At 45.9% G+C, this 483,241-nt stretch overlaps 5 protein-coding genes, 2 non-coding genes and 8 pseudogenes across 188 annotated transcripts, besides 40 other annotated features; 6 read left to right on the top strand and 9 right to left on the bottom strand.

Annotated features, from left to right (window-relative positions):
• Positions 1-8,152: 8,152 nt before the first annotated feature.
• On the bottom strand, positions 8,153-38,039 carry ZNF589 (zinc finger protein 589). Its single transcript, NM_016089.3, has 4 exons — positions 37,929-38,039; positions 31,466-31,518; positions 18,204-18,330; positions 8,153-11,228 (listed from the first exon to the last, which is right to left on the bottom strand). Exons 1-4 carry the CDS (start codon positions 37,969-37,971, stop codon positions 10,357-10,359), a joined length of 1,095 nt encoding a protein of 364 aa, NP_057173.2. The 5' UTR covers positions 37,972-38,039; the 3' UTR covers positions 8,153-10,356.
• Positions 22,182-23,103, top strand: MRPS18AP1 (mitochondrial ribosomal protein S18A pseudogene 1; annotated as a pseudogene).
• Positions 22,273-22,843: an enhancer, noted in NCBI's record as "H3K27ac-H3K4me1 hESC enhancer chr3:48297790-48298360 (GRCh37/hg19 assembly coordinates)". NCBI's record gives its function as "activates a minimal SCP1, AML or CMV promoter by ChIP-STARR-seq in primed H9 embryonic stem cells {active_cell/tissue: H9 hESC(primed)}" and the evidence as "EXISTENCE:reporter gene assay evidence [ECO:0000049][PMID:30033119]".
• Positions 37,355-38,272: an enhancer, noted in NCBI's record as "NANOG-H3K27ac-H3K4me1 hESC enhancer chr3:48282361-48283278 (GRCh37/hg19 assembly coordinates)". NCBI's record gives its function as "activates a minimal SCP1, AML or CMV promoter by ChIP-STARR-seq in naive and primed H9 embryonic stem cells {active_cell/tissue: H9 hESC(naive and primed)}" and the evidence as "EXISTENCE:reporter gene assay evidence [ECO:0000049][PMID:30033119]".
• Positions 37,870-38,164: an enhancer, noted in NCBI's record as "tiled region #9849; HepG2 Activating DNase matched - State 1:Tss, and K562 Activating DNase unmatched - State 1:Tss". NCBI's record gives its function as "activates a minimal TATA promoter and a strong SV40 promoter by Sharpr-MPRA in HepG2 and K562 cells {active_cell/tissue: HepG2 | K562}" and the evidence as "EXISTENCE:reporter gene assay evidence [ECO:0000049][PMID:27701403]".
• Positions 38,590-38,884: an enhancer, noted in NCBI's record as "tiled region #8193; HepG2 Activating non-DNase unmatched - State 7:EnhWF, and K562 Activating non-DNase unmatched - State 5:Enh". NCBI's record gives its function as "activates a minimal TATA promoter and a strong SV40 promoter by Sharpr-MPRA in HepG2 cells, with weaker activity in K562 cells {active_cell/tissue: HepG2 | K562}" and the evidence as "EXISTENCE:reporter gene assay evidence [ECO:0000049][PMID:27701403]".
• Positions 49,457-49,956: an enhancer, noted in NCBI's record as "H3K4me1 hESC enhancer chr3:48270677-48271176 (GRCh37/hg19 assembly coordinates)". NCBI's record gives its function as "activates a minimal SCP1, AML or CMV promoter by ChIP-STARR-seq in primed H9 embryonic stem cells {active_cell/tissue: H9 hESC(primed)}" and the evidence as "EXISTENCE:reporter gene assay evidence [ECO:0000049][PMID:30033119]".
• On the bottom strand, positions 53,658-55,648 carry CAMP (cathelicidin antimicrobial peptide). Its single transcript, NM_004345.5, has 4 exons — positions 55,431-55,648; positions 54,682-54,789; positions 54,469-54,540; positions 53,658-53,850 (listed from the first exon to the last, which is right to left on the bottom strand). Exons 1-4 carry the CDS (start codon positions 55,629-55,631, stop codon positions 53,719-53,721), a joined length of 513 nt encoding a protein of 170 aa, NP_004336.4. The 5' UTR covers positions 55,632-55,648; the 3' UTR covers positions 53,658-53,718.
• Positions 55,670-55,964: a silencer, noted in NCBI's record as "tiled region #12857; K562 Repressive DNase matched - State 8:EnhW". NCBI's record gives its function as "represses a minimal TATA promoter and a strong SV40 promoter by Sharpr-MPRA in K562 cells {active_cell/tissue: K562}" and the evidence as "EXISTENCE:reporter gene assay evidence [ECO:0000049][PMID:27701403]".
• Positions 55,974-56,023: an enhancer, noted in NCBI's record as "active region_19825". NCBI's record gives its function as "activates an Ori minimal core promoter by ATAC-STARR-seq in GM12878 lymphoblastoid cells {active_cell/tissue: GM12878}" and the evidence as "EXISTENCE:reporter gene assay evidence [ECO:0000049][PMID:35858748]".
• Positions 56,034-56,163: an enhancer, noted in NCBI's record as "active region_19824". NCBI's record gives its function as "activates an Ori minimal core promoter by ATAC-STARR-seq in GM12878 lymphoblastoid cells {active_cell/tissue: GM12878}" and the evidence as "EXISTENCE:reporter gene assay evidence [ECO:0000049][PMID:35858748]".
• Positions 56,184-56,303: an enhancer, noted in NCBI's record as "active region_19823". NCBI's record gives its function as "activates an Ori minimal core promoter by ATAC-STARR-seq in GM12878 lymphoblastoid cells {active_cell/tissue: GM12878}" and the evidence as "EXISTENCE:reporter gene assay evidence [ECO:0000049][PMID:35858748]".
• Positions 82,389-82,918: an enhancer, noted in NCBI's record as "H3K27ac-H3K4me1 hESC enhancer chr3:48237715-48238244 (GRCh37/hg19 assembly coordinates)". NCBI's record gives its function as "activates a minimal SCP1, AML or CMV promoter by ChIP-STARR-seq in primed H9 embryonic stem cells {active_cell/tissue: H9 hESC(primed)}" and the evidence as "EXISTENCE:reporter gene assay evidence [ECO:0000049][PMID:30033119]".
• Positions 82,527-82,579, bottom strand: MIR4443 (microRNA 4443). Its single transcript, NR_039645.1, has one exon. It is a non-coding gene; the product is annotated as a microRNA 4443 (primary transcript).
• On the top strand, positions 90,726-121,997 carry CDC25A (cell division cycle 25A). 7 transcript variants are annotated; one of them, XM_047449364.1, is made up of 16 exons: positions 90,726-90,773; positions 90,928-91,365; positions 92,364-92,440; positions 94,448-94,490; positions 95,307-95,343; positions 96,116-96,214; positions 98,303-98,422; positions 101,155-101,289; positions 101,701-101,772; positions 104,686-104,859; positions 111,199-111,297; positions 113,250-113,312; positions 113,409-113,507; positions 114,706-114,836; positions 119,688-119,799; positions 120,058-121,997. In XM_047449364.1, the coding sequence occupies exons 2-16, from the start codon at positions 91,196-91,198 to the stop codon at positions 120,196-120,198; spliced, it is 1,572 nt and encodes a 523-aa protein (XP_047305320.1). In that variant the 5' UTR covers positions 90,726-90,773; positions 90,928-91,195; the 3' UTR covers positions 120,199-121,997. The 7 variants fall into 7 exon arrangements, with proteins under 7 accessions (XP_047305320.1, XP_047305319.1, XP_047305322.1 ...); XM_047449363.1 differs by having other exon boundaries at positions 96,113-96,214; XM_047449366.1 differs by lacking the exon at positions 98,303-98,422.
• Positions 91,013-91,641: an enhancer, noted in NCBI's record as "H3K27ac hESC enhancer chr3:48228992-48229620 (GRCh37/hg19 assembly coordinates)". NCBI's record gives its function as "activates a minimal SCP1, AML or CMV promoter by ChIP-STARR-seq in naive H9 embryonic stem cells {active_cell/tissue: H9 hESC(naive)}" and the evidence as "EXISTENCE:reporter gene assay evidence [ECO:0000049][PMID:30033119]".
• Positions 91,060-91,269: a silencer, noted in NCBI's record as "silent region_14323". NCBI's record gives its function as "represses an Ori minimal core promoter by ATAC-STARR-seq in GM12878 lymphoblastoid cells {active_cell/tissue: GM12878}" and the evidence as "EXISTENCE:reporter gene assay evidence [ECO:0000049][PMID:35858748]".
• Positions 97,347-97,666, bottom strand: NDUFB1P1 (NADH:ubiquinone oxidoreductase subunit B1 pseudogene 1; annotated as a pseudogene).
• On the bottom strand, positions 98,754-98,815 carry RNU7-128P (RNA, U7 small nuclear 128 pseudogene; annotated as a pseudogene).
• Positions 117,729-117,966, bottom strand: SNRPFP4 (small nuclear ribonucleoprotein polypeptide F pseudogene 4; annotated as a pseudogene).
• Positions 130,623-130,812: a silencer, noted in NCBI's record as "fragment chr3:48189821-48190010 (GRCh37/hg19 assembly coordinates)". NCBI's record gives its function as "represses an EF-1alpha promoter that drives an FKBP-Casp9 reporter gene in an ReSE screen in K562 erythroleukemia cells {active_cell/tissue: K562}" and the evidence as "EXISTENCE:reporter gene assay evidence [ECO:0000049][PMID:32094911]".
• Positions 155,562-155,745: a silencer, noted in NCBI's record as "fragment chr3:48164888-48165071 (GRCh37/hg19 assembly coordinates)". NCBI's record gives its function as "represses an EF-1alpha promoter that drives an FKBP-Casp9 reporter gene in an ReSE screen in HepG2 liver carcinoma cells {active_cell/tissue: HepG2}" and the evidence as "EXISTENCE:reporter gene assay evidence [ECO:0000049][PMID:32094911]".
• Positions 157,907-158,523, top strand: RPL17P16 (ribosomal protein L17 pseudogene 16; annotated as a pseudogene).
• Positions 160,036-160,536: an enhancer, noted in NCBI's record as "H3K4me1 hESC enhancer chr3:48160097-48160597 (GRCh37/hg19 assembly coordinates)". NCBI's record gives its function as "activates a minimal SCP1, AML or CMV promoter by ChIP-STARR-seq in primed H9 embryonic stem cells {active_cell/tissue: H9 hESC(primed)}" and the evidence as "EXISTENCE:reporter gene assay evidence [ECO:0000049][PMID:30033119]".
• Positions 162,189-163,120: an enhancer, noted in NCBI's record as "H3K27ac hESC enhancer chr3:48157513-48158444 (GRCh37/hg19 assembly coordinates)". NCBI's record gives its function as "activates a minimal SCP1, AML or CMV promoter by ChIP-STARR-seq in naive H9 embryonic stem cells {active_cell/tissue: H9 hESC(naive)}" and the evidence as "EXISTENCE:reporter gene assay evidence [ECO:0000049][PMID:30033119]".
• Positions 164,749-165,248: an enhancer, noted in NCBI's record as "H3K4me1 hESC enhancer chr3:48155385-48155884 (GRCh37/hg19 assembly coordinates)". NCBI's record gives its function as "activates a minimal SCP1, AML or CMV promoter by ChIP-STARR-seq in naive H9 embryonic stem cells {active_cell/tissue: H9 hESC(naive)}" and the evidence as "EXISTENCE:reporter gene assay evidence [ECO:0000049][PMID:30033119]".
• Positions 165,249-165,750: an enhancer, noted in NCBI's record as "H3K4me1 hESC enhancer chr3:48154883-48155384 (GRCh37/hg19 assembly coordinates)". NCBI's record gives its function as "activates a minimal SCP1, AML or CMV promoter by ChIP-STARR-seq in naive H9 embryonic stem cells {active_cell/tissue: H9 hESC(naive)}" and the evidence as "EXISTENCE:reporter gene assay evidence [ECO:0000049][PMID:30033119]".
• Positions 171,758-171,958: a silencer, noted in NCBI's record as "peak4638 fragment used in MPRA reporter construct". NCBI's record gives its function as "represses an SCP1 promoter by STARR-seq MPRAs in K562 erythroleukemia cells {active_cell/tissue: K562}" and the evidence as "EXISTENCE:reporter gene assay evidence [ECO:0000049][PMID:32103011]".
• RN7SL664P (RNA, 7SL, cytoplasmic 664, pseudogene) lies at positions 184,042-184,342 on the top strand (annotated as a pseudogene).
• Positions 189,628-189,677: an enhancer, noted in NCBI's record as "active region_19822". NCBI's record gives its function as "activates an Ori minimal core promoter by ATAC-STARR-seq in GM12878 lymphoblastoid cells {active_cell/tissue: GM12878}" and the evidence as "EXISTENCE:reporter gene assay evidence [ECO:0000049][PMID:35858748]".
• Positions 189,738-189,807: an enhancer, noted in NCBI's record as "active region_19821". NCBI's record gives its function as "activates an Ori minimal core promoter by ATAC-STARR-seq in GM12878 lymphoblastoid cells {active_cell/tissue: GM12878}" and the evidence as "EXISTENCE:reporter gene assay evidence [ECO:0000049][PMID:35858748]".
• Positions 190,028-190,597: a silencer, noted in NCBI's record as "silent region_14322". NCBI's record gives its function as "represses an Ori minimal core promoter by ATAC-STARR-seq in GM12878 lymphoblastoid cells {active_cell/tissue: GM12878}" and the evidence as "EXISTENCE:reporter gene assay evidence [ECO:0000049][PMID:35858748]".
• MAP4 (microtubule associated protein 4) lies at positions 190,295-428,448 on the top strand. 167 transcript variants are annotated; one of them, XM_017006391.2, is made up of 23 exons: positions 190,295-190,370; positions 280,264-280,505; positions 291,710-291,760; positions 301,210-301,278; positions 338,609-338,644; positions 350,793-350,915; positions 357,265-357,378; positions 360,302-360,424; positions 361,969-363,192; positions 364,204-364,326; positions 366,722-370,105; positions 376,143-376,193; positions 401,620-401,726; positions 403,243-403,458; positions 407,043-407,226; positions 407,857-407,916; positions 408,038-408,285; positions 409,816-409,929; positions 411,805-411,897; positions 421,631-421,712; positions 423,783-423,895; positions 425,791-425,980; positions 426,205-428,448. In XM_017006391.2, exons 2-23 carry the CDS (start codon positions 280,283-280,285, stop codon positions 426,207-426,209), a joined length of 6,933 nt encoding a protein of 2,310 aa, XP_016861880.1. In that variant the 5' UTR covers positions 190,295-190,370; positions 280,264-280,282; the 3' UTR covers positions 426,210-428,448. The 167 variants fall into 167 exon arrangements, with proteins under 167 accessions (XP_016861880.1, XP_011532006.1, XP_011532005.1 ...); XM_011533704.3 differs by having other exon boundaries at positions 426,104-428,448; XM_011533703.3 differs by having other exon boundaries at positions 408,038-408,330.
• Positions 191,238-191,357: a silencer, noted in NCBI's record as "silent region_14321". NCBI's record gives its function as "represses an Ori minimal core promoter by ATAC-STARR-seq in GM12878 lymphoblastoid cells {active_cell/tissue: GM12878}" and the evidence as "EXISTENCE:reporter gene assay evidence [ECO:0000049][PMID:35858748]".
• Positions 191,448-191,497: a silencer, noted in NCBI's record as "silent region_14320". NCBI's record gives its function as "represses an Ori minimal core promoter by ATAC-STARR-seq in GM12878 lymphoblastoid cells {active_cell/tissue: GM12878}" and the evidence as "EXISTENCE:reporter gene assay evidence [ECO:0000049][PMID:35858748]".
• Positions 212,738-212,938: a silencer, noted in NCBI's record as "peak4637 fragment used in MPRA reporter construct". NCBI's record gives its function as "represses an SCP1 promoter by STARR-seq MPRAs in K562 erythroleukemia cells {active_cell/tissue: K562}" and the evidence as "EXISTENCE:reporter gene assay evidence [ECO:0000049][PMID:32103011]".
• On the bottom strand, positions 239,653-239,876 carry RPS27P30 (ribosomal protein S27 pseudogene 30; annotated as a pseudogene).
• Positions 317,089-317,198: a silencer, noted in NCBI's record as "silent region_14319". NCBI's record gives its function as "represses an Ori minimal core promoter by ATAC-STARR-seq in GM12878 lymphoblastoid cells {active_cell/tissue: GM12878}" and the evidence as "EXISTENCE:reporter gene assay evidence [ECO:0000049][PMID:35858748]".
• VPS26BP1 (VPS26B pseudogene 1) lies at positions 318,062-318,813 on the top strand (annotated as a pseudogene).
• Positions 339,998-340,198: a silencer, noted in NCBI's record as "peak4636 fragment used in MPRA reporter construct". NCBI's record gives its function as "represses an SCP1 promoter by STARR-seq MPRAs in K562 erythroleukemia cells {active_cell/tissue: K562}" and the evidence as "EXISTENCE:reporter gene assay evidence [ECO:0000049][PMID:32103011]".
• Positions 394,513-394,592: an enhancer, noted in NCBI's record as "active region_19820". NCBI's record gives its function as "activates an Ori minimal core promoter by ATAC-STARR-seq in GM12878 lymphoblastoid cells {active_cell/tissue: GM12878}" and the evidence as "EXISTENCE:reporter gene assay evidence [ECO:0000049][PMID:35858748]".
• Positions 407,702-408,202: an enhancer, noted in NCBI's record as "H3K4me1 hESC enhancer chr3:47912431-47912931 (GRCh37/hg19 assembly coordinates)". NCBI's record gives its function as "activates a minimal SCP1, AML or CMV promoter by ChIP-STARR-seq in naive H9 embryonic stem cells {active_cell/tissue: H9 hESC(naive)}" and the evidence as "EXISTENCE:reporter gene assay evidence [ECO:0000049][PMID:30033119]".
• Positions 426,367-426,884: an enhancer, noted in NCBI's record as "H3K27ac-H3K4me1 hESC enhancer chr3:47893749-47894266 (GRCh37/hg19 assembly coordinates)". NCBI's record gives its function as "activates a minimal SCP1, AML or CMV promoter by ChIP-STARR-seq in naive H9 embryonic stem cells {active_cell/tissue: H9 hESC(naive)}" and the evidence as "EXISTENCE:reporter gene assay evidence [ECO:0000049][PMID:30033119]".
• On the bottom strand, positions 428,950-476,005 carry DHX30 (DExH-box helicase 30). Of its 10 annotated transcripts, none has more exons than NM_001330990.2 (23): positions 475,931-476,005; positions 473,723-473,817; positions 468,432-468,486; positions 463,015-463,180; positions 461,026-461,121; positions 451,666-451,796; positions 450,009-450,119; positions 437,965-438,266; positions 437,406-437,526; positions 435,888-436,037; positions 433,291-433,443; positions 432,142-432,978; positions 431,795-431,870; positions 431,607-431,711; positions 431,187-431,362; positions 430,757-430,963; positions 430,593-430,674; positions 430,326-430,519; positions 430,064-430,223; positions 429,794-429,951; positions 429,589-429,692; positions 429,374-429,513; positions 428,950-429,276 (listed from the first exon to the last, which is right to left on the bottom strand). In NM_001330990.2, exons 5-23 carry the CDS (start codon positions 461,063-461,065, stop codon positions 429,023-429,025), a joined length of 3,501 nt encoding a protein of 1,166 aa, NP_001317919.1. In that variant the 5' UTR covers positions 461,066-461,121; positions 463,015-463,180; positions 468,432-468,486; positions 473,723-473,817; positions 475,931-476,005; the 3' UTR covers positions 428,950-429,022. The 10 variants fall into 10 exon arrangements, 9 of the variants coding, with proteins under 9 accessions (NP_001317919.1, NP_055781.2, NP_619520.1 ...); NM_014966.4 differs by lacking the exon at positions 463,015-463,180 and adding an exon at positions 459,879-459,907; NM_138615.3 differs by lacking the exon at positions 463,015-463,180.
• Positions 429,514-429,588, bottom strand: MIR1226 (microRNA 1226). Its single transcript, NR_031595.1, has one exon. It is a non-coding gene; the product is annotated as a microRNA 1226 (primary transcript).
• Positions 431,871-431,972: a silencer, noted in NCBI's record as "fragment chr3:47888661-47888762 (GRCh37/hg19 assembly coordinates)". NCBI's record gives its function as "represses an EF-1alpha promoter that drives an FKBP-Casp9 reporter gene in an ReSE screen in phorbol 12-myristate 13-acetate-treated (for megakaryocytic differentiation) K562 erythroleukemia cells {active_cell/tissue: K562(+PMA)}" and the evidence as "EXISTENCE:reporter gene assay evidence [ECO:0000049][PMID:32094911]".
• Positions 436,892-437,398: an enhancer, noted in NCBI's record as "NANOG-H3K27ac-H3K4me1 hESC enhancer chr3:47883235-47883741 (GRCh37/hg19 assembly coordinates)". NCBI's record gives its function as "activates a minimal SCP1, AML or CMV promoter by ChIP-STARR-seq in naive H9 embryonic stem cells {active_cell/tissue: H9 hESC(naive)}" and the evidence as "EXISTENCE:reporter gene assay evidence [ECO:0000049][PMID:30033119]".
• Positions 440,726-441,544: an enhancer, noted in NCBI's record as "H3K27ac-H3K4me1 hESC enhancer chr3:47879089-47879907 (GRCh37/hg19 assembly coordinates)". NCBI's record gives its function as "activates a minimal SCP1, AML or CMV promoter by ChIP-STARR-seq in naive H9 embryonic stem cells {active_cell/tissue: H9 hESC(naive)}" and the evidence as "EXISTENCE:reporter gene assay evidence [ECO:0000049][PMID:30033119]".
• Positions 454,048-454,337: a silencer, noted in NCBI's record as "silent region_14318". NCBI's record gives its function as "represses an Ori minimal core promoter by ATAC-STARR-seq in GM12878 lymphoblastoid cells {active_cell/tissue: GM12878}" and the evidence as "EXISTENCE:reporter gene assay evidence [ECO:0000049][PMID:35858748]".
• Positions 456,838-457,038: a silencer, noted in NCBI's record as "peak4635 fragment used in MPRA reporter construct". NCBI's record gives its function as "represses an SCP1 promoter by STARR-seq MPRAs in K562 erythroleukemia cells {active_cell/tissue: K562}" and the evidence as "EXISTENCE:reporter gene assay evidence [ECO:0000049][PMID:32103011]".
• Positions 461,061-461,561: an enhancer, noted in NCBI's record as "H3K4me1 hESC enhancer chr3:47859072-47859572 (GRCh37/hg19 assembly coordinates)". NCBI's record gives its function as "activates a minimal SCP1, AML or CMV promoter by ChIP-STARR-seq in primed H9 embryonic stem cells {active_cell/tissue: H9 hESC(primed)}" and the evidence as "EXISTENCE:reporter gene assay evidence [ECO:0000049][PMID:30033119]".
• Positions 474,211-474,407: a silencer, noted in NCBI's record as "fragment chr3:47846226-47846422 (GRCh37/hg19 assembly coordinates)". NCBI's record gives its function as "represses an EF-1alpha promoter that drives an FKBP-Casp9 reporter gene in an ReSE screen in phorbol 12-myristate 13-acetate-treated (for megakaryocytic differentiation) K562 erythroleukemia cells {active_cell/tissue: K562(+PMA)}" and the evidence as "EXISTENCE:reporter gene assay evidence [ECO:0000049][PMID:32094911]".
• Positions 475,335-475,860: an enhancer, noted in NCBI's record as "H3K27ac hESC enhancer chr3:47844773-47845298 (GRCh37/hg19 assembly coordinates)". NCBI's record gives its function as "activates a minimal SCP1, AML or CMV promoter by ChIP-STARR-seq in primed H9 embryonic stem cells {active_cell/tissue: H9 hESC(primed)}" and the evidence as "EXISTENCE:reporter gene assay evidence [ECO:0000049][PMID:30033119]".
• Positions 475,335-476,434: a biological region, named in NCBI's record as "H3K27ac hESC enhancer GRCh37_chr3:47844773-47845298".
• Positions 475,585-476,434: a silencer, noted in NCBI's record as "silent region_14317". NCBI's record gives its function as "represses an Ori minimal core promoter by ATAC-STARR-seq in GM12878 lymphoblastoid cells {active_cell/tissue: GM12878}" and the evidence as "EXISTENCE:reporter gene assay evidence [ECO:0000049][PMID:35858748]".

The raw sequence follows: 483,241 nt of genomic DNA, 5'->3' as shown, positions 1-483,241 counted from the left end.
AGACAGCCTGCCTTGATCTCAGTTTGACTTACTGGGCCTTGCAGTCATTTGAATGAGGCCCCCTATCATCCTTCAGAAATGAGCTGTCAGCCCCTACACCAGAGACTCAGCTACTCCTTTCCCCACCCCTCCTTCCCCTGCAACCCTTTATTGTGAAGATCTCACAACACCTCGAGCTTGTTACTGCACAGATGAGGCCATTACAGCCCTGATTTCATCCTCTTTTCGAAGAGACAAAGGAAGGGGTGATTCTTGACTAGAAGGCACCCAAAGCCATCTGCCCTGGCCGGACAGAGGTCCCCTCTGCGTCTTGTTGGATATAAAATGCTCTAGGAATAAATGCTTGGTACCATGAAAACCAGCACTCAGGCAAATTATTTCAGCAAGGCAATTTACTTCTGCAAAAGGGTGCCACTTGTGTCAATCAAGATCACAAGAGCACACAGAACAAAGGAGACCGGGGCGGGGGGGTTTATCTTTAACGCAGTCCCTATCTCTGTGTCACTCCCCCATGGGCTGTGGCTGGACCGCACAATCTGAGCTGACCCGATTGGCTACTTGTACATATTTTCCCAAATATAAAAGGGGAGGGGGACATGAGGTACAGAGGTGGAGCATGTGAGATGTGCAGTTTCAGGGAAACAAAGGATACAGGTAACCAAGGGAACAGATGTGAATTATTGATTAGAGCTGATGGGAAGGGGGATAGGCTGTTTACGGTAACTAGGGGCAAGGAAGAACAAGAAAGTTGAGTTTGAGAACAAGGATAAGGAAGTTAATAGGCTAAACCCTTTGAAGAGAAACTCAGATTTATTGCATCTTACAATTCCTCCCTTTTAATTTTCTTACGATCCTTTCTCTTCAAACTTTTTAAACATGTCTTGGCTTTGCCATTCGATTTGATCTTTTAAAAGGAAAAGCGTACTTGAATAAGGTAGAGGAGAACTAAGGGAGGCTTTAGTAAGTGGTGTTTGTACAATTCTTTGTATTAGCCCACAGATGCATAGTATGACACAACACCCAATGAGAACGAGGATGCCTACTACAACTGCAAGGGAAATAAAAATTGAGACCGTGATTCCTTTCCATTTACCGAACCACTTTCCTAGCCATCCTTAAATGGGGTCATTGACTCCAGAATTTTTAGCTAATTCATTGGATAAAGCGGTAAGTCTCTGCAAGGCCTTTGTTATGCTCCCATCGGGGGCAGTGTTGTTTGGGATGAAGGTACAACATTGGGTTTTAATCATAACACAGACTCCACCTTTTTCGGCTAATAACATGTCTAGAGCTATTCTGTTTTCCCAAGCCATTTGGCTAGTAGGCCCTAATTGGTCAGCTATTCCTTTGATAGCATCCCTGGTGTAATTAATAAACCACTGCTGGTTATAATAGATGTAATTTATCCAAGCTACATTTTTATTAATAGTTACCCCTGGAAATATGGATTCAAATCCTGCAGCTCTTTGGTCTCAGGCTTTGAACCTGTCAGGCACTCCCTGTGGGACTCCAATGGCATCTATGTAAACTTGAGAGTCAAAAGACCCATAAGGAGCTTCTCTTATTTTTTAGTGTTGTGGTTTTTCTTTCTCTGGTTGATGAAATGCCAGGGTGAAAGGGATAGCCAATTGGACAATTGCACAAGTGCCGCTCCAGTTACTTGGCAGTGTCCAGTAAGGGTCCACCGCAATACCACCATACATCCGCTCGAGGATGACTAAGGGCAGACTGACGGGTAAGCTCTTGGAAGGGCTTAAGCTCACTCCATCCCATTAAGCTTCCGAGGAATGCCAAATTCTCCCCCTGTTGTGAGAGACATGAGGTGAAACTGACATTGGGAGATGGAAGCTGGATGGACCTCAGGGGCTGACCCATAGGGTGTTGGACTTCAGGATATAGCAGAGAGAGTGCTTGGCATGATTTGTTGCCCCAGGCTGTGGAATCCTGGAAAAAAAGCTACCATACAGCCCATGCCTGGTTGATTGAAGGACCATCCTAGTGGAAAGGGGACAATCTGGGCCTCTGGTCTGCAGTGCACATAAGCATAACAATTGCTTTTGTTTAACATGCAGACAGAATCCATTCCAACCAGGCATTTACATCTTGATATCCTGTTTCAATTGTTAGGGTTTGTCTTAAATCTTTTACTTCTACAATATTTACTTTGGCATTGTTGTTAGGTAGAGTAGAAGATTCAGATGGAGAAGAAGGGGGGTCGATAAAGCATATTTTAAAGAAGCCTTATGGTCATATCCATTGACCTCTGCTCCTAATCCATACAAGCATTCTAAAGGGGGCACAGGGTTGGTGGAGGTAGGGGCATTAATAGAGATTGTTACTGGGTTACAGTGGTGAAGTTGATAATTAGAGGGGATGATTCCTTTGGTAAGGCAGAGGCAAAATTTTAGGTTGGTACAGCTTTCTGGGGAGGTCCCGCCGTGTTCTCTGGTAGTTAGGATGACATCTGCCCATTGAGAACATATCTCCCAACTTGGGGTGCCTTGGTACCCCCGCCATAAGCAAGGCACGGGGTCAGTGGCTTCTCTGAAGGGGCAGAGGTATTTTTCTGAAGTAGAGACATATCTTTGCCAGTATTCATCCTTTTGACAAGGCATGACAAGGCAAGCATCAAAGGTAATGATTTGGGGTGAGTCTGACCTAGTTACATTGATAACAAGGTCAGCAAGAGAATGAGGAAAGAAGAAAGGGGAATAGAATAGATAAAAGAGTGTTAAATGTTTCTTAACCTTAGGTTTGAGGGGTTTTTTCCCTTGGATAATGACCCACAACTTCAGGGATGGCGGTGCTTTCTTGACTTGGGTGTGATGGGTCTATCTTTTCTTGCTGTTTGGACTGCAGTTTCAGTGGTTAGAAGCACTAGGCTGGCTCCTCAGGCTGGTGTCGAGGTACTGGAAACTCTAGGGGTGGCGCCTGTACTGGAAAATTGTGAGTTCTGAGGGAAGAGAAAGTGGAAGATAAACCAAGTATGTAGGAATGTTGGATTGCTTTGAGAGGTAGTTTGGATTCTTAGTAGAGTAATAAGAAGTCAGAAGACATTTGATTTATGGCAACCAAGTCTCTAGACTTGTTTGGCTCAGGGTATAAATTCCTATACACATATAAACTTTGTGCTATACATGGCTTGGGGTCTTTAATGAGTCCTCTAATGTAGGTGGAGAAAGGACTTCCTTCATAAGAGGTCTGAATAACATTTCTCTGAGTTCCCTTTAGCACCTACAGGAGAAATGCTCCTGTAGCGTTATCTGATTTGCTAGGTTATTTTCTGGCTTATCTGATTTGCTAGGTTATTTTCTTGACTCTTGAAAGACAGGCTTTTTGGTGCCTGGGGACATGGACAATAGCTATTTTTTTCTTTTCTGGTAACTGAAGGTTATTTAATACTTGGGTGACTAACTCCTCATAAACAAGGCTTTAACTTTTACTATTAATTCAGTATGAAATTTTCTAAATGTATGAGCCACTGTAAAGGCGTATTTACAATTAGTATATATGGTTCTTTCGGGTCCTGCAGGTACTTTAAAGCTTGACTAAGTGCAGACAGCTTATAAATTTGAATAGACTAATTATTAAACACTTTGATTTTCTCTAGGAACTTTCATTAACCACTGAACACTTGTTGCATTCTTTTTCCCTTAATCACTTTTGAAGGGGGTTTCTCTTAAGTTTGGCCAGACGTTTGTACGGTAATCAGTTAAATCTAAACATGTGTGCTTTCTTTTTGATTTGGATCTCTCGTTAAGAAACTTGCTAGGTTACGCGAATTATCAGTAGTTAATGTTAAACCATCCTTTTTAACAGAATAGCCTCATACTTATACACATGTAATTATTTTCTGGTAGCACATTTTAATATAAGTGACTTTAAGAGGTCGGGCGTGGTGGCTCATGCGTGTAATCCCAGCACTTTGGGAGGCCGAGGCGGGCGGATCACGAGATCAGGAGATCGAGACCATCCTGACTAACATGGTGAAACCCCGTCTCTACTAAAAAATACAAAAAAATTAGCCAGGCGTGGTGGTGGGTGCCTGTAGTCCCAGCTACTGGGGAGGCTGAGGCAGGAGAATGGCGTGAACCTGGGAGGCAGAGCTTGCAGTGAGCCGAGATGGTGCCACTGCACTCCAGCCTGGGCGACAGAGTGAGACTCCGTCTCAAACAACAACAACAACAAAAAAGCGACTTTAAAGAATCAAAGTTCTTTTCTGGTGGATATTTTTACTTTTAACACTGGCCTGACCACAATAAATGCTAGCGGATATATCAGCTGAAAGATTATTTACCACTTGCTCAGGAGACTTAGCCGCAGGGATGCCTAGGTGCTTGGAGCTGCGGCTGAGGCCCCATATTACTTGGCCTTGGCAAAAGTAAGGCAGATATCCCATAATGTAGTCTGCTTGGGGCATAGGCTGGGGCCTGGCCCATGGGTCTTGCAGAGCCGCCGTCAATATGGTGCTGGGATGTTGGACCAGCGGGGGGGCAGGAGCATGGGCTTTGCCTGCCGCTGGGGTGTACTATGGGAGGGACGATGCAGACATGTTGCGGTGGATCCTTGATGTTACTAGCCCAGCAAAAGCGACCTGGTGAATTAGGAGCTTGGAGTTTTTCCGGGGAGGGGGACTTAGGCTGGGCCTGAGGGGAAGGGTTGGGTGTATTAGGAGGGGGACTAGGGGTATTAGGTGGAGGATGGTCTAGGGGATCCCATGTGCTGTTCTCTTTGCCAGGATCCCCCCTTCTCTCACTGGTTCTACAGTAGGGGCAGGTGCATAAGGGAAAAGGGAGGACAGGTCTTTGCTTCCAACAAAGAGCATAGTTCAGTTCTTCTTGAGAAACTGGGCTTTTATTACTTACATGTTGAATTAAAAGTTGATATAGTATATCCTTAGTCGACCCAAACTTTGGCCAGAAGATTGAGGGACTGAGGATAGGTCTTTGAGACCAAATAGAACAGCAATATTTTATCATTTGTTCCTTTGTCTTATGTTTAGTTCTCTTGTTATCTTTCCAACCTTTTAGCCTGAGACCTAAGGGGCTATCAGGTGGTATATCTTTGAGACCTTGGGGACTATCAGTGGTATATCTTTGTTGCTAACTTTATCTTTTTTGCTTGTATTATTTACCATACTGGGTCCTGGCTAGGCTCAATCCCTCGTATTAGGAATCTCTTGCCTAGTGGGGGCTTTCTGTGGCTCAACCCCTCATATTAGGGATCTCCTGCCTATTTGGGGGGTTCCTTCTGGCTCAACCCCTCGTATTAGGGGTCTCTTGCCTGTCCTTCACTGGAAGCTTTGCTAAGGCACAATTCGCCTATCCTTTAGCTCCACCTGCTGGAGATTCCTTGCACCCTTCTTTCACTGCAACCTTCACGCTCTGGCCGCTTCCCTTGAGGGAATGTTCCAGGTCACTTTTAGCATTCATGGGGGGTCAGTATAAACCCCTGACGGGACCCCCAAAGGGCCGCCCTAAGCCATATGAGATGACCACGGAACTGCAGATTGGTCTCACTCCGCACAGCAGTAGTGCTTGTTACCATTCATGCACTTTCAACCTCCAGAATGCCCCGACCCCCGCAAAACCACTAAAGAAGTAATTTGTTGCCCCTGCGACGTTTTCTACCTTGGTCTGTGCAGTTTACCTGGTCGCCGCAGTATTGCAAGTCTCTCTTCCCCGCGTTGCTGAGAGTCCAGGTTTATTCGTCACAACAGGTGGGTCTCGATCTCCCATCCCTGAGGGCCACCGCAACAGGGCAGTGGGAAGTGTCTCCCCTGGGTAGGGTGACTGAAGACCCCTTCCCGAAGGAGAATGGGAATCCCAGACGAGCCCCCAGAATTGTTGGATATAAAATGCTCTAGGATGAAATGCTCGGTGCCATGAAGTAAAACCAGCACTCAGGCAAAAGTTTAATTTCTCTCAGCAAGGTAATTTACTTCTGCGGAACGGTGCCACTTGTGTCAATCAAGATCACAAGAGCACAGAGAACAAAGGAGACCAGGGGATTTTTATCCTTAACACAGTCCCTATCTCTGTGTCACTCCCCCCATGGGCTGGGGTCAGACTGCACAATCTGAGCTGACCCAATTGGCCACTTGTACATATTTTCCTAACTATAGAAGGGGAGGGGGACATGAGTTACAGAGGTGGAGTGTGAGGCGTGCAGTTTCGGGGGAACAATGGGTACAGGTAACCAAGGGAACAGATGTGAATTATTGATTAAAGCTGACGAGAATGGGGTAGGCTGTTTACAGTAACTAGGGGTAAGGAAGAACAAGAAAGTTGAATTTGAGAACAAGGATAAGGAAGTTAGCAGGCTAAACCCTTTGAAGAGAGACTCAGATTTACTGCAGCTTACAATCTCTTCCTATGACTGCCTGGACCTGACAGTCCTCTTGCCGGACCAGATCTGTGTGGTATCTCGACAGTGCCTACATGGATTTTAATAGAAAATGAACACTTTTTTCTCCCTCTCATGTTTAAAGTAGATGTATGATCACTAATTTTTCCACTTTCATTTTTCTATGGGAGGAGTAACTTCGAGGTCTTGTGGAATGATGGTGTCCCACCCTTCCCCTGCCCAGCAACCCCTAAACACACACACATACACACACTTTCTATGGCTTTTAGCTCAGGCCATGGGAAAGGGGCAGCAATAGTGAGAGGTGACAACGTGTTAGCAGCCCTCGCTCACTCTCAGCGCCTCCCCGGCCTCAGCGTCCGCTCTGGCCACGCTTGAGGAGCCCTTTAGCCAGCCGCTGCACTGTGGGAGCCCCTCTCTGGGTTGGTCGAGGCCGGAGCCAGCTCCCTTGGCTGGCAGAGAGGTGTGGAGGGAGAGGCGCAGGTGGGAACCAGGGCTGCGCATGGGGCTCGCAGGCCAGCATGAGTTCCGGGTGGGCGCAGGCTCGGGGGCCCCCACACTCGGAGCGGCCGGCCGGCACCACAGGCCCCAGGCATTAAGGGGCTTAGCACCCGGGCCAGCAGCTGCAGAGGGTGCACCGGGTCCCCCAGCACTGACAGCCTGCCCACGCCGCACTTGAATTCTCACCGGGCCTCAGCCGCCTCCCCATGAGGCAGGGCTTGGGACCTGCGGCCTGCCATGCCCAAGCCACCCCCGACCGCCATGGGCTCGCATGCAGCCCGAGACTCCCCGACAGGCGCTGCCCGTCCCATCGACCGCCCAAGGGCTGAGGTGTGCAGGTGTGAGGCACAGGACTAGCAGGCAGCTCCACCCACAGCCCCAGTGCGGGATCCACTAGGGGAAGTCAGCTGGGCTCCTGAGTTGGGTGGGGTCTTGGAGAACTTTTGTCTAGCTGGAGGATTGTATATGCACCAAGCAGCACTCTCTGTCTAGCTCGGGGTTTGTGGATGCACCAATCAGCACTCTGTATCTAACTAACCTGGTGGGGACTTGGAAAACTTTTATGTCTAGCTAGAGGATTGTAAATGCACCAATCAGCACTCTGTGTCTAGCTCAAGGTTTGTAAACGCACCAATCAGTGCTCTGTGTCTAGCTAATCTAGCGGGGACTTGGAGAACTTGTGTCTAGCTAAAGGATTGTAAACGCACCAATCAGCACTGTGTCTAGCTAAAGGTTTGTAAACGCGTGTCTAGCTAATCTAGTGGGGACTTGGAAAATTTTTGTCTAGCTAGAGGCTTGTAAATGCACCAATCAGCACTCTGTGTCTAGCTCAGGGATTGTAAATGCACCAATCAGCACCCTGTCAAAACGGACCAATATGCTCTCTGTAAAATGGACCAATCAGCAGGATGTGGGTGGGGCCGGATAAGGGGATAAAAGCAGGCTACCCGAGCCAGCAGCGGCAAGCCACTCAGGTCCCCTTCCATGCTGTGGAAGCTTTGTTTTTTCACTCTTCACAATAAATCTTCCTGCTGGTCACTCTTTGGGTCCGCGCCGCCTTTAAGAGCTGTAACACTAACCGCAAAGGTCCGCAGCTTCACTCCTGAAACCAGCAAGACCACGAACCCACCGGAAGGAACTAACAACTCCAGATGCGCTGCCTTTAAGAGCCGTAACACTGCTAAGGTCTGCAGCTTCACTCCTAAGCGAGACCACAAACCCACCAGAAGTTAGAAACTCTGGACACGTCCGAACATCAGAAGGAACAAACTCCAGACACACCATGTTTAAGAATTGTAACACTCACCGTGAGGGTCCACGGCTTCATTCTTGAAGTCAGCAAGACCAAGAACCCACCAATTCCAGACACATTAGGGTGGTAGGCCAGGCATGGGGGAGATCCTACATTCCAGGTACCCCTAGCCCTTCCCCTAAGCAGGCTAACCTTGGGGATTCCCTGGAGATCAACCACTTCCAGTGAGAGGGAGTGGACAAAAGCCTCTGGACCAGCCATTCCTTCTCTCTCTCCAAGTCCTTTTTCCTCTCTAGCATCAAAACCAAGCCTAAGTATTTTGAGGTTACATGAACATCTCTCCCCTTCTTTTCTGTGGCAGAGTCCCTTAGCAAATAGAGGCACTGGGGCCTGAGTGGATAGCTCTCCAAGGTACACTCATTGACACAGGGTATCAGGTAGGGCTAGCCCCAGCCCAAGGGAGTAAGGCAAACTGTCAGAACCTGGGCCATATGGGCCCTGGAGTGTGAGGAGAGACAAATGGCTAAAGGCCCTGGCACCATTCCTGGATGTAATTTAGCCACCCGAGCATGGCTAAAACACTGGGTACTGAGATTGGAGGATTTAAGAGGAGCTGTGTTTAAAATACCCTTAAACCTGGTATTGGAAGGCTGATGATGCAGCATTGCTAGATCCCTGTCATTGAAGGCCAAGGTGGCGTGGCTATGTTTAAGTCCTGAGTCTGAAGAACTTTTAGAGTGTGGTTAAAGAATCTTGGATTTGGGACTGGAGGGTTAGGAAGGGGACCTGGTAAAGGTGTCCCTCAGATTGTAGGGCTGGAGACTGAACTCTGAGTAAAATCTAAAGGTGGGGTAGGAGAGGAAACAGCAAAGGCTAGAGATGTAGAAAAAAATAAAGCAGGAGAGTGTCATGGAAGCTAATGGAAGAACACAGTTGCAGAAGGAAGTAGTCAGATGCAAAGACCATTCCTCCAAGGGGACCGTCACTTGACACCTCTGCTCTCAGAAGTTAGATCTCTGTCATCTTCACATCTAAAGGAATGTAAGGGGTCAAAAGACTGTCCCCAAAGCTCTTAGAACAAGAGTGGGGTGGGCGTACAGTGGATAGATTTGACTCCAAGTATCTCTTAAGGGGCCACTTCCAGCCAACACCTTACTCTCACTCCATGAAGGTTTCTCCCGAGTGTGTCCTCTGACACGTGACAAGTAATGATGTCCACGTACAGCTCTGTCCACATTACCTTACAAACAAGGCTTCTCCCTAAGCATTTCCGCTGGTGTGGCTGATGGCTGACTTGTTGCTAAAATCACATCCTCACTCCTTGCACCTCTAAAGCTTTTCCCCGAGTGTATCTTCTGGTGTATGATGAGCTGTGACTTTCTCCTAAAGCTTTGCCCACACTCCACGCATGCATAAGGCTTCTCCCCCGAGTGTATCCTCTGATGTAAGCTGAGAGTGGACTTGTGGCTAAAGTTTCGCCCACACTCGATGCATGCGTAAGGTTTCTCTCCTGTGTGTGTCCTCCAGTGTCTGTTGAGGAGTATCTTCCGGCCAAATCCCCGCCCACATTCCCCACACACATAAGGCTTCTCCCCTGAATGTGTCTGCTCGTGTGCGAGGAGAGTTGATTTATCACAAAAGCCTCGCCCACACTGGCTGCACACATAAGGTTTTTCCTTGGAGTGTGTACTCCGGTGGTAGTGGAGGGTTGACTGAGCTATAAAGCCTCGCCCACACTCTCCGCAGACATAAGGCTTTTCTCCTGTGTGTGTCCTCTGGTGTCTGATGAGCTGTGATTTCGTGATAAAGCCTTGCCCACACTCCGTGCATGCATAAGGCTTCTCCCCAGAGTGTATCCTCTGATGTACACTAAGAGCGGACTTGAGGCTAAAGTTTCGCCCACACTCAAAGCACGTGTAAGGCTTCTCTCCCGTGTGTGTCCTCCAGTGTCCATTGAGGACTATCCTCCGGCTAAATCCCCGCCCACATTCCCCACACACATAAGGCTTCTCCCCTGAGTGTGTTCTCCGATGTGATTTGAGCGACGACTTCTGGCTAAATCCATGCCCACACTCCTCACACACGTGAGGTTTCACCTCTGAATGTGTCCACTGGTGTAGGAGGAGAGTTGATTTAGCACGAAAGCCTCGCCCACACTCTCTGCAAACAAAAGGCTTCTCATCTGAATGTATCCTCTGGTGTGTGTTGAGACATGATCTCCTTACAAAGCCTCGGCCTCAATCTCTGCACACATAAGGCTTATCCCCCGTGTGAATTCTCTGGTGCTTAATGAGCTCTGACTTTTCACGAAAGCCTCGCCCACACACTGTGCACATAAACGATTTCTCCCTTGTGTGTGTCCTCTGATGTCTGATGAGGTATGGCTTGCAGCTAAAGCCTCGCCCACAATGGCTGCACACATAAGGTTTCTCCCCGGAGTGTGTACTCAGGTGGTTGCGGAGGACTGACTCAACTATAAAGCCTCGCCCACACTCTCCGCAGACATAAGGCTTTTCTCCTGTGTGTGTCCTCTGGTGTATGATGAGCTGTGACTTCCTGCTAAAGCCTCGCCCACACTCCCTGCACACCTGTGACTGCCTTTTGTCTGAAGATTTTTCTGCTGTGACTGCCTTCTGTCTGAACAGGTTTGACTTCTGGTTAAAAGCTAGTGCACACTCCCCAAACGTGACTGCTCCAAACCCTGGGGTTTCTGCCCTCTTGGAAATTCTGTCTACTTCCTCAGAGCTTGCATTCTGGGCTGGACTGAGCTGTATCTCTAATATTCTGTTGCCTCCCCAAGAGCTTATTGGTGGTCTCTGGAACAGGCTAGAGAAACCCACTAAAGCCCCCCTTTCATTTGTACTCCAAAACAAGGGTCTGACGCCTCCTTCCACTCGTTGATCTTCTGCTTCAGCCCCCCTGTGATTTTTATCAGAAGGATGTTGTGACTGTGGCTGATCCTCTGGGCAGGGATTTCCTGGGTGGAGTTGATTTCCTGCATGGAAACCTGGAATAGGATGATTGTGTAGCTCATCTTGGCTGAGGAACTGCTGACTGCCAAAGGCCAGAGGGCAAGAAGGGCAGGTATGGACTTCTGGCTTTGATTCTGCTGAAGAAAGAAAGTTTCCAGTCAGAAGAGTCATAGGAAGGGCTGACTGGGCTCTTGTTTTATGATAAGACCTGGCCCATTAATCATTCTCAATGATTAAAGTCTTTCTCCCCAAGATGTGCTGTGCAGGACCTATATTTTCATTCAACCTCTTCAAACTTTTGATTTGGAAATCATTTCAAATATACAGAAAAGTTGCAAGAATATGAATAATACAAAGGGCTGGGCACAGTGGCTCACGCCTGTAATCCCAGCACTTTGGGAGGCGGAGGCGGGCAGATCACGAGGTCAAGAGATTGAGACCATACTGCCCAACATGGTGAAACCCTGTCTCTACTAAAAATACAAAAATTAGCTGGGTGGAGTGACGGGCGCCTGTAGTCCCAGCTACTCGGGAGGCTGAGACAGGAGAATCACTTGAACCCGGGAGGCAGAGGTTGCAGTGAGCCAAGATCATGCCACTGTACTCCAGCCTGGCGACAGAGTGAGACTCCGTCTCAAAAAAAAAAAAAAATTCTTCTATTTATTAGTTAGGCAAGGGTCTTCAGTTAGGCTGATAAAGGGTCTGGCCTCCTGGATTACAAAAAGTTCATGGTTGTTTGTTATCTTCAGCTGGTTAGAAACAGTTGCAATTTAATTTTGATATTTCTTAGGAAAGTGCAGCTAAATGGTAACATTACTGTATTTGCCGACTTGTGGAAAACAGGGAAGAGCAGGTCTTGGATTGGAGGACCAAGAGCCAGCCTTCTTTAAGTCAGTTGTGCCTGTCTTCTCCACTGATGAATCCTCACTTCTGGTAGAACTTGGCATGTAATCTTCCTCTAGTAAATATCTACTTATGAGTGGGGAAACTCAAATGAAGGCTTCCTATGCACATTCTTCAATACTATTCTGTACTGCATTCTACATTGGGGGACATCGAGACTAAGTGACTCCTATCTCAATCCATCCTTTCTTCTCAAAGGAAAAGTCACAAAGAGCATTCCCGTATAGGTCATAAAGACTGTTCTCTCAGTGGAAACAAATGCTTATGGCATTATGTGATTATGGTAGAGGATAATTTTAGTATAATTGTAGATATTTACAACACTGAGGATGTCTGGATGCCTACTTGGAAGATTCTCTGTTGCGATAATATATAGAATAGATTCGGCTGTGGGTTTTTTTGGATTAAAGTAAAATATGTAATAAGTAAAAATGGAGTGCAGTGTATAATCTGAATCTAATCATGGGAAACAACAGGAACTTTTTTGTGACGGCGTTCACCATGTTGCCCAGGCTAGTCTTGAAGTCCTGAGCTCAGGCAATCTGCCCGCCTTGGTTGGCCTCCCAAAGTGCTGGGATTACAGGCGTGAGCCACGGCGCCCGGCCCTATTTGGCTTTAGTCACCCACTCCCACCACCACATTCTTCGATTCCTGATTCTAGGGCAGCACTCTATGATTCCAGGGCTTCATTTCTTCTGGATGGATGGGGGTCCTGGTTTCAGTAGCTCCTCTGGAGCAGCATAGCTTAGCTAGTCCTCATCCCTCTTCCTGTCCTGAGAGAGTTGGAGCAGTTGGGCTGGGTGTCTGGGAATCTGATGATCAGGATGTCTGGATGGCAGCTTTGCAAGCCTAGAGTAGTCAAAGCCTGGAACACTCCTGGCCCTAGATGTAGTTCAAAGGCCAAAGGTGGTTAGCTTTCCCAAGAGGTATTGCATCTATGTCAGGGGGCTTAATTCTCACTGGCTTCTTTTCTTCAAAGGCCTAGTCAAAGTAGCAAGGATCTCATTATTTATAGAACATAGACCTTTAAAAAGTTCAGAGTTATTTGTGGTGTATTTAGAGTATTTAGGAACACATATTTTGGCATCCTGAACCCTGTCTTGTCTTTTCTTACTTTATGACTGTGGACACAAAGTTACTAATCCTTCTAAACTTCAATTTCCCGATCTATGAAATAATACCAGCATTACATTTGGTCTTTATGTAAAGCCCTACAGAGCACAAAGCGCAATGCTGGGCCCATAGTGAGTGATATTTATTATGGGGTCTATTATTATTATTAAGGATAATAATAATAATAATAGAGCTTAGAATCCAAATTCAGGTAATAAAGACCATCAGAACTTAATACAAGTGAATAAATAAATAAAAATTTTGAGTTTATTTAATCGTCAGGCAAGGGAATGAATAGTAAAGAAACTTTAGTGAATAGTTCACAGGGAGAACTACTAAATAGTAGGAAGGCAGTTTTATGGCATTTGTGCTAATTAAATATGGAAGACCAGGACTCTGCATAGGATGGAATGAATCCATGGGTCTACACATTTGGTTAAAATTCTTCTGGCCAGCACAGTGACTCACACTTGTAATCCCAGCACTTTGGGAGAACAATGAGGGTGGGATCACCTGAGATCAGGAGTTCGAAACCAGCCTGGCCAACATAGTGAAACCCCGTCTCTACTAAAAATACAAAAATTAATCGGTCATGGTGGCGCCGGCCTGTAATCCCAGCTACTCAGGAGGCTGAGGCAGGAGAATTGCTTCAATTCCAGGAGGTGGAGGTTGCAGTGAGCCGAGATCCCATCATTGCACTCCAGCCTGGGCCACAAGAGTGAAACTCTGTCTCCAAAAAAAAAAAAAAAAAAAAAAAAAAAAAAGGCCGGGCACAGTGGCTCATGCCTGTAATCCCAGCACTTTGGGAGGCCAAGGTGGGTGGATCACATGAGGTCAGGAGTTCAAGACCAGCCTGGCAAATATGGCGAAACCTCATCTCTACTAAAGATACAAAAATTAGCAGGGCATGGTGGCGGGTGCCTGTAATCCCAGCTACTCGGGAGGCTGAGGCAGGACAATCACTTGAACCCAGGAGGCGGAGGTTGCAGTGAGCAGGGATCACACCATCGCACTCCAGCCTGGGTGACAGAACAAGACTCTGTCTCAAAAAAATTTAAATATTAAAGCCAACTGGACCCCCATCCATCCAAAAGACACTAAGCCCTGGAACCACAGAGTTCTGCCCTAGAAGCAGGAACAGAAGAATGGAATGGGAGTGAGTGACTAAAGCCAATTCTTTCTCTTATTTTATTTTATTTATTTATTTTTTTGAGACAGAGTCTCTGTTGCCCAGGCTGCAGTGCAGTGGCGTGATCCTGGCTCACTGCAACCTCTGCTTCCCAGGTTCAAGCAATTCTTTTGCCTCAGCCTCCCAAGTAGCTGGGACTACAGGCGTGTGCCACCATGCCCAGCTAATTTTTGTATTTTTAGTAGTGACGGGGTTTCACCATGTTGCCCAGGCTGGTCTCGAACTCCTGAGCTCAGGCAATCCACCCGCCTCAGCCTCCCAAAGAGCAAGGATTACAGGTGTGAGCCACCGCGCCCGGCCTTTTTATTTTTTTTTAGACATAGTCTTGCTCTGTCACCCAGGCTGGAGTGCAGTGGTGCGATCTTGCCTCATTGCAACTTCCGCCTCCCAAGTTCAAGTGATTCTCCTGCCTCAGACTCCTGAGTAGCTGGGATTACAGGCACGTGCCACCTCGCCCAGCTAACTTTTGTATTTTTAGTAGGGACAGGGTTTCACCATGTTGGTCATGCCGGTCTCGAAATCCTGACCTCATGATCTGCCTGCCTCGGCCTCCCAGTGTGCTGGGATTACAAGTGTGAGCCACCATGCCCGGCCTCTTCCTTCTTTATTCTACATTTCTAATAAACAAGACCCTTCAACTTAAAAAAAAGAAAGTCCATAATGTTCAGAGTAAAAGCCAAGCTGCTTAGAGGGCCCACTGGGTTCCACCTACTGCTTCTTTGACTCAACCTATTCTCCAGCCTTCATTTGCTCCATCTGAGCCACACTGTCCTCCCCTCCTGATGATGTACACTGGCTGGTTTCTATGTCTACAGAACCCTTCTCCCATACATATCACTGGTATATTCTAAGAATGCAGAACTAGACCCAGTGTTTAATAGTCAATACATACTTTTGAGTAAATGAGTGATAGGAGCCAAGTTAATTAAAAAAGGACTAGAGGGTTAGGCAGAAGATGTTCTCTAATACTGTCAGAACAAAAGCCTCCTTTTTATAACCTATATTTTGTAACATCTCACTTACTGTCCTGAAACAAAATTCATATTTAATTAAATGTACTCATAATGTTTTGTGTTTTTTTTCTCTCCAAGATGGAGTCTTGCTCTGTTGCCCAGGTTGGAGTGCAGTGGCGCAATTTCAGCTCACTGCAACCTCCGCCTCCGGGGTTCAAGCGATTCTCCTCCCTCAGCCTCCTGCGTAGCTGGGATTACAGGTGCACATCACCATGCCGGCCTGTTTTTTTGTTTTTGTTTTTGTTTTGTATTTTTAGTAGAGGCAAAGTTACACCATGTTGGCCAGGCTTGTCTTGAACTCCTGACCTCATGATCTGCCCGCCTTGGCCTCCCAAAGTGCTGGGATTACAGGCATGAGCCACCGCACCCAGCTGCAGAATGTTTTAATAATGTAATGCCCTATCCGAAACATAAAAAAGAAAGGAGCCGGGCGTGGCGGCTCACGCCGGTAATCCCAACACTTTGGGAGGCGGAGGCAGGCGGATCATCTGAGGTCAGTAGTTTGAGACCAGCCTGACCAACATGGTGAAATCCTGTCTCCACTAAAAATAAAAAAATTTGCTGGGCGTGGTGGCACGTGCCTGTAATCCCAGCTACTCAGGAGGCTGAGGCAGGAGAATCACTTGAACCAGGGAGGCAGAGGTTGCAGTGAGCTGAGATTGCACCATTGCACTCCAGCCTGGGCAACAAGAGCAAAACTCCGTCTCAAAAAAAAAAAGAAAAAAAGAAAGTAATTTACAATAAAAATATTCATTTCAATATGTAATCTCTTGACAAGGCTACATTATGAGACATACCAGAGCAATCAAGTGCTTACAGGAAGATCATTGTGGACATGATAGCTACAAATGCAGACACACATGGATATGCCTTATTGATGACTACATGTGTTCTAGTGGTGACAGACCTAAGTGTGCTACGCAAGCGGTTACTCAAACACCACAACCAGCACTGCCATGAGTGATGTATTTTTTTTTCATATTGGTGAACACCTCTTGGTAAAGCTCAAAACTATTTTCTCTTGATTTACAACCTACCATGCAAAAATTACGATATTATCTAAAATAGATTTATATTCTAGAGTCAGAACATTACAAACAAATCCGTGGGCTACAGGGAAGAAAAAAAGAAGGAGAGAGAGAAGGAATTGATATAAATTAAGAGAAGTTTTTAGAAGATGGAATGTGTGGATCTCATCTGAATCCTGATTCAAATTTGCAAAAAAACTTTTTTGAGATGATCAGGTAAATTTGAACATGGACTAGGTGTTGGATGATACTGAAGCACTACTGATAACTTTGTGAGTTCTGATCATGATACTGTGGTTATATAAGAAAATGTGAAGCCGGGCACAGTGGCTCATACCTGTAATCCCAGCACTTTGGGAGGCTGAGGCGGGCAGATCACCTGAGGTCAGGAGTTCGAGACCAGACTGGCTAACATGGTGAAACCCCGTTTCTACTAAAAATACAAAAAATTAGCCGGCTGTGGTGATGCGCGCCTGTAATCCCAGCTACTCGGGAGGCTGAGGCAGGAGAATCACTTGAACCCAGAAGGTAAAGGTTGCAGTGAGCCAAGATCGCATCACTGCACTCCAGCTTGGGCAATGAGAATGAAACTCCATCTCAAAAAAAATAAATAAAATAAAATGTCCTTATTTATTGGAGTTGCACTGTGATATAAAGGAGTGGTATGTCATGATATTTGAGATTTGCTTTAAATAATTCAGCAATAAGAGAAAAAGTGATGTAGAGAGAAAGGGAAAGATGGATCAAGGATGAAAACAGTTTAACACCTGAAATGGATACAGTGAGATCCAAAGTTTCAGGGTCAAGATTAATTTGAATCAGATTATTTTAAGGCAATTTTAACATATTCTTCAGAATCAACAAAATGTATGAGCATAAAGATAAAGAGTAACAAGACCAGATGAAACAAGACCAAATCAGATTGGCCAATTGAAAGCTAACTTAAATGGATGAACCTACACTGAAACAGAAATAGGCAACTAGGATTGAAATGAGGCCAATTCAAATTAGATTAAAGCAGTGCAAAATAGGTCTAAGCAGATGCAAAGAGAACAAATCAGAACTATGTAATTCATAGCTATGCCAGATGAAGACAAACCTTGAGAAAGATGCTGAGAGAAATGTGAGGAACTTTGAAAATCTGACTCTCATCAAGAACTCAGGAATATCCAGAATAATTTTGTATTTGCTAACCTAGTAATCAGTTTTAGTTTTTAAATAAGTGAATAAAAACATGATGTATGATATCCAGTAATCTATAAAACATCAAACTGACAGATTTATACCTTAAACGTTAAACATTTCCAACTTCTAGGTCATAGAAGGCATCTCTTACTATTCTCCTCCTTGTTCTCTGTACTCCAACCACCTTGGCCTCCTTGCTTTTCCTCCAAAGGACTAGATATGCTCCTGCCTCCAGGGCCTTGGCACTGCTTTCCCCTTGTCTGGAGCAGTTTCCCACCTGACCCACATATCCAACCTCCTCACCTCCTTCAAGCCTTTGCTCAAATGTACTTCCTCATAGAGGCCTACCTTGATCATGCAATTTAAAAGTTCAGCCAGTTGCCTCCACACCCGGCACTTCAGATCTCCCTTAATCTACTCTACTTATATTTATATATATCTTATACATTTTTTTTTAGCTATGTAGCACTTATTATCCTTTGACATATATAATTTACCTATATATGCTGCTTATTGTATATTGTCAGTCTACCTATACTAGAATATAAGCTCCACGAGAGAAGAAATGCTTTATTATTCTATTCACTGATATGTTCTAAGAGATTAAAACATTGGCTGGCACACTGAATATGGTCAGTAAATACTTGAATGGAAAAATGAAGGAAGAGAACATGTCCTTACCCAATGAGACCAGATTCCTGAGATTTTCCAGCATCACTTCTTTGTATAGGTTCCTCTGCTCAAGGCTCAGTCTCTTCCACTCTGCCTCAGTGAAAAGCACAGCCACATCCTCGAAAGTCACTGGTCCCTAAATCAACCGATAAATTCATATTCATCAAGTCACCATTAAGATTCACAGTGAAAATGGAACTGGTGGTCTTGGAGCATCTAGCTACATAAGAAATTGATCTAGGCCGGGCACGGTGGCTCACACCTGCAATCCTAGCACTTTGGGAGGCCGAGGTGGGAGGTTATCTTGAGGTCAGGAGTTCGAGACCAGACTGGCCAATATGGTGAAACGCTGTCTCCACTAAAAATACAAAAATTAGCTGGGCGTGGTAGCACACGCCTGTAGTCCCAGCTACTTGGGAGGCTGAGGCAGGAGAATCACTTGAACCTGAGAGGCAGAGGTGGCAGTAAACCAAGATCACTCCATTGCACTCCAGCGTGGGTGACAGAGTGAGACTCCGCCTCAAAAAGAAAAAAATGGATCTGCTACTTGGGAGGCTGACATGAGAGGATTGCTTGAGCCCAAGAGTTCAAGACTAGCCTGAGCAACACAGTGAGACCCTGTCTCTATGAAAAATAAACAAAAATTAGCCAAGTATGGTGGTGTGCACCTGTAGTTCCAGCTACCCAGGAGGCTGAGGTAGGAGGATTGCCTGATCCCAGGAGGTCAGGGCTACAGTGAGCTGAGATCGCACCATTGCACTCCAGCCTGGGTGACCAGAGCGAGACCCTGTCTCAAAAAAACATACACCATATGCTTTTTCATCTTCAAGTCTCTTCTCTTCTAAATGAGTATTCAGTGGTGTTCTATCTTTAGTTACACTTGAAAGGTGGCATTGCCCTCAGATACCAAGGGAGTCACCAATCAACTTCTACTGAATTCAAGCATTATTTGCTCAGTGACCAACTGCTTCAGCCTATGGGTATTCCATGACACTCCTAACTTGCCCTAGATTTTTTTTTTTTTTTTTTTGATACGGAGTCTCACTCTGTCACCCAGGCCGAACTGCAGTGGCGTGATCTTGGCTCACTGCAGCCCCTGCCTACCGGGTTCAAGCAATTCTCCTGCCTCAGCCTCCCAAGTAGCTGGGACCACAGGTGCATACCACCACACCTGGCTAATTTTTTTTGTATTTTGTTTTTAGTAGCGATGGGATTTCACCATGTTGGCCAGGCTAGTCTCCAATTCCCGACCTCAAGTGATCTGCCGGCCTCGGACTTGCTTTAGAATTTTAACTTCACTCTGCAGACTTTGGGAACAGTTGCACATTATTCCCAGCTGCCTCTGATTACCCTGAGTACCTCTTCTCTGACTCAGCTTCTTCCTCCTATTCTCAGGTATACATCAATCTTCTTGTCCACCTTCCAAGTGGTCCTTGGCACTCTAGGAGTTGGTAATGTATATTCCAGGTTCTAAAGCTAAACTAATTAAGCTTCTAGCAAATCAAAGATGACAGTAGGGGCTGAAGGAAACACAGTGCAAGGCTACCAAGCCAGAGCTTCCTAGCATCCTCCCCTGAGAGCTGGACTATAAAAGAGATTTAATAAAACCCAGCACAGAAGTGCAGAAGCAGTAGAGAATAATAATGATGCTGAGCTAAGAGTAGGAAACTAGGTGTAGATACTGAAATCCTTGAGTGTGTGAGAAGTTTTGGGAGGGATGTCACATCTATAGCCAGCAGCCCAGGCAGTCAGGCCGCGTGGCACAGTGTACGAGGGAGGACAAAAAGTCTAGACAGCAGGCCAGGACCCAGGATTAGGCAGCCAAGGCCTGAGCGGGCAGTGGTGTGGGCTGCTGTCCCTTACATGCTTTCCATGACCTGCTGCTTCAGGCACATCCTGGTTCTCATATTCTCAGTGATCTTTCCCCTTTTCTTTTTATACCCCAGGTCTCATAATTTCTCTTGTTCAAGCCTTGTGTCTCTCATGTTCCAATATCCTCTCCATTTCTCTCTTGACTCCTCTTCCCCCTCTAGTTTTTCCACTGAAACATAAAACAACAGGCTCAGCTACAATGGAAGCTAGGCTTTTTGCTCAGTGGATGTAGTAGGAGCCCAATCTATGGAGTCAGACCGCACAAGTCCAAATCCCAGCTTTGCCACTTATACAATACATGACCTTTGGAAGCTTACATAACCTCTCTGTGTCTTAGTTTCCACATCTATAAAATGGGCTTGATAATGACACCTACTGTCTTAATAAAGATAAAGCACTGACATCAATGCCTCACATGCAGTAAACACTTGCTATTACAATTTGCTATAACTAAGCAATAGAATGTTTTATATTTAAGTGAAAACTGATTTTTAAAATAAGTAAATAATTTTTGGTTCTCAAAAAGTAATCAAACATTCTGTCCAGTACAAGGCAAGAAGAGGAAGTAAAAAGCACAGAGACTGGTAAGGAAGAGATAAAATTACCCCTATTTGCCAAGGACACGGTTTTCTATGTAGGAAATGCAAAGGAATCTATAAAAATGATCATATAACTAATAAGTGAGTCCAGGAGGACTGAAAGATACAAGATGAACACATAAAAATCCATCGTATTCATATAGATTAACAACGACCATGTGGAAACTGAAATTAAAAACATACCATTTACAATCACTCCCGCAAAAAAGAGGTGCCTAACATAACTCCAGCAAAACAACTATAACATCTGTACACTGAAAACTACAAAATGCCAATGGAAAAAAAAATCAAAGATCTAGATAAATGGGGAGGCAAAGCACGTTCATGGGTTGGAAGGCTCAACATAGTAAAGATGTCAATCTTCCCCAAAATGATCTATAGATTTAACACAATTCCCATCAAAATCCCAACCAGATTTTTTTGTAGATATAGACAACTTATCCTAATATATATGATAAGGCAAAGAAACTAGAAGAACAAAGTAAGAGAGATCACGCTACCTGATATTAAACTTACTATTTGATCACCACAATACTTGAGACAGGGTATCTATGGAAGAATAGACACACAGATCAATAGAAGAGAACCGAAAACCCAGAAAGAGATCAACACAAATACCCCAAAGTGGATTTTTGTAAAAGTAATTCAATGAAGAATAGACTTTGCAACAAATGGCACTGGACCAACTGGATATTCACAGACAAAAAAATTAACCTCAACCTAAAACCTCACACTTTATTAAAAACAAAAAACAAAAAAAATCAAAATGAATCACGAATTTAAATATAAAAATACTAGAAAAAATACAGGAGAAGATCTATATTGGGACCTAGTGCTTGGCAAAGAGTTCTTAGACATGACACCAAAACCACAATCCATTAAAAAAAATAATAATAAACCAGACTTCACCAAAATTAAAACTTTTTTCGGTGGCTCACGTCTGTAATCCTAGCACTTTGGGAGGCTGAGGCAGGCAGATCACCTGAGGTCAGGAGTTAGAGACCAGTCTGGCCAACATGGTGAAATCCCGTCTCTACTAAAAATGCAAAAATTAGCTGGGTGTGGTGGCACACGCCTGTAATTCCAGCTACTCGGGAGGCTGAGGCAGGAGAATCGCTTGAACCCAGGAGGCAGGGGTTGCAGTGAGCCAAGATCATGCCACTGCACTCCAGCCTGGGAGACAGAGCAAGACTCTGTCTCAAAACAAAAAACAAAAAACAAAACAAAAACAAAAACAAAAACTTTTTACTATAGAAGACCCCCATCTCTTCCAGAACACAAAGCAGAGGGAACATTTCCTAACCCATCCTATGAATCCAGCATTATCCTAATAGCAAATCTAGATAAAGACATTAGAAATTAAAACTACAGATCAATATATCTCACAGAGATACAATACCCCCTCCCAAAATATAAGAAAATCAAATCCAGAAATGCCCAAGAAGAATTACATACCACACTTGGGTTTATTATAGTTCTGCAAAGCTGGTTCAACATTTGAAAATCAATCATTGTGGAGGTCAGGGTTGGTTTTTCAAGATGGCGGCCTTTGAGGCTCTGGTGTCTGGCTGTGGGCAGCTTCCGTGTGGGCTCCTAGCAGGCCCAGCAGTGACCAGCTGGTCTCAGCTTCCAGCTCGTGGTTTCAGGGAAGTGGTGGAAATCCAAGAAGGAAAGACAACTATAATTGAAGGCCGTATCACAGCGACTCCCAAGGAGAGTCCAAATCCTCCTAACCCCTCTGGCCAGTGCCCCATCTGCCACTGGAACCTGAACCACAAGTAAAACTATGATGATGTTTTGCTGCTTAGCCAGTTCATCCAGCCCCATGGAGGCATGCTGCCCCGAAAGATCACAGGCCTATGACGGGAAGAGAACTGCAAGATTGAGGGGTGTGTGAAGATGGCCTACCGAGCAGGTCTGTTACCAAATCACAGGCCTCAGCTTCCTGAAGGAGTTGTTCCAAAGGGCAAACCCCAATTCAACCAGTACCTGACCCACTGGGGTCCCCGCACCCTCATGCCCATCTACAAAAAAAGGCCTCCCCTGGAACAGGGCGTTCATGGCCTTGGGGTCAACCCTCCTGAGGGACAATGTCTGCTACTCAAGGACACCTTGGAAGCTGTATCACTCACAGACAGAAGAGCTTCCAGAGTTCCTCCTGCACCTGCGCTGTGGAGTAGGAGGCGTACTCACAAGCCCTGGGCCACAACTATACTCCTGCCCCACCCCACCATGACGGCCTGGCCCCTCTGACATGTATGGACAGGGGACAGTGGGATGAACTTCAGTACCCTTGGCCTCCCCAGTAGCAATGCTGGGAGCTAGAGGCAGGCAGGGCAGTTGGGTCCCTTGGCAATTGCTGTGGGGCTTGGGCCATACTCAGTGCTGGGGACAGGAGTTTTGCCCAGTGGAATGTCATAAACTAGGCTCATGGGCTTGAAAAAAAAAAGAAAAGAAAATCAATCATTGTAATCCACCATGTTAACAGGCTAAAGAAACAAAATCATATGATCATATCATTTGATACAGAAAATACAAAACCCAACATCTAGTGATTATAAAAATTCTTAGCTGCCAGGCGTGGTGGCTTGTGCCTGTAATCCCAACAGTTTGGGAGGTCAAGGCAGGAGGATTGCTTGAGCCCAGGAGTTTGAGACCAGCCTGGGCAACATGGCAAGACCCCGTCTCTGGCCAGGCATGGTGGCTCTTGCCTATAATCACAGCACTTTGGGGGGCTAAGGCAGGCAGATCACCTGAGGTTACAAGTTCGGGACCAGCCAACGTGGCAAAACCATGTCTGTACTGAAAACACAAAAGCTAGCCAGGCGTGGTTGGTAGCACCTGTAATACCGGCTACTCGGGAGGCTGAGGCAGGAGAATCACTTGAACCCGGGAGGCGGAGGTTGCGGTGAGCCAAGATCGCACTACTGCACTCCAGCCTGGAGAAAGAGCGAGACTTTGTCTCAAAAAAAAAAAAAAAAAAAAAAAAAGTAAAAACTCTTGGCCAGGCATGGTGGCTCACGCCTGTAATATCAGCACTTTGGGAGGCCAAGGTAGGCAGATCACTTGAGGTCAGGAGCTTGAGACCAGCCTGGCCAACATGGTGAAACCCCGTCTCCACTAAAAATACAAAAATTAGCTGGGCGTGGTGGCGCACACCTGTAATCCCAGCTACTTGGGAGGCTGAGGCACAAGAATCACTTGAACCCAAGAGGCAGAAGTTGCAATGCACCAAGATGGCGCTGCTGCACTCCAGCCTGACAGGTAGAGTGAGACTGTCTTAAAAAAAAAAAAAAAAGAAGTAATAGCTCTCAGCAAACTAGAAATACAGCAGAACTTCCTCAATTGACAAAGAACATCTACAAAAAACCTACAACAAATATCCTACTTTATAGCAAGAAACTAGATGTTTTTCCTAGATAACTGGAAACAAGGCAAGGATGTCTTCTCTCACCACTCCTGTTCAACATTGTACTGAAAGTCCTAGCTATTGCAATGAGACAAGAAAAAGAAAATGTACACATATTTGAAAAGAAGTAAAGCTGTCTTTGTTCACAGATGACATGACTGTCTACATAGGAAATTCCAGAGAATCTACAAAAAGAAATAAAAAAAAAAAACCTTGGAACTAATAAGCAAACATAGAAAGGTTGCAGGATATAAGATCATCTGCTTTCCTATATGTCAACTGCTTTCCTATATACCAGCAATGAACAATTAGAATTTTAAATTTTACACACACACATACACACAGAGCACCAAAAAAATTAAATACTTAGGTTCAACTCTAACAAAACATGTACATAGTCTACATGTGAAAAACTACAAACAATGATGAAAGAAATCAAAGATGATCTAAACAAATGGTAAGACAGTCTATCTTCATGGATAGTTAGACTCAGTATTATGATATCAGCTCTTCCGATCTCAATGTATAGATTCAATGCAAACCCAGTCAAAAACTCAGCAAGCTATTTTGTACCTATCGAGAAACTGATTGTAGAGTTTACATGGAAAGACAAAAGACCTGGAATAGCTAACAAAATACTGAAGAATAAAGTTGAAGGATTCATATTACCCAATTCCAAGACTTATTATAAAGCTACATTTATCAAGACAGTGTGGTATGGGCAAAAACAAAGGCAAGTAGATCAGTGGAACAGAATAGAGTCCAGAAATGACCGACACAAACATCGACTGATTTTTTGTTTAGTTTTTTTTTTGAGACAGAGTTTCACTCGTTGCCCAGGCTGGAGTGCAATGGCACGATCTCAGCTCACCGCAACCTCCACTTCCTGGGTTCAAGCAATTCTCCTGCCTCAGCCTCCCAAGTAGCTGGGATTACAGGCATGAGCCACCACGCCCAGCTTGTTTTGTTTGTTTTTTAAGAGATAAGGTCTCGCTCTGTCACCCAGGCTGGAGTACAGTGGCATAATAATAGCTCAATGTAGCCTTAAACTCCTGAGCTCAAGTGATCCTCCCACGGCAGCCTCCCAAGTAGCTAGGATACAGGTACATGCCACCAATCCCAGCAAATTTCTTAATTTTTTATAGAGATGGGTTCTTGCTGTGTTGCTCAGACTAGTCTTGAACTCCTGGGCTCAAGCAATCCTCTCACTTGAGGAAAACATCAAACAAATCCCAAGTAAGGGACAATCTACAAAATATCTGACTAGCGCCGGGCACGGTGGCTCACGCCTGTAATCCCAGCACTTTGGGAGGCCGAGGTGGGTGGATCACGAGGTCAGGAGATCGAGACCATCCTGGCTAACACGGTGAAACCCCGTCTCTACTAAAAATACAAAAAAAAATTAGCCTAGCGTGGTGGCAGCCGCCTGTAGTCCCAGCTACTCGGGAGGCTGAGACAGGAGAATGGCGTGGACCCGGGAGGCAGAGCTTGCAGCGAGCCGAGATGGTGCCACTGCACTCCAGCCTGGGCGACAGAGCGAGACTCCGTCTCAAAAAAAAAAAAAAAAAAAGAAAAATATGACTAGTACTACCTTGGAGACGTGACAACTAAGTGTAACATGATAACCTGGATGGGATTTTGGGACAGAAAATGGTCATTAAAACTAAAGAAATCTGAATAAAGTTGGACTTTAGTTAATAACCACCATTATTATTGGTTCATTAATACTAACGGTGATGGCCGGGCATGGTGGCCCACACCTGTAGTCCAAGCACTTTGGGAAGCCAAGGCAGGTGGATCACTTGAGGTCAGAAATTTGGGACCAGCCTGGCCAACGTGGCAAAAGCCCATCTACTAAAAATACAAAAAATAGCTATGTGTAGTGGTGCACGCCTGTAATCCCAGCTACTCAGGAGGCTGAGGCAAGAGAATCACTTGAACCTAGGAAGTAGAGGCTGCAGTGAGCTGAGATTGCACCACTGCACTCCAGCCTGGGAAACAGAGGGATCTTCTGTCTCAAAAAATAAAAATAAAAAACGCCCAGATTATTAAGATAAAGATCTACATAAATGAGGAAAAAATTGTCTAAATAAATGGAGAGATACTGCGCTGATGGACCAGAAAACTCAATAATGTTAAGATATTATTCTCATGGCTGGGCGCAGTGGCTCACGCCTGTAATCCCAGCACTCTGGGAGGCGTGTGGATCACGAGGTCAGGAGATTGAGACCATCCTGGATAACATGGTGAAACCCCGTCTCCACTAAAAATATAAAAAATTAGCCGGGCAAGGTGGCAGTGGCCTGTAGTCCCAGCTACTTGGGAGGCTGAGGCAAGAGAATGGCGTGAACCCCAGGGGGCGGAGCCTGCAGTGAGCCGAGATCCTGCCACTGCACTCCAGCCTGGGCGACAGCGAGACTCCGTTTCAAAAAAAAAAAAAAAAAAAAAAAAGATATTATTCTCCCCCAAACTAATATAAAAATTCAAAGCAATTCAATCAAAATCCCATTGTACAAATTGATAAGACTTTCAATTTCAAATTGATAGATTTCAATATTTATATAAAAATGCAAAAGACAGCTGGGCATGGTGGCTCATGCCTGTAATCCCAGCACTTTGGGAGGCCGAGGCGGGTGGATCACAAGGTCAGGAGATCGAGACCATCCTGGCTAACACGGTGAAACCCCATCTCTACTAAAAATACAAAAAATTAGCCGTGCATGGCAGCCTGTGCCTGTAGTTCCAGCTACTAGGGAGGCTGAGGCAGGAGAATCGCTTGAACCCAGGAGGTGGAGGTTGCAGTGAGCCAAGATTATGCCACTGCACTTTAGCCTGGGAGACAGAGCGAGAATCTGTCTCAAAAAAAAAATAATAATAATAATAAAATTTAAGGACTTACACTACCTGATTTTAAGACTCACCATAAAGCTACTACATTAGTGAGGAGCACAATACAAATGTGAGAAGAGTTCAATGGAGCAGAACAGAGCACCGAGAAAACAGACCCACAATTGATTTTTCTTTTTTTTTGAGACAGGGTCTCACTCCATCACCCAGGCTGGAGTGCAGTGGTGTGAACATGGCTCACTGCAGCCTCAACCTCCCAGGCTCAAGAGATCCTCCTACCTCAGCCTCCCACATAGCTGGGACTACAGGTGAGTAACTCCAGCTAATTTTTTTGTACTTTTCGTAAAGATGAGGTTTCGCCACGTTGCCCAGGCTGGTCTCGAACTCCTGGGCTCAAGCGATCCACCTGCCTTGACCTCCCAGAGTGCTAGGATTACAGGTATGAGCCACTGTGCCTGGCCCCACAATTGATTTTTAACAAAAGTATCAAAGGAATTCAATGAAGGAAGGAAAGTCTTTTCAAAAAAACAGTGTTGGAAGAACTGAACGCCCAAATTTAAAAATAAAGAACGCCAATCCCTATCTCATACCACACCAAAAAAAAACTAAAAATCACCGCAACTTAAAGGTGATCTTAAATTAAACAGTTTCTTTTTTTTTTTGAGATGGAGTTTCACTCTGTTGCCCAGGCTGGAGTACATTGGTGCAATCTCAGCTCACTGCAACCTCTGCCTCCCAGGTTCAAGTGATTCTCCTGCCTCAGCCTCCCAAGTAGCTGGGATTACAGGTACGCATCGCCACGCCCAGCTAATTTTTTTTTTTTTTGAGATGGAGTCTTGCTCTGTCACCCAGGCTAGAGTGCAGTGGTGTGATCTCAGCTCACTGCAACCTCCGCCTCCCAGGTTCAAGTGATTCTCCTGTCTCAGCCTCCCGAGTAGCTGGAACTACAGTTGCGTGCTGAGATTTTCCAGCATCACTTCTTTGTATAGGTTCCTCTGCTCAAGGCTCAGTCTCTTCCACTCTGCCTCAATGAAAAGCACAGCCACATCCTCAAAAGTCACTGGTCCCTAAATCAACCGATAAATTCATATTCATCAAGTCACCATTAAGATTCACAGGGAGAATGGAACTGGTGGTCTTGGAGAATCTAGCTACATAAGAAATTGATCTAGGCCGGGCACGGTGGCTCACACCTGCAATCCCAGCACTTTGGGAGGCCGAGGTGGGAGGTTACCTTGAGGTCAGGAACTTGAGACCAGCCTGGCCAACATGGTGAAACCCCGTCTCCACTAAAAACACAAAAATTTCATATTTAAAAAACCATTTTATAGTTTTAACAAACATCATCAAAATTTTAAAACTCTTGCTCATCAAAAGACGTTAAGAAAACGAATAGGCAGGCTCTAGGCTAGAACAAAATATTCACAAAACAAATATAAGACAAAAGACGGGGCAGGTGTGGTGGCTCACGCCTGTAATCCCAGCACTTCGGGAGGCCGAGGAGGGCGGATCACCTGAGGTCAGGAGTTCGAGACCAGCCTGGCCAACACGATGAAACCAAGTCTCTAATAAAAATACAAAAATTAGCCAGGCGTGGTGTCGCATGCTTGTAATCCCAGCTTCTCAGGAGGCTGAAGCAGGAGAATCACTTGAACCCAGGAGACGGAGATTGCAGTGAGCCAAGATCGTATCACTGTACTCCAGCGTGGGCAACAGAGGGAGATTCTGTCTCAAAAAAAAAAAAAGTTGTTCTCAAAGAAGCAGAGAGTAGGCCAAGTGCAATGGATCACACATGTAATCCCAGCACTTTGAGAGTCCAAGAGGGGAGGACTGCTTGAGTCCAGGAGTTTGAGACCAGCCTGGGCAACATAGTGAGACCCGTCTCTATTTAATTAAAAAAAAAAAAAAAAAAAAAGAAAGTAGAGAGTAAAATAGTAGTTACCAGAGGTTGGAGAGGAGAGGGGAGAGGAAAGCAGGAGAGAGATTCGTCAACAGATACAGAACCACATTATACAGGATGAATAAGTTCTGGCATTCTATTGCAAAGTAGGAAGCTTAGAGTTAACAATAATAAATTGTATTTTTTTTTTTTTTGAAATGGAGTCTTGCTCTGTCACCTGGGCTGGAGTGCAGTGGCTCGATCTCGGCTCACTGCAACCTCCACCTCCCAAGCTCAAGTAATTCTCCTGCCTCAGCCTCCTGAGTAACTGGGATTATAGGCACCCGCCACCACACACAGCTAATTTTTGTATTTTTAGTAGTGATGGGTTTTCACCATGTTGGCCAGGTTGGTCTCGAACTACTGACCTCAGGTGATTCGCCCATCTTGGCCTCCCAAAGTGCTGGCATTACAGGTATGAGCCACTGTTCCCAGCCAGAATTGTATATTTCAAAATAGCTAGAAAAGAGGCTTTTGGATGTTCTCATCACAAAGAAACGATAAATGTTTAAGGTGATGGATATGCTAATTACCCCGATTTGATCATTACGCAAGGTATACATGTGTGAAAACATCACATTGTACCCCATAAAAAGGTACAAACATTATATGTCAATCATAAATTGTTTTAAATGTGTCAAAACTTTGAACAGACACATCAAAAAAAGGAAGCTATGTGAATGCCTAACGAATAGCTATAGAAGTGCTGAACTCAAAAGGTAAACTCAAAATTTGTGCATTTCACTGTATGTACATTTTACCTCAGAAAAAAATCAGAAACGATATTGAATTCTACTTAATAATATGCATGCTGAAGTATTCAGAGGTGAAATGTATTGAGATCTGCAACTTACTCTGAAGCGCATGAAAACATAAGATGGGCCGGGCGCAGTGGCTCATGCCTATAATCCCAGCACTGTGGGAGGCCGAGGCAGGCAGATCACCTGAGGTCAGGAGTTCGAGACCAGCCTGGCTAACATGGTGAAACCCTGTTTCTACTAAAAATACAAAAATTAGCTGTGTGTGGTGGTGCGTGCCTGTAATCCCAGCTACTCAGGAGGCTGAGGCAGGAGAATCGCTTGAATCCAGGAGGCGGAGGTTGCAGTGAGCCGAGATCATGCCATTGCACTCCAGCCTGGGCGACAAGAGCGAAACTCTGTCTCAAAAAAAAAAAAGAAAAAAAAAGGTTGGGGCAGAGAAGGGAATACGGGAAAATAAAGGATAAAGGCAGCTGCTTCCCTGATAATGAAGTAATTTGCTCCCAAGTCACCCTCATCTGTATCAATCAAGCTTGGCCCCTATGGCCTGGAAGCTGCCCTAGAGACTGGTACAAAACCTCCTGAGAAGAATGGTGTGCCTACTATGTCTCCTATACTCTATCCCTTCATGAAGCTACGCGAATTTAATGCAGGGTTAAAGTACATTGCATACCATGAATTTGATTATCAATCCAAACCTAAGACCATTCTTTGTGGCTGTGCATTGTTTTAACAGCTACAGGCTAACACTTAGTCTTTCCCTGTACTATTTTACAGTTTTAGCTGTCTTCATCATAATTATTACCAGTGTCATTATTTCCTGTCTCTATGCATCATTTCCTAAAGAATCTTGGATCTTTGAGAATAAGGACAGTGAATTTAACAACTCTATTTGGCTAGCTCCCAGAATCTCACACAGTCCTGTGCCCAGAAACCAATAAATTAAATTTCTGGTATAGCAAAGATCACAGGGGTTGGGGGAGAGGGATATGCAACATCAGAACAAGGGGGTGAACTCTATGAGGCTCTTCATCCAAAACATAACCCCATTTCGTAGAGTTGGAAAGTGTGTTCTTTTATCATTGGGTAGTTTTCTAGGAGAAAAAAACAGTCAAGAAGGCATCACAGAAAATTCATGGTTTGAGATCAGAGAAATCTGGATTTAATTCCTGACTCTACCATTTGGCCATCCACGTGTCCCTGTGCATAAATCACGTAATCCCTCTAAGCCAGATGATCTCATCTCGAAAATGGGGATGTCACCACCCATCTCCTACAGCTGTTAATGATTTAAACACAGGACTGAAATATTTATGGATTAAATGGTATGATGCCTTGGATTTTCTTTAATCCAGTGGGAATGGAGATGAAATAAAATTGGCCATGAGTTGATAACTGCTGAAGTGGGATGATGGATACAGAAGAGTTAACTCTTTTTCTACTTTTGCATCTTTGTTTTCTAAAACAAAATGTGAAAAAGAGGTCCAATGTACAAGATCAGACTATTAGATACTATTAAAGTGTTATAACTATTTGTGCAAATGTTGATGTAGGGAACTTTAATAGTGCATTTTAGGATCTTAATAACCCAAGGTTTTTATAAAAAGTTACCATTATATTTTAGAATACTCTGAATTAAAATTAAACTTGGTCATGTTTTTGTATAAGCTCAAAAAATAGAAAGACTAAGTGCAAAAACCATTATAATAAGCCTAGAACAATGGCTAACACAAGGCATAAACCACTTAAATGTTAATCACTTCCTCCCTTCCCAAGAAAGACAGATGAGCCCATTCTCTGAGAAATGAGCCAGCATTTCAGAAAAGAGAAGGGCGGGCCCAACTCACCAGATATCTAGGCTTCTCTTCCCAGGGCCAGGCAGAATCCTTGGCAGGCAGAGCTGGGGAAAGAAAGAAGCAACCTTGAGAAGCCAGCCCTACCAGGCCCATCATGAGGATCCCCAAGAGCCCTCTGAGCCTTGGCTGTGGCCACCTGAGCCTTCTCAGCTGACCCAGACCCTGAGCTCCTCTCACCTCCTGCCTTATGCTTGAGTCAACTTCTCTATGCTCTGCACCACTTCCCTATTACATTTTTACAGAAACACTGATCTTAATTAAATGTAGTAAGGTAAACTCTAAGCACTCATCATCTTTCTACCCTAAAAATTAGCAAAACTGTTGAGACAAGGCATCATTTCCCCCCATGTGTTATGTGACTCTAGTTACATGTTTTTTTTTAATTTATGAAAATGGACCGAGCACAGTGGCACACGCCTATAATACCAGAACTTTGGGAGGCCGAGGCAGGCAGATGACTTGAGGTCAGGAGTTTGAGGCCAGTCTGACCAACATGACAAAGAAACCCCAACTCCACTAAAAATAAAAAAATTAGCCAGGCATGGTAGTGCACGCCTATAATCCCAGCTACTCAGGAGGCTGTGGCAGGAGAATCGCTTGAACCCAGGGGGCGAAGGTTGCAGTGAGCAGAGATCACGCCACTGCACTCCAGCTTGGGCAACAGCAAAACTCCATCTCGAAAATAGTTTATGAAAATGTTAGGCCAGGCGCGGTGGCTCACGCCTGTAATCCTAGCACTTTGGGAGGCCGAGGCAGGCCGATCACAAGGTCAGGAGATCGAGACCATCCTGACTAACACAGTGAAACCCCATCTCTACTGAAAATACAAAAAATTAGCTGGGTGTGGTGGCGGGCACCTGTAGTCCCAGCTACTCAGGAGGCTGAGGCAGGAGAATGGCATGAACCCGGGAGGCAGAGCTTGCAGTGTGCCGAGATCGCACCACTGCACTCCGGCCTGGGCGACAGAGCGAGACTCCGTCTCAAGAAAAAAAAAAGAAAATGTTAAACACAGAAACAGAAGTCTGTGATTTAATGAAAATATTTTTTAAAAATGTGTCAGGCCGGTTTCAGTGGCTCACGCCTGTAATCCTAACACTTTGGGAGGCTGAGGTGGGAGGATCACTTGAATCCACGGCTTCAAGACCAGCCTGGGTGACAATGAGACCCACATCTCTAATAATAAAAATAATAATTATTATATTGTTTTAAAAACTTGTCAATGTTATTCCTTATTTTACAAAAGAGCATGAGTAAAAGGAGAAAAAAGTATTAAAGACCATTACAACAGCATTTCTAAAGCGCAGCTTGTCAGACTCTCATTCCTCTTCAAATTATTGTGGAACTGATTGATTGATTGATTGATTGAGATAGGGTCTCACTATTGCCCAGGCTGGAATGCAGTGGCACAATCTCTGCTCATTACAACCTCCACCTCCTGGGCTCAAGTGATCCTCCCACCTCAACTTCCCTGGGATTACAGGCATGCACCACCATGCCCAGCTAATTTTTGTATTTTTTGTAGAGATGGGGGTTTCACCATGCTGGCTAGGCTGGTCTCGAACTCCCGACCTTAAGTGATCTGCCCACATTGGCCTCTCAAAGTGCTGGGATTATAGGCATGACCCACGACGCCTGGCCTATTGTGGAATTTTAAAAGGTAAGATTTTAACATCTCTGGAGGGAAGCTCAAGCTTTCCCTGCCATATCTGTTTTTTTTTTTTTGAGACAGAGTCTCACTCTGTCACCCAGGCTGAAGGTCAATGGCACGATCTCAGCTCACTGCAACCTCCGCCTCCTGGGTTCAAGCAATTCTCCTGCATCAGCCTCCCAAGTAGCTGGGATTACAGGCACCTGCCACCATGCCTGGCTAATTTTCGTATTTTTGGTAGAGACAGGGTTTCACCATGTTGGCCAGGCTGGTCTCGAACTCCTGACCTCAGGTGATCTGCCTGCCTCGGCCTCCCAAATGCTGGGATTACAGGCGTGAGCCACCGCGCCCAGCCTTCTCTTCCATATCTTTGCTGAGGGGAAAGAAGAATGTTTTTCTGATCCTTGGGTGTCACTGATTCTGAAAGTTCAGAAAAGGAACTGGGATGTCATATTTCTAACCTGTGACCTGTGCCTTTGTAGAAGGGACAGAGTCTGGGGAAGGGAGTGCCTCTCAGGGGGACGAGGGTCTTAGCAGCAGTCTGAAGCTTCCTCCTTGACACCCTTTATTCCAGGCATATGTGTTTATAAGATACATAGAAGCTGGCCAGGCTCTGCACGGTGCCTCATGCCTGTAATCCCAGCACGTTAGGTGGCCGAGGTGGGCTGATTGCTTGAGCCCAGAAGTTCAAGATCAACCTGGGCAATGGTGAACCCCATCTCTACAAAAAATAAAAAAATTAGCCGGGCGTGGTGGTGTACACCTGTAGCCCCAGCTACTTGGGAGGCTGAAGTGGCAGGATCATTTGAGCCCCAGAGGCAAAGGTTGCAATGAAGTGAGAGATCACACCATTATACTCCAGCCTCAGTGACAGAGCCGGGGAAACCCTGTCTCTGAAAAGATACATATAAGCTTATAATGGCTGGGCGTGGCTCAAGCCCATAATCCCAGCACTTCGGGAGGCCAAGGTGGGCGGTAAGTAGTTCGAGACCAGCCTGGCCAACATGGTGAAACCCCATCTCTACCAAAAACGCAAAAATTAGCCAGGTGTGGTGGCGCATGCCTGTAATCCCAGCTTCTCGGGAGGCTGAGGCAGGAGAATCACTTGAACCCGGGAGGCGGAGGTTCCAGTGGGCTGAGATGGTGCCACTGCACTCCAGCCTGGGCAACAAGAGTAAAAAACTCCATCTCAAAGAAAAAAAAAAAAAAAGCTTATAATTCGTCCCATCTATTTTTGAGCTCCCCAGAGTAATAGTGCAGTTACTGTGGGGAATTAGGCTAAGGGTAGCCTTGTCCTTGGGTTTGCAAGAAAAAAAAAAAGGCCCTAAATGTGATAATGACATCACCCCTGCTGAAATCATCACCCCTGGAAAACACTCTAAACAGACCCCAGCAACAACTCTGGCTTTTGTACTAAGTGATGAGAATGTGTCAAGTGATTTCATAAAGACATATATACAATTTCTCCTCTTGCATGCCCTAGAAAACCATCATCCTGGCCCCATAATATGTGCCTATACTATGTATCTATCCAGAACTGCACATTTTTGTGTAAATGGAGCAGCATTTTAAAATTAAAAATATATATATAAAATTATAGTCTTGTTTGATAACTGTCTGGGGTAATTTTCCAAGTTACTGTTTTCCTGACTAAACTCAGGAGGAAAACAAAGCAATCTTACTATTTCAAGTTCTAAAGTTTTAGAAGAAGAAAAACTGAGTACCATTATTTGGCCACTCCCAGTGGCTACATCTGAGCAAAGCACAAGGCAAGGAGGCAGCTCCTCAGTCTTTTCAGCAAAAAAGACCATCTAAGCCTCTCCCTTCCAGAGGGACAGGTGGTTCTGATCCCACTGAGCAGGTGGGAAAAAAATGAGGGACACAGAGTAACCTCACACAGCTGAACTAAGGGATCCTACCTCCTGAGTCCTGACTCTGCCCTGACTCCTTAGGTGCCTCTCCCCAGCATGAGACCACTCACAGGCAAATCCTTCAGAGAGGCAAATAAGTCCTCCAAAAAGGGAACAGGTGCTGAATCACAGGCACACTCCAGGACCTCACGATGTGCCTCCGCCCATGTTGGACACATCTGGGAAGCACTTAAGCAAGTCAAAGAACCTTTCTAGCTCTGTGACCACAAAACATCTTCTTTGCCACTCATGACAAGAGGGAAAAGTTATTATCCTTCTAAAGTTCAACTTAGTGTTACTGCCTTTTTTTTTTTTTTTGAGACAGACTTTCACTCTTGGTGCCCAGGCTAGAATACAGTGGCGCGATCTAAGCTCACTGCAACCTCCACCTCCTGCCTCAGCCTTCTGAGTAGCTGGGATTACAAGCGCGCACCACCAAGCCCAGCTATTTTTGTATTTTTAGTAGAGATAGAGGTTCACTATGTTGGCCAGGCTGGTCTCGAACTCCTGACCTCAGGTGATCTACCCGCCTCAGCCTCCCAAAGTGCTGTGATTACAAACGTGAGTCACCGCGCCCGGTCCATTGTCTTTACTTTCTTTAGCTTTGCTATCCAATTGAACTGGTCTTGGCACAGTAGGCAGAGACAAAGCCCACCACCCTCAAAGAGTGGATGGAAGGAGGCACAAGGGCTCCCACACAGGACAAACAGCTACATGCTGAACAATGGCTTGGCAAACTACACACAAGCCAAATCCAGCCTGCCACCTGTTGTTATACCACCCAAAGGCTAAGAATAGTCTTTACTTCAGAAAAAAAAAATTTTAACACAAAGATGAAGTCTCACTATGTTGCCCAGGCTGGTCTCAAACTTCTGGGCTCAAGTGATCCTAGCCTCAGCCTTCCAAAGTGCTGGGATTACAGGCGTGAGCCACCATGCTGGGCCAGTTTTTACATTTTTAATTGGCTGAAAAAAAAATCAGAAACAGAATATTTCATAATAATGAAAATTATATATGAAATTCAAATTTCCTTTTTTTTTTTTAGAGTCTCATTCTGTTACCCAAGCTGGAGTGCAGTCATGCGATCTCGGCTCACTGAAACCTCTGCCTCCAAGGTTCAAGCAATTCTTGCGCCTCAGCCTCAGAGTAGCTGGGATTACAGGTGTACGGCACCACACCCAGCTTATTTTATTTTATTTTATTTTTAAAGTAGAGATGGGGTGTTGCCATGTTGACCAGGCTGGTCTTGAACTCCTGGGCTCAAGAGATCCTCCTGCCTTGGCCTCCCAAAGTGCTGGGATTACAGGCGTGAGCCACTGCACTCAGCCAAAATTCAAATTTCAATGTCTATAAAGAAAGTTTTATTGGAACACGGCAATGCTCATTCGTTTACCTATGGTCTTTGGCTGCTTTCACACAACAGCAGACCACTAGTCGTAACAAAGACCGTGTGGCCTACAAAGCCTGAAACATTTACCACCTGGCCCTTAAAAGAAAACGTTTGCAAGACCAGGTGCAGTGGCTCACGCCTATAATCCTAGCACTTTGGGAGACCGAGGCGGGAGGATCCCTTGAGCCCAGGAGTTGGAGACCAGCCTGGGCAACATAGGGAGACCCTGTTTCTAAAAAAACCAAACAGAAAAAAATTTGCCCAGCCCTGTTCTAGACTGTTCCTGTTGTTACATCCAAAGTCATTTGGGGCCGGGTGTGGTAGCTCCCACCTGTAATCCCAACACTTTGGGAGGCCGAGGCAGGTGGATCATCTGGGGTCAGGAGTTCAAGACCGGCCTGGCCAACATGATGAAACCCCGCCTCTACTAAAAATACAAAAAAATAGCCGGGCGTGGTGGCGTGTCCCTGTAATTCCAGCCGCTTGGTAGGCTGAGGCAGGAGAATCGCTGGAACCTGGGAGAAAGAGGTTGCAGTGAGCAGAGATCGCCCACTGCACTCCAGCCTGGGCTACAGAGCAAGACTCTGTCTCCAAAAAAAAAGTCTTTTGGGCCGGGTGGGGTGGCTAACACCTGTAATCCCAACATTGTGGGAGGCCAAGGTGGGTGGATTGCTTGAGGCCAGGAGTTCGAGACCAGCCTGGCAAATATGGCGAAATCCCCTCTCTACTAAAAATACAACAGCCGGGGTGGTGAGGCGCCGCCTGTAATCCCAGCTACTCCGGAAGCTGAGGCACGAGAATCACTTGAGCCTGGGAAAGCGGAGGCTGCAGTGAGCCTAGATCCCGCCACTGCACTCCGGACCGACTCAAAAAATATAAAAATATAATATACTCCGGGCGCGGTGGCTCACGCCTGTAATCCCAGCACTTTGGGAGGCCGAGGTGGGCGGATCACGAGGTCTGGAGTTCAAAACCAGCCTGGCCAACATGGTGAAATCCCCGTCTCTACTAAAAATACAAAAATTAGCCAGGCGTGGTGGAGGGCGCCTGTAATCCCAGCTGCTCGGCAGGCTGAGGCAGAGAACTGCTTGAACCCGGGAGACGGAGATTGCAGTGAACGGAGATCGCGCCACTGCACTCCAGCCTGGGCGACAGAGCGAGACTCCGTCTCAAAATAAATATGATATAATATAATAATACAAAATGCTGTTCTTCAGTTGCACTCCACACATCTCAAATGCTCAGCAGCCATTTATGGCCAATGACTGCCGGAGTGCACAAGTGCAGGATGCCCGGTGAAGAGTCGTGGAGTGAGCACCGTGGAGACTGTACGGGACACCTAGGGAGGAACCTGGCCCCCCAGGGGAGTAAGAGCCGCTGTAGGGGTAGTCAGCGCCTCACACAGCTCGCACCCCACGCGCATCCCTGGTGGATACGGCCGACGCCTGCGCGGCGCCTGCGGCTGGAGCACCGAATGGGGGAGGCGATCTCGCGGCCCCGACTCACCTTCCGCAGTCCAGCCCAGTAGCTGCTCCCGCGGGGCCCACATCTGCGCGCGCACGCACGCACGAAGCAAACGAGGTAGCAGCACCGTGTGTGAAACGGATTAGAATGCGCACCGCGGGCCACTGGCGGCGCCAGAAGAAAGAAGCAGGACTGGGTGAAGTGCGTCACCGCGCGGCGCGCAGCCTGCCGGGAAGCGTAGTTCTCGGGGCGAAATGCGGCTTGTGCAGGGCGAGAGAAAATGCTGAGGCGCACTTTGACCTTCTAGGTCCCCCTCGGCCGCAATATTTGGGGTTGTGCTTACCACAGGTACCCATAAGCAAAATATAGTGTTGTTTTCCATGGTTGTAAACATTATATAAATACACTTACAATGCCTGCTACTAGCTCTTTTGCGCAGTTCTATAATGACACGTGTTGACCTGTTCATTGTGTGTTCACTGCTGTGTGGTATCTAATGTAGAAATACACCAGGACTCCAATTGGACAGACTCATGCGCATCCATGGAGAGCTTCTCAAGGACAGTGGTTCGCAAACTTGTTGTTGTTAAAATCCTTTTACACTCTTAAAAATTACTGAGGACCCCAAAGAGCTTTTGAAACCGCCTTTGCAAAATTATACCTAAGGAAATTATGATGTTATAGGAGTTATTAAGAAATTATTTTAAGCAGATAGAGAAGGAAAGGGGTCCTTGGGAAGTTTTTGTTTCTTTTAAAGCAGCTCCAGAAAGGTTTCTTGTCTAGCAGGAAAGCCTGGGCTCCTAGAGCAGGATGGCAAGCTTTGATATGGAAATACAGGCCATTAGAAACTGGACGCACCCAAACATGGCGATTCCCGCCGTCCTTTTCTTTGCCCTGACATGTGCCTGGCAACATGGCCACCCCCCACATATTCCCACGTGTGTAGAACTTCATGGAGCCCTACATTTGCATATTAAAAAGCTAGGGTGGGAGGGCCAGGTTTTTGGCTGCCACATAAATGACACATCTGATCAAACTAATCCCCTGAGCCCTATGGAAACCAGACACCGCCTCCTCCAGCATCCTCAGATAAGCAGCCACTTTTCCGCACACGGCGCTTTCTCTTTGTTGGAATCCCCGCTCCCTCTGTCTCTGTATGGGGGAGCTGTTTTCGTCTTCCTTCCTTCTTTCTTGCCTATTAAACTTTTCGCTCCTTAAAACCACTCCACGTGTGTCTGTGTTATTAAGCCTATCAGAGACCAAGGACCCTGGTGTTCCTCCAGTCATCAGAGCCTTATCAATGACAGTAAAAGATATCAGATCTAACCCACCTCATCTTCCTTTCAACCTCTAAACTGTCTTTGTCCACTTCTGGGCATAGGCCAAAGTAGCCTTGGGAAGGAATTCAGTTTATAGCTTAAATAATAGCCCTTCCCAAGGGCTAAACTGTTCTTGTAAAATGAATGAAAGGCCACCAGCCACCAAATTAGGATGAGAAGGGCTGGAATTCTAAATATTACCAGCCATTATTCCAGAGGCCCTAAGACGCACAACTTCCCCAATTACTCTTTTGAAGCACAACTTCCCCAATTACTCTTTTTTTTTTTTTAGGGAAAAGAACACGGAGTCTCACTCTGTCTACCATGCTGGAGTGCAGTGGTGCCATCTCGGCTCACTGCAACCTCCCTCTCCTGGGTTCAAGCGATTCTCCTGCCTCAACCTCCTGAGTAGCCGGGATTACAAGCACGCACCACCATACCCCGCTAATATTTTTGGATTCTTTTTTTTTTTGGTTGGTTTTTTTTTTTTTTTTTTTTTTTTTTTTGAGACGGAGTCTCGCTCTGTCGCCCAGGCCGGACTGCGGACTGCAGTGGCGCAATCTCGGCTCACTGCAAGCTCCGCTTCCCGGGTTCACGCCATTCTCCTGCCTCAGCCTCCCCAGTAGCTGGGACTACAGGCGCCCGCCACCGCGCCCGGCTAATTTTTTGTATTTTTAGTAGAGACGGGGTTTCACCTTGTTAGCCAGGATGGTCTCGATCTCCTGACCTCATGATCCACCCGCCTCGGCCTCCCAAAGTGCTGGGATTACAGGCGTGAGCCACCGCGCCCGGCCAAGGTTGGTTTTTTTTTTTTTTTTTTTTTGAGCCCAGGCTGGAGTGCAATGGTGCGATCTCGGCTCACTGCAACCTCCTCCTCCCGAGTTCAAGCAATTATCCTGCCTCGGCCTCCGGAGTAACTGGAATTACAGGCATGCGCCACCACGCCCGGCTAATTTTGTATTTTTAGTAAGGACGGGGTTTCTCCATGTTGGTCAGGCTGGTCTCAAACTCCTGACCTAGGTGAGCCGCCCACCTTGGCCTCCCAAAGTGGTAGGATTCCAGGCGTGAGCCACCACGCCCAGCCCTCAATTACTCTTAAAGATAACATCACTATTGTGAACCTAAGATTGGCCTTTTGAGATGTCTTTTCAGATTTTTGCATTTCTGACAACTGAACGGCCCCAGCTGGACCTGCCAACCAGTTTTGTGGCCACCACCTAGGAACTGACTCAGCCTAAGAGAACAGCTTCAACTCCTTATGATTTCATCCCGAGCCAACCAATCAGCACCCTGATTCACTGGCCCCCTTCCCACCAAATTATCCTTAAAAATTTTGATCTCTGAGTTTTTGAGGAAACTGATTTGAGTAATAATAAAACTCTGGTCTTCCGCACAGCCGGCTCTGCATGAATTACTCTTTTTTTTTTTTTTTTTTTTGAGACGGAGTCTTGCTCTGTCGCCCAGGCTGGAGTGCAGTGGCACCATCTCAGCTCACTGCAAGCTCCGCTTCCCGGGTTCATGCCATTCTCCTGCCTCAGCCTCCCCATTAGCTGGGACTACAGGCGTCCGCCAACACGCCCGGCTAATTTTTTGTATTTTTAGTAGAGACGGGGTCTCACTGTGTTAGCCAGGATGGTCTCGATCTCATGACCTCGTGATCGGCCTGCCTCGGCCTCCCAAAGTGCTGGGATTACAGGCGTGAGCCACCGCGCCCAGCCGAATTACTCTTTTTCTATTGCAATTTTGCTGTCTTTGATAAACTGGCTCTGTCTAGGCAGCAGGGAAGGTGGACCCATTGGATGGTTATACTTTTGTTTGTGTGAGCTAAATTCATCACTATTTACCAAACTAGATATTTCAATGCAGAAATTTCATATATGTATATATTCATTTTAAAAACAATAATAAACCCATTACTTGTTAACATATTTTTATGAAAATATGATTTCCTTTAAAAAATTTAGTAACAAAAGAGGCATTATTTTACAGTTTTGCAAATTAATACTCAATAGAAGAAGCTAACAGAGTGCAGTGGCTCACGCCTGTAATCCCAGCATTTTGGGAGGCCGAGGCAAGTGGATCACCTGAGGTCCGGGGTTTGAGACCAGCCTGGCCAACATGGTGAAACACCGTCTCTACTAAAAATACAAAAAAATTAGCTGGGCATGGTGGTGTGTGCCTGTAATCCCAGCCACTCGGAAGGCTGAGGCAGGAGAATCGCTTGAATGAGGCGGAGGTTGCAGTGAGCCAAGATTGCACCATTGCACGTCAGCCTGGGCAACAAGAGCTAAAACTCCACCAAAATAAATAAATAAATAAATAAATAAGCTGAATTTTCCATCTGCTTCTGCATCCAATCTGTTGTAATAGCTGTTAAGCTGTTGTAATAGCAGGAGGACCAAGCAAACTCCTGACAGAACTGATGGGTTAAGTAACAGTGAACCTTTCTTCAATTTTAACATTTTATTACACATATAGACAGCAAAAGGAAAAGTGCCAAAGGTGTCAGCTCCTTGCGGCCTTTATACTAAGTGACACCAAAACAAAAGGGACCAGATGACTACATCACGAATAATAGGACAGCCTGTTGCTGAGGAGCCAATTCTAGACTGCAATTGAGCAATTTTATAGCCTACAGCTGTACCCTGGGGAGCCAGCGCAGAAAGCCACATACTTAATCAAAACCCTCATAAGGAGGCTGGGCGCTCTGGCTCGTGCCTGTAATCCCAGCACTTTGGGAGGCGGAGGTGGGCAGATCACCTGAGGTCGGGAGGTCGAGACCAGCTTGACCAACATGGTGAAACCCCGTCTCTACTAAAAATACAAAAATTAGCCAGGCATGGTGGCACGTGACTGTAATCCTAGCTACTCAGGAGGCTGAGGCAGGAGAATCGCTTGAACTAGGGAGGCGGAGGTTGCAGTGAACTCCACTGCACTCCAGCCTAGGCGACAGTGAGACTTATGTCTCAAAAAAACAAACAAACAAACAAACAAACAAACAAAAACTCTCATAAGGGAGACAGGGAGATAAACGGAAGATGGCATTAGAGAGGATCCTCACAAGCCTCCCAGGAGTTTGTGTTCCAGGAGGATTACAAGGTGTTCTGCCAAGACTCAGATTCACTGCAGTTAAAGTCTTGCCTGAGAGGCTGCATGGTTATGTGCAAGGTCACAGGATAGAGCCCTTCCCCTCTTCCCCTACTGAAGTGGCCTTGTTGTCTGGGGTGACATCTGAGGTCCTTGGTCTCATAGTCACAGGGATCAAGGACATGTGACACACACAGAGGGTGAGGTTTAGAGCAGAACTGTAATAGGCAAAAGAAAGAATAACTCTCTGCTACAGAGATGGGTCCTGGAAAAATAGGCTGCTGATGAGCAGTGAAATGCTAGGGTTTTTATAGATGAGTTGGTGGGGAGGTGGTATCTGATCTGCATAGGGCGCAAAAACTGGTTAGGACCAGGTGTACCATCTGCATACAATGTGAATCTCTGGCAGCCTCCACCCCAATCTTTTATTATGCAGGTGGGTCCTCTGCCTAAGCAGAGAGCTACTCCTTGTTGCTTATTTCTTTCTCACTGTGCACATGCTAACAAAAAAGAGAAAGTGGAGCCCCCATGCTAGACATGCCTGGCCCCAGGTAGCCATTTCTATCAGTGCAGCTGCCAGCATCCCCCCGTGCAAGCTTCCAGCTTCCTTATCTATGTTTGCAGCCCAATCTTTCAGGCTGTGCTTTGTTAGAAAAGAAGTTATTTCTTGGGCTGCTTTTTGTTAGAAAGGGAAGTTCTGCCGAGGACTCTTTTGCCCTCACTATCTGCCTAAAATAATGTAGGCCTCAAATGACCTCAAATGATCTGCCCGCCTGGGCCTCCCAAAGTGCTGGGATTACAGGCGTGAGCCACCACGCCCAGCCAGAGTTTTAAACTAGCTTGTGTTTCACAGACAAGTATAGGCCTGACATTCACACATAAAGTAGTAGCAGTCTCAGCAGCAGCATTTTGCTGAAGTGGGATCAGGGTCCAATAATCATTTAAACTTAGGACATTGGGCAATTGCTATAGTCTATGGAAAATCTATAAAAGAGTTCAACAATTATAGATTGAGGCTTAAGAAAATTATATCAGTGCCTAGAAAGTTAATCTTGTTCTGTCATCTCTAGTGGAGGCTGTTCACTCTTGCAGTCAGCAGTTGTCAGAAGATTTCTAAGAGTCCTTAGATTAAGAATCTTTTTTTTTACTTTTTTTTTTGTCTTAGTCCATTTAATGTTGCTATAAATAGATAAGAATCTTTGGCCAGGCACGGTGGCTCACGCCTGTAATCCCAGCACTTTGGGAGGCCAAGACGGGTGGATCACCTGAGGTCAGGAGTTCGAGACCAGCCTGGCCAACATGGTGAAACCTTGTCTCTACAAAAATACAAAAATTACCCGGACGTGGTGGCAGGTGCCTGTAATCCCAGCTACTTAGGAGGCTGTGGCAGAAGAATCGCTTGAACCCAGGAGAAAGAGGTTGCAGTGAGCCAAGATCAAGCCACTGCACTCTAGCCTGGGCGACAAGAGCAAAATTCCATCTCAAAAAAAAAATCTTTATTGGTCATCAAATATTAATCCTGACCCAGCAAGAGCTCAATGACTGCACATACCCTTACCTCAAAAAGCCAGCAAGAAGTCAGGCAATGCAACTTTTTATCACCACTACGGAGAGTTTTTTGTTTTTTTTTTTTTTTTTTTTTTGAGACAGAGTCTCGCTCTGTCACCCAGGCTGGAGTGCAATGGCGCAATCTTGGCTCACTGCAACCTCTGTCTCCTGGATTCAAGTGATTTTCCTGCCTTCACCTCCCAAGTAGCTGGGACTACAAGTGCCCACCACCGCACCCAGCTAATTTTTGTATTTTTAGTAGAGACAGCATTTCGCCACGTTGGTCAGGCTGGTCTCAAACTCCTGATCTTAGGTGTTCCACCCACCTTGGCCTCCCAAAGGGCTGGGATTACAGGCGTGAACCACAGCATCCGGCCTCTGGGGTACTTTTTACTGTAAAAGTAGCCCATTGTTGATTAGACGTGTTCAGGGAATCTAAATATGTAACATAGTCCATCTAAGAATCCTCGAATAGTCTGGCCCATGTCTATTGTGCAGACAGGGATAGCACCCCTGGTTATGCACCCTGGAGTTCCCTTTGTCACCCAACTGTGTAGCTGGCAGTCAGGCACACTTGCCAGACTTCCTTAGCCTCCCGTGCTGGAATCACTATGCCAAATTTGGCGATGCAGTCCTGAGTTGCAGATGGATTACCATGCCTTGTGTGATAGTATGTCCACATGGCCGTGGTCCTTACCTGGCCAGCATGGGTCTGTTTAACTTGTCGATTCCATCGATGTTCATCTTTGAATGGTCGTTTTTCATGGGCAGCCACAAGAGTCATGAACGGGGCTGTGAGTCCAGTGTAGTCTGCTGCCACAGTGTTCATCCCTAAAAAGACCTCAGTCTTTGAGACTTAATCATCAAGATGCCCCACTGCCAGGCACCAGACCACATTGCCAGTCCATCAGCTACTCCCCACCAGTCAGTGAAAATGTTAACAAGATGAATTGTAGGAGATATTTTCCAGAGCAAACACCACAACCCAGAGCTCTGCTCTCTCTCTTACTCTCTCTCCCCTTTTCCATTGCAGTTTAAAACAGATTTCCGGCTGGGTGCGGTGTCTCACGCTTGTAATCCCAGTAATTTCGGAGGCCGAAGTGGGTGGAACACCTGAGGTCGGGATTTTGAGACCAGCCTGACCAACATGGTGAAATCCCGTCTCTACTAAAAATACAAAATTAGCCGAGCGTGGTGGTGGGTGCCTGTAATCCCAGCTACTCAGGAGGCTGAGGCAGGAGAATTGCTTGAACCTGGGAGGCGGAGGTTGCAGTGAGCCGAGATTGTGCCATTGCACTCCAGCCTAGGCAAGAAGAGCAAAACTCCATCCCCCCCAAAAAAAAACAAACCGATTTCCTGGAGGCTGAACAGCTGCAGTGGCCCAATGCACCCCATCAGCCTTTAACAGAGCTGATGTGTCCCTGAATCAGGCCCAGGCATTTTCAGAAACAGTGGTGTACCAAAGCCCCCAGGAAGCTCTGGCACAGAACCCCACATTTGAGACAGCCATATCTAGAAGGTGACTAGCCACTTTTTCCTGCACGTGTTAAACTGTTAAGGGAGGAGACAACCCCTTATACTGTCTTATGCCCAATTTCTGTCTCCAAAGAAAAAAGAAGTGAAAACTAAAAGGCAGAAATGAAATCCACAGGCAGACAGCCTGACACCATGCCCTGGGCCTGGTAGTTAAAAATCAACCCCTGACCTGCTTGTGTTATCTATAGATTCCAGACATTGTATGGAAAAGCATCGTGAAAATCCCTGTCCTGTTCTGTTCGGTTCTGATTACCAGTACATGCAGCCCCCTGTCATGTACCTGCTGCTTGCTCAATCGATCGATCACGACCCTCTCACATGGACCCCCTTAGAGTTGTAAGCCCTTAAAAGGGACAGGAATTGCTCACTTGGGGAGCTCGGTTTTTGGAGACATAAGTCTGCCGACGCTCCCGGCCAAATAAAGCCCTTTCCTTCCTCAACTCTGTGTGTGAGGGGTTTTGTCTGCGGCTCTTCCTGTTACACTCTTAGTTTATTTCTTTTCTGGGAAAAATCCGTTTTGTTGGTGTTTTCATTTTTGACCCTCTCATGGATGTCAGGGCATAATAACACCTGCTGTTGCTTTGTTAGTCTCTCAATGTCCACTAACAGCCAATAACAAGCCAATAATTTCCTCTCAAAAAGGATATACCTGGTAGTGGCATCAGACAAATGCTTTATCCACGTCCACAGGGGGATCATTGCTTAGCGGCTACATCTTTTTGCCACAGGCTCCAGTCTGCATACTTACCAGTCACCCACACTCTTAATGTTAAGGCTCTTTGGGACTAATTGGCTGAGTGGGAGGGCAGTCCACACAGGGTGTCGGGTTTCCTTTAGCACTTCTGCCTCTCCTGGCTCTTTAGTGGGTAGAGTGCCCCCGCACCGTCCCAGCCTTGTATTATATGCTGCTTTACTGCCATCGTGTGGCCTGGTGGGCTCCCAATTGTGCACTTGTCCCACTGCCACTGTCCTAACAGTGGCCTTTCCCCATTGGGAGCATCCCTTGAGGTCAGGACAAATATCACTCATACTGAAAGCATCTATTTCCACGATACATTCGGCAGGATCAGCTACTTGGGTCTGTGAAATGTCCATTGAATAAAACGTAACAGATTAGTTTCAAGGGCCACAGTGGGGCCAGAGTCAACTGAATGGACGGAAACGCTTTAAAACCTGAATAAAGGAAAAACCTGGGAAGAAAAGTACAGCCATTAGCCTGGAGTGGGTGGAGGTCAAAGATCGCTGCAGATGCAGGTGGGGACAGACTCCTGTGTAGTATGACCAGTTTTTTACTAGAAGATAAATGGGCCAGCTTTTGACAGGAGTTACAAGTTTGGCATGCAGCAGTAGTGTTAATACTGGGAACACAGAGTTCTTACTTTGTAAGAGGCAGCAATTGTTCTTTGACTGCCGGAGAGATTAGCCTTGTGAATCCACCCATGTTGTTTCAAGAAATTTTAATTGGCAAGCAGTCCTCTGAGTTTTGTTGGGGTTTACCAGTCACCCATGCTGACTGCTGTTAACACAGAAAGTAGACATTTCTGGCTTGCCAATGAACAGAACATCATTTATAGCATTGGACATCAAAGCAATTTTCTCTAACATTTTATGAGCATTTAAGGTTCAAAGATGTAATACACTGTTAATACCAATTATACATTTTTACACACAATGAATCCACCCAAACCACATAGTTAATTTGACTTTTTTTCTCTGCACTGCAAGTTTTGTCCAAACTCTATCAAGTCCTTTTTTTGCAAAAACACAGTTTTACACAGGCACTCCAGCTGCCAGGAGACCACCTTATCTCCTCAGCTGGGAGTTCAGGGAATGCAGGGCAATGCAGAGGAGGCAGGCCCCCAAGGAGGTTTTTATTCTTTAAAGCAGCTGAGATCTGGAGTGAAAACAATAGAGAGATCAGGGAATATGCATGCACCAGTAGGCATAGTTTTGCACTTACTGTTGGTTTTAAGTGTCTGTGATGGTTATGTGGTTTTATTTTTATTTATTTTATTTACTTTATTTTTTTTTGAGACGGTGTCTTGTTCTGCCACCCAGCCTGGAACATAATGGCATGATCTCGGCTCACTGCAACCTCCACCTCCAGGGTTCAAACGATTCTCCTGCCTCAACCTTTCGAGTAGCTGGTACTACAGGCGCGTGACACCACGCTCGGCTAACTTTTGTATTTTTAGCAGAGACAGGGTTCCACCACGTGGGCCAGGCTGGTCTCGAACTCCTGACCTCAAATGATTCGCCTGCCTCGGCCTCCCAAAGTGCTGGGATTACAGGCATAAGCCATCGTGCCAGGCCATTTTTTTCTAATTAATTAATTTTTTTTTTTTTGAGACAGACTCTTGCTCTGTCTCCCAGGCTGGAGGGCAGTGGCACAATCTCGGCTCACTGCAAACTCTGCCTCCCAGGTTCAAGCAATTCTCCTGCCTCTGCCTCCCGAATAACTGGGATTACAGGTTATTTTTAGTAGTGGGGTTTCGCCATGTTGGCAAGGCTGGTTTAGAACTCCTGACCTCAGGTGATCCACCCACCTCTGCCTCCTAAAGTGCTGGGATTATAGGTGTGAGCCACCATGCCCAGCCGGTTAAGTGGCTTTAGAGTATACAACTAAACCCTTTAGGGCCAAGGCAGAAAGCCACATATCTCACCAGAACCCTCCCAGGAGATATAGGGAGGCAAGTTGGAAGTGGCCTAGGGGAGCAGCTACTCACAAGCTTCTAGGCTCTCATGTCCCAGGAAGGACCACAGGGAATTCTGCCAAGATTCAGATTAACTGTGGTTCAAGCTGGACGTGGTGGCTTACACCTATAATCCCAGCACTTTGAGAGGCTGAGGTGGATGGATCACCTGAGGTCAGGGTTCAAGACCAGCCTGGCTTACATAGTGAAACTCCGTCTCTACTAAAAATACAAAAAATCAGCTGGGCGTGGTGGCAGGCGCCTGTAATCCCAGCTACTTGGGAGGCTGAGGCAGGAGAATCACTTGAACCTGGGAGGCAGAGGTTGCAGTGAGCTGAGACCATGCCACAGCACTCCAACCTGGGCCACAGAGCAAGATTCCATCTCAAAAAGAAAAAAAAAATGTGGTTCAAAACTTGCCTGCATGGCCTATGTGGATATGTGCAAGGTCACCAGGATGTTGTGTTGAAGCTGTTCCCCAAAGATATCAGATACCACATAGTCTCCAAAACTCCACTTAAGAGCTATTTAGAGAGAGAAAAAAATATATCTTACCTCACAGACCCACTGAAAGTCTCACGTTGCCCCCAGGGGTTCCCAGACAATACCTGGAGAACAGCTGCTCTATGCTGTAGACCAAGGGGCAGAATGGCTGGTTCACAGGTGTACATATATTCATATTTATTAGGTACTTCCAAATGGCTCCCCAGGATGGCTCCACCCTCCACAACTTTATCAATGCTCAGGATTGTCAAGGCTTTTTAATGTGTCTTAATTTTTAAAAAAATTTTTTAGAGATGGGGGTCTCGCTATGTTACCCAGGCTGTTCTAAAACTCCCGAGCTCAAGTGATCTTCCTGCCTCAGCCTCCCAAGTAGCTGGGACTACAAACACATATTACCATGCTTGGCATGTGTCTTGATTTTATAATCAGAAAATAGAACAGTATTTAAAAAATATGTCAGGCTGGGCGCGGTGGCTCATGCCTGTAATCCCAGCACTTTGGGAGGCAGAGGCGGGTAGATCACGAGGTCAGGAGATTTCCATCCTGGTTAACACAGTGAAACCTCATCTCTACTAAAAATACAAAAAATCATCTGGGTGTGGTGGCAGGCACCTGTAGTCCCAGCTACTCAGGAGGCTGAGGCAGGAGAAGGGCGTGAACCCAGGAGGCGGAGCTTGCAGTGAGCCGAGATGGCGCCACTGCACTCCAGCCTGGGCGAGAGTGCGAGACTCCATCTCAAAAAAAAAAAAAAATATGTCGGGGTTGGGAAATAATTATTTCAATAAAAGGTGCTGGGTCAATTAGATATCCGTATGAAAAAAGAAAAAAAGAAACTTGATCTCTACCTCACATCATCAACAGAGGTGATCTCACCAACATAATATGAAGAGAGAGAAGCCAGGAAAAAGAATATGTATCATATCATTCCACTTATTTAAAGTTCAAAATCAAGTCTGGGCGTTGTGGCTCACGCTTGTAATCACAGCACTTTGGGAGGCCAAGGCGGGCGGTTCACCCAAAGTCATGAGTTCAAGACCAGCCTGACCAACATGGAGAAACCCCGTCTCCACTAAAAATACAAAATTAGGTCGGGAACGGCGGCTCACACCTGTAATCCCAGCACTTTGAGAGGTCAAGGTGGGTGGATCATGAGGTCAGGAGATCAAGACCATCCTGGCTAATACGATGAAACTCTGTCTCTACTAAAAATGCAAAAAATTAGCCAGGTGTGATGGCACGCGCCTGTAGTCCCAGCTACTTTGGAGACTGAGGCAGGAGAATTGCTTGAACCTGGGAGGCTGAGGTTGCAGTAAGCCCACACTGCACCACTGCACTCCAGCCTGGGCAACAGAGCGAGACTCTGTCTCAAAAAAAAAAAAAAAAATTAGCCAGCGTGGTGGTGCATGCCTGTAATCCTAGCTACTCGGGAGGCTGAGGCGGGAGAATCACTTGAACCCAAGAGGCGGAGGTTGCAGTGAGCCGAGATCGCCCCATTACACTCCAGCATGGGCAACAAGAGTGAAACTCCATCTCAAAAAAAAATAAAAAATAAAAATAAAAAATAAAATAAATAAAGTTCAAAATCAGGTAAAACTAGTCTGCATGCTAAAAATCAAGATACTGGGCCGGGCGTGGTAGCTCACGCCTGTAATCCCAGCACTTTGGGAGGCCGAGGTGGGTAGATCACTTGAACTCAGGAGTTTGAGACCAGCCTGGGCAACATGGTGAAACCTTGTCTCTACTAAAAATACAAAAAATAAGCCGGGCGTGGTAGTGCACACCTGTGGTTCTGGCTACTCGGGAGGCTGAAGTGGGAGGATTGCATGAGCCTGGGAGGTGGAGGTTGCAGTGAGCCAAGATCCTGCCACTGCACTCCAGCCTGGGTAACAGAGTGAGACCCCATCTCAAAAAATAAATAAATAAATAAAATGAAATCAGAAGATTAAAATGACTATAATAGCAATGAATGTATAATATTAAAATCCAAGGCCAGGTGCAGTGGCTCACACCTGTAATCCTAGCACTTTGGGAGGCTGAGGCAGGCGGATCATGAGGTCAGGAGTTCAAGACCAGCCTGCTCAACATGGTGAAACCCCATCTCTACTAAAAATACAAAAATTAGCTGAGTGCGTGGCGGGCACCTGTAATCCCAGCTACTCTGGAGGCTGAGGCAGGAGAACTGCTTGAACCCGGGAGGCAGAGGTTGCAGCGAGCCGAGATCACGCCACTGCACTCCAGCCTGGGTGACAGAGCAAGAGTCCGTCTTGAAAAAAAAAATCCAGCCTGGATTATATCTATCTGGTTCATGACGAGGGCCATCTCATTAACGCCCATGTAGACTATCAAAGAGCAAGGCAGGGCAGGGGTAATAAGAGGGTTGTCACGGTAGCAGGATGGATAATCATGGGAGGAAACTGGAAATAGATGCAGTCGGCACAGGCTCTTGGTATCCTTGTGAGTGACCCCTCCCTCAGTTTGGGCAGTGGTGTGACAGCTGGGGTTGGGGATGCTGCTTTGCAGCATTTGCAGATTTCCATGGTGTAAATACTGCCTCCCACCATGGCCAATTTTAAGCCGCCAAGAATTTAACACCGAGCTCAAAAAAGTCCTGAAAATTTAGGCCGGGCGCAGTCGCTCATGCCTGTAATCCCAGCACTTTGGGAGGTCAAGGCAGGCAGATCACAAGGTCAGGAGATCGAGACCATCCTGGCTAACACAGTGAAACCCCGTCTCTACTAAATATACAAAAAATTAGCCAGGAGTGGTGGCAGGCGCCTGTAGTCCCAGCTACTCGGGAGGCTGAGGCAGGAGAATGGTGTGAACCCGGGAGGCGGAGCTTGCAGTGAGCCGAAATCACGCCACTGCACTCCATCCTGGGTGACAGAGAGAGACTCCGTCTCAAAAAAAAAAATTCCTGAAAATTTAACAATTGGCTCTGACACAGCATATGCCCCTGAGTTTCCTCCCTAGAACTCTCTCTAGCACTCTGTAATGATACAGAGTGAGAAGCATCTACCTCCTCCAACCTGCTTGAAATCAGCCACACCTGCTCGTCATGAAGAAGCAAGCATGGGCAGGGCACAGTGGCTCACGCTTTGGGAATTGAGGCAAGAAGATCGCTTGAGCTCAGGAATTCAAGACCAGCCTGGGTAACATAGTGAGACCCCATCTCAAAAAAGAAAAGAAGAAGCAAGCATAACAGAAAACAAAGCAAGTGTTCTTGTGAGGTTTTGCCTTCTCTTCCTCTCAGAGAGGGATGCCTGTGTCTTAGTTTAGGTTGGCCTGGAAGCAGACCTGAGTTAAGGATTTAAGTGAGAGTAGTGTATTTGGGAAGCAACTACAGAAAGCACCTGCAGGAGTGTAGAGAAGTGAGACAGGGAACGAACAAGTCAGAAGAGGATGTGGTCATGAACAGGTCTTTGTTGAGGGTAGCCCACCTGGGGACCTCTGGGAGATGTGAAACACACCTCTGAGTGTGCCCCCCACGGGTGAGAAGAACAAATATTTTTCCACCAGCTCCCACCTATCATTGGTTGAGGCTGCTCCCTGGCGCATAGACTTCCCAGTACTTCCAGTTGAGCAACCCCATAGCAAAAAGCTGCAGGTGCTTCTAGTGGCTACAGAATGGTGAGTGGGGAGAACACGATCCATGTCTGAAACACCAGCACAACAGAGTCGCGACCTGTGTGTCACACTCTGCATGTCTCTTCTAGCCACAGCACCTCACTCCACTGAGCAGGATTCTCCTTTTTTTGTTTGTTTGCTTGTTTTAGAGACGAGGTCTCACTCCTTTGCCCAGGCTGGAGTGAACTAGCATGATCATAGCTCACTGCAGCCTTGAACTCCTGGGCTCAAGTGACCCTCCCACCTGAGCCTCCCAAGTACCTGGGATTACAGGTGTGCACCACCACACCCAACATATTCTTGGTCTTTGGTTTTTATTTTATTTTATTTTATTTTTTTGAGATGGAGTTTCGCTCTTGTTGCCCAGCTGGAGTGCAGTGGCACGATCTTGGCTCACCACAACCTCCGCCTCCTGTTCAGGCGATTCTCCTGCCTCAGCCTTTCCAAGTAGCTGGGATTACAGGCATGTGCCACCATGCCTGGCTAATTTTTGCCACTTTAGTAGAGACAGGGTTTCTCCATGTTGGTCAGGCTGGTCTCAAACTCCCAACCTCAGGTGATCAACCAGCCTCAGCCTCCTAAAGTGCTGGGATTACAGGCATGAGCCACCACGCCTGGCAGGTTTTTGGTTTTTATGAGCCCAGTCACCTTTGTTTCACCCTGTCACCCAGGCTGGAGTGCAGTGGCGCAATCTCAGCTCACTGCAACCTCTGCCTTCCAGGCTCAAGCAATCCTCCCACCTCAGCCTCCCGAGTAGCTGGGACTACAGGCACGCACCACCATGCCCAGCTCATTTTTGTATTTTTAGTAGAGACAGGGTTTGTTATGTTGCCCAGGCTGGTCTCAAACTCTTGACCTCAAGCAATCCACCCGCCTCGCTTCCCAAAGTCCTGGCATTACAGGTGTGAGCCACCACGTCTGGCCATATTCTTGTTTTTAACAATCCCTAAACACAAGCTCACAAGTTAAATCTGCTACCCACCTGAAGAAACTGTGATGTGTCCCAATGCCAGAGGAAATGCCAGGAGTTATGGGCTTTCCTGAGTTAAGTCTTTTAGGAAGCATTGGAATTTTATGGGAATTGTACCTGCAGGGAGACCGCACCCAGTTGGCCAGCCACCCATGGGACTGGACCATGCTTCTCTGAGTGTTAACAACACGCTTGGCCCCTCCCTTGAATGTCACCTCCCCATGAGCAGGAACAGCTCCACAGCATTCCCCCACCACCACACACAGAGTAGAGCTCCTTAATTCCCCACTGGGGGTTCCACTGAGAATGGGAATGCCATCTTGGATCTCTTGGCCCTACTGCCTTACCCTGTGTCCTCCTGGATGGAACACTGCCCTCGCCACCTCTGTGTCACACTCACACACACTCACACTCACACGTGGACTCCCTGAGCTAAGGGCTCAGTTGTGGTGAGAGAGAGGAGGCAAAACAAGTGAGACTGAAGCCTGAGGAAATTGCTCTCATAGTTTATTTCTCAGAGCCCAGAAGCCTGAGCCAGGGTAGGGCACACACTAGGACTCTGTCCTGGGTACAAGATTCCGCAAAAAATCCTTGATTCTCTGGACAATTCTTTTAAACTCTTTGCCAATCTTCTCTTTAGATTTCCGGAAGAAATCACCCAGCAGGGCAAATCTCTTGTTATCCTGGGGTTGTGTACAGGAAGAAACAGGTTCCTTGTCGGGGATGTACCCAGGGTCAATCCAAGACCCCTCCCCACCTAGACGCCCCTCTTCGTGGGCCCCCGCAGGAGCTTTGGGGCCCCAGTTCAACCTCTGGCTGTGACCTTTGAAGCATGTGATTGAATCCCTACACCCAATAAAAAGATGAGAAAACAGAGTCCCGGAGATAGTGAGGGGCTCTGCAGGGTCACACAGCCCAGCCCAGCAACACTGAGATGGGAACACAGGGCTGAGAGCTGAGTACTCTTAGACAGTGGCTCTCAAACTTTACAGAAGCCGGAATCTCCTGGAAAGCTTATCAAAATACGAATTTCTGGGCCCTACCCAGAGTCTGTCTGAGTAGGTCTGAGTAGGGCCTGAGAATTTGCATATCTAACGAGTCCCCAGGAAGGGCTACACTTGGAGATCTACCGCTCTAAGGGATTCCAGAGCCGGCCCTGGAGATGGAACTCAGGTTTGGGGAAGAGCCCTGGGTAGGAGGGGCTTTCTCTGTCCTGGGTTGGGGGAGTAGTTAATTGACCCATTGGATGGTCCACACTCTATGCCCCCATCAGCCCCTGCATCCCAGAACAGCCCACTCACCTTATCACAACTGATGTCAAAGGAGCCCCTGGCCTGGTTGAGGGTCACTGTCCCCATACACCGCTTCACCAGCTGGAAAGGAGAAGCTCAAGGTCAAACTTGAAACCATTTGCCATGACCTCCCAGCCACATCCCAGTGGGAAATATTCCCCAGGTGCCCCCTGTTCAGCTCCTTGGGAGGCACCCACCAACACCCCCAGCCCCCAGCCTCACCCCGTCCTTCTTGAAGTCACAATCCTCTGGTGACTGCTGTGTCGTCCTGGGGCACACTGTCTCCTTCACTGTGAAGCTCACAGGCTTTGGCGTGTCTGGGTCCCCATCCTAGTCAGAGGAGGAAATGGGGAGGCCCATTCTTGTATTTTCTGATTTGTGTCCATGACCTCCCCACCAAGAGGGCAGGCTTTCCACAGTACCTGATGTGCGACGGGCACTGGGTGCTGGGCTTGGCACTGGGGCATTGAGGGGAGGAGGACTGAGCCATTCCTACCCTCCTAGGTGAACAGTGAGTAGGAGCAGACCTCAGATGAGCTCTAACAAGGAGCCCCTCCCACTCTGGGGTGGGGGCAAGGGAAGTCAGGGGGCTTCCTGGGGGACAAGACATGCCCACTGGAACCTAAAGTCTGGATAGAGTTCTTCCCTATGTGGGGTAACGTGGTACAGAAGAGACTTAAAGCAGAGGAGGTCACTGCCCAGAGCCAATGACCCCATTCTAGTGCCTGGAGCTCGCAGAAGTCCCAAAACCTGCGTGGGGTCGGGGTGAGGGTATCTCTGCCACAGCAGGAATTATAAGGCAGGAAGCTCTCGAGCTGGGAGGAGACACGAGCTCTAGAAGGTTCCCTGGAAAACACGGGACCACATTTAAAGGGGGAGATGCCCTCCTGGCAGGCAGTGCAGCAGGAGCAGAAGGAACAACACGTGGCCAAGCCCAGCCAGAGCAGAGCAGAATGTCCCCCAAAGCTCACCATCGTGGGCCTGGGGTCCAGGTCCAGGAGGCGGTAGAGGTTAGCATCCGAGGACCGCTGGTTGATGCCATCTATAGCACGAAGCACAGCTTCCTTGTAGCTGAGGACCTGGGCAATGATGGCCAGAGGCATCACCAGGCCCAGCAGCAGGAGCACCAGTGACCACCGCCCCAGGGAGTGGCCATCCCTTTGGGTCTTCATGGTCCCCATGTCTGCCTCCCTCTAGCCCACAGGAGCCTCCTTTATGCCCAGCCTGAGCCTGATGCAAAAGCCCAACCAGGAGCCTTCCTGATCCACCCATCCCTGGCTGCCTGCCAGGGTGTGGGCTGGGGTTTGCTTTAGCCCCTGGCTATTGCTTCACAGGACTTGCTGGGCAGTGAGTGAGGCCTTCCTTGTGTGCAAGATGAGGAAGTGGTTTCTTCATCTCTGACAACCTCCCAGACCTGACCGGAGATTGTCATAGCCAGGGGTGCTCAAGAGCGTTAAATCCCTCCAGAGAGGAAGAGAGCCAGGTGCCTATTCTACATCCTTCTACTCCTCAGGAGTCAGTATGATGGACTGCTAAATCTCCAGCTCTAGGCATTGCCTGGCACCCTGTAGGCATCGATTAAGAATTGATGAATGAGGCAGGGCACGGTGGCTCACGCCTATAATCCCAGCACTTTGGGAGGCCAAGGTGGGCGGATCACCTGAGATAAGGAGTTCGAGACAAGCTTGGCCAACATGGTGAAACCCCATCTCTACTAAAAATATGAAAATTAGCCACGCATGATGGCTCACACCTGTAGTCCCAGCTACAAGCTGAGGCATGAGAATCACTTGAACCCATTGAACCCGGGAAGCAGAAGTTGCAGTTAGCTGAGATCATGCCACTGCACTCCAGCCTGGGTAACAGAGTGAGACTCAGTATGAAAAAAAAAAAAAAGAACTGGTAAATGAAGACAGTAGCCACCCCCAACCTAGAGACTCACTCTTGCAAGGGACAAGTTGCCCTTTCAGTTCAAGGCCATACCACATGCTCTCTGGACCCAGCCGTCAGCCAGACGAAGGCTCTGCTCCATCTATCCCCTTCTGCATCCTTCTTCACTGTTTTTTTCAGTCTCAAAATGTTCCCAAGCCCCTCCAGACATGGCCTTTCACCATGGCTTCTCCCAAGCCAAGTCTTAGGAAAGGTTGTCTACGCTTCTTGACCCCATCTTTTCACTCTTCTTCATGCTGAAGGCCACTGAAGGCTGGCCAACCCACCCTTGGTCCATGGCCACCCTCAAGCCTGGTCTTTGTCTGCACAGGCACTGGTGAGCCTTCCTTCTTGCTGCCCCGGTCTCCCCTGATGCCACTCTCCTGCTGTCCCTCCTGCCTCCCTGGTGGCTCCTTCTTGGTCTCCCCTAAGGGCTGTCTTCTTAATATTGAGAGCGTGTGGGGTCACCTCCTGGGCTGCTTCTCTTCCCTGGCCTCGGGTTTCCCTGGGGACGCCCTCTCCCAGGACACCAGTTATAATAGGCAGACACCACCCAGTCTGTATCTCTGAGTTCGAGACTCCCATGAACGTCCCGGTTGTCCCCACTGGGCCTCCTTGACTGCTCTTCTGCTGAGTGCCCACTGCATGAGCCCTGAAGCACCTTTGGCTCCTTCCTCCCGAAAGCACTCCCCTCTGGCCTCTCCTTCCACCCCTGCCTGGCTCCTGCCGCCATCTTCTCTCCCATGCAATGCTGCCCCAGCCTCCAGACTCCACCTTCTCTAGGTTTCAGGCTCTCCCCAGACCACAGTCCACCCTCCACACCGTTGTCCAGGGGTTCCTTTAAACCACCAATTTGGCCATTTCAACCCTCTACCTTCAGGAGCCCACACACCCCCTAGGCTGGCATCAGGGCCTGTGGCCTTTTGGTTCCCACTGCCCTCACCCCAGCCCTGCACACTGCAAGTGCCAGACTGTCACGTATGCCCCCATCACATAGGCTCATCTGAGCCTCCTGCTCTTTCTCCCAGCTCTGCCCCGATCCTTCTGTTTGGCCTGCCCTTTCACCTCATGAAGCTTTCCCTGACCTCCAACCAGGCACAGCAATCTCCTCTTTGCCCCTACATCTTCCAGGAAGTCTCTCCTGATTCGACCTCAAATTACTCCCTGTTTGGTGCTCTAGCTGAGACACCAAGCTGGGATGGGTGGCTGGTGTTGGGAGAGGGAGAGATCACAGCCAGGAGAGATAAAGGGCCAAAGTGATAGAGGGGTCCAGCGTCCATGAGGCAAATTCCGGTCCCAGCTCCTCTGTGGACTGGCCATGTGGCCCTGAGGCCTGGGGTACCTCTTGACCTCAGTTGGCCTGTGGGACACTTGGGGGCTTGGACAGCAGGGCTCCTGGAAGGTGGAAGCCTGGACGAAGGCCACCGGTTGCACACCTGGCCTTGAGAGAAGGAAGAAGTGGGCTTCTGTGCAACCTGGTTTCACAGTTCAAGTGTTGCCCCAGTGGCCTGTTGGTCAAGCAGGGCTTGCACATCAGGTCTTTTATGGCTGTTGGGAAAAGGGCCATCCAGGGATATCAGACCTCTCAGGGCTCTCCTGCTTCCTCCACCCTTCTGACTGGCTTCAGGATCCCCAAGAAGCCAAACCGGGGAGAAGCAGATGGCAATGTTAGTCCTTAGGCTAGGGCGTGAGAGCTGCATGCTCCTGTGTTCCTCTAGGTCAGATCTGGCATATTCAGAGCCCCTTTCCAACTGCCTCAAGAGGACGTTCCACTTCGGCCAGTGCTGGACACGCCCTCACATGAAATCAGCCAGAGCCCAAGCAGCTTGCATAGGCCCTCTGATACAACTGCAGAAGTCTGGACTCAGGGGCACTTGCTTTCCCTCTCAGGGCCATCGCACAAGGTCCAGGCTTCCCAGGTTCCAGGAGTGAGTCCTGCCCTCGGCACATGCAGGTCGGTGTCCACTACCTGAGGTAGGGCGGCTGACTTCAGACCTTTAGAACCCATGGCTGCCCCTTCCTCCTAGAGAGGGAGAAAGGAGGCTCTCACCAGCTCGCCTTTTTCATAATGGCTCACCCCATTAATAGAGTGATCAGAAGATTCTAGGCAAGGCGGAATGAGAAAAGAAAAGTGAGGCTTAGCCGGGCGCGGTGGCTCACGCCCGTAATCCCAGCACTTTGGAAGGCCGAGGTGGCCTGATCATGAGGTCAGGAGATTGAGACCATCCTGGCTAACACAGTGAAACCCCGTCTCTAGCTGGGTGTGGTGGCATGCGCCTGTAGTCCCAGCTACTTGGGAGGCTGAGGCAGGAGAATGGTGTGAACCCAGGAGGCGGAGCTTGCAGTGAGCTGAGATGGCGCCACTGCACTCCAGCCTGGGCAAGAGTGTAAGACTCCGTCTCAAAAAAAAAAAAAAAGTTAGGCTTTTCCACATCAAGACTTGAGGGCTAGATAAATGTCCCTTCACAAAGGCCTGGGCAGCCCCTGTCCCTCTGTCTCTCTATCTCTCTCTCTTTCCTCTCTCTCTCTGAATCTCCCACCCTGACTTCTCTAAGTGGCCCCTTCCTCTCCTGCAGACCCAGGAGGCTCCAACTCCTACACAATGTGATCAGGGAACCTGGTGCACTGGGACTGCTGAAGGCTCTGAGAGACTTTCCACAGATGAGCAGATGCTGGAGCTACCCTCTCCCACTCCACAATCCCTCCCCCATTGGCGAACAAAGCCCAGCTTAGCCCCCACTCTGCGTTCCCTCTCTGGCTCCGTGTCTGCAGCCCTGGTTGTCCTGGTGGAAGCACCCACCTCCTCAGGCCTGCTTGCCCCTGAGACAGCCTTCATCAGAATGGCCAACTTGTCTGAAAAGTAGAGAACCAAGCAGGCAGTTTGTTCATCCCCTTGGGGAGCACTGGGGAGGGAGTCCTGGGATGGGAATCCCAGGAACCATATTCGTCACCAGCCTCTGTCTCTGTGGGTGAGTCACTGTCCCTGTCCCTCCCTGTGCCCAGAATCTATAGTCAGCACAGAAAGCCCAGGGCTTTGCAGGCAAAGAGCCCAGGTTCCCTCATGAGGCTGACTGGGTTCCTGGCTCAGCCCTGCTGCGACCAGCTGTGTATCTGCATACCGATGTGTCTGCTCTCCTGCCTCCTCATCTGTAGAACAGGGATGATCATCACAATGTCTAGTTTGTAGAATTGTTGTGAGGGTCAAATACAACATGGTCTGTGGCCAGTACATGTGAATTGTTTTTGTTGTTATTAATGTGACCTGTTAGGTTAATGCTTCAGAAGTAAACATAGTGTGCTCCCAGAGATAGTAACTTTGTTGGCCAAGCATGGTGCTTCAGGACAGGAGTTCGAGACCAGCCTGGGCAACAGAGCGAGGCCCTGTCTCTACAAAAAAATTTTAAAATTAGCTGGGCATGGTGGTGTGCACCTGTGGTCCCAGCTACTTGGGAGGCTAAGGTGGGAGGATTGCTTGAGCCCAGAAGATGGAGGCTACCGTGAGCTGTGATCATGCCACTGTATCCAGTCAGGGCAACAGAGCAAGACCCTGACTCAAAAATAGAAAATTGGGGTGACTCAGGCCAAGAGCTAACTTCTGGTAAATTGCCTCCCTCCCTGAACCTTTCTCGTGCAAAAATTGGGACAGTAGCCCCAACCTTGTAGACAGCAATGCATTGGAGCAATGTATTGAATATATACTCAAAGGCAGACGTTTCCTTCCCTAAACCTGGGGCATGGGGCAGGGTATGCTTATACCCTGTGGCAGACAGGGAATGCCAATCACAGGTTCTGCCCAGACTCAGGACAAGTTCCTCCTTCTGCCTTTCTTTCACTTGCAGAATTGTATTGCCAAGAGACCTGGGGTGGAGGGTCTCAAGCACCGTCGATTACTAGCTGTGTGACTTCGAGCAAGTTGCCTTGTTTTCTTGATAATGTTCTCATATTTGTAGGATGGGAATGAGATGCCCTGCAGTGTTTGTTCAAATGCAACAGTGAGTAAGCAAGTGCATGTCCACTGTCAAGTCCTGTACTCCCGGGATGTTTTGGCAAGTGAGGTCAGGGTCAGGTCTCCTTACTTGGCAATGGCCTTAGCCCAACTCTTCCCCAACAAGATACATATGCACGCATGAAACTGTGCATATGTATCTTGTTGGGGAACTGTGCTCCCCTTCTTGCTAATAACATAACCTACTACCCCAGGCCCCTGTCATATTTTGGCTCAGACTCAGCCTCTCCAGGTTGTCCCCTGGATTTCAGCCCCCAGTTGGCATCCTCTGTGATGCGTCCCCCACCAACACCAGGCTAGGAGACAGCTCACCAACCCCACCTTTAGTCTCAGGCTGTGTTTATCCATCAGGCTAGTCCCAGGGGTAAGACCACAGTTGTCCTCAGACAAGAGTCATGAAGCCCTGGGATGCCCCTTAGACAAGGCTTCCCCAAGTTCTCCTTCTGTCCAGGCTCCTGATTATGGGGCTGCATCTCCTTCCCAGGCCAAGGGCTTCCCAAGTGTGACAGTCTTGTCTGTCCCTCAGACAGGGACTCCCAAGGGCAAGCCCCTGCATTCCCTTCAGCCCACAGACTCCCTAAGGTCAGGATTCCTTTCCTCACTGGGCCCCTCTCAGAATCGGCATTGGGCTCTGCCCTCAGAGGGCCCAGATGGGTAAGAGCCGCTCCCAGCAGGTCCAGACCCAAGTTCAGAAATCATTTGTCAAATGAAACACTACACAGCACGGGATAGTGATAGGCAGTTTCCAGTAAATGTGCCTTTGTTTCCTAGACTGATTCATAAGAAGGGCCTGGGACATGGTGTCCGGGGGTGGAGGCTCTGCCCAGCCATAAAGGAAAGACCTGGATATTGGATATACCACTCAGAGGAACCCGCTGTCGTCCTTTGCAGGGGAGAGGGACGGTCAAACCACAGCATGGTTTCTCCTGGGAAAGGCCAAGGCACTTGTAGGTAATCACATGCTGTCTTGTCCAGGAATACCAACCCAGAGCCAGGGGCCCATTGCACAATCCAGTTTTCTCAACCCTACATTGCCACCAATGAGGAAGACAAGGCCTTGAGCTTCTTGCCAGGTGACCGTGTCCTTAGCGCTTCCCCAGCTCCCAGCCTGTCTCCTTGTCAGCAATCCATAAACCCTGTGCAGCTCCAGCACTCCTGTGCCTCCAGTGGCCAGAGACTGTGTGCCAGGCCTCCTGCTGTTCACCCCCTGCTTAGTGACCCTCATATTCACTCCGATGGACTCTTTGCTTCCTCCTTCTTTGGCTCCTCCCTGACCTGAGCCCTGACCAGGTTCCCTCTCACTGCTCCCTGTTCATCAGAACTTGCTCACTTCTACTTGAATGCATTAGCCAGTATGGTAGCCATAAGCACAAGTGGCAATTCAATTTCAATTCAAATTAATTGAACTTAATTAAAATTAAAAAGGCGGCTGGGCACAGTGGCTCACGTCTGTAATCCCAGCAATTTGGGAGGCCGAGGCAGGTGGATCATCTGAGGTCAGGAGTTCAAGACCAGCCTGACCAACATGGTGAAACCCCATCTCTACTAAAAATACAAAAATTAGCTGGGTGTGGTGGTGCATGCCTATAATCCCAGCTACTTGGGAGGCTGAGGCAGGAGAATCTCTTGAACCCAGGAGGCGGAGGTTGCAGTGAGCCGAGATCGTGCCACTGCACTTCAGCCTGGGTGACAGAGAGAGACTCCGTCTCAAAAAATAAGTAAATAAATAACAACAACAAAAAACAATTATTCTGTCACACTACCCCCATTTCAATTGCTCAACAGTCAGTTACAGTGGATGTCTCAGATATAGAACATTTCCTTGATCACAGAAAGTTCTATTGGACAATGCTGAGTTAGACAAAGAAGTGTGGCTGGAGGTGGGGAACTGGAAGGAGAGAAGATCCTGTGACAACCCTGGGTGGGAAGGGCCAGCTTTGTCCCTGTGACATGCTGTCTTTTTCCAAATGTTTCAGAAGCACCTGCTTGACAATGCCTCCAAAGAAAAAGCTCGCTGTATGGGAGACAACAGTGAGAAGTGGGCCATCCTCCAGCAGGGAGCTGACTGGAGAAGGCCTTGGATGCCATGGCTGCAGGGAAGCAGCTCTGCAAGGGTGCATAGTAGGCCCTCCTCGGGTGGCGGTTTTATTATAGGAGCATCACTCAGGCTGCACTGAGAAAGGGGTGCAGTTTCTGGGAGCCCCAGAATCATGGCTTGTGGGGATCCATCCTCCACTATCTCTCAGTTTAGAACCTCTCTTCCCCAAGGTGACTGGGGAACAGATCCTTCCCTTGCCTTGTGGGCGAGGTTAGGAGCCTGTGGCCAAGGATGGTGAGATGCTAAGAGCCGTGGAGGCCAGGTACCAGATGCCAGGTGCTATTTCTGAGCTGAGATGTGCAGCCCAAATTACCTCCTCTCCAACCTGAGGTCACAGAGGGTTTCAGGGGCCACCTCCTGAATACTCCAGTCCTCTCTCTTTCTGGATGCAGATTCTGAGGACTTGAATGGGGAGAGACCTGAGCCAAGGTCTCCAAATGGGTTCTGGGCACATGTCCAGCCATTTCTAATGCTGTTCATAGAGTGTGTAACCTCAGCAGTTGACCTTTCCAGGATCTGAGTGCCTTCGGGGCTGCATATGCGAAAAAGACTTAGGGAGTTAGTCAAGGATTAGGCCAACACAGAGCTGCAGGAACAAGTGACCGCCCAAGAGGCTGCTGCCTCTTTTGTGTGCCTGTACTCTTTTGTGTGCCAATATGAGAACATTTGTTTCCTTTCCCCGAAGAAGGGTTGCAGGAGAGGCAGGCTGGCTTCATCAGAGTGCGGGGAGAGGGTGAGAGCCCCCAGGAGAAACTGGATAAGGCTGATGAGCCAGTTGATGACGAAAATGAGGGCCACAGATAAATCACTTGAACAAGGACCCCTATCCAGAAAACGGCAGAACCAGGACTTGGACTCAATGCCCCCACCCACCAACCTTGCTGTCCTTCTCATGGGGACATGTGGAAGAATTCAAGCCCTGCCTCCTGCCCTCTGCAGCAAACTGGAAATGCAGATGTGGGCTGCCATGAGGGTGGAAATATGGGACAGGGTGAGTGTCAGGACCGTCTGCTAAGGCTCAGTTCCCTCTTTCCCACTTACTACTTCATGTGACACAAGTTGCGTGGAGGAAAGCCAAGAAGTTAAGTAATCATTACAACCCCTTCAGCCAGGCTGGAATTTTCCAGGCACCACACTGGAGCCCCCTGAGTAAATGGCCATGACCTGAACTCGTTCTTTTCCCCAACAGCAAGTGAAGAACTGCCGGGGGTACTTCAGTGCTGCTGAGGACCCCAAGAAGTTGCCCATCTGTGAATCCCAAAACTTTGCTGGGGTGAGCAAATCCCTGGAGAAGGAGTGGAGGGCAGAGGAGTGGGTCCAGAAGCCAGAACTTCAGGCTGGGAGGTTCAGAGCAAAGGGCAAGGGCTGGAGGGCTGGACTGCCACATGCTGGACAGGTCTTTTGGGGACCTCTATACTCATCTCAGCCCTGAGGAGTCTCCTGAGAGACTGACTACATGGCTGCGAGCCAAGCCATTGCTCTACTTAGTGCCGTTTGCAAGCCTCTTTACCACCCTGAGCCTTGATCTCCACAGAGCAGGAGGGTTCCCATCCTTGTTGGTCCACTAGAATCACTTGGGAAAAATGTGTAAGCTCAGGCCACAACCTCACAGTTCAGTTTGTCGTGGCATGGGGTTGGGATTGAGAACTCTCAGGCTAGAAGCTGCAGATGGCCTCCTGTGAATTTAGTGCCTAGGTGATTATACCAACAGCAAGTAGAATTGCAATTGCAAATTTCACACATATACTCACACACAAGTACACACATCCACTTTTACAACTAAAAAAACTAGCACCCAGGACAGGTGCAGTGGCTCACGCCTGTGACCCCAGCAGTTTGGGAGGCCGAGGCAGGTGGATCACCTAAGGTCAGGAGTTCGAGACCAGCCTGGCCAACATGGTGAAACCTCATCTCTACTAAAAATACAAAAATTAGCAGAGATCTTGTTAGAAATGGAAATTCTCAGACCTCACCCTAGACCTATTGAGTCAGAAACTCTGGGGTTAAGGCCCAGCAATCTGTGTTTCAATGAGCCCTGCAGGTGATTCTGATGCACAATGAAGTTTGAGAACCAATGCCTTAGAACAATAGCAGCACCTGAGCTTGAAGAAGGACCAACTTGGAGATGAAACCAAGGCTCTGAGAGGTTGAGTGATATGCCCAGGATCACACAGCAAGCTAAGCACAGGGCTGGACAGTCCCCCAGGCCTCCTGGCCAACCTGGGGCATCTCCTTGCTGCCAGACTCCTCTGGACCCTCCACATTTGTCCCTCCTCTGAGAAGGGAGAGGAAACTCTAGGTCTTGACCTTGGGCAGGAATATGCTACCCCTCCCAGCCCCCACGACCCAGCCCTGGCTAATGCCAACCATGTCTGACCCCTCCTTCCCCAGATCACGCGAGCCCTCAGAGGCTTAAGAAAAAATCTCCTGGCTGGGCGCAGTGGCTTACACCTGCAATCCCAGCACTTTGGGAGGCCGAGGCGGGCAGATCACAAGGTCAGGAGATCAAGACCATCCTGGCTAACGTGGTGAAACCCCGTTTCTACTAAAAATACAAAAAATTAGCTGGGCATGGTGGTGGGCACCTGTAGTCCCAGCTACTCTGGAGGCTGAGGCAGGAGAATGGTGTGAACCCGGGAGGCAGAGCTTGCAGTGAGCCGAGATCGCGCCGCTGCACTCCAGCCTGGGCAACAGAGCAAGACTCCATCTCAAAAAAAAAAAAGAAAAGAAAAATCTCCAAGTGGCCGGGCTTGGTGGCTCATGCCTGTAATCCCAGCACTTTGGGAGGCAGAGGCAGGCAGATCACCTGAGGTCGGGAGTTCAAGACCAGCCTGACCAACATGGAGAAACTCTGTCTCTACTAAAAATACAAAATTAGCCGGGCATGGAGGCTCATGCTTGTATCAACCTACTCGAGAGGTTGAGGCAGGAGAATCGCTTGAACCCGGGAGGTGGAGGTTGCAGTGAGCCGAGATCACGCCATTGCACTCCAGCCTGGGCAACAAGAGCAAAATTCCATCTCAAAAAAAACAAAAAAGAAAAAAAAAGAAAAATATTCAAGAAGCATTTCAAATGGCTGTTTCCAAAGCAGTCAAACCAAAAGCCTGTGCCTAAGACTTTCTTTTTTTTTTTTTTTTTTTTTTTGTAAAGGACATATCATATTTATTCATACACATGCTGGAATTATTGGTGCAGACATTTAAATACATTTTCTTTGAGAAAGTCCTTTTTTTTTTTTTTTTTTTGATGGAGTTTCCCTCTTGTTGCCCAGGCTGGAGTGCAATGGTGCAATCTCAGCTCACAACAACCTCTGCCTCCTGGGTTCAAGCAATTCTCCTGCCACAGCCTCCCAAGTAGCTGGGATTACAGGCATGCACCACCACGCCCAGCTAATTTTTTTTATTTTTAGTAGAGACGGGGTTTCTCCGTGTTGGTCAGGCTGGTCTTGAACTCCTGATCTCAGGTGATCTGCCCGCCTTGGCCTGCCACAGTGCTGGGATTACAGTCGTGAGCCACCACAGCTGGCCTGGGAAAGTCCATTTTTTTTTTTTTTTTTTTTTAAATTTATTTTTTTATTGATAATTCTTGGGTGTTTCTCACAGAGGGGGATTTGGCAGGGTCATGGGACAATAGTGGAGGGAAGGTCAGCAGATAAACAAGTGAACAAAGGTCTCTGGTTTTCCTAGGCAGAGGACCCTGCGGCCTTCCGCAGTGTTTGTGTCCCTGATTACTTGAGATTAGGGATTGGTGATGACTCTTAACGAGCATGCTGCCTTCAAGCATCTGTTTAACAAAGCACATCTTGCACCGCCCTTAATCCATTTAACCCTGAGTGGACACAGCACATGTTTCAGAGAGCACAGGGTTGGGGGTAAGGTCACAGATCAACAGGATCCCAAGGCAGAGGAATTTTTCTTAGTGCAGAACAAAATGAAAAGTCTCCCATGTCTACTTCTTTCTACACAGACACGGCAACCATCCGATTTCTCAATCTTTTCCCCACCTTTCCCGCCTTTCTATTCCACAAAGCCGCCATTGTCATCCTGGCCCGTTCTCAATGAGCTGTTGGGCACACCTCCCAGACGGGGTGGTGGCCGGGCAGAGGGGCTCCTCACTTCCCAGTAGGGGCGGCCGGGCAGAGGCGCCCCTCACCTCCCGGACGGGGCGGCTGGCCGGGCAGGGGGGCTGACCCCCCCACCTCCCTCCTGGACGGGGCGGCTGGCCGGGCGGGGGGCTGACCCCCCAACCTCCCTCCCGGACGGGGCGGCTGGCCGGGCGGGGGGCTGACCCCCCCACCTCCCTCCCGGACGGGGCGGCTGGCCGGGCAGAGGGGCTCCTCACTTCCCAGTAGGGGCGGCCGGGCAGAGGCGCCCCTCACCTCCCGGACGGGGCGGCTGGCCGGACGGGGCGGCTGGCCGGACGGGGGGCCGACCCCCCCACCTCCCTCCCGGACGGGGCGGCTGGCCGGGCGGGGGGCCGACCCCCCCACCTCCCTCCCGGACGGGGCGGCTGGCCGGGCGGGGGGCCGACCCCCCCACCTCCCTCCCGGACGGGGCGGCTGGCCGGGCAGAGGGGCTCCTCACTTCCCAGTAGGGGCGGCCGGGCAGAGGCGCCCCTCACCTCCCAGACGGGGCGGCTGGCCGGGCGGAGGGCTGACCCCCCCACCTCCCTCCCCGACAGGGCGGCTGGCCGGGCGGGGGGCTGACCCCCCCACCTCCCTCCCGGACGGGGCGGCTGGCCGGGCAGAGGGGCTCCTCACTTCCCAGTAGGGGCGGCTGGGCAGAGGCGCCCCTCACCTCCCAGACGGGGCGGCTGGCCGGGCGGAGGGCTGACCCCCCCACCTCCCTCCCGGACGGGGCGGCTGGCCAGGCGGGGGGCTGACCCCCCTACCTCCCTACCGGACGGGGCGGCTGGCCGGGTGGGGGGGCTGACCCCCCCATCTCCCTCCCGGACGGGGTGGCTGGCCGGGCTGAGGGGCTCCTCACTTCCCAGTAGGGGCGGCCGGGCAGAGGCGCCCCTCACCTCCCGGACGGGGCGGCTGGCCGGGCGGGGGGCTGACCCCCCCACCTCCCTCCCGGATGGCACGGCTGGCCAGGCGGGGGGCTGACCCCCCCACCTCCCTCCCGGATGGCACGGCTGGCCGGGCGGGGGGGCTGACCCCCACCTCCCTCCCGGATGGGGCGGCTGGCCGGGCGGGGGCTGACCCCCCCCCCCACCTCCCTCCTGGACGGGGTGGCTGCCGGGCGGAGACGCTCCTCACTTCCCAGATGGGGTGGCTGCCGGGCGGAGAGGCTCCTCACTTCTCAGACGGGGCAGCTGCCGGGCGGAGGGGCTCCTCACTTCTCAGACGGGGTGGTTGCCAGGCAGAGGGTCTCCTCACTTCTCAGACGGGGCGGCCGGGCAGAGACGCTCCTCACCTCCCAGACGGGGTCTCGGCCGGGCAGAGGCGCTCCTCACATCCCAGATGGGGCGGCGGGGCAGAGGCGCTCCCCACATCTCAGACGATGGGCGGCCGGGCAGAGACGCTCCTCACTTCCTAGATGTGATGGCGGCTGGGAAGAGGCGCTCCTCACTTCCTAGATGGGATGGCGGCCGGGCGGAGACGCTCCTCACTTTCCAGACTGGGCAGCCAGGCAGAGGGGCTCCTCACATCCCAGACGATGGGCGGCCAGGCAGAGACACTCCTCACTTCCCAGACGGGGTGGCAGCCGGGCAGAGGCTGCAATCTCGGCACTTTGGGAGGCCAAGGCAGGCGGCTGCTCCTTGCCCTCGGGCCCCGCGGGGCCCGTCCGCTCCTCCAGCCGCTGCCTCCCGGGCGGCGCTCGCCGGCGCGGCGGCAAAGACTGAGACAGCTCCGCTGCCCGCTGAACTCCATCCTCCTGGCGGTCGGGCGGCGGCGGCTGCGGTCGGTCGCGGCAGCGGCTCCGCTTCATATCTGCAGCTGGGGCCCGCGGGCGTCAGCGCCGCCGCGCCAACCACCAGCCGCGGCCACCATGGCCAGACGGGCTCCCTAAGCCACCGACCCCAGCCCGCGGCGCCTTCGACCCTTCTGGGGCCTCCGGCGCCGCGACCTCCTCTGCCTGAAATTTCTTTTTTCTTTTCCTTTTATTTTATTTTATTTTTTGAGACGGAGTCTTGCTCTGTTGTCTGGGTGGAGTGCAGTGGTGCAATCTCGGCTCACTGCAACCTCTGCCTCCCAGGTTGAAGCGATTTTCCTGCCTCAGCCTCAGCCTCCTGAGTAGCTGGGCGTGCCTAAGACTTTCTAAGACGGCTCCAACTACTCCAAGCTCTCATGACCACCCCTCTCCTGCAGTCCCCCATCTCAGCCTTTTCCAAACTATCCACTGTGGACATCTCTGCCCAGCCCAGTAAAAATTCCAGCTCAGAATCTGGTCAGTTTCCTTCTTTCCCTTGTGCTCCCCAGTGGCAGAACCCCTGCAGGAGGCCAGAACTGCATGCTGCCTCTCCTGGCACCTTGCCTGTACCCCAGACCAGCCTTCCCCATCTCCCTTTATGTCCCAGGTCCCCACTCTCCAGCCATCCTTTTTGTTACTGCCAGGGTAAGATGCCAACCAACAGCCAGGTCACATCACTCAGGTCACAAGTGGACTTAGAATTGGTGCTCTCGGCCGGGCACGGTGGCTCACACCTGTAATCCCTACACTTTGAGAGGCCGAGGTGAGTGAATCACCTGAGGTCAGGAGTTTGAGACCAGCCTGGCCAACATGATGAAACCCTGTCTCTACTAAAAATACAAAAAGTTAGCTGGGCATGGTGGTGGGCACCTGTAATCCCATCTACTCAGGAGGCTGAGGCAGGAGAATCGCTTGAACCCAGAAGGCGGAGGTTGCAGTGAGCTGAGATCGCTCCACTGCACTCCAGCCTGGGCAACAGGAGCAAAACTCCATCTCAAAAAAAAAAAAAAAATAAATAAATAAATAAAAGAATTGGAGCTCTCAGGGCTGCTCATGCAGATACTCAGCCCTGAGGTCATGGTGCAGCTGTGGTGGCAACACCAATCTAGTTCAGGCAAGACTGCTGCTGCCCCTACTGCAGGAGAAGGCATAAGGGGAGGTGGCAGAGGCCACAGTGTCAGGGGAGGAATCTGGGAAGAAGGCAGACTTGAGATGGAAGGGAGAGTAACAGGGCCAGGGGAACGGCCTGAGCAAAGGCATGGTGGCCAGCAGGAGCTGGATGAGGAGACAGGAGGGGAGCAGAGTGTTGGAAACCGTGACAGAGGGAAGGGGACAGTGGTCCACAAGAGACTCAGTGGGGGCCCCAAGTGGGAAACTGGGGCTTGTTCTGAGTCCAAGTAGACCACCGGAGGTGGGTAAGTGAGGAGGTTGCAGAGGGCAGGAATCCTAAACTCCAGGAGCCTGAGACAGAAGCAAGCCCAGCCAGGCCATCACCCAGCACAAGGGGTGCCAGGGTCACTTTAACAAAAAAATAACTGGACAAAAAACTCCCCCAAGCCAATAGCCATGCATCAATTTAATTTTCTCTCTTTTCTTTTTGAGACGGAGTCTCGCGCTGTCGCCCAGGCTGGAGTGCAGTGACATGATCTCAGCTCACTGCAAGCTCTGCCTCCCTGGTTCACGCCATTCTCCTGCCTCAGCCTCCTGAGTAGCTGGGACTACAGGGGCCCACCACCACGCCCGGCTAATTCTTTGTATTTTTAATAGAGACGGGGTTTCACCGTGTTAGCCAGGGTGGTCTCGATCTCCTGACCTTGTGATCTGCCCGCCTCAGCCTCCCAAAGTGCTGGGATTACAGGCGTGAGCCACTGCGCCTGGCCCAAACATCAATTTTCTAAGTGACCCATTTAGGCTCACTGCAACCTCTGCCTCCTGGGTTCAAGTGATTCTCCTGTCTCAGCCTCCCAAGTAGCTGGGACTACAGGCACACGCCACCATGGCCGGCTAATTTTTTGTATTTTTAGTAGAGATGGAGTTTCACCATGTTGGCCAGGCTGGTTTCGAACTCCTGACCTCATTATCTGCCCATTTCAGCCTCCCAAAGTGCTAGAATTACAAATATGAGCCACCGTGCCCAGCCTACTCTCACTTATCTCTGACCGGTTGTTCTGAGGAATTGTTCTGCTTCTGGGGGCCTGAGACTTCCAGGAGCCTGCCCCCTCCCCTCTTGCCATACCCCTCACTGCTTGCTCCACTCCAAAGGGCAATGAACAGTTCCTGTTGGTCAAACAAGGAATGAGAGGGAAGGACCAGGCCTGTGGTTTGTACCGTGCTGGCTCCTCATACATGCCAAAAGATCTCTTAAAGGCCCCATTGCAGGCAGCACACAGGGTGCAGGACCAGAGACATGGTGACCACATAAGCTGGGCTGCTAATGCTAGGGCTGGAAACCTTGGAGCCTATCCCAGTCCAGGCCTGATCTGCAACAAGATGTCCTGGCTTCAGTGACAGAACTTCTTCCAGCTTCTCTCAGCAGAGTCTGGGGTTGAACGATAAGTTGGGCTGGGCACGGGTGGAGGCCAAGGCTGAGTTGGAGGATGCACAAGCTTTCCAGAAGAGGACCAGGCTCAAGCCAGCTCAGTTGTGGGGCAGCCTGGTGGGTTTGGGTTCCAGTTCCTGTAGGTAGGCCTTTACTCTGGACATGAATATGGAGAGGGCAGCTGGGACTCCTCAGGCAAGGCCTGCCCTTGGACATGGGACTGCTTTGGGAAGCATCTCTCCATTCCTCTGCCAGGACAAAGACTTGCAACCCCCCGGGATCTCAGGGTCAGCCTCCAGGAGATCATGTGCTTCAAGCAAGAGACCCTCCGGAGTGCAACTTCCAAGAGGAGAGAGTAAGGCAGGGCACTCCATGTTAGGCCCCACACATCCCCACGCCTTTCCTGGGGGGCCCATGTGATTCCTCCCACAGCCCGGCTTGTCCCCAGTGGAGGTCAGTCCATCTGCTCATGGATGCCCTGGAAGGGTGGAAACTGCCCCATCCAGAGGCTCCCCAGGCCCCTGCCCACCTGTATGCCTTTTGAGAGGTGAAGACGGAAGAGACTAACTCCCTGAGAGGAAGAAAGGAGGAGACATCAGAATACAATTTCCACTGACTCTATTTCCCCAGCCCCACCCCTCTCAGGGATCTCAACTTGAACTCAGATCCGAGTGACACCTAGCTTTTGCTTATTTCCAAAAAGCAATTCAGATTTTAAAGGCCGCCTTCCTGCCCGCTTACCACCAGTTGAGAACCACTGATCCTGTCTCCAGCGACAACTTCCCTCCCTAGGGTTTTCTTTCTTTCCTGAAATAGAACTAATAAGCCAAGAGCATAAGAGAAGAGCCCCCAGGAGCTGAGATTGCAGGTTGGAGGGAGATGGATACCCAGGAGGGGTGATGGGTGATGGAGACTGCTGGGGATGGGTAGAGCTGGGACTAGTGGCAGTCGTGTAGATCAATGTCAAACCCTGGCTGTGAGTGGAAAACACTTGCTGTCCCTACAGCTGGTGAAGCAGGGGGCTCTCTCCATTGGGCAAGGAGCCCCTGCCACGGTGGTCACCTATATGGGCAAGGGCAGCCCCACTGAAATGAGTTATCTCCCAGCAAACTTGCCTACAGCAACAGTATTGTGTAGGGCCTCTGGGACCCATCCTGTCACCAAAGGAAAAGCCCCAACACTAATTTCTGGGGTTGTCGTGGTAACAATACCATGCAGGGAGCCTTGGGCCAGGTGCCACCTGGATCTGAGTTCAAACTGGGACCCCTGAGAGGGGTGTGGCTGGGGAAATGGAGCCAATGGAAATTATGTTGTGTGCCTCCTCCCAGCCGCACCGTGGCCATAGTGTCTATGGAGTCTGGCCACTTGAGTCCAGGGATGTGACCTGTGTGTGTGGTCCTCTAAGATACAAAGGGCTCCTGTGTGTCCACCTCCTTTGAGCTCACAGCACTCCTGGAAGGACAGGGCAGGGGTAACCATCAGCCCCATTTGGCAAGGGAAGAAACTGAGGTCCAGAGCCAGGTGGGAGAGTTGCCTTGAGAGGCAGGTCTTGGCTAAGTCATGGCTGGTGGCAGGACTCAGACCTCTGGCTCCAGTTCACAGTTTCTCTTGGTCTGATCTGGGGCCTCCTATTTCTCTCAACTGTGCTCCCTGTCCCCTTCTGTCTTGAGCCCACCAAACACCACCCTGACCAGCCCTGTGTCTCTCCTATAGTCTAGTGCGGCAAGAGGTGCTGGGGATTCAGCTTTTCAATCTGCTGAACTCTGGGCATTGACAGGCTGGACTAGGGGTGCCCTTCTGCCCTGTGCTACCTCCAACTCTCTTCCTTCCCCTCCAGGCTGTACCCCTGCTCCTCTGGCTGCTTAAGACCAGGAACAAAGACTCCAAGGAGACTCTGGGCAAGTATGGAGGGAAATACGTTCCTCATAGAATGGCCTCCAGGAGCCCCTTCCTGTGTTGTTGGGAGTGTGGAGCCACTATTGCCAGGACTGGCTACATAATTTGCAGCACCCAATGCAAAATGAAAATGTGGGGCCCTTTGTTCAAAAATCATAAAGAATTTCAAGACCTCAGAAACAGAGCATTGAACTAAGTACAGGGCCCTTCTGAGTGCAGGGGCCCTGTATGACCGCACAGGTCACATGGCCATAGCTCTGCCACCAGCACCAGAAAACAGTCATAGCAGGAAGGAGTTCAAGAAGTGGCTTCAGGAATTCCTCAAATCACAGAGATTTAAATCATCTGGGAAACATAACAACATGCACTTAAGACTTTATTTATTGGTTTGGTAAAGTCTTCTTTAAGAAATTAAGGGCTGGGCGCAGTGGCTCACGCCTTCAATCCCAGCACTTTGGGAGGCCGAGGTGGGCAGATCACAAGGTCAGGAGATCGAGACCATCCTAGCTAAGACGATGAAACCCCATCTCTACTAAAAAATAAAAAAACTTAGCCAGGCATGGTGGCAGGAGCCTGTAGTCCCAGCTACTTGGGAGGCTGAGGCAGGAGAATGGTGTGAACCCGGGAGGTGGAGCTTGCAGTGAGCCGAGATCGCGCCACTGCACTTCAGCCTGGGCGACACAGCGAGACTCTGTCTCAAAAAAAAAAAAAAAAGAAATTAAGAAAGAGCTCTAAACCCATACATTCAAGCGTGTGACCAACAACACTGACTATTGCAACTTTCCATTGTCCAGAAGGGGTAACTGAGGCCCTCAGAGAACAAGGAGAAAAGGGCTTGGCAAAGCCCCAGGTGGGGCGTGGCCATGCTGGGGTTCAACCCCATGCCAGTGCTCCTTCTGCCTGCTGCAGAATTAGGAGCACCCCCAGCTACCCGAACCTAGCGGGCAACTGGGAACTTGGAGAGCTGGCCTGTGCCCTCCTCTCCAGCCCAGTGCCCTTGGAACCCATGCAGGCATAGAATCAGTGAGCTGAGATCGTGTCACGCCTGGGCAACAGGGAGAGACTCCATCTCAAAACAACAACAACAACAAAACAAAACAAAAAAACACAACTGACAGGCAGGGCTTAGTGGCTCATGCCTGTAATCCCAGCACTTTGGGAGGCCAAGTTGGGTGGACCATGAGGTCAGGAGATCGAGACCATCCGGCCAACATGGTGAAACCCCATCTCTACTAAAAATACAAAAATTAGTTGGGCGTGGTGGTAGGTACCTGTAGTCCCAGCTACTCGGGAGGCTGAGGCAGGAGAATCACTGGAACCTGTGGGGAGGTTGCAGTGAGCCAAGATCACACCACTGCACTCCAGCCAGGGGACAGAGCGAGACTCCGTCTCAAAAAAAAAAGAAATTTGGTTACCTCTGTGGCATATAATGATTTTATGTAACAATTATAATTATTAATAACAAACACTAAGCCATATCAGAATTATAGGAGTATTCCATAATTTGGGAACACATACCAATAACATATTTATACAAATACAGCCCAAAGAAAACCAAACGCCATTTTATATTTGACAATGCTTTTGTATGACTTTTTTTTTTGAGACGGAGTTTCGCTCTTGTTGCCCAGGCTGGAGTGCAATGGTATGATCTCAGCTCACCACAACCTCCACCTCCTGGGTTCAAGCAATTCTCCTGCCTCAGCCTCCTGAGTAGCTGGGATTAGAGGCATGCGGCACCACGCCCAGCTCATTTTTGTATTTTTAGTAGAGATGGGGTTTCTCCATGTTGGCCAGGCTGGTCTCAAACGTCCAACCTTAGGTGATCTGCCTGCTTCGGCCTCCCAAAGTGTTGGGATTACAGGTGTGAGCCACTGCGCCCGGCCTTGTATGACTTTTAAACCAAATAAGCCAAATGTTACTGTTGCATTAATGCATTATTGATGTCAAACCCAATTTTTCTTTCTTTTTTTTTTTTGAGACGGAGTCTTGCTCTGTCACCAGGCTGGAGTGCAGTGGCGCAATCTCGGCTCACTGCAACCTCTGCCTCCCGGGTTCAAGCGATTCTCCTGCCTCACCCTCCCAAGTAGCTGGGATTATAGGTGCCTGCCACCATGCCTGGCTAATTTTTGTATTTTTAGTAGAAATGGGGTTTCACCATATTGGCCACGCTGGTCTTGAACTCCTGACCTCGTGATCTGCCCGCCTTGGCCTCCCAAAGTGCTGGAATTACAGACCATGAGCCACCACACCCAGCAAACCCAATTCTTAATAAAACCTTATAGACAAATATATTTTAATCTTAGTCAGTTTGACCATAAGGTAAGATTTTCATAAACCTTTTATAGCCCTTTACAAATTTTTGTTAAAGAGCAGATCATCATGGCCAGGACCAGTGGCTCACACTTGTAATCCCAGCACTTTGGGAGGCTGAGTCGGGCAGATCACCTGAGGTCGGGAGTTCAAGACCAGCCTGACCAACAGCAAAGAGTGCAAGGCAGATCAATCCAAAGAGAATAGCAGTTAACATCCTGTAATGCTAAACCTGTTCTTAGCTGAAAGGGAGTTTACTGAGAGTAGCCTCCAACTCCCTAAATCTTAAAGGGACTCTAACCCTTCTAAGTTGGGCCTCTAACCCAAGGTCAGTCAAGCATTCTTGCCTTTTATTTTTATTTATTTATTTATTTTTGAGACGGAGTCTCACTTTGTTGCCCAGGCTGGAGTACAGTGGCATGATCTCGGCTCCCTGCAACCTCCACCTCCTGGGTTCAAGTGATTCTCTTGCCTCAGGCTCTTGAGTAGCTGAGATTACAGCCTTGCACCACCACACCCAGTTACTTGTATTTTTAGTAGAGATGGGGTTTTGCCATGTTGGTCAGGCTGGTCTTGAACTCCTGACCTCAGGTGATCCACCCACCTCAGCCTCCCAAAGTACTGGGATTATAGCCATAAGCCACCGCACCTGGCCTCCTGCCTTTTATTAAGAAAGGGGCCTCTAACCCACTCTGACTTAGGAGAGACTCTAAGTCCCCTAAATTGGGCCTCTAACCCAATCCCATTCTTTACCCGGATATAGGCATCCCACTTACCCAAAGTCCACCAATTAGTCCTGCAGTCCATTTCCTTTGGGGCAGGTGGTTTCTTCAATATTGTCCTTTCAGGATTCATCAGAAAGATGTTACCAGACCCCACCACTTACACAGTTAGCCTTTGGGTTGGGGATTTCCACACTATAGTCCCTTCATAGTCGCCAGAAAGATGCTACAGGAAAGGGGTCCCGATTCAGATCCCAAAAGAGGGTTCTTGGATATCGCACAAGAAAGAATTCAGGACAAGTCCACAGAGCAAAGCAAAGGCAAGTTCATTAGGAAAGTAAAGGAGTAAAAGAATGGCTACTCCGTTGACAGAGCAGTCCTGAGGGTTGCTGGTTGCCCATTGTTATGGTTATTTCTTGATGATATACTAAGTGAGGGGTGGATTATTTATGCCTCCCCTTTTTAGACCATATAGGGTAACTTCCTGACAATGCCATGGCATTTGTAAACTGTCATGGAGCTGGTGGGAGTGTAGCAGTGAAAATGACCAGAGGTCACTCTCGTGGCCATCTTGGTTTTGGTGGAATTTAGCCGGCTTCTTTACTGCAACCCGTTTTATCAACAAGGTTTTTTTTTTGTTTTTTTTGTTTTTTTTTTTTTTTTTTTTTTTTTTTTTTTTTTTGAGACGGAGTCTGGCTCTGTCGCCCAGGCTGGAGTGCAGTGGTGCGATCTCGGCTCACTGCAAGCTCCGTCTCCCGAGTTCACACCATTCTCCTGCCTCAGCCTCCCGAGTAGCTGGGACTACAGGCACCCGCCACTGCGCCCGGCTAATTTTTTGTACATTTAGTAGAGACGCGGTTTCACCATGTTAGCCAGGATGGTCTCGATCTCCTGACCTCGTGATCCACCCGCCTCGGCCTCCCAAAGTGCTGGGATTACAGGCGTGAGCCACCGCGCCCGGCCTTTTGTTTTTTTTTTTTTGAGACGGAGTTTCATGCTTGTTGCCCAGGCTTGAGTGCAATGGCGCGATCTCGGTTCACTGCAACCTCTGCCTCCCGGGTTCAAGCGATTCTCCTGCGTCAGCCTCCCAAGTAGCTGGGATTACAGGCATGCGCCACCACGCCCGGCTAATTTTTTTTTTTTTTTTTTTTTTTTTTTTGAGACGGAGTCTCACTCTGTTGCCCAGGCTGGAGTGCAGTGGTGCGATCTCAGCTCACTGCAAGCTCCGCCTCCCGGGTTCATGCACGCCATTCTCCTGCCTCAGCCTTGAACCAAGTAGCTGGGTCTACAGGCGCCTGCCACCACGCCCGGCTAATTTTTTGTATTTTTAGTAGAGATGGGGTTTCACCGTGTTAGCCAGGATGGTCTCGATCTCCTGACCTCGTGATCTGCCCGCCTCGGCCTCCCAAAGGGCTGGGATTACAGGCGTGAGCCACCGTGCCCAGTCTAATTTTGTATTTTTAGTAGAGATGGGGTTTCTCCATGTTGGTCAGGCTGGCCTCAAACTCCCGACCTCAGGTGATCTGCCCACCTCTACCTCCCAAAGTGCTGGGATTACAGACATGAGCCACCGCGCCCAGCCCCAGTAAGGTCTTTATGACCTGTATCTTGTGTCAATCTCCTATCTCATTCTGTGACTTAGAATGCCTTAACCGTCTGGGAACGCAGCTCAGTAGGTCTTAGCCTTATTTTACCCAGCTCCGATTCAAGATGGAGTTGCTTTGGTTTAAATGCCTCTGACAGTCCCAGCAACTAGGGACTGAGGTACGAGGATCAATTGAGCCCAGGAAGTTGAGGCTACCAAAGTGCTAGGATTACAGGCATGAACTGCCACACCTGGCTCAATCAAAAGTTTGTTGTGTTTTTTTTTTGCTGGGCACGGTGGCTCACGCCTATAATCCCAGCACTTTGGGAGGCCAAGGCGGACAGATCACCTGAGATTGGGAGTTTGAGACCAGCCTGACCAACATAGAGAAACCCCATCTCTACTAAAAATACAAAATTAGCCGGGCATGGTGGCGCACGCCTGTAATCCCAGCTACTTGGGAGGTTGACACAGGAGAATCGCTTGAACCAAGTAGCTGGGATTACAGGCATGCGCCACCACACCCAGCTAATTTTGTATTTTTAGTAGAGATGGGGTTTCTCCATGTTGGTCAGGCTGGTCTCGAACTCTCGACCTCAGGTGATCTACCCACCTAGGCCTCCCAAACCGCTGGGATTACAGGCGTGAGCCACTGTGCCAGGACTGTTTGGATTTTTTTTATAAGAAGACTATGTCCTTTAATAACAGTTATAATAATTTTAAAGAAGGAAGGGGAGAATAAGAAAGAGGAATAGAGTGGAGAGGAGGGGAAGGATGCGTGGAGAAGGAAGAAGAGGAGGAGAAGCAGAAGCAGCAGATTCAGGGTGACAAAATCCAGGACTTGCCTGTGGGGAGAGGCAGTGAGGGGCCTGGAGGGGCAAGATTCCCTGAAAGGCCAGGTACTGCCTGCGGAAGGGTGATGGGGCAGAGACAAGTGGATTGCACAATTGGCAAAGCTGGGGCCACCACAGGTGAGGGTCCCCTGTGTTTCCTGAGAGAAGCCCCATCCCACTTTACTATGAGAGTCTTTCTTCCTTTCCTATTATGAAAAGCAATATACAAGAAACTTAGTGAAAACCCCAAATAATAAGAAAGGGTACACAATGAAAAGTGAGTCTAAGCCCAGACCCACTCCTCAGAGACAGCCACCATCAAGCTGGCTCTGTGTGTGTTTCCAATATGTCTCAAGGTCTTTTGATTCTTAGGCCTTGGGCCACGTGTATTATGGTGGCCATAGAGGCGATTCCGAAGTACTCACTGCCCTGGGGAGCTCACCATTCGGCTAGATGATCAAGAACACAATGTTGCTATTAGACAGGGAGGGCTGCTGTGTGAGAGACCGTGAAAGGTAGTACTGCTGCCCCCAGGGACAGGTAGGACATCGTGTGGGTGAAAGCACAGCAGGTGGGGACGGTGTGAGCCAAGGTATGATGGTGAGAAGATCACCACAGATTCCATGAGCAGCAACTAATTCAGTGTAGAGTGCAGCATGTGCACAGGTGGGAGCGAGCTGGCCAGCCTGGGGACCTGGAGGCCATGCCATCGCCATGAGGGTGTTGAGCTTTCATGGACATTCAGCAGCCGCTAGCCCTGGCCAAGTCAGAGTCAACCTCTTGATTTTTCTTTTTTTTTCTTTTCTTTTTTTTTTTTTAAGACAGGGCCTTGCTCTGTTGCCAGGCTGGAGTGCAGTGGTGTGGTCACAGCTCATTGCAGCCTCTAACTCCTGGGCTCAAGCGATCCTCCTGCCTCAGTCTCTCTAGGGGGTGAGACCACAGGTGCACTCCACCACACCCAGCTATTTTTATTTTTATTTTTTTCGTAGAGAGGGAGTCTCGCTATTGCCCAGACTGGTCTTGAATTCCAGGGCTCACGTGATTTGCCTGCCTCAGCCTCCCAAAGTGCTGAGATTACAGGTGTGAGCCACTGTGTCCAGCCTTGATTTCTAATACATCCATGAAAGCTGAATCTCAATCTCTTGACCAGAGGAGCTATGGAAGAGAAAATTGGAAAGAGGTTAAAGATGAAGAGGGTTGTGGTAGGGGTTGTGGTGCTGAAGGATGGGGTGCAGGGGGACAGTTTCCACCTCAGGGAGACAGGGCAGCCAGAGCACAGACTCAGCTGAAAGAGATCTGACCCAATACGATGTCCTTTTGTGGCCTTGGACAACCCCCTCTCTACCTCAGTTTCCTCCTCCACCAAATGGGAACAGTGGTGACCCCTGCCTTGAACTCACAGGAGTGCCCTGAGCAGGGATGAGGGAGATTATAGAGGAACCCCATGCACACATCATGTCCTGGCACAGGTGGCCAGAGTCCATGTGCAACATGTCCATGAACAGAACATGGGTGCCCTCTCAAGGTGTTGTTACCATGACAACCCCCAAGGACTTGGGTTTTTGCCTTAGTGATGGGAAGGGCCCCAGTGCTGCCTTGAGGGTTATTTTCAAGCTCACTGATAGGGCTACAGAGTGGAGAGTACTTCCTCCTCCCCTTCATGGGAAATCTCTCCCCAGTACTGTAGAGGTGGCCTCCAAGGTAGGGTCTTGCTCAGCAGAAACAGTCACCCACCAAACAGTTCTTTTCTTTTTTTTTTTTTTTTCTGAGGCAGAGTCTCGCTCTGTCACCCAGGGTGGAGTGCAGTGGCATGATCTCAGCTTACTGCAACCTCTGCCTCCTGGGTTCAAGCGATTCTCCTGCCTCAGCTAAAAATACAAAAAAGTAGCTGGACATGGTGGCACACGCCCTGTAGTCCCAGCTACTCAGGAGGCTGAGGCAGGAGAATCTCACCACTGCACTCCAGCCTGGGCAACAGAGTGAGACTCTGTCTCCAAAAAAAAAAAAGAAAAGAAAAAAAGAAAGTACGGGCCAGGTGTGGTGGCTCACGCCTGTAATCCCAGCACTTCGGGAGGCCGAAGCGGGTGGATCACCTGAGGTCAGGAGTTTAAGACCAGCCTGGCCAACATAGTGAAACCCCATCTCTACTAAAAATACAAAAATTAGCTGGGCGTGGTGGCATGCTCCTGTAGTCCCAGCTACTTGGGAGGCTGAGGCAGGAGAATCGCTTAAACCTGGGAGGCAGAGGTTGCAGTGAGCCAAGATAGCACCACTGCTGCACTCTGGCCTGGGCGACAAAGCGAGACTCTGTCTTAAAAAAAAAAAAAAATTGTACATAGCAACTTTTTCTTTTCTTTTTTTTTTTTTTTGAGACAGAGTCTTGCTGTGTCACCCAAGCTGGAGTGCAGTGGCGCGATCTTGGCTCACTGCAAGCTCCGCCTCCCAGGTTCACGCCATTCTCCTGCCTCAGCCTCCCGAGTAGCTGGGACCACAGGCACCCGCCACTACACCCGGCTAATTTTTTTGTATTTTTTAGTAGAGACAGGGGTCTCACCATGTTAGCCGGGATGATCTTGATCTCCTGACCTTGTGATCCACCCGCCTCGGCCTCCGAAAGTGCTGGGATTACAGGCGTGAGCCACCGCGCCCAGCCCATAGCAACTTTTTCACAACAGTCAAAAGGCAAGAACATCCAAAGTGTTCATCAACATGTCCATGAAACTGTGGTACATCCATTCAATGGAATGCTGCTTGTCAATAAAGAGGAATGAACTAACCATACTTGCAGAAACACAAATAAGCCTCATAAACATTGCACTAAGTGAAATAAGCCAGATGCAAAGGTCACATATGGGATGATTCTATTTATACAAAATGTCCAGAAAGGACAAAACTATAGAGATAGAAAGTAGGGGCTGGGCGCAGTGGCTCACACCTATAATCCCAGCACTTTGGGAAGCCCAGGTGGGCAGATCACCTGAGGTCGGGAGTTCAAGATCAGCCTGACCAACATGGAGAAACCCTGTCTCCACTAAAAATACAAAATTAGCCGGACGTGGTGGTGCATGCCTGTAATCCCAGCTACTCGGGAGGCTGAGGCAGGAGAATTGCTTGAACTCGGGAGGTGGAGGTTGCAGTGAGCCGAGATCGCGCCATTGGACTCCAGCCTGGGCAATAAGAGTGAAACTCTGTCTCAAAAAAAAAAAAAAAAAAATTAGCCTGGTGTTGTGGCACAAGCCTGTAGTCCCAGCTACTCAGGAGGCTGAAGCAGGAGAATCACTTAAACCCAGGAGGCAGAGGTTGCGATGAGTCAAGATCGAGCCACTGCACTCCAGTCTGGGCGACAGAGCGAGACTCTACCTAAAAAAAAACAAAAAAACAAAAAGTAGGTCAGTGGTTACCAGGGGCCTGGGTTAGGAAGAGGAGACTAACTGCAAAGGGGAGTGAGGGAGCATATTTGGGACAATGAAAATGCTCTGTGTCTGGATTGCAGTGGTGGTTACACCATTTAGAACATTTGTCAATGATCATAGAGGTAGGTAATTTACATCTCAATTTAAAAAGTTGCGAGGTAGGGAGGTAAGTGTTGGTAATGTGTGGGGATGTCTTCCCAGGAAAGAGCATTGCTTCCTGTACTCACTGTCTTCCACGGCCAAGCCTGAGCTCACATGAGTGGGGTCTTGATCCCCCTGAAGATGACAGAAAGGTATGAAGGTGAGGAAGAGGAGTAGCCCTGCAGCACCTACCTCGCTGCTCACTCCCGGAGGCTCTGAGTGTACACAAGGGAGGGAGGCCCAGGCTGCACTCAGGAGACCACCAACCCAGCCTGAGACAAGGGGCAAGATCCTTCCCATCTATGCATTCCTGTTTCCTCCTCTGTGAAATGAACACGGGGGCTGCATTGGATGAAATGGAAACTTCTTACAGTGTGTTCTATGGAACAGTGGTCTGCAAAATTCTCTGTGAAAAGGGTTCCTCATGCAAGGAAGTATGTGAAACCTCCCTCCTGCTGTTTCTTGAAGACTCACAATACACCACTTGCTAAAGGCACTGAGTAATGCCACAGAAAAGGAACCTGTTTCACTCTGATTAACCCTGATTTCTTCAAATCTGTTCCCATTTTCACAGAACATACAAACATCCCAGGAGGCCTGGGGCATGCCTTGGAGTCTGGATCTTAGGCTGGAAGGATTGGAATGGGCCTAGCCCCAACTCCTTCTGGGGCAAGCATTGCTCAGGGCTAGAAAGGGATAGGTTCTAAAACCCACGCCTCCAACCCCCACCATGCCATCCCTTTATCCTTCCCCATACTGCACTTTGCTTAATATCAACCAGCCATCAGCAGGATGGTGCAAGAGGCTCTAACTCAACCAGGACAGGAAGGAATCCAGGAACAATTCACCTACCAGAGGCCCAAGGATTGAGAAAGGCCGGGACTGAGCAAAGACAGCACAGGTCCAGCTTGCGCAGGTCTCCAGCCCCCTCCCAGCCCCCAGCACAGGGTGTTTCCTCTCCTCTGAGTCTGTTCTGTGCAGGGGCACAGCACCCAGGTATAAGCTGTAAGGAGGGCTCAGATGCTGCCTAGGAACTCTGCCTTCCAGAAGGAGGGCCCCAGGAAACCTCACAAGAAAACTTAGCCCTTTGAAATGAAATCCTCACCCGATTCCAGAACCTATTATGGCTCCCTACCACCCCAGTGGCCTCCGTTCACTGCCCACTGGCTCTGACCTAACTCATCATCTCCATCTACCGGGGAATCACCTTCCACAGAACGTTAAGGTTGGACACCACTCAAAGCAGTGTTCAGGGCCGAGCACGGTGGCTCACGCCTATAATCCCAGCACTTTGGGAGGCCGAGGTGGGCGGATCACGAGGTCAGGAGATCGAGACCATCCTGGCTAACACGGCGAAACCCTGGCTCTACTAAAATTACAAAAAATTAGCCGGGTGTGGTGGCGGGCGCCTGTAGTCCCAGCTACTCGGGAGACTGAGGCAGGAGAATGGCGTGAACCCGGGAGGCGGAGCTTACGGTGAGCCGAGATCGCGCCACTGCACTCCAGCCTGGGCGACAGAGCGAGACTCCGTCTCAAAAAAAAAAAAAAAAAAGCAGTGTTCATGTGTGTAGCGTCATACACTCAGTAGTGTGTGTCAGTAAAGAGGAATGAACTAACCATAGATGCAGAAACACAATTAGCACAGGGGTGGGGTGAGGGGGACAGTGAGGATTAGCAACACCTCGAATTTCTTTCTTTTTTTTTTTTAAATATTGAGACGGAGTCTCGCTGTTACGAAGGCTGGTCCGGAACTCCTAGGCTCAAGTGATCCTCCTGCTTCAGCCTCCTAAAGTGCTGGGATTAGAGGCATAAGCCACCACACCTGGCCAACCCCAGGAATTTCTCCGGTACATTTTATTTCAACCACTATCTCTACTACTTACTCTGTTTTCTCTTGCTGATGCCTCTGTGTGGGAGACCTGCCAGGGGCCATTACTCCCATTTTCTTTTCTTTTCTTTTTTTTCTGAGATGGAGTCTCACTCTGTCGCCCAGGCTGGAGTGCAGTGGCGCGATCTCCGCTCACTGCAAGCTCCGCCTCCCGGGTTCACGCCATTCTCCTGCTTCAGCCTCCCGAGTAGCTGGGACTACAGGCACCTGCCACCACGCCCAGCTCATTTTTTTGTATTTTTAGTAGAGACGGGGTTTCACCGTGTTAGCCAGGACGGTCTCGATCTCCTGACCTCGTGATCCGCCTGTCTCGGCCTCCCTAAGTGCTGGGATTACAGGCGTGAGCCACCGCGCCCGGCCATTACTCCCATTTTCTAGAGGGGTACAACTGAGACCAAGAGTCGTCAAGAGGCTGCCACAGGCCAGGCTGGCTCACACCTGTAATCCCAGCACTTTGGGAAGGACAGGGGGGTGGATCACTTAAGCTCAGGAGGTTGAGGCTTCAGTGAGCCAAGAGATTGCACCACTGCACTCCAGCCTCAGGTGACAGAGTGAGATCCTGTCTCAAAAAAAAAAAAAAAAAGAGTCTGCAACATAAGATAAAGGGCCAGCTGAGACCAACAACACAGGTGTAAGGCTCCTGGCCCTGAGCATGTCCCACCTTGCAGAAGGCTCTGGAAACATCCCAGAAAGAGGGGTGTATTTGGTTTCTCACACGTGTGCTAAGCTTTATTCTTTTCTACCAGCAACTCTCAATTCGTTCCCAAATAATGGTCTCCTGGGAATATAGTGCCCTCCGGTGGCCTTCCTGGGTGCTACATCAATGCCCTCCGATGGGAAGAGTGGGATGAAAAGTCCTTCCTCAACCTTCTGGGAAGAGAAAAGAACCCTAGGAACCCACCTCACCACCCCAAGCCATAATCCAGTCTATCTTCCATGGGGAAAAGGAGGGGAGGAATGATGGCTTCTCAGAGACTCTTTCTAAATCCACTGCCTTCAGGATAACATTCAAAGTCTTATTCTTTATTCACTCCACAAACATTTCTCCTTGTCGCCATGAGCCAGGCTTTATGCTGCTGCTGGGAACAAGGGACCATAGTGCCCCGAAGGAGCTCCCAGCTCCTGCAGGAAGTCCAGGGCCGGCCTCTCCTGCTATGCCTGGATGCCTGCTTCCCACCTTCAGAGGCCAATAGCTTCCCTCCATCATGACCTCTCCACGGCATCATTTTTTTTTACTTTTTTAGGAGCAACTGGAGAGAGGAGGAAAATCTGAGAGTGGTGCTCTGAAAACCTAGCAAAGCGAATGTTTCTAGGAGTGGCCAAGCATGCAGTGAGGATGATGGGTGGCTGCTGGGTGGAGTAAAGCTAGGACTGCAAATTGGTCACTGTATTCAGCAAAATGAAGGTTCCCGGAGAATTTGACAAAAGCCGTTTCCACCCTGGCACAGTGGCTCATGCCTGTAATCCCAGCACCTTGGGAGGCCAAGGCGGGCAGATCACTTGAGGTCAGGAGTTCGAGACCAGCCAGTGAAACCCCATCTCTACTAAAAATACAAAATTAGCCAGGCGTGGTGGCGGACACCTGTAATCCCAGCTACTCGGGAGGCTGAGGCAGGAGAATCACTTGAACCTGGGAGGTGGGAGGCGGAGGTTGCAGTGAATTAAGATTGCCACACTCCAGCCCGGGCGACAGAGTGAGACTCCATCTCAAAAAAAAAAAAAAGCCACTTCCATGGAGTGGGGAAAATCAATGTCTGATGACAGTGGGTCCAAGAGAAAATGTGAGGAGAGAAATTAGAGACAACTTTTTTGAGGAGTTTTACTGTGTTTTGTTTTTTGGGTTTTTTTTTTTTTTGAGAGGGAGTCTTGCTCTGTCTTTCAGGCTGGAGTGCAGTGTCCTGATCTCTGCTCACTGCAATCTCTGCCTCCCGGCTCAAGCAATTCTCCTGCCTCAGCCTCCTGAGTAGCTGGGATTACAGGCGCCCACCACCATGCCTGGCTAATTTTTGTATTTTTAGTAGAGATGGGGCTTTCTTTTCTTTTTTTTTTTTTTTTTTGAGAGGGAGTCTCGCACTGTCACCCAGGCTGGAGTGCAGTAGTGCCATCTCCACTCACTTCAACCACCGCTTCCCAGGTTCAAGCAATTCTCTTGCCTCAGCCTCCCAAGTAGCTGGGATTACAGGTGCCCACCACCACGCACCACTAATTTTTTGTATTTTTAGTAGAGATGGGGTTTCACTATGTTAGCCAGGCTGGTCTTGAACTCCTGACCTCATGATCCACCCATCTCGGTTTCCCAAAGTGCTGGGATTACAGGCGTGAGCCACCATGCCCGGCCAAGATGGTGTTTCACCGTGTTGGCCAGGCTGGTTTTGAACTCCTGACCTCGGCCTCCCAAAGTGCCGGGATTACAGGTGTGAGTCACTGTGCCCGGCCAGGAGTTTTACTGTGAAGGGAAGGAATGAATATAGTTGGAGGGGAAAGTGGCATCAAGGAAAGGCTTTTTATCACTAATAATAAACATTTCATTGAAATACACCATTCATACAGAACAGCTAACAAATCTTGAGTGTGTAGCTCAATGAATTTCCACAAGGTGAACACACTCAGGTAACCAGCACCCAGATCAAGAAATGGAAAGTGGCCAGGTGCAGTGGCTCATGCATATAATGCTAACACTTTGGGAGTCCAAGACGGGAGGATCGCTTGAGCTCGAGAGTTTGAGACCAGCCTGGGCATCATAGTTAGACTCCCGTCTCTAAAATTATACATATATTTTTTTCTGAGACAGAGTCTTGCTCTGTTGCCCAGGCTGGAGTGCAATGGCATGATCTCAGTTCACTGTAACCTCCGCCTCCTGGGTTCAAGTGATTCTACTGCCTCAGTCTCCCAAGTAGCTGGGATTACAGGCGTGTGCCACCACACCCGGCTAATTTTTTGTATTTTTAGTAGAGACGGAGTTTTGCCATGTTGGCCACACTGGTCTCGAACTCCTGACCTCATGATCCACCCACCTCGGTTTCCCAAGGTGCTGGGATTACAGGCGTGAGCCACCATGCCCAGCCAAAATAAAAAATAAAATTTTTAATTAGCTAGGTTTATGGGTGCATGCCTGTAGTTCAGGCTACTCAGGAAGCTGAGGTGGGAGGATCACTTGAACCCAGAAGTTCGAGGCTATAGTGAGCCATGATCATGTCACTGCACTCCAACCTGGGCCACAGAGCAAGACTCTGTCTCAAAAAGTGAAAAATAAATAAGAAACAGAATATGACCAGTTGCCAATATCCCCTTCATGGCCCCTTGCAGTCACCACCATCTTTCTGAAAGGTAACTAGTACCATAACTAACTTTTTTTTTTTTTGAGACGGAGTCTCGCCCTGTCACCCAGGCTGGAGTGCAGTGGCTCAATCTCGGTTCACTGCAACCTCCACCTCCTGGGTTCAAGCAATTCTCATGCCTCAGCCTCCATAGTAGCTGGGATTACAGTTGTGCACCACCATACATGGCTAATTTTTGTGTATGTATATATGTGTGTATATATATGTTTGTGTATATTACATGTGTGTATATATGTATATTACATATGTGTGTATATATGTATATATACATATATATGTATATGTATATATACATATATATGTATATGTATATATACATATATATGTATATGTATGTACACATATATATGTATATTATGTATATATACACATGTATGTATATTATGTATATATACACACATATATGTGTGTGTGTGTATATATATATATATTTTTTTTTAGTAGAGATGAGGTTTCACTATGTTGGCCAGGCTGGTCTCGAACTCCTGGCCTCAAGTGATTCGCCTGCCTCAGCCTCCCAAAGTGCTGGGATTACAGGTGTGAGCCAGACCTAAACAGCATGTTCTCTTTTGTGTCTTCCTTCTTATGTTTGACATTGATGTGAGATTCACTCCTACTGTGGGTAGCGCTTCTGTCCTTTTCATCACTGTATAAAATAACTTTGTTCTATTTACCCATTTTATTGTTGATGGGCATTAGGGTTGCTTTCTGTTTGGAGCTAAAATGATTAACATGGCCATGAATATTTGTGTACATGCATTTTGGCACACTTGAACTGTATTGTAGCTTCTGTGCCAACTTTTCCCTTCCCATGGCCTTCTGTGGCCACCTCCTCGCCTTCCTACATGATTTCCATAGTTGCCTGTGACCTCATTCTGGCCACCTTCAGTGACTCTCCTGGGTGCACCTCTGAACTATGGACTCGGCTACTCCCTTGTGGTTTCTATCTCAGCCCCAGCTTTGCGGTCCTGTCTCACTACATCAAGTCCTCAATGCTGGTGCTCCCCAGATCCAGGGTCCTAAAAACCCTTTGTACATCCTCAATGGGCATTACCATCTTCATGCTAATCAACACCAAATCTGCCTCCTGACTACACCCCCCAGCCAGTCCACCAGCACAAAACTGAGCTCATCAAATTCCTCCAAGAAGTATGCCTCCAATTGTTGAAATGTTACATCCACCCAGGTACTTGAATCATTACCTAAGAATCATTCTAGCCTCCTCCCTTCCCTCTAGCCCCCTACAATCTTAACTCTCAATTATCAAAATCTGATGAGATCTACCTCCTTCAGGGCTCACAGAATCATTCCCTTCCTTTGTCTCCAAGGCCCCCACCTTGCTTCAGAATCTCCCAGACTTTTGAGACAGCCACCTCCTTTTTCCTCAGGCCTCCCCACTCTCCTCCACTGATCCACCCTAAAGCAAATCTGATCCGGTTATCACACACCCTCCACTGTCCACAGGATAAGGCCAAACTCTTCAGCAAACTCCAATCCTTTCAAGAACTGTCCCTCACAGCCAGTCCCATGTGCCCATTCTAGAACCGACTGGATCAACTCAGGAGTAGCTCCCGGCAAGTACGGCGTTCCTCCTCACCTCCTGGCTGCCGAGGGCCGTTTCCTTAGAAAGCACTTCCCACCAGCCCCAAGCTCCCCTTCTCCAGCAACCTTGACCTTTAGTTTTAATCTCCTTTAGGACGTGCCCCCCACCGTACTGCCTTCCCCAGTCCCCGCCCCTCCTCTAGGTGCCCACCATCCCTCCACAAACCACAGCTATTGTCATGGTAATAATTCCATTATTAGAAGGAGCTTTATGCTCAGCGGACCAGAGCTCCCTGAGAGCAGGGATTGTGGTATTATTTCAAGCACTGAATTTGTTCTAGTAATCCTTAAATAAACATATGTTGAATGAATGAATGCAGTAACAGGAATGTTGAGCCAAGTTTTGTTTTTGTTTTTTGAGACGGAGTCTCGCTCTGTTGCCCAGGCTGGAGTGCAGTGGCTCGGTCTTGGCTCACTGCAAGCTCCGCCTCCCGAGTTCAGCCATTCTTCTGCCTCAGCCTCCCGAGTAGCTGGGACTACAGGCGCCCGCCACCACGCCCGGTAATTTTTTGTATTTTTAGTAGAGCCGGGGTTTCACCATGTTAGCCAGGATGGTCTCGATCTCCTGACCCCGTGATCCGCCCGCCTCGGTCTCCCAAAGTGCTGGGATTACAGGCGTGAGCCACCGCTCCCGGCCTGTTGAGCCAAGTATTAAACCACATAAAACACAGGAGGAGAGGAAAGTATTCAGAGATACGACAGGGAGAACTATTTGAAACAGTGGGACCACAGACCATGTGAACTGTGCAGAGAGGCCTAAATAGCCTGGGGTTTCTGGAGGGAAGGGAGGTTCCTGGGTGGTGGAGCACTGGTGCACAGAAAAGGAGATGAATCCTGAGAGAGAGGTTCCTCACTGTGAAGGGTCTGGTGTTGGGGCCAAAGGTTTGGGGTTTCCACCTGTCCAGCATGGCTTTTCAAACTGTAGGGTTTTTTTTTTTTGAGTGGGGGGCAGGGGGTGTCTCACTTTGTTGCCCAGGCTGGTCTCAAATTCGTGGGCTCAGGCAATCCTCCCACCTCGCCCTCCCAAAGTGCTGGGATGATAGGCGTGAGCCACTAAGCCCAGCAGTAGGTTGCAATTAAATCATGCACTTATGGCCCTCAAAATCCGTCTAGGAGCTGCCACAGGTTCGGCGCTGTAAAAGTAAATATGCCCACTTAGAAAATGGGGATAATTCCTATGTCACAGAGTTGTAAAGATTAAATGAATTAATACAGATTAACACACTGGGAACAGTGTCAAGTGCATAAGCATTATGTAAACTTTAGCTATTATTTGCTATTATTGTGTTTGCTGTTATTTCTCTCTAGGAGCTCCCAGGGGGCTAAGAAGTGGTGGGAAAGAAAGAAATGATTCTAAGAGCATCCAATAAGGGCTAGAATGGAAGTGAGCAAAAAATGCTGAGGCCCACAGCACAGGTTGTACTGCGGGGTTCAAATCCCATGAGGCCAGCAGCACCCAGGGTCTGTGAGCCCTCCAGAGTTGGGCCCTGGTGGTCGAGTCCAGTCCTGGGGGTCATTGCATTCCCTCCCTCATTATAAAATGGGGCCTGGAGGCCCGGGGCGGAAGAAAGGGGTCCACAATACTGCACGGTTAGAGGCCGAGCCAAGGCTGGATCCGGCCAGACCTCCACAGGTCTTCCTTAGCCTCCACATTGCCTCAGAGTGTGGGGCGCCCGGCTGGGGGCGAGGTAGCGGAGGCCCAAAGGGGGCCGAAGCTAACTGGACGGCAGCTCGCGATGGGAACTACGCTTCCCAGCATGCGACGGGGCAAAGGGGCCTTTCAGCCGCGAGCAGCGCCTCGCAGGTTCTGCTGGGAGTTTTCATTGACCTCTGCTCCCCCTCTCATTTTGATCCCCGCTCTTCTGCTCTGGGCTCCGCCCCCTTCTGAGAGCCGATGACCTGGCAGAGTCCCGCGAGCCGCTTTCTTCTTCCCCTCTCATTGGCCCAGCCTAGCTGCCATTCGGTTGAGAGGAGGAGAAGTTGCTTACTGATTGGTGGATTCCGTTTGGCGCCAACTAGGAAAGGGGGGCGGGGCAGCAGCTGGCCCCACTGAGCCGCTATTACCGCGAAAGGCCGGCCTGGCTGCGACAGCCTGGGTAAGAGGTGTAGGTCGGCTTGGTTTTCTGCTACCCGGAGCTGGGCAAGCGGGTGGGAGAACAGCGAAGACAGCGTGAGCCTGGGCCGTTGCCTCGAGGCTCTCGCCCGGCTTCTCTTGCCGACCCGCCACGTTTGTTTGGATTTAATCTTCAGGTTGCCGGCGCCCGCCCGCCCGCTGGCCTCGCGGTGTGAGAGGGAAGCACCCGTGCCTGTGGCTGGTGGCTGGCGCCTGGAGGGTCCGCACACCCGCCCGGCCGCGCCGCTTGCCCGCGGCAGCCGCGTCCCTGAACCGCGGAGTCGTGTTTGTGTTTGACCCGCGGGCGCCGGTGGCGCGCGGCCGAGGCCGGTGTCGGCGGGGCGGGGCGGTCGCGGCGGAGGCAGAGGAAGAGGGAGCGGGAGCTCTGCGAGGCCGGGCGCCGCCATGGAACTGGGCCCGGAGCCCCCGCACCGCCGCCGCCTGCTCTTCGCCTGCAGCCCCCCTCCCGCGTCGCAGCCCGTCGTGAAGGCGCTATTTGGCGCTTCAGCCGCCGGGGGACTGTCGCCTGTCACCAACCTGACCGTCACTATGGACCAGCTGCAGGGTCTGGGCAGGTAAGGAGAGACCGGCGGGCGGTGCTCCGGGCCCCTGGCCTCGGTGTCGGCCTCGGAGAGATCAGGCCAGGAAACGGACCGGGAGAAGGGCGAGACCCGTCCGTCCGGGTTCGCCGCTCGGGGACAGCCGGGCTAGGGCCTGCCATGTGCACCCCCGCCCGGGCGGAATGTTGGGCGGGAGAGGCCGTCGGGACCTTCCAGGGGAAGAGGTGGAGATCCTTGGGCCTAAGCCCGAGCCAGGCCCACCTTCACCCCTTTCGGATTGCTCCGTACTCTCCTTCTATCTCTATCCCTGGAAGCTCTTTGGAATCTACCCCCGCGGGGAAAATCAGGCTCTTCTAGGCACTCACTTTCACCCTTTGCTAAACCATCCTCAGGATCTTCGTTTGCTGTGATCTTTGTTCCTTCTCAACAAAGGACCATGGCATTTTCTTTCCTGGCGTTTATGTAAAATCATCTCAGTCCCTCGCCCTGTGCACATTCCTGATGTCCACTCTGCTGCTTTCCTAAGGCCAGGTCTTTTTACCCAACTTTCAGAAAGCTTCCTGGGCTTTTCCTGATAGCAAAAAATGCATCCCACGGTGTTTCCCGCGGAAGAGCTACTTTCCCTTCAATCTCTGGCATCCCGTTTGCTAAGCACATGTCTTGTGCGTTTCCCAACTTCTGAAAAGCAGAAAGTGTCCTGTTCAACTTTCATCCCGACTCTGTCTCAGTACTTAGAACACATGCTTTTATTTTAGGAAATACCCCAACATTTGCCATAGCCATCATAACCTGCAATGTGGTCCAAGGCCATGCCCACCCACTCCTTTTTTCTCCTTTGCCCAAGTGCTAATTGGGTGTTCAGAGTGGCAAAGTGGGATCTTTGCCACTTGTGGTGTGGCCTAGAAATGGTTTCTGGCAGCCTGGCTGCTTCTTAATCTCATGGCCTATCTCCTGCATGTGACCTTTTAATTATATCCTATAAATCATTCATGGTTTATTTCTGTTGGTTTCAGTGATTATGAGCAACCACTGGAGGTGAAGAACAACAGTAATCTGCAGAGAATGGGCTCCTCCGAGTCAACAGATTCAGGTATTTAAGTCTGCTGTGTGGGGAGCAATACTCTGAATTTCCTGAAACATGCCTTTTCACCCAGGAGGTTAGTTTTGGTGAGAACTTGAGGAAGTCATGGCATTGGGTGATAAACTTTTTTTTTTTTTTTTTTGAGACAGAGTTTCGCTCTTGTCGCCCAGGCTGGAGTGCAATGGCATGATCTCAGCTCACTGTAACCTCCACCTCCCGGGTTCAAGTGATTCTCCTGCCTCAGCCTCCCGAGTAGCTGGGATTACAGGCATGCACCACCACACCCGGCTAATTTTGTATTTTTTAGTAGAGACAGGGTTTCTTCATGTTGGTCAGCCTGGTCTCGAATTCACAACCTCAGGTGATCCGCCTTCCTCGGCCTCCCAAAGTGCTGGGATTACAGCGTGAGCCACCGCGCCCGGTGATAAACATTATTGAGAACAATACAAAGGAGCCCTTGTGGCTGTTTATGAAGAAAGGAAATAGGTTTCAAATGTCTATAAGGAGGTGGTGTGTGCTTGCCCTTGAAGGATGGGTAGTAAAGTATAATTCACCATACCACTGTAAGTGGCATTCAGGCAATCTTACTGGTTAAAATACAGGATCAAATGATTGGAAGTACAGTGTCATGAAATCATTTCAGTGATGCTGCTATGGAGGAAATTGCCAGTGCATTTCATTCTTCATGAATTCATATTACTGCAGAGTTTATCTGTATTTGTACAGATAAGACCATTGGTGCAAAGATCCTTTAGGTTAAAGGAACTGCAAGAGCAAGTCTTAAAATGTAATGTAGGCTTCTGTATGTAGAATGTAATTTAATATAGAACTGGGGATAGGATTATCACTTGTAGCAGTGTGGTGAGCAAGGGCTGTAACACCTCACTTTCCATAAGGCTGTATAGACACATGAGCTATGGGTGGGTGGGTCTGCGTCATCTGAGCTGGCATATTAGTAATGCTGAACAGTGTCTCCTTCACCCTGCTGCCTTTTGTGAGATGGACACCTTGGTGTCATTTTGTTAAAGGCAGCAAGTGCTTGCCTTGCATGTCATGACCAGTAGTTGTATTTTTCTTTTTCATTTTGAGACAAGGTCTCAACTCTGTCACCCAGGCAACTCTGCCTCCCAGATTTAGAGAATTCTTCTGCCTCAGCTTCCCTAGTAGCTGGAATTACAGGTGTGGGTCTCAAACTTCTGATCTCAGGTGATCCACCCACTTCGACCTCCCAAAGTGCTGAGATTACAGGGGTGAGCTACTGCACCTGGCCTTTTTTTTTTTTTTTTTTTGAGACAGGGTCTTGCTCTGTTTTCCAGGTCTCAGGCTGGTGTACAGTGGCACAATCAGGGTTCACTGTAGCTTCAACTTTCCGAGCTCAAGCGAACCTCCCACTCCAGCCTCCCCAAGTAGCTGGGACTACAGACACGTGCCACCACACCCAACTAATTTTTTTTTTAACTTTGGTAGAGTCAAGTCTCACTATGTTGCCCCAGGCTTGTTTTGAACTTGTGGCCTCAAGCCATCAGCCTGCCTCAGCCTCCCAAAGTATTGGAATCACAGGTGTGAGCCACTGTGCCTGGTCAGTAGTTGTATTTTTCAAGCCTCATATGATTTGACAAGGTAAAACGTTTAAAAACTATGCCAAGAAAATCTGGTACCTATTGTTTCTATGGTTGGAACTCACAGAAAGTTATCTGGGTCACCTCTATCTGAATAACCAAACAATCATGATATGAATCAGTTTTATTCACCCTCTTCTCAAATCCTATTTCCCTTGATGTTATTTGCAAATAGGAGAAAAAACAGTAAATACGCTATGAAAATATTAAGACTTGTACAAACATGACATTTTTGACAATCTAATAGACGTAACATCAATTCTGGCAAAAGTACAAGCCATGAATATTTGTTGCCTGACTTAAATAAAGACCCAGGTACTTTGTTTAGTGTTTTAATTTTAATGACAAAATGGTGTTTTTTGTATTATTTCTTGAGAGGTTTTTTTTTTCCCCATAGGTTTCTGTCTAGATTCTCCTGGGCCATTGGACAGTAAAGAAAAGTATGTATTCACTGCTTTCAAATGTTTATATGTAGAAAAAACGTGTCTAAACTTAAATACCTTATTTAAATGAAGTTCTTCATACACTGGACTGGAGCCCTGGATTTACCTGTGCCTAGAAACACTCTGGAATCTCAAGAATGAATAGTTTGTGTCAGCAATTTTCAGAACTTTTTCTCCTTTATTTTAGCTATAATTTTGGTGTTCTGTTTGGGTCTTACCCAAACCCTTACTCTGTGCTCTGACATCATAGCCTTACAAGAACATGTGGGGTTTTTTTGTTTGTTTGTTTGTTTGTTTCTGAGGCAGAGTCTCACTCTGCCGCCCAGGCTAGAGTGCAGTGGCTCACTGCAACCTCCACCTCCCAGGTTCAACTGATTCTCCTGCCTCAGCCTCCCGAGTAGCTGGGACTACAGGAGTGCACCACCACACCCGGTTAATTTTTGTATTTTTAGTAGACACGAGGTTTCATCGTGTTGGCCAGGCCAGGAGTTCGAGACTCCTGACCTCGTGATATACCCTCCTCGGCCTCCCATAGTGCCCATAGTGCTGGGATTACATGTGTGAGCCACCGCGCCCAGCCGAATGTGTGTATTTTAAGAAAAGACATGGGTTTGTTTTTTTTCACCTAGAAGTCTAGTGTTGGGGGTGCTCCTGAGAACAGGACAGCTTCAGAAATTTATTCTCCCATCTCTTGCCTAAAATGGGAGTCTGTGACTGTACCCCCAAGCTACAGGCTAAACACTATCTCTCTGCTAATATGAATACCTCTTTACTTGTTTTATTCTCATTATTTACCTTCTGATCTCATTACAGCCTTGAAAATCCTATGAGAAGAATACATTCCCTACCTGTAAGTTAGTTCCTTGTTTATTTTGAGCTAATACCTGTTATCTGTTCCTTAGCTACCAGCATGACCTTGATAGGAGACTTAATTTAGAGAGTAAAAACTGCTTTTCTTTAGTCTCTTTTGAGACAAGGTCTTGCTCTGTCACCCAGGCTGGAGTGCAGTGGCAAAATCTTGGCTCACTGCAACCTCTGCTTCCCTGGCTCAAGTGATCCTCCCACCTCAACTTCCAGAGGAGCTGGGACTATATATAGGTGCACACCATCACACCCGGCTGATTTTTGTATTTTTTGTAGACATGGGGGTCTCACTCTGTTGCCCAGGCTGGTTTCAAACTCCTGCCTCGGCCTCCCAAAGTGCTAGGATTATAGGCAAGAGCCACTATTCCCAGCCTTTCCTTAGTCTCATAAGTACTCAAGATGTTCGGTCTGGAGGAATTTGTCCTCCATCTCTAACAGAGCTTTATTAAACCAGGAAGGGTTCTTTTGATGCAAATGTTATTTGGGGATTGATTTGGCACTGTAATCCCTGTTGAGGGGGGCACTGTAGACCTTGTGAGGTTAGCTGTAAACCCATGGAATGGAAACTTCTATGCTGTGTCCTGGCTGTGTCCTGGCAAGGTGGATTCCTGGCCACATTTACTGGTTACCTACTGCAGTGTGTGAGGAGCTAGTCTACCCCCTATTCAACCCCCCTTTTTTTTCTTTTGAGAACTGAATTTTCCACTGAAATTTTATTTGTGTGCCTTAATTATTTTCCTTTTTTACTTTGATAGCAGAAGCTGTTGGGATGTAGTCCAGCTCTGAAGAGGAGCCATTCTGATTCTCTTGACCATGACATCTTTCAGCTCATCGACCCAGATGAGAACAAGGAAAATGTGAGTGTGACTTCAATGTACTAACCTGAGGCAGAGGTGAAACCCACAGGCTGTCAGTGGCTTAGAAGTGGCTGGGCTGCTTTCTGGGAGACTAAACTTGGCCATTATGTGCGGTCTTTGGAGTCAGAGAATTCTGGGTTTGGATCCTGCTTACTAGCTGTGTGATGTTGGCAAATTCTTCTCTTTTTAATCTTTGCTCTTTTGTAAAATAGGAGTAGTAATACCTTTTAGGGATGTTGTGGCAATAAGTAAGATTATGTATGAAGTATTGAAAATGGTGCCTGACAGGCGGGAGTTGCTCAGATTGTAGCTCACAGGAGTAATTACATGTACAAATAGTGTTTGTCTGGAAGGCTCTGCCCAGGCTGTCCTTGCCTCTTTGCTCTGACCCTGAAATGAATTGTAAGCTTAGGAAAAGGCTCTTTGGCAGTATTTGTAAGAACGGGGTCAACAAGTTCTAGGGAATCTCAGAGTAACTGAAATGGTGGCTTGGAAGGTGAATTTCTGGTTATCTACCCTGAATGAGCCTGGCTTTTTTGTTCTTTTAGACATTGCACAGAGTAGGCATCCAAAACAGTTGTAATTTTTTCAGCCTTCTCTCTACTGTATTTCTATATATTTACTTTCTCCCCTTTTCCATTCCTGCTGAAATGCCACAGTTCATAATCCTTGTCCTTACAATCTTCAGGTTTAGTGTGAAACCCACTGCCTCCATGAACTCTCCTGATGATTTCTTTATCAACCTGGGAAGTGTCATGAGAAAGAATATGGAAATGAGTTCCAGCCTTGAGTGCTTGGAACAGTGTATCAGCCTCTAGTGCTTTTTACCAGGGCAAAGCTGTACTGATGCCTGGTTTTCCCCCGAAATAGCTTCTCAGGGTTGCTTGCCTGGAGCTTTGTTTTAAAGGGAAAACAGCATAGATGGTGGTTAAAGAGCTCTCACTCTGGAGTTGTCCTGTTTTACTTCAATATTTTGGGCACATTCCTTAACCTGCAAGGTCTAGTTTTCTCACCTGTAAAATCGGGACAATCAGGTTGTATTTGATGGTTAAAAAGTTAATGCACAGAAAGTACTTAGTACTGTGTTGGCATAGAAATCACTGTAATATTAGCCATTACTGCTTTTTTTTTTTTTTTGATTCTTCATGGTTTTATTTCTCTCAGAACTTTAAAATGTGAACATTCTATAATTCAGCCAGTCTTTACTTCCAGGTAACTTCTTTATTGGGTCGCAATACCCTTTTAAATAACATGCTCTTGTTCCGGAAGGTAGTTAGCCGTTCATCACTCTTTCTGTCTAAATAACATCCAGTGACAAATCCCATAGGGACAAGAACATGAACCCAGTGGTCCCGCACAATCTGAAGTAAGTTCACCATGATAGCTGCAGCCTCAGTGCCGACCGCGACCCCGAGACCAAGGGCAACGGGGAACTCAGCCACCCACGCCAGTGCTAGCCATTACTGCTTTTAATACTTAATTATGAGTTCTTAAGTGAATATTTTAGGGCAAGGGACCTGTGAGTGTTTTCATTCCATAAAGTGGAATCATACGATATGTATTCTATCATATCTGGCTTTAAAAAACATTATGCTTGTAAGAATCGTCCACGTTGAGTAAACCAGTAGGGCTTTTTTTTTTTTCATTGCTTTTAGTATAGAATAGAATAATTATAAGTAGAAAAAATTATCTCCAGTTGGTAGGAAGAGGTGGAAAATATGAAGCCCTGAAACAGATGGACCTAGATGGAAAATTTTGACAACTATTCACAGGCAATTATATTAGATTTTATTTATTTTTGCTTTAGATTTCAGAAAGTTTGTGATTTAGCTTATTCATCGTGTTTTGTATATTTGGCAGATACTTGTGTTAGGAAATACAGTATGACAAGAAAAAGATGTTACTTTAGAAGTTAGCTGTTGACAGAGCCTTGGAAATTCTTAGTTACGCAGATCTATTGTTGGAATTAGGTGAAACTTTAATTTGGAGGCAGAAAGGTGATCAGTGCCCACTTTCTTGCCTCTTTCACCCAAGCTGAGGCCTGAGTTGGTTTTCATGGACAGTAGATGTCTCAACTATGTCTTGCAGGAAGCCTTTGAGTTTAAGAAGCCAGTAAGACCTGTATCTCGTGGCTGCCTGCACTCTCATGGACTCCAGGAGGGTAAAGATCTCTTCACACAGAGGCAGAACTCTGCCCCAGCTCGGATGGTATGTGCTCTGGCTTTCATAGGGGAATTCCTGACAGGAAGAAAGGATTAAAACACCTTCTTTCATCCAGAATTGAAGGCACTACAGTAGCACTAGCTGTTTTTACCTTGACTTTGTCTTTTGAAATTAGACTGTCAAGCATTCTTGGTGGTTTTGCTGTGTCTGGAGAACAGACAGGCGGTAGTAAGAGTGGGAGATGGTGTTTGAAATATTGGAGTTGTGCAAGGAATAATCGACCTTGTTAATCTGGGAAATCCTGGGTCATCCTAAATGTATGTATGGTGGGATTATATCTCTTCCTATTTTTTTCTTTTTTTCTTTTTTTTTTTTTAAGGGCTTTCTGGCAAAAACCGGAAAGCCTGCGAGACAAATTTTAAAAGAGCCGTAACACTAGATCTCTTACTTAAAACTTGGTCTTTACTATGCATTCTAAGTGCTTCTCAAGGAACTGGAGAGAGAGCACTTGACTTCTTCCAAAGGTGGTTTGTTAAGAACAGTTATGGGCCAGGTGCCATGGCTCATGCCTATAATCTCAGCACTTTGGAAAACTGAGACAGGAGGATCGCTTGAGTCCTGGGCAGCATAGTGAGACCACATCTCTATTTTTTTTATTTTTAATTTTTTTAAAGAACTATTATGGATTACAGTGAATGCTCAGGCTGCTGGGCAGTTTTGGGGTCACTCGTTTCAGGGCTATGTATTTGCCAGACAGGGACTGTCATTACTTCCAAAGTTTCCTGCTGTTGGTCTGAATTGGATTAACTGATAGCATCTATAGATTGGAGAGGCCCAACTTGAGCAAGATGACCACATTTGGCTTCCAGGTTTACCTAGGATCTTAAATCTGAAAATATACCTTTCCAATCTGCTTTGTGTTCTGAGGTTCAGCCAGTATTGTTACTCTGTCTATCATTTGCACAAAGCACTTTTATATGTTCTTGTCTTGTGAAGTGGAGTTAATCCACTTGAACAGATTAGGAAAGTACCACTAGAGAGGTTTGGATGATTTACCAAAGGATATACATAAGTAGGAAACCAGGATTTAATGATCTCTGGCTGGGTGTGGTGGCTCATGGCTGTAATCCCAGCACTTTGGGAGGCCGAGGTGGGAGGATCACATGAGGTCAGGAGTTCAAGACAGCCTGGGTAACATAGTGAGACCCTATCTGTACAAAGTTAAAAAATAAGCTGAGTGTGGTGGCTTGTTCCTATAGTCCCAATTAGTCGGGAGGCTGAAGTGGGAGGATTGCTTGAGCCCAAGAATTCGAGGCTGCAGTGAGCTATGATCAGACCACTGTACTCCAGCCTGGACAATGAATCCCTGTCTCAATAAACAATCTCTAAATTCCCAAGTACACAGTAATGCTTTAAGAGTTGGGTATCAGAAACAATATATTTGGTGTGTGCTTAGCGACTAGAGCCTGTATCACATCTGCACCTAGGAATCCCAGAACATACCTCACAAATGTTGGTGTGATATAGTGTGAGCTTTCGTGATAAAGGTACTGCCCCATAATAAAGTTATCTACCCCTAGGCTAAAAAAATTTGCCATTTCCCAGAGTGTGCACTTGGGGAGGACTAGAGACTGCTCAGAACTTGTTTTATATTGTGAAGCAAAGCTAATGCCAGAACCAGAATAGGCCAGCTGCAGAGAGGATTCCTTGGTGCATGATCCACTCAGAAAATCAGAGGGCCACTTAACTAACAACAGATTCATACCCCAAAGAGATTTGGATTTTAAGGATTACTTGTAGGTCATAACATTGGGACTACCCTGCTACTGTGAAAAAAATAACTCTAAACTTTTTTTTCTGGATTTGAAAGTGCCTAGAAAATAAATAATTCAGTATTAGCAGTGTTTGTATTGGTAGGATTTATCTTCAGGTGTGGATTTATGAGCAGTTTTTCTAAATTTTCTATATTCCATGTTTAGAGGTTTCCCAAAAAAAGTATGACTATAGGTTGGCTAATGAGGTACCGCCATTTTAATTCCAGGAATGGTTTTCTCCTAGGGAGATAGTGTGGTGAGAAGAGTTTGGATTTTGGAGTCAAACAGATGAGGTGTATAATCTTGGTAACCTCTTAAGCACCAGTTTCCTGATTTGCTAAAGAAAAAGGAAAGGATTAGCTACCTTTAGTGTATTGTGAGGCTTCTATTGGATTATATGTATAAAGATTATATCGTAGTATCTGGCACACAGTAATTCCTCGTTTAAAAACTGAGCATTTAAATCCCAAGTCTAAAGAACGAGGATAGATTTTATAGAAGGAAGTTACCCTTTATTCCCCCCTGTCAGAACTGGAGTTATATATAAGTGCATTCTCTAGGCCATTTTATGGTCTTTATAGAGATTTGCATCTGCTTGCCCTAACTCATTTCAGCAGATTCTCATACTGTCACAGTCCTCAATGCTGATCGGTGTTCACTGATGCAACCTTCTAATAAAAGAAACCTTGTTCTTCACAAGAGGCTATCTCTAGTACCCATTATAAGGTGAATTGCTTCTGGCAAGAGTTCTCTGTAAAGGCTACTGACTACTCAGGGCTGTGTGTGGTCATCAAATCATTTATAATCTTGGGATACATTTTCATATAATCAGTAATGGCTAAAATTTTGCTTTGTATAACAAGTATAACATAGTATGTTTTCATCATAAAAACTAGTGACCCATTCAAGGAAATGAAAGTGGATCAGAGCTCTCATTATTAATCCATGAATTTTGTCTTACAGCTTTCCTCAAATGAAAGAGATAGCAGTGAACCAGGGAATTTCATTCCTCTTTTTACACCCCAGTCACCTGTGACAGCCACTTTGTCTGATGAGGATGATGGCTTCGTGGACCTTCTCGATGGAGAGAATCTGAAGGTACCGTGTGTGTGTGTGTGTGTTCCTATTTGTTCTACTAATTAATTACCTCTGGAGAAGGCATGTGATGTGAAAAAGAACAGCAACAGCAGTTCCCCGGGGCTTGCTTAGCTGATATTTTTGTTCATTTGGTGATAATTCATTTAATAATAGGGCTACCAGCCTTATTAAATCCTTTGGATTGGGGGATGGGGGCATCAAAAGAAGACACATGATCCTTCTTACCCTGAAGGAGCTAACTAACAATCTATATGCAAGAAACATGAAATCAGAACGGTATAGGATGGTACATTAAGGATACTTCCTATCCAGGCCTATCTGGTATTGTTCAGGGAGAAACACACCTAAAGCACTTAAACAAATGTTAGTCTCTACAGGCTCTTTTTAAAATCAGTTTTTCTGTTTCTTTAGAATGAGGAGGAGACCCCCTCGTGCATGGCAAGCCTCTGGACAGCTCCTCTCGTCATGAGAACTACAAACCTTGTGAGTTGTTCTAGTGTGTCTGGAGGAAGCCCTGCGTGATTGGGGCACTGGACAGAGTAGTCCTTAGTTGAGTATAGCCAAAGATTGAAATGCATGATAGGATTTGGGGATCTGGGTTTTAGGCCTCACTTTGGCTACCTACAAATTATGACCTTTAGTCATGATATCTCTCTGCATGTCTCCTGATGTATAAGGAGTGTGGGTTAGGAGGGACCATGGTCATTCCTAGCTTTTACCATCTAGTCAGTTTGAAAAAAGCCTATCTGAAGCCTTTAGCCTGAATACTTTACTTTTTTTAGGTTATTCTCATTTATATTCCACAGAACCTAGCATAAAATTAGACAAGCAACAGTAACTCACAGGATTTTTTTTGTTTCTGTGTTTTTTGTTTTTTTTTTTGAGACGGAGTCTCGCTCTTGTTGCCCATTCTAGAGTGCAGTGGCACAATCTTGGCTCACTGCAACCTCTGCCTCCCAGGTTCAAGTGATTCTCCTGCCTCAGCCTCCCGAGTAGCTGGGATTACAGGTGCCTGCCACCACACCCAGCTAATCTTTGTATTTTCAGTAGAGACGGGGTTACATTATGTTGGCCAGGCTAGTCTCGATCTCCTGACCTCAGGTGATCTGCCCACCTCGACCTCCCAAAGTGCTGGGATTACAGGCATGAGCCACTGTGCCTGGCTGGATGTTTTTTGTTGCTGTTTTGTTTGTTTGTTTTGTTTTGTTTTGTTTTTCATTGAAAATACCTACCTGAGGCTGGGTATTTTCAGGTAGATATTTTCGATTTTAAAAATTATATATAATATATATTTTATATATATATATATATATATATATATACTCACACACACACATACACAGTATAGATTTGTGTTTCCATCAGGGATACTTTCAAACAGAAAGCATAGTATATGTAGATACAGAATCTATAGTGTATGTGTGTATATATATTCAAAATCACATATATATACACACACATACACATGCTATAGATTCGTGTTTTCATCATAGGGATACTTTCAAAGTTAGAAGCAAGAATGTGCCTATACAGATATATACACCTGTATGTTCAGAGATATACACCCTTAGGTACACATCTAAATTGATAAGTTCATATTTTTTAATTCTCAATAACCTGAACTATAATTACAGAACAAATGAGCTACAGTTTTTTTGTTTGTTTGTTTTGTTTTGTTTTTGAGACAGAGTCTCCCTCTGTTGCCCAGGCTGGGGTGCAGTGCAGTGGTGTAGTCTTGACTTGCTGCAACCTCTGCCTCCTGGGTTCAAGTGCTTCTTCTGGCTCAGCCTTCTGAGTAGCTGGGACTACAGGCTTACGCCACCACTCCCGGCTAATTTTTTTGGTATTTTTAGTAGAGACGAGGTTTCACTATGTTGGCCAGGCTGGTCTCGAACTCTTGACCTCAGGTGATCCATCCACCTGCCTCCCAAAGTGCTGGGATTACAGGCATGAGCCACCGTGCCCAGCCAAGCTACAGTTTTGAGATCACTTATGGATTATAGTACATTCATGTGCATAGCTTTTGAGAAAATATGTTAACGCAGTACAAATGTTATGAGTAAATTTACCAGGTCATTTTGATAGGCATAAAATTACATAAAATGTGAGAACACTTTGGAAGTGGCTGTTAGTTTTATAGATTTGATTTTAGAGTCATAAGCATGGGCTTGTAAGCTCTTAATAGTGGGGAAATGTCTTCCACAAATGGTTATTACAAACTAACCATTGCTGGGAGCTGTAATGGAAAATAAACTTCACACAAAAGAGGAAGAAAATCCCCGGTCTCTATGGGAGCAGATGTGGGAGTGATCCATTCTACTGGGGACTATCAGGAAGATTTCAAAGAAGTGACATTGAAATGTTAGCATCAACTTGAAAATGAATGGTTTACTGAGATGTGAAAGGACATTCTGTGCAGAAGGAAAAGCCAGGCCAAGACACATGGAGTCGAGAATAGGCTGAGATGCGTTTAGAGAGCTGACTCTTGCTACCACTGGTCAGATTGGCTTCCCTTGGGCTCTGGAAAATTTGTCTTTATTTATTTATTTATTTATTGAGACAGAGTCTTGCTCTGTCACCCAGGCTGGAGTGCAGTGGTGCAAATCTTAGCTCACTGCAACCACCACCTCCTGGTTTCAAGTGATTCTCGTGCCTCAGCCTCCTGGGTAGCTGGGATTAAAGGCACGCACCACCACACCTGGCTAATTTTTTTGTATTTTTAATAGAGATGGGGTTTCTTCATGTTGGCCAGGCTGTTATTGAACTTGTGACCTCAAGTGATCCCACAGTGTTGGGATTACAGGCGTGAGCCACCGCGCCCAGCCTGGGAAATTAGTCTTTAAAAGACCAAGTAGAAAAAAAGACTTTGAACACAATTTTGAAAGGCATTTGCTACTCTGCCCATCCCCACTCCCTCCAAATTTACCATCTTAACTATACCTTAACCAAAGATGCCCCCATTTTTATTATAACCTGGCTACTGTGCATCTTTTCTGGATTTAAGTGGGGTATTTAAACCCGTTGACCTGCTTAATTAAGCAAGGTGCAAGTAATAAAATGGAGGGGAAGATAGGCAAGCCAAAAATGTGTTCCTGACTGGAAGGTCACACTTCTCTTGACGCAGGATTATGTAGACAGTTTTTGTGAGGGCAAAGGACGTTTTGCTCATCTCTATATAATGTCAGCTGAGTATATATTCATTGAGCACTAAGTGCTCAGTGCCTACTATGTGCCAGGCCCTGTGAGAGTTGCTAGGACTAGATGAATCGGCAGTGTCTGTTGGCTAATTTAGAATTGATCTTAGATCATCCCAGGAAACCTTCGGTTTATTTGTCTTACCATTCAAGTGAACAGGTTTTAATGAAAGATGGGTCTGTCTGTTTTTTTTCCTGTAAGGACAACCGATGCAAGCTGTTTGACTCCCCTTCCCTGTGTAGCTCCAGCACTCGGTCAGTGTTGAAGAGACCAGAACGATCTCAAGAGGAGTCTCCACCTGGAAGTACAAAGAGGAGGAAGAGCATGTCTGGGGCCAGCCCCAAAGAGTCAACTAATCCAGAGAAGGCCCATGAGGTTAGTTTCCTAGGTTCCTTTTTGCTCTAGCACAGATACTGTATTTTTCAGTTCTAAAAATTTCTACTTAGTGGTTCATTTATTTTCTTTGCTAAGATTTGCTGGGGTTTTGTGGGGTTGTGTGTGTGTGTGGGTGTGTGTGTGTTTCTTTTAATAGAGATGGGATCTAGCGATGTTGCCCACGCTGGTCCTGAACTCCTAGCCTCAAGTGATCCTCCTGCCTTGGCCTCCCAAAGCACTGGGATTACAAGTGTGAGCCACCACACCTGGCTGATACTTGGCTGTTTTCATGTTGGTTTTTCATTTGCTTTGAGTATGTTCATAATTGCCTGTTGAAGCATTTTTAAGATGGCTGCTTTAAAATCTTTGTAAGACAAATCCAACATCCATCCATAGTGTTGTTGGCATCTGTTGATTGTCTTTTCCTGTTCAAGTTGGGATTTTTCTGGTTCTTGGTATGACCGGTGATTCTTCCATTGTCTCCTGTATATTTGTGAGTCTCCGGTCTATGTAAATTTTACGTTTTAGCAGGCTTCCTCTGATACTGCAAGAAAGGCATGGGTGGAAGTCCGGGTTCCCCAGCACAAACTCCATTGACACCTTGGGTGGGGACTTGTCTCATTATTGCTGGGAGGGAGTGGAAGTTCATTCCATCCCCGTGGGGTGGTGACTGGGGCACTGTATGACAGCTGGGCAAAGGTGGAGGCCCCCGCTTGCTGTTGGCCATAATTGTTTCTGTGTTGACTAGTAGAATGATTATTGTCTAAAAGTCTTCTGCCTCAATAGGCCATCCTTTGCCTAGGGAGAGCAGGCTTTTCTTGGGGCTTGTTGTGTTGCTGTCTCCAGCTTCATGAGTTGAATGGTTAACTCATTCGTTTTTAATTTTCTTATTTCTGGATAAATCTATTTGAATCTATGAATTTCCCACTGCTTTAGATTTGTCTCATAACTTTTGACCTGAAATGTTTTTATTATCATTTGTTGTAGATATTTTATTTCCTTTTAATCCAGACCTATCATGGCCTATTAAATACTTGATTTTTATAAAGGTCTGTCTTTTTTTTTTTTTTTTTTGAGACGCTCTGTCGCCCAGGCTGGAGTGCAGTGGCGCGATCTCAGCTCACTGCAAGCTCTGCCTCCCGGGTTCATGCCATTCTCCTGCTTCAGCCTCCCAGTAGCTGGGACTACAGGACCCCGCCACCACGCCTGGCTAATTTTTTGTATTTTTAGTAGAGACGGGGTTTCACAGTGTTAGCTAGGATGGTCTCCATCTCCTGACCTTGTGATCCGCCCGCCTCAGCCTCCTAAAGTGCTGGAATTACAGGCGTGAGCCACTGCGCCCAGCCCTGTCTGTCTAATTCTTCAAGTTAATTCATTGCATTGCTCATAGTTGTATAGGCTGTTTTGTTGTTTCCTGTTTCTGAGACAGGGTCTCTCTGTCACCCAGGCTGGAGTGCAGTGGCATGATCTCCGCTCACTGCACTCTCCACCTCCCAGGCTCAAGCAGTCCTCCCACCTCAGGCTCTCAAGCAGCTGGGACTATAGGTGTGTGCCACCAAACCCAGCTAATTTTTGTATTTTTTGTAGAGACAGGCTTTCGCCATGTTGCGCAGGCTGGTCTCAAACTCCTGGGCTCAGGGCAATCCTCCCGCCTTGGCCTCCCAAAGTGCCAGGATCATAGGTGTTAGACACAGCACCTGGCATGGGTGAGCTAGTGTCATGGTTGTCTGGGCCTAAGTCCTATGGTCCTTTGTGTTATTTTTTCTATTTATTCTGTGGCTAGACACACAAAACACTGGTTTATTTGTATGTTTTTCCTTCATTATACTGTCCTTATATTGAGGTTTGGTATTAAGCATTATAAAATGGTGAACTACCTGTGTTTTCTGTGGCATGAAAAGGTTTAAGTAAATCTCATCACAGTCTTAAAAGGTTAGAGAGATGACAGCTAGGAAAACATTTAGCATTTAGGCCTACTGCCTTATCGTATCTGCTTTTGTTTTTAATGCTTTATGAATGTTTTTAAAGTATTGTTCTAAAAGAATATTTTAATAATTGCATAGTATTTTTGTTTTGGGAGAGTTGTTTGGTTTTGGTTTTTGTTCTTTTTGTTTGTGGGGGGCACAGGGTCTAGCGCTGTCACTCAGGCTGGAGTGCACTAGCACGATCACAGCTCAGTACAGCCTCCATGGGCTCAAGCACTCCTCCCGCCTCAGCCCCCCTAGCAGCTGGGACTACAGGCATGCACCACCATGCCCAGTTAATTTAAAAAAAATTTTTTTTTATTTTTTGTAGAAAAGAGGTCTTACTGTGTTGCCCAGGCTGGCCTTGAATTCCTGGGCTCAAGCAGTCCTCCCACCTCAGCCTCCAAAGTATCTGGGACTACAGGCACAGGCCAGTGCACCTGGCCGATAGTGTTTTGACTTACAAGTATACTAGAAATAATTGAATAAATCACCTTCTGGACATTTAGAATTTCCCTTCCCCTGATTTTCCTTTTATTTCTAATTAAAAATGAAATTCTGGGTTATAAGGGCAAGAACATTTGTGAAACTTTACATTGTATACATGTCAGAAAATATCTATCAATATTTAATAATATTCTGGCTGAGTGCTGTGGTTCACTCCTGTAATCCCAGCACTTTGGGAGGACAAGGCGGGTGGATCACGAGGTCAGGAGTTCCATACCAGCCTGGCCAATATGGTGAAACCCTGTCTCTACTGAAAATACAAAAAATAGCTGGGTGTGGTGGTATGAGCCTGTAATCCCAGCTGCTCAGGAGGCTGAGGCAGGAGAATCGCTTGAACCCGGGAAATGGAGGTTGCAGTGAGCAGAGATCACGCCACTGCACTCCAGCCTGGGTGATAGAGTGAGATTTCATCTCAAAAAAAAAAAAAAAAGAATATTCATTTTCTTTTTCTTTCTTTTTGAGACACGCTGGAGTGCAGTGGCAGGATCTTGGCTCACGGCAACCTCCGCCTCCCCAGTTCAAGCAAGTCTCTGCCTCAGCCTCCTGAGTAGCTGGGATTACAGGTGCCCACTGCCACGCCTGGCTAATTTTTTTTGTATTTTTAGTAGAGGCGGAGTTTCACCAAGTTGGCCAGGCTGGTCTTGAACTCCTGACCTCAGGTGATATATCCGCCTTGGCCTCCCAAAGTGCTGGGGTTACAGGTGTGAGCCACTGTGCCCGGCCAGAATATTCATTTTCTTTTACCGTAATAGAGATTGACCTTTTTATTTCCATATTTGTAAAACTTTTTTTGGATAAAATAATACTGTTAATAATTATTTTGTATATATATTGGCCCTCATGTTTTGGTTTATTTTCATATATTTTAATTTTTAGTATTTTAAATTCCATTGTGGAGAAAATGTCAAGCATTGCTAGAGTACAGTTATCATACCTGTGATATTGTGAAATATATATTTAGTCTTCTTCCCCTTCTGTCATATAACTCCTAAAATCTTTGGAATATCCAAGGTCATATCTTTTTGTATACTAATGATTGATAGCTTCAGGGTGGGACTGGTCACTGGAAAGACAGAGACATGATTAGAGGTTGGAACTTTCAGCCCCACCCTCCAATATCTACGGAAAGGAGAGGGGCTAAAGGTCAAGTTGATCACTCATGGCCAATGGTTTAATCAATCATTTCTATGTAATGAAGCCTCCCTAAAACCTTGAAAGGACAGGGTTCAGAGAGCTTCTGGATAGCTGAACACATGGAGGTTCCTGGAGGTTGGGGCACCCAAGGAGAGCATGGCAGCTCCATGTCCCTTCTCCCATACCTCACCCTATGCATGTCTTCTTCTATATCCTTTGAATATCCTTCATAATAAACTGGTAAATGTGTTTTCTTGAGTTCTGTGAGCCACTTCTAGCAAATTAAACCCAAAGAAGGGGTCATGGGAACCCCTACTTAAAGCTGGTGGTCGTAGATCAGAAGATCCAGAGGCCCAACTGGTGTCTGAAGGGTGGTGTGGTTTTGAGGACTGGGCCCTCAACTTCCTGATCTGACGCTCTGCAGGTAGATAGTGTCAGAATTGAATTGGACGGCACCCAGCTATTTTCCACTGCAGAACTGCTTGCTTGCTTGCTTGCTTGCTGGTAGGGAGAAATCCCCTCATATCTGGGGGTAACAGCACTTCTGTCTTCTGTTGCTGTTGAGTGAGGGAATAAGAAAAATCACTTTGAGTTTGTGGGGTGTTTTCCTCACACAAACATATCATACAGGGCTAAATTTCTGGGTGTTTTTTTGTTTGTTTTTTTTTTTGAGACCAAGTCTCGCTCTGTCGCCCAGACTGGAGTGCCATGGGTCGATCTCTGCTCACTGCAACCTCCGCCTCTCAGGTTCCAGCAATTCTCCCGCCTCAGCCTCCCAAGTAGCTGGGACTACAGGCGCCCACCACCACGCCTGGCTAATTTTTTATATTTTTAGTAGAGACGGGGTTTCACCATGTTGGCAAGGCTGGTCTCGAACCCCTGACATCAAGTGATCCACTCACCTCGGCCTCCCAAAGTGCTGGGATTACAGGCATGAGCCACCACGCCCGGCAGAGCTAAATTTCTTACTATCAAATGTCAAATATCCAGTCTGGGTTCAGTTTTCCCCAGTTGTCTCCTAAGTACTTTTACAGTTTATTTGTTAAAATCTGGATCCAAATAAAGTCTATACACTGTAGTTGGTCAATAGGTCTCTTACTCTTCAGATTTCAGTGCTCCATCTGTTTCCCTCTTGCATATTTTTATTTGTTGAAGAGCTCAAGTCATTTGTCCTGCAAAGGTTCCCACAGTCCTGTGGGGTCTTCAGACATTGTCTTCTATCCCCTATATTGCCTTAACCTAACTCTGGAAAGGATGGATTGAATTCCAGTTCTATTTGTTTGGCAAGAATATCACATAGGTGATTTTGTCTACTTTGATCAGGAAGTATAATGTGCCAGGCAGCCATTGGTGATTGCTGCCCAGATTTTTTACTTCATTTCACCAGGGTTTCAGAAAGATGATACTGCAGTTTTTACATTCTTTCCTCATTAATTAGCTAGAATATATCTATAAAGAGAAACTTACACTCATCAAACACTGTGGTTACCCTTGGGAAAGGCAGGATGAATATTGGATCTCTTTATTTGCCAGTTTCCAAATAATGCCCTACCAAGCATCTTCCAAAGTTGAAAGCAAGACTTATAGTTGTTTTTCAATAATAATCAGGAATTCATGGGTTAAAACATTTAATGTGTTTCTGTGTATTACAAGTATTATCCTTTTACTCAAATTATCCCCTTTTTAACAGCTGGCTTCCTCTTCTCATTGAATAAAGCTAAGACGTAGGCCGGGCGCGGTGGCTCACACCTGTAATCCCAGCACTTTGGGAGGCCAAGGCAGGCAGATCACCTGAGGCCAGGAGTTCAAGACCATCTGGCCAACATGGTGAAACCCCGTCTCTACTAAAAATACAAAAATTAGCTGGGCGTGGTGGCGCACACCTATAGTCTCAGCTGCTCTGGAGGCTGCGGCAGAATCGCTTGAACCTGGGAGGCAGAGGTTACAGTGAGCCAAGATCACTGTACTCCAGCCTGCACTCCACTCCTGTACTCCACTGCACTCCAGCCTGAGCGACAGAGCGAGACTCTGTCTTTTTAAAAAAAAAAAAAAAAAAAAGTTAAGACATACTTTTTCTAAACTTAATCCTAGTTTTAACCCCCCTTGTTTCTTTCTCTTTTTCTGGAGATAGTTTCAGTCTGTCACCCAGGCTGGAGTGCAGTGGCACCATCACCACTTGCTGTAGCCTCGACCTCCCCAGGCTCAGGTGATCCTCCCACTTCAGCCTCCCAAGTAGCTGGGACTACAGGCACACACCACCATGCCCAGCTTGTGTGTGTGTGTGTGTGTGTGTGTGTGTGTGTGTGTGTGTGTGTGTGGACAGGGTCTTGCTCTTTGATCTGGTCTGGAACTCCTGGGCTCAAGCGATTCACCTGCCTTGCCCAGGCTGGTCTGGAACTCCTGGGCTCAAGTGAGTAACCCACCTTGGCCTCCCAAAGTGCTGGGATTACAGGCATGAGCCAAACCACCTGCACCCCCTTTTTTTTTTTTTTTTTTTAAGGAAGGAAGGAAAACTTAGTTTCAGAGCAATTCGGTTAGACACTGGAATAATAGGAGACCTAGTCAATAACCCACATCTGTTTTTGTTCACTCCAGATTCAATAAAATAAAATAAAAACTTCTTACTAAATGTAGGCATTAACATTTTAGTCTCCTCGAGACATGCTCCAAGTGAATGTTTTCGGAAGTTCCATTCAGAACCCTTGTCTCATTCTCTACCTTTGATTTGTTACAGACTCTTCATCAGTCTTTATCCCTGGCATCTTCCCCCAAAGGAACCATTGAGAACATTTTGGACAATGACCCAAGGGACCTTATAGGAGACTTCTCCAAGGTAATTGCAAGCAGAGCTGCTCTGGCAAGTGTAGGAGGGAGTGTGGGTATTTAGAATCCCACTCAGCCTGTCTCCCTCCCCAGGGTGGTTCCTGGCATACCTCCAAAAGGACACAGTTAAAAGAATGTTAAAGGTAGGGAAGCAAACTTAGTTTCTCATGATCAGGTATATGTTGGTTTCTGAGACTGTAGATATCACTATAGCTGATGGGCAGTTTTAGGTAGGGAGCTGTCCACCAACCACCTTGATTGTAACCCAAAGACTAGGCTCTCTGGGAACTGTGTTATTATAAAAATAGTAATTAGCAGGATAGTGTACAGCAGAAATAAATCTGTAGCCACACTACAAGTCTGCATGTTGAAAGGTTATCTTAGAAGGTCTGGGATTGAGACTGAATTTCTCCGTTCAGAGAAGCTTGGCCATTGAGGGAAAAGACCCTCCAGGAAGTCTAGAGGAAGATCTTCTAATAGCCTGATATACTACATGAAGGCTTGGCTGCAGTAAAATACAAGGCTAGGACAGGGAATGTGTCAATAGCAGCTTCTTTAATCACATTTTGACTTGAAGGTTACCAGATCAATGTTTTATTCATTAATTTAGTTAACATTTATTGAAGCACTTATGTGTTAGGCAGAGATTCCAAAATGAGATACAGTTCCTTCCCTCAAAGAATTTAGCATGTGGTTGGAGAGGTGAGACGTGAACTACATGTACCACATGGTAGACTGAAATAAATTTTAGTGAGGTGTAAACATAAACAGCATGCCGTGAGAAGTAAAAGGGTTTATCTTGGCTAGGGGGTTGGGGAACGTCTGGGGTTGGGCCGTTGATATTTCAGCCCAAATGGGTTTTGAAGGAACGGAGAATGAAGAGAACAAGCAAAGATCCAGCTGTATCCTCAGTTTTGGAACCTTCTCTTGTTTGGCAGGGAGAGATGTGGTCTTACTATGTTGCTCAGGCTGTAGTGCAGTGGCTATTCGCACATGCTATCATAGTACACTGTAGCCTCAAACTTATGGCCTCAAGTGCTCCCCCTGCCTCAGCCTCCCAAGTAGCTGGGACTACAGGCATGCACCACCACACTCAGTGGAATTTTCAACTTGAATTGAGGCCTGGTTATATTTGTCTTAATGGGCCTATGCATGGGGATAGATGAACTCTTGGCTCAGCCAGTCACCCTAATGAGTAATTGCTAATGTGTGCATCTTCCTCCTCAAGGCTGGGCTAGGTCTCTTTTTTTCCTATCCCCAGTGCCTGGCACCATGCTGGACATAGCAGGTGCTCAGTAAATGAGTGAAATCTGTATGTTTAAGTGCTATTCGCAGTCTAACTACTGACGTGTGGATTCTTGACAAAAGCAGGAGGAAAATGAGATTACCTGAGGTTTCTTTATTTAAATCTGCCTTACTAGCTAGGTAACCTTGGATAAGGTGCTCAAAATGGGGATAATATACCTCATTGGTTTGTGTGAAAATTAAATGTCAGGATGTTAATGAAGTAACTAGAAGAGTAACTAGTGTGTACTAACTAATGTTTGTTTGCTTGTTTGTTTGTTTGTTTTTTGAGAGGGAGTCTTGCTCTGTCACCCAGGCTGGAGTGCAGTGGTGCAATCTCAGCTCACTGCAACCTCCGCCTCCTGGATTCAAGCGATTTTCCCACTCCAGCCTTCCGAGTAGCTGGGACTATAGGTGCATGCTAACGCCCGGCTAATTTTTGTATTTTTAAAAGAGTTGGGGTTTCACCATGTTGGCCAGGCTTGTCTCGAACTCCTGACCTCAGGTGATCCACTAGCCTCGGCCTCCCAAAGTGCTGGGATTACAGGTGTGAGCCACCGTGCCTGGCCATTAATGTTTGTTTTTTAAAAGATGCCTCCTACCAGCCAGACAAAACAGTATAAGTGTGAATAATATATAGGCTTTCAGATTCTCTAAGTATCTTTTTTTCTTTTTAAGGGTTATCTCTTTCATACAGTTGCTGGGAAACATCAGGATTTAAAATACATCTCTCCAGAAATTGTAAGTCCATCCTTTTGAAACCCACCACACATCGGGTACTTGAATCTAGTTTTCCCTGACGGTCAAAGTTGATTCTCCCTAATTTTCTCTCAACAGATGGCATCTGTTTTGAATGGCAAGTTTGCCAACCTCATTAAAGAGTTTGTTATCATCGACTGTCGATACCCATATGAATACGAGGGAGGCCACATCAAGGTATGGATTCCTGAGACTTGCTGTAGAAGGAGCCCTAAACAGGATCTGTGGTTTTAAAGTGGGGAGGACAGTGACACCTGGCCACTTAGCTCATATGCTAGTTGTTAGAATTTTGAAACAATACAGTGAGTGTGGAAGGCATTTGATTCCGGGTGCTCTTAACGAATGTTCCCTTGTCTGCAATACTCTCTACCACCTTGTGCACAGTTATTCTTCATGTTTGTCCCTCACACCATCATTATCAAGGACACTTGTAGGAGGTACCCACTGATGTTTAAGTCATTCGGGGGACAAGAATGGGTTTCATAGCATTTAAGAGGCTTGGGTACCAATGTCTGAGCACCCCAGGGCTCCTGATGAGGAGAAGACCATCTCTGGCAACATGTCCTGGTGTCTGTGCCAGGCCTAGTGATGCCTCCAAAGTTGATTGTTCAGCAAGCTGCCTGGTGGAGGGGCGTGTTGGGACACACGTTCCCAAGAAGAAAGGAACTGATTTTGCCATTTTAATCTTTTTTTTTTTTTTTTTTTGAGACAGAGTCCGCTCTGTCGCCAGGCTGGAGTGCAGTGGCATGATCTCGGATCACCACAACCTCTGCCTCCTGGGTTCAAGCAATTCTCCTGCCTCAGCCTTCCAAGTAGCTGGGACTACAGGTGCACGCTGCCACGCCCGGCTAATTTTTTTTTTTTTTTAGTAGAGACGGGGTTTCACCATGTTGCCCGGGCTGGTCTCAAACTCCTGAGCTCAGGCAAACCGCCCGCCTCAGCCTCCCAAAGTGCTAGGATTACAGGCATGAGCCACGGCGCCTGGCCTGCCATTTTAATGTTTTACCCGATTAATAGTGTTTAAATATAGTAAGGAGGTACTTTAAATACGATGTTACTGTTTGCCATTGTCTTGTGGCTTTTGAAAATCCCCAAATTTATAAAACTACCTATAAAGTGTACCATTGTCATATTTGAATTGCCCATTTCCAGTCCCCATGTGCATTACTGTATGATGAACGTGTACGGACCCACAAAGCTCCATTGAGATACAGGTGCCAAATGGTCTACTGGGCTATTCAGCTAGAAGAACTGCAAAAATCACAAACTGGTCTTGTGGACTTAAAGATCACTCTTGATGAATCATTACATCTTGCTGAATCATTACTTCATGTGTGAAACGTGCAGGTTCCAAGGGTCTCTGTTGTCTTCACAGGGTGCAGTGAACTTGCACATGGAAGAAGAGGTTGAAGACTTCTTATTGAAGAAGCCCATTGTACCTACTGATGGCAAGCGTGTCATTGTTGTGTTTCACTGCGAGTTTTCTTCTGAGAGAGGTCCCCGCATGTGAGTGCTGCACGGAACTGGGTTCTGGGGCACAGGCTCCATGATGCTTTTGTGGGACATGGTGGTTTGTGGCTTGCACTTGGAGCATATTTTAGCATATCAAGCAACCTCTGGCACATAACAAGCCATTTTCATATGTAATTTTATCCTGAGGTGAACTTTGGCTCTTCCAGTCTCCCCGACTGTCCTTAGTCTGATCTGTGGGGCTACTGTTCTCATGTGACCTCCTTCAAGTACAAAGTGACCGTTCCTTATGCAAATGCCAGAAAAGTGTGAAGTTCTCATTCTGTAAAACCTCATATGATATGATGCTTTGAAACACTTGATATTATTACCAATTTCAGGGTGAAAAGAAAAAAGGGGGCCAAAGAGCTGCCCATCAGTCATCTGTGTCCATTCTAAAAGGATTGCAAGCCTGCTGTTTGTCAGGCACTGACAATAAAAATGTAACTACAGTAAAACACAGTACAGTAAAAATACCACAGCGAGCAGGACCAACAAGGACCCTACTGCAGCAGAGATCCAAGTGGGGATCCGTATAAATGCTAGGAGGACAGGCAGAGAGGTAGGACAGAGAGTGCAGCTTAACTAGGATGGTCCAAGGGAGACTTCTGCAGGACCACGTTCTTATGCCACCTTTTTATTTTGAACCAATTTATTTTAAAAAACATTTTTAAATTAAAAAATTTCAATTTTTTTTTTTTGACGGAGTTTTGCTCTTGTTGCCCAGGCTGGAGTGCAGTGGCACAATCTCTTCTCACTGCAACCTCTGCCTCCCAGGTTCAAGCAGTTCTCCTGCCTCAGCCTCCCAAGTAGCTGGGATTACAGGCATGCGCCATCACGCCCGGCTAATTTTGTATTTTTAGTAGAGGCAGGGTTTCTACATGTTGGTCAGGCTGGTCTTGAACTCCCGACCTTAGGTGATCCGCCTGCCTCAGCCTCCCAAAGTAGTGGGATTACAGGCGTGAGCCACTGCACCTGGCTTTTTCTTTCTTTCTTTCTTTCTTTTTTTTTTTTTTTTTTGAGGCGGAGGCACACTGTTTTCACCCAGACTGGAATGCAGTGGCATGATCTCGGCTCACTGCAACCTCCACCTCCTGGGTTCAAGCGATTCTCCTGCCTCAGCCTCCTGAGTAGCTGGGATAACAGGCGTGCACCACCACACCCGGCTAATTTTTGTATTTGTAGTAGAGATGGGGGTTTCACCATGTTGGCCGGGCTGGTCTTGAACTCCTGACCTCAGGTGATCCACCCGCCTTGACCTCCCAAAGTGCTGGGATTACAGGTGTGAGCCACCACGCCCAGCAGAAATTTCAAATTTTGAGATGGGGTCTTAATATATTGGCCAGGTTGGTCTCAAACTCCTGGCCTCAAGCAATCCTCTCTCCTTGGCCTCCAAAGTGCTAGGATTGCAGGCATGAGCCACTGTGCCCACCCCTTTGAACCTTTTTTTTTTTTTGAGACGGAGTCTCGCTCTGTCACCCAGGCTGGAGTGCAGTGGCACAATCTCGACTTACTGCAAGCTCCGCCTCCTGGGTTCATGCCATTCTCCTGCCTCAGCCTCCCGAGTAGCTGGGACTACAGGTGCCCACCATCACGCCTGGCTAATTTTTTTGTATTTTTAGTAGAGACAGGGTTTCACCATTTTAGCCAGGATGGTCTCCATCTCCTGACCTTGCGATCTGCCCGTCTCGGCCTCCCAAAGTGCTTGGATTACAGGCGTGAGCCACTGCGCCTGACCTGAACCATTTTAAAGCTCAAGAAGAGGTGAGGTTATGGCTGGGCACAGTGGCACCTGTAATCCCAACACTTTGGGAGGCCGAGGCAGGAGGATCACTTGCTCGGGAGTTTCAGACCAGACCAACCTGGGTAACACAGTGGGACCACACCTCTACAAAAAATAGGAGGTGGGAGGATCGTTTGAGCCCAGCAGGTCGAGGCTGTGGTGAGCCATGATCATGCCACTGTACTCCAGCCTAGGTGACAGAGTGAGATTCTGTCTCTCTCTCACACACACACACACACACACACACACACACAAAGGTTATACTTGCACACACTTCACCTGATTTTATTAATTTTTAACATTTTGTCACATTTGTATGTACATGCTCTACACACAGGCAACTACAGTACAACTTGACACTTTTGACTGTCATCTCATAAGTCCTTCAAACATCTGTCTCCAAAGGATGCTCATTCATGAATGGAATTATTCACTCAGCAGTTTTTTTGTTTGTTTGTTTGAGATGTAGTCTTGCTCTGCCACCCAGACTGGAGTGCAGTGGTGCGATCTCGGATCACTGCAACCTCCACCTCCCGGGTTCAAGCAATTCTCCTGCCTCAGGCTCCCAAGTAGCTGGGACTACGGGTGCATGCCACCATGCCAAGCTAATGTTTGTATTTTTAGTAGAGACGGGGTTTTGCTACATTGGCCAGGCTGGTCTCGAACTCCTGACCTCAAGTGATCTACCCGCCTCAGCCTCCCAAAGTGCTGGGATTATAGGCCTGAAACAAACTAATCTGGACACACATACACACACATGTAAATTGTTTTTAAACCCACAAAAGATGCTGCTCTCTTTTTTTTTTATTTTTGAGTCAGGGTCAGTCTCTGTTGTCCAGGCTGGAGTACAGTGGCAGGAGCACAGCTCACTGTAGCCTCTGCCTCCCAGGCTCAAGTGATTCTCCCACCTCAGCCTCCCAGGAAGCTAGGACCACAAACATGCATCACCATGCCTGGCTAATTTTTGTATTTTTTATAGAGACAGGGTCTCACTGTGTTGCCCAGGCTGGTCTCAAACTCCTGGGCTCAGGCAATCCTGGCCTCCCAAAGTGCTTGGATTACAGGTGTGAGCCGCCATGCCCAGCCCAAAAGATGCTATTCTCTTAATCTCTCATTTCCCCATCTTCCTCTTTAACACCTCTAATATAAAGGACATTATTATACCATATTGAAACTTCACCTAGATATACAGAAAACGCCCCATCTCTGTATTCTGTATTTGCAAGCTGCATGTTTATATCACCATCTACAGATACCCCTTACACTTCGTTCCCCACTTGAGTTTCGCCATCACTGGCTTTCTGTTGTTCCACTGGGGAAAGATTTGGGATTCACAGGTGAACTCTTTTTTTTTTTTTTTTTTTTTTTTGAGTTGGAATCTCGCCCTTTCGCCCAGGCTGGAATGCAGTGGCACAATCTCGGCTCACTGCAGCCTCCTCCTCCCGGGTTCAAGCATTTCTCTGCCTCAGCCTCCCAAGTAGCTGGGATTACAGGCACCTGCCACCACGCCCAGCTAATTTTTTGTAGTTTTAGTAGACACAGGGTTTCACTATCTTGGCCAGGCTGGTCTCGAACTCCTGACCTCGTGATCCACCGCCTCAGCCTCCCAAAGTGCTGGAATTACAGGTGTGAGCCACCGCGCCCAGCCAAACTCCTTTTAACCACAGGCAAATGGTTTAAGCTACGTGCTGCAGAGGAAGCTGCTGCCCATCCCTCATGAGCAGCTAACAAAGGCCCCAAACCACTGAGCTTCAAGAGAAAATCAGCAGATACTCTTGGCTCTTGTGTACCAGATACCTTTCTAGATACTGAGGGAGAAGAGCAGTGAACAAAACAGACCAAAAAATCTCTGCCTTCATGGAACTTACATTTCGGAGTGGACAGGAGATCGAGACCAGCCTGGCCAACATGGTGAAATCCCGTCTCTACTAAAAATACAAAAATTAGCCAGGCGTGGTGGCGGACACCTGTAATCCCAGCTACTTTGGAGGCTGAGGCAGGAGCATCCCTTGAACCCAGGAGGCAGAGGTTGCAGTGAGCCGAGATCGCGCCAGTGCACTCCAGCCTGGGCGACAGAGTGAGACTCCATCTCAAAAAAAAAAAAAAAAAGGTGACTGGGTGCGGTGGCTAACTCCTGTAATCCCAACACTTTGGGAGGCCAAGGCAGGTGGATCACAAGGTCAAGAGGTCGAGACCATCCTGGCCAACATGGTGAAGCCCCATCTCTACTAAACATACAAAAATCAGCTGGGCGGTGGCACGCGCCTGTAGTCCCAGCTATTTGGGAGGCTGAGGCAGGAGAATTGCTTGAACCCGGGAGACGGAGATTGCAGTGAGCCTGAGGTCACGCCCTTGCACTCCAGCCTGGTGACAGAGTGAGATTCTGTCTCAGAAAAAAGAAGGTGCTTCAGAGGAAAATAAGGCCAGTGGTGGAGCTCCCAGGCAGGCTGGAGGAACAGTAGTGGGGCTGCAGGGGCTGGCGTGGGGTGAACAAGGGGCAGAGCAGCAGTAGGGGCCTGTAGAGCTGTAGGCCTCTGAAGGACTTGGGGCCTCGGGCTTTTTCACCAAGGGCGAGGCAGTAAGCAGCCATTGGCTGGATATTGAAGACCATTCAGTCCAAGTAGAGGATAGAAACAGGGCCCCGAGGCAGGAGCAAGTTCAGCCTCTTTAAAAGCCACAGAAAGAAACAAGCCCACTTATGTAGAAGGAGGTGAGTGAGGGAGCCTGGCTGAAGAGAAGGCTGGGGTGGAGAAAGCAAGGGGAAGCTGGCTCATATAGTGAAAACTTGCCACAAACTGTGGTGGTGAAGGTGCTGGGCAGGACTCAGATGCTAGGATTGTTGGAGAAAGGAAAATTGGGGAAGAGACCATCTACTGGCACTGGCTGTGAGTGCTGCTCATGTGGCCAGGAACTTGCAACTCAGCACTGATTGTTTCTAAGAATAAATGTCAAGTTGGGAAGATGTGTATAAGGGGGACTTAGACCACAACTGCTGCTTTGACTGCGTTGCCTTGTTGCTGTGCTGGAAAAGCTAACCCTGCTTTGGCCTTCCTTCCCCTGACTAGGTGCCGGTATGTGAGAGAGAGAGATCGCCTGGGTAATGAATACCCCAAACTCCACTACCCTGAGCTGTATGTCCTGAAGGGGGGATACAAGGAGTTCTTTATGAAATGCCAGGTAAGACTGGGGTTGTGGAGAGCATCTCTCCTCCCCTGCCCCCAGTGGTAGACTAATGGATCTGTCTGGTGGTCATGACTTTCTTTCCAGGGGTCGGGGGACAAGGTGGGTATCTGCTGAACCCAAAGAAAGCCCCTGTAGAACTGGCTCCCTAGGTCTGCCTGGCCGCTTTCAGCCTTGTAGCCCTAGGCAGAGAGGAAACCAGGTTGTGGGTGTGAGGCAGGTGTACCCTAACCTTATTCTCTCCTGTCCCCTCAGTCTTACTGTGAGCCCCCTAGCTACCGGCCCATGCACCACGAGGACTTTAAAGAAGACCTGAAGAAGTTCCGCACCAAGAGCCGGACCTGGGCAGGGGAGAAGAGCAAGAGGGAGATGTACAGTCGTCTGAAGAAGCTCTGAGGGCGGCAGGACCAGCCAGCAGCAGCCCAAGCTTCCCTCCATCCCCCTTTACCCTCTTTGCTGCAGAGAAACTTAAGCAAAGGGGACAGCTGTGTGACATTTGGAGAGGGGGCCTGGGACTTCCATGCCTTAAACCTACCTCCCACACTCCCAAGGTTGGAGCCCAGGGCATCTTGCTGGCTACGCCTCTTCTGTCCCTGTTAGACGTCCTCCGTCCATATCAGAACTGTGCCACAATGCAGTTCTGAGCACCGTGTCAAGCTGCTCTGAGCCACAGTGGGATGAACCAGCCGGGGCCTTATCGGGCTCCAGCCATCTCATGAGGGGAGAGGAGACGGAGGGGAGTAGAGAAGTTACACAGAAATGCTGCTGGCCAAATAGCAAAGACAACCTGGGAAGGAAAGGTCTTTGTGGGATAATCCATATGTTTAATTTATTCAACTTCATCAATCACTTTATTTTATTTTTTTTTCTAACTCCTGGAGACTTATTTTACTGCTTCATTAGGTTGAAATACTGCCATTCTAGGTAGGGTTTTATTATCCCAGGGACTACCTCGGCTTTTAATTTAAAAAAAAAAAAGAAGTGGGTAAGAAAATGCAAACCTGTTATAAGTTATCGGACAGAAAGCTAGGTGCTCTGTCACCCCCAGGAGGCGCTGTGGTACTGGGGCTGCTGCTATTTAAGCCAAGAACTGAGGTCCTGGTGAGAGCGTTGGACCCAGGCTTGGCTGCCTGACATAAGCTAAATCTCCCAGACCCACCACTGGCTACCGATATCTATTTGGTGGGAGGTGTGGCCCTGTTCTTCCTCACCCCAGTTCCATGACATTGGCTGGTATAGGAGCCACAGTCAGGAAAGCACTTGAGGCAGCATCTGTTGGGCCACCCCCGGCTCAGTGCTGGAATGTTGCAGTGTAGGTTTCCCAGGGAAGGGGGGTGGGGGTAGGTGGGCTCCACAGGATGGGGGAGGAGCATGTCCACTGAGTATCTTCCTTATGTTGCTGTGATATTGATAGCTTTTATTTTCTAATTTTTAAAAAATGGTCATATTATGAGTCAAAGAGTATCAAATCAGTGTTGGATGGACCACCCAAGGGTGAGGAGAGGGGCTGGAAGCCCTGGGCATTAGGAGAAGGGAGTGGGTGCTGGCATGGACATGACTGGATAGAATTTTCTCAGGAGGGAGCTTGGTGGATTTTGAAGGTAAAACTTTCTGGGTTTATCATGTTTTAATTTTAGAGACAGGGAGTGATGAATCATCACCGGTTGTCCCCTTATCTAACTCCATAAAAGTGGGAATTTCAAAAGAACACCTCATCCAAGGAGCTGGGGCAGACTTCATTGATTCTAGAGAGACCTGTTTCAGTGCCTACTCATCCCTGCCCTCTGGTGCCAGCCTCCTTACCATCACGGCTTCACTGAGGTGTAGGTGGGTTTTTCTTAAACAGGAGACAGTCTCTCCCCTCTTACCTCAACTTCTTGGGGTGGGAATCAGTGATACTGGAGATGGCTAGTTGCTGTGTTACGGGTTTGAGTTACATTTGGCTATAAAACAATCTTGTTGGGAAAAATGTGGGGGAGAGGACTTCTTCCTACACGCGCATTGAGACAGATTCCAACTGGTTAATGATATTGTTTGTAAGAAAGAGATTCTGTTGGTTGACTGCCTAAAGAGAAAGGTGGGATGGCCTTCAGATTATACCAGCTTAGCTAGCATTACTAACCAACTGTTGGAAGCTCTGAAAATAAAAGATCTTGAACCCATGCTCTCTGCCTAGTTCTTGATGGATTTAAGGAGAATTACATTTCCCTTTAAGGTCCTGGGACCACATTAACTAAAATTAGTGTTTGGGATGGCCACATTTCCTCAAGAAGCTCTGACTCCAAAAACTTGTGGTTCAGATTGATTTGCAAGATGAAATGGGTGCATAAAAAGTGTGCCTGAGGCCAGCCGCAGTGGCTCATGCTTGTAATCCCCGCATTTTGGGAGGCCGAGGCAGGCAGATCACTTGAGGCCAGGAGGTCAAGGCTGCAGTGCCCACACATAATGTGATGCTGGGGGCTACTGGGGACAAAATATATTGGGCTGAAGCACAGAGGGACGCCCAGAATAGAAAACACATGGTCCTTTAGGTATGGGTTGGAAAACCAGGGGTTCAGGCATATTTGATTATATTATATATACATATATTTTTCTGAGACAGTCTCACTGTTGCCCAGGCTGGAGTTGCAGTGGTGTGATCTCGGCTTACTCCAGCTTCGACCTTCCAGGCTCAAGCAATCCTCCCACCTCAGCCTCCCAAAGTGCTGGGATTACAGATGTGAGCCACCATGCTTTTTAAAGTTTACTTTGAGCAAGTAATATTTCCCTGGATTGCTGCAAAGGTCAGCTGGCTTCCTGTCTGATCTATCCTTCCTAAAATTGCAAATTAAGTCAACCCATTATTGAGAATTTAATTTTTTTTTTTTTTTTGCCTGTAAAATGAAACGACCTCTTTAGCCCGTATGCTAAGATGCAACCTCATCCTTAGCCTCTGCTCATTTTATGCTTCACTGAGAGGTCAGGATTCTGTTTCTAGAATGCCCCTGCTCTCTGAAACTTGCTTGTTAGAGCTTGAAGCCTGCCATGCAGAAAGTTTGCATTTACTATAGAAAAATTTATGTGTGGACACCCACAAGGTCAAGAGTTGGTTAACTCAAAACCATGGGCAAAACTTAACTCACTTTAAATTTTGGGGAAAACTATTCCATCCAAGGTGTGATCTGATTCAGATTTTAAAAATTTAAAGTATGCAAAGATGTACAAAAAATCAACACTTATATTTCACACACCAGCTTAAGAATGAACAGCTTAGCTGAAGCCCCTTGCCTACCCTGACTTCATCATAAACTCTTCAGCTGCACCCAACCCCCATAAAGGTAACACTTATCCTTCCCTGGTATGACTATTTCCTAAGCAAGAAGATAGATTCAGATTTTTTTTCCTTTTTTTTTTTTTTTTTTTGACATGGAGTTTCACTCTTATTGCCCAGGCTAGAGTGCAATGGTGCAATCTCGGCTCACCACAATCTCCGCCTCCTGGGTTCAAGTGATTCTCCTGCCTCAGCCTCCCGAGTAGCTGGGATTACAGGCATGTGCCACCACACCCAGCTAATTTTATATTTTTAGTAGAGACGGGGTTTCTCCATGTTGGTCAGGCTGGTCTTGAACTCCTGACCTCAGGTGATCCCCCTGCCTTGGCCTCCCAAAGTGCTGGGATTACGGGCATGTGCCACCACACCCAGCTAATTTTATATTTTTAGTAGAGACGGGGTTTCTCCATGTTGGTCAGGCTGGTCTTGAACTCCTGACCTCAGGTGATCCCCCTGCCTTGGCCTCCCAAAGTGCTAGGATTACAGGTGTAAGCCACTGCGCCAGGCCTCATGTTTTCAAACTTTACAAATTGTGCACCTATAATCCCAGCTACTTGGGAGGCTAAGGCATGAGGATTGCTTGAGCCCAGGAGTTCAAAACCTGCCTGGGCAATATAGTGAGACCCCATCTCTAAAACAAAACAATCTCCATTATGTGCTCATTCATCCGTGACTCACTTTGATTTTTATTTCTCTGCTTATCACACTTAAGGGCACTTGGCTCCAAGAAGGGCAAAGCATGAATCAATAGTGACTCAGGCTACATCTCTCCAGCAGAGAAACCTGGAGTAAGTCACTTCTCCCTCTGGGGCCTTTCTTCACAAATAACAAATGCATTTGAACTAGATTTTCCGGCCAGGTGCAGTGGCTCATGGCTGTAATGCCTGCACTTTGGGAGGCTAAGGTGGGTGGATAGTTTGAGCCCAGCAGTTCTTGACCAGCCTGAGCAACATGCCAAAACCCTGTAACTACTAAAAATACGAAAAATTAGCCAGGTATGGTGGTGCATGCCTATTGTCCCAGATACTCAGGAGGCTGAGGTGGGAGGATTACCCAAGCCCAGGGAAGTCAAGGCTGCAGTGAGCCAAGATTGTTCCACTGCACCCCAGCCTGGGTGACAGGAGTGAGACCCTGTCTCAAAAAAAAAAAAAATTAAAAAAAAAAAGAATTAGATAAGTAGATGTTCTCTGTGACTGCCCCTGTCCCAACATACCGTGGCTCTGGCATTTGGATGGCCCCTTTGCATATGGCCCCTTTGCAATACCCACTTCAAATCTACTTGGAAGGGCCTCTATGGAGGAAAAGCTGTTTCTCTCATTCAATAAACGTTTGACTTGTGCTGAGCACTGAGGATAAGGAAGTGTGTAAGATGCAGGCTTTGTCTCAAGGCGTTCACTGGCTAGTGGGAGAAATAGTCACTAAAAATGACGAGGTCTTAGGTGTAACGTTTCCATGTAACAGAAGCTAGGATAGAGAGGGGTCCAGAGGACATGGGGCTCCAGAGCAAGCAGTGGACCCCATAGGAGGCGATGTTCAAATCTAACCTTCAGCAGGAGTCTCACGAGACAGGGTGTTCCAGGAAAAAGAAATTGTGTTCAAAGGGGAAATACCATGCATTCATACCTGTGAACAAGGTAGGAGAGGTTTGTGGTGGGCGGGGGGGGGGGGACCCTGAACGCCATTCTGAGGAGTCTGTAAGCCTAGGGATCTATGAGAGCAGGACTTCTCAAACACGTGGGAAACTTGTTAAAACGCAGATTCTGATTCCACAGCTCTGGGTCGCAGCCTGAGGTTCTGCATTTTTAACAGACTCTCAAAGCTGCTGATCCTTTTGCTACCCTTTGAGCAGCCAGCCTGTAGAGGGTTTAAGAAGGGAGCAGTGTGAAGCCGTGTAATTGCTGAGAGCAAGACAAAGGATGGATGATAGGTAAGGAATGATGATAATTATAGTCATAGCAGAAGCTGGGGCATGGGAGGGAAGGGCTTTAGGTGCTGGGATCTGGTGATGGATGGGTAGATGGGAGTGAGGGAGAGGGATGGATTCAGGATGGTCTCTTGGCTCCTGACCTGAGGGAGTGGCTGGACCACTGGTACTCAGAGCAAGAAATCAAGAAATACATGGCCAGGCACGGTGGCTCATGCCTGTAATCCCAACACTTTGGGAGGCCGAGGCAAGTGGATCACCTGAGGTCAGGAGTTCAAGACTAGCCTGACCAACATTGTGAAACCCCGTCTCTACTAAATACAAAAAATTAGCTGGGTGTGGTGGTGCATACCTGTAATCCCAGCTACTTGGGAGGCTGAGGCAGGAGAATTGCTTGAACCTGGGAGGCGGAGGTTGCAGTGAACTGAGAATGCGCCGTTGCACTCCAGCCTGGGCAACAAGAGTGAAACTCTGTCTCAAAAAAAAAGAAATACACAAGGAAAGGAAATATTGAAAAAGCCTAAGTTGAAATTTATAAAATTACTGGCCTGCATATTTTATAAATATCAGTGTCATACATGACCAAAGAGAGGCCCAGGAACCGTTCCAGATTAAAGGAGACTCAAGAGACATGACAACTAAATGAAATGTGTGATCTTGGATGGGATCCTGGACCAAACCGAAAAAGAGTACTATAAAGGACATTTTTGGAACATTTGACTACATTGAAATATGAACTTTAATTAGGTAAAATTATTATTATTATTATTATTTTGAGACACAGACTCGCTCTGTTGGCCAGGCTGGACTGCAGTGGCACGATCTTGGCTCACTGCAACCTCCGCCTCCTGTGCTCAAGCCATTCTCCTCCCTCAGCCCCCTGAGTAGCTGGGACTACAGGTACCCGCCACCACACCCAGCTAATTTTTAAATTTTTAGTAGAGATGGGGGTTTCACCATCTTGGTCAGGCTGGTCTCGAACTCCTGACCTCGTGATCCACCCACCTCGGCCTCCCAAAGTGCTGGGATTACAGGCATGAGCTACTGTGACCCACCAGGTAAAATTAGTAACTCAGTGTTAAGTTTCCTGAATTTGATAATTATACTGCAGTTATGTATGAGAACATCCTTGTTCTAAGGAAATAATACACTGAAATATTACAGGTTAAGTGTGTGTGTGTGTGTGTGTGTAAGAGAGAGAAGTAGACAGAGTCAAAGGGAAGAAAGCAAATGCAGCAAAATTTGAAAACGTTAAAATGTATGACTCTTGGCAAAGGGCATAAGGGAATTCTTTGTACTATTCTTGCAACTTTTCTGTAAGCTTTAAATTATTTCAAAAGAAAACATTTTAAAAGGGGGCTGGGCCGGGTGCAGTGGCTCATGCCTGTAATCCCAGCACTTTGGGAGGCCAGCGTGGGTGGATCACTTGAGGCCACGAGTTTGAGACCAGCCTGGGCAACATAGAAAGACGTCTTCTCTATAAAAATAAAAATTGAAATAAGTAAATTAAATAAAAAAGAGGGGCTGTCATGCTGAGCTCCTATGTGGACGGGGGGATCTGGGCAGTGACTGTCCCGATGCCTGAGTGGTCAAGTGTTGAATGTGAGGAGTGCTCCAGAGAAATATCCAGGCTGGTGACAGCAAGTTGTCACACGTATCCAAGTGGCAGTTCTACCAATGTAGAAGACAGGGAAGCAGAGAGAGAGGTTAGAGGCAGGATGCCAGGAAGCCAGGCAGGGAGGGGTAGGGAGCAGCCACAAGGAGGTCTCAGTGATAGGGTTAAGCTCGGCTGCCTGTGGTGGGACATATGTCACTGGTGACCTTGGGACACAAAGCCTGCCCACGCTAGGGTAGGGTAGGGGAAGGACAGGGAGGCGAGGCAGAAACAGCAGCAGGGGAAGACTGGGTGGCATTGGGCATGGCATTGGGCGTGCTCAGCCTCTGTGTGACTGTGACCTGGCAGCTGGGATGGGGGTGGATTACCTAGATGATTCTAAGACCTTAAGATCTTGGTCATTCTGATTTCTAAGCAATGACTCCTGGAAGTTGTGCAAAGCCCAGTCCAGAGTTCCTGCTTGCACGCTCCCAGAACAGAGGAGGCAGAGTCCCTTCCAGTGCTGGCCAGAGCAGGACAGCTCTTCCGCAGGCAAAGTCAAATCCGCACCTCCATACTGTGGCTACTTTGTATATGTTGATTCATTTTCCATTTATGTTTTCTGTTTAGTTTTTCAATATGGATGTCTTTCTTCAATATGAAGTATTTCAGACATACCCACTGTCTGGGAGTACCCACCGTCAAGGGTAAATAAAAACTTCCACCGATAGGCTTTCTTTGCCCTCTTGTTTCACTCTGCTGCCAGGCTGCCACGGGGCTTGGGGCTGTGACCACTGCAATGGCCATAGGAAGACATCAGGTGGCAGTGGTGCCCCAGGTTTGTCTCCTCAGGTATCTCGGCCTTCTAGCTCCTCTCCTCCAGAGCCAGTCAGTAACTGGGAGGAGCTGGGGGCTCTCCAGGAGCTTCCCACCCCTTCCCCTGCCCTGGCTTCCAGCTGCATTTAATGGCACTTTGCCTGCTCTGAGTACAGGAAAAGCTGTGGCTGTTCCTTGTCCAAGCCGCAGTTCCCAATGGCCTAGTTCAAGCATGTGTTTCATGCACCACAGTGCAAGGGCTCCCAAAGGGGAAAAAAGGGAAGAGGGCTGGTTTGGATTATTAGCATTTTGTATTTTTAATAAATGCATCAATGTGGTCATCATGGAAAAATGTCCGATCTTTGTGGGGTTTATTTACACTTCCTTCCTAGTTTACTTTGGGTGACGCAGGGTGGATCATAGGCCTTAACCTTCTAAAGCACAGCCTCTTTCCCCTGGCGGCTTCCTAGACTCTGATGAAGAAATAAGGCCTACTTTCTGATTCCGGTCTGCCCCTGACCAGTGGTGTGACACTGAGCAGAACACTTCACTTCTCTGGACCAGAGGTCTCAAGTATAAAGGATGAGCTTGGGCAACCTCCCCATCCTCCCCCAAGGACTCCTCACTATTCCTGTTCTTTGGGACCTCCTTACCTTTGCTGACACCTGCAGGGAATGCCTTTCTTTTTCCACAGAACTCTTTTTTCTTTTTTGGAGACAGAGTCTCACTCTTGTTGCCCAGGCTGGAGTGCAGTAGCAGGATCTCGGCTCACCACAACCTCCGCCTCCCAGGTTCAAGCGATGCTCCTGCCTCAGCCTCCTGAGTAGCTGGGATTATAGGCACCTGCCACCACTCCTGGCTAATTTTTGTATTTTTCGTAGAGACAGGGGTTTCACCATGTTGTCCAGGCTGGTCTCAAACTCCTGACCTCAGGTGATCCGCCTGCCTCAGCCTCCCAAAGTGCTGGGATTACAGGCATGAGCCACTGCTCCCAGCCTTCCACAGACTTATTCTTTTTAGGAGGGTTGGGGATGGGGAATAGGGTTTCGCTCTGAGTAGCTGGGACTATAGATGCACACCATCACACCCAGCTAATGTTTTTTTAAAATTTTTTTTGTAGAGACAAAGATCTCCCTATGTTGCCCAGACAGGTCTCAATCTCCTGGCCTCAAGTGATCCTCCCACCTCAGCCTCCCAAAGTGCCGAGATTATAGGAATGAGCCAATGCATCTGCCCTCTGATTCATTCTTGTAAACATAAATAATATAATTGTCCGGCTGGGTGCAGTGGCTCACACCTGTAATCCCGGCACTTTGGGAGGCCTAGGTGAATGGATCGCTTGAGCTCAGGAGTTCAAGACCAGCCTAGGCAACATGGCGAAAACCTGTCTCTACAAAAAAATACAAAAAATTAGCCAGGTGTGGTGGTGTGTGCCTGTAGTCCCAGTTACTCCAGAGGCTGAGGTGAGAGGATTGCTTGAGTCTGGGAGGTGGAGGTGGCAGAGAGCCGAGATTGTGCCACTGTACTACAACCTGGGTGACAGAGTGAGACCCAGTCTCGAAAATAAAAATAAAAATAAAAATAAATAAATAGGCCGGGTGCGGTGGCTCATGCCTATAATCCCAGCACTTGGGAGACCTGAGGTCAGGAGTTCGACACCAGCCTGGCCAACATAGCGAAACCCTGTCACCACTAAAAATACAAAAATTTAGCAGGGCATGCTGGCAGGTGCCTATAATCCCAGCTACTTGGGAGGCTGAGAAGGAGAATCACTTGACCCAGGAGGCGGAGGTTGCAGTGAGCGGAGTTCGCACCACGGCACTCCAGCCTAGGCAACAGAGCAAGACTCCATCTCAAAAATAAAAATAAAAATAGACCGGACGTGGTGGCTCATGCCTGTAATCCTAGCACTTTAGGAGGCCGAGGTGGGCGGATCGCCTGAGGTCAGGAGTTCGAGACCAGCCTCGCCAACATGGCAAAACCCTGTCTCCACTAAAAATACAAAAATTTAGCCAGGCGTGATGGCAGGCGCCTGTAATCCCAGCTACTCGGGAGGCTGAGGTAGGAGAATTGCTTGAACCTGGGAGGGGCAGGTTGCAGTGAGCTGAGATTGCGCCATTGCACTCCAGCCTGGGCGACAAGAGCAACACTTTGTCTCAAAAAACAAAACAAAACAAAAAAAGCCTGGCCAACACAACGAAACCCTTTCTCTACTAAAAATACAAAAACTAGCCAGGCGTGGTGGCAGGGGCCTGTAATCCCAGCTACTTGGAAGGCTGAGGCAGGAGAATCACTTGAACCTGGGAAGCAGAGGTTGCAGTGAGCTGAGATCGCGCCACTGCACTCCAGCTTGGGCGACAGAGTGAGATTCCGTATGGAAAAAAGGAATGTAAAACTCGATGGGATAAACTACAGTTTAGAATTAGATCCAACTGGGCCAGGCACGGTGGCTCACACCTGTAATCCTAGCACTTTGGGAGGCCGAGACGGGCGGATCACCTGAGGTCGGGAGTTTGAGACCAACCTGACCAACATGGAGAATCCCTGTCTCTACTAAAAATACAAAAATTAGCCGGGTTTGGTGGCACGTGCCTGTAATCCCAGCTACTCAGGAGGCTGAGGCAGGAGAATTGCTTGAACCTGGGAGGCAGAGGTTGTGGTGAGCCAAGATCACACCACTGCACTCCAGCCTGGGCAACAGGAGTGAAACTCCATCTCAAAAAAAAAAAAAAAAAAAAAAAGAATTATTAAATCCAACTGGAGAGAGAGCTAATATGCTGGAGAAATGTGGTGTTAGAAGATTATTTGGAATGGAATGAGATACATACTTATGACACTTAGGAAACCATGAAATAGGTGGAAAGAGACAGAACATCCTGAGAAAATCTAACTATATCAAATTTGAGTCCCAGAAGGAAAGAAAAGAAAGAATAGGAGAAAGGCAATTTTTGTTTTTGTTTTTGTTTTTCTGAGACGGAGTCTCACTCTATTGCCCAGGCTGGAGTGCAGTGGCACGGTCTTGGCTCACTACAACCTCCACCTCCAGGGTTCAAGCCATTCTCCTGCCTCAGCCTCCCAAGTAGCTGGGATTACAGGCACGTGCCACCAAACCCGGCTAATTTTTGTATTTTTAGTAGAGACAGGGTTTTACCTTGTTGGCCAGGCTGGTCTTGAACTCCTGACTTCGGGTGATCCGCCTTCCTCAGCCTCCCAAAGTGCTGGGATTACAGGTGTGAGCTACCATGCCCGGCCAAGAAAGGCATTTTTTTCTTTCTTTCTTTTTTTTTTTTAGATGGAGTCTCACTCCGTCACCCAGCTCCATGGAGTGCAGTGGCACTATCTCAGCTCAACCTCTTCCTCCCGGATTCAAGCTATTCTCCTGCCTCAGCCTTCCGAGTAGCTGGGATTACAGGCATGCGCCACCATGCCCAGCTAATTTTTGTATTTTTAGTAAAGACGGGGTTTCACTATGTTGGCTAGGATGGTCTCAATCTCTTGACTGCATGATCTGCCTGCCTCAGCCTCCCAAAGTACTGGGATTACAGGCGTGAGCCACCGCACCTGGCAAGAAAGGAACTTTTTAAAGAAAGAATACCTGATGAACACCTTAAATCCCCAAAATCAAGAAATCCCATGAATCCCAAGCAGAGTAAATAAGAAATCCACATTTGGGTATGTAACGAGGACAGAATACCAAAGACACAGGATACCAAAGTGCATGCTGAATAGAAAGCCAGAGGACCAACACAGAGACAACACGTAGCTGCTGCTCAGCAGCAACAGTGGAAGACTACGGCAACATGGAAATACTGCAAGCCTCGCTGTACTCTCACCCTTCCTAATCCCATGTCCTCTGAAAAGATAGCCCCTATTAAGTTAGGGGTGTACCTTCTAGACCTTTTCTATGCATGTATAAATATACATAATGTATATGGATATGGATGTGTGCATCTATATTTATGTTTATTATTATTATTATTTTTTTTTGAGACAGAGTCTGACTCTGTCGCCCAGGCTGGAGTGCAGTGGCGTGATCTTGGCTCGCTGCAAGCTCAGCCTCCCGGGTTCACGCCATTCTCCTGCCTCAGCCTCTCCAAGTAGCTGGGACTACAGGCACCCGCCACCACGCCTGGCTAATTTTTTGTATTTTTAGTAGAGATGGGGTTTCATCGTGATCTCAATCTCCTGACCTCGTGATCCGCCCGCCTCGGCCTCTCAAAGTGCTGGGATTACAAGCGTGAGCCACAGTGCCCGGTCTATTATTTTTTTTTTTTTTTAGAGATGGAGTCTCACTATGTTGCCCAGGCTGGTCTCAAATTCCCAGACTTAAGACACCCCTCTGCCTTAGCCTCCCTAATAGCTGGGACTACAGGCACACCCTAGGGTGTCCTGGCCTTTATCTATATTTAGGTATTGGTATGGTTTGAATTCTTGTCCCCTCTGAAACTCATGAGATTTAATTGACATGAAGCCTTTAGGAGGTGATTAGGTCATGATGACTCTGCCTTCATGAATGGATTAATGCTCTTATCATGGGAGTGGGTTAGTTATCTCGAGACTGGGTTTGTTCTCAAAGCGAGTTTAGCTGATTTCTTCTGTCTTCTGCACTTGCTTCCATCTTCTGCCATTCTCCCATGAGATGACCATCTCCAAGGTGCTGGCGCCATGCTCTTAACCTTCCCAGCCTCAGGAGGTGTAAGAAATAAATTTCTTTTCTTTCTTTCTTTCTTTCTTTCTTTTTTTTTTTTTTTTGAGACATAGTCTCGCTCTGTCACCCAGGCTGGAGTGCAGTGGCGCGATCTCAGCTCACCGCAACCTCTGCCTCCCGGGTTCACGCCATTCTCCTGCCTCGGCCTCCTGAGGAGCTGAGGCTGCCACCACACCCGGCTAATCTGTTGTATTTTTAGTAGAGATGGGGTTTCACCATGTTAGCCAGGATGGCCTCGATCTCCTGACCTCATGATCTGCCCGCCTCAGCCTCTCAAAGTGCTGGGAACAGGCATGAGCCACCGCGCCTGGCCAATAAATTTCTTTTCTTTATAGTCTTGGCTGGGCACAGTGGCTCACGCCTGTAATCCCAGCACTTTGGGAGGTCGAGGTGAGTGGATCACCTGAGGTCAGGAGTTCGAGACCAGCCTGGCCAATATGGCAAAACCCCCATCTCTACTGAAAAAAAAAAAAAAAAAAAAAGGCCAGGTGGCGGCTCACACCTGTAATCCCAGCACTTTGGGAGGCCGAGGCTGGCGGATCACCTGAGGTCAGGAGTTCAAGACCAGCTTGGCCAGCATGGTGAAACCCCATCTCTACTAAAAATACAACAATTAGCCGGACGTGGTGGCGGGCACCTGTAATCCCAGCTACTGGGGAGGCTGAGACAGGAGAATCCCTTGAACCTGGGAGGCGGAGGTTGCAGTGAGCCGAGATCGTGCCATTGCACTCCAGCCTGAGCAACAAAAAGCGAAATCCCATCTAAAAAAAAAATGGCAAAACCCCATCTCTAGTAAAAATACAAAAATTAGCCAGGTATGGTGGCAGGCGCCTGTAATCCCAGCTACTTGGGAAGCTAAGGCAGGAGAATCACTTGAACCCGGAGGGGGTGGGTGGAGTGAGCCAAGATCACACCATTGCACTCCAGCCTGGGCGACAGAGTGAGACTCCATCTCAAAAAAAAAAAAAATTACAGTCTCATGCTTGAGGGGATGGGCACTCTATTCCCCATGATGCACTTATTTCACATTGCATGCCTGTATCAAAACACTTCATGTACCTTGTAAATATATACACCTACTATGTACCCACAAAAAAATTGAAAATTTAAATAAATAAATAAATAAATTATAGTCTCAGCTGGGTGTGGTGGCTCACACCTGTAATCCCAGTGCTTTGGGAGGCTGAGGCAGGACGATTGCTTGAGCCCAGGATTTCAAGAGCAGCCTGAGCAACATAGTGAGACCCCTGTCTCTATTTTAAATAAATGTAAATAAATTACAGTCTCATGTATTCTGTTATAGCAGCATAAAACATATGTTAGAGGCCGGGCGCGGTGGCCTACGCCTGTAATCCCAGCACTTTGGGAGGCCAAAGCAGGTGGATCACGAGGTCAGGAGATTGAGACCATGCTGGCTAACACAGTGAAATCCCATCTCTCCTAAAAGTACAAAAAATTAGCTGGGCGTGGTGGCGGGCACCTGTAGTCCCAGCTACTCAGAGGCTGAGGCAGGAGAATGGCATGAACCCGGGAGGCAGAGCTTGCAGTGACCTTAGATCACTCCACTGCACTCCAGCCTGGGCTACAGAGCGAGACTCCATCTCAAAGAAAAAAGAAAAAAAAAAAACATATGTTAGAATAACTTAGATATATTTGAATAATACAGTTGTCCCTTGGTATCTGTGGGGAGTTGGTTCCAGGACCCCCACTGATATCAAAATCCAAAGACGCTCAAATCGCTTATATAAATGGCATGATATGGCCAGGCACGGTGGCTCACACCTGTAATCCTAGCTCTTTGGGAGGCCAAGGCAGGAGAATCACTTGAGGCCAAGAGTTCAAGACCAGTCTGGGCAATATGGCGAAACCCTGTCTCTGCTAAAAATACAAAAAATTAGCTGGGTGTGGTGGTACACACCTGTAGTTAAACAATTTTCACCTGTTCTCTTTATTGCAGGGTTTCTCAGAGCGCTTGGCCTGCCAGCATGCATCATGAATTTCAAGAGACGACAGAGCATTTTCCAAACCTATTTGCCCATGGAGACTTTTCTCCATGGAGTATCTCATTGGACTTAAGTTCCTGAGGACTAACTTTGGGGATGCTGTTTTCTCTTCTATGTGGCCATTTTCATTTGATTCTCACAGGATGGAATTCACCCTCATTTTATGGATGCAAACACTCATACTCATGGAGGTGGGTGAGTTGCTTCCGGTACTCAGTTAACAAACAGCAGAGACGGAAGTAGATGTTTGGGCTTCAGGTTCTAAGGCCAGACTCTTTGTTTTTCTTTTCTTTCTTTCTTTCTTTCTTTCTTTTTTTTTTTTTTTTTTGAGACTCACTCTGTCACCCAGGCTGGAGTGCAGTGGTGCAATCTCGGCTCACTGCAACCTCCACCTCCCAGGTTCAAGCGATTTTCCTGCCTCAGCCTCCTGCGTAGCTAGGATTACAGGGATGCGCCACCATGCCCGGCTAATTTTGTATTTTTAGTAGAGATGGGGTTTCTCCATGTTGGTCAGGCTGGTCTCGAACTCCTGACCTCAGGTGATTTGACCTCCTCGGCCTCCCAAAGTGCTGGGATTACAGGCGTGAGCCACCGCGTCTGGTGGCCTAGACTCTTTCTTGACTTTCTCCCACTTTCAAGTCACCTTCTCAAGAGATGGGCTGCTGAGCTTGCTTCTCAGGGAGGTGGAGAGTAGGCTGACTGGTGGGAAGTTGGAAGGGGAAATTTCAGGAAGCCACCGAGCGCGAGCTTCAGAGTTAGTGATAGGGACAGAGCTCTGTGTTGGACTTTCCAGGCCTTAGCCTGGTAACTCCTGCTGCCACCAAACATGAAGCCTCTGCTCTGGCCCCACCTACCTCACTGACAAGCCCTGCCTCTGGCTGCAGAATGGTGAGTGAGACAGGGAAATTGTGGGATAGGTGGAGTTTCCAGGAATACTGGGGTGAGGAAACACCCCCAGGCCTGAGCCCCGATGGAAAGAGCCCCACAGGAGTGGGTCTGGAGGGAAGAAAATCCTTGAAGGCCTGAGCCATTGTCTCCTTTCTGCAGGACACTGGGTCCACCCCACCAAGGAACTCAGTGGTCCCTGAACAAATGGGAGATTATTTTCAGGGTCCTTTATAGCATTCTTTGGCTATTTTTGTCTTCTCTTTTTGTTAAAAGTACATTCACACAGGACATTTCCTTCCTCTAACACAAAGCAGCACAGAATGGTGGGAAGGGTGCTGGCTTGGCATCGGCCGCCTTGCAGAGCACTGGGACAGGTTGCTCACCTCTGGCCTTCAGTTCCAAATTTGGGCTTCAATTTACTGAGTCCAGAAGCAATCTCTTGGTGACACCAACATTAAATTTCTTCTTCTTTCTTTCTTTTTTTTTTTTTGAGACGGAGTTTTGCTCTTGTCACCCAGGCTGGAGTGCAGTGGTGCGGTCTCAGTTCACTGTAACCTCTGCCTCCCAGATTCAAGCGATTCTTCTTGCCTCAGCCTCCCGAGTAGCTGGAATTACAGCCATGGGCCACCACGCCCAGCTAATTTTTGTATTTTTAGTAGAGACTAAAGGTGATCCACCCTCCTCGTCCTCCCAAAATGCTGGGATTACAGGCATGAGCCACCGCGCCGGCCCAACATTGAATTTCTATGAGACTTAATTTCTGGCTGGGCGCAGTGGCTTACACTTGTAATCCCAGCACTTTGGGAGGCCGAGGCAGGTGGATCACTTGAGGCCAGGAGCTCGAGACCAGTCTGGCCAACATGGCGAAACCCTGTCTCTACTAAAAAATACAAAAATTAGCTAGGCGTGGTGCTGGGCGCCTGAAATCCCAGCTACTCAGGAGGCTGAGGCAGGAGAATCGCTTAAACGCCGGAGGTGGAGGTTGCAGTGAGTCGAGATGGTGCCACTGCACTCCAGCCTGGGCGATGGAGTGAGACTGTCAAAAAAAAGAAAGAAAGAAAGAAAGACTTAATGTACTAATTTATGGCAGGAAGACCCTGCTTTCCCTCTCCTTCCTGACCTCATGATGGGTCCTGAACCAATAGTTGAGAATAAAGGAAGAGATTGGGGCCACTTGATCTAAGTTTGATGAGTGAGAGAAATTGTTCCCACATCTGGGCAGAGGGCACCTCCTGGGTACTCAGGTTCTTGGGCATCATGTCTCTCCCTCGATCCAGCTGGCCATGCACAGGCATTTTTGTTCTCCTGAGCCCTGGTTCTAGATGGGTTAATGCTGTGATTCAGCTGCAGTCTAGTCTCAGCGCTCCTGAGCTTGGGAGACACCCTGTCTCTCCCCTGCTCCCCACCCCACGCCTATGCTGCACCTCGAGGGCAAGGGTAGCAGGGCCGATGGAAGCTGAGGCACCTCACCTGCCTGGCATTTGCCAGTGCCCAAACAGCTGGGTGTGCAGGAGGAAGAATGAGGAGCCTTGGCAGCTGCCAAGCTACCCAGCGGGGGAGGGAAGGTGGCCAGGTGCGGCTGAAACAGGGTGCGGTGACTGGTCTGGGAGCTCCGAGGCCTGCCCAGACATCTGGCTGGGTCAGGAGGGCCAGGTGTGCTAAGAAGTGTGGGCTGCCCCAAAGCACAGGCTACTGAGCACCTCATGAGTGTAAGATTTGGTGAGCGCCTGAGCGGAGGAGGGGATGGGTGGATGGAAACTTCAGATTCATTATCTGTAAAGTGTGGATAAATAGCAGGGTGGTTTGAAAATTAAATGACTTAGACCAGCCTGTCCAATATGGTGAAACCCCATCTCTACTAAACATATAAAAATAAGCTGGGCGTGGTGGCATATTCCTGTAATCCCAGCTACTTGGGAGGCTGAGGCAGAAGAATCGGTTGAACCCGGGAGGCGGAGGTTGCAGTGAGCTGAGATCGTGCCACTGCACTCCAGCCTGGGCGACAAAGCGAGACTCTGTCTGGAAGGAAGGAAGGAAGGAAGGAAGGAAGGAAGGAAGGAAGGAAAGGAAATTAAATGACTTAATACATATAGGGTACGTAGCACAGTTCCAGTAAGTTCTCAAAAGTCCCAGGTATGATTATGATGAGTCCAGCACATAGGGTTGGGCAGGTTCAGTGTCTGATTCATCTGTTATCCTCTGTGTAACTACAAAAACAACAGACAAAATCAAGACAGCAGCAAAAGTCATCTCCCTCGAGTCCTCGTGAAACCCTATGAGGCAGATACCATTATTGAGCCCATTTTCCAGATGGACAGACAGGCATGGTGAGGCCACCATAATCAGCTAAGGCTAAGCCATGAAGCAGCTGTCCCCACAGAGGGCCTGCCCCATACTCTGGCTGAGGCGAAGGTCGTTCCTCCACCCTCTCCCACTGCCCACCACCCGGTCAGAGAAGCCTGCTGAGGCAGATGAGGAAACAAGGAACCAAGAGGTGACAGGCAGAGCCAGGAGCAGGTATTCTTCCCTCTGAGTGGCCTCTCCAAGCAGCCTCCACCAGACCCTGCCCTCATTCCTGAGCTCATCTCCCACTCTACCCCTCCACTTCTCCCTCTCTTCCTAGTTGGGTCATCTAGGCCTCTTGCCCTCCAGGAAGTCTTCCCTCAGCAGCCTGCCTGTCGGGGGAGTGCTCTATGGAGCACTCTCACCCTGGGTATCACTATGGAAGTGAGTGAATGGAGCCCCTTCCTTTTCCACATGATTTTGGTGAACCACAGACAGCCTGGGAGATACTCCCCAAAGGTGCTGGCCAAAGCCAAGAGACAACTAAAATAACTATTAATATTTACAGAAAACTTCATCCAACAGTTTTTTTGTTTTTTTCATATGGGGTGTCACACTGTTGCCCAGGCTGGCGTGCAGTGGCATGATCTCACTGCAGCCTCAACTTCCCCAAACTCAGGCAATCCTCCCACCTCAGCCTCCCACAGTGCTGGCCAGGAGATCACTTGAGCTCAGGAATTTGAGACCAGTCTGGGCAACATAGTGCAAACCCATCTCTACAAAAAATACAAAAAATTAACCAGGCATTGTGGCTCATGCCTGTAGTCCCAGCTACCAGGGAGGCTGAGGTGGGAGGATCACCCAAGCCTGGGAGGTGGAGGCTGCAGTGAGCCAAGATCACGCCACTGCACTACAGCATGGGTGACAGAGTGAGAGCCTGTCTCAATAGTAATAATAAATAAATAACTAAATAACTAATTAAATAAATATATAAATAAAATAAAGCTCCAACTTGCTTCTTCCCAAGTGAGGGTGTCCTCACCCTCAAAGGAGCTGGTAGGGCTGTGCTGGGGTCGTGTTCCCTGCTCGCAGAGAGCTTGCACTGCAGAAAGACCATAGCTCTGTGTCCCTGTCTGTGAAATACACACTTTATTGTGATGTAGAGCAAATGCTTGTAAAGCTCTGGACACAGAGTTGTCGCTCCATGCACGGCTTTATTTCTCAGCACAAATGCTAATTTCCCTTCCAAATGCAAAGCTTCTCAACCTCTCAAGCAGTTTAGATTGTCTGAAGGTCACAGCAAGGTCTCATGTTCCGTTTTGCCCACTGGCCTTTCCTGCCTCACTTCCTGCCTCCCTGTTCGTCCTCGGGTCCAGGCAAACTTCTCAGCGTTCCTCAACAATTTGCCTGTTCACAGCTGTGTGTCCCTGAACATGCTGCTCCCTCCGGTGAAACACCTGTCCCTCCCCTTCTTTGCACAACAAACTCCTGCCAATCTTTTTCTCTCAGTTCAATCCTCCTCCAAAGCTTCTTCCGACTCCCCTGGGCAGTGTTAATTATTCCTTCCTCTGCTCTCTAGGGGTTTGTCCATATGATTATTTTTTTTTAATTTTTAAATTTTAATTAAAAGAAAAAAAGATGAGCCAGACGTGGTGTCTAATACCTGTAATCCCAGCACTTTGGGAGGCTGAGGTGGGCGGATCACGAGGTCAGGAGATCGAGACCATCCTGGCTAACACGGTGAAACCCTGGCTTTACTAAAAATACAAAAAATTAGCCGGGCGTGGTGGCAGCCACCTGTAGTCCCAGCTACTCAGGAGGCTGAGGCAGGAGAATGGCGTGAACCCGGGAGGCGGAGCTTGCAGTGAGCCGAGACCACACCACTGTGCTCCAGCCTGGGTGACAGAGCGAGACTCCGTCTCAAAAAAAAAAAAAAAAGGAGACAGTGGGTCTCAACCACGGATGACCTCCACCTCCTTGGTTCAAGTGATTCTCCTGCCTCAGTCTCCCAAGTAGCTGGGATTACTGGCACGCGCCACCATGCCCAGCTAATTTTTGTATTTTTAGTAGAGATGGGGGTTTCACCATGTTGGTCAGGCTGGTCTTGAACTCCTGACCTCGTGATCCGTCCGCCTCAGCCTCCCAAAGTGCTGGGATTACAGGCGTGAGCCACCGCGCCTGGCCAGAGATGTAGTCTTGCTGTGCTGCCCAGGCTGATCTTGAACTTCTGGCCTCAAGCAATCCTCCTACCTCTGCCTCCCAGTGAGTTGAGATTATAGGTGTGAACCACCAAGCCCGGCCTATATATTTTTTTATTATTATTATTTTTGAGATGGAGTCTTGCGCTATTGACTGGGCTGGAGTGCAATGGTGTGATCTCGGCTCACTCCTGCCTCCACCTCCCGGGTTCAAGCGATTCTCCTGCCTCAGCCTCCTGAGTAGCTGGAATTACGGACACCTGCCACCACACCCAGCTAATTTTTTTGTGTTTTTAGTACAGACGGGGTTTCACTATATTGGCCAGGCTGGTCTCGAACTCCTGGCCTCGTGATCCGCCCTCTTTGGCCTCCCGAAGTGCTGGATTACAGGCATGAGCCACCGCGCCCAGCCATGATTATTTTAGATTATATTTTAATCCATAATTTCTCTCATTTTTTTCCCGACATCTCTGGCTCTTTCTGTTCTCTGTAGAGTTGACCTTAGAAAAACTGAGGTTGGCAGAGGAGTTGAGCATTTGTCAGGGTATCAGAGTGTCACAGTTCAGCTGGGCCCTGTTTGTTGGAAGGCTCAACATCATGTTTGATGACCCCTCCTCAAGTTGGTGGCCAAGAAGGAGCCACATTTTGCTCCTAAGTATTGTGATTCCCAGTGAATCCTGCCCACACACCTAGGCGTGGCATGGCCCAGAGGCTGCGTGTCTCCATGCCTGTGCAGATCAAGGCTATCTGGCCAGGTCCAGCTCAAAGGCCTTCTTGGCCAATAATCTCTCGGAGCAGCTTTGGCCAATGGAAGTCTCCCTCTGACAGAGTCTCCCTCTGTCGCCTAGGCTGGAGTGCAGTGGCACCATCTTGGCTCACGGCAAGCTCCGCCTCCTGGGTTCACGCCTCTCCTGCCTCAGCCTCCTGAGTAGCTGGGACTACAGGTGTCCACGATCACACCCGGCTAATTTTTTGTATTTCTGGTAGAGACAGCGTTTGATCTTGTTCGCCAGGATGGTCTCAATCTCCTGACCTCGTGATCCACCCGCCTCGGCCTCCCAAAGTGCTGGTATTACAGGCGTGAGCCACCATGCCCGGTCTGGCCATCGGAAGTCTTGAACCTGGCTCTAAGCCTCCACAGGGGTGTTGAGACCCTGCTGGGAAGATTCCTTAATGTAGCTTTTTGTTTGTTTGTTTGTTTGTTTGTTTTTCTCTCTTTTTTTTTTGAGACGGAGTCTCCTTCTGTTCCCCAGGCTGGAGTGCAGTGGCACAATCTCGGCTCACCACAACCTCTGCTTCCCGGGTTCAAGTGATTCTCCTGCCTCAGCCTCCCAAGTAGCTGGGACTACAGGCGTGCTCCACCATGCCCGGCTAATTTTTGTATTTTTAGTAGAGATGGGGTTTCACTATATTGGCCAGGCTGGTCTTGAACTCCTGACCATGTGATCCGCCCTCACAAAGTGCTGGGATGACAGGCATGAGCTACCGCGCCCGGCCTCCTTAATCAAGCTTTCAATTAGAGCTAAATGTGTATAGATCTCCTCACCCACCCAGATTCAGGCCAGGACACAGCCTGGTATTCTCTTTGGCCTTGCAGAGCCTTTGAACACTCTTTTTAGCTGGAGACTCTCCCACTCTGAGTCCTGCCTCCCCTAAACAGAAGCCAGACCTCCACTTTCCCAGCCTCTGTATAGCTGGGGTAGCAGCTGTGCCCTAAGCCCTGCGCCATTGTTGGAGCTAAGAACCCAGACGGACATTGGCGTCATTCAGTTGCTATACCTTGTTCTGGGCAGGCTCCTAGAACATGGAGCTGTCAGAACTGCCTCTGCCTCCCAGAATCCCAGAAAGAAAGATGGCAGCCACAAAAACAAGTACTTCTTATAGGGCATCAAGGAAAAGGCTACAATGAGGGGAGGTGTCCAGTGTTCGGGAAACATCAGTTGTGGAGACTTGCAGGGAGGGGCCCCGTCTTACTCATTTATTAATTATCCCGTCCGTCTGGCAATGAGGTGTCCCATTAAATGAACTGAATTTAACATCAGGAGACTTGAATTTGAGTCTGGTTGTGCAACTTTTTAGTTGGTACCTTGGGTGAATCACCACATCCCAAAGTCTCTGTTTTGTATTATATATATAACACCTGTAGCCTTTCCTATGCTGAGGACTACAGGTACACACCAGCATGCTCAGCTACCTAAAAAAATTATATATCTGGGGCTGGGCACGGTCCCTCATGCCTGTAATCCCAGCACTTTGGGAGGCCAAGGCAGGTGGATCACGCGGTCAGGAGATTGAGACGATCCTGGTCAACATGGTGAAACCCTGTCTCTACCAAAAATACAAAAATTAAGCGGGCGTGGTGGCAGGCGTCTGTAGTCCCAACTACTCGGGAGGCTGAGGCAGGAGAATGGCCTGAACCTGGGAGATGGAGGTTGCAGTGAGCCAAGATCACGCCACAGCACTCCAGCCTGGCAACGGAGCGAGACTCTGTCTCAAAAAAAAAAAAAATATGTATATATATATATATATATGAGATAGATATATAACTATATGATAGATATATAAATATATATATGATAGACATATAAATATATATAAATATAGATACCTATTATAGATATCTATTTTTTTTTTGAGAGGAAGTTTCACTCTTGTCTCCCAGGCTGGAGTGTGGTGGCACAATCTTGGCCCACTGCAGCCTCTACCTCCCAGGTTCAAGCAGTTCTCCTGCCTCAGCCTCCCAAGTAGCTGGGATTACAGGTGCCCGCCACCATGCCTGGCTAATTTTTGTATTTTTAGTAGAGACGGTGTTTCTCTATTTCACCATTTTGGCCAGGCTGGTCTCTAACTCCTGGCCTCATGTGATCCACCTGCCTCAGCCTCCCAAAGTGTTGGTATTATGGGCATGAGCCACTGTTCCCGGCCATAAATTTTTACTTTTATTTTTTTCTAGTGCATTTCACAGTTTGTGGCACACTGTTGGCACTTTAAGTTTCTGTTGAATGGATGAATGAACAAACCAATGAATGAAAGAATGAATAGTAGACACTCAGGAAATGTTTTATGAAAAATAAAACGTGTACCAGGTGTGGTGGCTCATGCCTGTAATCCCAGCACTTTGGGAGGCCAAGGCAGGCAGATCACCTGAGGTCAGGAGTTTGAGACCAGCCTGGTCAACATAGTGAAACCTCGTCTCTACTAAAAATACAAAAATTAGCAGGATGTGGTGGTGCATGCCTGTAATCTCAGCTACTCAGGAAGCCGAGGCAGGAGAATCGCTTGAATCCAGGAGACAGAGGTTGCAGTGAGTCAAGATCACACCACTGCATTCCAGCCTGGGGTACAGAGCAAGACTCCATCTGAAAAAAAAAAGAAAAGAAAAGAAAATAGAAAAAAAAAAAAAAGAGCCTGAGGTCCCTGCTGCCCCAGGAACACAACCAGATATTTGGATTCTGAAGCCAGAACCTCCTCCACCAAATGGCATGGGCTATGATTTAAGCCCAGAAACTGCCTGGACATGGGAGAGGGTCATTGAAGCTGGAGAGAGAAACTGGCTCCTGGCTTGGAGCAAAGGGTTATGGATAGGCAGCCTTTGCTCTATGGACTCTTTCAGGCCCTTGCAAATGACTGTGTATTTAGAGAGAATACAGCTTTGACTGCCTTGCCATGTGGCAGATGAAAGGGCTCAGAAGGGGAACAAGAACAATACTTTCCCAGACAGCAGCTAGGATGTGCCTGAGATATGAGAAGCAGAGTCTAGGCGTTTTAGACACGAAGTCTGCCAAGCCAGGGGAGCAAAAGAGCAGCAAAGAATCGGGTGGTTTGTGGTAGAAGGCTAGTGCTGGGTCCTGAGTTTGCTACGGACTAGCTGTACACACAGAGAGGACACTAGTTTTGGACCAGACAGTGCCTCCTCCATGAGAACATCCCAGGCCTAGTGATGCTCAGGATTGATGAAAAGCCCCAGGATTTTCAAGAGATCTGGGTCAATCCTGTTTTCATTCTCTTCCCTACTGGCTGCTTTGAGAAGTTTAATTTAACTGAGGGCAAAATCCTCTAATCGCCTGCTCTAAATCAAGGCATAACATTTGGGGTAATGTAGGGGAGGGAAATGACAATGGGTGAGGTGAGGCTATGGGATGGCAGGGCCTGTGAGAGGTCTGAGTTTGATCTCAACTGGTGAGCTGCTGGTGGGAGGCTGGGGGCTCCTGTTAGTCTTTTGGAATTATCTCTTGTCTCATACCTCCAACAGAGTGGGCTGCACTCACTGCAGAGTGGGAAGGGGTGGGTTGGTAAATTAGGATTTACTCTTTTTTTTTATTTGAGACAGTCTCACTCTGTCACCCAGGCTAGAGTGTAGCGGCAGGATCTCGGCTCACTGCAACCTCTGCCTCCCAGATTCAAGCAATTATCTGCCTCAGCCTCCCAAGTAGCTGGGACTACAGGGGCCGCCACCACACCTGGCTAATTTTTGTATTTTTAGTAGAGACGGAGTTTCACCATCTTGGCCAGGCTGGTCTTGAACTCCTGACCTTATGATCCACCGGCCTTGGCCTCCCAAAGTGCTGGGATTACAGGCATGAGCCACCATGCCTGGCCAGGATTTACTCTTAAAAATAGCACTTAAAGAGGCTGGGCACAGTGGCTCATGCCTGTAATCCCAGCACTTTGGGAGGCCGAGGCGGGTGGATCACCTGAGGTCAGTAGTTTGAGACCAGCCTGCCCAACATGGAGAAACACTGTCTCTACTAAAACTACAAAATTAGCTGGGCATGGTGGCACATGCCTGTAATCCCAGCTACTCAGGAGGCTGAGGCAGGAGAGTTGCTTGAACCCCAGAGGCGGAGGTTGTAGTGAGCCAAGATTGCACCATTCCACTCCAGCCTGGGCAACAAGAGCAAAACTCCTTCTCAAAAAACAAAACAAAACAAAAAAACATTTAAAGGCTGGGTGCAGTGGCTCACGCCTGTAATACCAGCACTTTGGGAGGCCAAGGTGGGCGCATCACTTGAGGTCAGGAGTCCGAGACCAGCCTGGCCAATATGGTGAAACCCTGCCTCTACTAAAAATGCAAAGAATTAGCCAGCCGTAGTGGTGTGCACCTGTGGTCCCAGCTACTTGGGAGGCTGAGGCAGGAGAATTGCTTGAACCTGGAGGTGGAGGTTGCAGTGAGCTGAGATCACACCACTGCACTCCAACCTGGGCAACAAGAGCAAAACTATGTCTCAAAATAATAATAATAGTAATAATAATAATAGGCCGGGCACGGTGGCTCATGCCTGTAATCCTAGCACTTTGGGAGGCCGAGGCAGGCGGATTGCTTGAGCTCAGGAGTTCAAGACCAGCCAGGGCAACACAGTGAAACCCTCCCTCTACTAAAATGCAAAACATCAGCTGGGCATGGTGGTGTGTGCCTGTAGTCCCAGCTACTCCAGAGGCTGAGGCAGGAGAATCACTTGAACCCGAGAGGCAGAGGTTGCAGTGAGCTGAGATTATGCCATTGCACTCCAGCCTGGGCAACAGAGCAAGACTCCATCTCAAAAATAAAAAATAGGCCAGGCACAGTGGCTCACGCCTGTAATCCCAGCACTTTGGGAGGCTGAGGCAGGCAGATCACCTGAGGGAGTTTGAGACCAGCCTGACCAACATGGAGAAACCTCGTCTCTATTAAAAATACAAAATTAGGCCGGGTGCGGTGGCTCACGCCTGTAATCCCAGCTACTTGGGAGGCTGAGGCAGGAGAATTGCTTGAACCCGGGAGGCAGAGGTTGCAGTGAGCCAAGATCTCGCCATTGCACTCCAGCCTGAGCAACAAGAGCGAAACTCCGTCTCAAGGAAAAAAAAAAATACAAAATTAGCCAGGCATGTTGGTGCATGCCTGTAATCCCAGCTACTCAGGAGGCTGAGGCAGGAGAATCCCTTGAACCCAGGGGGCAGAAGTTGCGGTTATCCGAGATCATGCCATTGCACTCCAGCCTGGGTAACAAGAGTGAAACTCCATCTCAAAAAAATAAAATAAAATAAAAAAGCACAATGCTCCCACAAAAGCTTGTACATGAATGGTCGTAGCAGCTTTACTCATAAAACTAGAAACAGGCCGGGTACGGTGGCTCACACCTGTAATCCCAGTACTTTGGGAGGCTGAGGTGGGCAGATCGCTTGAGCCCAGGAGTTTAAGACAAGCCTGGGCAACATGAGGAAACCCTGTCTTTACTAAAAATACAAAAATTAGCTGGGCATGTGGCATGTGCTATAGTCCCAGCTACGTGGGAGGCTGAGGCAGGAGGGTCACTTGAGCCTGGGAGACAGAGGCTACAGTGAGCTGAGATCATGCCACTGCCCTCCAGCCTGAGTGACAAAGAGAGTCTCTGCCTCAAAATAAAATAAAATAAAAAGGCCAGGCGTGGTGGCTCATGCCTGTAATCCCAGCACTTTGGGAGGCCGAGGTGGGCAGATCACGAGGTCAGGAGTTAATAGTGAAACCCCATCTCCACTAAAAACAAAATACAAAAATTAGCCAGGCGTGGTGGCGCGTGCTTGTAACCCCAGCTACTATGGAGGCTGAGGCAGGAGAATTGCTTGAACCCAGGAGGCGGAGGTTGCTGTGAGCCGAGATTGCACCACTGCACTCCAGCCTGGGCGACACAGCGAGACTCCGTCTCAAAAAAAAAAAAAAACTGGGGAAAAATACCCTGGAAACAGCTCAAATGTCACTGGTGAGTGAATAAACTGTGGTACATCCATGCAATGGGAAGTTACTCAGCAGTAGAAAGGAGTGAGCTACTGATGACATACTGATACTGATGCATGGATGAACCTCTCTGAAAAATGCCAGACACAACAGCCCACACCTTGTATGAGTCCATATATGTGACATTCCTAGAAATGGTGAAACATAGAGCCAGAATGCAGAATAGGGGTTGCCTGCAGTTTGGAGTGGACATGAGAGTTGACTGCAAATGGGCCAGAGGGAAGTTTTTAGGATAATGGGAATGTTCTAAAACTGGATTTTGGTGATGGTTATACAACCCTCTACATTTACTAAAACTCATTAAACTGTACATTGAAAATGGGTGAATTTTATGGTACGTAAATTATATATCAATAAAGCTATTAAGAAAAACTACCGACCGGGGGCAGTGGCTCATGCTTGTAATCCCAACACTTTGGGAGGCCAAGCCAGGTGGATCACAAGGTCAAGAGATCGAGACCATCCTGGCCAACATGGTAAAACCCCATCTCTACTAAAAATACAAAAATTAGCTGGGCGTGGTGGCACATGCCTGTAGTCCCAGCTACTCGGGAGGCTGAGGCAGGAGAATCGCTTGAACCAGGGAGGAAGAGGTTGTAGTGAGCCGAGATCATGCCATTGCACTCTAGCCTGGCGACAGAGCAAGACTGTTTTAAAACAAAAAACAAAACAAAAAAAAAACAAAGACAAACACAAAAAACAACACCTGCACTTTGGGAGGCTGAGGAGAGCGGATTGCCTGAGGTCAGGAGTTCTAGACCAGTCTGAACAACATAGTGAAACCCTGCCTGTACTAAAAATACAAAATTAGCTGGGTGTGGTGGCACACGTCTGTAATTCCAGCTACTCGGGAGGCTGAGACAGGAGAATTACTTGAAACCAGGAGGCAGAGGTTGCAGTGAGCCAAGATCGTGCCATTGCACTCCAGCCTGGGCAACAAGAGTGAAACTCCTTCTCAAAAAAACAAAAAACTGGCTGGGCGCAGTGGCTCATGCCTGTAATCCCAGCACTTTGGGAGGCCGAGGCAGGTGGATCACCTGAGGTCAGGTGTTCGAGACCAGCCTCAACGTGGAGAAACCCCGTCTCTACTACAAATACAAAATTAGCCGGGCGTGGTGGTGCATGCCTGTAATCCCAGCTACTTGGGAGGCTGAGGCAGGAGAAGTGCTTGAACCTGGGAGGCAGAGGTTGCGGTGAGCCAAGATCATGCCATTGCACTCCAGCCTAGGCAACAAGAGTGAAACTCCGTCTCAAAAAAAAAAAACAAAAAACTACCTGGGGCCGGCGCAATGCCTCACACCTGTAATCCCTACACTTTGGGAGGCCAAGGCAGAGGGATCACTTGAGGTCAGGAGTTTCTAAGGCAATGGTTCTCAAAGTGTGGCTCCTGGAGCAGCCGCAGCAGCAGGCCCGGGAGCCTGTTAGAAATGCAAACCTCAGGATCTGAATCGGAGGCTTTGGTGGTGGTGAGGCCCCGCGATCTGCGCTTTAATAACCCTCCAGTGGTTCTGAAGTCTGAGAATCCTGGTGTAATGGAAAGGTGAAGGAGAGCGGAAGGTCATCTCAGGTGCACCTACTGTGCATAGCCACCTGACATGCCCCAAGTCGAATCACCTTCACAGCAACCCAATGAGTCCATATTATAGGCCCCATTCTATAGACAAGGAAACTAAGGCTCCAGGAGACTGGGAGACTTGCCAGTTACTAAGGAGGCAGAGCTGGAATCAAACCGCCACGTTTCTGATTCAAAACCTGTCCCCTCTACTATCCCAGAGGGTCTTGTGAACGTGAGCAAGTGAAACTCAAAGTGCCTGGAAGTCCAGGGAGGGGACAGGAGAATGAGAATAAATACAGCTCCTTCAGGTTCTATCTTGGAACAAAGTGTGGGTATAAAGAAATAAACACTCACCGTGGCCCAGTGTTTTCCTCAAGGCTGAGCAGTGGCCCTTGTTTAAGGCTATATTGTTTATTCCTGGGGGATGAGGGGGTGGGGTAATTAGAACTAGCTGCTTGGACAGAAGCCCAGAAGGTCCCAGCTCAGTTCCTTGGGAGCCTGGAATGTGAAGGGTTGGGGACACAGCAAGGAACTCAGAGATCCTGGCCAGAGAGCATAAGGGCTGCTGGAGCCCTGGGAGGGTGGGCCTGTGGTTTATACATGCACGGATGACATAATGTCTGCCTGGCCTGCCCCTCCCACTCCAAGTGGCCCTGCCCTGGCTTTGCCCTGGCGTTCAGGGGTGGGCTTCATCCCAGAGCTACTCAGGAAACTGAGGCCAATCAGCTGGGGCCTCCCTGCGTAAGCCCAGGGCTGCCAGAATCTTGGACCGCCCACGGCCACGCACATGGGGTCACTTCCTTTCATCATTCAGCACTAGCTGCTGCTGTCTGTTGGCCTTGTGTGGACTTTCCAGCAGTTCCCATCGCCTGCTTTTCCCACCACGATCATCTCATTGTTCACTGTCAGACTTGGCCAAACACAGAGACTCTTTTAACCCAACTATTCAGAATGTGCAGAGAAGGGAAGGGATTTACCCTAGGAGAAGGGCAGGGGCAAAACCAGAATCTAGAAGCCCCAGCCAAGTTGCTATTTAATAATAATTTTCCCTATCATTCACGTAGTTTCATCCTTGTTATCTTCCTTGACCCTCTCAGTAACTTTGTGGACGGAGGGTTTATGACTGTTTTATTTATAGATGAGCAACTTGGGGTTTATAGAGCTTAACCAACTTGCTCAAGATCACCCATTAGTAAGTGACAAAGCCAGTGCTTACAACCAGATGCCCTGGCCTCAAATTACTTGCTCAGGCTTCATTCCTGATGATATGAACAACAGCCACAGTGGCCAGGAGTCCAGGAGGAGCCTTAGAGGAATCATGTTAGGTGCAGCCCCCTTGGATTCTATCTTGGAAGAAAGTGTGGGCATTTCTCTTGTTCATTGGCTGAACAAGGTCCTCTCCAATGACTTTCCCATCTAAATTGGGCAAGCTAGTCCCCAGCTTGAGCAAGTGACCTGAGCGAGAATGGATTCTTCCTGCTGAGAACAGGGCTAGGTGATTGTGTGTGACCTGCCTCCAAGGGCCATGCTCCGCCTCTCAGCAATCTGTTCTGTCCACTATTTTCTTTTCCATGTTTCTTTGCGTATTGTAGGTGACAAAACCCACAGTCTGTCATGGCCAACTTATGTCCCCCTCCAATAGAACTAAAATATGATGATGATGATCGATCCTGATTCCACTTATCAAGGGCACATTGGGTTCTGGTACCATCATACATCACCTGAAGGCCTTGCAGCTCATCAGTGAAGGAACCATGACTGGAACCCAGTACAGCATGACTTTGGGTAATACTTTTTTTTTTTTTGAGAAGGAGTCTCATTTTGTCATCCAGGTTGGAGTGCAGTGGCACGATCTCAGCTCACTGCAACCTCTGCCTCCGGGGTTCAAGCCATTCTCCTGCCTCAGCCTCCCAAGTAGCTCAGATTACAGGCATCTGCCACCACGCCTGGCTAATTTTTGTATTTTTAGTAGAGTCGGGGTTTCACCATGTTGGCCGGCCTGGTCTCGAACTCCTGACCTCAGGTGATCTGCCTGCCTTGGCCTCCCAAAGTGCTAGGATTACAGGCATGAGCCACTGCGCCCAGCCTTCTGTCTCCTATTTCTAAGGAAGGTCGCTGAGCACAAATATGGGTCTTGGGTATGGGCAGGTATATAACCTGGCTGCTGCATGGTGCCTTGTGGCTTCTCAGCCAAGTTCTCTGAGCCAGGAACTTCCATATATAAACCAGTTAAACATACCCCTGGGCAGGGTTTTTCTCACCTGGGTGCCCCAGAGAGAGAAATCAGGCTGCACACCCCTCTGCTGATTGCTTGGGATTCCCCACTGACATCAGTGCTGATCTCTGGGCAGGTTCTGGGGTGGTGATGCATGCCAGGAGAAATGCTTGGAGGTGGCTTTCACCCAGATTGTTTGGACAGGGAGGGGAGTAGCCTGTTGTAATGCAGAAGGTAGATGTGTGCTCCTAGCTATGGTCTCATGTGCCCTGAGTTCGTCTCTTCTTTTTTTCTTTTTTTCTTTTTTTTGAGACAGAGTCACACAGGCTAGAGTGCAGTGGCGGGATCTCGGCTCACTGCAACCTCCACCTCCCAGGTTCAAGTCATTCTCCTGCCTCAGCCTCCCAAGTAGCTGGGATTACAGGCATGCGCCACCAAGCCCAGGTAAGTTTTGTATTTTCAGTAGACACTGGGTTTCACTACACTGGCCAGGCTGTTCTCAAACTCCTGGCCTCAGGTGATCTGCCTGCCTCAGCCTCCCAAAGTGGTGAGAGTACAGGCACGAGCCACCGCACCCAGCCCTGAGCTCATCTCTTCTGACCCACTTGCCCCTTGTGCTGGACGTTCCAGGCCAAGAAAGGGTGCTGACCAAAGGCCATAGGCCTTCTCTCTCCCTTTTTTTTTTTTTGAGATGAGGTCTTGCTATGATTTTTTGTTTGTTTGTTTTTTTGTTTTTTTGAGATGGAGTTTCACTCTTGTTGCCCACGCTGGAGTGCAATGGCGCAATCTTGGCTCACTGCAACCTCCACCTCCCAGGTTCAAGCGATTCTCCTGCCTCAGCCTCCTGAGCAGCTGGGATTACAGGTGCCCACCACCAAGTCTGGCTAATTTTTGTATTTTTAGTAGAGATGGGGTTTCACATGTTGGCCAGGCTGGTCTTGAATTCTTGAGCTCAGGTGATCCGCCCACCTCAGTCTCCCAAAGTATTAGGATTATAGGCGTGAGCCACCATGCCCGGCCAAGGGGTCTTGCTATGTTGCCCAGGCTGGTCCTGAACTCCTGGATTCATGGAATTGGCCTGCCTCAGCCCCCCAAAGTGCTGGGATTACAGGTGTGAGCCACTGTTCCAGGCCTACTTATCTTTTTTTTTTTTTTGAGACAGGGTCTTGCTCTATCACCCAGTCTGGAGTGCAGTGGTACAATCATGGCTCCCTGTAGCCTCGAACTCCTGGTCTCAAGTGATCCTCCTGCCTCAGCCTCCCCAGTAGCTGGGGCTACATGTGCATGCCACCAATCCTGGCTAATTAAAAAAAAAATTTTTGTTTCCTTAAAGATGGGACCTCGTTTGGTCTCAAACTCCTGGCCTTCAGTGATCTTCCCATCTGTGCCTCCCATAGCGCTGGGATTACAGGTGTGAGCCACCATGCCCAGCCTACCAAAATTTTAGAGAAGTGAACAAAAAGTATTGAGAGGGCTTAATGCTTGCATTTAAACGCTAACACTGAGGGACTCCAGAAAGACAAGCTGGCACTTCAAAAAGTGCCACTCTTTACTTCTTTGAAACCCTACCCCCTACTGAGTCTTAGACAGGATGAGGTCTGTTGGGTAATGTGATTTGATTCATTTACTTAGCACACGTGTGGGTCTCTCTTATGATGAGCATCAGGTACAGGGTTACTAATATTATTTGCTTTGCTTAATAAAGGAATAATTTATATACAGTGAAAGGTAATATGTATACAACTCAATTAATTTTAACTACATATATATTAATTTTTTTTTTTTTGAGATGGAGTCTCACTGTATCACCCAGGCTGGAGTGCAGTGGTGCGATCTCAGCTCACTGCAACCTCCACCTCCCAGGTTTAAGCGGTTTTCCTGCCTCAGCCTCCCAAGTAGGTGGGATTACAGGCATGCACTACCAATCCTGGCTAATTTTTGTATTTTTAGTAGAGACGGGGTTTCACCATGTTGGCCAGCCTGGTCTCAAACTCCTGACCTCAGGTGATCCTCCCACCTCAGCCCCCCAAAGTGCTAGGATTATAGGCGTGAGCCACCTTGCCCAGCCTTAACTACATATACATTAATTTTAACCACTACACTCTGTAGGTGTTTACACCGTAGACATTAGTGCCAATTGCCTGGGATTTCCCACTGACATCATTGCTGTTCTCTGGTTCTGGGGAGATGTGTAGTACCTAGATAAAGAAAGTTCAATGGCCAGGTGCATGGTGGCAAACACCTGTAATCCCAGCTACTTGGGAGGCTGAGGCAGAAGAATCGCTTGAACCAAGGACGCGGAGGTTGCAGTGAGCCAAGATCGCACCATTGCACTCCCACCTGGGCAACAAGAGTGAAAGTCCATTTAAAAAAAAAAAAAAGGGTCGGGCGCAGTGGCTCACACCTGTAATGCCAGCACTTTGGGAGGCCAAGGCAGGCGGATCACCTGAGGTCGGGAGTTTGAGACCAACCTGACCAACATGGAGAAATCCTGTTTTTACTAAAATACAAAAAATCAGCTGGGCGTGGTGGTGTGCACCTGTAATCCCAGCTACTCAGGAGGCTGAGGCAGGACAATTGCTTGAACCTGGGAGGCTGAGGTTGTGGTGAGCCGAATCGCACCATTGCACTCCAGCCTGGGCAACGAGAGCGAAACTCCATCTCAAAAAAAAAAAAAAAAGAAGAAGCAGAGAGGTAAACAGGCCCATATAGGGTAAGCACATTCAGAGAAGTAGGGGCAGAAAGTGGGAGAAGACCCCAACAATGTTGAAGGACATTTGAATGGGGAAATGAGCAAACAAAGTTTACATGTACAATCTCCAGCGCACTTTAGCCGCCCCACAGAGCTCACAGAGTTCTTGTGGGACAGTCCACACCCATCTGAAAAGCTGTATGCCAACACCAAGTGGCATTAGAAAGGTCTCACCATCTGCAGGGCAGAGACAGTATCTGCTGCTATGGTCAGTGGGGGGTCTCCCCAGGCCTCAGCTCTCCTGCGTGGCTTCTGATGCCTGCTGAGCACCATACCAGGCGCATTTAACCTTCTGTGTATACACCCAGCCCCACACTATGGGCCTAATAAAAGCTCTGAAATAATGCAGCTCAGATGCCACCCCCAGGAGGCCTTCCCTGACTCTCTTGGGGGAAAAGGGCTCATGTCCTCTTGCTATGTGCTTGCCAGACAGTGAGCACCCCCTGCCCTGGTCTGAGCCACTTCAGATTTCTCAACAGCAGGCAGCACTGGGTCTTGCCTTGGTTCTTGGTTTTGCTGCCAGAAGCCCACAGTCCCTTGGATACATGGCACTAGGGCAGGACTGCTGGATCCCCACAGAAAGCTGGATCCCTTGGAGTCCCACTCAGCTGAAGAGCCCCTGAGTTCTGAGCAGATAAACCTTCTTGCCCTCATGGTCTGTGGTGATTTAAAATATGCCTGCAAATTCTCTGCTATTTCCCCTTTCCAAGGTGGAGGCTGATTCCCTTTCCCTTGAAAGTGGGTCAGACTTAAATGACTCGCTTCTAGTGCACAGAATGTAGCAGAAGTGATGCTATAGAAGTGACTTCAAAGGCTTGGCTGTGAAGAGGTTACAGCTCCCTCCTACATCCTGACTCTTGGATCACTCACTACATGCTTCAGCCTCCCATGTAGCTGGGACCGCAGGTGCATGCCTCCATGCCCACCACTCACTCTAGAGGAAGTCAATCTCCACATCATAAGGACCCTGAAGCAGCCCTGTGGAGGAGCCCACCTGGTGAAGAAGCGGGATCTCCTGCCAAAGCCAGCATCAACTTGCCAGCCCTGTGAGTAAGCGACCTTGAAAGGGAATCCCCTGGCCTCAGCCAAGCCCTCAGATGATGCAGCCCTATCCAAATGCGATTGAAATTCTTGAGATTTCAAGCCAGAACCGCCCAGCCAAGCCATTCCCAAATTCCTGATCTGCAGAAACTGTGAGAGATAATCAATGTTTATTGTTGTAGTAAGCCGCGAAGATTTGAGGTAATTTGTTGTGAGGCAATGAATAACTAAGATTTTCCTTCTGCCCATTGTCCCTCTCCAAGCTCCCTACACTCCAGCCAAACTGAACCACTGACCAAAGCAACAAATTTTAGGCCCGGTGCGGTGGCTCATGCCTGTAATCCCAGCACTTTGGGAGGCTGAGGTGGGCAGATTACCTGACGTCAGGGGTTCAAGACCAGTTGGCTAACATGGAGAAACCCCATTTCTACTAAAAATACAAAAAAATAGCTGGGCGTGGTGGCGCATGCCTGTAATCCCAGCTACTCAGGAGGCTGAGGCAGGAGAATCGCTTGAACCCGGGAGGCAGAGGTTGCAGTGAGCCGAGATCATGCCATTGCACCCCAGCTTGGGCAACAAGAGTAAAACTCTGTCTCAGAAAAAAAAAAAAAAAAAAGCAACACATTTTTACTGAGTGCCTTGTGTATGCCAGGCCAGGCCAGGCCAGGCCAGATGCTGGGGAGGTAGTAGTGAGCCAGCTATACCAACATGGCCTCACAAGTTTAAAGAGTCACATAATCAGGCTGGGCACGGTGGCTCACGCCTGTAATCCCAGCACTTTGGGAGGCCGAGGCGGGTGGATCACGAGGTCAGGAGATCGAGACCATCCTGGCTAACACGGTGAAACCCCGTCTCTACTAAAAATATAAAAAATTAGCTGGGCGTAGTGGCAGGCGCCTGTAGTCCCAGCTACTCGGGAGGCTGAGGCAGGAGAATGGTGTGAACCCCGGAGGCGGAGCTTGCAGTGAGCCGAGATTGCGCCACTGCATTCCAGCCTGGGTGACAGAGCCAGACTCCGTCTAAAAAAAAAAAAAAAAAAAAAAAAAAAAGAGTCACATAATCCAAACGTTTGCAGAGCCTACTTTGGCTCACACTGTGCCCTCTAACCAGAAAGCCCATCTCAGCTTGTCCATTAACTTTTTTTTTTTTTTTTGAGACAGAGTCTCACTCTGTTGCCCAGGTTGGAGTATAGTGGTGCTATCTCAGCTCACTGCAACCTCTGTCTCCCAGGTTCAAGTGATTCTTATGCCTCAGCCTCCCAAATAGCTGGGATTACAAGCGTGCACCACCACATCTGGCTAATTTTTGTATTTTTAGTAAAGATGGGGTTTCACCATGTTGGCCAGGTTGGTCTCGAACTCCTGACCTCAGGTGATCTACCCACCTTGGCCTCCCAAAGTGCTGGGATTACAGGCGTGAGCCACTGCACACAGCTATTCCTTACATTTAAAAATTGTCCTTTCTCCTTCAATAGTGAACACAGATGTTGCCTCCTCCATGAAATCTTTTCCGACTGCCCTTTGTAAATTATTTTTCTCATCTCTGAACTTTTATAATGCTTTATCTTAATCTTAGTTGGACCACTTAACATCTTCTTCCTTGTATTATGATTATTTATATATGTAGCTCCCTCTTAGTGGCCATCGGGGGTTAGGATGCCTTATTCATATCTGTGTGCCTCACACAACTAGCATACAGAGTGTCGTGTGCATAGTTAGCATTCAAGAAATGTATGCCAGGTGCGGTGGCTCACGCCTGTAATTTCAACAGGATTGCTCAAGCTCAGGAGTTTGAAACCAGCGTGAGCAACATGGGGAAACCTTGTCTCTACAAAAAATTTTTAAAATTAGCTTGGGATGGTGGTGTGTGCCTGTAGTCCCAGCTACTTGGGAAGCTAAGGCAGGAGGACTGCTTGAGTTCGGGAGGTCAAGGCTGCAGTAAAGCTGTGATCATGCCACTGCACTCTAGCCTGGGAGACTGGAGTGAGGAGTGAGGCCCTGTCTCAAAAAAAAAAAAAAAAAAAGAAAGAAAGAAAGAAAAGAAATGTACATTCTGCAAATGAACATATGAATGACATGACCGTAATATTAACAGAGAAGCTAAATGCTGAAAGATAAAAATGAGGCAGGGTGCAGTGGCTCACGCCTGTAATCCCAGCACTTTGGAAGGCCGAGGCAGGCAGATCACTTGAGATCAGGAGTTCCAGACCAGCCTGTCCAACATGGTGAAACCCCATCTCTACTAAAAAAATACAAAAAAATTAGCCAGGCATGGTGGCACGCACCTGTAATCCTAGCTACTCAGGAGGCTGAGGCATGAGAGTTGCTTGAACTGGGAGGTGGAGGTTGCAGTGAGCCGAGATCACTGCACTCCAGCCTGGGTGACAAAGTGAGATTCAGTCTCCAAAAAAAAAAAAAAAAAAAAAATCACACACACACACACAAAAACAAGAGGAAAATGAATGCAATGCTGTGCAGGCTGGAGGGGGAGGAGAGTGCGTTCCCCCGGGAGAACAGGAAAGATATATGCCTCAGCTTCTTGACTCCATGTTTTTGAGGGAGCCTGGAAGGCCCTCCTCTGCCTTGTCCCGCCACCAGCAACAATTCGCCCCCAGGTGAAATATCAGGATGTTCTCAGTGAATGAGGGAGTCTGGGAACTCCTACTGTTCCCTAAGAAGCAGCAAATGCCACCTCTTTCTCTCTTGCTGTCCCAGGCTGCTGAGCACAACCCACCCCATTGCCCTCGCCTCCCCATCTGTGCACCAGCACCCCCTGGACAGGCTCCCCCCAGTAGCAGTGTGTTTTACTCTGCTCTATCAGCTCTTCAGGGCCTGTGTGGAGTCTAGCAGTGGGGATCATGGTGTATATTTATATATTATTTTATTTTATTATTTTATTTTTTGAGACAGTCTTGTTCTGTCACCCAGACTGAGTGCAGTGGTACGATCACAGCTCACTGCAGCCTCAAACTTCTGGTCTCAGGCGATCCTCTTGCTTTAGCCTCCCATGTAGCTGGGACCACAGGTGCATGTCACCATGCCCAGTAAATTTTTGTATTTTTTGTAGAGACAGGGTTTCATCATATTGCCCAGGCTTGTCTCAAACTCCTGCGATCAAGCGGTCCTCCCACCTCGTTCTCTCAAAGTACTGGGATTACAGGTGTGAGCCACTGAGCATTTTGTTTTGTTTTGTTTTGTTTTTTTGAGACGGAGTTTCGCTCTTGTTGCCCAGGCTGGAGTGCAATGGCACAATCTCTGGCTCACCGCAACCTCTGCCTCCTGGGTTCAAGCGATTCTCCCGCCTCAGCCTCCTGAGTAGCTGGGATTACAGGCACCACACCCAGCTAATTTTGTATTTTTAGTAGAGACGAGTTTTCTCCATGTTGGTCAGGGTGGTCTCGAACTCCCGACCTCAGGTGATCCGCCTGCCTCGGCCTCCCAAAGTGCTGGGATTACAGGCGTGAGCCACCGCGCCTGGTGCCACTGAGCATTTTTAAAAGTCAGTGCTGGGGCTGGCCGCGGTGGCTCACACCTGTAATTCCAGTACTTTGGGAGGCCAAGGAAGGCGGATCACCTGAGGTCAGGAGTTCGAGACCAGCCTGGCCAACATGGTGAAACCCCATCTCTGCTAAAAATACAAAAATTAGCTGGGCGTGTTGACACGCGCCTATAATCCCAGCTATTTGGGAGGCTGAGGCAGAAGAATTGCTTGAACTCGGGAGGTGGAGGTTGCAGTGAGCCCAGATCGTGCCATTGCACTGTGGCCTGGGTAACAGAGCGAGACTATGTCTCAACAAAAAATAATAATAATAAAAAAAGTCAGTGCTGGGTGCATAGGATACTGAGTAACTATTCCTTTTCATGGCTTGGTTGTGAATTTCTTGGATCTCCCTCTGTGACCTTGGGCAAGTTGTGTAGCTCCTCTGAGCCTTCAGTTCCTTATCTGTCAAAGGAGAACAAATTCCAACCTCATTGTGAGAACTCAAGGGGGTGATGTGTGTAAAACTTTCAATACGAAGTTCTCATGAGTTCTCCCAGAAGCCATTGCTCTTCCTCTTTCCCTAAGCAGCCTGAGGTAATCTGTGAAAATGGTTCACTATTCACTTGACCCAGAGAACCCCGCAAAATCATGCAAATCAAGAGGTTCCAATCTTCGTGTTCACTTTAAGAACACTCGTGAAACTGCCCAGGCCATCATGGATATGCATGTACGAAAAGCCACGAAGTATCTGAAAGATGTCACTTTACAGAAACAGTGCGTACCATTCCGACATTACAACGGTAGAGTTGGCAGGTGTACCCAGGCCAAGCAGTGGGGCTGGACACAAAATTGGTGTCCCAAAAAGAGTGCTGAATTTTTGCTGCACATGCTTAAAAATGCAGAGAGTAATGCTGAATTTAAAGGTTTCGATGTAGATTCTCTGGTCATTTGAGGATATCCAAGTGAACAAAGCATCTAAGATGCGCTGCCGGACCTACAGAGCTCATGGTCGGATTAACCTATACATGAGCTCTCCCTGCCACATCAAGATGGTCCTTACTGAAAAGGAACAGATTGTTCCTAAACCAGAAGAGGAGGTTGCCCAGAAGAAAAAGATATCCCAGAAGAAACTGAAGAAACAAAAACTTATGGCATGGAAGTAAATTCAGCATTAAAATACATGCAATTAAAAGGGGAAAAAAAACCTTTGAATTTTCCCTAGAACTCAATAAGGCTCAGAGAAAGGGAAGGTGTAGAGGTGAGCTGAGTGCCTGGTGCTCAGACCCCAGGCTGGGTGATTCCACAAGGCAGTCTGTTGTTCTTTATCACAACCCAGGGAAGTGGGAACTGTCACTTCTTTCACAAGCTCACCCCCTAAGGCTCAGAGGCCTTTACCTGTCAGCAGGGCTCTTTCATGTCCCAGCCAGGAGCTGGATCTAGACACTGCAGTGACACTCTTGACAGGGGAGGAAGGAGGTAAGACAGGCAGATGGATAGAACAGAGGAGGGTCTCCAAGATCACAAAGACACTGCAAGTCAAGGGGTAAATGAACATTTGAGAGAGGACCTAGAAGGCCGGTTGCAAGAAGACCAGATTAAAGAAGTCTTGAGACCAGAAGCAGTGGCTCACGCCTATAATTCCAGCATTTTGGGAGGCCGAAGAGGGAGGATCACTTGAGCCCAGAAGTTTAAGACCAGCCAGGGCAACACAGAGAGACTCCATCTCTACAAAAGTAAAAAAATAAAATAAAATAAATTAGCCATTTGTGGTGGTGCACGGCTATGGTCCCAGCTACTTGGGAGGCTGAGGTGGGAGGATTGCTTTAGCTCAGGAGGTCAAGGCTGCAGTGAGCTGTGATTGTGCCACTGCATTCCAGCCTAGGTGACAGAGTGAGACCCTGTCTCAAAAAAAAAAACAAAACTTTGAAACTGGAAGGAAGCCTGGAAAACAATCATAACAACACAACCAATTTACAAATGAGGAGCCTGGGGCACAGATAGGGAAAGTGGCAAAAGCAGGGCTAGAAACCAAGTTTCCTGACTCCTAGTGTGTTCATTCTGGAGTTGCATCCTTTGGGTGGTGGCTGAGGGCCAGAAGGAAGGTCCACGGACAGCCTAGAGCTTCAAACAGAAACAGAAAGTCTTTAGGGAGGTCAGAGTTCCCAGAAAACTGGGAATTGGGACAAACTGAAAACTGAATTATCTTGCTGCCCTGCCTCTGGGAAGGTCATGTCATAACCATTTTTCTTTTTCTTTTTCTTTTGGCAGGGGGATGGAGTCTCACTCTTGTTGCCCAGGCTGGAGTGCAATGGCATGATCTTGGCTCACTGCAACCTCTGCCTCCCGGGTTCAAGGGATTCTCCTGCCTCAGCCTCCTCAGTATCTGGGATTACAAGCGTGTACCACCATGCCCAGCAAATTTTTGTATTTTTAGTAGAGACGGGGTTTCACCATGTTGGCGAGGCTGGTCATGAACTCCTGACCTCAGGTGATTTTCCCGCCTCGGCCACCCAAATTGCTGGGATTACAGGCACAAGCCACTGCACCAGGCCGTCGTAACCATTTTTCTGTCACAAAAGTTGCACTGATTGTCATTTTGCTAATGAAAACAATAGAAAACCTTGACGAACAGCCTTGCTGTTCCTCCCTACAACTGGCTCTCTCCCCGTCTCCTCTGCTCTGTCAGATGAGCCCTTCCAGAGCAAGCCTCCACCCATCTCACACACACACCCTGCTTGGCGGCTCCCTATTGTTGTTTCTTTCCTTTTCTTTCTTTCTGTCTTTTAAAAAAAAAAAAAGAAAGAAAGAAATAAAGACAGGGTCTTGCTATGTTGCCCAGGCTGGTCTCTAATTCCTGGGCTCAAGCAATCCTCCCACCTCAGCCTCCTAACGTGCTGGGATTACAGGCGTGAGCCATTGTATTTGGTCCCTATTGGCTTTTTTTTTTTTCTTCTTTTTTTTTTTTTTTTTGAGACAGAGTTTTACTCTGTTGCCCAGGCTGCAGTGCAGTGGTGCGATCTCGGCTCACTGCAACCTCTGCCTCCCAGGTTCAAGGGATTCTTGTGCCTCACCCGCCCAAGCAGCTGGGACTACAGGCACACAACACCATGCCTGGCTAATTTTTGTATTTTTAGTAGAGATGAGGTTTTGCCAGATTGGCCAGGCCAGTCTCAAACTCCTGGCTTCAAGTGATCCACCCGCCTCGGCCTCCCAAAGTGTTGAGATTACAGGCGTGAGCCACTGCACCTGGTCCCCATTGTTGACTGAGTCAAAACTAGATGCTCCTGTCTGTCTTTCACGCCGTCCCGGCCTGGACGCAGTTCAGCTTGTCAGCTTCCTCCCCTGCTGCTCTGCCCCCCAGAGTCTCTGCTGATTTGCAGCTTCCCAAATGGGCCTTGCATTCTCATGTTGCCCTGGTTTTTATCTAATGAAATGCCCTTTTTCCACTTTCTTTCTTCCTCTGCCTTTAAAAGCTTGTCTTTCAGGCCCAGTTCCTTGGACTCCTCTGCTATAAGATTCTCTTTAACCCTCACTGCCACCTGTCCCAGCAGAAATGATCATGTTCTCTTCTGTGCTCCCTCAGCAGACTTGTTATTTCTCTCTCTTTTTTTTTTGAGACAGAGTCTCGCTCTGTCGCCTAGGCTGGAGTGCAGTGGCGCGATCTCGACTCACTACAACCTCTGCCTGCCAGGTTCAAGTGATTTTCCTGCCTTAGCCTCCCGAGTAGCTGGGATTACACGTGCGTGCCATGCCCAGCTAATTTTTGTATTTTTAGTAGGGATGGGGTTTGCCATGTTGGCCAGGCTGGTCTCAAACTCCTGACCTCAAGTGATCCACCTGCCTTGGCCTCTCAAAGTGCTGAGATTATAGGTGTGAGCCACCGCACCCAGCCGAACTGGTTATTTCTCTATGTACCACACATCAAAGTCCAATTTGAACTATACAGCATTGTGCGTGAATGTCTTCTCAACATTTTATAAAGAAACATTTCAAATACACAGCAAAGTTGAAGGAATTTTAAAGTTAACACCCATATCTCTGGCACTTTGTTTTTACTATCGACCCTTTTTTTTTGTTTTTTTGAGACGGAGTCTCGCTCCATCGCCCAGGCTGGAGTGTAGTGCCATGATCTCAGCTCACTGCAAGCTCCGTCTCCCGAGTTCACGCCATTCTCTTGCCTCAGCCTCCCAAGTAGCTGGGACTACAGGCGCCCGCCACCACGCCCCGCTAATTTTTTTTGTATTTTTTTTAGTAGAGACAGGGTTTCACTGTGTTAGCTAGGATGGTCTCCATCTCCCGACCTCGTGATCCACCCGCCTCAGCCTCCCAAAGTGCTGGGATTACAGGCATGAGCCACTGTGCCCGGCCTATTAACACTTTATCATACTTGCTTATTGTTATTTATGTGTTTATTGTTTGAGACAGAGTCTCACTCTGTTGCCCAGGTTAGAGTGCAGTGGTGTGATTTCGGCTCACTGCAACCTCCGCCTCTAGGGTTCAAGAGATTTTCATGCCTCAGCCTCCTGAGTAGCTGGGATTACCAGCGTGCACCACCCCCGCCAGCTAATCTTTGTATTTTTAGTAGAGATGGGGTTTCACCATGTTGGCCAGGATGGCCTCAACTCCCGGCCGTGGGTCATCTGCCTACCTCGGCTTCACAAAGTGTTGGGATTACAGGCGTGAGCCACTGCACCTGGCCTATTTACTTATTTATTTGAGACAGGGTCTGGCTCTGTCACCCAGGCTGGAGTGCAGTGGCACGATTTTGGCTCACTGCAGCCTCAACCTCCTGGGCTCAAGCAGTTCTCTCATCTCAGCCTCCCAAGTAGCTAGGACTAACAGGGGCATGCCTGTCTAATTTTTTAATTTTTTGTGGAGACGAGATCTCACTATGTTACCCAGGCTGGTTTCAAACTCATAGACTCAAGGGGTCCTCCTGTCTTAGCCTCCTAAAGTGCTGGGATTACATAATGTACATATCAAAAATGCATTGCTTCCCAGAACAGGGGTTAATCAGAAGACAACATGGCCAGTTAGTCTCTACACAATGAAATAATCAAATCTTGGCCGGGCGCAGTGGCTCATGCCTGTAATCCCAGCATTTTTGGAGATCAAGGCCAGTGGATCACCTGAGGTCAGGAGTTTGAGACCAGCCTGGCCAACGTGGTGAAACCCCCGTCTCTACTAAAAAAAGTTAAAAATAAAAAAATTAGCTGGGCACGGTGGCATGCCTGTAATTCCAGCTACTCAGGAGGCTGAGGCAGAAGAATCGCTTGAACCGGGGAGGCGGAGGTTGTAGTGAGCCAAGATCTTGACACTGCACTCTGGCTTGGGCAACAGGGTGAAACTCTGTCTCAAAAATAAATAAACAAATAAAAAATAGGCCAGGCGCAGTGGCTCGTGCCTGTAACCCCAGCACTTTGGGAGGCCGAGGCAGGTGCGTTAGGAATAACGCTCAAAATCCTAAGGAAATTGAACACTTGAACAAAGGATCCTTAGCAAAGCAATTTTGTTTCTGTGCAGAGGGGTGCCTCCTTGGCCAGTTGCCATGAGAGCACACCTGAACAAAGGAGCATGAGAGCCTTTATTCCTGACACAAGTTCTGCCCCTGTACCCTTTCCCCATTGGCCGGGGCCGGGTCATACAATTTAAACTAATCCCGGTTGGCTAAACATTTGATTTTTTTTAGATAGGGTGGGCACGTAAAAGAAAGTGGAGAGGAAGGGTAAGGGGTGTCTGTAATGAGCTACAAAGTTAGTCCTCTTTCCAAATAAGGAAAGGAATGTGAGCTGGTACTGATAACGCCTGGTACTGTGGCGGCGTGCCTGGGCATCTAACAAAGGCAAAAAGGAAAAAAGGAGAAAAAGGAGAAAAAAAAGGGTGGGGGGTACTATGAATTAAAGAATAAATGATTGATCAGGTTATCTGAAGAGAAACCTCATCATATCCCACAGGTGGATCACTTGAGGCCAGGAGTTTGAGACCAGCCAGACCAACATGGTGAAACCTCATCTCTACTAAAAATACAAAACTAGCCAGATGTGGTGGCGCATGCCTGTAATCTCAGCTACTATGGAGGCTGAGGCAGGAGAATCGCTTGAACCTAGGAGGCAGAGGTTGCAATGAGCTGAGATCGCACCATTGCATTCCAGCCTGGGCAACAAGAGCAAAACTCCATCTTGAAAAAAAAAAAAAAAAAAAAAAAAAAAAAAAAAAAAAAAAGGCCACGCGCGGTGGCTCATGCCTGTAATCCCAGCACTTTGGGAGGCCGAGGTGGGTGGATCACCCGAGGTCAGGATTTCGAGACCAGCCTGGCCAACATGGTGAAATCCCATCTCTACTAAAAATACAAAAATTTGCTGGGCATGGTGGTGTGTGCCTGTGTTCCCAGCTACTTGGGAGGCTGAGGCAGGAGACTTGCTTGAACCCGGGAGGTGGAGGTTGCAGTGAGCCGAGATCGCACCACTGCACTCCAACCTGGACGACAAGAGTGATACTCCATCTCAAAAAAGAAAAAAAAGAAAAAGAAAAAGAAATAAACAAATCTTAAGGGTACTGTCAAAGAAAAGAGTCAAACTCAGTAAAATATTTGAAGAGATTTATTCAGAGCCAAATATGAGTGACCATGGGCCATGACAGAGCCCCAGGAGATCCTGAGAACATGTGCCCAAGGTGGCATTTGAAATGCTTGTTTCCCAGTGCCGTAAAGAAATAGCACTTGAACATAAATATAATTTCCTTAGTAAGGCCATTTTTACTTCCTGCAGAAAGGGTACACTCACCAGCAGTTTTGCCACGAGAGTACACTGAACAAAGGAGACAGGGTCATTTATAACCTGACACATCCACCCTACTGCTGTGTCTGGTTTCCACTGGCTGGAACGGGACCTCACATTCTGTATTTGTCCTGATTGGCTAGCAACTTAGAACTTTTTAAAAGAGGCAAAGGTAGAGGAGAACAAAGGAAGGAGAAAGTAACTTGTGGAATGCTAAGAAAGGTAAAAACACCTTGGAAGCTAAAAACATAAAGTACATTGATTTCTTTATCATGGCTAGCAGATATTTAAGAATGTTAGCACAGGTCTTTGAATAAATTTTGCTTCTAAGAGAAGTTACTATTTATTCCTAATTAAATGGGGAGGAAAGTCTTTGAAGAGGAACCTTTAGTTTTTACAGTGGTCAGGCCACAGACTGGTTTTTTTGTTTGTTTGTTTGTTTGTTTGTTTGTTTGGAGATGGAGTCTCGCTCTGTCGCCCAGGCTAGAGTGCAGTGGCTCAATCTCAGCTCACTGCAAGCTCTGCCTCCTGGGTTCATGCCATTCTCCTTCCTCAGCCTCCCGAGTAGCTGGGACTACAGGCGCCCACCACAATGCCCGGCTAATTTTTTGTATTTTTTTAGTAGAGACAGGGTTTCACCGTGTTAACCAGGGTGATCTCGATCTCCTGACCTCGTGATCCGCCCACCTCGGCCTCCCAAAGTGCTGGGATTACAGGCGTGAGCCACCGCGTCCGGCCTACAGACTGGTTTTATACATTTTAGGGAGACAGAAGACATCAATCAATACATGTAAGATGTACATTGGTTTGGTCTGGAAAGGCAGGACATCTTCAAGTGGCGGGTGTTTCCAAGTCTAGGTCATAAATGGACTTCAAAGAGTCTCTGATTTGCCATTGGTTAAAAGAGTTTGAGAGTTTATCTAAAGACCAGAAATCAATAGAAGGGAGTCTCCATGTTAAGCTAAGGAGTTGTGGGGCTGGGTGTGGTGGCTCACGCCTGTAATCCCGGCACTTTGGGAGGCCGAAGTGGGTGGATCACGAGGTCAGGAGTTCAAGACCAGCCTAGCCAACATGGTGAAACCCTGTCTTTACTAAAAATACAAAAAATTAGCTGGGCATGGTGGCACGTGCCTGTAGCCCCAGCTACTCAGGAGGCTGAGGCACGAGAATAGCTTGAATTTGGGAGGAAGGGGTTCCAGTGAGCTGAGATCGCGCCACTGCACTCCAGCCTGGGCAACAGAGCGAGGCTCTGTCTAAAAAAAAAAAAAAACAAAAAACACACACAGAGGGAACTTCATCATCATGTTACATAAAACTGGCCTGTTTTGGAATTTGGCTATTATCTCTCATTCTTCTGATTTCTCAGAAGGTCAGGTAAACAGCTTGGTTTCTTAACATATAATTTTAGCATGAGTAATTCTATTTTAGTTTTTTCCTTTTTTTTTTTTTTGAGACAGAGTCTCACTTTTGTTGCCCAGGATGGAGTGCAGTGGCGCAGTGTCGGCTCACTGCAACCTCCACCTCCCGGGTTCAAGCAATTCTCCTGTCTCAGCTTCCCGAGTAGCTGGGACTACAGGTGTCCGCCACCATGCCCGGCTAACCTCAGGTGATCCGCCAGCCTCAGCCTCCCAAAGTGATGGGATTACAGACGTTAGCCACCTTGCCCGGCCCATTTTAGTTTTTAGTCTGGTCTTTTGGGGCCTAGTGCAGGAGCTTTGTCCGAAACAATGGCTAACGTAGTGTTTTTATTAGCATCTGAAAGACTCGTGAGGGGAATCTGAGACAGTACATTTGATAAGGCTTCCCGAATTGTCTTTCCCTTTTGCAGCAATATAGTTATTTTAGGGGGCTGGGGTTCCCATTAAAGGGTTCTTGGCAATATTAAGTGAGTGAATATGTCATTTATCCTAAAGCCAGTCCCATATGGCTTGCATATGAAGTATATCAGCTGCTTCATCTGAGTGTTCTATTTGGCATTTGTAGGTGGAGCCAGGCAGTCCCCCTTTGCAGGGTAAACAGACCTTACCATGGCTTTTATCCAGTCCATCAGGCTGGCTGTTCCCTTGGGAATAACCTCCTATGTGTCTGTGTGTCGTAGAGCTATCTGTGATTGTTCCATAGTGAGCTGTGGGTCCTGTATCAACCCAAACATGCTCTTTCACTCTGCAGCACTTCAAACCAAAGATACTGCTCCTAAATTTGTTGCTCTCAAAATCCATTTTAGTAAAGCCTCCTCAGGAGCCTGATGATACCAATCTGCAAAATGAAACGCTTCCTTCATACTATCCCTCTAGTTTTCACAGTATCTTGGTTTTGCTGCTTCCCCGCATTGACTGCCTTTTTGGTAACCACAGGTCTTAGAGGTACTTTCTGTTGTCTCTCTATAATTTTTCCCTTCTGGGGGAGGCTTTGTGGCTTGTGGCCAAAGCTCAGACTAACTGAAAGCTAAACTTAGTCTAGCATCAAGATTGACCCAGAACTCCCTTTTACTTTCATTTTTAGCTATTATATATAACAGTAAACAAGGAATTGAAATTTTGTGTTTTTTTCTTATTAGTTTGCATTTCTTTTTTGTTGTTTTGAGACATGGTCTCATTCTGTCACCCAGGCTGGAGTGCAGTGGTGCAATCTAGGCTCACTTCAATCTCCACCTCCCAGGCTTAAGTGATCCTCCCACCTTAGCCTCCCAAGTAGCTGGGACTACAGGCCCGCACCACCATGCCCAGCTAATTTTTGTATTTTTGTTGTTGTTGTTGTCATTGTTTTGAGACAGAGTTTTGCTCTTGTTGCCCAGGCTGGAGTGCAATGGTGCAATCTCGGCTCACCGCAACCTCCACCTCCTGGGTTCAAGCGATTCTCCTGCCTCAGCCTCCTGAGTACCTGGGATTACAGGCGCATGCCACTACGCCTGGCTAACTTTGTATTTTTAGTAGGGTTGGGGTTTCTCCATGTTGGTCAGGCTAGTCTCAAACTCCTGGCCTCAGGTGATCTGCCTGCTGAAGCCTCCCAAAGTGCTGGGATTACAGGCATGAGCCATCGTGCCCGACCTAATTTTTGTATTTTTATTAGAGACAGGGTTTCACCATGTCACCCAGGCTGGTGTTGAGGAAATCCTGACCTCAAGTGATTCTCCCGCCTCGGCCTCCCAAAGTGCTGGGATTACAGGCGTGAGTCACTGCACCCAGCCTAGTTTGCATTTCTTTATCCATTTGGTAAACCTACTCCCTGGGAGTTGGATCCATCTCTAAATTTTATTGGTAACTTTTACCTTTTGTAACTGATTGTAGCACAGCTGATACTTCGTACCATGGGGGACCACACGGCCACCCAGGAATCAAAAGTTCCTCACCTCCCACCCTTTATCCTTTTTCTTCCCAAACTACATGTTTCCATGAGCAGGGCTGGTGTAGTAAATCCCACTTCTGACACCAAACATGACATTATAGGTGGAGGAACAAAAAAAAACAACCAAGTGATTTTTCCTATTCTCTTACTCAGCAGTCAACAATACTTCTGTGACCAGTGTACGGGAGTTTTTCCCCCCACACCAAGCAAGTAGTCCTTCAGCTGTGGACACCAGCTATATGTCCTCCAATTCAGTTTAATTCTGGCACTATCTACCCAGAGATAGAGTCAGATCCCATATGTTGAAGGTTTAGTATCCTGAATAGCTGGGATTATAGGCATGCACCACCACGCCTGGCTATTTTTCATATTTTCAGTAGAGATGGGGTTTCACCATGTTGACCAGGCTGGTCTCGAACTCCTGACCTCAGGTGATCTACCCTCCTTGGCCTCCCAAAGTGTTGGGATTACAGGCGTGAGCCACTGCACCCAGCCTAATTTTTTTTGTATTTATTTTTTTTGTAGAGAGATGGTCTCGTCATGTTGCCCAGGCTGGTCTTGAATGTCTGGGCTCTAGTGATCTGCCCATCTCTGCCTCTCAAAGCGCTAGGATTACAGGTGTGAGCCACTGTGCCTGGCCTCATTTGGATTTTTAATGGAGACTTCATTACATAGGCATGGTTGATTAAATAATTAACCATTGGTGATCGACTTAACTGTCAGCCTCTCTCCTCTCCCAGGAGGTTGGGGAGTGGTGCTGAAAAGTTACAACCCTCTAATCTGCCTTGGTCTTCGCTGTTACTAGCCCCCATCCTGAAGCTACCTAGGGGCTGCCAGCCACCAGGCAACTTAATAGTGTACAAAAGATACCACTCTGAATTCCAATAATTTTAGGAGTTGTATGCCAGAAAAGTGGGATAAAGACCAAATACAGTTTTACTTAGCTTAACAAGAGGGATGTGTTCTAAGAAATGCATCACTAAGTGATTTCATCATTGTGCGAACACCATAGAGTGTACTTACACATACCTAGATGATACAGCCTACTAAATACCTAGAATACCCAGGGTACAGGATGTAGCCTGTTGCTCCTACACCACAAACCTGTACAGCGTGTTACTGCACTGAATACTATAGGCAATTGTAACACCTGGTAAATATTTATGTATCTAAACATATCTAAACATAGAAAAGGTACAGTAAAAATATAGTATTATAATCTTTTTTTTTTTTTGAGACTGAGTCTCGCTCTATTCCAGGCTGGAGTGCAGTGGCACAATCTCAGCTCACTGCAACCTCCACCTCCTGGGTTCAAGTAATTCTCGTGCCTCAGTTTTCCAAGTAGCTGGGATTATAGGCAGCTGCAGTCATGCCCAGCTAATTTTTGTATTTTTAGTAGAGACAGGGTTTCACCATCTTGGCCAGACTGGTCTCGAACTCCTGACCTCAAGCGATTCACCTGCCTTGGCCTCCCAAAGTGCTGGGATTATAGGCTTAAGCCACCGTGCCTGGCCAAAAATGCAGTATTATAATCTTATAGGGTAGGGCTAAGTGGCTCACACCTTGTAATCCCAGCACTTTAGGAGGTAGAGGTGGGAGAAGCACTTGAACCAGGGGTTCAAGACCAGCCTGGGCAACATAATGAGACACCCTCTCTAGGAAAAAAACCAATTATCTATCTATCTATTAATCTATCTGTATATCTTATGGGACCACTGTCATATATGCAGCTTGTTGACCAAAACGTTGCATGACTGTGTATATTTCACAGTATCATGTTTCCAGTTTGTGGCTATTAAGAATAAAGTTGTGGATGGGCGCAGTGGCTCACGCCTGGCTAATATGGTGAAACCCCGTCTGTACAAAAATACAAAAATTAGCATGGTGGCATGCTACTGTAATCCCAGCTACTCAGGAGGCTGAGGCAGGTGAATCGCTTAAACCGGGGAGGCAGAGGTTGCAGTCAGCCAAGATTGTGTACTTTAGCCTGGGTGACAGAGTGAGACTCCATCTCAAAAAAAAAAAAGAATAAAGTTGCTATAAGCATTGTTTTTCAAAATTTTATTTATTTTTTATTTATTTATTTTTTTTTTGAGACAGTCTTGCTCCGTCGCCCAGGCTGGAGTGCAGTGGCGCCATCTTGGCTCACTGCAACCTCTGCCTCTGCGTTCAAGTGATTCTCCTGCATTCAAGCAATTCTCCTGCCTCAACCTCCCGAGTAGCTGGGACTACAGGTGGCTGCCACCACACCTGGCTAATACTTTTGTATTTTTAGTAGAGATGGGTTTCACCACATTGGCCAGGCTGGTCTCAAACTCCTGATCTTGTGATCCACTCACCTCGGCCTCCCAAAGTGCTGGGATTACAGGCGTGAGCCACCGTGCCTGGCCTAAATTTTATTTTTTTTGAAACAGGGTCTTGCTCTGTCATCACCCAGGCTGGAGTGTAGTGGTGTGATCATAGCTTACTGCAGCCTCAAACTCCAGGACTCAAGTGATCCTCTTGATTCAATCTCTCGAGTAGCTGGGACTACAGGTGCCCAACTCTGTGCCAACTAATTTATTTACTATAAATTATTTATTTATTTGAGATGGAGTCTCACTATGTTGCCTAGTCTGGAGTGCAGGTGTGCCATCTTGGCTCACTGCAACCTCCACCTCCTGGGTTCAAGTGATTCTCCGGCTTTAGCCTCCTGAGTATCTGGGATTAAAGGCGCACACCACCATGCCAGGCTAATTTTTGTATTTTTAGTAGAGACGGGGTTTTCCCATGTTGGCCAGGCTGGTCTCGACTTCCTGACCTCAAGTGATCCACCCGCTTCAGCCTCCCAAAGTGCTGGGATTACAGGCATGAGCCACCGCGCCTGGCACTACTTATTTATTTATTTACTGAGATGGAGTCTTGCTGTGTCGCTAGCCTGGAGCGCAGTGGCGAGATCTCGGCCCACGTCAATCTCCACCTCCTGGGTTCAAGCGATTCTTGTGCCTCAGCCTCTGGATAGCTGGGATTATAGGCATGCGCCATTACGCCCAGCTAATTTTTTTATTTTTTGTAGAGATGGGGTTTCACCATGTTGGCCAGGATGGTCTCGAACTCCTGACCTCAAGTGATCCGCCCACCTCGGCCTGGGTGCTGAGATTACAGAGGTGAGCCACCGTGCCTGGCCACATGTGATGTTTTGATGTGTTCAAATAATGTGTAATAATCAAGTCAGGGTAATTGGTAAATTCATCACCTTAAACATTTATCTTTTCTTTATGCTGGGAACATTCCAATTATTCTGTACTTGGTATTTAAAAATATACAACAGGCCGGGCACGGTGGCTTATACCTGTAATCCCAGCACTTTGGGAGGCTAAGGTGGGCAGATCACCTGAGGTCCAGAGTTCGAGACCAGCCTGGCCAACACGGTGAAACCCTGTTTCTACTAAAAATACAAAATTAGCCGGGTGTGGTGGCATGCACCTGCAGTCCCAAGCTACTCGGGAGGCTGAAGCAGGAGAATCGCTTGAACCTGGGAGGCGGAGGTTGCGGTGAGCCGAGATCGTGCCATTGCACTCCATGCTGGTCAAGAAGAGTGAAACTCTGTCTCAACAACAACAACAACAACAAAAAATAAAATAAAAAATAAAAAATATACAATATACAATAGATTATTGTTTAATCACTACTGATACTACTATTTATTGAACACTAGGTCTTATTTCTTCTATCTACCTGTACTTTTGTACCCATCAATCATCCTGTCTTCATCTCCCCCTCTTGCCTACGCTTCCTAGCTTCTGGTAATTGCCAAACTACTATCTTAGTGAGATCCACTACTATGATCATTCTTAACAAATCTTTATGTGGATATATGTTTCTATTTCTCTTGGGTAAATACCTAGGAGTGGAATTAAATTTGTATTTTCCTTCCTCTGGATTGTGAACTTTTAGGGGCTGATTTATTTTGTCTCCAGCTCCAAGCACAATGGCTTACTGTATGATCGGTTCTGAGTAAACATTTGTTGAAATGAAACAAAATTAAAGCACAAAATAATTTCCCCATATTCTATATAATATGCATCTGTCATTAAGCACACTGTGGGCCTAGCAAAATATGAGAATTGTTTCCATCGATCTTCCCAATGAGCCTCTAAGGTAAGAATTATCCCATATTACTACTTAGGAAACAGAGGCCAAGAGAAGCTAGGTGAGCTGATGAGCTGAGGAAGATCACACAGCAGGTAACAGGAAGAGACAATGTGAAACTGAGCCTGTTTGTGAAGCCTCTGCATATTCCTCTCTGCTTCTTTGTTTTTCTGAAAGTCTCGGCTCCTTTAGCTGGAGTCCTTGGAGTAACTGGCCCAGGTCACTCTTTCTCTGCTTTCAAGGACTGGGCAAGGCAGGCTATCTCCTTCTCTTGCCTTACACAAGAATGTCTGCTTTCTAGTGGAACTCCAGATCTCACTTACCTCGAAAGATGTCAAAACTGTACCCCTTGAGAAGGGAGGAATGTAGTTTATATCAAAATGTTGAGTATCAAACAGGCAAATGTGGAGGGAAAGGTGGAATGGAAAGTCATCATCACTGTGCAACCATTACAGCAAAGACTGATTTAGAAAAGAATTATTGGGCTGGGCATGATGGCTCACCCCTGTCATCCCAGCACTTTGGGAAGCTGAGGCAGACGGATTGCTTGAGCTCACCAGTTTGAGACCAGTCTGGGCAACACGGCAAAACCCCATCTCTACAAAAAATACAAAAATTAGCCAGGTGTGGTGGTGCACACCTGTAGTCCCAACTACTCAGGAGGCAGAGGTGGGAGGATGGCTTGAGCCTGGGAAGCAGAGGATGCAGTGGGCTGAGATTGTGCCACTGCTCTACAGCCTAGGCGACAAAGTGAGAGCTTGTATCAAAAAAAAAAAAAAAAAAAAAAAGAATCATCAATGGGTGCTATCTGTATCTTGGAGATATTTTGATGAGGATCAGGATATAAGCCCGTCTTAGAGCGTCTCTCCAGTCTCTCCACAGATTGCTTGTTAGTTGCAAGGGAAAAAATGGTAGCAATACAGAGAAGTCAGAAAACGACTTGATAACCAAAATGAACATCCACCAGTGAGGGTCAGATGGACACACCACATGCCTCCCAAAATGAGAAGCCCTGAAAAGAACACAGCATCAATTGTGCAGTATTCTGGACTCGCACGCATAATTGAAACATAACTATGAGAAAAAAATCAGACACTCCAAATGAGACACATTCTCATTTTATTGATTGATTGATTGATTGAGGTGGAGTCTCGCTCTGTCACCTAGGCTGGAATGCAGTAGCGCAATCTCGGCTCACTGTAACCTCCACCTCCCAGGTTCAAGCAATTCTCCTGCCTCAGCCTCCCAAGTAGCTGGTATTACAGGCGCCCGCCACCAGGCCCAGCTAATTTTTTTTGTATTTTTAGTAGAGACAGGGTTTCACCACATTGGCCAGGCTGGTCTTGAACTCCTGACCTCAGGTGATCCACCTGCCTCGGCTTCCCAAAGTGCTAGGATTACAGGCATGAGGCACCCGCCTGGCTACCTTCTCATTTTTAAAAGGTGTAGCTATATTCTTTTTTTTTTTAATTATTTTTTTTTAGATGGAGTCTCGCTCTGTTGCCAGGCTGGAGTGCAGTGGCGTGATCTTGGCTCACTGCAACCACCGCCTCCCGGGTTCAAGCAGTTCTCCTGCCTCAGCCTCCCAAGTAGCTGGGACTACAGGCGTGTGCCACCATGCCCGGCTAATTTTTTGTATTTTTAGTAGAGACAGGGTTTCATTATATTAGCCAGGATGGTCTCCATCTCCTGACCTCATGATCCGCCTGCCTCGGCCTCCCAAAGTGCTGGGATTACAAGCGTGAGCCACCGCGCCCGGCCTAGGGGTAGCTATATTCTTAAAAAATATCAATGTCATAAAAGACACACACACACACACAGAGGCTGTGAAAACGGTCCATATTAACGGAAACTAAAGAGACATGACAACTGAATGTGGTATTTGGCTACTGCTCCGGAAGAGAAAAACAATGCTATAAGGGATATTACTGGGTCAGCTGACAAAATTGGAACATGGATGGGAGATTAAATAGAATTCTTGAATCAATGTTAAATTTACTGAGATTGAAATCTGTATTGTATAAGAAATATCCTTATTATTAGAAATACACACTGAAGTATTTAGGGGTAAAAAGTTATAATGCGTATGACCCACATTCAAATGGCTCAAAAAATATTATTTGTGTGTGGTATATGTATATAGCACATAATTAAGCAAATGGGCAAAGTGTTAAAAATAGGTGAATTGGCCGGGCACGGTGGCATATGCCTGTAATTCCAGCAATTTGGGAGGCTGAAGCGGGCAGATCACCTGACATCAGGAGTTCAAGACCAGCCTGGCCAACATGGTGAAACCCTGTTTCTAGTAAAATATAAAAATTAGCTGGGTGTGGTGACGTGCACCTGTAATCCCAGCTACTCTGGAGGCTGAGGCAAGAGAATTGCTTGAACACGGGAGGCAGAGGTTGCAGTGGGTGGAGATCGCGCCATTGCACTCCAGTTTGGGTGACAAGAGCAAAACTCCATCTCAAAAAAAAGGTGAATCCACACCATATTCAGTAAATGGCGCTGAGAAAATTGGCTAACCATATGCAGAAGAATGAAACTGGACCCCGATCTCTCACCATGTGGTGTTATACATTGGTTTTCCTCCACAGTTCCTAGTTCATAACTCCCATAGTCCTTGTTACAGCTTTTTTAAATAATATTAGGTGTGTTAAGCCTCAGGAAACAGAATCTCTCCCCTGTTCTTTCACCTGCTCCAAAGCAGGACTCTAATCTATTTCTACCTTTCTGACTGTGGGTCTTCAGATCCTCCCAGGAAAACTGGGCAAAGACATAAATAGACAGTTCTCAAAAGAAGACATACAAGCAGCCAAGAAACATATGAAAAAATGCTCCACATTACTATACCCTGGGGGAAGGAATGCTCATGCCATGAAGCCTCCATAAAACCCCGAGGGAGGCTGGGCACGGTGGTTCACGCCTGTAATCCCAGCACTTTGGGAGGCAGAGACGGGTGGATCACTTGAGGTGAGGAGTTCGAGACCAGCCTGGCCAACATGGTGAAACCCTATCTCTACTAAAAATACAAAAAAATTAGATGGGTGTGGTATCAGGCACCTGTAATCCCAGCTACTTGTGAGACTGAAGCAAGAGAATTGCTTGAACCTGGGAGGTGGAGGTTGCAATGAGCTGAGGTCGTGCCATTGCACTCCAGCCTGGGTGACAGAGTGAGACTGTCTTAAAACAAAAACAAAAACAAAAACAAACAAACAAAAAACCAAGAGGATAGGGTTTAGAGAGTGCTTCAGGATAGCTGAACACATGGAGGTTCCTAGAGGCTGGCACGCCCCGGGAGGGCATGGAAGCCCCACGTCCATTCCCCCACACCTCGCCCTATGCATCTCTTCATCTGCATCCTTTGTAATATCCTTTATAATCAACCAGTAAACCTAAGTAAGTGTTTCCGTGAGTTCTGTGAGACATTCCAGCAAATTAATTAAACGCAAAGGGGGTCATGGGGACCCCAACTTAAAGCTGGTCAGTCAGAAGTTCTGGAGGCTGGAACTTGTAGCTGGTGTGTGTTGGGGATAGTTTTGGGGACTGAGCCTTCCACCTGTGGGATCTGACACTATCTCCATGTAGATATAGTGTAAATAATCAACAGAGTAAACAGCCAAAGAAATAATCAACAGAGTAAACAGACAACCTGACAACCTATAGAATGGGATAAAATATTTGTAAATTAGGGCAGGCACGGTGGCTCACGCCTATAATCCCAGCACTTTGGTAGGCCAAGGAGGGCGGATCACGAGGTCAGGAGATCGAGACCATCCTGGCTAACATGGTGAAACCCTGTCTCTACTAAAACCACAAAAAATTAGCCAGGCGCGCTGGTGGGCGCCTGTGGTCCCAGTTACTCAGAAGACTGAGGCAGAAGAATGGCGTCAACCCAGGAGGCAGAGCTTGCAGCGAGCTGAGATCGCGCCACTGCACTCCAGCCTGGGCAACAGAGCGAGACTCCGTCTAAAAAAAAAAAAAAAACGCTGAGCGCAGTGGCTTGCGCCTGTAATCCCAGCACTTTGGGAGGCTGAGGCGGGCGGATCATGAGTCAGGAGATCGAGACCATCCTGGCTAATACAGTGAAACCCTGTCTCTACTAAAAATACAAAAAATCAGCCGGGTGTGGTGGTGGGCGCCTGCAGTCCCAGCTACTCAGGAGGCTGAGGCAGGAGAATGGCGTGAATCTGGGAGGCAGACCTTGCAGTGAGCCGAGATCCTGCCACTGTATTCCAGCCTGGGTGACAGAGCAAGACTCCGTCTCAAAAAAAAAAAATTATAAATTATGTCTCTGACAAAAGACTAACGTACAAAATCTACAAATAAATAACACAACAAGAAAAAAAAAACAAACAACTCCATGGCTGGGCACAGTGGCTCATGCCTGTAATCCCAGCACTTTGAGAGGCCAAGGTGGGAGGATTGCTTGAGCCCAGGAGTTCAAGACCAGCCTGGGCAACATAATGAGACCCCCCTCTCAATAAAAATAAAGCAAAAATAAATAAATAAAACCCACCAAACAACTCCATTAAAAACTGGGCAAAGACATGAACAGACACTTCTCAAAAGAAGACATACAAGCGGCCACAAACATAGGAAAAAATGTTCCACATCACTAATCATCATAGAAGTGCAAATTAAAACCACAATGAGATATTTTATACCAGTCAGAATGGCCATTATTAAAAAGTCAAAAAACAGACGTTGGTGTGGATGCAGAGAAAAGGGAACACTTGGCCTAGTGTGGTGGCTCACACCTATAATCCCAACACTTTGGGAGGCCAAGGTGGATAGATCGTCTGGGCCTAGCAGTTTGTGACCAGCCTGGGCAACATGGTGAAACCCCATCTCTACTAAAAATACAAAAAATTAGCTGGGCCGGTTGGCACATGCCTGTAGTCCCAGTTACTTGGGAGGCTTAGGTGGGAGGATCACCTGAGCTTGGGAAGTCGAGGCTGCAGTAAGCTTAGATTGCACCACTGCACTCCAGCCTAGGCAATGGGAGTGAGATCCTGTCTAAAAAACAAACAAACAAAGAAATAAACAAACAAAAAAAAAACCAAATGCCTTCTCATCTATAAGTGGAAACTAAACAAAGGGTACACATGGACGTAAAGATGAAAATAATAGACACTGGGGACTCTAAAACAGGGTAGGCTGAGAGGGGGGCAAGGGTTGAAAAATTACCTGTCAGGTACAACCTTCACTATTTGGGTAATGAGTACACTAGAAATCCAATCCCCACCATTATGCAATATACTCATGAAACCATCAAGCACATGTGCCCACTAATCTAATATAAAATAGGCTTGGGACAGTGGTTCATGCCTGTAATCCCAGCATTTTGGGAGTCTGAGGTGGGAGGATCGCTAGAGACCAGGAGTTAGAGACCAGGCTGGGCAACACGTCAAGACCTTGTCTTTACAAAAAATAAAAAAATTAGCCAGGTGTGGTGGCACATACCTGTGATCCTAGCTACTCAGGAGGATGAGGTGGGCGGATTGCTGGAGCCCAGGAGTTCGAGGCTATAGTCCACTAAGATTGTACTACTGCACTCCAGCTTGGATGACAGAGTGAAACTATCTCAAAATAAAATAAAATAAAATAGGTGACTCTTGGTAAAGTGTATGTGAGAGTCCTACATACTATTTTTATTTTTGCAAATTTTCAGTAAGTTTGAAAATTTTTTTTGTTTTTAATGGTGTTAATTTGTATTTTCTTCTTCTTTTTTTTTTTTTTTTTTTTTGAGACAGGATCTCACTCTGTCACTCAGGCTGGAGTGTAGTGGTACGGACGCGGCTCACTGCAGCCTTGACCTACTGGGCTCAAGGGATCCTCCTGCCTCAACCTCCTCTGTAGCTGGGACCACAGGCACATGCCACCATGCCTGGCTAATTTTTCTTTTTTTGGAGACAGGGTCTTGCTCTGTCACCCAGAGTGCAGTGGTGCAGCGGTAGGATCTTAGCTCACTGCAACCTCTGCCTCCTGGGTTCAAGCAATTCTCCTGCCTCAGCCTCCCAAGTAGCTGAGATCACAGGCACCTGACACTATGGCTGGCTAATTTTTGTATTTTTAGTATGGACAGGGTTTCACCATGTTGCCAGGCTGGTGTGAAACTCCTGACCTCAGGTGATCCACCTGCCTCAGCCTCTAAAAGTGCTGGTATAACAGACATGAGCCACCGCTCCTGGCCCTGGCTAATTTTAAAATTTTTATTGTAGAAATGAGGTCTCACTTTGCTGCCCAGGCTAGTCTCAAACTTTTGAGCTCAAGCCATCCTCCCATCTCAACCTCCCAAAGTGCTGGGATTACAAGCGTGACCCACTGTGCCTGGCAAAATTATGCCTAAGTGTTTAAAAAATGCTTCCCTGCAAAGTCCTCTGTCCACACTAATTGAGTCAGTGTGGACTGTGCCCACAGGAATTCCATGATTATGTGCAGCTCTTTCTTAAATACAAGTTAGTTTATCCAATCTGCCCATTGTTTCATTCCAAGCTAAGTGAGGAAGGGCCAAAGAGCTAAGGCAAGCATCTTTTAAAATAATCCTTTTATGTTCATCTCCTCTCAGAAAACCTTTTCTGAAGCAGGCTCTCACCAAAGGCTTACTGAATTGGCCATAGTTGGCTAATTCTGAGTGATCTATGGTGAGCTCTGAACAGAGAGAGCAATTATGATTATAGCCAGGAAGCAGATCCTGGAGAGAAAAGGGAAAGAGAAAAAACAAACAAAAAAATCAGTCAGGCACAGTGCTGGCTCATATCTGTAATCCTATCACTCTGGGAGGCAAAGGTGAATCACTTGAGCCCTTGAGCTCCCCAGGAGTTTAGACCAGTCTGGGCAACATGGTGAGAACCCTGTTCCTAAAAAATAAATAAATAAAGTTTAGCCAGGCGTAGTGGCACACGTCTATAGTCCCAACTACTCAGGAGGCTGAGGTGGGAGGATTGCTGGAGCCTGGGCCATCAAGGCTGCAGTGAGCCATGAACACACCACTGCACTTCAGCGTGGGCAACAGAGTGAGAACTTGTCTCAAAAAAAAAGGCCAGGCACGGTGGCTCACGCCTATCATCCCAGCACTTTGGGAGGCCGAGGCAGGCAGATCACGAGGTCAGGAGATCGAGACCATCCTGGCTAACATGGTGAAACTCTGTCTCTACTAAAAATACAAAAAAATTAGCCAGGCGTGGTGGCGGCCGCCTGTAGTCCTAGCCACTCGGGAGGCTGAGGCAGGAGAATGGTGTGAACCCGGGAGGCGGAGCTTGCAGTGAGCCAAGATGGTGCCACTGCACTCCAGCCTGGTTGACAGAGCGAGACTCCGCTTCAAAAAAAAAAAAAATTCAAGATGAGGTGGAAAGTGCACTGAGCAAGGAGTCAAAGGATGTGATCTCTAGTTCCAGATCTACCACTTACTGGTTGGGTAACTAGGTGTGTACTAGGAGAGGGGAAAATGTCTCCCCTCTATCTTTCTAGGTTCTTTGGCCAGGCTATGAATTAAATTCAAATAAGACAGATTAACAAGAGAAAAAGTATATTTAATTATGTATATACACACAGGAGTCCCACAAAACATAAGACCCTTAGAAGGGTCAGACTATTGAAGCTTATATAGCATCCTGAGCTACAGAAAGGAATACAGACCTGCCTGAGGGAGGGGTAGGTGGCAACAAGCCACAGGAGGGCAAGGGGAGGAAACATATATGAACCAAGGGCATTCTGCTATGCAGATAAAAAGTCTCTCAGGTAATAAAGGTTATCTCAGGGCTGGGGGTGGTGGCTTGTGCCTGTAATCCCAGCACTTTTGGAGGCTGAGGTGGGCAGATTACTTGAGGTCAGGAGTTCAAGACCAGCCTGGCCAACATGGTGAAACCCCATCTCTACTAAAAATACAAAAAATTAGCTGGGTGTGGTGGCACGAGCCTGTAATCTCAACTATTCGGAAGGCTGAGGCATGAGAATCGCTTGAACCTGGGAGGTGAAGGTTGCAGTGAGCTGAGATTGTGCAACTGCCCTCCAGCCTGGGAAACTGAGTGAGACTCTGTCTCAAAATAAAATAAAATAAAATAAAATAAAATAAAAGATAAGATAAAATGTTATCTCAGAGCAGTTATCTTCCTAATACAGATAATCTACTAATGTAGATTTCCTTTATAGATGTGAAGTTCTTTTATAAAAGGACAAATTTTCAGAGCTACTCCTGTGTCTGCAGTTTCTCAGAATAATCAGCTCAAATATGCCAAAGAGGTACATTTTGGGGTGGCATGCTGTGATCTCCTATAGTCATATTTTGGGGTGGGGTGCCCTGAGCCCCATCAGTGATCTTGGGTACACAACTTCACATCCCTAAATCTGTTTCCTCAACTTCAAAATGTGGATAGTAATACTAACTCAGATTATCTCAGAGTCATAGAAAGCCTAACCTCTCACACCAGAGAGCAAAGCGCTTCACAACAAGCAAAGTGCTATCACAGTGAAAGAAGAAAATTAGAAGCTATAATTCAGTCTTAGAATGCCAGGGCTTGAAGGGCCCTTTGACAGTCTGCCACCCTCTTATTTCATAAATGATGCATTTGAAGCCCCAAAAGGGGAAATCACATAGCATGTTTAGGGGTTAGGGGCAGAGGTGGGCATGTTACTCCAGTATTTTTAGAGTAGAAACAACCCCTTCCCTCCTTTGTGCTCCGCCTAGGTGTAGGTATATAAAATTAACTAAAGGAAGAGGGCCCAGGCATGGTGGCTCATGCCTGTAATCCCAGCACTTTGGGAGGCCGAGGCAGGTGGATCACCTGAGGTCAGGAGTTTGAGACCAGCCTGGTCAACATGGTGAAACCCCATCTCTCAGAAAAAGAAAAAAAAAATTAACCAAAGGAAGAGAAAATAAGGATCTAGCTAGAGGGACTTTGTGTTCAGGGAATGCCCCAAAGGTGTTACATTCACTCAAAGGAGACGGGCCCTTGTAATTAGTCCTGAGGTCACAGGAACAAGGGAACACTGGGTGAACCTTGAAAGAAGTAGTCATAGAGGAAAGAAGTGCCATATTACACACTATACAGCATGAACGATGAATGAGACCAAAGAAAGTAAGAGGTGAAAGAGACCATCACCATCTTGTTCTACTTCCCCTGGTAGAGATGAGGAACCTGAGGTCCAGAGATGGGAAATGGCTTGCCCAAGGCCACATAGCTTGTTCCTGGCAGAGCTGGGACTGTAATGGGGTTTCTCAACTCGTAGTCCAGGACTTTTACTCCATATATCAGTTGGGATTGCATTTAGCTGCAAATGACAGATACTAATGGTGGCTTACATCAATAGGGGTTTATTGGCCAACGATGGCTTTAAGAGATAGGAGTTTTGGCCAGGCGTGGTGGCTCACGTCTGTAATCCCAGCACTTTGGGAGGCTGAGGCAGGCAGATCATCTGAGGTCAGGAGTTAGAGACCAGCCTGACCAACATGGAGAAACGTCGTCTCTCCTAAAAATACAAAATTAGCTGGGTGTGGTGGTGCATGCCTGTAATCCCAGCTACTCGGGAGGCTGAGGCAGGAGAATGGCTTGAACCTGGGAGGCAGAGGTTTCAGTGAGCTGCGTCTCAAAAAAAAAAAAAGATAGGGGTTCATTTTGATCACTTTACAGGAAATCAAAGATTAAGGTAGCTAGCCAGGTGTGGGGTATGGTGGCTCACACCTGTATACCAGCTACTCAAGAGGCTGAGGTAGGAGGATCTCTGAGCCCAGGAGTTTGAGACCATCTTGGGCAACATAGCGAGACCCCATTTCTTTTGTTTTTTTTTTGTTTTTTGTTTTTATGAGATGGAGTCTCGCTCTGCCGCCCAGGCTGGAGTGCAGTGGCGTGATCTTGGGTCAATGCAAACTCCGCCTCCTGGGTTCAAGTGATTCTCCTGCCTCAGCCTCCTGAGTAGCTGGGATTACAGGCACCTGCCACTGTGCTCAGCTAATTTTTGTATTTTTAGTAGAGATGGGGTTTCACCATCTTGGCCAGGCTGGGCGAGACCCCATTTCTTTTTTCTTTTGGAGATGGAGTTTCACTCTTGCTGCCCAGGATGGAGTGCAGTGGCACCATCTTGGCTCATCGCAACCGCTGTCTCCCAGGTTCAAGCGATTCTCCTGCCTCAGCCTCCTGAGTAGCTGGGATTACAGGCACCTGCCACCATGTCCGGCTAATTTTTCTATTTTTAGTAGAGATGGGGTTTCACCATGTTGGCCAGGCTGGTCTCAAACTCCTGACCTCAGGTGATCCACCCACCTCGGCCTCCCAAAGTGCTGGGATTACAGGCGTGAGCCACGGCACCTGGCCCTATTTTTTTTTTTAAATGAAGTTTCACTCTGTTGCCAGGCTGGAGTGCAGTTGCGCGATCTTGGCTCACTGCAGCCTCCTGGGTTGAAGCGATTCTCCTGCCTCAGCCTCCAGAATAGCTGGGACTGCAGGCCCACACCACCACATCCAGCTAATTTTTGTGTTTTTAGTAGAGACGGGGTTTCACCATGTTGGCCAGGCTGGTCTCAAACTCCTGACCTCAGGTGATCCACCCGCCTCGGCCTCCCAAAGTGCTTAGATTATAGGCATGAGCCACTGCGTCCAGTGCCAGCCTACATTAATTTAAAGATGAAAGAAGGGGTAAGTGCAACAAGCACCCAGATGAGAGTAAGAAAATGAGTTCAAGCCTGGATTCTGCCATTTTTCTGTGGGTCCTCAACATATCTCAATTACTACACTTGAAAAAGGATTGGGCTAAAATAATCCAAAAGAACCTCTGAAAGACCCTTCTGGTTCTTAAAATGCTATGACTCTATTCTATTCAAATTCTAATCCATGTAATTGTACTTCCCTCTTCCCATGGAATCCTAACATAAACATCATAAATTATGATAAAATTGGTATGCAAAATTGTGTTTATCTGACAAGCTTTGGTACCAAGAAATTGCAATAAGATTCCCACCCTGAGAGCATCAAGATATTGCTCAATATTTTCTTTTCTCTCTTTTTTTTAAATAGGTTTATTTATTTATTTATTTATTTGAGACAGAGTCTCACTCTGTCACCCAGGCTGGAGTGCAGTGGCACAATCTTGGCTCACTGCAACCTCCGCCTCCATGGGTTCAAGCGATCCTTCCCTCTCAGCCTCCCGAGTAGCTGGGACTACAGGTGTGCACTACCAGGCCCAGCTAATTTTGTATTTTTTGTAGAGATGAGGTTTTACCATGTCACCCAAGCTGGTCTCGAACTCCTGAGGTCAAGCGATCCACCCACCTCGGCCTCCCAAAGTTTTGGGATTACAAGTGTGAGCCACAGCATCCCGACCCTATATTTTCTTCTAAAAGTTGTAAAGTTTTATAATATTTTTCTATAGAAAGTCTTACAACCTATTGTTAGTTTTATTACTCAGTACCACATCAGTTTTTATTGTTTCGCTCTGTGAAGATTTTTGTTGTTGCTGTTGCTTGCCTTACCTTAAAATGTATTTATTTCCTTTCTGTAAGAGATAAAATAAAAATAAGAATAAAAATTTTAAAAAAGTATTTATTGATGCTGGGCATGGTGACTCACACTTGTAATCCCAGCACTTTGGGAGGCTGAAGCAGGAGAATCATTTGAGGCCAGGAGTTCAAGACCAGCCTGGATAACACAGGGAGACCCCGTCTCTCCAAAAGTATAAAGTAAAACATTAGCCAGGCACAATGGCATGTGCCTGTAGTCCCAGCCTACTCTCTCAGGCTGAGGTGGGAGAACTGCTTGACCCCAGGAGGTTGAGGTTGCTGTGAGGTAAGATTGTTCCACTGCAGGCCAGGTGTGGTGGCTCGCGCCTGTAATCCCAGCACTTCGGGAGGCCGAGGCAAGTGGATCACCTGAGGTCAGGAGTTTGAGACCAGCCTGACCAACATGGAGAAACACTGTCTCCACCAAAAATAAAAAATTAGCCGGGCGTGGTGGTACATGCCTGTAATCCCGGCTACTCGGGAGGCTGTGGCAAGAGAATCACTTGAACCAGGGAGGTGGAGGTTGCAGTGAGCTGAGATCACACCATCGTACTCCAGCCTGGGCAAGAAGAGCGAAAATCTGTCTCAAAAAAAAAATTGTTCCACTGCAGTACTGTCTGGGCAACAGAGTGAGACCCTGTCTCAAAAAAAAAACAAAGTGTGGCCAGGCGTGGTTGCTCACGCCTGTAATCCCAGCACTTTGGGAGGCTGAGATGGGCAGATCACAAGGTCAAAAGATCAAGACCATCCTGTCAACATGGCGAAACCCTGTCTCTACTAAAAATACAAAAATTAGCTGGGCCTGGTGGCGCATGCCTGTAGTCCCAGCTACTCGGGAGGCTGAGGCAGGAGAATCACCTGGACCCGGGAAGCAGAGGTTGCAGTGAGCTGAGATCGCACCACTGCACTCCAGCCTGGCGACAGAACAAGACTCCATCTCAAAAATAAAAAAAATAAAAAATAAATAAAGTGCTAGGTGGGGTGGTGCGCACGCCTGTAGTACCAGCTACTTGGGAGGCTGTGGCAGGAAGATCACTTAAGTCCAGGAGTTCTGGGATGTAGTGCACTACGTGGATTAGGTGTCCATCCACACTAGGTTCAGCATCAATATGGTTAATTCCTGGGAGCAGGGGTCCACCAGGTTGCCTAAGGAGGGGTGAACCAGCCCAGGTCAGAAATGGAGCAGGTCAAAACTCCCGTGCTGATCAGTAGTGGGGTCGCACCTGTGAATAGCCACTGCACTCCAGCCTGGGCAACATAGCGAGAACCTGTCTCTAAAAAAAAAAAAAAAAATTTCATTGATCTTTTTCTGACTATAAAAAGAAATAAATGATTTATAGTATAAAATTTGGAAAAGCATAAAGGAGTAAATGATAACTATGTAATCTTACCACCCAAGGCTAGCCATTTTTTTTTTTTTTTGGTGCATTCTTCCAATCCCAGTTTATTTATCCATTCACTTATTAAAGGAGATCTCAGTTGCTTCTAGGTTTTGGCAATTATGAGTAAAGCTACTATAAACATTCGTGAGGCTGGGTGCAGTGGCTCACACCTGTAATCCCAGCAGTTTGGGAAGCCGAGGGGGGCGGATCACCTGAGGTCAGGAGTTCAAGACCAGCCTGGCCAACATGGTGAAACCCCGTCTCTACTAAAAATATAAAAATCAGCCCGGTGTGGTTGCGCATGCCTATAATCCCAGCCACTTGGGAGGCTGAGGCAGGAGAATCGCTTGAACCTGGGAGGCGGAGTCTGTAGTGGGCCAAGATGGCACCACTGCACTCCAGCCTGGACAAAAAGAGCGAGACTCTGTCTCAAAAAAAAAAAAAAAAAATTGTGTGCAGGTTTTTGTGTAGACATAATTTTCTTTCTTTCTTTTTTTAGACTGAGTTTCGCTCTTGTTGCCCAGGCTGGAGTACAATGGCATGATCTTGGCTCACTGCAACCTCTGCCTCCTGGGTTCAAGCGATTCTCCTGCCTCAGCCTCCTGAGCCACTGGGATTACAGGTACCCGCCACCATGCCCAGCTAATTTTTGTTATTTTTAGCAGAGACAGGGTTTTGCCATGTTGGCCAGGCTGCTCTTGAACTCCTGACCTCAGGTGATCCACCTGCCTCGGCCTCCCAAAATGCTGGGACTACAAGCGTGAGCCACCGTGCCCTGCCTGTGTAGACATAAATTTTTGGCTCCTCTGAGTAAATACCAAGGAGGGCAATTGCTGGGTCATATGAGAGTACGTTTAGTTTTGTAAGAAGCTGCTGAACTGTCTTCCAAAGTTCTGTACCTTTCACATTCCCAGCAGCAATGCATGCGAGCTTCTATTGTTTCACATTCTTACTAGCACTTGGTGTTGTCAGTGTTCTGGCTTTTTTTTGTGAGATGGAGTCTTGCTCTGTCGCCCAGGCTGGAGTGCAGTGGCGCGATCTCGGCTCACTGTAAGCTCCGCCTCCTGGGTTCACACTATTCTCCTGCCTCAGCCTCCTGAGTAGCTGGGACTACAGGCGCCCGCCACCATGCCCGGCTAATTTTTTGTAATTTTAGTAGAGACGGGGTTTCACTGTGTTAGCCAAGATGGTCTCGATCTCCTGACCTCGTGATCCGCCTGCCTTGGCCCCCCAAAGTGCTGGGATTACAGGCGTAAGCCACCGCACCTGGCCAGTGTTCTGGCTTTTGCCCATTCTATTTAGTAGGTGTGTTGTGGTATCTCATTTTTGTAGGGTTTTTCTTTTCTATCTCATTTTCTTACTGATTATTGGTATATATGCTGTTATGCCTTTTTGTATATTAACTTTGTATCCAGTAACCTTGCTGAACTCTTTTTATTTTTGAGACGGAGTTTCAATCTTGTCGCCCAGCCTGTAGCGTAATGGCACGATGTTGGCTCACTGCAACCTCCGCCTCCCAGGTTCAAGTGATTTTCCTGCCTCAGCCTCCTGAGTAGCTGGGATTACAGGCTTAAGCCACCACACCTGGCTAATTTTTGTATTTTTAGTAGAGATGGGGTTTTACCATGTTGGTCAGGCTGGTCTCGAACCCCTGACCTCGACCTCCCAAAGTGCTGGGATTACAGGTATGAGCCACCATGCCTGGCCATGAACTCTTTTATTAGTCTTTCAAATTTTCGATGTGGAAAATCACATCTTTTTTTTTCTTTTTTTTGAGATGGGGTCTCACTCCATCACCCAGGCTGGAGTGCAGTGGTATGACCATGGTTCACTGTAGTCTCAACCTCCCCAGGCTCAGGTGATCCTCCCACCACAGCCTCCCACGTAGCTGGCACTATAGGTGCCCACCACCATCCCAGCTAATTTTTTTTTTTTTTTTGTATTTTTTGTAGAGACAGGGTTTCACTATGTTGCCCAGGCTGGTCTCAAACTTCTGAACTCAAGCAATCCTCCCACCTTGGCCTCCCAAAGTGCTGGGATTACAGGCGTGTGCCACTATGCCTGGTAGAAAATCATATTAATCATACATTAGGATAGGCAGAGGAAACAATATGAGGAGGGCCTTGACAAGAGAAAGTTCAAGAAACAGAGAAGGCAGATGATACTGGGCATAGTGAGAAAAAAGGCAGATGATGAGGCAAGACAGAGGCAGCATCATTGCACGAGGTCTTGAAATACATGTTTAGGATTCTGATGCAATGAAAAGCCATTGAAGGGGTTTAGGTTAAAACTGGAGGAAAGCCTCTAAGATAAGCTATTGGATTCTGCCAATGTTTGTGTCCTGGCCTACATTTTCATCAAAATTTGGATGAATAGACATAAAGCATGCTTTTAAAGGATAACTCAAATATAATCCTGAGATGGCTTATTGTGAACTTGTAAAGTCTCAAGAATACATCCTTAGACATGAGACTGAGTGCTTGCTAAGATCCTTTCCAACTTTGAGATGTTGAGGTTCTATGCTTTTCTTGTTTTTCTTTCTTTTTTATTACTGCTGCTTGTGGAGCAGGGCAATCCCATAGGCAGTATGCCCAGAATAGGTGGTTCTATGCTTTTCATCCTGGGCACCCTGGAACTGGAGGGAATGTTCTTTTCCACTGCAAGTGGGGAAATAGAATGAACCTGTACTTTGAGATGCAATCTGTTAGGGCAGATATATATATATATATATATTAGTTTTTAGTAGAGACGGGGTTTTACCTTGTTAGCCAGGATGGTCTTGATCTCCTGACCTCGTGATCTGCCCACCTTGGCCTCCCAAAGTGCTGGGATTACAGGCATGAGCCACCTCGCCTGGCCAGGCAGATCCATATTTATACAAATAACTATCACATATATGGTAAGTGTTGTAATAGGCATACAAGGGATGCAGGAGGATATTATGAATGGAAGGGGATGGTACAGAAGGTTGTGATATTTGGACTGAAGCAGGAGCAAGGGGAAGGCTTGAAAGAAACTATGGCAGGATACAGGAAAAAGAAAAAGGACTGAACCAGAACAGCATGTGTCAGTGGAGCTGTTTCTGAGGCAGGAGGAAAATCTGGTAGGTATGAGGGGAAAAGGAAGGGAATAACTGAGAATCACTCCTGGGTCTCTAGCTCTACACATAACATGGTGACTGTCTTAACTTAAAGAAGGCTGGGGTCCGGGTGCGGTGGCTCATGCCTGTAATCCCAGCACTTTGGGAGGCAGAGGTAGGAGGATAACTTGAGGGAATGAGTTCGAGACCAGCCTGGGCAACACAGTGAGAACCCATCTCTACAAAAAATTTAAAAAATTAGCCGAGTGTGGTGGCAGAAGCCTAAGGTCCCAGCTACTTGGGAGGCTGAGGTGGGAGGATCACTTGAGCCTGGGAGGTAGAGGCTGCAGCAAGCCATGACCGTACCACTGCACTCCAGTCTGGGCAACAGAGTGAGACCCTCCCACTGGGCTTAAGCGATCCTCCCACCTTGGCCTCCAAAATGCTGGGATTACAGCTGTGAGCCACTGCCTGGCCCTGGGGAAAAATAAATATTAAAGAAATTTCGGACCCTTCAGCCAGGCACGGTGGCTCATCCCTGTAATCCCAGCACTTTGGGAGGCTGAGGCGGGTGAATCACGAAGTCAGGAGTTCAAGACCAGCCTGGCCAAGATGGTGAAACCCTGTCTCTACTAAAAAAACAAAAATTAGCCAGGCACGGTGGCAGGCGCCTGCAATCCCAGCTACTTCGGAGGCTGAGGCAGAGAACTGCTCGAACCTGGGAGGCAGAGGTTGCAGTGAACTTAGATCGTGCCACTGCACTCCAGCCTGGGCGACAAAGGGAGACTCCGTCTCAAAAAAAAAAAACAAACAAAAAACAAAACACTTAGGGGCAGGCATGGTAGCTCACGCCTGTAAATCCTAGCACTTTGGGAAGCCGAGGCGGGCGGATTGCCTGAGTTCAGGAATTCGAGAACAGCCTGGGCAACACGGTGACACGTCTCTACTAAAATACAAAAAAAATTAGCTGGGCGTGGAAGCGTGCGCCTGTAGTCCCAGCTACTCGGGAAGCTGAGGCAGGAGAATTGCTTGAACCGGGGAGGCAGAGGTTGCAGTGAGCTGAGATTGTTCCACTGCACTCCACTCTGGGCGACAGAGCAAGACTCCATCTCAAAAAAACAAAAAACAAAAAACAAAAACACTTCGGACCCCAATTCACTATTCCAAAAGGAAAAAATTAAGTTGAAAGCTGAGTCATGCACAAACTGCCTTTCATTCCTAAGCAGACATACTTGACATAATACACAATTGACTATTCCCCTACCTGCTCCTTTTCTCTTGTTCCCTCCCTATTTTCCCTCCAGCCCACTTTTCCCCTTTAAATACTGAATTCCTCAAATTCATCTTTGGAGAAAGGCAGAGACCACAGACTGTTTCTGTGATTCTGTGTTTTTTCCTTTCAGGAATGTCCTTCACCTTGGCAAAATAAATTTCTAAATCAATTGAGACCTGTCTCAGATACTTCTTGGTTTACAGAAGGGATGGAAGATTCCAATACTTTTGAGTTTTCCTAGCCATCTAACTACAAAGGAGCTCAAAGCCAATTCTATTCCTGAAGTCTGGGACAGGAATATGCTGGCTACTCCAGGCAGCAGGAAGAATGATCAAAGTAACTTTAAAGCTCCCACCTGTGTGTTTTCCTACAACAGTAAGTTAAGGATTCTACAAAATCTGGGGCTTTGGAATGAAGTAATGTTAATTTCAACAGAAAAGGAAACCTATTTTTTTTATTTGAGACAGGGTCTCACTCTGTTGCCCAGGCTGGAGTGCAGTGGTGCGATCTCAGCTCACTGCAACCTCCGCCTCCCGGGTTCAAGCAATTCTCCTGCCTCACGTTCCGAAGTAACTGGGATTACAGGCACTTGCCACCACGCCCGGCTAATTTTTGTATTTTTAGTAGAGACGAAGTTTCACCATGTTGGTCAGGGTGGTCTCCAACTCCGGACCTCAAGTGCCTTCCAGAGTGCTGGGATTACAGGCGTGAGCCACCGCGCCCGGCCTCAATATTTCTTAGTTAACCAAATATACCCCAACTGTCATCAATTTTGTTATAATTAATTATCCCACTTGTAACCATTTAAAAATTATAGATGAGTTTTTTTTTTTTTTTCGGTACTAAGTCTTGGAAATTTGGTGTGTATTGTACACTTACAGCACATCTCAACTTGGGCCAGCCACGTTTCAGAGCTCACCAGCCACATGCGGCTCACGGGAGCGGAGCCCCGCCGAGGACCTGTGGCGTCCTCCCGCTCCTCTAAGGGTTCCTTCCAGAGCCCAGATGGCCCGCGACCTAGGCCCCGCCCCGCGCCCCTCCCAAGTTACATCACAGAGCCCACAGGCCCCACCCGCTGGTGGCCCGGTCCGCGTGTGCGCCGACTCTCGCACTCTCCTCGCTCCGGGCGCCCAGACTCTGAGAGAGAGCGACGGCCATCATAGAACAGCGAAGGCAGTCGATCGGCCTGCGGTCCGCTTCGGCATTCGCAGGCCGCAGGCGGGAGGCTAGAGCCCCCAGGCGCACCTCGCCCCAACCGCCCGCGGCTCGGGCAGCTCTGCAGAGACGTCGTGGCGGCAGGGCCAGCACCCATTGGTCCGCCACAGCCCTCCGCCCTCCCCCTCGCCACGCTTATTGGCCGGAGCGGCGGCGCTCGCCGGGTAGGCGGTGGCGGCGTCCCTCCCTTGCGCCGGCCCTCAAGAGGCGACGAGGAAGCGGCCGCCTCCCTGCGCCCCGCCCCTCCGGCTAGCTCGCTGGCTCCCGGCTCCTCCCGACGTCTCCTACCTCCTCACGGCTCTTCCCGGCGCTCTCCTGGCTCCCTTCTGCCCCAGCTCCGTCTCGGCGGCGGCGGGTAGGTGCAGCCGCAGGCGGGGTCCGATTGGAGGGGCGGCCTCCTCACTGTCCCGGGGCTGCCCGAGCCTTGCCCTGCGGCAGCTGGGTACCCCACGGGGCCCGCCCGAGGCGTGGAAGGGCGGTGGCCGCCGGCCTGCGAGACGCGGGGGCGTCCGAGGGAGGGGGCCAGGCGGGGGGCTGGCGGCTTTGACCTTCGGAGTCTTTGAGGCGCGATCTAGGGGGGTCTTTGGAGTGAGGGGGGCTGAGAGGTCCAGCTTTTGAGGGTCGGGGCGGTGGGGCCGAGCGACATGCCTTGGGCTCTGGATGGGGCTGAGCCGCGGAGCGAGGGTCGGCCGCAGTCTGGGGCCCTGGGTGGGGTTCGGAGGTGTAGGAGAACTCAGGGGTCGTTTTCTGAGGCTTTGTGGGGGTCAGTTGATGTGAGGCTGAGGTGAGCCTTAGTATGTCCAGTCAGGGATTATGGGTGGGGCTGAGGGGTGGTCTGGAGAACCGGGCCCTAGGCGGGGCTCTTCCCCCTTGCAAAGGCCCCGACACTGTGTGGGGACTAAAGCGTGTGTCTGGCAGTGGGAGTGCGAAAGGGTCACATTAGGGTGGGGGTGGGGAGGGTACAGGGACTAGGAGAGGCAGTTGGAAACATTACCCAGAACAGAGATTGTGATTTAGCACATGGAACAAGTTCTCCGCCGGTGTGAGTTAGATCCCTTTGGTGAAATTGTCCTGTGGAGGAGTTGTGAGGGTTTTGCTCACTTCCAGGAACGGGTAAATTAAATGCATTTGCTGCTTTGGGGAAGAGGCAGTGATTGATTACCTTTAGGTTTGTGCTTTAGGACCCAAGCTCGGATGAAATACGTGTTCCTCGCGAAGGTTAGTGTTACCCAGCTTTCTACTGGAAACCCCCTTTTCTCCTTTGCCTTCTCTGGTCCTGTTACAGTATTGCTCCCCAGGGCCTCTCGATTCTCTCTCCCTGGTTGCATAGCATTGCAGTGTTTCTTGCAGTGTGTGTGTGTGTGTGTGTGTGTGTGTGTGTGCGCGTGCGTGTGTGTGCGCGTGCGTGTGTATGTGTGTGTGCGCGCGCGCGCGTCTCCCGCCCATTTCCCTGCTGCTGTGCTTTTGGCAACTGCCTCTGCTCTTTCCCAGGGATGGTTGTGGCATTGCATCAGGGGATATTTGTGCTTGTAATTTGCTCACTCAGCCCAGGAGGAGGGTGAATAGTATGCTGTAGAGATGGGGGGCGGGGGCAGGGTGCCGTCAGCTTGGCTGGGTAGACAGAGAAATGGGTGTGGTGAGGGAATACAGCTGCTCTAGGCCTTTGGGGTAACACTGCCCAGTCATCAGCCCAAAGAGATTCAAAGAGCACCACCAGCAGCTATTTTTATAAATCAATCCTGAATCCAAGCTGAGCACATGGATTTAGAGTGAACAGTTGTCATGCTCTATTACAAGCTGGGTGTTTGGTAGACAACATTAAAGTTGCTAAGCAGGAGACTCCCATCTGTACTGTGCAGTGTGTACTTTACTTGCAACTTTTAAACTTTGCTTTTCTCAACTCCAAAGATTGGGACATCTCTCTTCAGGCTGTGTCTTTTAAATTAACGTAGTTTGCTGATCCGTACTACTACTTTTCAAATGAAATGTTTTCACCTCAGTTACACACTTCCTTTCAAATTTAGCTTCAAAATAATAAAGCTGTCACTTTTTGAGCACTTGCCATCTCCCAGGCACTAGCTATGTTTGTTAACAGATGAGGAAATTGAGACTGATGGGAAGAAGAGGTCACACAGATAGTTAAGTGGCAAAAATGGTATCCAACCAAACCAAGGTCTCTCCAACCCCCACATAGTAGTTCAGAAACTTCAGAATTTTGGTTTACATTGGGATGATTCAAGTGCTTGAGAATTTATTCATGCAAAGTAAACAAACTCACCAGAGACTGATAAACCAGATACCAGTTAATGCATGTTGGAAGTATTAAGTGCCATGTGCACAATTGGATTTAATTGTCCACTGACCAGGACACCTCCATTGTTCTGGGCTGCCTAATCAGTAATAAAAAGGTAGTTGATTATGGAATTGGAAAGGCACTAGATATTCTTAGTGGGTATTTTTTAAATTTAAATTTTATTTATTTATTTATTTTTGAGACAGGGTCTTGCTCTGTCGCCCAGGCTGGACAGTGGCAGGATCTCGGCTCACTGCAGACTCTACCTCCGGAGTTCAAGCAGTTCTCCTGCCACAGCCTCCGGAGTAGCTGGGATTATAGGCATGTGCCACCACACTCGGCTGATTTTTGTATTTTTAGTAGAGACGGGGTTTCGCCACGTTGGACAGACTGGTCTCAAACTCCTGACCTCAAGTGATCCGCCTGCTTTGGCCTCCCAAAGTGCCCTGGGATTACAGGTGCAAGCCACCATGCCCGGCCATTTATTTTTATTTTATTCTATTTTATTTTTTAAGATGGAGTCTCGCTGTGTCATCCAGGCTGGAGTGCAGTGGCATGATCTTGGCTCACTGCAACCTCTGCCTCCCAGGTTCAAGTGATTCTCCTGCCTCAGCTTCCTGATAGCTGGGATTATAGGCACCCACCACCACACCTGGCTAATTTGTGTGTGTGTGTGTGTGTGAGTGTGTGTATATACGTGCACACACATACATATATACATACACATATACATATATATACACACATACATACATATACACACACATATATATATATTTTTTTGAGATGGAGTCTTACTCTGTTGCCCAGGCTGGAGTGCAGTGGCACGATCTCAGCTCACTGCAACCTTCGCCTCCTGGGTTCAAGTGATTCTCCTGCCTCAGCCTCCCTAGTGGCTGGAACTACAGGCACGTGCCACCACGCCTGGCTAATTTTTTGTATTTTTAGTAGAGACAGGGTTTCACTGTGTTAGGGTGGTCTCTATCTCCTGACCTCGTGTTCCGCCTGCCTCGGCCTCCCAAAGTCCTGGGATTACAGGCGTGAGCCACCGCGCCTGGCTAATTTTTGAATTTTTAGTAAAGATGGGGTTTCACCATGTTGGCCAGGCTGGTCTTGAACTCCTGACCTCAGATGATCCACCTACCTCGGCCTCCCAGAGTGTTGGGATTACAGGCATGAGCCATCACGCCTGGCCTTACGGGTATTTTAATCAAGGAACAAAAGTCTAGTGAGTCTCCCTTTCCCCAGTGTAAAAACACATACAGTGCTGGAGGATGTCTTAACACATTTTCCTACTCTGTCTCACTTGTTTTTTAAGTAGTCTCTTCAAATATTTGTCATTCCAGCATCCCTTTGTTAAAATTTTCAAATTTACAAATACATTTATATTACCTATTAAAAAGTCATTTTCCATTGTTTGCTGACAGTGAAGGAAGCACCTGGATTTTCTTATATATAGGCGGCTTAGCTTTAGTCAGAGAGTAGATTCTTCCTAATCTCATAGTGTCTTGTTCTTCCTAATCTCATAGTGTCTTGTTCTTTCCTAATCTTGTTTCTGAATTTGGTGATCAATCCTTTGGCTCTGTAAACTTTTGCTCTTGACAGTTTTTGGAATCACTTTGCTTTTTTTTTTTTTTTTTTTTAAAGATTAAGCGTGAGTAGTTGCTATGTAGCTTTTAGATTTCCTTAAGATGTGAGAAAATCTGAGAGGAACATTTTGACCCAGTGGAAGGCATCTTGGCAGTTCATGTATATAGTCAATTTGAAAAGGAAACCAAGTAAGTATCAGTGATTTCACTTTGTCTTTCTAAACAGCACTTTTAGAACCAGGTTATTGTAGACTTATTGCTAGGAGTGAGTGGGTTGAGAACAATTAAGGTTAAGAAGGGGGATTGTAGGGCTGGGTGGCTCATGCCTGTAATTCCAGCACTTTGGGAGCCTGAGGCGGAGGATTGCTTGAGGCCAGAAGTTTGATACCAGCCTGGATAACATAGTGAGACCCTGTCTCCATTAAAAAAAAAACAAAAACAACTTAGTCGGTCCCCAGATAATTTTAGTGTACAGCAAAACAACAAAAACAACAACAACAAACTTAGCTAGGTGTGGTGGCATGTGTCTATAGTCCCAGCTACTCTGGAGGCTGGGGTGGGAGGATCACTGGAGCCCAGGAGTTCAAGGCTCCAGTGATATGATTGTGCCACTGCACTTCAGCCTTGCTGAAAGAGCCAGACCTGCTCACCCCTGCAAAAAAAAAAAAAAGGGGTAATAAAGCACACTGATACATATAGGGGATCATATTCATCATACTCATCTACCATTTTAGAGCTCCTAGGCCAGTCTTTAAATGCAGACCTTATGGTGAACTATTTTGGATGTCATTAACATTTTAAGGTTGAAAGTCAACACAATTACTTTCGTGATTCTTTTTCCTTTTTTTTTTTTTTTTTTAGAGATGAGATCATGTTCTGTCAGCAGTGGGGGAGATCATAGCTCACTGCAGCCTTGAACTTCTGGCCTCAAGTGATCCTCCTGCCTCAGCCTCCCCAGTAGTTCAGACTGTGTATGTGCACCATCACACCTGGCTAACTTTTGTGATTCTTGTTCTTATTCTTTTTTTTTTTTTTTTGAGACTGAGTCTCGCTGTATTCCCAGGCTGGAGTACAGTGGCGCGATCTCAGCTCACCACAACCTCCACCTCCCGGGTTCAAGCAATTCTCCTGCCTCAGCCTCCTGAGTAGCTGGGATTACAGGCACTCCCGCTGCGACCAGCTATTGTGATTATTTATAGGTTAAAAAAGTTAATCTTCTTGGCTTGGGCATGATGGCTCATGCCTGTAATCCCAGCACTTTGGGAGGCCGAGGCAGGGGGATCACTTGAGGTCAGGAGTTCGAGACCAGCCTGGCCAACATGGTGAAACCCTGTCTCTACTAAAATACAAAAATTAGCTGGCATGGTGGCAAGCGCCTGTAATCCCAGCTACTCGCGAGGCTGAGACAGGAGAATCACTTGAATCTGGGAGGCACAGGTTGCAGGGAGCCAAGATCACGCCACTGCACTCCAGCCTGGGCAACAAGAGTGGAACTCCATCTCAAAAAAAAAAAGTTAATCTTACTGTAAACTAATATTTTATTAGTTTGCATATATTTAAATATGTTTAAAAATTTATTTATGCTGGGTGCGGTGGCTCATGCCTGTAATCCCAGCACTTTGGGAGGCTGAGGTGGGCAGATCAAGAGGTCAGGAGTTCGAGACCAGCCTGGCCAACATGGTAAAAACCCCGTCTCTACTAAAAATACAAAAATTAGCTGGGCCTGGTGGCGGGCGCCTGTAATCCCAGCTACTCGGGAAGCTGAGGCAGGAGAATCACTTGAACCCGGGAGGCAGAGGTTGCAGTGAGCCGAGACTGCACCATTGCACTCCAGCCTGGGCTACAGCGAGACTGTCTCAAAAAATAAATTTTTTTATTTATAACTTTCCTCACTTCTTTTTATATGGAAAATAGTTTAAAACTCCTTTTAAATAATTTCAGGTTTACAGAAGAGTTGTAAAGGTAGTACAGACTTTCTATATACATTCTGTATTCATTCCATTTCTCTTAGCGTTAACATTTTATATAACCTGATACCCTTATCAAAATTAAGAAATTAGCATTAGTGGAATATTATTGAGCAAACTACAGACTTTCCTCTGATTTTCCTGTGTTTTCCACTGATGTCCTTTTCCTGTTACAGGATCCAATCCAGGATACCACATTGCATTTAGATGTCACAATTCTTTAGTTTCTTCCAATAGGTGACAGTTTCTTAGTCTCTCCTTCCCTATCTTTCCTTGACACCTTTAAAGATGAGTGGTCATGCATTTGTAGAATGGTTCTCATTTTGGGTTTTCTGGTGCTTTCTCATGATTAGCCCGAGGTTATGCATTTTGGGGAAAAATACCATAGAGATGGTTTACCCTTCTTGTCACATCATATCTGGGAATACCTGATATCAACATGACTCGTTACTGATTAACTTTTTTTTTTTTTTTTTTTTTTGAGACAAAGTCTTGCTCTGTTGCCCAGGCTGGAGTGCAGTAGCATGATCTTGGCTCACGGCAACCTCTGCCTACCCAATTCAAGTGATTTTTGTGCCTTAGCCTCCCAAGTAGCTGGGACCACAGGCACGTGCCACCACACCTAATTTTTGTATTTTTAGTAAAGGCAGGGTTTTGCCATGTTGCCCAGGCTGGTCTTGAACTCCTGGCCTCATGCAGTCCACCGGCCTCATCCTCCGAAAATGCTAGGATAGCAGGCATGAGCCATTGTGCCTTGTTAACTTTGATAACTTGATTAAAGTGATGTTCTGCACTGTAAAGTGACTGTTGTTCTGCTTTTTAATTTTACTTGATAGAACCTAGAAATGAGTCACCAAGTCATATCCATATTCTGGGGGAAGGGAATTAAGCTCCAACCCCTGAAGGGAGGAGTATCAAAGAATTTGTGGGCATGTTAAAATTCCTAAAGTAATTAGTTAATATTTTGGGGAAGATAACTGTGAGGTTATACAGAATCTGATTTCTCCTTAAAAATTTCCTCTACTTATTTTAGCATTCATTAGTGAATCTTGCCTGCGGCAGCGTTGATTATATTATTCTGTTGGTTTTCTATTTTTCTAATTCTTTCTACTTTTATGATTTGGAATCCTTTTGTAAGGAAGATTTATGCCTCCCCCATTTATTTATTAAATCATTTATGTCAACATGGACCCATGAATATTTTTTTCTTTGCTTATAATCCAGTACTGTATTTTGTTGCTCAAGTTGTTCCAGCTTTGGCCATTCTAACATTGGCACCTATGTTCTTTTGAAATACCTTTCCCTACCTTTCTTTGTCTTTTAGCACTTTTGTACTTCCTGGCACTGTAAGATGCCCCAGTCTCATCTTGTACTTTACCTGCCCCAACCCTAAAATCAGCCATTTCTCCAAGGTGTCCTGGTTCCTTCTGTTGGAGAAGAGTATTTGGAAACCACTATCTGGTTTCTAAATGAGCTTGATGCACTCATTACTGCTAGGGTATCACTGCTTCTAGGCCCTCTCAGGGGATAGTTAGGAAGTAATATATATATATACTGACCCACACATATCTTCGTTTACTTCCGTATCTGTCTGTATATAAATATAAACATGAGTTTATACTGATATCTCTGATGCTGATCCAGCACCACAGAGTTCATTCTAGCATTCTCTTCCTTGCTTCTTTCTCTGAAAGTGAGAAATTTGGCTGATTTAATGAATAATACATGCTAATTTTTTCAACTCTAATATATATATGAAGTAAAAAATAGTCTTAATTGTCATATAAAGTAAATTTCCAAAGCATTTTGCAGTTGTTAACTAATTTAAATTATACTCCTATAATATTGGTATTTTAAATTACTGTTTTTCAGCTCAGGTAGAGAGATGAAATCATTTACCCTTGGCCAAACAGGAAGTGAGTGATTGTATCTAGAATTGAAGATTTATTATTTATTTATTTATTTATTTATTTTATTTATTTATTTTTTTTGAGATGGAGTCTCGCTGTTTCCCAGGCTGGAGTTCAGTGGCGCAATCTCGGCTCACTGCAAGCTGCGCCTCCGGGGTTCACACCATTCTCCTGCCTCAGCCTCCTGAGTAGCTGGGACTACAGGCGCCTGCCACCACTCCCGGCTAATGTTTTTTCTGTTTTTTGAGATGGAGTCTCGCTCTGTCGCCTGGGCTGGAGTGCAGTGGCATGATCTCGGCTCACTGAAAGCTCTGCCTCCCGGGTTCACGCCATTCTCCTGCCTCAGCCTCTTTAGTAGCTGGGAATACAGGAGCCCGCCACCACGCCTGGCTAATTTTTTGTATTTTTAGTAGAGACGGGGTTTCACCGTGTTAGCCAGGATGGTCTCTATCTCCTGACTTCGTGATCTGCCCACCTTGGCCTCCCAAAGTGCTCGGATTACAGGCGTGAGCCAGGGCGCCCGGCCAACTGGCTAATTTTTTGTATTTTTTTAGTAGAGACAGAGTTTCCCCATGTTAGCCAGGATGGTCTCGATCTCCTGACCTCGTGATCCGCCTGCCTCAGCCTCCCAAAGTGCTGGGATTACAGGCTTGAGCCACTGCACCCGGCCTATTTATTTATTTTTTAAGAGACAGAGTCTTGCTATGTTGCTCAGGCCGGTCTTGAATTCCTGGCCTCAAGCAATCCTCCTACCTCAGCCTCCCAAAGTTCTGGGATTATAGGTGTGAGCCACTGTTCCTGGCCAAATGACCTATTCTCACTCCCAGTGCTATACTTGATCCTAAGGAAAGCAGTCTCATTATCTTGACTAACAAATCAACCTTTGTCTTCTTGATGGGATTGTTCCTTTTAATTAAAGAAGTTCCTGGTATTTAGCTTTTTTAAAAAAAATACTTTCAGCAGTATTGAGAGCAAAAACAATTCTTTTTCTGGACTTCTTCCTCCTCGTAGAATCATAGAAGAGATTTAGAGATAATCTAGACAAATGTTTCACATAATAGGTGATTCCTCCAGTTCTCTATGCAGGTATTTCCCAAGATAAGTACTTCACAGCTGGTTGCTACCAATTCCAGGTTTGCAGATTTGTCATTTTAGAAAGATTTTCCGGATAATGATTGTAGATCTGCCTCCCTGCAGTTTCTCTTCAGTGGTCCTAATTTTTCTGTCTACAGTTATTCCCTGTAGCTCTAATCTCAACTTTGCACCTATTCAATGACAGTTATTTTGTCCCACCTTTTTCTTTTCCACACTAGTGGCTTTTCCCCCAGCTACCTCTCGTGAAATGTGCTTTCTAAGCCTTTTATTATTGTCAGAAGACAAAGTTACAACAAATTTATTTATAGATTTTTTTTTTTTTTTGAGACGGAGTCTCACTCTTTTGCCCAGGCCGGAGTGTAGTGGCACTATCTCGGCTCACTGCAAGCTCCGCCTCCCGGGTTCACGCCATGCTCCTGCCTCAGCCTCCCGAGTAGCTGGGACTACAAGTACCTGCCACCGTGCCCAGCTAATTTTTTGTATTATTAGTAGAGACGGTGTTTCACTTTGTTAGCCAGGATGCTCTCGATCTCCTGACCTCTTGATCCGCCCGCCTTGGCCTCCCAAAGTGCTGGGATTACAGGTGTGAGCCACCGCACCCGGCTTTTTTTTTCTTTTTAAGATGGAGTCTTGCTGTGTCACCCAGGCTGGAATGCAGTGGTGTGATCTCGGCTCACTGCAACCTCTGCCTCCTGGGTTCAGGCGATCCTCCTGCCTCAGCCTCCCAAGTAGTTGGGAGTACAGGTGCACACCACCAGGCCCCAGCTAATTTTTGTATTTTTAGTAGAGATGGGGTTTTGCCATATTGACCAGGCTGGTCTTGAACTCCTGACCTCAAGTGATGCGCCCACCTTGGCCTGCCAAAGTGCTGGGATTACAGACGTGAGCCACTGCACCCAGCTCCAGCCTTGAAATTCTTAATCAGATATAGGTTGAGTATCCATTATTTGAAATATGAGACCAGAATTGTTCATATTTTGGATTTTTTGGATTTTGGAATATCTGTAGTATACAGATATTCCAAAATGCTCTCTAGTGAGCATTTCCTTTGACATCAAAAAGTATTAGATTTTGGAGCATTTCAGATTTCGGATTTTTGTGTGTTTTTTGAGACAGGGTCTCGCTCTGTTGCCAGAGTTTAGTGGCATAATCACAGCTCACTTCAGCCTTGAACTTCTGGGCTCAGGTGATCCTCCTGCCTCAGCCTCTTGAGTAGCTGGAATTATAGGCACGTGCCACCATGCCCAGCCAATTTTTGTATTGTTTGTAGAGACAGCGTTTCACCATGTTGCCCAGGCTGGTCTCAAACTCCTAGGCTCAAGTGATCTTTTCACCTCAGCCTCCTAACATGCTGAGGATTTCATGCATGAGCCACTACACCCAGCCCAGGATTGAGATTTTTGGATTTGGGATGCTCAGCATATAATTCACTTGGGTTAGCCCACTTTCTCTTTTAGGAATAGAAATCCACTAGTAGGACTCTGGAGAGCTCTCAGTCATTTTCTTATGGGAAGAACATATTTTTATTGAAATAATTTGAATTTGGGTAGTGAGTGTGTTGCTTTGGGTGACAAGTGATTTCTCAGTTTAGGAAGGATTGGGAGCAGAGAAAGTGGGGGATAAGGCAGATTTACAGGCTTAGTTCTCTACATATCAGCTCAAGTTTCACCTTTAGAAGGTCATTCACGGCCCCTTTCTACCCTACTCTTTGATGTTTTCCCCAATGTATATCTTTGGGCATATGTCATTCCACATTTAAAAAAGTTGATACATAATTCACATATCGTAAAACTCACCATTTTAAAGCATACAATTTGGGGTAGGCATGGTAGCTCATGCCTGTAATCCCAGCAGTTTGGGAGGCTGAGGTGGGAGGATTGCTTGAGCCCAGGAGTTTGAGACCAGCATGGGCAACATAGCATGGCAACCCTGTCTCTACCAAAAAAAAAAAAAAAAAAAAAATTAGCCAGGCATGGTGGTGCACACCTGTAGTCCCAGACTCTTGGGAGGCTGAGGTGGGAGGATCATTCACTTGAGCCAAAGAATTTGAGATTGCAGTGAGCCATGATCGTGCACTCTAGCCTGGGCCACAGAGCAAGACCCTGTCAAAACAAAACAAAACAAAATCATAGAATTCAGTGGTTTTTGGTGTATTCACAATGTTGTGCAACTACCACCATTATCTAAGTCCAGAACATTTTCATTACCCCCAAAAGAAACCTCATACCCGTTAGCAGTCTCTTCCATTCCCTTCATTCACCCAGCCTCTGGCAACCACTAATCATCTTCCTGTCTGTTCTGGACATTCCATATTAATGGAATCATACAATAAATGGCCTTTCTGTGTTTGGCTTCTTTCATTTAGCATAATGCTTTTAGGTTCATCCATGTTGTAGCATGTATCATTTCATTCATTTTTATGGCTGAATAATATTACATTACATGGATATAATGCATTTTGTTTATGCATTCATCCATTGATGAACATTTGGGTTGCATTTTTTAGCTATTATGAATAATGCTCTGTGAAGATTGATATGCTTTTATATGGACATTTATTTTTGTCTAAATACCTAGAAGGAGAATTGCTTGGTTATGTGTTAATTATGTTTAACCTTTTAAAAAATTATTTATCGCCAGGCGTGGTGGCACATGCCTGTAATCCTAGCATTTTGGGAGGCTGAGGAGGGTGGACTGCTTGAGCCCAGCAATTCAAGACCAGCCTGGGGCAGGCAATATGGTGAGACCCTGTCTCTATAAAAAAAAAAAAATTAAAACCAGAAAATTATTTTTTTCTTCTCTTTCTTTCTTTCTTTTTTTTTTTTTTGAGACTGAGTTTCGTTCTTGTTGCCCAGGCTGGAGTGCAATGGCACGATCTCAGCTCATGGCAACCTCCGCCTCCCGGGTTCAAGTGATTCGATTCTCCTGCCTCAGCCTCCTGAGTAGCTGGGATTACAGGCATGTGCCACCATGCCCGGCTAATTTTGTATTTTTAGTAGAGTGGGGTTTCTCCATGTTGGTGAGGCTGGGCTCGAACTCCCAACCTCAGGTGATCTGCCCACCTCCGCCTCCCAAAGTGCTGGGATTACAGGCGTGAGCCACCGTGCCTGGCTTTCTTTTCTTTTTTGAGACAAGATCTTGCTCTGTCACTCAGGCTAGAGTGCAGTGATGCGATCATGATTCACTGCAGCCTTGACCTCCAGGGCTCAGGTGATTCTTCCACCTCAGCCTTCTGGATAGCTGGCATTGTAGGTGTGTGCCACCACACCTGGATAATTAAAAAAAACAATTTTAATTAGAGATGGGGTCTCCTTATATTGCCCAGTGAACTCCTGGGCTGAAGCAATCCTCTTGCTTGGCCACCCAAAGTGCTGGGATTACAGGTGTGAGCCACCATGCCTGACTGATAGTATCTTTTGAAACACAAAAGTTTTAAATTTTGATGAAGTCCAGTTTATCTAGTTTTTTCTTGGTTGCTTGTGCTATAGGTGTCACATCTAAGAAACGATTGCCTAATTTAAGGTGATAAAGATTTCTCTTTTGTTTGTTTTTTTCATTCGTTTGTTCTTTCGTTCGTTCGTTCTTTCTTCTTTCCGAGACAGGGTCTCTGTCTTTTGTCCAGGCTGGAGTGCAGTGGCATGATATCTGCCCACTGCAGCCTCCACCTCTCAGGCTCAAGCTATCCTTCCACCTCAGTCTCCTGAGTAGGTAGGACTACAGGTGTGCACCATGATGCTTGGCTAATTTTGGTAACCTTTTTTTTTTTTTTTTTAAGATGTAGTCTCGTTCTGTCACCCAGGCTGGAGTGCAGTGGTGCGATCTCTGCTCACTGTAAGCTCCACCTCCCGGGTTCATGCCATTCTCCTGCCTCAGCCTCCCAAGTAGCTGGGACTACAGGTGCCCACCACCATGCCCGGCTAATTTTTTTTTTTTGTATTTTTAGTAGAGATGAAGTTTCACCATGTTAGCCAGAATGGTCTTGATCTCCTGACCTCATGATCTGCCCACCTCGGGCTCCCAAAGTGCTAGGATTACAGGCGTGAGCCACTGCGCCCGGCTGAGATGTGGTCTTACTATGTTGTCCAGGCTGATCTCGAACTCCTGGGCTCAAGTGATCCGCTTTCCTTGCCTCCCAAAATGCTGGGATTATAGGTGTAATTTATGTTTCTTTAAATAATTTTATAGTTTTAGCTGTTGTATTTAGTTTTTTTTTTATCAATTTCAAATTAATTTTTATACATGATGTGTGAGGTAGGAATCCAAAATCTTTTTCTTTGTTTCTTTTTTTTTTTTTTTTTTGAGATGGAGTTTCACTCTGTCGCCCAGGCTGAAGTGCAATGACGTGATCTCGGCTCACTGCAGCCTCCACCTCCCGGGTTCAAGCGATTCTCCTGCCTCAGCCTCCCAAGTAGCTGGGATTACAGGTGCCCGCTACCACACCCAGCTAATTTTTGTATTTTTAGTAGAGACTGGGGTTTCACCATGTTGGCCAGGCTGGTCTCGAACTCCTGACCTCGGGTGATTCACCTGCTTTAGCCTCCCAAAGTGCTGGGATTACAGGCGTGAACCACTGCGCCCGGCCCAAAATCTTTTTCATTTGTTTTTTTTGGTGTGTGGATATCTAGTTGTCCTTGAACCAGTTGTTGAAAAGACTTCTTTTTCCATTGAATTGTGTATCATCTTAGCATCCATGTTTTGAGTCAATTGACCACAGAGGTGTGGGCTTATTTCTGGACTTTCTTTTTTTTTGAGACAGTCTTGCTCCGTTGCCCAGGCTGGAGTGCAGTGGCGTGATCGCAGCTCACTGTAACCTCTCTGCCTTCCAGGTTCAAGCAATTCTCCTGCCTCTGCGTCTTGAGTAGCTGGGATTACAGGCATGCACCACCACACCCAGCTAATTTTTATATTTTTGGTAGAGACGGGGTTTCACCATTTTGGTCAGACGGGTCTTGAACTCCTGACCTCAAGTGATCCGCCTGACTCGGCCTCCCAAAGTTCTGGGATTACAGGTGTGAGCCACCGTGCCCGGCCTGGACTTTCAATTCTATTGCATTGGTGTACGTCTATGCCAGTACCATCATGCTTGCTTTCTTGTATTTTCACCCTGTGGTACTACTATCTGCTACTATCTGCATAAATATGCTGTCTTGATTAATGTACTTTTGTAATATGTTTTGAAATTAGGAAGTGTGAGTTTTCTAATTTTGTTTTTTTGAAGATTGTTTTGGCTATTCTGGATCCTTGGCATTTCCATTTGAGCTTTAGGATTAACTTGGCAACTTTTGCAGAAAAGGCAGTTGGAATTTTGATAGGGAATGCCTTAAATCTGTAGATCAATTTAGAGAGTGCTGCCATCTTAACAATGTCAGATCTTCCACTTCATGAACGTGGGATGCCTTTCCATTTGTTTATGTCTTTAATTTCTTTCAAGAATATTTTTTAAGCTGAGTGTGGTGGTGGCTGACACCTGTAATCCCAGCACTTTGGGAGGCTGAGGTGAGAAGATTGCTTGAGCCCAGGAGTTCGAGACCAGTCTGGCCGACATATCACACACACACACACACACACACACACACACACACACACACACACACACAATTAGCTGGATGTGGTGGCTTGCCCCTGTAATCCTAGCTACTCATCAGGGTGAGGATAAGGTGGGAGGATCCCTTCAGCCCAGGACGTCGATCTGTGATCCTGCCATTGCAATCCAGCATGGGCAACAGAGTGAGCCTCTGTCTCAAAAAAAAAAAAAAAAAAAAAAGTGTGTGTATATATATATATAATGTATTTTGTAGTTTTTTTTTCTTTTATTATTATACTTACAAGTTCTAGGGTACATGGGCACAATGTGCAGGTTTGTTACATATGTATACATGTGCCATGTTGGTGTGCTGCACCCATTAACTCATCATTTACATTAGGTATAACTCCTAATGCTTTCCCTCCCCCCTCCCCCCACCCCATGACAGGCCCTAGTGTGTGACGTTCCCCACCCTGTGTCCAGGTGTTCTCATTGTTCAATTCCCACCTATGAGTGAGAACATGCGGTGTTTGGTTTTCTGTCCTTGTGATAGTTTGCTCAGAATGATGGTTTCCAGCTTCATCCATGTCCCTACAAAGGACATGAACTCATCCTTTTTTATGGCTGCATAGTGTTCCATGGTGTATATGTGCCACATTTTCTTAGTCCAGTCTATCATTGATGGACATTTGGGTTGGTTCCAAGTCTTTGCTATTGTGAATAGTGCCGCAGTAAACATACATGTGCATGTGTCTTTAAAAGACACATGATTTATAATCTTTTGGGTATATGCCCAGTAATGGGATCGCTGGGTCAAATGGTATTTCTAGTTCTAGATCCTTGAGGAATCGCCACACTGTAGTCCACAATGGTTGAACTAGTTTTACAGTCCCACCAACAGTGTAAAAGAGTTCCTATTTCTCCACATCCTCTCCAGCTATTTTGTAGTTTTTAGTGTACAAGTCTTTTACTTTAAATTTATTCCTTAGTATTTTATTCCTTTTGATGCTATTGAAAATGGAATTATTTTCTTATTTCATTTTGTGTTGTTGATTGCTGGTATAGAGAAATAAAAGATTTTTATAGATCTGGTATTCTGTGGCCTTGCTGAACTTTTTTTTTCTTCTTTTTTTTTTTTGAAATGGAGTTTTGCTTTTATCACCCAAACTGGAGTGCAATGGAGCGATCTCGGCTCTCCGCAACCTCCGCCTCCTGGGTTCAAGCGATTCTCCTGCCTCAGCCTCCCAAGTAGCTGTGATTACAGGCATGTGCCACCATGCCTGGCTAATTTTGTATTTTTAGTAGAGTCGGGGTTTCTCCATCTTGGTCAGGCTGATCTCATACTCCCGACCTCAGGTGATCCCACCCGCCTCAGCTTCCCTAAGTGCTGGGATTACAGGTGTGAGCCACCGCACCCGGCTGAACTTGTTTACTAATGCTAATTTGTGTGTGTGTGTGTGTGTGTGTGTGTGTGTGTGTGTGTGTGTGTGTGTGTGTATTCCTTTGGATTTCCATATTGTTTTAAAATTATGATTATTTTTTGAGATGGAGCCTCTCTGTTGCCCAGGCTGGAGTGCAGTGGCACAATCTCTGCTCACTGTAACCTCTGCTTCCCAGGTTCAAATGATTCTCCTGCCTCAGCCTCCTGAGTAGGTGGGATTACGGGCATGTGCCACCATTTTTAGTAGACAGGGTTTCACCATGTTGGCCAGGCTCGTCTCCAACTCCTGACCTCAAGTGATCCACCAGCTTCAGCCTCCCAAAGTGCTGGGATTACAGGCGTGAGCCACTGCACTTGGCCTAAAATTAAATATATCTTGTCACTGGCCTGAGAGTCCCTTGAAGTCAGAGACCATACTTCATTTCTTGTTTCTCTTTCTCTACTGGCAAATGTATGTTCAATTGATGCTGCAGTCAGGTGCTACAGTAGTGGGACTTAGCGGAGCATAATGCCACTAATGACTTGGAAAATGGCACAGAAGGGAAGTGGGATATTGTAAAACTATTTTTACCTATTATAAAATGCTTCCTGAGGTCCAGGAAAGGCAATTCTCACGTTTGTCTCTGCTCTTCTATACCTTTTGCCCCTAATTATCCTTTGTTTCTGGAACTCAGAATACTAAGGATCATAAAGTTAGGCATTTAAGAATAGGAACATTAATTTGATTTTATATATTATTTCCCTAGGGAAATGTGTTCTGGCCTCATTAAAAAAATAGTTTTTTCATGAATTTATAATTTATTTTTTTGGGACAGAGTCTCACTCTGTTGCCCAGGCTGGAGTGCAGTGGCGCCTTCTTGGCTCACTGCAGCCTCTGCTTCCTGGGTTCAAGTGATTCTCCTGTCTCACCCTCCCAAGTAGCTGGGACTACAGGCACACGCTGCCACACCCAGGTAATTTTTGTAGAGACGCAGTTTTGCCATGTTGGCCAGGCTGGTCTTGTGAATGCCTGACCTCAAGTGATCCGCCCACCTCGGCCTCCCAAAGTGCTGGGATTACAGGCATGAGCCAGCGTGCCTGGCCAAATTTATTATTAGTAGTAGTAGTAGTATTTTTGAGATGGAGTTTCCATCCCAGGCTGGAGTGAAGTGACATGATCTTGGCTCACTGCAACTTCCGCCTCCTGGGTTCAAGTGATTCTCCTGCATCAGCCTCCCGAGTAGCTGGGATTATAGGCGCATGTCACCATGCCTGGCTAATGTTTATGTTTTTAGTAGCCAGGCTGGTCTCGAACTCCTGACCTCAAGCGATCCACCTGCCTGGGCCTCCCAAAATGCTAGGGTTACAGACGTGAGCCACTGCTCCTGGCCTCATTAATTTATTTATTTTTATTTTTTATTTTTTTGAGACCAAGTCTAACTCTGTTGCCTAGGCTGGAGTGAAGTGGCGCGATCTTGGCTCGCTGCAACCTCTGCCTCCTGGGTTCAAGCAATTCTCCTGCTTTAGCCTCCCGAGTATCTGGGACTACAGGTACGCACCACCACACCCTGCTAATGGGGTTTCACCACATTAGCCCAGCCAGTCTCGAGCTCCTGACCTCTAGTGATCTACCTGCCTTGGCCTCCCAAAGTGCTGGAGTTACAGGTGTGAGCGACTGCACCCGGCTACTTTTTTCATGAATTTAGAAGTATTTATCGTAATGATTGGCTATGTTCATTGTTAATTCTGTGTTCAGATTTTTTCTCTTTTCTTTTTTTCTTGAGATGGGTCTCAGTCCATTGCCCAGGCTCTGGAGTGTGGTTTGGCATCATGGCTCATTGCAGCCTTGACCTTCTGGTTTCAGGTGATCCTCCCAACTTCAGCCTTATGGGTATCTGGGACTGCAGGCGTGTGCCACCACACCTGGCTGATTTTTTTTGGTATTTTTTTTGTAGAGACAGGGTTTCACTATGTTGCCCAGGCTGGTCTCGAACTCCTGAGCTCGAGCGATCTGCCCATCTTGGCCTCCCAGAGTTCTGGGATTACAGCTGTGAGCCACCGTGCCTGGCCCTCAGATTTCTTCTTGAGTAAACTCAAGCTTACTTATTTTCCTTTCCCTCTTATTCACTAAGTTACAGAGACATGGGGGTAACAAACCATTTGCAGTTAAAGGGCAGTATCTGACCCATTTGTTTGTTATATTTTTGTCTGCCCTTTATTACGAGACATGGAGAAATGCTTTTTAAAAGCACACTGTACTTCAAAAAGGGGTAGTTCCTTTTTACTTCATTTTATTTATTTTTTTGAGACAAGGTCCCACTCTGTCACCCAGGCTGGAGTGCAGTGGTGTGATCACTGCTCCCTGTAGCCTTGACCTCCCAGGCTCCAGTGATCCTCCTGCCTTAGCCTACCAAGTTGATAGGACTACAGGCGCTCACCACCATATGGACCTGGACCTGGCTAAGTTTTTGCTTTTTTTTTTTTTTTTCCTGTAGAGACGAGATCTCACTATGTTGCCCAGGCTGGTCTCTTAACTCCTGGCCTCAAGTGATCCTCCTGTCTCTGCCTCCCAAAGTGCTGGGATTACAGGTGTGAGCCACCACACCTGGCCCACAGTTCCCTTTTAATAAGAAAATACTAAAAATTTTTTTAAAAGAATGTATTGGTGGGTCCACACTTCCAACCTGTTCTACAAAAACACAAAATAGGGCCAGGTACAGTGGTTTACACCTGGAATCCCAGCACTTCGGATACCAAGGATGGGAGGATTGCTTGAGGCCAGGAGTTCAAGACCAGCCTAAGCAGCATAGTGAGACCCCATTTGTACAAAAAGTAAAAAATTAAAAAAAACTCAGAACAGATAAAGAAGATGAAATTACCACAAAGAAAGCAAAAAAGGCCAAGAGTAAAATTAAAATTGAAGAAGATGGAGAAGAAGGAAAAGTAGTAGTGGTAGAAGAAGAGGTCTCTGTGAAGAAGAAGAAGGATAAAAAGAAACCGTGGTTGGGCATGGTGGCTCACACTTGTAATCCCAGCACTTTGGGAGGCTGAGGTGGGAGGATCACTTGAGGCCAGGAGTTCAAAACAAGCCTGGTTAAGTAGCACCTGAGGAGGGAGAAAAAAAAAGAAAAAAGAGACTATCCTGGCCAACATAGCAAGACCCCATCTCTGAAAAAAAAAAAGTTAAAAAAAATTATCTAGCCATGGTGGTGTCTGTAGTCCCAGCTACTCAGCAGGCTAAGGCAGGAGGCTTACTTGAGCCCAGGAGTTTGAGGTTACAGTGAGCTATGATCGTGCCACTACATTCTAGCCTGGGTAATGGAGTGAGACCCTGTCTCAGAAAAAAAATTTTTTTTCACTAATATTGCTAGTTTAATAGGTTAAAAAAAGGGATAATCTCACACTTTTAATCACATCTGATTTTCTTAAAACAATAACATCAGTATTGCATGGTCATATATCTGATAATTAAAGGTAAGTTTGGGTCACCGATAATGAGGTTCTCTGATATAGCCAGTTGCTTTAGTACTCAACCAATTTAGTATGTTCCATTTTAGCAAGTTCTCTTGGGCTGAGTATATTTTAAGAGTGTCAGTGGCTACCCAGACAGTTGTTCTTTATCAAGCTAAAATAAGATAACAATAATAGGGACAAAAAAATGTTTGAAAGATATTCTGAATAACTTTGTGTGCTCAGTATAGCTGAGACTTGCTGAGATGCTTCAGAGGCAAACCAGTCAGCCTATTTCATCAGCCAGAGGTGGGGTGCCTTTCAACAGTGTGTTGTCTAAAAGTCTAAGGTAGACTTGCCCAAATTAACAAACTTTGCAATTATCAGTGACAGGCAACTATAGTATGGCAGTAATAGCACTGGACTGAGTGTCAAAAGACCAAGGTTCAGGTTTCATCTGTACCACATAATAACTGTGAGGTCTGGGGCAGATCAGTCTATCTGTTTCCTTATTTATAAAATCAAGGTTGTGAGAATTAAGGGCTTCGTGACTGGGATGGGTGACCTTCAGAATGCTAGTAAGACACTGTCTAGTGATACAAATCAGAAAATAATTTTTGTGTATATGGAATTGGTGAAGCATTGATGTTTTCAATGGAAATTACATTCCCTGTAAGTTTCATTGGGTTATATAGATGGCAAATTGGCTGTGAAATATGAAACTCATGGACTTACTGGAACCACTTTGAGTCCCAGAATAATTCTGCCTTCTCCTAAGGTCATTTACTAAGTTGTAGCTGAGTCAGAATTTGAACTTTAATCTCTAGCATTCTTTCTACTGTGTTCAATTTAATACCACGGATATTTATATACCTTCTAGGTGCATACACTGTGGTAAGTGCTGTAGGTGATTTTTTAAAAAGTAAAATAGAAGAAACAATACACACTGACTTTAAAACACTGACTTTATTATTAAAAGTGTCATGATACACACTGTAAATGCTATACATATTGTGCATAGGTATGAATGACTAAGTGGATTTAAATGAATGTCTTAGGAGCCTGGCATGGTGAACTGTACCCATAGTCCCAGCTTCTTTGAGACGGACGCTCTGTTGCCCAGGCTGGAGTGCAGTGGTGCGATCTTGGCTCACTGCAACCTCCACTTCCTGGGTTCAAGCGATTCTCCTGCCTCTGCCTTCCGAGTAGCTGGGATTACAGGCGCCTGCCACCACACCTGGCTAATTTTTTGTATTTTTAGTAGAGATGGGATTTCACCGTGTTGGCCGGGCTGGTCTGGAACTCCTCGTGATCCGCCCGCCTTGGCCTCCCTAAGGGCTGGGATTACAGGCGTGAGCCACCACACCTGGCCAGTCCCAGCTTCTTGAGAAGCAGAGGCGGGAGAATCACTTGAGCCTTGGAGTTCAAGTACAACCTGGACAACATAGTGAGATCCTACCTCTAAAATATAAATAAATAAAATAAATGCCTTAAGGAGATCATGGTGCTTTGTTGAATTGACTCACAGCCAAGGATTCAGTTAATTTTCATTAGTTTTTAATTAGTAGAGCTGGATGTTTATTACTTAAATATTCCTTTTTTTTTTTTTTTTTTTGAGACAGAATCTTGCTCTGTTACCCAGGTTGGAGTGCAGTGGCACGATCTTGGCTCATTGCAGCCTCTGCCTCCTGGGCTCAAATGATCTTCCCACCTCAGCCTCCTGAGTAGCTGGGATTACAGGTGTGTGGCACCATGCCTGGCTAATTTTTGTATTTTTTGTATAGATGGGGTTTCACCATGTTGTCCAGGCTAGTCTTGAACTCCTGAGCTCAAGTGATCTGCCTACCTCAGCCTCCCAAAGTGCTGGGATTACAGGTATGAGCCATCACACCTGGTCCTTAAATATTATTTAAAATAGTTTTTAAAAAAATGCTTCTCTGGGCCAGTTGCAGTGGCTCACGCCTGTAATCCCAGCACTTTGGGAGGCCAAGGCAGGTGGATTGCTTGAGGCCAGGAGTTCAAAACCAGCCTTGCCAACAGGGCAAAACCCCATCTCTACTAAAAATACAGAAATCAGCCGGCCATGGTGGTGCATGCCTATAATCCCAGCTACTCGGGAGGCTAAGGCAGGAGAATCGCTTGAACCCAGGAAGCAGAGGTTGCAGTGAGCCGAGATTGTGCCACCGCACTCCAGCCTGGGTGGCAGAGTGAGACTCTGTCTGGGGATTTAAAAAAAAAAAAAAAAAAGGTTTCTCTTGTTAACTTTGAGACAGTAACGGGGAGGTGGTATTATTCAGGTAGTCAGAAGCATAAATGCCCAGACCGCCTCTATATTTTTAAACCTAAGAAAGTGAAACCCCTGTCTCTACAAAACATGTAAAAATTAGCTGTGCACTGTGGCTTGTGCCTGTAGTCCTAGCTACTCTGGGAGGCTCAGGTGGTAGAATTACATGAGCCCAGCAGATAGAGGCTGCAGTAAGCCATGATTGCACCACTGCAATCCAGCTTGGCGCAATCACGCCAAAAAAAATTTAAAAATATAAATGAAAATACAGGGGAACATAATATTCCAGACCTTTAGTATTGTGTTGAGGTTTTTTTTTCCCCTCTACTGTAAAATGAGAGTGTTCAGTTTTAAGAGGCACATTTTCGGAGCATGGATAGAGTCTTTCCAGGAGAAAACAGTCTGTCTGGTGATGGAGTAATTAAAATGATTTGAGACATTATTTAAGGAATTAGAGGCTGGGCGCGGTGGCTCACGCTTGTGATCTCAGCACTTTGGGAGGCTAAGGTGGGCGGATTACCAGGTCAGAAGATCGAGACCATCCTGGCTAGCATGGTGAAACCCCATCTCTACTGAAAATACAAAAAATTAGCCGGGCGTGGTGATGGGCGCTTGTGGTCCCAGCTGCTCAGGAGGCTGAGGCAGGAGAATGGTGTGAACCTGGGAGGCGGAGCTTGCAGTGAGCCGAGATCGTACCACTGCTCTCCAGCCTGGGCGACAGAGCGAGACTCCGTCTCAAAAAAAAAAAAAAAAAAAAAAAAAAAAAAAAAAAAGGAATTAGAGATGTTTCATTTAGAGAATAAAGAGGTGGGGACAGCTATTTTCAAATACAGTTGTCCCTCGGTATTCATGGGAGATTGGTTCTCAGACCTCCTGCAGATAAGAAAATCTGAGGATGATAAGGTCCCATATATAAAATGATGTACCTCTGCATGTCCTGCGATATACTTGGCGCACGCCTGTAATCCCAGCTACTTAGGAGGTTCAGGCACGAGAATCACTTGAACCCGGGTAGCAGAGGTTGCAGTGAGCGGAGATTGCGCCTCTGCACTCCAGCCTGGGAGGCAGAGTGAAACTGTGTCTCAAAAAATAAAATAAAATAAAAAATATATATATGTGATGGCTGAATCCAAGGATGTGGAACCTGTGGCTTTGGAGGGCTAACTATATATCAAAGATCTGGCAAGTGGAATAGGCATTAGATTTAGTATTTTGTTGCTTTGACAAAAGAACAAGGACCATCAAGTAGAAGTTAAAGAGAAAAATGGAATGTAACTTTCTTATAAGATAGTGAGTTTCCTCATGTTAAAGTAAGATACTGAGTTTAACTTATGTTAAAACAGAGCCAGGGTATTTAGAGATACTGGGGAGGAAGTTAAGTTGAATGACCTTTAATGTTTTTGTAAATAAATGGTTCTTAATTTCATGAGTATATATCCCCTTGAGAATCTAACCAACAGCAAAGACCCTGTCCCCAGAAAACTTCTACGGATATACTATATAGGTATATATTTTCTTTCATCCTTGAAAACTACTTTTTTGGGGGGCATAGTATTGTATGTTTGTTTGTATGTTTATTAGTATTGCATTTTATTTTCTTTCAGTTTATTGAATTTATCGTTTCTTTTTTTGTTGTTTTTGTAGAGATGGGGTCTTACTATGTTGCCCATGCTTGTCTCAAACTCCTGGACTCAAGCAATCCTCCCACCTCAGCCTTCCAAAGTGCTGGAATTACAGGTGTGAGCCACCCTGTCCAGCCTTGAACTTATCATTCCATTATCTTCTGGCTTACATTGTTGCTTGAGAAGTTAGCCTTGGTGTTAATATCTGTCAGGTACTCTGTGGCATCACTAGTTTTTTATTTCCTCAAACTGCATGACTTGACAGTCATTGGCTTATCCAGATTATAAGAAACTAAGATGCCAGTGCATACAGGGATTCCTCGTGGCTATGATTTCTCAGGAATTTTTTATTCTTTTGATTTGCTCAACACCAAGGCAGGCTTCTATATAGTCCGCTAGGGATAGTGAAAAATTTGGGGCTTGGTTTAGATTGGAGAGGTATATGGTGGGGTGTCTTATAAGGCTTAACTTTGGGAGGGCCCAGGGCCTTGATTTCTGTCCCCCTTGCCTTGTGTGGCCTTTGAATTGAAAGCTTTGGATTAGGCCTTCATAGATTTTAGTGTGCATACAAATCACATGATCTTTTTATAAGGCAGATTCTGATTCTGAAGGTTTAGTGTGGGACCCAAGATTTTGCATTTCTGATCTATAAGGTGATGCTAATCCTGTTGGTCTACAGATGACACTTTAAGTTGTAAGGAGTTAGATTGCTATGTTTGAGATGTGAGTGGTATTAGTAATGTTAGTCATGGTTATGAGGTGGTACAGTAGTATATAAAGAATGAAGATCATTCCATTGTGCAGAGGTTCTTTTTTAAAATTAATAGACTTTTCTTTTTTTTAAGAGACAGTGTCTTGCTTTGTTACCCAAGTTGGAGTGCAGTGGCACGATCATAACTCACTGCAGCCTGGAACTTCTGGGTTCAAGCAGTCCTCCTGCCTCAGCCTCCACAGTAGATGGGACTACACGTGCACACTACCAAGGCTGGCAATTTTTTTTCTTTTTTTGTAGAGATGGGTACTTTCTATATAGTGGAGCTGAAAATTTTTCATTGCCTAGTGATGTAATGCTTGGCATAACACCTTAGTTTTTCTGTTTTTAGATATGTTTAGATACACAGATGCTTACCATTGTGTTACAACTGCCTGCAGTATTCAGTAGTTACATGCTGTACAGGTTTGTAGCCTAGGAGCAACAGATTATACCATATAGCCTAGATGTGTAGCAGGCTGTACCATCTAGGTTTGTTTAGTACACTCTATGACAGTTGCACAATGATGAAGTCACCTAACACATTTCTTAGAATGTATTCCCATTGTTAAGTGATGCATGACTGTCTAATTGTAACCACCCAACGGGGTCACCTTGCCCGCTGGCTCAACAGAACCTATTTATCAAGATGGGAATTACAGTAGAGAAAGAGTAATTCAAGCAGAACTGACTGTGTGGGAGACCAGAGTTTTATTATTACTTAAATCAGTCTGTCCGAGAATTTGTGAATTGGAGTTTTAAAGGATAATTTTGTGGGTAGGGGACCAGTGAGTCAGGAGTTCTGATTGATTGGGTTGGAGATGAAATCATAGGTAGTTGAAGCTGTCCTCTTGTGCTGAGTCAGTTCCTGGGTGGGGGCCACAAGACAAGATAGGCCAGTTTATATCAGTCTGGGTGGTGCCAGCTAATCCATTGAATATAGGGTCTGCAAAATATCTCAAACACGATCTTGGGTTTTACAATAATGATGTTATCCCCAGGAGTAATTTAGGGAGGTTTAGAATCTTGCAGCCTCTAGCTGCATGACTCCTAAACCATGATTTCTAATCTTGTTAGAATTTGTTAGTCCTGCAAAGGCAGTCTAGTCCCCAGCCAGGAAGGGGGTTTGTTCTGGGAAAACTAACCTAAACTGTAAACTAAGTTCCTCCCAAACAAAGTTAGTTTGGGCTAAGTCTAGGAATGAACAAGGACAGCTGGGAGGTTAGAAGCAGGATGGAGTTGGTTAGATCAGATCTCTTTCACTGTAATAATTGTCTCAGTTATAATTTTTGCAAAGATGGTTTCATAATAATATGTATATGGAATAGTTTCACTGCCCTAAAAATCCCCTGTACTCCACCTATTTATCCCTACTTCTTCCCCTTAACTACTGTAACCACTAATATCTTTCTGTCTTCATAGTTTTGCCTTTTTCACAATGTCGTATAGTTAGAATTATACAGTATATAGCCTTTCAGATTGGCTTTTTTTTCACCTAGCAATATGCATTTGAGGTTTCTCAATGTCTTTTTGTGGCTTGATGGCTCATTTCTTTTTATTGCTGAATAGTATTCCATTGTCTGGGTACACTACAATTTGCTTATCCATTCACCTATTAAAGGCATCCTAGTTGGTTCCAAGTTTTGGCAATTGTGAATAAAGCTACTATAAATGTCCACATGTAGGTTTTTGTGTTGACATGAGTTTTCATCTTTGGGTAAATATCAAGGAGTGCAATTGCTGGATTGTGTGGTGAGAGAGTATGTTTAGTATTGTAAGAACCTCCCAAACTGGGTATAACTTTTTTTTTTTTTTTTTAAGACACAGGTCTCGCTATGTTGTTCAGGCTAGACTCATCTCCTGGGCTCAAGCAATCCTCTTGGCTTAGCGTCCTGAGTAGCTGGGACTATAGGTGATTCCAGCTCACCTTGCTGGCTGTACCATTTTGCATTTCCACTAGCAATGAATGAGATTTCCTATTGTTTGACATCCTTGTCAGCACTTGGTGTTGTGCTTTGGATTTTGGCCATTCTGATACGGACACGGTGGCATCTCATTGTTGTCTTTTTTTTTTTTAATGAATTTGAAGTCTTTTTTTCTTATTAATAATTTCTTTTAACCACGGTTGTCAGAATTATTGTTGTCTTAATTGGCAATTCTCTGATGACATATGTTATTGAACATCTTTTCGTTCATATGCTTATTTGCCATTCGTATATCGTTGGTGAAGTGTCTGTTCAGATCTTTTGCCTATTTTTAAAATGGGGTTGTTCATTTTCTTTCTTTTTTTTTTTTTTGAGACAGAGTTTCACTCTTGTTGCCTAGGCTGGAGTGCAATGGCACGATCTTGGCTCACAACAACCTCCCGCCTCCCAGGTTCAAGTGATTCTCCTTCCTCAGCCTCCCGAGTAGCTGGGATTACAGGCATGTGCCACCACGCCTGGCTAATTTTTTGTATTTTTAGTAGAGATGGGGTTTCTTCATGTTGGTCAGGCTGGTCTCGAACTCCCAACCTCAGGTGATCTGCCCGCCTCAGCCTCCCAAAGTGCTGGGATTACAGGCGTGAACCACCACGCCCAGCCACATTGTTCATTTTCTTTTTTTTAATTTATTTTTAATTTTTTAAATTTTTTTATTTTTTAAACATTATTTTATTTTTAATTGACAGATAACAATTGTACATAGTCATGGGGTACATAGTGATGTTTTTTTTTTTTTTTTTTTTTTTATTGATCATTCTTGGGTGTTTCTCGCAGAAGGGGATTTGGCAGGGTCATAGGACAATAGTGGAGGGAAGGTCAGCAGATAAACAAGTGAACAAAGGTCTCTGGTTTTCCTAGGCAGAGGACCCTGCGGCCTTCCGCAGTGTTTGTGTCCCTGGGTACTTGAGATTAGGGAGTGGTGATGACTCTTAAGGAGCATGCTGCCTTCAAGCATCTGTTTAACAAAGCACATCTTGCTCCGCCCTTAATCCATTTAACCCTGAGTGGACACAGCACATGTTTCAGAGAGCACCGGGTTGGGGGTAAGGTCATAGATCAACAGCATCCCAAGGCAGAAGAATTTTTCTTAGTACAGAACAAAATGGAGTCTCCTATGCCCACTTCTCTCCACACAGACACAGCAACAATCTGATTTCTCCATCTTCTCCCCACATTTCCCCCCTTTCTACTCGACAAAACCGCCATCCTCATCATGGCCCGTTCCCAGTGAGCTGTTGGGTACACCTCCCAGACGGGGTGGCGGTCAGGCAGAGGGGCTCCTCACTTCCCAGAAGGGGCGGCTGGGCAGAGGTGCCCCCCACCTCCCGGACGGGGTGGCGGCCGGGCGGAGGCGCCCCCCACCTCCCGGACGGGGTGGCTGGCCGGGCGGGGGCTGCCCCCCACCTCCCTCCCGGATGGGGCGGCTGGCCGGGTGGGGGCTGCCCCCCACCTCCCTCCCGGACGGGGCGGCTGGCCGGGCGGGGGCTGCCCCCCACCTCCCGGACTGGGCGGCTGCCGGGTGGAGACGCTCCTCACTTCCCAGACGGGGCGGCTGCCGGGCAGAGGGGCTCCTCACATCCCAGACGATGGGCGGCCAGGCAGAGACGCTCCTCACTTCCCAGACGGGGTGGCGGCCGGGCAGAGGCTGCAATCTTGGCACTTTGGGAGGCCAAGGCAGGCGGCTGGGAGGTGGAGGTTGTAGCTAGCTGAGATCACGCCACTGCACTCCAGCCTGGGCAACATTGAGCACTGAGTGAACGAGACTCCATCTGCAATCCCGGCACCTCAGGAGGCCTAGGCTGGCAGATCACTCGCAGTTAGGAGCTGGAGACCAGCCCGGCCAACAGGCGAAACCCCGTCTCCACCAAAAAAATACGAAAACCGGTCAGGCGTGGCGGCGCGTGCCTGCAATCGCAGGCACTCGGCAGGCTGAGGGAGGAGAATCAGGCAGGGAGGTTGCAGTGAGCAGAGATGGCAGCAGTACAGTCCAGCTTCGGCTCGGCATCAGAGGGAGACCGTGGAAAGAGAGGGAGAGGGAGAGGGGGAGGGGGAGGGGGAGGTGTTCATTTTCATATTAAATTTTAAGAGCTCTTTGGGTCCAGGCGCGGTGGCTCACGCCTGTAATCCCAGCACTTTGGAAGGCCGAGGTGGGTGGATTACGAGGTCAGGAGATTGAAACCATCCTGGCTAATGTGGTAAAACCCCATCTCTACTAAAAATACAAAAAAATTAGCCGGGCGTGGTGGCGGGTACCTGTAGTCCCAGCTACTTGGGAGGCTGAGGCAGGAGAATGGCGTGTACTTGGGAGACGGAGCTTGCAGTGAGCCGAGATCGCACCACTGTCCTCCAGCCTGGGCGACAGTGAGACTCCGTCTCAAAAATAAAAAAAGTTATTTGTATATTTTGTTTCGTTTTTAATTTTTTATTTATTTTGAGATTGGGTTGTAAGACTGGCTACATTTTTTTTGTATTATTATTATTTTTTTTTTTGTAGAGACAGGGTTTCGACACGTTGCCCAGGCTGGTCTTGAACTCCTGGGCTCCTGTGATCCATCTCCCTCGGCCTCCCAAAGTGCTGGGATTATAGGCGTGAGCCACTGCGCCTGGCCTCTGTATATTTTGGATACCAGTTCTTTGTCAGAGATGTGTTTTGCAAATATTTTCTCCCAATCTGTTGAGTTTCTATTCTCTTAGCAGTGTATTTTGCAGATCAGAATTTTTAACTTCAGTAAAGTCCAGCTTATCAGTTTTTTCTTTCCTACATCATGTTTTTGGGGTTGTATCTAAGAAGTCATTGCCAAACCCTAGGTCACCTAGATTTTCTTCTATGTTATCCTCTAGGAGTTTTATAGTTTCGTATCTTACATTTAGGTCTATAATCCATTTTTTTTTAATGATCCATCAATCTTTTAATCTTCCACAGTTTTGGTGGGTTCTCTTGGACTTTATTCTGTAGCAGTTCATGACCATGTACCATTTACAGGCATGAGTGATAAACTTCATAGTGGCTGAGAAAGATCAACAGAATGAGTTGCCTTGTCCAAAGGAAATATGTCAGTGACATATGAGTGACTGAGTTTTTACTAATTGAGATTACATCCAGGTACCTTTTGGTGATGAAACTGTTTATTGTTTGTTGCAGAGTTCTACTGCAGACTAACAATTCCTGAACCCATTTAATAACCCATGTATATTAAATGTGATATGATTGGGATTTTAAAGGCCAGAGGTTTAAGAGAGAGATGTTCAAAAGTTTTTTTTTTTTTTTGAGACAGAGTCTCACTCTGTGGCCCAGGCCAGAGTGCAGTGGCACAATCTCAGCCCACTGCATCCTCCAGGTTCAAGCAATTCTCCTGCCTCAGCCTCCTGAGTTGCTGGGATTACAGGTGTGTACCACCAAGCCGGCTAATTTTTTGTATTTTAGTAGAGATGGGGTTTCACCATGTTGCCCCCAGGGTGGTCTCGAACTCCCGAGCTCAGGCAATCCGCCTGCCTCAGCATCCCAAAGTGCTAGGATTACAGGCGTGAGCCACCCGCTTCAGCCTCCCAAAATGCTAGGATTACAGGTGTGAGCCACTGCACCCAGCCCAAAAGTTGTTGAATTCTCAAATAATTAAGATTTCATGTGTTCATATGGACCATAAAGGATCAAAATAAGTATGGCTTGCCATTATTGTAATGTTGCTATCCTGAGTAGGTCTTTTTTTTTTTTTTTTTTTTTTTTTTGAGATGGAGTCTTGCTCTGTTGCCCAAGCTGGAGTGCAGTGGCACGATCTCGGCTCACTGTAACCTCCACCTCCCAGGCTCAAGTGATTCTCATGCCTCAGCCTCCCAGGTAGCTGGGACTACAGGCGCACGCCACCATGCCTGGCTAATTTTTTGTATTTTAGTAGAAACGGGGTTTCACCATGTTGCCCAGGGTGGTCTCGAACCACTGAGCTCAGGCAATCTCCCCACCTTGGCCTCCCAAAGTGTTGGGATTAAGGTGTGAGCCACTGTGCCTGGCCCTGATTGGGTTTTTATCATTATCTGTTCAGTTCATGTAGTTTTGGCTGTTAATTCTGTACTTGAATTATTCAATCACAAAGTGTTTTTACTGACTGCTGACTCTACTTTCACTTTCATTACTTAATGATGAAGGCTGTTTAAAATAATGTTGTAATGCCGGGCACGGTGGCTCACACCTGTAATCTCAGCACTTTGGGAGGCCAAGGAGGGCAGATCACCTGAGGTCAGGAGTTCAAGAGCAGCCTGGCCCACATGATGAAACCCATCTCTACTAAAAATACAAAAATTAGCCGGGCGTGGTGGTGCACGCCTGTAATCTCAGCTACTCGGAGGCTGAGGCAGGGAGAATCACTTGAACCCAGGAGGTGGAGGTTGCAGTGAGCCGAGATAGTGCCATTGCACTCCAGCCTGGGCGACAGAGCAAGACCTCATCTCAAAAATAAATAAAATAAAATAAAATAATATTGTATCTAGATTTTCAAATCAGGTGTTTATGCAGGAAAAGACAATTGTTTTATTGGTTTTAGAAAACCAACAAACCAAAGCAACAATAAAGATTCCTGTATACATTTTTTTCTTTAATTAATGAATTACTTGGGTCATTCTGGTAAAATAAGATGCTTTCTTGTTACCGAATGCCAGTTTTATCAGATGAAAAGGACTGTGTTCATAGATGATGGAGATAATCACCAGTTCTGATAGTTACTCTAAAAGATAAGACATAATCCTGTTCAGCCAGACCTAGTGAAAATCAGAAATACCGATGAAACTTGGACACGTAGAGTAAGATTTTTGGCTTAAAACACCTTTGCAAGTGGGTGGGTATGTGTAGTATTTATGTGTGCTACTTGGTTTCTAAAGACTCCCTACTATATGCTAATTTTTAAATTATGTACATGGTACTTTTTAAGCCTCGCAGGCTGGCCAGCCGGCCTACTGGCCTCCCTCCCTCTCTCCGTACAATAAATTAGCCAAAATAATGAGGTAATATCTAAGTCATTGTAGTCTAGGACTGAGTCATTTTTCTCTTTGAAAAAATTCCAGAATACTTTATATTTTCTTGAAGGTAACTTTTTTGCACTTGTTTTAAGGTATTGTTACTTTATTTACAGCCAACGAAATGGAACTGTTAGGTTTGTAAGCATCTTATATTTTTGAAGTGCTGATTGTATGTTCAATCTAATTCAATAAATATTTATTGTCTAATATGTTCTAGGCTTTGGTGTAGGTGCTTGGGATATAAGGATATGTAACTCATAGTTCAGCCTTAAGTCTAAATATTTAGTATATTTGTGTTTTTTAATTTAGTTTTTAAACACAGTTTTTTAAAATAATTTTGAGATAATTATAGATTTACATTCAATTGTAAGAAACAATAATACAGAGATATCCCTTGTACACTTTACCCAGTTTCCCCTGGTGGAAATTTCTTGCAGAATCATGGTACAATATCACAACCAGGGTATTGACATTGAAACAGTTAACAGTAAAGTGGTACAGCCACTCTGAAAAATAGTTCGGCAGTTTGCCTAGGAGTACAGTTGCTAGGCCATATGGTAGTCGCATGCTTACTTTTTTTTTTTTTTCTTTTTTTTCTTTTTTATTTATTTATTTATTTATTTTTTTATTGATAATTCTTGGGTGTTTCTCACAGAGGGGGATTTGGCAGGGTCATGGGACAATAGTGGAGGGAAGGTCAGCAGATAAACAAGTGAACAAAGGTCTCTGGTTTTCCTAGGCAGAGGACCCTGCGGCCTTCCGCAGTGTTTGTGTCCCTGGTTACTTGAGATTAGGGATTGGTGATGACTCTTAACGAGCATGCTGCCTTCAAGCATCTGTTTAACAAAGCACATCTTGCACCGCCCTTAATCCATTTAACTCTGAGTGGACACAGCACATGTTTCAGAGAGCACAGGGTTGGGGGTAAGGTCACAGATCAACAGGATCCCAAGGCAGAGGAATTTTTCTTAGTGCAGAACAAAATGAAAAGTCTCCCATGTCTACTTCCTTCCACACAGACACGGCAACCATCCGATCTCTCAATCTTTTCCCCACCTTTCCCGCCTTTCTATTCCACAAAGCCGCCATTGTCATCCTGGCCCGTTCTCAATGAGCTAGTGGGCACACCTCCCAGACGGGGTGGTGGCCGGGCAGAGGGGCTCCTCACTTCCCAGTAGGGGCGGCCGGGCAGAGGCGCCCCTCACCTCCCGGACGGGGCGGCTGGCCGGGCAGGGGGGCTGACCCCCCCCACCTCCCTCCCGGACGGGGCGGCTGGCCGGGCGGGGGGCTGAACCCCCCACCTCCCTCCCGGACGGGGCGGCTGGCCGGGCAGAGGCGCCCCTCACCTCCCGGACGGGGTGGCTGGCCGGGCAGGGGGGCTGACCCCCCCCCCACCTCCCTCCCGGACGGGTCGGCTGGCCGGGCGGGGGGCTGACCCCCCCACCTCCCTCCCGGACGGGGCGGCTGGCCGGGCAGAGGGGCTCCTCACTTCCCAGTAGGGGCGGCCGGGCAGAGGCGCCCCTCACCTCCCAGACGGGGCGGCTGGCCGGGCGGAGGGCTGACCCCCCCACCTCCCTCCCAGACAGGGCGGCTGGCCGGGCGGGGGGCTGACCCCCCCACCTCCCTCCCGGATGGGGCGGCTGGCGGGGCTGAGGGGCTCCTCACTTCCCAGTAGGGGCGGCCGGGCAGAGGCGCCCCTCACCTCCCAGACGGGGCGGCTGGCCGGGGGGAGGGCTGACCCCCCCCACCTCCCTCCCGGACGGGGCGGCTGGCCAGGCGGGGGGCTGACCCCCCCACCTCCCTCCCGGACGGGGCGGCTGGCCGGGTGGGGGGGCTGACCCCCCCATCTCCCTCCCGGACGGGGTGGCTGGCCGGGCTGAGGGGCTCCTCACTTCCCAGTAGGGGCGGCCGGGCAGAGGCGCCCCTCACCTCCCGGACGGGGCGGCTGGCCGGGCGGGGGGCTGACCCCCCCACCTCCCTCCCGGACGGCACGGCTGGCCAGGCGGGGGGCTGACCCCCCCACCTCCCTCCCGGACGGCATGGCTGGCGGGGCGGGGGGGCTGACCCCCCACCTCCCTCCCGGATGGGGCGGCTGGCCGGGCGGGGGGCTGACCCCCCCCCACCTCCCTCCCGGACGGGGTGGCTGCCGGGCGGAGACGCTCCTCACTTCCCAGATGGGGTGGCTGCTGGGCGGAGAGGCTCCTCACTTCTCAGACGGGGCAGCTGCCGGGCGGAGGGGCTCCTCACTTCTCAGACGGGGTGGTTGCCAGGCAGAGGGTCTCCTCACTTCTCAGACGGGGCGGCCGGGCAGAGACGCTCCTCACCTCCCAGACGGGGTCTCGGCCGGGCAGAGGCGCTCCTCACATCCCAGATGGGGCGGCGGGGCAGAGGCGCTCCCCACGTCTCAGACTATGGGCGGCCGGGCAGAGACGCTCCTCACTTCCTAGATGTGATGGCGGCTGGGAAGAGGCGCTCCTCACTTCCTAGATGGGATGGCGGCCGGGCGGAGACGCTCCTCACTTTCCAGACTGGGCAGCCAGGCAGAGGGGCTCCTCACATCCCAGACGATGGGCGGCCAGGCAGAGACACTCCTCACTTCCCAGACGGGGTGGCGGCCGGGCAGAGGCTGCAATCTCGGCACTTTGGGAGGCCAAGGCAGGCGGCTGGGAGGTGTAGGTTGTAGTGAGCCGAGATCACGCCACTGCACTCCAGCCTGGGCACCATTGAGCACTGAGTGAACGAGACTCCGTCTGCAATCCCGGCACCTCGGGAGGCCGAGGTTGGCGGATCACTCGCGGTTAGGGGCTGGAGACCGGCCCGGCCAACACAGCGAAACCCCGTCTCCACCAAAACCAATCAGGCGTGGCGGCGCGGGCCTGCAATCGCAGGCATTCGGCAGACTGAGGCAGGAGAATCAGGCAGGGAGGTTGCAGTGAGCCGAGATGGCAGCAGTACAGTCCAGCTTCGGCTCCGCATGAGAGGGAGACCATGGGGAGACGGAGACGGAGACGGAGACGGAGACGGAGACGGAGACGGAGAGGGAGAGGGAGAGGGAGACTTTTTAAAGAAACTGCCATTTGTATTGATATAATATGGTGGAGGCCCAGGTTCCCCACGTGGTCCCCGCTGATCTTGTTACTGGTCTGCAGGGATGAAATTCCTGGATACCCTACTTGGCTTTCTGTCTCCACCTTGGAAGGGGTATTGAGTGCTTAATTACAGCTTTGAGAGGTTGGAAATCTAGGCTCCCCACTTGGCCTTTGCTAGAACGGGTAGGTTTTAAACCACAGTATTTTCTTGGTGTTTGGCTGGGGTAGATTGGTTATTGTCTAAAACTTTTCTGTCTTGCTAGACTGCTACTTTCTTGGTCTTTTAGCTAAAGAAGACTGACTTTTGTTGGGGCTTTTCTTTTCTTTTTTTTTTTTGGAGACAGAGTCTTGCTTTGTCGCCCAGGCTGGAGTGCAGTGGTATGATCTTGGCTCACTGCAACCTCTGCTTTCAGGTTTCAAGTGATTCTCGTGTCTCAGCCTCCTGAGTAGCTGGGATTACAGGAGCCCGCCACCATGGCCAGCTAATTTTTTTTTTTTTTTTTTTTTTTTTTTTTGAGATGGAGTCTTACACTGTCGCCCAGGTTGGCGTGCAGTGGCATGATCTCGGCTCACTGCAACCTCTGCCTCTCGAGTTCAAGTGATTCTCCTGCCTCAGCCTCCTGAGTAGCTAGGATTACAGGCGCCCGCCACCACACCTGTAATCCTAGCTACTTTATTGTATTTTTGGTAGAGACGGGGTTTCACTATGTTGGCCAGGCTGGTCTTGAACTTCTGACCTCATGATCCACCCACCTTGGCCTCCCAAAGTGGGATTACAGGCGTGAGCCACCGTGCCTGGCCTGCTCCAGCTGATTTTTTGTTTTTGTTTTTTGTTTTTTTTGTTTTTTGAGGTAGAGTCTTGCTCTCTCGCCAGGCTGGAGTGCAATGGCGCGATCTCGGCTCACTGCGATCTCCGCCTCCTGGGTTCAAGTGATTCTCCTTCCTCAGCCTCCTGACTTGCTGAGACTACAGGTGCGTGCCACCACACCTAATTTTTGTATTTTTAGTAGAGATGGGGTTTCACCATGTTGGCCAGGATGGTCTTGGTCTCTTAACCTCATGATCTGCCTGCCTCGGCCTTCCAAAGTTTTGGGATCACAGGTGTGAGCCACCATGCCTGGCTGGGTATGTTTTTAAAATGACATTTATTTTTTCTTTTTGCAAAAGTTTTATTTAATGTAGATAATTTAGAAACACAAAAATTATAAAAGAGAATAACATTTTCATATATATTCTTCTAGACATTTCCTGTGAATATATATACATATTTTTCTTGTGAAAATAAGAACTATATATACTACTCATGAACTTTTTGCTCGATATAAGCATCATTCCTTGTTAATAAATGCATGAATATAGCACCAATTTGGTATCAATCAGGTTGTAATGTGCACATTCTGGAGATCATCAATATGTGTTACTCCCCTAGGTCGAGTGCCTGAGAGACAGATCATGTACAAATAAACGACGTACATTTTCACATGAATCTCATAGTTCAGACATCACTTATATACTAGAGAGAGTTAGAAGTAAATCAGATTTAGTCATTAGTTTTAGAAACACTGGGTATTTGGGTAGGTATTTAGATTTTAAAGTTTAAAAATAAAAAAAATAAAAGTGTTCATGTGGCTTTACGAATGCTATTTTGATTAAAATTCTTGTTCATATTTTCCATAATATTATAAGAAGGGTCATTATACTTTTCAGAAGAACATTTGAGATAATAATGGCTTTCTTGTTTGTTCTTGGAGGAAATAGGAGATACTAGCAGTGTTGTTTCAATGAACCCTAGCATTAGTTTTCTGCTGGAACTTGCAAAACAGAAACCAGAACGACTTAAATCTTTTCCATAGTACAGTTTTTTCTAATTGCTATGTGGTATACTTGCAGATGTTCAGATTTATTGGGAAATTTAGATTTCATAGCTTAGGATTTTTGGTATTAGCTATTCAGATTGATGCATCAGGTCTAATTAAAAATTATACTCAAGTTTATTCTTGTACTTTATGTTGTCTTTTTCTTATGATGTGAGTAGCTGCAGTATAACTCAAAACCAGTAATTATAAAACCACTTAATGAATGAATGTAGATGTAAAAGCATATAATATTTGGAGTTGTTTTAGTTTCTGTTTCTTTAAAGGTGAAGGTACATATGTCATAATTTGGGAAGCTATCCTTTCAACTTAACATGGAGTTGAAATTGAAATGTGTTCTTAGACATAAATTTGAGATGTGTTATTGAACATATTTAACACGTTATCAGTTTCCATATTTTTCCAAGCAGTTAACCATTGGGTAGTGCACAGCAAGCTCATTTTCCTCTTAGCCGTTCTGTGCATCTTGTGGTTTGAGATGTTCATCACTGTCTGGCTGTGAACCCCAAATGTCCTCCTAGTGATCCTGGAAGGTATTTTAGAATAGTTTTGGCTTTCTGCTTTTGATTCTAATTTATGAGATCTGGAGTGGAGTCCAGAATCTGAATTTTAAAAAGAATAGCTCTATTGAGATACAATTTATAAAACATACAGTTCAGCCACTTAAAATGTACAGTTCAGTGGTTTTCAGTATTTTCACAGTTGTGCATCCATTACCACAATCAGTTTTAGAACATTTTCATTACTCAGGCAGGACGCGGTGGCTCACACCAGTAATCCCAGCACTTTGGGATGCTGAGGCGGGTAGATCACTTGAGGCCAGGAGTTCAAGACCAGCCCGACCGATATAGCGAAACCCTGTCTTTCCTAAGAATACAAAAAGTTAGCTGGGTGTGATAGTGCACGCCTATAATCCCAGCTACTCGGGAGGCTGAGGCACGAGAATAGCTTGAACCAGGACGTGGAGGTTGCAGTGAGCCAAGATCGCGCCACCGCACTCCAGCCTGGGCGACAGAGCGAGACTCTGTCTCAAAAAACAAAAACAAAAAAACCCACCCTGTTCTCCTTAGCTACTCTTCCACCTAATCCTTCCATTTCCCTGCACTCACAACTCCTAGATTTTTATGGTGTATGGCTCTCAGTTGGCGTAGGGGTAGAGTTGTGATTTTGCCCTTTAGGGGACATTTGACAGTGTCTGGAAACATTCTCATGGGTCACAACTGGGAAGGTGCTATTGGCATGCTATTAAACATCTTCCAGTTTAGAGGACAACCTCTCATAACAATTTTCTTGTCCAAAATTTCAGTAGTGAAGGTGTTAAGAAACTCTGGAAGAGAGTTAGACTAAACAAATTGCAAGATCAAATTTTTAGCCCTCACATTGGCAGTAGGATATTATCTTACATGGTCGATTTATAATTTATGTAAAATTGTTAAATGTATTGGGGTTATACAGATGATAGAAAAAAGAGTCTTAGGGACCTAAGGGACTCAGTTTAGTCTAGTCTGGAATAGTATGATGTCCTCGCTGGGAGCCATGAACCCTAGTCTAGAGCCTGGGATGTAGTTGTTGAATGAACATGATTATGTGGTGGTAGTTTGAACTAAAATGATTCTTAGTTATTTCATAATTGATGGATATCTAGATTGGTAGACTTCACATAGCTGTATAGACTATTCCCTCTTTTAATCCTCCTATCTTGCCAAAATCAATAACCATAAAAAAGAATGTGTAGAAGAGTCTGATTTTTATAGTTTATTTCAAAGAAATTTAAGAGTCTCAATGGTGCTATAAAGAAATTAAAGACTGGCTGTGGTTTGGTTGACTTGAAAAGGATATGTGGGTCTGAGTGTGTGTGTTTAATTTTTTAAATTTTCTTTTGTTTTTGTTTTCAGAGAGAGTCTTGCTCTGTCTCACTGCAGCCTCTGCCTCCCGGGTTCAAGCAGTTCTCCTGCCTCAGCCTCCTGGTAGCTGGGATTACAGGTGCACACCACCACACCCAGCTAATTTTTGTATTTTTAGTAGAGACGGGGTTTTGCCATGTTGCCCAGGCTGGTCTTGAACTCCTGACCTCAGATGATCCATCCACCTTGGCCTCCCAAAGTGCTGGGATTACAGGCATGAGCCACCACAGCCAGCCTAAGTGTGTGTGTGTGTGTGTGTGTGTGTGTGTGTGTGGAAATTGAATGGTTTTCAAAGGTGATTTGATTAGCATTTGCATAGACTGTGAATCCAAGATGTTTGTGTTCCCTTCCCTCATTCTTCCATTCTTTTCTCTGTTTGTCAATTTTTGTACCGCGATATATGAGGGATTAAAGAAAAATCTTTTAGAATAGTTTTGGCTTTCTGCCTTTTTTTTTTTTTTGAGATGGAGTTTCACTCTTGTTGCCCAGGCTGGAGTGCAATGGCGCGATCTCAGCTCACCGCAACCTCTGCCTCCTGGGTTCAAGCGATTCTCTTGCCTCAGCCTCCCGAGTAGCTGGGATTACAGGCATGCGCCACCATGCCCAGCTAAGTTTTGTAGTTTCAGTAGAGATGGATTTCACCATGTTGGCCAGGATGGTCTCGATCTCTTGACCTGTGATCCGCCTGCCTCAGCCTCCCAAAGTGTTGGGATTACAGTTGTGGGCCACCGCGCACGTCCTCTATAGTTTTTTTTTTTTTTTAAGTTTATGATAAATTGAAACAACACTAAGAAAATCAGATAATACAGGAATATTAAATGAAAACCGAATCTTTCTGAGAAATGAAAAATAGTATCTCATTGTTTAATTTGTATTTCTTTTTAGATGAAAGAGGCTGAATTTTTTTTTCACATTTATTATTTGGATTTCTATGAAGAGTTTGTGTCCTGGACTCATTTTTCTGTTGGGTTGTTGATAGTTGTTCTGTTTGTTTGTGAGAGCACTTAGTATATTATAAAAATTAATCCATTGTGTAGTACATGTAACACAAATATTTTCTTCTACTCCGTTATTTGCCTTTTGACTTTACTATTTTTTTTTTTTTTTTGAGATGGAGTCTCGCTCTTTTGCCAGGCTGGAGTGCAGTAGTGTCATCTCGGCTCACTTCAATCTCTGGCTCCCGGGTTCAAGCGATTCTCCTGCCTCAACCTCCCGAGTAGCTGGGATTACAGGTGTGTGCCACCACGCCCAGCTACTTTTTGTATTTTTAGTAGAGACGGGGTTTCACCATGTTGGCCAGGCTGGTCTCAAACTCTTGACCTCCGGTGATCCACCCGCCTTGGCCTCCCAAATTGCTGGGATTACAGGTATGGGCCACTGCACCCGGCCAAAAATTTTTAATTTAATTTAATTAATTTATTTTTTTTCCCAGACGAAGTCTCACTCTGTTGCCCAAGCTGGAGTGCAGTGGTGCGATCTCGGCTCACTGCAACCTCCACCTCCTGGGTTCAAGCAATTCTACTACCTCAGCCTCCCGAGTAGCTGGGACTACAGGCACGCGCCACCATGCCCAGCTATTTTTTTGTGTGTGTGTTTTTAGTAGAGACAGGGTTTCACTATGTTGGCCAGGCTGGTCTCAAACTCCTGACGTCGCGATCCGCCTGCCTTGGCCTCCCAAAGTGCTGGGATTACAGGCATGAGCCACCACACCTGGCCTTAATTTAATTTTTACTAGTCAATTTTTTTAGTAGACCTGGTCTCACTCTGTTACCCTGGCTGGAGTGCAGTGGTGCCATCATTGCTCACTGCAACCTGAACTCCTGGGCTCAAGTGATCTTCCCACTTCATCCTCCCAAGTAGCTGGGTCTATAGGTATGCACTATCATGCCCGGCTGATTTTTGCATTTTTTGTAGAGACAGGGTACGGTTATGTTACTCAGACTGGTCTCAGACTCCTAGGCTCAAACGATCCTCCTGCCTTGGCCTCCCAAAGTGCTAGGATTACAGGTGCTGGATCCAGCTGGCAGTTTCTTTAAAAATTAAACATGTACTTACCATACTACCCAGAAATCACTCCTTTGGTTATTTACTCCAAATAAAATAAAATTTATGTTCACTTAAAAACTTGTACGTAACTGTTCATAGCAGACTTATTCAAAACAGCAAAATGTGAACCAATCCAAATGTTGTGTCAACAAGTGTAAAGCAAAACATATGACATCCATAGCATGGAATACTACTGAGTAATCAAAAGGAACAAGCAAGCTATAGATAACCTGCAACACCTTGAATAGACTACAAGGGTAATGTGCTTAGTGGAAAAGCTTATCTCAAGAGGTCACATATTATATAGTTCCATTTATATGACATTCTCAAAGTGACAAAACTGTAAAGATGAAGAATAGATTAGTGATTGCCAGGGGACAGGGGGGTAGTAGGTGGAGGGGCTATAAATACAGAGAGGTAGCAGAACAGTTCTGTATCTTGATTGCAGTTGTGGTTATAAAAATCTATACATGAGACAAAACTGCTTAGAAATACACACACAAATGCAGGTTAAAAAAAATAGTGAAAACTGAATAAGGTCTGTAGTCTAGTTAACAGTTATGTATCAGTGTCATAATGTTTGAGACCAGCCTGGGCAACATAGTGAGATCCTGTCTCTACAAAAAAATTTAAAAAATTAGCCCAGTGTGGCGGCATGCACCTGTGGTCTCAGCTACTCTGGAGGCTGAGGTGGGAGATCACTTGAGTCCTGGAGGTTGAGGATGCAGTGAGCCTTGGCGCTGCCACTGCACTCTAGCCTGAGTGACAGAGTGAAGACTTTGTCTCAAAAAAAAAAAAAAAAAAAAAAAAAAAAGATAATTGAGATCTGGATCTACCTGATGATAAAGTGTGTGTTCCTTGCACAGTACCATCCAGTCTTGCCTGGTAATTCCTTTCAGGCCTTTACTTGGTTCTTAAATACTAGATGTTGCCAAATAAGTGATGCTACTTTTACTAGGTGTGGTTAGGAGGCACAGCATCCAAAGCAAGGACATGAGATTGTAATACAAGGAAGGTGATGACTTGCTCCATTGTCTGTGGCTTTCTTATGTTGTAATGGGAGCTTATCAGTGTGCACCATGATCAGGTTACAGCATCAGGAGGAGCTCTACAACCTATTTTAGATTCACAGTTAATATTGTCTGCTTTTTTCTTTGTTCTTGTCATTTTCTTTTCTCTTTTGTACTTTCTCTTTCTCTCTCTCTTTTTAAAAGATGGGAGTCTAGATACATTGCCCAGTACAGTGGCTGTTCACAGGCATAATCATAGCTCATTGCAGCCTTGAACTCCTGGACTCAAGCAATCCTTTCTGTCTCAGCCTTCCAAGTAGATGGAACTATAGGCTGTGTGTCACTGTGCCAAACATCTCTCTCTGTCTCTTTATTTTTTAAGTGATAGAGAACCACAAATGTGTTTTTTAAAGAACCAGCATTTTTTCAAATACCAAATATTTGTGTAGCTGATGATGAGGCATCACTAGGAGTTTCCTTTTGTTGACAAATTCAAGAGAGACATCATTCCAAATGAAATTTTATTCCGAAAGTGAATTTTGTGAAAACCAGTGCTAAGAAAATAACAAAATGAACGAACACCAAAACACCCATGTGTTTACAAGGAAACAAGAAAACATGGAGTTAAAGTAAGTAATTGTGTCTACTTGACAGATGTTGGGTTTTCTTTCCCTCTTGGACTATTGTGTTTCCTCAATTTGTAGGTTTCATGTCATCTTTTTAAAATAGTAGCCGTCTTTTGACTCCTTATAAGTTATGTTGGGCCAGGCCACCTTACCACATGAATTCCCTCCCCACTTTGCTTGGTATTTGATACCCTGCTTTCAGCCACCATGGCTTCCTCCCCACCCCTAAACGAAGACTCTGATTTTGCTCTGCTTGCTCTACCCTACCTGATGGCTTTAGGCTAAATTGTTTATGCTGACCGGAGTCAGATTTTATTTTTAGAGAGATAATTCTGGTGACCATATGGAGAACTGGGTGAGAGACTGTCAGTGTTCAGTTGAGTCTAGTGCAGAATCTAGGTGAGGGGTTTGAACCAAAGTACATGGGGATGGATAAGGAAGACTAAGCACTCTACAGACGATGATGATAATATGATAAATTATATAGGTTATAATTTACTGAACACTTGCCATCCCTCATAACAACTTCATGATTGAAGGCCTTAACATTTTTATTTATTTATTTATTTATTTATTTATTTATTTATTTTTGAGACGGAGTCTCACTCTGTTGCCCAGGCTGGAGTGCAGTGGTGTGGTCTCGGCTTACTGCAAGCTCCGCCTCCTGGGTTCACGCCATTCTCCTGCCTCAGCCTCCCGAGTAGCTGGGACTACAGGCGCCTGCCACCACGCCCGGCTCATTTTTTGTATTTTTAGTAGAGACGGGGTTTAACCGTGTTAACCAGGATGGTCTCGATCTCCTGACCTCGTGATCCACCCGCCTCAGCCTCCCAAAGTGCTGGGATTACAGGCGTGAGCCACCGCGCCCGGCTAACATTTTTATTTTATAGATGAGTAAACAGTCATGGAGAGATTACATACCTTGCCCAAATTTACCTAGCTCAACAGAGGAAAAGAAAGGATAGGAATTCAGGTGGTCTGATTTTAGAACCTGTGCTTTTGACCATTATACTAGCTGGGGGCTTTATTTTTCTAACTGTTAGAAGTGTTCAACAATGAAAGAGCCACCCTGTGAAGTAATGTGGGCATCACTTGAAATGGTCAGGCAGGAAGTAGACGGGTCATTAATACTACATCAAGGGTCCACATACACACTGTGGCTAGATTACTGTGAAGAAGGCTTTTAAGTTCTGTGATTTTGTGATGTGATATACAGGGAGTTGTTGCTTTATGTGGTTCTCATATACACTTTCACTTACCATGGTTTGGTTAAATAATACCAATTCCCTAATAACATGGTTTAAATTTTACACAGCATATTAACTGTGAATAATCGTATAAAGTACAAAATTCGCTGCCAGCTCTTCTGTCACTACATAAGTAACAACTGTGCAAAGCATGGGTTTGTGTTACCTCCTTGTCTCCCAGTGATAAATCTATGTGATAGTTAAGAAAAATCGATAACCGATAGAGAGAATTGGCCGAAAAAGATGAAAGTTCAGGAAAAAACCAAAAAGTAACAACAGTGGAAGTGAAATTCAAATTGAACTCAAATGGAGTTATAGAAGAAATAGATCACTGAGGGAATGCTGATGCTCTCATTCAAAACACTCTGGATATGTAGCCGAAATAACTTAGTGAAGGTGAGCTTATCTACATAAGTGAAGAAAGTGGTTTGGTAAAAAAAAAAAAAAAAAAAAGAAGTGATGCAAGAAATTTTGTAGTGAAAGAACTCTCGAAGGTATTCTGTGATATTGAAATATGAAACATAAAGTATTTGATGCTATTCCAGACTCAGACAGGAGTGTGACAATTGGCTAAGGCATAGAAAAGATGTCTATTGCAGCCGGGCGCGGTGGCTTACGCCTGTAATCCCAGCACTTTGGGAGGCCGAGGCAGGCGGATCACAAGGTCAGGAGATCGAGACCATCCTGGCTAACAGGGTGAAACCCCGTCTCTATTGTATGATGAGAAGAATGTAAGCACTATTTAAACTACCCCTAATAAATTTTTTCAAAGAACTTAAACATTATAATTTTCAATATTTCTATGTTCTCTAGTGCAGTGGTCCTCAACCTTTTTAGCACTGATTTAGTGGAAGACAGTTTTTCCATGGAAGGGGACGCTGGGGGAGGGGATGTTTTCGGGATAAAACTCTTCCACCTCAGAAGATCATCAGGCATTGGATTCTCATAAAGAGTGCACAGTCTAGAGCCCTCGCATGCACAGTTCACAGTAGGGTTTGTGCTCTTATGAGAATCTAATGCCACGACTGATGTGACAGGAGGCAGAGATGCTCGCCTGCCCTTCGCTCACCTCCTGCTTTAGTGCATTAATGATTAGTTTTCCTGTTCTTTCAATTTTCCTATAATTATAACTGACAGAGTTTTTAATGTTTCAATGAAATTTTTTTTTTTTTTTTTTTTGAGACTGAGTCTCACTCTTGTCACCCAGGCTGGAACACAGTGGTGCGATCTCGGCTCACTGCAACCTCCGCCTCCTGGGTTCAAGCGATTCTCCTGCCTCAGGCTCCCTAGCAGCTGGGATTATAGGCATGCACCACCATGCCTGACTAATTTTTTGTATTTTTAGTAGAGATGGGTTTTCACCATGTTGTCCAGGCTGGTCTTGAACTCCTGACCTCAGGTGATTTGCCTGCCTCAGCTTCCCAAAGTGCTGGGATCTCAGGTGTGAGACACTGTGCCTGGCCTCAACAAAAAAAAAATTCTTTTTTTTGAGATAGGATCTTGCTCTGTTGCCCAGGCTGGAGTGCAGTAGTGTGATCTCGGCTCACTGCAACCTCTACCTCCTGGATTCAAGCAATTCTCCTGCCTCAGCCTCCCGAGTAGCTGGGATTACAGGTGCTCACCACCACCCCTGGGTAATATTTATTTTATTTTTTAAATTATTTTTTGAGATGGAGTCTCACTGTGTCACTTAGGCTGGAGTACAGTGGTGCAGTCTCAGCTCACGCAACCTCTGTAGTGAACCCGTCCTAGGTTCAAACAATTCTCCTGCCTCAGCCTCCCAAGTAGCTGGGATTACAGGCGTGTGCCACTACCCCTGGCTAATTTTTGTATTTTTAGTAGACATGAGGTTTCGCCATGTTGGCCAGGGTGGTCTCGAACTCCTGACCTCAAGTGATCTGCCCACCTCGGCCTCCCAGTGCTGGGATTACAGGCATGAGCCACTGTGCCTGGCCCAAAATTTTTTAAAAATTACAGAGTGGCGGCCGGGCACTGTGGCTTACGCCTGTAATCCCAGCACTTTGGGAGGCTGATGCGGGTGGATCACGAGGTCAGGAGATCGAGACCATCCTGGCTAACATGGTGAAACCCCGTCTCTACTAAAAATACAAAAAAATTAGCCGGGCGTGGTGGCGGGTGCCTGTAGTCCCAGCTACTCGGGAGGCTGAGGCAGGAGAATGGCATGAACCTGGGAGGTGGAGCTTACAGTGAACCGAGATTGCGCCACTGCACTCCAGCCTGGGCAACAGAGTGAGACTGTCTCAAAAAACAAAAACAAAAAAAAATTACAGAGCGGCTGGGTGCAGTGGCTCACGCCTGTACTCCCAGCACTTTGGGAGGCTTAGGTGGGCAGATCACGAGGTCAGGAGATCGAGACCATCCTGGCCAACATGGTGAAACCCCATCTCTACTAAAAATACAAACATTAGCTGGGTGTGGTGGCACGTGCCTGTAGTCCCAGCTACTCAGGAGGCTGAGGCAGGAGAATCGCTTGACCCCAGGAAGTGGAGATTGCAGTGAGCCAAGGTCGCGCCACTGCACCCTAGACTGGACACAGAGCGAGACTCCGTCTCAATTTTAAAAAAAAAAAGATTACAGAGCAATTGCAGTTTTTCTCATTAATTATTATGATCACTTTGCATGGTTTCAGCGTGCATTCTTACTTTTACGGTTTTGCACTATTGTGTAAAATGAAAGCTGCCTGTTTGTAAACTGTGGAAAGTTTAATTTTTCTTCTTAGTTTTTAGGGGTACCCCCTAACTAGCCTTTTCTTTGCAGAGTTTGTATATGCATCTCTAACAAAGTATGTTTCCTTTGACAAGTTTTGCTTTTAAAAAACTTGGACTGACTGAAAATAATATTTGTAGAAAATATTCTAAAAGTAATGCAAAAAGGAAATATCCTTAAAGCTAGTATTAAGAATAATCTCATAGGAAGGAAGTTTCATGTGTTTGGTGTTATCTCTCTTTTTGGTAACAGTTTTGTTGAGATATATTTTATATACCATACCATTCACCCACTTAAAGTGTAGAATTCAGGCCAGGCACAGTGGCTCATGCCTGTAATCACAGCACTTTGGAAGGCCGAGGCAGGTAGATCACTTGAGGCCAGGAGTTCGAGACCAGCCTGACCAACATGGCAAAACCCCGTCTCTACTAAACATACAAAAATTAGCCGGGCATGGCGACACGTGCCTGTAATCCCGGCTACTTGGGAGGCTGAGGCACAAGAATCGCTTGAACTCAGGAGGCGGAGGTTGCAGTGAGCCAAGATCATGCCATTGTACTCCAGCCTGGGTGACAGAGCAAGACTCCATCACAAAAAATAAATAAATAAATAAAATGTACAATTCATTGTTTTTTGGTATATTCACAGACATGTGCACCATTAGTGCAGTAAAGTCTAGAACATTTTCATGACCCCCAAAAGAAATCCCATGTTCTTTATCACTCCCTAATACAATAAACCCCAAGCCCCAGGCAACCATGAATCTACTTTCTGTATAAATTTACCTACTCTGGATATTTTATATACACAGATTAATATAGTAGGTGGTCTTTTGTGATGTTTTCAGGGTTCACCCATCTTGTAGCATGTATTAGGACTTTATTCCCTTTTATGGCTGAATAATATTCCATTGTATGTATGTACCTCATTTTATTTATCATTTATTTGTTGAGGAACATTTGGGTTATTTCTGCTTTCATATGGTAACTCTGTTTAATCTTTTGAGGAGCTCCCAGACTTTTTCAAGGTGGCTGCACCATTTTATGTTCTCATTAGCAGTATATGAGGGTTCCAGTTCTTGCCACATCTAAAACACTTGCCATTCATTACCTGTTTTTTTTTATTTTAGTCATGCTACTGGGTGTAGGATCTCATTGTGGTTTTGACTTTCATTTTTCTGGTGACTAATGTGTTTATTGGCCATTTGTATATTATCTTTGGAGAAATGTACAGATTCTTTGTTCATTTTTAAATTAATTTGCCTTTTTATTATTAAGTTGCCAGAGTTTTTGGTATTTTAGATACAGGTGTGTGTGGAAAAAACAAACTCCGTTTCTCCTACTGCTGATATTCTTATAGCACCCTACTGAAAGCAGATGTGTGGGGATTTCTCCCCACCAGCAGGCAAGCAAGCAGTCATTTCTGCAGCTGACAGCCACTCAATTCTGACATAATCAACCTGGAGATAGCATCAAGATTCCACAGGTTGAGGGCTCAGTTTCCAAGACTGCCTCTCCCCACACTTCACATGCCAGTTGTAAGCTCCCGCTTATTTTACCTGTGCTTCTGACTGACTGGCTATAAATTGGTGTTCCCATTTATAGCCATGGGCTTAACTTGCTAGAGCAGCTCGCACAACTCGAAAACACATGTTTACCAGTTTATTACAAAGGATATTTTAAAGGATACACATAAATAGCCAGCTGAAGAGATATATAAGACAAGGTCTGGAAAGGTCCTGAGAGCAGGAGCATCTCTCCTGGTGGAATTCGGGTGTGCTACCCTCCCAGGACTTTGTCTGTGCTTATACTAGTACCACATTGTCTTGACTATTATAGCTTTCTGTAGTATGTTATGAAAGTGGAAAGTATGTGTCCGTCAACCTTGTTTTTATTTCAGGGTTGTTTTAGCTATTCTGGGTCCCTTGAATTTCCATATGAATTTTAGGATTGATTGTCAATTTCTACAAAGAAGCTTGGTGTGATTTTCATGTATTTTTTTGGACACAGGGTCGCACCGCATCACCCAGACTGAGATGGGGTTTTGCCATGTTGCCCAGGCTGGTCTTGAACTCCTGGGCTCAAGTAATAATGCCCAGTTTGGCCTACCAAAGTGTTGGGATTACAGGAGTGAGCCACTGTGCCTGAATCTGTAGATCAGTTTGGGAAGCATTGCCATCTTAGCAATGTTAAATCTTCTGATCCATGAACTTAAATGTCTTTCCATTTATTTAAATCTTCCTTAATTTCTTTCAGGAATTTTTTTTTTTTAATTTTTCAGAGTATAAATTGTTCACTTCAGCCGGGCACGGTGGCTTATGCCTGTTATCTCAGCACTTTGGGAGGCCAAGGCAGGTGGATTACCTGAGGTCAGGAGTTTGAGACTAGCCTGACCAACATTATGAAACCCCATTTCTACTAAAAATACAAAAATTAGCCGGGCATGGTGGCATGTGCCTGTAATCTCTGTTACTCAGGAGGCTGAGGCAGGAGAATCGCTTGAACCCGGGAGGCGGAGGTTGCAGTGAGCCAAGATTGTGCCACTGCACTCCAGCCTGGGCAGCAGGAGCAAAACTCCATCTCAAAATAAATAAATAAATTGTTCACTTCTTTTAAGTATTTTTTTATGCTATTTTAAGCAGAATTGTTTTCTTAATATCATTTTTGGATTGTTGACGCAGGTACTTGGTGCATTTAAAATACAATTTTATTGGCTGGGCATGGTGGCTTATACCTGTAATCCCAGCACTTTGGGAGGCCAAGGCTTGCAGATACCTGAGGTCAGGGGTTCAAGACCAGCCTGGCTAACAACGGCAAAACCCCGTCTCTATCAAAAATACAAAAATTGGCTGGATGTGGTGGCGCACGCACGCCTTTAATCCCAGCACTTTGGGAGGCTGAGGCGGGCAGATCATAAGGTCAGCAGTTCAAGACCAGCCTGACCAATTGGTGAAACCCCGTCTCTACTAAAAATACAAAAATTAGCTGGGTGTGGTGGCGCATGCCTATAGTCCCAGCTACTCAGGAGGCTGAGGCAGGAGAATTGCTTGAACCTGGGAGGCAGAGGCTGCAGTGAGCCGAGGTTGCGGCACTGCACTCCAGCTGGGTGACAGTGAGACTCTGTCTTACAAAATAAATAAATAGGCTGGGCGCGGTGGCTCACGCCTGTAATCCCAGCACTTTGGGAGGCCGAGGCGGGCGGATCACAAGGTCAGGAGATCGAGACCGTCCTGGCTAACATGGTGAAACCCCATCTCTACTAACAATAAAAAAAAATTAGTTGGGCATGGCTGCAGGCGCCTGTAGTCTCAGCTACTCGGGAGGCTGAGGCAGGAGAATGGCCTGAACCCAGGAGGCGGAGCTTGCAGTGAGCCGAGATCACGCCACTGAACTCTAGCCTGGGGGACAGAGCAAGATGCCGTCTCAAAAAAAAATAAAAAAATAAAAATAAATAATATGATTTTGTCAAATTTAAAACCTTAAGATCCTATTGGCTTGTAATAGCAAGGAGTAGAAGCGTGGATTGTAGAATGTTCTTATGAAGGCTTTATTTCATCAATGGCTTTTAAGCACTTTGGGGTCAGACTTTGAGCTGTTAGTGATTGTTTTTGAGCTGTAGTCCTTAGAGATTCCAAACTGATGACTGCATATGTCACTTGTATAGTCAATGTGACTGGTTTTCAAAAGCCCTTTCAGTTATAGAGCCAATGACTGGGCAACAGAAATGCCTTTCATTTATATCATTCTTCTGTTTTCTTGGTGCAAAGGGCTGTAGTTAAGAGGAACAGTTAGATTTTAGTGGCTTACCAAGTTGCTTTAGAGGAAGTCTATGAAAGGACTGTTGAGCCAAACAATGTTCAGATTAAAAACCAGTCTGTTAGCAGGACAGAATCCTCTTGCAGATACTTTGTTTAACCTTTAACTTAGTGCAAGAAGAGTTCAAGCTATGACTTTTGAGATTAAATCTTAAATTATGTAAGCATGTTTCTGATAAGGATTGTTTTATCATCTGCATCAGAACCATTTGGACTGCTTTAAAATACAGATTTCTGGACTCCTACCCAGATTTACTAAATCAAATTCTGGGAATAGAACTTCATAATCTCTTTTAAACCACCTTTCCATGGGATGTCCACGTTAAAGTTTGAAAACTACTTTTATTTATTTTTGGCATCCATATGTGTTTATTGATATAGTTTCCCACTCATCTTGATTCAGGGTTCTTTCAGTGCTGTCTCTATCTGAAGGAGAGCCTTCCTGTAGGCTGGCAGAGGACAGCAGAGCAGCCAGACACACAACTACTATTGTGCATGACTGACGACCATGGTGATTTTATAGCATCCTGGGCATTTCACGTTCAGGAAGTAAGAATTGGGGCTCTGCACCAGGCACTTCTTGTGCTTGCTCTTTTTTTCTGGAGAGGGAGGGAGATTCTTTGTGAGAGGCCTGTTCTCGTGAGGGGATCGTCAGCACTGGAAAACTGAAAACCAGTTTTAATAGTACCTCTTTCTGTTAAGAGATTGGTTTTTACCAGGACTGAAATTTTTCAAATTATGACTCACTGCCAACTATTTTTTCTGTTGCTGTTTTTGTTTGTTTGTTTTTTTTGAGACAGAGTTTCCCTCTGTCTCCCAGGCTGGAGTGCAGTGGTATGATCTCGGCTCACTGCAGCCTTTACCTCCCCAGGCTTAGGTAATTCTCCTATCTTAGCCCTCCCAAATAGGTGGGACTATAGGCGTGCATCACCATGCCTGGCTAATTTTTGTATTTTTTGTAGAGACTGGATCTCACCATGTTGCCCAGGCTGATCTTGAACTCCTGGGCTCGTGTGATCTGCCTACCTCAGCCTCCCAAAATGCTGGGATTACAGGCATGAGCCATCGCCCTTGGCCTACAGCCAACTCTTAAAAGCAAAACAACACTAGAAGATAATGGAATAGAAGATTTCAGTAGGCCGGGCACAGTGGCTCACGCCTGTAATCCCAGCACTCTGGGAGGCCGAGGCGGGCGGATCACGAGGTCAGGAGCTCAAGACCATCCTGGCTAACACGGTGAAACCCCGTCCCTGCTAAAAATACAAAAAATTAGCTGGGCGTGGTGGCAGGCGCCTGTAGTCCCCGCTGCTTGGGAGGCTGAGGCGGGAGAATGGCATGAACCTGGAAGGCAGAGCTTGCAGTGAGCCAAGATCGTGCCACTGCACTCCAGCCTGGGCAACAGAGTGGGACTCCATCTCAAAAAAAAAAAAAAAAAAAGTTTCAGTGCATTGTACATAGTATGGATGAGTATTGATTTATAAAACTTCTGTTTCATTTATATATGTGTATGTGAATATGGATCATAATATAAATTTTTTTTTGCCATGGATGGTGATAAAAAGAAAAAAATGAAGACTTGAGAATTAGAAAAACACATATTTTTCTTTCCTTCACTCTTTCATACGTTCTTTTGCATCTGCCATGCTCCTGGAACTGGGATAGGTGCTGGGTGAGCATCCAAATATTCCGAAAATCCTCACTCTTTTTTTTTTTTTTTTTTCTTTTTTTGGAGATGGAGTCTTGCTCTGATGCCCAGGCTGGAATGCAATGGCGTGATCTCGGCTCACTGCAAACTCCACCTGCTGGGTTGAAGCGATTCTCTTGCCTCAGCCTCCTGAGTAGCTGGGATTATAGACGCCTGCCACCAATGCTTGGCTAATTTTTGTATATTTAGTAGAGATGGCATTTTGCCATGTTGGCCAGGCTGGTTTCAAACTCCTGACCTCAGGTGATCCACCCACCTTGGCCTCCCAAAGTGCTGGGATTACAGGCGTGAGCCACTGTGCCTGGCCGAAAATCCTCACTCTTGAGCTCACAGTTTATAGAGGGTAATAGGCACATAAATAATAAAGTGGTATAGTAGAAGCACATGTCATACATTAACTGTGTACTAGAAGTACATATCATATAGAGTGCTCCTGAAGTCATGGCGACTTTCATAGGGATGGAGGTAGGTTGAGGGGTAGGTACTGAAAATATTGAAGCTGGGTGCTGTGGTTCACACCTGTAATCCTAGCACTTTGGGAGGCCAAGGTGACAGGATCGCTTGGGCCCAGGAGTTTGAGACCAGCCTGGGCAACATGGAGAAGCCCTGTCTCTACAAAAAATACAAAAATTAGCCAGGCATGGTGGCATGTGCTTGGAGTTCCAGCTACTTGGGAGGCTGAGGTGGGAGGATCACCTGAGCCTCAGGAGATCGAGGCTGCAGTAAGCCAAGATTGTGTCACTGCACGCCAGCCTGAGTAACAGAATGAGACCCTGTCTCATAAATAAATAAAGTGAAAAGGTGGAGAAGAAGAATAGCATTTTAATTATTAAGCGTGAAAGAATTATTTTAGTATTGAAGATGGACAATAATTGATATAAATCATTTTTGATTTAGTATTCTTATCCACTCTTATTCATATGTTACTCATTCTGATGCAGCTTTTGAGTATATAGGATCAATCCAGCACATGAAGAGCTAAAGGGAGGTTCTGTACCTCTTGTGACAGCTTTTCCTATTCTTGGAGGGACCCTTTTTTACTTTCCTCAGAACTTTATTTACTAGAGTTTATTTCCTTTTTAGATTTTATTTCATGTTGATGCTAGTATTCTTACTGAATGTATTCTGACCCACTAAGAATCAATGACAGGGTAGGGAGGTGTAGTTGAGATTTGGGGAGAGCCTTATGCATTTCATAGGGGTCCAAATTCTGTATCTGATTTTTGGCTTCAGAATACTTTTCAGGCTGTAAGCCAGTAACCTCATTTTAGTCTTTATCTCTCAGCCTTATAGTCATCTTTTGTTTTATCTTACTGTAGGCTAACATTCACCATTAGAAAGTCAGACAGCTGGTCTACACACCAGAAGATACTATATTAGCTTTCATTGCTTATGTTTGCCTGTTGCAGGCTCTTTTGTTTACATCAGCCGCCTTCACTCATTTGGTTTTCATATGCATACTGATTGATACATATAAACTTAGGGAGATTCACTCTAAACAGTGCTCTTGATCTATTTTGTGTTTCTTAAGTGTTTTAGCTCAGAGACTGGTACTGTTTACATAGAAAGAACAGCCTCGTCAAGAGTCTGGAGGGGCATACCCTATGTCACAGCATTTGGCCATAGCTCTATACATGACGATATCAAGAAGGCGCCCCCTTGGACCTACGAAGACAGAAGGCACATTCATGTACTTTGAGTACACAGAAATATGATAAATGATGAATAACAACTGTTTTTAAGAATTAAAAAACAGGAGGCATAAAGTTAATAGGAGATGAATGCTTAATGTGTGGCAGTTTCACGTGTTACATTTGAGGGTCAGGTCGGTAGTGGTGTTGGTGAAGGGAGCTAACTGGTTACCCAGCCTGGATGGGATTGGGTGGCTGTGGGTGGAAAAGGTGGGAGGTAGCGTTATAAACAATTAAACTAGTGTTCAATTGTTAAAGGCTATTATCATAGCCTTTGACTTTTCAGTCTGTTGAATGATCATTTTGCTTTGCATAGAGCTTGCTATAAAGATTGCTGTGAGAGACAATATTTGGTAGTAAATTAAGAGTTGTGCCACTTTACTAGCTGAGCAATCTTAGGCAAGTTATTTAACCTCTAAGTGCCCTGGTGTCCTCATTTTAAATGGGGTTATCTATGTCCTAGAGTTGTTCAACATATTAAGCAAAGTAATTTATGTAAAGTGATTAGAATGGTCTCTGGAATATAAGTCTGCAATAACTGCTGTTTTTTTTTGAGAGGGGGGGATGGAGTCTCGCTCTGTCGCCCAGGCTGGAATGCAGTGGTGGGATCTCGGCTCACTGCAACCTCCACCACCCAGGTTCAAGCAATTCTCATGCCTCAGCCTCCCGAGTAGCTGGGATTACAGGTGTGTGCCACCACACCTGGCTAATTTTTGTAATTTTAGTAGAGGCGGGGTTTCATCATGTTGGCCAGGCTGATCTCGAACTCCTGACCTCATGTGCTCCTCCTGCCTTGGCCTCCCAAAGTGCTGGGATTACAAGTGTGAGCCACAATGCCCAGCTGGCTCTTCTTATTTTTATTTTTAGTCTATTGAGACAGGATCTCACTCTGTTGAGTGAGTGCAGTGGTGCCATCACGACTCACTGCAGCCTCAACCTCCTGGGTTCCAGCAATCCTCCCACCTCAGCCTCCTGAGTAGCTGGGACCACAGGCACATACCACCATGCCTGGCTAATTTTTAAATTTTTTGTTGAGACGGGATCTCCCTATGTTTCCCAGGCTGATCTGGAACACCTGTGCTGAAGCAGTCCTCCCTCATCGGCCTCCCAAAGTGCTGGGATTGCAGGTGTCAGCCACTGCATCTGGTCTAGTTCTTATTTTTTTATATGGGTTGGAGTTTCTTTTTTTTTTTTCCTTTTTCTTCTTCAATTTTAATATTTTGTCATTTTATTATATTGCATCTCCCACTGAAGACTTGTATATTTCTTGGGGTCTTATTGGAGAGAAATCCTTTTTTTTTTTTTTTTTTCATACAAATCAGACCCAAGGTAGGTTTAGTGTTTGGACTGTAATATGAAGTTTGCTTTTTAATTGTTAAAATAATGATTTTTTTCTTGCATTAAACAATTCTGAAAGTTTTTCTTTTTGTTCACTTGTAGTCAGACACCAAAGAAAGGGGGAAAACTGTAGAATAAGTTATTTTTTTTGACAGTGTCTCACTCTCTGTCTCCCAGGCTGGAGTGCAGTGGTGCAGTCACAGCTCACTGTAGACTCAACCTCCTGGTCTCAAGCAAATCTTTCACCTCAGCCTCCCAAGGAGCTGGGATTACAGGCATGTGCCACCATGCCTGGCTAATTTTTGTATATTTTGTAGAGACAAGGTCTCAGTATGTTGCCTAGGCTGGTCTTGAACTCCTGGACTCAAGCAATCCTCCCACCTCAGCCTCACAAAGTGCTGGGATTACAGGTGTGAGCCACTGCACCTGGCCTAAGTGAAAAAAAATTTTTTATTTTTTGGATACAGAGTCTCTCTCTGTCGCCCAGGGTGGAGTGTGGTGGCATGATCTCAGCTCACTGCAACCTCCCCCTCCAGGTTCAAGCGATTCTCATGCCTCATACTCCCAAGTAGCTGGGATTACAGGTGTGTGCCACAATGCTTAGCTCTTTTTTTGTATTTTTAGTAGAGACGGGGTTTCACTATGTTGGCCAGGCTGGTCTCGAACTCCTGACCTCAAGTAATTCACCTGTCTTGGGCTCCCAAAGTGCTGGGATTACAGGTATGAGCCACTGTGCTGGGCCCCTAAGTGATTTTTTTAAATGGTCAATGTGTGAGCTGTTTTTTCCTTATGGTTTTCTCTGTTCCTTTTCCTTGCCATAAAAGTAAAAATAGATCTGGTTTCCTGGGTTATCACAGCTTTTAACAAAAAGCTTTTTGATAAAATTAGCTGTTGGGTCAGTGGGATGAGATCATTCCTTTCTAAGTAGTGTGAAATGTCCTCTAAGCATTTGTGAGACAAAGGCATGCCAGATAGGCTAACCACACAATAAGCCTAACTCTGTGGTTATGTTTAGGGCAGGAGTGTGAGTTTTCTGTGAAATAGAATACTACTGATATGTAGAAAAAGGTGAAAGGTACTTGGCACAATATGTATGCACTCTGGTTGGCCACGTGTAGAAAGAGATTAGAATGATAAAAGGGCTCAGGATACACTTGATATGAGGGCATAGGCCATCATTATCTTCAGATGTGATTAATTAACTGAAAATTGAGTAGCTCATCTACATTTGGATTAGTGCATCTTTAATTAAAAATTCTTGGCTGGACACGGTGGCTTACACCTGTAATCCCAGCACTTTGGGAGGTTGAGGCGGGCAGATCACCTAGGATCAGGAGTTCGAAACCAGCCTGGCCAACATAGTGAAAAAATCCGTCTTTACTAAAAATACAAAAACTAGCTGGCTGTGGTGGCGTGCACCTATAATCCCAGCTACTCTGGAGGCTGAGGCAGGAGAATCACTTGAACCTCGGAGGCGGAGGTTGCAGTGAGCTGAGATCCTACCACTGCACTCAAGCCTGGGTGACAGAGCGAGACTCCCGTTTCAAAAAAATTAAAAATAAAAATAAAAAAATTCTTAAGGACAGTTTGAAACTGGAGAGAAATCATAATGTACTTTAAAATGGTTAATTGTATGTTATGTAAACTTCACTTCAATTAAAAAAATTAAGGACAGCTGGAAAGAAAACTAATATACTTTTCTGTTTGTACAAAATAAAATGGTAGATTTAAGAAGCTTTAACCAGGGCTTCAACTTTCACATCATAGATACTAACTGTAGAAGCATAGTGCGATAACTGATAGTTAAATAGAAGATAAAAATCCACATGAGGAGGGCATGCCATTTTAAAAAGGAGAGCTATGTGATGCTATTTCCAATACATAGATATAGCTGGACTTACCTTCTTTATCCCTGAGAAACGAAAGCATTCTAAGTTAGCAGAGGAAATGATGATCAGAATGATAATACCTCCTACCTTTTCCCCTTGCTTCCTGATTTGGGATATAGGACAGAAAAGAAATTCTACTTTTAGTTGAGAACTCAGGGATGACTTTGAACAAATATATTTGTTAATCTCCTTGGACTTTTCTCACTTTTAAAATAAGGAGGTTGGATTCAAATGCCCTTTCTAAAGTTTTGTGATTTGGTTGGAAATATTAGATGTGCACATCACCAAGTTACTTTGTTTTGTTTCTGTGTACATGAATAAGCTTTTATTAGACTTGGTCACTGTTGTCTCTCTGTGATCAACAAGGGTAAGTTAGCTTCTAAGAGTACCAGTGGTAGAACTTTAAGATTTGAAGCTTTAACGAGAGTCAGCTAGTTTGCAGTGATTAGAGACTTGTAAGTTAATTGATATACACACTTTTGTCTATATTTATTAAGTTTCTCAGGGGAATTGTAGATTATTTCAGAGTGCAGTTTTAGGTCGTGGATCAGATTTAAGTTGGAAGTAAATAATGGTTATTACTAGAATTTTTTGTTTTTGTTTGTTTTTGAGAAGGAGTCTTTCTCTGTCACCCAGGCTGGAGTGCAGTGCCACAATCTCAGCTCACTGCAACCTCTGTCTCCTGGGTTCAAGCGATTCTCCTGCCTCAGCCTCCTGAGTAGCTGGGATTACAGGTGCCTGCCACCACACCTGGCTAATTTTTTTTTTTTTGAGACGGAGTCTTGCTCTCTTGCCCAGGCTGGAGTGTAGTGGTGCGATCTTGGGCTAACTGCAACCTCCGCCTCCGAGATTCAAGTAATTCTCCTGCCTGAGTCTCCCTAGTAGCTGGGATTACAGGCGCACACCACCATGCCCATCTAATTTTTTTATTATTTTTTTTTAGTAGAAATGCAGTTTCACCATGTTGGCCAGGCCGCTCGCGAACTCCTGACCTCAATTTTCATACATTATTATTAACTAAAGTTCATAGTTTATTTAGATTTCCTTAATTTTTACCTAAATACCTTTTTCTGTTCTAGGATCTCATCTAGGATACCACATTATGTTTAGTTATCATACTTAGCTTTCTCTTGGCTATGACAGTTTCTTACACCTCCCTTGTTTTTGATGACTTTGACAGTTTTGAGGAGTACTGGTCTGATATTTTGTAGAGTGTCCTTCAGTTGGGAGTTGTCTGATCTTTTTCTCATGATTAGACAGAGGTTATGCTTTTTAGAAGGAAGATCACAGAGGTAAAGTGCCACTCTTATCACATTATATCAAGGGTGCATACTATCAAATCATGTCAGCATGATTTATGTCTGTGTGTGTGTGTGTGTGTATGTGTGTGTGTATGTGTGTGTTTTGCTTTATCACTCAAGCTGGAGTACAGTGCTGTGATCACAGTTCACTGGAACCTCCTGGACTCGACTCAAGCTTCCTCTCAACTCAGCTTCCCAAATAGCTGGGACCATAGGCACATGCCACCAAGCCCAGCTAATTTTTTTTTGAGAAAGAGTCTTGCTCTGTTGCCCAGGCTGGGTTGCAGTGGCACGATCGTGGCTTACCGCAACCCTGGCCTCCAGGGCCCAAGTGATCCTCCCACCTCAGCCTCCCGGGTAGTTGGGACTACAGGCACGTACCACCATGCCTGGCTAATTTTTTTGTTTTTTTGTTTTTTTTTGAGATGGAGTCTTGCTCTGTCGCCCAGGCTGGAGTGCAGTGGCGCGACCTTGGCTCACTGTAACTTCCGTCTCCTGGGTTCAAGTGATTCTCCTGCCTCGGCCTCCCAAGTAGGTGGGACTACAGGCATGTGCCACCACACCCAGCTAACTTTTTGTATTTTTAGTAGAGACAGGGTTTCACCATGTTAGCCAGGATGATCTCAATCTCCTGACCTTGAGATCCCCCTACTTTGGCTTCCCAAAGTGCTGGGATTACAGGTGTGAGCCACCGCACCCAGCCTAATTTTTGTATTTTTCATAGAGATGGGGTTTCGCCATGTTGCTTGCCTAAGTTGGTGTCAGAACTCCTGGCCTCAAGTGAACCTCCTGCCTTGGCCTGCCAAAGTGCTGGGATTACAGATGTAAGCCATTGCACCCAGCTGATTTATCACTATTGATATTAGTCTTGATCACTTGGCTTAGGTAGTATTTGTCATATTTCTCTTACCCCCCCCTCCCATTTTCATATTGTACTCTTTAGAAGGAGGTCACTATGTGCTATGCACATGTAAAGGATGAAGGGTTATGTTCTACCTCTTGGAAGTGGAGTATCTTGTTTGGAATTCTTCACTGAAGACTTGCTTATTCTCTCTCATTTATTTATTCAGTCTATTGTTTATATTGTTCCAGCTTTGGTCATTGGGAACTTTTTTAGTTGACTCCTGTGTAATTGAGTTACCCCTATCTTTTTTTTTTTTTTTTTTTTTTTTTTGAGATGGAGTCTTACTCTGTCGCCCAGGCTGGAGTGCAGTGGTACAATCTCGGCTCAGTGCTACCTACACTTCCTGGGTTCAAGCAATTCTCCTGTCTCAGCCTCCCGAGTAGCTGGGATTACAGGCACCCACCATCATGCCTGGTTAATATTTGGGTTTTTTATAGAGACGGGTTTTAATCATGTTGGTCAGGCTGGTCTTGAACTCCTGACTTCAGGTGATCTGCCTGCCTTGGCCTCCCAAAGTGCTGGCATTACAGGCCTGAGCCACCTCGTCCGGCCAACTTACCCCTATCGTTGTTTTTTTTTTTTTATTTTTATTTTTAGCACTTCCTAACTTTCTGGAAATACAAGGTACTTCAGGCTCATCTTGAATATTTTGTTCTCAGTCCTAGAATTAGTCATTTCTCCAAAGAGTCTTGGTTTCTTTATCAGAGAATGGTATTAGAAACCAGCATCTGGGTGTGAGGTATGCTGTTGCTTTACTGGGGTGTCCCCTGAAGATTTTAATTAAACTTCATCTGAGTTTGAAAGGACTGGAAATGCTGTGTTTAAATTTTTTTTTATTTTCTAATTGAGACAGGGTCTCACTGTGTTGCCAAGACTGAAATCAAATTCTTAGCCTTAGATGATCCTCCCACCTCAGCCTTTCAAAGTGGTGGGATTACAGACGTGAGCCACCACACCTGGCCAGAAATGCCATATATATAAAATATATAATATATATTACATGTGAATATGTAATATATAATACATAATATTACATATGAATATATAATACATATATTATATATATATATTTTTTTTTTTGAGATGGAATCTTGCTCAGTTGCTCTGTGCAGTAGGGATCTCGGCTCACTGCAACCTCTGCCTCCTGGGTTCAAGCGATTTCCCTACCTCAGCCTCCTGAGTAGCTGGGACTACAGGTGCATGCCACCACGCCCAGCTAATTTTTTGTATTTTAATAGAGACGGGGTTTCACCGTGTTAGCCAGAATGGCCTTGATCCCCTGACCTCGTGATCCTCCCACCTCGGCCTCCCAAAGTGCTGGGATTACAGGCGTAAGCCACCGTGCCCGACCTACCTCTTTTTACTACGATTTTATTACTACTGGAACTAGATCTTAAAATATCATGTAAGATCTCTGCCATTATACTAGTTGTCTGTAGCTACATGTATGGAATTTTAAACCGTTCAGATTACTACCTTAGGAATCAGTATGCATTCTTGCCTTTTCCATAAAGCAGAGGTGTCAGGACCAAGCTTTTCAGGTCATTGACAAAACTGAAAAAGGAGTTAGTGATTATTGCTTCCTAGGGAAGTAAGACTTAAAAAAATATGCATTTACTTATTTATTTATTTAGAGACAGAGTCTCGCTCTGTCACCCATGCTGGAGTTCAGTGGCGCCATCTCGGCTCACTGCAGCCTCCGCCTCCTGGGTTTTAAGCATTCTCATGCCAGCCTCCCGAGTAGCTGGGATTATGGGTGTGCACCACCACGCCTGGCTAATTTTTGTATTTTTAGTAGAGACAGGGTTTTACCATGTCGGCCAGGCTGGTCTTGAACTCCTGACCTCAAGTGATCTGCCCGCTTTGGCCTCACAAAGTGCTGGGATTACAGGTGTGAGCCACCCCACCTGGCTTATTTAATTTTGAGACAGAGTCTCACTCTGTTGCCCAGGCTGGAGTGCAGTGGCACAATTTCGACTCACTCATCCTCAACTTCCCAGACTCCAGTGATCCTCACACCTCAGCCTCCCAAGTAGCTGGGACTACAGGTGTGTGCCACCACAACCAGCTAACCTTTTTTGTATTTTTTATCGAGGCAGGGGTTCACCATGTTGCCCAGGCTGGTCTTGAACTCCTGGGCTCAAGCGATCTGCCCGCCTCGGCCTCCCAGTATGCTGGGATTACAGACCTTTGCCACGGTGCCTGACCAGAAGTAAGACATTTTGGATGTGTGAATGAAGTTCTGATTATGTTCTAAAGGAATTACCACTAGTTTTGTGGTACCTTTTTTTTTTTTTGAGAAGGAGTCTCACTCTGTTGCCTAGGCTGGAGTGCAGTGGCGCAATCTTGGCTCACTGCCACCTCCGCCTCCTGGGTTCAAGCAGTTCTCTGCCTCAGCCTCCTGAGTAATTGGGACTACAGGCGCCGGCCACCATGCCCAGCTAATTTTCGTATTTTTAGTAGAGACGGGGTTTCACCATCTTGGCCAGGCTGGTCTGGAACTCCTGACCTTGTGATCCACCTGCCTCACCCTCCCAAAGTGCTGGGATTACAGGTGTGAGCCACCGTGCCCAGCCATTTTGTGGTACTTTTGTTTTCCATTTCTCTCCCTCTCACACCTTTCCTGTCTACTGACTTTGTGATTTAGTTAAACCAAGCCACTAAAACCCAGCCAAAATTCTACTACCAATAAGAAATGTTTAGAGTTGATGTTGATTTAAATAGCTTTAGTGCAGCTGTGTCGTACTTAAACTCCTGCAAATTTCCCTCCCCCCCCAGAGATGGTGTCTTGCTTTGTTGCCCATGCTAGAGTACAGTGGTGCGATTTTGGCTCGCTACAACCTCCGCCTCCTGGGTTTGAGTGATTCTCCTGCGTCAGCCTCCCAAGTAGTTGGGACTATAGGCGTGTGCTACCACACCTGGCTAATTTTTGTGTTTTTAGTAGAGATGAGGTTTCACTATGTTGGCCAGGCTGATCTCAAACTCCTGGCCTCAGGTGATCTGCCCACCTTGGCCTCCCAAAGTACTGGGATTACAGGCGTGAGCCACAGTGCCTGGCCCCTGCAACGTTCTTGAAGTTAAAGTGAGTGAAGTTGGTCTTGATTAAGAACTTATGCTGCAGATATTGTGTGAATGGGTATCTACAGAGGCAGTTATTTCTCAGCTCCAGTATATTGTTGCTAAGTGGAAATACATAGTCATGGCCTGATCTTCGGATTTTTTATTTTTTTGAGACAGGGTCTTACACTATCACCCAAGGCTGAGGTGCAGTTCCGCAATCATGGCTCACTGCAGCCTTGACCTCCCGGGCTCAAACGATCCTCCCATTTTAGTCTCCTGAGTAGCTGGAACCACAGGTGCATGCTCGGCTAATTTTTTTTATTTTTTGTAGACACGGAGTTTCACTGTGCTGCCCAGGCTGGTCTCGAGCCCCTGGGCTTAAGGGATCCTCCCATTTCAGCCTCCTAAAGTTCTGGGATTACAGGACTGAGCCAACGCGCCTGGCCCTGTTTTTTAAAAAAGCTGTAAAACTGTATTTTCATTCAAAGATTACTGATTTTGGAGATATTGGCCATTTTTCAAAACACTATATGGGCCACTGCACCAAGGGGCCTGTTTGACCTAGGTTTGCACTCTGAACTGGTGCTTCTCTTGTGGGTTCAGTGAGTATTCATTTTGGGGAGGGAACTCTGGGCTTGGTGGGAGTTGGGAGATGTTTGTCCTAATTGTAGCTTTGTCTCTAGTTTTCTAGATGGCTTTTGGCAAAGGGAAACCACTTTGGATCTCTCTTTTCTGAGTTTTAAAATTTGAGAGTAAACTGGAGAATTTAAGGTTCTCCCTTACTCTTTTTTATTTTACATGTTCATACATGTATTTACTTGAGCTGTGAAACAATGACCATTTATGAGTTGGAGACTTCAGGAAGTCTTACTAGTCTTAAGTGCTTTGGGAATAGAGGAGACTATTATGTTTTCTCTAGATACACTTTTTTCTAGGCTACAGAAGATTCTCACCTGCTTTTTGGACTCTTGGCATACTTGCCGCCTCTAATCATTATCTGGCAGATGTGTACATAGTAATGGGTGATGCATATGTTTCTGTTTTTTCAAGCAAATTGATTCTAATTTGATGAAAGCTGTATTGATATGTAGGGTTTTTGGGGGGTAGTCGTGGTGATGGGTAGAAATAGTAAAGCTGACAGTGACAGTATTTTCTTAGTTATGGAGAACATTTTAATACTTTATTTCATTATTTTTAGTTTGAACTAATTAATTGTTGGTGGTTCTATATGGAAATAATGATGTAGGTGGGTGTTCATCACTTAAAATCAACTGCATAAGATAATGGCATAACTTAATTACTGTAACAGCAAAAATGAAATCTGAGAAACTTCTGAAATTTAGTCTTTTATTAATTTGAGATAAGATTTATTTGGAGATAAGATTTCAGACTTCCTTTTATCAGACAGGTGGTTTTATAGGAAGATTAAGATTCTTCTAGAAAAATCTTAAAGACAAGGGAAATAAGTTTTTCTTACACTCTAACCATATATTCACTTGACATATAGTGTTTTTGTAAAAATATATTCGTTTCTTACATCTTCAGAATAAAGCATCTTGATGTAATGTGATTTACTAAGAATCATACCTCTCTGTCCTGAAGGCCAATCTAAATTGCTGTTTTGTATAGATTGCCAATTTTTAAAAGAGAAACTGTTGTATTTGAGTGGGATGTAATAAATATGAGCGTTTATGATGTAGTCTCTTGTGGGAATGTTTATTTACAAGTAATTTAAGCCTCTGTGAGCCTGACAAGGCAAACTCAATCTTAAATCCTTGATTAAGTGGAAGTATAAACTGATGGAATAATAGGCAAGCAGGATTTATGTTTACATGGTAATTGCAACAATTTTGGCCAAAACATTTGGCCTAATAGTCACTAATTTTGATCCTTTATGTTCATTAGCTGAAATTGTATATGTAGTAGTTTCTTTGTAAGGTAATACAAAGCAGTAAGGACACAGGAGAAGAGTATATTTAAAAGAAATTTCTCTTCAGATGTATAGACTTTGCTTTATAGTTCTAATGACAATAGTCCAGGAGCCTCTAAGTCAGCATATTATTATTATTGTTATTATTATTATTATTATTATTATTATTATTATTTTTGAGGCAGAGTTTCGCACTTGTAGCCCAGGCTGGAGTGCAGTGGTACGATCTCGGCTCACTGCAACCTCCGCCTTCCAGGTTCAAGTAATTCTCCTGCCTCAGCCTCCTGAGTAGCTGGGATTATGGGTGTGCACCACCACGCCTGGCTAATTTTTGTATTTTTAGTAGAGACAGGGTTTTTACCACGTCGGCCAGGCTGGTCTTGAACTCCTGACCTCAGGTGAGCTGCCCGCCTTGACCGCCCAAAGTGCTGGGATTATAGGTGTGAGCCACCACACCTGGCCAAGTCAGCATATTATTTCTTCTTGTAAAAAGATGTCATGGTGGCTCATGCCTGTAATCTCAGCACTTTGGGAGGCTGAGGTGTGCAGATCACCTGAGGTCAGGAGTTGGAGATCAGCCTGCCCGGTGTGGTGAAAACCCGTCTCTACTAATAATACAAAAATTAGCTGGGCATGGTGATGCACGCCTGTACTGCCCGCTACTTGGGAGGCTGAGGCATGAGAATTACTTGAACCCAGGAGGCAGAGGTGGCAGTGAGCCGAGATCGCACCATTGCACTCTAGCCTGCATGACAGAGACTCTGTCTCAAAAAAAAAAAAAAAAAAGTGTGTAGGTATGTATACCTAATAAAATTAGCGCTTTCTAAAAATGCAGTGCTTGTCATTTACTATTAAGTCAAGCCATATGAAATCACATTTTGTCAGTAAATAAATGTTCAGATATCCACAATCTTATACAGTTCTAATAGATACTCAAGAAATTTTGTCGACATGAAGAGAGTCAAATCATAAAATGGTAGACTGAAAAAGAACTTCGTGGAGAATTCTTTTCTTTTTGCAAACAGAGGTGACTGGGAGGTCGAGGCTGCAGTAAGTCATGGTCATGCCACTGCACTCGAGCCTGGACACCAGAGTGAGACCCTGCTTCAAAAAAAAAAAGAAAAAGAAATGATTGCACTGCCTTTTTTTGGTTTTGGAACAAATATTGTGATAATAACTTTTACTTATAAATGTAGCACAGAAATCTTTTACTTTGTAAAAGTCCCTGAATAGAAAGTCAGGAGACCTGTTTCTCCTACCAACTAGTATAATTTTTGGAAAGCTCATTGTTCATCAGTTTCCTTATTTGTAAAATGAGGATGTTAGATATGTAAGATCTCTGTATTAATTAGGATAGTTGATGCTAACTCTTTAACATAACTAGCATTTCAGTGACTTAACACAATAATGGTTTATTTCTTGCTCACGTCATAGTGTGAGTGTTTAGCCTGTGGCTGTCATGTAATTGAGGAATTTCAACTCCTTCCATCTGGTGTCTTGGAGTCTCCTGCTGGATTCTTTGTATTTAGTTGGTTGATAGCAAAGAGCACCAGCAAGCAGAATTTCATCAAGTGCTTTGTAGTGAAGCATAATTCTTCAGCTCACATTGCACTGTCTAGAACCCACTCACATGGTCTCAACTTCTAACTCCAAGGGAAATAGGAAATGTCTTTCTGAGCACCCAGGGAGAAGAAACAGAATCCCCATCTTTGCCACGGTCCCTTTCATTTTGTACATTTTTAAAATTTTTTTATTTATTATTTTTTTTAAAGACAGAGTCAAACTCTGTTGCCCAGGCTGGAGTGCAGTGGTGTGATCTCAGCTCACTGCAACCTCTGCCTCCCAGGTTCAAGCGATTCTCCTGCCTCAGCCTCCCGAGTAGCTGGGACTACAGGCACGCTCCACCACGCCCAGCTAATTTTTGTATTTTTAGTAGAGACAGGATTTCACCATGTTGGCCTGGATGGTCTCGATCTCTTGACCTCATGATCCACCTGCCTCGGCCTCCCCAAGTGCTGGGATTACTGGCGTGAGCCACTGCACCTGGCCCATTTTTTGATTCTTTATTCACACCCAAATACTTTCTCCTGTTGCATATTGCTTTTTGTATCTTTGGTTACTCTGAATTTACTTCCAAATTTCTTGGAAGGAGTTTAGTATTGCAAGTCAAAGCAGCCCTTTGGTGCTTGCTATGTTTAGGAGAGGGTCTCCCCCCAACCCCTGCCATCCCCAGATGAGTATATTTGTTATTTTTGTTAGTAGTTTCATTTGTGGTGTAAGTTTGTCTTTTATATTGTCATGGCTTGCTTAGTTTTAAATGATTAAAAATACATCAATTGCAAAAATCTCCCAGTGCTTGTATAAGAAAAACAATAGAATATTGAACACAGCCAACTTCAGAGGGAAAGTCATTGTCTACCATGTTCAGTCTAGCAGCCTGCTAGCAGAAGGGAAAACAGACAAACCTTATACTGTCTTTTAAAGGTCAGCACATGCAGACTTAGAGACCAATAGAGAAACACATTCCAGTGAGCAGGCAAAGTTCTCTTTGACTTCTGCCCACTTAAGAGTAAACTCAGAGAGTCAGCAAAAGTCTTTCAGTTGATTTCAGCTGCTGTTTTGGAGTCATCTCCATCTTTCCGAAGCCTCCTTCTCTTTTCTCCTTTTTTGTTCTTTCTTGATACATTATATTGTACATGTTCATTTGTATGTAAATACAAAATATCCTTCTTTATGGATCCATCTTATGTTGGTAAGTTTGATGAGAGTGTTCTAATTCTAAGCCTTGTCTCCTTAAAATATATAATTATCTCAGAATAATGCCATAGTTCAGTTTGCCTTATGTTTGGATTAGTACTTTCTTGTGTAGTTCTCTTTCAGTAAACTGCTCCCCTCCCCTGTTTTTAATTGCACCTTTTTTCATATACCATTTGCACCACATGTCTAAGTCATTGGTCTTTTTAAATTACACTATGGAAAGGTTAATTTTGGACAGAGTTGTTTCTAGATCCTAGTGCATTATCGTCATCCTAGGATTGCATTTCATTTCTCTTGTAGGCTAATGGTACTATTTTTTGGATATTGCAGCTTTAATAGGATGCTGTGTTCATTTTTCATTTCCTGGAGTCTGTGCTGAAGTTCATTTTCAGAAAGAATGCCTGGAAAATAAATTTTTTTTTTTCCCCCCTGAGATGGAGTGTCACTCTGTTGCCCAGGCTGGAGTGCCGTGGCGCAATCTTGGCTCACTGCAACCTCTGCCTCCCGGGTTCAAGTGATTCTTCTGCCTCAGCCCCCTGAGTAGCTGGGACTATAGGCGCATGCCACCACGCACAGCTAATTTTGTTGTGTTTTTCGTAGAGACGGGGTTTCACCATGTTGGCTAGGATGGTCTCCATCTCTTGACCTTGTGATCCGCTCGCCTCAGCCTCGCAAAGTGCTGGGATTACAGGCATGAGCCACCACGCCCAGCCAATAATTTTTTTTAAATTGTGTGTTTGAATTTCCCATTTTAGCCTTCACTTAATGGATGAGTTGGCTGTAAAAATCTAGCTTCAAAATAGTTTTTCTCAGTTTTAAAGGCATCACTTCATTTTTTAAAAAAAATCATTTAGTGTTACAATTAGAAATAAGCCCATCTGTTTCTTGTAAGTTGGTAAGTACTGCTGAGGGGAATTTCCCTCCCTCCCTTCTTGCCACCTTGCCGAGGCTGTATTCAAATTCCTGGGCTCAAATGATCCTCCCACCTCATCATCTTCTTTTTGCTTTTCTTTTTTCCTTCTTTTGTCCCTGTCTCTCTACTCTCTCCATTGTCTGTTCGTTTTCTTCATCTGCCTCTGTGATCATGAAAATATTCGCCATGTTATTGTTTACCGTTCACATTTAGGGCTGCCATCCACCTGGAATTACTTTTTGTATATACTGTGAGGTAGAGCTCAAAATATCCAGTTGACCCAGCACCACTTATTGAAAAGACAGTTAATTCCCCCACTATTTTGCAGTGTCACATTTGTCAGATATTAAGTATCCATATGCATGTGGTTCCGTTTCAAAACCATTTTTTTGCATTGGCCTCTTGTTTTGTTTTGTTTTGTTTTTCCATATGTTCAGCACACCAAGTACATTGGCCTCTTTCTTGGTGATTGTGCAGGTACCACAATGTTTTCATTACTATATTTATGTATTTTTAGTTTCAAACATATGACATTGCCATAGGTTAGAAACTCATCAGTTTTCAGCATTTTCACATGGTTCAATCCATCAGTAAGTTTTGATATCCAGTAGTTTAAGTTCCTCTAAGTTTGTTCTCAAAGATTATCTTAGCTGTTCTTGACTTTTTAAATTACTATGTAAAACTTAGGATCAACTTTTCAGTTTGATTTGAAAAGAAAAAACCTACTGGACTTTGCTTGGGGTTATGTTAAATCTATAGATTAGGCCGGGCGTGGTGTCTCACGCCTGTAATCCCAACACTTTAGGAGGCCAAGACAGGTGGATCACAAGGTCAGGAGTTTGAGAACAGCCTGGCCAACATGGTGAAACCCTGTCTCTACTAAAAATACAAAAATTAGCCGGATGTGGTGGCGCACGCCTGTGGTCCCAGCTATTCAGGAGGCTGAGGCAGGAGAATTGCTTGAACCTGGGAGGCGGAGGTTGCAGTGAGCCAAGATCATGTGCCACTGCACTCCAGCCTGGGCAACAGAGTGAGACTCTGTCTAAAAAAAAAAACAAAAACAAACAAAAACTATAGATTAGTTTGGGGATAGTTGATACCTTTAAAATATCATAAAACCTTAAAATAAAATAAAACCTTATAGGTTTTTCCTAAAAGCACTCCCTTAGTAAATCACTTGTACAAAAATCCGTGCCTCAGATTCTACATCTAGTAAACTGATTCTAAAACACCTTCCTAACAAGGGGGAGTGTGATGTCTTTCTATTGTTAAGTTGTATTAATCCTGTGTTGCATTTCATTTCAGTGAATTTTATCTTGAATGGATTAGGTAGATTGTTGATTAATTCAGTGACCCTCAATTGTGGGTGCCTCTCGGACTCAACTTTAATGAGATTTCTCTGTGTCATGATTACCCTTACTGCAAGAAAACCAACAACACTGAGATTTTTGGTGCAGTAGCACATGCTTCTAGTCTCAGCTACCTGGGAGGTTGAGGCTGGAGGATCGCTTGAGCCCAGGAGCTTGAAGCTGTAGTGTACAATGAGCACACCTGTGACTAGCCAATGCACTCCAGCCTGGGCAACATAGTGTGACTTGTCTCTAAAAAAAACAAAACAACAACAACAAATAATACTCATATTGCTTAACCCTGTCCCTGAACAATTCTGATCCAGCGTGTTTTTTTTGTTTTTTTAATACTTTTAATTCAGATTTTTACTTGTATTTCAGGTAAAATATTAAAAGTTATGTTACTAATAACTTGAAAGATCTCTTCAACTTTTGCTGTTCAATTTTCATTTAATAATGATATTCCCCCCCTCCTTTTTGAAAGCATCTGTAAGATATTAGGTCAAAGTAAGGCCTTTGCCACGACTACAAAATGCTTGTTAAGTACTCCCATAGAGTTTGTATCTTCTCCTTCTTGCTCAGAAAAGCTGAGCTACTCTACCCTTAGTCGTGCCTAGAACCAATACTTAGAAGAACTATGAGGGTGCTTCCAGCTGTGCAAACATCAACCCCAGCAAGAGAAGGCTGGTATGGTATGGAGCAGAGCGCACCTAGCAGGACAAATGTGCATTTAATGAGAGCCTGTGAGGTTTCAAGTTTATTATATTTAGATGTCCAGGATAAAAGGTGAGAAAGATGCTATCCTAGCCATCGAGGAACTCAAGCGTTAAGGGGAACTCTGGGTGGGACACACATTGTAAATAAACAATTACAAGGGTGGGCATGGTGGCTCACACCTGTAATCCCAACACTTTGGGAGGCTGAGGCAGGCGAATCACTTGAGGTCAGGAGTTCAAGACCAGCCTGACTAACATGGTGAAACCCTGTCTCTACTAAAAATACAAAAATCTCCGTCTCAAAAACCCCACAAAAAACAAAACAAAACAAAAATTATAGAATTGGCAGCACAAATTCCTATGTCCTCTTCTACCTTCCACTTTTCTTTATTTTCACTGATATAAAATAGAGTGAAACTTCACTTTGCTTAATGGGAGAAGTTTTTCTTTTGTTATCTATTATTTTCAAGACAGGGCCTCACTCTGTAGCCCAGGCTGGAGTGCAGTGGTGCTATCACGGCTCACTGCAGCCTTGAACTTCCTCTGCTGAAGTGATCCGTCCACCTCAGCCTCCCAAGAGCTGGGACCACAGGTGTGCAGGCTAATTTTAAAATGTTTTCTGTGGAGACGCAGTCTCAACTGTGTTGCCCAGGCTGGTCTTGTACTCTTGGGCTCAAGCAGTTTTCCTGCCTCAGCCTTCCAGAATGTTGGGATTATAGGCATGAACCACCATGCCCAGCCAAAAGAGAGTTTTTTCTTTAATAAAATAGTTCTCAAAAGCTAAGAGCTGATCAAGTATGAATATTCTTCCTTTCTTCCAATCTCCTCAGCACTAAGTCATCCTAAAGTTACATGATATGCTTATTACTTTCTGACAGATATATGAGCTGATAACTATAGAGATTTAATATTTTAATAATTATAAAGTTTTAATATTTATATGATCATATTAACATGATGGTAGTGGCTGATATCTTTCTCTCTTTCTCTCTCTGTCCCTCAGAGATGTGGTCTCACTTTCTCGCCCAGACTGGAGTACAGTGTTGTAATCATAGCTCACTGCATCCTCAAGCTCCTGGGCTCAAGGAATCCTACTGCCTCAGCCTCCTGAGAGGCTGGCACTACAGGCACACACCACCATGCCCAGCTAATTAAAAACATTTTTTTTTGTAGAGATGGTGTCTTGCCATCTTGCCCAGGCTAGTCTTGAATTCCTGGGCTCAAGTGGTCTTCCTGCTTTGGCCTCCCAGAGTTCTGGGATTACAGGTGTGAGTCACCATGCCAGGCCAGTAACTGGTCGACCATCTTGAATATTTGTTTTTGCCACATTGCATCATGTCATGCTTTTCTAAAAGCAGAGAGAGCTATTTTTATTGCTATGCCTAATAATGATAAGATGACCAGCATGGAGAGCTGGTTCGTACGGTTACTCCTTACTGGCTTTCTTTCTATAATTCCAGACAACATGCTTGCTCTTGTACAAACTGTGTTTAGAAAGTGGAAGAAAATAGGTGAATATTCTTTTTTATTTTTATTTTTTTGAGACAGAGTCTCACTCTGTCACCCAGGCTGGAGTGCAGTGACACGATCTTGGCTCACTGCAACCTCCACCTCCCAGGTTCAAGTGATTCTCCTGCCTCAGCCTCTCGAGTAGCTGGGACTACAGGTGCACACCACCACGCCCGGCTAATTTTTGTATTTTTAGTAGAGAGGGGTTTCACCTTGTTGGCCAGGATGGTCTCAATCTCTTGACCTCATAATCCACCCACCTCAGCCTCCCAAAGTGCTGAGTGCTGGGATTACAAGCATGAGCCACCACACCTAGCCAAGGTGAATATTTGTAATTGGTGATAACCTTTCAGCCTTGAATCTGTTTATTCTTTTTCTAGTTGTGAAGAGTTTTTGTAATTTTGGAACTTCTGATTAATTTCAAATTAGATTCAATTTCTAATAACTTTCATCGTGTCATTTTAGAAATGTGTTTTTAGCCCCTTGTTTTGTTGGTTTTTATCATTTTGGCCTGTCTCCTCTGTAGTCTACTAGGAACAGAGAAGGTGTGCACATCACTTTGATGTGGTCCTCTCTTCTGGGACCCAGCAGTTTACAGGAGCTGGTATATACAACTAACTACAGTGGGGGGTCCCCAACCCTCGGTCTGTAGATTGGTACCAGTCCATGGCCAGTTAGGAACTGGGCTGCACGGCAGGAGGTGAGCAGCAGGTGAACAGCATTACATTAACTTTGCGATAAGTGTGCCTGAGTTCTGCCTTCTGTCAGATCAGCAGTGGTTTTAGATTATCATAGGAGCGCAAACCCTATTGTGAACTGCACATGCGATGGATCTAGGTTGCATGCTCCTGTGAGAATCTAATGACTGATGATCGGAGGTGGAAGAGTTTCATCCCGAAACCATCTCCTCCCTCTCACCCCTCCTGCTATCTGTGGAAAAATTGTTTTCCACGAAACCTGTCCCTGGTGCCAAAAGGTTTGGGGACCACTGAACTACAGTATAGATCAGACTCTACTGTTACAAGTACAGATGATGTATTAGTTCTGAATACTACTGGGAGAAAGATTCTAAAAAGCAGTCACAGAAAAGGTGGTAAGACAATTTATGTGGACCTTGATTTCAAGACTTTCACAAATGAGGAGGGAGAGAAGATAACTTCAAGTTTGGAGAGCAAATGAGCATAGGGTGTACAGTGATAATGTAAGATGGTAGATGGTCCCATGTGACTAAATTGTAGGGAGACCCTACATGGAAAGCTGCTGATGATTATGGTGGGTGATAGGACTGAGTCTTGTCAGTCAGCCTTGATATTACACGTAAGAGTTTGGATTTACAAAAAAAAAAAAAAAGAAAAAAGAAAAAGACATCTAGGCATTGGGGTCCCTTTAAAGATCAGGTGGAATGTTTTCCTGATGTTCAGGATTCTTCCTGCCTGCCTCCCTCCTTGCAGAAGAAAAGATAGGTAGGTATAAGTAGTAGGTAGGTAAAGGTATGTATAAGCAGGTATAATTCAAAAGGTATATGAAGTACAGCGAAGTCATTGTGTTAGATAAAAGCAGAAACTACAAAACTGTAAGGTTTTGCTTATTTTGTCACGCTCTGCTTCTGTTTTTGGTGTTCTGTGGCTCTTTTCGCCGATCCTTTGTCTCAGCCTCATTTGTAAGTGACTTGTTTTTTCCATTTCTCATTTTTTTTTCCATCTATTAAAGTGAGGGGATTGGATCCTAGATCAGTTCAACTGGTGTAAGCCTTTAGAGCCAGGCATGGTGGCTCATGCCTGTAATCCCAGCACTTTGGGAGGCCAAGATGGGTGGATCACTTGAGGCCAGGAGTTTGAGACCAGTCTGGCCAACATGATGAAACCTCGTCTCTACTGAAGATACAAAAATTAGCCAGGCATGGTGGTGTGCATGCCTGCAATCGCAGCTACTCAGGAGGCTGAGTTAGGAGAATCACTTGAACCCAGGAGGCGGAGGTTGTAGTGAGCTGAGATCATGCCACTGCATTCTCCAGCCTGGGCAACAGGCCAAGACCCTGTCTCAAAAAAAAAAAAAATGCCTTTAGAATGTGGTTAGAAATAATTTTTGGATTGGTATAGATTAACTCTGAATGTTTTCCTGTGTTAGAGGAAGGAAGTGGGATAAATGTAAAGTTTAAAAAAAATGCTCCTTTTTCAAAATTTTGAGGGGTTAGGTATTAAGAATCTTTTAAAGTTTTACTCATTTAAAAAATTTAGATAAAATGGAAGATTCATTCTTAAGGTTGGTGATATCAGAAATGTAAGTGCTGTGTCATTGTCATTTCTTATTTTGGCCTACATAACCGTAACCAGACTTCAGACATCATGCTGCCTGTATCACATGGCTAACAGTGGGAGGTATCTGGTGTGTTCTTCCTGGAGAAATAGATTGAAATTCATTTGGACAGAAATGTTGAAGGCAGGTGCCTGATCCAAAATGCATTTAGTCAGGACTGAACACAAGCTGCCTGGATAGTTCCTGTAAGTAAGCAAGGTAGCCTTTTAACTTTGTGATGCAAGGTTTTATGTATGTGAGTATGTGTGTGCAAGTGTATACAGTATTTTTATATCCAGAGAACAGGGCTCCCTTAAATGGGGGGTGGGGGGGACTCTGGTAACTACATGAAAGTAAAATATAACTTCTTTAAACCTATATCAGTGTGTTCTTTCATGTAGGAATGTAGCTGTGTGATGGCCTCAGCTATTCTAGTAATCAAGGGCTCTCTGCTGTTGCTAATCCTATGATGAACAGGACAAATGGTGGTTACGAACAGAACCCTGTCAAGCCTGGAAATTCCATCAGTTTGTAATAGCACAGCTGTTGTCCTTGAACTGTGTAGGGAGGAACCTAGGGGTGGACAGTTAATATATTCTTCAGGGGGGTTGTAGTTTATTGCTCAGGATAGTCAAGATCTTCCTCAGTTGTCTGTTGCTATCTGCAAGTCTGGTTTGGAGGAGAAGCAGGAGAAATTCAGATTTGTCTGAGGAATCATATGTGTCTGTGAACTGTGTAAGTTGGTAGTTGATTCCTGTAGACATCCTTGCTAAAGATTTATTTTTAAGTAAAATATCATTTTGCTTGAAAGTATAAATCAAGGTTTTGTGGTTAAATAAATTAAAAACAGCACAGCTGCCAGACAAAGTTCAGCTTGATGTATAACAGGCCTCTGAAAGAAGTTCAGTAAGAAACAAATCTGGGTAATAAAGTTAATTAGTAACTAAAAACCTGCTAGGCATACTAAAAAAAAATCTGATGTTGAATATTAAATTATTATGAAGCAGGCTATACCTGTATCCATCAAGATTATAAATGATCTCCCACACTGGCGACGTGGGGTTCCTTTCAAGCCTGAGGAATGAGCACTATATTTTGGCCACAGCATTCTCACTAATGTCCTAGGATAGCAGCTTAGTGTTGGCTTTAGAATTCTCTGTCATTTAAATGTCATGCAAAAACAAACGTATAAAAGAAAACATTAACCCAGATATCTTTATGGTTCCTTGTCTTGTCCATAACCGCCCCCGCCCCCACCCACCCAAAAAGGACAGGCTATCAGTTATAGAGAAAATATAAGTGAGCATTATAAGCAGTATCCTACCTTTAGTAATAATTATTTAAAGTTTATTAAATGGGTTGTTTGGAACTCAAAATGATTTGCCTCAAAGTAGCCTAGGTCACTGAGAAGAAAGTTTATTTCTTTCTGCTGAAACTGACAGGAGGCGATATTTTGAAAGATAGCAAGCTTGTCTTTGGCATGGTATTAACTCCCTTTCTTTTGCCTCCTAGGGCTCCTGGGCCTGTATACCCTTTCCCTACTTTGATACCATATCTATATCTGCTTTATTCCCTGAAAGTTCCCATGTTGCCATAATATTTTTCTTCCTTTTTCACACCAGAACCAAGAACTCAGACATCTTCAATAGAACCATCTCTGGGATGAACAATGGTCTTTCCAGGGATGTACATTTTCTTACCCACTTTTAAATTAAGAAATAGGATTCTATACTTTTAAAAAGAGAATGCTGGCTACTGCAAATGAATGTCGGTAGAAATTTGGCTAATGTGACACAGTAAAATGAAGGTTTCCTAACACAGTGGTTAGGAAAAGTGAGTATGATGGTGGGAATCAGGCTTCTGTTCTTGCTTTTTTTTTTTGAGTCAGGGTTTCACTCTGTTGCCCACGCCGGAGTGCAGTGGTGCAATAGTGGCTCACTGCAGCCTCAACCTCCTGGGCTCAATCAGTCCTCCCACCTCAGCCTCCTGAGTAGCAGGGACTACAGGCATGTGCCACCATGCCTGGCTAATTTTTACATGTTTTTGTAGAGATGGGGTTTTGCCATTTTGCCCAAGCTCTGTTCTAGCTTTTCATGAGTTTTTTCCCTGCATTTTAGCTCCCATAGTAGCACCTTTCAAGGGGTGAATAGAAGAGGACAGAGACAGCAACAGGCCATTGGTAAACCAGATTGCCAATTTCTCATCAGACAGAATGAGCACAGACCCCGAGTGAGTGGCTCTAGATGCGAATGACCTAAAATTTTCAGGAGGACTTCATGGAGCTTAAAAGGTTCTTCAGAACTTCTGTGTAATTAAGTTAGATATTAACACTGTTTAATCTGTATAGACCTGTAAAATATTTTTAGTACAGTAATTAATTCCAGAGTTTGTGAACTATCCAAAGTAAAGCATACAACAAAGTACTGTGGCCTCATCATATATCCTTATTTCCTGTTTATGAGCACCTAGCTCTTAATAGTGAGATTGTAGTCAAGAGAGTATTTTATCATCATGCCATGTAGTTGCCTCTTGCCTTAGTTTACCTATTTTAAAAAACCCGGCTCACTAATAGTTTCACTTCAGGCATGTCATCAGAATGAAAGATCAGATATACAAAGTGCTGTGCTTGAAAACTGTGTGTTCCCTTAGTGCCTGGTTAGATAATACAGGGCTTATTTTCTGGCAGAGTGGTGTTGAGTCTCCTTTGATGTTAGCCAGAACTGGGTGGAGTTTCTTAAGCTCCAGTCAGATTGGCTCAAGCAGGGCACCATGCAGTGGTGAATTTGTTTTCAGTCCCTCCCTTTGCCAAAAAGCTTTTTTTTTTTTTTTTAATAAACCTCAACCCAATTATAAATGAGAATACTTGATATATGAAATAATATGAAATGATAGTTGTTCATATTCACACTGAGGGTCTTAGGGGGTTTATTTATAGCTAACTGAAATGATGCAGCTGAATTACAAGTAGCTGATAGAATAATCAACCTCAGTAAACATTTAACATAACACTCTCATTTTACAGATTAGAGAACTCAGCCCTGAAAGGTGACTCATTCAAGGCCACAGTGAGTGTCAGATTAAACTGGTGCTTCAGTAAAGCATACAGACTTCTGTACCCAGCTTTCAAATTCTCTTGACTCTTACTCACAAATCTATTTAAAGTTAACTTTATTATCTGTATGGATAGAAGAGGAATAGTATAAATGGTCAATTGGTCAGTGAGAGGTTTTTTTTTTAGAGTAAATGCTTCTCATTCACAAGGGTTCATTTTTTGATCCTCCTGAACATCCAGATTTGAAAATAATAGTGTCATATCCTTTTATCCATAAAATATGTAACTAAGCATTTAAGGCATAACCGAATAGTAAGTAACTTCAAGTGATTCTGTGTGAGATGAAATTCATACATGAATTTATTAAAATTAATTTTGGAATACTTGAACCAGTTTAACATCTATAGAGCATTTAAAGAGTGTATTGTACTTATACATGTTTCAGAATAAAATAACTATAAAATTGGATAATCGCTTTAATTTATTGAAAACTGGGGATTTCTGGGAAAAAAAAAACAACAGTACTTTAACTTGAAAGATGACACTAGCATTACCTTTCTAGGATCATTTTCCATAAGGGGGTGTGTGTGTGTATTTTAAAATCATATTCTATTTATGTGGTGACAAGTAAAGAATAGCTTAACTGTTGATGAAATACAGATGCTAAGTGGCTAGCTAGATGTGCTCATAGCTTCATGACCTTCCCACTTTCCAATTGTATAATTTTCTATCAGTTTTACCCTCTTAGGCTGAATTTCAGCTACTGTTCATATTCCATGAACCACATGCAGCCCAGGAAGTCATCTGAGAGTGTGTGGCTGGGGGCGGGGTGGGGGTGCTGAGGGTTGGATAGGGGAAAGATTACAATGGATAAAAGCTGCCCTTTGATAATCTGCATTCTGATAAATGATATTTAAAATGTATTGGTGTTTTTGACTGTATTTTTACCCTGTGCCTTAAATGAGGAAAAGATTTGAGTAGATTGCATCTTATGTCATTATGTATTTCTGGGGAAAATTAAATTTTGGATTTTTATGGTATGTTGTTAAGGATGGCACAGATGTCCTTTTAAGTTCTCTTTGACCATGAAACTGATGCAGGATTTTTGCTCCTTAGCTCAACTAGGTCCAGGTTCTTATCTCAGGAGCGGAAGAATTAGGCACGTGGACATCAAAGAGTGAGTGGAGTAGAATCTATTAATCGAAAGGAAAGCTCTTAGCAAAAAGAGAGAACATGGTAGGTGGTTCTACTACCTGAAGACAGGAAAGTTCCGTAATATGGCTGAGCCTGGGGCTCTTTATTGGTTCAGAATGGGAGTGTGTGGTCATTGGTTTGTGAGTATGCAAAAAAGGTCAAAGCGAAGACACCACTCCAAGGTGGGCAGGACAGTGTAGAAAACCAATTAGGAAAGGGTAGGTACAGGTTAAATAGGTGAAGGATGGGGATCAATCATGCCAAACGGGAAGGCAGGTTCTTAATCCGATCTCAGGATTTACCCAGGACAGTTTCCGGATTAAAGTTCGGGTTTCACTGAGGACCCGCCCCTGTCTGCCTAGACATTTGTTTGCCTCTTGCCTCTATCAAAACTAGTTACAGACGTCCTTTTTAGTTTTTGGTTCATAACAGCTCCCAAAGGATAACTACTAATAATAGTTGTCAGAGATAGAATAGGGAAATGGCATAACCGAATAGTAAAAGCAACTGAATAGTTGCTTTTCATGGAACCCTTTGACATTATAATCTGTTAGGCTTTTAAAAGCTCTTTAATGAACTCATTTCTCAGCATTTTCCCTGTCATGATCTGGAGTTACAATAATACTTTATATGTAAAGTAGGCTGGACGAGCATAGAATAGGGCTTCCCACCCACATTCGTCTGTTGTAAATGGGTCACAGGTGTGCCACTACTACTATAGGAACTTTTTTTTTTTTTTTTGAGACGGAGTCTTGCTCTGTTACGTAGGCTGGAGTGCAGTGGCGTGATCTTGGCTCACTGCAGCCTCCACCTCCTGGGTTCAAGCAATTTTCCTGCCTCAGCCTCCTGAGTAGCTGGGATTACAGGTGCATACCATCTAAATAATAAAAATCAGTGCCCAGCTAGTTATTCTGTTTTTGTATTTTTAGTAGAGATAGGGTTTTACTGTGTTGGCCAGGCTGGTCTCAATCTCCTGGCTTCAAGTGATCCACCCGCCTTGGCCTCCCAAAGTGCTGGGAGATTACAGGCTGGGATTACCAAGTCCAGTTCCTACTATAGGAACCATTGAATTCCTATTTATGGTTCCTTCAGAAAAGCTGCTAAATCCTGAATTCGGCAGTGGTTATTCAAATAGTGGAATTTATAATTCCAGTAGTGTGAGATGGCATTTGCTGTGGACAACAGCTCTGTCATGCCACAGGAGCCCCTTTGGCAGCAAAGCTATCAGTTTTTGTCACGAGCCCCACACTACTTGTTTTAGTCAGGATTCTCTTAGAGGGACAGAACTAATAGGATATATCTCCAAAGGAGAGTTTATTAAGTATTGATTTACGTGATCACAAGGTCCCACAGTAGGCTGTCTGCAAGCTGAGAAGCAAGGAGAGCCAATCCGAGTCCCCAAAATGAAGAACTTGGAGTCCGATGTTCGAGGGCAGGAAGCATCCAGCACGGGAGAAAGATATAGGCTGGGAGGCTAGGCCCATCTCTTCATGTTTTTCTTCCTGCTCTATATTCGCTGGTGGCTGATTAGATGGTGCCCACCCAGTTAAGGGTGGGTCTGCCTTCCCCAGCCCACTGACTCAAATGTTAATCTCCTTTGGCAACACCCTCACAGATACACCCAGGATCAATATTGCATCCTTCAGTCCAATCAAGTTGACAGTATTAACATTACAAGTCCACTCCTTGTCAACTTGAACCCATATACATCTGAGATCGTATGTAATCTTAAAATAAAGACAATAATAAGGTCATAATTACACCTAATGTAATAAAACTATCCTTCATACAACCAGAAACACACCAATCCCCAACCCAAATACTATTACATAAAGTTAATAATACTTAAATGCTGTTATGAAATCAATAAATCTTATGTCACATGATAAAGGAAAAGGAAATATAAAGTGAAGATATTAGTACATGTGTATACATACACAAACATGTTTTTAACAAATGAAGGAGGAAATACTCATGGCAGTTACAGTCCTCATTTCTGCAGCTGGTCACGTGGTCATAGCTGGTATTGATGACTACCTTCTTCTACCCATTCTGTATTAACTTTGCCTTCCCCAAATACCTCAGCAGGTCATGGGTTTTTTTCCTGGTGGAGTGATCCAAACCTTCATTCCTGAATGGTCCGGATCATTTGTAGTCCTGCCTGGATTTGGCTGTTGTGGTTTTGCATTGACAGTAATCACAGGGCATGGTAATACGAAGAGATGCCCTAATGGGTCTCATGTATTCCATGCATACTCTTCCTTACTTCCGTTGTGAAGTTGTAGACTGATTTCATCTTGATAGTCTGGGTCAGTCACCTTAGCCAACACTGTAACTCCCCCTCTGAGCCTGTTGACTTAAAGGGAGGAGGAGCCCAAAGTGTCCAGGTGACAATCTTAACTTCCAGTTTAATGGAATCATTGTTGTGTCTCCTGGTGGCAGCATTCTTCCCTCTGGAATTAAGACCTCTAGGCCAGCAGAACATAATGTTGCAGGAGAGGAAGCAAAAATTTTGCTAGTGGATCACTAGGGGTGATGGTGAGTGGTGCCACTTCCAGTTCCACCCCTCGATTCCTGGACCTGTGAATCCTGGCTATGGGAGAAACAGTACCTTATATTGGACGCTGATTCAGAGGATACACGGCCTTCTGGAGGACTTTCCCACAGTTCTGCAAAGTATTGTCACCTAGTTGGCGTTGTAATTGTGACTTCAATAGGCCATTCCACTGTTCTGTCAATCCAGCTGCTTTAGGATGATGGAGAGCATGGTAAGACCAGTGAATTCCATGAGCATGAGCCTACTGCCGCACTTCTTTAGCTGTAAAGTGAGTGCCTTGGTCAGAGGCAATGCTGCGTGGCATACCATGATGGTGGATAAGGCATTCCATGAGTCAGCTGGGTGCGGTGGCTCACGCCTGTAATCCCAGCACTTTGGGAGGCCGAGGCAGGCAGATCACTTGAAGTCAGGAGTTCAAGACCAGCCTGGCCAACATGGTGAAACCCTGTCTCTACTGAAAATACAAAAATTAGCTGGGTGTGGTGGCGGGTGCCTGTAATCCTAGCTACTTGGGAGGCGGAGGCAGGAGAATCACTTGAACCCGGGAGGCGGATGTTGCAATGAGCCAAGATTGTGCCACTGCACTCCAGCCTGGGCAACAGAGTGAGACCCCTTCTCAAAACAACAACAACAACAACAACAACAAACCAAAAAAACATTCCACAAATGGTAGTCTTGGTAGAAGCATTGCATACAGGATAGGCGAACCCATATCCAGAGTAAGTGTCTATTTGAGTGAGGACAATCCTCTGCCCTTTCCATGATGGAAGAGGTCCAATATAATCAATCCGCCACCAGGTAGCTGGCTGATCACCCAAGGAATGGTGACATACTGAGGGCTTGGTGTCGGTCTCTGCTGCTGGCAAATTAGGCACTCAGCAGTGGCCGTAGCCAGGTCAGCCTTGGTGAGTGGAAGTCCATGTTGCTGAGCCCAAGCATTACTTCCATCCCTGCCACCATGGCCACTTTGTTGGCCATGGGCGATGGCAGGGGAAAGAGGCTGAGTGGTGTCCACAAAATGGGTCATCCTATCCACTAGATTATTAAACCCCTCCTCCGCTGAGGTCACTTGTTGGTGAGCACTCACATGGGATACAAATATCTTGTCTTTGACCACTCAGAGAGGTCCATCCACATACCTCTTCCCCAAATTTGTCACCAAGTTTCCAATCATGCTCCTTCCAAGTCCCTGACCAGCCAAACCATTGGCTACAGCCCATGAATGAGTATATAATCACACATCTGGCCATTTCTCCTTCCATTCAAAGTGCACAACCAGGTGCACTGCTCGAAGTTCTGCCCACTGGGAAGATTTCCCTTCATTGTTGTCCTTCAGGGATGTCCTAGAAAGGGGTTGTAGTGCTGCAGCTCTCCACTTTCGGGTGTTGTCTGCATATGATGCAGAACCGTCTGTGAAGCAGGCCCTAATCTTCTTTTCCTCTGTCAGCTGATCATAGGGAACTCCCCATGAGGCCATCAGTGCAGGCTGGGAGAGAGAAGGCAGGGTGGCAGGAGTGGAGGCCATGGGCATTTGAGCCACTTCCTCATGTAATTTACTTGTGCCTTCAGGACGTGCTTGAGCCCGATCACGTATATACCACTTCCATTTGATGATGGAATGCTGCTGTGCACAATCCACTGTATGGCTAGATGGGTCTGAAAGCACCCAGCTCATGATAGGCAGGGCAGTTCAGGTCGCATGGTGACTTGATGACCCATAGTCAAACATTCAATTTCCACTAAAGCCCAGTAACAGGCCAAGAGCTGACTCTCAAAAGGAGAGTAGTTAGCTGTAATCAGCACTTTGGGAGGCTGAGGTGGGCGGATCACAAGGTCAAGAGATCGAGACCATCCTGGCCAACATGGTGAAACCCCATCTTTACTAAAAATACAAAAATTAGCTGGATGTGGTGGCACGCACCTGTATTCCCAGCTACTTGGGAGGCTGAGGCAGGAGAATCGCTTGAACCTGGGAGGTGGAGGTTGCATTGAGCCGAGATCGCACCACTGCACTCCAGTTTGGCAACAGAGTGACACTGCGTCTCAAAAAAAAAAAAAAAGGAGAGTAGTTATCTGTAGAAGATGGCAGGGCCTTGCTCCAAAATCCTAGAAGTCTCCATTGCGATTCACCTATGGGAGCCTGCCAAAGACTCCAAACAACATCCCCATCTGCCACTGACACATTAAGCACCATTGGATCTGCTGGGTCATATGGCCCAGGTGGCAGAGCAGCTTGCACAGCAGCCTGGACCTGTTGCAGAGCCTTCTCCTGTTCTGGACCCCACTCAAAACTGGCAGCCTTTCAGGTCACTCAGTAAATGGGCCGGAGTAATACACCCAAATGAGGAACGTGTTGCTTCCAAAATCCAAATATGCCCACTAGGCATTGTGCCTCTTTCTTGGTTGTGGGAGAGACCAAACACAACAACTTATCCTTTAACTTAAAGGGAATATCTCAACAGGTCCCACAACACTAGATCCCTAGAAATTTTACTGAGACAGAAGGTCCCTGAATTTTAGTCGGATTTATTTCTCATCCTCTGGCATGCAAATGTCACACCAATAAGTCCAGTGTGTTTGCTATTTCTTGATCACTGGATCCAGTCAGCATAATGTCATCAATGTAATGGACCAGTGTGATATCTTGCGGAAGCGAAAAGCGATCAAGATCTCTCCAAATAAGATTATGACACAAAGCCGGAGAGTTGATATACCCCTGAGGTAGGACAGTAAAGGTATATTGCTGGCCTTGCCAGCTGAAGGCAGATTGCTTCTGATGGGCCTTATGGACAGGAATAGAGAAAAAGGCATTTGCAGAGTCAGTGGCTGCATAGCAGGTACCAGGAGATGTGTTAATTTGCTCAAGCAATGAAACCACATCTGGTAACAGCAGCAGCAATTGGAGTCACCACTTGGTTAAGCTTATGATAATCCACTATCATTCTCCAGGATCCATCTGTCTTCTGCACAGGCCAAATGAGAGAGTTAATGGGGATGTGGTGGGAATCACCACTTCTGCATCTTTCAAGTCCTTGATGGTGGCACTGATCTCTGCATACCTTCCAGGGATGTGATATTGTTTTTGATTTACTATTTTTTTAGGTAGAGGCAACTCTAAGGGCTTCTATTTGGCCTTTCCCACCATGATAGCCCTCAACCTAGCAGTCAGGGAGCCAGTGTGGGGGTTTTGCCAGCTGCTAAGTATGTCTATGCCAATTATGCATTCTGGCACTGGGGTAATGACCACAGGATGAGTCCAGGGACCCACTGGGCCCACTGTAAGTCAGACCTAAGCTAAAACTTCATTAATTACCTGACTTCCATGAGCCCCTAGTTTAACTGGAAGACCACAGTGATGTTTTAAGTCCCCTGGAGTCATCATCAGCCCAGAGCCAGTGTCCAGTAGTCCCCAAAGTGAAAGGTTGGATGGAGGTCTCCTTGGGGAAGGATGGGAGAAAGATTCACTGCATAAATTGTCAGTAAAGTAGTGGGGTCCTTTCTCAAGGGTACCTGGCCTCCCCTTCATTCAAGGGGTTCTGGGTCTGTAAACTGGCTGAAGTCTGGAAATGGATTGAGTGAGGGGCCATGATTCTCTTTTTATAATTCAAATTAGTCTTTTGTCCATTCGACCTAGAAGTTTTGTGTTTGTATAAATTAAGTGGGAATGCAGTAGGCTTCCTGTCCGTTTCACTTCTAGGAATACCGTGATTAATTAGCCAATGCCAGAGCTCTACATGAGTCAGACTATTCTGATTGTCACTTTGCCTCTGCTGTCCATTACGGTAGCTACGCCCACCTTGCCTTTGATGGTTGAGTGCTGCTACTTGGCCCCTGCCACCTTGGGATCCAGTTATTCCCCTCGTATTTCAATTTTGTAATTGAGTGACTGCGGTTCTCACCATTAGGTCTGACATGCAGAGAAGAGCAATTACAGGGCTCTTCAAAGATTCAAGTGCTGCCCTCACAAATCTATTTCACAAGGCATTGGTCAAGGGTATATCTTCTGGACCCTCCCAGCTGGGATGAGTAGGTCTAAAGTGAGTAATCCACTCCACCACCTCAATCTCCCTAAGCTTTTGGATGCCTTCCTCTACATTAAACCAAGAGATATCAGGCATTTCCAGCTCCCTCACAGTGGGCCATCTTTTAATGCATATTTCAGCTAACCAAGCAAATAAACTATTAGAACCTTATTTTAACTCCCCGAGCTGCAACATTAAATGCAGAGTCCCTACTTAGTGGGCCCAAATCAATAAATTCAGCCTGATCCAACTCTATGTTCCTTCCACCATTATCCCATACCCTTAATACCCATTCCCATGCCTGTTCTCCAGATTGCTGTTTATATAAATTAGAGAACAGTTCTTTTTTTTTTCTTAGAGGGAGTCTCGTTCTGTTGCCAGGTTAGAGTGCAGTGGCACAATCTCAGCTCACTGCAACCTCCGCCTCCCGGGTTCATGCAATTCTCCTGCCTCAGCCTGCCGAGTAGCTGGGATTACAGGGGTGCACCACCACGCCCGGCTAATTTTTTGTATTTTTAGTAGAGACAGGGTTTCACTATGTTGGCCAGACTGGTCTTGAACTCCTGACCTCGTGATCCGCCCACCTCGGCCTCACAAAGTATTGGGATTACAGGCGTGAGCCACCGTGCCTGGCCGAGAACAGTTCTTTTTGAGTGTAGCGCACCTCCTCCTGGGTCACACTCTCAACCTCACCTCTAGGGACCTGTGGGACTTGAGTTATAGGTCTAGAAGCAAATGGGTGTTGCAGGTACCTTCTAAGGAGAATCAACATTATCTTGCCTGGCAACTGCCTGAGAGGAGGCCATGACTCTTGCCTCAGGCAGCTCAGGGTTTATGTCCGTAGACAAAGATGGAAAGGTTGATGGCGGGGATGGGGGGTTATGCTGCCACTATGGGGGATGGGGAAGCTGTTCCTTCTGGCAAAAAAAGTTCACCAGAGTTTATAAACTCAGTGTTCCCAGCTTCATCAGGGTCCTCCCACACATCCCCATTCCAAGTTTCTGGGTCTCATTCTTTTCCAATCAATGCCCTCACTTTAGCAGTAGACACCTCAGGTGGCTGTGCATGCATCTTTTGTTGCAGGTCAGCCACTCGCATGATAAGAGCTTATGTCTGTTTTTCCACAATTTCAGCTCTTTCTCAACAGGAGCTAAGACTCTCACTCAGGGCAATCTTAGCAGATTTGAGACTCAGTATCTGCTTCTGAAGCCAGGAAACAGAATCCCTGAGTTCATCATTTTCTTTCATCACTTTGTTCACTGAACTTAGGAGCAACCAACCAGCTTCATTATGTTCGTTGGTTTTCCACATATGGTCAAAGGTATTATGTATAGAGTCACTAAAGTCCTTACCTTTCATGAGCAGTGAATCAGGAGTGTCAAATGCATTTATTTTGCATAACTCTCTAAATAGTTCACGCCAAGGACTATGAATGTTCTCCATGCTATTAGAAGTAGAGTCCTCAGCATTTTTGGATCAATCATATTAAGCAGCCAACTCCAGAAACCCCCAAACCAACAAAAGAACTCCATCCTTAACATTCTGTTCCTCTGGAACCACTCCTGGTACCAGAGTCTGTGTTAGTCTGGGGTCAGAGTTTTCTTAGAGGAACAGAACTAATAGGATATATATGTATGTTTATAAAAAGAGGAATTTAGTAAGTATTGACTTACACAATCACAGGGTCCCACAAAAGGCTGTCTGCAAGCTGAGGAGCGAGGAAAGCCAGTCCAAGTCCCAAAACTGAAGAACGTGGAGTCCGATGTTCGAGGGCAGAAAGTATCCAGCACAGGAGAAAGATGTAGACTGGGAGGCTAGGCCCCTCTTGCCTCTTCATATTTTTCTGCCTGCTTTATGTTCGCTGGTGGCTGATTAGATGGTGCCCACCCAATTAAGGGTGTGTCTGCCTTCCCCAGCCCACTGACTCAAATGTTAATCTCCTTTGGCAACACCCTCACAGACACACCCAGGATCAATGTTGCATCCTTTATTCCAATCAAGTTGATGCTCAGTGTTAACCATCACACTAATAAAAGTGTAATTCTTGCTGACCAAACTGAGCTGTGGGCTAAGATGGGAGTGGAAACAGCTCTAGACAAAAGGGCCATAGACTCTTCCTGGTCTTAACCAAAGCTCAAGCAGATTTCGAGAATGCAAAGCTTCTCAACTTGTGTTCTACAGTTTGTTGATGTCCAGTGCTTTGGAATGGCTGATCATAACAGTTTTGTACAATTTAATATGTTTTTTTTTTTTTTTTTTTTGAGAAGGAGTCTCACTCTGTCACCCAGGCTGGAGTGCAGTGGCGCGATCTCTGCTCACTGCAACCTCCACCTCCTGGGTTCAAGCGATTCTCCTGCCTCAGCCTCCCGAGCAGCTGGGATTACAGGTGCCCACCACCATGCTTGGCTAATATTTTGTATTTTTAGTAGAGAGGAGGTTTCACCATGTTAACCAGGATGGTCTCGATCTTCTGACTTTGTGATCTGCCTACGTCAGCCTCCCAAAGTGCTGGGATTACAGGTGTGAGCCATTGCGCCCGGCCCATATTTACTTTTTTATGGAGAAGATTCAACAGCTTCTTTATGACATCTATTATTAAACTCTCTCAGTGCGTGTCTTTCTTTGACATAATTTGCTCTTGTCGCTATTTTTCTTCTAACAGACTGATTAAATTGGATTTAACTTTATTATAGTTATTAGATATTTCTAAATGGAATTAAATTTATTTATTTATTTATTTATTTATTTATTTATTTATTTTTGGCCTTAATGTTAACAGCCAGAGTGTGATTTATTTTTTACTTATTTATTTAAAAGTTTTTAAATTTAATTTTTGTTTTTTGAGACAAATTTTCTGTCACCCAGGCTGGAGTACAGTGGTGCAATCTCGGCTCACTGCAACCTCCACCTCCCAGGTTCCAGTGATTCTCATGCCTCAGCCTCCTAACTGGGACCACAAGTATGTGATACCACGCCCAGCTAATTTTTGTGTTTTTAGTAGAAATGGGGTTTCACCGTGTTGGCCAGGCTGGTCTCGAACTCCTGGCCTCAAGTGATCCAGCTGCCTCAGGCTCTCAAATTGTTGGGGTTACAGGCATGAGCCTCTGTACCCTATTTATTTTTTATTTTTATTTTTAAAAATTTTTTGAGACAGGGTCTCACTCTGTCACCCAGGCTGGAGTACAGTGGTGCCATCACAATCATGGCTCACTGCAGTCTTAAACTCCCGGGTTCAAGCGATTGTGACACTTCAGCTTCCTGAGTAGCTAGGACTATAAGTGTATGCCACCGTACCCAGCTAATTTTTTTTTAGTTTTTGTAGAGGCAGGGTCTCAGTATGTTGCCTAGCTGGTCTTGAATTCCTAGTCTCAAGTAATCCTCCCACTTCAGCCTCTGAAAGTGCTGGGATTACAGGTGTGAACCACCACGCCTGGCTCAGAGTGTGATTTTTTTTTTCTTTTTTTTTTCTTTTTGAGACTAGAGTCTTGCTCTGTCACCCAGGCTAGAGTGCAGTGATGCAATCGTGGCTCCACACCTGGAGTTGTGGTGGCTATTCACAGACGTGATCATTGCACACTATAGCTTGGAACTCCTAGTTACAATCTCCCTGCCCCAGCCTCCTGAAAGGCTAGAACTACAGGTGCATGCCACCACATCTGGGTCACACGTATCTTTTGACATTTTTTGAGACCTAAATGAACTTCATCAAATTCCAAGTAGTATGATGACAGAGTCGCATGAACCTGGGAGGTGGAGGTTCCGGTGAGCTGAGATGGTGCCGTTGCACTCCAGCCTGGGCAACAAGAGTGAAACTCTGTCTGAAAAAAATAAAAAATAAAAAGATATGATTTAGGAACTCATTAGTATAGTCACAGGAAATTTAAATATCACATTTGCTTTAAGAAAAGTAAGCAGGCTGGGCGCAGGGGCTCACACCTGTAATCCTGGCACTTTGGGAGGCCGAGGTGGGTGGATCACTTTGAGGTCAGGAGTTCGAGACCAGCCTAACCAACATGGTGGCACCCTGTCTCTACTAAAAATGCAAAAATTAGCTGGGTGTGGCGGTGCGTACCTGTAATCCCAGCTACTAGAGAGGCTGAGGCAGGAGGATCACTTGAACCTGGGAGGTGGAGGTTGCAGTGAGGCAAGACTCTGCCTCAAAAAGAAAAGAAATCAGAGAAACAGCTCTTTTCTACTACATTTTTGTATAATGGTACTACCTAGAATTTGAAAAGATAATCATTTAAAATTATTGATGAGGAATTAAGGTTGTTATTTCAAATAGGAAAACTCATAAAATTAGGCACATGGAAGAAGGCTTAAATTTATTTGAAATTTTTAGATTTTATTTGGAAGTCTATATAAATATAATTGATTATTTAATATCTTTCCAAATCTTGGTATTGTATTTTTTTCTTAGATAATATAAAGAATATGTAATGAATGTTTTCACTAAGCTCCATATAGGTAGAGACAAACTATCTCCAGCATTCCCAGTACTGAACACATACTATCTTTTTTTTCTAGACACTTGCCTAGAAGATGTAGATCTTGCCCCTGGCCTTAATTATCCTGTCTGTACTTATTTGGGTATCGGATCTTGATTCTTAAGCCTCTGTGCCACCACTCTAATATATAGCAACACCCTTTGCTTGTTGGATTTGGGAATTGGGGGTACGATGACTTCTGATTTTTCAGGGTCTGGAAGTATTTGCTTTGTACATGTTTTGTAATCATGGTAGCCTCACAGCATGTAAGTGGGAGGAGAGGAGTGTGTGGGAACAAAGATGAAGATAAAATAAGAAGGAAGGAAGATAGGACCATATTCCTTGCTTTAATTCTATTTCTTTTTCCTAAGTACATTTGTTGGAGAGAGGTAGACGGTGGATAACAGCTTGAAAGGAAAGCCTGAAAATTAAGTGGCTTGAATCATAGTATATTTTTACTTTTTCAAGTTTGGGTTGGAGAAAGACTGTGTATTAGTTGAGATTCTTCCATTGTAAACAACAGAAATAGATTGGCTAAATTAGGCAAAAGAAAGATGAAGGCCGCTCACTTAGACTTGAAGTAGTCAACCAGGGCAACTAAATAGCTGTCACTCATGGACTTTTCTTCCAGCGTGTAGTCAATAAATGATCCTTTCCAACTGTCTTCTTCTTGACTTCTGATTGACCCAACTCTAGTCATGTCCCAAACCCTATAGGGGTAGGGATTGGTTTGTATTAGGGGAGATAGGAAGAATAGATTTCTGGACAAACACAAGTAGTGGCCATTACATTGTGCAACTAAGGATCTGTTTGACTTGTATTTACCTTGTCAACAACATAGCTTATATGTCAACTTATCCTATGGAGTCTCTTGGAGTTTCTGTTAGACTTTTTGAAAGCAGGCGTAGTACCTTGCACACTTTATTTCCTATTATGCCCTGCATTTGAATGGTGCCCAATTTATTGCAGGCCTTTGGCTCTTTTTTTTTTTTTTTTTTTTTTTTTTGATGGGGGAGTCGGAGACTTCCTCTGTCGCCCATGCTGGAGTGCAGTGGCGCAACCTCGGTTCACTGTAGCCTCCATCTCCCGGGTTCAAGCGATTCTCGTACCTCAGCCTCACAAGTAGCTGGGATTATAGGTGTCCACCACCATGCCTTGCTAATTTTTGCATTTTTAGTAGAGATGGGGTTTCACCATGTTGGCCAGGCTGGTCTTGAACTCCTGGTCTCAAGTGATCCTCCTGCCTCGGCCTCCCAAAGTGCTGGGATTACAGGTGTGAGCCACTGCACCTGGCCCCTTTGGCTCTTTTTACTACATTATTTCTGTATTTTCTAGGCTATTCACCTATGGTTTGCTTATAGATTTACTTTTTTTTTTTTTTTAAACTTTATTTTAGGTTCAAGGGTATATGTGAAGGTTTGTTGCATAGGTAAACACATGTCACAAGGGTTTGTTGTACAGATTATTTCAATTAAGTCTAGTACCCAATAGTTATCTTTTCTGCTCCTTTCCCTCCTCCCACCCTCCACCCTCCAGGAGACCCCAGTGTCTGCAGTTTCTTTGTATTCGTAAGTTATCATTTAGCTTCCACTTACAAGTAAGAACATGTGGTATTTGGTTTTCTGTTCCTGCGTCAGTTTGCTGCGGATAATATCCTCCTGCTTCCCATCTATGTTCCCACAAAGGACATGATCTCGTTCTTTTTTATGGCTGCCAGTAGATTTACTTAACTGCAGATTATGTAATTAAGAAGCTGGTAGTCTGTAAAAATGGTAATATACGTGACTACAGAGAGGGACCATCTCCCTTAGCTAATTGAGGGAAACGTGTCTTTTTTTTTTTATGCTGGCAGGGCTAAGTAGTTTGGTTGACAGGACTATCCACAAGTGATTCATGAAGAAGCAGGTACTCACTCCAAGATAAGATCCATACTCACAGTCTTTGGTCAAGAAAGTTGATTTCATTTGTCCGATAGTAATGTAACTATGTAAAGACCTGATTTGAATCTTACTGGCTATAGCTTTGGATATGTTGATTGTGGGGTTTTTTTACACCTCACTTTTCTTATAAATAGAAAGGACACAATTGCAATTGCTTTGTCCTGCCACCACCACCTCCCTCCACCCCCAGAAATGTGAGAAAAGAGTAACTAGCGGTGAGTTACCTTGGGTCAGACTGTCCATTTCTTAGCTTTATTTTTCTCATCTTTCAAATGAGGGAGCCTCTTCTAGCTGTAAAATCTTAGATTTTGATTCTTTTGTTTGTTTCAAACAATTGACAAGAGTTTCTAGAAATGTTTTTCCTTTTGCAGTGCTCGTTACATGAAAGATCTTTTTCCTCTTCACCAGGCAGTTGCAGTGGTGCAGAATGGCTGACCTCAGTCTTGCAGATGCATTAACAGAACCATCTCCAGACATTGAGGGAGAGATAAAGCGGGACTTCATTGCCACACTAGAGGCAGAGGCCTTTGATGATGTTGTGGGAGAAACTGTTGGAAAAACAGACTATATTCCTCTCCTGGATGTTGATGAGAAAACCGGGAACTCAGAGTCAAAGAAGAAACCGTGCTCAGAAACTAGCCAGATTGAAGGTAAGTATTTAAACCAGACTGCTTATATATGTTCAGAAAGCAGGTTAGGGATTATGCCTTTGGTATAATCTTGGAAACTGAGAATTGAGCTGAGTTTTTTTAGTGTAGGCTAGTAACTTTATGTTTCTTTGTTAGATACCGAGGAGGTAGACTTACCACCCTTTGAGTGAGCGTTCATGAGTCTGTGGATGACTTTTAACCCTAATGTTTCTTCTCTAATGTTTCAACAACCATATAATCTTCTTCTTAATTTCCTAAATTAAACTGTCTACTGTGCCTTTTCTCTGAAAGTAGCTTTGAAAAGTTAAATAAAATTCTGCGGTTATATCAGAACTTCATTTAGACTGGAATCAGATGCCATTTGTTGTCTTTGGAGTCATCCCACCTCAGGATTAAAGCATAATTAAAGCCTTTAAGAGAAATTTGCCATTTTCCTGGATCAGATGTGCTAATAATTGGCTGAGTATTTTTGTATCTGTGTTCATGAGGGAATTGGTCTGTAGTTTTCTCATAATGTCTTCTGTCCAGTTTTAGAATTGAGGTCACGCCGACTTCATAAAATGAATTGGGAAGTGTTCCCTTCTTTCTCTTTTCTAGAATAGTTTGCATAGAATTGATATTTTTTCTTCTTTTCAGTGTTTGATAGAATTCATCAATAAAGCTATCTGGGCCTGGAATTTTCTGTCGGATTTTTAAACTAGGAATTTAGTTTCTTTCAGAGATCATAGAACTATTCCAGTTATCTGTTTCTTAAGTTAGCTTTGGTAGTTTGTATCTTTCAAGGAATTCCTTGGTCCCTTTCCTGGCATAAATGTTGCAGATTAATGGAGATATGCTTTTAATGTCTGTAGGATCTATTATGTCCCCTTTTTCATTTCTTATACTAGTAATTTGTGATGTTTCTTTCTTTCTTTCTTTCTTTCTTTCTTTGATAAGTCTAGGTAGAGGTTTATCAATTGTATTGAAAGATCCAGCTTTTGGTTTCATTAATTTTTTTCTATTGTCTTTCTGTTTTTAATTTCTTCTCATATCTTTGTTTTTTCCTTTCTTCTGTTTACTTAAGTTGATTTATTCTTTTTCTGGTTTCTTAAGGTGACAGCTTAAATCAGGTTTTGATCTGAGACATTTCTTTTCTAATGTAATTACTTAATGTTATAAATTACCCTCTAATCACCATTTTAGCTGTGTCCCATGGATTTTGATATGTTGTATTTTTATTTTCATTCATTTAAAAATATTTAAAAATATTTCCTTTGTGAATTCCTCTTTGTGTCTGCCTTTAAGATTTTATCTTTTTTTTTTTTTTTTTTTAGCAGTTTAAATATGTTGTGTTTAGATGATATTTTGGAAGTTTTCTTCTTGGGCTTTTCTGAGCTTCTTGATCTGTGCTTTTGAAGTGGTTAAGTCAGCTGGGAAATTTTTGGCCATTATCTTTTAAAATATTTCTTCTGCCCCATTCTTTTTCTTTTCTCCTGGGATTCCAATTATATTTTTGTTAAATTGTTGGATAGTGTCCTGTATCTCTTGGATGCATTGTTGGTTTTTTTCTCTCTTTATTTCTGTTTGTGTTTTACTTTGGGTACTTTCTTTTGACCTATCTTCCAATTCCCTGATCTTTTCATAGTTGTGTTGAATCTAATGATGAGCTTTCAGTGGCATTATCTACTTTAGCATTTTTTATGTTTTTAATTTCTAGCATTTCTGTTTGCCTCTCTTATAAGCTTCCTTATTTCTGTCAAAATTTCCCATCTGTTCACCTATGTTTTCCACCTTTTCTACTGTAGACTTTAACATATTAATCATAGTTGTTTTAAATCTCTGTGTGATAATTTGAAAATCTGGGTCATCTCTCAGTCTGATTGCTCTGTGTGTGTGTGTGTGTGTGTGTGTGTGTGTGTGTCTTAGTTTTTGATTGAATGCTGGATCTCACATGTAAAATAGTAGGCTGAGGCCAAAAGGTGTTATGGTTGGAAATAGGCATGTCTCTTGGGTTTAGTCATTTTAACAGGAGCTGAGCTAGTTTTGGGTTTTGTCATTACCGTAATTGCCTTCAGTGTACTACTGTCTTCAATCCCTTTAATTCTATGCTTAGAGTGGGGACTGAGGCCCTGGAAGGTATTTCTTTAATGTGCTTGCTCCACTCTTTCAGCCTTCCCTGTGTACCCGTGCCTCAGAGGGGTCCTTGTCCATGCTCTTTTCTCTCTTATCGGAAGAGTTCTAGCCAGGTGGCAGGCAGAGTTTGTTTTTTTATTGTCCCATTTTGTGCTTAATCCTGTGCTTAATCTCACGGTTTGGGTCTTTCTCAACGTTATTATCCTTTTCACAGTAGTAGCGTCTTCTCATGGTATTGGTGTAGGATCCTGGATGAGGAGTTTTTCTTGCTCCTCTCTCAGGTTTATAAAGTATGTTTCTATTACTCTTTCCCTAGCTACAGCCGGTCTTCTTGTGTGCTCTGGGGTTGACAGGGTTTGTACTCCTTCCCCAGGAGAGAAAGATCCCAGTGGGAGGGGTTCATGCTTTTCCCTTAATGGTGGTGGCCTTCTCCAGGTCTGTACCATGGAGGGAGGCTCTGTCTGGTCCCTCACCCTGCTTCCAATCTTTCCTGTGAGCATGCGGCAGACATCTGTGAAGACAATCCTGCAAATGAGTGTGAATTCCCTTTGTGTCTGTGGATTTGAGGGGCCCCATAGTCTCATGCTAGCCTTCATTTACCTTTGACAAATCACTACAATTTTTACTTGAATTTTTCTTACCTGCTTGTAGGGTACCCAATGTCTCTTCTGCACATGCTCTGATACAGGAGAGCTGGTGTTCACCTCCCATATTTCCTGGAGGGGCTTGTTTTTCTTTGGATTTCATACTACTAGGTGGCTTTCCAATTAATTCAAGTTTTTTGTAGTTGATATGGCTGTTTCTTGTTGTTAGGGTGGGAGTGACGTTGCTTTTGGCTTTCTACAGCCAAGTGGAAGAAGAAAACCTGCTTCCTTAATATATGTTTAATTTGTGTGTTGGGGAGGGGGGGCAGACCACAACTCATTTAAAAAAGTACCGAGAGTTCTAATTATATCCATATAAATATTTACTCCAGACCAGGTGCAGTGGCTCACGCCTGTAATCCCAGCACTTTGGGAGACCAAGGCAGGTGGCTCACCTGAGGTCAGGAGTTTGAGACCAGCCTGGCCAACATGGTGAAACCATACCTCTACTAAAAATACAAAAATTAGCCAGGGGTAATGGTGTGCACCTGTAATCCCAGGTACTCAGGAGGCTGAGGTACAAGAATCACTTGAACCTGGGAGGCGGAGGTGGCAGTGAGTGGAGAGCGTGCCACTGCACTCCAGCCTGGGCGAGAGAACGAGACTCTGTCTCAAAAAAAAAAAAAAAAAAGAAAAGAAAAAAAGTTGCTATCATTGCTTACAAAAGTATCTTGATGTTGCAAAAGCTTATGTTGAGAAGTAAAGTTCATATTTTATTTTTATCCTTTAATTCAATTTTCCAGAAACTCATACATTTTTTGAACAGGCTAAAAAATACACATGTACAAAATCCAATTGGTCCAAAGGGATGTACGGTAAAACAAATTCTCCCAATCCCTACACCCTAGCCAGACAGTTCTCCTTCCTGGAGTAACCACTCGCCAATTTCTGGAGTAGTCTTTCTGAGTTAATGAACTTTTTTTTTTTTTTTTTGAGATGGAGTCCCGCTCTATTGCACAGGCTGGAGTGCAGTGGCACGATCTCTGCTCACTGCATCCTCCGCCTCCCAGGTTCAAGCGATCCTCCTGCCTCAACACCCCAGTAGCTGGGATTACAGGCCTGCACCACCATGCCTGGCTAATTTTTGTATTTTTAGTAGAGATGGGGTTTCGCCCTGTTGGCCAGGCTGGTCTCAAACTCCTGACCTCAGGTGATCCACTTGCCTTGGCCTCCCAAAGTGCTGGGATTACAGGCATGAGCCACCATTTACATATCAAAAGTAGCAGGGAGGATTTAATTTTTTATAAATAAAATAATGTCTTAAAAACTTTCCTCCTCTTGGGCCAAGTTAATGTTACATGGATCAAATAACTCAAGATGAAGCACAAGAAAATCTACTGCTACCACCTCACTGTCCTTATCCACCTAGGCTCATTCCCAGATGATGGAAACAATGCACAGTTAAAGGAAATTAGAAAACGAAAAGCAGCTAGCTTCTTTCACCTATGACTGATGAGGGTAAGTTAATATTAGGATGGGAAGAGCATCTCAACCATGACTAGTTGCTACCATATTTACATCTTATCATTCCTTTCTTCATACTAGGTTTTCTTTGTTTATGTTAGTCAGTCAAAGAACAAATGTCTCCACCGTGCATTATGGATTAAGAGAGAATAGATTTTCCCGTTTTCCATTAAGGAATCCAAATTTTTTGGAGTAAATATTTGTTTTTCTTTTGTGCTGGGATTATAGGTGTGAGCCACTGTGCCTGGCTTTTTTACATTATTAAATGAAGAAAAATGAAGAAATGAAGAAAAATGGATGCCCTTTAAAGTTTTTTTTGGTTTAAGTTTTTAATTTTTTGTTGCTACCAAAGATTTTTTTAAAGATTAGGAAACAAAAAAGAAGGAACCAAATCAGGACTGTTGTAAGGTGGTTGCCTAATGATTTCTCATCAAAACTGTCACAAATTATCTTTGTTGATGAAAGGAATGAACAGGAGCATTGTCCTGGTGGAGAAGGACTCTCTGATGAAGCTTTCCTGGCTGTTTTTCTGCTAAAGCATTGGCTGACTTTCTCAAAACACCCTCATAATAAGATGTTGTCATTCTTTGGCTCTCCAGAAAGTCAACAGACAAAGTGCTTTGAGCATCCTAAAAAACTCTTGTGTTTGCTCTTGACTGATCCACTTTTGCTTTGACTACAGCACTTACGCCTCTTGGTAGCCATTGCTTTGATTGTGCTTTGTCTTTAGGATTATACTGGTAAAACCATATTTCATCTCCTGTTACAATTCTTCAAAGAAATGCTTCAGGATCTTGATCCCACTTGTTTAAAATTTACATCGAAAGCTCTGCTCTTTGCAGCTCATCTGGATGCAACCATTTTGGCACCAGTTGAGTGGAAAGTTTGCTCAATTTTAATTTATCAGCCAAAATTGTATAAACTGAACCAATTGAGATGTCTGTGGTATTGGCTATTGTTTCTGCTAATTGTCAATCCTCTTCAATTAGATCATTCTTTTTTCCTCTCAAATTGATATTGGTGGTCTGCCACGGTGGGCTTCATCTTCAACATCATCTCCTCCTTTATTTTTTTTCTTTTTTTGAGACAGAGTCTTACTACATTGCCCAAATTAGAGTATAGTGACTATTTACAGGTGTAACCATAGCACACTACAGCCTTGAACTCCTGGGCTCAAGTGATCCTCCTGTCTCAGCCTTCCAAGTAGCTGGGACTATAGGTGCGGACCACTGCATCTGGCTGATGTCTTAAAACAAGTTATTCATGTGTAAACTACTGATTTGTTTGGGGCATTGTCCCCATAAACTTTACACAAAGCATCAGTGATTTCACCATTCTTTCATCCAAGCTTCACCATAAATTTACCATTTGCTTTTGCTTCAATTTTAGCAGAATTCATGTTGCTTTATTAGGGGCTCTTTTCAAACTGATGTTTTATCCTTTTTAGTGCTTCAAACTAGATCCTGTTCAGACGTGTTATAACAAGTTAGTATGAGCTTTTTTTTTTTTTTTTTAAGATGGAGTGTCTCTCTGTCACCCAGGCTGGAGTGCGGTGGCACAGTCTCGGCTCACTGCAACCTCTACCTCCTGTGTTCAAGAGATTCTCCTGCCTCAGCCTCCTGAGTAGCTGGGCTTATAGGCACATGCTACCATGCCCAGCTAATTTTTGTATTTTTAGTAGAGATGGGGTTTCGCCATATTGGTCAGGCTGGAGTATGAGTTATTTTGATACAAAAAAACTCCCTTGAAATCCATGAATAATTTTTTCATAGAATGCATTTTCCACGAACTTGTTGAAGATACCATGTTTAAAGTTTATAATTATAGCTGGGCGTGGTAGTGTGCGCCTGTAGTCCGAGCTACACAGGAAGCTGAGGTAGGAGGCAATCACTTGAGCCCCAGAGGTCGAGGCTGCAGTGAGCCATAAAAGCACCACTGTGCTGCAGCCTGGGTGACAGAGAGAGACCCCGTCTCTAAAAATAATAATAATAATAAAGTTTATAATTATGATAGGTTGTAAATTACTACATTTTTTCCATACCAGCTTCCTAAAAGTTGTAGAAGTCTTAACTTAAAGGAAGGGGTGATGGCTGTTTGGAGACATCAAATAAGAAAAACGAAGGAAGCCGCCTTATTTAGTCTTGTAGAAATCTGGTGCAATTAGTGAGTTCTTTATGAATGGAGACTTCTCTGCTGTGGGTCTGATTTTTATACATTATCGGACTGATGGTTTTTGCCATAATGACAGGTTTCATATTTGTGTTTTTCCTGGAGAACATTCTAAACAAGATGTTCTTCTGAATACATCTTTAGAAGTGATGGAAGGGCCCTAGACTTCATTAATGTTTTATTATACATCTAACTTTAAGTTTGATTTTGTTCTTAGATGAGGTTCAGTAAACTACTGCTGATTGCTGACACTTTTTTTTTTTTTGAAGACAGGGTCTTACTGGGCGCGGTGGTTCACGCCTATAATCCCAGCACTTTGGGAGGCTGAGGCGGGTGGATCACCTGAGGTCAGGAGTTCGAGACCAGCCTGGCTAACATGGTGAAACCCTGTCTCTACTAAAAACACAAAAAAATTAGCTGGGCGTGGTGGTGGGCACCTGTAATCCCAGCTACTCAGGAGGCTGAGGCAAGAGTAATCACTTGAACCCGGGAGGCAGAGGTTGCCGTGAGCCGAGATCGTGCCATTGTTGCACTCCAGCCTGGGCAACAAGAGCGAAATTCCGTCTCAAAAAAAAAAAAGAAAAGACAGATTCTTTCCATGTCACCTAGGCTGGAGTGCAGTGGCACAATCATAGCTTACTGCAACATCTAACGTAACTCCTGGGCTCAAACGTTCCTCCTGCCTCAGGCTCCTGAATAGCTTGGACTACAGGTGCGCGTGCCTTGCTTATCCTTTTATTTTTATAGCGACAGTCAGACTGTGTTCCTCTGGCTGGTCTGGAACTCATGGCCTCAAGCGATCCTCCTGCCTTAGCCTCCCAAAGCACTGGGATTACAGGTGTGAGCCACCACACCCAGCCTAGTGCTCTCGATATGTTCTTACAACAGGCTTAGTTAGGCCAACCAGTGGAAGTTTATCAACCATTTTCTTGCCTCTAGATATAGAAGGGACGGTTGAGTAGGTTACACATAATAGAACTCTTTGAACAATGGTGTTTTATTTCCTTTAATTCTTACATGTCCACCCTAATTGTCTTCAACTTATAAAATGAGAAGTAAGAAAGCAGGGTTGCTTTTATGGCATTTATGACAAAGTAGGAAAATTGCTTTTTTCTCTAAGTATGATTTCTGCCTTCATGCCTGGCAACACAAGAACCCCCCGACCTTTATTCCTTTTCTTTGGATCTACTATACTCATTTCCTTTTGCACTTCAACTTATTCTTGCTTCTACAAGTATTTTATCTTAGCATTGCCTGTGTAAACCATCTAAATACCAATACCTAGAAATAAAATTGGTGTCAAACTCTTCTTCTAAAATGCCTATCACCTTGGGAAACAATTCTCAAATACTTTTTCAGGATATGTGTACTACTTGTTTTGCACCACGGCTGTAATAAGAAAAAAATAAAAAGAAAATTATGTACTTCCTGACTTTTTTCCTTAAAAAATGGTGTTTTCCTTAATTGTTCATTATCAGCATTATATGGCCCTATTTTCTAGGTGAGGGAGACAAAAGATAGAACCCTTTCTCTTAGATGTGAATGACGAAGCAAACATCTGTGACTCTTGTTCTTTCAGATGATCATCTAGCACAGTATTGACCCTCAGACACAAATAGCACATTTATGGAACAAGTCACTTAATTTTTCTGTTCTCTGTGTGATTAAATAGTTCTTCTTCTGAAGTCGAGAAAATGCTTTCTCCTCAACATTCCATAAGGCCTTTGAAGCTAAAAGCTTATTCCCATAGAATAAGAAGTTAACACAGGGCAATGGCCTGGCTAAGTTTTTTGCATTTTTAGTAAAGACAAGGTCTCACTGTGTTGCCTGGACTGGACTGGTTTTGAACTGCTGGGCTCAAGTGATCCTCCTGCCTTGACTTCCCATAGTGCTGGGATTACAGGTGGGAGACACCGTACCCTGCCACACACCAGCAGTCTGTTTTAACAAGCCATAATAGGTGACTCGGATACACATGCATGATTGAGAAACACTAATCCATGGAAAAGGGCCTAAGTGACAACTATTAATAGATACTGCAGAATTTCTCCTTAATACACTGGTATTTCTTTTGCAGAAAATTGCAACCAGCTTAATTGGCCAGTAGAGGGCAGTGTTGGCATGGGTCTGACAGCACCAGAGGGTTCCCTTGCATTGAGACCTGGCTGTTTTGCCCAAGGCTGACTCACAGCACACATGCCTTCTCAGGTTCTTGCTACTTCTCTGCCAAGCTGATTTGCCTGCTGTGGGAATCTGACATCTCCTGGGGAGAGGGAATCAACAAAATAAAGTAAATTTGAATATCTTTATATCTCAGAGAATGTGATTAGTTTCTAAAAAAAAAAAGTGTGCTATTTTCGATGCTGTGTGTATTTCACTGAGAAAGTTTTCATTTCATGAAATGGGGGTTCTCTGGGGAAGTCAGTCAGTGAGAAAACACATTATAGCATCTTTTGAATTAGGACTTTTCCAGTAATGTGCAGTATGATTAGGGTCCAGTATGTCTTATCTGGCAGGGAAATATACAAGCCTTTTTTCTACTTGTCAACCTTATTGTTTTTAGTGTTGTTACGTTGTTTTTATTCTCTCCTGGGCTTATATTTTTAGATTGTGAGGTGTTGTATGTATAGTAGAATCCAGCTTCTCTTCTTCCTTTCTAACCTCTTCTTGCTTTCATTTTATTTTATTCTAGTAAAGTTTCTTGATCAGCCTACAGTTATTCTATAGGTGGTTGATAGATAAATTTACAGTTGGTCAACATATAGTTAATAACAGTGAGAATAACAATAGCTAATAACAGTGAGAATAACAATTACTATTTAGCACTGTACAGTTGACATCCTGTATTACTGCATTTAGTCCCACTTCCCAGGTGAAGCTTAAGTATTAGAAATGAGAAGGTTGCATTTGATCATTTAGTTAATAATGACAGCACAACCTGAACCCAGATCTTCTAATCTCACTTTTATTTTTATTAAACAATTAAAACAATATTTTTTAAATAGAGATGTGGTCTTGCTATATTGCCCAGGTTGGTCTCAAACTCCTGGCCTCAAGCAGCCCTTCCGCCTAGGCCTCCCAAAGTGCTGGGATTACAGACATGAGCTACTGGATCTTCTCATTTTAAACCCCTGTTCTGGCTGGGCATGGTGGCTCATGCCTGTAATCCCCAGCACTTTGAGAGGCTGAAGCAGGCAGATCACGAAGTCAGGAGTTCGAGACCAGCCTGATCAACATGGTGAAATCTCATCTCTACTAAAAATACAAAAAATTAGCCAGGCGTGGTGGTGCTCACCAGTAATCCCAGCTACTCAGGGGGCTGGGGCAAGAGAGTCTTGAACCCAGAAGGTGGAGGTTGCAGTGAGCCAAGATCGTGCCACTGCATTCAAGCCTGGGCGACAGCGAGACTCCGTCTCAAAAAATAAATAAATAAAATAAACCCCTGTTCTTTCTGTGAAACTATACCTTTTTCATGAACACATACTTTCTACTTGATCTAGTATCTCACTGATAGTTTTTAAAAACTAAAAATCCATTTTTTAAATTCAAATAGAATTATTAGATGTATGTTCAGGAAATGTAAAAGAATCTTGCTTCATTTCAATACAGAGCACAAACTGAGGGACTCTGCCACTAATTCACATGAGTTTGTAAAATATTTCACTTTCCTAGACAACTGTTTCACATCTACTCTCTGAAACTTCTGGCACTTGCTCTCCTGTTCATATTCATAAGTCATATTCATAAATTAATTGGCTTAATCAGAACAGAACTTCCACATGGTCCCACCACATATTTCCTCCTCACCTATGTTCATCTATGCCCTTATTGTCTGCTCTTTTTCTGTTATGGGTGAACTGTTCATGCTGTCACTCAGGCCACTGCTGTCACAGTTACCTCTTCTGTCTCCTGCATCATCAGTTCTTTTCTTTCAATTGGGTCATTCACCAGCATCAAACATACTATAATTTTTTTATCATTAAAAAAAAAATCCTGTCTGAATCTCACATCCATCTCATCTATCTTTTTGCTTTGCTTTCTTTTTTTTTTTTTTTGAGACGGAGTCTTGCTATGTCACCCAGGCTGGAGTGCAGTGGCGCGATCTTGGCTCACTGCAAGCTCCGCCTCCCGGGTTCACGCCATTCTCCTGCCTCAGCCTCCTGAGTAGCTGGGACTACAGGCGTGTGCCGCCACGCCCGGCTAATTTTTTGTATTTTTAGTAGAGACGGGGTTTCACCGTGTTAGCCAGGATGGTCTCAATCTCCTGACCTCGTGATCCGCCCACCGTAGCCTCCCAAAGTGCTGGGATTACAGGCGTGAGCCACCGTGCCCGGCCTGCCTTCTTTTAAAGAGACGTTTCTACTACCTGTCACCAATTCCTTTCCTTCCATTTCCTCTTGAATTCACTCTCATCAGACTTTAACATATGCATGACCCCAAAACTTCTCTTACCTAAAGTATAAGGCCTTGATGTTGCCAAGGACAAATCCAGTATTACTCCAGGGGTTTTGCCTGAGCAACTGAAAGGAAAGAATTGCCATCATCTGAGATGGGGAAAGCTACAGAAGGAGTAGGATTTGAAGGGAAGAGAAGAAATTTAGCTTGGGATATGTTCACATTTAGTTACCTGCTAGTCATCGAAATGGAGAAGATGGATACACAGATAAGGAGTCCGGAGTTTGGAGGACGGTTCTGGGCTGGAGGTTGATGTTATATAAAGCTTTTGCTAGAGTTGTTGTTCTAAAATCCTTTAAGATTGGATTTAGATGTAACTTTCCAGAACATTCCCTGACTTCTGTTCCCTTTCCCTTCTAGACCTCCCACTACCCCCACACCCTGCCAGCCTTTCTTTTCATCTTCCTCTTGGTAAGTGCTTTTCTTCCCTGAACTTTCCTCTTTCCTCTGTGGTACTTGTAAGATCATAATTAAGCTATTTGTTATCTTACACTTATTAACATGCTCTAGCACAGGAATAATATTTTGTTTACTGCCATATTTCATGGAGAATGACACATTTAGCGAAAGCAGGATGGCACAGCATAATCAAAGTTTACTAGCGACCTCAAGTTTCTCAGGGTTAAGAAATCAAAGGTTACAGTGACAAGTGACCGGAGAGAATCATGGAGAAGCAGATCAAGTGAAATTATGAAGAATCTCATGGTTTGTGAGAAACTGAGGGCGCAGGGGTACTGAGAAACCTGGCCAGATCTGCATTAGAGACCACTGCTCTTGGCACATGATAGATGTGTAATCATTGCTTATTACACTGAATTGAAATGGTTTTTGTTTGTCAGTTTATTCAGGTTTGGGTTGTGTTAATGTACAGACTAACAAACAATTGTGTCTCCAAAATGGTAGATATTTATTTAGGGTAGGTGTACTTGGTCTAATCCTAAACCCTCTTAATAGTCTCATGATCATATTTAGGGAAGTTTATATATATGCATAAAAAATTAGTGTGACATTTTTGCAAAAATAGTTATTTTCTGACTTTGATTTGAAAACAGACTTTTATCTCATAACTAATAGTTCTTTTTGGGGAAAAAAAATATCGTACCAAAATGTATAGTTCATAATAATAGTACCCTAGTCTGAAAGAAGAGCAGGGGACCGGGACCCGGGGGCTCAAGCCTGTAATCTCAGCACTTGGGAGGCCGAGGCAGATGGATCACCTGAGGTCAGGAGTTTGAGACCAGCCTGGCCAACATGGCAAAACCCCGCCTCTACTAAAAATACAAAAATTAGCCAGGTGTGGTGGCATGCGCCTGTAATCCCGGCTGCTCAGGAGGCTGAGAAACGAGAATTGCTTGAACCCAGGAGGTGGAGGTTGCAGTGAGCTGAGATTGTGCCACTGCACTCCAGCCTGGGCGACAGAGTGACTCCATCTCAAAAAAAATACAAAAAAACCCCCCAAAAAACAAAAAACAAAGCAACAAAAAAACCACTTCATTGCTAAAAATATTCTGCAAGCAAGCCAGGATGGTGGTATGTACCTGTAGCCCTGCCCGAGCTACTTAATAGGAAGGAGGATTGCTTAAGCCTAGGAGTTTGAGTCCAGCCTGGGTAACATAGCAAGACCCCAAAGACCCCACCTCTTAAATAATATTCTGCAAGCAAATGACTTTGTTAAACTTCACACTGCAAGAACAGAGCCAAGAACCTACCATGTACCCTTTACTTGGATTTATCATTACTGTTTTGCACATTTGCTTTATCATTCTTGTTATATTTACATATAGTTCCTTCCCCTTGGATTATTTGAGAACAAACTGCAGAACTCACACCTCTTTCCCCGAAGAACTAGGCATTAGCACATTACAAGAATACGATGATAGAGATCAGAAGTTAAATGCTGATGAGATATTCCTGTCTAATCCACGAACCTTATTTCATTGTCATCAGTTGTCCCAACAGATTCAACACATTCCTTTCTCATTTTTTTCTTCTTGTCTGCAATTAAATCTGGAATCACGTTAGTTTTCATGTCTCTTCAGTCTTCTTTAATTGGAACAGTTCCTCAACTCTTCTTTGTCTTTCATGACCTTAATATTTTGAATAGTATGGGCAAGTTATTTTTTAGAAGTCCCCTAATTTGGGTTTGCCTGGCATTTCCTCATAATTAGATTCAAGTTCCACATTTTTGGCAGTAGTACTATGTAAATATGATGTGTCCTAAGTGCACCACATCAGGAAGCACATGATGTCACTAAATCACATTATTGGTGATAATAACTTTCATCACTTGTTAGTGTCTGCCTGTTTTCTTTACTGTAATTTTTTTCCAATTAAAAAAAAGCATTTATTTATTTAGAGACAGGGCCTTACTCTGTCACCCTAGCTGGAGTGCAGTGGCACAATCTTGGCTCCCTGCAGCCTTGACCTCCCCAGGCTCAAGCAGTCTTCCAGCCTCAGCCTCCCAAGTAGCTGGGACTGCAGGCATGCACCACCATGCCTGGTTAATTTTTTTTTTTGACAAAGTCTTGCTCTGTTGCCCAGACTGGAGTGCAGTGGCACCATCTTGGCTCACTGCAACCTCCGCCTCCCAGGTTCAGGTGATCCTCCTGCCTCAGCCTCCCGAGTAGCTGGGATTACAGGCATGCACCACCATGCCTGGCTAATTTTTGTATTTTTGGTAGAGATGGGGTTTCACCACGTTGGCCAGGCTGGTCTCAAACTCCTGACCTCAGGTGATTCACCCACCTCTGCCTCCCAAAGTGCTGGGATTACAGGCATGAGCCACCCCCCAGCCTAATTTTTATTTTTATTTTTTAATTTTTTTTAAGACGGGGTCTCACTTTGTCTCCCAGTCTGGAGGGCAGTGGCATGATCTCGGCTCACTGCAACCTCCGCCTTCTGGGTTCAAGTGATTCTCCTGCCTCAGCCTCCTGAGTAGCTGGGATTACAGGTGCGTGCCACCACACCTGGCTAATTTTTGTATCTTTATTAGAGACAGGTTTTCACCATATTGGCCAGGCTAGTCTCGAACTCCTGACCTCATGTGATCTGCCTGCCTCGGTCTCCCAAAGTGCTGAGCCACCACCCCTGGCCACCTGGTTAATTTGTGTATTTTTTTTTTTTTAATAGAGACAGGGTTTTGTGATGTTACCCAGGCTGGTCTTGAACTCCTGGGCTCAAGCCATCTGCTCTCCCCACCCTCCCAAAGTGCTAGGATTACAGGCATGAGCCACCACGCCCAGCCTCTTTACTGTAAAATTTATATTTTTCTCCTTGTAATGAATAAGTAATTTGTGAGGAGATATTTTGAGGCTATGTATGTATCCTGTATCTAATCCAACTTTCACCTACTATTTTAGTATCTAAGCAAATAGCTTTTGAATAATTTTCTGGTTTCCAAGCCAGTTGAAATGTGTTCTGCTGCATCTTATATGAAAGTCACATTTTATGAATCAGAAATTCCCTTTTGCACATTTTAGGTCAAAAATACCAGGGAGGCCGGGCATGGTGACTCACACTTGTAATCCTAGCTCTTTGGGAGGCAGAGGCGGGAAGAGTACTTGAAGCCAGGAGTTTGATACCAGCCCCAGCAACACAGCAAGACTGCATCTCTACAAAGAAAAAAAAAATAAAAAATTAACTGGGTGTGGTGGTAGTCTTAACTACTCAGGAGGCTGAGGCAGGAGGAAAGGCAGGGAGAAAGTAAACAGATATGTGCAAATGAGACTTCCATTATGCATATTATTCGCAATTAAATCTCATTATTTATGCCCTTCACTGGAAAAAAAAATTACCTTTAATTGCACAGATCATTTATAAAAAGACTGTTGGAGTTATGCTCCAAAGCCCACAATGACAGAGATAGTGTGTCAGAGGGACACAGGAGTCAACTGAAAGAGTTCCCAATAGCCAACACTGGAAAAATTTGAGCAACAAAATAAATAAAGTAGCATTGAATTAAAGCTCAGTGGACGAGGCTGATCATGGTGGCTCACGCCTGTAGTCCCAGCTACTTGGGAGACTGAGGCAGGAGTACCACTTGAGCCCAGGAGTTTGAGACCAGCCTGAGCAACTTAGTGAGACCCTGTCTTTATACAAATAGAATTGTCTGGGCGTGGTGGCTCACTCCTGTAATCCCAGCACTTTGGGAGGCCGAAGCAGGTGGATCACCTGAGGTCAGGAGTTAGAGACCAGCCTGGCCAACACGGTGAAATCCTGTTTCTACTAAAAATACAAAAAATTAGCCGGGCATGGTGGCACATGCCTGTAGCCCCAGCTACTCAGGAGGCTGAGGCATGAGAATCGCTTGAACCTGGGAGGCAGAGGTTGCAGTGAGCTGAGATTGTGCCACTGCACTCCAGCCTGGGTGACAGAGGGAGACTCAGTCTCAAATTAAATAAATAAATAAATAAATAAATAAGCCAACTGTGGCGGTGCACACCTGTTGTCACCATATACTTGGGAGGCTGAGGGAGGAGGATCATTTGAACCCAGCATTTTGAGGTTACAGTGAGGTGTGATTATACCACTGCATTCCAGCCTGGGCAACAGAGCAAAACCCTCTCTCTTAAAAATTAAGTCAAAATCTTTGCCGGGTGCCATGGCTCATGCCTGTAATTCTATCACTTTGGGAGGCTGAGGCAGGCAGATCACTTGAGGTCGGGAGTTTGACATCAGCCTGGCCAATATGGTGAAAACCTGTCTCTAATGAAGATAAAAAAATTAGCTGAGAGTGGTGGCGCACGCCTGTAGTCCCAGCTACCAGCTACTTGGGATGTTGAGACAGGAGAATTGCTTGAACCCGGGAGACAGAGGTTGCAGTGAGCCAAGATTGCGCCACTGCACTCCAGTCTTGGCGATAGAGCTAGACTCTGTCTCAAACAAAAAACAAAGAAAACTCCCTTCATTTTCATGTAATCTTATTTATTTCCTCAAGAAGGGTAGATCTTTTAAGACTTTATTCTTTGCAGTTACAAACATACAATAAAAAATTTAGTGGCTTTACTTTCATTTGATTCCATTTTACAAATGGAATCAAATCGTATGAATTTTAACTTGCTTTTTTTAGTTTATTATCTTAGAAAACTTTCTGTCAGTATATATCAAGCTTTCTTTTTAACTTGGTCTAAAGTAGTGGTCTTAACTTTTGGTCACATACTCAGAATTCTGATAAATTCTGTCTCTTTGTACATTAAGTTTACATCTAAAATTTTGTAGCAAAAGTTTAGTTGTAAAACATGTAATTTTGAGAATGTTTTACTTTTGCCACATAAAAATAAGTTACCTCATTCTGCTAAATGTATCCAAATGCTTCTAAATATATAGCATTTTGGTTTCCATCATCTAGTTTAAAAATATACGAACAAGCTGTTCTTTATCATTGGAAATTTAAATTCTTCTTTTGAGTCCTTGAACTTTTATTTCCATAACATGTCTCAGACTTTTATCCTAATGTAATATATTTTTATGCTTAAAAGTTTTTTCTTGATTGTGCTAATATGTTTCTGCTACTAAATATGTATGTAAACTTAAATTTTAATTTTTAAAGTTCCTGTGACAAAGGTTCTGTGTTTTAACTTGGTCCAGAGGAAATTTATCAGTCTATTGCATGTATTATGTTTTTTTTAAATCTCCCTTCATTTTCACTTAATCCTATTTGTTTCCTCAAGAAGAGTAGAGATGGGCTTTACTGTGTTGACCAGGCTGGTCTCGAATTCCTGGCCTCAAGTGATCTGCTCACCTTGGCTTCCCAAATTGCTGGGATTACAGGCATGAGCCACTGTGCCCGGCCAACATAGGTTGTAATTTTTGATGTTATTACTATACAAGTTGAATTTTATTGGAAATGCTTTTCTTATGAGATGATGGGGTCTGTTATTTTTCTCAATTAAATCATGGGTCTGTGGATCAATATTTCTTTCTCTGATGAAATAGGATTGGCAATTTTTCCTGTTTTTGTAGCTATCATAGTGAAGAAACCCTAATCACATAGGTAAATATATGGGAATAAAGCTTTTTTTTTTTTTTGGGAGATGGAGTCTTGCTCTGTCGCCCAGACTGGAGTGCAGTGGCACGATCTCAGCTCACTGCAACCTCTGCCTCCCAGGTTCAAGCTATTCTTGTGCTTCAGCCTCTAGAGTAGTTGTGATTCACACGCCACTATGCCTGGCTAATTTTTTGTATTTTAGTAGATATGGGGTTTCACCGCATTGGCCAGGCAGGTCTCGAACTCCTGACCTCAAGTGATCCACCTGCCTCAGCCTCCCAAAGTGCTGGGATTATAGGCTTGAGCCACTGCACCTGGCCAGGTTCTTTTTTATTATTATTATTTTTTATTACGAGATAAGGACTATAGGCGTGTGCCACCACACCCAGCTAATTTATTTATTTATTTATTTATTTTTAGAGATGGGGTCACACTATGTTGCCCAGGCTGGTCTCAAATTCCTGGACTCAAGACACCCCTCTGCCTTAGCCTCCCTAATAGCTGGGACTATAGGCATACCCTAGGGTGTCTTGGCCTTTATCTATATTTAGCTATTAGATACCTGTTATCTTCCTGTATCGGTAACACGAAGTGCTCTCATTTCTTTTATTACTGTGTACTATTTTACAATATTATAATCTGTTGGTGGACATTTGTTGTTTTTAAGCAGTGCCATCATAAACATTCTGTTTATATTCACTTTTTTATACTTTTATGTCTCTTTTTGAACTAAATACCTAAAACTGATTGTTGAGTTGAGTATTGCAGAATTTGATAGGCTGCCAAATTGTCTCATAAAAAGGTTATTCCTATTTACATTCCCCCAAATGATGTAATGAAATTACCCTTGTCAATGCTGGTTATCAAATTTTAAAAGGTTTTATCACTGTAATAGCTGCTCTTATACCACTCGCTGGATATCAGTTTTTGTAATTTCCATTTTCTTATAATATGCATTCTTTAATGAAGCAAGTTTTTAAAAATATGCATTCTTTCTTGAGCGAGGAAGAATAAATCTTATAAGCTTATTGTGTGAATGTGAAAGGGAATTTACTTATGCCAAATGTGGGATGGAGCATATTTATGGCATCTCTCTGGATAAGTAAAATGCAGTTTGTGAAGACTTAGCAGGGTATATGTTACATAGCGGCTATTTAATAGAATTCTGTTGTCTTTCCTTCCTTATTTCTTTCTTTTATTTAAATTATATTCTGGTTTTGGACTGCCTTGTTCTTTTAGATTGTTCTCTTTGGCTGTTCCTCTTAAGTAACAGAATGAATGATCTTTTCAACAAGAAGCTTGTGTGAAAGATTTCTGCCTTGTATTTATGAGGACTAAGGGGTTGGACAGCATGTTTGTGGTCTTCCAAAGTAAAATCTTGCATTTTTTATTTTAGTAGCATATATTGTAGATATTCACTTATTGTCTTAGGAATAATATCTCTGAATTCTTCGGTCAGCAAGGTGACTGCAGAGCTAGGCTGGTTGCTAAAATGTTAGATATAGTCAGAGACTTTCAGAAAAAGTTGTACATCCCCAAATTGATCTATATAGTCAATCCCCAAATTGATCTATATAGTCTTATATGCAATTGCATATAAGATCCCATCAAGAATTTTAGTATAAATCAAAAACTGATTCTAAAATTTATATGGAAAAGCAAAGAAACAAAACAAGGCCAGGCGCAGTGACTCACACCTGTAATACCAACACTTTGGGAGGCCAAGGTGGGAGGATTGCTTGAGGTCAGGAGTTTGAGAGCAGTCTGGGAAACATAGGGAGACCCCGTTTTTCCAAAAAATAATAATAATGAAAAATTAGGCAGGCGTGGTAGCATGCACCTGTGGTCCCAGCTACTTGGGAGGCTGAGGCGGGAGGATTGCTTGAGCCTGAGCAGTCGAGGCTCCAGTGAGCCACGATTGCACTACTGCACTCCAGCCTGAGTGACAGAATGAGACCCTGTCTCGAAAAAACAAAACAAAACAAACAAAAACATTTTTGGAAAAGACTCAAGTTGGAGGGCTCATATTACCTTATTTAAGACTTATGGCTGGGCACAGTGGCTCATGCCTGTAATCCCAGCACTTTGGGAGGCCGAAGCAGGCGGATCACCTGAGGTCAAGAGTTTGAGACCAGCTTGGCCAACATAGTGAAACCTCGTCTCTACTAAAAATACAAAAAAAAATTAGCTGGACGTGGTGGCACGTGCCTGTAGTCCCAGCTACTTGGGGAGGCTGAGCCTGGAGAATCTCTTGAACCCAGGAGGTGGAGGTTGCAGAGCGTCAAGATTGCGCCACTGCACTCCAGCCTGGGCGACAGAGAGAGACTCCCTGTCAAGAAGACTTACTGTACAAATACAGTAATCAAGACAGGATGGTATTGGCAAAATGGATAGCCTTACAAATTGATGGAACATAACAGCCCAGAAATAAACCCAATGTAATATGGTCAGTTGATTTTTTTACAAAGGTGCAAAGGCAATTCAATAGAATGCAGATGACTTTTTCCACAAATGACTCTGTAATAATTACCTAATTACCTAATTATTAGGTGATTAGGTAACTACCTAATCACCTAATTATTAGGTACAGGAATAGAAACTTAGGAATGTACAGGAATAGAAACTTAGACCCACATCATTACACCATATACAAAATTTAACTCAAAATGTACCGTAGGCCTCAATATGAAATGTAAATATGAAAACTATAAGACTTCTAGAAGAAAACATGGGGAAAAAAATCCTGTGACCTACTTCATAAAAATTAAAAACTATTTGAAAGGCACAGTTAAGTAAATGAAAATACAGTATAAGTTAGAAACAGGGAAGAAATTTTTACAAAATTTATCTGATAAAGGAGTGATATTTGGAATACATAAAGAATTTTCAAAACTCAATAATAAGAAAATAAACAGTTCAGTTTTAAAATAGTCAAAAAATTTGACCATTCAAGTCACCAAAGAAGACAAAGGGATGGCAGAGAAACACATGAAAAGATGCTCAACATCCTTAGTCATTAGGGAATAAGATACAACTAATTTCCTTAAAAAAAAAAAAAAGAGGGAAAAAAAAAAAGGAGTCCTCTGCTTCCAGAAATACAGCTGGTTACCTCCATGCAATCTTCATCCAGAAGCAATGATGGTACCCTGGATTTCCTGTGTGGGAATTAATAAGTAATTAATAAATGGCCTCCGCTGGGCATGGTGGCTCACATCTGTAATCTCAGCACTTTGGGAGGCCAAGGCGGTGAATCACCTGAGGTCAGGAGTTTGAGCCCGCCTGGCCAACATGGTGAAATCCCATTTCTACTAAAAATACAAAAATTAGCTGGTCATGGGGGCGGGTGCCTGCAATCCCAACTACTCGGGAGGCTGAGGCAGGAGAATCACTCGAACCCAGAAGGCGGAGGTTGCAGTGAGCCGAGGTTGCACCATGGCACTCCAGTCTGGGTGACAAGAGCAAAACCCCATCTCAAAAATAATAATAATAATAAAACAAATGCCCTCGTGTTCTTGGAGCGTTTGATTTGGATTTGAATTGCTGATACCAAACCTGTGTTGCTCCATGATGGTTTTACTGAATTTAATGGTAATCTTTGATAATTTACAGAATGAAAAAGATTTAGACTTGCTATTATGAGGGGCTCTCCTATGGAACTGGTACTTTACAGAGCTTGGGTGCCCTAGGAATTAATGATTCTGTTCAGTTCTGTTTCTGGGTTTCCTTTTGTTAAATGTTTAAATTTTGAACAGTTTTTAATTGCTTTAACCTAATGCTACAAAGAGTGAGAAAAACTCCATTAATAAGACAGTGGTTGGATCTGTTTTTCATTTTTCTGTCTGTCACAATGGGTAATTATTTGTCATTGTTGCAGATACTCCATCTTCTAAACCAACACTCCTAGCCAATGGTGGTCATGGAGTAGAAGGGAGCGATACTACAGGTAAGTGATTCCCAGGATTCCCCAAATGTGTAGGTGATGCACTTACAATGAACACCTTGATAATCTCCTTTGAAGAGCATTATTAATGGAAGCATATGAATTATTTCTGAGGGTGGTAGTGTTCTTGTTGGAGGTATTTAAACCCAGGACATTGCCATGTAAAATCTCCAACAATGGAAGGAGAATAATGAGTTTGCTTTGATATTTTTTGAATATTTATTGGAGCTGTACCACACAAGAACTGGATCAACCTTAAAATACTTTTGTAGATGCAGAATAATGATCACCAAAATATGTTACATGGGAGGAATTTGGCCACTACAACTCTTAAAACAGCAGGTCTGTTCCCTGAATCACATTGCGTTTAGCTTTCTACAGTTCAATGTTAGGAAGCCAGTGAACAACAAATTAGGAGTTATTTATTTTGCCCCCAGTGTGTTTCCTTTATCTTTCCCTTAACTGTTGCTTTTGAAATTTACTTCTAATTAAACTCTTAGCTCTTTACTAGGGTTTTGATATTCTTTCAGTTAGCATTGAGTTTCTGTGGGTTCCTGTCTCATAACCAGCACCAACCCCCTGCCCCAATGTCTTTGTAGTGAGCAAAATTCTCAAAGCAGTAGCAGGAGTCCCAGGGATATACTATATAAATATTTTCTTAAGTAGCTGATGTGAGAGTTGCGTGTTTTATTTTCATAAATACCTGCATTTACTTTGCAGTTGTGATCAGGCCAACACTGCTAACCCAAATGAGTTGACTTCTAATGATCAATCCCATTGTTTCCTGCAAGTGTGCTCTTAACTGGGCCATACATTTGATTCATATTATTGCAGTGGAGGTAGTTACTAGATTTGTCATATTTCTGTATTTCTCTTATATGCATACCTCAGCTATGAGAAGCCCTTCTGTGAGGCACCACAGTATTTCTCTTTTTCTAAGGCTTCCAGAAAGCCTTCTGTTAGCAATAGCAGCTATTCTAGGATTTATTCTTTATTCTATGACCATAGGAAAGTTGTATATATCTTTATACATCAGATTTTTTGATGACCAAGTTCTTTTTGTTGTGAATGTTTACCAAGTGACATATACATCCTTATTAGCAACTTAATAAATTAGGAACTCTTTACTTTAGAAGCTAGAAACAACCAGAAATGCCACTTTATCTTCCAGTTTTGTGAATTGATGTTTTTGTATTTCTTTGATAATCTCAGTCAAATGTAGTATTGACTTTCTGTGTCTGCTTTGAAAGCAGTCATCTATGTGATGTGGTTTTTAAGAAAACATTTATGCAAATATCCCTGTGATTAAAGGAGAAGTTTGAACATGAACTTTTAAAAAATGAGTAAATTCAGCTTTCTTTAAGCAGGAACCAGTTAACCAGGGTAAGGAAAGGCTGGAGGGGATTGACTTGATTAGGCAGTTGAAAGAGTGGATGCCATTTTCATCCAGGAAGGAAACAACTACAAAAACGAGTAGATTTCTTCTCCAGTAGGAAGTCATGCCTGACCAGAAGAGACTCAAACTCTGTGTAGCAGGTGCTTACCGCTGCCAGGCCTTAGTAGTACAGAATAGAAGGGTAAAAACTGTATCCTGGCCCTCACTGTTTCAGGATTCCCTTGTGACAAAAAAGAACCTGGCTCTTTATGAACTACCCAGTGGCATTATGAGAGTAGGTCGTTCTGTTCTTGGATACCTCTCTGCCCTTAGGTAGCATATAGTTTGCACACCTGGATTGAGTTTTGAATTGAACCACTTAACTGTATTAAAATAGATACTAGGCCGGGCGCGGTGGCTCACGCCTGTAATCCCAGCACTTTGGGAGACCGAGGCGGGCGGATCACCTGAGGTTGGGAGTTTGAGACCAGCCTAGCCAATATGGTGAAACCCCATCTCTGCTAAAAATACAAAAATTAGCTGGACGTGGTGGCACGTGCCTGTAGTCCCAGCTACTTGGGAGGCTGAGGCAGAAGAATCGCTTGAACCCAGGAGGCGGAGGTTTCAGTGAGCCGAGATCGCACCACTGCACTCCAGCCTGGTCAACAGAGCAAGACTCCGTCTCAAAAAAAAAAAAAAAGATACTTTACTGAAAATATGCATGTTTTATTTGGGGAGGGAAGGTGGAGGGAGGGGATGGCAGTGCATGTTTTTGGAGCATGTGGTGACTTCATTCTAATTTGGCCATCACTACCTGGAGCATCTAACTCAATGCCATTTTGAAAATTCCCATTTCTGTTTCCTTCAGAATGTTATCTATAGTCCCGAGAGCAAACCAGCTTCATTAATAGCTTTGGTTTATGAGCATCTTGTGATATTGAACTTGCTGTTTACTAATGACCTGTGCTTTTCCACCCTTTTCTTCCCCTTCCTACTTCTTCCTCCCTCTCTATTTTTCTCCTCCTAGAAGCCTAGCGTGTCTCTCAACACTGGGGCTGCTGCAACACCAGACCAGTGATCTTTCCTAAGCATCGTTATACTTCTAAAACCTTCAGCATTTTGCAGAGCTTTGCTTTTCATTCCTGGACATGATGTAGAAGAAACTGAGGGTAGTTCTTCGGGGCCTATTTCTGCTGATGCCTGAGCAAACAACCTGCTTCCTCTTGTGCTCTGCAGGGTTTGATGGAGCCTCATTTCCCTTTGTGAACACAAAGTGCAAAATGAATTCTTTTTAATTTTAGTAATTTTTACAAAGGTTATCTAATGTCTTTTATTTCTTGTTTTCTTTATGATTTTATCATTTGATTCATTCTCACATTTTTTTCCTTTAAATATTTTTAGTTGACCTTTTTCCTTTGGTTTTCAAATGTTCAACATGAATCAGAATAGTGTAACACCAAATGAGAACATGTGTTTTCATAAAGGGGTTGAGGCCACCAGTACTGCAGCGAATTTCCTTTTCTTCTCCCTCCTCCTTCCTTCTCTGAGCTTGCTTTTAGGGAAGGTTAATCTTACAGGCTACCTATGTTTCTCTCCACCTTACTAAAATCTAAATAATGATAGATATTTTAAGTTTTTAAATTGAGTAGTTCTGAGTAATCCTAGAATATTTTTCCAAATTAAATAATCCTTTATTATTTGCAAGTTGGGCCAAATTTTTTTTTTTTTGGAGACGGACTCTTAACAATCTAAGATTGTTTCAACAGGACTTTCTTATTCCCATTCCTAATTTTTTCAAACTAATTGCTTAAATCTAGAACCAGTTGAGATTAGTACTGTACAATGGTATGCTTTGATTGTATTTATAGAAATATAACATAAAACATGGACCATGTTTTGAAATCTTAGAGGAATTCTGGTTTAAAATCTGAAATACTTTAAAGTTTTCTATCCTTTTACTGATTATGCAGCTTCTTATAACCCCCAAGGTACAGATTATTTCAGCTTAAAAGAAATAATTGGCACCATGTTCTGAGAAAGATTTTGAGATATACATTGTTTTTTGTTTTTGAGACAGGGTCTCACTCTTGCCTAGGCTGGAGTGCGGTGGCGCGATCTTGGCTTACTGCACCCTCTGCCTCCCAGGTTCAAGTGGTTCTCCTGCCTCAGCCTCCCAAGTAGCTGGGATTATAGGTGTGCGCCACCACACCAGCTAATTTTTGTATTTTTAGTAGAGACGGGGTTTTACTTTGTTGGCCAGGCTGGTCTCGAACTCCTGATCTCAAGTGATCCACCCGCCTTGGCCACCCAAAGTGCTGGGATTACAGGTGTGAGACACTGTGCCTGGCCAGATATACATTGTTTTAGATCCCCTGATACAGAACTACTTTTGAGATGGTAAGATTAGAATATCATGAAAGTTTAAACTGAATCCTTGCAGCGACTTCCGGAATTTAGGAAGCATTCCCTCTTCTACAGGGGTCTGGTCACAAGGGCTGGATTCTCTGACAAAAATTTCTTCTATGGATTCTGGACAGAAGACACTTGAGGGTGATATGTTTTAAAGGAAAGAGGTTATGCTTATCTTCTTAGCAGTTGATAAAATATTAAAACTCTCTTGCCATAGAGAATACACCATCAAAGAAAACACAACCCTTTCCCTTTGGTGTACAGTTATTTATTAAGTTGATTTTGGGGTTTCTTTCGCCAGGGATCTTTTCAAAACTGGTAGTAGTTATTTTTAAAAATCATGTTTGACATCTTTCTATTGCTCGTAACCAGTCCCTGTAGCTGTCTAAGTTATGGGTGGAGAAGCCTGGGTATGACTTTCCGTTGTGTACACTCACACTTCATGATTGACATTTATTTATTCTTTTATTTCCATTTGGTTATGCTTATTTTTGTTTGAAATTTGTTTTTTTCAAATATGTTTCCTTTTTGAACTTACAGAATTGTTGAAATTTTCTACTAACAGCCAGCTAAAATTTGGTATATGTTAGCTCTATCTGTTTCACTTGGACGTTTCATTTTGAAAGAAAGAAATTTTATGTTTCACATATAGTTTTATACAAAGTAGCCAGTCCCATAATGAAATGCTGTATTGCCATAGTGGTCACACCCAAGTGGTCCAGTATCTCAATGGTGAGGCAGCCAGACTGGTCAGGGCTGCTTTGTTGAAATGTGATGATTTTCATATGCCTTCTTTCTCTTTCTCTCTCTCTTTTTTTTTCCTTTTTTGGCCCAATGTTGAAGATGTAGAACTTTGTTTTTAAATAATGTTTTTATAATTTCATTCGTATACCTAAGTTTGTATTTTTTGTGACTTTGGACTTCAACAGTTTGTATATTGGGACTTCTAATGTGATTACTGTACTAAATAAATTCCACTAATAAACATCTTACATTAACACCTTATGGACTGGATTTGGTTGGGGTCATAATTGTTGAAATATAATGTTACTAAAACACAAGTTGGGTAAAGACTTGAGGCCCAAGTTCTAGGTCTAATATAGCTTCTAATCCCACCCGGATTAATTGTATGGACTTTTAAGTTTTTGTCAAGCATTTTCACTTATGAATTTTTTTTTCTTTTTTCTTTTTTTTTTTTGAGACGGAGTCTCGCTCTGTCGCCCAGGCTGGAGTGCAGTGGCATGATCTCGGCTCATTGCAAGCTCCGCTTCCCGGGTTCACGCCATTCTCCTGCCTCAGCCTCCTGAGTAGCTGGGACTACAGGCGCCCGCCACCACGCCCAGCTAATTTTTTGTATTTTTAGTAGAGGCGGGGTTTCACCATGTTAGCCAGGATGGTCTCGATCTCCTGACCTCATGATCCGGCCACCTTAGCCTCCCAAAGTGCTGGGATTACAGGCGTGAGCCACCGCGCCCAGCCCACTTATGATTTTTGATAGTTATTGTAAACTCTCTTTTATCCAGAATTATAAAAGTTAAGAAGTTCAAATGACTACTGATATTTAATGTCATTTGGTGAGAAAGTCACTTGACAGAAAGGTGTGAAGAAGTTATTCCAAAAGGAGGTTTCCATGGTATATCAATTGTTGTTAGATGCTTTCTAATACTACATTTATTAATTTCTAACACTACATTTAGTTTAGTGCAGTTAAAATTCACATTCAAAGTCTTCCTAAAGTGCCTCCTGAATTATCAGATAAAATTTACTACATTCAGTAACATTTAATTTGATAACTTTGTTATTTGATAACCCAGTATGCAGTATCTGGGAAGAATTCAACAAAATGCGCAGTTCCCTAGCCATTCTGGGTTAGTGTTTGTTTACAGTAGGGTTGCAAGTACAATATGTTGACTGAATTAAGACATTAAAAATATTTTATATCTAAGTAATTTGCATAGCATAAGGAACTTTTTAAGCTTGGCAGACATTTTAGTTAAGAACACTTAATTTAATGTTTTTAGATTTCCTTTTTATTAAAACAGCTCAGTAATCTGTTCTCAGGTTTAAAGCACAGATTTTAAATACTATAAGGAATAATTGACCATTAACTTTCTTATACATACCCTAGGTTTAAAGCTTTTGGTAATTGAAGCAATTCTTGAATTTTGTTATTGTCCTCATCCCTGATGCGAAGTGAAACCTGGCTTCATTTGGATTCTTCCTCCTTATTGACTTGATAATATGGTGGGAGGCTAGAGGGTGTTCTAGGCAAAGACACAGGACTGGTCCAGCAGGCACAGAATGTTAGTTTCATTCCTAAATCATGTGTAATACTGTATTATCCTCAATTTTATGTTGATGCCGTTTCCATTACAGTGAAGGTTTAACAAGACTTAACTACAAATTATTTGTGGGATAAAGCTCTGTGCGACCATGGAGGTAAATTACTCTTATTTATAGTGTTTGGGGCTAGACACATTGCACTAAGTGCTGTACAAATGGCAGTGTTACTGGTTGTTTCCATCGTAATTAGAGTAGGTAAACAGTTTACTATTGTGATAACTGTTTGCATGTGTAAAGTCATGCCAGCAGTGAAACAGTAAATCTACTTTTTTAGAATATCATGACACAGAAGGTATTCTGTGTGCTTCATCACTATCTCATCTGGTAGGATGCAAAGGATTTAGCATCAGAAAAATGCAAAAGCACCAAAAATGTGAAATATTAACAGATAAATAAATCTGTGGTGTGTTAGAGTTTCTGAACAGCTATTGGAGCCACGCTGTAAATTGGCATCATAACTCACAAGTGGAGCCCAGACATAAGCTGCACATTATGTTGCTATGTATAGACAGCAAGACATCCATCCGAACTCCACCAAATTCCTGGAACAAAGTTTTATTTCTTTTCTTTCATTTTCCAGTTAATGAGTTGCATGCTGGAGACACATCAGCAAATTAACAGCACGTAATGTTTCTTAAAGTTTTTTTGGTTCATGGTTTTCTAATAAAAATACAGAATTTCTCTTCAGAAAAGTCCACATATACCCATATACAAGATGTTACATTTACGTTTAGAGTGTTTAGGACTCCATTGAAACCAGCTCATGGACTACAATCCTTTTCTAAGCCAAGCATTTAATTAATACTCTAAGCCACGTTATTTCAGTTTCTTTTGGGGCTTTGTATTGAATAAGACAAAATAGCTTCTTCTTGAGCTTTAAGTGAAAATATAATTCTGATTTTTTTTTGTTTGTTTTTGTTTTTGAGACGAAGTTTCGCCCTTGTTGCCCAGGCTTGAATGCAATGGCACGATCTTAGGTCACTGCAACCTCCGTCTCCCAGGTTCGAGCGATTCTCCTGCCTCAGCCTCCCAAGTTGCTGTAGCTGGGATTACAGGTGCCCGCCACCATGCCCAGCTAATTTTTTGTATTTTTAGTACAGATGGAGTTTCACCATGTTGGCCAGGCTGGTCTCGAACTCCTGACCTCAGGTGATCCACCTGCCTCTGCCTCCCAAAGTGCTGGGATTGTAGGTGTGAGCCACCACGCCCAGCCTTCTGATGTTTTTTGGGTTTTTTTGTTCTTGTTTTTTGAGATGGAGTTTTGCTCTTGTTCCCCAGGCTGGAGCGCAGTGCAATGGCACAATCTCAGCTCACCACAACCTCCACCTCCTGGGTTCAAGCAATTCTCCTGCCTCAGCCTCCCAAGTAGCTGGGATTACAGGCACACGCCACCATACCTGGCTAATTTTGTATTTTTAGTAGAGACGGGGTTTCTCCATGTTGGTCAGGCTGGTCTCGAACTCCCAACCTCAGGTGATCCACCCACCTCGGCCTCCCAAAGTGCTGGGATTACAGGCATGAGCCACCATGCCCAGCTTTTAAAGACTTTTTAAAAAACCTATCTTAAGTTCTAGTTACTGAGAGAAAATCCATATTGAGGCAAGGGCTTTGCATGTAGGTAGTTTATTTTGGGAAGTGGCCCCAGGGCACAAGAGTGGGATACTGGGAAAAGTGAAATTAGAGGAAAAGAATACAGTGAAGTATGACTACTGACCTAGTCACTGCTGTGGGCAAAGTGGGCTTAAGTCTTTTGGGGTCTTTTGAGGACCTGTATAGAATGCCTCTCAGTGTTCACTACCTGAGTATCTTGGTTATAGAAGTGGATAACATTTATTCACCATTTACCATCTCTCATTGCTTAAGACTCTTTTTTTTTTTTTTGAGACAGAGTCTTGCTCTGTCGCCCAGGCTGGAGTGCAGTGGTGCGATCTCGGCCCACTGCAAGCTCTGCCTCCTGGGCCTAACACTCTTGTACTTCTGGATTTGCACATGTGTGGTGCCAGGATGCAGATGTCTTGTCTCTTGGTGTCAGAGAAGTTGTAGGGCAGAAAACTCTGGTTTGGTTGATACAAAGTGCTGTCAAATCACACCTATGTGCAGCTGGATGCTGTAGCAATAGCTAGAATAAATAGTGAACTTAACAGAGTGTGAGGTGGGGGCACAAGAAGTGTCTAACCAAGAGGTTACTTCAAAGCAAGATTCTCTTAACATAAGATTTGTCTGCTTATGCCTTACCATAGAGGATGAGATCCTTCAACTCTGTAGAGGAAATTTGAAGGAACTCCATCTATTATGGTACTAATCCTTTTTTTTTTTTCTCTCCCCGCGCCCCGCGAGACAGAGTTTTGCTCTTATTGCCCAGGCTGGAGTGCAATGGCGTGATCTTGGCTCACTGCAACCTCTGCCTCCAGGGCTTGTGATTCTCTTGCCTCAGCCTCCCGAGTAGCTGGGGTTACAGGCTCCCACCACCATGTCTGGCTAATTTTTGTGTTTTTAGTAGAGATGGGGTTTCAGCATGTTGGCCAGGCTGTTCTTGAGCTCCTGACCTCAGGTGATCCACCCATGTTCGCCTCCCAAAGTGCTGGGATTACAGGCGTGAGCCACTGCACCTAGCCAGGTGCTAATTCTTGAGCTGCATTGTTAGAAACTATAGAGATAGCCACAGATGTTAGTTTTGGAATTTTCCACCCAAACGTTTTTTTCTTTAGTTAGTTTTAGTAGTTTTTATGTTTCTAGAAATTTGTTCATTTCATCTAGGTTATATAATTTGTTTGCCTACAGTTCTTAGTATTCCCTTATAAACCTTTTTTATTCCTGTAAGATTCATAGTGATATCTCCTTTTCATTTCTGGTTTTAGTAGTTTGAATCCTCTCTCCTTTTTTCTTCATAAATGTAGTTAAAAGTTTGTCAATTTTTTTCATCTTTTGAAAGAACCAACTTTCAGTTTTGGTGAGTTTTCTCTATTTTCTCTCCTCTGTTTCCTTTATTTCCACTTTAATCTTTTTTATTTCCTTCCTTCTGCCTCATTTGAGTTTAGTTTGCTATTTTTCTAGTTTCTTTTGGTAGAAGGTTATGTTAGTGATTGGTGATTTTTATTTTATTTTATTCTTTTAATATAGGTGTTTATGGCTATAAATTTCCCTCTTACCACTGTTTTAGCTGTACCTCTTAAGATTTGATATGTTGTGTTTTCATTTTCATTCATCTGAAAGTATTTTCTAATTTCTTTTGGGATTTCTTTGACGTGTTGATTATTTAGGAGTGTGTTAATTTCTGCATATTTGTGCATTCCCCAATCTTCTGTTTACTTTCTAATTTCATCCCATTGTGGTTGGAGAACATAATTGGTATTCTTTCAATCCCTTTCAATATATGGAGGCTTGTTTTCTGGCCTAACATATGGTCTGTCCTGAAGAAGAATGTATATTCGGCTCTTGATGCGGGTGGAATGTTCTGTAAGATGTCCATTAGATGTAGTTGGTGTATAGTGTTATATAGGTCTTCTCTTTCCTCGTTGGTATTCTGTCTTGTTGTTCTATCCATTAGTGAAAGTGAGGTATTGCAGTATCCAACAATTATTATTGAGTAGTCTATTGTTTGCTCAAGTTCTGTTAGCTTTAAATTTTACATGCTTTTTACATTTCTCAAGGATAAATTCCTTGTGAAAAATGCTACGGTTGTGGATAAGAAAGATACACACAAATGATCGCTACAACTATGAGCCTCAGAAGCAGCAGTTGAAATGTCGGTCGCTGGTAGGACGATTTAAAGTGTTTTTTTGTTTTGAGGCAGGGTCTTACTCTGTCACCCAGGCTGGAGTGCAGTGGTGTGATCATAGCAGCCTGGAACTCTGGGTTCAAGTAATCCTCCCGCCTCAGTTTCCCAAGTAGCTAGGACTACAGGTGCACACCACCATGCCTGGCTAATTTTTAAAATCTTTTGTAGAGACAGGGTCTTGCTTTTTTGCACAGGATGGGCTTGAACTCTTTGCTTCAAGTGTTCTTCCCACCTCGGCCTCCCAAAGTACTGGGATTACAGGTGTGAGTCACTGTGCCCGGCCTAAATGTGTATTTTATTTTATTATTTTTGAGAAGGAGTCTTGCTTTGTTGCACAGGCTGGAATGCAGTGGCATGATCTTGGCTCACTGCAGCCTCCACCTTCCAGGTTCAGGTGATTCTCTTGCCTCACCCTGCCGAGTAGCCGAGATTACAGGCGCCTGCCGCCATGCCCAGCTAATTTTTGTATTTTCAGTAGAAACAGCATTTTACCATGTTGGCCAGGCTGGTCTCAAACTCCTGACCTCAGTGATCTGCCCATCTCAGCCTCCCAAAGTGTTGGGATTGCAGGCGTAAGCCACTGCACCCAGCCTAAATGTGTTTTTTGTTTTGTTTTGTTTTGTTTTTTGTGACGGAGTCTCGCTCTGTCGCCCAGGCTGGAGTGCAGTGACCCGTTCATGGCTCACTGCAACCTCCGCCTCCGGGTTCAAGCAATTCTCCTGCCTCAGCCTTCCAAGTAGATGGGATTACAGGCATGTGCCACCACGCCCAGCTAATTTTGTATTTTTAGTAGAGATGGGGTTTCTCCATGTTGGTCAGGCTGGTCTCAAACTCCTGACCTCAGGTCATCTGCCCGCCTCGGCCTCCCAAAGTGCTGGGATTACAGGCATGAGCCACTGCACCCGGCCCTAAATGTGTTTTTAAAAGATGATATTTTTTCCTCAAAATCTGAACAATGTTTTTTGCAGAAATAGAAAAATCCATTCGGAATCTCAAGGAGCCCTCCTGAATAGACAAAACAATCTTGAAAAAGAACAAAGTTGGAAGTCTCATTTGTTGATTTTCAAAACTTACTGAAATGCTATAATAATCAAAACTGTGTGGTATTGACTTAAAGGGAGACATATAGATCAAGGAACGGAATGGAAAGCCCAGAAATAAACTCTTTTATACATGGTAAGATGATTTTAGACAACGGTACCAGGACCATTCAATGGGAAAGGATGGTGTTTTCAATAAATGATGAGGGGAAAACTGGATATCCACATAAAAAAGTTGGATCCTGCTGGGAACAGTGGTTTATGCCAATAATCCCAGCGCTTTGGGAGGCCAAGTGAGAGGATTGCTTGAGGCAAGGAGTTCAAGACCAGCCTAGGCACTATAGGAAGACCTCATCTCTTAAAAGAAAAAAAAATTGGCCAGGTGCGGTGGCTCACACCTGTAATCCCAACACTTTGGGAGTCCCAGGAGGGCAGATCATGAGGTCAGGAGATCGAGACCATCCTGGCTAACATGGTGAAACCCCGTCTCTACTAAAAAATACAAAAAATTAGCCGGGCATGGTGGCAGGCGCCTGTAGTCCCAGCTACTCAGGAGGCTGAGGCAGGAGAATGGCATGAACCTAGGAGGCAGAGCTTACATAAGCCAAGATTGCGCCACTGCACTTCAGCCTGGGCAACAGAGCAAGACTCTGTCTCAAAAAAAAAAAAAAAAAAAAAAAAAAAAAAAAAAAAAGGTAGTGTGGGCCTGTAGTCCCAGCTACTCAGGAAACTGAGGCAGGAGGATCCTTTGAGCTGAGGAGTTCAAGGCTGCAGTGAGCTATGGTAAAGTACACCGCTGCATTCACCCTGGGAGACAGAGAGAAATCCTGTCTCTCCCTCTCTTTTTTTTAAGTTGGGACCATTATCTTATATTCAAAAATTAACTTAAAATGGATCAAAGACCTAAACAAAGCACCAAGGCTATACATTTCTTAGAAGAAAACATAGAGGGAAATCTTCATGACATTGGATTTGGCAGTGTTTTCTTGGATATACACCAAAAACACAGACGACAAAAGAAAAAACAGATAAATTAGGCTATATGAAAATTGAAAATTTTTGTCTATCTCTGTAGAGTGAAAAGGCAACCCATGGAGGCAAAATATTTGCAAATCTTATATCTTCTCAGGAGTTAATATCCAGAATATGTAAATAACTTCTAGAGCTCAACAAAAAAAAATTAAAAATATGGGCAAAGGACTTGAAGAAACATTTCTTCATAAAAGATACAAAAATTGCCAAGAAATACATGAAAAGATGCTCAGCATCATTAATCATTAGAGAAATGCAAATCAAAACCACAATGAAATATCACTTCATACTCATTAGGATGGCTAGTATGAAAACAAGAACAGAAATTAACAAGTGTTTACGAGGATGTGGAAAAATTAGAACCCTTGTGTACTGCTGATAGGAATGTAAAATGAAAGTGCTATGGAAAATAGTATGGTGGCTCCTCAAAAAATTAAAAACAGAATTATTGTAAGATCCAGCAACCCAACTTCTGGATATATGCCCAAAGGAATTGGAATCAGGGACTTGAACAGATATTTGTACACTCATGTTTGTAGCAGCATTATTCACAGTGGCCAAAAGATGGAAGCAACCCAGATGTCCCATCAACACATGGAATGAATAAACAAAAATGTGGTACATTCATATAATGGAACGTTATTTAGCCTTAAAAAGGAAGGAAATTCTGATATGGTACAACATGAATAAACCTTGAAGACACTATGCTAAGTGAAAAAAGCCAGTCACAAAAATACAAATTTATATGCGGTACCTAAAGTAGTCAAATTTACAGAAACAAATATAAATATACTCCATTTATATAAATTACCTTAAGTAGTCAAATTTACAGAAACAAAGTAGAATGGTGGTTCCCAGGGGCTGGGAGAGGCGGGGAATGGATGTGTTTGGTGTTGCTTAATGGGTACAAAGTTTCTGATTTGCAAGATGAAAAAGTTCTGGAGATGGATGGTGGTGATGATTGCACAACAGTGTGAATGTACTTAATACCACTGAACTGTACACTTAAAAATCGTTAAAATCGTAGAAATAAACAAATGCAGCTCATATTTAAAGGGAAAAAAATTTCAAATTAACCATCATATCACAGATCTCTTCAGAATTAAAGGGATGCTTTATATGTTAGGTATTTTGTACGTTTGTTCTGGTTTGTCCAGTTGCAGAGAGAAATACACAAATATGTCAACATTGCTTAAATGCTAAGCAGTTATGGGGAACATTTTGTAAGAACAGATACAATATTGGTTAAATTCCATGAGGGGGTTGAGTGAGAACTAAGGAAATTTGAAATTCGAGCTTGAAATCTCCATTTGGATGTAGAATTGATATCTCAAATTTGAAATGTTCTAAACTGAATTCATGATTGCCCCACCCCAAAATCAAAACAGAGAAGAAAAAGAAGAAAAAAACCACCTGCCTCCCCATCTCCTTAAATGGAAATTCTGTCCTGGTTGTTAAGGCTAAACATTTGGTTTCCCTATCCTCTTCTGCTCCTCTCACACCCCACACCCAGTTTGTCAGAAAAAGATATTTGGAACCTGACCACATCTCACCACCTCCACTGCTCTCTCCCTGATTGGACCACCATCATTAACCTTGGCTACTGTAATAACTTCCCAAATTAGTCTCTCTGCTTCCATTTGCTTGCTCCCTGCAGCATATTCTTAAAAACATCTACAGTGGTCCTGTACATTGATCATGCTGTTCTTTTGCACAGAACCCTCCAGTGGTTGCCCATCTCAAAGTAAAAGCCAAAGTCCTTATGAAATACCACAAGGCCCTATGATGTCGTTGTCATCTTTCTGACCAGATCTTTTCTTAGTTACCCCTTTACTTACTTTGCTTCATGGTGTTCTTGCTACTGTTCCTTGAACAAGCCAGGTGGGCATCTGCCTTGAGCTCTGAGCACTAGCAGTTTTCTCTGCCTGGAATGTTCTTCCCTTTGATATATTCATGATTGACTCTTCACTTTCTCAATGAGTACTTCTCGACTATCTTTTTAAAAATTGCACCCCTTCTATTTTTTCGTCCCACTGTTCTACTTGAATTTTCTTCGTGGCTTTTGTCATGTCACTTTCTAATAATTTGTATAGTTTACTTATCTCATCTGCCTTTCCCCACCAGAAGAAGATATTATAGAAACAAATTTTATGAGAGGGACAGGGCTTTTGTTTTGGTCACTGCTGTGGCCCAGCACCTAGAACACTGTCTGGTGGATAGTAGATCCTCTGTAGCTATTGAATGAATAATCTTTAATATCTATTTGTTTCTGGCCTCACATGGGAAAAGAAACTTAAAAACAAGACCAGATACAATCGTAATAATTCTTGCCAGGTTATTGGTACGCATCTTTCTGGAAATATGTTATCTGTCATGAATTTGTTTAAATTTTGAGGAAGCTGTGGATAGAGCACCTACTAGCTTTGATTTCTTAGGCAAGTTGTTTGCCCTCTTTGAGGCTAAGATTCCTGCTGTGTAAAAGGAGAGCTCTATAAAAATAGTTGTTTGCCTGAAGTGACAGAAATTATTTTCAGTGCTTTGAAACCTCGTTGAAGGGGTTAATATTTAAATGTAAGATGATATTAGAATGATGATTAATGTCCACATAGAAAGTTCTTACAGTTCAACCCATTATATACTTTTGTTAAATCATTCTGTTTGACCATCAGCCCCTTTTCCTACTTAATTGGTTGTGTAACAGTATTTTAATCGGATGTAACTGGAGCATATTGGTCCATTGTGAAGCAGAAATGCTCTGTTTCTAGAGGACAAAACTGGAGGTGAAACTTCAAAAGTGAGCTCCAGGCAGACTGAAAGAAGAGTTTTTTTGTTTTGTTTCTTGTGAAAAAATTAACTTAGGACTCTCACTGCAAAAAACTGGCAAGCCTGGCCCTCCAGTGGGTTTTCAGCAATTTAAAATGAAATGAGAAGATGCAAAACTATGTCAACTGTAAACTTAAGTATTAACATTAGACTCCTTAGAGGTCTTCATTGAAGGATTTTGCTTTCTATTTAACAAATTAATATTTCTGGTCTTCAGTTTTTCTGTGTAAAACGAACAGGCATTCTGCTGTTTCTGCTGCTGCTGTTAGTGCTGAGCAACAGAGATACAGTATGTTCTGCGGTAGGTGATAGCTTTTTAGACATTTAGAGATTAACATTTGCCTTCTGATTTATTTTCTTTGGGTTAAACATCTTTCATTTTTTCTTCCACTCTTTCCTATTATGTAGATTTATGCTGTTTTTAATGGCCAATATTTGGATCAGAGTCTATTCAGGAGACAGAAGCTACACCATAAATTGAACAGAGAATTTACTATAGGGGTAAAGAGAACTCTAAAGAATACAGGAATGACAGATATAGGGAATAGTCACTACCCTTAGGGCTGGGGCAGAGTACACAAAGAAATAACAAATTTGGAAAAGTATGCGCCCCTCCCCCACCCTGCCCCCAAAGCTGATTGCATATCTTGGAGGAAGTCTCCATTTGGTAGTAAAGATGTTTGCTGAGTTGCTGCAGGTCAGGGTGATGTGGGGCAAACAAGCCCCCAGACTGGGGCTTAACCCAGGAGGGTTCTTGGCTTTGCCAGGAAAGAATTTAAGGGTGAGCCAGTAGTGAGAGAAAGAAACTTTTATTGAACCAGTGCTGCTTCTTGCTGAGCAGGGCTAACCCATAGGCAGTGTGCCCAGAATCGGTGTCTGTGAGCTGCTAGCTAGCTGTTTATATCTGTTATTAATTACATGCTAATTAAGAGGCAGGTTATTTAGAACTTTCTGGAAAAGGGGCTGGAAGTTTCTGGGAATCAGATAAGGTAACTTCTAGGCTGTTGCCATGGCATTTGTAAACTGCCATGGCACTGGTAGGAGTGTCTTTATGCTAATAAACCCTGAGGGCAACTCGAGGTTACTTTTGTCAGCATCTGCTGGTTTCAGCCAGATCTTGTTCCAATCAGCAGGGTGCGACAGGAAATTAAGTCCTGCTGGTCTTCTACCTCAAAGGTAGTTAAGCAGGAAGCTGTACTTGGGGGTGCTGCGGCATCACCAGCAAGCCTGTTTGAGGCACTGGTGGAACTTGCCTGGGAAGATGTCCATGAGAATGCCCACTAAAGCTTGTTGGGATGAGCACCATGGGGTGTTCTGCACACCAGCAGAGCACCATGGAAGTAAGAAGATGCAAAAGCACACTAGAACCAGGAAGAGAAACCCTTTCCTTCCATGCCCTCTACTAAGCTTAGTGTCATCATGCCCGCTCTCTAGGAAGAAATGTTTACATTATTACAGGCAGGGCAATGAAAGGTAGATTTGGAATTGAGAGGCAATATATTGATTACTTGCATAGCCTATTATTTTGGCTACTTAGCTTCCATATGCACTTTACACACATTTGAGCTCCCATATAACAATGAAACTCTTATGTTTCTACCTAACAAGATACAGCTATGTCAGAGGGTGAAACTCTCACCCTTGTTCTAAAATGAGGAATGAGGACATGCTCAGCCCCATAGTCATTGTATCCATTGCTGGCTATATTTTTGTTTGTTTGTTTGTTTTAATAGAATCAGGGTTTTGCTGTGTTGCCCAGGCTAGTCTCAAACTCCTGAGCTCAAGCAATCCTCCGGCCTCAGCCTCCCAATGTCCTGGGATTATAGGTGTGAGCCACTGTGCTTGGCCTGCTGGCTGTTTATCAGTCCTCAAATAGAAGTTCCAGCTTCAGAGGGCCAAGGTCATGTGATGGGAGCCAGGGGCTTGGAGTTCTGAGGGAAGAGGAGTGAAGTATTGGGGGATGTGGCAGTATCACTGACAGTGAGGTTTTTTGGAGGCTTTTTTGGTCTGATTTGTGAGATTGATATTGTCCTTAATGATAAGGAAACAAAGAAAATGGCAGAAGTGAAAACTGAAAATGGCGAAGTAGAAAAACACCATCTCCTCTATGATGGAGAATCTGTTTCAGGAAAGGTGAAAGAGTCTAGAAAGAGCTAGAGCACCACAACATTAGAATTGAATTTGTACGTCAAATTGAACTTTTCTATGATAAGAGTAATATTCAAGAGTTTGTAAACCTAGTGAAAGAACTAGCCTTACCTGGAGAGCTGACTCAGAAGTTGTCATTTGGAATTTATACATGTTGAAAAGTCATGAGAATCTTACATTGGTGCTAATGTCCTCTTGATGTATTGAAGTGTTAGTAGTAAGAAGACTGACAGACTTGGTAAAAAGAATGTGATCTTACTGTTCACCAACTTGCCAGCTATCCTGATGGAAGTGGGCATTGAAGATTGTCTACATATAGAATTTGAATATAATGAAGTATCATTTAAAGGATGTGACTGTTACAAAAATTTACCTCTTATAAGTAAGAATAAAAACACAACATATGGGGTTACAACTGATCAATAAGACTGTTGTTAGCAGGATATGACCTAACTCCAACAATGAAAGTTATGAACAAAAAAGTTTCAGTAAGGTACTTTTTGAATTTAGCGCCTGTTGATGAGGAAGACAGAGGGTACTTTAGGCAGCAGATCATTTAATGGAGAAAAGCTCCTGAAAAACTGAGGAAACAGAATAAACTTTTACCAGTGATTTGAACCTCCAGAATCACAAGCATCTGCTGAATAGCCTGAAATATACTGAATAAGATGAAAAAAGAAAAACAAAACTATAATCATTAAGTTAAACAGGTTAAAGATGGCTGCAGCATGTGGAGGGGCAAAATGGGCATAACTCTGCCCGGGCATGGTGGCTCACACCTGTAATCCCAGCACTTTGGGAGGCGAGGCAGGCGGATCACTTGAGATCCCAAGTTCAAGACCAGCCCGGCCAACATGATGAAACCCTGTCTCTACTAAAAATACAAAAAGTTAGCTGGGCATGGTGGTGAGTGCCTGTAATCCCAGTTACTTGGGAGGCTGAGGCAGGAGAATTGCTTGAACCCAGGAGGCAGAGGTTTCATTGAACCAAGATTGCACCACTGCACTCCAGCCTGGGCAACAGAACAAGACTTCATCTCAAAAAAAAATAAAAATGGCCAAAACTCCATTTATATTCATCTTCCTTTATCTTACAGCGCTACATTTATTTCATGATATAGCAAAATGTTCTTCATGTATATACATTTTTTTTTTTTTTTTTGAGATGGAGTCTCGCTCTGTCGCCCAGGGTGGAGTGCAGCGGCGCGATCTTGGCTCACTGCATGCTCCACCTCCCGGGTTCACGCCATGCTCCTGCCTCAGCCTCCTGAGTAGCTGGGACTACAGGCTCCCGCCACCACGTCCGGCTAATTTCTTTTTGTATTTTTAGTAGAGACGGGGTTTCACCGTGTTAGCCAGGATGGTCTCGATCTCCTGACCTTGTGATCTGCCCACCTCGGCCTCCCAAAGTGCTGGGATTACAGACGTGAGCCACTGCGCCCAGCCACATTTTTTTTTTTTTCCCTTGAAAATCGCTCTTTTGCCCAGGCTGGAGTGCAGTGGCACAATCTTGGCTCACTGCAACCACCGCCTCCCAGATTCAAGCGATTCTCCTGCCTCTCAGCCTCCCAAGTAGCTGGGACCACAGGTGTGTGCTACCACGCTCGGCTGATTTTTATATTTTTAGTAGAGACGGGGGTTCTCCAGGCTAGTCTCGAACTCCTGACCTCAGGTGATCCACCCGCTTGGCCTCCAAAAGTGCTGGGATTACAGGTGTGTGAGTTACCACACCCGGCCACCTTCATGTATATACATTTTTAAAAGTGCTTTCTTTGAAATGCTCAAATTTTCTTAAACTGCCTTTTTTTTTTTTACTGCACACTTTGATGACAAGCATTCAGATATGCGTCAGCATAAGCTTTAAAGATTTTCATGTGGCAGAAAACAAAGTTCCACTGACTAGTTTGTTACCAAAAGTTGTATTATAAATCTAATTTCAAGGCGGGTGCGGTGGCTCATGCCTGTAATTTCAGCACTTTGGGAGGCCGAGTTGGGTGGATCACGAGGTCAAGAGATCAAGACCATCCTGGCCAACATGGTGAAACCCCGTCTCTACTAAAAATACAAAAATTAGCCAGGTGTGGTGGTGCACGCCTATAGACCCAGCTACTTGGGAGGCTGAGGCAGGAGAATTGCTTGAACCTGGGAGGCGGAGGTTGCAGTGAGCCGAGATCTTGCCGCTGCACTCCATCCTGATGACAGAGTGAGACTTGGTCTCAAAAAAAAAAAAAAAAAAAATTAGCCGGGTGTGGTGCACACCCCTGGAATCCCAGCTACTCAGGAGGCTGAGGCAAGAGAATCACTTGAAGCTGGGAGGCGGAGGTTGCAGTGAGTCAAGATCGCACCACTGCACTCCAGCCTGGGCAACAGAGTGAGACTCGGTCTCAAAAAAACAAAACTAAACTGAACTAATTCCAACTTATAATAATGGGAAGAAGGAAAGAAGAAAATGGTTAGAATATACAAACAAATACCAAATATAACAAAGAGAAAGTTCATCCTCATTTCTGTGATTAGTAATGAGGCCACAGTTGATATCTAGGCTTCTTTCTTCAGTTACCTATTTCATGTTTCCCTTGCCTTCAGCACGAACCTCAGCTGGTTGAGGTTCTTTACCTGGTGAAATGACTCAAACATTTATTCCCTCATTAGTCCAGTCCTTTTTTGGTTGCTGTAGTTTTCCATTAATCTTTATTTTTGGCATGGAAGTATTAAGAGGTGCCTTAGATAATCCCTTGGGTTTCAGACATAGTCCTCCTTGCTTTCACTGTGTAGCAGCAACCGTTTCCCCTTGACAATTGGGCTCAATCTTTCCCAACCAGTAGGTTCAGCCTGTTGGTTCAGTGGTGTAAGGAGTCCCAAGTAGCCAAGTGGCAGTCTCATCTTCTAATGCAATTGAACCATTGTTGTGTATGCTAGTAGATATATTTCCTGCTTAGGGACTAGCACTTCCAAGCCAGCAGAACTCAGTTGTTAGGAGTGAAAGCAAAAATTCAGTGATTGCTAGATATAATAGTGAGTGGAGCCGCACATACTTCTACCCTTTGATTCCCAGACCTGTATATTCTGATTGAGGGAGGAGACAGCACCATGTAAGGTGTCTCTGATTGAAATCATTACCCCATCCTTTCAGGGTGTTGTCTCCCTGAAACTGTAACTTAGTCTTCAGTAATCAATTCCCTATTTTAATTAGGCCAACCATTCTGTGTGATAGGATGTGACAACACCAGTTAAGTCCATGGACATGAGCCCATTTCTGCATTTCTTTACTATGAAATGACTTTCTTGGTCAGGAGCAATGCTGTGTGGGCTTGGCATGGTGGCATATGCCTGTAACCCCAGCATTTTGGGAGGCCAAGGCAGGAGGATCACTTGAGCCAAGGAGTTTGAGACCAGCCTGGGTAACATAGTGAGACCTTGTCTCTATTTTAAAAATACATCTTTTTTTTTGGCCAAGCATGGTGGCTCACACCTGTAATCCCAGCACTTTGGGAGGCTGAGGCGGGCAGATTGCCTGAGGTTAGGAGTTCGAGACCAGCCTGGCTAACATGGTGAAACCCCATCTCTACTAAAAATTCAAAAAAAATTAGCCGGGCATGGTGGCACATGCCTGTAGTCCCAGCTACTTGGGAGGCTGAGGCGGGAGAATCACTTGAACCCAGAAGGCAGAGGTTTCAGTGAGACAAGATCGTGCCACTGCACTCCAGACTGGGCGACAGAGGGAGACCTCATCTCAAAAAAAGAAGCAGCCGCAACACTGTGTGGAATGTCATGGTGGTAGATTGGGCACTTATATATAAGTTCATGGGTGGTGGAACTGCCAAAAACATTATAGGCAGAGAAGGCAAATCTGTATCCAGAATACATGTCTATTCTAGTGAGGACAAATCTCTTCCCTCACCCCTGCCCTTATTCCCCATAATAGAAGTCCAGCGTAATCAACTTGCCACCAGGTGGTTAGCTAGTTTTTGGGAAATGGTGCATATTCAGGGCTCAGAGTTAGTCTGTGCCATTAACAGATTAGACATTTAGCAGTAGCTTTAGTCAGGTCAGCCCTGTTTAGGGGAAGATCATGTTGTTGAGTCCATGCACAGCCTTCATGATGATTTTTTCCATGGGTTTTATTGAGCAAGCACTCTTGTAGCTATGGAAAGTGTCTAACATTTATATTCATGAAGTACGTCATTTTGTCAACTTGCTTATTAAGAGCCTCCTCTACAGTGAATGCAAATGATTATTCACATGGGACACAAATATCTTCACAGTCTGTGCCTGTTCTGAGAGTTTCATCTGCATATCTTTCCCCCAGATTTCCTTGTCACCATTTCCTTCCAAGTTCCTAACTAGCCAACAAAATCCTTAATAATTGTTCATAAATGAGTATAAATCTCTGCTTCTGGCCATGTCTTACCTCAGGCAAAAGGGAAAACCAAATGTACCCCTCAACGTTCTGCCCTCTGAAGGAAAGATTTTTCTTCATCACTGCCCTTCAGTCCTACCTCTTTAAATGGGGCTGTAGTGCTGCAGCTCCCCACTTTTGGGTGATACTGGCATGTTGTGCAGAGCTATGTGTAAACCAGACTTGAGTTTTTTCTTTCCCCAGTCAGCTGGTCATATGGAGCTCTCAGGAGGCCATTGACTTGGATTGAGGGAGAGGAAGCAATGCAACAGAACTCAATGCTGAAGTCTGAGCTACCTCCTATGTAACTTACTCATATTTCTGGACCTGCTTGAATTTTTTTTTTTACGTGTTTTTCACTTGATGATAGATCGTGCTGCACATGCCAAGCTAGACTACATAGGTTGGATAACATCTAGTTCCTGATGAGAAGCTCAGGACACGTGGTTGCATTATGTCCCATGGTTAGGCATTTGGTCTCTGCCAAGACCCAATAGCAAGCCTGAAACTATTTTTTGAAAGGTGAATAATTTTCTGCAAAAGAGGGCATAGATTTTCTCAAAATTCTAGAAGTCTGGGCAGTGATTCTCTTATTCTTGCTTGCTAAAGGCTCCATTCAGCATCCCTATTTGCCATGGACACTTCAAGTATCATTGGATCTGCCAGATCATAAGGCCCAAATGGCAGAGCAGCTTGAACCACAGCTTGAACTTGCTATAGAATCTTTTCTTGCTCTGAAACCCACTCTAAACTGTCAACCTTGTAGGTAACTTTGTAGCTGGGTTGAAGCCTACCAAACATTGTACCCTCTTTTTCATTGTTGGTGATGTTAATTAGAGCAACTTAATCACCTTGGAAGGGAAATTTTGACATGTTTTGAGCAATTGAATCCTGACATTTCATTGCTGCAGTGGGTCTCTGAATTTTTGTAGGGTTTATCTCGCATCAACTACTTTGTATATGTCTTACTAAAGCATCTAACGTATTTGCTACTTGCTATTTATCAGACCCAATTAGCATAATGTCAGTATAGTTGACTAGTGTGTGTGTGTGTGTGTGTGTGTGTGTGTGTGTGTGTGTGTGTGTACGTGCTTATTTATTTATTTTTTTGGAATGTCACGCGATCAAGATCTCTGTGGGCTACATTATGGTAGGAGAATGGCATAGCCCTGAGGCTAGATTCATAGGCACGTAAAAGGCAGGTAAAAGCAATGTGCTTCTGGTGGTTCTTGCAGATTTGTATGAAGAAAAAGGCATTATTCAGGTTAATAGCAGTATACCAAGTGCCGTGACCCATGTTGATTTGCTCCAGTAAAGATGCTATATCTGGGGCATCAGCTGCAATTGGAATCATCACCAGATTAAGTTTATGATAGTCCACGAGTTTATGATAGTCACTAAGATCCATCTGACTTCTGCACAGGACAAACTGGCGAGTTAAATCAAGATATAATAGGTATCACTACCCTGTTTCTTTCAAGTCTTTTGATGGTGACATTAAGCTCTTTAATTCTTGAGATGTGGTATTGCTTCTGGCTTAATATCTTAGTAGGGAGGGTAAGTTCTAGGGGCTTCCATTTAGCCCTTACTATTAAAATGACTCTTATCAGTTGGGTCAGAAAGCCAATATGGGAGCTCTGCCAATAGTCAAGTATGTCTGTTCCAAGTATTTATTCAGGAACTGAGGAGATAACAACAAAGTAGGCCCATTGTACTATGGGGTCCACTGTGAGGTGGACTTGAGCTAAGCATTTCATCTATTACCTGACCACTGTCAGCACTCACTTTGACTGATAGGCCACAGTAGCATTTTGAGTCCCCAGGAATTAGTAATCCCTGAAAGGTCTGGGTATTTCCTTTTCTCTAATCCGTAGTCACTCTAGTAAATGGCCTTTGGGGAAGCTTGGATGAGGATTTACAGTATGTACTTGTACTTGTGGGAACACTACAGGTTTTTCCTCAGGGGACCTGGGCTTGTTAATTGACTTGGGTCTAGAAATTAGATGAGAGGTCAAAACTTTTCTAGTCAGGTTTTTACTACCAGAGCTGGAGTTTTTTTCAGTTGTACAGATGAATCTGTTTTGGTAGGCTGCTTGTGGAATACTGTGTGATCAATTACTGCCAAAGATCCTGGTGGGCCAAGGTGTTCTGATTACCAGTACAACTTTACTGTATTTATAGTAGATTTCCCACCTTGTCTTTGGTGATTACATGCTGCTACTTGGCCTCTGTTATTTTAGGATCCCGTTACCCCTTTAAATCAGGGAACCCACTTAGTGGTGGCATTTCCCATGGCCATACCTAGGGGTTGTGACAGAGACCTTAGGGACTGTAAAACCTAAAATGTTTATCTGTGGCCCTTTATAAATAAAGTTTGCCAACCCATGTCTAGGGGAACAGGGACACACTGCAAAGGGGAGCAACCACAGAGCTTTTCAAGGATGAAGGTGATCCCCTCACTAATGCATTTCTTTTTTTGTTGTTGTTTGTTTTTTTTTTTGTTTTTTTGAGACAGAGTCTCACTCTGTCACCCAGGCTGGAGTACAGTGGCACGATCTTGGCTAACTGCAACCTCTGCCTCCTGGGTTCAAGCAATTCTCATGCCTCAGCCTCCCAAGTAGCTGGGATTACAGTTGTGCACCACCACACCTGGCTAATTTTTGTATTTTTAGTACAGTCGGGGTTTCACCATGTTGGCCAGGCTGGTCTTGAACTCCTGGCCTCAAGTGATCCACCTGGCTCGGCCTCCCAAAGTACTGGGATTACAGGTGTGAACCACCATGCCCACCTCACTAATGGATTTCTCAATGCCTGAGTGAAAGGATTATCTTCCGAGCTTTTTTTTGCAACATAGGTTACACATGAAAAATCCATTCCAACATTTCTATCTCCCTAAGTTTTTGAATTGCCTCTTCTACATCTTGCTAGGGAAACTTTGGCATCTCCACCTCATTAAACATAGTGGACTCTTTTTTAAAGAAAGTTTTATTTATTTATTTAGAGACAGGCTCTCACTCGGTCACTCAGGCTGGAGTGCAGTGGCGTGATCATAGCTCACTGTAATTTCGAACTCCTAGGCTCAAGTAGTCCTCCTTCCTCAGCCTCCTGAGTAGCTGGGATTACAGGCATGTGACACTGTGCCTGGTTAATTTTTTATTTTTTGTGGAGATGGGGTCTCTGTGTGTTGCTCATTCTAGGCTTGAACTCCTGGGCTCAAGCCTCCTACCTTGGCCCCCCTGCTGAGATTACAGGTGTGAACTGCACCCAGTCCTTTTGTTGTTGTTTTGTGTTTTTTTTTGTAAGTTTTTAAAGTCCTGTTTATTGAAGCATGAATTTACATTCAGTAAAGTTCACCCTAAGATTTGACAAATGCATAGTCATACCATACTCAAGATGCAGAACCATTGTAAAATCACTCTATCAATTCCCTCCTGCCCCTTTGCAATCAACCCCTTTTTGATCCCAAGGAACTAATTGACCTGTTTTTCTGTCAAAAGTGTCAAATTTAATCACTAAAATGACCTACAGTACCATGGAAAAATATGTAAGCATATAAAATACACAAACCAATTTTTTTTTTGTATTTTATTTATTTTTTGAGATGGAGTCTTGCTCTGTCACTCAGGCTAGAGTGTAATGGTGCGATCTCGGCTCACTACAACCTCTGCCTCCAAAGTTCAAGCAATTTTTCTGCCTCAGCCTCCCGAGTAGTTGGGACTACAGGCTCATGCCACCACACCCGACCAATTTTTGTATTTTTTAGTAGAGACAGAGTTTCACCATATTGGCCAGGCTGGTCTCGAACTCCTGATCTCGCGATCTGACCAATTTTTTATTTTTATTTTTATTTTTATTTTTTTTTTAATTTATTTATTTATTTTTTCCATTTAACCCTGAGTGGACACAGCACATGTTTCAGAGAGCACAGGGTTGGGGGTAAGGTCATAGATCAACAGGATCCCAAGGCAGAAGAATTTTTCTTAGTACAGAACAAAATGAAGTCTCCCATGTCTACTTCTTTCTACACAGACACAGCAACCATCCGATTTCTCAATCTTTTCCCCACCTTTCCCCCTTTTCTATTCCACAAAACCGCCATTGTCATCATGGCCCGTTCTCAATGAGCTGTTGGGTACACCTCCCAGACTGGGTGGTGGCCGGGCAGAGGGGCTCCTCACTTCCCAGTAGGGGCGGCCGGGCAGAGGCGCCCCTCACCTCCCTCCCGGATGGGGCGGCTGGCCGGGCGGGGGGGCTGACCCCCCCACCTCCCTCCCGGACGGGGCGGCTGCCGGGTGGAGATGCTCCTCACTTCCCAGACGGGGTGGCTGCTGGGCGGAGGGGCTCCTCACTTCCCAGACGGGGTGGCTGCCGGGCGGAGGGGCTCCTCACTTCTCAGACGGGGCAGCTGCCGGGCGGAGGGTCTCCTCACTTCTCAGACGGGGCGGCCGGGCAGAGACGCTCCTCACCTCCCAGACGGGGTCGCGGCCGGGCAGAGGCGCTCCTCACATCCCAGACGGGGTGGCGGGGCAGAGGCGCTCCCCACATCTCAGACAGTGGGCGGCCGGGCAGAGACGCTCCACACTTCCTAGTTGGGATGGCGGCCGGGAAGAGGCGCTCCTCACTTCCTAGATGGGATGGCGGGCGGGCAGAGACGCTCCTCACTTTCCAGACTGGGCAGCCAGGCAGAGGGGCTCCTCACATCCCAGACGATGGGCGGCCAGGCAGAGACGCTCCTCACTTCCCAGACGGGGTGGCTGCCGGGCAGAGGCTGCAATCTCGGCACTTTGGGAGGCCAAGGCAGGTGGCTGGGAGGTGGAGGTTGTAGCGAGCCGAGATCACGCCACTGCACTCCAGCCTGGGCAACATTGAGCACTGAGTGAACGAGACTCCGTCTGCAATCCCGGCACCTCGGGAGGCCAAGGCTGGCGGATCACTCGCGGTTAGGAGCTGGAGACCAGCCCGGCCAACACAGCGAAACCCTGTCTCCACCAAAAAAATACGAAAACCAGTCAGGCGTGGCGGCGCGCGTCTGCAATCGCAGGCACTAGGCAGGCTGAGACAGGAGAATCAGGCAGGGAGGTTGCAGTGAGCCGAGATGGCAGCAGTACAGCCCAGCTTCGGCTCGGCATCAGAGGGAGACCGTGGAAAGAGAGGGAGAGGGAGACCGTGGGGAGAGGGAGAGGAGGGAGAGGAGGGAGAGGGAGAGGGTCTGACCAATTTTTTAAAAAGTGAGATACTTTAAAAAGTTTCTTCAGCATACCAACAAAAAAATGAAGGTAGCATTGCATTTTACTACAGATGTGCAGATATTCATTAAAGTTCACCATTGTCATATATATGGCTCAACAGTAGTATTTAAGAATATGCTGTAAAACAACAATCTTTAGAGTCAAAAGAATGTAATTTTAAAACCTTTATAAATTAAAGCAGTTTATAAAGTTGTCTTAATTGTAAAATAGCTAATCTAGTTACAATTAATGTGTTCCAAAACTGACCTACTTGAAAAACTAGTCTTATATATTTGTTGAGTATGTGAACCATGATTAGGTCTTGCTATTTGGTATTAACACTGTCAAGTTACAGACCACAGCTGGTTCATAGAAAAGCTACTTTAAATAATGGAATTGAATTCCGTAGAAATTTTCTACAAGACCAACTCAGCTATGGGGAGAAACACGAAACTGTCAGGTGAATATTCCTACAGATGATTGGGGCCACCTCAGAATTCACCCCTGCTACCCCTATGAAAGGGACCAAAAAAACAAAAAAAGCAACCTCTATTCTGTAGTTACTAAAGGTTACATATTCAAATATATCTCATCTACTTGAAAAGCTTCACTGATTCTTTCAAGCGCCAGACCTTAAATTCATCAGCATCTTGAAACTCCACCAAGCCCAGTCATGTGCCACAGCTGAAATTTGTTTTTGGTTTTTTTTTTTAAACATAATTTACTCGAGTCTAAAATTTCAGTCAACCAATGAGGTGAACTGTTAGAGCCACCTCCAGCTATATGATCTACTCCTACACATGTTCTGAAGGTTTTTGCCAGTATATTATTGCCACGATCTTGCATGTCCTGGATTACTAGCATCCCCTTTCCCATTGGCAAGGTGCTTAGCACTGCACTTAAACCCAAGAGTGCCACCAAACCAATTTCTAAATCCCATGTTTTTAAGTCCGTCCTCTGAGATCACCCTACTTTTTGTACCAGTTCTGGATCAGGGTTCAGTCTGGAAACAGAAATATTGCAATTTGAACAAGGGAAAGTTAACATAAAGAATTATTAACTAGTAATAGATTAACCATTAAAGGGTAAAGAGAACTCTGAAAGATGTAGGTGTATCAGCTATAGGAGCAGCTACTCCCTCTGTGCCTGAGGCAGAGTATGAAAGAAAGAGACAGATTGGAGAGAGAGCCTACCCAAGGCGGAGATTCAGACCTTTTGAGGAGGTAAAGCTGTAGTCTGTTGCAGTTTTAAGTTCCTGAGGATGGCACCAGCCGAGGGTTAAAAGCAAGAGTATTGTTTGCTGGAGTGCCAACAAAACTGTCTAGGAAGCTGCTCTGGGTGGTGCTGTCGAAAATCACTGGGAAGTTAGCTGGGGTGACTGGAACTCACCTGAAGCCACTCATTGTGGTATCCCTAAAACTGGTGGGTGAGCACCGCTGGGTGTCCCACGCATCACATGAGGCCACGGGAGAAAGAAGAGGAAAACACAGTGGAACCAGGAGGAAATCCTCTTCCTCCTGTAGTATTCCTCCAGTGCTTGCTATTGGCATAAGAAAAACATTTGAAGAGTCCAGCTTCATTATTGCAAAGCAGAGCAGTAAAGTATAGATTTGGAACTGAAAGGCAATAAATTGATAACTAATATATCATACCTCTTAACCTATGCCTAGAATGGAATACAATTTCCAGATGTAGTTTAGCCAGCATAAGTAGAGCAGGATACCTACCCCACTCCGCATCATTCCTGGTACTATGTTGTTGATGTTGCTTGCCAAGAATGTAAGCTCTCTATGGGTGGTGATTCTTTTTTTTTTTTTTTTTTTTTTTTGGGACGCAGTCTTGCTCTGTTGCCCAGGTTGGAGTGCAGTGGGACAATCTCGGCTCACTGCAACCCCCGCCTCCTGGGTTCAAGCAATTCTCCTGTCTCAGCCTTCTGAGTAGCTGGGACTACAGATGCACACCACCACACTGGGCTAGTTTTTGTATTCTTAGTAGAGACGGGGTTTCACCATGTTGGCCAGGCTGGTGTTGAACTCCTGACCTCAGGTGATCTGCCCGCCTCAGGCTCCCAAAGTGCTGGGATTACAGGCGTGAGCCACCGTGCCCAGCTGGGTGGTGATTTTTTATTGCTTTATCCCTAGAACCTAAATGGAACCTGGCACGTAGTATATGTACTTAAGGGATAGTTGAATGAATAAGTGATTACAGCTCAAGATAGCGTTAAATTGTTGTCTTTTTTATGTTAGATTCATCCAAATTAGTGAAAGAAAAACTGCAGTTTGACCTAGTCAACCAACTGAAATGGATTAATGTAGAATTCTGAGTGGCTGAGTTAAAGGACACCTTATTTGATTTGGTTTAAGAAAATTGATCGGCCGGGCGCAGTGGCTCACGCCTATAATCTCAGCACTTTGGGAGGCCAAGGCAGGTGGATAATGAGGTCAGGAGTTCAAGACCAGCCTGGCCAACATGGTGAAACCCTGTCTCTACTAAAAATACAAAAAAATTAGTTGGGTATGGTGGCGGGCACCTGTAATCCCAGGTACTAGGGAGGCTGAGGCAGAGAACTGATTGAACCTGGGAGGCGGGGGTTGCAGTGAGCCGAGATTGCGCCACTGCACTCCAGCCTGGGCAACAGAGCGAGACTCTGTCTCAAAAAAAAGAAAATTGATCACCTGCCAGAGCATGGATTGACCCCTCTTCTGATGACTTGGTATGTGTTTGTACACACTGTTAACACCCCTTTCTATAGAATAGGTCACAATTATGGGTTGGGCGTGGTGACTCAACGCTTGTAATCCCAAGACTTTGGGAGGCTGAGGCAGAAAGATTGCTTGAGCCCAGGAGTTCGAGACCAGCCTGGGCAACATAGTGAGACCTGTCTCTACAAAAATTAGCCTGGCATGGTGGCACATGCCCACAGTCCCAGCTACTCCATATGTTGAGGCAGGAGGATCGCTTGAGCCCAGGAGGTTGAGACTGCAGTGAATTATGATCACAACACTGCACTCCATCCTGGGCAACAGAGCTGAGACCCTACCTATCTCAAGAAAAAAAAAAAAAAAAAAGAATAGGTCAACCAGCCTTCCCAACATGGCGAAATCCCATCTCTACTAAAAATACAAAAAATTAGCCGGGCGTGGTGGCGGGCACCTGTAGTCCCAGCTACTTGGGAGCCTGAGTCAGGAGAATCGCTTGAACCCAGGAGGCAGAGGTTGCAGTGAGCCAAGATTGTGCCACTGCACTCCAGCCTGGGCAACAAGAGTGAAACTCCATGACAAAAAAAAAAAGAAAGAATAGGTCATGGTTATGACCAGTGGGTACAAAAGACATAGACTTGTGTATTTATTGCATGTTTCAAGGTAGAAAGCAAATTGCTGCATCAAGTATTGTTGTCATAGCCTTTAATTACCTATTAGTAATGCAAAGAAGCAGAGATTTTTGTTTTCTTTTCTTTTTTTCTTTTTTCTTTTCTTTTTTTTTTTTTTTGAGACTCTCTCTGTCGCCCAGGCTGGAGTGCAGTGGTGCGATCTTGGCTCACTGCAACCTCTGCCTCCCGGGTTCAAGCAATTCTCTTGCCTCAGCCTCCCGAGTAACTGGGACTACAGGCGCCCACCACCACGCCTGGCTAACTTTTTTGTATTTTAGTAGAAATGCAGTTTCATTGTGCCCAGGCTGGTCTCGAACTCGTGAGCTCAGGCAGTTTGCCCTCCTCGGCCTCCCAAAGTGGTGGGATTACAGGCATGAGCCACCACACCCGGCTTGAGATTTCTCTCTTCTAGGAGAGTTCTGGCAGATGATTTGGCCTTTCCTCCCTTGTTGTACACTAAGAGGAAATGAGGCAGAGTAGGAAAGAAAGGTACCCAAGGTTGAGTGTTGAATGAGAGGACCAGGGATTAAAATCAAAATCCCTACCTGGCTGAATGTGGCTCTGCTGCCTTGGGGTAGGAGATTGGGCCACAAGTCCAGCTGGGTGCCAGGAGGAGGAAGGGGTAAAAAGGGAGTGGAAAACCCCTCCAAGGACCCACTGACCCTGCTGGCAGACTTCTTATTCAAGTGTGAAGAAATCTGTCAGAATCTGAGGGAACCAAAGACAAGAAAAAAGTACAATGTTTGGACATAAATTTCCTTAATTCTTGTAATGTTTTAGGATTCTAATAATCTTCTATAAGGAGGATATTAAATATCCTTAAATAATTTGCTGTACTTGGGAAAGTGGTTTTTCTTCTTCAGTTTAGAGCTAGAATCTCAGTTACCTATAGTTGCCTGGAGTCAATTGGTAGAATGGGTTTGAAGCCATTGAAAATTGAGCGTGGATATGAATACAGTTTAATGTTTACATGTGATTTCTGCCACAGTTGATTTTGATTATGGCTACTTGTAAATCATTTTTCTGGCTTTAAACCAAAAACTTTTAAATTTCTGGCATAATTTAAATACTTTCATAAATATAACCTGCTTAACCTGTTTAACAGAATGTGAAAATAGAAATAGGGTTCATTATAAGTTATTGACATTTAAAGGGAATTCCTGTTTTGTATATCACATCATAGATATATGATAGCCCTGGTTTATTATGTCTATTATCCTGACATAATTGTTAATAGTTGCTTCTTTTTTTTTTTTTTTTTTTTTTTTTGAGACGGAGTTTCACCTTTGTCACCCAGACAGGAGTGCAATGGCACAATCTTGGCTCACTGCAACCTCTGCCTCCTGGGTTCAAGCGATTCTCCTGTCTCAGCCTCATGAGTAGCTGGGATTATAGGTTTGTGCCACAACACCCGGCTAATTTTTGTATTTTTAGTAGAGATGGGGTTTCACCATGTTGGCCAGGCTGGTCTTGAACTCCTGACCTCAGGTGATCTGCCCACCTCAGCCTCCCAAAATGCTGGGATTACAGGCGTGAGCCATCATGCCCAGCCAATAGTTGTTTATTTTACTCTTGTTTTGGCCTACTCTGACCAGGCAAATTTATTTCTTAGAATGTGTTGATTTAGTTTAGTATAAATTAAACTAAATTAGTGTAATAGTCCTGAGCATTTAAGTTATGGGGCCGGGTGTGGTGGCTCACACCTGTAATCCCAGCACTTTGGGAGGCAGAGGTGGGCAGATGACAAGGTCAGTAGATCGAGACCATCCTGGCTAACATGGTGAAACCCCATCTCTACTAAAACTACAAAAAAAAAAAAAAATTAGCCAAGCATGGTGGCGGGCGCCTGTAGTCCCAGCTACTCAGGAGGCTGAGGCAGGAGAATGGCATGAACCTGGGAGGCAGAGCTTGCAGTGAGCCGAAATTGTGCCACTGCACTCCAGCCTGGGCGACAGAGCAAGACTCCATCTCAAAAAAAATAAAATAAAATAAAACCAGTCTTGGCAACACGGCGAAGCCCTGTCTCTACAGAAAAATACAAAAAATTAGCTGGGTGTGGTGATGTGTGCCTGTAGTCCCAGATACTTGGGAGACTGAGGTCACTTGAGCCCAGGAGGTTGAGGCTGCAGTGAGCCAAGATCGCTCCACTGCACTCCAGCCTGGGTGACAGAGTGAGACCCTGCCTCCAAAAAAATAAAAAATATTAAATTATAATATTTTAATATTCAGCAAAAAAAGTAAATAAAATTCAGTAGAACAAAGGTGTTGCAAAAAGAAGAATCTTAATTTGTAGATTGCATCTTTTAAGAAAAACTCATAAGAATACCAGCCAGTATTTTTATCTCCAGATGAATTTTTTCCCCTCCAAATTACAATCATTTCTCCATTCAACATCCTTTATTAGGCACCACCTAGGTATCAGGCCAGATACATGGTGCTGGGAATAGTGAAGAGAAAGACACAGTCCTTGTTCTCAAAGGACTAAACAGAGAATGGAGGAACCGTATCTTGTATTCAGATGTTTAAATGTATGCATAGGTTGCTTATGCATACATTATGAGAACCTATGCTACATGTTTTAAATGTATGCATAGGTTCTCATGACATACATTTATGAGATCTCAGCTCACTGCAACCTCTGCTTCCTGGATTCAAGCAATTCTCCTGTCTCAGCCTCCCGAGTAGCTGGGACTGCAGTCGCATGCCACCATGCCTGGCTAATTTTTGTATTTTTAGTAGAGAGGGGTTTCACCCTGTGGGTCAGGCTGGTCTCGAACTCCTGACCTCAGGTGATTCACCCGCCTCAGCCTCCCAAAGTGCTAGGATTACAGGTGTGAGCCACCGCGCCTGGCCAGCAATCTGATTTCATCTGTTCCCAATCACTCCCTCCATTTAACCCTAGGTGTTTTTTGGAAGCAAACCCCAGATCATTTGATCTTTATATTAGCATGTATCTCAAAAAAAAAAAAAAAAAGGTTCCTTTTTAGAGCATAATTGCAATACCATTAACAAACACACACCGGTTCCCTAGTACCAAATATCCAGTCAGTATTCAATTCACCAGTTATCTCATAATTAAAAAAAAAAAACTAGCTCGTTAGAATTAGAATCTAAATTTATTTTAATCCATAGATTCTTCTATAGGGGATATATATATAAACAGTTTGGATTTTACTTGTGTTTTAAAGATGCCAGAGATTTAACTGTGCTCATAGCCAGAGGGGGAGAAATGAGGAGAGAAGGAATGAAAAATTAAGTCTAGAAGGTTGGAGGACTGGGTGGCAAGAAGGTGATAAAGGGCATATTTGCTGTCCTTGGAAAGGAGAATCACGTGTATTTTGCATATTCTCTGGTTTAGCATTTTCCCCAAATTAAAAAGAAATAAAAATGGGGGATTATATTTTTCTCATAAATAGGAAGGAAAGAAGTAATGATGGACTCTGATGTAGATAAATTTATGGTAGAGGAAACAGCAGTCATATAATATCATTTTCTATAAAGTAAAATACTATATTTTGGATGGAGTGAGCTGGAAAAGAAAGTATGTATAACAGACTGTGGAGAATGAGAAAGGAAGTTGCATGGGGACACATTTTGTTTTTGTTTTTGTTTTTGAGACAGAGTTTTGCTCTCTCGCCCAGGCTGGAGTGCAGTGACGTGATCTTGGCTCACTGCAACCTCCGCCTCCCAGGTTCAAGCCATTCTTCTGCCTCAGCCTCCTGATTAGCTGGGATTACAGGCGTGTGCCACCACACCCAGCTAATTTTTGTATTTTTAGTAGAGACAGGGTTTCACCATGTTGATCAGGCTGTTCTTGATCTCCTGACCTTGTGATCCACCTGCCTCAGCCTCCCAAAGTGCTGAGATTACAGGCGTGAGCCACCACGCCTTGCCAGGGACACATGTTTTTATAGGAAGTTGTGTAGAGAGGTGTGTTTATAGGAACAAGTACATTCAGTATGATAATAAATCAAGTGTTGTAGGAGGTAGAATACTGAAACTATTCAGTATTCTGAGTTGACAGCTCAGCTACTGCCAACTTAGCCTGTATTGTGGTCTCAGGGTAGCATCCTTCACCTGTGGCCACTCTGAGACACATCCAGCAGAATTTCTGGTTGAAGCAAAACAAGTGTGCTATGTGATCTTAAAGTTATCTCCTTCCTGCTGGAGATTTCCTTCAAATGCCTTGGTGTTTTCAAATATTGCTAGAGGGCTAAACTCAGAGTCTTCCAACCATTGTAGGGATGTCAAATATCATTAATTTATTTTTGTTTTTTTAATTGAGATGGGTTTGAAGCCTTTTTTGGGGAGAGTGGGGGAAAGAGTCCTGTTTTGTCACCTAGGCTGGAATGCAGTACGGGATCTGGGCTCACTGCACCCTCTGCCTCCCGAGTTCAAGCAATTCTTCTGCCTCAGTCTCAGTGGCTGTGATTACAGACATGCACCATCACGCCTGGCTAATTTTTGTATTTTTAGTAGAGATGGGGTTTCACCACATGGGTCAGACTGGTCTTGAACTCTTGACCTCATGTCATCTGTGGGCCTCAGCCTCCCAAAGTGCTGGGATTACAGGCATGAGCCACCGCATCTGGCCTAAAATATTATTTTAAATCAAGAAAGGTTAGTGGGCTTTTTGCTAGTTTAATACAGTGGAGAAGGACGCTAATATAGTTGGATATGAACATTTGGATCTATTTAATTATAAAAAATGGAGTCGGCTGAAAATCTGAGAAAGGAGTAGGCTTTCTCCTGTCACTTTTTTTATTGAAATACTTTTATTTTTATTTTGAAAGTTTTTTTTCTTTTGTGTTTTTGGAGACAGGGTCTTGGTCTGTTGCCCAGGAATACAGTGGTTCTATCATAGCTCACTGCAATCTTGAAATCCTGGCTCAAGCAATCCTCCCACCTCAGCCTCCAAAGTAACTGGGACGACAGGTGTGCACTACCGTGCCTGGCTAATTTTTTAAATTTTTTTTGTAGAGGTTGGGGTCTTGCTACATTGCCCAAGCTGGTCTCCAATGCCTGGGCTCAGGCGATCCTCCTGCCTCCACCTCCCAAATTGCGATGATTACAGGTGTGAGCCGCCATGCCCAGCTTATTTTGAAATAATTTCAAATTTATAGAAAAGTTGAAAGAACTTTATACATTTTTCCAGATTCAACAATCAATACGATTTTACCACAACTATTTTAGCATTCTGTAAGATATGTATGTATATGAATATACACGTATTTTCCTTGTCACCTTTGTTTGATCTAATAATCTAAGATGTTCTCACATGTGTTACTTACAATGTCAACAGTAACTGGTATCCCTGTGTGCATGAAAAAAGCAAAAAACAAAAAACAAAAACAGTGGTGATTGTCAGGGCACAGTGGCATGTACCTGTAGTCCCTGCTACATGGGAAGCTGATGTGGGAGAATCACTTGGGGCCAGGAGCTCAGTCAAGGCTGCAGTGAGCTATAATTATGCCTGTGAATAGCTACTGCACTCCAGCCTAGGCAACAAAGTGAGACCCCATCTCTAAAAATAAATAGAAAAAAAAGTTTTTAATTTAAAAAAAACTGTCAGTAGTAAATGAAAATACCACATTCAGACATTTTCCCCTTTCTTTTCTGTGAAGCACCTTTGCCAGCATTAATTTTTCTTAATTTTTATTGTTATGCCATTTTAACGTCTTTATGATTAAGTTTAGCTCTTAATGAGATACTGTGTTGTGTATTTTTTCATTTCTCACATGGCTAAGCTTCTATCCCAAAAGCATAATGAAGCCTGAACTTTGTCTTGGATTTCTTGACTTTCTGCAGGGAATGGGGAGAGGGAAGAACGGGGCTGTAGGAGGCTAGAAGTGTGAGCTTGCACTGGAGTATATAGGGATTTGGACTAACAGACTTCTAAAACTGTAAAGGAGTTTAGAGACCAAATACTAGCACAGCCCTTAGTAAAGACCCCCAAAGAGCTTGTGTTTGTGAGGGTTATATCTATTTATCAAACTAAAACTGGAGAAACCTGAAAAATACTTATCTCATTTTAAAAAGTAATAATAAACAATATTTTTATTGAGAAGTATAGTTTCAAAAATGAAGGAGATTAGTAAGAACAGTGGTAGCGTTTTCGCCTTTTTTTTTTTTTTTTTGAGACGGAGTCTTGCCCTGTTGCCCAGGCTGGAGTGCAATGGCACGATCTCAGCTCATTGCAACCTCTGCCTCCCGGGTTCAAACAGTCCTCCTGCCTCAACCTCCTGAGTAGCTGGGATTACAGGCACACGCCACCATGCCCAGTTTTTTTTTTTTTTGTTTTTGTTTTTTTAGTAGAGACTGTGTTTTACTATGTTAGCCAGGCTGGTCTCGAACTCCTGACCTCTTGATCCGCCCACCTCGGCCTCCCAAAGTGCTGGGATTACAGGCGTGAGCCACCGAGCCCAGCCATGGTTTCGCTTTTAAAAATCTTTTTAATGTCTGTCTTAATAGAACACAGCTGTATTTTTATATCTGCCTCTGCATTCAGTCTGTCACAATATGTTGTTTGGGTTGCAGTATATGAAGAAAATCCATTTCACACAAATATGTAGTTAGGAGGAGGAATATTTTGACAGTTTTTTTTCCAGGTAACTATGGGTATTTGATTTGACATCAAAACTTCACAAATGGTAGTTTCTTTTCTTCTTCTTCTTCCTTTTTTTTTTTTTTTTTTTTTTTTTTTGGTAGAGATAGGGTCTCATTATGTTGCCCAGGCTGATCTCAAATTCCTGGGCTCTGGCCAGGCGCTGTAATCCCAGGACTTTGGGAGGCCGAGGTGGGTGGATCACCTGAGATCAGGAGTTTGAGACCAGCTTGGCCAGCATGGTAAAACCCCGTCTCTACTAAAAATACAAAAAATTAGCCAAGTGTGGTGGTGGCTGCCTGTAATCCCAGCTACCTGGGAGGCTGAGGCAGGAGAGTTGCTTGAACCCGGGAGGTAGAGGTTACAGTGAGCCGAGATTGCACCATTGCACTCCAGCCTGGGCAGCAAGAGCAAAACTCTGTCTCCAAAAATGAAAAAAATATTCCTGGTCTCAAGCAGTTCTCCCACCTCAGCCTCCCAAAGTGCTGTGGTTTACAGGGGTGAACTACTGCACCTAGCCAAGTGGTAGTTTCTTAAAGGTTGTTTGCAATGGGGAATCTGAAACCATATCAATGAACTTTTTGTACTGTTATTTAAAATCCATTAGTCTATCTTGCACTTGGAATGGATCATATGTGACAGAATTAGTCTAGTTTTGATATGTAGATATGCTACTTGTTTAATTAGTACTTTAAGTGTTTAGCCATATGCCTTTTCTGTTAAATGCCTTCAATTTCACAGAGATAGAAAACTGTCCCCTGTCCTTCCCCATTCTACTTTTATAGGAGAATCAAAGTCTCTAGGGATGGCCAGTGGTAGTGGTAAGTATTTTTTCTACTGCATTATGTAAATTGCTTCTTGTTTAGAATTTCATTTTCCATAGTTTTACTGAAATAGACTCTCTGAGTAGATTGCAAGTATGCTAAAAAATTTATTCTGAAGGCTGTTGTTTCTACAGGGGAGTTTGCCTGCTTCTGCTGTGTAGTTTTAAGAACAAAATCTAGGTCAGCAGTATTGAATAAAGATGTGGGAGTGAGCCTCTGGTCAAACATGCTCCTTAATAATAATGGTGGCGGGGGACTGGTGATTCTGAACTTTGCTGTTGAGATAGCTGCTCCAGGCTGTGCTGCACCCTGTGGAAGGGAATAACCAGCAAAATTCTGCATCTTAAAACCAGATTTGGGCCAGGTGTGGTGGCTCACACCTATAATTGCAGCATTTTGGGAGGCCAAGGCGGGTGGCTCACCTGAGGTCAGGAGTTTGAGACCAGCCTGACCAACATGGTGAAACCTCGTCTCCACTAAAAGTACAAAAATTAGCCAGGCATGGTGGTGCACATCTGTAATCCCAGCTACTCGAGAGGCTGAGGCAGGAGAATTGCTTGAACCTGGGAGGTTGCAGTGAGTGGAGATCATGCCACTGCACTCCAGCCTAGGCAACAGAGTGAGACTCCACCTCAAAAAAATTTTTAAAAAAATGAAAAAAACAACAACAACAAAAAACAGACTTTCATGCTCCTTCTCCAGGAGGGGTGAGGAAAATGTACCCATTTCTCTGATTAAAAACTTATTTTTTGATCAAGAGGTGGTTGTTTAAAAAAAAAAAAAAAACTATTTCTTTACAGTTTCTTACCATGAGTAAGAAATATAAGCAGAATCAGAGTTTTTAATGTCTATCTTAGAAATGATAGGCTATTGTTTAAATTATTTTGGAATTCCTTATGCTTTTTTAAAAAAAAACATTATGTCACCAACCTTATGCTCTTTATAATAAATGCAAATCACTTTCCAAGAAGTTTGGTGTATAATGTGAATTTAACTTACATCATTTAGCCCAAATAATGATCTTGTGATAATTTGATAGCAACTTATTTATTGAATACTATTCTGTCTCATGCAGTTAGCTAGGCATTGTGAGGAAATAAAAGTAGTAAAAGCACAGTATTTTCTTTTTAAACATTAATGAGTTCACTTACTAACATGTAAAATAATGAAAATTTTAATGATAAATAGAATACTTAAAGGCTTTTTAATTTTTTAAAAAAAGACTAACAGGAAAACATGTGCTTAAGGACTAAATTCTTTCCTAGTAACAGTGAATGGTAAAAGAGCTAAGTAGTGGAAAATGAGCATTAAAGTCATCAGAGAGGTTCTGTGGAAGCTATGAGGCCCAAGTGGTGGCTTTGGAATTGGATCAGGGAGGAGACATTTCAAGCAGGGGATCAGTGATCTCATGAGCAAAGGCACAGGGGCAGAGTGGAGCACAGGCTCTAGCAGGAGCCATGAGGGGACAGCATACTTACTGCATGACTTTCCTGTTGGAGTAGTAGGGAACAAGCCTGGGATGGGTTCATTTGATGGGTAAGGAAGGCTTTAGATTAGCATCTAACATTTGCCGTAATAATGTTTTGTGTTGTTGAAGCCCTAAACACATCGTCTTTATAAGCTTTGAAATAGATGGATAGGTGCACCTTCTCTAAATAGGATGTGACTTGAAGAATGTTTTTTACTTAACCATAATTTTAGAACTGAACAAGTATCCTTAGAGGTCATTACTGTGACTAAGAGAGATGAAAGGGCTGTCCCAAATTTACATGGTTAGCCTGTGGCAAAGCCAGGGTTAAGAACTCAAATATGGGCCTGGTATAGAGGCTCATGCATGTAATCCTAGCACTTTGGGAGGTCAAATCCGGAGGATTGCTTGAGCCCAGTTGTTCAACGCCAGCCTGGGCAATGTATGGAGACCCTGTCTCTACCCCCAAAATAATAACAATAATAAATTAGAAGGGCATAGTGGCACACATCTGTGTCCTTAGCTACTGGAGAAGCTGAGAGGGGAGGATTGCTTGAGCCCAGGAAGTTGAGGCCGCAGTGAGCTGTGATTGCGCCACTATACCTGGGAGACAGTCAGACCTTGTCTCAATTAACAATTCCCTTTTTTCTTTTTTTCCTTTGAGACAGAATCTCGCTCTGTCGCCCAGGCTGGGTGCAGTGGCACAGTCTCGGTTCACTGCAACCTCCACCTCCCAGGTTCAAACAATTCTCCTGTCTCAGCCTCCCGAGTAGGATTACAGGTGTGCGCCACCATGCGTGGCTAATTTTTGTATTTTTAGTAGAGACAGCGTTTCATCATGTTGGCCAGGCTGGTCTCTAACTCCTGACCTCAAGTGATCTGCCTGCCTCTGCCTTCCCAAAGTGCTGGGATTACAGGCATGAGCCACCACACCCAGCAGAGATCTTGTCTCAATAAAATAAAAGTAAGAACTCAAATATGTCTGCTGGTGCCCAGCTGTTCTCTCCCTCCTTTCCCTCTATAGATTTTTTAGAATATTTAATAATAATAATAAAAGAAGAAAAATGGCTGGGTGCAGTGGTTCATGCCTGTAATCCCAGCACTTTGGGAGACTGAGGCGGGCGGATCACCTGAGGTCAGGAGTTCGAGACCATCCTGGCCAACATGGTGAAACCTCGTCTCTACTAAAAATACAAAAATTAGCCGGGCATGGTGGCAGGCGCCTGTAATCCCAGCTACTCAGGAGGCTGAGGCAGGAGAATCGCTTGAACCCGGGAGGCAGAGGTTGCAGTGAGCTGAGATTGTGCTATCGCGCTCCAGCCTGGGGGACAAGAGTGAGACTTCGTCTCAAAAAAAAAAAAAAAAAAAAAAGAAGAAGAAAAAGGAAAAGCTGTTCTTGAAGGTAGCCAAAGGTTCTGAGATTGATTCCTACCTTCAACCTGAGAACATCAGAAACATCTTTCTCCTATAATTTTCTGATTAATTTCACTGCAGTAATCCAGAATGGGGTTGTTTTATTACATTTGTGTTTTGTGATTCAAGAACTAAGACAAATATATTAATCCTATGAAAAAACATATTGCTTTTAATATTTTTACTAATTTAAAAAGGCGTTTATCCAAGTTTCATCACCTTTTCTTCCCCTCTGCTCAGTGTATATGCCACTTGTGAACCTTCCCGAGGATGCTGTGGTTTGTTCTTTAATTCATCGTCATTTTTCTGGCTTAGACAAGTAATGAGTACTTTCATCTACTTAAATGACCAAGTATTTCATCTGTCTAATAACTGCTGAGTCTTATTTGTAAGTTATGTTTTACCAGATTTTTGAGAATTATAAAGATGAATGGATAAGTCAAAAGTCTCAGAATTAATTTTAAAATTAAAATGGGCTTCAGAAATTATGTAGCACAATTTTTTTTTTTAATTCTGGATGAGTAGTGTAGCTCTAACAGTCTTAAGGTCACACCCAAAGTTAAGTGGCAGAGTCAAGATTAGAACCTGGGTCTCCTGATTCTGTTTTCTTTCTTTTCTTTTTTTTTTTTTTTTTGAGACGGAGTTTCGCTCTTGTCACCCAAGCCGGAGTGCAGTGGCGCGATCTTGGCTCACTGCAACCTCCACCTCCCGGGTTCAAGCAGTTCTCTTGCCTCAGCCTCCCGAGTAGCTGGGATTACAGGAGCCCGCTACCATGCCTGGCTAATTTTATATTTTTAGTTGAGACGGGGTTTCTCCATGTTGGCCAGGCTGGTCTTGAACTCTTGACCTCAGGTGATCTGCCTACCTTGGCTTCCCAAAGTGTTGGGATTACAGGCGCCAGCCACCGTGCCTGGGCTCCTGATTCTGTTTTCTAGTTCTGTTTTCCTTCTTTAGCATATCTCTTTTTGGTTTAGATTGCTTTTCTGTCCTGTGAAGAAGCTTTGTTTTTAGAGATTTCCTCAATGTTACGTGTGCCATTATAAGAACTAGGCATTGTATATTTGTATATTTTGTTGCGTGCTTGTAGCTAGATTTTTTTTTTTTAACATATAAGGGTTTTAGAATAATACCTGATCCATAAGTCTCTCCTTTCTCCTCCCCCTTTTTTCTTTTCTTTTTTTTTAAGACAGAGTTTTGCTCTGTTGCCCAGGCTAGAGTACAGTGATGTGATCTCGGGTCACTGCAACCTCTGCCTCCCAGGTTCAAGCAATTCTGCCTCAGCCTCCCGAGTAGCTGGGATTACAGGTGCCTACCACCACACCCGGCTAATTTTTTGTTTTCTTAGTAGAGACGGGTTTTCACCACGTTGGTCGGGCTGGTGCCAAACTTCTGGCCTCAAGTGATCCACCACCTCAGCCTCTCAAAGTGCTAGGATTACAGGTGTGAGCCACCATGCCTGGCCTCTTTCTCTCCTTCTTCTCCTTCTTTGTCTCTCTCCCACCCTCCTCTTTCTCCCCTTCTTTCCTCCCTACACCTTCTTTGGCTTCATTCTTAGGCAGTGTCTTTCAGGGTTGAGAAAGATGGCCACTGGCAGCTATATTCTTAATTTTATATTCTTATATAAAATTCTTAATTTTTTTGAGGTATATTCCTAATATTTTTTTTTTTTTTTTTTGGAGACTAAGTCTCACTACGTCACTGCAGCTGGAGTGCAGTTGTGTGATCTCGGCTCACTGCAGCCTCTGCCTCCCGGGTTCAAGCAATTCTCCTGTCTCAGCCTCCTGAGTAGCTGGGACTACAGACATACGTCACCACACCCCCGGCTAATTTTTGTATTTTTAGTAGAGATGGGGTTTCACCATATTGATCAGGCTGGTCTCGAACTCCTGACCTTAGGTGATCCACCCGTCTCAGCCTCTCAAAGTGCTGGGATTACAGGTGTGAGCCACCACGCCTGGCCAGCTCAGGTATATTATTATGGTTCAATATCTTAAAATGTCTGTATATCAGGTTTCTCCAAAAGGGCTTTGGGCCTGCTTGAATCACAAGTCTACTTCTTCGGTGGGGAAAGCAAAACACCAGGACCAAATAGAGGAATGGGATGGTTCCTAGGGGTGGGTTTCCCTTTAGAAGGCATTCAGGCAGACAAATCTTAAGTTTCTATTTGGCCTTTGAAACTCTAGCTGCCGTTTATGAAGAACTGCTGTCCTTCATAAATGTGTTTCATCCAAAGTGATATGCTCTTGGTTTTCCCATTCTTGCCCATGGCCCTAACTTCTATTTTGCTTGCTGTGTGTCTTCCCCACTTTGTCTCTTTCTCTGTTTCCCAGCTTCATTTAATTACATCCTTCTATCTTCCTAGATTCAATTAAGTTCTAGTCTCCTACAGGAAGATCCTAGATCATCCCACGACTGTGTTATGTGACTGTTCTTTAAACTCCTATAAGTAGCACTTACTGCATTGTAGACACTTGTCCTACATAAACCATAATGGTTATTATAGGATTAGCAATAATTTAGCATGTTTCTCATAATTTTCTAAGCACTTCACATATCTTAGCCTTATGAAGTAGGTATTAGTTATGAAAACTAAAGCTTGCAGAGGTTTGCATCATTGGGCATGTCTTAAACTCTCAACTAGGCTAATACTTGCTTCTGTGTTTTCGTAGTGCCTAAGCATAGGGTGGTGATGGTGGTGATCTAAGTTCCATGAGAGCAGGACATTTCACCATTTGGTTTACTGCTGAATCACTAATGCCTGGAGTAGCGATTGACAGTATGTGCTTAAATTGGTAAATGAATTATCTGGACAAATGTGGCATGGTTTAAACTTCAGAGGTTTGGATTAGGTGATCCTCTAGGTTCCTTTCACTTTAAAGTTCTGAGGTTACCACTGGGGGAAAAAAACAAAAAAACAAGGAAAGAGCTGAGGGTGTGAAATAGAAGGAGTCACTGATTCGTTTGTTAGTAATATGTAAATTATGAGCCGCACTAATATTGTTTATAAGAAAGCAGACTGGGCCAGGCACGGTGGCCTGTAATCCCAGCACTTTGGGAGGCCAAGATGGGTGGACTCCTTGAGCCCAGAAGTTCAAGACCAGCCTAGGTAACATGGTGAAATCCTGTCTCTACCAAAAATACAATAATTAGCCGAGCGTGATGGCACGTGCTTGTAGTCCCAGTACTCAAGAAGCTGAGGTGAGAGGATAATTTGAGCCTGGGAGACGGAGTTTAGGGTGAGCTGAGATCAAGTCACTGGATTCCAGCCTGGGAGACAAAAGGAGACGCTGTCTCAAAACTATGCCATCAGTATACAGCAGATACTAAAAGGTATTGAAAGGGTAGAAATTTGACTGGGGAAAAGTAGGGTTCAAAACCCTAATCACTTTTTTAAAAAAATTATTTAATATGTTGTGGTGCTGTTGATTCAGTGCTGCCTGGTCACCACCAGTAGATTAGCTCTTGATGTCCTGTCCCTCTCTTTACCCAGTGCCTGAGTCTGTTGCTTCGGTCAGCCTTGAGATTTCTTCTCCAGCAGTGTTTAAAAACAAGTATGTGTGACCTATGTAAAATTGGCCTTACATATCTACTGAAATGGTGATGAATACATACATAGAGTACAGAAAATTAAACTACATAATTAACCCAATTTCACCACATTCAGCTCTGGGGAACCTACTTGTGTTGAAATGCCATTTAAAGTTGGCTTTTGGGGCCAGGTGCAGTGACACATGCCTGTCATCCCAGCACTTTGGGAGGCTGAGGCAGGCAGATCACTTGGGTTGAGGAGTTTGAGACCAGCCTGGCCAACATGGTGAAACCCTGTCTCTACTAAAAATACAAAAAATTAGCCGGGCGTGGTGGCAGGCGCCTGTAGTCCCAGCTGCTTGGGAGGCTGAGGCAGGAGAATGGCGTGAATCTGGGAGGCGGATCTTGCAGTGAGCCCAGATCGCGCCACTGCACTCCAGCCTGGGTGACAGAGCAAGACTCTGTCTCAAAAAAAAAAAAAAAAAGCTGGGCAGGATGGCATATGCCAGTAGTCCCAGCTACTTGGCAGGCTGAGGTGAGAGGATTGCTTGAGTCAGGGAGGTCGAGGCTGCAGTGAGCTATGATCGTACTACCGCACTCCAGCTTGGGTGACAGAGTGAGACCCTGTCTCAAAAAAAAGAAAGAAAAAAACTTTATTGAGGTGTAATTTACATACCCAAAAATTTACCTGTTGTAAGTGTGGAAGTAAATGATTCTTAGTAAAATTACGGAGTCGAAATGATTCTTAGTAATATTATGGAGTTGTGCAACCATCAGTGTAATCCATCGTTAGAACATTTTTTTATTACCCTAAAAGTTCCCTTGAGCCCATTTACAAAGCCAGTCCCTTTTCTGACCTACAGTTTCAGGTGACCATTGATCTGCTTCCTGTTATAGTTCTGTATGTTCTAGAAATTTCATATAAATGGAATCATACAATATATATTCTTTGGTATCTTGATTTCCTCACTTAGCATAATGCTTTTGAGATTCTTCTCTACAAAAATTAAAAAAAAATTAGCCAGGTGTGGTGGCATGCACCTGTAGTCCCAGCTACTCTTGAGGCTGAGGCAGGAAGATCTCTTGAGCCCAGGAGTTTAAGGTTGCAGTGAGCTGTGATCGTGCCACTGCACTCCAGCCTGAGCAACAGAGCAGGACTGTCTCAAAAATAAAAACAAAAAAAGATAGCCAAGCATGGTGGTGTACACCTGTGGTCTCAGCTGTAGGTGTCTCTTGCAGAGGCAAGAGGATTACTTGAGCCCAGGAGTTTGAGGCTGCAAGGCAGTATGATTGCACCTGTGAACAGCCGCTGCACCCGAATAGTCTGGGCAACATAATGAGACCCCACTCATTTCACGTCTCCAAAGAAAACATACAAATGCCAGATGAACACATGAAAAAATGCTCAACATCATTAGTCATTAGAGCAGTCCAAATCAAAACCACAATAAGATGCTACTTCTTACCACATCTAGGGTGACTACGATAAAAAAAGATAACAACATGTTGGTGAAGATGTGAAGAAACTGGAGTCCTCATGTATTGTTATTGGGATTGTAAAATGACGCAGCCATTTTGGAAACAGTTTGGCAGTGTCTCAAAATATTAAACATAAAGTTGCTTTATGACCCAGCAGTTCTACTCCTAGGGATATATCAAAGATAATTGAAACACGTTCCCACAAAAACCTGTACGTGAATGTTCATAGCAGCATTATTCACAATATCCAAAAAGTAGAAACAACCAAATGTCAGCTGATTAATGGATAAACAAAGTGTGGTGGATCTACACAGTGGAATGTTATTTGGCTATAAAAAGGAATAAAGTTCAGTTACCATACTACAGCATGGATGAACCTTGAAAACATTGTGCTAAATGAAAGAGGTCAGTCACAAAAGATGACATATTGTGTGACTTCATTTATATGAAATATCTAGATTAGGCAAATCCTTAGGAACAAAAAGTAGACGAGTGGTTACCGAGGGGTAGGGGAAAGTGGGAAAGGAGAAAAGATATGGGATTTCTTTTTTGGAGTGAAGAAAATGTTCTGAAGTTAGATAGTGGTGATGGTTGTATAACTGTGTATATGCTAAAAAACCTTTGAACTCGACTTTAAAAGAGTGAATTTTGTGAATTATACTCGATAAAACTGTTATTTAAAAAATAAAAAGAGGCTGGTCCAAAGGTAGTGAGTTATCTCAATTGTTCAGTCAGTTACAGATTGAACTCCACGTTCCACTCTTTCCCTGCTTCTCACTGTTGTACTTGACTAGTCTTTAAAAATACAGATGGAGCCAGGCACAGTGGCTCAAACCTGTAATCCTAGGACTTGAGGAGGTTGAGATCAGAGAACTGCTTGAGCCCAGAAGTTGGAGACCAGCTTGGGCAACATAATGAGACCCTGTCTCTACAAAAAAAAAAAAAAAAAAATTTTGTTTAAATTAGGCAGGTGTGGTGGCAAGTGCCTATATTTGTAGCTACTTGGGAGGCCGAGGTGAGAGGATTGCTTGAGCTTGGGAAGTTGAGGCTGCAGTCAGCCATGATCCACACCGCTGCATTCCAGCCTGGATGACAGAGCAAGACCCTGTCTCAACAACAAAAAAAGAGCAACTTTGAGAAAAACAAAAATAAGTAAATAAAAGGAAACCACCAAACTACCATTTTACACATTCTCAAAATTGCTCCTGTCAGTCTTTTTGTACAGCCTTTTTTAAAAAATAGGGCCTTTTTCTGTCACCAAGGCAGTAGTGTGATCACAGGTGACTGCAGCCTCGACTTCCCAGGCTCAAGCAATCTTCCTGCTTTAGCATCCTGAGTAGCTGAAACTAAAGGCACTCGTCACCATGCTTGGCTAATTTTTTTTTTGTATGTTTTTGTAGAGACAGGGTCTCACTATGTTGCCCAGGCTGGTCTCAAACTCCTGGGCTCAGGTGACCTTCTTGCCTCAGCTTCCCGAAGTACTGGGATTACAGGCATGAACCATTGTGCCTGGCCTGATAACAGCCATTTTAGTGGTTTTGTAGTAGGAGTTCATTGTAGTTTTAATTTGCATTTCCCTAAGGACTGATGAGCTTCATTCATGTGCATATTACGCATTATATATTTTCTTTGGTAAAATGTCTATTGAAATATTTAGCCAATTTTTTTTTTTTTTTTTTTAGACAGAGTCTCGCTCTGTCACCCAGGCCGGAGTGCAGTGGCGTGATCTCCGCTCACTGCAAGCTCTGCCTACCAGGTTCACGCCATTCTCCTGCCTCAGCCTCCTGAGTAGCTGGGACTACAGGCATCCTCCACCATGCCCGGCTAATTTTTTTTTGTATTTGTAGTAGACAGGGTTTCACTGTGTTAGCCAGGATGGTCTCGATTTCCTGACCTTGTGATCCGCCCACCTTGGCCTCCCAAAGTGCTGGGATTACAGGCATGAGCCGCTGCAGCTGGCCATCAAGTTTTAAATTGAGTTGTTTATCTTATAATTGTATTGTAAGAGATTATAATCTCTTCTACATACAAATCTTTTATCAGATTTATGATTTGCAGATATTTCTCGAAGTCTATGACTTCTCTTTTCATTTTCTTTAATAGTACCTTTGTTGTTGTCTTTTGTTTTTTTTGTTTGTTTGTTTGTTTTTTTTTTTGAGACGGAGTCTCGCTCTGTCGCCCAGGCCGGACTGCGGACTGCAGTGGCGCAATCTCGGCTCACTGCAAGCTCCGCTTCCCGGGTTCACGCCATTCTCCTGCCTCAGCCTCCCGAGTAGCTGGGACTACAGGCGCCCGCCACCGCGCCCGGCTAATTTTTTGTATTTTTAGTAGAGACGGGGTTTCACCTTGTTAGCCAGGATGGTCTCGATCTCCTGACCTCATGATCCACCCGCCTCGGCCTCCCAAAGTGCTGGGATTACAGGCGTGAGCCACCGCGCCCGGCCTGTCTTTTGTTTTTTTGTTTGGTTTTGTTTTTTGAGACGCAGTCTCACTCTGTTGCCCCAGGCTGCAGTACAGTGGCACAATGTCAGCTCACTGCAACCTTCGCCTCCCAGGCTCAGGTGATTATCCTGCCTCAGCCTCCTGAGTAGCTGGGACTGCAGGCACAGGCCACCAGGCCCAGCTAATTTTTGTATTTTTTAGTAGAGATGGGGTGTCACCCAGTTGGCCAGGCTGGTCTTGAATTCCTAACTTCAGGTGATCCGCCTGCCTCGGCCTCCCAAAGTGCAGGGATTACAGGCATGAGCCACCATGCCTGGCCGTTTAATAGCATCTTTGAAAAGCAAAAGTTTTAAATTTTCATGGTGTCCCATTTATATATTTTGTCTCTTACAGATAGTGCTTTTGGTGACATGTCTAAGAAATCTTTGCCTAATCCAAAGTCACAAAGATTTTTTCCTGTTTATAAGTTTTTTTAGTTTTAACTCTTACATTAGGTCTTTGTCTTGTCTTTTTTTTTTTTTTTTTTTTTTTTTTTTTTGCATAATAAGTTAGCAAGTGAGCTACGTTAGGTCTTTGATCTGTTTGGAGTTAACTTTTGCATATGGTATGTGGTCAGTGTCCAATTGTTTCTGTATCATTTGTTGAAAAAAAATTTGTTTCTGGGTTGAATATAATTATGTTGAATTATATTATGTTTGTAGATAGCCAGTTGACCCTAACTTTGTATGTTTCTTTCTGAACCTGTTCTGTTCCAGTACCACGTTCTGAACCTGTTCTGTTCCAATACCACGTTGTCAATACCATGCTGAGTTGGTACAGTCTTGCTCTGTCACCCAGGCTGTAGTGCAGTGGCGCAATCTTGGCTCACTGCAACCTTCCCACTCCCAGGTTCAAGTGATTCTCGTGCCTCAGCCTCCTGAGTAGCCAGAATTACAGGCATGCATCACCATGCCCAGCTAATTTTTGTATTTTTGCTAGAGACAGGGTTTCACCATGTTGGTCAGGCTGGTCTCGAACTCCTGACCTCAAAGTGAGCTGCCTGCCTCAGCCTCCCAAAGTGTTGGGATTACAGGTGGTGAGCCACTTCTCCCAGCCTGAGTTGGTACATTTATAATAACTTTTGAAATCAGGTTATGTAAGCCCTTCAACTGTTTTTCTTCAAAATTGTTTTGGCTTTTCTAGGTTTTTTGCATTTTTATATAAATTATGGAATGAGCTTATTTTGTACTTTCTTCAATATATTGGTCATTTTCAGGATTGCCATCTTAACAGTATTGAATCTTTCATTCCTGAGCATGTTATACCTTTCCACTTATTTAGGCTGGCTTTTTTTTTTTTTAATTCCAGCTCCCTGAAATTGTTGCTTTTGACAGTTTTATCCTTGTTCTTTCATGTGGAGAAATCACTACCCTCTTCGTGCCTGCATAACCTAGAAGTCACTCTGTAGTGTTTTTTTAACCTTAATGACCTACTTTATTTCCTTCTATCTAAAATTTTTTTTAGTGACAGAGTCTTGCTATGTTGCCCAGGTTGGAGTGCAGTAGCTGTTCACAGGTGTGATCATAGTGCACTACAGCCTCAAACTCCTGGGTTCAGGTAATCCTCTCTCAGTCTCCCAAGTAAATGGGGCTACAGACGCACCATTGCACCCAGCTCCTTTTATCTTTCAATTAAAAGAAAAAAGTTTTCTTGTAAGACACTAGCTAGATAGGATTTTTTATATTGTACTAGCTGTAATACTTTGTAGAAATTCCACTGTAGTGGAGGAGAAAACTGTAATATCTTGTAACTTTTGTTTTGTGTCTCTATTTTAAGGGTCTCCAACTGAATTCCTTGAAGAGAAAATGGCCTACCAGGAATACCCAAATAGCCAGAACTGGCCAGAAGATACCAACTTTTGTTTCCAACCTGAGCAAGTGGTCGATCCTATCCAGACTGGTAAGTGTTGGCTTGCTCGTGACTACTAAATGTGTGCTATGACATAAATGTGAAAAAGCTACAACCACCATTCAGATGAAAATGCTTTAGCTTAAGTATAGATCACAAAGTACAACCTTAGCATTGGTTTGTCCCTTTCTCTTCTTCATTTATCCTTTCCTTTGAGACACTTAATGCCCTCTAGTTCCCTGCTCTTCAAAACCTATTTTAAATACATTATGTGAAATTCATATACACTGAAGATTAGAGGATCCATAGTACCTTAGAACCTTAATTCTTCCAGAAGGAATTATTATGGTAATGTTAAACCAGTGCTGTTCTGTGCCAGGCACAGTGCTAGAGCCTTTATATACACATTATCGGTATTTCTTACCTAACTCTGCCAAATATATGTATCCTCTTTTGACAGAAGAGAAAGCTGATTCATACCCACTTTCTATAAAATTAAAAACAGACCAGGTGCGGTGGGTTATGCCTGTAATCCCAGCACTTTGGGAGGCCAAAGTGGGCGGATCACCTGAGTTCGAGAGTTCGAGACAAGCCTGACCAACATGGAGAAACGCTGTCTCTACTAAAAATACAAAATTAGGCAGGTGTAGTGGCATATGTCTGTAATCCCAGCTACTCGGGAGGCTGAGGCAGGAGAATTGCTTGAACCTGCGAGGCGGAGGTTGCAGTGAGCCGAGATCGCGCCACTGCACCCCAGCCTGGGCAACAAGAGCGAAACTCCATCTCAAAAACAAACAAACAAACAAACAAACAAACAAAAGCCTATCTGTAGTAGCCCAGAGCTAGAGTTGGTAGGAAGAATGAGTTCCAAAAGAGCCTTAAAGGAATAGCTTTGGTACTTCCCTGTTAGCCAGATTGAGAGCTCAAGTTATGTTTCCACTTAAATATGGCTTCTTTTTTGACATCTAACTTATAAGATGCTCATCGTTTGTTTCAAATAACCTAGTATGTGATGTTCTGTACCATTTGTCAGTTATCGGCTTTCCTAGGTACAAAGTAATTATGGGGGGAGGGTGAAGAAAAAGCTGTATTGAGATACAATTCTTTTTTTTTTTTTTTTGAGACAGAGTCTTGCTCTGTCACCCTGGCTGGAGTGCAGTGGCGCAATCTCAGCTTACTGCAACCTCTGCCTCCTGAGTTCAAGCGATTCTCCTGCCTCAGCCTCCCATATAGCTGGAATTACAGGTGCCCACTACACCCAACTAATTGTATTTTTAGTAGAGACCAGGTTTCACCATGTTGGCCAGGCTGATCTCAAACTCCTGACCTCAGATGATCTGCCCACCTCAGCCTCCCAAAGTGCTGGGATTACAGGTGTGAGCCACTGCGCCTGGCCAATAATTCACAGTACCATACAGTTTACCCATTTAAAGTATATAGTTCGGCCAGATTCAGTGACTTGTGCCTGTAATCCCAGCACTTTGTGAGGCATAGGTGGGATGATCACTTGAGGCCAAGAGTTTGAGACCAGCCTGAACAACATAATGGGATTCTGTCTCTACAAAACATTTTAAAAGTTAGCTGGTTGTGGCAGCACATGCCTGTAGTCCTAGCTACTCGGGAGGCTGGGGTGGGGGAATCACTTGAGTCTGCCACTTCAAAGCTGCAGTTACCTAGGATCGTGCTTCTGTACTCTAGCGTGGGCAATACAGCAAGACCCTGTCCCTGATAGATGTGTAGACAGACAGACAGACAGATAGGTAGAGTAGATAGAGTAGATAAATGGAGTAACTTAGGCCAGGCGTGGTGGCTCACACTTGTAATCCCAGCACTTTGGGAGGCCGAGGCAGGCGGATCACCTGAGGTCAGGAGTTCGAGGCCAGCCCAGCCAACATGGTGAAACCTCGTCTCTACTAAAAATAAAAAAATCAGCCGGGCATGGTGGCGGGCGCCTGTAATGCCAGCTACTTGGGAGGCTGAGGTTGGAGGATCGTTTGAGCCCGGGAGGCAGAGGTTGCAGTGAGCCGAGACTGTCCCACTGAACTCCAGCTTGGGTGACAGAGCCAGACCCTGTCTCAATAAAATAAAATAAATAAAATAGAGTAACTTAATTCCACTGAATTGGCCGGGCGTGGTGGCTCACGCCTGTAATCCCAGCACTTTGGGAGGCTGAGGTGGGCAGATCACCTGAGGTCAGGAGTTCGAGACCAGCCTGGCCAACATGGTGAAACCCCATCTCTACTAAAAATATAAAAAAATAGCCAGGCATGGTGGTGCACGCCTGTAATTCCAGCTACTTGGGAGGCTGAGGCAGGAGAATCACTTGAGCCCGGGAGGCAGAGGTTGCAGTGAGCCAAGATCGTGCCATTGTACTCCAGCTTGGGCAACGAGCGAAACTCTGTCTCCAAAAAAATTCCGCTGAATTGTACTCTATCTACTTACCTATCTATTTATCTATTTATGGTTATAACCATAACCAGATTCAATTTTAGAACACTTTTATTACCACAAAAAGAAACTCTGTACCTTTTAAATATCACCCCCATCTCCCTATCCACTGCAACCCTAAGCAACTACCAATTTGCTTTTTGTCTCTATAAATTTGCTTAGATTGGACATTTTATATAAAGGGAATCATATAAAGTGGTTTCTTTGTGACTGCTTTTTTTCACTTAGCATACTGTTTTGAGGAGTCCTGCATTTTGTGGCATGTATCAGTACTTTCTTTATGGACACGTAATACTCCATTATATGGCTATACCATATTTTGTTCATTATTTTATTTTTTTGAGACAGAATCTCCCTCTGTCGCCCAGGCTGGAGTGCAGTGGCACAGTCTGGGCTCACTGCAGCCTTGACCGCCCAAGCTCAAATGATAAGTACATAAATAATTTAAATCAGGAAGAAGAGGAGCCAGCAAGGGTAACAAAGGAATGACCAATTTTGAGTAGGAAAAAAAATTCAGTGGAGTTTAATTTCCTCAGCGGAAAGTTGAGTGTGGTAGTCAACTGCCAAGATGGCGTCCAATGATCCCTGCCTCCTGGTATTGATACCCTTGTGTAGTCACCTCCCATGTGGTACTAGGTTTGGTCTGTGTGATTGTAGAATAGATGGCAGAAATAATAGTGTGTCATTTCTAAGATTAAATTACAGAAAATATCATAGCTTCAGCCGGGCACGGTGGCTCACGCCTGTAATCACAGCACTTTGGGAGGCTGAGGCAGGTGGATCACGAGGTCAAGAGATGGAGACCATCCTGGCCAACATGGTGAAACCCCGTCTCTCCTAAAAATACAAAAAATTAGCCAGGTGTGGTGGCGGATGCCTGTAGTCCCAGCTACTCGGGAAGCTGAGGCAGGAGAATTGCTTGAACCTGGGAGGCGGAGGTTGCAGTAAGCTGAGATCACGCCACTGCACTCCAGCCTGGGCGACAGAGCGAGACTCCATCTCAAAAAAAAAAAATATCGTAGCTTCCATCTTGATCACTCTGTGTTTACTAATCATGAGGAAAGCCAGCTGATATAGAGAGGCACACATGGGAGAGGAGCAGAGGCCTCCATTCAACGGCCACGTAAGCCATCTTAACAGGCAGGTTCTGCAGCCCCAGTCAGGTCTTCAGATCACCACAGCCCCTGGCCAACCGCTGGACTGCAACCTTGTGAGAAACCCTAGTCATGGAGCTGGGGGAGAAATAGGTTCTGGGGCACATTTTGAAGGTCAAGGGCAATGGATTTTCTGATGGGTTGGCTGTGGTGTGTGAAAAAGAGGAGGTCCAGGATGACTCCAAGGTTTTTTGCAAAAAACATAGAAGGATAGAATGCCATTAGAGATGGAAAGACTATATAATGAGTAGATTTGGAAACATGCTACATAAAAGTCTGAAAATAAGGTGAGAGGTCTAGAGGTCTTGAATTATAAATTCAGGTGTCATCAACCTATAGATGGAATTTTAAACTGTGGGATTAGAGGAGAGGGAATGTAGAGAGAGAAAAGGTTTGTCTTCCTCCTCATAACCACTCAGTTCTTTAGTTCTCAGCTTAAATACTTATCAAGCAAAGATCTCCCTTGACTTGAACCAAAATATATCCTGTGGGAACATATATAAATGTTCCCATCCCTGACCTTGTACATCTTTGGGTTTTTTAGAGCATACTGGGTCTGCCATGTGGTAGGCACCCAGTAAAAAATTAATGACTAAATGACAGAACTCTGTAAGAATCATCTATTTTTACAAGTAATTTAGCAAGCTCCCATCTTAAAGTGCAAACCATCCAGAATTTAGTCTGTTTGATGCTTTAAGAATCCTTTTTTCCCTCAAGGGGGAAGTGTGAGAGGCAGAGCAAGCAGCGAGCTATCCCAAACCATATAGAACTGGGAAGAATGAATGTTTATCATCTCTCTCATATTCTATCTCCCCATCTTTTCTTTTTCTTAATTTTGTTCTGTTTTTATTATTTATTTTGAGATGGGGTTTCACTTTGTCACCCAGGCTGTAGCTCAGTGGTACAACCACGGCTCACCACAGACTCAACCTCCCCAGGCTCAAGTGATCCTCCCACCTCAGCCTTCCGAGTAGCTGGGACTGCAGGCATGCGCTACCATGCCTGGCTAATTTTTCCGTTTTTTGAAAATAAGGGTTTGTTTTTTTTTTTTTTAAACAAAAAGCAGGCTGTGTTTTTTGTTTTTAAAGATGGGCGGTCTCGGTGTGTTGCCCAGACAGGAGTGCAGTGACTATTCACAGTCGCCATATCATAGTGCACTGCAGCCTTGAACCCCTGGGCTCAAGAAGATCCTCCCACCTCAGCCTCTCAAGTAGCTGGGGTGTGTGCCACTTTTCCAGGCTCCCATGGTTTTCTGAAGAAGAAGCCTCAACAAGTTTCCCAATATTGCCTTCTGCTTGTTCACACTTCCCGATGCAGTGGTCTCCCCTAATCCTGAAATTTCTTACAAAAAGAGGGTGGTATAGCTGCCTCAGAGCCAAGAAAATGAACATTCTCTCAAGGCCTGGGCTTTTATGCGGCTGTCTCTGACAATTGAAGTGTCTTAAGGGAGTGATGTGTTAGTGTCACTCAGGAACTAGTTGGAAATGCAGATTCTCAGGAACCAGCAATCTTTATTTTTAACAAGTCTTCAGGATGATTAAGATAATAAAATAAATTCCAAGAAGGCCTCTTCAGAAAGTGGAACTCTTGTTTAGCCTGAACAGCTTTGCTTTTTTTTCTTTTTTTTTTGAGACAGTCTCACTCTATCACCCAGGCTGGAGTGCAGTGGCGCCATCTCGGCTCACTGCCACCTCTGCCTCCCGTGTTCAAGCGATTTTCCTGCCTCAGCCTCCCGGGTAGCTGGGACTACAGGCACGTGCCACCACGCCTGACTAATTTTTTTATATTTTTAGTAGAGACGGGGTTTCACTCTATTAGCCAGGATGGTCTCAATCTCCAGACCTCGTGATCCGCCCGCCTTGGCCTCCCAAAGTGCTGGGATTACAGGCATGAACCACCATGCCCGGCCCTGCTTTTTTTTCATGTACAAAAGCACAAAGAGTTTACCTGATGTTTTGAGTGCTTTTATTCATGCCAGCTCCTGAGTCAAGAGTTTATTTCTTCTGTTAGGATAACAATTGTTTATCTTGTCCCATTCAGACAGTTTTGAAATGCAGTTTTCTTCATCATGTCCACATGAGGTGAAAAATTACTTGTTGGTTTTTTTTTTTAAGCTTGTTAATGGCTCTGTCTTTTTAAAAAGTAACTTAAAATGAATGTTATATAAATATATATTGAAAATTTAGTTTATACTTTCACCTCTCAGAGTGTTTGTTATACAGCTGAGCATTAGTTGCCCTTTTTGTTTTATGCATTTGTTGGCTATCTGATGTACATAACCAAATCTTAGAGAAGGGATTATTTATTATTAACTCATAACAAATGAATTAGTGAATATTGATTCTCTACCATGTGCAGTCACATATGATTTCGGTTTACTTACTATTGACAACTCATCTATATTCATCATAGGATAATAAGAAATATTGGCCAGGCATGGTGGCTCACGCCTGTAATCCTAATACTTTGGGAGGCCGAGGTGGGCAGATCACTTGAGATCAGGAGTTTGAGACTAGCCTGGCCAACGTGGAGAAACCTTGTCTCTACAAAAAAATACAAAAATTAGCCAGGCATGGTGGCGGGCATCTGTAATCCCAGCTACTTAAGAGGCTGAGGCAGGAGAATTGCTTGAACCTGGGAGGTAGAGGTTGCAGTGAACCAAGATGGCACCACTGCACTCCAGCCTTGGCAACAGAGCAAGACTCCACCTCAAAAAAAAAAAAGAAAGAAAGAAAGAAATATTAATCTTTCTAGTTGCATTCACCAGGAATGAGTTTTGGATTTCTTCTATATTCCAGATCCCTTTAAGATGTACCATGATGATGACCTGGCAGATTTGGTCTTTCCCTCCAGTGCGACAGCTGATACTTCAATATTTGCAGGACAAAATGATCCCTTGAAAGACAGTTACGGTATGGCTTCTTCAAATGGATTTATTCTGTAGGGAAGGAAAAAAATTTTTTCTTTACTCATCTTTGGTTCACTGACTAGGGCTCTGTGACAAAAGATTAACAAGAAAAAAGAGACCAAAGTTTAAAATGTGAATTTAATATGTACATGAGAGGTACCTAGGGAATGAGTAACTCCGCAAGAGGTGGCTTTAGAATTCCACCTTATATAGCTTCTTCAATAAAGAATGACAAATTTTTTTTTTGAGAGGTGAGAAGATGAAGGAAAAGACTTTTGAGTCTCTAGGGGCCGCAAATTGTGGGAGACAGGTAAATGGTAGGTAAAAGCTAGTTAGTAAAGGTTGCTGTGTAGATTCCTATGGTGCCATCTCCAGGCTAATAATAGCCTTCAGCTTAAAAAAGTCCTTATGCCAAAGTAGCGTATTTTGGGGTGGCATATTCTGGTGTCCTTTAGTTGTTTAATGCCAAACAATCAACATGGCCTTTCACACATCACCTTTGAAGCTAACCACTAAGAAAAGTCAGATTTAGGGGCTGTGGGTGTGACAAGGCTCTCTTTGGATTAATCAAAGGAGACAATTCACAGATTCACAGTTGGGCTGTCATCTCCCCTTTTTTTTGAGACAGGGTCTCACTCTGTCACCCAGGTTGGAGTGCAGTGATGCGATCACGGCCCACTGCAGCCTTGGCCTCCTGGTCAGGTGATCCTCCCACCTCAATCTCCTGAGCAGCTGGGATTACAGGTGTGTACCACTATGCCTGGCTAATTTTTTGTAGAGATGGGGTTTTGTCACGTTGCCCAGGCTGGTCTTGAACTCCTGGGCTCAAGTGATCCACCCGCTTCAGCCTCCCAAAGTGCTGAGATTACAGGCGTGAGCCTTTGCACCCAGCCACATTTTTCTACTTCTTCATTTACAGGCAGACACAGTGGCTCATGCCTGTAACCCTAGCACTTTGGGAAGCTGAGGTGACAGGATTGCTTGAGCCCAGCAATTTGAAACCAATCTGGGCAACATAGGGAGATCCTGTCCTACAAAAAATTTTAAAATTCATCCAGGCGTGGTGGCACATGCCTGTAGTCTCAGCTACTCAAGAGGCTGAGGTGGAAGGATTGCTTGAGCCCAGAAGGTCGAGGCTGCATTGAGCCATGATCATGCCACTGTACTCCAGCCTGGACAACAGAGTTGAGACCCTGTCTTAAAAAAAAAAAAAAAAAAAAAAAACCATCTGGGTGCAGTGGCACACGCCCGTAATCCCAGCACTTTGGGAGGCCAAGGCGGATGGATCACTTGAGGCCAGGAGTTCAAGACCAGCCTGGCCAAAATGGTGAAATCCCGTCTCTACTAAAAATACAAAAATTAGGCTGGGCCTAATGGCTCATGCCTGTAATCCCAGCACTTTGGGAGGCAGAGGCGGGCAGATCACCTGAGGTCAGGAGTTTGAGACCAGCCTGGCCAACATGGTGAAACCCCATCTCTACTAAAAATAGAAAAATTAGGCCGAGTGTGGTGGCTCATGCCTGTAATCCCAGCACTTTGGGAGACGGAGGTGGGCAGATCACCTGAGGTCAGGAGTTCGAGACCAGCCTGGCCAACATGGTGAAACACTGTCTCGACTAAAAATACAAAAATTAGCTGGGAGTGGTGGCAGACACCTATAATCCCAGCTACTCAGGAGGCTGAGTCAGAAGAATCACTTGAACCTGGGAGGTGGAGGTTGCAGTGAGCTGAGATTGTGCCATTGCACTCCAGCCTGGGCAACGAGCAAGAATCCATCTCAAAAATTAATAAATAAATATAATAAAAATAAGAAAATTAGCTGGGCAAACAACAACAACAACAACAACAACAAAACTGCTACAAAGTATTTTAATAAAATTGTCTTCTAATGTTGGAAAGGGAGGTGTTAATCTCATTTTGCAGATGAAGAAATTAAGACTCGCAGTTTTTTACTATAGTATATTATGTTGGTTGTGGTGTTGGAACTAGAGTTCAATCATTAATATTTTGAATCTTTATATTACCCTTTATATATTATATAGAAAGTAGCCAGTGAATGTTGATTAATGGCACTACTGGGATATACTATACCACCTACTAACAACTAGCTAAAACCTGAAGAATGTCAGCAGTGTTTCCTTTAAAACTTGTTTGCGTTGTCGGCCGGGCGCGGTGTCTCACACCTGTAATCCCAGCACGTTGGGAGGCCAAGGCGGGTGGATCATGAGGTCAGGAGTTCGAGACCAATCTGGCCAACATAGTGACACCCCATCTCTATTAAAAATACAAAAAAATTAGCCAGGTGTGGTGGTGTGTGCTTGTAGTCCCAGCTACTTGAGAGGCTGAGGCAGGAGAATGGCGTGAACCTGGGAGGCAGAGATTGCAGCGAGCCGAGATCGTGCCATTGCACTCCAGCCCAGGCGACAGTGCGAGACTCTGTCTCAAAAAAAGAAAAAAAACTTTTTTTGCATTGTTTTTTATTAGTCTGTGTCTTCCTGGCAATATATGCAGCTGATTTTAAATATCAAATACCTCTTAGGCCGGGCGCGGTGGTTCACGCCTGTAATCCCAGCACTTTGGGAGGCCGAGGCGGTTGGATCAAGAGGTCAGGAGATCGAGACTATCCGGGCTAACATGGTGAAACCCCGCCTCTACTAAAAATACAAAAAATTAGCCGGGAGCTGTGGCAGGCGCCTGTAGTCCCAGCTACTCGGGAGACTGAGGCAGGAGAATGGCGTGAACCCGGGAAGCGGAGCTTGCAGTGAGCCGAGATCACGCCACTTCACTCTGTCTGCGTGGGCAACAGAGCGAAACTCTGTCTCAAAAAAAAAACAAACAAAACAAAACAAAACAAAAATATATCAAATACCTTTTGTTTCCAATGTTTACTAAGTTTCAAAATGTATTTGTTTGTGTTTCAATATTAGGTATGTCTCCCTGCAACACAGCTGTTGTACCTCAGGGGTGGTCTGTGGAAGCCTTAAACTCTCCACACTCAGAGTCCTTTGTTTCCCCAGAGGCTGTTGCAGAACCTCCTCAGCCAACGGCAGGTAAACTATTAGAGACTCCCTTTATCAGTTAATGGTTGCAGTATTGGTAATCAATATAAATCATCAGGTGTATTTTTTAGCAGCTTACAGCAGGTATAAAAATTTCAGAACAATCACAAATGTTTTGCTTATATTAGTGATATCACCACTGGAGGAATTAAATTGTTGAACTATAACACTTAGGGTTAACGGGCACATAAATACTTTTTTTAAATTTTTTAACATATATATATTTTTTTCATCACATTTTCATTGTATTAGGTATCAGAATTTTTTTTTTTAATTCAGTACAGATTTACGGCCTGGTGTGGTGGCTCACACTTATAATCCCAGCACTTTGGGAAGCTGAGGCAGGCAGATCACTTGAGGTCAGGAGTTCCAGACCAGCCCAGCCAACATGGTGAAACCCCATTTCTACAAAAAATACAAAAATTGGTCTAGGCACGGTGGCTCACGCCTGTAATCCCAACACTTTGGGAGGCCAAGGCGGGCAGATCACCTGAGGTCAGGAGTTCGAGACCAGCCTGGCCAACATGGTGAAACCCCGTCTCTACTAAAAATACAAAAAATTAGCTGGGCGTGGTGGCAGGTGCCTGTAATCCCAGCTACTAGGGAGGCTGAGGCAGGAGAATCACTTGAAACCGGAAGGCAGAGGTTGCTGTCAGCCGAGATTGCGCCACTGCACTCCAGCCTGGGTGAAAGAGCTAAATAAATAAATAAATAAGCTCAGCGTGGTGGCGTGTACCTATAATCCCAGCTACTAGGGAGGCTGAGACAGGAGAATTGCTTGAACCCGGGAGCCGAGATCATGCTACTGCACTCCAGCTTGGGCAACAGCGTGAGACCGTGTCTCAAAAAACAAAAACAAAAATTCAGTACAGATTTAGAACTCTGGAGTTTTTCTTGATAGGAAGCATGACTGACCTGCTGTCCCACAGATTATCTTTCTAATACTAATTCTGTGCCCGTGTTATTTTTGAAGCCTATGTTTTCTCTCTTCTTTGCCATTTCTCCTCCACTACTTGTCCTCCCAGTATTTTACATCTTATTCTTCCAAGTGTTGAGACTGTCAAAGAGTAGGCAGAATATGTTACTTGACATTAGCTTCTTCTTCTTTTTTTTTTTTTTTTTTTGAGACGGACTCTTGCCCTGTCCCCCAGGCTGGAGTGCAATGCCGTGATCTCGGTTCATTGCAAACTCCGCCTCCTGGGTTCTAGCAATTCTCCTGCTTCAGCCTCCCAAGTAGCTGGGATTACAGGCGCCTGCCACTGCATGGCTAATTTCTGTATTTTTAGTAGAGACAGGGTTTCACCATGTTTGTCAGGCTGGTCTCGAACTCCTGACCTCAGATGATCCATCCGCCTCGGCCTCCCAAAGTTCTGGGATTACAGGCGTGAGCCACTGTGCCCGGCCTAACATTAATTCTTAGTTATGTGTACAGTCTTATGGTCACAAAAGCCAAATACTCTCATGCCTGAAGAAAGTAAGCATTTTTAATGCAAAGGTATGAGTAGACAATGATGTGTCCTAAATTTCCAATTTAGTTCCCTTAGAGCTAGCCAAGGAGATAGAAATGGCATCAGAAGAGAGGCCACCAGCACAAGCATTGGAAATAATGATGGGACTGAAGACTACTGACATGGCACCATCTAAAGAAACAGAGATGGCCCTCGCCAAGGACATGGCACTAGCTACAAAAACCGAGGTGGCATTGGCTAAAGATATGGAATCACCCACCAAATTAGATGTGACACTGGCCAAGGACATGCAGCCATCCATGGAATCAGATATGGCCCTAGTCAAGGACATGGAACTACCCACAGAAAAAGAAGTGGCCCTGGTTAAGGATGTCAGATGGCCCACAGAAACAGATGTATCTTCAGCCAAGAATGTGGTACTGCCCACAGAAACAGAGGTAGCCCCAGCCAAGGATGTGACACTGTTGAAAGAAACAGAGAGGGCATCTCCTATAAAAATGGACTTAGCCCCTTCCAAGGACATGGGACCACCCAAAGAAAACAAGAAAGAAACAGAGAGGGCATCTCCTATAAAAATGGACTTGGCTCCTTCCAAGGACATGGGACCACCCAAAGAAAACAAGATAGTCCCAGCCAAGGATTTGGTATTACTCTCAGAAATAGAGGTGGCACAGGCTAATGACATTATATCATCCACAGAAATATCCTCTGCTGAGAAGGTGGCTTTGTCCTCAGAAACAGAGGTAGCCCTGGCCAGGGACATGACACTGCCCCCGGAAACCAACGTGATCTTGACCAAGGATAAAGCACTACCTTTAGAAGCAGAGGTGGCCCCAGTCAAGGACATGGCTCAACTCCCAGAAACAGAAATAGCCCCGGCCAAGGATGTGGCTCCGTCCACAGTAAAAGAAGTGGGCTTGTTGAAGGACATGTCTCCACTATCAGAAACAGAAATGGCTCTGGGCAAGGATGTGACTCCACCTCCAGAAACAGAAGTAGTTCTCATCAAGAACGTATGTCTGCCTCCAGAAATGGAGGTGGCCCTGACTGAGGATCAGGTCCCAGCCCTCAAAACAGAAGCACCCCTGGCTAAGGATGGGGTTCTGACCCTGGCCAACAATGTGACTCCAGCCAAAGATGTTCCACCACTCTCAGAAACAGAGGCAACACCAGTTCCAATTAAAGACATGGAAATTGCACAAACACAAAAAGGAATAAGTGAGGATTCCCATTTAGAATCTCTGCAGGATGTGGGGCAGTCAGCTGCACCTACTTTCATGATTTCACCAGGTACGTGCTTGTGCTTATTCTCAGTATTTCTCTCTACCAGGTTGTAGTCTCGAGAAGACTAAGGACAAACATCATGCCAGGTAAAGTACAGACAGTCACACTGTACTTTGCAAGTTTATTCATACTCCTGCTCTCCTAGACAACTCTTTCCCGCCTTTACCCTCCTCCCACCTCCAACACCTTTTCTATGTTCATTCTCTGCTGATTGTCCTGTTTTTCTTGCAGATAAGTCAAGCAATAAAATAGAACATCGACAAACTTCTATTCCATTATCTACCCAACTACTTGTATCTGTATCCATGGTCTCTGCTTATGAAAGTTCCCGTTTTTATAAGTAAACTGTTCCTGCTCCTAATTAAGACCAACCTCTCCTCATTTTGCCCTAGATTCCATCTCCTCTTTCCTACTCGATATATTGCCCCATGTATTCTTCCCTTTTTTGCCCCTCATACCAATTTAAATCTTTTTTCATTGGATCATTCCCACCCATTTAACAAACGTTTGTTATTTTTCCCATCTTAAAAAACGAAACATTGACCGGGCATGGTGGCTCACACCTGTAATCCCAGCACTTTGGGCGGCCGAGGTGGGCGGATCACCTGAGGTCGGGAATTCAAGACTAGCCTGACCAACATGGAGAAACCCCGTCTCCACTAAAAATACAAAATTAGCCGGGCATGGTGGCGCATGCCTGTAATCCCAGCTACTCGGGAGGCTGAGGCAGGAGAATCACTTGAACCTGGGAGACGGAGGTTGTGGTGAGCCGAGATCGCACCATTGCACTCCAGCCTGAGCAACAAAGAGTGAAAAACTCCATCTCAAAAAAAAAAAAAAAAGTAACATAACTAGACATACCTTCCCAACTTCAGCTTCCAACTACCACTTCACTCCTTTGCTGCCCCTTGTAGGAGAACTCCTCAGAAACTAATCCCATATCCAATTTCTGGCAGATGGAAAATAGCTGAAATCATGCTTCTCTGAAACGTGTGTGGCTTTTGTTATTACCTTTAGAAACCGTCACAGGAACGGGGAAAAAGTGCAGCTTGCCGGCCGAGGAGGATTCTGTGTTAGAAAAACTAGGGGAAAGGAAACCATGCAACAGTCAACCTTCTGAGCTTTCTTCAGAGACCTCAGGTAAGTTAGGAAAACAAAATGAACTCTTTGAAACAAATTAGGGGCGATAGAGTAGTGATGGTAGACATTGTCTCTAGTTCCCTGTTGTATGGTGGTAATCAGCAGTATAGTTTATGAAGTCAATTCTCTTAGACAGATTTTATCTGGTTTAGACAGAATGTCAGCTTGTTATATCTTTAAAAATTACTACTACAGCAAATCAGGATACCTAATTTTTTTTTTCTCCACTGTTTTTTTTGTTGTTGTTGTCGTTGTTTTTTTTTTTTTGAGACAGAGTCTCACTCTGTCGCCCAGGCTGGCGTGCAATGGCGTGATCTTGGCTCACTGCATCCTCCACCTACTGGGTTCAAGCGATTCTCCTGCCTCAGCCTCCTGAGTAGCTGGGATTACAGGCGCCTGCCACCATGCCCGGCTAATTTTTAGTAGAGATGAGGTTTCACCATGTTGGCCAGGCTGGTCTCAAACTCCTGACCTCTGGTGATCTGCCCACCTCAGCCTCCCAAAGTGTTGGGATTACAGGCGTGAGCGACCGTGCCTGGCCTTCTCCACTGTTTTCATAGTGAAGAAAGGACACCCAAATTTTGATCTGGTTCAGCTATTCACTATTCTATCCTGTGTGGTCTTAAGCAAGTTACATAACTTGCCTATATCTCAGTTTACTTAGCTATAATATAAATTAATTGGTCAAATGTTCTCTAAAGTCTTACTAGTTACAGTGTTCCATGGCCCAACAGCATCTACATTACCTGAGAGGCTGGTAGAAATGCAGAATCTTGGGCTCTACCTTAGGCCTTTGTAATTATTATCTGCATTTTAATTAGATCCCCAGATAATTCTAATTTTCATTAAACTTTGAGAGGTACTGCTCTAAGATACTTTCCAATTTAAAGTTTGATTATTCAGTGAATTTGAAGATTACCTGTTTTTAATAACCCAGAAGCATATGTATATGATTATCAACTTGATTTTCTGTTTACTTTTCTGTGACTATGATTGGAATGTGGACATCCTGACATATGGGACATAAGGGCCCATGACTTATTTCACTTAGAATCTCTAATGCTTTGCACACTACCTAGCACAAGACTAGAGCTTAAATAAATGTGTGATTTTTTTTTTAAATGTTGTTTTACTGACTCAACAAATCAGTAAAGATTTATCAAGTGCTTATGGTATACAAAATACACCATGTTAAGGCATATAGATATTTAAGTCCCCGTCCTTGCCCCCTGAATTATTATATTATAACCTGAATGAAGAGATAAGTTCTCAGGCATGAACTCTGAAACCCAAGATTTACATAATAATTGAATAAAATAGTATAAAAGATGGCACTGAATAGCTGCTGATTAATTGCTGAATTAAATGTTATAAATACTGGGGGATACTATAGCCTAGCAATTTTTTGAGCGATGCAATAATTAACCTGAGATATTAAACAAAGGCTAGGATTTAGAGGATATTGGAGGGGTAAGGACAAGAATGAAATCCACTATTTACATATTATAATATTCTTGGAAATCAATTTATTGGGTCAGACTTGACAGGAGCTGGCATATACCTGCTCTTAATGAGACTCTTGCCAGGATCTTGGATCCATATTATATTAACTGGGAGGAAGGTTAGACCAGATCACCTGCTGAAACTCTTCCAAAGGTACTCATCTTAATTGTTAAAATTAATTATCCTACTTAACATTATATATATTTCTCTGTCTTTTGGGAAGTACATTTAGGAGCAGAATGTTGAAATTTAACATATTTGTCTTTCAAAGTAGGATGCTCTGGTTCTGGAATCATGAGAATTTTTCTCTGACCAAAATGTGGATTCAGTATATTTTGTGTGTGTGCGTGAAGTGACTTAAGTCTGGCCTTCTGATCTAGTTCCCAGAATCTGTCTGGTTTGTTTGACAAGTATTAGTTTAATATTGGTGACCTAGTCTTAGAATTATAAATTTTGTCCAAAATCATGTATATTTAACTGAAGCAATTAATAAATTTCACCAAAAAGAGGCAAGCACTAAGAATGACCAATATAAATCAGATGAGATTTACAGGCAGTAAGTGCTTATTTTTAGAGGTTAAAAGATGTGAAATGTTTCATTTTTAAAAGTTCAATCCTGCTACTTCTGAAATTTCAAATATTTTATAAATGTTTGAAAACAATCTTTACCTGAGATGATGATCTGTTAAATATTTTTGCTAGCGCCAGTTAAAAGTGAGAAATGTTTTAGAAAAGACTGTTTTCCTGAGCAAATTACAGTAAGTACTATATGTATTAGTGAAAATAGCCTCCTTAAATTAGTCATTTATATGGTCTGGTTTTTTTGTTTGTTTGTTTGTTTTTTGTTGTTTTTAAGAAACAATAACGAGGAGTTTTTTGTTTGGAATTTTAGCCAACTTCATGTATTGCGGTACCCCTCCCACACAAGCCAAACAAGTTTGCAGACCCAGTGACCGCAGGTCAACCCGGCCCAAGCCTGCCAGGGTCCCTCCTGAGCTGCTGGGAGGCTCTCCTCCATGGAAGACTCTTGATCACAGGCTGGGCCACTGCTCTTTGTCTGAGTCAGGTTGGGTCTCTGGTTCATCCTCCTGTGGTGGGCCTGGGAACCAAAGAAAAAGTATTCATGTTGACTCACTTGAACCCCAGAGGGATCTTGGCAGGGAGGCCTGGGATATAGAAAGCACACCAATAATGATGAAGAAAAAGAAGAAGAAACCAAAGCAAAAGAGATATTCTCAACCACGGGCTGGAGGACCTTCGGATGATGACAATGCAGATAAGCCTAAAGGTCATCCATTTGCAGCTGACACACAAAAATCAGGTGTTCTCCCCAGCCAGCCTACCACTATGGGTACAGAATATGGACTTGTATCTGGAGAAAACTTGAAAAGGGAATGTTTAGTTAACTCCAGTGCAGCCAGACTGGTAGCTGAGAACTTTGTCTCAGAGAGTCTCAGAATTCCTTTATATCCTTCTGAAGAAGCCCCCAAAACTGCAATAAGTTCTCAGTCTAAGCTGAGAGTAGAGGAAGAGAGCAAAAGTAACAAGTCAGTACTACAAAACCAAGACAAGAAATTGCTGAAGCAACATGAATACAAACCACAGCCTGCACCCCACCTGAAGACTCCTGTAGATAAAAGCCAGTCAGTAGGCCCTCTCAATCTGAAAGGACCCCTAGCAGAAGTTTCTGCATACAATGTAGAAACCCCTTTGGATATCAGACTTAAAGAGGGTTGCTCTCCTTTCTTGGACCAAGAGGTTATGGGTGTAGTTTCAAAACCCACAGCAGCAAAAGAAATACCAAATTTGGTACCCACTTTGATAGCAAGTAATCCATTAGAATGTAATCTAAAAGAAGGGAATAATGAAAGTAAAATGACTAAACTGCAGAATGTCAAACTGAAGGAGTTTCCTGAAGGAGCTGAAGAGGATAAAGAACTAAAAAAGGAAGCTTTTCCCAACGAAAGACAAGAGATCAGCATCTTTACTTCTGAGCAGCTGCAGGGCCAAGTGTTGGTACAGGTCCCTGGGGTAGAGAATGAACCATTTAAGAGAATGGCAGGTGATGGCAAAAGCAGGAAGGGAAGGGGAAGTTCTGGGAAAATGAGAACAGATTCTGGGAAGGTAAAAGCAAAATCTGAGCTGCCATTTCTTCTGGACAGCCAGAAGGACGGAAGGGCTGTTCTCATACCGAGTGAGCCAGTCTCTAAAACTGAAGGAATGACTACTCAGGATAAGAGTGAGGAGCTGGGGCTGAATTCTTCAAAGCAACCAGGCACTAAGGCTGATCTCACGGAGGCAGTGGTGATGGGGGAGCCTAAAGAGATGACTCAGCCTAAGGTGGCAGGCACCATGCAGGCATTGATTCCTTTGGAAAGTGGATCAGGCATGACTCAGACTTCTGGTGTTAGCACAGAAACAGGAGATGTAGTCAAAGATATGGGTGTCAATAACCAGAGCAAGGAAGGAAGGTGTCCATGGAAGGATCATGAGGCAGCTCCCTGGATTTCTGAAAAGCCTAAAAAGAGAGGCAATGAAGGCAAAAGCAAAAAGTTTAAAAATAATTATTCCACACAGCCTGCTAGAATGGAGAGGAAGGAAGAAATCCTTAACCCACCTTTTGAAGGGAAGGATGGAGATACTGGTAGTATTCCCCATAAAAGCAAGGAAATAGGATTTACTTTCCCCAAAATGCATGATTCTTCGTTCTCACATACACCAGATACACCCACAGTGGAAGCAGTTGACAGGAAGGGTGGAAATTTTCAGGTTAATTTTGTTGAGCTTGGGACTCTTGGGGAAAACAAGATAAGCACAGTCAAGGCTTCTACTGTTACTGAACCACCTGCCAAGGTGACAGATGTGAGCTGCCAAGAGCAAATCCAGGGGGCAGGATTTGTTCCTTCAGTAGTATCTGAGGAGAATAAGACAGATGCAGCCAATAGATACACTGCAGTGGCTGACAAACCAAGTAAAAGGAGTAATGATGGAAAAAGTAAAAAGGTTAAAAATAGTTCTCCTGAGAAGCACATTCTGGAGAATAAGATAGATGCAACAAAAATACATGTTCCCATGGAAACCACAGGGGACCAGGGAATTGAAGGAATGGCCTATATGGACGAAAATAGAAATATTACATTTACCTGTCCCAGAACACCATCAGAGCTGATAAATAAATCATCTCCTCTAGAGGTTCTGGAATCAGCAGCCTGTGAAAAACTGCCCACTCCTACTCCTCAAGTAGTAAAGGAAGGTGATTCCTTTCCAGATACCTTGGCAAAAAATGGGCAAGAGATAGCCCCAGCCCAGATTTCCAAATCATTAATGGTAGATAACTACACCAAAGATGGAGTCCCAGGTCAAGAAAGACCCAAGGGTCCCTCTGCTGTTGTGCCCTCTACAAGCACAGGAGGAGTTGCTCTACCTATTACAACAGCCATAGAAACAGTTAACATTCATGGAGATCACTCTCTTAAGAATAAAGCTGAGCTTGCTGATTCCATGAAAAATGAAGCAGGGATCGATGAAGGGCATGTGATAGGAGAATCTGAGTCAGTGCACAGTGGTGCGTCTAAGCATTCAGTAGAGAAAGTCACAGAGCTAGCAAAAGGTCACCTCCTTCCTGGAGTGCCAGTAGAAGACCAGAGCCTACCAGGAGAGGCCAGAGCCCTAGAAGGATATGCAGATAGAGGTAATTTCCCAGCACATCCAGTGAATGAAGAGAAAGAGACTAAAGAAGGGTCTGTTGCAGTTCAGATTCCTGACTTACTGGAAGACAAAGCACAAAAGCTCAGTTTTTGTGAGGACCAAAATGCTCAAGATAGAAATTCCAAAGGTTCAGATAGTTTGAATAAGAAGGTAGATCTGACTCTTTTGTCTCCAAAAAGTGAAAATGATAAATTGAAAGAAATTAGTCTGGCTTGTAAAATCACGGAATTGGAAAGCGTTTCCTTGCCAACACCAGAAATCCAGTCAGATTTCTTACATAGCAAAGTCGAAGCTCCTCCTTCAGAGGTGGCGGATACGTTAGTAATAATGACTGCTTCCAAGGGTGTTCGACTCCCAGAACCCAAAGATAAGATTTTGGAGACACCTCAGAAAATGACAGAAAAATCTGAATCAAAGACACCAGGAGAAGGGAAAAAGGAAGATAAAAGCAGAATGGCAGAACCAATGAAAGGCTACATGAGACCCACCAAGTCCCGAGGACTTACTCCACTTTTGCCAAAGTCTACAATCCAGGAACAAGAGAGACATAAGCAACTGAAGTCCGCTGGTATGAACCTGCCATGGGGAAATGTGTGTGCTTGTGGCTTTTGAGTCAGCATCAGAAAGGCAAAGAGCTTGTGTCTTGGCTCCATCCAGACTCTAATCATCCTTGTTAATCATTGGTTTGTTGGCATGAAACCTATAACTGCTACGGTGTGTTTTCTGCAGCCAATGTGTTCCTTGTGTCCTGCTTGAGGAGGCTGGTAACTTGGTTGCATGCCTTTTTTACCCAGCACTGAACGTTGAATTTTAGGGGAAGTTGAATTTTCAATGAATTGTCTAACAAAAGACCTATCATCATCCATTTCTTAATTTTTTTAAAATTGTGCCTCCTATGTATCAAGTTTACAGCTAAATTTTAATCATTACTTGGTATAAGGATTCACAGGAGGAAAGAAAATATTTCATGTCTAGCTATGTGCATGAGATTTTTTTCAATTTATATGTAGCTTGTGCTGGTGGGACTAAATATCCAAACTGCTTTTAGGTTAAATGAAATCAGTCCACCTCCTTATGAGGAAATGGTGGCCTCAAACCAGCATTGGTAGGCACCGATTTATTTGTGTTTCTAGTAATGGGAAATGATCTCTCAATGATACAGATACATTTTTTGACCAGTTTGTTGCTTATATCCATTGCCCCACAGTTCCATGTGGGTTTGAGTTTTGGGCATAGTCTGTGTCCATCAAACATAGTCCATAAAACTTGCCCATGTTGTGTTCCTCATAATTTTACTCTTTTTTGGCTCTATTCAGTCAAGTAATTGGAATGAGATTAAGAAGATGATTCCTTTAAGATTTAGAAATGGTAGCCCCGTTTCCCCCCACCCCCAATTCCCCAAAAAAGTATACATTTAATCGTGGCTTCCCTGAATCTAGCTTTCAAAAAATGTTCCCTTGTCTTTGAGATTTTTCACAGCCTACAAGTGACACTATTTCTTAATCACTGTTTCCCAGCTTGCATGATGTAGCTACTAACTCCAGAATTTAAAAAAAACACCAATTGGTTTTAGTAGCCAGTCAGGCTTTTAGAGAGGTTTCATCATGGGATTGTGTTCTGCATGGTATGGACTTGTTCTTTTGGGTAAAGCTTGTCTATGCATGAGTATGTACCCACTAAGGAATACTGCTGTGTGAGTAAAGAATGCTAAAGGTTGTTATTTGCATAAGACATTCTCATCTTCTCTGTTTTTATCTTCTATTAGCTACCCTATTACCAAGGCAGAAAATGAAATAGTATGTAGAGGGCTTTCCAGCATTCATTGAGATTTCCAGTGTTCTATCCAGTTCTTTCGTTTTGGTTTCTAGACCCATTCTTTAGTTTCAGCAGTGATCTAAAAGTTAACATGTAATTTCTGTGAAATCCCAGCCATCTCTTTTTGCTCAGTATTTCCAAAGAAATGCAGAAAGAGGATTTGTTTTTCTTGAGGAAGCAAGACCAGTACTGCAGAACTTTTGGGGCCCTGCCTGGGTCAGGTCAGGCTCAGAGACTGTGTTAGCAGTGGCCTTACAGAGTGGGTATGGGAAGGATAATGGGTTTGGGACAAAATTTATTGTTTCTTCTATAAATTCTACCACACCTTTCCCCTAAGGACAATGTATACCTTTTTAATAGTTAAAAAAAAATTTTTAAACTAATTGTCGAATAGGTTAATACATTCACATGGTACAAAGGAGTATACAGTAAAACGTAAGTTGGCCTCCCTCCATTAACCGCCTTCCAGCTTTCCCTCTCCAGAGCAACCAGTGTTCACAATAGCTTATATATCCTTCCAGACAATTTATGTATAATAAGTAATAACATATATATTTCCTGATTTCATATAAATGAGACGTATACATACATACTGATGTGTGCTATTCTTTTTAAACTTAATTTTTAAAGAGATCTTTTAAGACTCAGTATAAAGAAGCCAGGCGCAGTGGCTCACACCTATAATCCCAGCACTTTGGGAGGCCGAGGCAGGCGGATCACCTGAGGTCAGGAGTTCGAGACCAGCCTCACCAACGTGGAGAAACCCCATCTCTACTAAAAATACAAAACTAGCTGGGTGTGGTGGTGCATGCCTGTAATCCCAGCTACTTGGGAGGATGAGGCAGGAGAATCACTTGAATCTGGGAGGTGGAGGTTGCAGTGAGCCGAGATCGCGCCACTGCACCCCAGCCTGGGCCACAAGAGGGAAACTCCATTTCAAAAAAAAAAAAGAATCAGTATAAAGAAAGAGGCCTCTTTTTTTTGTTTTTTTTTTTAATCTTTTTTCCTGGTACATGTCTCTAGATATGACTCATTCTTTTTTGATAGCTGTATACTATTTCATTACATAGGTATATACTAATGTATTATAGTACTTTTTTTTTTTTTGAGACAGAGTTTTGCTCTCATTGCCCACGAAGGAGTGCAATGGCATGATCTCAGTTCACCGCAACCTCTGCCTCCTGGGTTCAAGTGATTCTCCTGCCTCAGCCTCCCGAGTAGCTGGGATTACAGGCATGCACCACCACGCCCAGCTAATTTTGTATTTTTAATAGAGACGGGGTTTCTCCATGTTGGTCAGGCTGATCTCAAACTCCCAACCTCAGGTGATCTGTCTGCCTCAGCCTCCCCAAAGTGTTGGAATTACAGGTGTTGAGCCACCGTGCCTGGCCAGTACTTCTTTACTGATGCACATTTAGGTGTTTCCCAACTTTTTTTCATTAGAAATATGGTACATAAACTATCTTTGTATCTATAGGATGTCATCTTCATGTGTGTGCGTCTGTGTAATAAAAAGGGGCTCCGGAGTAAGAATCTCTGGTTTGAAGAATATGTATTCATAATTTTGATGGGTGTTCCATATTGCTCTCTGTAGGCCTACAGAGATGTCCCTTGTAGAGAAAGGTACATCTCTACTCCCACCCTCAACATAGACAAATACCTGTTTCCCTGCCTTTCTCTACTAGTGTGATTTTTTTTTTTTTTTTGGTTATGTGTACTGATCTAATCGGTGAAAAATTATTTCATGGCATAGATTTTGTGTGTGTGCTGTTTTTTGTTTGTTTTTTTTGTTTTTTGAGATGGAGTTTCACTCTTGTTGCCCAGGCTGGAGTGCAATGGCACGATCTTGGCTCACTGCAACCTCCACCTCCCAGGTTCAAGCGATTCTCCTACCTCAGCCTCCCTAGTAGCTAGGATTATAGGTGCCTACCACCACGCTCAGCTAATTTTTTGTATTTTTAGTAGAGCTGGGTTTCACTATGTTGGCCAGGCTGGTCTTGAACTCCTGACCTTAGGCGATCCACTTGCCTCAGCCTCCCAAAGTGCTGGGATTACAGGCATGAGCTACCATGCCTGGCTGTGTTTTATTTTTTTTTTAGTGACTTCTTCATGTATTAACAAGTTTATAAAAGCCAATCCATGCTCTGAAATTATGAAAATATTTTCTTTTCTCTTCTATTAATATTTTTCATTTTAAATTGTTGGCCAATCTAGAATTTGCTTGTTTGTGGGGTTTTTTTTTTTTGTTGTTGTTGTTGTTTTGGTATGTTTTGTTTATAAGGTTGTGAGGCAGGGTTACTTGGTCATCCCACCATCATGTTTATAATCGATCTCCCACTGAACTGCCACCTTTGTCATACCCTAAATTTCTGCATGTATTTGGTCTATTTCTGGACTTTCTTTCCTGATCCATTGATCTTTCCACCAGGCTTCCTAATATATTTTAATATCTAATAGGGCTAGCCCAACCCCTTGCCCTATTATTCTTTTTCAGAGTTGTCCTATTCTTATTTTTTAGTTTTGTAGAAGAAAAATTAATCCACTCAATATTTTTCTTGAAGTCACTGTTTCTAGCTTATCGTAGGGAGAGTTTATGTCTTGCATATCGAGTTTTTCTGTCGAACAGCATAATGTGTTCACATGTTTTGTTAGTCCATCACTGGTGTTTATCTTTGTTCCTCACTTTGAATCATTCATGTTAACTGCCCTGCCCCCATATTGCTACCAATTCTCACATATCTTGTTCTCATTCGTCTTGTGGTCAAATGGTGTCACCCATGGTTTCCATTGTTTGGACAGTAAAGATATTACAAATGGTGTTGGCTGGGCACAGTGGCTCACACCTGTAGTCCCAGCACTTTGGGAGGCTGAGGTAGGCAAATCACTTGAGGCCAGGAGTTCAAGACCAGCCTGGCCAACATGGTGAAACCCCATCTCTACTAAAAATACAAAAAGTAGCCACGCATGATGTTGCATGCCTGTAATTCCACCTACTCAGGAGACTGAGGCAGGAGAATCGCTCTCTTGAACCCAAGAGGCAGAGGTTCCAGTAAGCCAAGATCACAACACTGCCCTCCAGCCTGGGCGATAGAGTGAGTGAGACTCCATCCCCCGCCCCGCCCCTCTCTAGCCCCCCCGCCCAAAAAAAAAAAAGATATTATTAGTGGTGTTAGTAAAAATAATAGTACCTCTAACTAATCCGGGTGTTAATAATAATAGCACTGGCCAGGCGCAGCAGATCACCTGAGGTCAGGAGTTCGAGACCAGCCTGGCCAACATGGTGAAACCCCATCTCTACTAAAAATACAAAAATTAGCTGGGTATGACAGCGCACGCCTGTAATCCCAGCTACTCAGGAGGCTCAGGAGAATTTCTTGAACCTAGGAGGCAGAGGTTGCAGTGAGCCAAGATCGCACCACTGCACTCCAGCCTGGGAGACAGAGTGAGACTCCATCTCAAAAAATAATAATAATAATAATAGCACCTACCACCTATTGAGTTGATTTTATTTGCCTGGTTATCTGGAAATAGGTAAATAGATCATACACACACACATAAAATAACACTATTAAAGATTATCTCCATTTTTCAGGTGAGAAAATGGAGGCTGTCAAGGTCACATAGCTGGTGAAGTGCCAGGGTTAGAATTTGAATCCAAGTCTTTATGTTTCTAAGATCCATGCTTTTCTTAGACTTGCTTCAGAAGCTTCCGGAAGTTTCAGGTACTTAAAAAGAAAAAGATGAAGGTTGACAATTAGTAAACATAAAATAGACTTTTTTTAGTATCTAGGCACTAATTAAACACTTTTCTACTTGGAGAAATAAAGATACATCATGAAAATATAAACTGTGAATTAGAGGTTAATTTAGGATTAGAATCTAGGTCTTTTGACTCTGTCTAGCATTTTATTGTCCAGAGAGTCTGTGTTTGATTTATTTACATGTACTTTTTAACACCCAGCCTAGAGCTTTATATATACATGATGCCTAATGACATTTTTTGAATTATAAGTGAATTATCTTTTTGCTGATCTTACCCTGTTTAGAAGTAGGGAAAGTGAATATATTGCCAAAGTCTCTTCCAGCTTACTGTTTGCTCTACTGTTATTTTTTCATGCTGCTGTCAAATTTAGGGAAACTTTAACAGAAGGTTTCTTTGCATACTATGCATGTTCTTCCAGGCAGGGAAGATTAATGCAATACGTCAGGAAGTCTAAGCTCAACTTTTCAGAAAAGGACTTTTTTTTTTTTTTTTTTTGAGACGGAGTCTCGCTCTTTCGCCAAGGCGAGAGTGCAGTGGCGCGATCTCGGCTCACTGCACGCTCTGCCTCCCAGGTTCACGCCGTTCTCCTGCCTCAGCCTCCCGAGTAGCTGGGACTACAGGCGCCCACCACTATGCCTGGCTAATTTTTTGTATTTTTAGTAGAGACGGGGTTTCACCGTGTTAGCCAGGATGGTCTCGATCTCCTGACCTCGTGATCCGCCCGCCTTGGCCTCCCAAAGTGCTGGGATTACAAGGGTGAGCCACCGCACCTGGCCAGAAAAGGACTTCTTATGGGATTGTGTTTTTTGTGAAGGGAAGCACAAACTTGAAAGGATGATCCACATTAGATTCCAATACCCGCTCCATGTTAGTTGTTCCCCTGGAAACCAAGTAGAACTGTGAGTGACAGTGTACTTGCTATGCTGCTACTGTGAATGGGACAGTTTGGGATCCCTGTAAATAGGCCCTCCCTTTGCCATAGTGAAGCCTGGTCTTCTTATAATCTGGCTTTCATTTCTTTCTTCAGTTTGCTTGAGCTCATCAACTGTCTACCAGCAGCTGGGAATGTCAGTTTATGGTGAGAAACTCTCTTGGTGTGAAACTTGAAGTAATTTATAAACCCAGAATTCTAACAGTTTCAAGGCCCTTGTACATAAATAAAATATGCTCAGCAGATGAAAAAACCATTTGTTATCTTAGAACTTGCTACTATTTTACAACTGGAGAAGTACCCATTTGGTAATGTCTTTTCTTAACTGTAGTGCCATTTGTGAAGTTCCTTTCCTCATTACTCTCACCCCACTTGCCCTCTGATTCAACTGGCTTCTTTTTTTTTTTTTTTTTTTTTTTTTTTGAGACAGAGTCTCCCTCTGTCGCCCAGGCAGGAGTGCAGTGGCACAATCTCGGCTCACTGCAACCTCTGGCTCCTGGGTTCAAGCAGTTCTCCTGCCTCAGCCTCCTGAGTAGTTGGGATTATAGGCATGTGTCACCACGCCCGGCTAATTTTTGTATTTTTAGTAGAGATGGGGTTTAACCATGTTAGCCAGGCTGGTCTTGAACTCCTGACCTCGTGATCCACCCACCTCGGTCTCCCAAAGTGCTGGGACTACAGGCATGAGCCACTGCGCCTGACTCCACTGGCTTTTTTTTACTACCATGCTGATGAAATTTATTGGGACTAGTCACACAACTAAAAATAGCTACCATTTATTGAACCTTACTATATACTCATTGCCATCCTAAACTCTTAACCTCCAAAAAATACTGTGTGGTCATTACCTTGTTTGAGCCAGAACATTTAAATATTCTTTGAAATGAATCAAGCAACAATTGATTATCCTACTTTGTTTTGTTAAATTTGTATTTATTTTTTTGAGACAAGGTATCACTTTGTCACCCAGGCTGAAGTGCAGTGGCATGATCACGGCTTACTACAGCCTCGACCTCCCAGGCTCAAGTAATCCTCCTGCCTCAGCCTCCCAAGTAGTTGAGACTACAGGTGTGCACCACCATACCTGGTGAATATTTTTTGTAGAGATGGGGTCTCACTCTGTTGCCCAGGCTAGTCTCAAACTTCTGGCCTCAAGCAATCCTTCCTCCTTGGCCTCCCAAAGTGCTGAGATTCTAGGTGTGAGGCACCATGCCTGGCTTGAATATCCTACTTTAAAAGAAGCTTCTTCCCCTCATATTCCCTCACCCTTCACTTGTACCCTCTGGTTGACAAATAGCATTGGGGGATTCTGAACACACTGTTAAAATAAAAACTTAGTTTTGATTTACAGTATTGCAGATATAGTTATTTCTTTAAGATATGGAGGTGACAGTAAGGGGGCTTCCATTCTTTTTTTTTTTTTTAAATAGGGTCTTGCTCAGTTGCCCAGGCTGGGGTGCAGTGGTACAGTCTCAGCTGACTACAGCCTCCGCCTCCTGGGCTCAGGTGATACTCCCACCTCAGTTGCAAGTAGCTGGAACTACAGGTGCGTGCCTCCGTGCCCGGCTAATTTTTGTATTTTTTGTAGAGGCTGGGTTTGGCCATGTTGCACAACCTAGTCTTGAACTCCTGAGCTCAAGTGATCCGTCCACCTCGGCCTCCTGAAGTGTATAAACATTGCCTATTGCTCTGCAAATAGCGGACACACAGCATGATTTGTACTTTTTAGTATTTAGTTTATTCATTCATTCAGTAGATACCAAGTGACATTACTCCTACTCTAAAAATAGACTAATAAAACACATTCTATACTCTTCAGAGATTCCAGGGTGGAAAACAGACAGTTTTCCTCTAGTAAGAGAAGTTTACTCCTCTGAAAAAGGATAGAAGTGTGAGCTAGATCCTATGGAAATACAGAGCAGAAAGGGACTAAGTTTTCCTACAAGACCTAGAGAAATCTTCACACAGGAGACTCTGAAAGTATGGCTAAGAGTTTGCTGAGCAAATTAAGGTAAAGAATTCTAGGGGACAGCTGTGTAAAGGCATGCATAGTGAAGTGCAGGTGCATGGAATAAAGTCAAGTTTGGGGAAACAGGGACATCTGTTAAACATTTTGAGATGAAATTGGGGAAAAGAAAGTAAGCTCCTAAAGGATCCTAGGGGTATTGTGTGCCTCTAAAAGCAGAAGATCTTAGATTTTTGCTTGAAGAAATGGGTTATCTTTCTACCTAGTTTAGTTGGATGATTCTCTTTTCTTTTGGGGAGGGCTATGGGAGGGTCCATACTAGACTTAAAAGAACAAAGACTTGATATTTCCAAGTTGTAGTTTTTAGAGTTGTTGTTGTTGTTGTTGTTGTTGTTTTGAGACAGTCTCCCTCTGTAGCCCAGGCTGGAGTGCAGTGGCGCCATCTCGGCTCACTGTAATCTCCACCTCCCAGGTTCAAGCGATTCTCCTGCCTCAGCCTCCCAAGTAGCTGGGACTACAGGTGCACACCACCGCACCCAGCTAGTTTTTGTATTTTTAGTAGAGACAGGGTTTCACCATGTTGGCCAGGCTAGTCTCAAACTCCAGCAGGTGATGCGCCTGCCTCAGCCTCCCAAAGTGCTGGGATTACAGGCCTTAGCTACCATGCCCGGCCTTTAGAGGATTTCTTATCCATAAGCATTTTCATGTCTTTGGTTCACATATATCAGATTATTCGCCTCAGCTTATTCATTCTGTCTGTTTGCTTCTCATCCTTTTTTTAATCAGGGAGAATCATGATTTATTTTCTTGAGTTAAAACATGAGAAATGTTTCTAAAATGTAGAATATGGTTTCTGAAATAGTTTTACCTTTATGTATGTATGTCTAAACACTTGGAACGTTTACTTCCAGGGAAGAAACTAGATTATAACTTGACAACTTTATCTTTTATTAACAAGGAGTGAGTGTCATCAATCATTGTTAATAGTAGAATTATTGACTTTCATTGTAATGATAATTGTTTCCTGGAGGCAATAACTGGGAACAGTTGGTCAATCTGGAAAGTAGTGTTGCCTTGGTAACTGATAAGAAAGAATGCAGAGAAACTAGTTGTCTGTCATGTATAAAAACCAAGGCCCTGAACAGGTTAAATACTAACTCCAAGCACAAGGCTAAAACAGAAATATCTGCCAGTACATGTACTGGGATTAGAGACCTGCAGGCTTTGCCAAGAGTCCTGGAAACCACCTTCTGCCCAGACACACAGGAATCCATGCGCTTTCTTCAAACTCAGACAGAATGGAATAGAACTTCACAATATTTAGCTCAAAGGACATTCCAGATCACCACCGCTTGGGTTGGGTTGAAGACAGCTTTAATGATGGAACGGATCAGGTCAAATGATGCAGATGCAGTGTAAAAGGAAACTACCCATCCTTTCACTGAGCAGATCTTTTTTGAAAGCTTATTTACTGTGAGTCAAGCACTGTGCAGTGCACCCACATGGCACAAATGCACAGTTCACATTCCTACCTTCTAGAAGCTCCTGGGAAAGTCATATAAATAAAAGATTACAGTGTGGTTTCTAAATTCTAAAAAGAGATAGAGTATTATGATAATATAAAGAACTCAGGAGGGGTTCAAAGAGACTTTGCAGAGGTGAGTGAGTAGGAATAGGACCTAGAGGCAAGGGGCCGGGTGCGGTGGTTCACACTTGTAATCCCAGCACTTTGGGAGGCTGAGGCAGGAGGATCACCTGAGGTTAGGAGTTCCAGATTAGCCTGGCCAACATAGTGAAACCCTGTGTATACTAAAAATACAAAAATTAGCTGGGTGTGGTGATTAGCTGGGACACCTGTAATCCCAGCTCCTGGGGAGGAAGAACCTAGAGACAAGGAATCCCAGTGGCAGCTGAATCTAGGACTTAGTCCTTCTGGTTCTTAAGTGTGTTTCTTTTTACCTAGGCAGGCTCACCCTTTTCAAACTTCATGTATTTACCTCATCCACCAACTTGATATAATTTTACAGTGGCTGGGAGATTGGAGTTTCTTGCTGTGGCTATTTCCTGTGGATAAATCTGCATCCCTGATTGAGATTATGTCTGTAATTCTTATTTGGACTGGAGTACTGAACTGGCCATTCTCAGGGTGTTCTGTGGGTTGTTTTGTTTTGTTTTTAAACAAGGTCTCTGTCGCTCAGGCTGGAGTGCAGTGGCGTGATCATAGTTCACTCACTGCAGCCTCAGACTCTTAGGTTTAAGTGATCCTCCTTCTTCAGCCTCCCAAGTAGCTAGTACTATGGGCATGCACCACCACACCTGGCTAAAAAACATTTTTTTCTTATTTTTTTTGTATAGATGTGGGTCCTGCTATGTTGCCCAGGCTCTTGAACTCTTGGCCTCAAGTGGTCCTCCCACCTAACCCTTCTAAAGTGCTGGTGTTACAGGCGTGGGCTACTATGCCCAGTCTTTCTTGAGTTTTACTAATTATTCTATACTAGGGTTTCCCCATCATTTGTCATCCAGGTGGCATTCACCTCATTTGGGGTGCAACAAAGCCATTAATTATTCTTCCATTTAATATCTTTGTATGCCTTGCAAAAGCAATAGTGTAATCTTTTTTTTTTTTTTTTGAGGCGGAGTCTCGCCCTGTTGGCAGGCTGGAGTGCAGTGGCGCGATCTCAGCTCACTGCAACCTCTGCCTCCCGGATTCAAGCAATTCTCCTGCCTCAGCCTCCCGGGTAGCTGGGACTACAGGTGCGTGCCACCACGCCCAGCTAATTTTTGTATTTTCACTAGAGACAGGGTTTCATCACGTTGGCCAGGATGGTCTCGATCTCTTGACCTCATGATCCACCTGCCTCTGCCTCCCAAAGTGCTGGGATTACAGGGGTGAGCCACCATGCCCAGCCTAGTGTAATGAAACTAGAAGCTACTCTGTCCCTTCCCCCTCTGTAAAAGCGTCTGGTTCTCTGCTTTTTCTTAGTGAGGCTGAATCTGTCTTCCTACTCAGAAGCCACATGAAAGGAAACTTACAGTGCTAAGGCACCATAGAAAGATATTAACATAAATCTAAGTTCTCTTAAGACTGGAAATTAGAAACAGAAGTTTGCTAAGGAATAAGTCACCCACATCTTACTCTTTGCATAATTAAAGCAGGACCATTCTTTCTTTTTTTTTTTTCCCCCCCCCGATATGGAGTCTCACTCTGTTGCCTGGCCTGGAGTGCAGTGGTGGGATCTCGGCTCACTGCAGCCTCCACCTCCCAGGTTCAAGCGATTCTCCTGCCTCAGACTCCCGAGTAGCTGGGATTACAGGTACCTGCCACCACACCCAGCTAATTTTTTGTATCTTTTTTTAGTGGAGACAGGGTTTCACCATGTTGGCCAGGCTGGTCTCGAACTCCTGACCTTGTGATCCGCCCGCCTCGACCTCCCAAAGTACTGAGATTACAGGCATGAGCCACTACTCCCGGCCTCAAACAAGACCGTTCTTAAGATATAAAGTAAACACCGAAACCAAGTGCATTGCCTCTTTTTCTCCCTTACTTCAAACACGCGTTTGCTCCCCTAAACACACATACATACACACACATGTGTATGCATACTGTGTATTAATTTGGGAGTTTTGGAGTGATCACAAAAGAATTAAATTATAATTCCAAATTAAAGTTTGAAGTACTTCAATGATCACAAAAAAGATACATTGGGCCGAGCGCAATGCCCACAGCTGTAATCCCAGCACTTGGGGAGGCCGAGTTGGGCAGATCACCTGAGGTCAGAAGTTCAAGACCAGCCTGGCCAACATCGTGAAACCCTGTCTCTACTAAAAATACAAAAATTAGTCAGGTGTGGTGGTGTGGGCCTGTAATCCCAGCTACTCCGGAAGCTGAGGCAGGAGAATCGCTTGAGCCTGGGAGGCAGAGGTTGTAGTTAGCCGAGATCATGCCACTGCACTCCAGCCTGGGCAACAAAGCGAGACCCCCTCTCAAAAAAATAAAGATACATCGAAAAGGAGAGTCATCTAGTGACTAAGATTAATTTTTGCTCAGCGGTTTGGGAAGACTGGCAGTCAGAAACCTAGCATCTTCTTTGTGGCTTTTCCATTAAGTTTTCACCATGTGATCATGGGCAAACCACTTTTTTTCTCTGGACACCATTTTGTTCCTCTATAAAATGAGGGGTCTGTTAGGGAAGCCTCAGCATTCTGACTCTGTACTGTCACACATACTTTAGTGTCTTTGCAGTACTGTTGATGGATATAATGGACCCTTGTCCTAAAAGGGATTCAGGGAATAGGTTATTTACTTTCCTTAGGCAGTGCCCCAGATTTTGAAATTTAGCTTTTCTTTTTCTCTTATCTGTTAGTGATTGCAATTACGATTTATATGTTGTTTCTTGTGAGTAGTAGTGGTTGTTTTGTTTTGTTTTTGTCTGTCTTTACCAGAGTGCAGCAGTTCTCCAGTCCAGGGACTTAGGCTTTCTCACTTTTGTTGTTGTTGTTGTTATTATTACTACACATCAGATTCCCTATAGGGAGTAGGAAAACCTACTTCATATATATATATGTACAGTTTCTTGGTTGTTTTTTTGTTTGTTTGTTTGGAGATGGAGTTTCGCTCTTGTTGCCCAGGCTGGAGTGCAATGGCATGATCTCCACTCACTGCAACCTCTGCCTCCCGGGTTCAAGCGATTCTCCTGCCTCAGCCTCCCGAGTAGCTGGGATTACAGGCATGTGCCACCACGCCCGGCTAATTTTGTATTTTTAGTAGACACGGGGTTTCTCCATGTTGTTCAGGCTGGTCTCGAACTCCCAACCTCAGGTGATCCTCCCGCCTCGGCCTCCCAAAGAGCTGGGATTACAGGCGTGAGCCACCGCGCCCGGCCTTCTTGGTTGTTTTTTTAAAGCTAGCATCAGTAGATACATTATGTATTTGTGTGTTTTAACTACTTTGTCAAATGCTTTTTATATATATTCCCTCAATCCTCACGGCTATGTGTTTTGTTGTACTCAGACCCCTGGGTGACCACCAAACTTATCTGTATGCCTGAGCACCTGGCTGACATGATGTCTTGGGTACTCGCCCCTTCTATGGGCTTGAACTTCTTGTTCTGACCGCCCCCCCACCCCAGATTGCTTCTTTCAACTCTCTGTCTCCTGAGCCTTGTAACTATGAAGCCAGTGCTTGGCCCAGTTGCTAGATGTTGACCTCATAATTATATTTTTTCAGTTTGACCACATTTCTGATCTACACAGTATGAACTGTAGTCTGGAATATGCACTTCTTTGTGCCTGACTAGCTTCATTCTTCTGGTTTCTGCTCTTGGTCTTTTGGCTGGTTCACATTTTGCAGTCTGCTGTTTATGGATAGAATTACTGAGGCAGAATATGTGATATCTGAAGGTAGCAGAGACCTGTAATTTTAGTTATTGCCTTAGCTGTTGGGTAGGGATGAACTAGTGAAGTGGGTCTGGGTAGGCTGGCCAGAACTAAAAATAATTTGGCTATAAGGAACAAGTTTCTATGCTTGTTCTTTGCCTTGGTATTTTCCACTTCTTCAGAATATAAGGGCCAACTACCACTTTCTTCAGACATGCTGCAACGTCCGCCATGCCCAGTCATGCCTCTGCCAATAGGCAGCACTCCCGCATGAGACAGAAAGGTTACTGAAGATACTGCCTAGTGGAGTCCCAGGTTGAAGTCATACTTTGAGCTGGACATAGCAGTGGGCCTGTGATTACTTGAATGGCTGTTTCAACTTCAGAAGTGAAAGTGGTAAAACTGAATCCAAGAGCACCTTAAAGATTCCCCTCCTTTTATAGAGGAAGAAACTGAAGCTAAGAGCAGTTAAATGAGTTTCTAAGACTCTTAACTATTAAGTGACACAGATTTTAAAATCTGGCCTTCTGACTCAAAGTCAAATTAATTTTTTCCCCACCATGTCAGTAAATTAAGGGTGTATATGTGTGTGTCGTTTGTGGGGGGTGACTAGTTTACACAGAATGGGGTTGTTGAGGCTTACCTGATTTCTAAGGTATTTTCCAGAGTTTTCCTCTGGTATATTCAGACTGTATTACAACAATATCTTCCTCACCCCCTTTTTTTTTTTTTTGGACAGGGTTTCCTCTCACCCAGGCTGGAGTGCAGTGATGTGATCACGGCCCACTGCAGCCTTGACTTACTGGGCTCAGGCAATTCTCCCACCTCAGCCTTCTGAGTAGCTGGGACCACAATTGTGATCACCATGCCCACCTAAATTTTTGTACTCTTTGTAGAGACAGGGTTTTGCCATGTTGCCCAGGCTGGTCTCAAACTCCTGGGCTCAAGCAATCTGCCCACCTCAGCCTCCCAAAGTGCTGGGATTACAGGTGTGAGCCATGGCACCCAGCCATCTCCAGACTTTCATAATTTTCCTCACATATTGTACATACTTAATTATATTATTCAATTATATGTATAAAAAAAGAAAGCAAGAATTCAACTATGTTGTATTACCAAGGCCTTTCTGTACCCAATCTCGCCTCATATTTTTTCTTTTTTTTTTATTTTTTGAGACGGAGTCTTGCCCTGTCGCCCAGGCTGGAGTGCAGTGGCGTGATCTCAGCTCACTGCAAGCTCCGCCTCGTGGGTTCACGCCATTCTCCTGCCTCAGCCTCCTGAGTAGCTGGGACTACAGGCACCCACCACCATGCCCAGCTAATTTTTTGTATTTTTTAGTAGAGACAGGGTTTCACCATGTTAGCCAGGATGGTCTCGATCTCCTGACCTCGTGATCCACCTGCCTTGGGCTCCCAAAGTGCTGGGATTACAGGCGTGAGCCACCACACCCGGCCAATCATATTTTTTCTTGTTACTAATTAGAATCATGATTCTCCTGGCATTCTTCATTTTGTTATACCTCACTTCCTTTTCCTTAGCAAGATCTTTGCCATAGAGTATGGAAACCAGGTTCCTTGCCAGTTAATCTGTATTGTGCTTTGTCATGTATTGTTACTAAACAGCTCAAGATCAAGGGGAAGAAATGTATATGAGGCTCAGTTCATGTTCAGTTTTTTTTTTTCAGCATTGCAACATTGCCACTCATCATCATGAGTGTAGCCCTGTGTCAGGTACTGAAGGTAATGGAAAAGGTATATAAGGTTGATCCCTGTACTCTTGTTGGGAACTTGAGTGGTATGAATAGAGAAGGTGAGTTCTTGGGGACAGAGGCTACAGTTTAGCAAGCTTTCCTATGCGGACCTTGGTAATTTCTTTACATTTTATAGACCAAAGAACAATCTTAACTTGCCCTTTTTTCTAAAGGCATTGTTTAAAAACTGTCATCAAATCATTGCAGTTTATGGCAAATGGCCTTTTTTTAAAAAAAAAAAAAAAGCAATCTAAATCTTTTCTTCATCTTGGAAAAAGACTTCTCTTGGATTTCTGATAGAATATTTCCAGTATGCTATGTTATTGCAAGACAGTAACTTACAGCTAGACAAGAAAAATCAGCTTTGTTCAAAGTAAGAGTATAGCCTGTCCTTATAGTGTAATTTTTTTCTCACAGTTTTGTTTTATGGTTCCTTCAGTTTGAATATACAATATTTGAGCTCAAAGCCCAGGGCAGCAAAGGACCATGCTGAGTTAAATGGGGGCAGTAAGCTCTGGTGAGTGGGGAAAACTCCAAGCTACAATTGTTAGAGTCCCTAAGTCTGGAGGTCAGAGAAAGATGCACTGCCCCCAGTGTGTTCACATGACACCTAACAGATTATTAGGCTGGAAAGAGCAGGGCTTGGTAGTGGAGGGAGCAACCCAGCTCATCCAAGGAACCAAGTGGGGGCAGGGACAGGCGTAAATGCATAAGGGGTATGTTGTCACACAAATGTCTTATAATTAGAATATCTATCCCCAAAGCCCTGATCACTGAAGTCTTTAAATGAACCCTTTATTAAACTCTTCCATTATGCAGAGCTACAGATGGAGCTCTTACGGGTTTTGGGGACCCCACTCAAGTCAGTTTTCAAGTTAGTTTGATAAGTTGCTATGACAGCAAACCCACTCTTCCTCTGAGAATGAATGCCTGCAATCTTAATACTACGTTAAGGTGTGGTTTTTTTTTTTTTTTTTTAGTCCAATTTTGAACAATTTCCTGGATTCATTGTTCTTCAGGGTTATAGCTGGGGATTGGCAAATGAGTCTCGGTTATTTTTAAAACAGTTTTCTGAGTGGTTGAATGTGGAAGGGTGGGCATGGTATCAGATAAATGAGTGTGTGGGTATGCACGTATCTATATCAGTGAAAGCCAAAATAATTACTATCCTTAGTGCTTGGATTGGCACCATACTGTGTTTTAAATTGCAGATCTAAACAGAGTGCTAGTTCACGGGAAATTACATTCTCAGATTAAAGTAGCATTTTGTTGTGCAGAAAGCAGCAGGTTCCTTCCTTTCTTTCGCTTTCATTCATTCTTCCTTTCTTTCTTTCTTTCACATTTGTAAGTGCATTTAATACTCAACTGCTTGAGGAGAGAGGGGCATTGAGGGAGAGATGAATTTTGTCATGAATACTGGGGAATTGGTGTGATGTCACTGCAAGCTCTGTGTGATCGTAGGTGGTATTAGAGCTCCAGGAGCGAAAGCAGGGAGAGCAGTGGAGGAGAGACGATGTCGCTCTCAGACAAGCAGACAGCCTCTCTCACTGCCGCGTACGGTCAGCTCAGTAAGGGCAAGCCTGCAGAGTGCCGAATGGACTCCCCAAAAGAAATCAGTCAAGCCGGATTCGAATGGCAGAGGACAGAGGGCAAACTGAATGAAATTGGGCTGAATGTCAGCATGGACGGGCAACCAAAAGATGGGCTTGTGAAGAATGCCAGCTTCCTGGAGCAGAACAAGCTCTGCTTTTTTGAGGGGAAGCTAGACAAAGAGCTGAGCATTGAAATGCAGGACAAGGACTGTCAAGAAGCCTCAGGTCACCTTGAGAGCAGGTATGTGATTTCAGAGACCTGCCATCCCTTGGAGGGGAACTCGGTACACCAGAAGACCTCCGAGTTCCATCTGGGACTCATAGAGGGGCCAGACAAAAACAAAACCATTCCAGTTCAGGGGAAGGTGGCAGGGAAGAATGGACTAGAGACCAAGAGCCAGTCAGATCTGGATTTCCCTGGGGCTGCTGACATCCCTACCAGATATGTTAAGGAGCAGGAAACCAGTGTTTGGAACCCCAGCTTTCATCCAGTGGCTCAAGGCTCTCTGGGCTCAAGGGAAGCAACTCCGGGAGAGATGGAGAATAGCATCACCCCTGGCTGCCCAGTGATTGGGGTGGTAAATGATAACTCTGAGCAGCTGAAGTGTGAGTCCCCACTCCTGGTGTCTCTAGCCCACCCAGCCCCCATTATTGAGCATTCACCCACCACCATTCCGCCAATCACTATGGTGTTCACCCAGGAACATTTGAATGCAAGCTGTCACATCAGAGACCATGATAAGGAGTTGGAGAAATTGAGTTCTACCGAGGAGGCTGTGCTCAACCAAGCCCCCCAGCAGAAAAAGGCAGTGCGCAGGGCCCTGTCTGAATGTTCTCACCTCTCAGTTCCCCCAGCTGTCAACCTTGCAGATAAGTACCCTGAACTCCCTGCCCGAGAAGAGCCTTCTTCTGGCCTGCTGCCTCCCCCTAGTAGCCCAATGCCTAGTCCTACACCTGGGAAACTGGGAGCTCCTGCTATGAAGCGCTCCATGACTGTGGGTGAGGAACAGACAGCTAGCTACAAATTGAGCCCTGGGAAACTGCCCATCTTGTCTACTAAAGAGATACCTCCTTTCATCTGTGAGGAACCAGTGGCCAAGAAGAGAGAAGAATTGGCTCACTTCAGCAACAGCAGCAGCAACTCTGGGAAGAAGGAACTCGGCACTGCTGGATTATATCTCCATAGTAAGCTGGAGCAGATTCCTGAAGGAAGCAGCAAGGAAAAAGGGCAGGAAGATTTTAGTGAAACTAGAATTGATTCATGCTCGCAGGTTTGCCAGCGAGGAGAGAAACAGCCAGGACAGACGGCTCTGGCAGGGAAGAAAGAAATTGAGGTCACTGCAACCCAGAGCACTCCATCGTTCCTGTTTGAAAAGCCCCCACGTGATGGTATGTTTCTAAATTTTGCCTCCATTGGGAACAAGCAGACAGCAAGGAAGGAACCAAAGTGACAGATTACCGGCAGAGCACTAAGCAGCTTTTTACAGCTGGGTTCTGTGACTGCCTGGGGAAAGCTTAATTCCCTTGTGTTGGAAGCTTGCTGGGAGTGAGGCAAGGAAGAGAACAAAGTGAATCTTGCAGGGTCAAGCTGAATGTCTTGCTAGCATGACAGATAATGTGAATTGAGTGTGCAAGTTTGGGGTGGAATGGGGTCAGAGAATGGTGGGTATAAAAACTAGACCCCCTTTCTTGACCTCATGTCACCCTGTCCAACCCATCCCCCATCCACCCAGCCCTCAGCTCCCTGTTGGTTTGAACCAGATGATTCCTGAGCTCTAAATCCTTCAATCCCAACTGATTGATTTCCTTGCTTGAAAATCTGTCACTTTATATAGATTCACAATGGGTTTATCAGCACTAACCTCCTCTCATTAAGTTGCACAATCTGGGTGGAAGCTCTGTTTTCTGTTTTTGCTTTGGAGAACGTTTTACTTTTGTTCAAACTGAAAAAGAGCCCTTTAAAGCTAGCTATTTAATATTCTTTCTGTGTTCTTCATGTTTGACCCAATCTTGCTTCTAGTTTTCTCTTTTTGTATGTGTTTTGAGAGGATTTGTGGGGAGAAAAAGAAGAAAGAGAAAGCAGGGAGAGAAGGAGAGACTTGCAACCTAATAAACAGCTAAATTTTGCGGTCTTTGTGACAGCCTTTTGTGTCTTTCTTCCTGGCCCTTTCTTTTCTTCCCCATCTCCCATCCCCCCACAGCTCTTATTGTGGTGGTCTAAAAAAGCTTGTGTTTCTCCGAGTCCAGTTTGAGCACAAAGGGCCATAATTCACAAACTTGTAAATGGGGATTTAAAACATGTGTTTTGCTTGTTTAAAAAAAAATAGTCTTGTTTCCTGGGACCTGTTTTCTCTAATATTTATTACTCTCAGTATATTTTTATGAAATTGTACTTTTTTTCTTTGAAAGTAAGAAATGGTATTTTCTAGGGGAGTGGTAAGTAGAAGACATACAGATGTTTTGGGTTTTTTTTTTTTATGGAGATAAAAAACATTTTTTGTTTTTTATGGAGATAAAAAACACGTTTTTTTATGGAGGCAAAGAAGCTTAATAGTTCCTCTTTGATTTCTTATGACTCCAGAATTACAAGCATTCAGGTGTCCCATGCTGTTGCTTCCTTCTAGCTGGGACAGAACTGTAAGCTCTTCCTGGACAGGACTTTGTCATCTTTTTCTTGATCCCCAGGTGCTTTGTTCAGTACCACATAACTTCTAGGTGATCATGAGTGAAGACTTTGTTTCAGAACAAGTTCTTTCTAATTCAGACTAACAGAAGTTTGTGCTAATAGAAAAAAATTTCAGATGACTGACAAATCCACCGATCCATTCACCCGATAAATGTTTAAATGCTGACTCTGCTAACCACTCTGTAGATAAAACTTTTATAGGAAGATTGTTTCATTTAACATGCCTACCATTTGCATTCACTATCTAGGCACTGGAAATTATCCTTATCCTCAAGCAACTTTTGATCCAGTTGGAGGACTGGGAGGCAGTGGGAGGGTTGTGAATTGTGGAAACATTTTGGAGGAAGTCACATTTGAGGTGGGCCTTGGAACCCTGGGATGCCAAATAATGCGGAGGGAAAGCCTTCCAGGCAAGGGAACTCATATTAAACAAAGATATGAAGCCTAGACAGCTCATGTTAGGTAAAAGAACAATGGAGGAATCTCAGGGCATCCAGTCACAGGAAATGTGGCCAGGCTGCTGCCATTGTGTATATCTCTCTTGGGACCTCTGCTTCTCCCTGCACATGTACTCCATTCTCTTCCCTTTAAAAATCTGTATTTCCTCTGTCATCTCTTTTTGCTTCCCTTGTAACTCTGCCCAGGACAGAATAGCATTGAGTTGCCATGGTTTGAGCTCTGTGGCCAGCTTTGTTACCACCATATATGTCAGGGTTCCGATGTTGCATGACTGTCATTTCCATGTCTTTGTCTATACTGACAATGAGTGAGTAATTATATCTTATTGGCTCAGCTTGGTCCAGTCAACTCTATACCAGGTCCCATAGCCTTCTTAACCAATCTGAGCCATTTAGACCCACCCGCTTCATTCACCTTGAGGCTTCTCTAAAGGAGAGAGTATAGGTTAAGGAAATATTCCAAAGCCGTCTTTACATATGTGACAAGAAATAATGGGAGAAAATTCTAGAAAGTTGTTTGGAATCCAATCTTGCTAAGCTTCAAATGTCCCACTGAAAAGTTTAAAGCTTACTACTGTGTCTGGAATTGGTGGGTTCTTGGTCTCACTGACTTCAAGAATGAAGCCACGGACCCTCGCGGTGAGTGTTACAGCTCTTAAGGTGGTGCGTCTGGAGTCTGTCCCTTCTGATGTTCAGATGTGTTCGGAGTTTCTTCCTTCTGGTGGGTTCGTGGTCTTGCTGGCTCAGGAGTGAAGCTGCAGACCTTGGCAGTGAGTGTTACAGCTCTTAAGGCAGCGCGTCTGGAGTTGTTCGTTCCTCCCGGTGGGTTTGTGGTCTCACTGGGCTCAGGAGTGAAGCTGCAGATCTTCGCGGTGAGTGTTACAGCTCATAAAAGCAGAGTGGACCCAAAGAGTGAGCAGTAGCAAGATTTATTGCAAAGAACGAAAGAACAAAGCTTCCACAGTGTGGAAGGGGACCCGAGCGGGTTACCAGTGCTGGCTCGGGCAGCCTGCTTTTATTCTCTTATCTGGGCCCACCCACATCCTGCTGATTGGTAGAGCCGAGTGGCCTGTTTTGTCAGGGCACTGATTGGTGCGTTTACAATCCCTGAGCTAGATACAAAGGTTCTCCGTGTCCCCATCAGATTAGTTAGATACAGAGTTTCGACACACAGATTCTCCAAGGCCCCACCAGAGCAGCTAGATACAGAGTGTCGATTGGTGCACTCACAAACCTTGAGCTAAACACAGGGTGCTGATTGGTGTGTTTACAAACCTTGAGCTAGATGCAGAGGTTCTCCAAGGCCCCACCAGAGCAGCTAGATACAGAGTGTCGATTGGTGCATTCACAAACCTTGAGCTAAACACAGGGTGCTGATTGGTGTGTTTACAAACCTTGAGCTAGATACAGAGTGCCGATTGGTGTATTTACAATCCCTGAGCTAGACATAAAGGTTTTCCAAGGCCCCACCAGAGCAGCTAGATACAGAGTGTCGATTGGTGGATTCACAAACCTTGAGCTAAACACAGGGTGCTGATTGGTGTATTTACAATCCCTGAGGTAGATATAAAGACTCTCCACGTCCCCACCAGACTCAGGAGCCCAGCTGGGTTCACCTAGTGGATCTCGCACTGGGGCTGCAGGTGGAGCTGCCTGCCAGTCCTGCGCCGTGGTGCGTTCGCATTCCTCAGCCTTTGGGTGGTTGATGGGACTGGGCGCCGTGGAGCAGGGGGTGGTGCTTGTCAGGGAGGCTCGGGCGGCACAGGAGCCCATGGAGGGGTGGGAGGCTGAGGCATGGCGGGCTGCAGGTCCCGAGCCCTGCCCCGCGGGAAAGCAGCTAAGGCTCAGTGAGAAATCGAGCGCAGCACTTATGGGCCGGCACTGCTGGGGGACTCAGTACACCCTCTGCAGCCACTGGCCCGGGTGCTAAGTCCCCCATTGCCCGGGGCCAGCAGGGCTGGCTGGCTGCTCCAAGTGCGGGGCCCACCAAGCCCACGCCCACCCGGAACTCCAGCTGACCCGCAAGTGCTGCGCGCAGCCCCGGTTCCTGCTCGCGCCTCTCCTTCCACACCTCCCTGCAAGCTGAGGGAGCTGGCTCTGGCCTTGGCCAGCCCAGAAAGGGGGTCCCACAGTGCAGCGGCGGGCCAAAGGGCCCCTCAAGTGCCGCCAAAGTGGGAACCCAGGCAGAGGAGGCGCCGAGAGCAAGCGAGGGCTCTGAGGACTGCCAGCACGCTGTCACCTCTCACTACCATGTTCTGAAACTGTGGTGACTGCCTATGATAGCAGATAAAGTAGCTCCAGGTCAGCTTTAGGAAGATTTACTTGTTCTCAGTAAGTGTGATGAACTGGAAGACAAAGAGTTGAAAGCAAACAATCCTGTTAGAAATTTGATTCAGGTAGTGGCAGATGAAACGCTGAGGATATGAGAGGGGAAATATAACAGGTGAAGATAAAGTGAAACTGGAATTTGGAAGGTGTGTGAGAAAAAGGAATTGAAGGTCATGCTGTGATGTGAGGCTGGTTTTCCCAGCCAGTGGTAGTATAGGTAATGGAAAGACCCAACAGAAGAGCACAGTTCATTGAAGGAGTTAGTAAGTTCCACATCAGACATTGCTTTTGTGAAACTCTGGGGATATGTGGGTGGTGGTCTCTAGAAATTGCCTGATAGCTGGGCTTGGTGGCTCATGCCTGTAATCTCAGCACTTTGGGAGGCCTTGGCAGGCAGATTACTTGAGGCCAGGAGTTTGAGACCAGCCTGAGCAACATGGCAAAAAACCCATCTCTATGGAAAAATACAAAAATTAGGTGGGCATAGTGGCATGTACCTATAGTCCCAACTGTTTGGGAGGCTGAGGTGGGAGGATTGCTCGAGCCCAAAAGGACAAGGCTGCAGTGAGCCAAGATCATGCCACTGTGCTCCAGCCTGGGAGATAGATCAAGATCAGGTCTCAAAACAAACAACAAAAAAGAAGTTGCCTTATATATCCATGAGACAAGGGAAAGGGCTTGGTGAGAACTACCTTCTGGGAGAGAGAAAGCAGTTTCTGCTTATGCACAGTTACATTTATTTGTATAGGTCGAGTTACTGCATGCCTGTATCATAGACAATGCGACTTTATGAAATATGTTGTTTACTGAAAAATGCTGAACTTATTGAAAAATATTTATAGTGGTCTGGGGCCAGTGGCAGCTAGTTACACAAGTAAGATCTTCTTTGAGCTTGCTGTAGAACAAAGGCATTAGCCGGGCGCGGTGGCTCACGCCCGTAATCCCAACACTTTGGGAGGCCGAGGCGGGCGGATCATGAGGTCAGGAGATCGAGACCATCCTGGCTAACACAGCGAAACCCCAACTCTACTAAAAATGCAAAGAATTAGTTGGGCGTGGTGGCAGGCGCCTGTAGTCCCGGCTACTCGGGAGGCTGAGGCAGGAGAATGGCATGAACCCAGGAGGCGGAGCTTGCAGTGAGCCGAGATGGCGCCACTGCACTCCAGCCTGGGTGACAGAGCGAGATTCCGTCTCAAAAAAAAAAAAAAAAGAACAAAGGCGTTAACAAATTTGCACAGTTGTTGGCTATGGTTTTTCCCCATTACATTTTAAAACTAGAAAAATACTCAGTTTTTGACTAAAAGTACATATGGTTCAAACATCAAAAAGTACAAAGTGCTCTCCATTACAAAAACCTCCTACCAAGACAAGATGGTATCATCTCATTGTTTTCTGCTCCTCCCCTGTAAATACAACTAAATAGTCTGGAAATAATTGAAGATAATTCCATAAAAGAATATGAGGTAGAAAGAAGGCAAACCTGGTAGGGATCTCAGGACTTGAGGAATGGCAATACAGTGAATTCCCTGGGACTGATGAATTGATTGATTGATTGATTGATTGATTGATTGATGGTAGAGATGGGATCTTGCTATGTTGCCCAGGCTAGCCTTGACCTCTTGACCTCAAGTGATCCTCCTTGCTTGACCTCCCAAAGTGCTGGTATTACAGGCATGAGCCACTGCGTCCATCCCCTGGGTTTTCTTTTTGTCTCCTACATATCCCTGGCTGGGCACTGGAGAGGCCTGTAACCTGGAATTACCAACAGGCATAGACTGAAAAGAAAAGGAAAGGAAAAAAGAAAACAAATAGAGAAAATCTGTTCTCTATTGCCAAAAAAACAAGAAAGAAAAAAACCCAGCAAAGACCTAATGGTGAGCCCTGTTTCACTACCCATCCCCAGCAGTGGGCTCAGTCTGCCTGCAGGTACAGTGTCAATGCAGCCCATAAGGGCCTTCCTGTTGTCCACTCCATACTCAGCAGAAGCTATAGGCCTGGTCCGCCCACATCACCAGCAACTGCAGGGAGGCCTGTCCCCTACCAGGTAACAGCACCAGTGGCTTCTATAGCCCTGGTGTCTTGTAATCCTCTACCCAGGGGCAGGAGACTTTCGTAGGTTTCAGAACCTCTACTTCCTTCCCCTTAGCAAGAGAAAGCCCCCGAGGTAGGTGTTTCCTGCTCCCAGCAACCCCAGCAGAGATCAAACAGGAGGTCTGCCTGGGTCCCAGGCAGCCAGAGAGCAGTCCAGAGGAAGCTCTCTATTCTATGTTTCCAGCATCACTCAGCCCCTATGTGCTGACACTGGGTGACACAGGTAAGTCCCTACAGCCCTTTCAGGCAGTACCAAAAGGGATTAGTTAGAACCTTAGCAGAATCAGAACACAACAGGCCATAAATGCATTGCAAGGGCTCTAGGAACCAAATTGTCATCAGAACTACAGTCATAACCTGTAGACTAAATATAAACAGGGTGATTGCATGCTAAAGTACAAAATCAGAATTTTAAAGCAGCCATCATAAAAGTGCTTTAACAAGCAATTATGAATTCTCTTGAAACAAATGAAAACTAAAAACCTCAGTAAAGAAATAGAAGTTACATAAAAAGAACCAAATGTTAATTGTCAATATGAAAAATATAATAATTAAAATTAAAAACTTCAATGGGCTCAGCAGCAGACTGCAGATAACAGAGGACAGAATCAGTGACGTTGAGGACAGATCAATAGGATTTATTCAATCTGAACAACAGACGAAAAAATGGTCTACAAGGAAAAAACATATCTTCAGACCCATGGGACAATAACAAAAGATCTAACATTTGTATCATCAGAATCTCAGGAGAGGAGCAAGGATGCAAGGCTGAACAACTGTTCAAAGAAATAATGACAACAAACATCCCAAATTTGACAAAAGACAAAACTTACAGATTCAAGCAACTGAACAAATACCAAATAGGATAAATGTGGAGAAATCATGCCATGACTTTTCATAATTAAACTTTTATAAACTAAAGACAAAAATCTGTAAAAAAAGCAAAGAGATATGATGCATTAGGGAAACAGCAATTTTTTTTTTTAACCTTCCTTATGGTGCTGAGGAAACAGCATTTAAATGACAGCCTGTTTCTTATCAGAAACTGGGGAATGCAAAAAGAAGTGGCACAACATTTTTCAAGTGCCAAAAGAAAAGAACTGTCAACTGCAAATTATTTGGTAAAACAATCCATCAGGAATGAAGGGGAAATAAATAAAAAAGACATTTTTAGATAAAGGAAAACTAAGAATTTGTTGCTAGTAGACATACCCTTAGAGAATGGCTAAAGGAGGCTCTCCAAAAAAATAAGATTTGGTAACAGAAGGAGGCTTGGAATTTCAGAAATAAAAGAACAACAATGGAATGGGTAAAAATATGGAAATAGCCAGGTATGGTGGCTCATGCCTGTAATCCCAGCACTTTGGGAGGCCAAGGCGGGTGGATCATCTGAGGTCGGGAGTTCGAGACCAGCCTGACCAACATGGAGAAACCCCCGTCTCTACTAAAAATACAAAATTAGCCGGGCGTGGTGACGCATACCTGTAATCCCAGCTACTCAGGAAGGCTGAGGCAGGAGAATCGCTTGAACTCGGGAGGTGGAGGTCGTGGTGAGCCATGCCACTGCACTCCAGCCTGAGCAACAAGAGCAAAACTTGGTCTCCAAAAAAAAAGGAATATAATAGACTTATCTCCTCATGAATTTTTTAAAGTCATAAATCATATTTGAAGCACAAATTGTAATGCCATCTGATGTAGTGCTTAATCTATGAAGAGGAAACACTTAAGACATATTTTAGGGCTGGGCGCAGTGGCTCACACCTGTAATCCCACCACTTTTGGAGACCAAGGTGGGTGGATCACCTGAGGCCAGGAGTTTGAGACCAGCCTGGGCAACATGACGAAACCCCATCTCTACTAAAGATAAAAAGAAAAATTAGCCAAGCATGGTAGCGCACACGTGTAATCCCAGCTGCTCGGTTGGCTGAGGCATGAGAATCACTTGAACCTGGGAGGCAGAGGTTGCAGTGAGCCGAGATTGTGCCACTACACTCCAACCTGGACGACAGAGTGAGACTCTGTCTTTAAAAAAAAAAATTAAAGTAGGGAGAAAATAAAGGATCCTAAATGGAAGTAAGGTTCCAGTAGGTCACTCAAAGTAGTAAAACATAGCTGGGTGTGGCGGTGTGCATCTGTAGTCCCAGCTACTCAGGAGGCTGAAGACGGCAGGATCACTTGAGCCCAGAGTTTGAGACCAGCCTGAGCAACACAGTGAGACCCCATCTCTAGAGGAAAAAACAGTAGTAGAACATTGATACCAGTTTGTTGTATGTATATTGTAATACCTAGAGCAACCACTAAGAAAACTATACAGAGCAATATACTCAAAAGCTTTTTTTTAATAAAAATAGAATTCTAAGAAATGTTCAGGTAACCTTGGGTGAGATGTAATTTGAAAAAATGAAAAAAGGAAATTAAAAAGATTAAAAATGTTCAGGTAACCAACAGGAAGGCAGGAAAGTGAAACAGAAATGAGAAAAAGAGAGAACAAATAAAAAATAAAATATCAGACTTAAGCCTTAACATAGCAGTAATTATTTTACTTTATTTCATTTATTTTTTTATTTACTGAGATGGAGTTTCACTCTTGTCACCCAGGCTGGAGTGCAGTGGTACAATCTCAGATCACTGCAACCTTCACTTCCCAGGTTCAAGCGATTCTCCTGCCTCAGCCTCCCAAGTAGCTGGGATTACAGGCGCCCACCACAACGCCCGGCTAATTTATGTATTTTTAGTAGAGATGGGGTTTCACCCTGTTGGCCAGGCTGATCTCCAACTCCTGACTTCAGGTGATAAGCCCACCTCGGCCTCCCAAAGTGCTGAATGGATTACAGGCGTGAGCCACTGTACCTGGCCATCAGGAATTATTTTAGAAGCAAATGGTCTGAGTACTACAATTAAAAGACAAAGATTGGAAGAGTATATTATTTTTAAAAAATGACTCAAGTAGGCCAGGTACAGCGGCTCCTGCTTGTAATCCCTTTAGGAGGCTGAGGCAGAAGGATCACTTGAGCCTAGGAGTTCGAGACCAGCCTGAGCAACCCAGGGAGACCCCATCTCTACAAATAATTTAAAAATTAGCCAGGCATGGTGGCACATGCCTGTGGTCCTAGCTATTCAGGAGCTGAGGTAGGAGGATCACTTGAACCGAGGAGGTAGAAGCTACAGTGAGTACAGTCAGCCATGATCACACCTGTCTTAAAAAGAAAAAAAAATTGCCCAAGTATATGCTATCTACAAGAAATGCATAACAAACATAAGGACATAGGTAGGTTGAAAGTTAAAAGATGGAAAGAAATATATCATGTTAACAATTTTTTAAAGTAGCAGTAGCTATATATAATGATTATGCATATATATATATATATATATATATATATATATATATATATATATATATATAGTTGTTTTTTCTTGTTGCCCAGGCTGGAGTGCAGTGGCCTGATCATAGCTCACAGCAGGCTTGACTCGCTGGGCTCAAGCAATCTTCCCACCTCAGCCTCCCAAGTATCTGAGTCTTATAGGCATACACCACCATGCCCCACTAATTTTCTTTCGATTTTTGTAGAGAGGAAGTCTCACTTTGTTGCCCAGGCTAGTCTCAAACTGCTGGCCTCAAGTGATCCTCTGCCTCAGCCTCCCAAAGTGCTGGGATTAAAGATTACGTGTCCTGGAGTGACTATACTAACATCAGACAAAGTAGATGTCGGAGAAAAGAATAAAGGATCAATCCCACTAAGATTGATCCTTACATTTAGAAAACTTAGCAATTCTAAATGTATACACACCAAAAAACAGAGCATCAAGATATATGAAACAAAAACTGACAGAGCTAAAAGGAGAAGTACACAAAGTCACAATTACAGCTGGGGACTTCTGTAACCCACTATGAACAGTTGATAGAACTACTAGACAGAATGTTAGTAAAGATGTAACAGTGCCATCAAACAACAAAATCTCATAAACATTGATAGAAATTCCACTCAGTGACAGAATGTACATTCTTCTCAGGTGTCCATTAAACACTCACCAAGATGGATCTTGGGTCATAAAACCAACTTGAATCAATTTAAAAGATTGAAATTATGATGGGGCATGGTGGTTTGTGCCTATAATCCCAGCACTTTGGGAAGCTGATGTGGGAGGACTGCTTGAGACCGGTCAGTTTGGGCCACATGGCAAGACCTCCATCTCTTCAAAAAAATTTTTTTTGTAAATTATTCAGGTATGGTGGCACGTACCAGTAGTCCCAGCTACTTGGAAGGCTGAGGCATTAGGGTCTCTTGAGCCCAGGAGTTCCAGGTGGCAGTGAGCTGTGATCATGCCACTGTACTGCAGCCTAGGCAACAGACTTCATCTCTTAAAAAAAAAAAAAAAAAAAAAACTGAAATTGGAATTATTTCAGGTATACAAGGTTAGTGCAATAATCAAAAGTAATTGTCAGCCAGGTGTGGTGGCTCACACCTGTAATCCCAACATTTTGGGAGGCCGAGGCAGGTGGATCACGAGGTCAGGAGATGGAGACCATCCTGGCTAACATGGTGAAACCCCATCTCTACTAAAAATGCAAAAAAAAAAAAAAAAAAAAAATTAGCCAGGTGTGGTGGCGGGTACTGTAGTCCCAGCTACTTGGGAGGCTGAGGCAGGAGAATGGCAGGAGGCGGAGCTTGCAGTGAGCTGAGATCACACCACTGCACTCCAGCCTGGGCGACAAAGTGAGACTCCATCTCAAAAAAAAAAAGTAATCTGTTATAGTCTGAAGAAAATAAATTGTAAACACAGAAAAATCGTTTAACAGAATCAAATAGCCATTCATGTTAAAACTCTCAGCAAAGTAGGAATAGAGAGGAACTTATTTAACTTGACAAAGAGCGTCTACAGAAAGCCTACAGCTAACATCATATTTAATGGTGAATAAGTGAATACTTTCTATCTAAGATTGGGAACAAGGCAAGGATATCTACTTGCACCACTCTTTTAAATATAGTGTACTGGAAGTTACTATAGAGATGGAGAACATAGTAGTTGCCATATATTTAGGGATTGGAAAGGGGATGGGGTAGATATGGCTATAGAGGGGTAACATGAAGAAGCCCTATTGATTGTAACCAGCCACTCCAGGCCAGGTAATCTGTAATCCCAGCACTTTGGGAGGCTAAGGTGGTGGTGGTGGTTACACAAAGCTACACTTGATAAAGTTGCATAGCACTACACACACAAACACACACACACACAAATGAGTGCATGTAAAGTGAAAAATCTGAGTAGGCTCTGTGGGTTGTCTCTGTTTCTTGGTTTTGATAGTATACTGTATTTACGTAGGATATCAACACTTGGGGAGACTGGGTAAAAGGGTACACAGGGACCTTCCCTATGTATTTCTTTGCAACTTCCTATGAATCTGTAATTATTTCTCAAAGTTTTAAGCCTCCTAACCTCCCCAGTTTTGTGTCCCATCCTTTCCCTCAAAAACGTTGTTCTGTTTAATTACAATCCTTTCAAAAATTCTTTTAAAATGCATATATAAGTGTATTTGCAATATCTTTTCCCTCATCCCTTTTCAAGACAAATAGTTTCACATTATACTTATGCTTTGTTGTTTTTTTTTTCACTTAATAGAGACCATTGCATAGTAATCATAAAAGAATTTCTCCATGCTTTATTTTTTCACATTCAGAGATTACATTGATATTTCTACCATAATAACCAGTTTTCTATTAACGGACTTCTGGGTTGTTCTTTTGCTTTTAGAAACAATGATCTGGTGGAAACCTTGCACATTTACTATTTGGCTGGTGTGTAAATACACTTCTAGGATAAATTACTAGAAATTGGTTTTCTAGATTAGAATTTATCTGTCCTTGTAATTTTCAGAAAATGACACTGCCAGGCAGCCCTGCCTATGGGTCATACAGTTCACATACCTACCAAGTATATTTCCCTATATTATTCTCAGTAGTTATTTTAAAATTTTAGGACTTTTGACAATATGTTAATATTAATGGCATTTCAGGCCAGGCATGGTGGTTCATGCCTGTAATCCCAGCACTTTGGGAGGCTGAGGTGGGTGGATCACTTGAAGTCAGGAGTTTGAGACCAGCCTGGCCAACATGGTGAAACCCTGTCTCTACTAAAAATACAGAAATTAGCTGGGTGTGGTGGTGCATGCTTGTAATCTAGCTACTTGGGAGGCTGAGGCAGGAGAATTGTTTGAATGGGGAGACAGAGGTTGCAGTGAGCCGAGATCGCAGCATTGCACTCCAGCCTGGGTGACAGATCAAGACTTTGTCTCAAAAAATAAAATGGCATTTCAGTGGGGTTTTTTTATTTTTCTTATACTTAACATTGTACATCTTTTCATAGTTTCAAAAAACTTTGTATCTCTTTTCTATAAAGTCTGTTCATATTGTTTTGCATTTTCCCAGTGGATTATTGGCCTTTGTAGCAGTTACTGATTTGTGGGAGTAATTTATAGAATAAGCTCTTTGTCTTTGGTATGAGGGTCAAGTATTTTTTCTGTTTGTCATTTGCCTTTTGACTTTTATTATAGTGTTTTGTCTTATTTTGTTTTTTGCCACATTGAAGTTTTTTATTTTTCTTTAGTCAAACTTATCTCTTGTGGCCTCTTGACTTTGTGCCAGTTAGAAATGCCTTCCCCCACAGCAAGGTTATACATTTCACAGTATTTTAATGCTCTCAGGTATAGTCCTATTGAAATCCAGAGTAACCTCTCCACAGAGAGGAGGCTATGTTGCCTTAGGCAGGAGACTTTATTTCTGGCCCTGAGTCTGGTTCCATGGGTCTCCTTGGCCTTGTTGAAAATCTGGGTCACTGTTAGAACTGGATCAGGTTAATCTCACATCCTCCATAAAGTGGTTCTTTATAGGGAAAGGAAGGAAAGGGAGTCATTGAATGATCTTCTGGCTCTTATCCCATCTCACAGCAACCTTTATTCCAAAGATAGACTGGTAGAAGAGGTTTTTGTCCTATTGCTTGGAGAGCTAGTGGTTGGAAGACAGAGTCCCTTTGGTCTCTAGGGAAGGGAAACCAAACTTAAAGGACCATTTTTTTCCACTGATCATTTGTGCATGTGTCCCTTAGACTGCTTCTCCACAGGGTCAGGCTCTCTGAATCTGAGGAATCTAAAACTGTCCTCCATCACAATGAGAACTTGGGAGGCTTGTCCACATTTCAGCAGCACAACCCTGTGGACTTTTTTCAGAATGAAGTGCTAGTTAGTGGTCTGTCTTTGCTAAACCTTGTATTTTCAAAATGGGCATGTAAAATGTTTGCTTAGCATAATTCCCACTCACCCTCTCCCCTTAGGAATAGCCAGGCCAGAAGAAGGAAGGCCTGTGGTGAGTGGGACAGGAAATGACATCACCACCCCACCGAACAAGGAGCTCCCACCAAGCCCAGAGAAGAAAACAAAGGTAGGTGCCAGAATGGTGGTTATCTTCTACTGCCATAATTTTTAAACGGAGTATCTTCTGCTGTTATTGCTTGAATCACGAATGAAATTTCTTTTTTCTGAGCTGTTATTGTCCTTCCTCATGTTTGGACATGCTTAGAAAATATCTTGTATTCTCATTTACCACAGTGGCCTAAACCAACTTTAAAATCTCAGCCTTTGACCCTATTATCTTATATATCTGTAAAAAATGTTCTGTAGAGGCCGGGCATGGTGGCTCATGCCTGTAATCTCAGCACTTTGGGAGGCCAAGGCGGGCGGATCACATCAGGAGATGGAGACCATCCTGACCAACATGGTGAAATCCCATCTCTACTAAAAATACTAAAATTAACTGGGCGTGGTGATGCATGCCTGTAATCCCAGCTACTCAGGAGGCTGAGGCAGGAGGATTGCTTGAACCAAGGAGTTGGAGGTTGCGGTGAGCCGAGATCATGCCACTGCACTGGGCTCCATCTCAAAAAAAAAAAAAAAAGTTCTGTAGAGATTGTTTCAACTTCCCTTAACAACAACAAAAAGGACAATTGCAAAAATATTCTGAAATAAATTCTGAATTATTTACTATTATCTCAGCGTTAGATGAAAGAAAAAAAAAGATTCTGAAATATCCATTCATGAAAAGAGAATGCAGATTTTGAAGGTGGATCATATAGCTTCAGATGCATAACTAGTACTTATTGCAAAGTTCAAAAGCCACACTGTAGGCTGTGGCTGCTATTGTCCCATCAAGATACAGGTAGTTTCAGCATGTTGTCCAGGGTCTTCAAAAAATTAAAAAGTTATTAAAAAAAATACAGGTAATAATGGCTGAATCACCTCCTGATGCTTTTCTTTTAGAATAGCCACCAAAAGTTAGTTAATTATTAAGAGTTAATTGTTTTACTGAATTAAATCTTCAGGTGCCAAACTGCCAGAATTTGTGCCACTATCATTAAGAAACTATTCCCAGGCCAGGCGCGGTGGCTCACGCCTGTAATCCCAGCACCTTGGGAGGCCGAGGCGGGCAGATCACAAGGTCAGGAGATCGAGGCCATCCTGGCTAAAACGGTGAAACCCCGTCTTTATTAAAAATACAAAAAATTAGCTGGGTGTGGTGGCACACGCTGGTAGTCCCAGCTACTTGGGAGGCTGAGGCAGGAGAATCGCTTGAACCTGGGAGGCAGAGCTTGCAGTGAGCCGAGATCGCCACTGCACTCCAGCCTGGGCGACAGAGAGAGACTCCATCTCAAAAAAAAAAAAAAAGAAAGAAAAAGAAAAAGAAACTATTCCCCATTTTCTTTCTCTATCCTGGTTTCATTCCATTATTTATTGAGCTCAGAAGAAAGAAATGCTAATTTTAAGTTGCATCTATCCTCATTGCTTATAATTTTACTTTGAATTGTGCAATTTATACTTTTTTTAATTTGTTTTTATTCTTGTCTGTTTGATGTTGCCCTTTAAAAAATAAAAATAAAAAATAAACAACAATCAACCTAAAGCCTTTGGCCACCACTCAACCTGCAAAGACTTCAACATCGAAAGCCAAAACACAGCCCACTTCTCTCCCTAAGCAGCCAGCTCCCACCACCATTGGTGGGTTGAATAAAAAACCCATGAGCCTTGCTTCAGGCTTAGTGCCAGCTGCCCCACCCAAACGCCCTGCCGTCGCCTCTGCCAGGCCTTCCATCTTACCTTCAAAAGACGTGAAGCCAAAGGTAAGTGGTCACCTAACTACTGTGCCGAGGAAAATTGTTCCCCTCTGAGTGTCAGATAGACAGATCCTTGTTGCTAACAGACAACAGAATCAGGCTGGTGGAATTGGGAAAAGGCAAGGGAAATGGGGGAGAGGGTGATTTGAAAATTGGCATGGCTACTCTGGACGCGCTGCCTATGGGTTAGCCCTGCTCCACGAGGAGCAGCCAAAAAAAGAAAAAAGAAAAGGAAATCAATTTGGGGCCCATTGATGCAGACATTAACATTTTGAAGCCCTTTTATGCTCTTACCTTTCCCTTCCCTGTTTGGAGGTAATACTCTATCTACTTAGGTTCTTCCTCCTTTCTCTCAGCTACCTACTCTTTACCTATTTAAGCACTTATTAACCAGTTTCCTCTACTCCACATACCAGTTAGATATTCTTTTTTGGTATAATTCCCACATCAAATGTAATTCTTTGTCTTTCCCTGTTATCATCCTGCAGAAGTTTTATCCATTACTATTGTGATATAACTAGTTCTTCCAGCTTATCTCAGCATGTTCCAGCATGATGTGATAACTTACTTTGCTTTGGGCATTAGGCCACCTCTCACTGAGCTACTTCTGAAGTCATCCAGTTTTCCAGGTCACCCACGGTTTCTGTATTGCCCAGAAACTGGTCACATTTGGAGCAGCATTAGTGTTACAGAATTGCTCCAGGAGGAGAGGATAGTGGAGGCTGTGGCTGCATTCCTTAACATCTTGTGTTATTTGAGAAGGGCCTTTAGGTCAGCCTGATAGTACTCTTTAAATTCATGGTACGAAATAGTTTCCCATGTTAAAATGTCAGTTTTTAATTTAATATGGTGAAGAAAACTGTGGAACCTAGGAGTTGAAGTCTAGGCTGAAGCCCTGGCCAAGAAACTGAAAAATCCTCTCATAAACTAGTAATGATAAAATCTTGTAAAGCTTTCTCTCTGATCCTCATTTATCCAGTTGGTTGCTTTTCTTGATCTTTAGAAAACAATAGGTTTGAATAAGAGGGCAGAGGGGAGGTGCCTGGAGCCCTGGCAGCAGGTCCTCCCTGTTGCTTATTCAGCAGCGGCTTCTGGGGGGTGACAGAGGAGAGTAGGAAGGAGAGGTGTCTAGTGAAATTTCACTCTATAATAATCATATAAATGAAGTGTAGTGTACTAGTTGCTGTATATACATGAACTTTTTTTTAATTTTTATTTTTTTGAGATGGAGCCTCGCTCTGTCACCCAGGCTGGAGTGCAGTGGCACAATCTGGGCTCATTGCAACCTCCACCTCCCAGGTTCAAGCATCTCTTGTGCCTCAGCCTCCCGAGTAGCTGGGATTACAGGCACCCGCCACCACGCCTGGCTAATTTTTTGTATTTTTAGTAGAGCTGGGGATTCACCACATTGGCCAGGCTGGTCTCGAACTCCTGACCTCAGGTGATCCGCCTGCCTCGGCCTCCCAAAGTGCTGGGATTACAGGCATGAGCCACCGCGCCAGTCCTGTTCTAATCTCTTTTATCCAGATGAGGAAATAAAGCTCAGAGAGGCCCAGCGATTTGCCAAATAGCACACTTAGAATTAAGGGGCCAAACCAGGACTGCAGCTCAGGCTTCTGACCCAGATTTGGCCAGTGGCCTCTTCATCTGCAGCTTATTTTGGTAGAAAGATTTGTAGAGACAGAGAGAGAAAAACCTATTCAGAAAAAATAAGTAGATTACGATTCTGGCAGAGAAGAAAATGTAAATTGGGAAACAGCAGAATAGCTCCAGTTAACTTCTGCAGGTTTTTGAAGCCAAGAGCCTGACATCTAAAAGATGCAACATCCTTTTGAGATTTCTATCCCACATAACTTTTTTCTAACTTATTTTATCATTATTACCCTCATGGCAAAATAATAAGACTATGCTAGATTATTCTGAATAATAGTCATAGTCTTAAAAATTTGATGCACATCCCAGAGAGCATCTGGTTTAGTCCTCAAATTTTAGAGCAATAGAAAAGGGAATCCTCTGGCCAAAATCCTACATGTTTCCAGCAGAGCTGGTAGCAGAACCACTTTCCCTGATTCCAGCCTTAGCGTTCTTCACACCATACTTAAGGCCTTTATTTGTGGAAATTGTCATTACCCTACATTTGCAGAGTTAGACTTTGGATGCCAGCCCTTAATTTCTAGTACCTCCTTAGCTGATTTTTCCATTTAACGATATCCTGCTTGTCGCTACCTACATACTGCCCTCTTTATAGCCACTTCTCTTGGAGGAAGAGAGCTGAGCCCACTGTGTCTGTGATTTGGCATACTCTCTTTTGTAATGTGGTAATTTGTTTATCAAAATAGTGTCTTCATCCCCTATCCCCGTAGAAACCAGGCTAAACTGATTCTTTCCCTTATTCACTAGAGACGTCATTCTCAGCCTCCATGTAAAAGGAACTAGAGTGACCCAGATGCCAAGCATCTATACTTGAGAGACTTTTTCCCTTTTGCTTTCAGACTGTAGCTGTGATATCAGTGCTTTTTATCCCTTCTGTTGATCAGGCCTGCCTCTTCTCATCGTCTCTGTGCTGAGACCTTTCATCCTTTATTTCCTGACATCACATATTATCAAAGCTGGTCCTTCATCACCCTCCATTCTAATCTCTTTATCCCGATGAGGAAATAAAGCTCAGAGGCTCAGTGATTTGCTGGAGTAGGGCTACAGCTCACGCTTCTGTCCCAGATTTGGCCAGTGGCCTCTCCATCTGCAGCTCAGTCCTGTTCAGCATTCTCTAGGTGCGTGTTAGCCAAAAGAATGGCTCGATTTGAACATAATTTTTAGTTTTTGTTTGTGTATGTTTAATCTTTGGTCAAGTATAATACATTAGATTTTATTACATTAAATACATTAGTATTTTTGGCATTTCTACAGAGGTTACATTAAAATATATGCGTGTGTGTGTGTGTATGATATATATAGCAGTAGATTTGGAGGCAAACGTAGGTTGTGGTGATGTACCCATCAGGGCTGTTCATTCTCACTGGCTCAAGTTGGATTGAAGTAGTTTTACTCTCTGTTGTGTGCCCTCAGATCACATAGCACCCTGCATGGCCAGTTTGTTGCTTTATGTGGAGGACTTTGCTCTTAGAACCATATGTATTTTCCTGTCAGTAGCTGCTGAACCCACAGTACCTCCTGTTCTCCAATACATGGTTGTATAGACACATCTTGTGTCCAGGTGCAGTGGCTCATGCCTGTAATCCCAGCACTTTGGGAGGCTGAGGCAGGCGGATCATGAGGTCAGGAGATCGAGATCATCCTGGCTAACACGGTGAAACCCTGTCTCTACTAAAAATACAAAAAATTAGCTGGGCGTGGTGGCACGTGCCTGTAGTCCCAGCTACTCTGGAGGCTGAGTCAGGAGAATTGCTTGAACCTGGGAGGCGGAGGCTGCAGTGAGCCGAGATCATGCCACTGCACTCCAGCCTGGGCAACAGAGTGAGACTTCGTCTCCAAAAACAAAACAAAACAAACAAAAAAAGAAGCATCTTGTAGCGTGACTCCTTGGGGCTATTGCTGACCTGCAGGCCTCATTCCCACTTTCCTATTTCCAGCCCATTGCAGATGCAAAGGCTCCTGAGAAGCGGGCCTCACCATCCAAGCCAGCTTCTGCCCCAGCCTCCAGATCTGGGTCCAAGAGCACTCAGACTGTTGCAAAAACCACAACAGCTGCTGCTGTTGCCTCAACTGGCCCAAGCAGTAGGAGCCCCTCCACGCTCCTGCCCAAGAAGCCCACTGGTGAGTATTGCCTTTCTCTCCCATGGGAACTAGGGAGGGGAAAATGGGATCTTGGCTTTGCCCCAGCCATAGCTCTAGCTAGTATCACAAACAGCTGTGCAGGCCTGCTTACGCACCGGTCCTTAGTGGACTACCTGGAACAGTGGTAGCCCTGTGGGCCTGGTACTTAACAAGCCTTGATCTCTGTGTGAGCTTAGCAGTTGTATGTATTCAGAAAAATCTTGAGTGAAGGCAGAAAAATGTACTGCTCATGAATTTCCAGGTAGAATTTACTCTTGCCTTAGTAACCCACAGCACCTAGCACGTGGTGCTCATGGGCTTACATGATGATAAGAAGAGGGCGTGGTGCTCATGGGCTTACATGATGATAAGAAGAGGGCTATTCAAGTCCATAGGCATGTATTGACAGCCTACTTTTAAGGCCACATAGAAGGCTTATCAGGGCAGTAGAGAAGAATAAGACTCAGTGCCTGACCATCTAATTTACCACTCCATTCCCAGGGACTAACACAGTCCCTGGCTCAAAGTAGATATTCAGTAATTGTTAAATAATGAGGAATCTCACTATTGGATGAACTATCCAACAGGTCAGTTTGTTAAATGTTATATTAATAAGTATATTTTGTACAGCCATTAAGACTGAGGGAAAACCTGCAGAAGTCAAGAAGATGACTGCAAAGTCTGTACCAGGTAATAGCCCATCCGCCATTTTGTAGAGCCCTAACTTGAACCCCCACCTCCTCTGTGGCTTAAGTCTCCCTTTTTCTCTCTCTCCCTGAACCCGTGTTATCTCTCACTCCCTTCTTTGCAGCTGACTTGAGTCGCCCAAAGAGCACCTCCACCAGTTCCATGAAGAAAACCACCACTCTCAGTGGGACAGCCCCCGCTGCAGGGGTGGTTCCCAGCCGAGTCAAGGCCACACCCATGCCCTCCCGGCCCTCCACAACTCCTTTCATAGACAAGAAGCCCACCTCGGCCAAACCCAGCTCCACCACCCCCCGGCTCAGCCGCCTGGCCACCAATACTTCTGCTCCTGATCTGAAGAATGTCCGCTCCAAGGTTGGCTCCACGGAAAACATCAAGCATCAGCCTGGAGGAGGCCGGGTGGGTCCAGGGAGCTTGGGGTCCTGGCATGCTGGCCCCTGCATCTTCCCCTCCATTTCCACCCACTGTTCCCAGGCCCACCAAAGAAGCAGGCAGTCAGGACACTGGACTCAGCATCAGGGTATTTCAGCCGGGGCTCTGTAGTGGGTTTTGTGCCCCAGCAGCAGGGAGGCGGGGTAGGCTGAGCTCTGGGCTTTCTCTTCCTGTCTCAGTAAGAAAGGCTCCTGTTCTAGATGTTGGGGTCTGAGTTTACATTTTTGCTTGGATGTAAAAGGATTCTTTTGTAGAAGAAACAGAGGAGGCCTCAGAGACTCTGCAAGTGAGAGAGACACTTGACATGAGCCTAGTTTTTCATGGTTCTTAGCCTGCACAGAGAATGTCAGGATAGGCAGAAGGTAGAACACCTCTTACTTCCACAACCCATGACTTGAGTGGAATATATCTGAAAGAGGACTAGGGTGTCCTCTTATGGCCAGGATGAGTCGTGCTGTGAGCCTCTGGCCTTCCTAAACAGCAGGACTGCACTGCATATAGTGATGGAGAAAGATCACAGTGCTTCACTTTTAGGATTTTCCGGTGGTTAAGATTTTCTGGTTGCATCAGTCCCAGAATTATTTAACTGTTGGTAACCATGGGAACTCTGCGTGAAAAGGTGGTGATGAAAGTCCGTCTGAGAATGTTCGGGTCCCTGGAGTAGTGACCATCTCATCTCCTAGGTCATTCACTAGCTCTACACCACCACCACCATCCAGGGCAGCATACTTAAATTGCTTAATCTGGAGCTGTTAAGAAATTCAGGAGGGACAAAAATGAGGTGGAATCCTGGTGCTGTTGGAAGACACTGATGGCAAGCTGAGATCAGTCTAGAGAAGAGCCTGAGAGTTGCTTGTGGTAGCGACAGTGGCTCTGGTGTGCCCAGCAGGCCTCTGGGCTGTGCTGCTGATGGCCTATCTCCCCGTCTTTGCTCTTATGGTTTCATGGTGCAAAAGTTACAGGAGTTCTTGGGTGGGGAGTTGAGTGACTTGATCTAGTGAATTGTTTTCTGCTTCAACATACCTAAAGAGTCTGACACTTTCTATCAGTATTGACTTCCTGTGACCGTGGCAGCTGCTTGGGGCATATCAGGACATTTGGCATGGGGTGGGGGGTATTGTAATTGGAAAATCATGCCCCAGCACACTCTCAGAATCACTAATTTGGTTGTCTTAGCCTTCCTTTGTGCCTTTTCTTCATTAGCTAGTGTCTTGATCTGTTCCTCATGTCTTAAGACTATGGCCTGCAGCTCCTTCTTTTGTGGTCCTCTACTCAAGGATCTTTGACTTGGTCTACCCTGGGAAATGTATGGTTTTGCCTAGGATCAAAGGCCACCTGCTTTTGCCTGGTGGCCTGACCTGGATTTGAGTCCCCTACAGCCTTCTTCCCTTCTTGGCTTTTGAGCTCTTATCCTCTTGGTTTGAAATTTGCCCTCCCTTTATCTCCATCCAGGCCAAAGTAGAGAAAAAAACAGAGGCAGCTGCTACAACCCGAAAGCCTGAATCTAATGCAGTCACTAAAACAGCCGGCCCAATTGCAAGTGCACAGAAACAACCTGCGGGGAAAGTGAGTTTTATTTAGACCCACCTCTGCAAGGTGAAGATGGTAAAATACTTCTTCCAGCCTGAGCCACATGCCCTCTCTTGCACTTTTTCCCTTTCCCTAACTAGTTTCTACTTCTTCTCCCCTATATTCCCTTCTCTGTGCTTGATGACTCGGCCATCAGAAAATTTTTTGTATTAACCTTGAAAGTTAATAGAGTTGGGAGCCCATTAGCCCTTTGGAGAATACATATGTGTATAATTTTTGGCTGGATAAAATGGATCCAAAGACTTTCATTCATTTCCTTCACACTGACCTTGATGTGAAACCTACCTGGTATGGATGCAAATACAGTGCACCCACATTCGTTATCAAGAAGACATGGCAGGGGTAATTTCCACCACCTGGAACCCTGGAGCCCCTGTGCTTTACCTTGAAGTAGAAGATCCCTCTCATAACGCTGCTGGGTATGGAGATAACTTCATTTGTCCTGGTTCCCCGGGTCACCTCTTAACTGAAAGTTAGGATGCTCATTCCCAATGGAAACCCACTTAGTATAGGTATGCAGCATCAACTGGAGGGCAGAGGTAAGCTGAAACCACAGGTTCTTTCCCCTTGCCTCTGTAAACCTGGAAACCAGGCCCCTCCTGAGTGCTTGCAACACCTACCTTCCTTAGCTGTAGCAGGTAGGTGTGCCTCTGCCAGAGAAGCCCGCACTCCAGCCCTTAGGGACCAGCATGGGAAGTCTCAGCCTAGGGCATTCCTACAGTGAAGAAAGCTGCACCGTGGCTTCTGGGTGACTACTAGAGGTCCTAGGTTCAGACCAAGGCTCATTAAGTAGTTTGCTAACCACTTGGTTACCATCAAAGTTGTGAAAAAGGCTAGAAATGAGTAGGTACAATGAGGTATATGGGTTGGAGTTTCTCAGGATTTCTGTACTCTGTGGAGAACTCTTCAGCCTGGGACCTGCATCATTTGCAAAGAAAGGAAGTTGGCAACTATTCCTTCTTGAGAAGGTCCTAGGATTCTTTGTTCCAGACTCTTAGAGCCAGGGCCTTGGTGTTTCTCAGTTCCAGGGGAAGCCATTCCCGTACTATACAGTGTGGTTGTGCCCCCAGGATTGGGCGTCCTTGCTGCCCTGCTTAGAGCCTGTTCTTTCCGCATGGGCATCTCACAGGGCAGAGGATTAGGCATATGGAGGATTCAAGAAGGTATTTTACCCTTGAGTCAAAAATACTATGCCTTCTCGAGCCCTGAGACAAATGGGCTAAGTGTGGAGGCTGTAGCCGCTCCCCTGGTGTTGGAGATTCTGTATCCATTTGTATGCACATCTGAGCACTGGCCCCTCCTTCCTGTTAGTATCATCCGTGCCCTTGTTGCCAGCTGCCCAGTGCTTCTCAGAGCAGCCTTTGCTTCTGAGAGTGGGTCTGGCTGCAGCCATTCCAGGGCCCAGATTTAAGGGAAGCACCCTCTTTGGGTGAGAACAGGTCCACATGATAAGACTTGCAGAGAAGAGCCAAGGACACTGTGCCCAGCTCTTGAGGAGGGAGCAGAGCAAGGAGGTAGGGCTGTGCCTGGTTGGGCATCAGGTTAGGCTGCTGCCTGGGCCTTGTGAACCACAACCCCGCCCCCAAAGGAGCGGTGATGACCAACATGCAGTGCCTGCGCAGCTCTGCTCCTGTCGTTGTGTTGTCTGTTCACGTTTTTCACTCCCCTTCTTGCTCTTTCACATTTCTTTTCCTGTGCTTTTCCACATCTGTTCTGTAGAAGGTGGGGGTGGAGGTTTAACAACACTTTTTGTTGGTCATTGTGATCACGTGTGGACTCACTGCCTTCCCTGTGTCGGTTCTAACCAGTCCTCTCCCTTTGTGTTGTTTTTTCTATTTTCTAACACTCCAGGTCCAGATAGTCTCCAAAAAAGTGAGCTACAGCCATATTCAGTCCAAGTGTGGTTCCAAGGACAATATTAAGCATGTCCCTGGAGGTGGTAATGTAAGTATAAGCTCTGGTTAGCTGGCATCTGAGATATAGCCCACTGTGGGGTATACTAGGGAGAGAGCCAGGTGCCCATGTAGATAGAATCCCAGTGACCTGAGCTGTAGCGTTCTGTAAGAAGCAGACTAGCAAAGTGAGGGGACCTTGATGCTCCCATGTTAGACAGGGTGTTTCTGGTGAGCCCCTAAACACCAGCATGGTGATATCCACTCAGTATCTTTTTACCCATATGGGTGGGAGGCTTTGGATTTTTCTCCAGCTATGTCAGAGCCTGGGTCTGAGCACAGTGGTCAGCAGCAGACCTGTTGCCTGTCTGGAGTCCGTTCCTGGGATGTGTATGTCGGTCTGCATGCCCTTGAATTACCGTGGAAGTAACTTCTCTGAGACAGATGTCTGGATGGATCTTTCCAGAGCTCATCTTTGAATCCTTGTTATTATAAAATAAGAATTAATCAACATTTTCTTCCTATCCCTTCCCCACGTTTTTTTGAGATGAAGTCTCACTTTGTTGCCCAAGCTAGAGTGCAGTGGTGTGATCTCAGCTCACTGCAACCACCACCTCCCAGGTTCAAGCTATTCTCCTGCCTCAGCCTCCCGAGTAGCCGGGACTGCAGGTACTCGCCACCATGCCCGGCTAATTTTTGTATTTTTAGTAGAGACGGGATTTCACTATGTTGGCCAGGCTGGTCTTGAACTCCTGACCTCATGATCCACCCACTTTGGCCTGCCAAAGTGCTGGGATTACAGGCATGAAACACTGCGCCCGGCCCTCCCATTTCCCTTTCTGCTCTCCTTTTTTTTGTCCATTTTCTAATCCCTTCCTCCTTTTTCTTCCCCTCCTTTTTTAGTCCCTTTTCCTGTTTTTTTGTTTGTTTGTTTGTTTGTTTGTTTGTTTTGTTTTTGTTTTGATACAGAGTTCACTCTGTTGCCCAGGCTGGCGTGCAGTGGTGTGATCTCAGCTCACTGCAACCTCCACCTACCAGGGTCAGTCAATTCTCCTGCCTCAGCCTCCCAAGTAGCTGGGGCTACAGGCATGCGCCACCACGCCCAGCTAATTTTTGTATTTTTAGTAGAGACGGGGTTTCATCATGCTGGCCAGGCTGGCCTTGAACTCCTGACCTTGTGATCTGCCCGCCTTGGCCTCCCAAAGTGCTGGGATTACAGGTGTGAGCCACTGCGCCCAGACTTTCCCTCCTTATCTTTTTGTCCTCTTTCCTCTTCCACCCAAACATCCTTCTTTTTGTCTTGCTGCCATTGTGTGCCAGCTCTATGATGTGTATTAGGGACACAGGTGATCCCAGCTCACAGGGAGGTTCTGGTCTAGGGAGAGACAGGGCGAAGTCTTACTATCGTCGAGTGTGTGAAGAACACCCTGTGTGCTTTCCGCTTGTCACTGTGACAGTGCCTAGAAAAGTGGTACTCTGTGGAGTTGTGCCAGAGGCACCAGAAGCCGCCATGTACAGCCCCTGCCCTCACCGCTCCCTTCCAGGCCAAGTGAGACAGCCTGTCTTGCCTCCGTTTCTTTTGAGTTCATTCGGTTCTTTCTCCTTACTGTCCTGAACCGGACTAGGTCCTGCTCCACTTACCCTTATCATTTTTAGACTCTGTTAACACTCCTGCCTCCTCCTTGGTGATCATGACATCCTGCCCATGGCCTACAGATACCCCCAGCAGTTGTATCATGAGGAATGCGGCCATGAGCTTTCATTCTTGCCCCACACAACTCCTTCCTGCCCCTCCTTCCTGGTCATCTTCTCACCACTGCCTCTTCCTGGCCTGGGTAGAAATGGCATCCTTTACACTCGGGTGGAATTGCTTGACCAGACTAATTAGTCAGCCTGGAATAGGATCAGCTGAAGTGAGGTGACAAAGATCCAGCCCACGAGGGGCCCAGGCAGCTGCTGAGCCTGGCTTTGTCCTGGATGAAAACAGAAGGTGAACAGGGGTTCTGAGGGAACTGGGTCACTTGTGTAGGTGAGACATAGAGATATATTTGTGTGTGTTGTGTGGTGCATATAAGAGCTCTGAAAATAGTCATCATTAATGTATCACCTGCTGTGATCTTTCCACACTGCCTACACATGACCTCACATGTGTAGGGTTTTTTGTTTTGTTTTGTTGTTTTGAGGGTGAATGTATTTTTAAAGCCTTTTCACTTTAGGAGGCTTCCTTAAACAGAGAATTAGGGAGACTACTGTGAGCCATCTTTCCTGGTGGGAAGATGAGGATAAACAACAGCTGACCACAGCTGGACCCAGGTGCTTTGTTTCCTTCCATAATCTCTGTCAGTCCCTCCCTAAAGCCACCACAAGGAAATGTGCAGTTTAAAATGATGAGCCCCCCAGCTGGGCACCATAGTAAGACCCCCGTCTCTACAAAAAAAAGTCTTGCTCTGTCGCCCAGCCTGGAGTGCAGTGGCGTAATCTCGGCTCACTGCAACCTCTGCCTCCCAGGTTCAAGCGATTCTCCTTCGTCAGCTTCCCGAGTAGCTGGGATTACAGGCACCTGCCACCATGCCTAGCTAATTTTTGTATTTTATGTTATGTTATGTTATTATTTTATTTTTGAGACGGAGTCTCGATCTGTCACCAAGGCTGGAGTGCAGTGGTGCGATCTCGGCTCACTGCAAGCTCCGCCTCCCGGATTGATGCTATTCTCCTGCTTCAGCCTCCCGAGTAGCTGGGACTACAGGCGCCCGCCACAATGCCCAGCTAATTTTTTATATTTTTTAGTAGAGACGGGGTTTCACCATGTTAGCCAGAATGGTCTCCATCTCCTGACCTCATGATCCGCCCGCCTCGGCCTCCCAAAGTGCTGGGATTACAGGCATGAGCCACCGCACCTGGGCTAATTTTTGTACTTTTAGTAGAGACGGGGTTTTGCTATATTGGGCAGGCTGGTCTCGAACTCCTGACCTCAGGTGATCCACCCACCTTGGCCTCCCAAAGTGCTGGGATTATAGCAAGAGCTACTGCGCCCAGTCCCAAAAAAAATATCTTTTAAAATAAGGCCAGGTACAGTGGCCCTGGGAGGCCCAGGCAGGAGGATTGCTTCGAAACCAGCCTGGGTTTCAAAGCAATTTTAAATTAGACATGTGCCTGGCAGCATTAGGTGGCATGTGCCTGTGGTTCCAGCTTCTCAGGAGGCTGAGAGGGGAGGATTCCTTGAGCCTGGGTAGTTGAGACTGCAATGAGCCGTGATGGCACCACCACACTTCAGCCTGGGTGACAGAGAGAGACACTGAAAAAAAAGGGAGGAGGACCTGCTGTGCAGACAGAACAGCATTACACCCCCCACCACTCCCCACACACACACACACACCCACACCCACACACACACACACAGAAATAACGCAGTTACCACAGGGATGAGAGGCTCCAAACAGGATCCTAGTTAGTGCTCCAAAAATGCCCCCGACAGACAGACAGACATACCCCTTGATGAGAGCCAGGAGGACACCAGCGGAGGGGAGGGAGGGGAGTGATGAGCCAGTGCCAATGTAGTGGCTTCTTCTGTGGCTGGTCCCAGTTAAGATTTTGTGTCCGTTTTGGTTCCATTTCACCCTTGCAAGGGGCTGTGCATGTGTAGTGGGCACTGAGACCTGCTGACAGCATGTTTTGGTACCTGGAGTGTGCCTGCAGGCTCTCATAGAGCGGCAGGCAGCCTGTGTAAGCACAAGCAGAGCAAGGTGTGTGATGCCGTGATTGCTCCTAGGACCACAGAGAGCCAGCGTGGCTTCTGCAGTCCCCGAGGAGGGGACACTTGGGCCAGCCCATGAAGGAGGCGCCGCACATGGTTCCCTGAGGCTGGAGCATAGAGTGGAGGCAGGGTGGTGTGGGGGAATCGTTTGGAAGCAGATTGTAGACTCCTCCACATAGCCACCTAAGGAGGGAGAGCTGTAGCCTAGAGGTGGTGGACTTTATTAAAGTGAGTGAGGCTCAGTTAAGCTTTTTAAAACTTTTTACTGGGCTGGGCACAGCGGCTCATGCCTGTAATCCCAGCACTGTGGGAAGCCAAGGCAGGCAGATCACCTGAGGTCGGGAGTTCAAGACCAGCCTGACCAACATGGAGAAACCCCGTCTCTATTAAAAGTACAAAATTAGCCAGGCCTAGTGGTGCATGCCTATAATCCCAGCTACTCTGGAGGCTGAAGCAAGAGAATCGCTTGATCCTGGGAGGCGGAGGTTATGGTGAGCCGAGATTGTGCCATTGCACTCCAGCCTGGGCAACAAGAGCGAAACTCCGTCTCAAAAAACAAAAACCAAAAAAAAAAAAAACAACTTTTTATTGTGGGAATTTTCAAACACAGACAAGTAGAAAAAAACAGTAAAATGAACCTGATGTACCTTTTACCCTGCCTCATTTACTATCTACATGAGCAGTCTTGGTTTATCTGTATATGCCTATCCCAAGTATTTTGAAGCCAGTCCTAGATATATTATTTATTTGTTAATACTTCAGCATATAGCTGGGCGCGGTGGCTCACACCTGTAATCCCAGCAATTTGGGAGGCTGAGGCAGGCGGATCATGAGGTCAGGAGATCGAGACCATCCTGGCTAACACGGTGAAACCCCATCTCTACTAAAAATACAAAAAATCAGCTGGGCGTGGTGGCACGTGCCTGTAGTACCAGCTACTCAGGAGGCTGACGCAGGAGAATCACTTGAACCCGGGAGGCAGAGGTTGCAGTGAGGCAAGATCACGCCACTGCACTCCAGCCTGGGTGACAGAGCGAGACTCCGTCTCAACAAAAAAAAAAGGAAAAAATTGATCCATATATTTAAAATAGTAACACTAATAAGATAATACAAGCTATAACTCTTTTAATCTTAAGCTGTTTTTACTCTACAAGTCCCCACTCCATTCTTTTTTTTTTTTTTTTTTTTTTTTTTTTTGAGACACAGTCTCGCTCTGTCCCTCAGGCATGAAACTATAACACATTTAAAATCATATTTTTGTATAAATAGCTTTAACATTTCAAGTTATTTCTCTAGGATATATTCCTAACATAGGACTCTTATGTCAGAAACTACATCTGTTTCATGGTGTGGGCTACCTAGGTTTTTTTTTTTTTTTTTTTGGAGACAGAGTCTCGCTCTGTCACCCAGACTGGAGTGCAGTGGCGCGATCTCGGCTCACTGAAACCTCCGCCTCCCGAATTCAAGTGATTCTCCTGTCTCAGCCTCCTGAGTAGCTGGGACTACAGGCACCCGCCGCCACGCCCGGCTAATTTTTTGTATTTTTAGCAGAGATGGGGTTTCACCGTGTTAGCCAGGATGGTCTCGATCTCCTGACCTTGTGATCCACCCACCTCGGCCTCCCAAAGTGCTAGGATTACAGGTGTGAGCCAGCAGCTTTTTTTGTTTTGTTTTGTTTTGTTTTTGAGACAAAGTCTCACTCTGTGGCCCAGGCTGGAGTGCAGTGGCGTGATTTTGGCTCACTGCAACCTCCGCCTTCTGGGCTCAATCAATTCTCCTGCCTCAGCCTCCTGAGTAGCCAGGATTACAGGCGTGCACCACCATGCCCTGCTAACTTTTGGGTTCTTGTTCTTGTTGTTGTTGTTGTTGTTGTTGTTTTAAAGACAGAGTCTTGGCTGGGCGTGGTGGCTCACACCTGTAATCCCAGCACTTTGGGAGGCTGAGGCAGGTGGGTCACAAGGTCAGGAGTTCTAGACCATCCTGGCCAACACAGTGAAACCCCGGCTCTACTAAAAATACAAAAATCAGCTGGGCGTGGTGGTGCGTGCCTATAATCCCAGCTACTTGGAAAGCTGAGGCAGGAGAATCGCTTGAACCAGGCAGTCGGAGGTTGCAGTGAGTTGAAATCATGCCATTGGACTCCAGCCTGGCGACAAAGTGAGATTTGGTCTCAAAAAAAAAAAAAAAAAAGACGGAGTCTCGTTTTGTCACCCAGGGTGGAGTGCAATGGCACGATCTCGGCTCATTGCAGCCTCTGCCTCCTGGGTTCAAGAATTCTGTCTCAGCCTCCCGAGTAACTGGGACTACAGTGCCCACCACCACACCCAGCTAATTTTTGTATTTTTTGTAGAGATGGGGTTTTACCATATTGGTCAGGCTGGTCTTGAACTCCTGACCTCAGGTGATCCACCCACCTCAGCCTCCCAAAGTGCTGGGATTACAGGCATGAGCCACTGCGCCCAGCCTAACTTTTGTATTTTTTAGTAGAGACAGGGTCTCACTGTGTTGGCCAGGCTGTTCTCGAACTCCTGACCTCAAATGATCCACCCGCGTCAGCCCTCCCAAAGTGCTGGGATTACAGGTGTGAGCCACTGTGCCTGGCTCATTCTTTTTTTTACTGGTAATTTCCTTGATGGGTAAGCTCAGTGGTTTGTCCTAGAATCTGGATTCTTCTAATTACATCCTCATGGTTTTAATTAACATATTCTGTTGTCCCTCAATTTTCTTTAAATTTATTTGGTTTTGGTTTTTTCCCCACATGCTAGCATGACATGTAAGTAGGTAATGAGGTTTATTCTGTGAGAAATTACATTCATGTCTCATTCTTCGGTTGTCTCTTTTTTTGTGATGTTGGCAATTCCTGGACCTGTGGGTTCAGTAGGCATATGCCGTGGTAAGACTAATTCTAGCATTACTTCTTCATTTACCAGCTGGAATACATCCATAATGTGAAACTGACTGCCCCTCAACTATTCTTTAATTGCATACTAGACAAAAGGTCAAGAGATAGAGGCTTCAAATATGGAACACTGTCTAGAAATCTGTGGCCCTGGCCGATGCAGTGGCTCACACTTGTAATCCAAGCACTTTGGGAGGCCAAGGCAAGTGGGTTGCTTCAGCCCAGAAATTCGAGACCAGCCTGGGCCACTTGGCGAAACCCCTTCTCTACAAAAAAATGCAAAAATTAGCTGGGCATGGTGGTGTGCGCCTGTAGTCTCAGCCACTTGAGGGGCTTGAGCCTGGGAGGTTGAGGCTACAGTGAGCTAAGGTCATGCCTCTGCACTTCATCCTGGGTGGCAGAGTGAGACCCTGTCTCAAAAGAAAACAAGAAAGAAATCTGTGGCTCTACATCTTGGTGAGGGCCCTGGGCTTGGAGAGTGACTGTTAACTTCTTGCAGGTGCTGTTGTGGTTACAGCTAAGATGAGCTTGTCACCATTGCTTGAAGACCCATGTTGGGTTGGTTTAAGCAGCTACCAGATCTTTGGCTGGTAAAAGTACCCTTCCCTATGCCCTCTCTTATGGGGGATAAGGATAGGGAGATGTTTGGATGAGGTCTTCATGTCTCCCTCTTCTTGAATTGGCCATTTCTTCCCCTAACAAATAACAAGATACCTTGTTTTAAACCCAGATAAAGCACTTACAGTGGTGTCATCAGCACATACTTAGGAGGAGGTATCTGTGCTGTATCCTAAACTTCCATTTTGGAGATGCCTATAAATATCTGTATAATGAACTATAGATTGAGGAGAAAAGAAAAAAATTTCTATCTAGGGAAAATTGCAGACTTTTTGGAAAGATGAGACAAAGTAGAGGCTGTGTGTTTTCACAGTAGTAACTACTCTGTATGTAATTATCAAACACGTGAAGCCATTATGGTATAGTTCCTGGTGGTGTCCCTTCAAGAGATGATATGAGAAAGAGACGGATTGAAGCGAGAGCTATGTGAGGCCGTATGGAAGGCACCTTTTGAGCTGGGCATTGAAGGATGGGGAAGAAAACATAATGGGTTTGCTGGGTTAGGCATGAGCCAAGTTTTAGAGGAAAGATTGAGAATGGCTCTGGCAAGCTGGGGATTGTGGGTAGTTATTCTGTGCCAGGCCTTGGGCTGTGGGTGCAAATACAAAAATACTGGTGGCATTATATCTGTCCTCTGGAAACATGGTGAAGACTATATTTCCTGACACCAAAGAAGGGAAAACAGGGCTCAAGAAGGTAGCTCACCATTTAACAGCTTGTGGTGAAACCCACCAGAATGGTGCAACACTGCATGGAGTTGATGTGTTGGAAAGTCAGGCTCTCCCACAGTACCTACCAGAGGACAGCGGGGCCGCTCACAGGAATGCTGGAATCCCCATCCAGCAACCCAGAGGGCATGCATGGCTATAGACTTAAAGATGCACCACCTTTTTTTTTTGAGGCGGAGTCTCTTTCTGTTGCCCAGGCTGGAGTGCAGTGGCACGATCTCGGCTCACTGCAAGCTCTGCCTCCCGAGTTCATGCCATTCTCCTGCCTCAGCCTCCCGAGTACTGGGACTACAGGCACCTGCCACCACGCCCGGCTAATTTTTTTTGTATTTTTAGTAGAGACGGGGTTTCACCATGTTAGCCAGGATGGTCTCGATCTCCTGACCTCGTGATCCGCCCGCCTTAGCCTCCCAAAGTGCTGGGATTACAGGCGTGAGCCACCGTGCCCAGCCAAGGTGCACCACCTTTAAATGCAAATTTTTGCATTTTTAGTAGAGATAGAGTTTCACTGTGCTGGCCAGGCTGGTCTCAAACTCCTAGCCACAGGTGATCTGCCTGCCTCAGCCTCCCAAAGTGCTGGGATTACAGGCATGACCCACTGCACCTGGCTGGGAAAATTGTTATAACATGGATTAAGCAGGAATACTATGATTACACACACACACACACACACACACAACGCGCACACACACACACACACACACACACACACCACCCCCTCACCTCTCCCAAGGGGAAAATGCATTGAAAAGGACTAGAAGTAAATATGTTATTCCAGGTTCTCTGGGCAAGGAGTTGATAGGTAAGGATTTGAGATGGAATAAAGGGGATATTTCATGGGAGCCTTGGTGCTGGTGTTTGGACCTGGTGAAATGACAGAAGAGCTGTCTGGAGCATGCATGGACAGGGTCTGCACAGAAAGACCTGTGGGGTGTGGAAATGGTGGTTTGGTCTGGCTGGAGGTGGGGTTAGAAGTGAAGGCTGGTGGCCGGGCGTGGTGGCTCACACCTGTAATTCCAGCACTTTGGGATCCTGAGGCAGGCGGATCACCTGAGGTCAGGAGTTCGAGACCAGCCTGACCAATATGGAGAAACCCTGTCTCTACTAAAAATACAAAATTAGCTGGGCGTGGTGGCGCATGCCTGTAATCCTAGCTACTCCAGAGGCTGAGGCAGAAGAATCACTTGAACCCGGGAGATGGAGGCTGGGGTGAGCCAAGATCGTGCCAGCCTGGGCAACAAGAGTGAAACTCTGTCTTAAAAAAAAAAAAAAAAAAAGTGAAGGCCAGGCGTGGTGGCTCACGCCTGTAATCCCAACACTCTGGGCTCTGGAAATCTGAGGTGGGTGGATCTCCTGAGGTCAGGAGTTCGAGACCAGCCTGGCCAACATGGTGAAACCTTGTCTCTACTAAAAATACAAAAAATTAGCCAGATGTGGTGGTACACGCCTGTAATCCCAGCTACTCGGGAGGCTGAGGCAGGAGAATTGCTTGACCCCAGGAGGCGGAGGTTATAGCGAGCTGAGATCGTACCACTGTACTCCAGCCTGGGCAACAGAGCGAGACTCCATCTTTAAAAAAAAAAAAGGAAGTGAAGAGCAGGGCCAGGGTGGGTCGAGGGCTCTTTTAAGTACTTAGGGAGATGACCTTGTCTTTGACCAGACTGAGATAGCAGCTTACAGAGGGAGCGAGAAACCCTGAACATGGAGAAGATTTAAAAGGTAGCATGGGGTTGGCTCTGACAGTATACCTTCTCTCTGAATGAGTCTTTTGTGTCCTTCTCTTCAGGTTCAGATTCAGAACAAGAAAGTGGACATCTCTAAGGTCTCCTCCAAGTGTGGGTCTAAGGCTAACATCAAGCACAAGCCTGGTGAGTGGTGCCTCCCTTGCCCACTGGGTCTCCAGGGTATGTCGTCCTGCCATGGGTCAGCTGGGCAGCCAGCTGGCTGGCAAGGGTTTCATCTCTGTGCCTTTAGCATCCCATGAAGACTACCCAGGACACCACAGTCCTCATTCTGTCAGGGAGCAGGAGTTCGGGTGCTAACCTCTAAGTGGAGGAGGAGCAGTTTCTTACAGCAGCCATCTGCACAGGCATTCTCTTGAGTACCTACTGTGTGTGTGGAACTATTGAGCTAGGCCTGGGGAAGTGGTGCACTCTGAGCTGAGAACCTGGATTGGCTCTAAACGAGGATTACAGAAGCTACTGCTGAAGGAGCTGTATAGAGGGCAGTGTTCAGGTCCCACCTATCAGATGCAGGAGCAAAGGGTGCTCCCAACCAGTGAAGCATCAGCCGCTAGCCCTGGCAGGAGAATGGGAGGCGTTCAGCAACTTGCACTAATGCAGTTTCCTTCCAGCAACATGGTTGGCCCAGCGCCCCTGTGGAAGTCGCTGTGCGGAGGCTGGGCTCTTGCCTTGGGTAGTCCCCTAGCAGCCTCGTGTCCTAGTTCCTGGGTCTACAGCAGATTTGTGAGTAGGACTGCTGTAGCAGCAGGCACACTGGCTGGCAGACCTGGTATCCCAGAAGGCTAGCCACCACAGGCCAGATAAGGTGAAGGCAAAACTCTCTTCCCTCAGGGCGGGCGCGGTGTCTCATGCCTGTAATCCCAGCACTTTGGGAGGCCAAAGCGGGCGGATCACTTGAGGTCAGGAGTTTGAGAACAGCCTGGCCAACATGGTGAAACCCTGTCTCTACTAAAAATACAAAAACTAGCTAGGTGTGGTGGTGCATGCCTTTGGAGAATTGCTTGAACCCAGGAGGCAGAGACTACAGTGAGGCGAGAGTATGGCACTGCACTCCAGCCTGAGCAACAGAGCGAAATTCTGTCTCCAAAAAGAAAAAAAAAAAACTCCCTTTCCCTCTCAGCGAAGAGCATGATCCAGTTTAGAATGTGTTCTATTTAGAAAGATCAAAACAGTTCTGTCCTTAACTAACCATTTTTTTCCCCTTTTATCTGGGAAATCTCCTATCAGATACTTCCTTCTCTAATGACACTGAGTCACTTAGGGTCTAGTTTTTGCCAGGGCTGGGTTTCCCAATATGGGACACCGGGAGACCTCGGCCAGAAGCTGTGCGTGGAGGTCTGCCATGTGAGCTGAGAGGAGATGGAAGAACAGGAGAAGGGGCCCAAGGGAAACCACGCTGCTGGGCGCGGGAGGGGCTGGGTACTCATTGAGGGCAGCTCGTCCCGCACCCTTCCCCTTGGTCTCATGGGCACACTCTGGCCAGTGAGCTCTGAACCCTGGGCGTGAGTTCAGACCACTTTCCCTCCCCGTCCTAGCCTGAGGTCACTAGATCCCAGGCCTGCCTTGGTCCATGTCTTTCCTTCCTCAGCGCACAGCCTCGGGGCCACTCTGTCCTTTTTATTATTCCTTCTTTTTGCTAGAGTGTGGTACGGTTTAGGGTCTCAGACAATTTTCACAACCTGTCACTGTCAATCAGCAGATTGGTGGTAACTCTGGGTGAGTCCCTTCTCTTTTGCAGCATCAGTTTTACCGGCTGGGAAGCAGGGACCGTGGCCGTGATGACAGGGCATTCATGAGAATTCAGTGAGGCTGTGCCTGAGAAGCACTGCATGGCCCAGTTAGCGGGAGGGCATTCCCACACAGAGTAGAGAAGCAGAGGCTTCGCCCTGGAGGCTGTGCTCGGAGCCCCAGGCCTGCCCAAGCCTGGCCTGCAGCTCAGTGGCTGTGGCATGGGGTGGTGGAAGGGATGGCTTTCCTTTTCTTGGAGGTATTCCCACTGGCTGGACGGAGAGATTGTCTCAGCCTCACTGTGATATGAGAAGTCCTCTTTAGACAAACGTGTTCACTGTTCTTCATTTGCCACCCAGAACAGGTCACGTCTGTCTCATTTCTAGATTGGGCATATCGCTAGTCCTGGTTTTGCCTGCAGGGATATTCCTCTGCCACCCTAGGTGACCAGTTCCTTTGTGGTTCCAGGTGGAGGAGATGTCAAGATTGAAAGTCAGAAGTTGAACTTCAAGGAGAAGGCCCAGGCCAAGGTGGGATCCCTCGATAATGTGGGCCACCTACCTGCAGGAGGTGCTGTGAAGGTAGCGAGTGGGTCACTGGGGAGACACAGCTGGGGAGGGGTGGGAACTATGCAGTTAGGGTCAGGGTCCTCACAGGTAGGCACCTGTCACCGCCCCTCAGTCTCTTCAGGAGTCATGTCTTCACCCACACCATTGCCGTTTTCCCACCGTGTATCATCAGTCCTGACTGAGGCAGAAGTGAAGAGGCCCCAGCCCAGCCACCCCTCACCTGTCAGCTGGAGGCAGAACCTTGCTCCTGAGAGCCATGGCCTTCCTAATTGAGCCCATCCAGCCATTTGAGAAGGCCACGGACTGGGACACAGACCACCCCCAGGCGAGCGGGGGTTCTGCACCACACAGTTCTCCCCAGCTGTCTCGCGCCAAGGGGAATGTGGGTTCCCGCCCCATGTCAGGCTCCGCTCCTGGGTTAGGAGCAGGACAGCACATTCTTAGCTGCCAGCGACAGCAGGCTGCCTGGGGCCTCCCTCTGCAGGGCCTGCCTGGGGCCTCCCTCTGCAGGGCCTGCCTGGGGCCTCCCTCTGCAGGGCTCTGGGACAGAGCTCAAGTGGCAGAGGTTCCCATCCTCACGACTGGCTGGGCCTCTTCTCCCTTCCCTCTCTCCTCTTTCCTCCCTTCCTCCTTCCACAGTACTGTGAGACCTTTTGTGTGCCAAGATGCTGTCTGTCCTATGTTCCATGTCATCCGTGGGTGGGGGGCCCATGAGGGGCATCTTGCAGACCCCGAGCACAAGGATGGCTGCTGCTGCTCGGGTTCAGGTGCGCAGGGGAGAGGGGCCAGGAGCCGCTGCCCTGGGCCTTCCCTTCCATCTCTGCTCCCCAGTGCCAGCCACTGCCCAGCCCGTCCCCTGTCCCATCCTCTCCTGATGCTCTGACTGAAGCCTTGATCAGCTTCCAGGAACATCTGGGGGGGTCCTTGCTGCCACAGGCTCTCAGTTCGTGCCCCCCATACCTCGTGAGGATGCCGTTCTCACGCCCGTCTCAGTGGGGCGTTAACTTGGCTTTAGTCTCTTTTCCAAGGACACAGCGAGCGAGCGTGGACCAGGATTCACATCTGGGCTTTTCTGACCCTAAGCCTTGTGTTCTTTTCCTTGTTCACATTATATCCCTTTATTAGTTCTGGAATTATTGTTTTTAATCGAGGCCTATTTCTCACTATGCCGATTAGAAACCACTTCTCCCTTGTCACTTTTTGGGTATTTGGCGACACACGCTTTCCAGCTCCCCAGTGGCCTCTCGCAGCTGTTCTCTCTTCTCTGCCTTCCTCACACTGAGTGTTCCATGTCCCCCAAATGTCCTCCTCCTATGACGCCCTCCAGGCCTCCACAGTGTCCCTGGGTTATACCTCCTTGGACACCTTTCTGCCTCCCATGGACCCCTGGTCCCAGAATGGTGCCCCGCACAGACAAGGCCTCAGCACCTGTGTTCCTGACCAGACAGATGTGCAGGCAGGGCTGCCCGGGAGCTACTGAGGACCCCACTCTGTGTGCAGGGGGTGGCCTGGGTTCAGGGAGGGTTTGGGAGGGTGGGCTGTACCCTTCAGGGGGCTACCCTTCAGGCTTATTGCTTACTGTTGTCATGGCTACGTCTTTGGTACCAGCCTGAGGCCTGGCACCTCTGCCCTCAGAGAGGCTTCATCAGAGCCTCACATGCCACAGAGGGGCTCTGAGAGTGTGTCACTGGTCCAGCTGCTCCTGACCCTCGGGAGTCGGTCTCCCAGGTGAGGTGGGGTGGGTGGGGCCGGGGCACCTGCCTGGGATTCTCCAAGCGACTGTGCCTTGAGCCAGTGGGTGCCAGGGCAGCAAGGGTGGGGGCTGTGTGTGAAACCCACCACCATCACCCCATCCCACTCCCCCCCTCGACTGACCCTGCACTGTCTCCCCCACTGTTTCATTGTAGACTGAGGGCGGTGGCAGCGAGGCTCCTCTGTGTCCGGGTCCCCCTGCTGGGGAGGAGCCGGCCATCTCTGAGGCAGCGCCTGAAGCTGGCGCCCCCACTTCAGCCAGTGGCCTCAATGGCCACCCCACCCTGTCAGGGGGTGGTGACCAAAGGGAGGCCCAGACCTTGGACAGCCAGATCCAGGAGACAAGTAAGTGGCTGGGCTCGGCCTAAGGGCCAGCCAGGGGCCCTGCCACTGGCCGCAAATTGAAACTCCTTTGTTTTTGACTAGAGTGTGGCCTAAATTTTAATGAAGTAACCTTTTATTTTCCAGGCATCTAATGATGACATTCTGGTCTCGTCTTCCGTCTCCCCCGTGTTCCCCTCTTGTCTCCCCTGTTCCCCTCTCCCTTCCCTCCTCCCATGTCACTGCAGATTGAGACCTACAGGCTGACGTTCCGGGCAAATGCCAGGGCCCGCACCGACCACGGGGCCGACATTGTCTCCCGCCCCCCACACTTCCCTGGCGGCCCCAACTCGGGCTCCCGGGTCCTTGGCCCCCTTTCCCGGGCTGTCCACTAGACCAGTGAGCGCTTGGGCGCCGTGCTGGGCAGCCCGCTAGGCTCGCCTTCCCTCCTGCTTTGCGTGCCCGGGGCAGCAGCAGCCCTGCCCCACACCTCCTCTCACTCCCCAGCCTGGGCCCATCTCCCTGCTTTGGTCTTGCCCCATCACTGCGCCACTGCTCCGTGGAGGAGGTTGGGAGGGGGTTGGGGTGGTTGAGGCTAAGTTGGGATCTAGGAGAGGAGAACCAGATTCTATCCTCATCTTTTTTTGGTTCTTTGGTCCAAACCCAAAAGAAACTGACATGCCCTCCCTTCTCCCTGGATCTACCTGGAGGGAAGAGTGGAGGTGGATTCCGAGTGGTGACAGGACGCTGACCGTGGAGCTTAAGCCACTGCCTCTCCCTCTGGTCCCACAAATGGGCGCCCCCCCCTCCCCATGCAGGTGGTGTCGGGCCCTTCTTGCTGCCCTGCCCCAAGTTGGGGGTCAGTGCTGCCTGTCCCCATGCTTAACATACCCGCCTAGCTGCTGTCACATTTTTCTTGTTTTGTCCTTTTATTTTTTTCTAATAACCTAAAAACTGGCAAAATAGTTCTGCAGGTTGAAGCCATGTCTACATGAAAGTCCTCAGTAAGTGTTAGAGGGAACAGGGCGGAGATATCCTTATGCCACCCCCGCTGGAGGATGTGGGCAGCTTAGGGCCCTGGAGGCGGTGCGGCAGGGAAGAGGGGTGCAGAGGCTGTGGCTGGTGAGCCGGTCAGGCACACAAGGGGCCCTTGGAGCGTGGACTGGTTGGTTTTGCCATTTTGTTGTGTGTATGCTGCTTTTCTTTTCTAACCAAGAGGCTGGTTTTGGCATCTCTGTCCCATTCCCTGGGATCTGGTGGTCAGCCCTAGGATAAAAAGCCAGGGCTGGAGAACAAGAAAGGGCCAGGAGATGGAATTCCTTCAGGCCGGCACCCACACCCTAGGACATGTAAGCCCTCATGTCCAAGGGAGCCTCATGCAGATAGTAGGAAATCAGGTCTGGAAATTTAAAAATAAAAGGCATGAGACTAAGGCTATCTGCTTCCCTTATGCCCTGACTGGAGAGGGGAGGGAGGAGAGGCAAGGCCCACAGAGGGCATCCCAGCTAGGCCTTGGGATGGCTGCAGTGAGGAGAAATCCCGGGAACTGTATTGACACAAAGATTCTTATTGCACTTGTATTTTTTGTATTAAAGTTTGCATGGTTTCTAATAAAGGATTCAAACATAAGTTTGTAGTGAAATGGCCTGGGAGATTCCAAGGGCTTCTCTGGAGGGGGATTGGCTGCAGTGTAGATTTGCCTCTGAGGAGGCTGCCCCAGACTTGGCCTCCTCATGCCCCCTCCTGACCTCTGCCCTTCTCTGGTCCTGGCATCCCTGGAGAAGGTAGGGGTCTTGACCTAAGTTTAGATTTGATCTCCATGTGCAGGGAGGCTGTCCTGGGCCTGACAGGTCCTCCCCCTTTCTGAGGTAGCAGTGCCTTGTGGAGGTTTGACACCATGTCCCTAGCTCCCCAAGCACACACCAGGAAACTGCAGGGGCTCACGGAGGAAGTGCTGCCTGGGCCAGGGGGACCAGCTTTCCTCCGTAGAGACCATGTGCAGAACACTTCTGCTGTGCCAAGAACATGAGGGAGCCAGTGTTTTGTCAGCAGGAAGAAAGGGCCTGCTGGGATGAAAGTGGGAAGGAAACAGGGTTGCGTAGTCAGGAGACACCTCAGGGGCAACAGCACAGGCCCAGAGTACCTGCTGCCTCCACTGCGTCTGTCCTGGGGTCATGAGGATGCTGAGGTTGACGACAGGTTCCAGGTCCTTTCACTCCTTTGGCCAAAGGTTGGGGGTAGGTGGCCCAAGTGGCGTGCTCTCTAGGTAGACAACAGGAGTGGTCAGAGTTCCCTCAAAGGATCCTCCACTCCAGAGCACCTGAGAAGGCCGGGACCAGAGGCCCTGTGTGATGTGTACTCCGCAGCTGTTTGGGGTGGGACATTTCTGTACTTCTCGATTTGCTTATGGCTCAGCCATTACCTGTGTCAGTCCATGATTCTGTTGTAACAGTTTTAAGAGTAAATAAATAAAGCTGCCTGATGTCCCATCACGCAGGCTTCGTGCTTCTGTCTCGTTTTGCATCTACCACCTCCCTGGATCTTCCTGCCCTCAGCTCAGCCCCTCAGCTGTGAACTTGTGGATGTGGACACGGGAAGGACCACTGTGCCACATAGCCCTGCGCCTTGGCTACCTGTGGAACTCTCCCCTAGTCTGCCTGATAAAGGGCTACTTGACACTTACTTGCTTACTTACTGTCCAAAACTACAAGGACAGTGACAGTTCTGACAGGCTTCCTGTGGTGGGTACCGAGAGCAGCAGCTGTGCCAGGGGACTGGGGTGGTTAACAGCACCGCTGCTTCATGCTCTTTCTTGGTGAAGGGAGGAGGTTCCAACCCCCTTCTCTCTTAAAAGACTTGGGGCCACAGCCAGCCCGTTCCCCAGCAATAAGCATCTCACTCTCTTCTCTACCTACCTTCCTCCTTCCTCTTTGGGGAACCGTGGCCCAGTGTATGGAGGCCCTGAGAGAGGAGCCCCTAGTGGACAGCAGTGGTCACAAGGGATAAATAGAACTTTATTTTAAATAAACATTTGCACTCTGTACACAGCCCCAGCAGAAGCAGGGCTCAGTCGTCAGCTGTCTTGCGCACATCAAAGCTGCCACAGGGTCCTCGCAGCAGCTCTGCCAGTAGCGCAAGCAGCTGCCCGTGCTCCTCCTGTACGCTGGGGGGAAGTGCAGCCAGCTCGCTGCGCAGGCTCCGCTCCACCATGCGGCCCAGGGCCCGCCGCAGCTCCTTCAGCAGCCGCACGGTACGCGAGTCACCCTCCAGCCGCAGCAGGTCACTGTCGCTCAGTGAGATGGTGGCCCGGCGCCCGTCATCTGAGGGAATGGAAAAGATGGTGGGGAACTGTGGTGAGGCCAGGCCCCGGAGGAGCAGCTGCAGAGCGGGGTGGGCGGGAGGCCTGCAGGCACCCACCACGGATGTGCACGTCCCCGTCGGTCAGCAGCAGCACAGCTAGCGGGTGCACCTGAGAGGAGTCCCGGACGAAGACGCTGCCATTGGACTTGACTGCCATGAAATACGTCAGCCATCGGCTCCGTAACCGTGTGGCCTCCCTAGGGAACACAGGGCTGGTGAGGCCACCCTTTTGGACCATCCCAGCTGCCCCATCCAGGCCTGCATGCCCTCACCTGTTAATGGTCGACTTGTGCAGCAGGATGTTGCCTGATTTGGTCCTATATGTGACGCTGTTGGGCTTGAACTTCCCCTGCCGGGTGACCTTGCCCTGCCTCACCTGCAGGGATGGAGGAAAAGACGGGTGGGGCTGAGCAAGGAGCTGCAGACAGGGAAGGAGGCTGGGACCTGGTGAACTCCATTCCCTCCCAGAGGCAGCACCTGGATGAGGTTGGGGTAGAGGCCGGCCATCAGCACGCCCTTCACCAGCTCCTCCTCCTCACTGTACTCGTTGCACTGGGCGGAGGCCAGGGTGCAGTCCGAGGGCTTCCCCACCAGGAAGGCCTCATAAATGTTCTCTGAGAACTGCTTGATGAGTCCTAGGGAGACAGAATGTGTGGTGGACCTACAGCCCCTAGCCACAGGCTGGAGGTGACAGAAACTCAGTGGGGGTGGGAGGGGCTCAGGAGAGCAGGTGTGGGCCCGACTGACCGTGGATGAAGCGCAGGCTGGGTGCGTACAGCAGGTTTTCCTCCAGGTAATTCTCCCGGGAGCTGCGGTCCTGCCAACGCAGCACCTCCTCCCAGCCGGCGACAGCCCGCACAAAGGCCAGGTGGTCACTGCCGCTGTCATGGCTCAACAGTGCTTTCACCTGGGAGGGGAGAAGAGGGCAGCCGGATCACAGGCAGGGGCTAGACAACGCCCCCTCAGAACAGCAGTGGGTGGACGGCTCCAGGAAGGAGCCAGGACTGACCTTGTCCACCTCTGCCCGGTTCTGTAGGCTGCTGCTGAAGGGGTCCCGGGTGAGGCAGGAAACGACCACCAGTAGTGGGTGCAGGCAACGGAAGATGGCAGCCAACACAATGGCCTTGGCCAACCGGGGGTCGGTGGAGATGTGAGCCAGGCGCTGCCCCAGGGTAGTCAGGTACTCCCGCTGGTCCAGCACCCCTGCAACGGCTCAGCTGTCAGTACCACCCTCGAGAGCCACTCCCCAGCCCAGCCCAGCCCAGCCCCTACATACCGATCTCCTGGAGCAAGATCACAGCCTCGTCCACTGCCTTGATGTTTGGACTGTCCACAGCCTTGGACAGGAACTCCACCGCCTATGACAGAGCCAGAGCCCGCCATGAGCCTGCCTCCCACCTGCCTGGTCCCCAGGCCAGCCCCTGCCCCGCCCCGCCGCACCGTCTTCTCAGGCATGTGGATTTTCGCTTGCAGCACCAGGTTCTCAAGAGGTGTGCGCAGGATCTCTGGCACTTGGAAAGGGACCATTTTCTCCAGCCGGCTTCGAGGGAACAAGTGGTAGGCAAAGCCGGACTGGCAGCGGCCCGCCCGGCCCCGGCGCTGGATCACATTGGCTCTTGATACCCACACTGTCTCCAGGCAGGACACCTGGAGGAGGTGGCAAGTAAGCAGCACACAAATGCCACTTCCTCAGTGCTTCCCCACTCCCTGAGTAACCCTCACCAGCCCCCTACATCAGGAACACTGAGACCCCACAAGCGCGGCCTTCTGAAGACACACAAAGCAGGTCTAAGGTAGATCTGGGCTGGGGACCACCTCAAAACGGAGTCCCTCCCCCAGTGGTTGGCCGGGCCCAGGAGGTAGGTGCCACCTTGGTCTTCAGGTCATAGCGTTCTTCCTTGTGCAGCCCACTGTCCACCACATGCACGATGTCATTGATTGTGATGGAAGTCTCAGCAATGTTGGTGGCCAAGACAATCTTGCGCACCCCAACTGGAGGCTGCTGGAATATGGCCTTCTGATCCATCATGGGGATGTTGGAGTGCACTGGTGGGCAAGACACACACCAGTTATGGGCACTGCTTCCACCAGAATTCCCCCCTGGAATGTGGGCAGGGCAAGGATTTTGACCCCATTTTGATGAAACAGGCGCAGATAAACACTATGCCCAGTGAAAAGTGCCACAGCTTGGTCAGAAACCGGGGCCCCTGGAGTCCCAGTTGGGTCAGTCCCTAGGACAGAGGTCAGGCTGGTTTCCAAAGGTCCCTGGTCCCTCCGCCGGGGCTCTCACCTGGCAGGATGAGGTACTTGCTCTCGTGCATGCCCAGGGCCTCCTGGAGGCGCTGCTGCACTCCTTTGATCTCCTGCCACCCAGGCAGGAAGCACAGGATCCCACCTGTAAAGGAGCCCTGGGGCATGAGCCAGCTGTTGCTGCAAACGTGGCCAGGGCTAGCATGGGACAGATGGGGAGGCACCCACCTGGTTCCCCGCGAGCATCGATGTGCAGAACCAGATCAGTCACAAGGTCCAAATCGAGTGCGCATTCATCCTCAGACTGGGGTGGGGGAAGAGAGGCCACAGTCACAGCCCCGGGGTAAGGGGTCATGCCAAGGACACAGCCACCTGACTCAGTGAGACGGAGCCGCTTGACATCAACTCCAATCCTCACGTGTGCCACGCAGGCAGGGTTAGTCCCCAGTTTCTATCAAGGAAACCGAGGACTGGGGAGGGTAACTTGCCCCAGGCACCAAGCCCCAGGGCCAGGGAGGAGGGGCATCCACGGAGGAAAGGCCAGGAGCCTTGGGTGGGATGGGGGTGTCCCTCACCTCATGGTGCCGGTGCCGGTGCAGGTACTGGTGCTTGCCCAACTTGGCCAGGATGTCCTCTAGGTAGTGCTCCTTGACTGGGTACATGAAGCCAGGCACCTTGATGACGGGGCAGCCACCAAAGTATCGGGAGAAGCGCTCATTGTCCCCTGTGGCACTCATGAGCACCAGCCGCAGGGCCGGGTTGAGCCGCTGCAGGCCCTTGAGCAGGATCAGCAGAAAGTCTGTGTTCACGTCCCGCTCATGCACCTCATCCACGATGACGTGGCTCACGCCCTCCAGGCTGGGGTTGCTCTGCAGCTTACGCAGCAGGATACCCACAGTGCAGAAGAGCAGGGCCCCGCCTCGGGATGGGGGCTTACTTTCCAACCGCACCTGGAAGCCCACATTCCGGCGCAGGGAGGGGCCCAGTTCGTGGCTGACCCGCTGTGCCACAGACACAGCAGAGATGCGGCGAGGTTGGGTGATGATAACATTGCAGCGGGCACCTCGGCCCTCGGTCACATAGCGCTCCAGCAACAGCTGGGGGATGCGCGTGGTCTTCCCACAGCCCGTGTCCCCAGAGATGACCACCACCGGGTGCTGCTCAATGGCGTTGAGGATGGTGTCCCGATGTGGGTCCACAGGTAGCTGGGGGGCCTCCTGCCAGACCGGCCCTCGCCGCCGCCACAGTTCTAGCAGACTCTGGCTGAGACGTACCTCCTCTGCTTCCAACAGGGGCACATAGGGCTTGCCTGTGATAGGGTCACTCAGAGGCCCTGAGTCCTTGCCCAAGGGCAAGATGTCATCACTCTGCAGCCGGAGTTCTGGGGCGATCCATGAACTCTCCACAGGGTACTGGAGGGCAGGGAGGCAAGCAAAACAATGAAAAAGAAATTCCTCATTCACACACAACCAGCCACTCTGCAGGATTCGCCTGGGTCAGATGTTGTGGCCCAACCCGCTGGGCAGAGGATTAATTTAGTCCATGACTGCCCCGGGATCCTTGTGGGCAAGACTGGGCTGTTCAGGCCAGGGGGATCCCAGGCCCCAAACTCAGTGAAGAGAATGGGGAGGTACTACTGCCTGTCGCAGGTGGAGGCCTTCAGTCTGGAGAGATGGAGGCAGACTACAGGGAGCAGGGGTGGTGAGGGATGCAGGGCCTCTTACATGGTTCAGGAAGGTCTCTATCTTGCGGAGGATGGGCTCGGGCACCTGGATGGTGCATGGTCGGCGCTGGGTCTCACCCAGCTCACGCAAAGAGGCCAGGTTATACATGGCGTGTGTAAGCGGTTCGTTGTTCCTGTCCACCAGGCCCAGGCTCTGCAGGGGGACATGCAAGACTCAGTCTATGCTCTGGGGCTCCCCAAAAACCAGCCCAGACAAGCTCAGGAGCTCCAACGCATAAGTTGTGCCAAGTAATCTCTAAGAGATTTTGGATTTTGGCTGACATGGTGATGGAGGGAGAAATTATGAACTAGGAAAATGTTAACTTACCAAAATAAACGTTTTAAAAAATGAACTAAAGTTAATTCAGGCCGGGCGCGGTGGCTCACGCCTGTAATCCCAGCACTTTGGGAGGCCGAGGCAGGCAAATCACCTGAGGTCAGGGGTTCGAGACCAGCCTGGCTAACATGGTGAAACCCCATCTCTACTAAAAATACAAAAATTAGCCAGGTGGGGGGCCGGCACCTATAGTCCCAGCTACTAGGGAGGCTGAGGCACGAGAATCGCCTGAACCCTGGAGACACAGGTTGCAGTGAGCCGAGATCATGACGGTGCACTCCAGCCTGGGCGACAGAGCGAGACTCTGTCTCAAAGAAAATAATAATAAAGTTAATTCAAGAAAAGCTAAACCTGATGTGTCACAGCAGAACAGCCCTACGTCTGGAGAAGGCCCTGAGGAGAAACCACTCACTGTGTGGCTACAGCCCCCCCAACACCACAATAGGCCACTGTCACCTCTGTGAATTCCCAACATGTACCCTCAGACCAGCCAGGCCAGGCCCTCGATGCTAGAACGCACCCCACAGACTCCCTCTTCCTTTGCTGCCTCATCAAAGCCTTCCTCCCCTAATCCTTCCATCCCGCCTCCCAATCCCTACATGGCACCCGACCCATCTGTGACCCCATCATATACAGATGCACGTGGAATTTCCTGTAAATGTCGATTATAATGCAACTTGATCAAACAAGCCACTGGAAGGAAAACACTGTGTCTTACCTCCCTACATACCTAAAGCCACCTCACCAGAGATAAAACATAGCATTCCAATACCTCACGCACATGGGTAAAACTAGTCTTGTGTTCCTGTCACCTCTAATGGCTGGACTCTGCTCACCCTTCGGAGCCCAGATCAAACACTCCCTCCTTAAAGAAGTCTTCCCCCAACAGGGGCCAACCCCCTGCCTCTGGGCGTGCTGGCACCATCAGCTATAAGGACCTAAAGGACAGGAATCTGGTCCTCATACCACAGGAGGTGCCAACACAAGCTCCTTGCTGCAGGAACAGGCTTCTGCCCTCTCCCCAGACTTCATGGGTTTTACCCACCAGCCTCACTGACAAATGGCCCTCCAGCCACTGCAAAGCTTGCTCCTTCCCAGACAGGCCCCTACCATGCCAAGGTGCTTCTGCTCACAGTGCGTGTGCATCAGGCCAAAGCTCAGATGCCTCCAGTTCTACTCAGTCCTTGTTCTGCCCTCGAGTCACAGGTAGCATATCTGTGCCCTCTTTATCTCACCAATTGCCTGTCCCCTCTTCCTCGTCTTTCTCCAGGTTCTTGTTACCTCTCACCATCAGCTGTAACTAAAACATGGTTCCCAGAGCCAACTGTACCCATGAAATGGTGCACCTGACCATTCAGAGTAAAGCAGGCCCATTTCTATCTTGGTCTGCAAACTAAACCTCCACCAACATGGGTTGAGATTACTAACTCCTCAGGCAGTCAGAGACAATCCCAACTCCCTCCCACTACTGTGCCATCAGCTAACTCCACCAGCCCCTTTCAAGAGAACGGCCATGGCCAGGAGCGGTGGCTCACGCCTGCAATCCCAACACTTTAGGAAGTGAAGGTAGAAAGACTGATTGAGCCCAAGATTTTAAGACCAGTCTTCGCAACACAGTGAGACCCTTGTCTCTACAAAAAATGTTTAAAAATAAGCTGGGAGTGGTGGTGCATACCTATGGTCCCAGCTATGCAGGAGGCTGAGGTGAAAGGATCGCTTAAGCCTAGGAGATCGAGGCTGCAGTGAGCCATGATCGTGCCACTATACTCCAGCCTGGGCCACAGAGACCCTGTCTCAAAAAAAAGAGAACTGCCAGCTGTCTGCCACACTGTCTCTACCTTGATCCTGACTGCTTCCTCAATCATCACTGCAGTCACAAGTCACATTATTCATTCTGCCCACAAAACCCGGGTTATCAGGATCATACTGGACACCAGGTCTGCCTCTCAAAACAGGCCCGGCTCCTCCCGGCTTTATACTATTCAGAACAATGAGCAAGTTTCCTCCCGGCCTCACCAGGTTCAGGCCAACAGTGTGGAAAATGCTGGGTCACGGGCAAAGTATCTCCACAGGGCCTCTGGAAAAGCCATGGCAACAGCCACAGGGCCTACAAGCGAGGCCTGCATACCAGCTGTCTTTGTGCCAGGCAAAAGGCCTGCTGTGGTGGTTTCATTTCCTAGAAAATGGGACCCATTTGCCACTGGCAGAGGGGAGCTTCAAGACATTCTCATGCACCACACCCAGGACCTTCCTGGACTCACCTTCAGTTTCTTGCAGGCCAAGGCTGCCGCCTTATTCTCAGCCTCTGCTTTGCGGCGCCCTTTGGCAACAAAGGTCATGGGGCAGGGCCAGAGCAGGGTGAGTGTAGACAGCTTGGTCTTGGTGCCCACAGTATGGAACTGCATGAGGTTCTACATGGAAGGCAAGAGAGATGGTTACAGAAATGTAGGGAATGGGAAGAGACTTGGGGCATTCTCAGAATGCCAAGGAGCCCAGAGACAGAATGAGCCACCATCTCAGCAGGTGCCAGGCGTGAGCCATGCTAGAGGTGCTGCTGCATAGCCAGGAGCAGGCCCATGGGCTCAGGCACCCTAGTCCCAGGCTCGCTTCTCCTGCTATACCTCGACTTCCACTGCAGAAGACAGTGCTTGGGCAATGCCATCACCTGCCCTCCTAGCCCACTGTCATCTCGGCAACATCGTGGCAGCTGTGGGTTGAAGCTGTCAGCATGAGCTAAAAACCAGGCACATCCTGCGGGAGCAAAAAGACCCTGCACCTGGACAGAAGCTCTGCTTAACTGTTGTACTTAGGCGAGTTAAGGAAACGCCACACTTTGAGACGAATTAAGAGTCCTTTATTAAGCCGGCGGCCAAAGAGACAGCTAATGCTCAAAATTCTTTCGGCCACGAGGAAGGGGCTCGATTAACTTTTATACTTAGGTTTAGGAAGGGGAGGGGGACTTAAATGTAATAATTCTACAGAAGTAAAAACATGCAAGAATCAAAAGAATCAAAATGGTTACAGAGTGATAAACAACTTAAAAGACAAATGGTTACAAGAAGAGCAACAGTACCAGGTGCAAGATTCTAAATCTTTCATTATAATTAGATATAGGGTCTACGCCAGACACGAACTCAAGGTTTTATGTTGTTATCTCTTGGAGAAAATTCCTGGGAACTTCATATATTGTTGGTGTTCGTACCTTATCAGTTAATTAGGCTCCTTTGAAATGCTGAGGATCTGTTTACCCAGGCCAACTCCTTACGAAAGGGGGTTGGGTGAGGAGCCCTTAGTGTCTTGTAAATTAAGGGGTCAATTGGGGTTTGTACGGCTTTCTTAGCTAGAGAGAGTCTTATTTTACATGAGAAGCAAGGCTAGGTGATTAAAGAGACAAGCAGGACAAAATTCAAAGCAACGAGTTAAAGTAAAAACAAGGTTAGGCATTTCATGACCAAAGCCCCTTCGCCTGGCAGCAAGAGAGAAATTCATACCTCACCAAGACCCACACCTCTAACCCTTCCCCACTGACAATCCACCGCCCAGAAGAGGTATGGGTCTTCTGCTCTTGCGGCCCCCAAGCCCACTCCCTGTGCTGCTGAGGCTTGACCTCCATTCCATCACACCTGCTGCTTTTCCTCCCAAGCAGGAGTTCCTCCACCTGGCCTAGGTTTGGGCTGGAGGAACACACCCCCTCAGCCCTCTCTAAACCTGCCTTTAGGGAACACCAGACATGACCAAGTAAACGGCCCCCACACAAACTTCTAGGAGACCCAACTCACCTTAGCTGTGGAGGATGACGTTGCAATCTGAATCACCTTGGCCAGAAGGTTCTTGGGAAGTGGAAACTGGGTCAGAGCCCTAATGGCACTGTCGTCATCTGTCATCTCAAAGGAACTCCCCCTGGGAGGACCAAAAGTTTAACTGAAAGAATTCTCTCTTCCTGGACCAATTTCCCTGAGGCTCTGCGATGTAGGGGTGAGGACGCTGCGCTGCAGCAGGGAGCCAGAAGGGCAGAAGGCATGAAATGGATGGGAAACCGGGCGTCTCTGCTCCTCCCACAGCCACACTGCATGGGGACTGCTCCCTCCATTCCCTCACACAGATAAGATAGCAGAGAGCAGGGGCTCCATGCTGCTGTTCTGCAAAAGCCCAGCCACATAGAAGACCACAGCTGGCTGTCCCCCAAGAATGGGCAGACACACACTGAGTGATGGGGCACACAGGCTGAAATGTGAGGCAGGGGCGCTCCCATCTCAGAGAAAGCTAGCAGAGAACATTCGCCCATCCCCGTGTCAAGGCACAGCCAGCCTCTGCTGCATCCCCATCCTCCATCTGTACCTTGAGTCCCTGAGTGGAGCGTGGGAATCCTGCTGGGTCATGGACAAGAAGTCGGTAACATCTATGGTCCCTTCTTCTAGCTCTTCCTCCTCGTCCTCCTCTTCTTCCCGGCCTAAAGAGCGGGATAGGCCCCCAGGTCCCCCTGGTCGAATACTCTCTGGATTCAGCTGCCGCCAGGAAGTAGGGGGCATGGTGGGTTCCGGACGCCACCAGCTGTCGGCAGGGGAGCCAAAGCGATCAGCTAGCACTCGGTATTTGGCTGCGTCAAACAACTCATTCCGGGGACCTAGCAGACCCCAACCCTGGAGGGGAAAAGGGACGTTTTAAGGATTGATACCATCTTTACACCTCAGTCGGCCTGGTCCGTGTCCAGCTACACCGTTAAGTTGTGTTGTGCAGCCGTGGTTTTTCATCTGTTTACCCACTTCAGCCCCTAGTCCAGAACTGGGCATGGAACTCTCAAAGATGCCTAGCTTTGATGCAAACAAATAACCCCACATGGCAATGGGTGAGCAGAAGATACTGTTTGTTTTTTGTTTTTTTGACACAGGGTCTCGCTCTGTCACCCAGACTGGAGTGCAGTGGCACAATCACGGCTCACTACAACCTCTGCCTCCTGGGCTCAGGTGACCCTCCCACCTCAACTTCCAAAGTAACTGGGACTAAAGGCATGCACCACAACGCCCAGCGAATTTTTGTAGCAACAGGGCTTCACCATGTTGCCCAGGATGGTCTTGAACTCCTGGACCCAACAGATCCGCCCGCCTTGGCCTCCCAAAGTGCTAGGATTACAGACATGAGCCACCGCACCAAGCCCAAGAAGATACATTCACATAATGATCTAGGAAGCTTCAGTAAATACAGCAATTAAAAAGTACGTAGGGCCGGGTGCGGTGGCTCACACCTGTAATCCCAGCACTTTGGGAGGCCGAGACGGGCGGATCATGACGTCAGGAGATCGAGACCATCCTGGCCAACACGGTGAAACCCTGTCTCTACTAAAAATACAAAAAAATTAGCCAGGCGTGGTGGCGAGTGCCTGTAGTCCCAGCTACTTGGGAGGCTGAGGCAGGAGAATGGCGTGAACCTGGGAGGCGGAGCTTGCAGTGAGCCAAGATCATGGCACTGCACTCCAACCTGGGCGACAGAGCAAGATTCCGTCTCAAAAAAAAAAAGAAAAGAAAAGAAAAAAAAATACGTAGCCAGACGGGCACAGTGGCTCACACCTGTAATCCCAGAACTCTGGGAGGCCCAGGCAGGTGGACTACTCGAGGTCAGGAGTTGGAGACCAGCCTGGCCAACATGGCGAAACCCCATCCTCCTAAAAATACAAAAATTAGCCGGGCGTGGTGGTGGGCACCTGTAATCTCAGCTACTCAGGGGGCTGAGACAGGAGAATCGCTTGAACCTGGGAGGCAGTGGTTGCAGTGAGCTGAGATGGGGCTGCTGCACTCCAGCCTGGGCAATAGAGACTCCACAAAAAAACAAACAAACAAACAAACAAAAAAACCTATGTAGCCCACACCATGAAACGGATACAACTTCTGTTATAAGAAGTTATATATAAGAATATAAGAATCCTGAAGGCTGGGCACGGTGGCTCACGCATGTAATCCCAGCACTTTGGGAGGCCGAGGTGGGCGGATCACCTGAGGTCAGGAGTTTGAGACCAGCCTGACCAATATGGAGAAACCCCGTCTCTACTAAAAACACAAAATCAGCTGGGCATGGTGGTGCATGCCTGTAATTCCAGCTACTTGGGAGGCTGAGGCAGGAGAATCACTTGAACCTGGGAGGCAGAGGTTGCGGTGAGCTGAGATCGCACCATTGCACTCCAGCCTGGGTAACAAGAGCAAACCTCCGGCGAAACTCCGTCTCAAAAAAAAAAAAAAAAAAAAGAGAATATAAGAATCCTATGTTAGGAATACATTCTAGAGAAATAACTTGAAATGTTAAAGCTATTTATACAAAAATATGATTTTAAATGTGTTATAGCTTCATGCTTTTCTACAGAAAATATAAATTAAACATTGCCTAAGTCTCTAGCATGTACGCAGCAACATGTTGGCCACCTAAGCATCATCAGGAGAGACAAGACCTGGTCCTTGCCCTCAAGCAGTTCGGAATATAAGAGGCAGTTAGCCAGGGGTGGTGGTATGTGCCTGTAGTCCCAGAGACTTGGGAGGCTGAGGCAAGAGGATCACTTGAGGCCTACAGATCGAGGCTGCAGTGAGCCATGATCACACCACTGAACTCCAGCCTGGGTGACAGAGCAAGACCCTATCTCCAAAAACAAACAAACAAACAAACAAGGAATCTAAGCAGCAGAAGAGAAATGCAGATGGCCAGGGTCTAAGGAACAAAGACGTGGGTGAGATGAGTGAGCAGCTGGGAGAACAGGAGCAACTGCAAAGAAAGCACAGGTTGCAGGAGCTGCCACTGGGAGTGGTAAAGGCGACAAAGTCTGCGGGACAGCAAGAACAAGGCCTGTCAGGTGAACATCAGGGCCATGTGACAGCAGACAGCACGGGCCACGGGCCAGGAACCTCTCTACAGTGAGCTTTCAATCCCACCCAACTCATGACAAGCTGGAGAGTGACCATGGCCTGCCTTCATAAAACTTTCTCCTTGGGTTTTTGAGATAATTAAATTTAATTTTAAAAATTCTATTCACAACAGTAACAAAAACCATCACCTACCTAAGGTGAACTAAGGTGGGTCAGAAAGGTATGGACTAAGCACACAACTTGGCAAAAGGATGTAAATCCATGGAGATATATGTTCCTGGATGATAGAACTTTTATGTGTGAGGAGACAAAAACCTCTTAAATTAATCCATAAATTGAACACAATTCCAATCAAAGTCTGCAGAGGCTTCTTATTAAGCATTTGACAAACCAATTCTAAAGTCTGTCTATTAAGAATAGACGCGTGAAAACCGCAGGATTATGGGACAGACGATGGGGCCAAGGTATGCCACACACACATTCGCGAACCCTTGGGGCAGGGCCCGATCCAAGGCTCAGCTGCCACACTTTTGCGTCACCGCCTCCCTTCTGACAAGAATGCCTCTGGTTCCACAGAGCAGCAATACAAGCATCCCTCCTTGGCCTGGCTTCCCCAGCAGGACAGCACCGTTCTCCCCCTGCCTTTGCAACCACTCTTTCACTAGACCAGAGGATCTCGTCCCCACAGGCTCACTGCTGGTCCTGGCCATGCTCCCACACCGGTCCTGAGCTGTACCAACATCCACCAGCCACTGTTCTTGCCATAACCTAGGCGCCAACCCATTGCTCGTCCACAGCTCCCCCTGCTGGCGCATGCTGCCCCTCCAACCCATTCTCCCTCCCACCTCCTCAACTGTCCAGGAGCTGTCCGTGCAACTTCTCTAATACCTTTTTGTTGTTGTTCCTTTTTAGAGACAGAGTCTCACTCTGTCACCCAGGCTGGAGTGCAATGGCATCATCTCGGCTCACTGCAACCTCTGCCTGCCAGGTTCAAGCGATTCTCCTGCCTCAGCTTCCTGTGTAGCTGGGATTACAGGCGTACGCCACCAGGCCCGGCTAATTTTTGTATTTTTAGTAGAGATGGGGTTTCACCATGTCGGCCAGGCTGCTCTCGAGCTCCTGACCTTGTGATCCACCCGCCTCAGCCTCCCAAAGTGCTAGGATTACAGGCCCTCATGCCTGGCCCTCTAATACCGTTGAAGAAACCTCCTCCACAGCTGCCGCTGGTATTCTCTTCCATCCAGTGTCCCTGTCTCTGGTCTTGCCAAAAACTACTGCTGTCAGTGATTTTCCCTAAAAGCAAACTTGGCTGTGTCATTCTATCAATTACCACTAGTCAGAAGCCCTGGCAGCCACAGGATCAAATCATTCTGCCCCTGTGACAGTGAAGGCCCTGGAGTTCTAGCTCCTCCCTGCCCGTCTACCGCATGGCCCAGCAGGCAGACCCACATTCATTCTCATTCCCCATAGCCACGCATATTCACCCGGGCTCTAAGCCACATTGGCCTGAGTCTGGAGTGCCTTGCTCCAGCCCTCGGCCCTGGCAAGGACCATTCTTCAAGAATAAGCCTCTTCTATTTAGGAGGCTGGGGTGCATTTATGTCCTCCCGTGGACACCTTCTTCTTGGCTGTGGCTGCTGACTCAGTCCCCTTTGTGCTGCCAGCACGTCTCACCAAGCCTATGGGCAATGCAGAAAAAGACATCTGATTTGGGGGGAAAGGGAAACGCTGAAGAACTGGGAGTACAGCTATTAGAGAATAAAAGGCTGAGTTCTAGAATAAAAAACAACTCCTATAACCACAACAAGATCTCATCTCACACCCATTAGGATCGCTATGATCAAAAAAACAAAAACAACTAGGCTGGGCACGGTGGCTCACACCTGTAATCCCAGCACTTTGGGAGGCAGGCAGATCGCGAGGTCAGGAGTTCAAGACCAGTCTGGCCAATATGGTGAAACCCTGTCTCTACTAAAAATACAAAACTTAGCTGGGCGTGGTGGTGCGCACCTGTAGTCCCAGCTACTCGGGAGGCTGAGGCAGGAGAATCGCTTAAACCCAGGACGTGAACGTTGCAGTGAGCCGAGATTGCGCCACTGCACTCTAGCCTGGGCAACAGAGCAAGACACCATCTCAAAACAAAACAAAACAAAACAAAACTATACACATAGATGGGGAAGAGAAAAAGAGATGGAGAAAAATGTGATAATGACCTGCTTCAGACAGGCTGGGATGGCCGGGCACAGTAGCTCATGTCTGTAATCCCAACACTTTGGGAGGCGGAGGCAGAGGCAGGCGGATCACCTAAGGTCAGGAGACTTTGAGACCAGCCTGGCCAACATGGTGGAACCTCATCTCTACTAGAAATACAAAAATTGGCCAGGCGTGGTGGCAGGCACCTGTAATCCCAGCTATGAGGGAGGCTGAGGCAGGAGAATCACTTAAATCCAGGAGGCAGACAGAGGTTACAGTGAGCCAAGATCACGCCATTGCACCATTGCACTCTAGCCTGGGCGAAAGAGAAAGACTCCATCTCAAAAAACAAAAGTCTGAGTTTAAAGTGCCTTCAAACATCCAGCCAGCCAGTCAGCCAGGCAGAGAAGGATTTCTCAGCTTCAGCATAATTGCTATTTTGAGCAGGGTAATTCTTTGCTATAGGGGGCTGTCCTGTGTACTGTAAGCTGGGAAGAAGCATTCCTGGCCTTGATCTTACAGCTGCCAGTAGCACTCCTCCACCTGTGTCCAACGAAAATCCCTACAGACATTGCCAAATGGCCCCTGGCCACTCTCAGCACTTTTTTTCAACATAGTACTAAAAGTACTAGAAAGTGCAGGCAGACAAGAAAAAAAGGCATCCAAACTGGAAAGAAAGAAGTAAAATTATCCCTGCTTACAAATGACATATCTTATATATAGAAAACCCAAAAGAGAGCCAGGCACAGTGGCTCATGCCTATAATCCCAGAACTTTGGGAGGCTGAGGCGGGTGGACCACCTGAGGTCAGGAGTTTGAGACCAGCCTAGCCAACATGGTGAAACCCCATCTCTACTAAAAGTACAAAAAAATTGGCCGGGCGCAGTGGCTTACACCTGTAATCCCAGAACTTTGGGAGGCTGAGGCGGGTGGACCACCTGAGGTCAGGAGTTCGAGACCAGCCTAGCCAACATGGTGAAACCCCATCTGTACTAAAAGTACAAAAAAATTGGCCGGGCACAGTGGCTCACACCTGTAATCCCAGCACTATGGGAAGCCGAGGCAGGCAGATCACCTGAGGTCAGGAGTTCGAGACCAGCCTGACCAACATGGAGAAACCCCATCTCTAGTAAAAATACAAAATTCCAGGCGTGGTGGCACATGCCTGTAATCCCAGCTACTCGGGAGGCTGAGACAGAACTGCTTGAACCCAGGAGACGGAGGTTGCAGTGAGTTGAGATTGCGCCACTGCACTCCAGCCTGGGCAATAAGAGCGAACCTCCATGTCAAAAAAAAAAAAAAAAAAAATTAGCCAGGCATGATGGCACATGCCTGTAATCCCAGGCACTCGGGAGGCTGAGGCAGGAGAATTGCTTGAACCCAGGAGGCAGAGGCTGCAGTAAGCCGAGATCGCGCTGCTGCACTCTAGCCTGGGCAACAGAGCAAGACTCCATCTCAAAAAATAAAAAATAAAATAAAAAATAAAGAAGTTCCTCAAAAAATTAAAAATAAAACTACCATATGGTCCAGCAATATCTGCTCTGGGTATATACCCAAAGGGAATGAAATCATCAGCTCATAGGGATGTCTGCACTCCCATGTTAACTGCAGCATTATTCACAACAGTCAAGATACGGAAACAACCTAAGCATCTGTCAAAGGATGAATGGTACATATACACAACAGGATATTATTCAGCCTTTAAAGAAGAGGAGATCTGGCCAGGTGCAGTGGCTCATGCCTGTAATCCCAGCACTTTGGGAGGCTGAGACAGGTGGATTGCTTGAGCTCAGGAGTTCAAGACCAGTCTGGGCAACACTGGAAGACCCCATCTCTACAAAATTAGCCAGGTGTGGTGGCGCACACCTGCAGTCTCAGTTACTCCAGAGGTTGAGGTGGGAGGATCTCTTGAGCCCTGGAGGTGGAGTCTGCAGTGAGCCATGATCGCACCACTGCATTCCAGCCTAGGCCACAGAGCAAGACCCTGTCTCAAAATAAATAAATAAAAGTAAAAACATGGATAAACCTGGAAGACATTATGCTAAGTAAACCAGACACAAAGAAAATACCACATGGGCCAGGAGTAGTGGCTCACACCTGTAATCCCAGCACTTCAAGAGGCCAAGGCGGGCAGATCACTTCAGGTCAGGAGTTCAAGACCAGCCTGGCCACCATGGCGAAACCCCATCTCTACAAAAAATACAAAAATTAGCTGGGTGTGGTGGCACATGCCCGTAGTCCCAGCTACTCGGGAGGCTGAGACATGAGAATTGCTTGGACCTAGGAGGCGGAGGTTGCAGTGAGCCAAGATCACGCCACTGCACTCTAGCCTGGGCAACAGGCCGAGACTTGGTCTCAAAAACAAAACAAAATGAAAATACCACATGATCTCATATGTGGAATCTAAAATAAGCTGAATACACAGAAACAGAGTAGACCTGGTAGTTACCAGGGGCAGGAAGAAAAGAGAAATGGGGAGATGTAGGTCCAAGGATGTAAAGTTACATATATATAAGAAGAGTAAGTCTAAAGATCTAATGTACACCATAAGGACTATAATTAATAATACTGTATTATAAACTGGAAATTTGCTAAGAGAATACATTTTTTTTCTTTTTTGGAGATGGAGTTTTGCTCTTGTTGCTCAGGCTGAAGTGCAGTGGCGTGATCTCAGCTCACTGCAACCTCTGCATCCTGGGTTCAACCGATTCTCCTGCCTCAGCCTCCCGAGTAGCTGGGACTACAGGCATGCACCACTATGCCCGGCTAATTTTTGTATTTCTAGTAGCGACAGGGTTTCACCATGTTGGCCAAGCTGGTCTCGAACTCCTGACCTCGTGATCCGCCAGCCTCAGACTCCCAAAGTGCTGAGATTACAGGCATGAGCCAGCGCCCAAGAGTACATTTTAGGTGCTCTTTCTTTTTTTTTTTTTTTTTTTTTGAGAGAGAGAGAGAGTCCTGCTTTGCTGCCCAGGCTGGAGGTCAGTGGTATGATCTCGGCTCACTGCAACCTCTGCCTCCCAGGTTCAAGCAATCCTCCCACCTCAGCCTCCCAAGTAGCTGGGACTACAGGCAAACACCACCATGCCCTGCTAATTTTTGTATTTTTTATAAAATACAAAAAAGGCTTTTCGCCCTGTTGCCCAGGCTTGTCTCAAACTCGTGGACTCAAGTGATCCGCCTACTTCAGCCTCTCAAATTGCTGGAATTACAGGCATGAGCCACCATACCCAGCCTTAGGTGCTCTTACCACAAAAAAAGATAACTATTTGAGGTGATGGATATGTTAATTTGCTTGAATATAGTATTCATTTCATTCTGTGTTTATGAAAGTGTATGTGAATATGAAACACCATACTGTACACATTAAATAAAGACAATAAAAAAATAATTATGCCAGGAGCCGTGACTCACACCTATAATCCCAGCACTTTGGGAGGCTAAGGTGGGAGGATAACTGGAGCCCAGAAGTTCAAGACCAGCCTAGACAACATAGCGGGACACCATCTCTACAGGAAAAAAAAAAAAAAAAAAAAAAGAGGCCAGGCACAGTGGATCACACCTGTAATCCCAGCACTTTGGGAGGCCAAGGCAGGCAGACTGCTTGAGCTTAGGAGTTTGAGACCAGCCTGGCCAACATGGCAAAACCCTGTCTCTACCAAAAATATAAAAACATTAGCTGAGCATGGTGGCACACACCTGTAGTCCCAGCTACTTGGGAGGCTGAGGTGGGAGGATCACTTGAGCCCGGGAGCCAGAGGTTGCAGTGAGCTGAGACTGCGCCACTGTACTCCAGCCTGGACAACAGAGTGAGATCCTGTCTCAAAAAGAAAAAGAAAAAAAAAAAAAAAGAATTAGATGTTCCGTGAGGAACAAAATCATCCATGGTTGAGAATCACTGAGGTAGACCTACCCTATGGGAGATGGATATTTTCGAGACATTAAACACAGAGAGAATGGTTGAACCTGTAAGAGACAAGATTCCCCAGGGAGGAAAGAAAATTAGCTGGGCATGGTTGTGTGTGCCTGTAATCCCAGCTACCTGGAAGCTGAGGCAGGAGCTCTGGAGTTCAAGACCTGCCTAGACAACATAGCTAGACCCCATCTCAATCAATCAATCAATCAAGATGTTTTAGAGGGTGGAAGAGGAAAAGGTACTTGAGAGTGACCTAGAGAGAAAAGAGAAGCAGAGGTCTTCCAGTGGCTGAGGACGAAATGCATGGCAGTGCCAAGGCTACAGAGCACTGTGGGGATACAGAGGTACACAGAGGCCAGGCAGTCAGCGCACATCTGTAATCCCAGCACTTTGGGAGGCCGAGGCAGAAGGATCGCTTCAGCCCAGGAATTAGAGACCAGCCTGGGCAACAGAGTAAGACCCTGTCTCTATTAAAAAAAAAAAAAAGATATTAACTGGCTCTCAAGTTAATATAAAATGGATCATTTTATCAGCCCCTCCAGATATAACCATTCATTAAGAATAGTTCAAGATTCAACAATAAGGAAAATGCCAAGACGATGGGAGAGAGGAATAAAAAAAAAAAAAAAAAAGAAAAAGGAAAAGGCCTTCAGAGAGAAAACTAAATACCTAAAGTGTGCAACAAGGAAAAGTATTTAGAGTGGTCCACTAAAGCCTTTTTTTTCTGTTTTAAATTGAGTAAAATACACATAGGCTGGGTGCAGTGGCTCATGCCTGTCATCCTAGCACTTTGGGAGGCTGAGGCGGGAGGATGGCTTGAACCCAGGAGTTCAAAACCAGCCTCAGCAATATAGTAAGACCCCATCTCTATTTAAAAAAAAAAAAAAAAAGTAACTAGAGGGCATGAACGAAGATGGCCAAGTCAGCAGAGTGGAGAAAATACAAGCACAGAGAGCTGTTTGCAGTGGATCAGAGCCAAGGGAAAAAATCAGAGCACTGAATATTTTTGAGGCCTATAGAAAAGAACCAGAAGAGGAAGAATCTGAAAATTAAACAAAAGGGCAAGAGAGGAGATGCAGAAGAGACACAGAAAAGGGCACTGTTACAGTCTGGGTATCTGCCCCCTCCACATCTCATGCCAAAATGTGATCCCCAATGACAAAGGTGGGCCTGGTGGGAGGTGTTTGGGTCATGGGGGCAGATCTCTCATGAATGGCTTGATGCCCTCCCCACAGTAATGACTGAGTTCTTGCCCTGTTAGTTCACACAGGAGCTAGTTGTTTCAATGACTCTAGCTTCTCTCTTGCTGTGGGACACACCAGCTCCCCTTCCCTTCCACCATGACTTCCTGAGGCCTCACCAGAAGTCAAGCAGATGCTGGCACCAGGCTTCTTGTACAGTTTGCAGAACTGTGAGACAAATAAACCTCTTTTTTTTTTTTTTAATACATTACCCAGTCTCATGTATTCCTTTATAGCAATGGACTATTACAGGAACAGAGAAAAGAGATGGGTACTATGGGGGCCCAGAATAGCAACAGGGCCTCTTCAAGTGCAGGAAAGAGAAAGGAACAGTAAAATCCTGGAGACCATGAGTAGAAGAGAAGCTGAGGGAATACGCATCCTGTGGCTTTTTCTTGTCAGAGCAGAGATGAAGACTTAGCAACCTGGCCGGGTGCGGTGGTTCACACCTGTAATCCCAGCACTTTGCGAGGCTGAGGTGGGAGGACTGCTTGAGACCAGGAGTTTGGGACCAGCCTGGGCAACATGGAAAAACCCCATCTCTACAAAAAATACAAAAACATTAGCCAGGCATGGTGGCGAGGCCTGCAGTCCCAGCTACTGGGGAGGCTGAGGTGGGAGGATGGCTTGAGCCTGGGAGGTCGAGATTGCAGTGAGCCATGATCATGCCACTGCACTCCAGTCTGGGCAACAGAGCAAGACCCTGTCTCAGAAAAATTAGAGCTAGGCACGGTGCCGCATGTTTGTAAACCCAGCACTTTGGGAGGTGGAGGCAGGAGGACTGTTTGAGGCCAGGAGTTAGAGACCAGCCTGAGCAACATAGTGAGACCTCGTCTCTACTAAAAATGAAAAAATTTATTATTATTTTTTTTTTGTGACGGAGTCTCATCCTGAGGCCCAGGCTGGAGCGCAATGGTGTGATCTCGACTCACTGCAACCTCCGCCTCCCAGGTTCAAATGATTCTCCTGCCTCAGCCTCCCGAGTAGCTGGGATTACAGGTGCCTGCCACCACACCCACCTAATTTTTGTATTTTTAGTACAGACAAGGTTTCACCATGTTGGTCAGGCTGGTCTCAAGCTCCTGACCTCGTGATCTGCCCACCTCGGCCTCCCAAAGTGCTGGGAATACAGGCGTGAGCCACCGTGCCTGGCCTAAAAATGAAAATATTTTTAAAAATTAAAAAAAAAGTTGGCCAGGCATGGTGGCTCATGCCTGTAATCCCAGCACTTTGGGAGGCCGAGGTAGGCAGATCACAAAGTCAGGAGATTGAGACCATCCTGGCTAACAAGTTGAAACCCCATCTCTACTAAAAATACAAAAATTAGTCGGGCATGGTGGCGGGCACCTGTAGTCCCAGCTACTTGGGAGGCTGAGGCAGGAGAATGGCATGAACCCGGGAGGCAGAGCTTGCAGTGAGCTGAGATCTCGCCAGCCCAGGCAACAGAGCGAGACTCCGTCTCAAACAAAAATTAAAAAAAATTAAAAAATTTAAAAAAAGTAAGACAGGACTACATTGCGATAGAGAAAAACCTACATGAAATGATGAGAAAAGAAAAACAGAAACCAACATGGAAATATATCCCTCACGCTGTGTGTCGGAAGTTTTTCATAAAGTAGTTCCTCTCTGTAGTTTTTAAAACCACAGAAGATAGGCTGGGCGGTTTTTAAAACCACAGAAAATAGATTACGAGCTCACGCCTGTAATCCCAACACTTTGAGAGGCCTAGGCAGGTGGATCACTTGAGGTCAGGAGTTCAAGACCAGCCTGGCCAACAGGGTGAAACCCCCTCTCTACTAAAAATACAAATATTAGCCAGGCGTGGTGGTGGGCACCTGCAATCCCAGCTACTTGGGAGGCTAAGGCATGAGAATCACTTGAACCTAGAAAGTGGAGGTTGCAGTGAGCCAAGATCGCATCACTGCACTCCAGCCTGGGCAACAGAGTGAAACTCTGACTCAAAGGAAAAAAAAAAAAACCAAAAACACAGGAAAAAAAAAAAAAAAATATATATATATATATATATATATATATCTCATTGGCTGAACAGTAAGAAAGGAATCAGGAAGTGGGAAGGGCTCAGGGCAGGTGAGTGGTAGAACACTGGGCCAACCTCTACCAATAAAAACAAAGGGCAAGGAGTTTCCAGGAGGAAGGTCTCAGTGGCTTTCACTGAGGAAGGGTCACCTTGAACAGCTGGCAGGCTGCAGCTGCAGCCTGCCGCTCAGCATCGATCTTCTTGCTGCCATAGCCTTCTACCTCCACGCTCTTGGGCCATTTTATGTGCAGTGTGACTTTCTGGGGAAGAGAAGAGAGAAATCAGAAGTCTTGCCACTCCAGACTAGAGTTGTTGCAAATTACATGGAAAATAAACAGTGGTGGACCTCACAGCAGCAGACCTCACAGCAGCAATGTGCTAGGTTCAGAGTTGAGAACAGAGGACAGAACCCCAATCCCATCATTAACTCCTTATAAGGCTCTAACTGTCTCACCGTGAAACAATCTGTTCTACCCCAAGTTGTTTTGCTCCTTCAAGGTGCCATGTTCTAGCCAGAGGCCAAGCCGGGATCCATCTTCATCTTTTTTTTTGAGACAGAGTCTTGCACTGTTGCCCAGGCTGCACTGTTGCCTCACGCCATTCTCCTGCCTCAGCCTCCCAAGTAGCTGGGGCTACAGGTGCCCACCACCACGCCCAGCTAATTTTTTGTACTTTTAGTAGAGACGGGATTTCACTATGTTAGCCAGGATGGTCTCGATCTCCTGACCTTGTGATCCGCCCACCTCGGCCTCCCAAAGTGCTGGGATTACAGGCATGAGCCACCGCGCCCAGCCTCATCTTTTTTTTTTTTTTTTTTTTTGTGGGGGACAGGATCTCACGCTGTTGCCCAGGCTGGAGTGCAGTGGCACGATCACAGCTTACTGCAGCCTCAACCTCCTGGGCTCAAGCAATCCCCTCATCTCAGCTTCCCTAGTAGCTGGGACTACAGGCCTGCACCACAATGCCTGAGTAACTTTTTCATTTTTTGTAGAAATGGGGTCTCACTATGTTGCCCAGGCTGGTCCCAAACCCCTGGGCTCAAGGGATCCTCCCTACTCCGCCTCCTAAAGTGCTGGGATTACAGGCACGAACCACCACAACCAGGCCCCATCTTTATCTTTAAAAATCATCCAGACTGAGAGCAGTGGTGTCTCCCACAATTTTGGGAGGCTGAGGAGGGAGGATCCCTTGAACCAAGGGGTTTGAGACTACCCTGAGCAACATAGCAAGAACCGGTCTCTACAAAAAATAAAAAAAATTAGACGAGTGTGGTGGCACCTGTCTGTAGTCCCAGCTACTTTGGAGGCTGAGGCGGGAGGATCACTTGATCCCAGGAGTTTGAGGTTACTGTGAGTTATGATTGTGCCACTGCACTCCAGCCTGGGTGACAGAGAGACTCTGACTCTGTCTCTACAAAAATAAATAAAATAAATGTTAAAAAATCATCCAGAATGGTTTGCTGGCATGCTTCTATGGTTCCAGAATCTATAAGACTGTAAGGGCAAGAATTATCATTAACTCTAACCCTCTGCAGTCCTTAGTCGATGGGGGCAAAAACCAAGGATCCGTATAGGCGCCTGTCTTAGATAAGATGGCACCTCATTTGCCCTGTGTTCCTCTTCCCTAAACCAGGCACGTGTATTCTGGCTCTTCTTCAAACCTAGCTTTGCTCTGAGTCTCTGCTGACCATTTTAATTCAGGAAACCCATTCTATGGCCTCCTTGACAAAGAAACCTAAGACAGAAAGGACAAACAGCCTCCTTTCTGAGTCATACCAATGTTTTTCCTTGCCACCAGCAGAGTTACCTTTTTCTTCGGTCCATTTGTGTGCACGTAGACTAGTTTGTCTTTTGCATGTGAGATGCCGAGGGCTCTTCCAATCACACTGTTGAGAAGATTTTTGGGCTGTGGGAACTCTTTTAATAGGTCCCTAGAAGCTAAGAAAATAAGAACAAAAGCATTACAGTTGTTCTTTTTCTTTTAAAAACTCCATGGGGTGTGTATCAGGGCAACCCTGGGCTGGATTCTGAGGATGTTGGCTCATGACCCCAAACCACCCAGGAGCATCTTGGAAAAGAAAAGAGGAATGACTTCAGGGTTTACAGGGAAGAGTGGGGCCAGACCCACTTGAATAACCATCTCCTGAAGAAGGGCCAATGACCCACACACCACAGAAGGGATCCTACCAGCATCCTCTTCTCCGCCCAATCTCCTCATTTCATACATCACCTACAAAAGCCTGGTTGGTCAATAAACCCCCCAGTCTGATGTCTGAAAGAAGACACTAAACAAACAAGCAAGCAAAAAATACAAAAACAAAAATCCACCACACACACAAACTGGAGATCAAGACAATGCAAGGCTCTTCCTAAAATAAGACACACACACGAGAGACCTGGCCCCATGTATCTCAAGTGATGAGATCCAGATGCTGAATACCAGGCCCCAGCTCTCAACCGTATCTAAGCACACTGCAAAAGACTCCCACAGAACCAAACTATGTGTGGGGACTGATTAAAGACCTCTACATCTGGCTGGGCGTGGTGGCTCACGCCTGTAATCCCAGCACTTTGGGAGGCCAAGGCGGGTGGATCACAAGGTCAGGAGTTTGACAACCTGGCCAACATAGTGAAACCTTGTGAAACCTCGTCTCTACTAAAAATACAAAAAATTAGCCAGGCCTGGTGGCAGGCGCCTGTAGTCCCAGCTACTTGGGAGGCTGAAGCAGGAGAATCGCTTGAACCCGGGAGGCGGAGGTTGTAGTGAGGCAAGATCGCGCCACTGCAATCCAGCCTGGGCAACAAGAGTGAAACTCCATCTCAAAAAAAAAAAAAAAAAAGAAAGAAAACCTCTACATCTGAGCAGGCATGAATTACTCCTCCCCCAAGTTCTCTGGAATCAAGGGGAAAATTGATGCATCAGATACCATGAGAGGTACCTCGCTTCTTTTTCTTGTTTTTTGGATTAATCTCAGAGCAGAAAGGGAAGAGATATCTACCTAGGGTAAGCTTGTACCAGACACAAGGCTTAACCAGGTCATGAAGAGGTCTGCTAGGAACATGGGGGGCCATATCATTCTCCACTCTAGCCTCTGGCAGCTCCAAAAGGAGCTGTATATATGCACATGTGCACCTGCGTGTACACTGATCACCTGGGGAGCTTTTTCACCGCATGGACATCCAGCTCCCCACAGGGGACCTGAGAATGGGAGCGATGTTGGAGGCGACTCTATATTTTCAAAAAGTGCTTCCAAGCGTTCTGATGTAACTCTGCTGCCTGGTTTGAGACTGTTTCCTTGGGACAGACTCCTGTGTCAAGTGGCCAGGATGGAGGACACCTGATCCTGTCTCCCTCTAAGCGGTAACTTGTAAAGCAACTAAGAGTCAAGCAGTTAAGCAGTTAAGAAACCATATCTAAGTGGACTTGGCCGGGGCGGGGGGGGTTTCGTCACAGAGGGACCCAACTTCGAGTAGCCCATTACACCCACTGGTTTAACAATAGAGCTGCACTGAGACCACCACCCCGCCCCCACCTTCAGCTCTATAAGGTTGGTGGAGGCTGGCGCTCTCTACCCATCCTTGATGCTTTCAACAGTTTTATCCTCTGCACTATTTGGGAGGCACAAAGCTGGAATCCACCAGAACAGTCATTCTGTCTCTATTTGAGATCCTGATGTCCCAGGAGTTACTTTGGGCTATTTCTCACACTGGTGAGGGCATGCTTGTCCCTAGAAGCTCTAGCCCTTGGCCACTCATCCTGGCAGGAGTTGGACTTTTACTCGTTTTCCCCACTCCCTCGAGGTCTCGCACCTCTCACCTATTCTTGCCGGGAGCAGGTACTCTAAGGGTCCATTCGGGCCTGTGCCACGCTAAGCTTTACAAACAGCAAGGCCGCTGCCCGCCGACGGATGGCGAACTTGGCCACTATGGAAGAGAGGACCCCCGGCCGCCAGGCCCGATTTCGGCCCGCGCCCCTAGCTCTGCCATCCCAGGAGTCAAGGGCGCTGCGGACCGCCCGCCCCCGCCGATGCCCTCACCGTTCACCAAGCTTCCGTCGCCTTCCCCAGGCCCGCCGGGGGCCATCCCTGACTCGGCCTCGGCGGCTTCCTTGGTGTGGTCGGGGTGGGCGCAGCTTGAAGAGAAGCCGCGCGAGCGACCCTGTCGCCCAGCAGCGCGGGGACCCAGCGGCTGCAGGCGCGGAGAGATGCCGGCGGCCAGCGCCATGAGTCTCCTAGCGGCCGCCATCGTGCTCCCGCCGACCCCGAGGCCTGTGCGCGGCAGGGACCGGGCGAAGAGAACGGGAGCGGCCGGCCCGAGCGCCGCGCGCCCCCTGCGGGCCGGGCGGACCCGAAGCCCAAGCCTAGGCGAGGGCATCAGCAGCCCGTCCTCGCTCACCACAGCCCTGGGCCTTCAGTAGGCGGGCTCGGCGCTGCCCAGGGCTAGGACCCTGCAGAGCTCACTCTCCAGCAAATCTAAACCAGCAGTCGTGTGGATGGAAGGCAGGAAGATGGAATGAGGCTGTTGGGGGGAAAATAATGCTAGGCCTTAGCTCAATGTCATCTAAGGAAGCGAAGTTAGTTCCCTCTAGGTCCTACCAATTGTTCCTAACTACCTCTCACGTGCCTCTGGCAAATTGGCAGCCCCATCTTATTTAACGGCTTACAAAGTAAACCTGGTGAAGATCTGGAGCCAGGGCCAGGCGCCGTGGCTCATGCCTGCAATCCCAACACTTTGGGAGGTTGAGGCGGATGGATCCCCTGAGCCCAGGATTTTGAGACCAGTCTGGGCAGCATAGTGAAACCCCAACTCTATTAAAAGTTTAAAAAACGAAAAAGAAAATCTGGAGCCAGGCCAAGGAAGACCTCTTCAGGAAACAGATTTAATCCCCAGGGCTGGAGGGGAAGGTGAAAACACCCAGCTTTGGAAACTGCCAAGAATTGAGCTGGTCCAGCGTAAAGTCCAGCAGTGAAAGTGCTGTTCCTCGCCAGGCGCAGTGGCTCACGCCTGTAATCCCAGCACTTTCGGAAGCCGAGGCAGGCAGATCACCTGAGGTCAGGAGTTCGAGACCAGCCTGGCCAACATGGTGAAACCCCATCTCTACTAAAAATACAAAAATTAGCCGGGCATAGTGTCGCGCGCCTGTAATCCCAGCTACTCGGGAGGCTGAGGCAGGAGAATCGCTTGAACCCAGGAGGCGGAGGTTGCAGTAAGCCAAGATCATGCCACTGCACTTCAGCCTGGGTGACAGAGCAAGGCTCCATCTCAAAAAAAAAAAAAAAAAAAAAAAAGGAAAAGAAAATGGTATCTGAAAGCTGAAGGAGACAACAGTCTAGACAGAAAGGCCCCACCTGGACAGCAGGACCCAAGCCCTTTGTGGCACTTGAGGAAGCCCTCAGGATAGCACTCTTTTCTGACAGCCATTTGGCATAAGGCTGAAATGCCATGATTTCTTAGTTGCCTCTAAAGAAGCCAAAATGAAGAGCTATACACAAAGCAACACTGGCCATGAGTTGTTAATTGTTGAAGCTGGGTGACAGGTACTTGCAGGTTCATTATACTATTTTTTCTAGTTTACAACACATGTGTTGAACAGATGTTTAGATTTTTATGTTAAAAAAAAATCAGCCAGGCGCAGTGGCTCATGCCTGTAATCCCAGCACTCTGGGAGGCTGAGGCAGGCGGATCATGAGGTCAGGGTATCAAGACCATCCTGGTCAACATGGTGAAACCCCATCTCTACTAAAAATACAAAAATTAGCTGGGCATGGTGGCACGCGCCTGTAGTCCCAGCTACTTGGGAGGCTGAGGCAGGAGAATTGCTTGAACCCGGGAGGCGGAGGTTGCAGTGAGCCGAGATTGCGCCACTGCACTCCAGCCTGGCAACAGAGTGAGACTCCGTCTCAAAAAGACAAAAAAAAAAAAAAAAACAACAACCAGGGATGCCAACCAACTAGTTTGTTCCCAGGGGGGTCTTTGTCTCGGTTTGGTTGTGTCCCCACCCAAATCTCATCTTGAATTGTAGCCCCCATAATTCCCATGTGTCATGGGAGGGACGTGGTTGGGAGGTCATTGAATCATGGGGGTGGTTTCTCCCATATTGTTCTCATAGTAGTGAGTAAGTCTCAAGAGATCTGATAGATTAATAAGGGGAAACCCCTTTCTTTTCTTTCTTTTCTTTTTTTTTTTTTTTTTGAGATGGAGTCTCGCTCTGTTGCCCAGGCTGGAGTGCAGTGGTGCAATCTCGGCTCACTGCAAGCTCCACCTCCCAGGTTCACACCATTATCCTGGCTCAGCCCCCCAAGTAGCTGGGACTACAGGTGCCCGCCACCACACCCGGCTAATTTTTTGTATTTTTAGTAGAGACAGGGTTTCACTGTGTTAGCCAGGATGGTCTCGATCTCCTGACCTCATGATTCGCCTTCCTTGGCCTCTCAAAGTGCTGGGATTACGGGCGTGGGCCACTGCGCCTGGCCTTTCTTATTTTTTATGTTTATTTTTTTGAGACAGAGTCTTGTTCTGTCACCCAGGCTGGAATGCACTGGCACGATCTCGGCTCACTGCAACCTCTGCCTCCTGGGTTCAAGCGATTCTCCTGTCTCAGTCTCCCAAGCAGCTGGTACTACAGGTACGTGCCACCATGCCCAGCTAATTTTTGTATTTTTAGTAGAGACAGGGTTTCACCATATTGGCCAGGCTGGTCTTGAACTCCTGACCTCATGATCCACCCACCTCGGCCTCCCAAAGTGCTGGGATTACAGGCATGAGTTAACACACCCGGCTGGGAAAACCCCTTTCACTTGGTTCTGTCTTTCTCTCTTGTCTGCCACCATGTAAGATGTGCCTTTTGCCTTTCACCATGGTTGTGAGGCCTCTCCAGCCACATAGAACTGTGAATCCATTAAACCTTTTTTTCTTTATAAATTACCCAGTCTTGGGTATGTCTTTATCAGCAGCATGAAAATGGACTAATGCAGTCCCCTTTTCCTATTCATTTATTTCAACTGGGTTCTAACAGCAAGAGTCACCCTGAGCAAGTATTTCACCTCCACAAACCTCAATGACTCTTGTAAGATAAGGGCAACTCTTTACAGCAGCTCTTGGAACTCTTCTGCTTCTGTGTTCTTCTCCTCACTGGTCTAGAGCAGGAGTTGGAAAACTACAGCCTGCAGACCAAATCCAGACCCCTGCCTGTTGTTAGAAAGTTTTATTGGAACAGAGCCACACTCATTTACTATGTTATTTGCTATTATCTATGACTGCTTTCATTCTATAATGGCAGAGTCAAATAACTGCAACAGAAAGCATATGCCCCACACAGCGTAAAATATTTATTACCTGATGATTACAAAAAAAAGATTACCAACTCCTCCTCTAAAGGACCTTAAAGACCAGGTACGGTGGCTCATGCCTGTCATCCCAGCACTTTGGGAGGCCGAGGAGGGTGGATCACCTGAGGTCAGGAGTTCAAGGCCAGCCTGGCCAGTGTGGTGAAACTCCATCTCTACTAAAAATACAGAAATTAGCTCTGGGCATGGTGGCAGGTGCCTGTAATCCCAGCTACTCAAGAGGCCGAGGCAGGAGAATGGCTCAAACCCAGGAGGGAGGTTGCAGTGAGCCGACATTGCGCCATTGCACTCCAGCCTGGACAACAGAGTGAGACTCCATCTCAATCAATCAATCAATCAGTAAAGGACCTTAAAGAAAGTTAGAAAAAAGGGCTGGGCACGGTGGCTCATGCCTGTAATCCCAACACTTTGGGAGGCCGAAGCGGGCAGATTGCCTGAGGTCAGGAGTTTGAGACCAGCCTGACCAACATGGAGAAACCCCATCTCTACTAAAAAAATACAAAAAATTAGCCAGGCATAGTGGCACATGCCTGTATTCCCCGGTACTCGGGGGGCTGGGGCAAGAGAATCACTTGAACCCAGGAGGCGGAGGTTGCGGTGAGCCAAGATCGCACCATTGCACTCCCACCTGGGCAACAAGAGCGAAACTCCATCAAAAAAAGAAAAAAGAAAGTTAGGAAAAAGGCCAGGCATGGTGGCTCATGCCTGTAATCCCAGCACTTTGGGAGGCTGAGGCAGGCAAATCACTTGAGCCCAGGAGTTGGAGACCAGCCTGGGCAAAATGGTGAAACCCCGTCTCTACTGAAAATACAAAAAAATCAGCTGGGCATGCTGGTGCATGCCTGTAGTTCCGGTTACCAGGGAGGCTGAGGCACAAGAATCACATGAATCCAGGAGGCAGAGGTTGCAGTGAGCCGACATCATGCCACCACATTCCAGCCTGGGTGACAGAGTGAGACTCCATCTCATAAATAAATAAATAAATAAATAAAAATAGAAAGAAGAAATAAAACAAAGGCAAAAAAAAAAAAAGAGAGAGCCTTACGCATGCACCCCTTTCTTTACACCAACATTAAGCCTTCTCCGTATTCTTGGAGGAGAGAAAGTTGATTCCTTTCCCTGTGAAAAAGGAGGGAAGTTCTGAAAAAAGAAAGCATTTACTGGCTCAGCAATCTCTCTATCCACTTCTGGATCGGGGATGACATCTGGTACTACATGTGCTAAACAACTACATCTAGCAGCACAGAATTAAGGCGTAAAGGATCTGCTGAATACACGGGAGAATGCTTTAGGAACCTATACTTTGGAGGCCCCAGAAAAAGGCAACAAGAGGAAGTCCAAGATAGTTCAGGCTTTGGGGCAGAGCAGAGAACTTCCGCAGGGACAGTGGAAGGGACCACCAACACCTAAAGAAACCAGGAGTCTCAGCCTATATTTTGGCAACTTACCCAACCATATATACATATATTACACGTGGTCAAAATGGCAAGAAAGGATCCACTTGGCTGGCAAGGAGACGGGTAAGAGGAGCTACAGGAGCCAGGTGGGCACCCGACTGCCCTACCAGGTCATCCGTCCTCATGGCTTCCCCTTCCACATAAGCCGCAGGTCTCTTTTTTTTTTTTGAGATGGAGTCTCGCTCTGTTGCCCAGGCTATAGTGTAGTGGTGCGATCTCAGCTCACTGCAACCCCCGCCTCCTGCGTTCAAGCAATTCTCCTGCCTCAGCCTCCCAAGTAGCTGGGATTACAGGCATGCACCACCACACCCAGCTAATTTTTTGTATGTTTAGTAGAGATGGGGTTTCACCATGTTGGCCAGGCTGGTCTCAAACTCCTGGCCTCAGATGATCCACCCACCTTGGCCTCCCAAAATGCTGGGATTACAGGCGTAAGCCACCATGCCCGGCCAGCCACAAGTCTCTTGACGTAAACCACCACATCAAGAAGAGGGCACACATCTATTTGAGGCAATGGACAGGAAAGATCAGTTTTGTGGCCCCCAAGATCCTGCCAGAAGTGTCATCCCATGGTGCTGTGTCTCAAATCTGAGTAGGTGGGGCCGAGTGACAGGGGACAGCCAGAGGTGAGTTTCTTGATGTACTCACCCTTTACCCTGGAAGGAAGCCTTGGGAAGACATTGGCAGTGGAGGAAGGGGGGTCAAGGAGGTAGGGAGGTGATCATTTTTTTTCAGTTCCAAATCTGATTCTGCTGAGTACTGTGATCAATATAAATGGCCACCATTTTCGGTGCACTGTTTTCCTTATATAAACACCAGAGAGACTGTTGCTGCAACACATCTCCTTAAGGGCAGGAGCACCAGTGAAGCCTCTAGGGAGCTAGAAAGCACAGGGGAGAGGCCTGATCGCTATCCGCAGGCCAAGAGGGGCTGTTGCTTCTAGCTGAGAGAGAGAAGGCAAAATGCACACACCCACGGATGCCTCCTGGAGGCGCAGCTGTGAGGAGAGACCACCAGGCTCAGGGGTCTGCACTCCTCTGGGGAAGAGAGCACAGCACTTGTGGGGCTGCCCCAGAGGCAGCAACTGCCCATCCTGCGATCAGTGTTCTCCTCCGCGTGTGCTCAAGAAGGCACTGCCTAGCCAACTGCCTGGTTAACCCCGACTAACCGTCTTCAAGCTTAGCCAAAGCACATCTGACACTCTCAGAGCCACTCACCTGCCATGTTGGAAATGTTAACGTTCAGCCTTTTCGAGTTACAGGGCATTTTAAGAAAGAAAAAAAAAAGGGCAATCAACTCTTGTTTTGGTAACGGTAGGGGGGTGGCATTTCTTTAAAACCTAAGTCAAATGGTCAGGGGGCTAGAAGTACTCATTTCTATCCTGCTGTCAGTAGTCAGGGCCGCAGCAGCAGGAGTGTGAAAACTGCCTGGGACGCAGCAGCAGCATGGGCTGCAGAAACTGAGGTGCTCTGTGTTCCCCACACTCCTCCTGAGCTCTTGACCTTCAAAGCACTTTACAGACAGACCCTAGAGTAGACATGCTGTCTCTAGATGAGACAATGACCCTATGACCTAAAACAGGGCTCCTTCTGCTAGGCAGAGGGGTGTGAACAGGCAGCCTATGGGGCAGAAAAGAGCAGCTATTAGGACAAAAAGGCTTCCAGGAGCACTGGCCTTAGCAGGCCTGGAAAAGGTATATTAATAAGTCTGAGGGAGAAGAGGAGGCGCTCATGTGCAGCGATGCTTCCCTGGGTCCTATCCCTGGCGCCATCCCTGGGTACTGATAGGGCCTGAGGTAAGCTGCCACTTACCTGGTGCTCTAACATTCTCCCCAATCAAAAGGACAGCCTACCTTGCCAAGTGGACTGAGAGGCACATTTTAATGTCAGTAAAGTGCTTTGAGGTGCCACATGGGAGACAGGAAAGTGATCTGTGTGTATTCCCAAAGCCTCCAAGATGGAAAGCACTAGGGTTGAGTCAGGGCTATCTGTTCCAGCCCTGCTACAAGCACCCTGCTCTCTGAGCCACCTGATCAGGGACTTCTAGGAGCCTCGAGGCCCCAAGCCCTGCGGATTCTCCATGCGGGTGCTGAGAGAACCACCCAAACTGAGCCTAGGCTTTAGTCCAGGCCACACAAGGAGGCCCAAGAAGACTGCAGGGTCCAGGCCATGAGTCAAGGGATCATGAAAAAATCCAGACTTTTCCAAGTAATTTCTCCCTCAGGGCTCCAATAGCTCTGCTAATCCCACCCTTCCTCACTCACTTTCTGGAGGGCTGTGGCCCTGGCACCAGGGCTCCCATTGCCACCCACCTCCCCACAGACCCTGGACCAAGCTGTTGCTGGAGGCAAGGCTCCTCCCTTACCTCGAGAGATGGTCCCTCCTGGGGTAGGGTTGACACACATGGGTGGAAGGCGGGGTGGGGGAAGTTTGCACTGACGCTGCCTGTGCTGGGCCCGATCTGGGGAAAGAGAGAGGGCATCAGGGCGACATGTTCTCACCCCTCACAGTCACAGACCCCTGAACTGACTCACTCAGAGCATCCGTGAGGAGCTCTGGGCAACAGGGCTGCTGGACAGTGCTGGGAGCAGCCACAGGTTCTGAGGAACAGCACTAACAACGCCACACAGGAAGAAGGCAAGCGTCTCATATGATGTGATATGTGACAGCCTTAGAGAGAGCCCTCAAACTCTTCCTGTTCCCTTAGCTACCCCCTATGAGGTTAACACCCATCCTATATACTTCTCTTAGTCTTAAGTTGTGAGGATGTGACAGGACAACAGGAGAAAGCTGAAAGCCTTGGTACTACATCAACTCAAAAGCACCACGTGTCTGCTTCTTATGGTAGCTACCTACGCCTTTGCTATGCGTTCCCCAGATGGCTACCTCAGCCACCAAATCTCAAATCATTCTTTCCCTCCAAGAGCTGGGTAAGAGAGGGACGACTGGACTATGTGGGTCCAGCTTGAGAGCTAAAACCAGACGCACACTTACCAGCCTTCTCCCTCTTTCTAAAAGAGAACAACCTGCCATTCCAAATACTTCCATTCATTTGGGGGCTAAATGCTACTTATTAGTAACCAGAAAGTACATTTCTAAGAAGTCCCAACAACTTGAGGTACATGAACGAAAATTAAGGCACTGAGTCTTCCACGGGAAGGTGGAAATACATGGGTAAGGAAGGTGGAAATATATGGGTAAGGAAGGCTTAAGGTCCTTTTAAACCACCTAAATGGTGACATTCAGAGAGTCACTAGTCTTGGGGCTGGGAGAAATGCATGCACTCTTTGCTCTCTTTGCCCCTCTGGTTTCAGTACAGTAAATGGGGTAGAAGGGGAGCAGAGATGGCCACACACACCTGAAGCTTGAGAAACCACCTGTTCTACAAAGATGTTCATTTGTGGAATGCAAATTGACTCATATACAATTGGTAAAGAGGAGAAAGATATCAGTAAAACAAGACTCTTGTTTCAAAAAATTCTGAAAGCAAAGGAGCTGAAAAAGCAGGAGTAGAATTATAATCTTCAGCAGGAAAGAAAAAGCCCTTTCAGCTATTTTTTTTTTTATTAAAATTGAGTGCCTATACCTATAGAGAATCAAGGTGGTAGATACAAAGGTGTTCACTATACAATTTCTTCAATGTTTCAGTATTTTTGAAATTTTTCACAACAAAATGTTAGGGGAGAAGCAAGTCCTGCACTCCAACCCTCCTCCCCCACAGTCCCAGCTGCACACACTCCTTCACCACAGTGGCTGTTTCAGAACTCCACCTCCACCTGGGCTTCCTCGGTAACTGCCAGCTCTGCTCACATTAGAAGGCTCTTTGTAGCCCGGCGCGGTGGCTCACGCCTATAATCCCAGCACTTTGGGAGGCTGAGGCCAGCGGATCACAAGGTCAAGAGATCGAGACCATCCTGGCCAACATGGTGAAACCCCGTCTCTACTAAAAATACAAAAATTGGCAGGGCATGGTGGCGTGTGCCTGTAGTCCCAGCTACTCAGGAGGCTGAGGCACGAGAATGACTTGAACCCGGGAGGCGGAGGATGCAGTGAGCCGAGATCGCGCCATTGCACTCCAGCCTGGCCACAGAACAAGACTCCGTCTTAAAAAAAAAAAAAAAAAAAAGAAGACGGCTCTTTGTACATTTGCAGCATCACATCACCCTGAGCTGCCTGTCTAGGTAGTCCAAAGCATCTTCCCAAGCACCAATAATTGTTTTTTGTCATATTTTGGTCAAAAAGTTGCAGTTGCATTGGCCCAATTCTATTTTTCCCATAAGCTCTCTTATAATATTATAGATGTGTGATTTTTTTCTTTTTATTTTATAGGTATGTGATTTTACAGAAAACATACATAGAGTTACAGCAGACGTGCTTGTAGGATCTTCTAGAACTAAATGCCTAGGATCAAGGTTTATTTTGAAACTAATTCCAGTTCTGCCTTGAAGCTAAGGTTGGAAATGACCAGCTCAACCTCTCCATTCCTGTTTAAGGAGGGTCCTCATTCACATCCAGGGATGCTGGATTGAAAAAAAAAAAAAAAGAATAAATGATTCAATGATTAGTTATTATCTCATTAAGCATTTTCAGCAATTGGGAGAGAGTTGTTACAATCCCATAACTTCACTGAGCCCACTTCTGACCATGTACCTGGAGAGAAAATGCACATTCTTGCTATTGATCCAGTGTTTTTCAAAGTTTTGTGCTGGCTGTGAAAGACTCAGCTTGCTCTTTTTTTTTTTTTTTTTTTTTTTTTTTTGCTCTTTTTTATTGTTCAGCTTGCTCTTTGTAGCCTGAGTCCGATGGCATTACAGGTAAGAAATCAGACAGCTAAGTTAAGATGCTCGCAAGGGCAGTAACAAGTAACTTACCAGGAACATGGGCATTCTTACCAACAGCTTTGTTAAATTACATAATGAGAAAGATGGTAGCTAGCCACAAGACCCAGTGGGCCACCATCCACAATGCTGCATGGAATTGCTATAGCTGTTTCCATCAGAACCATCAAATGGCCCATCCTATTGAGGCTATAAGCTCCAGAGTACCAAGAAGCATCTCTGAAACAGAGCTCTCTTCACCCTAGTGTCTCCTACACAGCAGGTGCTCAATCATGCAACCTCACAGCACACTGCATGCTGAGGCAAGGCTATAGCTCTCCAGTATTTATCAAGGGCATACCATGCCCAAGAGTAAGGGTTGAGCACCGACCATAGCCAGGTGCTTTTCCTATATTTCAGCTCTAATATCTTCACTGTAGTCCTGAAGATAGCAGGTAGGAAACAAGATCAGGTAAGTTAACACCTTGCTAGTATTAGGGAAAGCCAGATTCAAGCCCCAGTCAATGAAACTCGGGAACCTCAAGCTTCACATCAACTTACATTTCCTCTCAAGGTTCATGACACCCTAGGAACTCATAATTTGATGATGAAGAGCAAAGAAACATGTAAAAGGAAAACTCAAGCCAAGCACAGTGGCTCACACCTGTAGTCCCAACACTTTGGGAGGCCAAGGCAGGAGGATTACATGAAGCCAGGAGTTTGAGAACAGCCTGGGAAACATAGGAAGACCCTGTTTCCACCAAAAAAAAAAAAATTATTTTTTTAATTATTTTATTTCTTAAAAAAATACAGAACAAAACAAAACAAAACTAACTAACAAAAAACGGCCGGGCGTGGTGGTTCACACCTGTAATCCCAACACTTTAGGAGGCCAAGGCGGGTGGATCATGAGGTCAGGAGACTGAGGCCATCCTGGCTAACATGGTGAAACCCCATCTCCACTAAAAATACAAAAAATTAGCCAGGCGTGGTGGCTGGCGCCTGTAGTCCCAGCTACTCGGGAGGCTGAGGCAGAAAAATGGCATGAATCTGGGAGGTGGAGCTTGCTAAAAATACAGAGAGACAGGGTCTCCCAATGCTGTCCAGGCTGCTCTCAAACTCCTGGCTCAAACAATCTTTTTGTCTTAGCCTCCCAAAGTGCTGGGATTACAAGCATGAGACACGGCGCTCAGACAGGAAAAAAAAATTTTTTTTTCTTTTTTTTTTTTTTTTTTTGTTTTGAGACAGAGTCTCGCTCTGTCACCCAGGCTAGAGTGCAGTGGTGTGATCTCAGCTCACTGCCACCTCTGCCTCCTGGGTTCAAGCGATTTGCTGCCTCAGCCTCCCAAGTAGCTGGGATTACCATGCCCGGCTGATTTTTATTTTTATTTTTATTTTTTTTTAGTAGAGACGGGGTTTCACCATGTTGGCCAGGCTGGTCTCGAACTCCTGATGTCAAGTAGTCCACCCACCTTAGCCTCCCAAAGTGCTGGGATTACAGGCCTGAGCCACCGCGCTCAGCTGAGGATCGTGATTTTTATTGGGCTTTCCATCTCTTTACAAAATCAGTACTATTAATTCAGAGACACTCACCATGAGAAAACCTGCTTTCATCGACCTTTTACAAGTGGGTAGACAATAAAGCCCACTGGTTAGTAAGTAAACACAAAGTGCTAATTTTAGCTAAAAAAAAAAAATGTGCTGCCCACACTAATCTCAAGTTCAGTTTTTTCCTTCTTACATACAGCTGGCCAAAAAAAAAAAAAAAAAAAAAGCCCAGGATGACAGAAATAAATTTTTTCAAACAATATGAAAACAGATGGAGTGGCTGGAGATACACAAGGAGGCAGGGACATGCTGCTCTCTGAGCCCTAGTACGTCCAGCCCTCCTTCTGGCCCCATTCAATGGGTTACACAGGGCACCACTTGGCCAGGGGTTTCCCAGGCCTCGAGGAACACAACTTAGAGAGAGAGAAGACACAATCAGGAAGACCTATTTAATCAGCAGTTATAGACGTTCTGTTATGGTTCTTATTTATTTGTAAAATATCCTCAGACAGAAGCCTCAGAATCAGCTTCAACACGGGCTACAGGCCCTTTACTCTTCAGTCTCTTGAAGAAAAAAAGTCATGTTCTAAGAAATACAAAGCTCTCAGGATCTGGCCCCTAAAGTCCCCACAGGCTACTTTACCTCCTATAAACACATTGTGAACTCTACCCTATAGCCCTGTCAAGGCTCAATTCTGCCATTGCCTATGCAACCCCCTCACTCAGTGTGCTGTAGAGCACTAATTTCAAGACTTGCCAGAATTTCTTTTTGTTTTTTGAGATGGAGTCTCGCTGTTTCGCCCAGGCCAGACAGTGGCGCGATCTCGGCTCACTGCAAGCTCCGCCCCCTGGGTTCACACCATTCTCCTGCCTCAGCCTCCCGAGTAGCTGGGACTATAGGCACCCACCACCGCACCCGGCTAATTTTTTATTTTGTATTTTTAGTAGAGACGGGGTTTCACCATATTGGCCAGGATGGTCTCAATCTCCTGACCTCGTGATCCGCCTGCCTCGGCCTCCCAAAGTGCTGGGATTACAGGCGTGAGCCACCGCGCCCGGCAAGACTTGCCAGAGTTTCTATGATCACTAACGAAAGAATGACTTTGATATAGTGTGGATATTTGTCCCTACCCAAATCTCATGTTGAAATGTAATCTCCTGCTGGTGGCTCACGCCTGTAATCCCAACACTTTGGGAGGCCGAGATGGGCGAAATCACTTGAGCTCAGGAGTTACAGACCAGCCTGGCCAATATGGCGAAATCCCATCTCTACTAAAAATACAAGAATTACCCGGGTGTGGTGGCACACGCCTGTAGTCCCAGCTACTCGGGAGGCTGAGGCAGGAGAATTGCTTGAACCCGGGAGGCAGAGGTTGCAGTGAGCCAAGCTCGTGCCACTGCACTCCAGCCTGGGCAACAACAGAGTGAGACTCCGTCTCAAAAAAAAAAAAAAAGGAAATGTAATCTCTGCTGTTGAAGGGTCACAGAATGGATCCCTCATGGCTTGCTACTATCCTTGTGATAGTGAGTAAATTCTCATGAAATCTTTTTTTTTTTTTTGAGATGGATTCTTGCCCTGTCGCCCAGGCTGGAGTGCAGTGGCACAATCTTGACTCACTACAACCTGCACCTCCTGGGTTCAAGCAATTCTCGTGCCTTAGCCTCCCAAGTAGCTGGGAATACAGGTGCACACCACCACGCCTAGCTAATTTTCTGTATTTTTAGTAGAGACGGGTCTCATCATGTTGGCCAGGCTGGTCTCAAATGCCTGACCTCAAGTGATCCGCCCACTTTGGCCTCCCAAAGTGCTGGGATTACAGGTGTGAGCCACTGCGCCCAGCCTCTCATGAGATCCTGTTGTTTATTTTATTTATTTATTTATTTATTTTTGAGATGGCATCTCACTCTTGTTGCCCAGGCTGGAGTGCAATGGCACGATCTCAGCTCACTGCAACCCGTCTCCCAGGTTCAAGCGATTCTCCTGCCTCAGCCTCCCAAGTAGCTGGGATTACAGGTGCCCACCACCACACATGGCCTTTTTTTTTTTTTTTTTTGAGACTGAGTCTTGCTCTGTTGCCCAGGCTGGAGTGCAGTGGTGTAATCTCGGCTCACTGCAACCTCTGCCTCCCGGGTTAAAGCTATTCTCCTGCCTCAGCCTCCCAAGTAGCTGGGACTATAGGCGCAGACTGCCACGCCTGGATAATTTTTTGTATTTTAGTAGAGATGGGGTTTCACTGTGTTGTCCAGGCTGGTCTGGAACTCCTGAGCTCAGGCAATCCGTCCACCTTGGCCTCCCAAAGTGCTGGGATTACAGGCGTGAGCCATCATGCCCAGCCAATCTTGTTTAAATTGTGTGGCACCTCCCCAACTCTCTCTCTCTGGATCCTGATTTTTGCCACGTGACACGCCTGCTCCCGCTTCACCTTCTGCCCCTGAGTGAAAGCTCCCTGAGTCCTCCCCAGAAGCCAAACAGATGCCAGCACCATGTTTCCTATACACCCTGCAGAAATGTGAGCCAATTAAACCTCTTTTCTTATAAATTACCCAGTCTCAGGTATTTTTTTATACCAATGCAAGAACAGCCTAATACAGACTCAATCCAACTTCCACCAGTGTTTACTGAGGCCTACTATGTGCGAAATGCTGGCCAGGTGCTATGCATCGTAAAAGCACACAACAGGCCCTGGCTACAGGGAGCTTCCAATCTAGTGACAAAATGATTAATTCAGAATAGACTAACCATGAGAACGAACAGGTATGGTACCGAGGAAGATTGGAGAAAGATTGCATTTGGTCAACAGAATTAGGAAAGGTTCATGAAGGAGATGGTATAAAATACTAGCCTAGAAAAATAGGATTTTAGAGGCCAGCCACGGTGGCTCACACCTGTAATCCCAGCACTTTGGGAGGCCGAGGTGGGTGGATCACTTGAGGTCAACAGTTTGAGACCAGCCTGGCCAACATGGTGAAACCCCGTCTCAACTAAAAAAAAAAAAAAGAATTAGCCGAGCTTGGCAGCTGGTTCCTGTAATCCCAGCTACTACGGAGGCTGAGGCAGGAGAATTGCTTCAACCCAGGAGGAGGAGATTGCACTGAGCCGAGATCGTGCCACTGCACTCCAGCCTGGGCGACAGAAGTGAGGCTCCATCTCAGAAAAAAAAAAAAGGATTTTAATAAGCAGGGAGTACGCAGAAGGGGGCACTGGGAGGAAGCATGGCAAAGGCCATGGCAAGGGTTGGCACAGATTCTAAGCACCATGCAAAAGGAAGGCTATAGGAAAGGCCTTTGGAAAACCACCCAAAGAAATGTGCAAGAACTACATACTGGGGAGAGACTTTCACAGCCCTCAGAGCTGCCCATCCCAATAAGGAAGGGCATGAGGTCACAAGCACAGTTGCAGTCTTACCTTTTCTGAATGAGTCCAGGCTGAACATTTCTGGCCAGGAGGGAAAGCTGGAATCCTGAGAACAAGGAGGGCCAAGAGGCAATGGTTAATATTCCTGGTCCAGCAACCCACAAAGAAGACTTCAGTAACATGGAGAGCACTGTTCAGAAAATGAAAAAAATGAAACTCTTCACTAATGAGCCCCAACTGCTGCTCCCCAGTCTTGAGGACTGGAAGGCCAGCTCCACTCTAGAGTAATTGTCTTTGCTTCTTTCTAATTGAGCACTTTCTTCCCTGTCCTAAAACTCCCCATATCCTGTTAAACAGAGGGAGATGCATTTCATCATGAGAGACATGTAGTTCTATCTAGTTCATCATAATACTTACAGGTTTCCTTCCCAGTTCATCATAATACTTGCAGGTTTCCTTCCTAGTTATCATAATACTTGCAGGTTTCCTTGGGACTTCCAGGAAGAAACGAAATTCTACATGGACCCCTTCTGTCATGTGGCATCAGGAAACAGGACTGATGACTGCCTTATGGGCAAACTGCCTTACTGGGCTTTCATAAAACCTAGTCAAGACCCTAAAAATGAGATTTGACTGACAGGATCAAAGAATAACTGTACAGTGATTCAGAATAAAAAGCTTTTCATAGCAGTCTCTATGAAATAACAAATATTAAGTTAAAGCACAACTATTAGCCAAAAGTTTTGGTGCATTTTGCTTATTAGTATATTTAACTGAGGACTATACTTAGAGATGACAAGAAAAAAAAGCAACACATCTGGTTTAACAATTTTGTTTTAAAAAATACTCAAACTCAGATTTATAGATGTTTTTATAATCCAGTACTCCTTGATTAGTGCAGTAACCTTAAATGGACTTTGTTTAAAAACATCTACACAGTGTTTAGCCAATCAGAATCATGTCCAACATTGATTGGAGTCTACTGGGGCCAACACTCCGGCTCCTGACTCCTGTTCCCTCTCATTCTCAAATTGTGGGGAGGTGGGGAGTGGAGGGCTGACCTGGGGCGGAATCTTTCAGGTCCATAGCAGGTCTGCCCTGATGGCCTCCACTCCCCAAGGGATGCTGGAAATTTCAGCCCATAGGATATGGTATATCACAGAGAAAACTTCAATACAATATCAACAATGATAACATTTACTTTAAGAAGTTACATTCCGGCCAGGCGCGGTGGCTCACGCCTGTAATCCCAGCACTTTGGGAGGCCGAGGTGGGCGGATCACGAGGTCAGGAGATCGAGACCATCCTTGCTAACACGGTGAAACCCCGTCTCTACTAAAAAAATACAAAAAAATGAGCCAGGCATGGTTGTGCGGGCCTGTAGTCCCAGCTACTCAGGAGGCTGAGGCAGGAGAATGGCGTGAACCCAGGAGGCAGAGCTTGCAGTGAGCCAAGATTGTGCCACTGCACTCCAGCCTGGGCGACAGAGTGAGACTCCGTCTCAAAAAAAAAAAAAAAAAAAAAAAAAGAAGTTACATTCCATAGACACCTTCTATCCAAATGAAAATAAAAAGTGTGTAATTTGACATTCTAATTTAAAAGAAAACCAGAATATTATAAAATCTAAAACATTTTAAGTGAATATTACTTAAAAAACAATACTCCCTGACCAACATGACCCCGTCTCTACTAAAAAAATACAAAAAATTAGCCAGGCACGGTGGCAGGCGCCTGTAATCTCAGCTACTCGGGAGGCTGGGGCAGGAGAATCGCTTGAATCCGGGAAGCAGAGGTTGCAGTGAGCCGAGATCGCACCATTGCACTCCAGCCTGGGCAACAAGAGTGAGACTCTGTCTCAAAAAAAACAAAAACAAAAAACAAAACTCGGCTGGTTGCAGTGGCTCATGCCTGTAATCCCAGCACTTTGGGAGGCTGAGGTGGGCGGATCACCCTGAGGTCAGAAGTTCGAGACCAGCCTGGCCAACATGAGGAAACCTCGCCCCCAGTAAAAATACAAAAATTAGCCAGCTGTGGTGGCGCATGCCTGTAATCCCAGCTACTCAGGGGACTGAGGCAGGAGAATCGCTTGAACCCGAGAAGCGGAGGTTGCAGTGAGCCAAGATCACACCTCTGCACTCCAGCCTGGGCAACAGAGCGAGACTCCATCTCAAAAAAATAAAAATAAAAAATAAATTTAAGAAAAAAAAAAAAGAAACAATACTCTATTGCTACGAAATGGTAAACTGGCTAGGCACAGTGGTTCACACCTGTAATCCCAGCGCTTTGGGAGGCTGAGATGAGAGGAGCACTTGAGACCAGGAGTTCAAGACCAGCCTGGGCAACATAGTGAGACCGCATCTCTAAAAAAAATTTTCAGAATTAGCCAGGTGTGGTGGTACATGCTTGCAGTCTTAGCTACTCAGGAGGCTGAGGCAGGAGGATCACTTCGCCCAGGATTTTGAGGTTTACAGTGAGCTGTGATCACGCCACTGCACTCCAGTCTGGGTGACAAAGCAAGACCCTGTCTCTCTTAAAAAAAAAAAACAAAAAGTAAGGCGGGTGCAGTGGCTCATGCCTGTAATCCCAGCATTTTGGGAGGCCGAGGCAAGCAGATCACCTGAGGTCGGGAGTTTGAGACCAGCCTGACCAACATGCAGAAACCCCGTCTCTACTAAAAATACAAAATTAGCCGGACGTGGTGGTGCATGCCTGTAATCCCAACTACGTGGGAGGCTGAGGCAGGAGAATCACTTGAACCCAGGAGGTGGACGTTCCAGTGAGATGAGATTGCGCCACTGCACTGCAGGCTGGGCAACAAGAGCGAAACTCTGTCTCAAAAAAATTTAAAAAAAAAAAGCAAAATTTAATGGCTAGGTGGGGTGGCTCATGCCTGTAGTCCCAGCACTTTGGGACGCCCAGGTGAAGGATCGCTTGAGGCCAGGAGTTCAAGACCAGCCTAGGCAACACAGTGAGACCCTGCCTCTAAAAAAAAAATTTGTAAGTTAATTTGCTTGCAAATAGACTCTTGATTTTGCTTTTTTTTTTTTTTTTTTTTTTTTGAGACAGAGTCTCGCTCTGTCACCAGGTTGGAGGGCAATGGCGTAATATCAGCTTACTGCAACCTCCACCTCCCGGGTTCAAGCTATTCTCCTGTCTCAGCCTTCCAAGTAGCTGGGACTACAGGCACACGCCACCATGCACGGCTAAATTTTTTTGGATTTTTAGTAGAGATGGGCTTTCATCATGTTGGCCAGGATGGTCTCGATCTCTTGGCCTCATGATCTGCCTGCCTCGGCCTCCCAAAGTGCTGGGATTACAGGCATGAGCCACCGTGCCCGGCCAGTTTTGCTTTTTAAAAGTCCCTAAACCTCTAGCCCAATATGTCAATTTAGGCTCATGTACCATTCTTTTTCCTGTACTAATCTAAAAAAACGATACTATGAGAATCAAGACAGGATCTTTTAGAGACAGAATTTACAGAGCTCTAGAACATTTCATAGAGATCCAAAAGAAAGCGGTCTTCCTTGTAATGCAGTCAGTAATGGTGTTTTGTTTTGAGACAGAGTGTTGCTCTTGTTGCCCAGGCTGGAGTGCAATGGCATGATCTCTGCTCACTACAACCTCCACCTCCCGGATTCAAATGATTCTCCTGTCTCAGTCTCCCTAGTAGCTGGGATTACAGGCACCCGCCACCACGCCTGGCTAATTTTTGTATTTTTGGTAGAGACAGTGTTTCACCATGTTGGCCAGGCTGGACTCGAACTCCTGACCTTGTGATCCGCCCGCCTCAGCCTCCCAAAGTGCTGGGATTACAGGCATCAGCCACCACGACCGGCCATAATGCAGTAATGTTTAAAAATCTTTGTAGTGGGCCAGGCTTGGTGGCTCACGCCTGTAATCCCATCACTTTGGGAGGCTGAGGCAGGCAGATTGCCTGAGGTCAGGAGTTCGAGCCCATTCTGGCCAAGATGGTGAAATCCTGTCTCTACTAAAAATACAAAAAAAATTGGCCAGGCACGCCTGAGCGCAGTGGCTCACTCCTGTAATCCCAGCACTTTGGGAGGCCGAAGCAGGTGGATCACAAAGTCAGGAGTTCGAGACCAGCACGGCCAACATGGTAAAACCCCATCTTCACTAAAAATACAAAAAATTAGCCAGGCGTGGTGGTGCACGCCTGTAGTCCCAGCTACTCAGGAGGCTGAGACAGAAGAATCGCTTGAACCCGGGAGGCGGAGGTTGCAGTGAGCCAAGATTGCACCACTGTACTCCAGCCTGGGTGACAGAGTGAGACTCCATCTCAGAAAAAAAAAAGAAAAAAATTGGCCAGGCACGGTGGCTCACACCTGTAATCCCAGCACTTTCGGAGGCAGAGGCAGGCAGATCACAAGGTCAGGAGTTTGAGGTTAGCCTGACCAAAATGGTGAAACCCCATCTCTACTAAAAATACAAAAATAAGCCAGGCGTGGTGGTGCGCACCTGTAATCCCAGCTACTCAGGAGGCTGAGGCAGGAGAATCGCTTGAACCCAGGAGGCAGAGGTTGCAGTGAGCCAAGATCCCACCACTGCACTCCAACCTGGGCAACAGAGTGAGACTCCCATCTAAAAAAAAAAAAAAAAATACAAAAAAATTAGCCGGGCTTGGTGGCATGAGGCTGAGGCAGGGGAATTGCTTGAACTAAGGAGGTGGAGGTTGCAGTGAGCCAAGATTGCACCACTGCACTCCAGCCTGGGCGACAGGGCAAGACTGTCTCAAAAACAAAAAACCTTGTAGCTCAATGTGTCTCTTAAGTAATTTACAGATAAGTAAAATGCTATTATATCAAGATTTCCTGCATAATGAAATACAATTTAACTCCAGGTAGAGTCACTTGGGGATGGTTCCAGGACAGAGACTCCACAATGACTAAAAATGATACCCTTCTGGCTGGGCACAGTGGCTCATGCCTGTAATCCCAGCACTTTGGGAGGCTGAGGCAGGCTGATCACCTGACGTCAGGGGTTTGAGACCAGCCTGGCCAACATGGTGAAACCCAGTCTCTACTAAAAATACAAAACAATCAGCTGGGCATGGTGGCAGGCGCCTGTAATCTCAGCTACTTGGGAGGCTGAGACAGGAGAATTGCTTGAACCTGGGAGGCAGAGGTTGCAGCAAGCCAAGATCGCGCCACTGCACTCCAGCCTGGGGGACAAAGCGAGACTCTGTCTCAAAAATAAAACAAAATAAAATAAATGATATCCTTCTTCCAAAATGGTCAGAAATAGGTTTAACACATACCTCTTGTTTTACAGTACAGCTGAGCATCAGATCCACCACTGCTCTGTGCACGGCTAAATCAACTTACCTTATAAAAGCAATGACAGTCTCAGATTTTGTAGGCTTTTGAACTGGAGCTGAATTCTCTCCTTGCTATTCCTCATCACGAGGCTGGGCCTCCTCCTGAGAAGTACAACGCTGAGTCAATACAGTGGAGGCCCCATAGGGAAAGAAAGTTGCTCCAACCATCATTTACTAGCTCTAACAAGGACAAATTTTGTTAGTGGCATGAAGGGCACATACTGGACAAAATGGCCTTACAAATCAGGACTTACCATGACCCATTCTAGGCCCATTAAATTGTAAGCTGTCCTACACCAGCACCTGTAGAAGTGCTGAAGTCTTCTGACATCATCTAAGAAGATGTCAAGGTAAAGAAAGCCTTGTAAGCCTGAAAAGCATTTTCTGGAAGCCCAGAGCAAAACCTACTTCCACTTTGAGTTCTAATCCCATAATAATTATGATAATCTAACATAAAGAAGCTATAATACTCTTCAAGATTGGGAAAATAACAATAACTCAAAGTTGAATACCATTTTTACAGTTCACAACATACTTCCATAGACTTTACCCCATTTAATCCAGGCAACTATCCAGTGAGGTAGGAATTATCTTTCCAGAGAAGAAAACTGAAGCACAGGTTACACAACCTGCCCAAGATCCCATAGCTGCCTCAGGGCAGATGGAAATCAGCATTGAAGCATGCTGACTCCAAAACCCTCCATGCTTATACTAGGCTAATTTTCTTATTTCCAGGATATTATGCTGTTGCCTAAATGTACTACGGTTCATTCCTTGAGACATATTATACTGTTATCTTCAAAGGCTGAAAGGGGCAAGAAAGGTCCAACAGCTAATAAAACTTGTGTGTGGTTTTTGTTTTGTTTTGTTTTGAGAAGGAGTTTCGCTCTTGTTGCCCAGGCTGGGGTGAAATGGCGCGATCTTGGCTCACTGCAACCTCGGCCTCCTGGGTTCAAGCAATTCTCTTGCCTCAGCCTCCCAAGTAGCTAGGGTTACAGGCGCACGCCACCATGCCCGGCTAATTTTTGTATTTTTAGTAGAAACGAGGTCTAGCCATGTTGGCCAGGCTGGTCTCAAACTTCTGACCTCAGGTGATCCACCCGCCTCGGCCTCCCAAAGTGCTGGGATTACAGGCGTGAGACACCGCTCCCGGCCCTAATAAAACTTTGTATCACAGCTACATAAATTAAAACACTTGAAGAGCAACTATCTTTTAGGGATAAAGAGCCAACACCGGTAGAAAACGCAGCAAAGGATGTAGTTTCTGCACATCGCCTTAAATCTCTAAGATTTAAGTGTAAATTACAAGATGTAGTTAAAACCCACAATGACAGTGGGGTTACCACCTTGCAAGAAACTTCAAGGGAAATCACCAGACAACGTCTCATTTCACTCTGGCCCATAAGCTGCAACTAAAACCAGGTTGAAAGCCTGTAAGTGGCCTTCTGCAGTCTACCTGCTAGTGTATGGCAAACCCTCATGGAGTGGGGTTGTAAAGTGAAACAGCCTCTGCCTTGAAAAATCATAATTCAAGTGACCAATGTTGCTACACAACGACTAGATATGCCATATCCCTGGCTTAGGGTTTCTGAGGACCCCTGGGACTCCAGTTCACTGCAAACAAAGGACCCAACATGCATTTGGTCTTCCCCTGCTAAATGGGACAAGTTACCACCAGCAAACAAAGAATACCTCACCCCTTGGCCTCCCCCAGTGACAAGGTCGGTGCAAAAGGGGGCAAACTAGGGGGGCCAGAAGGCACCGGGCCTCCCTCTGGACGAACGGTCCGGGCAGCACCGGGAAGGAGGAGAAGTAGACAAAGGTCTCGGGGCACTCAGGAGGCTTCCTCCAGGCCCTGCCTGGGGAAACGGCGCATCCCGAGGCGAAGGCGTCGTTGCGCCAATGAAGCGGCCTCTCCCACGGCCTCCGCGGAGCCCCTGGCTGCGAGGCCCGCCCCGGCGGACCGGTCTGGCCCCCGCCCCCGCCCGGGCTCCATGGCAACGGCAGGCCGAGGCCTGGCTGCCCACGGATCGGCCGGGCCGGCTTCCCGGGCAGGCCTAGGATGCCCGGCCTGCTCCTCGGGCCCGCCGGCGTCTCCGCCCCACTCTCCGCCAGGCTGGCGGTCGGACCGGGCCCCCTCCTCACGACGACCACCCCCGGCCGCGGCAGGCTCCTCAAGAGGGCACGAAAGGGGAGAATAAAAAGCCCAATTCACCTGTTGTTACAGATGTGAAACAAGCCTCTGTGCACCGCGCATGAGCCGCGGCTCCCCCAACCACGGCCGGACTACAACTCCCAGCAGCGGCGGCGCGGCCCCTTCCGAGTCCCGTGGCGGAAGTCCCGCCACCGGCCCGGCGTTCCCCACCCGGCGTCACGGAGCCCGCCTGCGGCGCACGGCTCCGCTCCCCCGCGGGCCTGGAGCCCGGCCCCACCTGGGACTCGTCGTAGCCGCTCGGGGCACCCAGCGCCCGGGATGCCCCAGCACCCGGCCCAATGGGGCGCGGCGGCGGTGCAGGCGGGACTTCCGGCGGAGTCGCGAAGGGGACGGGTTGGCGCCGGCTGCTCTGGGGTCGCAGAGCGAGCGGGTTTGGGTGGCGGGGTCGGGCGTCAAGTTGCTGCCTTTCTCGGCGACTTAGCTGCCTGCAGTGTGAAAGCGGGAAGGGTCTTCTCGCCCTCTGCGAGCCACCCGCGCCTCCTGATGCGAATAAACAGCCCGGGTCATGGCTGAGCGGGGAACGGTTTCCAGCTCGGGCTCCGGGATTCCACCCGCCTTCCCCGCCACAGCTCGTAGCCACGCCTCTTCTCTTCCCCATCTCCCCTCTAATCTGTTTTTTTAGGGAGGTGAGCATTTTTGTCTTGTCTCCCCAGTTTGCAGGGAAGATGAAATCAACGTGTTGGTTCGTTGATTTCGTAAACTGTACAACGTTAGGCAAAGGACAAGGTGGCACTTGCTGGTCGCGGGGAGAGTGCCAGTCATAGTTGCTGGAAATCTGGAGGTCCGCCCGGCCACATCACCTCTTAGGAATGAGAAAGGGGATTGTCCCAATTACACGCTGTAGTCCTCTAGATAAGGTTCAAGTATAGGTTCAGTGGAATTCAGCTTCAAAAGGAAACAACGCAGTGGCGTAGCTCTGAAGCTGGGTCAGGATTTTACAGAGTATGGTTTTAAGATGTGGCCTTTAGGCCGGGCGTGGTGGCTCACGCCTGTAATCCCAGCACTTTGGGAGGCCAAGGCGGGTGGATCACCTGCGGTCAGGAGTTCAAAACCAGCCTGGCCAACATGGTGAAACCCCGTCTCAACTAAAAATGCAAAAAAATTAGCTGGGCGTGGTGGCGGGCGCATATAATCCTAGCTACTTCGGGAGGCTGAGGCAGGAGAATCACTTGAACCCGGGAGGCGGATGTTGCAGTAAGCCGAGATCGTGTCATTGAACTCCAGCCTGGGCGACAAGAATGAAACTTAAAAAAAAAAAAAAAAAAAGATGTGACCTTTGAGGCTGTATGAAGAATTAGTGCCATATCCCGTCACTTTTGTGTGCAAACAGTTCAACATGTATCTCTTTTCTTTCTCTCTACATTGGCTAGAAGACCGGGGTGTGGGGGTGGAACATCATTTATTCATTCAAATAATTAGTGCATCTGAACAGGGCATGGTGCTGTGTTGTGTGGAGAATAGAGAGATCCCTGCACGGACATCTGAGTGCTCTGTGTATCAGTTGCTAAGCTGGTGTGGAGGCTACAAAGGCCCTGCCTCAAGGGACTTAGAGCCTAGTAGAGAAGATGACAACATTGTGTGAAGGAAATGGAAAGTGGTAAATGCTGGAAAGGAGGTATTAGGTACTCCAAGAGTTCAGAGAAAGGAGTGGTTACTCCTGAATGGCAAAATGAAAGGAACGTGAACAAAGACATACGAGTGGAACAAGGGACAAATCCTAGGAATATTCAGTAGTTCAGTGTGACCACAGGGTTGGATGTGTGTGCAAGCTTTACAGGAAATAGAACTGAAAAACTGTTGGGGAGTGCCATACTAAGGAATTTTTACTTTTTTTGGTAAGACATTTAAAAAATTATTAGGAGAGTAAAATACTGCACTTTTTTGTTGTTGTTGAGACAGAGTCTCTACTCAGTCACCCAGGCTGGAGTGCAGTGGGGTGGTTGCGGCTCACTGCAACCTCTACCTCCCACGTTCAAGCGATTCTCCTGCCTCAGCCTCCCAAGTAGCTGGAATTACAGGTGTGCACTACCATGCCCAGCTCATTTTTGTATTTTTACTAGGGATGGTTTCACCATGTTGGCCAGGCTGGCCTCGAACTCTTGGCCTCAAGTGGTCCACACACTTTGGCCTCCCAAAGTGTTGGGATTACAGGCGTGAGCCACCACGCTGGGCCAATACTGTAATTTAGAAAGCTTCCTCTGGAAGTGAAAGGGTTGAATCAGCTGGGAAAATAGAAACTAGCATGCTAATTAGATCCCGAGAGAGAATGAAAGATTTAACTCAACAGTGAGAAAAGCAAGAAAGAAAAAAAAGGGGGGGTGACTGTTGAGCAGCAGACTGAGCCCAGGCCACAAGTGTGTGGAGAGATGACTTTGAGATCTGTACCATAGTGACTGAAAGGATTATGTACTATTAACATAATTAAGGGACACAAGAGTTGGAAAAGATGATGGATTCAGCTTCACTCAGATTATGTTTGCAATGTTGTTGGGAAAGTTAAGTGATAAAGTCGTGGTCCCTGCTCCAAAGAAAGTTATAGTCTGGTAGAGAGGATGAGAATAGCATGCAAATGTCTTTTTTTTGTTGTTTTTTTTTTGAGACAGGGTCTCACTCTGTCACCCAGGCTGGAGTGCAGTGGCACCATCATGGCTTATTGCAGCCTTAACCTCCCAGGCTCAATTAATCCTCCCTCCTCAGTTTCCTGAGTAGCTGGGACTACAGGCACATGCCACCACGCCCAGATAATTTTTTATTTTTTGTAGAGAAAGGGTCTCACTATGATACCCTAGGTTGACCTCAAACTCCTGGCCTCAAGCGATCCTCCCACTTCAGCCTCCCAAACTCCTGAGATTACAGGTGTGACCCACTATGCCCAGCCACAAATAAATCAAGACCTAAGGCCAGGTGTGGTGGCTCATGCCTGTAATCCCAGCACTTTGGAGGCCCAGGCAGGCGGGTCACCTGAGGTCAGGAGTTCAAGACCAGCCTGACCAACATGGAGAAACCCCATCTCTACTAAAAATACACAATTAATCGGGCATGGTGGCACATGCCTGTAATCCCAGTTACTCGGGAGGCTGAGGCAGGAGAATCACTTGAACCCAAGAGGCGGAGGTTGCAGTGAGCCAAGATCATGCCATTGCACTCAGCCTGGGCAACAAGTGCGAAACTCCATCTCAAAACAAACAAACAAACAAACAAAAAAACAAAAATTCAAGACCAAGTGGATGCACTCCAAAAGAGGCTCCTGTAGGCCAGTAGGGGGCAAAATACTTGAATAGACATCTCCCACAGGCACAGTGGCTCAAGCCTGAAATCCCAGCCCTTCAGGAGGCTGAGATGGGCAGGTCAGTTGAGCCCAGGAATTTGAGATCAGCCTGGGCAACAAGGCGAGACTCCTCTCTACAAAAATACTAAAAGTAGCTGGGTTTGGTGACATGCGCCTGTAGTCCCAGCTGCTCAGGAGGATAACATGGGAGGATCGGCCAGACGTGGTGGCTCATGCCTGTAATCCCAGCACTTTGGGAAGCCAAGGCAGGCGAATCACAAGATCAGGAGTTCGAGACCAGCCTGACCAACATGGTGAAACCCTGTCTCTACTAAAATACAAAAATTAGCCGGGCGTGGTGGCACATGCCTGTAATCCCAGCTGTTCAGGAGGCTGAGGCAGGAGAATCGCTTGAACCTGCGAGGTAGAGTTTGCAGTGAGCCGAGATCACGCCATTGCACTCTAACCTGGGCAACGGAGCGAGACTCCGTCTCAAAAAAAGAAAAAAAAAAAAGTTGGGAGGATCAATTGAATTGGGAAGATGAAGGTTGCAGTGAGCTGAGATCACACCACCGCACTCCAGAATGGGCGACAGAGTGAGACCCTGTCTCATAAAAAAAAAAAAAAGAAAAGGCCAGGCGCAGTAGCTCACACCTGTAATCTCAGCACTTTGGGAGGCCGAGGTGGGTGGATCACCTGAGGTCAGGAGTTTGAGACCAGCCTGGCCAACATGGGGAAACCCGAACTCTACTAAAAATACGAAAATAAGCCGGGCGTGGTGGCTCACGCTCGTGATCCCAGCTACTCGAGAAGCTGAGGCAGGAGAATCACTGGAACCTGGGAGGCAGAGGTTGCAGTAAGCTGATATCGCAACACTGCACTCCAGCCTGGGTGACAGAGTGAGACTACGTCTCAAAAAAAAAAAAAAAGGAAAGGAAGAAAATTTTTGCCCAGAGCAGTAGTTCATGCCTGTAATCCCAGCCTTTGGGAGGCTGAGTCCTGCAGATTGCTTGAGCCCAGGAGTTCGAGACCAGTCTGAGCAACAATGGTAAGACCCCATCTATACAAAAAATTGAAAAAATTTATCCAGGCATTGTGGTACATACCTGTAGTCTCAGCTACTCAGGAAGCTGAGGTAGGAAAATTGCCTGAGCCCAGGAGGTCGAGGCTGCAGTAAACTGTGATCCTGCCATTGCACTCCGGCCTGGGTGACAGAGCAAGACAGCCACCTTTAACTCTGTCTTTAACATGGCTGTTTTTCTGTGTGTGCAAAGAGAAGGGTCTCTGGTGACCCTTCCCCTACTTATAAAGACACAGTCCTATCTGATTGGGGGCCTGCCCTTATGTCCACATGTAACCTTAACTACCTCTCTAAAGGCCCTATTTCCAAATGCAGTCACAGTTGAGGGTTAGGGCTTCAGTATATGAATTTTGAAGGACACAATTCAGTCCGTGACATCAATTTAATGAAATAATATGCAGCAATCAAAAAGAATGAGTTAGGACAGGTGTGGTGGCTCACGCTTGGAATCCCGGCACTGGGAGGCTGAGGCGGGCGGATCACTTAAGGTCAAGAAGAGTTCGAGACCAGCCTGGCCAACGTGGTGAAACCCCATCGCTACTAAAAATATAAAAATTAGCTGGGCGTGGTGGTGGGCGCCTGTAATCCCAGCTACTTGGGAGGCTGAGGCAGGAGAATTGCTTGAACCCAGGAGGCGGAGGTTGCTACGAGCGGAGATTACGCCACTGCACTCCAACTTGGGTGACAGAGTGAGACTGTCTCAAAAAAAAAAAAAAAGAACAAGTTAGATCAAATGTACAGACATGGAAAAATTTGAAGGAAATATTGGGGTTTTTTTGTTTGGATTTTTTGAAACAGTGTCTTGCTCCATCGCCCAGACTAGAATGCAGCGGCGCGGCGCAATCATAGATCACTGCAGCCTCAAGCTCCTGGGCTAAAGTAGTCCTCCCACTTCAGTAATCAGAATAGCTAGGACTACAGGCAGGTGCCACCAAGCCTGGCTTTTTTTTTTTTTTTCTTTTTTGAGATGGAGTCTCCCTCTGTCACCCAGGCTGGAATGCAGTGGTGCGATCTCGGCTCACTGCAACTTCTGCCTCCCAGGTTCAAGTGATTCTCCTGCTTCAACCTCCTGAGTAGCTGGGATTACAGGCGCCCGCCACCATGCCTGGCTAATTTTTGTATTTTTAGTAGAGACAGGGTTTCACCATGTTGGCCAGGCTAGTCTCAAACTCCTGACCCTAACTATCTGCCCACCACGGTCTCCCAAAGTGCTGAGATTACAGGCGTGAGTCACCCACCCAGCATTTTTTTTTTCTTTTGAGAGAAGGTCTCTCTCTGTCATCCACGCTGGAATGCAGTGGTGGGATCTCAGCTCACTGCAACCTTGACCTCCTGGGCTCAAGCAGTCCTCTCACCTCAGCCTCTGGAGTAGTAGAGACTATGGGCATGCACCAGGTCTGGCTAATTTTTGTGTTTTTTGTAGAGATGGGTTTTACCATGTTGTCCTGGCTGCTCCTTTTGCTGTGATTACGGTTTTGTTTTGTTTTGTTTTGTCTCTGACCCAGGAGTCTTGTTTCTACCGGCATGGAAGAAATAGTAGCAGGCTCACTAACAGCTTGTAAGTAGGGTAAAATTCCAGACCTGCATCTACACAGTTCCTCACAGTATAATGAACACCCGTATTACCCATCACCCAGCTTCAGGGATTATCAACTGAAGGCCAACCTTGCCTTATCTATAGGTCCCCATGTCCTAATGCCCAACAGATTTTAAAAAATCATACCACTTCATCTGTAAATATAACAGGGTGCATCTCTACAAGATTCCTACTTTTTCAGCATAACCATAAAACCAATATCATACCTTCAAAAGCTAGTAAATCCTTAGTATTATTGCAAAATTCCTAACAATAGTAACAATAGATAAATTCTTTTTTTTTTCTTTTTGAGACAGAGTCTTGCTCTATCGCCCAGGCTGGAGTGCAGTGGTGTGATCTCGGCTCACTGCAAGCCCCGCCTCCCTGGTTCACGCCATTCTCCTGCCTCAGCCCCCTGAGTAGCTGGGATTACAGGCATGTGCCACCACGCCTGGCTAATTTTGTATTTTTAGTAGAGATGGGTTTCTCCATGTTGGTCAGGCTCATCTCAAACTCCCAACCTCAGGTGATCCACCTGCCTCAGCCTCCCAAAGTGCTGGGATTACAGGCAAGAGCCACCAAGCCCTGCCTTTTTTTTTTTTTTTTTTTTTAACACTCAGTCTCACTTTGTTACCCAAGCTGGAGTGCAGTGGCGCGATCTCAGCTCACTGCAACTGCCGCCTCCCAGGTTCAAGCGATTCTCCTGCCTCAGCCTCCTGAGTAGCTGGGACTACAGGCACGTGACACCACGCCCAGCTAAGTTTTGTATTTTTAGTAGAGACGAGGTTTAACTATGGTGGCCCCGCTGGTCTTTAACTCCTGACCTTAGGTGATCCACCCACCCCAAAGTGCTGGAATTACAGGCTGAGCCACCGTGCCCAGTCTTAGGAGTTTTTTTTAAATTAAATTTTATTTATTTATTTATTTATTGAGACAGCGTCTCGCTCTGTATCCCAGGTTGGAATGCAGTGGTGCGATCTTGGCCCACCACAACCTCTGCCTCCTGGGTCCCGGTTCAAACACTTCTCCTGCCTCAGCCTCCCGAGTAGCTAGGATTACGGGCGCACACCACCACGCCGGCTAACTTTTTGTATTTTTATTAGAGATGGGGTTTCACCATGTTGGTGTTGGCCAGGCTGGTCTTGAACTCCTGACCTAGTGATCCGCCCACCTCGGCCTTCTAAAGTGCTGGGATTACAGGCGTGAGGCCACTGAGCCCGGCCCAGAATTAATTTTTATTAATTTTTTTTTTTTGAGACAGGGTCTCACTCTGTCTCCCAGGCTGGAGTGCAGTGGCATGATCTTGGCTCACTGCAACCCCCGTGTCCCGAGTTCAAGCGATTCTTCTGCCTCAGCCTCCTGAGTAGCTGGGACTACAGGCGCATG

Source organism: Homo sapiens, chromosome 3 (genome assembly GCF_000001405.40).
Source record: "Homo sapiens chromosome 3, GRCh38.p14 Primary Assembly".
NCBI lineage: Eukaryota > Metazoa > Chordata > Mammalia > Primates > Hominidae > Homo > Homo sapiens.
Note: the sequence above shows the minus strand (reverse complement) of the source record. Positions and strands in the feature narration are given on the sequence as shown.

Coding starts and splice junctions, on each gene's coding strand:
- CDC25A (XM_047449363.1), top strand. CDS start 91,196: ATGGAACTGGGCCCGGAGCCCCCGCACCGCCGCCGCCTGCTCTTCGCC. Junction 98,423..101,154: donor ACTCTGCCCCAGCTCGGATG/GTATGTGCTCTG, acceptor TTTGTCTTACAG/CTTTCCTCAAATGAAAGAGA. Junction 113,313..113,408: donor AATACATCTCTCCAGAAATT/GTAAGTCCATCC, acceptor TTCTCTCAACAG/ATGGCATCTGTTTTGAATGG.
- ZNF589 (NM_016089.3), bottom strand. CDS start 37,971: ATGTGGGCCCCGCGGGAGCAGCTACTGGGCTGGACTGCGGAAG. Junction 31,519..37,928: donor ACTGGGCTGGACTGCGGAAG/GTGAGTCGGGGC, acceptor TTCTTTCCCCAG/CTCTGCCTGCCAAGGATTCT. Junction 18,331..31,465: donor AAGAGAAGCCTAGATATCTG/GTGAGTTGGGCC, acceptor CGGTTGATTTAG/GGACCAGTGACTTTCGAGGA.
- MAP4 (XM_024453523.2), top strand. CDS start 280,283: ATGGCTGACCTCAGTCTTGCAGATGCATTAACAGAACCATCTCCAGAC. Junction 350,916..357,264: donor GGTCGATCCTATCCAGACTG/GTAAGTGTTGGC, acceptor TCTATATTCCAG/ATCCCTTTAAGATGTACCAT. Junction 360,425..361,968: donor ACCTCCTCAGCCAACGGCAG/GTAAACTATTAG, acceptor TTTCCAATTTAG/TTCCCTTAGAGCTAGCCAAG.
- DHX30 (XM_047447728.1), bottom strand. CDS start 454,232: ATGCCCTCGCCTAGGCTTGGGCTTCGGGTCCGCCCGGCCCGCAGGGGG. Junction 433,444..435,887: donor TGGCCTGCAAGAAACTGAAG/GTGAGTCCAGGA, acceptor GTCCCCCTGCAG/AGCCTGGGCCTGGTGGACAG. Junction 431,712..431,794: donor CGATGCTCGCGGGGAACCAG/GTGGGTGCCTCC, acceptor GCTCCTTTACAG/GTGGGATCCTGTGCTTCCTG.
- CAMP (NM_004345.5), bottom strand. CDS start 55,631: ATGAAGACCCAAAGGGATGGCCACTCCCTGGGGCGGTGGTCACTGGTG. Junction 54,790..55,430: donor TGGACCCCAGGCCCACGATG/GTGAGCTTTGGG, acceptor TCCTCTGACTAG/GATGGGGACCCAGACACGCC. Junction 53,851..54,468: donor TTGACATCAGTTGTGATAAG/GTGAGTGGGCTG, acceptor ACACAACCCCAG/GATAACAAGAGATTTGCCCT.